The sequence below is a fragment of the Rana temporaria genome, chromosome 9, assembly GCF_905171775.1.
Source record: "Rana temporaria chromosome 9, aRanTem1.1, whole genome shotgun sequence".
NCBI lineage: Eukaryota > Metazoa > Chordata > Amphibia > Anura > Ranidae > Rana > Rana temporaria.
Genome location: NC_053497.1, coordinates 138,814,520 through 139,391,235, shown reverse-complemented (window position 1 = coordinate 139,391,235; position 576,716 = coordinate 138,814,520). Strand labels below are relative to the sequence as shown.

At 44.1% G+C, this 576,716-nt stretch overlaps 4 protein-coding genes across 5 annotated transcripts in view; 1 reads left to right on the top strand and 3 right to left on the bottom strand.

Annotated features, from left to right (window-relative positions):
- The first annotated feature begins 70,507 nt into the window (after positions 1-70,507).
- LOC120914144 (pyroglutamylated RFamide peptide) lies at positions 70,508-71,395 on the top strand. Its single transcript, XM_040324662.1, is given in 4 exon segments — positions 70,508-70,577; positions 70,580-70,713; positions 70,715-70,778; positions 70,781-71,395. Coding segments are annotated over 4 exon segments (510 nt in total). The 3' UTR covers positions 71,023-71,395.
- A 57,079-nt stretch (positions 71,396-128,474) lies between these two features.
- On the bottom strand, positions 128,475-454,345 carry ABL1 (ABL proto-oncogene 1, non-receptor tyrosine kinase). 2 transcript variants are annotated; one of them, XM_040324661.1, is made up of 12 exons: positions 454,085-454,345; positions 452,050-452,681; positions 234,019-234,192; positions 227,970-228,265; positions 194,080-194,352; positions 183,665-183,749; positions 178,120-178,297; positions 161,253-161,437; positions 159,472-159,624; positions 152,995-153,084; positions 148,381-148,539; positions 128,475-131,884 (listed from the first exon to the last, which is right to left on the bottom strand). In XM_040324661.1, the coding sequence occupies exons 2-12, from the start codon at positions 452,183-452,185 to the stop codon at positions 130,242-130,244; spliced, it is 3,372 nt and encodes a 1,123-aa protein (XP_040180595.1). In that variant the 5' UTR covers positions 452,186-452,681; positions 454,085-454,345; the 3' UTR covers positions 128,475-130,241. The 2 variants fall into 2 exon arrangements, with proteins under 2 accessions (XP_040180595.1, XP_040180594.1); XM_040324660.1 differs by lacking the exons at positions 452,050-452,681; positions 454,085-454,345 and adding an exon at positions 249,429-249,994.
- A 34,924-nt stretch (positions 454,346-489,269) lies between these two features.
- On the bottom strand, positions 489,270-548,538 carry EXOSC2 (exosome component 2). Its single transcript, XM_040324658.1, has 9 exons — positions 548,351-548,538; positions 532,252-532,353; positions 525,634-525,679; positions 523,326-523,415; positions 508,882-508,947; positions 505,576-505,644; positions 505,298-505,480; positions 500,679-500,807; positions 489,270-489,858 (listed from the first exon to the last, which is right to left on the bottom strand). Exons 1-9 carry the CDS (start codon positions 548,470-548,472, stop codon positions 489,778-489,780), a joined length of 888 nt encoding a protein of 295 aa, XP_040180592.1. The 5' UTR covers positions 548,473-548,538; the 3' UTR covers positions 489,270-489,777.
- A 20,295-nt stretch (positions 548,539-568,833) lies between these two features.
- The window catches only part of PRDM12 (PR/SET domain 12), a 12,902-nt gene continuing 5,019 nt past the window's right edge, over positions 568,834-576,716 (bottom strand). Inside the window, exons 3-5 of the mRNA XM_040324657.1 lie at positions 575,252-575,407; positions 570,572-570,674; positions 568,834-569,944 (exon numbers count right to left, since the gene is read on the bottom strand). Of these exons, the coding sequence (XP_040180591.1) occupies positions 569,559-569,944; positions 570,572-570,674; positions 575,252-575,407 (645 nt within the window). The 3' untranslated portion in view covers positions 568,834-569,558. The remainder of the gene's footprint in view (positions 569,945-570,571; positions 570,675-575,251; positions 575,408-576,716) is intronic.

Genomic DNA, 576,716 nt, shown 5'->3' with positions numbered 1-576,716 from the left:
AGAAGCCAAGTAATATGAGCTTGTGGCTAAAAACCCTAGCCAGGGCCTTTGTATGGACCGGCTGCTGACCCAGATGTCCTACAGATCCTCCAGATATCACACCAGCGATAATTGACCAGAAAGGAATAAAAGAGCCCACATAATGAAGTACATTGAAAAAATCCTTCCAAATTTAAAAAAAAATTGCACTTACAGAAATTCGGATGAATAAAAGCATAGAAAATGTAAAGCCGGTCGGCTTACTCGAACGCCCTTTCCGCTCGGATCGTCACGTCATGCGTCAGCACGTCACCTTCCCGACGTACGTTTCGTCATAAAATTGACGTCGTCTGCCCCAAACTACATACATTTTATGACGAAACGTACATCGGGAAGGTGACATGCTGACGTAGGACGTGACGATCAGTGCTTTGATCTTGCTTCACACACCGACTGGCTGGTCACTGTATTGGTGCAGTAAGGAAGTCCGATGTCTCACGGAGCTAGACCCTTCAGGTGGGAAGATGTTAGATCGCAACCTCTCTCTCCCTGCACAGAGAGCTCAGTCTTGTGTCAGGCCCAGTAGGAAGAGAGCGACGGCCGGGTCTCTGGCTTCTTTTATAGCTCCTCCCAGCAATCTATCTGGTGGTAGCAAGGATCTCTGGGATATGTTGTCCGGATGCATGGACAGACAGAACAGTTACCAGTCTGATGGGCTACCCATTCCATAATTCCTTTAGCTGGACTCACAAATATGATGTCATTTAATAGCGCTGGGCAATAAAGGGACATGTAATGTGTGAGAACACTGAAGGATTGCCGTACTGAGCAACTGTAGTCCACAGTGCTACAGGAGATATTCACTGTACTTACAGGTAAGCCTTATTATAGGCTTACCTGTTACAAGTGGAAAAAAAATACTTTACGACCTCTATAAAGAGAAAGTAAAACCTCGCACAGATTTCCACCATCATTTCAGAACACAAAAGAAAAACGTCCTTAAAGGAATAGTTCACCTTTACCACAAAACTACCTATACAGATAAGGGGCATCTGTAGATAAAAATTAATAAATGCAGGGAATTACAAAATCCATGGAAAACCAAAAACCGCATTTTCTCCAGTCATAACAGCCATTCAGGAGCCTCTCAGTCTGAATCTATGAGAACCATTACCAAATTTTTTTAAGGTAAAAAGGTAATATTTCCGAAGCAGAAATATTACCAAAAGGGTAATTTCTTAGGTACAAATTAGTCCCTGTGATAATTACAAATGTTACTAATGAAGTAAGTTTCTGGGCAGCACAGTAATGATGGCAATATAACACTGCTAGCAGAAATAATGCATGAGGTAAAATTCTTATATTGCCAAGATTAGCAAATGTATTAATAACAGGGAAGGTTTACGAGGTGATATAGTTATAGTGGAAATAATAACGGAAATATTAATAACCGCAGTTATTGCTGAGGTAGAAGTTATACCGAATCATCTGTCAGGTGTATACATCAACCTAGTTTACTGCTATAAACCATATTGCTCACACTAAATCATATTGATTCAAGCGCAGTCCGTGAAATGAGCAGACTGGTTTACCTCACAGAGTAGCTGTAGTGGTTACCCATAACAACCATTCAGGCACTTGTTCTCAGACCTGTGCCAATAACAGAGTCACTGCCTGCTCACATTTTACAGGTATATGGTGGCTCTTTAAATTTCAATAAAGTTGAACCCCCTGCTCACACAGCTTAATTAAGAGTCACAATACTTTTCTGTGAACCAAGTCGCAGAGCCAGGAGGGTGACACCCATGGCTTATTTTCGAAAGAGAATAGGTGAAGGTACTCCCCTCATCTAAGTCACCCCTTGTCTACGCCCCCTACCTACCTCTGAACACCGTCCCTTGGTTCCATCCCCTACCCAACTCCCAGTACCACGCTTTTTATAGAATACAGAAGCAAGTATGTTTTTATGGTGCCAAGTAATTTGTATGGAGTTTGTAAGGGATGATTTAAAAGGCAGTAAAATATATCCCCTGCAGCCAGCAACAATAGCCCCCCCAAACAACAATAGATCCCTACCAGCAACAATAGATTCCTAACAAAGAGTATTTATAGATTTTCCAGAAGCCAGCAACAATGGACCCCGTCCCACAACGGTAGAACAATTGACCGCTAAGCAACAACAGACCCATCCCTCAACAATAGATTCCCCAAGCAACAATAAATCATACAGCAGCCAGCATCACTGGACCCTCCAGCGCACCCCAGCAACCCTCGACATTAGATTCATTCAGTGCTGGGGGGTGCCAGAACTGCGCTCCCCGGGTTCCCACTGAAAAAAAGCCCTAGTGACACCACATTCTCTGTTACTGTTAAAGCAGAGATCCACCCAAAAGTGGAAGCTCAGCTTATCTGCTTCCTGATTGATTGATTGATTATTGAGCTTAGTTAGGCGCCAAATGCCCACTGTGAAGTGAGCGTCTAAGTGCCGCTGGTGAGATGTTACTTTGAATCAATCCGTGGTGAGGAAGAGAGAAAAGAGAAGAGAGGGCGGTGAAAGGAAAGGTACCCCCTCGTTCGGTGTCACATCTGGCATCTTTTGGGGGGGGTACCTATTTTTGACAGGTACCCGTCCTCCCATTTCGGGGAGACCTGGCTGTGGCGTGGTCCCCTGGAAGTCCGGCCCCCTCCTCCTTCCCCCGCCAACGGGCCATTCACAAAGATTAACACGCTTCGCACATGTGCAGTTGGGAACCGTAAGGCTTTACTGTCAGTTTCCCTTACAGGCAATGGTGGCGGCAGCACCCGAGAGCCGGTGGAAACATTGGCTGGGGTGCCGGTATTGCTGGATTCCAGTAATTGGGTAAGTGACCTAACATTAAAAGTCAGCAGCTACAGCATTTGTAGTATTTTCGTGGGGGGGTTGGACCTCCTCTTTAAAAAGGAACCCAGTTATGTCACTTGCCTCCAAGCACACGGAAGAGGTCATGCCTGAACCGTCCCCATCTGTGAGTCTGTTCACAATTTCAGACATGCCACTTCACCAAGCAATAAAGCTCTGGTCAAAAGACATTGCTATCTCTTCCTTTTCTATTGAGAAATATAAACATATAAAATATAAATATAGGGGGAATATAAACACAAATATAAGTTACTTAATGCTACAAATCCATAACTATGTTAAAGTTGTAATTGAAAGGTTCTCCCACCCCCTTGGGTAGTATACTCAAAGATAAACTTCAGATGCAGCATGGCCTCCGTTTGCAATGCCTGGCTTTCCACTACACTGGGCTGTGTTTACTTTGAATCCCCCCACCACCACCGCCAGCAATCCAATACACAGGGGCGATTACACGCTCCATAGAAGTGAATAATACGGTAGGAGAGCCGAGTTGGGTTCTCCCATGTTTCTCTATGGAGTGTGTAGTCCTTTAAAAAGGTTTTTATTTTTTCAAAATAATGTGTGCAGTTTCCATCAGTACAACGCACCTCTCAGGAGGAATGGCACTACACAGGCTATTCCTTTCTATTTCTACAACAGCCACTGACAAGACTTTTCTCTTCTAGACCATTTTGTTTTCTAAAGAGAGAAAAAAAAAGGATTTTTTTTCACTACCACGCATTTTCAACATCAAAAAGAATGGCAGCTAATGGAAAAAGAAAAAAAAAAAAGAGACTTGCAACATAACTGAAAGCACCCGGAACAATTTTTTTTTATGTTTTTAAAGAAAAAATTGAATAAAAAATTAACAAAGAAACCAAGTGAAAACAAAATAACAGAAGTATTATATATCATAAAATATGTCAATGTATAAAACAAAATATACAGTAAATATAAAAAAAAAAAAAAAAACAGCACAGAAAAGAAAAATATTAACTGAGGGTTAGGAAGGGTTATAGTGTGTGTGTGTATACAGTATATACTCACCAGCCACTTTATTAGGTACACCCGTTCAATTGGTTGACAACACAAATTGCCAATTAGCCAATCACATGGCAGCAACTCAATGCATTTTGGCATCTAGGAAGTTGTGACGACTTACTGAAGTTAAAACCGAGTATCAGAATGGGTAAAAAAGGGGATTTAAGTGAATTTGAACGTGGCATGGTTGTTGGTGCCTGACAGGCTGGTCCGAGTCTTTCAAAAACTTCTGATCTACTGGGATTTCCACACACAGCCAACTCTCGGGTTTACAGAGAATGGTCCGAAAAAGAAAACATTTCCAGTGAGTGGTAGAGCAGCCCTATGCGCAATTGTCGGCCAAAAGGAGCACCTTTTTGATCGACAAGCTTCATGCTATTTTTAAAGACGCATTTTGCTGCAAATTTAGCATGACAATTGCAGCAAAATCGATCTACGCCTGGAGTCATTTACAATGAAACAAACCCAAATGCGCGTTGAGTGTTTTGCACAGATTGCTATCTGATTTGGAACTGCAGACAGAATCGCAGCGATTCCAAATTGCAATGTGTGAATGGAGCCTAACTGACATCATTGGCAGATCAATATAACACAGTAATTACAATGTAACAATGTAACATTGTATTTATAATTATAGCTTCTGAACAGTGTTAAACATTTTTGGAAGCTCTATTTTACACAGGATGAGGAATTGTCCTTAATATAGGCAGGGGAAGAGGAACAGGATGTGCCAATTATGCCTTGCATACTTTAAGGTGAAGTTTTTGGGGCGCACGTAGCACATGCTATAAACTTGTATGTGCTCGATATAAAGTGTAGTTTCCAGGCAGCTTCATCCTTCATTTGCAAAAGCCACATTCAGAGATAACGGTAACCATCCAGCAACCCCTAAGACTTTTATGGAAACACGCGATGATCGTGACCTTTTTTCTCTTTGTGCCTCAGAAAGTAGTTGGAAATTGGCTAAAAAAAATGCCATGGATGGCCAACATTAGGGTAAAAGGACTATGAGGTGCCTCTCAACATTAGTCTGATGGCCAGGTTATCTGAATTAATCTGGCCATACACTAGTAGATTATTGAACAAACAGTTGTATAAACATTCATACGAAAATTCTAATCAGTAGAATTTATGACTTGACAAATGTAATTTCGGAGCGAATGGACTTTACCAAATATAAACCACATTCACTTTTAGAAATTCCATCCTGCTCTTTGGAATTCTCATCACTGGTCACAAACATAGTCAATTAAACCCCCCAACCCAGTGGTGTATTTAGGTTTTGTGCTGCCCTAGGCCTGACTAAACTTGTGCAACCCATAATTTAAATATGATTCAACCCTTCCTGTCAAGGTCACACCCCTTGTTGTTTAAGACCTGCCCTGAAATTTTCCAGTGGGGACACTAGTTCTGAGGGCCTTTGGGGGGATTCTCTTAATCTGCAGAGATTTCCTCTCGCTTCCTGTTTGGCTATGGGGCAGGAAATAAAGGGAAATGAATGGAAGGCAAATGTTTTTTTTAACAGGGGCTATAACTATCCCTTACTCTATCCAAAATGGGAAAAAAAAATGATGCCTATAGTTCTACTTTAAGCACGAATTTCTGCTATATTTATGGAGAGGACTAAGAGGATATAACCATGCCAGTGGTGCAGCAGAAAACATATAGCACAGTGATAAAGGTAAGTGGTCTAGGCATTGAACAAAGGATTGGGGGCATTAACAAATAAATCTGTTTATTTTTCTCATCAGCAATCAACAGAAAAAAAATCCTTAATATGTACAACTGACACAACCAAAGGATTGCAGGAGAGTCCTACTACCTACCTGCCAGGTATAAGTGACCATGTCAGTGTTCCTTGTGTCTGCACCATCCCTATCGTACCGGGAGCAGTGTGGCCGCCTTATGGGAGAGCCAGAACAATTTGTCTTGCGACCCAGTCTACCTCATAAGACTGGCGCTACACTAAAAGTGTAGTGCAGGCCGGCGGGGACTCTTTTCATGCTGCCCCCCTGCAAAGTACTGCCTGGGCCTTGTTGGCCTAAGTCAAAATACAGCATTTTACCAACCATTAGAAAATCAAATGAATATTCTTGAAATTAAACATTTTGATAAAAATTCAACTAGTGTATGACCAAGCTTGACCTAAAGAAACTGCAAGCTGAGGTTTTAATAGGAAGTGGTTAGACGGTTAAGAAAATGTCAGATCGCAAATTTTTCCCCACCTGATAAACTGGTTCTAGAAGCATCTGTGGGTGTATCTACACCCCATCTTTCTCTACAAGTAAAAATAATAGCCCCATAGTAGTTCATGTTAGGAACCCAGCCAAGGGCACATCTTTAAAAAGGAGATCAGGTTGTGCTCCTCATTTACCTACCATCTAGTGTCTACAGTTGGAATGAGGAATGTGGAACAATAGCAATGGACTGTAAGGTTATCAAACTGGTATCACTATCTTAAAGTGATAGTAAAGAATCAAAATTTGTTTGAACAACATACATGTTCGATGGACTGGTGTCTTTATTCAACCTTACCGATTATTTAACTATGTATGTAACTATGTTTATACTTGCCTGATTTGGGCAATGGTTTTGTAAAGAGCAGCCCAGATCCTCTTCTTCTTGGGTTCCCAGCTGGTGCTCCTGGCTCCTCTGGTCTTCCTCTTGCTTGCTAGGGGAGGTACTTACAAGGGCTCGATCATGAGCTGCACTGTGTGCATCTACTGACACAGCTCGGCCCCTCCCCACTGCTTCCTCATCACTGTTTTTGATTGACAGCAATGAGTCCAATGAGGAGTGAGAGAGAGACAGAGCCGGTCCGCTGCTCTCAGGCACAGATGCATCTGGCTAAGTTTAGTATTTTTGGGGGGGTAGGGGGAGAGGTGCACCTAAAAGTTTTTTGTAGCTCAATACAGAGAATACATTAAGGTAAAAAACCTTTAGCCTCTACAACCTCAAAATATTGATGTTAATGCAAATGATCTGGTTCCCAGGCAGGCAGTTTCTACACCCCAATGAATCTCCATGATCTCCTTGGCTTGCAGTGTAATCAGTGGCGGCTGGTGTTTTTTTGTTTGAGAGGGAGCGGAAAACAGCCGTACCTCTCTCGCCGTACCTCTGCTCATCTCCTCCTAGGTGTCCAATAGTATCGCCTGTCCTTTCAGCCAATCGGGTATCAGACCTGCTTCCCGAATGTCCGGGACGAGGATCAGTATTGCAACAGCGAATTATCATTCGCTGTTGCAACTTACCTGGGTGGGCTCCAGTCGCACTCTCTGTGTCACAATTTTGAAGCCAATAGAGCCTCTGGCTCCACTTAGGTGCTTGAAAAAAAAAAACTGGCCCCTAAAAGGGGCTGGACACATGAATAGGGGGTGATTGCGGCAGCCATGGATACATTTATGCTATATGCATAAATCTATACATTACATATAGGGGTGGATTTTGAGGGTCAAAGAACGCCCTCCTTCATCAATCAGGGCTAGGATGAACATACAAACAGGTTCATATCAATACAATATCACCTCCTCTGAGTCATATTTAAAACCAAATATCCAATAGAATTGGAAGTATTAAAATTAATATACAAATACTTCAGACAGATATTAATACAAAACTATACCATTTCAGCTCATCAGATGGGTGGGGGGGGGGGGGGGGTTGTATTAAGATATGCATTCAGGTTAATACAGTTTGGACTTAAAATATACAGTTTAGGATATTTTACTCTTATTTTGATTTATAGAACTTGAACCATTATATGAATCCCTCACAATTATGTGGATTGTTTGGCTACACTTCCCCTGATATTTTTGTAACAGATACAGCTAATGCGGCTTCCTCTAGGATCTCTCATGCATAGGTTGCTATGCCCTTTCCTTCCTTCCCGCCCCCCCTTTTTTTTTCTTTCCTTTTCCTTTATTTTCTTTCCCACGTCTTCTTTCTTACATATACAAGGTCATGGTGATCTTACCTGTAGTGTCACCACATTTTCAGGCCATATTTGTTGAGCCTTTTTTTTCCCTTTTTTCCAACGTTGTTTCTAGTGGATAATTAGAATACCGTTACTATGCTTATTTCACCATGCCTTAGTGACCTACATTTTATTGTGCTCACATGATACGTCTTCTTTTATTGTTATTTTGACCTCAATGTATGCTTGTACATTCATTGGAACTGAATTATTACTCTCATGTGTTCACTCGATATTGTTTAAAACGTAGTAAAACAGATTCAACATAACTTATACAATCTGACTGTACAATACCTCAACAAAAAAAACTACTACTACTTGTTGTAATTATCAAAATAATATATTCTGGTTAACATATGGAGCTAATAAAAAAGCATATAAAAATAAAAAGGAAAATATATATTAAAAAAAACGAATAATGAGTCAAAATCTTTTTGTACAATCCCCCCCCCGCCTAACCAACGTAATGCATTATCGGGATAAACCCAAACAATAGGCAGACAGGGAACTTTAATGCAGAGGCAACATAGTATGCTTCCCATACAGAATGGTGGGTGACCCTAGAACAGGAAGTAAGTTACTGGCAGGGTGCCAATACTTCTTAATATAAGCTGTTATTTAAGTTCCTTATTCTTGTGCTGCTAAAGGTCTCTAGGTCAGTTCATATCACCCTAGTCATGACCAAGAGCACACAAAAGCTGCCCAACATGGAGGCAATAAAGAAAATCTCCTGAGAAATAAACGATAAGTAGTCTAAACGCCTCATTTGTGAGATTGTTAAATATTTCAGGAAAGGCTTTCACACACGGCTCTGCACTCCCGCAATGAATGCGCTAATTAATATGATAATGTAAATCTGATGTTGCCAGACTGCTCTGTACCTTAGTGAGAATATAGTTACTCTGTTCTTATATCTAAAATCAATACTCTAATGAAGTGAACCCGGCAGCTCCAAGCTATGCTATCGAATCCCCTCCTGGAAAGTTTAACTCCTGGGAGTAGCACAGCTAACAAATTAAATATGTCAAAAGCAGGGCTAAGATGCCGGGGGAAAATACCTTGCAAATCCAGCGCAGTTTGCTCATTTCTGTGCTTAGTTGACAAAAAATACAATACAAAGCATGCGTACATGCGTAAAATATTATTCCGCGCCAGACCACAGGCAAGCATTACAATCTAAACAGAAGTTCATTAAGAAATCCTATTAGGAATTGACAATGAAAAAGAAAACGATATAGCATGAAGACAGGAGGAAGTCATGAGATTTACAAAACACAGGGAGAAAAAACACAATGCACATTGTAAATCAAATTGTTAAAACAAAACACTGTATAAAACTCTAAGGAAAGTCTACCATGCGACTTTTTTTTCATAAATGCCCCATCCCCACATACAGAAGTGAAGTATTTTGAAGTACGAACAGTTAGGAATGGGCATTTACAAAAATCTGAATCTCCACTCTTATAGTGTAATTAAAGTCTAAAAATAAAAATAGCTCAGAGGTAGGAATTTTTGGCAGAAGCAGTCTATTGCCGAAAAAATAAATAAAAAGTCTGTCTTTTCTTTAGTAATTTTTTTATTTGCGATGTACACTGTATAATGAATGTGCTGTTGAAGAATTGAAGCTGGTATAGCTGCAAAGGGGATGCCGGGAGAAGACAATAGGCTGGCAGAAGGGATTCTCACATCAACACTAAATACATTTGCTCCGTGGTGTATGGCTGGCCTAAAGCACCCCCCATTCTTTTCTCCACTGTGCTGCAGGAGTAAGTACTCACTAAGTCCCAGAATAGTGGAGTTTCTTTACAACTGCTTTCCTGGTTCTCTCTCTATCCCAAGTCTTCCAGCTAAGCCTTGGCAGGCCTTGATGTCTTCACAGGACTCCTAAGGCGTCTCCTAGTCTCCTTCCTTGCCCCAGGGGTAGAGCCCCAGCACAGAGGTCTCCTCCAGAAAGCTGGACTCTGGAAGTTTGCACCTTGGCTTCCAGGCCTCATCATATTTATAGACTCCTCAGGCCCCGTACACACGGTTGGACAAAACCGATGAGAATGGACCGAGGTTCAGTTTCATTGGTCCAAACCGACCATGTGTATAGCCCAACGGTCTGTTTTCCTTTGGTCCAAAATTTTAAAACATGCTTTAAAACCGAACCGATGGACCTCTGCCCGATCAGTCCAAACCGATGGTTAGTACAGAAAAGCATCGGTTCAAAACCCGCGCATGCTCAGAATCAAGTCAACGCATGCTTGGAAGCATTGAACTTCGTTTTATTCAGCACGACGTGTGTTTGACGTCACCGTGTTAAGACCCGATCGGTTTTTGGAACGATGGTGTGTACGCACATCAGACCATCAGGCCACTTCAGCGGTGAACCGATTAAAACTGTCAGTCAGACCATTCTCATCGGTTTGGAACGACCGTGTGTACAAGGCCTCAGCCACCTACTTGACAACCCTCTCCAGGGATTGGCTGGAAACCCATTAATATCCAGGCTGCTTCTTCTGTTTTTCCTTTCACAATACTAACAGAAATATCCAGAGAACAGGGGGGAGTAGCAAAACAGCAGCCTGTAAGAACAGCCCAATGTAACCAACCCCTGCTCCTCTGCCTACAGAAAAGCAAACGAAATTTACCTAGCAGCCTGCACTGAAACTAGGAGGGTGCTACATAAGTAAAACCTTTAACACAAAAGGGGATAAAGCAGTTACTGTAACTGCTTAAAAGGTGTTTCTTGGAGTTTGGCTTTAATTTGTTAGTCAAGTCTGTCTAAATCTGCAGGTGCATTTTAAGGCCTCGTACAGACGGGCAAACATGTACGATGAAAACGGTCCGCCGGACCGTTTTCAGCGTACATGTCTGCCCGGAGATTTCTGTATGATGGCTGTACACACCATCATACAGAAATCCGCGCGTACTCGATACGCGGCGACGAGGCCGCGCCGTCGCCGCAACGATGACGCGGCGACGTGCGCGGCCCTGGCAGTTCAATGCTTCCACGCATGCGTCGAAGTCATTCGACCCATGCGAGGGATGGCGGCAGCTCGGACATGTACGGTAGGTCTGTACAGACGACCGAACATGTCCGACGGACAGGATTCCAGCGGGCATGTTTCTAAACATGTTTAGAAATATTTGCCCGCTCGAAAAAGGCCCGGCGGGCAAATGTACGCTGGAATCCTGTCCGCTCTGCTGTACAGACGACCGAACATGTCTGCTGAAACTGGTCCGCGGACCAGTTTCAGCAGATATGTTCGGTCGTCTGTAAGGGGCCTAATACTACCCACTCCCCAGAATGACAATGCAGCAGTCCAAGGGTGCTTTCACTGATCCTTCATAGAGTGGAGACACCCTAAGACAGGAAGTGTATTAGCGAATAAATCAACGTCAAAATAAAGGGGGAAAGCCCAAAAAAAAAAAAAAAAAAATTTTGGCAAGCTCCACTATATTAAATTGTTTTGGTTTTGTACCGTTGTAAATGAATAGTGAGGCTGGGCTAATTAGCCTCCCAGCAGCCAGCATCAGATTGTGATGATCTGCTGGCAAACTGGTAGTGGACACAGGAATTTTACCATTTTAGTCTGGGAACCACAGTGCAACCAGTAGGTGTTTTAGCTATTCTGCATGTTCCTGACAGGCAAGAGATGGGACATTTTGATGTCTGCACTGGTAGGGAGAAAATACAAGTATTGAAAATCAGGTAATACCTTACATCTATTGAGAGCAGACATTCAGATTATCAGAAATACATGTAGGTGATGGGCACTTTTTAAAGAAGCAGAAGTGTTCAGATATACACTGTGTGATACCATGAGCATAGCACAATAATTTATGACAATCTTTTTTTCTAATATGACAATGGTAAACGGCAAACTGAGTTACTGCACTTTGCACATGACCGTTGCACCATCTTACTGAAATTGTTTGATAACCTCTCTCTTGATATACACAAAGAGCTGCATTGGGATCAAAGATGATAGCAGATCAGTTTGCCGATCTCCAGGGCTCTTTGCATACAGAGCTGTATCAAAGAAGGTATCTTTTTAGATGTACTTTCTCCATAGTCTAGCTCAGGATTGGCTGGCAGGGATCAGCAGGGAACAATCACATCTAAAATGTGTTCCTTCTTTCACATAGCACTGGAAAACATTGTAGCCTTTCTCTCCTCTACTTCACCTTTGCACCTCTCCTTTCATATGTGCTTCTAGACACTTTACTGTAAGACAAGCTGTAGAGAAATGTAGCAGCGGGTGCTGGAATAATCCCAGCCAGGTGTTAGGCCCAATTAACACATTTTATATTACAAAAAGGTGCGTTTATAGAAAATCAGAGGTGTGATACAGTACCTGACGCCGAGAATGTGTTTCCAGCACAACGGCATTGCGCCGATTCTCGGCGACATGGTGCCGACATCTCGCACTCGCTGGAATAGAAAAGGAACATTCCAGCGAGCGCGTCATAGAAGCGACAGGGATCCAACTTGGATTCCCGCCAATTCTAGCCGTGGTGTTTGGTATGAATCATGAGGGGGAACTCCACGCCAAATTTTAAATTAAAAAATGGCATGGGTTCCCCCCAGGGGCATACCAGGCCCTTAGGTCTGGTATGGATTGCAAGGAGGGGGGGGGGGGCGCTCGTCCTGCTTTCCTGACCGGCCGGGCAGCGTGCTTGGATACGGGTCTGGTATGGATTGTGGGGGACCCCCACGCCGGTTTTTCGGCGTAGGGGGGTCCCCTTGCAATTCATACCAGACCTCAGGGCCTGGTATGCCCCTGGGGGGGAACCCATGCCGTTATTTTATTTAAAATTTGGCATGGAGTTCCCCCTCATGATTCATACCAACCGCCGCGGCTAGAATTGGCGGGAATGCAAGTCGGATCCCCGTCGCTTCTATGACGGCTTTATCCCCATCGCGGCGAGCCGCCTCGGCGCTGGCTCTCGCGACGGGGCTCGTAGGTGGTCAATTTCGCAGAGAAAGGGAGCGAGATTGATACAATATCGCGGTCACCTACAGTATAGTGTAAAAGCATATTAAAAATTATTCTGACCTTTGCGTAAATCTGTACCTTTGGTCTCTTGATATTACAGTAAAACCTTGGTTTGAGAGTAACTTGGCTTTAGAGCGTTTTGCAAGGCAAGCTAAATTTTGAAATACATTTTGTCTTGATATACAAGTAGTGTCATGTCACAGCAGAGTATAAAACAGAACAGAGGCGCCTCCAAGTGTAGCAATATAGTTACATTTATTGAAGGTACAACATTTAGCAAGTCACATGGTTGATGATTAAATGAGGCACATCTAAGTATGAAGGCATCTGGGGTAAAGATGTCCACATAGACCATCCTCTGTACCAACATCGACATCATCCCTTCCATGAGCGATTCAAGCCACGCTTTCAAATCGGTCTACCGCAGGGTAGTCTTCCTGATTACGATTACAGACTGACAGCGGTGAGAGTCGGTTCGGCGGGTATGGTCTGTGTGGACAGCTTTACCCTGGATGCCGGCATACTTAGATGTGTCTCTTTTAGTCATCAACCATGTGAGTTGCGAAATGTTGTACCTTCATTAACCACTTCAATATCGCACGCCGTCATATGACGTCCAAAAAGGGTATCTCTTATGCCGGGTGGACATCATATTTGCGGCGATCCTGCGCACAATAAGAATGATCATAGCGGTGGTTCCACCGCTTGATCGTTCTTATAGGCGGGGGGAGGGGACATCCCCCCTCCCGCCGCTTCTCGATGATCGCCGTGCGCCGGATGTGAAGCACCAGTCATCTCTATGAGAAGCCCGGGCGCGATGTGATGACGTCATGCCCGGGTACCCATAAGTAAACAAACCGCAATTGCGGCTAGTAAGAATGAGATCTGTGAATTTTTTTTCGCAATCTCATTCTTTCCAGCCTAAAAGAGGACCTGTCACACACTATTCCTATTACAAGGGATGTTTACATTCCTTGTAATAGGAATAAAAATTATCGATTTTTTTTTTTTTAAAGTGTAAAAAAGAAATACGTAAAAAAAAAAAAAAATAGTAATAAAAAAAAAATTAAAATGCCCCTGTCACCGGTAATTCGCGCTCAGAAGCAAACGCACACGTAAGTCCTGCCCACGTATGTAAACGTCGTTCAAACCACACATGTGAGGTGTCGCCGCGTGCGCTAGAGCGTGTGCAACAATTCTAGCACCAGAACTCCTCTAAACTAAAAAACTGGTAACCTGTAAAAAAATTAAAGCGTCGCCTATGAAGATTTTCAAGTAACAAAGTTTGGCGCCATTCCATGAGTGTGCGCAATTTTAAAGCATGACATGTTGGGTATCTATTTACTCGGCGCAACATCATCTTTCATATTTTACAAAAAATTGGGCTAACTTTACTGGTTTTGTTATTTTTTAATTCATGAAACCATTTTTTTCCAAAAAAAAGGTGTTTGAAAAATGATTGCGCAAATACCGTACAAGATAAAAAGTTGCAATGACCGCCATTTTATTCCCTAGGGTGTCTGCTAAAAAAAACATATATAATGTTTGGGGGTTCTGTGTAAATTTCTAGTATAAGAATGATGATTTGTACATGTAGGAGAGAAGTGCTAGAATAGGCCTGGTATGGAGGTGGGTTTTAAAGCCCTGTATTGAAGTGGTTAAATGTAACCATATTGCTACACTTAGAGGCGCCTCTCTTCTCTTTTAGGCCGGAATCACACTTGTGCGGTGCGAATTTCAGATCTCTTATCTCTGCAGAGAGATAAGAGAAATGTTCAGCAGATCCTTTGCGTTTTAGCTGCAGATTAGCTGTGAATTTGGAGACCTGGGAGAGGGGAGGGGAGAAGTGTATTGAGCTGAATGAGACAAATCCTTAACAGAAATGAACACATCTGCGAATCAGCTGCATACCCATAGAAGATAATGGGCCTGAATTCGCACCTGAGCCGCACCGCAATGCCTAAAATACGCACACGTTTTTTCTGAAATGCGCAGTGCGAATGCATCGCACATATGTGAACCAGCCTCATTGAAAACAATGTATTTAGAAATGTTCTGCGTATTGGATGCGGTTTAAGACGCACTCAATTCGCATAGGTCTGAATCCGGCCTTATACTCTGTAGCTCCTGCTGGATTTTGCTTCTAATCCCCTTGTGGAGGCCTCCATTTGTGAATGAACATTTTATGGTTACACATTGCTATTAGAGAAGGTAAAACCAACATGGAGACAATATAGCTCCAAATGTATGTTGCCAACATCCCAATGGTTATATAGAAAGACAGAAAAGTACTCCCCACTACTATGGGACTTTAAGGGCAGATTCAAAATGAACAGTGTTTTAGCTAAAAAGGTACACAATTTATTTAAATATAAAAAAAAAAAATTGGTGCAAACATCACCATAATTGTGCACAAAAAAGTAGTAGTAGTACAGGGAGTGCAGAATTATTAGGCAAATGAGTATTTTGACCACATCATCCTCTTTATGCATGTTGTCTTACTCCAAGCTGTATAGGCTCGAAAGCCTACTACCAATTAAGCATATTAGGTGATGTGCATCTCTGTAATGAGAAGGTGTGTGGTCTAATGACATCAACACCCTATATCAGGTGTGCATAATTATTAGTCAACTTCCTTTCCTTTGGCAAAATGGGTCAAAAGAAGGACTTGACAGGCTCAGAAAAGTCAAAAATAGTGAGATATCTTGCAGAGGGATGCAGCACTCTTAAAATTGCAAAGCTTCTGAAGCGTGATCATCGAACAATCAAGCGTTTCATTCAAAATAGTCAACAGGGTCGCAAGAAGCGTGTGGAAAAACCAAGGCGCAAAATAACTGCCCATGAACTGAGAAAAGTCAAGCGTGCAGCTTCCAAGATGCCACTTGCCACCAGTTTGGCCATATTTCAGAGCTGCAACATCACTGGAGTGCCCAAAAGCACAAGGTGTGCAATACTCAGAGACATGGCCAAGGTAAGAAAGGCTGAAAGACGACCACCACTGAACAAGACACACAAGCTGAAACGTCAAGACTGTGCCAAGAAATATCTCAAGAATGATTTTTCTAAGGTTTTATGGACTGATGAAATGAGAGTGAGTCTTGATGGGCCAGATGGATGGGCTCGTGGCTGGATTGGTAAAGGGCAGAGAGCTCCAGTCCGACTCAGACGCCAGCAAGGTGGAGGTGGAGTACTGGTATGGGCTGGTATCATCAAAGATGAGCTTGTGGGGCCTTTTCGGATTGAGGATGGAGTCAAGCTCAACTCCCAGTCCTACTGCCAGATTATGGAAGAGACCTTCTTCAAGCAGTGGTACAGGAAGAAGTCTGCATCCTTCAAGAAAAACATGATTTTCATGCAGGACAATGCTCCATCACACGCGTCCAAGTACTCCACAGCGTGGCTGGCAAGAAAGGGTATAAAAGAAGAAAAACTAATGACATGGCCTCCTTGTTCACCTGATCTGAACCCCATTGAGAACCTGTGGTCCATCATCAAATGTGAGATTTACAAGGAGGGAAAACAGTACACCTCTCTGAACAGTGTCTGGGAGGCTGTGGTTGCTGCTGCACGCAATGTTGATGGTGAACAGATCAAAACACTGACAGAATCCATGGTTGGCAGGCTTTTGAGTGTCCTTGCAAAGAAAGGTGGCTATATTGGTCACTGATTTGTTTTTGAATGTCAGAAATGTATATTTGTGAATGTTGAGATGTTATATTGGTTTCACTGGTAAAAATAAATAATTGAAATGGGTATATATTTTTTTTTTGTTAAGTTGCCTAATAATTATGCACAGTAATAGTCACCCGCACACACAGATATCCCCCTAAAATAGCTAAAACTAAAAACTACTTCCAAAAATATTCAGCTTTGATATTAATGAGTTTTTTGGGTTCATTGAGAACATGGTTGTTCAATAATAAAATTAATCCTCAAAAATACAACTTGCCTAATAATTCTGCACTCCCTGTAGTTTCTGCTCATTGAGCCCTCAATGAGCAGAAACTACCCACGCTATTAGTTTTTTTTCCTTTAAATTTAAAAATACACCAACATTTTTTAATATTTAAATAAACGTTGTACCTTTTTAGCTAAAACACTGTTCATTTTGAATCTGCCCTTAAAGTCCCATAGTAGTGGGGGGTACTTTGCTATAATCTTTTTATATGGACTATAAACCGAAGGCCTTAAATAAATGGTTGTGGAACGAATCATTTGGGTTTCCATTATTTCTTATGCGGAAATTCGCTTTGATATACAAGTGCTTTGGATTACAAATTATGCTCAAAATCCAAGGTTTTACTGTGTTTTCATTGCATAGGAAATGTAGATTTGTGGTGGAAGCCATAAAATCCCTTCACGCCACCGCCTGGCTGCCTTTTAATGGGCCTTAATTTTTAGAAGTGCAGCTTCTCCATCATGTGAATGTTGTGACTGGCACTAGCAGGGTTTACATAATCGTCAATCGGCTCTCAAACAGAAGCCATGTGCTGGAAACATGCAATTAATTCACTCAGCACACAACCTCAGGTCACAGTGGAGTGCTTATGTGCAGTGGCCGGGCATTAAAGCCCGCCTTTCTGGCAGCCACGTACAGTATATGTGTTGCATGGTCAGCAAGAGGTTACATTTAAATTTACCTTTACCTGAGTTTGCGGTAATCCTCCATAGCACAGGTGTCAAACAAGACCTGCAGGCCGAATCCAGCCCTCCAGGCCATTTCATGTTGCACTCGCACCTCTCCTGCAGGAGAGCTCCAGCCCTTCTCTGATGATAATCCAGATACTTGCATTCTGCTTTCAAGCAATGCATCTAGCTTCTTCCCAGCAGCAGCATAAGGAAAGGGGGGTGCACTGTGATGTAAGGGAGAGTGGAAGGACTCAACTTCTGATGGTGGGGTGGCTCTTGACATCTTATGTAAAGGGGGGGAATGGGCTGGACATCTAATCTTACAGGGCAATCATAATGCTGATGCGGCCCACGATGAAATTGAGTTTGACACCCCTGCTCTATAGCAAGGATCCAACAACTCACAGGGTTACTGGGAATGTACTTCCAGAATCCTGTGCCGTTAGCATCCCATATCGCTATTACATGTAAGCTTCCAAGGCATGCTTAAGTCTGATTGTGGCTGTATGACTCTTCTTAGTACTGACATTATTTTAGACTTTCTGTATGTCAGAGACAGCAAGTTGCAATGGTAGGTATGTTTGAGAATACTCTTCGTGCATTCACTGTAGGAGTTCCCAGCTCACAGGATTAGGAGAAATGGATTGGGCACTACAGAGATGTGTGAATGAAAAATGGAAGTACAGAGTAGGTAGGCTGTGCTTTCAAGTTTACGGACTCATTTTCAGTTTTAGTTGGAAAATACTCCTAAGTTATATTCCCACTTCTAAAATAATATAGGTTCTATTAGTCATCAACACTAAGGGCTCAATCACACCAGCCTGCATACTATAAAAGGGCTGGACCTAGGGGGATGCCGGGGTGGGCTGCAAACCCCCACCCCAGATTTCCGTTGTGCGCCCCCAGGACCAGTGATATTGACATCAGGAAGTGGAGGGGGGACAAGGGAGATCTGGTATTAAAAAGGGTTCCTGACGTTACGAGAAGACTCCGATATAATGGAGGAACTCTAAAGTTAAGGAGGCTGTCTGTGATGTAATGGGGGAACACTAATGTGAAGGGAGGACTTCCCATGTGGCACCAAGCAGAGGTTGACATCACCATTCAGTGCAGATGTCATTGTTCTTCAAATCAATAAATACACTTTGGGACTAAGGTGCCTCCTGATTTTTGTTATGCTTTTAAAAGGGTACCATGACTATAAAAAGGTTGATTTGCTTTTTGTCACAGCCATACAGACATGAGGTCCCTGTCACCTCCTGCAACTCCTCTGCAGTACCCAGAAATAATGTCAAACGTTACTTCTGGATCATGACTTGTGATATAGAAATGCAGGTTCCCTGCAATTCTGTCATATGGTGATAGACTGTCAGTGACTCACACAGAGCCAATGCAAGCGGGGAGAACTGGACAGAATAAAACAAAGGTGTTTTGTCAGTAAGACCCAATAATTATTTTCACAGTACCACCAGATCAGAAAGGCCATATTCAGCCTATCATGCACTACAATAATCAAATAATCAATTAGAATGGGTTTTGCTTGTTAAAGGTCATACCCTGCATTTTCAAAACATAAGGCACAGTTTACTCTTAAATTTAACTTTATTAAAACGTGACAAATTGACATTTCATTAATTTCTATGTGCTGCAGCTCAATGCAGTGCAACAAAAAAAAATGCAGATGAGCTGCTACATTATGGTGTGAACGGGACACATAGAACACAATTGTCTGCAATGTGCCCCTGTAGAAACCTGCACTGATCAGGTGCAGAAAAACTAAAAACCTCCACACATGGTGTAAAAGAGTCCTAAGGAAAGATTATAATACCGACTTTACTACCTTGGGTATGACTCAAGTCATTGCTATGACTACATTATCATACAAATTGATTTGATTTAGATTTTTATTCCGTTCTCTCACTTTGCATTTTGTAAATTGGTAAAAATAAACAATTAAAAAAATATATTTTTGAAAGCATTCTCACTGTTACATGCATGCTGTTACATGCAGTACGGTATGTGTATCATATATATATATATATATATATATATATATATATATATATATATATATATATATATATATATATATATATATATATATATATATATATATATATATATATATACACATACACACACATGCTCTACACTATATTACCAAAAAGTATTGGGACGCCTCCCTTTACATGCACATGAACTTTAATGGCATCCCAGTTTTAGTCCATAGGGTTTAATATTGAGTTTGCCCACCTTTTGCAGCAATAACAGCTTCAACTCATCTGGGAAGGCTGTCCACAAGGTTTAGGAGTGTGTGAGTGTGTCTATGGGAATGTTTGACCATTCTTCCAGAAGCGCATTTGTGAGGTCAGGCACTGATGCTGGACAAGAAGACCTGGCACGCAGTCTCAGCTCTAATTCAACCCAAAGGTGTTCTATTGGGTTGAGGTCAGGACTCTGCAGGGCAGTCAAGTTCCTCCACCCCAAACTCACTCATCCATGTTTTTATGGACCTTGCATTGTGCACTGGTCCAAATGATTTGGTGGAGTGGGGGCTATGGTGTGGGGTAGTTTTTTTTAGGGGTTGGGCTTGGCTCCTTAGTTCCAAAAAACCAACTCAAATAAGTGTATATTATTAGTGTGAAAGTTAGAGCGTCTACAAGCAATGGTGATCATTGAAAATTGATCACACTTGATGTGCTGACGGTCTCATTTCTTGAGTCCCTGAAATGTCAGGAAAGTACAAATACCCCCCAAATGACACCTTTTTTGAAAAGTAGACAGTCCAAGGTATTTAATAAGTGGCATAGTGATTTTTTTGAAGTTGTAATTTTTCCCCACAATTCTTGGGAAAATTAAGATTGTTATTGTTTAACACAAAAAATTGTCATAATTACAAGTTATTTCTCACACACAGCATATACATACTTCCAATTACACCCCAAAATACATTCTGCTACTCCTCCCAAGTATTGCGATACTACTTGTGTGACTTGTACACAGCGCGGCCACAAAGAGAGGTCTAACATGCAAGGAGCACCATCAGGCGTTCTAGGAACATAAATTACACCTCTAATTTCCTAACAACCTATTTAAATGTTGAAGGCCCTGGAGCACCAAGACAATGGAATTACTCACAAAATTACCCCATTTTAGAAAGCAAACACTCCAATGTATATTCTAAGGCATTATGAGTCTTTTGAATGGTTCATGTTTTTCCACAAGTCTTCGGAAAACGTGGAAGGAAAATGAAAACTTTTTTTAGACAAAGCAATTTATAAGATGTTTTTAACTCATAGCATGTATATAGCAAAAATGACACCCCAAAATGCATTTGGATACTTGTCCTGAGTATGGCGATACCACGTGTGAGACTTTTACACAGCCTAGCCACATAAAGAGGTCCAACATTGAAGTAGTACCTTCAGGCATTCTAGGAGAATACATTACACATATAATTTCATTCCTTCCTATCACACTTTTGAAGGTCCTGGAGCACCAAGACAGTGGAATTATCCACAAATTAACCCATTTTGGAAAGCAAACACCTCAATATATATTCTATGAGGCATTTTCTGCAGATAGGTACTCGGGTACTCTGATGGTTGACTGGTGAACCAAATAAAATCTACAGAAACAGTGTAAAACATTTAAATAAAATAAAAAACACAATAATAAAAAGTGCCCCTATCCCCTGTGCTCACACGCAAAGGTCCTGCACACACAGAACTGTACACAAGTTTTAGGCAGGTATGAATAAATGCTGTAAAGAATGCTTTCAAAAATATATTTTTTAATTGTTTTATTTTTATCATCCTACAATACGCAAAGTAAGCTAATAGAAGAAAAACCTACAGTGGATATAACAAGTCTACACACCCCTGTTAAAATGTCAGGTTTCTGTGATGTAAAAAACATTAGACAACAATAAACAAATAAATAATTTCAGAACTTTTTCCAACCTTTAATGTGACCTATAAACTGTACAACGCGGTTGAACAACAAACTGAAATCTTTTAGGTGGAGGGAAATAAAAATATAAAATAAAATATGGTTGCATAAGTGTGCACACCCTTAAACTAATACTTTGTTGAAGCACCTGTTGACTTTATTACAGCACTCTTTTTGGGTACAAGTCTATCAGCATGCCACCATTTGCCCACTCTTCTTTGCAAAAACACTCCAAATTTGTCAGATTGCAAGGGAACCTCCTAAGCACAACCCTCTTCAGATCACCCCACAGATTTTCAATCAGATTCAGGTCTTTAATCTTTAAACTTTAATCATCTTTTGGTGTAGCCATTCATGTGTTGATTTGGATGTATGCTTTGGGTCGTTGTCATGCTAAAAGATGAAGTTCTTCTTCAGCTTTCTCGCAGAAGCCTGATGGTTTTGTGGCACTATTCATTGGTATTTGGAATAGTTCATAACTCCCTCTACCTTGACTAAGGTGTTCCAGCTGAATAAACACAGCCCCGAAGCATGATGCTGCCACCATCATGCTTCACTGTGGGTATTGTGTTTTTTGGTAATGTGCAATGTTTTGGCGTCAAAACATACGTTTTGGAATTATGGCCAAAAAGTTCAACCTTGGTTTCATCAGACCACAACTCATTTCCCCACATGCTTTTGGGAGACTTCAGATGTGTTTTTGCAAATTTTAACTGGGCTTGGATGTTTTTCTTTGTAAGAAAAAGATTCTGTCGTGCCACTTTACCCCATAGCCCAGATATATTTAGAAAACAGGAGATTGTTGTCACATGTACGACACAGCCAGTACTAGCCATATATTCCTGCAGCTCCTTTAATGTTTTTGTAGGCCTCTTGGCAGCCTCCCTGGCCAGTTTTCTTCTCATCTTTTCATCAATTTTGATGGATGTCCAGTTCTTGGTAATGACGGTCTTCACTGAGTTCCATTGTATATCCAATGCCTTAGAGATTCTTTTGTACCCTTCTCCTGACTGATATATTTGAACAATGAGATCCCTCTGATGCTTTGGAAGCTGTCTGTGGACCATGGCTTTTGCTGTAAAATGTGACTAAGAAAATGTCAGGAAAGACCTACTAGAACAGCTGAACTTTATTTGGGGTTAATCAGAGGCACTTCAAATGATGGTAGGTGTGTACTGACTCCTATTTAACATGAGTTTGAATGTGATTGCTCAATTTTGAATACAGTTACAGCCCCACTTATAAGAGGGTGTGCACACTTATGCAACCACATTATTTTAGTTTTTCATTCTTACTCTTAACCCCCCCCCCTTTCTCAAAGATTTCAGTTTGATTTTTAATTGAGTTGTACAGTGGGAAAAGGTGGGAAAAGTTTTGAAATTATTTATCTTTGTCTCACTTTTTTACATTACAGAAACCTGACATTTTAACAGGGGTGTGTAGACTTTTTATATCCACTGTATATCAATACAATATTTGGTGTGACTACCCTTTGGCTTCAAACAAGCATCAATTCTTACATTTGCAAAAAGTCAGAGATTCTATAGAAGTAAAGTCAGGTGTGTGATTAACCAATTATACCAAGCAGTGGATAATGCTCATCAATTTCATATGTGGGGTGAACATAGACATTAACTGCTTGCCGACCAGCCGCCGCAGTTATACGGCAGCAGGTCAGCTCTGCTGGGCGAGATCACGTAGGTATTTGTCATCTCGCCGTTCAGCCAATAGGGACGCGCGTGCCAATCACCGCCAGGCACCCGCGATCGCTTCTTGCAGAGCGAGAACCCGGGAGCTGTGTGTGTAAACACACAGCTCCCGGTCCTGTCAGGGGGAGAAATGCCTGATTGGCTGTTCATGCAATGTATGAACAGCGATCAGTCATTTCCCCAAGTCAGTCCCCCCCTTCAGTTAGAACACACCCAGGGAACATAATTAACCCCTTCCTCTCCCCCTAGTGTTAACTCCTTCCCTGCCAGTGGCATTTTTATAGTAATCAATGCATTTTTATAGCACTGATCGCTATAAAAATGCCAATGGTCCCAAAAATGTGTCAAAAGTGTCCACCATAATGTTGCAGTACCGATAAAAATCGCTGATCGCCGCCATTACTAGTAAAAAAAAATAATAAAAATGCCATAAAACTATCCTTTATTTTGTAAACGCTATAACTTTTGCGCAAACCAAACGCTTATTGCGATTTTTTTTATGAAAAATATGTAGAATACGTATCGGCCTAAACTGAGGAAAAAAATATATATTTTTATATATTTTTGGGGGATAATTATTATAGCAAAAAGTCAAAAATAATATTTTTTTTCAAAATTGTCGCTCTATTTTTGTTTATAGCGCAAAAAACAAAAACTCAGAGGTGATAAAATACCACCAAAAGAAAGCTCTATTTGTGGGGAAAAAAGGACGCCATATTTGTTTGGGAGCCACGTCGCACGACCGCGCAATTGTCAGTTAAAGCGACGCAGTGCCGAATCGCAAAAAGTGGCCCGGTCATTGACCAGCAATATGGTCCGGAGCTTAAATGGTTAACTGAAAAACAAACAGCTGTGTAGGAGGCTTAAAACTGGGTGAGCAACAGCCAAACTCTGGTACTAAGGACAGGTTGTGGAAGACAGTTCATACACCATGGCAAGACCAAGTACAACAAGACACAACGTAGTTAAACTGCATCAGCAAAGGCTCTCCCAGGTGAAGATTGTAAAGCAGACTGGGGTTTCAAAATGTGCTGTTCAAGCTCTTTTTAAGATACACAAAGAAACCAGAAATACTGAGGACCATAGATACAGTGGCTGGCCAAAAAAACATCAAACTTCAGCCAGTGAAGCAGGGGGACACCAAAAATTACAGATAATTATTCAAAGCACATAATTACAAATATAACCATCCCACAGTTTGCATAGTGTTAAACAAGTCAGCATTGATGGTTCCGATATTGTTCGGTCCCTAAAGGTTTCCAGTAACAACTGCATACTAAAAACTTCAGAGAAATGGTATCAGTCTCTGGGAAGGAACAAAGCTTGCTAATTTAAGATCTATCTGCAGAAAATTCAGCCTTGTACCTGTATAGATGACTGCAGAGCCTGGCAGAGGTACCAGGGTGAGGGGGTTAATAACTCAGATCAGCGCAGAGCAGTGTGTCGAAGGCTCTATCCCAGATTTATTGATGTACAGCTTGCAGCATAATGCTAACAGCGCACTAGAGAAGGAGAACACTAATTTATCAATGAGCAAGTCTCGGCCAGCTGAAAATACAGAGAGAGCCAGATGAAGAGTCTTGACTAGTAATGCCGGTGTTTACCACCTGGTAAGACCTAGAAAATGCAAAACCAAATTTTTTAAGGGTTGGTCCAGAGGCGATCCACCCTATACGCTCACTACGCGAGCTGCGTAGGGCCCCGGCCTCTCCCTCGTGGGTGCAGGGGCGGTGCTGGTGGAATGGGAGTCCTTCTTCCAGCGATCATGATGGGGAAGAGAGAGATAGAGAGACGCCTGGATGTTTAGATCGCAGCGCACGCAGGGAACACATCGATAACAGTTTTCATTTCAATTGCCGTGTTTCCCGCCGCTCGCTGTCAGATACAGCCCCTCCTCCTGGTCCTGTGACTTTGATAGACAGATCACCCATCCTATCTTGGTTACGGGTGCTTCCTTCCATCCTCACAACAGCAGCGGTGGTTGGTCATCAGTGCCACAGAGGCTGGCACTCATGGTATGACATTACTACCACTCTCTACAGTATTGTACAAGGAGTCCAAGCTGACCTGATATGGCACCCAATTGGGTGTATCTATGGCAGCCTGGGCTCACAGAATTGAATGACAGAAAATGCCATGTAACCTGGAAAAGGAGTGGCCAGCAGGATCAAATAAAAAAAAAAATGAATTGAAATATGCTTTAAACCACCTGAGATCTATGCACTGAGTTCCGGGGTATGCACACATACTGTACCCATTATTAGTGCATCCCACAATTGATCTGCTTATATCAACGTGAACCAAAACGCAAATTTTTTTTAAATTATGACACTTTGTCAGAGTTTATTCTCTTCTGTCCCTCCAATCTTACCTTTATGCCCCTGGGACCAAATACATGTTTACATTTCCACTATGGACCTGTCTGTAAGGTGATAACTTTCTGTATTACTTGCAAGCAAGGATTTCTTTATTGAAACACATGAACATGTTACAATACCACTGCTAAACAAAAGTGGTATGTACAACAAAAATATTAATACAAACATTTTATAAAACCAGTCTACAAAAAGCTATAAAAAGCCAGGTCCATAAGGCACAGAGAAGCACCGATAAGAAATGATCAGATATAGACAGGGACAGAAAGGCAAGGTCAATCCGCGCTACCCCCTTGGTTTGTGAACAAAAATACAGGTGATAAAATGTGAATATATAATGACAGTGCTGCACCCAAATACGAAGAAGCCTAATATAGGGCTCCAAACAAATGCATACAAGAGGAAACAGGTGCGCTGCAAATAATGAAGCAAAAAATTGCAAACTTCATGTGAAATAACAAAAAAGTTCATGTGCAATAAATGAGTCCTATCAGGAAAAATCCAAGTGAGGGTTCATATATGATCTCACTCCTCCGCACCGAAAAGAGGGATATCAATGGTAAGAAGCTGGTCAGCAATTAACACTTATCTCATATATAGAAATGGATGGCCGCTTACCGTTCTGGTCAGGGGGTCATTCAGTCATTGAAATGAGGATGGTTGTCACTGGATGCTTGCTTCGGGTAGGTTTCTCCGCTGGGAAACCAGGAACTCCTTTGAAGGTATCCCCCGCCAAACAGATCCAGGATATAGCAGCCACTCAAGATCACAGGAACGTGTGGGTGTAAAAAATGAAGAGGATTTCATAGTGCAGTAGTTCTATTAAAAAATTGGAGCTTTATTCCAATCACACTGACATCTTAAAAAAGATACTTTTTAAAAAAAACAACACTGCACTATTACAAAGTTGCAAGGTGTATTGGAAACAAGTGCAAGTCTTTCCAGGATACCTAGGTCCTTAAAGAAGGACCTAGGTATCCAAGCAAGACAGTTACAAAAAATATAGTTGAGTACTTATTTAGGAATACCTTATTTTAATATTTATTTATTTTTGCATTACTCAAGATAAAAAAACACATACATTGTTTTTGGGGACAACGTTTAAAAACAACATTGTCTTGCAAACTTATTTTTTTTTCCATATAATTTACAGACTCACCTTATCCTCCTCTTTTCAAGTCCCCCACCGCCACTCCTGGCCCCTCCCCCCTGCTGAGTGCCCCATGGCTCAGGCCCACCTCCCACTCCCTTCCCACTGGCTGTGATTGACAGCAGTGGGAGCCAACGTTGCTGTGTCCTAGCTAATGATGAGGCAGAGACCAAGGAGCATTTCTGCGCTCATGCAGATCGGGCTCAGGAGAGTGTAAAGGGGGGCTGAGGGGGGATCTCCACATTGAAGGTTTTTTACCTTCACTCATTCACTGCATGAAGGTTATAAAGGCTAAACGTTTATCACTTCTATAACACTTATAGCAATTAATACATTGTAATACATAGCAATTTCATTATAACACTAATTGTAGGTAAAAGGAATGTGGGAAGTGGCAGCAGTAAAGGAGGAGTAGAATATAGGAGATACCTCTTAATAACCTGAAGTTACTTAGGACGTGTCTCCCATGTTTAAAATCCTTACGTAGTTAAGCACTTATGTCCTGATGAATGGGAGTCTTCTGAACTCCTGAAACACACTGGCTTTTTACCAAATGGGATTCCTAAAAAAAACATTTGGAGAGAAGAACTTTCCTTTACAGCTCTAAAACATATCAACCACAACTGCATCACTAATAAGCAAAAGACATGCCATAGAATTAATAAAAGTAGCAACTAAAATAAAATAAAATGCTTTATTAGTATTATAGTATTGAAACGTTATAGGTATTTCCTATCTGGAGGATATGGAAGATTAAAATCCTGGATGTTGTGTGGGTGACAGCCTGATAGCTTTAATTACACCAACTCAGCTGCAAAGCTTTCCTGGAAATCATCTTAAACCATTGATACATACAGTAAGTAACTAAGTGCTTCTTAACTCCATTCCAGAAGCAAAATTTCAAATGCCAAGCAGGGGAGCAGTGGGACAACTCTCTTTTTATTAAACACAGTTCTTGTAAATGTTATTCGTTGTTTGCACACACATGCCAGCTTTAGGCACAGGTGTTTCTCACCGCTGCCAGTCTGAATTCTCACATCCTGAATAGTTGGAGCAAACCTGTCATGGGGCTTAGATACTGGGCTGAGCTGCCATTTCCTGGAACTCCAGCCAAAATAATTTTCGAGAAAATGTATTGCCGAATGCCAGGTAAATATCTACATATGTAGTTGAAATACATGTAGAGTTGTATTATCTGCCTGAGGGTTTGCTATTTTGTCCATCCAGCCCAATGATTTACACAGTCGAACCAAGGTGGTGACTTCACTTTCCTCTACTGCACTTAAGTGGTAAAGCCTGGTCACCTCCTTGCCCTCAGACTATGATTGGACAATAAAAGGTGCTGAAGAAGACAGATGACTTAAACTCTCTCCTCCTCCCACTCTGAGTGTGACTGCTGTTAAATAGGGATTACAAGAGGATAATATCAAGTCAAATTAAAACATCAGTTGCATTTAAAAATGTTTTTAATAGCTCTAGCCCTAGACCATTCTCCAGAGGATCAGTCAGAGATTTGGCAGACAACACCTAAGGTTTCTCCAAATATTGTTGCTTTGATGACATCTTATTAAGTCTTATCCTGCTGGTATCTAGTACCTCGTAGGTAGCTAAATATGTCCCAGGCTACCCATCTGCCTGTTTTTGGGGTTGTGGGCAGCCAGGCCCATATCTACATACATGGTGGTCCTGTCCCATTGTACAGCCCTATTAGGTAGACATTTTTTCCATCCTGTCTTCTTAATTGATAAGTACATTTCACCCAATCCACAAATAGCCCTGCTGAACTTTAATTTCATGGAGCTGACAGGAACCAATGCCGCTGCCCTTATGGTGAGAAAGTAGAGCACAGAAGGTTCTATTAATCCATGATGTGTCTGTTGTCTTAACCCTTTGACGCCAACCTATTACAAATATGCAGCCCCACTGCACTGGGCTTTTTGGTGTGGGGCTGCATATTTGAATATCTCAGTTTGTGCTGGGAGCACATCACACAGCATGCTCCCAGCACTGAGACCAGGGTCTCATCAAGAGCATCGGGCCCCGTACTAACGATCAGGACCTGGAACTTCCAATTCTGGGTCACCTGATCACTGTGGTAGCCATTGATTGGCTACCACAGTGATCCATCACTGTGAAGCCTGCTACTGTCTTTCTCTCTTTGTAAATGGAGAGAAACGATACATTTTATCTGTCTCTCTTTGTAGAGACACAAAAAGAAAATGTGTAAAAAAATAAATAAAATAAAAATACCTAGATCAAGGGTTGATCTAGGTCAGTGCCAGGGTAAATGTTTGGGTCAAGTAAGGGTCAAAGTTCAAGGTCAGTATATTTTGGGCAGGATTTTTATTTTTTATTAGTATCGTTGTGTTAGGTACGAGAAAAAAAGAAAAAGGCAAAATGTGCACCATTGTCACGCATAGACCTTATACTGGTGTCCAAGTCCCTATTGCCATTATTGGGGGACGTGGAATTCAATCCTCGGGTCCTATCTGATCATGCTCCTTATTGGGCCGAGTTTCAGCTCAATTTCCCCCCCACGACCTACACTTGGAAACTTAGGGCCAGATTCACAAATGAGATACGACGGCGTTTCTCCTGATACGCCGTCGTATCTCTGTTTCTATCTATGCGACTGATTCATAGAATCAGTTACGCATAGATAGCCAGAAGATCCGACAGGTGTAATTGTTTTGCACTGTCGGATCTTAGGATGCAGTACCGCGGCCGCCGATGGGGGGAGTTTGCGTCGTAAACCAGCGTCGGGTATGCAAATTAGTAGTTACGGCCGATCCACGACGGTTTTTCGCGTTCGATACGTCGCCGCTAGTATAGTTTCCCGTCGCTAAGTTACACTTTTTTTTTGGTGCCTTAACTTTAGTCATTGCTGTCTAAAGTATGGCCGTCGTTCCGGCGTCGAAATTTAAAAATCAACGTCGTTTGCGTTAGTCTTTTCGGAAATACGGAAGTACGCTACGCCGTTCAAAAAAATGACGTCACGCCGCGCAAAGCACGGCGGGAGTTAGGAAACGGAGCATGCGCAGTAGGTCCGGCGCGGGAGCGCGCCTAATTTAAATGGCACACGCCCATTTGAATTGGCCCCCCTTGCGCCGGAGGCCGCGGGCGTAGGTTTTCATCGCAAGTGCTTGGTGAATCAGGCACTTGCGATGAAAAATTGCGGCGGTGTAACTTATCTAGGATAAGTTACGCTGCCGCGATTCTACGTGAATCTGGCCCACTATCCCTTCTGGCTCTGTCATCCCCGATTTGGAGGAGGCTGGCGAGGAGTGGGATTCCTTCTTCCAAACTAACAAAAATACAGCGCCTCCTGATACGGTCTGGGACTCCTTTAAGTCCCACGTCTGCATGTTTCTCTCTCATCATATTGCCAGATATAAGAAAACCTCCTCTCAGGTGGTGAGACAGGCTGAGCAATCGTTGGTGGCTTTGGAACAGGATTTCACTAATAATCCGTCCGCGTCACGGCCGACCGGTTAAAATTGCAGGCGTGGGTGGAAAACAATCTCCATTTTGAACAGGCAGAGAGGAAAATATTTTACAGTAAGCAGAGAACGTATGAGTGTGGAGAGCGGGTGGGACGCCTCCTGGCCTATCTTGCCCACCTGGATCACAAGCCTCCTACGGTGGTCTCTATTCGAGCCGCTGATGGGGAGTTGATTACTGATCCCGATTTGGTGGCTGGGGAGTTTCGCTCCTTCTTTGCATACTTATATTCTTCTGCGACCGCTCAAAACGAGGGAGGAGTTAGTGGCGCTTTTTGCTAATATAGACCTACCTGTACTTACTCAGTCTCAAATGGAGATGTTGGAGGCCCCTATCTCGAAAGACCATATAGCTGACACCATGTCCCATCTTAACCCGTCTAGGGCACCTGGCTCGGACGGTCTTCCCCTCGAACTTTACACAACATATGCGGATGTCCTGGTTCCTAAATTACATGAATTGTTCTCTTATATATTTGAATCTGGCTCTTTACCCCCCTCTATGTCTGAAGCCTACATAGTGCTCATACCCAAACCCGGTAAAAATCTGGAGTTCCCCCAAGTCGTATCGTCCCATATCCCTTCTCCATTTGGATGTGAAGATCTTGGCCAAGATCCTGGCACTGCGCTTGAATACGGTAATCCTTTCACTGATCCATCCAGATTAGACTGGATTTATGCCTGCTAAAAACACAGCGTTTAACCTTCGTAGGCTTCACATGAACTTGCAGGCCACACACGACCAGGTGGGCTCCAGGGTTGTGGTGTCTCTTGACGCCGCAAAGGCGTTCGACTCTGGTTGTGTCTGGCTAGGTTCGGATTTGGACCCAGGTTCATTAAATGGATCCAACTTCTTTACAGTGGGCCCAGGGCCAGGGTTTTGGTCAGCGGGCAGGTGTCTACTCCATTTCCCTTGTCCAGGGGCACACGTCATGGTTGCCCTCTATCCCCGTTATTGTATGCATTGGCGGTGGAGTCTCTCGCCTCTACCTTGCGAGTACACCCGGGTATTCGGGGGCTACGATGTGGGGGTGTGGAGGAACGGATTCGTTTATATGCCGACGACATGCTGTTGTACCTGGCGGATGCAGGACCGTCTCTACAGTTGGCCTTGGAGGTTATACAACATTTCGGCGGTTATTCGGGCCTGAAGATTAATTGGGACAAGTCCCAAATTCTTCCCATTAATGTTAGTGTCCCCACAGAACTTCAATCCTCCTCTCCTCTTCTTAGGGTAAGTTCCATGAAGTATTTAGGTATTGTCATCAGTCGTTACACGGGTGATTTCATTAAACTTAACATGTAGCCTTTAATTGCAACCCTGAAATCCAAAACTCAAACATGGGCTAAGCTTCCCCTTGGGGTCATGGGTTGGGTGAACCTAGTTAAAATGGTCCTACTTCCCCAGTTCTTATGTCTTTTGGCATGTACCAGTTTATTTACCCATTAGGATTTTTAAGGTTATTGAGTCTATTCTCAACTCCTTTGTGTGGGGCTGTTCCTGACATAAATTGTCGTGGCAGGTACTGAAAAACCCTACTGAGCTGGCGGGCGCGGCGCTGCCTGATTTTAACTTTTACTATTTGGCCCCACAGCTATCCCACTTCTATTATATAGACAAGCAGGACAAAGATCGTTACATAGCTATGGTATTCCCACCCCAGGCATGCGGGTACACGCACCCCTTCCAGATTATCTTTAGAGACCCTACTGAGCCATGGGCATTGGGAGGCCGAGGGAAACTATTGCACACTCACTGTAAGATTTGGGCGGTGGTGAGACGCAGACTTAAATTGCCCCCTACCCATTCTCATACTCCCTTATGGGATAACTCCTGCTTACCTGAATTGCTAACTGTTCCAGACCGTGTTCTATCGCTTAATTATGGTGTGACTGTTTTGTCGGATGTCTATATTGGATCTACCCTGAAGTCTTTCCAGCAGCTTAGGGAGGGATTTGGCCTTCCACAATCCATGCATTTTCGTTTCCTTCAGCTCCGACACGCTCTCCAGTCCCAGTTTCGTGATGATCCTCCTAATCTGGACCGAATGGTTATTCTTGACAGGATAATGGTACAGGATCCACTGAAACTTATTTCGATATTTTATGGGTCCCTGCTCCGTCCCGGTGGCCCTTGCCTATACTTTGAAGGATCGCTGGGCTGGGGACGTGGGGGAGATGGAGGATGACGAGTGGGAGGACGCACTGGATACGTGTAAGAAGGTCTCTGTCAGACTCTCCGACCGCCTTGTACAGATGTACATTTTGCATAGGTCTTAATTGACTCCCATTCGTTTAGCTAAATACAAGTCTGACCACAACCCTCTGTGCCCCAGGTGCGATAGCCCAACTAGCACCTTTTTCCACCTCCTCTGGTTGTGCCCTGTGATACAGGACTATTGGTCCCACATAGTACGGTTTATACACGACGAGATGGGTTCTCCGCTAACGCTTTGCCCAAAACAATATTTATTGGGTGTGTTCCCAGACCCGGACTCTGACAAATTTCATAAAATATCTTTGCAAGAGTCACTGTTTATTGCCAGATTATTAATTGCGAGAAAATGGTTACGGGTCTCACCACCGACACCTCAGGAATGGATCTCGGCAGTCAACGCTGTTTTGCCTTATAAGAGAGAGATCTATGTGCATAGGGGCTGTCCGACTAAATTCAACAAGATTTGGGATTCTTGGATGGGCAATGCGGCCACATATGGTGAGGGACCGGCTGTTGTATAGTATTCCCACCATTAATGTTTATTATGACGCAGAGCATGTGCTATGTGAAGTCTAGATGTATGACAGCCTTTATATCTTTCTGTTTTTTATTCTTTTCATTGCATTTACATTGTTAATGTCATTCTTCTGTATGCCTTTATTCTTCAGAACACCACGTTCTTTGTAAAAAATAATGTGCACCATTGTTTCTGGACTGCACTACGGGTACAAACATCAAACAACATACACATATGTAGTATCACTGCGATTGACAAGAGAAGGAGAATTTATTTTGGGTTGTTTTTGGCTAGTAGGTTATGGTAGCAACAAGAAATTTACATCTAAATTTATTTTAAAAAAAAAGTTTTTTTTACCATTTTGGGCCAGTTTTCCTTTCATAATAATAATAAAAAAAATCTGAAGAAATCCATAACCATTTACCACCAAATTAAATCCCATAGGCTTAATCCACCTGGATACATAAAAGTAGTTGTGATGATATGTATGGTTTTACTAAAACATGTTACAAAATTGTACTTAAGCATTAAAAGAAATTTGCCCCAAGGCGTGAAGTGGTTTAAAGATAATCTTTACTGAAAGGGCCAGAGACTGCAAAAAAAAAAAAACTCAGACAAACTGTAAAATGGCCAAACTATGCAAAATTCAAACAAAAAAGGCTGGAGTTCTACAAAAGGACAGCTTAACCCATTATCACAACACTGTACCCAGCCCTCACTGGTCTTCCCATATAGAGGTGAATCTCGAAAAATTAGAATATCATGCAAAAGTTCATTTATTTCACTAATGCAACTTAAAAGGTGAAACTAATATATGAGATAGACTCATTACATGTAAAGCAAGATATTTCAAGCCGTGATTTGTCATAATTGTTATGAGGCTTACAGCTCATGAAAACCCCAAATCCACAATCTCAGAAAATTAGAATATTGTAAAAAGGTGCAACATTCTAGGCTCAAATTGTCCCTCTATAATCAGCTAATTAAGCCATAACACCTGAAAAGGGTTCCTGAGCCTTTAAATGGTCTCTCAGTCTGGTTCAGTAGACATCACAATCATGGGAAAGACTGCTGACCTGACAGTTGTGCAGAAAACCATCATTGGCACTTTCCATAAGGAGGAAAAGCCTCAAAAGGTAATTGCAAAAGAAGTTGGATGTTCCCAAATTGCTGTTTTAAAAGCACATTAATAGAAAGTTATGTGGAAGGGAAAAGTGTGGAAGAAAAAGGTGCACAAGCAGCAGGGACGACCACAGCCTGGAGAGGATTGCCAGGAAAAGGCTATTTAGTTTTGAAAATGTTTTATTGATTTTCTACAGGCACATTCAACAAATAGTAATGTACAATTGTTGTTACAGTATCGCCATAGAATGACACACAGGTCAAACAGTCTTACACAATAAACCATTTCCCCCTTCCTGAGATTAAACACCCATCCCCTCAACGGAGGGACAATATTCTACGGGGCACCCTACTAGGGCCAAATTTGCCCCTCGGTCATAAGAAACCAACAAACAGTGGAAATAACGGTTAGAACCCCATCCATGCATACCCCACCAATCACACACCTCCACACACACCCACTCACAACCTCATCCCATACAGACATCCCTACCCTCCCCTCCCCTCCCCCCACATCCAAACCACACACTGCCCCTCTCTCACCCCCCTGCGACCACCAGAGTCCTCCACGCCCCCCCCCCCACCCACAGCCATTTATGACTGGGATAGCGGGGTGTCCTTCCAGAAGGAGTCCGCTATATCCAGCCAGGGTTGCCAGATCTTGCTGAACTTTTGTGACAAGCCCTGCCCTTATATATACACTTAAACATGGGTAAAACTTTATTAACCATACGGTATAGCATTTGGATATCCGGTGCAGAAGTGCTCTTCCAATGCAGCAATATCAACTTTCTGGCATAGAACAATACAATTCTTATCAGAATTCGAGCATGAGTTGTAGGTACAGAGTCATTGAGCACCCCCAGCAATCCAGTTTCCGGAGTAAGAGAAACCGATACATGTAGATTGTCCTTAAAAAAAGAGAACAAGTCCCTCCAGTACGGTACAACAGCAGGGCATGACCAGAACATGTGTAGGTAATCAGCTTCAGTGGAGTCACACCTGGGACAGGAAGCACTAGACATCAGACCCATGCGGGTCAATCTGGCAGGAGTATAGTGAAGCTGATGGATAAATTTGAACTGTACATACTGATCACTCAACCCCACAAGATCAAGGAAGCACACCTCCGAGGCCTCCTCCCACCCCTCCTCAGACAGCCCCAGAATGTCCACCTCCCACTTCCGTCTGGCGATCTGAAAGGGTTTAACCCCGGCCGCCTGGAGGCGAGTGTAAAACGTTGTAACCAGTTTCTCGATATCTGAGTATGACATGAGCGCCTCTAGAGGCGATTCCGTGAGCTCCAGGGTCAGACCCCCAAATTGAGTCCGCACCGCATGGCGGAGAGACATGTATCTGAACAGACAGCTCTGCTGTAATATAACAGTACGTGCCCTCAGTTCCTCAAAAGAAATAAACTGGCCATAAACAAAAATGTGAGATACACGCGTGACACCCATCCGTGTCCACCACCCCGAGTCCGGATGACCCAGGAGCTCAGGGAAATTAGCATTTTGCCACAGGGGGGCCCTGGGGGACACCCCGTCCAGATTTGTAAGCACCCCGTTACCCTCGTGCCAAGCCGACCAGCTAACCTCTATCGGGGAGCTACGAGAGCATTTGCCGGCCTTTGACCTGAATAGGTCATCAACCAACATATCCCTGGAGCCCATCTGAGCGGTCAGTAGAGCGGTGGAACAGAACGGGGAGGCCTCCAAAAACCAATCATAAACATACGTAAGCTGAGACGCTATAAAGTACTGTCTCAGGTTAGGACATGCCAGACCCCCATCCAACTTCGCAGCCTGGAGAGAGGCCCTAGCAATACGTGGGCTCGACCCCTGCCAAAGAAAGCCAAACAGAATCGCATTAAGTTCTTAAATAGCTTTTTTAACAAAAAAATTGGGGATGCCCGGAATACATATAAAAATTTAGGGTAGGTAATCATCTTAAAAATATTTACACGGCCTAAGAGATTTAAGCGGTAGAGAACCCAGGTTTTTAGCCTGGTCTCCATATGTGTCACAATGGGGGCAATATTGAGAGCTTCAAAGGAAGACAGGTCTGCATTAATATATATCCCCAAATATTTGAAAGTAGATGAATGGACAATTTAGACCTAGAGAGGTATGAATAATCAAGTGCAGGACCTATAGGGAATGCCACCGACTTTTCCCACCCACCCTCAACCCAGAGACCCTCCCGAACTCCTCCACCACTCCCATCAGAGAGACAAAGGACCGCTCAGAGCCATCCAGGTAAATTAGGGCGTCATCTGCATATAAAGAAATCTTTCAGAAAGGGACCAAAACAGATGCCACCCACCTCCGCCGTCTGCCGCACCGCCAGAGCCAAAGGCTCAATGGGCCAACGCGAACAGAGTGGCGAGAGCGGGCAGCCCTGCCTGGTACCCCTCTGCAAAGGAAATACTTCAGAAACATCTTTATTAGTGCTAACCCTGGCCCTAGGGTTGGTATAAAGCAAGCGGACCCACTTTATAAATTGAGTGCTGAAGCCCATGCGATGCATGACCTCCCAAAAAAATGACCAATTGACTGTGTCAAAGGCTTTTAACACGTCCAGAGACAGCACCAGGCCACCCCGCTTGAAGGCCTCCGCCCCATGGAATGTGCAAGTAATAGTCGCCGATGTTGTCGTACGTACTCCTTCCGGGCATGAACCCTGCCTGGTCCCTATGAATGAGGTGCAGAATAACCTTCTGTAGTCTTAGGGCCAGAATTTTGGCGAGCACTTTTACGTCACTGTTTAATAGAGATATGGGGCGGTACGACCCGCACAACAACTTATCCCTGTCGGGCTTAGGGACACCACAATTAAGGGCCTCCCTCATGGAAGAGGGAAGCTCACCCTCCTGCAGAGCCCGCCCAAACAGGGAGTGTAACCTCTGTGCCATCTCTTCCGCATAGTTTTTGTACCACTCGGCGGGCAAGCCATCCAACCCAGGGGCCTTATTGGGAGGAAGTGAATAAACAGCCTCAGTGACCTATTCTACCGTAAGGGGTTTGTCTAGTAGTGTAATATGCGATTCTTCCAGGACTGGAAACTGAAGGGATTCAAGGAATCCCATGGTCTCCACCTCGTCCGGGAGGGGAGGGGCAGTGTACAAGCCCTCATAAAAGGTTCTAAAAGCATGATTTATGGCTAAGGGGTCCGACGTGACAGAGCCGTCCAGCAGCCGGATGTGGGGAATCGTCCGATCCACATACTCCGTGCGTGACAGAAATGCCAACATCTTACCGTTCTTCCCACTATGTTCAAGCAACCTGGCTGACAGACAACTGCTGTTTCCGCGTTGCATCCACCCTGTGAAGGTCCAAGGCCCTGTGCGCCCCCACCAGGGCCCCGTGAGAGTCCGGGGTGGGGAGCGCAGAATATCGGGCCCTGGCGTTCTCCAGGGAGGATTCCAAGGCCAAAAGGGCAGCCCGGGAGGATCTCCTGTGCTGAGCTATATTAGAAATATACAAGCCCCTCACTGACGCCTTAAAGGCATCCCAAGTGGGGCCAAATGAGGCCGAGCCAGCATTGTCCCCCCAATAGTGGGACATAGCCTGCCGGACCGGCTCCTGAAATTCAGGAGTGGAGACCCAGAAAGGACTGAGCCGCCACACCCGAAAGGAGGGCCTATGTCCTACCACCATGTTCACCGCCAGGGCAGAATGATCAGATAGTGTCTGAGGTATGTGGGAAACCGACTGTATAAAGGGAACCAAATCTGGAGTCCCCAATGCATATCCAACCTGGAGAGAGTACGGTACGTCCTTGACTGGCATTATATTCCCGAGTCCCAGAATGGCTAATCCTCCAGAGATCTACATAGCCAAAGGAGGTACACCACTGACTAAACAACCTAGATTCGTACTGGATGGGCCTCAGTCGGTCCAAAGCAGGGTCGAGCACTGAGTTGAAGTCCCCCCACTATAAGGGCGGCCATCGCAGGGAAAGTGGCAAATTGCACACTTAAATCCGTGAAAATGTCCGCCGTGACAGGGGGGGGCATATACCACCACCAACAACAGTGGCGTGGCATGTACCGTGCATTGGAGAAACACGTACCGACCCTTAGGGTCCAACACCACCCGCTCACAAGAAAAAGGGAGACCTTTCCGCACCAACACGGACACCCCCCTTGCATAGCTAGAATAGGTAGAATGGTAACCATACATAACCCAACACTTCTTTAGTGCCATCACCTTCGACCCCAAAAGATGCGTTTCCTGCAGACATAATAAATGGGGATTGTGTGCTTTGAGGAAGTTAAATAATAAAGCTCTCTTAAATTTGGAGTTTAGCCCCCTGACATTCCAGGAGATACACTTTACCACAGACATGTTAAAGCTTTAAACATACTTGAAACACAGAGCAAGTCAATTAGCAGCCTCTCAGACTGGGCATAACGTGGGGGCAGAGAGAGGGCCACAATCATACACACCCAGACTCACACACAGGCACACCACACTCATCACCACAGAAAACCAAACAATCAAACCCCAAAACAAACACAGTCTAGGCAACTGCCCAGTACCATTAACCCCTGCCAGACCCCAAAAACGAGGGGCTGGCCTTGACCCTGAACTGCATGTATCTCAGCTAGGTACATGGCCCACCGCTAGCAAGCCAGCAGGCAAAATAGGAACAGTCAATGTCCATTAAACTAATGGAAATGAAGTGAGGGAAGAAAAAGAAATAGTTTATTGTTAACATTATAGCAGCACCTTCTTCCTATAGAGACCTATGTCCTCTTGCCACAGCAATTAGCTAGAACCTCCTGCCCAGGAGCACTTCAAATGTAAAAGAACCCGGATGCAGGAACAAATGAAAAACAAAATTGAACAAAAAAAAATAGAAGAATCAAGCATCGGACGCCCTGTCAGATCCACGGCCAGGCTGGTGCAGGGATTCAAAACCAGGACAAAGCATTAGCAGGGGTTTGGAAAAAATGCACTTGGCCCTGATGCACCACCCTCAGCGTCGCAGGAAACAGCATAGAATACTGGATGGTCTTCTCCCTCAGTTTCTGCTTGACATGCTGGTACTTAGCTCTCGAGCGCGGACAGCAGGGGAGTAGTCAGGGAAGAGGGACACAGAGGGCGTTGTTAATCTTCAGGCTCCCCTTAATTCGGGCAGCACGCAGGATAGAGTCCCGGTCCCTGTAATTAAGGAGACGCATTATCATAGTGCGAGGGGGGGGCCCTCCAGCAGGCAGCGGCCTGCCAGGCACCCTATGGGCCCGCTCCAGGACAAAGCAGGGGGATAGGCAGTCCCCCCCAAACTCCTGGACGAACCAGCTCTCCAGGAAAGCCACCGGTCAGATCCCTCGACCCGTTCAGGAAGGCCCACCAGGCGCAGGTTATTCCTGCGTAAACGGTTTTCCAAATCGTCCATTTTGTCCTCCAGTGAACGAATTTTTGTGCCCTGGGCCTTCACAGTAGGATGGATTGGGGCCTACAGTGTCCTCCAGATCACTGATGCGGCGTTCCGTCTCGGTGACCTCGGTCCCGCATTTTGTGCATGTCCTGGCGCATTATAGTAATGTCCAGCTTAAGCTCCTCCATCTTCCCCATAGTATCAGAATGGTTTACCTTCATCAATTTGAGGACCGCCAATAGCGTGGGCTCGGTTCCGGGCCTTCCTCCAGACCGTCCTCGCTGGGCGACCCAGGGGAGGCAGCGCTGGTGTAGGGGAGGTCCCAGGAGAAGGTGGGGGAGATGTCTCAGGGTCCTCAGCAAAGAGCTCCGGCGTGGATGCCAAGGAGGAGAGTGGCGCGACGCTGCGGCGGCCATCATGGCCGGAACGCGTGGTGACATCATCCTGACCGCGGGCTGTTTCTTTCGCCTTCCCATCCACCAGATTCCTCTCAGAAATATCCCAGGGGCTTCCCCAAGGGAATAGCAAAGTTTTTAGCCGGTTTAGAAGGGCAGGATCACAGGATGGCGCAGGATTGTTCAGAGGGATCTCGGAGCTGCTAGGAAAGACGTCCGCTCACATGCTGCTCCAGGCCACGCCCTCAGGAAAAGGCTATTTAAAAGTGTTGGGGACTTCACAAGGAGTGGACTGAGGCTGGAGTCAGTGCATCAAAAGCCACCACACAAAGACGGATCCTGGACATGGACTTTAAATGTCGTATTCCTCTTGTCAAGTCACTCCTGAACAACCAACATCAGAAGCGTCTTACCTGGGCTAAAGAAAAACACACCTGGTCTGTTGCTTAGTGGTCCAAAGTCCTCTTTTCTGGCGAGAGCAAATTTTGCATTTAATTGGAAAACCAAGGGGCCAGAGTATGGAGGAAGAATGGAGAGGCACACACTGCAAGATGCTTGAAGTCCAGTGTGAAGTTTCCATAGTCTGTGTTGATTTGGGGAGCCATGTCATCTGCTGGTGTTGGTCCACTGTGCTTCATTAAGTCCAAGGTAAACGCAGCCCTGAGATTTTGGAGCATTTCATGATTCCTTTCACAGACAAACTCTATGGGGATGCTGACTTCCTGGGGGTTTTATGGGCTGTAAGAAATAATCATCACAAATGACAAATCATGGCTTGAACTATATTGCTTTGCATGTATCTCATATTATGCGTGAATGGTTAAAGGAAGGAAAAATTTGCGCTAGGTGAATAAAGGAAAATAAATTAATATAAACTAGTGAAAGGTTCTGCTGCTAAACACAAAAACGAAATACAAAGCAAAAAACAAATGTGGATAAAAAATGTGTAGCGCTGAAAAAAGCCAAAATGATTCAAAAAATAATTATAACAAAAATAGTGTCCAATAAACGTGACATGTCACGTTTTTTTTGCACTGCGCATGCGCAAAACGGCAACCCATGTACGAACGGAGCTTCTATTTTATACATCCTTGCAAGGAAATTGTCTGCAACTCTTTAAAGGGGAGTTTTTTTAGCTGCTATTGTGCATTTTACAATACATTTTTATAACGTCTGCACTATTGGAAGCCTTCTCTCTTTTTTCCTATACTATTTGGCTCACTAAATTTGAGTGATTGCACTGACCATCGCTACAGAGGAGATAGATAAAGGATCATCCCTGGAGGTCTCCACAGGACACCATTTACGATCTGTATCTCTGCAGAGCCTGTATTGACCCCCCTGAGAAGGGCGGTCACAGGCTAGCTGGTAAGCCTCCCCTTACATTCACTGGTGGAGGTTCTTCACATATTTTGGAATAACATTGGAGTAACACAGGATTACATGTTCCTCGCAGGAATTTTCCCATATGAACTTCACCTTATTAGACACTATTTTTGTTATAATTATTTTTGAATCATTTTGGCAACATGTGACTTTTTCAGCGCTACACATTTTTTATCCATATCTCATATATTAGTTTTGCCTTTTAAGTTGTATTAGTGAAATAAATTTTGCACGATATTCAAATTTTTCGAGTTTCACCTGTACTGGACCTACTTTTGTGCACTCCATCTTTTCCTTACTATTCAGATGTTCTAGAGCTTATTGTGGCAGGTGATTTGGGAGGCAAAGTCTGGTCTTAGATATCAAAGGTCCTAAATTTTGTACAACGCTCAAATATTTCAGTACCCCTTTTCATCCTGTACCAAAATCAAGGCTGTATAATAAGAACCCCAATGTCTACACATAAAATGTTTTCTGTACAAATACAAGATTTCTGACCATACACAGCCTTGATTTTATTTGACCTCACATATCCAAAGAGCATACGGATAAAATAAAAACGAATTTAATAAAAGTTTATAACATCAAAAGTCCTAATATTCTAAGGAACAAAGCTGCAAAATCTGTAACTCTTGGTGAAAATCAGGGCATTTGGCAGCTAGGTGCCTATTGTACAAGAGTCCTGCCAGAATCCCTTAAAAGCTGGAAACGAGATATAGAGCAGCCTGAACCGTAGCAATAATGCTTTTAATATTGACAGAAATGTAAACATAATTCAAACTTGCTGATGTCCAAGCAGGAGTCCCTTAACGTACACGCCCTGAACGTTTAACAGCATCAGGACCATTGTGAATGTGTACAAGGTCCTTAAGTTTCCCTCGCAGTAAGAGCTTTGTATTGGTAGTTTTGGTGCAGCCTCATGCTCCCCAGGTCATTTAAAGCTTTTACTTCCCTGGCATGGATTTACATCATCATTTTAGGTTGCTGAAAAAGAACCTGTCAAGACAAAATTTGGGAACTGTCGCCACTGTTTAATGATGCATGTGGTCACTGTTATTTTTTATTACCTACACCAGAGCTCCATGCAGTAAAAAATAATAATAATGCAGCAGCTGTACTTTATTACCCATTAATGCCACCTCCTGGCAGTACTTTAAGTGGGCTTCACAGTAGAACTAAAAGCACATTCTTTTTTTTTTTTCATTTTAAATAGAGCAAGGGAAGGTTATAACCCCTGTCAGATTTTTCCTCGTCATCTGTGTCCCATTGCAGAGATTTCCTTTCACTTCCTGCCCCATAGCCAAACAGGAAGTGAGAGGAAATCGATGAAAATCGAGGGAATTCTTTGGGGACCCACCAGGTCACCAGAACTAGTGTCCCCATTGGAGGGATTTCCTCTATCACTTTTTTGGGGACAACCCAAAATTTGGGGTTTTCTTCTACTTTCGCTTTTAGCAATAATGGTAAACAGGACAAATAGGCTGAATCTCCCTAATAGGGGCACAGACAGCAAAAAAAAAAAAAAGTTTTGACTTTAGTTATACTTCAATGCTGAGGAGGAGACATGCCTTCTGTAGCATGTAACCACTGTGATTGGCTCTCACAGGAGTCACATGATCAGGAGCCCACCTAGCTGGTTCCCAATCTGCAGCCTTAACCAAGAGCTGTCGGTGACGGCTCGGCCAGTGTGCTGGAAGTATGAAGTAGGAGTGTTCTTGGCACACAACTGTCTGCCACTGTGCAGCTGTACATTAAAGCACACCTTTCTTGAAGCTTCGTATGTGTGTTACATGGTCATTAAGAGGTTAAAAATTATTACATGCATATTTTCTGAATTGTACTTGTTTCAGCATCTTCTATTCCTCTGTACAGCAGCACTTAGGCTGGGAGTGATAGTGGCAGCACTTGGCTAGCTGCCCTGCATGCACATATGCTGACCAGGAACAAGCTGATCAGTTTTTGTTGCTGTTTGTTTTCTGTCCAATCATAGGTTTATGGTGGGGAGGATGTAGCAGAGAAAACTCAGGTCACCAGGCTGGTTATTGCGCAAGTACGGAGAGAATTACATTAGAGCCATTGCATTAACGTCCTCGTGTGGAATGCTAAATGGCTCAATCACAACTATAAAATATTTGAACTTCAAAAAGGTAAAATGTATAAAGTGAACCACCATCATGCTTTGGGAAAGTGCCAAATCATGTAGGATATTACAAAACACACAACATAAATCAAGAATAGAGGCACCTGCCACATACATATATCCAAACCTTAATTACTATTCATTAATAGCCAAAATCTCAATTAGTGGGAAAACGATATATATTCACACAGCAAAAGTAATTCCATCTATTCAAATTCAAATGAAAAGCTCTGTAAACTGCCCTGACCCTATTCCAACAGCCAATGTTCAAATCAAATGATGTGCAAGAACCAACTGGAAGCCAATTATACAGTATAGTTGACACCACAGAAAATCAACTCCTGATACTGTGTCCTTTTAAGCAACAGCAATGTCCATAGTCTTATATAAACTTACCCAGGGATAAGAAGCAGCTTAATCATTGATAGCTCCGTGTCAGAGATATTAACCTGAAATCAATATTAATATTATCACATGAAGAACCAGTTTCCTTCTGGCATGCCTTTTTTTTTAGCCATTCAGTTGAAATTGCAATCAGTTCAAAATTTTTATTAGATTAGAAACCAGCTACTCACCATTTTATTTTGCATATATGGTAACGTTTGTCCATTGACATGATCATATAATAGAAAAGCGACAGGTCTGTCTGACTCCAGCAATATCAATTAGACAAAATATATTAAAGATATTCTGTCAAAGAAAAAAAAACTGTAGGTAAAAGAACAGAAAAGTCAAGTAAATTAAATACTTTGCTGGAGAATTATTCTTTTTAATAAACATTTTTAATTGACTTGCATTGTGCTTCAGAAGAGTCAGTCCTCTAGTATAGCCCCCCCCCCCCCCACTCATAAGTGCAGCAATGACCCCCAAAAGAGCTAATGGATTTTTATAGGCTTTTCTGCCTTCCTAACGGTGACATGCCTTAGAGCTACGCCCAGATAGTCATTGAAACCTGTTACACGGTAGCCTCAATCAGAAAGACTTCAAGCATTTCAATCTGCTTTTGCAAAACAGAAGAAACAATCTCTCTGCTCAGTGATATATTATACTATCATATGAAACTGCCAAAGATTAACGTAGAACAGTCTATGCTTCTACCGCAAAGTAATGTGCGCTCTGTAGGCCTAAAATTCACATTAGCCATTTAAGTATATTCAGCCTATGCCAAAACTCCTCAGACCTTACTGACAGGCCAGGTGTGGACTTTTAAAGACAGATGGGCAACTACCTGGAAATAACTCTTCTCCAGCTTCTTCCAAATACTGAATCTCTTTGGTACTACATCATTCCCAGGCAGCAGTCAGGGTGGCAAAGAACTGGGGCTTGCTACTCACATCCTCATAAGGCAGAGCCTATCGGGCAATGATCCTTCCTGAAGCTCTCTCCAAATATGTATCCTCTTCCCCAGCCCACATTGGCATAAACCCCTTAGTGTATTTTGTTATGAATATTTATTCTACTTTGGCCAATCACTATCATCCTACGTTATAGACCGGAGAATACTCCCCAGAAGCAGGCATAGGTCAATTCCCAAAGTGGCCGCTGGTAATAACTGGTTCTTTCCCAACAGTACAGAGGCTGCCCTCCCTGCAAGTTCCAGTCCATACACCCCAGCTCCAATAACTTAGTATACGGGAATTTATTTATTTAGGAACTTTAAAAAGGAGAGGGGTTAGGGCTTGGGATACTCCATAACAATTAGTACATATCAATTAGGGGGCAATCTTCACCTGAAGTCAAAGTTAATGTTGCACAGTCTAAACTCCCACAGCCGAAGACCATGAGGTAACTATCTGAGAAGTCCAAGATCCCACAGCTGGGAACCATGGGGTAAGTTTCTGAACAATCTAAGGCCTCACAGGTGAAATGGTATTCACTGATAGCAGTGGCCTCTATCATCAGGATATGGGGACCGTCACACTGCAAAAATGGTTTAAGAATTGTTTGGGCAACACAACGAGTTCAAGGTGTTGATATGGCCTCCAAATTCTCTAGATATCACTCCAATCGAGCATCTGTGTGATGTGCTGAAAAAAATTAATCCAACCCACAAAGGCCCTACCTCAAAACTTACTGGACTTAAGAGGATCTGCTACTGACGGCTTGGTGCCGGATGCCACAGCATACCTTCAGACGTCTAGTGAAGGCAAAGCCATGCGAGGTTAGGACTGTTTTGGTGGCAAAAAGGGTACATACTGTGACAGGAAGTCAGGTAAATCTGTGGGTGTTGTCACAGACGGGAGATACATTTCTGCCTTGTTTAGACAATATACCAATTATTATCAGGTGTCGGCTGCAGAAGCAGCCAGAAAGATTTAAGGGCGTTGGAAAACTTCAGCTGTTCTGAATGTGGCAATTAAGGCCTCTATAAGTAATCCAGAGGATTACTACTGATTGTTGCATCCTGAGGCTTTCTGAGTGAAGGAGAGCAGTGAGCATAAATACTTCTGAAGAGGTGAGGTGCTGTTGATTTTTCTGTGTGATAAAAATCAAAAAGAGACTATTGTTTTCTGCTGTAGGACCAGCAGTGTCTGCCCAGCACTAGGCTGTGCCAGACTCCCTAGATAGGTTCCTGTGTGGTGAAGGTAGACGCCCCAAGTGGCCAGGGTTTATTTTATGTTTGATTTTGTTTATGCTGTTTGGATGCTTGCACTTGTTTCCAGCAAGATGGAAGAAAAAACCAAAATCTTTGCTTTCAACCATCTTCGGCTGTTTCTCTGTATAAATCAGTGTGTAGTGAACCCATCCAGGGGGTCACACACCCCGCTACCGATCTAAACCCTTACAATACTGATCATTAGGTGGGTGGTCATAAAGTTATGGCATTGTAGACATTGTGTGTGTGTGTGTGTGTTTTGGCGCTTACTCAGGACAGTCAAGGAAACATCCATTTTAGCTTAGCATCTAGTATTAAATTATGGTTTGGTTTCTTTTACGCCATCATCCTTTTTTGTGTGCTGTGACTGTCTCCTGAAGCATATCCTATAGTCTCCCACCATCTTTTGCATGCCTGCAGTCTCAGACAGCTTTCCGTAGCATTACATTCAGTGTATATTATGTGTGGCCCTCTGGTGATGTCAGAGGCTGTATTTAAGGCCCCCTATATCAAAGTAAGTTGCCCATCCCTGTTATAGATTGTCACCTGAGTGACAGCTCTGAGTTTGCTTGGGCTGCTAAAATAACTCTGAAGAAGGCACCCAGGCAGCCTACACAAAAGGAAGTCTTTTACAGGCGAATTACATGCCTAAAATATGTTAAAATAAAAATATAATCGTATGGTAAGATTGTTGTTTAACAATGGTGTTTGGCAACAGGCTCATTAACAATGTTTTAATCCACAATGTTCAGAGCCTGACCAAGTTACACAGGTTTGAAGTAGTGATTTGTGATAATCGACCAAAACCCTAAACACCATTAAAGATAATAGTGATAGAAGGCAGATGGGAAGTTCAGCGGTCTAGCCAGCCCTGTATAGAGGATTACTACAATCCTCCCTGACCAGCTAGTAGCCATAATGGGACTTTCAGCACTTTTATAGCATTTTCTCTGTGGGTGAGTCTTTGAAAACAACAAGTTGGTGAATTATCAACCAGCCTTGTGTAGCACTGCCCCCTTGGGGACTGCTTGGATTTACCTACTCATCTGTACTATTATGGCCATGGGAACATTCCAACCCACCTGACACTCTGGGATCAGACATCTTTGCACCACCCTAAAGTAATAAGTCAACCACACAATGAGTTTATATTCTATTAACGTTTACTGAGTAACTCGAGGAAGATTTTGTTGAACAAAGGAGGTAATAGATCAACTGAACTTCGGATAACAGTCCTAGTTCAAAAGAAGAATTCCTCTACAATAAACACAAGTTAAGACAATCTGGAGATAACAGTATCTTATATACACGTATGTACAATGGAGTACCACTTGAGCATAGACAAGCAAGAGTTAAGCGTTAATTCTGGCAAGACATCCAAAGGGGAAACCCAAGCCAGCCTATTCAACTTTTAATCTTAATGAGATATCAATTAAACAAGAACAGTATTAGGGCCCTTTAAGTAGTGATGACAGTAATGTCCCAGTTGTAGGCCTGATGGTCTTCGCCAGCAGTCAGTACTCGTTAACTATATCCAATAAGGTGCAGCAACAAGGCAATGGTATTTCTTGGAAAGGTTGATGCGACAGGTGCAAATTCACCCAACTCAATCTACTATGCAGAGGGTGAATTTGCAATTTTCCAAATAGCAATGGCAACCTTAGTTATAAGGAAGCATTCGTAATAGGCACTTAAATTACTGTGATCAAAAAATTCCTAACTATCAGAGTACCCATAAGTAACAATTCTGTTATAGTTGGAGTCTCATGACATAAGAAATCAACTTGTGACTAGCCCACCAGGAGAGATCTTTTACTACCATTCAGGAGAAAGATCAAGACTCATCTCTTTTGATATCAAAGGAGACAGGAACGAGCACCCAGAGGCGATTTAGTTCGCATGTGCTGCGCTATAAAAGTTTTTCATTCATTCATACCATTGTTTTTGGCTCTGGGAGTTTTGATTGTTCCTGCATGCTTAGGGGTGTTTACATTGATCTTTATTGTATTCTTCCAGGTTTAAAAATCCAACAGAGAGAGTGGGAAACCATTATAATGACTGCAGCAGTTGTACAGAACTGCAAATTGGTGTGCCCATCATTGCTGATGGGCACACCAATGATGGGGACGCCGGTGTCCCCATCAGCAGTGTTCCCATCAGCGGCGTCCCCATCATTGTTGATGGGGACACTGCTGATGGGGACACCGCTGATGGGGATGCCAGTGTCCCCATCAACAGCATCCCCATCATTGCTGATGGGGACACTGCTGATGGGGACGCCGCTGATGTGTCCCCATTAGTGGTGTCCCCAGTAATGTTCCCATCAGCACAGCAATATAACACAATAACAAGATCAGCCTCTGACCTCCGAACTAGATGACTTCTGGTCTTCTGCAGCTACCGTCACCGATGCGCGGCACCTCCCTTCTTCCCGCCCGCTGCTTGAAGTTGCGATCCCACGAGTGACGTCACAGGCGCGGCACTTCCCCTCTTCCCGCCCCTTGTTTGAATTAACGATCCTTCCACGAGTGTAGATCGCAACTTCAAACAGCGGGCGGGAAGAGGGGAGGTGCTGCGTGGTGCCTCGGCTTCTCTTGTTTAAAAAAAAAATGGCGTGGCAGCATGGGCGGCTTTGTTTACACTGCAGCCGGCGGGCCGGATAAAACACAAAGGCGGGCCGGATGTGGCCCGCGGGCCGGGGTTTGGAGACCCCTGTACTATAGGAATGATCGGAATAAAAGACAGAGTTGCTCAATATTGAACACCAGAAACATATCCAAGGGACAAGTACTTTTAGGTTCACATATGATTTAGTTTATGTGACCATCACCCTTGATTGTCATGCAATTATTCCCAAGTATATGCTACACATAGGGAAGAATGCAGTAGCCACTAATAGCACTAGGACCAGATTTCTTATTAGGAACTGAGGGCATCTACTGATTCATTTATTTTCCTCCTCACAAGGTCTAGTCATCTCATAGACGGTTATTTGTACAGTTTGACACTCTACACCAGTTAAGGACCAGAAATAGGAAGAAATGCTTATTGTAAAAAGGGTGCTTCCATTCTACAAGTGCTACTTTAGTTACCTAAACAAAGTGTCCCTACAGGCTACATTGATGAAATATTAGCCCTGGATAGCACAAACTTGCATGGCGGAGTGCTACTACATGAAAATGCAGGGGTAACGATCGCTATAGATTAATAACAGTAATTTTAGTAGTGTGGTTGCATTAGCAAATGTTGTCCTTGTATGCCCTGCCTTAGAGATGGATGTTCATAACCTCAGGCTGTCCTGTACACAAAGACCATTTGGCGACAATGCCACAAGCCTTGTCTGATAACACCGCTCGTACTTCCTTGCCACAGTCTATTGCATCTGCGAGACTTCAACCCATAAACCAATCTGCTTTTCAATCGAATATTCCCTCTCTGACATCCTCAGTATTCTTAAACTCCTTCTCAGCTTAATGCAAGTATTACTTAACTCCCTTTACCCTTATCAGATTGATTGGTTATAGACAAATGTGCTCCCCGTTTACATTTTTTGGTTTTCTACTCTCCAGGCAGCTAGAGAAAAGTCTTTGATAGAGCAGCACTGTATAAATTGTTACAGCAGCCAGCATGAGCTCAGCACTGTCAGTCAGTGAAGAGCAAATTAGATTATTGAATTACTAGGAGTCAGGTTTAATAGAAGCGCTGTTCCACCCCTTGGTTTTATGGCAACTATTATTGCCATCAATTTATTCTTATATGCCTCTGTTTATGCACAATTTTAACTCTTGCTGATGTGAAGGACCACAGGGACACTTATTTACTGCGCAACTGAAGCTGCGGTGGCTCAACGCGATTGGCACTGCGCTGACATTCACCTCTGCAGCTAGGGGTTCGGATCCCGGTCTCGGCTACATGTGAATTAAGTTTGGTGGTCTCAGCCCGGCTCCCGGTGGGTGTGCTATGCGAGGTACGCCCACCCCCCTCCCACAAAAACCACCACACTTACACGCACTCGAAATTGGGTTAACATGCACGCACTTTGACCACGCGGTCTCTAAAAAGAGAGGCTTAGGACTAACGGGGCTGGTTGAGCGGGCTAGATCCTCTCACTCCCTTATAGGGAGTCCCTCTGCCCCGTTGGGCTTCAAAGTAGAGCAGGTAGGGCGGGCTGTGTGGGAGGACCCCCTCACGCACCCGCCATTGCCACCCGGGGCATGGAGAAAGATGGCAGATTGCCTCTGGGGGAGGCCTGCCTACTCCCAACTCCTGCAGTCCGACTCCTCTCTCAAATACACGCACAAAAATACACTTAAAAAAATAAATAAAAAATTACTGCTCAACTGCTCCACGTATTGAAAAAGAAAGGCATCAAATTTCCTTGACAGTTCCAACACCCTTTACATTCTTAACTCACTGTATATATCTCTACCCCTCATTTGGGCATGGCTTTTCCGATTGAGCTTGGAAAGTGTTAACACTGACAGTTGGGCCCCAAAAACCAATGGCTTGAAGTATTGATTAGCAAGCAGCAAACCTGGACATAAGCGACATTGAATGTCACCACTTAAAATCTATATGCTTTCAGTAATACAAAATGAATCTTGTTCAAGTGTTTTCTCTTTTACTCATCAGAGGGCTTTTTCCTCTCTACTGCTCACCACTCTTCATAATGAAGTTTGTCTGGGTTTACCCACACTGTCATAACCCTCAGCTCCCTTGAGTGGCAATGGCACCATCCTGGCCCAGTATGTATAAATAATATATGGCACTGCTCTTAACAAGGGCCAGGGGCCCAGAAATGCAGAGGTTCCGTTTTGCATTATCTGAAGCAGTTTATGCTGAGCTGGACAGAGCGGAAAGCAAAGGGCACCATGTATCAACGTCCAGAGTCCCAGAGACAGATAAAACTGCTTGGCAAGTACTCCAGAACATTAGCATAGTCTAGAATCATCCTGTTCCAGCACAAAGTTTTCCCTGACTTATAATAAAAAGAAAGAAGAGAAGAAAGTCAAGAGTGAGGCGAGGAGAAGAGGCTACTGCTAAAATGCATGGTAGGAAAGTATAACAGGGCAGGCCTACGCAAACTAATGAGACTTAAAGGTGAACTCCAGGCAGGTATAAAAGAAACAAAATAATGCAGGACTGTAATTATTAAATGTATTTTTTCTTTAATTTAAGCAGTGGATGACCCGGTATCAGCCTCCTGCAGTCCTTGTACAGCAGAGCTCAGACTGGCAGTGGGATAAGTAACACAAGGCACCAGTTGGGTTGATGCATAAGAGGAGAGAGAAAAATGGCAGAAAGATGAGCTCATAGAAACATAGAAACGTGACAGCAGAAAAAAAAAAAAAAAAAAAAAGTAGTCCATCAAGTCAGCCTTTTTTCTTTTTTTGTATTTTTTTCATTAACTTTATCATTTAACTTGTGGATATAAAAATGTCTACACCTCTGTTAAAATGGCAGGTTTCTGTGATGTAAAAAAAAAAAAAAAAAAATTACACAAAGATACAATTTCTGAACTTTTTCCACCTTTAGGCCCCTTTCACACGGGGCAGGGGAGGTGCGGTGGCGGTAAAGCGGTGCGATTTTTTAGCGCCACTATACCGTCGTATTTACCGCAATATTCGGCCGCTAGCGGTGCGGTTTTAACCCCCGCTAGTGGCTGAAAAAGGGTCAATACCGCCCGCAATGCGTCTCTGCAGAGGCGCATTGCTGGCGGTATTACCGCGGTTTCCCACTGATTTCAATGGGAAGGAGCGGTATACACCCCGCTCCTATACCGTTCCAAAGATTTGGCTAGCAGGACTTTTGGAGTGGTCCTGCTAGCGCACCGCTTCAGTGTGAAAGCCTTTTGGCTTTCACACTGAAGACCGCAGGGCACAGTTTTTTAAGGCGGTATAGCAGCGCTATTTTTAGCGTTAACCGCCTGAAAAATGTGTCAGTGTGAAAGGGGCCTTAATGTGACCCATAAAACTGTACAACTCAGTTGAACAACAAACTGAAATCTTTTAGGTGGAGGGAAGTAAAAAATAAAAATAAAAAAATAAAATATGGTTTGAATCACCTTTTGGTTTTTTTACAGCACTCAGTCTTTTTGGGTATGAGTCTATCAGCATGGCACATCAAAAAGTGTAAATACATGTAGTCTTGTTGGAGACAGAGATACAGTAACTAGGGATGAGCCGAACAACCCCCCGCTCGGTTCGCACCAGACTCCTGAAAAAAAACTAACGTTTTAAAACTTTTTTTCCATTGATACATGTTCCCTCGGGCAAGACCTGGGTTCTCAAAGACGTTTGCACAGGCATACTATAGAGACACCCAGCAGGTACAAAATTTAAAGGAATTTTGTGTTTATTTTTTTAATTTAAGCATCATTAAAATCACTGCTCCTGAATCTTTAGGTGCAAACTACAGAGCACACAGCCAGTACACTCCAAGTAGCTTTAGGTGCAAACTACAGAGGACACAGGCAATAAACCACGTAAGAATACTGCAGCTAGCACAATCACCTGCCTGCCAGTAAATTAGGAAGAACTGATCTAGCTAAACTCTACAGTGTATAAATATATGTACAACACCTGGGATGTAAATATATCCTCTACACACTGTAACATTAACTGACTAGCCTGCCTGCCTGCTCTATCTAACTGAAAAAAATGACACTCTCTCTGTCCTATCAACCACCGCAACACACTACACAAGGCCGACCTGCAGGCAGCCTTTTATAGTGTGGGGCGTGTACTAAACCCCCTGAGCCATAATTGGCCAAAGCCACCCTGGCTTTGGCCAATTATGGCTCTCCGTTTTTTGCAAGCTGTGATTGGCCAAACATGCGGGTCATAGTGCATGCTTGGCCAATCATCAGCCAGCGATGCCGCAGTGAATTATGGTCTGTGAAATGTAACTCTAATTTGGCGCGAATGACTCGTTTTTTTGTATTTCGACGAACGATCGAACATACAATGTTCGAGTCGAACATGAGTTTGACTCGAATACGAAGCTCATCCCTAACGGTAACCACATAGCATGCGTAATGGGAAAAAAACTCACATAGTGTGATACCGTACAAGGTAGTATTTATTAAAAAAGTTAAAACAAAATAAACACTTATAAGAACATCATAGGCATATCACAAAGTGCAAGAGCGATGTGTGTGAATGGGTCCACCCGACGTGTTTCAACTAAACAGTCATCAACACCCACTATGTGAGGTTTTTTCCATTACGCATGCTATGTGGTTACCGTATTTCTGGCTCCAACAAGACCACATGTATTTACACTTCCTGATGATTACGGGAATTTGCTGTGCCAACATGCGGATTCAGGACAAGCTGGATACATCTTGCTGACGGATTATATAAGCCTGTTGTGACTTGGGTGGTATACACCTCACCAATACCATATGGTAAGCCTCCTCCTTACATCAGTGGTGGTGTCTCCATCCTTTCACAGAGAGGGTCATATACATGGTGGACTCTTCATTTTAGCCTTGCAGTTTTTTCTACACTTTTGGACTGTTATTTGTGTGTGGTCACAATAGAGGACTGCTTTGTTCTGATTTGTTACATATACATATTTTATTTTAACGGATCACACTCAGTCACTTGGTGTCACTGAAATTACGATTTCATATATATGCATGTTTGCAACATTTAATGTGTTGTTATAACTGACTTTTTTACAAAAATCTTGGTAATGTCACTGTTGTGCCATATTTTCTTCACGTGATGATGACTGTCTTCATCGTGTTTCAAGGTATATCTAATGTCTTGGAAAATCTTTTGTACCCTTCTCCTGACTGATTCCCTGTTAACAATAAGATCCCTCTGATGCTTTGGAAGCTCTCTGTGGAGTGGACCATGGCTTTTGCTGTAGGATGTGACTAAGAAAATGTCAGGAAAGACCTACTAGAACAGCTGAACTTTATTTTAGGTTAATTAGAGGCACTTTAAATAATGGCAGGTGTGTACTGAGTCCTATTTAACATGCTTTTGAATGTGATTTCTTAATTCTGAACACAGCTACAGCCCCAGTTATAAGAGGTTGTGCACACTTATGCAACCACATTATTTTAGTTTTTCATTTCTACTCCCCTCCTAAACGATTTTTTTTTCTATCAAGTTGTACAGCTTATAGATCACATTAAAGGTGGAAAAAGTTCTCATTTTTTTTACATCACAGAAACCTGACATTTTAACAGGGGTGTGTAGACTTTTTATATCCACAATAGATCTATGTTTGTCCCAATCATAACTGAAGGCATTTACTGTTGACTGGCTCACTACTTCTGTTGGAAGTTTATTCTAAGCATCCCAGTACATTAAAGTAGTTGTAAGCCCTTACATACCACTTTTTGCTACAGGTAAGCCTATAATAAGGCTTACCTGTAGCTTTCCTGGAAATCTCCTAAACCTACACAGTTTAGGAGATATCCCCCTGTATCTGCATGTACCGAAGACATCGGCACATGCGCACTGAAGCAATGGCACGTCGTGCCGTTGCTTCAGTTGGACTGCAGATGTTACGTGGCTCCGGCGAATCACAGAGCCGGAGTCTGCTGCCTCGGAAGGAAGAGGGGCGAGAAGATGGATGCAACCTGCACAGGGGACAGTGCTGGATTTGTTTGCAGGTGTCACATAATGGGCTAGTATGTTAGCCCATTATGCTTTTAATTGGCAGGATTTGCAGGGAGCTAAAGAGGAAGTAAAACCCATCAGGGTTTACTTCCTCTTTAAGTACTGGGATCTTCATCTATAAAGGTAAACAGCTACAGTATTTGTAGCTGCTGACTTTTAATAAAAAAAAGGCTGAAGTTCCTCTTTAAGGCATTCATCTCCTCTTTCAGTGATGCAAAGGAGGCAACATTTTAGTACAACATATTTAGACACATCTCTATCATGATATTGATTTAAAATGGCGCCCAGTCTCAATGGCTAATGTGAGCCCCCACTGGCTTTGTCAGCAATAGCTGTGGTCCAGAACTCAGAACTCAGAACTAATACAATCAGCTCCTGGTCTTCGAATTTTGATACACAGTGCTCCATAGGCATGCCTGTAGCAGATCGCAGGGAACACAACACATTTGTATTCGATTTCCATTGGAAGGGATGTGACATCACAAGTGAAGTTACACCACTTCCTGTAGGTGCGGATGCTGGGGCAGCAGCTACAGCTTTGTGCAGCATCTCCCTACAGAAATTAACCAGTGCTATGGTGAGATACAGTACTGTGCAAAAGTTTTAGGCAGGTGTAAACAAATACTGTAAAGTAAAAAATATATATATTTTAAAGGCATTTTTATAATTGTTTATTTTTATCAATTTACAAAATGCAAAGAGAGTGAACAGAAGAAAAATCGAAATCAAATTAATATTTGGTGCGACTAGCCTTTGGCTTTAAACCAACATCCATTATTATGCCACGTATACACGATCGGAAATTCCGACAAGAAAAGTCTGATGTGAGCTTTTGGTCCAAAATTCCGAATGTGTGTACGCTCCATCGGACTTTTGCCGCCAGAATTTACGCCAGTAAAAGATTGAGAGCTGGTTCTCAAATTTCAAGACGGAAAAAATTCCTATCGGAAAATCTGATCGTCTGTAGCAATGCCGATGCGCAAAATTCCGACGCATTCTCGTAAATAATTTGATGCATGCTCGGAAGCATTAAACTTAATTTTATCGGTCCGTCATAGTGTTGTACGTCACTGCGTTCTTGACGGTCGACAGTTCAGAGAACTTTCGTGTGACCGTGTGTATGCAAGCCAAGCTTGCGTGGAATTCCGTCGGAAAAACCGATCGTGTGTAGGCGGCATTACACTTGCACAAAGTCAGGGATTTTGTAGGATTAGAGTCAAGTGTGTGATTAACCAATTATACCAAGCAGATGCTAATGATCGCCGATTTCATATGTAGGTTGAAGCACAGTCTTGGAAGGTTGGAACAGCCAAACTCTGCTACTAAAGTGAGGCTGTGGAAGAGTTTCATGTCACAGGTCATACATCATGACATGACTGAGCACAACAACAAGACACAAGGTAGTTATACTGCATCAGCAAGGTCTTTCCCAGGCAAAGATTTCAAAACAGACTGGGGTTTAAAGATGCCCTGTTCAAGCTCTTTCGAAGATGCACAAGGAAACGGGCAACACTGAGGACCATAGATGTATTGGTTGGCCAGGAAACATAATGCAGCAGTTGAAAGATGCATCATGCTTACTTCCCTTCGACATCAGAAGATACCCAGCAGTGCTATCAGCACAGAACTAGTAAAAACCAGTGAGACCCAACTACTTGCTGGGGCAGTCTGGCCAGATGTGGTCTTCATGGAAGATTTGCGGCCAAAAAGCCATACCTCCAACGTGGAAACAAGGCTAAGTGACTCAACTATGCACAAAAACATTGGAACTGAGGAGCAGAAAAATGGCAGCAGGTGTTCTGGACTGATGAGTCAAAAATATAAATATTTGGCTGTAGCAGGAGGCAGTTTGTTCTTCGAAAGGCTGGACAGCAGAAGAATGAGTGTCTGCAGGCAACAAGTGAAGCATAGTAGAGATTCCTTGCAAGTTTGAGACTGCATTTCTGCAAATGGAGTTGAAGATTTGGACAGGATCAAAAGTGTCCTTAATGCTGAGCAATACAGGCAGATACTTATCCATCATGCCATAACATCAGGGATATCTGATTGGCCCCAAATGTATTCTGCAGCAGGACAATGACCCCAAACATAGAGCCAATGTCATTAGGAACTATCTTCAGTGTAAAGAACAACAGAATAACAAGGAGTCCTGGAAGTGATGGTTTGGCGCTCACAGACCCCTGATCTCAACATCATTGAGTGGGTCTGGGATTACATGGAGACAGAAGGATTTGAGGCAGCCTACATCTACAGAAGATCTGTGGTTGGTTCTCCAAGATCCTTCAAAAACTGTGCTGTTTTGAAGGCAAAAGATGGTCACAACAAAAAAAATAATTTGATTTGGACTTCGCTGTTCAGTTACTTTCCATTTTGTTAATTGATAAAAGTAAACTAATAAACACTTATTTCTGAAAGCATTCCTAATTTATAGCTTTTTTTCGGACATATTGGTCCCAAAAATGATCCCCATTAGATGATCTAGATGACATTTATATTTACTGCATAAGCATCAAATGATCGCATAAGTAAACGCAATATAATTAGAATTTTAAGTCATAGAAAACGTGTCACAAGTCACACATTTTTGCCTGCATTAATCTGACCTAAATGATAAGTTCACTTTTTGGGAAAAAAAATAATAAATGACATTTTTTTTGGCAGTTAAAATGTGCATCAATAGTTATTTTTTTTGGAGCCTGTAAAGCATATTGGTCCCCAGCAAACCTGCCAGTGTATCTGCCTGCCTGTGTTGAGAAGAACCCCGATAGCCGTTACAGCGGGGATCAGGGAGGTGCGGTTTCCGGTCCGTTTGTAACATGTTACAACCCTGAATATGGGTGTGACATGTAACATGTTATGAAAGGTGAACCTAATCTTATCTTTTATTTTTTAATTCTTTATTTCAATAGGGTATACGGTTATACAGGAACATCAGTGTGAACATACAGTGGATTAATGTTACAATTTATGCAGTTTTTTTTCTACCGCATGCACTGCAATGTAGCAAAGAAATGGCAATAAAGCTCTTCTAAAGAAACAAGCATACATTTACCTTGAGCTTTAACATTCTCTACAGTATATGAATGTCACACCAAAGTAAAAGCATTTTGAACAGTAGAGACTGTTCATTATTCTTTTGCTATAAATATATGGGCGTACGCAAATTATGTAACCTTGTATTGGGAGATATGAAAGAAATATGTTTGTTATCAAATCTTTTAGTGTTTTTTTTTTTTTACTATTAATATTTAATAAACCAAGGAAATAAAAATATATGTATCCAAATCTACTACAAAACCAAAGTCTCATCTGTACCCCAAAAGTATCTAGATACATTAAAGTGATTCTAAAGGCTACACAATGTTGCATTAGCTCTATTTACCCCCCTCCTCAACCTTTAAACTTACCTAAAACCCTCTCTAAATCAATCTCTGCGCCTGTCTGTACCGACGCTGGCCTCTCACAGGCTGCAGTGATAGCAGCAAGAACAATTGGCACCTGCTGCTGCCAATCAAATCCTGTGAGAAGGGAGCAGGGGGGTGGGGCCGAGCTACTCTGTGTGTCAATATTATGAACACAGCCCAGCTCAAGAGCAAGGGTGGCAGGTGTGATAGGAGTCGGCTTCCTATGTGGAACACCAAAAAGAGGATAAGCCAAGAGAGACTGGCGGGGGAACAAAAAATGGATACAAGAGACAACTTATGTAGGGGGATTTGTTTCTCCTCTGTGTATCACCCGCGGATAGTCACTTCACTGGGTAAGGTAAAGGGGTACATTTTAGGTGTTTTGTGAGGAATGTGTCAGATTTGGCTTTCAGTTTCTCTAACTTTTTTGTTGGCAAACAATACAAACAAAATAAACATGAGAATGCCTAAACAATTGTAATTACAACAATTTTCTGGGCGAAGTGGTGCATTATCTGACAGAAATGCAGGGGTGCCAATGACTGTTTGGCCATGACTTTGTATATTATACACACACACACACACATTATATATTTGACATAAATATATATATATTATATATGATATATATATATATATATATTTGGAATACTTTTGAAAACACATCAGATCTCAATGGGGAAAAATTGCATGCTGGATATCTATACTGATATGGGATTGGGTATGTGATAGGGAACGAAGGATGCCACATCGTTTGATGGAAATTAAAATGATTAACCTACAGAGGACTGAATTTAACCCACTTGACCACCGCCCCATGTCAAAAGACGTCCTGTTTGTAAAGTTCAATATCTCGTAACGGCAGAAGCTGCTGCCACAATCGAGATATTCATCTTTCAGGGGGCGGTGGTGTACAAGATAACGGCGGTCTCCGCGGCGGATTCGCCGCGAGATCGCGTTATCGGTTGGCGGGAGAGGGCCTCCCGCCGCTCTACCGCCGCCTACCGGAGCCGGTCGGTAGCGGCGAAGGGATCGGATGTGTCCGGCAGCTGAGCGGGGACGGGACTGAAGGAGAAATCTCCTTCACCCGTCCTCATAGCTCTGCTGGGCGGAAGTGACGTCAAAACATCAGTCCCGCCCAGCCTCTTAAAGAAACATTTTTTTTTTTGTCATTTGAAAAAATTACATTTTTTTTTTTTTTTTTTTTGCATTTAAGTCTAAATATGAGATCTGAGGTCTTTTTGACCACAGATCTCATATTAAGAGGACCTGTCATGCTTTTTTCTATTACAAGGGATGTTTACATTCCTTGTAATAGGAATAAAAGTGATCAATTAAATTTTTTTTTATTTCAGTGTAAAAAATTATAAAACTAAATAAAAATAAATAAGAAAACAAAAAAAATTTTTTTAAAGCGGCCCATCCCGACGAGCTCGCGCGCAAGAAGCGAACGCATACGCGAGTAGCGCCCGCATATGAAAACGGTATTCAAACCACACAAGTGATGGTATCGCCGCGATCGTTAGAGCGAGAGCAATAATTCTAGCCCTAGACCTACTCTGCAACTCAAAAAATGCAACCTGAAGAATTTTTTAAAACGTCGCCTATCGAGATTTTTAAGGGTAAAAGTTTGACCGCCATGGCCACGAGCGGCGCAATTTTAAGCGTGACATGTTGGGTATCATTTTTACTCGGCGTAACATAATCTTTCACAATATATAAAAAAATTGGGCAAAATTATTGTTGTCTTATTTTTTAATTCAAAAAAGTGATTTTTAATCCAAAAAAAGTGCGCTTGTAAGACCGCATGCGCAAATAGGGTGTGACAAAAAGTATGCAATGACTGCCATTTTATTCCCTAGGATGTCTGCTAAATAAAAATAATAATGTTTGGGGGTTCTGATTAATTTTCTAGCAAAAAAATTGTGATTTTCACATGAAGGATGAGAAGTGCCAGAATAGGCCCGGTGGTCAAGTGTTAAAGACACCCCGAAAATCAAAGTACAAAAATTATGCAGCAGGATAGTCTATTTTGCTGAAATTTCATTGCAGCAATTCAAAATGGTACTCGGTAGTTTGTATGGCCCCTACAATCTTGTATGGCATGCCTGACCACATTGGAACATGCTCCTAATGATACAACATACAGTGTCCTGGGTATTTCTCCCAGATCTGGACCAGGGCATCACTGAGCTCCTGAACAGAAGTGCAACCTGGAGGCATCAGATGGACCGATACAATGTCCAGAGGTGTTCTATTGGATTTAGGTCCAAGCGAGCATTTAATGGTATCAATTCCTTCATCCCTTCAGGAACTGGCTGCATACCCACATGAGGCCGGGGCGACATTGTGCACTAGGGAGGAACGCAGGACTCACTGCACCAGCGTAGGGTCCGATAATGGGCCCAAGGATTTCATCCTGATACCTAATGGCAGTCAAGGTGCCATTGTCTAGCCTGTAGAGTTCTGTGTGTCCCTCCATGGATATGCCTCCCCAGACCATCACTGACCCACCACCAAACCAGTAATGCCAAATGATGTTACAGGCAGCATAACGTTCTCTATGGCTTCTCCAGACCCTTTCACGTCTGTCACATGTGTAGGGTGAACCTGCTCTCATCTGTAAAAAGCACAGGGGTGCCAGTGACGGACCTGCCAATTATGGTGTTTAATGGCAAATGCCAATCGAGCTCCACGGTGCCAGGCACAAACTTAGGGCCCACTAGAGGACATCAGGCCCTCAGGCCACCCTCATTAAAGTCTTTTTCTGATTGTTTGGTCAGAGACATCCACACCAGTGGCCTGCTGGAGTTAATTTTGTAGGGCTCTGGCAGTGCTCATCATGTCCCATTCTTGCACAAAGGAGCAGATACTGGTCCTGCTGATGGGTTAAGAACCTTATTTGGCCCTACCCCAGCTCTTCTAGAGTAACTGCCATGCTCTTGAGACTGTGGCTGGGAGATGCAGCAAACCTTCTGGCAATGGCACATATTGATATGCCATCCTGAAGGAGTTGGACTGCCTGTGCAACCTCTAGGGTCCAAGTATCCCCTCATGCAACCAGTAGTGACACTGACCCTAGCCAAATGCAAAACTAGTGAAAAACAGTCAGAAAATATGAAAAAATGTCAATGGCCTCCACCTGTAAAACCATTCCTGTTTTGGAGGTTGTATCTTTGTTGCCCATCTAGTGCACCTGTTGTTAATTTCATTAACACCAAAGTAGCTGAAACCGATTAACAACCCCCTCTGCTACTTTACTGACCAGATCAAAATCCCAGGAGTTTAATTGACTTGAAGCTATACTCCGATTAAAAAGTGTTCCTTAAATTTTTTGAGCAGTGTATATACAGTGCCTTGAAAAAGTATTCATACACTTGAAATTTGCCACATTTTGTGATGTTACAACCAAAAACATAAATGTATTTTATGCGATAGACCAACACAAAGTGGCACATAATTGTGAAGTGGAAGGAAAATTATACATGGTTTTCAAAATGTTTTACAAATAAATGTGTGAAAAGTATGGCGTGTATTTGTATTCAGTCCCCTTTACACGGATAACCCTAACTAAAATCTAGTGGAACCAATTGCCTTCAAAAGTCACATATATAGTAAATAGGGCCCACCTGTGTGTAATTTAATCTCAGTATAAATACAGCCGTTCTAAGCCCTCAGATGTTTGTTAGAGGACCTTAGTGAACAGACAGAATCATGAAGGCCAAGGAACACAGACAGGTCAGGGATAAAGTTGTGGAGAAGTTTAAAGCAGGGTTAGGTTATAAAAAAAAATCAGGACAACTATTAGTCTTGCACTCCGCAAATCTGGCCTTTATGGAAGAATGGCAAGAAGAAAGCCATTGTTGAAAGAAAGCCATAAGAAGTTCAGGAGAAGCCATGTGGGGGACAGCAAATGTGGAAGAAGGTGCTCTGGTCAGATGAGACCAAAATTTTACTTTTTGGCCTAAAGCAAAACATTATGTGTGGCAGAAAACTAACACTGCACATTACCCTGAACACTCCCATCCCCACCGTGAAACATGGTGGTGGCAGACATTATGTTGTGGGGATTATTTTCTTCAGGAGGGACAGGGGAAACTGGTCAGAGTTGATGTGAAGTTGGATGGAGCCAAATACAAGGGCAAATCTTAGAGGAAGTCTGGAAAAGACTGAGACTGGGGCTGAGGTTCACCTTCCAGCAGGACAACAACCTTAAACATACAGCCAGAGGCTACAATGGAATGTTAGACAAGTTAGATGTGTTCATGTGTTAGAATAGCCCAGTCAAAGTCCAGACCTAAATCCAATTGAGAATCTGTGGCAAGACTTGAAAATTTCTTTTCATAGATGCTCTCCATCCAATCTGACGAAGAGCTTGAGCTATTTTGCTTAGAAAAACGGGCAAAAATTTTCACTCTAGGAAGTGCAAAGCTGTAGAAACATCCCAAAAGACTTGCAGCTGTAATTGCAGTTTAAGGTTCTAAAAGTATTGACTCAGGGGGGCTGAATACAAATGCACACCACACTTTTCAAATTTATTGTAAAAAAAAAAATTGAAAACAATTTATAATTTTTCCTCCACTTCACAATTATGTATGTAGCGCTACCCCCGAGGAGCCGCTGGTTAATTTGGATCGGCATATTAAGTTACCAAATTCTTCTGTCAAATGGTGATGCTTGTGAGTGTGGATAAAAGAACAAGTTGTCCAGCAGGTAGCGTGAGTATTTAATGCTTTATCCTCGGCCAACAAGGCCAACATCAACATGACACACAGTATAGGAAAAAAGGTTGATGAGTAGGAAGGACTATGTAGCGTCAGGCCTTGGATATCAAAAAACATAGAGAGCAAGCCTGCTCTCGGCTCAGATAATTCAAACGCCAGGGTGGGTAAGTGCCCCTTGGACAGGCAATTAAATGACCCGGTAGCCAAAAGGTCGCTCGCAATAATCAGATCACTGGGAGGGAAACCATGTCTCTGCCACAGGCGTAGTAAATTCTCTTGTATAATTGAAGTGTAAGGATAGCGAATCCTCCCAGTAAGTTTTGTTCTACAGGATCACCCACTGACAGCAAAAGAAAAAATACCTGTAACGTAGCACGGTGATCGGATCCTCGGTGGTTGTCCAGGCCTCACAGACAACCTCTGCACTTAGGTTCTCCCGAGCAATCCCCCACAGTTTCAGCCTCCAGCTTAGGATCTGGAACCCAGCAAGCCGCTGGGGTCCCTTTCTTCATCAACAGAAGGCTCCGCGAGGTGCACAGCCCCAACCTGAACCGGCCATGAGGATGGGGCCCGCGGATGCGCGCACCCTGAAGGTGGATGCTGCACCTGGAACTCGGGCCCCGCAGACTACCCGAAAAAATGGCCGGTGCTCCAGATATATCCCCCGCCAGCATGCCCAAGAGGGAAACTCCTCTGATTGGCTGCTGGGGAAGGATGGATCCGTCAGAACCCCTATAGCGCCAACTGTCGCCCAGGGGTGGAAGGCGCACCCCTGACACACAGACTGACCCTAGAGGCAGTTCTGAACTGGCACCAGCACAAACTAACAAATAGAGAATGGGAGCAACTGAAATCTCCCATTCCCCACTAACTTTAGTGTAACGCCCCACTAACTAAAAAGGGGGCGCTACATGTACTTTTTGTTGGTCTATCACATAAAATCCCAATAAAATACATTTACGTTTTTGGTTGCAACATGAGAAAAATGTGGAAAATTTCAAGAGGTATGAATAGTTTATAAAGGCACTGCATATATAAACTATTAACACTTCTATTTCTAAAAGCATTTTTAATTTACGCAATTTTTCACACATAACTAAAACGTTTCCACAGTAATGTATGTGTGTTTTTACATATATATTCACAACACAATATATATATATATATATATATATATATATTATATATACACATACACACACACATATTACACACATACAGTACATGTTCTCCCCTGAGAAATGTATACATTGTCATTAGCTGTAGATTGTGCTTTAATGCACAACCTACTTTGCACTCTTATCCTTTGACCTCAAGTTTGTCAAGAAAATAACATTCCGAAGATTTTAACAAACATTGTTGCAAATTCCTACCTGTGTCTACTCTGAAGCAATAGCTCTCTGTGGTTGACAATGTCCTGTTTTGAGTCATTCTAAATAGGATGGATAATTTATTTTAATCAGCTAGTGCTGATGAGGAAAGCCATTCCTGTAGAAGTGATTAACCCTTAAAGTGATTGTGAAGTTATGCTTTTTTTTTTTATAAACATGGTATACTTACCTTACAATTTGCGCGGTTCGTGCGACGTGGCTCCCAACAAAATTGACGTCCTTTTTTTCCCACAAATGGAGCTTTCTTTTTGGTGGTATTTGATCACCTCTGCGGTTTTTATTTTTTGTGCTATAAACAAAAATAGAGCGACAATTTTGAAAAAAATTCTATATTTTTTACTTTTTGCTATAATAAATATCCCCAAAAAATACATAAAAAACATTTTTTTTCCTCAGTTTAGGCCGATACGTATTCTTCTACATATTTTTGGTAAAATAAAAAAACACAATGGAAGAAGCGTTGATTGATTTGCGCAAAAGTTGATAGCGTTTTTTTCAAAATAAGTTTATGGCATTTTTAATAATATTATTTTTTATACTAGTAATGGCAGCGATCTTTTCGGTGACTGCGACATTATGGCGGGACACAGTCGGACACTTGACACATTTTTGGGACTGCTGTAATTTTCACAGCGAAAAGTGCTATAAAAATGCACTGATAACTATGAAAATGACAATGGCAGCAATGGGGTTAACCATTAGGGGGCGCTAAGGAGTGATTCTTACTGTAGGGGGGCGTGGCTGGACGTGTGACATCACTAATCATCGTTCCCTATACAGGGAACAGACAATCAGTGACAAGCCACCAGAGAAGAACGGAGGAAAGGCTTTACACTCACCTCTCCCCATTCTTCAGCTCCTGTGACCCGATCGCGGGACACCGGTGGCGATCGCGGTCCGCGGGTCCTGCGGGTGCGGTCACAGAGCTCGGACTGGGTCGCCGGCGCGCACACGACCCACGGCTAGGCACTTAAAGGGCAACGTACAGTATTGTCTGTGGTATCCTGAAGCTTATCTTCTCCCATCACTGATTTAATGCTAGTCATACACTAATACATTTTTGAACACGAAATTCATATAAAAATGTGTTAAAAGTTCTCAGTTTGTCTTCAGGAATGGCATTTGAAAGTAGTTCAAAATGTAATTTTACTCGGTTTTGGAATGAGTGGACTTTGTTCAAGAAAACATTCCACCCTGTTTGAATTTTCTCATCACTGTGGTCAAAAATGTACGTTGATTTGACCCCAATAACAATTGAATAAATGTTTAACCACTTCCATACAGGGCACTTACGCACCTTACCGCCCAAGCCAATTTTCAGCTTTCAGCACTGTCGCACTTTGAATGACAATTGCGCGGTCATGCTACACTGTACCCAAACAAAATTGGCGTCCTTTTTTCCCCACAAATAGAGCTTTCTTTTGGTGGTATTTGATCACCTCTGCGATTTTTTTTTTTTGCGCAACAACTAAAAAAAGACTGAAAATTTTGAAAAAAAAATAAAGTTTTATTTTTTTCTGTAATTTTTTTTGTAAATAAGTAAGTTTTCTCTTTCAATTACGGGCACTGATATGGCGGCACTGATGTGCACTGATGAGGTGGCACTGATAAGGTAGTACTGATGGGCACCGATGAGGTGGCGCTGGTATGCGGCACTCATAGGCGGCACTGATGGGCACTCATAGGCGGCACATATGGGCACTCATGGGCGGCACTGATGGGTACTTATAGGTGGCACTGATGGGTACTTATAGGTGGCACTGATGGGCACTGATAGGTGGGCACTGGGCATGGATTGGCACTGTGGGGTGGCACTGATGGACACTGAGGGGTGGCACTGATGGATCCATGTTGCCAATCAGTGCTTATTTGTGGGCACTGATTGGCATCTTTTTTTTTTACTGTCTTTTTTTTATTTATTTTTTTTTACTATTTTTTTTTTTGCCCCGTTTTTTATTTTTTTATTCCCTGGTGGTCTAGTGTGGGCTTCCCTGGTGGTCCAGTGTGGCGATCCGAGGGGGGGCTGCGCTGATAAACAATCAGCGCGAAACCCCCACTGTCAGGAGAGCGCCGATCGGGGCTCTCCTTTACTCGCGTCTGTCAGACGCGAGTGATGGAAGAAGCCATCAACGGGCTCTTCCTGTTTACATCGTGATCTGCCGTGATTTGACACGGCTGATCACGTGATAAAGTGTCTCCAGGAGAGACACTTTACCTAGATCGGTGTTGCGGGGTGTCAGACTGACACCCGCAACAACAATCGCCGCGATGCGGCCCCCCGTCATATGACGTCCAGTCAGGAACTTAGCAACCACTTTGCCGCCGCCAATCTGTCATTGGCGGGCGGCAAGTGGTTAAAAACAAAGGGGGGAAAAAAAAGGAGGCGTCTTGAAGCTGTCATTACCAACAAAGGATTTTGTACCAAGTATTAAAAACATTTCAGTTAACGCATTCCAATACTTTTTCCCTGTGTCATTCCATTGTATTAACAACTTCATTTCTGAACTTAATTTGTTTTTGTTTCTTTGTATGTATAAATGGCATGGGTTGTTACCGACATGTGGAGAAAATTTTATATCAACAGCATCTTTAGAAATACATTTTACCTAAAATAAATGGTGATGTGTTCAATACTTATTAGCTTATTATACCGTGTGTGTGTGTGTAATAAATATATATATAATATTATATATATATATATATATATACACACATACATACACAACACGCATATATATACATTTACACACACAGTGTGTGTGTGTATGTAAATGGAAGCTGCCCCTGTAAATACTTAAAATTTGCAATCTCCTAAAGCAGACAGCTATCATATGCTTATTACATACACAGGTTTTACTTCCTCTTTGCAGGTCTACACAATGGTTGTGCTTCACTGCTCTTCACCCAATGCAAGTCTTTAACCACTTCAGGCCTGGAAGATGTTTACCCCCCTACCTGACCAGAGCACTTTATTACAATTTGGCACTGTGTCACTTTAAACTGTGTCACTTTATGCTGTACCCAACAAAATGCGCCGTCCTTTTTTTCCCCACAATTATAGCTTTCTTTTGGTGCTATTTGAACACCTCTGCGGGTTTTAAATTTTTGCGCTATAAAAAAAATAAGACCGACAATTTAAAAAACAAAATGTTTTTTACTTTCTGCTATGAAAAATATCCCCCAAAAGTATACAAAAAAAAATCCCAATAAGTGTATATTGATTGGTTTGAGCAAAAGTTAAAGCATCTACAAAAGAGGGGATTGATTTATCGCATTTTTATTATTTTTTTTTGGTTTATTAGTAACGGACGGTGATCTGCTATTTTTAACGGGACTACGACATTGCGGCAGACAGATCGGACACTTTTGACACTATTTTGGGAACGTTGACATTTATACATCGCTCAAGAGCTAAAATAGCCACCGATTACTGTATAAATATCACTGGCAGGGAAAGAGTTAAACACTAGGGGGGCGATCAAGGGGTTACGCGTGTTCCTTACTGTGTGTTCTAACTGTTGGGGGATGGGCTACTACTGACAGGACAGAGATCGATGTTCCCGATGACAGAGAACAGGAGATCTCTGTCATGTTACTAGGCAGAACAGGGAAATGTCTCATTAACATAGGCAGGTCCCTGTTCTGCTCTCCTCGCTGTGATCGTGGGCGTCGGCGGACATCGAATCTGCGGGACCCGCGGGCACACTCCCGCTGCGAGTGTCATTATACTGGCTTTTGTGAACTTTCGCGATTGGTTAAGTGAGGGACTAATTTAAAACAAACACTCTATATGTGGCTGAGATATCTCAGCGGTTGTTAAAGTGGAAGTAAAAGTCTTATTTTTTACTTGATAGCCTACAGGTAAGCCAATACGGTGAATATCTTCTAAAACTTGCAGAGTTTTAGGAGATATTCAGATTGCTTGCAGCCGTTGACCATCATTAGCACATTCACTCTGAATGTCCGGCTTACCTGTGCCAAACTTCAGAGTCCATGCCGTAAACAGAGGCTCCCACACACGTGGCACAGGAGTGAGAACATTGTGGTCTGGCCACTTATAGTGACAGGGGCTGCAAACCCAGGAAGAAACACCGTCTCACCAATGTGTGGGCGCCACTAGCAGGCTTAGTTTTATGGTAAGTATTTCTAAATGAGCTAGTATGTGATGCATATTGCTCATTATGCCTTTGTCTTGCAGGTTTTTTCTTTGTTTACAACTGCTTTAACGAGCTGAGTGATTGCATTGAAATACAGTTATCCCCCAGTGACTAATCTTCATATCTCTATAGTTATTTTCATTACAAAAACAAGAACAGGTATCTAGAATTGTTAAACTGTATAAAAATAAAATTGCTAAAAATACTGAGGAGAATTGATCAAAATTAGAGGCAGACAGAATCTGGGGCAGCTTTGCAAAGCAACCAATCAGCTTGTATCTTTCATTTTTCAAGCTAAACTGAAGAAGGTGAAAATAGAAGTGAACTGCCTGCCATGCACAGCTGCTCCAGATTATATCTGCTCCAGTTTTTATAAATTCCCCCAATTATTGTTTACCTTCAATGTTAAATACACTCACACTAGATATCCGTACAGTTTGAAAAGTATAAAGTTGATCTACAACTTTACTTTTCAACAAGAACAATGAGCATTTTCTTTTAGTATGTCAGAAGATGGGTCCAAAAATCACAGACAGGGCCCCTTGTAGGCCAAAGTGGGCCCAAAAAAACTATTTGCTACACTAGTATATTCCTCAGCTACATACAGTATAAAAATTCCAAATTAAGTTGAGCAAACAGTGTCCATAAAGAAACAACCAAATTATCCCGGAGATAGCTGCACATAAATATTCTCCTCTATCCCTTGAGAATGTTCTTTTGAAACAAAATGCATCAGTAGCTACAGTGGTGACCTTACTGTACTACCTGGAGTGCCTGTATGTGATAAACTGCAATACATGCAATTTTACCGCTATTTTGTAAGTCGTTTTAACCTTCATTAAAAAGCCTTGCACTATTAATTACTACACCGAGTCCCTCCTGTGTTTCTCTCCAACTGAGCACATTGTTGACCATCCTGGTTATGTGATAATCCTCCTTGGGATTTCGGTTCCTGATATGCATCCATCCCATGGTGAATACTGGGATAATGTTGCAGCCAGACTCCCATCTCGGTGTCATAGCAGCTGGTAAGCGGCTTGTGAGTGGGGTGTGCACTTTGGATGTGAAGTCCTCTTTTTAGTGTGGAACCTTGCTAACACTTATGCATATTAATTAACTTTTTGCACAAGTACACTTTCTCTTTATCTGATGGACTTCACTTGACCATAAATTATCTTTTCTATTTTGCACATTAAACTGTTGGTTTATGAGTTTTTTATTGTGGTAATTGTCATTTTATAATATATATATATATATATATATATATATATACATATATATACATACATATAATATACATACACACACAAACACATATAAAAAAAAACACACGCACATACATTTACACAGTATGCATTTTATATGGATAGCGCAACACTTCTTTGGATTAGCATACAGTATATAGCACTATATGTCTGGATGTGACACAAGCGTCAGCTGAGCGGCACTCCACCATCAAAAGCAGATTTGTATTTCATCAATGAACATCAAGCTTCTTCTGGTGACAAGGCAGTCTGATGATGTCACATTCTCTGACTCAGCAATCAAAGGAAGTTTTGTATTGACGAATACAAAGCTGCCTACGAATGGCCGAGTGCTGCTAAGCCCAGCGCTATTTTGTTCCGGAGGTGAAACAGGAAGGCCTCATCTCACACTCAAAACAGAGTGCTATATACTGTATGTAGCTGAGGCTACATACAGTTAATACAGTGGGTTCACATGTAGCAAAACTGTTTAAAGTTCTCTTGGGCCTACATAGGGATACAAGGGGCCTCATTGTTTCTAGCGGCTCACAATAAACTTTGCATAATATGGTGTTCATCAAAAAAACATTTATTTCCTTTTAGGGAAAGGATTACAACGTCTATCTGGGGCTCTGTTGGAAACTTTATGCTCACTTCTAGTCTTGCCGACAACACTTCAATAGATAATTAGTAAGGAAAATCTGCAACAGGGACAAATATGGAAAATAAAGGTGGTGGGTTCTTAACCTTTTCCTACTTCTTAAAATGAAAAGGTTTTTATTTCTGTTGGAAAATTACTCTCTTTTTGTTGGGGAAAACACTGTTAGCTGGACAGGAAGGGAGGATACTTTAATGGAGTCCTAGATAGCAAAGAGAAACTGTCAGAGGCTCTAACCCTTCCCTACTCATATCCCAAAGTAAAAAGGTTTTGGCTAGACATAACTTTACTCTCTAATTACTGCTGGCGATACATTGTAATGGTGATCTATTGTAATGTGATCTATTGTCTTATCCCCTAGATGAAGGGTGCTAGTGGACTGTCTCTCCTGCTCTTGATGGTACTTGGATCCTGCTTTGGCCTACAGGAAGCTTGGAGGATGGTGAACCTTGGGAGAAGATTCGAGTTGTGAAAATACTGACGGACAGGGATGAGAACATCCCACCATACCTCCAACATCTTGCAAACCCGAGAGATAGAAATCAACCAGACCCGGCATCAATGTTCCAGTGTAGCCAAGGAACTTCAAGGTTTTGGGAAAGAAAGAGCTGGCTTCAGGTTTAGGTTTGGTAGAGAGACGAAGGGAATGATGTTGATGACTTTGAACCACAACTGGACAAACGAGTAGGCACAGCCCTTGGATCACTGGCTGAAGAGTTAAACGGTTACAATAGAAAAAAAGGTGGCTTCAGTTTCCGATTGGAAGACGATAGATCAAAACATTTCATTGCGTCTACGTGCCAGTCTCTCAAATTATTTTATATCTCCTGTTCCCCAAGTATTAAAAAAAGTCACGGGCAAGACTTCTTGCTTTAAGCTGTTGAAAGTGCTGTACAAATATATTCCTGATTCTGTAGCACACTTCCATCCATTAAAGCAAACATTTGCAGAATCCATTTTCAAACAAGTCAATGAAATCTTCCTGCTATACAAGTGAGAGAGTAATGAATCAATTATGCCCAAGACTCATCCAAACTCTGTGTTTCTTTTATCGGTTGGGTATGGAAAGATATTGAAAGTTTATAGGAGAACTGACAGGTTTTTTTTTTTTAACCTAGTGGCTCATGAATATTATTTTAACTGTTAAAATATCTGCTAAAGAGACTTTGAAAACAAACTGGGGTTTAACAATGTATCAAACTGGAGTTTTTATTTTGTACAACAAACTATTAAAAAGGAAAAAAAATAAGTTGTGTACATTGTACCTTTAAATATATGGTAGTCTGTTACAGCAAATCAAAAATGTGTCAAGTTGTTTTAATTTTCCTGTAGTTTTTTGTCTAAAATGGCAGCACTTAGCCTAGGTAACCCATTGACTTATAGGCTGGCAGTGCACTGGCTAAATTGGCCATGTTGTCACTGTACTTGTAGGAGTAACACTCAGAACTGCCTGGACAGCAAGCCCTAAATCGTACCTATATCCAAAACTTTTTTTTTTTTTTTTGGATTCAATAGGGAGAAATTTGAAACCCTATCAAATGGTATTGCGGTTTGTGTCCCCAATCAGGTATATTTACTTGCGTCTTCAAGACAGAATATGAAAGGAAATTTCCCCCCATTGGACATAAACAGCAGAGCTTTTAACCGGTTCTATCCAAAACAAAGAAACATACAGTTTAAGTCTTCTTTCGCACTTGTGCATGCATATTCCTGCACACAGAGGCATGCGGCATTAAAGCGAACTTTAAAGGGGTTGCAAAGGTAAACGTTTTTTTACCTTAATGCATCCTATGCATTAAGGTAAAAAAACATCTGACAGCACCGGCCCCCCCCGAGCCCCTGTTTTACTTACCTTTACCGTTTGAAAGTCCCGGGCGCATGCTTGTCATCTTGTTCGGGTCCCAGCCTGGCCATTGATTGGCTAGGCTGGGCGGATTGATAGCAGCGCAGCCATTGGCTGGCGCTGCTGTCAATCACAGCAGATGACGCGGCGCGCCGGGGCCGAGTGATACAGTCAGCGGCTATGGCCGCCGATGTATCACGGGAGCGCGCTCGCAAAAGCTTTTCCACCATGCGAGGGAGCTTGCATGAACATGGAAAGCTTTTGCGAGGAGGAGACGATGACAGCTGCGAGGGACCCCAGAAGACACGGATCCGGGTCACTCTGTGCAAAACGAACTGCACAGCGAAGGTAAGTATAACATGTTTGTTATTTAAAAAAATATATATAATTCTGCCTTTAGTGTCCGCTTTAAACCTCAGGTCACTTATAGGATGATTTGCCCTGTAAAAGAAGCCCATCTATATTTATTTTTCTGGTTGCCTGTGTCCTAAAACCCTGCTACAATCACTGCTCCATATCCTCTGCAGGTATTTTACACTTCAAGGTGTGTCCAATACGAGCTCCTCCTGCCATGTGCAAAAGTTCCTTTTGCTGGCTCATAGGTAATTACAGAATGTATGATAAGCAGACATCACTGGATGACATAGTTTGGAGTCCAACTCAGAGGCCAGTGGCTGTAGCAATTAAAAGATTCATAAATATTCAGCTGGATTAATACACACACAGACCTGCTTAGCAGATGACCCAGGGTGCAGGGTCCAAGCACTTGCAAGTCTTCACCAGAGCTCCTGATGTTGAGGATGGTTTCTCTGCATGTCAATACCAGGTTGTGTCCTAGTAGTAATAGAGCAAGAGGGGCCAGGTAGCAGATAAAGTAGATAAGGAATAACCAATAGCATAGTCGATGAACAAGCCAAGGTCAATAAAACATAGTAGCTGAATGTGATCAGACAGAAGCATAGTTGATGAACAAGCCAAGGGTGAATAATGAGTAGTAGCTGGACGGGGCGTAAGACAGAAGTGTAGTCGAACAGGAAGTACAGACATGGCTTAATTAGGAAGTTCAAGGGAGGAACTAAGAGTTCAAGGTTTACAGAAACAAGATACAAGGAAAGGTTGTCAAAGGGATCAGGCAGGGTGTTTAAATCATGCAAGTGGGTCAAATACTTTCAGCAGCCATGGAGAAATGAAGCCATTTTGCTCTAAGACATGGGCCAGAAGAAGGTATAGATGGGCTGCTTTTGCAATGATAATGGCCTCCTTTTATAGGTGACAGGTCACGTTAAAGCAGTCCATTCATTTAAAAGTGGGTGGCAGCTCACTGCACTAAAAACTGCACCTCATTTATTTAATAGGCCTCATGCATTTAGCCTCAGTGCATGAGATTTAGTGTTCAGGTTTGGTGTTAGTTACAGGGACACTGAGCAGCGCTATTGCCACTTTATGTGAGGCCAACAGCTGCTGCAGGTAAACGCCAAGTGAGCATGAGGCCTTACAGATATGTATACAGTTATAAAAATAAAATGCACTACCCGCACTGTTTTTTATGATTAGTGCGGCACAACACATATACAGTAGAATGTATATAGCGCTAGCAATTTATGCAGTTCTTTACTTACTGTAGATTCTCATGAGTCTCTGACCCCACGAAGCTTACAATCTAATGTCACTATCTCACATGCATACAAACTCGCAGTCTTTCACACACATATTAGAGTAAATCTGGAAAGGAACCAATGAACCTATCAGTATTTTTTTGGAGTGTGGGAGAAAACCAGAGTACACAGGGGAAATCCATAGAGACACAGGGAGAGCACATGCAAACGCCATACACAGAGCTGCAGTTAGGAATCATGGGGCCCGTACAGCCTTCCTGATGGGCCACCCCAACAACACTCCTCATCCTCCTCAAGGTGCAGCAGAACAGCAACACTGACTTTATCTGACTACGCCCTGAAAATTAAAAAATAAATAAAAAAAGTTCTCCTCTGCTCCCACCACCTGGGCACCTCTGTTGACATGATTGGGCTCAGGGAATTGTAATTTAAGCCCTGGTAATCAAGTAGGTGTGGTCTAGTAAAATTAATTTATCCATTTAGGCAGAAATAAAAAATAAAGCAGCCAGGGCCCCCGTTTAGCGGATGAGGCCTGGGCTCAGTACACAACAGGACCAGTTGTACTGCCTCATCAGCGGCCCTGTCCACGTAGTAGTGTTCTGACCAGAACATGAACCTGGACCCCAGTGCTGCAGGAGCAATGATAACAACAAAGCCACTGATCCACCTGCAGCATTTTCAGTAATAAAGCATTAGTGTGCTAAAGAGACTGTTGCATTTTTACAATAAGGCCCCTTTCACACTGGGCGGGGTCGGCGGTAAAGCGAAGCTATTTCTCGTGGCGCTATTCAGCTGCTAGCGGGGCACTTTTATCCCCCCCGCTAGCAGCCGAGAATGGGTTAAAACCACTGCCAATCGCCTCTGCAGAGGCGCTTTGGCCGGCGGTATAGTCACGGTGCCCCATTGATTTCAATGGGCAGGAGCGGTATATACACACTGCTCCTTCACGGCTCCAAAGATGCTGCTAGTAGGACTTTTTTTACCGTCCTGTTTTCACACTGGAGAGACAGCAACGGCTTTTTCAGGTCACATGGCAGGCGCTATTTTTAGCGTTATAGCGCCTGCAAAGCGACCCAGTGTGAAATGGGTCTTAGCAGGAATGCTGGCCAGAGCAGTATTAGACCCGTTTTTTCCATGAAAAGCCTTTGCAGATATCAGTACTTGAACACTAATCACAAGTATCGGACTTCTACAGGTTGTGACACACAGCAAGGCTTGTATTTCTAATTGCTCGATCACTCTGCAAATTTTTCCCGGAATTATACAAATAGGTATATAGCGGTAATTTCAGATAAATATCTGAATAAAGACGTGTGAAAGGGAAATAATACCCTGTCAGTAGCCTTTTTTTCTTTACAGCATAGTTAACATATGCAGCTGACTTTATAACTGCTAAAGAAATAACTTTTTTTATTGGAAGTATGTGTATTTGACATCTCAATTGTAAGCATAGAATTATTTTCGGTTGCACAGTACTTTTGCAACCATATTTGACAAAGCTATAAAAGCTTGTATAATATGTGACAGAGAGGTACGTATGTGTAAAAAATACATGGATGTCAAGATGCAGGGCCTTTCTCACATGTCTAACAGAAAGCAATACGTTTAAAAACCTATTGTTAGGTGCCTTCCTACTGAGGGCCTTCGCTTACTGACGATGCAAATTTTCAAGTGTTAATTAGCGGAGCATAACTGTACTTATATCTGAATTGATAAGTATAGCTCAGTTTGCCCCATGTTCATGACATTAGTGCATTAGAGGCAGGTGGATGCTGAGTGCCGCTATGCTGAATGGGCTTGCCAAGCCCCTTCTAGCGGGGGTCTAGAGGGAGCCGACAGCTCCCATTATACTGCACAACGGTAAACATCGCGCTAGACAAAGTCACCAGTGCAAAGTGTTTGATTCTCTTCCCACTAACAGCTTGCCTTTGAATTATGACAGTCCATCACAACGCAAGAAACTGTTGAGCAGAAATTACACACCTATTTCTCTGCTCTTTTACCATTGAACAACAGGTAGACTTAATGCTGCATTATAATCTCATCATGGTTTGTGGTAATGTTGATATCAATAAAAGGGTTGAGCTTTTAGTAAATTGGAACTGGAATTACAACCGATTAGAGGCAAGTGAGCTGTACGCACACAAGTACATTTACACTCTAGACTATTTTTTGCCATTTATTGTGCATAGTGTATCTATAGCGAGTATGTCGGTGCTGTCAAAAAAGCCTTATAAGGCTTGGCTTTGTGCCTGTGAGTGGGAAAAAGCTACCATTACACGGTACACTAACTAGATTCTGGCTCTATACTGTTGCTATGGGCAGCAAGATCATGTGCCCTACTGGATTACTGTATTAACCTTAGACAGCACTCAGATCTTCCTTTGCCTTCAACAGAAACATGAAAGGAAAGATTGGACTGGTTGCTTCCGCAACACACAGGTACTTCATCACTGTCATGTGTGAGGCATTTAGAGAAACCATGTTCTTGGCTGTTACAGAGGCCAATTTTATACTTAATAATAATATGAGTTTGTCCCAAAAAATAAATAAAAACAGTGAAGTGCTAAAATGTACATGTGCCCAGGCTATGGACATTCAAATGTTTAGATTTTCTTAACGAGCAGTATATGAGCATGAAACAAGCCTTCACTTACCTGTGTGACCTTCAAAGTCCACAGCAGAAGCAACAAAGTCATCCAGATCAGTACTCATAGTGGCTTAGCTCTCTCTCCTCCCCCTACTCAGAACAATAGGATTTTTATAACAGCTTACCTGTAAAAATCATTTCTTGAAGGTACATGACGGGAACACAGAGCACCAGTAATTACTACATGGCTTATAGGCTCCTTCAGGTGATGGACACTGGCATAATCAAGACCGGAAGTCCCCCTCTATATAACCCCTCCCACATGGGGAGTGCCTCAGTTTTGTAGCACAGCAATATTTAATAATCCCATAAGAGGGGAGGGACCTCTGTGTCTGTGATGTACAGGTAAGCTGTTATAAAAATCATATTTTCTTTTAGTACATCACGGGACACAGAGCACCAGTAATTACTACATGGGAAGTCCCAAAGCAATGCCATCTGAGGGGAGGGAGACACAAACAAATAAGCAGACTTCCGTCAGACATGGCGACCTATACTGCCGCCTGCAAACACTGCGCCCAAAGGCGGCATCCTCCTATTGACCCACATTCACCTAGTAAAATTTTGTGAATGTATTAACAGATGATCAAGTTACGGCCTTGCACACCTGAGCTATGGAGGCTTGGTGACGCACTGCCCAAGAAGCAATAACTGCCCTGGTGGAGTGTGCTCTTAGGAAGGAAAGGTGGGACTTTTCCTTTTGAATCATACGCTTGAGTAATGATCTGACAAACCCATCTAGGGATGGATGATTTGGATGCTGCCTGTCCCCTTCTGGAGTGCCCTGGCAACACGAACAACGCATTAGTTTACCGTATCCGAGCAGTTGCTTCCAGAAGCCAACTGTAATGACTCTTCCACTGCCAAATTTGTCTCTGGAAAAAACAAAAGCAGCAAAATATCCTGGTTCAAATGGGAACTGGATACTACTTTAAGCAGAAAGGATGGCCGGGGACGTAACACCAAGTTGTCCCTATGAATCACCAGAAATGGTTCTTTACAAGATAAAGCTGCCAACTCCGAGATTCTTCTCGCGGAAGTACCGCAATCAAAAATACTAGTTACCTTGTGACCATAGCCAACGAGGCATCACACATCGGCACAAAAGGAGGGCCCTGAAGGACTGAAAAAACAAAATCAAATCCCATAGGCACAGAGGTGACTTAATTGGTGGATTCATGTGTGTTACACCTTGCATAAAGGCCTGCACTAGGGAGTGAGAAGCATGAGGTTTTGGAAAGAACTGACAAAGCCGAGGATTTGACCCTTAATAGTACTTAAAGGGTCACTAAAGGAAAAAATTTTTTAGCTGAAATGACTGTTTACAGGGTATTAAAAATAGATAAAATCAATCATATAATGTGCCTGCAGTTTAGTTTCGTTGTTGCTGTTGTTTCCTGGTTCTCTGATGTACAGAGAGCCAATAGAGGGCAGTGAGCCAATAGAGGGCAGTGATACTTTGTCTAAACTCCTCAGCACCAATCCAGTTTCGTTTTACACACAGTAATCACACCTCCTTGATTAGTCACCACAGAGAGAAATCTCCCAGTACTGTGGTGATCAGGAAACAGACAGCAAGGAAGTGTCCAGAACAGAGAGGATTTACAGCAACATCAAAGCAAAAACGAACAATGAGGACATGAAACCAGGACTGCCGTAAAGTAAAGGAAGCCATTTAGCAAAAAAAATGTTTTCCTTTAGTGACCCTTTAAGGCTAGCTTATCTCTACTTCCGACTGTAGGAAGTCCTAAAAGCCTGTTTATGGTATTTTTGCGAAGGATGCCAACCCTTGTTTCCACAGCAGAAAACATAGGCCTTCCAAACCCTATAGTAGATAGCCCTAGAAGCCAGCTTCCTTGCATTAATCAGGGTGGTTACCCACCGAATCTGAAAGTCCCTGATCCTTTAGAGCGAGGTGCTCAACAGCCAAACCGTCAAATTCAGCGTTTGTAAGGCAAGATGGTATACTGACCCTTGTGACAGCAAATCCTGGCACAATGATAGAGGCCAAGGATCTGTCCCTGCCATCTTTACGATTTCTGCATACCAGGCCTCCTGGGGCCATGCCGGGGCAACCAGGATCATCCGTTTTTGTCCCCTTCTGATCCTGCGCAGCAGGCAATGGATGCAATTGAACTGGAGAAAATGCATAAATCAGAAAAAAAGGAGCTACCATGGTATCTGTCCCGCAAGCGAGCGGGTTCCTTGTTCTGGACACAAACTTGTCTAGTTTTGTGTTGAACCTGGATGCAGAAGATCTACGTCCGGGGTACCCCACCTCTGGAAATGGCCAGAAAGACATCTGGATGTAGGGACCACTCCCCTGGGAGCAATGGCTGGAGGCATAATGAAGTCTGCCTTACAATTTCCTATCCCTGGGATGAACACCGCAGATAGGCAAGGAACATGCTTTTCTGCCCAAATCAGAACATGGTTTACCTCTTTCTGGGCTGCCCGACTCTTGGTGCCGCCCTGGTGACCAACATAGGCTACCGCCGTGGCATTGTTAGACCAGACCCTAAGTGCCAGGCGTGCTGTCCGAAATTCTAAAACGTTGATGGGCAACGTCTTATCGGACTCTGACCATTCCCCTTGAACAGCATTCTCTTTTAGTAATGCTCCCCAGCCTAAAAGGCTGGAATCGGTCGCCACTATGTTCCAAGTGATCAGTACGAAGGTTTTCCCCTTCTGCAAACTTTCGGTTAGCGACCAATCCAAATCCTGGCTTCTCCTGCTCCAGGCAGACAGGATAGTGTTTTGCAACAGTCTTGAATAGAACTGAGTATAGGAATTGCTTCAAATGAAGCTACCATATTCCCCAACAATCTCATACAGAGACGGATGGGGAGGACTCTTCCCTTGGCCTGATCGTGTGAACCAGATGTCTTATTGTGTAGACCTTTGCCTGGGGTAAAAAAACAAAAATAACACCCTCTTGTGGGCTATGCCCATTACCAGACCTAAGTATTCCAGCCTTTGCTGGCTGCAAGGATGACCTATGTTGATAATCCAACCCAGATGCTCCAGATACCTGACTGTGCAGGCTACACACAGATCAAGTCCTTTTACGGATTGATCGATCAGTAATAGGTCGTCTAGGTATGCCGTTACCGCTAAACCCTGGGCTTTCAATCTTGATAAAGTGGATCCAGGACCTTTGCAAACACTCGTGCGGTGGCCAACCCGAAGGGCAAGGCCACAAACTGAAAGTATCGCTACTCTACCATGAATCGCAGGAATATCTGATGAGCAGGGAAAATTAGCACATAGAGATATGCGTCCTTGATGTCTATTGACACTAGAAGTTTTCCCCCCCGGAGGGAGGATACCACTGACCAATTGATTCCATGTAAAAGGAGCAGATGTCTAGAAATTGATTCAGACCATTGAGATCTAAAAATGGGTCTGACATCTCCATTTGGTTTGAGCACTGTAAAGGGGTAAAATCCCATTCCTGTTCTCCTAAGGGGGTCTCTATGATCACCCCTTGAGACAGCAACAGATCTAGTGCCTGAAAAAATGATGCTCTCTTTACCGGGTCCTTGGGAACGCCCAATTTTAGAAAACAAGGCGGAGGAATCCCGAACTCTAGCTTGTAGCCTAGAGAAACTATGGAGATGATCCATCTGTCCACAATCTCTCCTGCCAGGCTCCTGCAAACTGCAGGAGCCGTCCTCCCATGCGAGTGGGGGTCACCCCTTTTAAGGGAGGCCTTGGGGCTCTGCTTAGCAGATTTTTGCCCCCAGGACTTTTCTCTGGCCCCTGAGCCTGGCTTTTGGGCCTTCCTCTAGAGGCTGATGGCAATGGCCGTCGCAACTGCCTGGAGGCTGATGCTCCAGGTGACGAAGAGGCAGAACGTTTAAATGAAGGATGCCTACTTCTTCTCCTCACAGGAAGAAGGGTACTCTTTCCACTCGAGATCTTCTGAATGAGGCTTTAAGCAAAGACTCCAGTCTTTTAATCCGCTGGATCTTAAACACCTAAACATTGTCAACTGGACAAGTAAGACTTTTATTCAGGGAAGAGACAGCAGCGTCTACCGTTGGCACACTCCATTTCTTAGTGAATGTCGGAAATTCTGACAAGCAAAAAGTCACGCATGCTTGGAATCAATTCGACGCATGCTTGGAATCATTGAACTTGGCTCGTTGCAGTGTTGTACGTCACCGCGTTCATGACGGTCAGAATTTTGTGTGACCATGTGTATGCAACACAAGTTTGAGCCAACATTTCGTCTGAAAAATTTTTTTTTTGTCGGAATTTCCGATCGTGTGTACGCCACATTAGGAGGAATACAATGCCTGTCTGGATATTCCCAGTCGGGAAAAAAATAAGCCGTTCCAGCAACGGGTGCATATGAAATGCATGAGCCCCTTGAGGAGGTCTCAGAGAACCCAGAGATGAAAAGGGGACCTCAGCCGACTCTGTAAAGGGCAACTTATAACCAAGGCGTATTGGTTATAAGTTGCCCTTTACAGAGTCGGCCTCAGTGAGCGATTGAATTAACCTTTGAGACCGAGGTTGCAAAGGCTTCCCCGGGGCTGAGCCTTCTAATGAAGAACTATCTCATGTCCTTCTACTGGGTCCTCAAAGGTAAATCGAATCCTCTACCCACTCCTGATCTGCAGCCGACAGCCCAGGAGCAGGGGAAGGGGCCTGTTGTGTTCTTTCCCAGACTGGGGGGTGGACGTGAACAGACTAGCCAATTTACCCTCCAAACCAGCCAGAGCCGTAGCCAAGTCATCTTTAGTGACATATGCAGAGGCTGGAGTGTTGGAGGTAGCTACAATGCCTGACAAGGATTCAGCATAGTTAACTGTTCCAGGTGTTACAGGGAAAGCAGGTGCTGTGGAGGCGCGACTAGGGTTCCCAGGACCTGACCGCTGCGCTTTGGCACCGTTTCTCACCTTTGGGCATACATAGTCCTTGGCACAAAGCAGAGGTACTAATTATTATGCCTCTATTGCTGAGCCAAGTCTTAGGCATCTTAACATGTCGCTATCAAATGCCACAGCTTAGATGCTGAATAGATGAGTCTTAAACAATGCCGGTCCCCAGCACTTGCATGCTATGTGTCTCTCGTCGCGCACCTGTATTCGCATGGCTTGAATTTTTAACAATTGCCAGGTTCGCGCCTGCGCCATAGGGCAACACGCACGCTAATCCACGGCACGCCTGTGGCAAGCGCTCCCCATGCCTGTGGCCTCCCTTTCTCATAAGAGAGTTCTCTTTGCGCGCAAGCGCTGATCCACTTGGGGGATAAGTCTCACTGCTGTGGAACCCCAAACCCCCCCCACCCCTTAGGTGACTGACGAACTGAGAGGAAAGGCAGAACTCCTCCACAAGCGCTGCTGACATACCTTTAAACCAGGCAGGCATGGGATGCTGACACCGTCAATCTTTGATATTGTTCCGTACTTCCTTCAAGTAAGATGTTATTTTTGGACAAAAAATATGTAACATCGTACCTCCCTCCTCCATGCATCTCCAGCAACGGTCTGATGTTTCAGGATAGAATTTGTGTAGCCTCTGTGGGGCGTAGTATCATCTTGTTAATATTTTATAATTCATCTCCTGGATCTTAGTACAAATAGATGATTTCAGAGAAAGTTCAGTCATATTTTGTCTTTGGCCAATTGTAAAATTAAAGGTCATCTCTCTCTCCCATTTCTCTATCCAAGATAGATTTGGTTGTTCCGGGGAGGAAAATAGTAAAGTATACATTTTTGAAGGTGTTTGTGACAAAGTCCCCTCCTTCGAGCAATATTCTTTGAATATCGTTAATTGTCGTCTAAACCTCTCTGGTGACTTAAGTGTATAAAGAAAGTGGTGGAGCTGCAGAGCATTCCAAATAGGTAAACAAAAAGGGGCCACGGGTTACATTAGAGCGGTTATAGTTGGCCAGCCGTCTGATAAAAAAAAAAGCAATGCTCGAAAGCGATTATTTTGTCGCAGAGTAGAAAAGCGATGTCTCTCAAGCCTGGAGAAAATTCCGGGTTCCCAAGAATGGGCATTCAGAGGCGAGTTCAATGTCGAGAGAGAGGTTTTTAACAATGATTTGCGAGGCAGATTCGTATTGTAAGACCTGTCAAAGGGTGCCCTCTTTAGATCGGACGAAATTTTATCTTAACACCATGGTGCGGACTTTCAATGAAACATCAGTTTGCTCTTGTCAATCCGACCCCAGAGTTTGTCTATTAAATGTCGACTCCAATCTACGAGTCTCCCATATGTGTACAGCCTGATAGTATTTAAATACATCTGGAGTTCAATTCCTCCATTATGTTCGGTCAAGATAGTTGGGATCTGGAAGTGCGTGGTCTTTTATATGCCCATAAAAATTGATAAACATAGAATGAACCTAGATAGAAACACTATGATAAATAAAAACTTGTCAACATACTGCTAATAATGTCCAAGCAATGATATCATAAACAGCGCTAATGTTGGTATTTAGATGTGACTGAAAGGTAGTTTAAAGTTCAGACCAACTGCACATAATAAAATAGGAATACATCCATTGCTAGAGTGTAGCGCATTAACAGGAAAGTCTGCAGGTGATATAGAATGAAGAATTGTCAGCAAGCACCATCCACCATCAACTCAAAACATCACCACGTGGGACAGACGATCCCCCTCTGGGTACACCACTCACCAGATGGATAATAAAGTGGGCGTTGTACAGCTTCACAAAGGATGATACCATCGGACATGTTTATCATATATTCAGGATTAATTACCACCGCAATTTTTGCCTGTCTGGTTCATTCATAGCTCTCACTCTTAGCCGAGTAGATCGCTATACCATCTATTGCTATAAGTGCCATTTGGCGCTGGGAGGTGTATTGTAGGCCTTTTTTTACACCTTTGTTTTTTTTATAGAATGAACCTGTTTAAAGTATTGAGATGGTATCTTGATCGGCAACTGGAGTTGTTCTGAGAAAAATGTTATTTGGGTGAACCTCCGCTTTAAGTTCAAAAACCCGTCTTAGATTAGAGGGGATATATGTTCCAAGATAATTCAGGGCAGGATCTGTCCACTTAAGCCTAAAATTTATCTGTAGGGTCTGTAGCCTCTGAAAAGGGACCCCTAACCCCATTGTCTCTGGTTTATTAAAATTGATCCCTAGATCCCTAGATTGCGGATAAGATTTGGCAACGAAACCAAGGGTTGGTGAGGGAGAAGAGTAAATCATCAGCAAAAGCTGAGATTTATGTTGCTCCTCTCTCACTCCAACTCCAGTGATGTCTGGGTTTCAAACGGATCCTACACAGAAACGGCTCCAGGGAGAGAACATAAAGTAAAGGGGACAGTGGATACTCCTGCACCTTCCCATTTGAGATAGGAAAAGGGTCTGATAGAACTCCGTTAACTTTGACCTGGGCCGTCAAGTATGAATAGATCTTGGAGATCCACGGCATCATATGTTCCCCAGACCTATATAACGCAGAACCGCCATCAAAAATGTCCAATTAGCTTGATTCAATGCCTTTTCCGCATTTGCACTTTTCATAACGCATGGGGTACGAGTCTCTCGTGCAATTTGGATAAGATTTAACACTTTAATTGTATTGTCACGAGCTTCTCTGGATGGAATGAATTCCACCTGGTCCAGATGTATCATGGACTGTAAATGTTGCGCAATTCGAGTGGCAATGATTATCGTAAATAGTTTAAGGCCACAATTCAGGAGTGATATAGGCCTGTAGCTACTGCAACAAGTGGGATCCTTTCCCTCCTTGAGAATTACAGTGACGTGTGCTTTTAAAGTATCTCTAGAGAAAGAAGTTTCCAGGCTTACCTTATTAAAACTGTTCCACCATATGGGGGCCCAAGATTGGAAAACATTTCTTTTAATACTGTATCGAGAACCCATCTGGCACTGTAACTTAGTTTAGAGGTCCTGATTGCATTCTAAAGCTCGTCCAAAGTTATTGGCGCCTCTAGATTTTCTCTAACATCTGGGGTCAACAGGGGGAGTTGAGAGGAAGCAATGTCGTTTTCTATTTGTATCTGAGTGGAAGATTGTTCTGGGAAATTATATAGTGAGGAATAAAAATCTCTAAACCCCAGTGTAATTTGCTTGGGTAATCACACTTTTTTGACCTTGGGGTGTCTTGATAAGGGGAATGTAATGAAGCTCATTTTTGTTCTTTGACTGAGCGTGCTAGCATTTTCCCACATTTATCTCCCGACTCATATACAAATCTACAGCATTGTTGTAGAGCTGCTTTGGCTTGATATCTTAGTAGATCTGTAACCCGTTTATGGAGGGAAAAAAGTTTGAGTGTAGGGTTCGTTGTATGTTTATGTTGGACTTCTGCTTTATGAATTTCATGAAGAACTGTAACTGTACTGAACTGTAAGTTTTTCCGTCCACTGGCAATTAAGCCATGCACCGTGTTTAATAAGAATGCCTCTTAATTGTCTTATGAGCTTCCTATAAGATCCCTGTATTGCAATCAGCTTATTTGTCGATTTGAAAGTACTCCTCTATCTCACGCTGTACATCCTCTGGGGTCTGCAGGAGGCTTTCATTTAATCTCCAGAATCTAGTCCTGGAGCTTGGGTGCTCTGAAAGTCTGTATGTCAACTCAATCAGTGCATTATCGGACCATGTAATTACGCCGATTGTTGTACTTTGAACTGCCTGTAAATGTGTATGTGGAATCAAGAAATAGTCTATACCTGAATAGAGTTTATGGGGAGAAGAGCAGAACGTATAGTCTCTCTCGTCTGGATGTTGTAAGCGTCAGACGTCAATCAGTTGAGCCTTATAGATAGCCTATAACACTTGTTTGCGGGTGCTGGAGGTAACGGAGGACGAGCCAGATGAGGCAACTACATTGGGAAGTAACAGAAAATTAAAGTCGCCCCCAAGAATCAACTGGCCTTGAAAAAAATATCAATGGTCATTTGGAGCATATATAGAGGCAAAGGTAATTTTTACTTCTCCTATAACTACATGTTATGAATATCCCTGTCAAAAAATATAAAAAAATCTATCTTACGACATCTAGTAAACGCGGCCAAAGCATGTTTTCCACCTAGGTGGAAAAATATGTTACCTCCCACGGTGGGATGCTGGCTCCATAAAGTGGAAGAGAGAAATAAGATGGAAGATCTTACACTTTCAGCACAAAACCAACCAGAAAAGTACTGAGGTATGGAGACTAGGGCCAAAACAACCAATTGATTATGAAATTAATCGATTACTATTTTCATAATAGGTCAGCCAGTAACATAATGGGTTAAAAAACGAAAATGAGCCCTTTATAGTACAAAAAGTGCAAATCGCTACTGTAAATATTACTTTCACTGTCCCACGGTAAAAAATTAACCCCTTACAGTAGCAATTTTCTCTTTTTGTACTACCATATTTGCCGGTGTATAAGGTGACCGGGCGTATAAGACGACCCCCCTAATATTACACTTTTTAACGATTTTTTTGCCTGTACTCACCGTAAAAGACGGCCCCCCTTCCGAGGCTTCCGACGCTTCATATTTCCTCCTTCTGGACCCATATTCTTCTTCATTCTTGCTGGAGTCATATTCTTCTTGCTTCCTGCTGGAGCTGGAACCAATCATGGCGAGCAATGTATTCTATTAATGAATACAAAGCCTGCTTGGATTGGCAGAGCCTGTAACATCATCAGCCCACGCCTCTCTGACTCTCAAAACCAATCCGAGCAGGCTACTGTATGTAGCCTGCTCGGATTGGCAGAGGTTGTTACTCCAATCCTAGCAGGCTCTGTATTCATTTGAATACATTGCTCACCGGGATTGGCTAAGCGGTGTATACTGTATGTAGTCGAAGCTACATACAGTATTACCGCACTTCCAGCAGGCATCTGGGTAGCTGACCCGGCGTATAAGACGACCCCTGCTTTTTGGCCAGTTTTTTTTTATGTAAAAGGTAGTCTTATACGCCAGCAAATACAGTAATTCGGGTTTTTTTTAACCCCATGTTACTAAACATCCCAGGCCTGAGTCACACCTCTGTTTTTTGGTGCTTTTTGCATAAACACACCTACAGTTCATTTACATGATTTCCTATGGGACACGTTCACATACATAATTTTTTAGCTGCTGCGTATTTGGAAAGGGCAAGGACTTTTAACGCAGAACGGTGCTATTTTGTTTTTTTTGTTCAATATACTTCAATGGAGAAGCTACAGAAAAGCATGTAATGCATTTTTTGCGGCAATTGGTGTTTTTTAATCTGCCCAACAACAAATTGGCCAAAAAAAAATATATATGTAAAAAGGCAGATCGCAGAAAAATTACCTTTTTTAAGGTTATTAATCAATTAATCGAAACAATAATCGGCCAACTAATCTATTATGAAAATAATCGTTAGTTGCAGCCCTAATGGAGACAGTGGAATATGTTTATTGATTCTGAAGGTTTGACCTTGCTTAATGCATGATGGCCAGATATAAGTATCACAACTTAAATAGCCAATAACTAGTCATCCATTACTTATCCAGGGTATTCCCTCCCCTTAGTCTTCCCTTCCCCCCTTTTTTTTTTTTTTAACTCTTTTGCTTGATTTGGTTTATAATTAAAAAAATAGAAAATGGACAGGCCGATTCCAGATACAGCGAATAAGGGTGGTCCCCCTGCTTGCTGTAATATCGACATGGGGTCCTCCTCAGTGGTGCATGGAGTTTGCTATAAAGGATGTGATTATTTTGTGATTATTAATTAGTGATCACGTCTGTTATGTTATTGATTATACATGACTGATGAGAACATGGAGTCGCCCTTGGTGGTAGAAATAAAGTATTTGAAGGGATGCTGACACCAGGTATGCTGCTGCACACTCTCTAGTGGTAGGAGAAAAAACACAGGCAAGATATCAACTATTCATAAAAAAGTCCACAAGGGATCTTCTTAACTTACAATTCCGGCCGCAGGGTGCTACTGGAATTAGCACAGTGACCCAATCTTCACCCATCACAGTGGGCATGGAGTCATGCCAGACCTTCAAGGAGGGGATCCCCTTAAATTTATTAGGGTCTACTGCCTTTAACCTGTACAGCACCCCGCCAGAGCAACATGTGGTATATCAATGTGACCAAGGCGCTGGAGCCCAGGACCCAGCTTTCCAAAGACAAGCGTTACAGGCAAAACCTCATTCTTCGGTATCAAGGCTTGGGTACCATCCACTTTTGCCTTTGTTTTTGGCTTTTTGAATGGATCCGATTGTATAGCTCCCTGGCCCTTCTGAGGAGCATAATGTTAAACGTGACCAACATCTTAGACCAAGGGCCAGCAACCCCTGGCACAAAAATGTGCCTTTTTTTTGTTGGCACGCCGACTCCCTCTTCCTCTGCAGAGGGGCGCAGGGAAGTGTCAGTGACACAGCTGATGCCGCGCTAGCGCATGCCGATCTCCGAATCCCCCGACCCACAGCGGCACGGGGGGAGGGGGGGCGTAGTGTACCTCCAAGCCATGTATAACACTATTTGGTTCTACCTCTTTGCTGCGGCTGCAATCGTTACTTGCAGCAAAGATCCGCCCAGCTTCTGTGATGAGGAGGAGAGCGAGTCCCGGTTTGCGATTGGCCACTGAAAAGGTCAATCACAGTCCTGCTAGCCCCGCCCACCGTGAGAAGGAAGATGGTTCTCTTAGCTGCAATAGAGGGATCTCACTGTGACTGAAAAAATGGCAAACAGGTGAATGTTTTTTGAAACTTCTAATGAGCTTCTTGGAACTTTGTTAGAATATTCAAAGCCCAATGTGTTTCCATTTGCTGTTGCTGCTGCTCTCCTACCATATTGGCCTTTTTAATTTTGGTGGAGAGGACACATGGAAAAACTGCCATAGTCTTGCCTGGGGCAGATGAACAAAGAGGTACAGTGGTGGGTCAGATGAGGGGGTACAGTGGTGGGGCAGATGAGGGGGGCACAGCTGTGAAGATGAGAAAGGGGGTACAGTGGTGGGACAGAAGAGCAGGGAGGTACAGCAGTGAGGCATATGTGCAGTGGAGTTCAGCAGGGGGTGACAGACAAGAAAGGGGTACAGTGGTGGGGCAGGTATGCAGGGGGGGGACAATAGTGGTAGGACAGATGTGCAAGGGGTACAGTTATGGGAAAGATGACAGAGGGTTACAGTGGTATGATATATAGGGGGTACATAGGTGAGACAGATTTGCAAGGGGGTACAGTGACCTGAGGAGTGAAGGTGCAGGAACTGGGGCTGATATGGGATGTGAAGATACAGGGATTGGGATTGATCTGGGGGGTGAAAGTAGGAATTGGGGATTAACTGAGGTGTGAAGATGCGGATAGGAATTGGGGTGATCTGAGGTGTGAAGATGCAGGAATTTGGGTGAACTGAGGTCTAAAGGTGCAGAATCTTGGGTGATCTGAGGGGTGAAAGTGCAGGAATTGGAGCAGATCCAAGGTGTGAAGGAGCAGGACTTGGGGTGATGTGAGGTGTAAAGGTGCAGGACTTGGGGTGATCTGAGGAGTGAAGGTGCAGGACTTGGGGTGATCTGAGGTGTGAAGGTGCAGGAATTGGGGTGATCTGATGGGTGAAGGTGCAGGAATTGGGGTGATCTGAGGGGTGAAAGTGCAGGAATTGGGGTGATTCGAGGGGTGAAGGTGCAGGAATTGGGGTCATCTGAGGTGTGAAGGTGCAGGACTTTGATAATCCGAGGGGTGAAGGTCAATATTCATAAGAAATAAATGTTAATTTCTTACTAATATTCAAGTAGTTTACAGCATTAACTTTATAAAAAAAATTGTGATTGAGAATGTGAAGTTGAAATTTTTTATTATAACTGGCACTCTCAATTTCTTTGAAAACATTTTTCGGCACACTGTGATCAAAAGGTTGCCTACCCCTGCCTTAGACACTGGCGATTTTTTTTTATTCTCACTGTAAAATCCCTCTGTCGTCCATGGACGGACACAGCCTTTCTTAAGTCTTGACAAGTGGGTTATGTTCCCGTTTACAGGAGAGGACTAAGCAGAAACATGTTAGATATTCAAATACATGTTACTTTAACAGAGTTGAACATCCCCGCCCAGGGGGGCGGTCCCTCCGGACATAACCCACCTCCCTGCAGCATGCAGCCTCAGTTCTTAACAAGCAGTACAAACCTAAAAAGGAGGGGGCTGCGTCCGTCCATGGACGACAGAGAAAAGGATTTTACGGTGAGTACAAAAAATCCTATTTTCTCTTATCTTCCATGGACGGACACAGCCTTCTCAAGTCTTGACAAGTGGGACGTCCCCAAGCAGTATAAAAAAACGAGGGGTGGGAACCGATTGCTGCTTTGCACACCTGTGAGACAGACGCTTGATGTCGGAAAGCCAAGGAAGCACCAATTGCCCTGGTCGAATGTGCCGTGACTGGAAAGGGGGGCACCCGCCCCTTAAGAGCATAGGCCTGAATGAGGGTCTGCCTGATCCACTGAGAAATGGTGGCCGACAAGACCGCCAGGCCCTTTTGTGGACTGGATACCGACACACAAAAAGTGAGTGAGACCTCCGAAACGGAGCCGTATCAGACAGGTACACCCGCAGTGAGCGTACCACAGCTAAATAATGAAGCGCACCCTCCCTAGGATGCGCCAGCCGAGGTCACAAGGATGGAAGTACAATGTCCTCGTTAGGTGAAATGAAAAAGGAAAGGAAGGTTGCGGGTGCAACACCGCCTTATCCCTATGGAGGACCAAGTATGGCGACTTGCAGGACAATGCCGCCAACTCAGAAACCTGTCTGACAGAAGTAATGGCCACCAAAAAGGCCACCTTCTGAGATAGTGTCAAGAGAGGAATCTCTCCGATGTCTTCAAAGGGAGGTTTCTGAAGAACCAAGAGCACCAGATTCAAATCCCAAGGAGGAAGAGGTGGTTTAAGAGGGGGAGGTATATGACGAACCCCTTGCACAAAGGGACCCACCAGAGAATGGGTATGAGACCTTGAGACAGAAGGTCCTCCCACATTGGCAGCCGCCAGGGCACATCCGCCACCAGGCGCACGAAATCGGCGTACCAAGGACGCCGGAGCCAATCTGGAGCGATGAGAATTATCAGGATCCCCTCGGCCTCCACTCTGTGGAGCAGCCGAGAAAGTAACTTGAACCCCACGGGGCTACCAACGCGTCTGCCCAAGCATCTCTGGATCTGGCCACAAACCTCGACACCTTGCGGTTGAGACGAGAGGCCAGGAGATCCACATCCGGTGTGCCCCACCTCCTGCAAAAAAGTTGAAACACCTCCGGATGCAATGACCATTCTTCCTGGTCCAGCATCTGGCGACTCAGGTAGTCTGACTGCCAGTTTTCTACGCCCGGAATGTAGACGGCCGACAGAGCCGGCACGCTTCTTTCCGCCCACCTTAGACTGTGAGCGAACTCGGCTGCTGCAGCCGAACTCTGTGTTCCCCCCCTGATGGTTGACATAAGCCACCGCCGTGGCATTGTCCGAATGGATCCTGATTGGGCGACCTTGCAACATCCTCGACCACGAGGAGAGGCACAGTCTGATCGCCCGAAGTTTCAGGACATTGATTGGCAGACAAGATTCTTCTAGAGTCCAGCGACCCTGGACCCTTCAGAGAGACCCTGACCAGGTGGCTGACCTGAACCTGGCGATCCAGAGACAATGGAGATTTGTTCCATTTGGACAGGATCTCCTTCTGCAACACTCGAATTTGGAACTGGGCATACAGTACTGCCTCGACCGAGGCTACCATCAAGCCCACGATTTTCATGCAAAAACGGAGAGACGACCATTTGCGGGATGCCACTCTCACTGCAGACTGAGGGGTCTGCAATTTCTCCAGGGGTAGAAAGCCCCTCGCTTCCGAGGAGTCCAGAATCAACCCCAGATACTCCAAGCGCTGAGTCGGAACCAGGACCGACTTCTGAATGTTCAACACCCACCCGAATTCTCGGAGGGTCTGGCTGGCTATAGACACAGTCTCCTCTAATTCTGAAAAGTAGAAAATATAATCAGCGCAATAGACCACATAAAACAAGCAGCTGAACACTGGGATTCAATTAATAAAATTCATGAGAGTAAATATAAAATAGATAGTGCAGCGCTTAAAAGTCCAAAAATAGAAAGTCCAAATAGAATCTTTTCTAAAGTGACTGGTGATGAGTAGAAATCATGCAGGTGCTGTAGCGTGGAAATAAGAAGAAACACCTCCACCAATGGTAGTAATGGCCGCTCACCTCACAGCTATGACCCTCTGCTAGATAAGGTCATAAACAGCATTCCCATAAGGGTATCTCCAAAAGGAAATCCAGCAATGATACAAATGGTCTCCAAAGCAAGGACAGCAATCAAGCATCAGATCCAGATATATAAAAGAAAAACAGCACATAGTGTTTCTCCGTGCAAGTAAAACAGTAAATTTTACCCGTGTCCAAGGGACACGGCCAACACAGATTTTCCCCGCTGCACGCTCTGGACGTCAATTGACGTCCACTTGGATTTTGGGATCTGCGCTGTAGCCGTCAATTGACGGCTAGCGGGTCCCAAGTAGTTAAAAACAATGCGATCTGGAAAAACTTAAAAAAAAGGAGTTCTAATTGAGAGGGCCTCAAGTTCACTTACTCGTCGTGCCGTCGTAATTGCTACTAAAAATGCCATCTTGAGAGTGATTAACTTCAAGGTGCAGGACCCCAATGGTTCAAAAGGATCTCCTGTAAGGGCCTGCAAAACTAAGGAAAGATCCCACACGGGAAAAGAGGCGACACCAACTGGCCTCTGCCTACTCAAAGCCTTAAAAAATCTCACTATCCAGGGATCCGCGGCTAGATTTTTCTCCAAAACGACACTCAGGGCCGACACCTGTCCCTTCAAGGTACTAAGAGCTAATCCCTTATCCGCCCCAGCCTGAAGGAATTCTAGTACCGCTACAGAACTGTGTACACTAAAGGAGCTTTCTGAGCACCAGGAGTTGAACCGTCTCCACACCTTACGATAGATGGTTTGCGTTTCCTTTTCCCTACAATTTAGTAGAGTCGCAACCAGGCGATCTGAAAACCCTTTGCCCCTTAGCAGTTCCTCCTCAGAAACCAGGCCGCAAGGTTCCACCTGTCCACATGAGGGCAGCAGACTGGACCTTGAGTGAGAAGGTTGTCCTGAACTGGTAGAAGCCAGGGGGGTTCTACAGCCAAGTTCTTTAGAATTGAAAACCACGGTCTCCTGGGCCAATGCGGGGCAATTAGAATTAAGGTTGTGTTCTCTTGTTGAAACTTCCTCAACACAGCAGGGATCAGAACCAGAGGGGGGAAAGCATAACACCTGGAAAATGTAAATTTCTGAGCTAGTGCATCTATCCCTAAAGCTCCATCATACCTGCTTAGAGAAAAGAAGAGGTCCACTTTGGCATTCTGTTTGGAGGCAAAAAGGGCCACGCATGGTAACCCCCACCTCTGGACTATCACCCTGAAAACCTCCTGATTCAGGGACCAATCGCCCTCCCTCAGCGTTGTTCTGCTGAGGAAGTCCGCTAACAGATTTTGATCCCCTTTAGATGCAAGGCTGTCAGGGACAGGACATTGATCTCGGCCCACTTGAGAATGGTTTCCGACAACAGCCAAAGGGAGCAGCACCTTGTACCCCCCTGCCTGTTGATGTAGGCCACTGCCGAGGAGTTGTCTGTACGAATTCGTACATGGTGACCCTGAAGTTCTTTCTGGAAAAAGACAAGGGCCAGGGAAACTTCCCTCAACTCTCTCCAATTGGAGGACTTCACTGCGTCCACTGCCTCCCAGATGCCTTGCACCCAGCGGGAACCCCGGTGTGCTCCCCAACCTGTGCTGCTGTCATCGGTTGTGACCGTTCTGAAAATTGGTAGAATCCACTCCAGGCCCTGGGATAAGTTTGCTCCCCTTCTCCACCACCAGAGGGACCGTTTGACCTGACTTGGAACAGAGACTAGGCAATCCAATGACTCCTGACTGTGGTCCCAGACCTTCAAGATAAAAAGTTGAAGAGGACGGAAATGAAGGCCCGCCCACTGCACTGCTGGAAGAGTGGAGGTCAGCAACCCCAGGGCGGACATGGCCTTCCTTACCTGGCCGCTGACCTGAAGAAACAGCATGGCCTTGTCCACCTTTTGAATCTTTTCTGGGGGAAGGAAGACCCTTTGCTCTGTCGAATCCAAAACAAATCCCAGGAAGGACACCCTCTGTGATGGGATTAGGTTGGATTTTTCTAAATTTATGAGCCAACCTAAGTTTTCCAGAATGTCTCTGGTTGACTGCAAGTCCCGGTTCAATTGCTCCGGGGAAGGAGCGAACAAGAGTAGGTCGTTTCAGATATGCGACTATTAGGATTCCCCTGAGTCGCAGGAAAGCCAAGATCTCTGCCATCACCTTGGTGAATATGCGGGGGGAAGATGACAAGCCGAAAGGAAGGGCTTTGAATTGTAGGTGCAGTACCTCTTCCCCTGTGTTTATTGCTAGCCTCAGGAACCTCTGATGGTCCTCTGCTATGGGGATGTGTAGGTACGCATCTTTTACATCTATCGAAGCCATAAAGCAGTTTGGCGGGAGAAGAACTTTTACTGAATAGATCAAATCCATTCGAAATCTCTTGTACCTGACCGAGATATTTAAGGGTTTCAGGTTGAGGATAAGCCTGAACTTCCCCGAGGGCTTGCGGACCACAAAGATGTGGGAGTAAAAGCCCCAGTCTATCTCTTTGGTCGGTGCTTGGACCACCACCTGCTGCTCTTCCAACTCCTGAAGAGAAGAGAGGAGGGCCGAAGATTTTTCCGCACACTTTGGTAGATTGGTAATTAACAGTCTGAGGGGGGGGAGGGGTTGAGAATTCTAGCCTCTAACCCCTTCGGATGATTCCCAAGATATACTGATTGGAGGAAATCCTCTCCCATTGTGGGAGGAAGACCCCCAATCTTCCTCCCACTTTTGGGCTGTCACTGGGTCTTTTTGGGGGGTTCAGGAGGGCGAAAAATTGCCCCTCCTCGGCCCTTCCCCTTCTGACCCCAACCTTTCTTTTGGAAAGCTGACCTGGGCGTTTCTGATTTCCCTCGAAAACGAAACTTCTTTTTAGATTGTTCCCCAAACTTCTTTTAAATGGGAAACTCCTTTTTGTCGGCGGTCCGGTCTAGGACTGCCTCCAGGCCGGGCCCAAACAACAAATCCCCTGTAAGGGGGATACCACAAAGTTTAACTTTGGAAACACTGTCTCCCTGCCACGTTTTGAGCCATAAGGCTCTTCTAGCTGAGTTGCACAGTGCTGCAGACCTTGCAGACATATGTATAGACTCTGCCGAGGCGTCTGCTAAATAAGCCACTCCCTTTAGAATCATAGGGAAAGAGGAAAGAATCGTCTCCTTTGCTGTACCCGCCTCGATATACAATTTAATCTGAGTAATGCCGCATACACACCATCACTTTGTGTGATGAAAAAAAATTACATTTTCTGTGAAGTAAAAAACTACGTTTTTGAAACTTCAATTTTCAAAGACGAAGTTGCCTACACACCATAGTTTTTTCACAATGCTCTAGCAAAGCGAGGTTACGTTCACCACTTATTTCCATTGAAGCTCGCTTCATAACTAGCTTCTGGGCATGCGCGGGTGTAAAAACTTTGTTTTAAACGTCGTTTTTTACTACACGCGGTCAATTTCTGTGAAGTAAAAAACGACATTTTGAAAAACGACACATAAAATTGAAGCATGCTTCAATTTTTTTTGTCGTTTTTCACAAGACATAAAACAAAGTTTTCCCCCACACACGGTCATTTAAAGTGACATTTTTAAAAACTTAGTTTTTTTTTCATCACATGAAGTGATGGTGTGTACGCGGCATAAGCCAATACTCTAAGTTGCGGGCTACCACTGTAGCCGCCATAGCGGGCTTGAGGTTACCTTGAGAAGAATCCCAGGTCTTCTTTAAAAGGGAATCCATCCTCTTATCCATGGGGTCAGAGAGTACCCCCATATCCTCAAAGGCCAGGTCAGTGTGTCTAGAGACCTGGGAAAAAGCCGCATCAAGCTTAGGCGACTTGTTCCATATCGGGGTTTCTCCCTCCTCGAAAGGAAATCTTTTTAAAAAAAAGGTTTCCTTTTCGGGTCCTGCCATTCCCTCTTGATGGCGTCAACCAGAACGTCATGGACTGGGAACACTTTACTTTTTTGTTCCCCCAAGCCCCTGTACATTTGATCGTGCAAGGACAGCGATTTATTTTCCTCCTGAATTCCCAGAGTGGTGTGGATAGCTCCTAAAAGCTCTTCCACCTCCTCTAGAGATAGCTTGTAACGAGAGGGTTTTGTGGACTCCCCGTCCATCCCCTCTCCATCCGACTCTTCTTGAGAATCAGAAGGAGCGCTGCGTGCTTCATCCTCAATTTCCTCTGCAGACCCTGCCGGTTTCTCCGCACTAATAGTGAGGGTTTCCGGTGGATCAGGTGAAACCGCCTGTTGCACTGGGGGAGGGGTGCTCTGGGGCAATTGATAATTAGTAAACAGAGTTTTGAAGGAATGAAAGGTGCTTGAAAGCTCCTTAACTGAGGCCGCCAGATCTACCCCCTGTTCTACTGCCTGCTCTCTAACTACTGCATCCATACACCCCCTACAGAGAGTTTTGTCCCAAGTCTCCCCTAATGTGGATCTGCAGACAGGGCACTTTCTCTTAGAGCCATGGAGCGATTTGCTGGTGTATTTCTGAAACCAGAAAAAAAAAAGAGCAGCAGCGTTAGCCAGAACCCCCCAGCTAAATAACAGGGAACACCAGGAGTGCCTAATCCCCAGGACCGACCACCACCAGGAACAAAAAACAAAAAACACCTCTGTGGAGCCAACAGGGGTTTTGTGAATCAGGGAACACCACCCCAGGGTTCCACTGACCTTAGTTTGGCTGGTGTCCTTTTCTCCAGGAGCGGTTTTAGAAGCCTCTGCCTCCGACTTCCTCACGCACAGTTGAACGGTGGTCTCCGGTCTCAGAAACGCTGTCTCTACAGCCAAATAGGTGACCGCACCAGCCAAGTGCTCGATTCGCCTTTCTAGGCCGCGTCCGGAACCGGAAGACGCGGCCTCGTGTGTCGAATCCGCCCCTTCCGCCGGAACCGACGTCACCCGCCGTCCGACGCAGCCACCAAGCTCCAGGCTGAGAATGGAGGGGGAGTGGATTCGACGCACAGCGCCACCCTAGGCACGCGCAACAGCGGACCTCCCAGCTGCCATCTTTTGCCAAAGTGCGCTTGGGATGCACGGCGCCTACTACAGGTAAGGAAACACCCTCGTTTCTACCTGGTGCCAAATTTGAAAAGAAAAAGACAGAGCACAAATACCAGGCACCTCCTGGATTCTGCCCATCTCTGAAAAACTGCCTTATCCTCCCCAGCTAACAGCCCTGGTTCCCCAGCGGTGTCTCCCCACCGGAGGAAACACCATAACTGAGGGGCCAGTGGGAGGATGAGGCTTTAAAGATTGGAAGAAGGCGGTGTTTCCTAGAAGGGGAGGAGCCAGGATCTCTCTAAGGTGCTGTCCTGAAAGACGACCTAGGGAAAAATTATCGTGTGTGGGCTAAAACGACGTTTTAAACCCGCGCATGCCCAGAAGCGAGTTATGAGACGGCAGCGCTCGTTCTGGTAAAATTACCGTTCATAATGGAGTAAGCACATTCATCACGCTGTAACAGACAAAAAAGCGCAAATCGTCTTTTACCAACATGGAATCAGCTAAAAGCAGCCCAAAGGCGAATAGAACTTCCCTTTCAGAGTGCCGTCGTACGTGTTGTACGTCACCGCGCTTTGCTAGATCATTTTTCAAAAACTATCGTTTTTAATGATGAAGTTGGAAAAATTTCATTTTTTGGACATGCTGAAAAATGAAATTTTTTTTTCATGCCGAAAAACGACCGTGTGTACGCGGCATTACAGTACTGGGCCCCCCTTAGTCTAAAAAATCAAAAGATGTGCGCTAGCAAGATTCATTGGAAGTGAAACTATCAAATAAAGTCATGTTAACAGTCTTGCTGGAACGAATACATAAAGATTAACAGAAAGGTTGAAAAACACCGCTACAGCCACCTTTTGCATGTTCACCATTTGTTAAAACCAAATAAATACGATTGAAACACAGCTACAGGTTTCCCTTCAGGGGTCACCATGGGTCTGAAAGCTTTATCAGAGCAGGAGGAAACAGTTCAGACTAACTGATCAAGCAGAGCTCACATGACCAAGTGCCTAGGCCTTCAGGTATGTGGTCAGTGCTTGAAGTCTGGCGGAGTCAGACAGAACCATTGATCTGCGTACATGTCCCAAATTGGTGTGTTGGAGGATTGTGAAATACTAGATTGCCATAATACATTTATTAAACTCAATTAAACTTTTTTCATTCAACCAGTTAAAAAGTGGTTTAACTCCCTGTATTTATATCCCTCTGTTAAAGCCAGGAAAGGATCCTCTAGATCAGGGGTGCCCAACCTTTGAAAGAGCGAGGGCCACCTAAGCGACTTGGTAACTGGTCGCGGGCAACAATGAGCGTAATGGGTGGATGGCAGCCCACTCTACTCTATAGAGCCCACACTTTTTTTTGAGAATCGGATTGGAGTTTGGCATTTGTAAACGGACACAAGGCCATTTACATATGCGATTTCTTAGAGGTGAATGGAGGGTCCAATTGGGTCGGACTGACCGTGTCCAAGGGGCTTATGGCTCAGTGCAGGTAACCCACAGGTGCACTGTTCTGTACCTGCCAATCAATTTGAAAGCAGCCCAGTAACCAGTATATATACCCATATATACACTGTGATTTTAGTAATAAACGTACCTTTAATAATAGTATACTATTCCATCCCAGAGGAGGTCGTCACGGGCCATGTCAGAGGGTTCCATGGGCCACTTGTTGGGCACCCCTGCTCTAGATCCTGGGCTCATAAAGCCCATCTCACTTCTACAATGTGACATATACATTTTGGCTAAGGCCCTTTCCAATAAGCTTAAAAAGGTCATTGATACATCTTTGTTTACCCTGACCAATCAGTCTACAACACCTTTTCATTCGACAGGTTAAAATTGTAAACCTTAAAGTGGAGGTCCACCAAAAAAAATTGCTAAAAAGGCTCAAAAAATATACTTACCAGAAATTACTGTTACTAGGCAGATCGTCCTAATCTGCCTCTTCCTCTTCCGCAGTGAGGTTCTGTGTTCTCCCCCTTGCCTCCTGGGAAATGGAGGCGCGCTGCCTTCTGGGACACACAGGACGGTGTTCCCATTCACAAATAACTGCGCAAATCGCGCATGCGCAGTAGGAAATGGGCAGTGAAGCCATAAGGCTTCATTGCCTGTTTTTTCCCTTAGTGAGGATGGCGGCCCTGGGACCCGGCCCGAGGGACGGATCTGCCTTGGGCGGGCGACATCGTGTGCAACCTGGACAGGTAAGTGTGCTTATTAAAAGTCAACAGCTACAGTTTTTGTAGCTGCTGACTTTAATTTTATTTTTTTGTTCAGCCGGACCTCCGCTTTAAACACCAAGATAACATGGACCTGTACTTTGAGTTAAACATGACATTTCCAAGTAAACAGGGACTTAAAGCTGTCGTATACCCTGCTTTTGAACTTGTACCTACAGGTACGCCTTACCTATCAGGCTTACCTGTATCAGAGGTGTAACTAGAATATATCCTAAATGTGCAGTGTTTAGGAGATATTTACACTGGATTCATACCCGTGCCATCCCTTCAGAGCTCTGTGCTGTAAACAGTGACTCTTGTGTGCATGCACAGGAGTTACGTCAATGGTGATCAGCCATTCACAGAACCAGAGCCAGCATACCCAGAAGGAAGATGGAAGCCCTGTCAAAGGTGATAGGGCACCGCTGGAGGGCTTCATTCTAAAGGTATTTCATTATGTGCTAGTATGCAATGCATACTAACACATTATGCCATTGCATTGCAGAGGCTTTAAAGCGGACCTTTAGTAATTGTTTTTATCTTTCCATCTATTAAATCTTCTGCCCTTGTTGTTTTATCTTTGGATAGTATTTTTTTTTTCTGCCAGAAAATAACTTATACAGCCCACTTCCTGTTTCTTCTCTGGCGTTTAGCCTAGGCTTATTACATCATGCACAGCCCTCTCTCTCACTCTCATGAGAGTTTGCCGCGAAGGGCAGGGGATGAGTCTTAAGAGGGCCAATGAGAGCTGCAGCGCTGGAGGTGTGCCTCTGTGTAAATCCAGGAAGTGAACAGGCAGCAGCTTCAGCTGCCCACAGTTAAAATGGATGCAGCCAGACTCAGTGAAGGGAGATATCTGCGGCATATTTGGCAAATACAGAATCGCAGTATATATAAAATAATATGCAAAGTGGTTGGAGGGAAGCTTCAGAATGGCCAATATGTTTTTTATTATAAACTATGTGAGAAGACTTGAGTTCCTCTTTAAGCATGTCGGAGCATAATAAAAAAAAAAAACATATGCTGACTAGAGTTGAGCGAACACGAACTGTAAAGTTCGGGTTCGGTACGGACTTTGGGTTTTTCCCGAACCCGGACCCGAATAATTGGAAAAAGCTTGGGTCCGGGATCGGAGTTCGGGGAAAAAAATGCGCGGAGGTCCCCGCAAATTCAATAACCAGACCCTTTAGGTCTGGTATGGATATTAGGGGGAACCCCGCCGTCAATTTAGAAAAAAAATGACATGCGGTTTCCCCTAAATATCCGTAACCAGACCCTTCATGGACCCCAGTGTACAGTGTACCCCATTACCATTTCACACAGGGGGGGGGTCAGGATCTGGGGGTCCACTTTGTTAAAGGGGTCTTCTAGATTCTGATAAGCCTCCCACCCGCATACCCCCACAACCACCGGGCAAGGGTTGTGGGGATGAGACCCTTGTCCCCATCAACATGGGGACATCCTCCCCATGTTGAGGGCATGTGGCCTGGTGCGGTTCAGGAGAGGGGGGCCGCACTCTGTCCCCCCCTCTTTTCTGCGGCCGGGCAGGTCAACGTGCTCGGATAACGGGTCTGGTTATGGATATTTAGGGGGAACCGCACGTCAATTTTTTTTTAATTGACGGCGGGGTTCCCCTTAATATCCATACCAGACCTGAAGGGTCTGGTTATGGCTATTTAGGGGGAACCGCACGTCATTTTTTTTTTTAAATTGACGGCGTGGTTCCCCTTAATATCCATACCAGACCTAAAGGGTCTGGTTATTGAATTTGCGGGGACCTCCGCGCATTTTTTTTTTCTAAAAGTCTGTGTCCCATTGACTACAATGGGGTTCGGAGTTCAGGTTCCCGAACCCGAACATCCAGGTGTCCGCTCAACTCTAATGCTGACATCTCTGTAGTACATACACATTTACCATGATTTATCCCTCTGAAGACCCTGCAGTACAGAACATTACCTGTTGATGTCCCAGAAATGCATCCAGCTCCATATGACCTGTTACATGGTGAAAACACACAGCATTTTGTGAACTGAATGGTGTCAGCCATGTCCAATTGTCCATTGGTAATCTACTCAAACCTTCCCCCTATCCTGTTCTCTGCAATGTAGACATGAATCATTTTTTAGTCCCAAGCAGTTGCAGCCCGTCCATGTGGGGCGCAGTCCCCCTAATCCATGCGCCCGGGCCCCCAATCTATATGCAGGGCGCCATACGTCTGGATTCAACAATCTGTGCTAGTGAGAGGAGCTGTGCCTTTCATCTGAGACACGACCGCTGCCCTCCCGTTCGTCTCCCGTTAGTTTGCCGCCCACCCCTGAAATATTTAGCACCAGCCGCCACTGGTCCCAAAGTATAAACCAAGAGTGCTAATTAGACACCTTGAGATAACACAGTATGCACATGACAGCACTATATTTATGATATGAGCAAGAATCCTTGCACTTATTGAACAGATATTATAAAATGCTTTCAATTAAATATTTAACAGACCAAATGGTAGCGCAAAAGAGGATTTAACTGCTGAAATTTACATACACTTTAATAAATCTTTAACACTACACAATATCCAGATGTATGTTAAGAATGCAGGACTGTCCCTGATAGTAAAGCATGGTTGTGAACAGATCTTTTTGATTGTCATTCACATTATAAACTGTCTTCCACCATCTGCTGCCTATTAGCCCTAAAAGCAGTACTAAATTGGTCAGCATCCACATTGATGTTCGCATTATAAACCGCTCCTTTTAAACCATCCAGTTCTGAAAACACCTTAATGTGTTTCTAAAGCCTGCTGAGTACAAGGCCAAAGAGTGATTCCCTAACACCACAATTAATGATGGGCAGTCTCAAGACTCCTGCTATTCAGGCGTATAGTAATGTGACAGCAGCCGAACATTTGTGAATAGCTGGATAGCTAGACAACGATTGAAAAATGCTTTCTAGACCATATGCTACTTTTGTTAAAATTACCAGTTTGGGAACTAAACCCAACCTATATTCTTACCCAATGGCCAATTACACAGAGCTGGTGACACCACAAGGAATAAAAGAGGGTGAACGAGCCTGCTGGCAGGAGCATGTCACATTAGTGACCTTCCAGGAGATTACACAGCCATTAGCAAATACTCAATTTTGACACCTGCCTTCAATTAACCGTTGTATTCCCGCAAGCACCAAAATCAATGAAGCGGGAATACAGGGCAAGATATTCCATGACACTGCAGGGTTAATTTTTTTTCAGATCTGTCTATCAGACTATTCCTAGGAGAACACCAGTGATCCGCTAAAGACTTTCAAAAAGCCTGGGCCAATGATTAGACATGACAAGTACTGACCACATCCAGAATGAAAGAGTTAATGTAATTATATCAAATGTCAATCTTGTCTCTTGTTACTCGCTAACCCCCGCCACCCCCCCCTTCCTACCTCCCTCTCTGGTAACGGCTGACTCTAAGGCTTCTTCCTAACATCATGGAAAAATATAGATCTTTCAGGTTGATTAAGCTGTAAGGGAATGTCTTCGCATTTCAGTGCCTCATTTCAAATACCCTCACACCTACCTTGCAAAGTCAACAGGCGCAGGATCAATAGTACACACTGATACACGCTGTCCGCTTTGTGATGGGCAGGGATTTGTATTTGCTTGTTTTTCTGCCGATCTGCAATCAAGTAAATTATAATTCTCTTGGGAAGCTTTTTTTTTTTTTAAAGCACAGCAAAATATCAACATACAAAAGGCATTTAAAGCTAGCCACACACATGATCAACATTATAGTATTCACCTTTTTAATATATGCTTTTTTTATATTTTTATTTGAAATAATATGTTTTTTCTACAAGGATTGTATCATATCTGTATTGTGGCAGAGAACATTATAGGGCTGGCTTCACACCTGTGTTTTAGTGCTTACCTGAGCCCCATTTTTCTCCAGCGATGTCCACGAATGTCTCTGCCGTCCAAGATTGGCTGAGACACAGCAGCGGCGCCATTGGCTCCGCTGCTGTCAAAGTCAGTCAGCCAATCGAGAGAGAGAGAGAGAGAGGGGGCTGCAGCTCCATGTCTGAATAGACGCAGGGAGCCTTTACTCGGCTTGGGTGCCCCCATAGCAAGCTGCTTGCTGTGGGGGCACTTAACAGGAGGGAGGGGCCAAGAGCGCAGAAGAGGGACCCTAGAAGGGGATCTGGGGTGCTCTGTGCAAATCCACTGAAGCAGAGCAAGTATAACATGTTTGTTGTTTTGATTTAAAAAAAAAAAACGAGACTTTACAATAACTTTACACTTTGTTGTCTTAGGGCAGCCCATTCAATTGAGTGGGTTGCTAACGTATTTATGCCACGCCAAAGTTGGTAATCAGCTATTTTCCAAACTTCAAGGTGCCAGGTACAGACAGCCTCCCAATGGAGGTATACAATCAATATGCAGGCTGTATTTTTCCCTCCTTTGTTGCAGGTATTTAACAGTTCCCTGGACAAAAGCTGTTTATCCCCCTCTTGTGTGGGCTGCCAACGAATCAGAGTGAAGAAAAAAACGTTGCCACGCTCACGTTTCCCAACTACAAGGCTCCAGGAACAGATGGCCTCCCGATGGAGTTATACAAACATAATGCAGACTGCATTATGCCTCCTTTGATGCAAGTATTTAATAGTTCCTTGGACAAAAGTGGTTTACCTCCCACTATGACTAAGGCTACCATAATTCTACTTTTAAAGCTGGGAAAGGACCCTCTACATACAGTGCCTTGCGAAAGTATTCGGCCCCCTTCAACTTTGCGACCTTTTGCCACATTTCAGGCTTCAAACATAAAGATATAAAACTATTTTTTTTTAAGAATCAACAACAAGTGGGACACAATCATGAAGTGGAACGAAATTTATTGGATATTTCAAACTTTAACAAATAAAAAACTGAAAAATTGGGCGTGCAAAATTACTCAGCCCCTTTACTTTCAGTGCAGCAAACTCTCTCCAGAAGTTCAGTGAGGATCTCTGAATGATCCAATGTTGACCTAAATGACTAATGATGATAAATATAATCCACCTGTGTGTAATCATGTCTCTGTATAAATGCACCTGCACTGTGATAGTCTCAGAGGTCCATTTAAAGTGCAGAGAGCATCATGAAGAACAAGGAACACACCAGTCAGGTCCGAGATACTGTTGTGGAGAAGTTTAAAGCCGGATTTGGATACCAAAAGATTTCCCAAGCTTTAAACATCCCAAGGAGCACTGTGCAAGCGATAATATTGAAATGGAAGGAGTATCAGACCACTGCAAATCTACGAAGACCTGGCCCTCCCTCTAAACTTTCAGCTCATACAAGGAGAAGACTGATCAGAGATGCAGCCAAGAGGCCCATGATCACTCTGGATGAACTGCAGAGATCTACAGCTGAGGTGGGAGACTCTGTCCATAGGACAACAATCAGTCCCTGTATACTGCACAACTCTGGCCTTTATGGAAGAGTGGCAAGAAGAAAGCCATATCTTAAAGATATCCATAAAAAGTGTCGTTTAAAGTTTGCCACAAGCCACCTGGGGGAGACACCAAACATGTGGAAGAAGGTGCTCTGGTCAGATGAAGCCAAAATCGAACTTTCTGGCAACAATGCAAAACGTTATGTTAGGCGTAAAAGCAACACAGCTCAGGGACAGGGAAGATGGTTAAAATTGATGGGAAGATGATTGGAGCCAAATACAGGACCATTCTGGATGAAAACCTGATGGAGTCTGCAAAAGACCTGAGACTGGGACAGAGATTTGTCTTCCAACAAGACAATGATCCAAAACATAAAGCAAAATCTACAATGGAATGGTTCACAAATAAACATATCCAGGTGTTAGAATGGCCAAGTCAAAGTCCAGACCTGAATCCAATCGAGAATCTGTGGAAAGAACTGAAAACTGCTGTTCACAAACGCTCTCCATCCAACCTCACTGAGCACGAGCTGTTTTGCAAGGAGGAATGGGCAAAAATTTCAGTCTCTCGATGTGCAAAACTGATAGAGACATACCCCAAGCGACTTACAGCTGTAATCGCAGCAAAAGGTGGCGCTACAAAGTATTAACTTAAGGGGGCTGAATAATTTTGCACGCCCAATTTTTCAGTTTTTTATTTGTTAAAAAAGTTTGAAATATCCAATAAATTTCGTTCCACTTAATGATTGTGTCCCACTTGTTGATTATTCAAAAAAAATTACAGTTTTATATGTTTATGTTTGAAGCCTGAAATGTGGCAAAAGGTCGCAAAGTTCAAGGGGAATACTTTCGCAAGGCACTGTATGGGTTTATATCAGTGTTTCTCAATTCCAGTCCTCAGGCCCCCCCAACAGGTCAGGTTTTCAGGATTTCCCTCAGATGAAAAGGCTGTGGTGATTACTAAGGCAGTGAAACTGATCAAATCACCTGTGCAAAATAATGGAAATCCTGAAAACCTGACCTGTTGGGGGGGCCTGAGGACTGGAATTGAGAAACACTGGTTTATATAGACCCATCTCATTTCTACAATGTGACAAACATTTTGGCAAAGGGCCCAATAGGCTTAATAAAGTAATCAATACATTTGTGCATTCTGATCCATCAGGGTTTATACCCTATAAGTCTAGTGATCAACTTGCAAAGATTGTTCTTTAATAACCAGTCCCCTGCAGACAACATGGGGCATAGGGCCCTGCTGTCCCTTGATATCTCCAAGGTATCTCCAGAGTGTCAATACCTATTGGGAAAATGGCTATGTTTGGCTTTGGCAAAACAGTCAAACCCTGGGTAAAACTGCTATACTGTAGCCCGCTGGCAGTTATCAGAGAGCCTGGAAGACTTTCGTCACCCCTGTGCCCCGAGTAGGTGACCAATCAGGGATGTCCCTTGTCCCTGTTATTGTTTACCCAAGTCATTGAACCATTGCCTTCCGCCATTAGATCTAACCCAAATGTACATGGCTTCCAATAAGGGGAGATGCAAAAAAAATAAATAAAAAAAATCATGCTCTATGCATATTGCTCGGGGGATACCACGGACTCCTTAGACATAGCCATTGCCACCTTACCAGAGTTTGGGAAATTGGTCTCTTCACAGAGGGTGTACCAATATGGCGTCCTTGACCTTCTAATCATGGGTGTTCCATTATGGCGGCTGTGACACCCTCCGGTTTTTCAGGATGTGACGAAGGGTGATGTGCAGTGTTAGTTTTCCGCCACACATAGTGTTTTGCTTTTAGGCCAAAGTTTAATTTTGGTCTCATCTGACCAGAGCACCCTCTTCTATATGTTTTCTGTATCCCCCACATGGCTATCAAACTGCAAATGGGACTTCTTATGGCTTTCTTCTTTCCACTCTTCCATAAAGGCCAGATTTGTGAAATGCATTACTAATAGTTGTCCTGTGGACAGATTCTCCTACCTGAGCTGTGGCTCTCTGCAGCTCCTCCAGAGTTACAGTGGATATAAACATTTTCCAGCTTTAATGTGACCTATAAACTGTACAACTCGATTGAAAGCCAAACTAAAATCTTTTTAGTCTCTCAGAAGCATGTGGGAAAAGGGGTTATGGTCTGATGAAACCAAGGTTGAACTTTTTGGCCATATTTCCAAAAGATATGTTTGGTGCAAAAAAAAAAAAAACAATGCACTACCAAAAGAACACCATACTTACAGTGAAGTATGGTTGTGGCAGCATCATGCTCTGGGGCTTTTTTTCTTAAGCTTGAACAGGGGCCTTAGTCAAGGTAGAGTGAATTCTGAACAGTTCCAAATATCAGTTTTTCTGTATTGGCACAAAACCTTCAGGTTTCTGCTAGAAAGCTGAACATGAAGAAGAAATTCATATTTCAGCATGGGGTGATCTGAAGAGGTCTGTGCACATAAGATGCCCTCACAATCTGACAGATTTGGAATGTTTTACCAAAGAAGAGTGGGCAATTATTGCCATGTCAAGATGTGACATGCTCAGAGTCTATTACCCAAAATGACTGAGTGCTGTAATAAAATCAAAAGGTGCTTCAAAGTATTAGTTTAAGTGTGTGCACACTTATGCAACCATATTTTAGTTATTTTTACTTCCTCCACCTAAAAGATTTCAGTCTGTTCAAGTGAGTTGTACAGGTTATAGGTCACATTAAAAGGTGTGCTTTACAACTTGAGGATAGACAGTACAAATACAATACACTTTAATACAGTAGGAATCAGAGGGCCCTGCTCCTTAGAGCTTACAATCTAAGAGACTATTAGCAAAGATCCCAGACAATGCCTATTATGTATTTTAGTGACCTCTCGATTCAACAGTCATGCAGAAAGGCTATAGCTAGAGCCCTATTTCAGGCCCATAGATTTATACTATTGTATTGGAAGTCAGCGGAAAATGGGAGAGACATAGGTTGGAAAGGTATATTTACAAACAGAGGGTGTGCAAGAAAATTTGAAAAATTATGGTCTTAGTGATGATATACCCCAGGACCAAGTCTGCTAAAATTTAGTAGTGGACAGACTCCTTCTCTGATTAAAGAGTCATTCAAACTTCTAAAAAAGCCTAGACCATATCATGTCGACTGCAGTATATTTTAAAACCTAATTTTTCTTGCTGAATTCTATGCCTGTTGCTTTATTTTGACTACCTTGATGTACTGTATGTGGCCATCAACTTGTGGATATTGTAATCTAATCGTTTACATGTGTGCTAAAACTGTTCTTTAAAAATGTTGTTTTCTTAAATAATTTCCCCGATAAAAAATAAGAAAAAAACATTAGCAGTATTTTTATATCACACATCAGAACGCATATTCTTGTATTACAACACCTTTGTGTCATTAAAAGTTAATGGCACCCCAACAAACCCCTTTTTTTAGAGGGTGCCATTCAAAATGTATGGTGCTAGAATGCAACGTAAAGATGTGAAGCCAGCCTGAAGTAATGTATCACGCCAGCTAGGAATGAGTGGAGTGATTTGGCAACAATTCCTTGAGGAAGTCATGTGTCCCGTGGAGCCAGGTGACGTCACTTCCAGCCGTGGCCAAGACCTGAAGTTCGGCAGAGAGTGATTCACTTGGAGATTTGGATGTCCTGTTCCACTCGCTTGTGAGGGTTTTTTTAAAATGTGTGTTTTGCTTATTTTAAATAAATGGTTTTAGAATTACTACACTATATGGATCTTTATTATTGCATATCATAGTGAACTGAGAAGAGGAGATTGAGCATAACACTGATATTCTGTGTATGAAAGACTGCTTAATGATCATGTAATGTGCAGTGTTACCTGTATGAGAATATAGATTCGCATTTCAGATGAGCCGCTAAATTGCACAGTGGCGGAACACTCTGAAGTTGTATCACATATGCAAGAAATTTGCACGATTAGACACTAAACTTTGTGGGATTTTATGTTTTATTGAACTTTTTGTAGGTTTCATCATTATTTACAGCACTGGTGATTGGGATCACTGCCCAGTAGGGCACTTGCTTGTGTGGTTCAGTACTTCATTATTATAACATGGTACTTGTTGATATATATAGCACTTTGAAGATTGCCAATTAGCAGATTGCTATATTATTAATTACATTTTTGGATAGAATATATTTTTTGCTAAAATTTACAGATTTTTGAATACTTCTGAATATGTTATTAGTGGTACTATCTATACATATTTTTGAGTTGCGTATTCTTCATTCGGTTTAACACTACTCATTTATCACAGATTTTTTTTTTAATCTTTCAGAAACCCTATATTTCACATTTATTGGTGGATTTAGTGCCACGTTTTATACCAATTATTCATTTAGCAGAAGTGGAGACTTTCAGTTTTGTTCATTGAGCTGCTTGGACAATATTTACCCACACTAGACGTTATAAAATGTCAGCATTTGCGATTTTTAGCTTTTTTTTTTTTTGCAAAACTGTACTCCCACAAAAGCTTATGGCTCACAAACACTCAAATGCAGAATAGCAGAATTTTTCACCCGTTTTCAGAGTCCTGCCTTGTACACAAGATCGGAATTTCCGATGGGATAAAATCTGATGGAATTTTCCGTCGGAATTCCGTTCAAGCTGTCTTGCATACAACACTGTCAGACCAAATTCTGACTGTCCAAAACACGGTGAAGTTCAATGCTCCCGAGATCGGAATTTCCGATGGGATTTTTTTCCATCGGAAAAAAATAAAACATGTTCCATTTCTAAACGCTGATGGAAAAAAGTCAGATGGGGCCCACAAACGTCTGACTTTTTTCATCGGAAATTCCTATCGTGTGTACAAGACATTAGAACATTTTTACAGCTGAAACCCTCTCTTCAAACCTACTAGTGCTGGCTTCCAGCCAGGAAATGCCCCTGCCAAAATACGATGATAAAAGCCTATGTTTGCACGGACCTGGGAGTTTACTGGTTGCCAAAACTGGTTTGGAAGATTTTTGGCTGGTTACACCTGACAGCGAAAGGAGGATTTATGGTGATCTGGTAAATAATAAAAGAATACATATATTTTGTGCACGTGGCACTGGCTTCAGGAATGGTCTAATCGTGCTCCACACATCCTCTGCAAAAGAAGATATAATAAGCCGGATGGAATGGAGAATAAACACTGCGAACCTCAGCAGTAGGTGGGGGACAGCAGGATGCATTGGAAGGTGGGGGGGAACGGCAAAGAAAAAACCCACACAGCCCCCCTAGATTTTCTGCCTTGCTGTAGCAGGAACTTATCAAAACCTGTGCCATCATAAATACTGACATAAAAATCAACTTCCAGACCATAGATGAAAGGCTGGACTCTATAGATTTAAAAGTAAACAGAACTGTTAAACGAGAGAACCAGAACTCTAATCTGATCACCACATTACAAGAGCAACTGGAAGACCTGGAGAACAGATCACGACGCTACATCTTTAGGGTCAGAGGCCTCCCTGAGACTGTCACGGACCTGGAACCTTCCCCTACATACTTTGATGCAGGACCTGGCCCCTGACATTCCCTGCACCAGATGGAATTTGTTTTGCTTTCATTGGGCCCTATTTTCACCCAGATCTGAAGGACTTCCCCATGATATATTCGTCAAACCAAATTTTTACAGGGTTAAAGAGAAAATCGTGACCCAGGTCAGAACCAAACCAACCAGATATCTCACTGCTTGGGCATCCAATCCAAAACTTTGTTGATATTTTGCAACTATCCAAAAGCGATGATCGTTGAAACCATTAATGGAAAACCGCCAGATCAAGAATCGATGGTTGTTTCTCTTTAAGCTATCCTTCAAGGAAAAGTCTTACTTATTTTACCAGCTTTTAGGATGGAGAAGAGGTATTGCTCGGCCTGGGACTGATCTCCCAAAGTTCCCCACTCAATAGAGCTTCAACTACACCACCCAGACCTGTTTCTCCGCTATGGTCACAACCGGAAAGATGCAGTCCCGCAGACGCAACCCTACACCCCCTCTTGTCCCCGCCACCCCCATCATGCAACCCCCCACCCACAACCACTTTTTAAGTCTCCCTACTTCTCCCCTCTCCCTGGATTCTGGCCTGCCTGGGGTCTTGAAGAAAACCTGAGTCTTCCAGTTAAGTAGTTTATATAGTTTACTCCATTAGGGCTTGGGTGTCAACACCTATAGTACGTGAATATTGTTATTATTGTGTATTATGTTCTTGTTTTAACATAGGCTGTTCGAACCTATGTGAGATATCCTCAATCTACAATGAGGGATAGGGCTGGGTTAGTTCCCTCACCTCTGTCTCACCCTTCTTGAATTGGTTTGAAGATTGATGTGCCAAGGTGGAACCACATGCCACTTGTAGTGGACTTGCCCTTAGCGGAATGCTTATGGCGACGTCACCTTTGCCAAAATGGTGCTGGTCCCCTCAACCAGCTCTAGTTTACGAAATGTGGATGTTTATATTGCCGACGTCCTATCTTCTGGATGCTGGCACACAGGCGGTTGAGGTCAATACCTCTGTTCTTGATACTTCTTGTTTTTCTCTTTAGTTTCACTATTGTGCATGTGCACCCTCTACTCTAAAATCGCAATACTCTTGGTACCCCATTGGAGGGCCCAGATGGAACTTGGATTCTTTAAAAGGTGAGTACAGACTGCTGAACCACCATGACTAAAATAATCTTGACAGACTTTAAAATCTTAACACAATGTACAGGGCTTTAATTCCCTTACTAAATGAACATTAGCCTTCCAACATTACCACAAATTAGGGATAAATGTCCTACTGCTGCAGGAGACTGACTAATCCATGGCCTCATCTCCTAATTATCTAAATGCTAAATACCCTACCTTCTAGCTTTTTAAATGGCCCAGACAAAAAAAAAAGCAAAACTGCAGTTTGCATAGCCAAGGGAGCTCCTTTCGCCCCCTAAGGTGGCGATACGAGACAAAGAGGGCAGATACATTCTTGTAAATTGGAAAATTAACGAACTTGAAGTCACATTTATTTCATACTACACTCCTAACACTGTACATACACCCTACCCCCGCTACTCCTGTTCATAACATCGGCACAGATACTCGTAATGCCATAGTCAGAGCACTCTCTGGTCTAGGTGACGATTTCAGAGCTGTAAACGAAAGCCCGGCCGACTGCTTGGCACCTCAACACTTCTTTACTTACTGATCCCAACGTATTTGGGGGAGTTGAGGACACCTTAGGCCAATATTTTGCCGACAATAACACTGAGAACACATTCCCCATGGCCAACTGGGCAGCACGCATGGTGACAATTTGTGGTAAACTAATCCATATAGCTTCTAGGGCACAACGGAAAAGAGAAACTATTCACCAACAGACGTAGCAGGACTGCTCTTAACCTTGGCTTAACCACAAAAGCTGAAAAATACATCCACTGGTCCAGGAATTGGTACATACCCTATGTCAGGGACTTGGTAGAAGGCCGAGATGCTGGGAGGGCTCCCCTTGCGGCCGAGTGCAGCACACCACTGAAGGTGACACAGCAGGTGTGGTGCCCACAGAAGCACGGGTGCCTGGATGCTGAAGACAAACGTGCTTGAGAGGTCCGGGAGACAGAGACCAGTGGAGCAGCTGGAAGCTGAGCCAGGAGCCAAGGATCATTCACCGGAAGACCGTCCGTAACCAGAAAGACCAGGGGTGAGTAGAGTCTTAGTACAGGAAGCAGGATTAACAGAGTCCAGTAAACAAGCCGGGGTCAGATGCAGAGAGCAGACAGAAGGAGGTCAGATGCAAGCCAAGGGTCGAGCCAGTGGATCAGGAAGAGCGGGTCAGAACTAGCCGGGTCGGTACACAGGAGATCAGATCAACAGGAAATTCAGGACACAGGAACACAGGGGGAGCTGAAGATAAACCAGCAAATGCAGACACTAACAGACTTCCTTATATAGGCCCATGTGACCTGCTGGTAGAGATACTGGGTCCTAAAGTCCCTCTCCTACCAGAGATACTGGGTACTAAGGTCCTTCTCCTGCCAGAGATGCTGGCTCCTAAAACCCTTCTCCTGCTGTTTGTTCCCTGACAGTGCTTTTGCCTATGCAGGTTTGCCAACCCTGCACCATTACGCACAGGGATGCGCCTATTTCCCTGACACCCTATGGGGGAAAAACACACCTTATAAGCGTGGAAACTCTCTCCACAAATCTTTCCCCCTGCCCTGCCAAAACTGCGTCTGAGTAGTGGATGCTGTTCAAAGAACCCTCAGTTGATAGTGTGGGAATTATTTCATTTTTATTCCAAATTGTTTGCCCAGCCTGACCCACTGCAAAAACCATTGGTAGACAGATTCTTTCAATATCTCCCTCTTCCGTGAGTGACAACTGAACATGTAGAGATGATATAGCAGGAATTTTCAGCAGTGGAAGTGGCGGTAGCTCCAGGCCCAGGTGGCTTCTCTGGCTACTATTATAAAAAGTACATTTAGATTTTGACACCCCACCTATGCTCCTTTTTAAGGACATCAGGCGAGACACCCCGCTATACCACTACGAAAACATATACAGTACCTTGAAAAAGTATTCATACCCCCCTTAAAATTTTCCATATTTTGTTATGTTACAACCAAAAACGTAAATATATTTTATTTGGATTTTATCTGATAGACCAACACAAAGTGGCACATAATTGTGAAGTGCAAGGAAAATGACATATGGTTTTCAATTTTCAACTAAAATCAATTGGAATCAACTGGAATCAATTGTCTTCAGAAGTTACCTAATCAGTAAATAGAGTCCACCTGCATGTAAGTTAATCTCAGTATAAATACAGCAGTTCTTTGAAGCCCTCAGAGGTTTATTAGAGAACCTTAGTGAACAAACCGCATTATAAAGGCCAAGAAACACAGCAGACAGGTCAGGGATAAAGTTGTGGAGAAGTTTGAAGCAGGGTCAAGTTCTAAAAAAGATCTCCCAAGCTTTGAACATCTCACGGAGCACAATCCATCATCCGAAAATAGAAAGAGTATGGCACAACTGCAAACCTACCAAGACATGGCTGTCCACCTAAAATGACAGGCTGGGCAAAGTGAGCATTAAACAGAGAAGAGGCCCATGGTACCTCTGATGTAGCTGCAGAGATCCACAGCTCAAGGTAGGAGAATCTGTCCACAGCACAAATATGGCTTTTATGGAAGAGTGGCAAGAAGAAAGCCATTGTTGAAAGAAAGCCATAAGAAGCCCTGTTTGCAGTTTGTGAGAAGCCATGTGGGGGACACAACAAACCTGTGGAAGAAGGTGCTCTGGTCTGATGAGACCAAAATTGAACCTTTTGGCCTAAAAGCAAAAAACACTATGTGTGGCAGAAAACCAACACTGCACACCATTCTGGACACACCAGCCTCACTGTGAAACATGGTGGTGGCAGCATCATGTTGTGGGAATGCTTTTCTTCAGCAGGGACAGGTAAGCTGGACAGAGTTGATGGGAGGATGAATGAGACAAATACAGGGCAATATTAGAAGAAAACCTGTTAGGAGTCTGCAAGAGACTTGAAAATGGGGCAGAGTTTCACCTTGCAGCAGGACAACGACCCTAAACATGCAGCCATCGCTACAATGGAATGGTTTTAGATCAAAGCATATTAATGTGTTAGAATGACCCAGTCAAAGTCCAGACCTAAATCTAATCGAGAATCTGTGGCAAGACTTGAAAATTGCTGTTCACAGACACTTTCCGATCAATCAGAGTTTGAGCTATTTTGCAAAGAATGGGCCAAAATGTCAAAACAAAGTGTGAACATTTTCAAGGAGTGGTTCAGCAGACTGTACTGTAAAAAATAATGATTGGCCTAGAATTGTATACTTGTTCCAAACCCTACCAATAACAATATGTCTGACTCCACTTTAAGCAGGTTTTGAAGTTTGCATGCTTTTCACCCCTAAGTTGAAGGACAGCCTAGGAGTCCCAGACCTGAATATTTTTATGGCGCACAACTCCCGCTTCCTCTCGCAACAGGATGCGGTTGGAATCTTCATACCTTCCATCCACTCCAATTAGCCACTTGATTTGGCTGAACACCAGAGATAAACCTGGTATATTGTGCCCGACCCTGTTGATTTCCCTTGGGCTGTGGGACAGATTGGCGAGAACTTATGAATTCAATTCCCCTCACATTCCAATGGCCCCGTTGTTGGGCAACCCAATGTTCCCTCCGTGTCTCAGTCCCCAAACGTTTGAGTGGTGGACGAACTAAGTAAATTTTCGTCTTGCAGACCTATGTGACCATAGAGGTTTGTTATCGAAAGATGCATTGCAGGAGAAGCACCAACTCCCTACAAGGGAACAATTTTGATTTTCCCAAATATTGCATTTCCTGAACACCCTCAAGCGCACGAGTGACTTGACTTCCTCTAATCCTATGATGTATCTATGTAGAAATGTCGATAAGCATACTGGTCACATACAGTGGGGCAAAAAAGTATTTAGTCAGCCACCAATTGTGAAAGTTCTCCCACTTAAAGAGATGAGAGGCCTGTAAGGCCTCGTACAGACGACCGGATCTATCCGCTGGGATTGATCCGCGGATCAGTTCCAGCAGATAGATCCGGTCGTCTGTACGTCCGAGCGGACATTTCCCAGCGGATAAAAATTTTGTAGCATGCTACAAAATCTATCCACTGGGATCCAGTCGTCTGTACAGACCGGATCAGTCCGTCCGCTCCCCTCCCTCGCATGCGCCGTAATGATTCGACGCATGCGTGGAAGTATTTACCTTCCAGTGTCGCGCATGTTGCCGCGTCATCGTCGCGGCGCGACACGTCACCACGGATGTATTCCGCACGGATTTCGATCTGATGGTGTGTACAGCCATCAGATCCAAATCCGCCAGAGGATTTATCCGCCTCTCGTGTGTACGGGGCCTAATTGTCATCATAGGTATACCTCAACTATGAGAGACAAAATGTGGAAACAAATCCAGACAGACAATCACATTGTCTGATTTGGACAGAATTTATTTGCAAATTATGGTGGAAAATAAGTATTTGGTCAATATCAAAAGTTCATCTCAATACTTTGTTATATATACTTTGTTGGCAAGGACGAAGCTCAAACGTTTTCTGTAAGTCTTCACAAGGTTGTCACACACTGTTGCTGGTATGTTGGCCCATTCCTCAATGCAGATCTCCTCTAGAGCAGTGATGTTTTGGGGCTGTCGCTGGGCAACACAGACTTTCAACTCCCTCCAGAGGATTTCTATGGGGTTGAGATCTGGAGACTGGCCAGGACCTTTAAATGCTTCTTGCAAAGCCACTCTTTTGTTGTGTTTCTACCAAACAGTTCTACTTTGGTTTCATCTGACCATATGACATTCTCCCAATCCTCTTCTGGATCATCCAAATGCTCTCTAGCAAACCTCAGACGGGCCCGGACATGTACTGGCTTAAGCAGGGGGATACGTCTGGCACTGCAGGATCTGAGTCCCTGGCGGCGTAGTGTGTTACTGATGGTAGCCTTTGTTACATTGGTCCCAGCTCTCTGTGAGTCATTCACTAGGTCCCCCGTGTGGTTCTGGGATTTTTGCTCACCGTTCTGGTGATCATTTTGACCCCACGGGGTGAGATCTTGCGTGGAGCCCCAGATCGAGGGAGATCATCAGTGGTCTTGTATGTCTTCCATTTTCTAATTATTGCTCCCACAGTTGATTTCTTCACACCAAGCTGCTTGCCTATTGCAGATTCAGTCTTCCCAGCCTGGTGCAGGTCTACAATTTTGTTTATGGTGTCCTTTGACAGCTCTTTGGTCTTCACCATAGTGGAGTTTGGAGTGTGACTGTTTGAGGTTGTGGACAGGTGTCTTTTATACTGATAACAAGTGCCATTAATACAGGTAATGAGTGGAGGACAGAGGAGCCTCTTGAAGAAGATTCAGGGCTGTGAGAGCCAGAAATCTTGCTTGTTTGTAGGTGACCAAATACTTATTTTACACCATAATTTGCAAATAAATTCTTTCCAAATCAGGCAATGTGATTGTCTGGATTTGTTTCCATATTTTGTCTCTCATAGTGGAGGTATACCTATGATGGCAATTACAGGCCTCTCTCATATTTTTAAGTGGGAGAACTTGCACAATTGGTGGCTGACTAAATACTTTTTTGCCCCACTGTATCCAAGATATACACAATATTACATGAAGGTTCTACTAAACTGTCTTATATGGTTAAACATGAACAGGACTTACAGAAGTAGCAGAATGGGGAAATTGGTCCAATTCAACATCTTATATCAATGCGTCTCTGATCAAGGCAATTTATAACGTTTTCCTGCAATGGTATTTAGTACCAGTCCATGTGGCGTCCTCCGTCCCGGGGGCCGCCTCAGGTAGCTTTTGTGGTTGCAGTCAGGACTCCAAGTGAGGTGGTTTTGGATCTGCGCATATATTTTCATCTATTCCCTTATCCAAGTGAATCTAACCAAGCCCCCACAGCAGGCCCTTCTGGGGAAGCCGGTAGAGGGCGTAACAGGACATGAGACGTCTGATCGTATTTATATTTACCGCAGCTAGGATTTCTATTGCACGATTCTGGAATCCCCCATGATTCCCTTTGACCTTTTAAAGGCCATATTGACGTGGATTATGATCAATGTACAAATTGCAGATTACAAAAAAAGTGCATGCAGTAAACTGTGAAATAAAAAGTCCAAAGTACCAGTCCTATAAGCTTAATAAAGCTTTAGTGTGAGAGACAGTAGGTGGATCCAGGCAGCCTGGTTCGATGGAGAAAACACACAGCGCGCACCTTTTTCAAGAGCTTGAAAAAGGTGCGCGCCGTGTGTTTTCTCCATCGAACCACGGCATTAGCACGGAAACGCGTCGCATCATCGAAGTCCAGCGTGATGACGTCATTCCCTCCTCCCATGCCATAGCGTCCCGGCGTGCGCTCCAGCATCCCTGCTTGCACATCCGTGCACCGCCATTAACACATCCTCCTGTGTTTGATCAGCAGCGTTGCATTGCCACACAGCACCAGCGCTGTGAAGTGATAAAAGGGACAGACACACATACCTTGGCTGGGCCAGACGACTCGCAACACTTCATACCTTTGCCTGTTATTCAACACCTCCATGTGAGTGCTTTTATGTCTATTTTACATTAAAGTCAAACAGTTTACTAAGTGGCGCCTGATTTTGTTGTTTTCTCATTCAATGTACAAATGGTGCCTATTCTCCAGGATACGCTGGCCTAGTTCCAGAAAACATGGGATCCATGGGATGCAGGATCCTTTTGATCTGGATAGAGGGATCTTTTTGTACCACACACAGCCGATGCAAGTCTTGTACTTCGTTCCTTTCACCTTTACTTATGTTTTGTTGTTCTTCTCCACTAGATTTTTCCTCTTTATTCTTTTTACTTTCTACCCTTTCTTTTTAGATGCTGGTATAACTAAGCCATGGTTGGTCTGGTATAACGTCACCAGATAATTTGATGAAGGATTTGAAGAAGTCCACCTAGTCAAAAAGGTTGCTGTTAATTACCTGTTAATACACGGACATGGTCTTGATCTTATTTGAACTTTCCTCTGAATTTTTAAATTTTCTTTGGAGAATATGTCCAAGTTATCATACCCTGTTTAGGACTCATGTAACTTTTGGTTCGGCTTCCTGACCACATAATACCATGAGGGAAAAAAGTATTTGATCCCCTGCTCTCCCTCCTGAGATGTGTCCAAACATGGTTGCCAACTACAAATGACTGACCCCTGTGATTGCCACCAAGTTATGTTTTGCAAAGGAGTCAAATACTTATTTCACTCATTTTAATGCAAATCAATTTATAACTTTTTTGAAATGCGTTTTTCTGGATTTTTTTTTTGTTATTCTGTCTCTCACTGTTAAAATAACACTACCATTAAAATTATATACTGATCATGTCTTCGTGCAAATGTACAAAATCAGCAGGGGATCAAATACTTTTTTCCCTCACTGTAGGTGACTTACAGATTATATGCTACGGACTGACAAAATACCTTCTTTTGTAACCAGTATTGTATGCTGAGATGCACCAAAGAAAATCGTTGCACTGTTTCGTACTTTCATAATAATGGAAAGAAAAATGTGACTTTAGTGATTGTGATTAAACAAGTGGGTAAACATCCAACAGGGATTTGTCCCATGGAAAATGATGATCCTAATTGATGTTTAAAATCTTCATTATGCTATTCAAAATGTAAAAAATAAAAAATTCGAAACCATTTTATTTCATTGTGACCCGCGACTAGTTACCAAGTCACCACGGCTCCGGCCAGTCACAGAGCAGGATGAGATGAGACAAGAGCACCTGCAGCTCTAAAAACACGGCACTGGAAGGGCTTTGTTTTAAGGTAAGTTTAACATAATGTGCTAGTATGCGATGCGTACTAGCACATTATGACATTACCTTGCAAGTACAAATAAAAACATCCAGCAGTTTACAAACGCTTTAAAGTAAATCAAAGGCTTATAGCTTAGTTACCTGGGCTTTAGCTTGCCCTTGTAACCAATGCTACTCTAAATTTGTCGATGAGTCTTTAGGGCATCGGCTTAGAAATAAGAGTTTGAGATAGATACCAAGGTTTCTCAAATCACTGGGATTCAACTTGCCCAGATTTATGGGATGTGCCTTTTTTTTTGCAGAACTTCCAGAGGATACCCCCCAGATCAGAAACTGGCCCACACTCAGCACATAGCACTGGGCTATAGCGCTACAGTGGCGCTCTCCGGTAAGTCCCTGGGACCAAGTTTTAAGACGCATGGAAGTAATTCAACTTTTGGAGCGAGTCCACCATACGATTATGAACTACGGTATATGCCGACATTTAAAAGAAAATGGGCCTCTTATATGGCATTTGTGGCTTTGGTTCGATTATATATACATACGCAGATTATTTTACAGCTCGAGTGCCTTTGTTACCCCCCCAATTATTTTATATTTGCTATATCTTTAAAAAAATATATATATTTTTTATTCTGCATATATGTTAGTATAGGTTACCAAATATGACAGCCACAGGACATGGACAGCCTTTTAAATGCTGTATGTAACCATCTTCCATAATGTCTTATGCATCCAATTTTACAAGAATGTTGTTAGATTATGAGATAGTATCGGATATGATTTATATGGCTGTGTGTTGTATTATGTTACATGTCTTTCATTACTACAAAATAAAAATTGTTTGTAAACAAAGAAATAAGAATTTGAGAAGAGACAAGGTCACCACACCAGTGTCTGCCGAGTCCAAAATTGTTTATTACATCCTAAAAAGAATTAGACAGTAAACACATTTCAGGGGTTGTACAACACCCCCTTTATCAGGGTTGAAGATTTTTTCTATAAAAGATGGCAGACACAGGGGAAAAAAATGGGGTTCCGGGGTGAGATTTGCTACTTCTTGTAAAGCAGGTTTCAGCAGCTGGTTGGGCCATGGGTTGTGCAACACCTGGTTGCCTCTGAGAACAATCAGGCATAGTTTCTTTGCATGGGCAGGTTCGTAGCTCTTTCCTATGAATAAGGGTCATTGGAAGCTTTGCTTAGACTTCCAATATAAAGTATGTGACATTTGCTGCAACCACACATTTTTTATTGCAGTGCTGAACAAAACAATGTTCAATAATCAATATATATCATGCACTGTAATTTCGTGCATCAGAAGTAACCAAGGACGTGAAAATGAAAAGCAAAGACACAAGACACTTTTGTATGTAAATGGCTTGTATTTGCAAAGTTGTAGAACTGCCACAAAGATGGCAATACAGAAACATACAGGAAAAAAGTTATGTACAGAAGTGACATCATAGACACGCTAGTGACACGTGTAAGCTGAGGGGTATACATCCCGTTGGATGTATATGCATATATAAGCCGTACCTTGTTGCCCTTTCTTGCTGAAGGACAGGACACCCATTTCACATATTAGGTTCAGTGCTGCGTTCATCCAACCACATCACTACTGACAAGGGTGTATTGTAGGGTTAAATGTCTGCGCCTTTTCATCCAGCTAGTGTTTGGAGAGAAATGACTGTCTTGTCTAATTACAATCATGCCTTAAGGTCCAAGTTGCTCAAGAAGACACTTGTGCACAGTGCTGAGATCTATGAATCAACTAATTATTTTTTAACAGTCTGTAAAACTGCCACTGGAGCATAATGGGGGGAGGGTTATGAAACAAGGGATATAAAAAATTATATATTTTTGTGCAAGCATCTATTTTTATAAATATGAACCACCTTATTGAGTCTGTTGAATAAGCCCCAAAATCACATGGAAAAACCTACATGCTACTTAGCATTAATTGGAGCATTTAAAGTGGTGTCAGGTAGTGTATGATTTCTCTTCATGGTCTTCAATGCTTGCCTGGACTCTAGCAGGGAGATTACCCCCAACTATGGCAAAGCTGTGCCAACTTGAGTTTTGCCACTTTTGTTACTTGCCAAACCAAGATGTCCATATTTTCAAGTGATAGTGATGCTTTGTTTTGCACTACACATTGTGAATTATACAAAGTTTAAATGGTAATCACTATAGTAGTGACATGGGTAAATGGAAAGATATTACTACTAAGGACCCAGAGAGCAGTGAGGCAAGGGATCAAATATATCCCACTCCGCTAAAAATGCTAACATCTCAGCTCTAAGTAGATTGAATGGCTCATTAATGTTTCATACACACAATCCTACAAGGATTGCGCTTATCCTGGTATGGTATTTAAAACTAGAAAATACAAAGCCAATAGACTATTTTGACTGTGCTCCTCAAGCTTCAGCATACCCAGGCCCGGATTTACTCCCTTTGCCACCCCAAGGCCGGGTCCTTCAATGCCGCCCCCGCCTGTACCAGTACAGGGGGGACATTATCAGGGGGGACTTTTTCGGCAAGACACTGGGAAGCAGGGGGGATGCTGCTGCCGAAAATGACATTGAGAACTGGGGGGGGGTGTTGCTGCCAAAAATGACATTGATCATTGGGGGGGTGCTGCTGCCGAAAATTACATTGAAAACCATCTCACCTCCTCTTCACTCTGTTTTCTCTCCTCTCACCATCCGTGACATGACAGGGGGGGAAATGAAAGTGTCCTCTCCTCTCATCTGCAGTGCCGCCCCTGCACCCACTGCCGCCCCGAGGCCTGGCCTTGTCTGGAATCCGGCCCTGAGCATACCACAATCCCCTGACATGGACAATCAAATTAGACAAAAAAAAAAAGTATGCATGACTTAATTATGCACTCCTTGTATTATTTTTATATGGTTTAGATATAGAATGAGAATTTAGTATGAATGTCAACATTTTCAGATGGGCCTTCTGCTGAAATAAATAGAAAAACTGTGAGGAAGCACACAAGTTCACAGACAATATAGGCAGATTTTGAAGTAGTTGTTGTACAGTGGTGTGAAAGTCAACAGATTCTCTGAGTTTTATAGGCAAGTACATCTTATAAGGGAATATAACTGCCCATTGTGAGGGTGAACTTGAAGGAGGGCATTGATCGCATAGTGAGCTATTGTCAGTCAACAGTTACTAGCAAATTCTGATGGCAGCTAACTTTACATGTGTTCATTATCTCTTGATAATTTTTACATAAAAAAAATGTTCAACAAAATCATTACTTTTCCTCATGAAATAAACATTTAAAGTGTAACGTGTATCACCAGCCAACACTATTCTACTTTATCAAGAAAATAGAAGGCCTGGCTGGAGTTACACGTTAATTATTGAAAGATTCTATTTCGCACCATATGGGAAATTTAGAAGAAAAAATATACTAAATCTGAGCTATAGTCTGTGTGAATCATCTATTACAACAACACAGCAAAAAAGAGATTTTTAATACAGCTTACCTGTAAAATCTTTTTCTTGGAGTACATCACGGGACACAGAGCGGCATTCATTACTATATGGGTTATATGGAGTACCTTCAGGTGTAGACACTGGCAATCTCAAACAGGAAATGCCCCTCCCTATATAACCCCCTCCCATAGGAGGAGTACCTCAGTTTTGTAGCAAGCAGTATGCCTCCCAAAATGGTCCTCAAAAAAGAGGGGTGGGAGCTCTGTGTCCCGTGATGTACTCCAAGAAAAAGATTTTACAGGTAAGCTGTATTAAAAATCTCTTTTTCTTTATCGTACATCACGGGACACAGAGCGGCATTCATTACTATATGGGATGTCCCAAAGCAATGCTTACAATGAGGGGAGGGAGAACATCTCCAAGACAAAAGGATTTAATTTAGAGATATACTCAAATCATAATAAATCCAACTTAGTTGAGAAAAATAATTTTAAATTTTAAATTTAACTCAAAAAAGAGGAGCCCCCGGAATCCGAGGGTCTCAAACTGCAGCCTGCAGCACTGCCTGAAGGCAGTATCAGTATTCCTTCTTACGTCCAACTTGTAGAATTTTGTAAACGTGTGGACAGAAGACCAGGTTGCCGCCTTGCAAACTTGAGCCATAGAGATCTGGTGGTGTGCTGCCCAGGAGGCGCCCATGGCTCTAGTAGAATGAGCCTTTAATGATACTGGAGGAGGCAACCCTTTCAAGCCGTAGGCCTGAGTGATTAATTGCTTAATCCACCTAGAAATGGTGGACTTTGCAGCTGCCTGCCCCTTCTTGGGCCCATCCGGTAGAATGAACAGCACATCTGTTTTCCGGATCTTCTTTGTAGCTTTAAGATAGGCCTTCATGGCCCTGACAATATCCAAGGTATGCAGCAACCCTTCCTTTCTGGAAGTAGGTTTAGGGAAGAAGGATGGTAATACCAAATCCTGGTTCAAATGAAAACTGGATATGACCTTCGGTAGGAAGGAAGGATGAGGGCGGAGAACGACCCTGTCCTTATGAAAAACAAGATATGGTTCCTTACAGGATAAGGCCGCTAGCTCCGAAACTCTTCTTGCGGAAACTATGGCAACCAAAAATACTAACTTCCTTGTCAGTAGAACCAAAGGAATTTCAGCCAACGGCTCAAACGGTTGTTTCTGTAAACTTGACAGAACAAGATTTAAATCCCACGGACAAAGCGGGGATTTAACTGGAGGTCTAATACGTAAGACCCCTTGAAGGAAGGTCTTAACCAGCGAGTGGGTGGCCAGCGGCCGCTGAAACCACACTGACAGAGCAGAAATCTGTCCTTTGATTGTGCTTAATGCCAATCCTTTATCCACTCCTAGCTGGAGAAAACTTAATACTCTATCGATGGTAAATTTGCGAGAAAGCCATCGCTTGGACTCACACCAGCCTACATAGGCCTTCCAGACCCTGTAATAAATCACCCTAGAGACCGGTTTCCTGGCTCTGATTAGGGTAGAGACTACTTTCTGAGACAGACCTCTACCCCTGAGAATCAGGGATTCAGCTTCCAGGCCGTCAAATTTAGATGCCGTAAGGCAGGGTGGAGGATCGGACCTTGCGATAGCAGGTCTGGCCGTAGAGGAAGAGTCCAAGGGTCTCCCACTACCATCTTTAGGATGAGTGAGTACCATGCCCTTCTGGGCCATGCTGGAGCTACCAGGATGACTGGTATGTGTTCCACCCGGATCCTGCGCAGCAGGCGGGGTAGTAACTGGAGCGGGGGAAACGCATAAAGAAGTTTGAACTGATGCCAAGGGCAAACCAACGCATCGGTTCCGCAGGCCATCGGATCCCTTGAGCGGGATATGAACCTGTCTAGTTTCTTGTTGAGTCTCGATGCCATGATATCCACGTCCGGCACTCCCCATCTTTGGCAGAGTGCTTGAAAGACTTGTGGATGCAGAGACCATTCCCCCGGCCATAGAGTCTGGCGGCTTAAGAAGTCCGCCTGAAAGTTGTCCACTCCTGGAATGAATATTGCCGATATGCAGGGCACATGCGCCTCTGCCCATAGGAGAATCAAGCTCACCTCTCTCTGAGCGGCTTGACTCCTGGTTCCCCCTTGGTGATTTATGTATGCCACGGCCGTGGCATTGTCTGATTGAATTCTCACCGGGAACCCCTGCAATTTTGACGTCCAAGCCCTGAGGGCTAGTCGAGCAGCTCTGAGCTCCAAGATGTTGATGGGCAACTGCTTCTCTGGCTTTGCCCAAGTACCTTGGCGAGTGCAACCATCCAAAATTGCTCCCCAGCCCGTCAGGCTGGCATCTGTGGTCACTATCTTCCAAGCCACTGGGCTGAAAGACTTCCCCTTCAGTAGATTCTGAGGGTCTAACCACCAACACAGACTTTGTCGGACTCTTGATAAGAGCGGCAACGGGATATCCAAGGCCTGTGGCCTTCTGCTCCATGCTGACAGGATGGCTGCCTGTAGGATGCGAGTGCTTAGAACCAGTAGGATTAATTCCTTGATGGCTTTTACCTTCCTCAGAGGTAGGAACACTCCTTGTTGTTCTGTGTCTAATCTCATGCCGAGATATTCCAACTGCCTTGTGGGCTGGAAAGCTGACTTTTCTCGATTTAGGACCCAGCCGAACCTCTCGAGGTATTGGACCGTGAGGGCCACTGCTCGCTCCAAGCCGGGAGACGAGTGGTCTATGACTAGGAGGTCGTCCAGGTATGCTAGGATCGTGACCCCTTGGATCCTTAGCTTGGCTAGGATCGGAGCTAGGACCTTCGTGAACACCCGGGGGGCCGTAGCCAACCCGAAGGGAAGCGCCACGAATTGGAAGTGACGCGAAGCCACCATGAAGCGTAGATATCTTTGATGTGGCTGATAAATTGGAACATGAAGGTAGGCATCCTTTATGTCTATGGACGCCATGAAGTCGTCCTTCTGGAGTGTGGCAGCTGCTGACCGCACGGATTCCATCCGAAATGAGCGGATCTTTAGATATGCATTTACCATCTTTAGGTCCAAAATTGGCCTGACATCTCCATTGGATTTTGGGATGATGAATAGGTTGGAGTAGAAACCCAGCCCCTGTTCCAGGACTGGTACCTCTACTATTACTTCCTGGGAAAGTAGATGATCTAATGCCGATCTTAATGCGGCTCCCTTTTCCGGATCGTTTGGAATCCTCGACTTCTGGAAATGAGGAGGAGGAAACCTTAGGAAATCTAATTTGTAGCCTGTGGCCACGGAAGACCGTACCCACTCGTCGGGAATGCTGGCTTCCCAAATCTCTGAAAAGAGTCGCAGCCTTCCCCCCACCTTCGTGGGTGGGGGCGCCCCTTCATAAGGTTGGCTTGGGGGCTGGTTTTGCTGGTTTGCGAAACCACTGCCTTTTGCCTCTAACAGCCTGTCCTTGTGATTTGCTGTTGAAGCCGAAGTTTGCTTTTGCAGGAGGCCGTCGATACTGCTTGGCATTAGAGGGCCCCTGCCCAGGGGAATACTGTCGTTTAAACGCAGGCCCCTGAACCTTCTTCTTAGTTGGCAAGAGAGTACTCTTGCCGTTTGAAATGGTCTGAATGTATTTATCTAGGTCTTCTCCGAAGAGTCGTCCTCCATGGAAGGGGAACCCTACCAGGAGCTTCTTGCATGGGGGCTCAGCCTCCCAGCTTTTTAACCATAAGAGTCTTCTCATATGGATAAGGGATAACGATAAACGTGACGCTTGCTGGATAGAATCCTTGATTGCGTCTACCGTAAAACATATGGCCTTAGGGACATCCGAAAATTCTTCTGCCTGCTGGGCAGGAATAAGTTTAAGCATCTGTTTAAATTGATCCGATAAAGCTTGAGCGACTCCAATCGCAGCCACGGCTGGCTGTACTACTGCCCCTGCAGAAGTGAAGGAGTTCTTAAGTAGGGCTTCCAAGCGCTTATCAACTGGATCCTTGAACACCTGTATGTTTTCTACAGGGCATGTTAACGATTTGTTAACACATGAGATGGCTGCGTCCACTGCAGGAGTAGCCCATCTTTTGGAAAATTTTTCTTCCATAGGATATAGGACAGAGAACTTCTTAGGTGGTAAGAAGATCTTATCTGGCTTGTTCCAATCTTGGAACAAAACTCCCTCTAATAGAGGATGGATCGGAAACACAGCATTGCTTTGAGGCGCCCTCAGTGAGCCCAAAGCTGAAACCGTCGATACCTGGAGATCTGGTACTGGCAAGTTGAATGCCCTATGGACCAAGTCCGACAATCCTTGAATCCACCAGCTCTCCCTCAGGGAGACTGCCCCAGACTCCTCTGTATCCGGGTCCTCGATCCCTGAACCTACTTGGTCCTTGTCCAAGAGGTCGTCCAATTCCCCTGAGGAAAGGACCTCCTCTTCTGAGGGTCCGCGCTCGGGCGACGGAGATCTATTCCGCTTACTGCCCCGCATAGCTGCGGCTATCATTTTACCCATGCTTTTCTGCATCTCTTTTAAAGAGGTGAGTAATACCTCCTCCGTGACCATCTTAGGGTTGGACTGACCCGCGTCAGCTCCAGCCCCAGATCCCGATGGCCCCAAGGCTCCCTGTGGGGAAAGCAGCGGCATAGCTTTGTCCGAGACCTCAGACTCTCTGGGGGAATCCCCACCTCTTGTACCCTTGTTTTTTGATGCCATGGTACAATACCGAGGTACACCTGCTACTTATTGGTACCTGGGACTTATAAATAGTTAAATGCCCAAACACCTGTTTGGGGGATAAAAAAATGCTTCCTCTCCCCTAGATGACACTTTTTTTTTTTTTTTTTTCAAATCTAGGAAAGAAAAAACATTCTGTCCCCCTGAGTAGTATTGCAAGAAAAACTATGAGATGGAAAAGAAACAGCCTATTCCTAGGCTTGAAAACAGTCTTTCTGAAGACTGCAATATTCTTTCTGGCCACTGTGTGTCCTCGGCGCCCCGTGCTTGCCGTTCTGGTCTTTCCTCCTCAGTTCCAAAGTATTGAATGAGCTATATGGAACAAACAAGGAAGGGCCGCCCCTTCCTTAAGCCACTGACCCGCCCTTCCCCCCCAGCAATCTCAAACAGGAAATGCCCCTCCCGACAGGGGGGGGGTGGGGTTGGGAGGAAGGGACCTCTCTGCTCCAGCAAACTGCAGCCTGCAGCCTGGAACCATGAGGAGGTCAGCGTTTTGCCTGCTTTGCAGGCCGTGAGGAGGAAGACTGAATGGAGCATCGCCTGGAGGCTTGCAGGTAAGCACAGCTCTCTGACACACACATATACTTTTATATCACACAGGCCCCACTCAATGCTTTTCCAACACTACAAGGGAGGTCACATATTATGGGGAATAATACATATAGAGCCATCCTATCTTTATGATATGTGACTAGTTTGCCAGATGCAGTGCATAACTTTAGGCATGTCCCCTGTGACCCCCCAGAAAAAACCTGCTAAGAACCAAGTTCCGCAAGTTTTCCCCTCACTTACCTGCTCCATGCCGCAGGACTTTGCCAAGCAAGAGGCCCAATCTTCCCCCATCTCGGTGGGGATGTCTAGACCTTCAGGCCCTGGGTTCCTATGAAGGATCCACTGTCCTGGGCCCATATAGCACTCTGGCAACAGAAACATTAGGCACCCAAAGGTTTCTAAGTTCTGGGCCCAGGGTCCAGCTCTCTAAAAAGAAAAGCATTATGGGCTATACCCCAAGGGTTTGGGGTCCGGTTACTGACCACTTTAGCGCTGAGGCTTTTTTGGACAGAACCGGTTAGCTCACCTAATCCCAAGGATGTGGAGGCAAGCTAAACCATGACTAACACCTAAGACACTGGCGGAAAAAACTGAGGTACTCCTCCTATGGGAGGGGGTTATATAGGGAGGGGCATTTCCTGTTTGAGATTGCCAGTGTCTACACCTGAAGGTACTCCATATAACCCATATAGTAATGAATGCCGCTCTGTGTCCCGTGATGTACGATAAAGAAAAGAAAAATGTTAAAACATGCAAGGTGTAAATTCAACGGATAAATTCAATCAAACTTTTAGTGAGCTGGGAAAATACAGATTGTGCAACATAGCACGGCAATAAAAATATTGCATATGCTTTTATGATTTCAAAGTATTGAAGATTTGATGATAATTGGAAACTACTGGTGAAAGGGATTAGCCACTATTGACTACAAAGTGGGGCAAGGTGGTCTGGATTATTAAATTAACTGGAAAACCCTCTGGGATCTTGGACATACAAGCTGCTACAATTATACCAATCAGCTGTAACCCCCCCCCCCCTCTTTAAATTATTCAAATACCTCACAGTAAATTGTTAACATAATGCTAATGAAAATTAAGGGGGGGGGGGTGAAGGTTGGCTACCCTTCGGACTGAAAACATTTATGAAAACCTTAGTGGCAGAAAGGTGTCAACACAGTACCTAGATCTCAGCACTAGTGGTCTGGAAATATAGAAGATGATGTCCTGTCCAAAAGAGAATGACATACACAAATTGTAATCTGTACTGGGGGTAAAAATGGATGTTCAGAAAAGGAATAAGGTGAAACTGCTGAAAGTTTCAGCCAGTGTAGCCTTGGCTCCTTGAAAAATCACAAATGAGGACAATGTTGGAAGACAATCACTTATTTAATTACATCACTGAACCCCTCAATTATAATCACTTGACAGTGCCTAACTCAACAACACTAAGTGACCAGAAAGACCAAAAAACAACCTCCAGTACTGTAGGTGATGGGCAAAGATGTCCTGTCCTTGAGCTGCCCCAGCCAAGCACATGACGGCCAACTCCAAAACCCCACTGCATTTGAGGCACTTTTTCCGTATCAGTGCCAGATATTGCTTGAAATAAGGAAGGCATCTGTGTGTGCACATTTAACTTTATATTTATATATATAAAATTGTATATCCTTGTAAAGGAGAAAAAATATAAAAAATGCGAGCTGTAATTTATACAGAAAAATTCAAAATTACTGTAAACGTCTAAAAGGAAAAGAGGGGGGGGGGAGAGAGATACAAAGATTGCATTATTATAAAACAATATAATACAAAAAATGGTAAAACATTAAGTGGGAGGCACCAAATTATTTTTTTCTTTTCTTCTTTAAAAAAAAAAATATATACAGGTGCAACTAGAACGTGAGGCATAAAAGGCTTCATTCAAGTGGACTTTTCACCAATGAACACTGGAGGCACATATTTTGGGAGTGTAGTCAATACTGAGCCTAACAAGTTTATTGGGTATTAGTGACATCACAGAGTCTTAAGGCACTTTGCATCATTAGTTTCTAGGCACCTGAATAAGGATCAAACCCACAAACTGGCCAGCTTCTTCACTCTGTTAATGAAATGTCACATCTTCTGCTATTTGTGCTCTTGGCTCCTATCGCCAAGTTATATCCACTCTCAAATGTTCAAGCTATAGATTTTCCTAAAAATTTCATTTAACAAAGTTAGACAAATCTGTGCTCACATTATAGCAGTATACTATAAATATAGGCAGCCCCCACCATGCCATTTCAACTTTTTTTGGTTTTAAAAATATAAAGAAAATAGGAATTGCACTTAAAGTAAACAAAAAAACAAAACAAAAAAATAATCAACAGAAGTCTTCACCAACACACAGAGGTGGCTTTTACATACAATCACTGCTATGATTCTGTGCCACCAATTTGATGTGCATGTGCTGCATGTGCTAGGACCACTTGCATTAGCGAACACTTTTGAATATTGCTTAAAGAGGAGCTGAAAAACAGCTACTCAAATAGAACTGTGCTAGAGATTACTACTGAATTGAAACATGGAATGCTACAATGGCCTCCTTTATGTGCTTAATACATTTTGGGCCAAATTTTTGGAATGTTTTTTGGGATCTGTGCACTTTTTCAGAATGTGCGCACAGAGCAAGCCAAAATAACCATCCCCCCTTGTCTTCTGTTGTTCTATAACAGATAAGGCAGTGGCAATGAGGAAGTAGCAGTGTTAGACAATGGCATTGGTTCTGCTTTACAATACTGCCTGCATATAGGTCCCACACAGGTTCCAGTATTGTGAAAAATTAAGGGCTTTAACAAAAAAAAAGAAACCTGTAGACCTCCAAGGTCCGTGTCAGAGAGAACTGCAGTCTCTTGCATAGGATGCAAAAAAAGGGTGTGCTCAAACGAGGAAAGGTGTGCATCTGTATTGCCAAATGGCACGATGGGCCTCAACACCCCCAATCCAAAGTTCAGACGAATAGTACTTCTTTCAGGCATCAATATTAAAGCAACCATGGCAACTTTGTTTGGCCCCAAGGGACGAGAAAGGGTTAAGGCATAATCAATTTTGCCCTGATGTCCTCCATTCTCAGCTTGGATTTAAAACCCTGAATTTAAATGCTACCTCTGGACCACATCACTGATCTCCTTTACAGAGGCAAGCAGCTTGCTAAAGTCCTGAGGTGTGGCAGGTCCTCCTCCAGTGGAGGCAGCAGCGGGGCAGATTTGAAGATCTCGGAGACTGTTCTCCAGCTTGCTCATTGCTTCTCTGAAAGCAAACTTGTTCCTCATTTGTTGAATAGAGTCCACGTAACTGGTACAGAAAGCATGCAGGTTTTTGGCAGCCTCGAGCACAGTACTGTGGCTAGCCATTTGTTCAGAGTTACGGTTGATGGCAGCTCGGAGACAACCTGTGCTCTCCAATAAAGTCTCCTTTGTGACTGTTCCACTCAGCAGTTTCTCTGGAGGTTGCCGGGTTTTTCGTAATGAAACCCTTGTGGAAAGGAGGGGAATAAAAGCAGTAGAAGATGAGGATGACGATGCTGGTTGCAGTGTTTGATCTACTGCTCCTCCAATGCCTGCCTGAGATCCAGCTCGTTTCTCTGAAGGTTGGGGCTTGGTGTTGGATATTAATACTGTCTTCTTGGCACTGTCAGTCACAGCAGGGCTTATCTTTGGGTGATCCTCGCTCTGGTTTGCTAGTCTGTGCTTTGTTTCACTTGTGCTAGAATCATGGCTTGTGTTCTGCGAGGAAAGCTTGGTAGATTTACCCAAATTAGTACAGCTAATGGAAGACAATGAAGAACCTGGGCTGGAAAGTGGTAGAGACGAGCTAGGTTTGACCTTTAATAGTTTCATTTTGTCCTTGTTGAGTGTTTCAGTTGGCTTTAGTCTCCTGAAACGAAGATCTGTTTCAGCTCTACCTTGACCTGTTGGTTGTCTGGCCAAGGAAACTAGGTCTGTGCCAGTTTTAAGGTTTCCCATCTCCTCTTTTTGTAAAGCGGAAGAGGAAGGGCCACCAGGTTTTCTACGTGGCAATCTTGGTGTTAGACTGGGTGGACTAGATTCTGGACTTGGTTCAGGGTCTTTAAACACTTCATCCATAGTCTCCTCACCTTTTTTGGGCAAACGAGGAGGTGGTGTGACAGCCCCACGGGGACATGAAAAGTCTGGTTTGCCTTCATTGCCTCGCTTTCGAGGAAGAGCAGGTTTTTCGTTTTTTTGGCTACTCCCAGAACTAGACACATCCAACATACACCTGGTTGATGGCATTTCCCTAGGCAGGGTGACTGACCTCCACTCCATATCTTTTGATCCAGGTGGCATACATGAAGCAGAAGAGGACCTTTGAAATCGTTTTCCTGTGTTGATGTTGCCATCATCTTCTCCTGGTGGTGGTTGCCGCCCTACAACCGTGCCAGACTTTTTCCACTGTAAGGACATAAAACTGCTGCTTCCTTGCACAGATCCATTAGTCATTGCCATCCCATTACTTGGGAATTTAAGCGCATCAAGGTCACCCCCAAAACTAGCATCTCTGTTTTCTCCCTCTAAGCACCTTTGCTCCATGTCACGAAAGGAGCTACTACGTTTCGGTGGGGTAGGAGCGGTCTTCTTCTTCCTTTTAATTAGAGTGCTGAAGAGATTGGCTCTTTTCTGACTGGGAAACAAACGGTCATCTTCTGTAGCTCCACCATCTGTAGCTCCACCTCTTTCCTTGCGAGGCAGAAGAGGAGAAACAGCTGGCTCAATGTCCAAAATATCTGAAAAAGACAGATACAAATATTAGAGGATCAGAAAGCAATATTATACAAACATTCCAATTACAAGATTTGCCCACCATCCTTAAATCAAAAATTCAAACATGATTTGCCTATCAACATACAACAGAATTGATTCCAATTACAAAAAAGATTTAAAAGAAAAAAACAGTGCAGCGCTAGTGAGTGATATTGTGCTCATATAAATTAATAATAAACAAAAAAAGTCATTCTGGAATAAACTGAAAATATAGCCAGAATAGGAAAAAACATAAAAATGCAGATGGATATATGAAGAAAAAGTCTTAAAAAGCCACGAAACAAAGTTCATATGACTCTATCCAGTAATTTTCCTTGTGAAAGAGAAGTGGATTGTGCAGACAATGTGAAAGACTCTTGATTGATGTGAGGTAAGCTGTCACCAATCACCAGAATGACTTTTTTTGTTTATTATTAATTTATATGAGCACAATATCACTCACTAGCGCTGCACTGTTTTTTTCTTTTTTATGTTACCAAGTTGTTGTACACAATTTAGTGCTAGCAGCTATTTACATTTATAATTCAATATTTAATTTAGCGCAGCGTCAACCTTTTGGTTTTTGTTTATTACAAAAAAGATTTGCCCTTAACAAATCAATTAAAAAAAAAAAAAGATTCACCCATTTGTATACCACATTATAGAGATTTCAAACTCTAAACAGATTTTGCCTATAATTTTTCAAAATCTAGCAGGATTTGCCCACAGCCGCTTCATCACGCATAAAGAAAAGTCTCTAAAAACGCATAGGCAAAAAAAAAAAAAAAAAGGACAAAAAAACGTCCAGCAAACATTCAATATGTGGATTTTACAGTGAATCTTTTAACAGAAAAAAAAAAAATTGTTCAGCCATTTCAGTTTAAAAAAAAAAAAAAGAATTATAAAGAAATATTGCTCAGCAACATAAAAAGTAGCAATATCCTAAACTTCAATGCAGGTATGAAATGTCAACTGACTCATGTGAAATCTTATACATTTGTTAAGGACCACAGTCATATGAGCCCTCCACTTTCTATAAAGAATGAACATGACACCATTCTTCCTAGACATTTAGAAGGGATAGCTACTTTAACTGGCTTTCTTATGAACAGGGAAAGTTTACACATGTTTCTGGGTGATATTTCAAATGATTCATTATACTTGAACACTTGCTGGGGAAGTTGGACAGAATATGAGTCTTGAATAAGCAGTAACAAGCTTAACAAAACCTGGTCAGAAATTCTCTGTCAATTATATTAAAAAAAGTTTTACTGACTGAGTATACAAAGCATTTTCAGAAATGATCAGAAGAGGAAATAGTTAACAGGTGAACTCTAGAACTGCTACAAGCATTTGGCTATTATACCAAGACCAGCAGTAGTCAAAGTATGGTCACAGTTGTCTTTCTGACCTGCATATGACCATTGTATATATAAGAATACCATGGCAGTTTTCCACGCATTTAACATGCATGTCTGGGTGAAAAAATTTAGCAAGTACATCTCTGCAACACATGCATATTTCCCTATGTTTTGTATATGCAAGTACAGAGAGATATCTATTGAAAAAGTGGATATTACCGCGCTTATCAAAGGAGGGGAAGAAAGAAAGGGGGGGGGGAAATGGAAGTGAGGAGGGGTGTAGGTACAGCTGCGGCACTGAAAGGTGTATCAAACCATAAGCAATTGATAATGGGGAGGGTAGTGCTGCGCTAATCAGTGGTGAATGGATAGGTGAATAGACAGGTGAGGGAAGGAAATAAAAATTGGTATAACTGAGATAAGGAGCAGTATAGCCAAAATGGCATCAGCATAAAAATAAAATAATCAGTGAACAATAACAGTACTGGTGCAAATCATATAACTCCACAAGTTCCTCTTAATGTGATGAAATACACAGTGGCGGAACTACCGCCATAGCGACCCACGCGGGCGCTATGGGGCCCGCAGCCGAGTGGGGCCCGGTGAGGATGAAGAGCCCCGCCATGCCGTTCCGCCCGCTCCACTCCCCCTGCTGCATTTAATGTGAAATTGTGACATAAATGATTGTAACTAAGCCTTGCCGCCGCGCAGTCCTGTGGAGGAAGAGGAGGCGGCGCTGGGAGGCTGTCACAACCGCGATCATCCAATGTTTGGTCAGTAGGTGGTGTGCTCCCCTCCCCTGGCTCCTCCCCTTCCCCCGCGCTCTGTGAATCTCCTACCAAGTACCATATGCAGAGCGCGGGTAATACTGAGCAGCTCCTTGACTCCAGGATGGATGCCCGTAGTGTGGAAGACCTGCCAGAGCAACGCTATTATCGGCGAGCCAGTCTCGAGGTACTGTGCATCATCGGTCCGCTGCCCGACACTGACAGCATCCGATTCCCGTGACGTCACTCCCTGAACAAGCGCGCCCAAACATCCCTGCTACCAGCTGCCTGTGATGACCTCACACACAGCCCTAATGCTGTGATGCCACCTACTGTCTCCTGTCATCATCATGCTTCTCGTCATCCCCCTGTTCCTGGCATCCCAGTGGGATGCCAGGAACAGGGGGATGACAAGGAGCACGATGATCCCACCACCCTACCTCTGAGGCCTGTCATACCTATTATCACCCCTGTCATCTCCATCCTCCCCGTCACCTCCCTACCACCCACCCCTGTCATCTCCATCCTCCCCGTCACCTACCACCCACCCCTGTCATCTCCATCCTCCCCATCACTTCCCTACCACCCCTGTCATCTCCATCCTCCCCGTCACCTCCCTACCACCCACCCCTGTCATCTCCATCCTCCCCGTCACCTCCCTACCACCCACCCCTGTCATCTCCATCCTCCCCGTCACCTACCACCCACCCCTGTCATCTCCATCCTCCCCATCACTTCCCTACCACCCCTGTCATCTCCATCCTCCCCGTCACCTCCCTACCACCCACCCCTGTCATCTCCATCCTCCCCGTCACCTCCCTACCACCCACCCCTGTCATCTCCATCCTCCCCGTCACCTCCCTACCACCCACCCCTGTCATCTCCATCCTCCCTGTCAGCTTCCTGCACCCACCCCTGTCATCTCCATCCTCCCTGTCAGCTTCCTGCACCCACCCCTGTCATCTCCATCCTCCCCGTCACCTCCCTACCACCCACCCCTGTCATCTCCATCCTCCCTGTCAGCTTCCTGCACCCACCCCTGTCATCTCCATCCTCCCCGTCAGCTTCCTGCACCCACCCCTGTCATCTCCATCCTCCCCGTCAGCTTCCTGCACCCACCCCTGTCATCTCCATCCTCCCCGTCAGCTTCCTGCACCCACCCCTGTCATCTCCATCCTCCCCGTCAGCTTCCTGCACCCACCCCTGTCATCTCCATCCTCCCCGTCAGCTTCCTGCACCCACCCCTGTCATCTCCATCCTCCCCATCACCTCCCTACCACCCACCCCTGTCATCTCCATCCTCCCCGTCACCTCCCTACCACCCACCCCTGTCATCTCCATCCTCCCCGTCACCTCCCTACCACCCACCCCTGTCATCTCCATCCTCCCTGTCAGCTTCCTGCCACCCACCCCTGTCATCTCCATCCTCCCCGTCACCTCCCTACCACCCTCCCCTGTCATCTCCATCCTCCCCGTCACCTCCCTACCACCCACCCCTGTCATCTCCATCCTCCCTGTCAGCTTCCTGCACCCACCCCTGTCATCTCCATCCTCCCCGTCACCTCCCTACCACCCTCCCCTGTCATCTCCATCCTCCCTGTCTTCTTCCTGCCACCCACCTTTGTCAGCTTCCTACCACTCACCCCTGTCATCTTCCTACCACCCCCTGTAATCTTCATACCACCCCACCCCCTTAAATTTACTGGTGCACATTACATATGATGGACGCAGGGACATTTTCTTTGGGGGGGGGGGGGCACGTAGCTGGTCTTGCCTAGGGCGCCAAATTGCCTAGCACCAGCCCTGTCTGCACTGAGGGGCAAATTTCCACCAGCCCGCTCCACTCCCCGCTGCACTGTGAGACAAATTGTTGTCAACCTATTCTGCCCGCTCCGCGCTGCACTGGGAGGCAAATTGACGCCCACCCGCCAGCCAGCCCGCTCCACCTGTTCTGCCAGCAAGCTCCATTCACCTAGGCGTTGCGGGCAGAACAGGAGAACAGTCAGCGGGCGGGACAGTCAGCAGGTGAGCGGGCTTGCTTGCCAATCAGCGGGCGGGGGAGCAGAGAGATGACATCATTGCAGTTCCGTCCCCACTGTGCGGGCAGCAGAGAGATTACATTATCTCTCTGCTGCCTGCCTTTACTCTGGGACACAGCAAGTGGCAATCTGCTACGTGTGGCAGGTGATGTGGCAAGTGACAATCTGCTACGTGTGGCAGGTGACGTTGTGGCAAGTGACAATGTGTGACAGGTGGCGTTGTGACATCGTGGCAAGTAACAATCTGCAATGTGTGGCAGGTGACAACCCGCATCTGGTGACGCGGCAAGTGACAATCCGCATCTGAAGGCAGGTGACGTTGGCAAGTGACACGCTCGGGGCTCCTACTGATTCTGCAATATGGTGAGTTGAACTATTTTATATAACAATGTAATAATAGAAATTATGCACTTCAAGCATTTTTATTATTATTATTTTTTTTTACTAGTAATGGCAGTGATCTGTTTTTTTTTGTCTTGTTTTTTGTGAGACTGCGACATTGCGGTGGACAGGTCAGAAACTTTTGACACATTTTTGGGACCATTCACATTTATACAGCGATCTGTGCTATTAAAATGCACTGATTAATGTGTAAATGTCACTGTCAGGGAAGGGGTTAAATGTGTTCCCTGGGAGGTGTTTCTAACTGGGGGGGGGGGTGGGACTGACTGGAGGAGGAGAGAGATCTCTGTTCCAAATCACTAGGATAGAGCCATGACAGGTCCTCTTTATACTCCTACATACATGTATAGAGCCATGACAGGTCCTCATTATACTTCTATATACACGTATAATGCCATGACAGGTCCTCTTTATACTCCTATACATGTATAGAGCCATGACAGGTCCTCTTTAGTTATAATGATATCAAATAAAGGATGTGGGGCATTTTGGTGGGCGTGATTTTTTTTTCTCGGGGGGGGGGGGGGGGGGGGGGGGGGCCCATACAACATTTTGCTATGGGGCCCTGTGATTTCTTGGTCAGTTTCTCGCCCATTCATAGAGATATCCAGTAATAAATATGGCCGATATGAAACCATGGTTTCATCATCAGCCATCGGCCATATTTATTACTGGATATCTCTATGAATGGGCGAGAAACTGACCAATCTGGGACGAGAACTCCAAGGAGGACCTGCCGTTTTTGGATCAGAGCCCATCGAGAGAACCATCTAATGTGGTTGGATCTATATGCTGTTACCTTACAGCAGTAAGGTAAGGGGACATCCTTATTCACCCTAAAAGGATCACTGGATACCCATTCCCCTTCCACTTCATATTGCGGACCCACACTAGCACTTTTGCTTTTTGGACTTTTGAAATTTTATTTATATATTTTTTGTTGATATTGCTCAAGCCTTGTTTGATGGACTGTTTATCACCAGTTTAGTAGTGTTACCCATCACAGTTATTTGGGATTTTTTTGCACCACCCATCACTTTATTCATAGTGTATTTCATCACATTAAGAGGAACTTGTGGAGTTATATGATTTGCACCAGTACTGTTATTGTTCACTGATTATTTTATTTTTATGCTGATGCCATTTTGGCTATACTGCTCCTTATCTCAGTTATACCAATTTTTATTTCCTTCCCTCACCTGTCTATTCACCTATCCATTCACCACTGATTAGCGCAGCACTACCCTCCCCATTAACAGAGAGATATCTGTTGAGCTGCCAGACATTCAAGTGAGCCCCTGAATTCCTGTATTGAGCTGAAAACACTACTTCAGCTGCACTGAAATCCCAAACACTGATATCAGTCACCATGGTTCTCCTCAGCTGGACTACAGGACACCCCCCCTCCCCAAAAATATAGCAAAAGGGGAGATGTTCTGTAGCCATGGCTGACAACACTGCTTGGGATGCTACTGCATGTGAGGCAACGTTGTCAGCTTATTATAGAGGCTTGGAGCTCACTGGATTTCTGGAAGGATTAACACACATTTGTTTGTACTTGCAGTGTTTTTAAAGAGACAAAACATGGGAAAATGTGTATGCATTGCAGAGATGTACTGAATACTTTTTTTTTCCCTTGCTTATTTTGCCCACACATTCAATTTAAGTTGACCTGACACAAACCTGGGCAATTAAGACTGGGCACACAATTTCATCATACAAAAGGTTTGAGCTGTCCAGATTAGTGACAGGTTAAACAATATATTTTTGAAAGATGATCTCCAGGCAGCTATAAATACACCAATCACAAAAAAAAATACACCAATTAGTGTAAATGCAAACAGTGTAAGAATCTGAGTTTCACCAAACCCTCCTACCCTTGGTGATTGGATTTGAGAAATGGACAAACGTGTAATCTTTGAAAAATATACTTATGCTCAACGTAATATGGGTAAAAGATAGGGGGCGCTAATAATTAATAAAAATAACAATGAAAATCATAGGACTGCACTCCTGAAGTCACTAATCCTTATCAAATAAACAAATGTGCACAAAACATTATCAAACAACATAGGACTAAAAAATATTGTGAAATCAATTAGTGCAAATAATATTCAGTCCCAATCTTAAGCACAAAAAAATATTATGGTAATAAATCAAAGTCCATAAAACACCAAACGTCTATTCCGTGCTTGCTGTGATATACTGATAAAGAAGTGATCCTTCACCAAACTTAAATAAACACCCAAAATTACTGGATAAGTAATCTGCTTACCAGAGCACATTGACTCCTTTACTCAAAAAGAGAGTCAATGAGAGCTTATGCAGGATAATGCCGCTCACATAGGCTGAAATGGAGATATTAGGTCTCGGCCGGATATGAAAGATCCTCAGACTACCGATTAGAGCCAGCAGCCCCAGTGCCGGGATAGGTACTTTTAAATATGAGTAGCCATTTGGCTAACATTTCTCTTTGCTCATTTTTTAATAAACAAAATTACGCTATGGATGTTTCCATTGTTATTTCATATCCGGCCGAGACCTTTAAGGAGGAAGTCGCCTAATACCTCCATTTCAGCCTATGTGAGCAGGCATTATCCTGCATAAGCTCTCATTAAATCTCTTTTTGAGTAAAGGAGTCAATGTGCTCTGGTAAGCAGATTACTTATCCAGTCACTTTGGATGTTTATTTAAGTTTGGTGAAGGATCACTTCTCTATCAGTATATCACAGCAAGCACTGAATGGACGTTTGGTGTTTTATGAACTTTGATTTATTACCATAATATTTTTTTGTGCTTAAGATTGGAACTGAATATTATTTGCACCAATTGATATTTCACAACATTTTTTAATCATATGTTGTTTGATAATGTTTTGTGGACATTTGTTTATTTGATAAGGATTAGTGACTTCAGGAGTGCAGTCCTATGATTTTTATTGTTATTTTTATTAATTATTAACGCCCCCTATCTTTTACCCATATCACTAGGAGCATTCACTCTTTGAGAAGGGGAGAAGCTTGTTTAATTTACTACTATATATTTATTCACTTGGCACAGAGTTTTCACCCTTTATTATGTTCAACGTAATGCCTCTCAAAAGTTTGAAGAGCTATAAAGAATGTGGATAGATGCATAACGTTCCAATTCTAATATATAATAAAAAGGTTGGTTATGTTTTTAGTAGAGCGGAATGGCCTGTTACAGAGATTATATATATATATTTGGCTCTGGAGTATTTTTTTAATTTTTAATTTGTAAATATTTTAGAATAGTTATGAATATTTTTGGAAAATTAGTTGATAATGTAGCAAATGCACTGAGACTGATATTGTTTAGTGTGGTAAGTTGACCATGGTTTGAAAGTTTTTTTCCTCAGTAAAATTACAATCTGAATAAAAAAAAAAAAAAAGAGATTTTTAATACAGCTTACCTGTAAAATCTTTTTCTTGGAGTACATCACGGGACACAGAGCGGCATTCATTACTATATGGGTTATATGGAGTACCTTCAGGTGTAGACACTGGCAATCTCAAACAGGAAATGCCCCTCCCTATATAACCCCCTCCCATAGGAGGAGTACCTCAGTTTTGTAGCAAGCAGTATGCCTCCCAAAATGGTCCTCAAAAAAGAGGGGTGGGAGCTCTGTGTCCCGTGATGTACTCCAAGAAAAAGATTTTACAGGTAAGCTGTATTAAAAATCTCTTTTTCTTTATCGTACATCACGGGACACAGAGCGGCATTCATTACTATATGGGATGTCCCAAAGCAATGCTTACAATGAGGGGAGGGAGAACATCTCCAAGACAAAAGGATTTAATTTAGAGATATACTCAAATCATAATAAATCCAACTTAGTTGAGAAAAATAAAATTTTTAAATTTAACTCAAAAAAAGAGGAGCCCCCGGAATCCGAGGGTCTCAAACTGCAGCCTGCAGCACTGCCTGCCCGAAGGCAGTATCAGTATTCCTTCTTACGTCCAACTTGTAGAATTTTGTAAATGTGTGGACAGAAGACCAGGTTGCCGCCTTGCAAACTTGAGCCATAGAGATCTGGTGGTGTGCTGCCCAGGAGGCGCCCATGGCTCTAGTAGAATGAGCCTTTAATGATACTGGAGGAGGCAACCCTTTCAAGCCGTAGGCCTGAGTGATTAATTGCTTAATCCACCTAGAAATGGTGGATTTTGCAGCTGCCTGCCCCTTCTTGGGCCCATCCGTAGAATGAACAGCACATCTGTTTTCCGGATCTTCTTTGTAGCTTTAAGATAGGCCTTCATGGCCCTGACAATATCCAAGGTATGCAGCAACCCTTCCTTTCTGGAAGTAGGTTTAGGGAAGAAGGATGGTAATACCAAATCCTGGTTCAGATGAAAACTGGATATAACCTTCGGTAGGAAGGAAGGATGAGGGCGGAGAACGACCCTGTCCTTATGAAAAATAAGATATGGTTCCTTACAGGATAAGGCCGCCAGTTCCGAAACTCTTCTTGCGGAAACTATGGCAACCAAAAATACTAACTTCCTTGTCAGTAAAACCAAAGGAATTTCAGCCAACGGCTCAAACGGTTGTTTCTGTAAACTTGACAGAACAAGATTTAAATCCCACGGACAAAGCGGGGATTTAACTGGAGGTTTAATACGTAAGACCCCTTGAAGGAAGGTCTTAACCAGCAAGTGGGTGGCCAGCGGCCGCTGAAACCACACTGACAGGGCAGAAATCTGTCCTTTGATTGTGCTTAATGCCAATCCTTTATCCACTCCTAGCTGGAGAAAACTTAATACTCTATCGATGGTAAATTTGCGAGAAAGCCATCGCTTGGACTCACACCAGCCTACATAGGCCTTCCAGACCCTGTAATAAATCACCCTAGAGACCGGTTTCCTGGCTCTGATTAGGGTAGAGATTACTTTCCGAGACAGACCTCTACCCCTGAGAATCAGGGATTCAGCTTCCAGGCCGTCAAATTTAGATGCCGTAAGGCAGGGTGGAGGATCGGACCTTGCGATAGCAGGTCTGGCCGTAGAGGAAGAGTCCACGGGTCTCCCACTACCATCCTTAAGATTAGTGAGTACCATGCTCTTCTGGGCCATGCTGGAGCTACCAGGATGACTGGTATGTGCTCCACCCGGATCCTGCGCAGCAGGCGGGGTAGTAACTGGAGCGGGGGAAACGCATAAAGAAGTTTGAACTGATGCCAAGGGCAAACCAACGCATCGGTTCCGCAGGCCATCGGATCCCTTGAGCGGGATATGAACCTGTCTAGTTTCTTGTTGAGTCTCGATGCCATGATATCCACGTCCGGCACTCCCCATCTTTGGCAGAGTGCTTGAAAGACTAGTGGATGCAGAGACCATTCCCCCGGCCATAGAGTCTGGCGGCTTAAGAAGTCCGCCTGAAAGTTGTCCACTCCTGGAATGAATATTGCCGATATGCAGGGCACATGAGCCTCTGCCCATAGAAGAATCAAGCTCACCTCTCTCTGAGCGGCTTGACTCCTGGTTCCCCCTTGGTGATTTATGTATGCCACGGCCGTGGCATTGTCTGATTGAATTCTCACCGGGAACCCCTGCAATTTTGACGTCCAAGCCCTGAGGGCTAGTCGAGCTGCTCTGAGCTCCAAGATGTTGATGGGCAACTGCTTCTCTGGCTTTGCCCAAGTACCTTGGCGAGTGCAACCATCCAAAATTGCTCCCCAGCCCGTCAGGCTGGCGTCTGTGGTCACTATCTTCCAAGCCACTGGGCTGAAAGACCTCCCCTTCAGTAGATTCTGAGGGTCTAACCACCAACACAGACTTTGTCGGACTCTTGATGAGAGCGGCAACGGGATATCCAAGGCCTGTGGCCTTCTGCTCCATGCTGACAGGATGGCTGCCTGTAGGATGCGAGTGTGGCTCTGGGCGTATGGTACCGCCTCGAATGTGGCCACCATCTTGCCTAGTAACCTCATACATAGGCGAATAGTCGGTTCTTTCTTGCTTAGAACCAGTAGGATTAATTCCTTGATGGCTTTTACCTTCCTCAGAGGTAGGAACACTCCTTGTTGTTCTGTGTCTAATCTCATGCCGAGATATTCCAACTGCTTTGTGGGCTGGAAAGCTGACTTTTCTCGATTTAGGACCCAGCCGAACCTCTCGAGGTATTGGACCGTGAGGGCCACTGCTCGCTCCAAGCCGGGAGACGAGTGATCTATGACTAGGAGGTCGTCCAGGTATGCTAGGATCGTGACCCCTTGGATCTTTAGTTTGGCTAGGATTGGAGCTAGGACCTTCGTGAACACCCGGGGGGCCGTAGCCAACCTGAAGGGAAGCGCCACGAATTGGAAGTGACGCGAAGCCACCATGAAGCGTAGATATCTTTGATGTGGCTGATAAATTGGAACATGAAGGTAGGCATCCTTTATGTCTATGGACGCCATGAAGTCGTCCTTCTGGAGTGTGGCAGCTGCTGACCGCACGGATTCCATCCGAAATGAGCGGATCTTTAGATATGCATTTACCATCTTTAGGTCCAAAATTGGCCTGACATCTCCATTGGATTTTGGGATGATGAATAGGTTGGAGTAGAAACCCAGCCCCTGTTCCAGGACTGGTACCTCTACTATTACTTCCTGGGAAAGTAGATGATCTAATGCCGATCTTAATGCGGCTCCCTTTTCCGGATCGTTTGGAATCCTCGACTTCTGGAAATGAGGAGGAGGAAACCTTAGGAAATCTAATTTGTAGCCTGTGGCCACGGAAGACCGTACCCACTCGTCGGGAATGCTGGCTTCCCAAATCTCTGAAAAGAGTCGCAGCCTTCCCCCCACCTTCGTGGGTGGGGGCGCCCCTTCATAAGGTTGGCTTGGGGGCTGGTTTTGCTGGTTTGCGAAACCACTGCCTTTTGCCTCTAACAGCCTGTCCTTGTGATCTGCTGTTGAAGCCGAAGTTTGCTTTTGCAGGAGGCCGTCGATACTGCTTGGCATTAGAGGGCCCCTGCCCAGGGGAATACTGTCGTTTAAACGCAGGTCCCTGAACCTTCTTCTTAGTTGGCAAGAGAGTACTCTTGCCGTTTGAAATGGTCTGAATGTATTTATCTAGGTCTTCTCCGAAGAGTCGTCCTCCATGGAAGGGGAACCCTACCAGGAGCTTCTTGCATGGGGGCTCAGCCTCCCAGCTTTTTAACCATAAGAGTCTTCTCATATGGATAAGGGATAACGATAAATGTGACGCTTGCTGGATAGAATCCTTGATTGCGTCTACCGTAAAACATATGGCCTTAGGGACATCCGAAAATTTTTCTGCCTGCTGGGCCGGAATAAGTTTAAGCATCTGCTTAAATTGATCCGATAATGCTTGAGCGACCCCAATCGCAGCCACAGCTGGCTGTACTACTGCCCCTGCAGTAGTGAAGGAGTTCTTAAGTAGTGCTTCCAAGCGCTTATCAACTGGATCCTTGAACACCTGTATGTTTTCTACAGGGCATGTTAACGATCTGTTAACACATGAGATGGCTGCGTCCACTGCAGGAGTAGCCCATCTTTTGGAAAAATTTTCTTCCATAGGATATAGGACAGAGAACCTTTTAGGTGGTAAGAAGATCTTATCTGGCTTGTTCCAATCTTGGAACAAAATTCCCTCTAATAGAGGATGGATCGGAAACACAGCATTGCTTTGAGGCGCCCTCAGTGAGCCCAAAGCTGAAACCGTCGATACCTGGAGATCTGGTACTGGCAAGTTGAATGCCCTATGGACCAAGTCCGACAATCCTTGAATCCACCAGCTCTCCCTCAGGGAGACTGCCCCAGACTCCTCTGTATCCGGGTCTTCGATCCCTGAACCTACTTGGTCCTTGTCCAAGAGGTCGTCCAATTCCCCTGAGGAAAGGACCTCCTCTTCTGAGGGTCCGCGCTCGGGCGACGGAGATCTATTCCGCTTACTGCCCCGCATAGCTGCGGCTATCATTTTTCCCATGCTTTTCTGCATCTCTTTTAAAGAGGTGAGTAATACCTCCTCCGTGACCATCTTAGGGTTGGACTGACCCGCGTCAGCTCCAGCCCCAGATCCCGATGGCCCCAAGGCTCCCTGTAGGGAAAACAGCGGCATACCATGGTACAATACCGAGGTACACCTGCTACCTATTGGTATTTGGAACTATAAAAGTTAATTGTCCAAACACCTGTTTGGGGGATAAAAAAATGCTTCCTCTCCCCTAGATGACTTTTTTTTTTTTTTTTTTTCGTTTTTGTTTCAAATCCAGGAAAGAAAAAAACATTCTGTCCCCCTGAGTAGTATTGCAAAGAAAAACTATGAGATGGAAAAGAAACAGCCTATTTCTAGGCTTGAAAAAACAGTCCTCTGAAGACTGCAATATCCTTTCTGGCCACTGTGTGTCCTCGGCGCCCCGTGCTGCCGCTCTGGTCTTTCTCCTCAGTTCCAAAGTATTGAATGGAACAAACAAGGAAGGGCCGCCCCTTCCTTTAAGCCACTGACCCGCCCTTCCCCCCCAGCAATCTCAAACAGGAAATGCCCCTCCCGACAGGGGGGGGGGGGGGATTTTGGGAGGAAGGGACCTCTCTGTTCCAGCAAACTGCAGCCTGCAGCCTGGAACCATGAGGAGGTCAGCGTTTTGCCTGCTTGCAGGCTCTGAGGAGGAAGACTGAATGGAGCATCGCCTGGAGGCCTGCAGGTAAGCAAAGCTCTCTGACACACACATATATTTTTATATAACACAGGCCCCACTCAATGCTTTTCCAACACTACAAGGGAGGTCACATCTTATGGGGAATAATACATAGAGAGCCATCCTATCTTTATGATATGTGACTAGTTTGCCAGATGCAGTGCATAACTTTAGGCATGTCCCCTGTGACCCCCCAGAAAAAAACCTGCTAAGAACCAAGTTCCGCAAGTTTTCCCCTCACTTACCTGCTCCATGCCGCAGGACTTTGCCAAGCAAGAGGCCCAATCTTCCCCCATCTCCGTGGGGATGTCTAGACCTTCAGGCCCTGGGTTCCTATGAAGGATCCACTGTCCTGGGCCCATATAGCACCCTGGCAACAGAAAACTTTAGGTACCCAAAGGTTTCTAAGTTCTGGGCCCAGGGTCCAGCTCTCTAAAAAGAAAAGCATTATGGGCTATACCCCAAGGGTTTGGGGTCCGGTTACTGACCACTTTAGCGCTGAGGCTTTTTTGGACAGAACCGGTAGCTCACCTAATCCCAAGGATGCGGAGGCAAGCTAAACCATGACTAACACCTAAGACACTGGCGTAAAAACTGAGGTACTCCTCCTATGGGAGGGGGTTATATAGGGAGGGGCATTTCCTGTTTGAGATTGCCAGTGTCTACACCTGAAGGTACTCCATATAACCCATATAGTAATGAATGCCGCTCTGTGTCCCGTGATGTACGATAAAGAAATAGCCAACAACTTTGAATTAGCCTTTTACAATCACCCGTAGATCAAAATTCCAACCTGGGAGGGGAGGGAAGGGGCAGAACTAGGAACCAATTGAGTATGCTACAGTGCTAGGAGAGTAGAATGATCAGAGAGATGATTTAATCTTCTACTTCACTGTCTAATCACAGGCTGGGGGCAGAGAGGAGACCTAGTTGATAGTAGAGAATATATTTCATGTGTGCATTTAGCTGCAGGTAGTACAAGTTGGTCACATTTAATTGGACTTGCTCTGCAATGTTCGAGATGTTTTGCTCCTTACCCAGACAGCTTCCTGAGCTCTGCTTTGTGCAGAGTCCATATTCAACATCTTTTAGGCTCAGAATGAAAAATTAACAGCCAAACATCTTCAAGATTGGAGAACATGTAGAACTTCAAGACGGTTTGCCTTGAGTTCAGCAAACAACACTAAAATGGAACAACGTACAAGAAGAGGTCCAAAAGTTTGATACATTTTTGCTGCGGTTTCTCACTAAGGGTTTGTTGAAATATTTTCCCAAGAAGCATATTAATTGCTACTATAAAAATAAAGAATAAAGTATCCTCTTTGGTTGTCATGGGGACAAGAAGTGAAGGCTCAAGTTGCCGTGATCCGTAGCTGAATATTACTTCTCAAAGGGACAAAAACAATGAGCATACACAAGAAGATATTTTATACAACTGAAGGTACAGTATACTCTCACCCTCCAATCCTGAAAATGAGAACAAGATTTATATACTTTTAAATGGGACATTTGGCGTCCAAGGTAGAGCCAATGTAATAATGAGATCACCAAAAAGCGAAATTAACCACTTCAGTACACGTCTGTAATACTCATTCAGTACCAGGTCATATTTCAGCACTGTGATAGCTTTACAACTACTTCCTTAATGCAACGCTATCCAAATTAATGTTATATCATTTGGGACAGATAAAAACTTTCTTTTGGTGGTATTTAATAACTGCCGATTGTTGGTATTTTCTTATATAAAAGAAAAAAAAACAGTTTTCCATGTTTTCTAATAAAATATATCAAATTAAAATGTCAGGTAGCACTTAAGTGGATCCAGCCCACACCTCCATCCATACATGGATGGCTTTGGTTAGTGTATCAGGCATTACCCTATGAAAAGCTCATATTTGAACACAGGGGTTGCCCAACTAAATATATTAAAGTGTGGGATGCTTGGTGTCCTTCTGCCCTTACTGTAACCAACACGTAACCAAGACCCCTTTCACACTGGAGGCGTTTTTCAGGCACGATATAAAAAATAAAAAAATAAAAAAAAAGCGCATGTAAAGCCCCTGAAAAAAGCTTTAGCTGCAATCCCAGTGTGAAAGACCAAGTGCTTTCACACTTGGGCGCTGCGCTGGCAGGGCGTCAAGAAAAGTCCTGCCAGCAGCTTCTTTGCAATGCTTTAGGAGCGGTGAAATCACCGTTCTTAAAGCACTTCAAATAGCGGCGCTTCTCCGCCAACGCCCGGGCGCTTTCAGTGTGATTTGAGAAATAGCTATTGTACTTTTGTGTTTCTGTGGTGTTTTCTATAACATGTGTATCGGGATCAATATGCTGAGAAATGCAGTGTACTTGTTAAGACATTGACATTTTTGCACTGTAAAATGTAACGCACTGTGTTGTGCACATTTGATAACTGTCATTGTCATGTACCCTTTTCAATAAAAAGTAAAAAAAATAAAAAAACAGGCATCAGATATAAAAAAATTACTGTACAAATAAACTCAAACTCTTGGGATCCAGTGATCGGAAATTAAATACATAAATGACTAATTTATACATTAGTTCATCCTTCCTTCCCTTTTTCCATTGTTCATAGGGAGGAACCTTACCTTAGCATTTAAATTTGTAATCACTGCAATCACATAGTACAGAGCTATTGGGGTTAGCTCGGATGAAGCACTGCGTAACCTGTTGGCGCTAAATAAATCCTGTATTATAACAATATTTAGCTTTGTACACTGTGTCTGTGAACCGAGCCATCCAATGGTGGTCAGCTTCTTAGACATTAACAGAGGCACTGGCCACCAAAGGGTGATTTATGCAGTGCCGTTTACAAATGAAACTGCTGAAATCAGTGTCCACCACTTTGCTATTTGAAAATGTATGTGTGTACATTATTGGCTAAAGAATGAGGATTCTTTATGACCACTTCAACAAAAGCAATGACCACAAGTACAGAGTTCATTGGCTTATATTAGAAATTAACTCTAACCAAGCAATATGCCATGCCTTGATCAAAATGTAAAGGTTGCTACAATAGAAAAAACAAAATCATAGCGGTTTCCGACAAATGGCCATATAAGCTGAAAAATAATTTAAACCTCTAGAATACAGTGAACATGTTGAGAATTGTTAAAAGAAAACTAGATTTTATGAGGAACACCAGAAAACCTTAGTGGTCCTCACATACAATGAACTTTTTCACATCATATCTAAAGATTAAAGAGTTCAGCAGAATAGCTCTTCATAATGTAATTACCTTGTTCCCCGGCTCCCCGGGCATGTGAGGTATCTATGTTATCATCCTTGTTCTCAGGCACTCTTCGGGTTGTCCTGGTCTTTGTTGGAAGCTCGGGGGGCGGTAGAAGGTTGCTGATGGTAACTTTAAGACCTTTTTTCCCTAGCTCTTTTTCCACCTCTGCAGCAAAAAATAAGATTGAAATGTTAGAACTCCAGTCTATATACTGGCAAAAAAATTACCAATGTGATAATAAGTATTTGTACAACATGAAGAATTACTTTTATTCTGGCCATTATCACAAGCTTTTAAAGTGGAAGTTCACCCGAAAAACAATTTTTAACAGATTGAGGCTCATTTTGTCAAGGGGAATCGGGTATTTTTTTTTAAATCGAAGCAGTACTTACCGTTTTAGAGAGCGATCTTCTCTGCCGCTTCCGGGTATGGTCTTCGGGACTGGGCGTTCCTATTTGATTGACAGGCTTCCGATGGTCGCATACATCGCGTCACGATTTTCCAAAAGTAGCCGAACCTCGGTGCGCAGGCGCCGTATAGAGCCGCACCGAGGTTCGGCTTCTTTCGGCTACTCGTGGCGCGATGTATGCGACGGTCGGAAGCCTGTCAATCAAATAGGAATGCCCAGTCCCCAAGACCATAGCCGGAAGCGGCGGAGAAGATCTATCTCTAAAACGGTAAGTACTGCTTCGTTTTAAAAAAAAAACACCTGATTCCCCTTGACAAAATGAGCCTCAATCTAATGTTAAAAATTGTTTTTCGGGTGAACTCCCACTTTAAGAAACCAGCTTAAAAGAGACATTAAAGATGAACTCCAGATATAAAATACACACAATAATGCAGCTATGTATGTGTTTTTAATCATGCAAATATATGTCGGATGGCATCCTTCAATTCATTCAAATTACGGGGGTTGTGAGTGTATACAGGGTGGCTCTTCGGGTACCCCGATAGGAGAAAATCATATTAAAATTCAGGAGACCTTTCTCAAGCCAGCCCTAGAGAAAGTCACGTGATCTGTGACGCAACACATCGGGAAGAGCCAGGTGATGCCACTCACGGCTGCGGCCGCAACTGGAAGTTTTTTATGGTATCGATGCGGTCAGTTTTTTACCTACAAGTTACTACTGCTAAATAAATGTATTTTATGTAAATTACTACACTGTGGAGATTTCTTTTACCTTATATGGCCTGCACTGAGTGAAGGAGAGGAGGGTATATGAGGTCCAAGTGAGAGAGTTACTATTCATCTCTGTTTAAGGTGGTTGAAAGAAAGGAGATTGCATAGTGACCTGCTGCAAGATGGGTGGACTCTTTACTCATTATGAGCTTCTAGATTTGTAGCACTGGTGATTTGGAATCAATTACCTAGTAGGGAATTATACTCTTCCCCCCCCCCCATTTTAGTTTTTTTTTTAATTTGTTGAATATTTTTTTTTCGCTGTTTTGCACATATATGGATTTGCTACTCATTTGATTTAGAATTAGCGCCACACATATTTTGCTTATTTATTACCATGTACAACCTGTTCTAAAAACGTCTGACTCCTATCGGTCACCCTATATAAGAGAGCACAGACTAGGAGAGGGAAGGACAGCAAATCCTGCATGCAAATGTGCTCACAAGGAGTAAGCTGACAGGTGAAGAGAGATAACCTTATCAATTTGCTGCTGCTCCTCACTTCACTATCCAATCAGTAGGCTGGAGTTGGAGAGATGACACTACTGTATTCCTCAAAGTGGGAATCTAAGAATAATCTATTTTTAAAATTGACACTAGATCAGCTTAATTACCTGTATTTATGAATATCTTACAGCCAGTTGGCTGGTGGAGAGTCTCAAAAACGACATAGTAATTTGTACCACATCCAGGAAGTGCTTTCCTGTTCTGTTGGTGCGGAACCAACACCCCTTCTCAAACAGTGAAGACAGAGACCCGCTCGCTCAACACCTCCTATATTTAGGAAACATGCTGCATTCTTTTCAATGACTACAAGGCAATCTTCAATTGGGTGACATGCAGAAATGAACTTTCTGAACACTGAAATTAAAAAAAATTCTCTGAATGGAAGAGGTGTTGAGTAAGTGATTCGCTGTACGCATTCATGCCTTGCATTCACCAGAGAAGTCGCTCCTGCACCCTAGGAAAAGGAAGGCGCATACTGTATGTGGCACAGACAAGACTTGAGACTCCCCTGTAGCCTGTCCGGATGTGACATACTATATGCCAGGTTTTGACAAATTTGCTTGGAATCTAGGAGCCAGATAAAAAAGTTAGGAGCCAGAAAACGCGCCCCTGTCTTGCCAAGCTTGCGCGCAGAAACGAACATATACGTGAGTAGCGCCCGCATATGTAAACGGTATTCAAACCACACATGTGAGGTATCGCTGCGATCATTAGAGCGAGAGAAATAATTCTAGCTCTAGACCTCCTCTGTAACTGAAAACATGCAACTTGTAGAATTTTTTAAACGTCGCCTATGGAAATTTTAAAGGGTAAAAGTTTGTTGGCATTCCACGAGCGGACGCAATTTTGAAGCGTGACATGTTGGGTATCAATTTACTGGGCGTAACACTATCTTTCACAATATAAAAAAAAAATTGGGATAACTTTACTATTTGTCTTATTTTTTAATAAAAAAAAAGTGTATTTTTCCCCCCAAAAAAAGTGCGCTTGTAAGACCGCTGCGCAAATACGGCGTGACAAAGTATCGCCATTTTATTCTCTATGGTGTTATAATAAAAAAATATACATAATGTTTCAGGGTTCTAATCAGAGGGAAGGAGATGGCAGTGAAAACAGTAAAAAAAAACACACACATTAGAACTGCTGTTTTACTTGTAATGCCAACGACCACCACCAGATGGCGCCAGGTCACAGAAGGAAGCTTGGGCCTTCACAAGATCCTGTGCCCCCATGCGCCCCCACCTCCCCCGCCGCGCGATTGCGGCGGGCCCGCGACGACCCGTAATTGAGTCCGCGGCCTTAATTACCGGCGGGCGCCAGGTCACAATTTCTTCACGCAATTATGACCGGGCGCCCGGATTTTTTTGAGCCCTGCTATATGCCATAACAACAGATAACCAAGCTGGCCCAATATGATTTTAAAAATTGATTATTACTGGAGTTCTTTTTTTAATTGTAACAGAAACATTGGGGGGGTCACTCTCCTTGCTGTGTGATAAGACAAAAATGAGCAGGATTACAAATCCTAAGGCAGGGAAAACAGCTACCTTATGCATGTATCCATTATGTACATTAATTCATGTGTGTATTTATTGGTTTGTCCTGAGTTCAGCTTTACAAATGCAAATGAGATTAAAAATAAAAATACATTAATAAATACAGTATGCATTAGGGGTGCTGAATTTAATCGCTGCATCGCAATTCAGGGGTCCCCGATGAGGAATCGATGCATGCGACCCCAATAATCGATGTCCGTGACGTCATCCGACATGCCCCGCCCCTCCCGGGAGATCGCTCCGAGCAGGTCTTTTAAAACAACCGTTTTGTAATAAATGCCGCGTTATAATCATTAAGTGGCCACTGCTGTATGTGCTTTTTTTAAATACATGCAGATTCATACCTCATGTCTCCGTGTGCATATAAATGTATATGCTGATCATGTGACTGCATGTTCCGGCCCGCCTCTCTCCTCTCACATCCCTCGTCTCAAGTCTCTCCTGACGTCAGCCCCACCCGCCTCTCTTGTGATCTGATACTACAGACGGTGGGTGGGGCTGAAAACTCCCACTGAAGTCAGGAGAGATGCAAGACTTGAGAGGAGAGAGGCGAGTCGGACCATGCAGTCACATGATCAGCATATACAGTTATATACACACGGAGACATGAGGTATGAATCATATATTTAAAAAAGCACATACAGCAGTGGCCACTTAATGGATTATAACGGTATTTATTACCACACAGGTAGAGAAAGTGAGACAGGAAGTCTGACTAAAAAAAGGTTACACCCCCCCCCCCCCTCTAAAAAATGACATGCCAAATGTGGCGTGGAGTGCTTAAAGCGGAAGTTCCACTGGGTGAAACTCTGCTTTAAGGGAGTGAGGTTATTTTTCATTCAAAGCAGTTCCAATAAATGTTTTGTTTATTAAAAGTCAGCAGGTACAAAAAAAAGTGTACCTTCTGACTTTTAATAAAAAGACACTCACCTGTCCCACAATCCAGCGACGTGGCCACCCGAACACTCCATGCTCTTCCCTGCTTGTCCACGGCGCTGGCAATACTACTGTGGGCATGTTTCACTGAGCTGTCCTGCATAGCCGGGCAATCTTCTGGGATCTGTGATGTGTCCCAGAAGATTGCTTGGAGGAAGGGCCGCCTAGGTGGCCCAAGCGGAAGTGTGTCAGCAATCGCGATGCATCGCGGAATCGAATCAAATTGAATCGTTGACCAGATAATCACAATCGAATCGAATTGTGAGCCCAGTGAAGATGCGCACCCCTAGTATGCATAAAGTACAAGGTACCACAAGTAAATGGATATAAAGCTACAAACCCCCCCCCCCCCCCCCAAAAAGAAAACGCCGGCGTCAAAATGTGTTCTTACTGTCCAAATCAATCGATAAAAGCATGAAAACGTCATCATTATTCTCTTACCATCCGATATGCTGGACTCCTGGAACATGGTTTCGAAGGCTTGATGAATTTCAGCAAAGGATGGTCGGTCCAGAGGGTTCCACTGCCAACCTGAAAATACCAAAAATACATGGTATCCTTAATATCACTGGATAGTGTTATTCTCTTCTCCACATCATTCTAGATCTTCTCTAGTAATAGAGAAGTACAGAACATCTCATGATCGTCTACAAAATCCCTAGCCCCTACCTAGATGCTACACTGTATAGTTGCTGAGCTCTGGTTCTCTAAACATCGCAAGTTTTTCAATTATATTCTAACTTGTAGGTGAGAACCAGTTTTGTTCAGCAGCAATGGATACTGCTCAATGATTCTGTGCGCTCATCTGGGGGGAAAAACATGCACGGTTGTGCTGGCCACACAAATATAAAAATGCGTTGCATTATTTTTCAATGCAAATAAAATGTCTAATAAATTTGGAAATATTTTCTCCAATAGTAATTTCTTTACACACAGCACATGCTTTCCATACAGTGTCACAAAGCAGGCGCACAAAAACCAAAATAAAGTGTCACCAAAGCTACAGTAAAAAAATGTTGAACCCCACAGAAGCTAGCTGAAACAATCCCATGGGTCCGTCAACAGTACAAAAAATTTTTATAGCATACAGTTCCAAAGGGATCCTGCAATGTTGAATTTCACATATTTAATGCTGGAAAATGGCATGTGACATAATGAAAGCAAATGAAAAATTTAACCGGATGGACTTTTGACAGCTATTTAAAAAGGTAAGAAACAAAGATAAAATATAACATTGCTTAATTTCCATGGCTAAATTAGCATTTTTACCAAGGGCTGGTTTACTTGGCTAAATAACTTTATATATACCTGTATTTATTGGTGTATAACACGCACAGGCGTAAAACACACATCTTCATTTTAAGAGGGCAGTTTCAGGAAAAATACTTTGAAGCAAAATAAGGGTCAGTGCCCATCTGCAGCCTCTCCATTGGCCATCATTGTAGCCTAATCAGTCCCCATCTGCAGCCTCTTCATTGCCCATCATTGCAGCCTGATCAGTGCCCACCTGCAGCTTCTCCATTGCTCATCATTGCAGCCTGATTAGTAGTGCCCATCTGCAGCCTCACCAGTGTCAGATTACATTGAGGGATCTCCTGTTTACTCGGTGCTCAGTCACACACAGTCCTGCCTCCTAGACGGCTCTTATGATAGACAGAACACCGGTCCAATGACGTGACATTTGACGTCAATGCTATAAGCCGCCCAGACGGCAGGACTGTGTGTGACTGAGCGCCGAGTAAACAGGAGATCCAGGCTATGTGTTATCTGGCAGGGCTTGCCACTCCCCCCTTCCGGGAAGGCACCCATGATTTGCCCTCTATTTTCAGGGGGAAAAGGTGCGTATTATACAGTATATAACTTTTTTATAGTAAAATCAGTCTGTATATGCAGTAAATCATGCTTATTATACTTCTTATGGAACCTAAGGGGTGATCCTCTGCATTGTTTAAAAAGTCTGTTTGATCTTGTATGCACAGATCTTCCACCCTCCCTGCACTGTCCCCCTGGACAAGTCTGGATAAGAGAGCCTTTGGAGTCAGGCTGCACATGCTCAGTTTGGTGTATATTGATAGAGAGTTTTCTTATTTATTGGGAGTGCGCATTTGATTATCACAGGGCCAATCAGCACTGTCTAGAATAAGGGTCAGGTGCCCTGTAGGCTCATAGGACAGCTCAGGGCAGAAGTAAAACTTCTACAAGCTTCACCAGGAACTCAGAAATCACAAGACCGATATATACTACTGATGAGAAAAGGTATTTAGCAGTTTATATTTACTAAAATGGTTGCGTTTCCATGTTCTATGTACTGTGGGAGACCAGATATAGTGAATGCAGGCTCCTGGGTTGAGTAACACTTTAGGATATATAGTTTAAATATTTCATATATTCTGCAATATTATCTTGCAAAAATTATTTAATTTTCTATGTAATTTGTAGACAAAAAAATATTGTTTTATTTTCTATCTTGACAAGAGTTACATTTAATAAAATAAATATGTAAAAAACAAATCCATGTCAAAATGGATGTTTCCTGGTCTTCTACAGCTCACCTTCCCTGACAGCATTACTTTTACATAAAAAGCCAGGAGACAGCTTAACAAAACTTTAACAAGTTTGTTTTAACCTTTTCAAGCGCTGGCTGTACCAGACACATCCAAATAGCTGAAGAGGGTAAGGTCAGTGTTGAGTTGACTTCTTTCCAATAGTTGGCCTTAAATACCCCAAAAAATTAAATTTACACGGCAGGAGATCAAAATTAGAGAACAACCTACAATTTCCTAAATTTCAAGGTCACTGCTTAGTCCTATTTGAAATGATCTAAACAGGAGTAAAAGAGCAGTTTCGTTAAGCATATTTCATGAATTACATATATTTTGAAAAATAACAAGATTTCAAAATTAGAGAACACGTTAAGATGCCTTCCACTTATTGGTGTTAACCTGGCACCTTGTGTTAGTTTCTTGAATTATAGGACAAACCCTATTTCACTGGCATTCTAATTTTCCAGTTTTCACTGAGCAAGATGGTGAGCTGTTCTAAAGTGACTAAAACCCTTTGGCAGCAGGTTGTCCAGATAAAGGCCAAATGGATAACCCTTTCAGCAATAGCAAGAGAAGTTTGTTGTTCCAAATCTGTGATTTTTAGAATATTGCATCTTTACAATGTCACAAACTCATTCAAGTCCTCCAAGAACTGTCCACGAAAGACAAATGCAAGAGAGGACAGGACAATACGGAGAATCTCAATGGGCAATTGAATTGGTTCAACAATGCAGCTGCCAGTTGAGTGCTGAACGGAGTAAGGATCTGTGTCATCATACAGTGTCTCGCCATTTAAAGAGAATTTGGACTGAAAGCCCCCTCTGCAGTGACCAAACCTCTCATTAGCAGAATCAAAAGGCTAGACTAACCTTTGCTAGGGAACATGTTGTGTGGACAGATTACAACTGGTCCAAAGTTCTCTATAGTGATGAAAGCAAGTTTAATTTATTTGGGTCTGATGGGAAACATTATGTTCCTGGTCAAACTGGGGAAAGACTGAACCCAAAGTGTGTAGAGAACCGAGTGAAAGGTAGAGGGGGAAATGTCATGGTTTGGAGGAAGTTTCCTGCAGCAGGAGTTGGGCCTCTTATAAAGCTACATGGCAGAGTGAATGCAAATGTTTACCAGAACCTTCTTCGACAACATGCGATTCCTTCCCTGCATTCATCACCCAATCAGCCAGTAATTTTCATGCACAACAATGCCCCCTGTCACACAGCAAAACAGGTAAAGCAGTTTCCTGAAGCTGAAAACATTGAAATAATGAAATGGCCAGCCCAGAGTCCTGATCTAAACCCAATGGAAAACCTCTGGAGAATCCTTGGCGACAAAGTTATGGCCAAGAAACCGAACAGTCACCGAACTGTGGAAGAGACTGGAAGAAGAGTGAAACACAATCACACCAGAGCAGTGTGAGAGACGAATGATGTCCTGTGGCCGCAGATTTGCTGAATTCATTCAAAGCAAGGGCCCCCCCTTCCTACAAATTGTTGTAACCTTCAGAAACGTTAGTTATAATCTTTCTCCGTGAAATAGTCATTGCGGTTCTCGAATTTTGATCATTGTACTTTTTTCTACAAAATAACGTTTTTTTTTTGTTGAAGTGCGTGGTTATTTTTTAAAAAACAAACACTAAACACTTCTTTTAGCATGGTATTTATAAACCAAGTGTTCATAAATTTTTCTCCAATTCTGATCTTGTGTGTGTGTGTATACATATATACACACACATTCTATGTGCTGCATTTCCCATTTTTTCGTTTTTTGCACTGGTTTTTCTATTCCTCTTCATAGAGGTAATTTCCACTGTATGTTTTAGCCTTGCAGCCTATTTGATAGGATCACTTTTTTGGGTGGTTTTGCTGCTGTAGCCCACCAGATGACCGTACGGTCCATCGAATGCTAGGCTTTGGCATTCATGTATTGATTTTGTGTTTTTTGTCTACATTGTAGCGCTGATCACCTTTTTTTCATATCCCATTATCTACTATGGCAGTTATGGCTAAGCTGCAGAAGCAATTTGAATTTTTTACTAAGAAATGAAACCACTTGCTTGCCGCTAGCTGAATTGGCTAGAGCAACGCAAGAGAGTTTGGACTTGTTCATATGGGCTTCAGCTTGTATAAGAGTTGAATGTACAGAAAGCTTTCGCAAAGTTTTTGGCAAGCCTCGAGCGACTTAGTTAAAACCTTTCAAGCACCCTCCCTACAGTTCTGGTTTGGGAAGGGTAAAAAGAGATCGTTCAAAAAAACAGATCGTAATAGGGGTGTTGACTGCCACCTGCTAGCAGGCTTCAGCGCTACTGGAAGCTTGTGGAAAGCCTGCAGAAGCTTACCAATTGTGTATTTAAAGTGAGATCTTTAGAAATTCCCCTGCTGGAAGTGGAGTTTTCTTTAATGGTTTTGACAAAGCTTTACAAAAGCTTACTGGCCATCTATGTAAATATTTTACATAAATAAAAGCGAATTGTTGTAAGCACCCCTGTCAGTGGTAAATGGTTTGTCTCAACCCTGTAACTGCTACATTTGCAAAATGGCCATTTCTTTTTTTTTTTTTTTTTTTAACAGATTTAACAGCTGGATCACCAGGTGAAAATAAGGGAAGAAACTCCAAAAAATAAAACGAATGCAGCCACCAGATTGAAGAATTGGTGAGCCGCAATATGTTTCCTTTTGGGTATAACACCGCTTTAATTGCTATAAGATACTATTACGTACATGCTACTTGTGTAGTTTTTCAAAAAAGGCATAGGAAGCCATTTGTTTAGCAAGAGTAATGACTAGTGAACAGTGTTGAACAATTATGCTTCTGTGTTCTAGCCCAGTGGTCTCCAAACTGTAGCCCTTCGCTTGCCTTTATCCAGCCCTTGAGGCTTTTATTTTTTTTAAACAAGTTTTTATGTACCAGACAATAAAAGTTACATACATTATCAAAGACAGTACATAAAGTTATCCATGAGAATACAAAATATACTTCTTAGAGAAAGCAAAAATTCACAGTGTACTAGTTAAGAGCAACCAAATTTCCATCTCCAATAATCAATTTGGACCACCTCAGAGCCTGGTAAATGCTTTTCCTTTTTTCTTTCCCATGAACGGGTTAATAGTAGCCTCAACATACTCAAACATGTCAAAGTAGAATATGTGAACAAAGGAAAAACAAAGAGGAGTTTTTCACAGAAAGATAGATCAACTATAACAAGTCCTGTACGATGTGCAAAACTTCTTCTACAACCATCCGCCCTCGGGATTATTCACCCTCCTTGTCGCTTCCCATAGCCATTCAATTATCCACTTCCCTCTCTGTGTCAGACGAGTCAACTCAATGAAACCAAACCATTTAAAATTTTGGGACATCCCCGGGCCTTCTATGTCATGCGATAGAGCAGAAAATGCATATTTACTAATTTCATCCACATCCCCAAAATCATATTTTTATACTTGTGCCACCATATTCCTTGCTATAAGCTTGCGGACAGAGAAGAAAAAAGTCTAAGGCCCCTTTCACACTGTCAGTTTTTTAGGCGGACCTAAACGGAGGCTCCATGCAGGTCTATGGAACGACGCATGTCAGTAGTGACATGTCTGTTGATATCCGATCCGCTAAATTCAGACGGATATAAACCCTATTTTCCATCCGTCTGGCGGATTGTATTGGATGAAAACGGACTGTACGGTCCATCTTTATCCGATCCTCCATAGGAGAGAGCGGAGCTCTGACAGGTCCATCCCTGCACAGTGTGCAGAGATGGAGCTGTCATCTGCTCAACGGAGCGATCCCTGCTGAGCAAAGCAGAGACCGTAACACAGACATGTCCATGTGAAAGAGCCCTAAGGAACAATTTCGTAGCCGCATCCATCTCCTCATCCACAAGGGTTTACACATGTTGGGAAGGCCAAATTTGTCAGCAATGAGCTTCGTCACCTGAGAGCATAAGGGTCTTACCTTGGAGCACTCTCACACCATGTGAAGAAAAATACCTTCACATAAGCTGGCATTTATGACATGACAGAGAGTGTGACATATGCATACAGGGGTACAATATAGCTGATGAAGATATCTTAATTGGATCAGTAGAGTCAGCCCTTGAGGCTTTATTCCTGTCACTGACACAAACAAAAGGGCACTATTCCTTACACTGACACCAAAGATTGGGCATTGTTTACTCCCACTGGGCACAGTTTAGCCCCCCCAAAGTCTGAAGGACAGTAAACAGGCTTTTTTTTAGACTGTTTTGCAACCCCTATTCTAGCCTATTCCAGCTCAGTAGCAAGATATTATAATTGACCTGTAGCTTTAGCCTTAACTAGGTTAAAGCTAGTTCAGTGCATAACCAACCCACAATAGTTAACTGCTAATTTGCAGCAATACATACATGCTCTCATGAGTTCATAAACTTTCTCAGGGCAGCCCTCTGGACGCTCCATGCGATAATCCTTCTCCAGCAGTTCATACACTTGTGACAGATCAATGCCAGGGTAGGGGGACATGCCATATGTCGCAATTTCCCATAATAATACACCAAAGGCTGTGAAGTAGAAAAGAGAAAGCACACACAGTACATAAGAGGAAATGAAATAAAGCACATCTGTAAGAGAACAATTCTGTAAGTGCAGAAATGCATTTAATTACCTAGTGAGTAACAGTGGAACAATGAATGTTGTCAAACAAAGGGGAGGGACCTGATGTAGCATTACCGAATCATAACACACATCCGAAAATAAATGCTGCAGATGTCTGGATTCTCTCATTTAAGAGACAATAGAATCTGCCATGAAAGGCTTCTAGATGCCCTGCATCAAAGAAAACTTCACTTTTATTGTTGCGGATTAAAAGATTATACCCACAGAGATGGCTGTGAAGATCCCAACTGATATTGTGCTTAACTGGCACTTCGTAACAGGACAGTGATGGGCTCTGGCCTTGTTCCACTGCTTCAGGGCACTACCAGGAATCCAGGCAGATCAAAAATTGCACAGTGATAATTTGGCGATGTTTGCGATTACCTGTGGCTGGAAATAAATTATATTGAAAGCCAAAAAGATTTCTAAATTGTGAATAGTAGGGAAGGGTTACAACCTGTCAGGTTGGTATCACTGTCTGTGTCTCCACTAGACCTATTCTCACTCTATTTGTCATGGCGACAATTGGAACTGGGACAGGCAAAATTTTAGGGCTTATTCACACTAGAATGCAGTACCAGAGAGCCCTATTCCTGTGTGGCTTCCTGAACTGCATTTCAATCGCACAGTTGAAACCCCGTAGCAGGGTGCAAAAGTTGTGAAATTGCCCACACCGGCTCCCATTGTACAAAAGTACCATGTGATGTAGTTGCCATGCGTTTCAAAAAGTAGTTTGCACCTGCACTTCTGCCTGAGTTTTTTTCCTTTTACTTCCTTGGGGCGTCCAGGCCAGGGGTAGCCTTTATTGGACGCAGGTTAGCGCTGTATACTTATATTTGTACTACTACTATACCTATGAGGTAACTGTTTGTACACACTTGCTTGTATGTTATGGAATGTATGTGTTTTGCATCTTGCGGATCAGGCTGCCCTTTGTCGGGCGTTTGGTCCGATATCTTTTGTCTTCTGTTCAAACTTGACTGAAAATACAATAAAAACGTATTGAACCTAAAATGTAGTTTGCACTACTATTGGTGGGGTACGATTTCAGACCATTCAAAATAAATGGGGCTGAAATTGCACTGCACAGAACTCCATGTGAATGGAGTTCCTAGTGTGAACGGTTCCTTAGAGTGGACATTGGAGCAAAAATAGGAGGGGACAGGACAGGATATAAACACACATTTCCCCAATGGGACACAGGCAGCTTTAAAAAACGTTAAGCTTTGGGGTTACTTCAAATTAGAACCTTGAAAAATGTTGTCTCTCGTGTGCTTTTCAAGGACCCCGTTTAAACAGCTTGAACTAAAAAAAAAAAAAAAAAAAAATGTAGCATGAGGGGAATAAATGTCTCAAATGATGTAAATGAGCTCTATATTAAAAAAAAAAAAAAAAAAATCAACTGTCAATGCATTTCCTGTGCTGGAAAATGCTGGTCAATGCATGACAAAGCACAACATCTCTAAAGTTTGACTTGTCTTTGTTGATCAAATACAAACTAGACAAAACACATAAATTATTAACTTTTACTTACCCCACACATCTGACTTGATGGAGAACTTGTTATAAGCTAGGCTTTCAGGGGCAGTCCACTTAATAGGAAATTTAGCCCCTGCATGGGCAGTATACGTGTCGCCTGTCATCAGGCGGCTAAGACCAAAATCAGCTACCTTCACCAAGTGGTTTTCCCCAACGAGGCAGTTTCTGGCTGCAAGATCCCTATGGGATGAAAAAAAGAAAGAAAGGCGTCATTGTCTTTTGATGATTTATTTGTACCTACACTATATTTACTTGATGCTCTGTATGCCCTATAAGATGTCTTTCTTCTGTACCAATAAATATTTTTTTTTATCTAACTGTTGTTGTTCGGTGCCTACATAGTGCCAACCTTAGAGGGTTTTAGGAGGGAAGGAAGGGAAGGAAGGAAAGGAAGGAAAGGAAGGAGGGAAGGGAAGGAAAAGAAAGTAAAGGAAAGGAGAGCTGCTTCATCCAGAACCCGGCTCTCAGAGCTTCTTCAGCAGACTCAACGTGTCTTCCCGAGCTGCATGATGGCGAAAGACAGCAGAGGCAGCCGACACTCTTTTCTGGTCTTCCTTCAGTTGCATCAGCGCACTTTTTGCTCCCAATTTCCACCCTGCTTCTGCTGACATGGTGGCAGCCATGAGGTCAACCTCTCACTGCACTGTACATTGACTGGCAGACCCCTTTTGTGCCAAGTCCTCTACAAACTCCAGAATGCTACATGCCAGTGCCTCAGCTTCTTTTCAGATGCCAGCTTTCCCAACAGAGATCTCAATCCTCCGCAGTGCTTTCTATACATCTACTCTCTGCTCCCTCTGAACTCCAGCCTGATACATGCACCACGGCTCCCTCCTCTTCCTTAATTGCCTCCTCTCCTCACAGCCGGGGCTCACACAGGAGCAGTACGGAAAACCGCATGTGATTTGGACAAAACGCACCACATTCCTGTTCAAATCACATGCGAATCTTTGCAGTGTGATTTGAGCCCCTTCATTTTGTATAGGCTAAAACCGCACTGCAGGTATCGGTTTTGGTATCGAACCATTTGCACGAGTATAAGTGCTCGTACAAATGCTTAGTATCGGCACCAATACCAGAATCAGTGCAACACTAACTAAATGCAAAACTTTTTTAGTTTTAGATGGAGTGGAGAGGGATTAGAACACCTGTCAGTTTTTATTGCTGTGTTCCTGTGCCCGTTAGGGAGATTCATCCTCTATTTGTCCCGTTGATCGTGATCATTGAAAGTCAAATTAAAATAATATCTTAAAGTTGGGGGAGTCCCCAGAAAAGAAACAGAGGGAAAATCTTCCAATAGTGAAATTAGTGCTGGTGACCTGGGGGTCCCCAAAGGATTCCTTTAATTTTCAGGGTTATCATGTCACTTTCTGCTTTGGCTATGGGACAGGAAATTAAGGGAAATCTCCCCAATAAGACGCAGATGGAAAAAACCAAACTATCCAAAATGAAAAAACATTTTGCCTATAGTTCTACTTTAGGCTGGGTTCACATATGAGCATGCAGCGGCTCACAACAGGAGTCCGGTGTGTCCTTGTTCAGTGTTTCATGTCTGATTTCAGCCCTAATCGGACCAAAAGAGGCTCCAGTGCAAATAGAGAGCTCCATAGAGAACCGGTCACAATCTCTTGCTGTGTAAATTCTGTATCCAATTCGCACTAGTGTGAACCCAGCCTGAAAGTTTTTTTGTTTTATATTGGCCCTGGAAAGCTTACAATCTCTGTTTGGTTTATATTTTGGTGCCCTTGAGATTTCTCCTTGCTTCCCATCCCAGAGACACAGCAAGCAGCCAAGAGAGGGAAAATGAAAATGGGGAAGTTCCACCATTGACAGCTGCCACTGGAACATGACTCCTCACTAGATAATTTCCCCTCTTGTGCCCGGTTGCAATTGAAACATTAACTCCTCCCTTTTAACCTTCCAGCCTTACAACAATGGCCACCATGACAAATGCGGAGGCTGAATCTGCCCTCAAAGCACACAGAGAGCAATAAAACCCTAGCATTGGTCTTTATCCTTCACCCAAAACTAAAACCAAGTTGGAGTTGTATTATAAGCCCACCTCCAAAAATGATTTCAGTAAACTATTTTATTGGAAAAAGAAACTCTAATGGCAATAGTGGAGATTGTGAAGAACCAAATACTGTACACACAAATAACTCGAAAAGCTAAATAATTTTGTTACAGCAAACGTGACCTAAGGAGTGCTTCCACACTTGTGTGCATGCTGGTAGCAGTGTATGCACAACAGGGTACATGCCTATTCACTTTTAATGGCAAAGTGTATGCATGTTCAAAACAAAAACGTGGCTGGCCCTCAGGGCACTGCAATACATGCCATGAAAGACACAAGTGTTGCTTTGAAGTGCACTAAAAAACAAATAACCCTCGTTTTTGTTGGTTCTGTGGATTCATATTGAAGGTCCATAAAAAATTAACTGATCTGCTCAAGACAACTGAGGTGCCAAAAACACACATGAAGTGTGAATGGGACATCTGGGGCCAAACATTTTAATGCAGTAATGATTTACACAAGTTATCCTTGAAAGACTTTACCAACAATATCTGCTTTAGCACACACTACAGAAACAAAACAAATCATATGTGTTGATCAGATCCAGGTGTCTCAGAAACAGAACTAGACATCTTAAATAGAAGCAACTGGTAAGCTTATTATCCGAGAATATAAAAAGATATGAATAATTACAGCATCTACAGCATGACTTCGTAAACAGCAATATCTAGCTTTTATAAGCAAAGTTTCCACTTCTTATGAGTGGTCATGGTTTCTTATTTTACAACCTGTGAAAACGATTTTCTTTCTCCTTGGTTTAGTTCATTGCTTTAATTAAATTGCACACACACTATATAAAACAGCTTAGCATTTGACATTGCCAGGTCGTAGTCTGGAGATATTGTTAATTAAATGACAATTAACCAATTATTTTGTCCTCTAAACCACAGAGCAGGAACATTTATGCACTCTCCTATTCTCCTGACTTACAGATGAAAAGATACGAGACTAAAGCTGGCCCATACACCTATAGATTATCTGCAGATTTTCTAAGGTTATATGGAAAAAGTGCAACAGATTTCTCCATGTACGCTAAACTGTGTGGATGGAGGAATCTCCCACTGGGCCAAGCTTCAGTATCTTGCTAGTCGGCCCCGCTGGCTCTCAACCTAAACAATGCCTGCACCCAATCAGAATGGAAGCTTGGGCCAGTGGGAGATTCTTCCATCCACACAGTTCAGCGTAGATGGAGGAACTTTTTCCATCTGACCATAGAAAATCTGCAGATTATCTATAGGTGTATGTCCAGTCTAAGACAGGCCATAGGTGGTGCAATTTTTTTTTTGCATGTAAACACAGTGTGCAGGGAAGAAAAATTGCTGGATTTCCCCATCAACACAGTCAAACTGTTGTGATTCAGCGGGGGGGATGTGTGTGGATCGACTTGTGTACACCCAGCCTGCCCGTAGATGGTTTGACTCTCAGCCGGTCTCTGTTGAACCAATCAAGGTTCTAACCATCTATGGCTGATAACAGGACTGGGTATGGGATTAATATCAATGACATTCAGTGTGTACAGCGGTCTTTCCGACAGAAGCCAGGCCAATAAAAACCAGCAACCGTCAGCGTTTACAGCCATAGTGTGTTCTGGCGGGAAAGGGGGAGGGGTACCCCCATGAGAACAGAAAGGCACAGTGAGGGAGATCGCTTCACTAACATCCCCTGTGTTAAAATATTGATCTCAGGCTGAACGTAAAAAAATGTTACATGTTTACCAGGTAACTAGCATCAGTCTCTTACTACTGTTATAAAGAAGCAGCAGGAGCACAAAGTTCAGCTGGGACCAGTCGAGCTGAGATATGTCTACAGGCAGGCTGGTTGTACTAAAGACCATCCATCGACTTCAGTACAACCAGCCTGTCCGATTTTTTCTATGCAAGCACTGCCGGTGGCTATAGCTGCCAGCATTGATCATGCTATTCTGCCAGCAGGGAAGGCTCTCCACTGGCAGAACACAAAAGGACTGTGGGAGGGATTTCTCCATCACCGCTGATTGTATTAAAGGGAGAAATCAAGAAAGGAAATTTTCTTTCCTTCTGCCTGTGGTGAAAGATGATAACTGCATTATCTGTAGGTTGCTTAACAGATGAAGAGAGACTAAAGCCTGCCATAGACATTCAAATCTCGGCCAAGATTCGATCCATCTATGGACAGGCTGGTTGTACCCAAGTAGAGTTGGTAAATGTTCCCCGTGACCAAGCTCCAGGGAGGCAGAGTGAAACGCATTGGGGGTGTGGCCTGGCGGGAGCCCGTGCTTAGGTTGTCTTTCTCTTACCACCATAGGACTTTCATTGGATGTGCGGCACCAGGGATCTTTCCTCTCTGTGAGGAATGCCGGCAACTAAAGCCAATAGCAGTAATCATTGTGAACTTCTGGCTGGGAAGGCTCCATGCAACCCACCCCCCATCAGCAGAACACAATAGCGCTGCTGGAGGGATTCCCCAATCAACACAGACTTTGTTGATGGGGAATATAACCAATTCAGTGAGAGCGGATAGAATAGCCATCTCTATACTTCCAGCACTCTGTCACCCCAGCTACAGGTGTCCTACACAGCAGCCATTGTGTCATTTTCACCAGCATAGCCTGCCACTCTCCCAATCACAGAACGCTTTGCATTCTGTGAACCCAATTACAAAGCTTTCAAGGAATGAGCAGGAGAGGATATGGGGGGGGGGGGGCACGCAAATCAGCTGCTGTGTTAGGAGAACCATACTTCTAATCTCACAACAACAGAGCCTAGCAAATACTCCCCGCTGCACTATTTTATTCTGACAGCAGGGAGACTCCCCCACTGTTAGCGTACACAAATCAGTGCTGCAGTGCTTGTTGAGCGACTTGTTTTCAGACAGAGAGGTAAAACAAAAGTTGATCAGGAGATCGACTTCTGTGTAACCACAGTGGTTACATACGGTTCAAAATTCAGCCGTTCCCTGCTGAACCGGCCAAACTTCCATCCATGTATGGCCAGCTTTAGTCAATCTAAATCTGCTAGTAGTCCATTACACTATGAACACCATCATCTCCCCAGATTGTCAATGCTGCTGTCCAAAAGGTATCTATTTTACTACTTCATCCAGAATGCAGACACCCTAAAGCTGCACATACATTAAGACCTCTTTCACATTGAGGCGGTTTTCAGGCATTTTACCACTAGAAATAACATCTAAAGAATGCCTGAAAACCGCTTCCCATTCATTTTTAGTGCGTCTTTTCACACTGGGGCGGTGCACATGCAGGACGTTAGGAAAAGTCCTGCAAGCAGTGTTGTTGGGGCAGTTTGGAAGCACTCCCAAAATGCCCTCTCCATTGAAATGAATAGGCAGCACTTTCAAAGTGCCTGAAAAGTGCTTCCGAAACACTCAAGCCGGAGTTTTTTACGCCTTCTTTGTAGTTAAACGCACCCCGCAAGCTGCCGAAAAGTGACTAAAATAAGCAGCGCTCTAACGCTAATGAGGCCATGGCTCAGTGTGAAAGGGGTCTTAGTCAGGTGCTTTCATTCAACCACTAGGCTGAACAATAAACTGACCCAATTACCCCATCCACACATTCAAGGTGGATGAGGGAAACCTTCCTGCTGTGTCTTTGCTTTCTGACAGCAGGGAGGCTTCCCCATCATCAAAATAAACATATTTGCTATAGCCTGTAGTACCAATTGTGCAGTTAAAATCTGACAGGGAGGTTGAACAGAAGATGATGATCGGTAGATGGACTTATGTTCAACTACAGTGGCCATACATGGATCGAAATTTGGTCCATCCCTGCTCAATTGGCCGAGTTTTTCGATCCATGTTTGGCCGGTTTTAGACAGGAAAGTTTGATACTGGTTGGATCACCAAGTGAAAATTTAAAATAAGAATAAAAAAATAAAAAAACGACTGAAACCACCACATTTAAAGTCTGCAGGTTATTTAGTAACTAATGAAGCCTTGGAATTCTCTATCTCTGAGCGGAATAGTTTGCTATTTCATACTGTAATCATCTGCAATTGATTTTAATAAAATATTTATGTTCACCTCAGTTACAACTTGCATTCTACATCACTTCAGTGAGGTTGAATGACATTTTTTTCAGGGTGAGTTTTTCGATGGTGAAAACAGTGGACCATGCCAGTGTAACGTGTTGAAGCGGCCACTATAGATTCCATTGGAAGACCATACAACAAGGTGGCATTGCATGAGCACATTTAGGAGAGAGAGATGGAATGTTGTCAGCACATAAGAGAAAGTGCCTGAACAAGGACTGTCATGAAAGACTTCTGTGTGTTGTATTAATTGAATTTAATTGAAGATTAAAATAATTTTGATATTGTAAGCTCTAAGAAGCAGGGCCCCTCGATTCCTCCTGTATTGAAACAATACTGTCTGCCCCTCACTGTAAAATGCTGCACAACTTGGCAGCGCCATATAAATTCTGTATAGTCATAATAATTTAGGGATTGTGTTTACATATATTGTACTTCAAATATAATGCCAAATGAGCATTAGGTCCTTAAGAGGAGGTCACAATTATGCCTTCCCCAAAACACCTGGTTTCCCATTGGCATACCCAATAAAAACAACATAAAAAAGGTTCAGGAGAAGTAAAAGTGTTCTAGCAAAGTGGTTCTGTATAATGGTGACAAATCTTAAATAACCATTACTAAATATGTGTTTCTATGGCATTGAAAGCACAGGCAGCATAGTAAATTTGCAGTTATTGTGTTAATTGTGGTACACACACGTTCACAAATGCTAGGAAGATAGGCGGCCTTTTGGGGCTCCTGTCTAAATTAGAATGATCTCACAGGGGCCGGGGTCCCTAATTACATTGCTAGGAGCTGTAATCCGAATGCAAGGAATGTGTAAGAGCGCAAGATAATTGCCGGCCAGTTAAAGGTCGCTATCTGGAGAGTTTCAAGACACACATGTTTAAGGGGAAGATACAATCACCGCCGGCAATGGAAAATTAAAACCTGCAACCAAGCACCCGTTAACGAGGAAAAAGATGTGGAATGAAAGCAACAGGGCACCTACCTATATATACAGTTTTTATAGGTAAAATCGACTGCACAGGAAAACGTACCTTGCCTTAAACGTCTTGAGAACAACAGTGAAATAGGAAATAAAAAAGGCACATTATTAAGCCAAAGCCATACTGAGTTTGTTTTTTCAACAGATCTAGACACAGTTTTATTGTTTTCTATGTACATAGTGTGTAAAGATCAGTAAAACGTGCTAAATCTTCTCTCGCCCCTTCAGTTTAGCCCACCTACCCAAATACCTTCAGCCCTGCTCAGGTTTTTCACTGTGCAGCCCTACCGGATGCCACACTTCCTTTATGTAAAAGATGTCCCAGTCCGTTCTCAGCCCAATGCATGCAAAGAAATGGCCGCATTCATTCCTATGGTCTGTATGCATGGCAGCCCCAGTCATCCAAAGGAGGATGGACCTAGTCATAGCTCAGTAATTTGGCAGCTAAACTGCAATGCACTGTAGAAAACCACTAAAATTCACTCAGCCTTGCATTGAATTCCGAAAGAATTTTCTGTTGAAAATCTTATCTAAGAATTTTAGTTCGAATTTCGCACCATTAGCGGGCGGCAGCAACGTCTGGCTTTCATGCGCCCATCAAATTTGAGTGATCGGGTATATTGAAAATTTTGGGAAAAACAAATCATTTTCTAATCAATGATGGAAGAATTGTGTGACAAAAATAATAGAAAGAATTGCACATGAGCGCAAGAAAAGAAATTTCCCGGAAGGAAAACAAGATTCCCGGCCACAAAAAAAAATTTCTGTAGCAACACGAGGTGAAATTGAAGGCTTGGTTGGTCGAATTTCGTAATCAATGGTCGCATCATCGGATCACATAACGCATGAAATGTCTGATTTTTGAAAAAAAACGTGTTCAAAATTTGACCCATGTATTAGGGTGAGTTTTTGTTATTTGTTGTAGCCAGATTCAGCATGTTTCTGACTGTTGCAAAGCTCCCAACAGTCTATCTTTTGGAACCAAGTCCTGCTGTCCCTTTTTCTCAGTTGCCCCTGTACTTGTGTACAGACCTATAGAAATAAAATATATACTATTTAAAGCTTCCAGGAATTCAGCCACTTTGTAGGGGGTGCACGGTTCGGATTGTTCCTCAGATCAGAGTCACAAATCAGATCATTTTTCGGATCAGCAAAAAAAAAAAAAACATTTCCCCCACTGTAATGTCCACATTTCCCCCACTGTACAGTGGGGGAGATGTGGACATTACAGTGGGGGAGATGTGGATATTACTAATATCCACATCTCCCCCACTATAATGTCCACATCTCCTCCACTGTACATAGCCCCACTATATACCTAGGCTGCCGCTCCAGAGCTAGGCCGAAGCCGCTGCCTTTCCTATGGCCGAGGCAGCGGAGCTCAATCCGCGGATCTTGTGGTGTGCCGATCCGAACATGTTGACCCGTTCGGATCACGGATCAATGACAATCCGTTGCACCACTACCACTTTGTAAAAAGTGATGGTATGCCATTATGTCAAGTCCATGACATCTCCTGGGCTTATCTTTATTACTTATATTGGACAGGTTTATTAAAGTGGAGGTTCACCCAAAAACTCAATTTTTAACATTAGATTGAGGCTCATTTTGGGAAGCAGAATCGGGTGTTTTTTTTTTTAAATCGAAGCAGTACGTACCGTTTTAGAGAGCGATGTTCTCTGCCGTTTCCGGGTATGGGCTGCAAGACTGGGCGTTCCTATTTGATCGACAGGCTTCCGACGGTCGCATACAGCGCGTCACGATTTTCCGAAAGTAGCCGAACGTTGGTGCGCAGGCGCCGTATAGAGCCGCACCGACGTTCGGCTTCTTTCGGCTACTCGTGACGCGATGTATGCGACCGTCGGAAGCCTGCCAATCAAACAGGAACGCCCAGTCCCGAAGACCATACCCGGAAGCGGCGGAGAAGATCTATCTCTAAAATGGTAAATACTGCTTCGATTTAAAAAAAAAAACACCCGATTCTGCTTCCCAAAATGAGCCTCAATCAAATGTTAAAAAAAATTTTTTTGCTTTAATCTGCTGGAGCATACACTGATACTCAGGACTGTGAGAGAGGAGAGAGGCACACAGAGCAGCTATATGCATGCCTCTCCCATCCGCTGCCCATTTAGAGAAGCGGTTATATGAACCGACTCCTACCATTGGGCTTTAGTTGGACTTTTATTCACATACATTTATTTGTTTGTTTGGATACTTATCATATTCATTCTTTGAGTATATTTCTTTATGGCACATTATTGAATAAGCGCACCATTCTCATCTTGTTCTTTTACATTACGCAGTGTTTTCTGAGTACACTACTAAGTGGTTGCAGCCAATTCACGGTCACTATACATGTTTATTTTCACTATATTTACTGTAGGCTGAGGGTTTATATTTGCTTAAAAATTAAAACATAGTAGTGCGCAAGTTTTTCCCTTATAACACATTGGAATTGACTAAAGCTTTCCAGGTGGACAGGGTAAGGAGATCTGTCTGTATCCAATTTAGAAAAACAATAGTCTCACAAGTGTTTTTGTATTACTATCCATAAGGTCATCTTCAATTATTCTCAGAAGTCCTACCATAGGGCTGCATATATTTGGAAGGTCAAAAGGTATCTGCAATGAATTGATTAACCTGGGACCACAATGGGCAAAATCTATTGCATTACCACACCACATACAAAAATGAGTCCTCAGTCAGTAAACACTTACGGCACAGAGGGGTGTCTCTCTTCCCCATTTTGAACAGGCACAGAGGTGTGCAATACATTTGATACAGGTACCGTAGCTGGATAGTTTTGACTTTTTGCCGATATAGAAAATAATTACTTCCTCACATAATTCAGCTGTCCATTCTGGAAATATTATACACCATCTCTTCCTAGTCTTCTGATTGTGCCTACCTTCCACCTATGTCAATGTAGTGTGATAACTGGAGATTATTATGGTGTTAAGGTCTCAGCAAAAGCTTTTCCAAACTGTTAAGAGTTATTGGGTCCGTCCTGAAATGGCACTGTGCCCATCTATATCCATCCTCTGGTGCTGATTTTTAAAAAGATAAAACAGGCCGTGAGGAAGTGATAAAACGCCTCCTACCCGCCTGTCAAATGTCCTCTGAAGAGCATTCCACTAAGAAATTAAAGTGCAAATGAGCCCTTACTGTAAGTAAAAACTCTTGTGATCTTTAACAGCCATACAATATACATGGAATGCTGCAAATCCAGCCTAAATGGGAGGAAAGATTAATAATTGTGCCATATCTTTGTTAGCATCATGCTATAAGCTCAAAAAGCGCCCTCATTGATGTTCAGATGTCTCAAAGAAAAATATCTGCATAATTTGGCACTGAATGAAGTTAGTTCCTGGGTATCAAAGCTAGTTATTGACTCACAAGAAATAGCATATTGCACCTGAGTCAGGAATTGCTGCTTGCTTCAGAACTGAACACAGGTGTTGTGCCTCGTGACACAAGTCCTATTAAGCAGGCACCAGTTTAAAGCCTGACTGCAATAACAAACTGCTGCTCTCTTATTCACCAGAGGAGCAACAAGTATCGTGGAGGGAGAAAGCACAATGTGGAGCTCTCCCTGCAGCGCTGACATTTAATAAACTCCAATTTCATTGAGAAGACACATAAAATGCCAGGGCGTCATATGGCTGCTTGTCTAAGAAGACACTTCTCTTTATTTCCAATGAAAGGCCTCTCGGTGAGAGACAGCCTGCTGCGAGTCAGCTCTTAGCTATGCCAGGTCTTTCTATTGTTCCACACAAATCAACAAGGAAAATTGATTCAGCACTTAAGTGTTTGAATGGTTGTATTAATATGAGGAGTTTTGGGAAAGGTAAGCTATGATGTAGTAATTACACTTTTTGGCAAGGAAACATTTATTTTGCCTGAGAAAAACTAAATACTAATGGACTATGGGCATGGTTAAAAGCCACTAGTAAAAAAGGTTCGCCCTGTATGTTTGAACAAATGGATTTATAATAATAGGCATTAAAACTACAATTTTGTTAAGGAAAAATAATAAAATATATACAGGTATAGCCAGGATTTTAGCAAACTTCATCGTAGGCTTTGCCCAATTCTGCTTTGTGGATACAAAGGTAAATTTAGTGAACTTCCTAAAGTCGATAGGTAGCCACCCTGGTTATCTCTACAAATTCAATCATCACAAAGGCATTTTTTAAATTAGGATTATATGTGCCCTTGAAGCTGGTCATACACTAGCAAGTTGTTTAAATAACTTTTGTATGGAAATTCTCATCGATACATACAATGACTTGATGAATATCATTCTAAAGTACCTAAAGTGAATTTGATCGTACTCCACCTGTGACCCGTTTTCAGCAAATAGCGTTCTAAAGCTTGCCATGCTAAGACAAGATTGCAACGATATGGCCGGTCTTCGCCCACAACCCTGGATGGCACCTGGCTCAGCCTCTCAGCAAGCTGCTGAGAGCCTGAGATAGCAGCTCCAGCCCCCTCCACAGCCCAGCGCTCCGGTGAGCAAAGGGAGCAGAAAACCAGTGACTGACATTTACCAGTTCTCTCCTCACGGAGCTCCGAGAACCGAGCGGTCAGTGGTCTTTGATTGTTCAGTTCTCATTTTTAGAGCAGGTGGGGGACCGATGCTGCATTCACCTAGGTAAGTATGATTTAAAAATGAAAAAAGCCATACTCCTATCTTAATAACCTCAATGCTTTACACTTGCACCCCCTGAAATATTTTTTCTTAGAAAGATATAGTTTTCTTTTGGTTGTATTTAATCAGCACTGTGTATATATATATATATATATATATATATATATATATATATATATATATATATATATATATATATATATATATATATATATATATATATATATATATAATTTCTGGGCCCCCCGCCCCTCCCCTACGTTTTCCATTATAAAATGTTGCAAATAATCTCTAGGCCAAAATGTATTCTGCTTAATTTCTTTGGTAAAAATAACCTAAATCAGTGCTTATTATTTAGCCTGTGTGAAAGTTAGAGTCTACAAACTATGGTATATGTATTGATATTGCTCAATGAAAATTCAGATTTCTTGAGGCCCTATAATGCCAGGAAAGTACACATATCCCCCAAATGACCTATTTTTGGTACATAGACAATCCAAGGTATTTATTGAGAGGCATGACAAGATTTTTGAAGTTTTAATTTTTAGAATGAGTGATACTAAAGACATACTGTAACTTACATTATCCCTTCTATTTCTGTATGTGAATGATGACACAGTAATTAAATAAAAAATCTAAGTATCTTTTCTTAATCGATATACAGCCGTCACATGACCCAGCTCGATACCAGCCTGTTTGCAGGAAAACATAAGAGGAGCTTCTAGTCCTCTGCTGCTGGTCACATGTTAAAAACAAAAAAAGCATTTGGAATACAGAGTAAAAAAAAAAAAAAAAAAATCAATAAACGGTTTTAAAATGGTCATAAAAATATATATTTGAAATCAAAACTTTTTTTTTGGGCAATAACATCGTGTGGGCAGATTTTTGCCTGTCACGTGCTGTGTCATGCCCCTCCAGCCTGTGTCTTAGAGTAAGAGGGAGGTGAAGCCTCGATCAAACAACATGTAATGGTGTTTAGCTGATTATCGGGCATAGAGGAGGGAGGGAGTGGGCTGTCATTTACCACTGTGTATAAACCCACGTGTGTTACACAATCACATGAGCTATTCATGATCTAGGGAGGAAATGCTCAGCATAGAAACGCAATGAAAACTGAGCATGTGCAGAGCTGCCAACACTGCTCTGCAAACTCCCTAGCTGGATTTGCAGAACAAATCTCAGCGAGTATGAACAGCATGTAATATACAATTTGATAGTTTTTTTAAGGAGGTGGGTTTAGTGACACCAAGTAACATTTCTCACACACAGCATTGGCATACTCAGAATTATACCCCATAACACATTCTGCTACTCCTCCCAAGTATGGGGATAACACATGTGAGACTTTTTCATAGCCTAGTCACAAAAAAAAAAAAAAAAAAAAAAACACCAAAATCCGAAGAGCACCTTCAGGCTAAGGCCCTTAATTTAGGCATCCAATTTCCGGACTATATTTTCCATGCTACTTCTTTGTATTTTCTTGTCACTACAGTCGAATAAAAACAACTGTTGTATGGCCAGCTTTAGATGTGCTCTCTTTCTCTGGTGTACTTTACAAATTGTCTCCTGCAAAGATTGCAAAATGTTTAGTCTCAGCATGGATTGCCACATGGCATGCTGTATTTGATACAGAGACTGAACACGCTGTACCACTTTGACAGATGGGGAAAAGCACAGCATTTTAACTTTTCTGTTCATAAACATATTGGCTATTGTTACCAATTATGCTGTAGAAAGTCTTTATAGGAAGAGAAAAAATATTAAAGTGGCGTTATAAGAAAAAGAAAATAAATACATACATCATAAAATCTGTCCCTAAAGCTGGATATACTATATACACATCCTTCCATTCACACTGTACAGCATGGATGGATGAATCCTTTACTGGGCTGCTTCCAGTTTTCAGATTATCTGATCAGTGCCTGCATCTGCTTGGAAACAGCTTCAGTTCAGCCAACATTATCCCATCCAACGCCTTCAGTTTTTATAAAAGAGGTCTGGTGGGAGCCGACAGGATCTACCTGTATCATGCAAACTGGGCTAGCACCTGACTAGTGTGTGTGGGGATTAAAGGGGTTGTAAAGTCAGAATTTTTTTTTTTTCATCTTAATGCATTCTATGTGCAGCAGGACCCCCTAATATTTACCGGAGCCCCATCTCTATCCAGCGATGTCCACGAGTGTCTCGGCCATCGGGGACTCTCCCTCCCAATTGGCCGAGACACAACATTTCTTGTCGCGATTGCGACCGGGCGCCTGGATTTTGTCGAGCCCTGACATAGCTGACGGGAGATTTTACAATCCCATTGTATAGGAAGTAGATAAAGGAAGTGGAGGCTTCTGGAAAATGACCTAACAGGAAGTGAATGCTGATACAAGCTACAGGAAGTGATGGAACAAGAAATCAAACACAGCTGATCATTCAGTTCTCAGCCTTCAGTGAGCAGAGGATCAGGGTCTGTCAGTCACTGGCTCTCTGCTCTGACCCTCAAGCTCTTAATCCCTTAAGGACCTAGTCTCTTTCTGAGATTTGGTGTTTACAAGTTAAAAACATTTTTTTTTTGCTAGAGAATTACTTAGAACCCCCAAACATTATATATATATTTTTCTAACACCCTAGAGAATAAAATGGCGATTGTTGCAATACTTCTGTCACACCGTATTTGCGCAGCGGTCCTAAAAGCGCACTTTTTTGGGGGAAAATCACTTTTTTTTTATAAAAAAAATAAGACTATAGTAAAGTTAAAATGTTTTCCATTTTATACACGGTTTGTTTATCAGCAGGTTTGCAGCTTTCTTACCTTCACAGATTTATTTATTCACTTAACACCTTAAGCTCACATATAACTCAATATTTTACAGCACGGTTTAGTGCAGTTTCTTCTTCTATTTTTTCCAATAGTAAAGTTAGCCCAATTTTTTTTATATTGTAAAAGATAATGTTATGCCGAGTAAATTGATACCCAACATGTCATGCTTCAAAGTTGTGCCCGCTCGTGGAATGGCGACAAACTTTTACCCTTAAAAATCTCCATAGGTGAGGTTTAAAAAATTCTACAGGTTGCATCTTTTGAGTTAGAGGAGTTCTAGGGCTAGAATTATTGCTCTTGCTCCAACGATTGTGGCCATACCGGTTATGAGTGGTTTGAACACCCTTTTTTATATGCGAGCGCTACTCACGTATGCGTTCTCTTCTGTGTGCGAGCTCGATGGGGCACTTTAAACATTTTTATTATTTATTTTGACACTTTAAAAAAAAAAAACAATGGGTCATTTTTTTCTATTACAAGGGATGTTTGCATTCCTTGTAATAGGAATAAAAGTATGACAGGTCCTCTTAAATATGAAATCTGGGGTCAAAAAGAGGAAAAGAGATTTCATCTCCAAATACGGAAAGGTTTCTTCATAGTAAGAGCTGTGAAAATGTGGAATAGACTCCCTCCAGAGTTGGTTCTGGACAGCTCAGTAGATTGCTTAAAAAAATAAAAATAAAAGCCTGGATTCTTTCTTTCTTTCTTGTACATAATATAACTGAGTACTATCATTTATAGGTAAAGTTGATGCAGGGAAAATCCGATTGCCTCTCGGGGGATCAGGAAGGAATTTTTTCCCCTGGTGTAGCAAATTGTATCATGCTTTGCTGGTTTTTTTTCGCCTTCCTCTGTATCAACTGTTGGTATATAATTGGGTATATGGGATTGTATGATATTTTTGAATTTATACATTTTTATGGTTGAAATAGATGGACTTTTGTCTTTTTTCAACCTGACTATGTAACTACAGTTAAACCTTGGATTGCGAGCATAATTAGTTCCAGAAACATGCTTGTAATCCAAAGCACTTGTATATCAAAGAAAATTTCCCACATAAGAAATAATGGTAACTCAAATGATTTCACAACCATTTATTCATAGGTCCTTCAGCTTACAGTCCATATAAAAAGATTATAGCGATGTGATAAGTTGTGTAACCATAAAATGTCCCTCCACAAATGGAAGCCTCCACAAGGGGTTCAGAAACAAAATCCAGCAGGAGCTCCAGAGTATAAAAGAGAAAAGAGGCACCTCTAAGTGTAGCAATATGTTGCCAAATGTACCTTCATTAAATGTAACCATATTGCTACATTTAGAGGTGAAATTATACTCCGTTGTGGCATGACGATACTTGTATATCAAGTCAAAATTAATTAATGCTCTCAAACCAAGTTACTCTCAAACCAAGGTTTTACTGTATATGTAACTATATAATTTAAATCATCAAAATTATTTTTGGAAATCTGGAGAGTTTGACTTGGAGATGAGTTACACACTGCCAAACAACAAAAAGAACCCCTCTATCCAGCTTAAAGCTGTCCTGTCATAAAGCAAGGAGTCAGTGCCGACACCAAACCTTTTTTGTCTTCCCGATGCAGAGGAGGGTGGTAAGAGCGCTAACTGTAAGCAATGAATTTAGTAGCGGCCTTTCCTTTAGAGCAGAGCTCCTCTATGTCCATCCCAAAATTACAAGAAGGAAACAGATTTCTTTCAAAGATCTTTCACTGATGATTAAAGCGGGAGTTCACCCATTTGTAAAAAAAAAAAAATTCTCCCCTTAGCTTCCTGCTCGTTCGGTCTAGGGGAATCGGCTATTTTTATTAAAATATGAGCAGTACTTACCCGTTTTCGAGCTGCATCTTCTTCCGTCGCTTCCGGGTATGGGTCTTCGGGAGCGGGCGTTCCTTCTTGAGTGACAGCCTTCCGAGAGGCTTCCGACGGTCGCATCCATCGCGTCACTCGTAGCCGAAAGAAGCCGAACGTCGGTGCGGCTCTATACTGCGCCTGCGCACCGACGTTCGGCTTCTTTCGGAAAATCGTGACGCGATGGATGCGACCGTCGGAAGCCTCTCGGAAGACTGTCAATCAAGAAGGAACGCCCATTCCCGAAGCCCATACCCGGAAGCGACGGAGAGGATGCATCTCGTAAACGGGTAAGTACTGCACATATTTTAAAATAAATAGCCGATTCCCCTAGTAAAAACGAGCAGGAATCTAAGGGGGAAAAGTGCCCTCTAAGGGTGAACCCCCGCTTTAAGTAAATGGCGTTACTGAATTTTTGAACTGTGCCGTTTGTAGCTTGGGCCACCCACCTGTGAATGAAGTTCTTCTTCTCTAAATACTCCATAGCAGATGAGATCTGAGTCGCCATATGGAGCAGCACCACAGCTGTCACCTCCTGCCGATTGCAGTCCCGCAGGTAATCCAGGAGGTTACCGTATGTCATGAACTCCGTGATGATGTAAAACGGGGGCTCCCGTGTGCAAACCCCTGAAACAAAGCAGGGTAGAGTAAAATATATCTTGAACAATGGGATCTGATGGTTCAGTGTCATCGTTCACTGTGTATGCATCTATATACTGTATATACACACATATACATATATACAGGGGTTTATTTCAGCTGGAACTTACCTCTGGACCATGCCCTCTGCTCACCACTATTAGGCCCCATGCACACGAGACGCTGGTAAACACGTGTTCAGAGGCATTTGGACAGCTTTTTCAACTGCCCCTGAACACATTCAATGTTATCCTATGTGTCCATGCACACAGTCAAGTTTTTCTGCGCTTTTCTGCAGTTGCGTTTATGCTCGTTTTTTCAGAAGCAAAGAAATGGGTTCAGACGCAAAACGCGATACCGGCGTTTTGCCGCGACTTCGTTTATAGGCGTTTTTAAAGGTGACCTATTTTTTTACATTAGAAATCTCAAAAATGATGGCAAATGATGAAAAACCATTAACAAAACATAAAAAACTGTAATTGCTTGCATTGCAGACAATCCACAACTTGTGGCAGGTGACGTGGCCAGTGGACAATCCAAAACTTGTGGTAGGTGACGTGGCCAGGTGATGTGGCAGGTGACGTGGCCAGGTCATGTGGCCAGTGGACAATCCACAACTTGTGGCAGGTGACATGGCCAGGTGACGTGGAAGGTGATGTGGCCAGGTCGTGTGGCAAGTGGACAATCCACAACTTGTGGCAGGTGATGTGGCCAGGTGACGTGGCCAGGTGACGTGGCCAGGTGACGTGGCCAGGTGACGTGGCAAGAGGACAATCCACAACTTGTGGCAGGTGACATGGCCAGGTGATGTGGACAATCCACAACTTGTGGCCAGGTGACGTGCCAGGTGACATGGCAATGTAACATGGCCAGGTGACATGGCAAGTGGACAATCTGCAACTTGTGGCAGGTGACGTGGCAAGTGGACAATCCACAACTTGTGGCAGGTGACGTGGCCAGATGACATTGCCAGGTGATGTGGCCAGTGGACAATCCACAACTTGTGGCCAGGTGACGTGGCCAGGTGATGTGGCAAGTGGACAATCCACAACTTGTGGCCAGGTGACAATCCATAACTTGTGGCAGGTGACATGGCCAGGTGACATAGCAGGTGACATGGCCAGGTGATGTGGCAAGTGGACAATCCACAACTTGTGGCAGGTGACAAGGCCAGGTGATGTGGCCAGGTGACATGGCCTGGTGATGTGGCAAGTGAACAATCCACAACTTGTGGCAGGTGACGTGCCAGGTGATGTGGCAGGTGACTTGGCCAGTGGACAATCCACAACTTGTGGCCAGGTGACGTGGCAAGTGGACAATCCACAACTTGTGGCAGGTGACGTGGCAAGTGACACGCTAAATCCAAGTACACTGCTGCTCTCTCAGCTGCTCTGGTCTCACAAAATGGCTGAAATGGTTAAATAATACTGTTTTTTGAGCTTAGGGGGGGGTCTTATGATGTTTCTTAACTAAGCGCTTATAAACGCAAACGCTGTAAAACGCCGCAAAATTTGTGTTTTAAACGCCGTTTTTTGCGTTTGAAAACGTGTGTTTAGATGAGTTTGCATCTGCGTCTCGTGTGCATGGGGCCTTACTTGTAAACACAGAAGTTTGGCTTCTGTGTTTACAACCGAAAGCTTGTCTCCCAATAGCTTCCACAGATCTGATCTCCTGAGCGGCTCCCACTGAGTATGGGATGGGGACAAGAGAGATGCACAGTCCTGGGGTGCCGTGCAGATGCTGACACCCCCACTGAATGCTCTCCTTCCATGGGGAGGTACTAGAGGTGGCTGGGTGCTTCAGCTTAATACAGGAAGAAAAAAGTAAGACATGTGGAAGATGGTGGAGCTTTTAAGGAGGGGGAGCAGTGGAGAGGAGTTGCATGCATAGGTCAAAACTGAAGAGAAGTGAAATTGAGATGTGGATGGGGATGCAGAGGTAAGCAGCTGTGGAAGGCGGCTGAACTCTGCACTCTGAATGCAGCCCACCTGTGAACTCTGAAACAATTATATAACGCACTCCCAATTTCTGCACCCTGTGTGTAACAACCCCCCCCCCCACCCAAACTCTGCATATAATGTACTCCTGGTATTTAATGCTCTTTTTAAGACCCTCCCACCGTTGTAAAATTTGACCACACGCACAACTTAAACATTTAGAGGCTGGGGGGGTTCTTGGTTCAGTTCCTGCACCTATTTTGTGAGAATATATATTATATACACACACACATACACACACACATTATATATATATATATATATATATATATATATATATATATATATATATATATATATATACATACACGCACACACAGTGCCTTCAAAAAGTATTCATACCCTTTGAAATTTTCCACATCTCATGTTACAACCAAAAGCGTAAATTGATTTTATTGTGATTTTATGTGATAGACCAACACAAAGTGGCACATAATTGTGAAGTGGAAGGAAAACGATAAATGGTTTTCCAATTATTTTACAAATAAATATGTGAAAAGCGTGGCGTGCATTTGTATTCAGCCCCTTTGAGTCTATACTAGACTAGAACCACCTTTCGCTGCAATTATAGCTGCAAGTCTTTTTGGGGATGTCTCTTCCAGCTTTGCAGATCTAGAGAGGGATATTTTTGCCCATTCTTTATTGCAAAATAGCTCAAGCTCTGTCAGATTGGATGGAGAGCGTCTGTGAACAGCAAATTTCAAGTCTTGCCACAAATTCTCAATTGGATTTAGGTCTGGACTTTGACTGGGCCATTCTAACACATTAATATGCTTTCACTACTTGCATACAGCTGCACGTCGATATGCGTTGGCAGAATGGCAGTGGTGGGCAAATGGGAGTACCTGTACGTCCCCTTTAAGAAAACCTGAGGCGCGCGCGCCCGCCGCACACTCTCCATGACCATGCCCACAGGCCCCACGAACTTGACGTTCGCCTGCGGCCCGCAATCGTGTCATGGTGAGGCAGAACGGAGAGATGCCTACGTAAACAAGGTATTTCCCTGTTCTGCCTAGTGACAGGACAGTTATCTACTGCGCCCTGTCGTGTCACTTGTAGCCCACCCCCACACAATTAGAATCACTCCCTAGGACACACTTGACCCCTTCACCGCCCCCTAGTGTTTAACCCCTTCCCTGCCAATGTCATTTATACAGTAAAAATCGCTGTATTAATGACAATGGTCCCAAAACAGCGTCAAGAGTATCCCATGTGTCCGCCATAATGTCGCAGTCATGATAAAAATCACAGCTCGCTACCATTAATAGTTAAATTTAAAAAAAAAATCATAATAAAAATGCCATAAAACTATCCCCTATTTTATAGATGCTATAACTTTTGCGCAAACCAATCAATATACGCTTATTGTAAAAAATGTTACCAAAAATATGTAGAATACATATTGGCCTAAACTGAGGACATTTTTTTGATATATATTTTGGGGGATATTTACTATAGCAAAAAGTAACTATTGTTTTTTTCAACATTGTCGCTTTTCTATTGTTTATAGCGCAAAAAATAAAAAATCGCAGAGATGATCAAATACCAAGAAAATAAATCTCTATTTGTGGGGAAAAAGGACGTCAATTTTGTTTGGGTGCAACGTCGCACAACCGTTCAATTGTCAGTTAAAGTGACGCAGTGCCAAATCGCAAAAAGTGCTCTGGTCAGGAAAGGGGCAAATTCTTCTGAAGCTTAAGTGGTTAATCTAAACTAGGGGGAGTAAATTAAAATTCACGGGGATCCGATCAGAAACATTTTCTTCTAGCGGAGGTCCGAGTGTCATATTAGTGCTATGACTCCCCATGATATGCTCCACATCGCAGCCTCCTGTGCATGTCACAGGCCCCTCATCTCAGACCCCCAACACAGACTGACCAATCCCAACACAGACTGACCAATCCCAACACAGACTGACCAATCCCAACACAGACTGACCAATCCCATCACAGACTGACCAATCCCATCACAGACTGACCAATCCCATCACAGACTGACCAATCCCATCACAGACCCCTGTCCTCATAACTGCACAGCACTCCCCCCTCCCCACAGAGCTCTACCTTATTTATACTGAGATTAAATTACACACAGGTGGACTCTATTACTAATTAGGTGACGTCTGAAGGCAATTGGTTCCACTAGATTTTAGTTAGGGGTATCGGAGTAAAGGGGGCTGAATACAAATACACGCCACACTTTTCAGATATTTATTTGTAAAAAAAAAAATTTAAAACCATTTATAATTTTCCTTCCACTTCACAATTATGTGCCACTTTGTGTTGGTCTATCACATGAAGTCCCAATAAAATACATTTACGTTTTTTTGGTTGTCACATGATTATATATATATAGTTTTTTTTTTAGATATCTAGAAATACATTACACATATACATATGGTATAAAAGGACAGGAGAGTAAACGTAGGTAGTTGTATAGAGCAGGGAGCAGAGCCTTTAGTGGAGGAACACATGATGGGAGACCATCCCAGATCTGTTGAGACTCCTTCCACCCCGCCCCCACAACAGCTAAACGCACTCAGAACATGCTGCATGATGCAATGACACTTCCCATTCCTATGACGAAAAATTATAATGGCTACTGCTGAATAACCCCATGATTACCAATATGATGGGAAATCTTGGAATGGCATTATGGGAGCTCCTGATATTAGCAAATTCAGGAGTGAACTACAACATAGCACAATTCATAAACCACAGTACTAATGGAGATTATGGGGCTGATGCATTAAAACTGCATAACAGAAAATCAATGCAAAAAAATTGAAGATCCTGCCCATGGTAACTAATCAATAAAAAAACAGAAAGCTACTAACCCCTTATAAGCACGTTCATTTTATACTTTTGCTGCATATTCACCACCTGAAAGCACAGCTAAATATTAAACGACATTGGGATAAAAAAATATTAATTTTCTAGTCTTACCTCCACTTTTCTGCTATAGCATTTGTCGTTTTTTCTACATATGACTGTGCAGTCCAACTGGCAGACGAGTCTGGCCACACTGCCCAGTGTATCCTGCAATCTAATAGGCCTAGTCAGAACTGCCTCCCTGTAAAGGCGGGGGCCCATGCAGAGGCCCCTTTGCTCAGTTTGTAATATATCTAGATGTAGATATATATATATATATATATATATATATATATATATATATATATATATATATATATGTATATATATATATGATCTCGATCTCTGCAACCATATGTGATCATTGTAACTGCAGTTCTCAGAAATGTGAATCTTAATGACACGTCCATTTTACCCATAAGAATGCGCAAAGAAAAGAAAAGGTGGTAGCTTTTTTAAAATAAAGAATGCATATCCAGTTTACATACCCAGCAATTGCACCAGGTTGGGGTGTTTAACCTCCTTCATCACAGAAGCTTCTTTCAAAAACTCTTCCACTTCCATTGTGTCCTCCTGAAAACATGGGAGAAAACAAACATTTTTTTTTTAGGTTCTATTTAAAAGGCTTCATAAGAAAGTATAAAGCAGCTAGAATCCCTCAAACAGCATTCTTTAATCCCAGGGTGCATCCACTGACAGACTTTAATTAAAATGTGCTTCAAAAACATCAGTGTTTGGGTGCTATTATACAGCACTGCGTCTGAGGATAATGTAAAACTGCAAAACGTGAATCGTTAGAGAAAACCTCCAGGCAATCACATGTTCTAGCATTCAACACCCATTCACAGGGTAAACATTGCCTTCCGCTGCATTCACACATCAACAGGAGCTCACTGCTAGAGAAATGTCTTCATACAATAACTAGGAGAGGCTTTAAGGACAAGTCAGCCACTAGGTGGCAGCAGCTTACAGGACTGGTACATTCTATAAATCAATTGATATGAAGAATTTAGTCTCCCTCCATGTCCTCGCCCAACATCATCAGAAGTCACCCAACTTATAGCTCCTTAATCAGCTGGTCCTTTGCCTTAAAAAAGTGTCTCTGAATCTACTGACAAGCTCCGAAGAGCTTGACATTTCATGTACAATGCTGACCCGGTTTTGAAAATCCCCCCAAAAAATGCAGCAAAGAGCAAAGCATTCCCACAGAATCTAGGGGTATGAGAGTAAAGGGGGCTGAATACAAATGCACGCCACACTTTTCACATATTTATTTGTAAAAAAGTGGAAAACCATTTATCATTTTTCCTTCCACTTCACAATTATTTGCCACTTTGTGTTGGTTTACCACATAAAATCCTAACAAAATACACTGGTCAAAACAATTAAAGGAACACTTAGGCCGCGTACACACGATCGGTCCATCCGATGAGAGCCGTCCAAAGGACCGTTGTCATCGGTTAACCGATGAACCTGACTGATGGATGGTCCGCCGCGCCTACACACCATTGGTTAAAAAAACGATTGTGTCAGAACGCGGTGACGTATAACACAACGACGTGCTGAAAAAAAACGAAGTTCAGTGCTTCCAAGCATGCGTTGACTTGATTCTGAGAATGCGCGGGTTTTTAACCGATGCTTTTGCATACCAACGATCGTTTTTGACGGTTAGGTGTCCATTGGTTCAATTTTAAAGCAAGTTCTCATTTTTTGGACCGAAGGTTAAAGAACAATGGGGCCTACACACGATCGGTTTGGACTGATGAAAACGGTTTGGACTGATGAAAACGGTCCTTCAGACCGTTCTCCTCTGGCGATCCTATCGTGTGTACGCGGCCTTAGAAAACAAATCCGATCTCAATAAGGAAAAATTTCATGCTGGATATCTATACTGATACGGACTGGGTAATGTGTTAGGAACAAAAGCATGCCACATCGTTTGATGATAACTAAAATGTATCAACCTACAGAGGGATGAATTCAAAGACCCCCCGAAAATCAAAGTGAAAAAATTATGCAGCAAGCTAGTCCAATTTGCTGAAATTTCATTGCAGCAACTCAAAATGGTACTCGGCAGTTTGTATGGCCCCCAAGTGCTTGTATGCATGCCTGACAACATCAGGGCATGCTCCTAATGAGACGACGGATGGTGTTTTGGGGTATTTCCTCCTAGATCTGGACCAGGGCTTCACTGAGCTCCTGAACAGACTGAGGTGCAACATGGCGGCACCGGATGGACCGAAACATAATGTCCCAGAGGTGTTCTTTTCGATTAGATCTGGTGAGCGTGGTGACCATTCAATGGTGTCAATTTCTTCATCCTCCGGGAACTGGCTCCATGCTCTCGCCACATGAGGCTGGGTATTGTCATGCATCAGGAGTAACCCTGAACCCACTGCACCCAGCGTAGGGTCTGACAATGGGTCCAAGGTTTTCATTCCGAGACCAAGCTCCACAGTGACAGCAGTGAGCACAGGGCCCACTAGAGGACGTCGGGCCCTCAGGCCACCCTCATGAAGTCTGTTTCTGATTGTTTGGTCAGACACATTCACACCAGTGGCCTGCTGCTGGAGGTTATTTTGTAGGGCTCTGGCTCATGCTCATCCGGTTCCTCCTTGCACAAAGGAGCACATACAGTTCCTGCCGATGAGTTAAGGACCTTCTACGGCCCAGTCCAGCTCTCCTAGAGTAACTGCCTGTCTCCTGGAATCTCCTCCATGCTCTTCAGACTGTGCTGGGAGACACAGCAAACCTTCTGGCAATGACACGTATTGATGTGCCATCCTGGAGGAGTTGAGAATGTCTGTGCAACCTTTATAGAATCCAGGTATCTCCTCATGCTACCAGTAGCAAAAACCGCAAAAGTAGCGAAAATTGTCAGAAAATATGAGTAGGGAAAGAAAAAAGTCAGTGGCCTCCACCTGTAAAACCATTCCCGTTTTGGAGGTCATCTCATTGATGCCCAACTAGTGCACCTGTTGTTCATTTCATTAACACCAAAGCAGCCAAAACTGATAAACAACCCCCTCTGTTACTTAACTGACTAGATCAAAATCCCATGCTATACTTAGATGAAAAAGTGTTCCTTTCATTTTTTTGAGCAGTGTACAGTTACGTTTTTGGTTGCAACATGACAAAATGTGGGGTATGAATGCCTTTTCAAGGCACTGTTTAGGAATGTTTTCAACGCTGCTTTTTCCTCCCCTAGAGAAAGGCATCTAAGGGAGGAAAACAAATCATCCAGTGTCCATGAGGCTTAAAAGAGAACTAAACCGAAGAACAAAAGTTAATATATTGCGGTCTACAGTCCTTCAGCGGTGGCTGCAGTTTTTTCACTTAAGAATATGTTCAGCAGGTACCTGTTGCTCTTGCCAGAAGTGCACTGTCCTGATCACTTCCTGTGAGCTGCACTGAAGAAGACTTTCCTTCCTAGCTATCTTCTGTAAACTACCAACTGCTCTGCCCTCCCTGTAATGGAGATGAAGAGATACAGGCATGTTTGTAGCCCTTATAAAAAGAGAGCAGCCTAGGGTTAGAACCATGGCTCACTCAATAGATACAGAGGAGGTGTGATGTAGCCACCGAGGGACGGGAAGTGTATTATTAAGTGTTACTAAACCCAGGGCCCTGCATATACTATATCTGGTCTCCCACAGTACATGGAAATGCAATTATTTTAGTAAATTTAAACTGCTAAATACTTTTTCTCATCTGCAGTATATAGCAGTCCTGTAACTTCTATCGTCGGAGGCAGTCCTGGTCACGTGACGTCCCCCCTGCGCTGTGGAGTGTCGGCAAGGATCCATTGGCGGTGAGATAGCGGCGGCTTCCACCCCCCTTCGAATCCCAAATTTGAAACCGCAGATTGGCGGTAACAAGTCCGTAGCCTCAGTGCCGGGTGGGCACCCCCTAAAGTAAGAGGCCATTTGGCTGTTTTTATGTTTTTTTAAGATTTTTAAATAAACGTTATCACGCTATTGGTCTTCCTGGCTTTCTTCTCTTGCATAAATATCCCATGTGGAGCTCCTGGATCTGTATATCGGTTTGTCCATATCTTCATGTGCGCAGGCACAATCCTGCATAAGCTGGTGTGACCATCTTTTCATTAAAATGGTCCACAAGCTCTGGTAAGAGCAATTTATATATCAAGCACCTTGGGTGGAATTGAAAGTATTAAGAGCGGTGGTGGCACTTTCTCTCCTTATAAGAAATTCACAACTAACGAAGTGGATTGGAAAATTTTCTTTATTGTTTGGGACTATTCCCGTTTATTATTATTGATCACATTGGATTTTCACGCTGTGTGTTTTTTTCAATGTGCAGCGCTGTCTGCAATATATGGGACTCTATTTGATGTTTTGTTATATATTTTTTATCCAATAGGGATTGTTAATTAATTGCCAATCTTAGCTGATTGGTGCACGGCACTGTACACATTATTTGTATGGGCCCAGCGCCCTCTATTCTCACTTTCCTATATGTACAATTTCTTATTGTTTTTGAGGAGCAGCATATAATATTGTTCACTAATAATTTTTTTGAGTAAGGCGCGGAATTTTTTATGTACACGTAACTTCTATCAGTGCCTGGTTAAAGCTTGTAGGAGGAGTTTTCATTCTGCCCTGATTGTCCTATGAGACTACAGGACTCATGATCCTCTGTCTTGACAGTGCTGATTGGTCCCTGTGCTTATCACCTTCCCTTTACTGCATATACAGACTCATTTTACGGTAGTGGGTTTAGTAACACTTCAAAAATAAAATGCAGCCACCACACCAAGAACACATTTTGGGGTTTGGATACATTTTAATTATGTGCTTGTATAAGCATGTGCATGGGAGCAAGCCATATTTATTTCCAAGGCTCTTAGCTTTGCCTTGATAAAGAAAAAAACAAAGCAACCACTGTGCTGAACTACAGGGCAAGATTATTATTCAAAGACATACTGAAAACAATACAGTGAGGAAAATGTATTACTGACATGTTTCTGGTGGTAGTTTCATTAAGAACTACCATAATTCAGGCAAGCATTTGCACCAGCGTCAATAATTATCAAAACATGTGGCAAATTCAGGTAGTTCTTACTATCTCCACTTTAAGAAACTGTCGCTATGGCAATGACAAATTCCTAAAGAATTACCGCCAGGTCTCACTGGCAGTAATTAAGACCACCTCTGTGCTGTGTATAGAGCATGGTCTGTGCCTGCGCTGGGAAGCCATCATATGTGACCACTTCATGCACAGGGCTGTATCCCCAGCTACATTTATCTGCCAGCTGGGAGATTCCCTGACCAAAAACTAAACAAACAAAGGGGCCGGGAACACAGCTCATGTCATTACTCATGTGTGGTGTGGATTTTACAATTAGTTGTGCCAGTCCAAACTGTATTTTAGGGTGTGGCAGCCCTTTTTTTTTGGACAGAAAGAAGGAAAAAGTTCATACACCAGTTCCCTACGCAGGGATTTTTCCACTTAAAAACAGTTAACTGAAAATGCAAAGCCACCTTGCTCCCTTGTCAGCAGCATTGTTGTTCTTACCAGTCCCTCTGTCTGTGTTGTCCAGCTCTCCTGGTTCTCTCATTAGTGGCCATTAGTCGCAGCACAACCCACTTCTCGCGTCTAGGTAGTTTTCCTGGGACGAGACCTCCTGGCTGGGGCTCCTCCGACTCCTGGGACGAGACCTCCTGGCTGGGGCTCCTCCGACTCCTGGGACGAGACCTCCTGGCTGGGGCTCCTCCGACTCCTGGGACGAGACCTCCTGGCTGGGGCTCCTCCGACTCCTGGGACGAGACCTCCTGGCTGGGGCTCCTCCGACTCCTGGGACGAGACCTCCTGGCTGGGGCTCCTCCGACTCCTGGGACGAGACCTCCTGGCTGGGGCTCCTCCGACTCCTGGGACGAGACCTCCTGGCTGGGGCTCCTCCGACTCCTGGGACGAGACCTCCTGGCTGGGGCTCCTCCGACTCCTGGGACGAGACCTCCTGGCTGGGGCTCCTCCGACTCCTGGGACGAGACCTCCTGGCTGGGGCTCCTCCGACTCCTGGGACGAGACCTCCTGGCTGGGGCTCCTCCGACTCCTGGGACGAGACCTCCTGGCTGGGGCTCCTCCGACTCCTGGGACGAGACCTCCTGGCTGGGGCTCCTCCGACTCCTGGGACGAGACCTCCTGGCTGGGGCTCCTCCGACTCCTGGGACGAGACCTCCTGGCTGGGGCTCCTCCGACTCCTGGGACGAGACCTCCTGGCTGGGGCTCCTCCGACTCCTGGGACGAGACCTCCTGGCTGGGGCTCCTCCGACTCCTGGGACGAGACCTCCTGGCTCGGGCTCCTCCGACTCCTGGGACGAGACCTCCTGGCTGGGGCTCCTCCGACTCCTGGGACGAGACCTCCTGGCTGGGGCTCCTCCGACTCCTGGGACGAGACCTCCTGGCTGGGGCTCCTCCGACTCCTGGGACGAGACCTCCTGGCTGGGGCTCCTCCGACTCCTGGGACGAGACCTCCTGGCTGGGGCTCCTCCGACTCCTGGGACGAGACCTCCTGGCTGGGGCTCCTCCGACTCCTGGGACGAGACCTCCTGGCTGGGGCTCCTCCGACTCCTGGGACGAGACCTCCTGGCTGGGGCTCCTCCGACTCCTGGGACGAGACCTCCTGGCTGGGGCTCCTCCGACTCCAGGGACGAGACCTCCTGGCTGGGGCTCCTCCGACTCCTGGGACGAGACGTCCTGGCTGGGGCTCCTCCGACTCCTGGAACGAGACCTCCTGGCTGGGGCTCCTCCGACTCCTGGGACGAGACCTCCTGGCTGGGGCTCCTCCGACTCCTTGGACGAGGACCTCCTGGCTGGGGCTCTTCTGACTAATGGGACGAGACCTCCTGTCTCCAATATGGGAACTGTCTCCATACTGGGAGCCCTGAGCTATCCTCAGGATTGAGTATATAACGGCCCTGCACACCTGTCTACTCACACAAGCTGCAGATATCCAGGAAAATCTGGATACAGGATCAAAGGTCTTGTCCCACCCAAGACACTTCAGAACCTTCAAGCCCTAGGCCCCAATCCAAGTTTACAGAATCCAGAGAAAGCTGACTTTTCAGCTTTTTCTACTCAGAAACATTTGTCTGGAACATTACAATAAGCCTTAATGCGAATCCTGTGACTTTTCCTCAGTGGCAGGACCTCACACTGTCACAATGGGTAATGACAACCCCACATGGGCTCTTTCACTTTCGATTGGCAATGCACAGCAGTGGGCAATTAGAAAAGCACTACTGGACTTAGTGAATCAAAAGTGAAGCGAATCTGATGGGGAACTGGTTTCTCAGTTCCCCATCAGGCTACGCCTATCCATGGAATAAAACTCCTTGGCCATAGGTCAGTGTGATCAGTGCAGTAGACGGGGAGGGAACACTGAGGAAGGAGCGGCCAGCGTGGACACGCATTTTTTTAGTGCAGACACAGATTCTTGTACCTGTCTGGGACAGGTACATAAATTGGGGGCAAGCATCGACACGTTCAGGCTCCCACAGAATTTGAAAGGACGTCTACGACACCTTTTATGAATTCCTCCCAGTGACTTTCACACCGGTTATATTTCAGCAAGGATGCCAATGTGGGGCATGTAGATAGTAACTATTGGAACAAGATACCCAGCCATAGAAAGCTATAGGCCTGTGGGCCTCTGTTTACACAGACATGAGACCTTCACCTCATTCAGCCAGAAACAACCAGATTTGACAACAATGATCTCAGGTCTATGGGCCATGGTTAACCTATATATACATTTATATAGATCATCACCTCTCAAATCCATTCAAACACAGTCAAAAAAGACTGCAGTTTTAGAAAATTGTTACTCCAAATTTATGAGCTACACAAGCCTTTTTATTTCATTCTGCAGTAATCTATTATTTTGTAAACTACTCCATACATCCTCATTTTAGTTCCTTGCAAACAATCAGTTTGTGTACAGGTTTTCACAAGTTCCCATTTCCCTGCTCTTGTAGGTGGCTAAAGGTAATTTCCAAAAATCTGCATGGAACGTAAAGTATATGTAAAACAGCCCATAGAGTTTAAAATAAAAATTAAAGGAAAAACATTTGTGTATACATATAAAAACATTATAAATACCTTGATCACCCTCTGTTCTCAGCTGCATAAGCAGTTTAGAGAGCTGGGGAGAAGAAGCAGCAGCACACTGGCCTTTCCAGTGACTTTTGTGTAATTTAACAAGCACTGAGTATGTGCAAGGAGTTTTTAGTCTTGCTTTAAAACACTTGAACACATGTGTCAAACACAAGGTCTGGGGGTAAAATGTGTCCCGCCAAGACATTTCATATGGGCCTCGCACCTCTCCTGCAGTCACAACACCCCCCTCTTCTCTGCCTTCCACTTGCTTCAGCAGTCAGCAGCAGAGCGGACAGAACTCCTCTGCACTTCTCTGTGCAGCCATGGAGAGGCTCGTCACCGCCACTCCGTCTCAGCAGTCAGCAGCAGAGAGGACAACAGAACTCCTCCACCAGTTCCTGCGCTTCGCTGTGCAGCCAAGGAGTGGCTTGTAACTGCCCCCCCCATCACAACAGAGAGGTAGACCAAACTACTCCTACAGATCTTGCACCTCTCTATGCAGCCCCCCGCCAGAGCCTCAGAATTCAGCACACTGACTCCAGCCCTCCTGTGGTCCTGAGTGATCCTGAGTTTTCTGACTCCCAGTACACTCTTCAGCTTCTTCACGGCGTTAGCAAACGGTAAGGGGGTGCACTTTAATGTAAAGCAGGGTGGGGGAGTCTTGACTTCTATTATGAGAATACAATTCTATCCCAGCTAAAAAAACAGTAATAATCAAATGCAGAGGCATTATGATAAAGAGTAGATACCAGTGGTGGCTGGTGCTCAAAATTGAGCGCAAACTGAAAAATTCTGAACAAAAAACCCATCAATTGCAGCCTCATTGTACCATCAAACACAGCCACTGTTCCCACGAAATGCAGCCACTGTGCCCATCAATTGTCGCCACTGTGCCATGAAACACAGACACTGTGTCATATCAAATTCTCCCACTGTGCCATATTAAATGCTGCCAGTGTGCCCCCCGCCTGCACTTACCCCGTCTTGATGGGGGCAGCGGGTGACGGCAAGCGGTGTCCTCTATTCTCCTCTCTTTCTGTCCTCTATGATTGGAAGCCTGATAGGCATCCAATCACATCGCCTGACGTTTCAGGCAATCAGGTGACAAGTAACAGATCCGAGCACCTGATTGGCAGAGAGGCGGTTTAGTGTTAGGAAAGCGAATATTCATTTGCTTTTCTAACACAGCTGCATGGCGCTCGCAGGTCACCTTTTTTGAAGATGGCTCTAATCAGGTGCTTTAAAAAAAAAAAAAAAAAAAACCCTGCCGATGTAATTCTGGTGCCCGTCTCCCCCGAAAAGGGGATGGGCGCCTTAATAGTGGGTGGCAGCGACGGCCATAGATAGATTCATGTAATGCATAAATCTATTGGTGATAGAGGGGTGGCTGGAGAGAGGGGGCGGCGCCCGTGTGCCCTTATGGACGCACCGCCACCAGTAGATACATTTATCTAGTCTTACAGATACAACAGGCAATCATAATAATGATGCAGCCACCGACTAAATGGAGTTTGACACCCCTGTATAAGAAAAACCTAAATACACATATTTTGAAGATGCAGATCTACAATGCATCAGTCTTTAGTCCACATGTTAACTGCTTAGAGCAGCTGAAGGAGTCCTGTGCTTCAATGAAGCCTCTGGGTAGGGAGCTGCTAAACACCGTCAGTCTGCATAATTCTTCAACACAGCAGGTGTTTTGTCCTGAGGCTCCAATTAAACGTACAAGCAGTATTAGCCCACAGCCTCTGAAGTGTGTTAAACAGGGGTTAAAATATGGCCATACTCTTAGGAGTTTAGGCCCTTTTTGGATTCTTGTGGGCAAGAGCCCAATATGCTTGAGCCACAGACATTGGCAATTTGGCTGGTAACTTAAAAGGGTATGGCTCTCTATGCTATAAGAATATTAACCTTCCAGGTAAGAAGTAGGAATGTGCACCTGCGTGCATTTCTAGTTCTCTGATCCTGCTTTTCTGTGATAGCAGCCGGTCTTTTAGCTATCAGCAACCAATCAGTGTGGTTTCTAAATAATATAACATCCGATTATAGTGATCACATTTGTTCATTTACAAACCTATCCAGCCTGCATTGTGTCTGTTTGATACTGTAGCTGTCAGAAACAAATACAATATTGGAAAAAAATATATTCTCATATGCGTATATATTATTTAGGCAGGCAATAAAGAGTTTGGGATTTAGAACACTTGGGGGCAGTTGGGTTGGCCTGAGCTGCATTTATAGTGCCCTCCCACTGGTCCCCCTTAAGCTATAAATGCAGCAATCATAATTATAGCCCCCAGACAGCACTAATGCTTGCAAAATGTGACTCCTTTAAGTAAATGGTGCCCTGCTGCAATAGCCCCACAACCACGTGTACGCAGTTACGCAACGGTAGTATCCAATTTAGGGGGTACACCAGGCAGTGAGAAAGCAACAGATCACCTCACTCACTGTCAAATGCCTCTGGAGAGCGATTCAAGGGGCAGCAGCAGGCGTAGTGCAAGTCATTATTGTCACGTTAACAGATTCATACTGGCACTGCTAAGTCTTGTCTTGGCATCAATGCCCTCTAGTCATGAAAGTATGAAGCTGCAAGAGGAAAACATACAGTATGGGAAGGAAATCCTCACAAACAAATAAGGCTCAACTGCTGGAAAGGTTCAGAAACAGCAAGGTACGAACACTCACCAATGTGTGACAATGCTGAATAAAACAGACTGCATTCTGCCAGGCATGTAAATCCCATAGTTACAATGACAGGAGCCAAATATAAAATTCATACCTTCAGAGTCTTTACCGCCACAGTCAAGTTGTACTTTTTCCACACGCCCTCATAAACTTCTCCATATTGACCGCCACCCAGCTTGTGCTTCATAGTGATGTCCGTCCTCTCAATCTCCCACTTGTCGTAGTTGGGCGACACACCATAGATAGTGGGCTTGTTGCGTTTTGGAGCTGGATAGTGCAGTGTGGTAATTAGTCCATCAGACACCGTGGAGTGATGGTGGACCAGCTCTGCCAGTGTGTTAAATCGACTATCTGATGACACATAAAGCTGAGTGCGAGAAAGAAAAAAAATAACAACATTAAAGCGACCATGTCATTTTAAATAGAAATAGTCTGAAATGCTTGACCTGAAAAAATAAAATGCTAATATTTCTGCTTTGCTGGGACATCAAGCACAAGCACAATGTTCCGAAATCAATTCCTTTAGACAGCTGGTAAACTGACAATGCCAGGAATGTCAATCTCCTGGGTCCCCTGCAGCTCTCACGGGTTCCTCCTGCTGACCTCTAAGACACTTCTGTATGCTGCAATGTATGAAGGTCAGCAGGAGGAACCAGTAAGAGCCGAGAGTGACCCAGGAGATCGACCCTCCCAGAAGTGTTGGTCTTCCGGGAGAATTCAGGGCATTACTTCTCTGAATCTGAGTGGTGTTCAGCAGCACTGCCAGGAGGAAAAGGTAAGTATTTACCTTCTTCTTTAAGCCTTTGAATCAGATTTTTAGTGAGCAAAGAGTTGGTAACTGTCAGTCACTGGCATTCTGCTCTGCCCCTCCAGTGCTCTGTGGATTGCCAGGCTGTGCATGGGGAGGAAGCGGCTGGTTTAGGCTCCTAGTGGTGCGCTGAGAGTCTGAGCCAGCTGCCGTCCAGGCATCTGGGTGGATTCCGACATTAAAGTCGAGATCCATTCAGAGTCTGAAGCAACTGAGTGACGTCACTCGACCGCGTTCTTTATCCCATTGTCAGCTTAATATGAGTCACGAACTGCACTCCTGTGACCTACAGGAGACGTATGGCCAAAAGAGCTTTGGCCCTACTTCTTTACAAAAATTCAACATTTCCAGAACAAAGGTACCAATAGCAGCAAATGCATATCTCCCATGACAGGTTTCTTTTAAATCACAGCAGGTGATGTGTATTGCTTTCAGGGCACACATGGTCAAACTGTCTCACAGCTGCCATCAGAACCAATTGCATAATTTCCAGTTTGACTCCATCAGGCTCAGCGTGACCGCAGAAAATCCTGTAAATGTACAAAGTGCAGCAACCAATAGCAATCAATGGGTTCTTAGATAACTAAACATCTTACATTTACCCATACAATCATATATAAATAAAGCAAATCCCAATAAAAGAAGTTTACATTTTTTGGTTGCAACATGACAAAATTTGGAAAATGTCAAGGGGTATGAATACTTTTTCAAGGCACTGCATATGCTTGTGATGGCTTTTTAATAAATGTTATGGTGTTGGAGGTAATGCACTAGACGTTTGTGCCCTCCTTTATTTTCTTATACATAAAGCAATAATAAAGGATGTGTCCACAACTCCCATACTGAGGGCTTGCCCTGCATTTTCTTTACAATTGATAGAATTAGTCCAAGGGTCAGCAGGAACCATTCTCCATTTCTCAACAGTATTAACTTTCTGTACGTGGATCGAAACCATAACAGGATGACATTCTCAAAGTGACAGAAACAAAAATACTGTTCTCGCTTGTTTTTCATCTCAGTGCTGCTGATCATCCCCAGCCTTTTTCAGCCATCACCCGTCTTCAGGCACTCGTCCCAGCAACTGCATCGTAACATTGCTCTTGATCAGCTTCCAAAGAGTGACAATGGAGGACCGTGCAATGCATACGAGCATGGCCGGTGACAGCCTCCACCAAGGATGCAGGTGACAGGGTAACAATGCAGAAGCACTACTAAAAGACAACGCTCACCTTATAACAGAAAGGGTTTAAACAAAGGCCTTTATGACAGGATAACCAAGTTTTATTGTAATGAAAATGAAGAAAAAAAGAGATTGGAAAGCACTGAACACGTTGATTAGCTGTGAGCGTTCAGTGATTGGGGGCTTCATCTAAAGTATATCTAAATAAAAATGAAAAACAATATACTAAAGCTTATCTGTCTTTTTTATGCTTTGTTCCCCCCTTCTAGTTTCACTAGTTTCACTTGGTGATTCTGACTATGACACGCATCCCACCTTCGAGCAACAACACTCGCTGCCTGTACTGTATCTTTGGAGGAGTGGCATTGTCACCCCAGGACAGGAAGTGTTTAAGGCCTGCAGACCAGCCCCCCCATCATCTTCATAACAGAAAGGGAAGGTGTTCTGTAGTCCACAGAGAGCTACATATTATGCAACAAATAAGAGTGCAGTGCAAGTGTACAGGAAGGTATCTGCTCACTAGATTTTTGACAAGATCAACAAGTATTTTTTTGCACTAATGGCACAGATATACCAGTAACGAACTGACCAAAAAAGAGAAGTTCATTGTTAGGATATACAGACATAAGATGATGAAGCCCCTTTAAAGTACCATAATGAGAGAAACTCCTAGTCTGATGATGATGACCTCCTTTTATTTGTCTGGCTTTGTTACACATGAAAATAGTAAGGTATTTTAGTGAACTAAACTAAACGTATACCTCCACCTTCCTCACCTCACTGGCTGCTGTCATCTCCTCCCTTAGTGCCAGGTTTTTGGCTTCTTGATTGGCCATTGAGGAATGACATCATCTGGTGATGTCTACAGGAGTAAGTCAGTGTGTGCATTGCAGGTCTCCACGGTAATAAACTGCATGCTTGCAGTTTTCTACAACTTGGCTCCACTTTAAAGCCAAAGCATTAGCATGACTGCCAGGTAATGAGCATTTTCCAAAGGAAGGGTCAACATTGGCAGACTCTGTATTCTCTCAATAAAGGTTTTCCTTTTGGATAGTACTGAACAAAGACGTGAAGAATGGATTAGGAATTGCTATTGCTACAGATTGCATGTGCAGGAAGATTGGTAAAGGTTAAACAGTCCCCCTTCCTACCCCCCTCCTATCTAACAATCGGATATTTTCTTTTATAATTACTGTATATACTCGAGTATAAGCCGACCCGAATATATACAACAAACTTTGCACACTTATAGAGGAAGAGTGGGGCTATATTTGTGCCAAGTTTGGGGAGCTAGGGCCGGCTGGTACCGGGTCCCCAAAGTCTGGGAGATCAGGCACAAAAAGGTGACTCGAGTATAAGCCGAGGGGGGCATTTTCAGCACCAAAAAATGTGCTGAAAAACTCGGCTTATACTCGAGTATATACGGTACCTTTTTGGGGAACCCTCCCTCCACATGCTGGATTCTTGCCTAGGCAAGCATGATGTACAGTGTTTGTTGCTGCAGCCCCCTACATCCCAGAGGGCACGTTGTCTCTTCTGTTTTTTTTTGTTTTTTTTACAGCTGGCACTCGTAAGAAAAAAAAAATGCACCACAGTGCTTGTGCATCATCAGGGACCCAGCTGCAAGAACCTGCCGCCATTATGATGTCAGAGAAAGATGGCGGAGCAGGACTGGGTTCAGAGCCATACAGATTTCTGTTGCATCATTGTGCATGTATGTTTATTGTAAATAACTCAGAGGAAAAAAAGAGATTTTTAATACAGCTTACCTGTAAAATCTTTTTCTTGGAGTACATTACGGGACACAGAGCGGCATATTCATTACTATATGGGTTATATGGAGTACCTTCAGGTGATGGACACTGGCAATCTCAAACAGGAAATGCCCCTCCCTATATAACCCCCTCCCATAGGAGGAGTACCTCAGTTTTGTAGCAAGCAGTATGCCTCCCAAAATGGTCCCCAAAAGAGGGGTGGGAGCTCTGTGTCCCGTGATGTACTCCAAGAAAAAGATTTTACAGGTAAGCTGTATTAAAAATCTCTTTTTCTTTATCGTACATCACGGGACACAGAGCGGCATATTCATTACTATATGGGATGTCCCAAAGCAATGCTTACAATGAGGGGAGGGAGAACATCTCCAAGACAAAAGGATTTAATTTAGAGATATACTCAAATCATAATAAATCCAACTTAGTTGAGAAAAATAATTTTAAATTTAACTCAAAAAAAGGGGAGCCCCCGGAATCCGAGGGTCTCAAACTGCAGCCTGCAGTACTGCCTGCCCAAAGGCTGTATCAGTATTCCTTCTTACGTCCAACTGGTAGAATTTTGTAAACGTGTGGACAGAAGACCAGGTTGCCGCCTTGCAAACTTGAGCCATAGAGATCTGGTGGTGTGCTGCCCAGGAGGCGCCCATGGCCCTAGTAGAATGAGCCTTTAATGATAACGGAGGAGGCAACCCTTTCAAGCCGTAGGCCTGAGTGATTAACTGCTTAATCCACCTTGAGATGGTGGATTTTGCAGCTGCCTGCCCCTTCTTGGGCCCATCCGGTAAAATGAATAACACATCTGTTTTCCGGATCTTCTCTGTAGCTTTAAGATAGGCCTTCATGGCCCTGACAATATCCAAGGTATGCAGCAACCCTTCCTTTCTGGAAGTAGGTTTAGGAAAGAAGGATGGTAATACCAAATCCTGGTTTAGATGAAAACTGGATATAACCTTTGGTAGGAAGGAAGGATGAGGGCGGAGAACGACCTTGTCCTTATGTAAAATAAGATATGGTTCCTTACAGGATAAGGCGGCCAGTTCCGATACTCTTCTGGCGGAAACTATGGCGACCAAAAATACTAACTTCCTTGTCAGTAGAACCAAAGGAATTTCAGTCAACGGCTCAAAAGGTTGTTTCTGTAAACTTGACAGAACAAGATTTAAATCCCACGGACAAAGCGGGGATTTAACTGGAGGATTAATACGTAAGACCCCTTGAAGGAAGGTCTTAACCAGCGAGTGGGTGGCCAGCGGCCGCTGAAACCACACTGACAAAGCTGAAATCTGTCCCTTGATTGTGCTTAATGCCAGTCCTTTATCCACTCCGAGCTGGAGAAAACTTAATACACTATCGATGGTAAACTTGCGAGAAAGCCATCGCTTGGACTCACACCAGCCTACATAGGCCTTCCAGACCCTGTAATAAATCACCCTAGAGACCGGTTTCCTGGCTCTGATTAGGGTAGAGATTACTTTCTGAGACAGACCTCTACCCCTGAGAATCAGGGATTCAGCTTCCAGGCCGTCAAATTTAGATGCCGTAAGGCAGGGTGGAGGATCGGACCTTGCGATAGCAGGTCTGGCCGTAGAGGAAGAGTCCAAGGGTCTCCCACTACCATCTTTAGGATTAGTGAATACCATGCCCTTCTGGGCCATGCTGGAGCTACCAGGATGACTGGTATGTGCTCCACCCTGATCCTGCGCAGCAGGCGGGGTAGTAACTGGAGCGGGGGAAAAGCATAAAGAAGTTTGAACTGATGCCAAGGGCAAACCAGCGCATCGGTTCCGCAGGCCATCGGATCCCTTGAGCGGGATATGAACCTGTCTAGGTTCTTGTTGAGTCTCGATGCCATGACATCCACGTCTGGCACTCCCCATCTTTGGCAGAGTGCTTGAAAGATTTGTGGATGTAGAGACCATTCCCCCGGCAACAGAGTCTGGCGACTTAAGAAGTCCGCCTGAAGGTTGTCCACTCCTGGAATGAATATTGCCGATATGCAGGGCACATGAGCCTCTGCCCATAGGAGAATCAAGCTCACCTCTCTCTGAGCGGCTTGACTCTTGGTTCCCCCTTGGTGATTTATGTATGCCACGGCCGTGGCATTGTCTGATTGAATTCTCACCGGGAACCCCTGCAATTTGGACGCCCAAGCCCTGAGGGCTAGTCGAGCAGCTCTGAGCTCCAAGATGTTGATGGGCAACTGCCTCTCTGGCTTTGCCCAAGTACCCTGGCGAGTGCAACCATCCAAAATTGCTCCCCAGCCCGTCAGGCTGGCGTCTGTGGTTACTATCTTCCAAGCCACTGGGCTGAAAGACTTCCCCTTCACTAGATTCTGAGGGTCTAACCACCAACACAGACTTTGTCGGACTCTTGATGAGAGCGGCAAAGGGATATCCAAGGCCTGTGGCCTCCTGCTCCATGCTGACAGGATGGCTGCCTGTAGGATGCGAGTGTGGCTCTGGGCGTACGGTACCGCCTCGAATGTGGCCACCATCTTGCCTAGTAACCGCATACATAGGCGAATAGTTGGTTCCTTTTTGCTTAGAACCAGTAGGATTAATTCCTTGATGGCTTTGACCTTCCTCAGAGGTAGAAACACTCTTTGTTGTTCTGTGTCTAACCTCATGCCGAGATATTCCAACTGCCTTGTGGGCTGGAATGCTGACTTTTCTCGATTTAGGACCCAGCCGAACCTCTCGAGGTATTGGACAGTGAGGGCCACTGCTCGTTCCAAGCCAGGAGACGAGTGATCTATGACTAGGAGGTCGTCCAGGTATGCTAGGATCGTGACCCCTTGGATCCTTAGCTTGGCTAGGATTGGGGCTAGGACCTTCGTGAACACCCGGGGGGCCGTAGCCAACCCAAAGGGAAGCGCCACGAACTGGAAATGACGCGAAGCCACCATAAAGCGTAGATATCTTTGATGTGGCTGATAAATTGGAACATGAAGGTAGGCATCCTTTATGTCTATGGAAGCCATGAAGTCGTCCTTCTGGAGTGTGGCAGCTGCTGACCGCACGGATTCCATCCGAAATGAGCGGACCTTTAGATATGCATTTACCATCTTTAGGTCCAAAATTGGCCTGACATCTCCATTGGACTTTGGGACGATGAATAGGTTGGAGTAGAAACCCAGCCCTTGTTCTAGGACTGGTACCTCTATTATTACTTCCTGGGAGAGTAGATGATTTAATGCCGTCATTAATGCGGCTCCCCTCTCCGGATCGTTTGGAATCCTTGACTCCTGGAAATGAGGAGGAGGAAACCTTAGGAAGTCTAATTTGTAGCCCGTGGCCACGGAAGACCGTACCCACTTGTCGGGAATGCTGGCTTCCCAAACCTCTGAAAAGAGACGCAGCCTTCCCCCCACCTTCGTGGGTGGGGGCGCCCCTTCATAAGGTCGGCTTGGGGGCTGGTTTTGCTGGTTTGCGAAACCACTGCCTCTTGCCTCTAGCAGCCTGTCCCTGCGATCTGCTATTGAAGTTAAAGTTTGATCTTGCAGGAGGCCGTCGATACTGTTTGGCATTAGAGGGCCCCTGCCCAGGGGAGTGCTGTCGTTTAAACGCAGGCCCCTGAAACTTCTTTTTGGTTGGCAAAAGAGTACTTTTGCCGCTTGAAATGGTCTGAATGTATTTATCCAGGTCTTCTCCGAAGAGTCGTCCTCCATGGAAGGGGAACCCTACCAGGAGCTTCTTGCATGGGGGCTCGGCCTCCCAGCTCTTTAACCATAAGAGTCTTCTCATATGGATAAGGGATAACGATAAACGTGACGCTTGCTGGATAGAATCCTTAATCGCATCTACCGTAAAGCGTATGGCCCTAGGGACATCCGAAAATTCTTCTGCCTGCTGGGCAGGAATAAGTTTAAGCATCTGCTTAGTTTGATCCGATAATGCTTGTGCAACCCCAATCGCAGCCACAGCTGGCTGCACTACTGCCCCTGCAGTAGTGAAGGAGTTCTTAAGTAGTGCTTCCAAGCGTTTATCAACCGGATCCTTGAACACCTGTATGTTTTCTACAGGGCATGTTAAAGACTTGTTGACACATGAGATGGCTGCGTCCACCGAAGGGGTTGCCCATCTCTTGGAAAATTTATCTTCCATAGGATACAAGGCAGAAAATCTTTTAGGTGGTAAAAAGATTCTATCTGGCTTGATCCAATCTTGGAACAGAACTTCCTCTAGCAGAGGATGGATCGGAAAAACTGCGTTGTTTTGAGGCGGCCTTAGAGAGCCCAAAGCTGAAACAGTCGATACTTGGAGATCTGGTACTGGCAAGTTGAAAGCACCATGGACCAAGTCCGTTAAGGCTTGAACCCACCAGCTCTCCATTTGGGAGACTGCCCCAGACTCCCCTGTATCCGGATCCTCGATCCCCGAACCTGCTTGGTCCTTGTCCAAGAGGTCTTCCAATTCCCCTGCGGAAAGGACCTCCTCCTCAGAGGGTCCACGCTCGGGCGACGGAGATCTATTCCGTTTTCTGCCCCGCAGAGCCATGGTTATCATCTTTTCCATTCTTTTTTCCATCTCCTTTAAAGAGGTGGATAATACCTCGTCCGTGACCATCCTAGGGTTGGACTGACCCGAGCCAGCTCCAGCCCCAGACCCCGATGGCCCCAAGGCTCCCTCTCGGGAAAGCAGCGGCATAATTTTTTTCGAGACCTCAGACTCTCTGGGGGAATCCCCACCTCTTGTACCCTCTGACCCGGATGCCATGGTACAATACCGAGGTACGCCCGCTAACTTATCGGTGTTTGGAACTATAAACAATTATTGCCCAAAAACCCGTTTGGGGGATAAACAAAAAATGCCTTCTCTCCCTTTGATGGATCTTTTCTTTTTTTTTTTTTTTTAAACCCAAGAAAGAAAAAACATTCTGTCCCCCTTAGTAGTATTGCCAAAAAAAAACTGCTGAGATAGAAAAGAACAGCCTATTTCTAGGCTTCAAAACAGTCTTATGAAGACTAATATCTTTTTTGGCCACTGTGTGTCCTCGGCGCCCCGTGCTGCCGCTCTGGTCTCTTCCTCCTCAGTTCCAGCATAAACTGAGCTGATGGAACGAAAGGAAGGGCCGCCCCTTTCTTAAACCAACTGACCCGCCCTTCCCCCCTCAGCTAACGGCACGAAATTGCGCTCATAACACGGGGACGCGCGCGCGCCCGCCGACGGGGGGGGGGGGGGGGGGAAGGGAGCCCACGAGGAGGCCAGCGTTTGCCTGTCATCCAGGCTAGGAGGAAGGACCAATGCAGCATCGCCTGGAGGCTTGCAGGTAAGCACAGCTCTCTTTAACACACACACACAGCCACTCAATGCTTTTCAATACTACCAGGGAGGTCACCTCTTATGGGGAAATAACACATAGAGCCATCCTATCATTAAGATATGTGACTTATTTGGGGCGTGGCCGGACGAGGATGGCGCTGGACGTACTCTGGATCAGCTCTGATTGTGGAGATCTAATCTACAGCCATCCTGCATTGGTACTGTAATTTGGGTGCCCAAAATACCCTCATCCAGTGCCCGGGATTCTCCCTGTACAGTCCCATACCTTTTTTAGCTGCCCGGGACGTCTGCCCACTCATCGGTGTGATCCGAGGCCTACTCCCTCATAGGAGCTCCGTCGCCATCTTGGGGCCTAGTGAATTGCGGACGACACCGCGATCGAGTACGGCGGGGACAGCGGACCGATCGGTTCACCCGTCCTCCTTCTCCAGCGACATACTGCTCTGAGAGGGGTGCCCGGAGCAACCACCCAAACGGTGACTGAAGGAAGCACCCGTTCTTCTTAACGGAGGCCCTCTGACGCACTCATCAATTGAGGTGACAGCACCATCTTGTGGCCTACGCACTTAATGCAGCATATATATATTTTTTTTTTTTTTATGAGGTGAAAGCTGCTGGCTTTTGGATAACTTTCCTCCTAAAATCACCCTCCAGTTCCTAAAAGCTCAGTGTGGGGGTTTAAGCAGTATAAATTACAAATATTTGCAAGAGCCTGGCAGCAACCCATTTTTTTTTTTTTTTTTTTTTTTTTTTTAAGGCCTTCTCCTCAGGGTCTTAATAAGCACCCAGGATCCATATTACCTCACGCCTGTGTGAGAAACAGGGTCTGCCCTGTTATTAATATTATTTGAAGCATCTTGGATGACTTTCTTATGCTGAGGTATTTCTTCGTTAACTAGTTACCTAAATATAAGAACTGACTGTACGATTTTTTGGAATTCTCTCTCATAATCCACCTCAGTGACTAAAACTCAATGTGTGGTGACTTGTGACCATTATCCTGCGACATTAATGCGAGGATCTGATAGAGTATAGATGGATTTTATCCCCAGGTCACCGTAACATCTTGCAACCTACATAATCCATTGTATCACACTATTTGGAATTTTTATTATATTTATTTCTTCTCTAAACTGAGGTAATTTTTTGTACACTGGATACCTGACTGCAATAATAGACTAATCACAGTAGTCAGAGGTTGGTTACCAACTCGATACGGTGCCCAGGGCCTGTGTTATACATTATCGGATTATCCTATGATTATCCCTGCAATGGAAACTTACTGAGGTGTTCCTACTCACCGTCCGATGTTAGTCGACGAAAGCTGCAGACCTATCCGCTAATATGACACCTACATGATACGTAATTTGAGGCATTTTCATGGTGCTGGTCTTTTTACAATACTTACTGTAAAGGCTCAAAGCTAGGTTTGGACTGATCACATGATTAACACCCGCTGAATGATGATGGTTATAAGACTGTTACACCTATAGGAGCTTATATAGGAGTGAACTGCTGATTCTAAACTATAGTGCGACTTAACTCCTGCTGATACAAATTCATTATAACACTTCTTATATATGAAGGGGAAACAGGGCAAAAAAAATAAGAACTCAATTATCAAAGAGTGTCTTTCTGATATGGACACCCCTCCTCATACATGCCCTCAGATGTCTGCAGTGGATCCGAAGTTTAATGAACAATTCTCATCTCATTTGATGCCCTCCTCATTACCTCCTCCCTTAGGTTCTACTACAACTTCAGCTTTATTTTCATCTGTAGTAAGGGAGGGAATAATACCTACAATGGCTGATCACGGGATTCCTATGGTGTCTCCCTCACATGACCCTATACAAGTAACTGCTAACGTTGAAACTGCCCCAGAAGTTTCTTTCAATGTTGCTGATCTCTATAACAGGATCTCTGAAATGCTGGAAAGGGGTTTAGCTCATACGGCCGAGAAAATTACTAAAGATATTAGGGCAGACTTCCAATGTCTTGGCAACAGGATTGATTCTGTAGAACATAAATTGGACACTAACGTTTCTAAAACTGAACAACATGATGACCATATCCATTTCCTACAAGAACAACTGGAGGCCGCTCAGGCTAAGATTGACGATTTGGAAAACAGGTCAAGAAGAGAAAACTTCAGGGTTAGGGGTCTTCCTGAGTCCATTATGGACGTTCATTCAGCAATACGAGACATTATGAGAATCCTCCTTCCATCTATGCCTGATATAAAATTGGAAATTGATAGGGCTCATAGATCATTAGGTCCACTGAGAAGAGATGGTTTGCCCAGGGATGTGGTGGTCAAGCCTCATTATTTCTCCACCAAAGAGGACATTATGAAACGGTCCAGACAACAGGAGAATCTTCAATACCAAGGTACTAAAATACAAATATTTTCTGACATTTCACCATATACCATTCAGAGAAGAAGAGCAATGAAACCGTTATTGTCTGCCCTCATTAACAAAGACATCAAGTATAAATGGGCTTTCCCCTTCGCCTTAAAATTCAAATATAATGGTAGAAACCATGTAATACATAGTTTCCAAGAGGGTGAACGACTTCTGTTTGATCTGAAAATTATATCTCTTGAACCTGCCATGGACACTAATCCGCCTCAACTTCCATCTGCCAAGAGGAACACACCTACTAGTCCGACTCAAAATCCATGGAACAAGGTCAAATACAGGAAAATTGGAGGTGACCAAGCACCCTGAATATTGAATAGACTTACCCAGGACGTATCTCTTATTCTTTAATTCAGATGAATTTTATCCCGGATGCTTTTTTAAAGAAAGAAGACTCCGGGATTGCATATCTAGTTTAATGCCGTTTTTCTTTAGATTTTTCTCCTCTTTTTTTGGTCATCCTATGATTCAAATGCCTTTTTTCTTAAATTTGTTTTAAGGTGTAATGTTTAATTTGTCGGCAACTGACGACGGTGAGGTATTGAACCTCAACTTGCCTCTTGTGTCGACACTTTGTCGACCCAATGGGTAAGAATGTAGTCCTTTTTTGGGACTATACTAAAATTTCTTGTTTGAATGAGGGAAGGAGAATCATTCTCTTCCCCCATTCTGGGTCACGAATTGACCTTGCACGATCTAATAGTTTGTTGTGCTATATGTTTTTTTATTTTTCTCTTTTTATCTCTTCTTTTCATTTCTTTTTCTTTCTTCTTCATACTCTCTTCATTTCTTCAGCCTGCCTGCCATTGTTCGTATTTACGAAACTACTGATGATATCTGTTCGGTCCTGCCTGTTCATAGATGTTGACAAGACTTATGGCTGGATCGAATGATGTATCTAAACCCCTTAGTGTTGTTACTCACAACACTCAGGGGTTAAATTCTCCTGTTAAGAGGCGTAAAGCCTTTCAAGTATACAAGTCTCTCCGTGTAGATGTGGTTTTCCTTCAAGAAACCCACTTTCCTAGACGATACAACCCTTCCTTTATGCATGCCCACTTTCCATTATTTTACCTAGCTAAAGCAGAAAACAAAACTAAGGGTGTGGCCATTTTGTTTTCTAGGTATTGTAATTTTAACCTGATTAAAGAATTTGGAGATCCGGAAGGTAGGTTTCTTTTGTTACAAGGTACCCTTGATGGCAGACTGTACACATTTATTTCTTATTATGCTCCTAACAGAGGTCAGAAAAAGTTTTTCTCACAGATGCTCGATACCCTCCGACCATTTATGGAGGGGATCATTCTTATGGGTGGAGACTCTAACTTAGCTTTTGACACGGGATTGGATAAGTCCAAACCTTCTGTCAATGGAATCGTCAGACCAACTAAACTTAGTTTGCAAGTAGCACGCATTCTACATCAGTCTAGATTAACTGACATCTGGAGGGAGTTGAACCCCAAAATTACAGACTATACTCACTATTCTAACCCTCACCACTCTTATTCTCGTATAGATCATATATTAATCTCTAACCATCACGTCCCAGCTGCCATTAAGTCTCATATAGTTGATGTTTTTTGGTCAGATCATTCTATGGTTTTATTGTCACTGAGGAGAGAGGACACTTCTCCTAAAGTGTCTCATTGGACACTAAATAAGTCTATTTTGAAGGATCCTGTCCTAATGAAGGATATTGAGCGATCTCTTCTAGAATACTTTAAGCATAATGATACAGAAGATGTGTCCCCTGAAACTTTGTGGGCTGCCCACAAGGCTTCTATCAGAGGCAAAATTATACAAGTGGCCGCTGGCCTCAAGAAACAAAGAAACCTGGACATAAGGAGACTGGAAAACAACTATTTAGACCTCCGTAAAAAACATAAATCTGATCCTCTTAACTTTCCTACTCAGGCACTTGATGCAGCTAGATCTGCCCTAAACTTGGTACTTACCACTAAAGCAGGGGAAGACATGAAATGGACTGGTGCTAATTTCTATAAATTTAAAGATAAAATAGGCCCAATGCTAGCTCATAAACTCTCACCTAGATTTCAATCACGGTCTCTCCCTAAAATAAGGATGATTGATGGTTCTTTTACCCTGAATCCTAGGAAGATAATGGAGGCCTTTCATGATTTTTTTTCTAAGCTTTATGCATCCACTAATGATTCTTCTTCAGAGGGAATGGATGATTTTCTGGACAATTTGAATCTTCCTCAATTGACTGAAATACATAGAGAGGTGATGGAGTCTCCCATATCGGCTGAAGAAGTATTGTTAGTAATTAAAAACCTAAAATTAGATAAAGCCCCGGGCCCTGATGGGTTTTCAAGTGCATATTATAAAACATATTCGAACATTTTGACACCCTACATGGTTAGATTTTTCAACCAAATGACTGGTGGAGTTCCCATAGAAAGGCAACTTAATTTGGCCTATATTTCGGTTATCCCTAAGCCAGAAAAGGATCATAGCCTGGTGGAAAACTATAGACCAATATCTCTTATTAATAACGATCTCAAGATACTCACTAAGATAATGGCCAATAGATTGTCCTCTTTCATTGGCCAGTATGTTAGTAAAGATCAAGTAGGCTTCATCGTTGGAAGACAAGGTCCAGATCAGGTCAGGAGGGCTGTAGATCTAATCTCTATATTGAACTCGGGTTGGACTGGTGATACTAATCAAAGGGGTATGCTTCTTTCTATAGATCTTCAGAAGGCATTTGACTCAGTATCGTGGCCATTTATGTTTGGAGTGATGGAACGTTGGGGGTTTGGCACAAAATTTCTTGGAATCTTATCGGCACTTTACTCTCACCCTAAAGCTAATATACGCTTTCAGGGTATTTTTTCGGAACCTATTGAGATCCATAGGGGTACTAGGCAGGGCTGCCCTTTATCTCCCCTGATATTTGCAATAGTGATGGCATCCCTGGCTATAGCTATACGAGAAAACTCAAATATCAGGGGAGTTAGATGTGCCAAAATGGAGCATAAATGTGCCTTATTTGCAGATGACCTTTTACTGTTTTTGACCGCTCCAGATACATCCCTACCGGAAATATATTCTCTTTTAGACAAATTTTCTATGGTTTCAGGTCTAACTGTGAATATGGCCAAGTCTAGGGCCCTCAATGTTTCTCTCCCTGAATCCACGGTTTCTCTACTGAAGAAAAATTATGGATTCAAATGGGACACCTCTTATATCAAATACCTGGGTATCTATTTGACCCCCAACATTCAAAATTTGTATTTGGCCAATTATCCCCCTATGTATAGAAAACTTGAGAAAGATTTGAAAGATTGGGGGACACAGAATATAGGTTGGATTGGTAGAATTAACTCGGTTAAGATGACTCTTCTCCCTAGGCTTTTGTATCTTTTTAGATCATTACCCATACCTATAATTAAAAGTCATCTAAAATCTTTTCAAGGAAAGATTACCAAGTTTATTTGGAACAATAAGGGTCCACGCCTTCCATCTCGCACTCTCTATAACTTGCCTGAACAGGGTGGTCTGGGGGTACCCAACTTATTATGGTACTATCAATCAGCGAGATTGGCACAGTTATCGGAAACTTTTCTTAAACATGAACGCCCTGACTGGTTAGATATAGAAGAGCAGGCGACCCCGAATCTAACGATAGAGGAGTTAATGTGGAGTCCTACCAAGAATAGGCCCTCTATATTATCTCCGACTCTTTCTCAAACCTTAGTTTTATGGGATTCACTTAAAAACAATCCCTCTCTAATTTCTAAAGGCAGACCTTTATCGAGTGTTTTTCTAGACCCACTCTTTGTTGCTAAAATTGATATAGATTCTTTCAAATGGTGGCATGACAAAGGGTTGTATCGTATAGGTCGTTTTTTTCCACGCTCGGGTCCACTTCCTGAACAACACTTCATAGACAAGCTAGGTCTTCCTGTCTCAGAAAAATTAAGATTTTCTCAACTACATGATTATGCACAAAGCCTATGGGATAGTGACTCGATCTCTGGACTATTGACACCTTATGAAAGTAATTGTGATCAGGGTTTGATCAGGAAGGGGAATATTTCAATCATATCAATCACTTGCTAATAACTGCACCAAATTACCTCATATGCTGGCCTGGGAAAGGGAACTTAATAACAATGGGATTTATCCGACTGGTGTAGTAACTATACTAGATCCATTAAAGGATATGTGAATATATCCCTTGTAGAGGCTAATGTAAAAATTTATACTAGATGGTATTTAGTTCCCGTTAAACTGGCTTCCATGTATCCGTCAACTTCGCCCCTATGCTTCAGAGGTTGTCAGGGATTGGGGTCTATGATACATATATGGTGGGAATGTCCCAAAATACTTGGATACTGGAATAAGGTGTTCAACATAATAAGACGTGTCACAGGCTGTAACTTGCATCAATCCCCCACTATTGCTTTACTTCACGGGATGTTACCCCAGACCTCCAAGGTTACTAGAAAACTCATCCTATACATTCTGACAGGTGCCAGGATCACAATCGCAGCTGCATGGAAAAAGACTACTGTCTCTATCTGGTATATGAAACAAAAGGTTACATGGATTATGGAACAAGAAAAGAGGATATGTTGGATATGTCTACTCTTTTCCATGAAATATGGGAACCTTGGATGAAATTTATGGGAATATCTTTTATCCCGTGAAGGCTGTGATGATATTTATTTCCTGAGGACGATGTTGTCCATTGGCAGGCAGGCTGTCATATCTCTTTCCTTTTTCTTTCTCCTAATCTTCTTCCTACTTTCTTTTTTACTCCTCTTTTTGTCTTCTGTCTTTTTTTTCTCTTCTTTTCATTGATTTTTCTTTGATTTTATCTCGTTGTCTTATATACGAGGATAGAATTCTTGCTATTTCTCATTCTCAGAGTGTTATGATTAGAAAAAAAAAAAAACATTTATAAACATTTGTATTTGCCTATGTTTAGGTTGTTAAAGGATTCCACCAAACTTTTGGGGATATTAGGTTTGATAAGGGTTTTGAGAATATATTTTTACAGATACCGGTGGATATTAGTGATAATTATTGGAGGGAGGGAGGGGGGATTGAAAGGTTTGCTTGACCTCTTGGACACAGACAGTTCCCGGTGGGGGTGTCAGAGAGGTTATTGTTCTCCAGAAATCCTATCCCTTTTTTTTTTTTTTGTTCCATGAACTTAGATCCAGTACACACATGGGGTTTTTTATTTTGTGGCAACAATAACCCTAAGGAATTATATAGCATATTGAAATATCCTTTTATTCAATTATAAATTATTAGTTAAACCTAACTTTTCTTCTTAGCTTATACAAACTGTTTTACTCTCACCGTATGGTGATGAGCATATGAAATGGCTGTATATGATAGACAGTTTCTACGACAGTACCGTTTAATATGTAAAGCAATGCATTTGATTTATTATTTTCTGTATATTACTGACTTGTATACTGCTGTTATAGTACAAATGTATGTACTTTTATTGAAAATAAACTTAAATTTGAGTGAAAAAAAAAAAGATATGTGACTTATTTTGCCAGATGCAGCGCATAACTTTAGGCATATCCCCTGTGACCCCCCAGAAAAACCTGCTAAGAACCAAGTTCCGCAAGTTTCCTCTCACTTACCTGCTCCATGCCGCAGGACTTTGCCAAGCAAGAGGCCCAATCTTCCCCATCTCCGTGGGGCTGTCTAGACCTTCAGGCCCTGGGTTCCTATGAAGGATCCACTGTCCTGGGCCCATATAGCACTCTGGCAACAGAAACATTAGGCCCCCAAAGGTTTCTAAGTTCTGGGCCCAGGGTCCAGCTCTCTAAAAAGAAAAGCATTATGGGCTATACCCCAAGGGTTTGGGGTCCGGTTACTGACCACTTTAGCGCTGAGGCCTTTGGACAGAACCGGTTAGCTCACCTAATCCCAAGGATGCGGAGGCAAGCTAAACCATGACCAACACCTAAGACACTGGCGTAAAAACTGAGGTACTCCTCCTATGGGAGGGGGTTATATAGGGAGGGGCATTTCCTGTTTGAGATTGCCAGTGTCCATCACCTGAAGGTACTCCATATAACCCATATAGTAATGAATATGCCGCTCTGTGTCCCGTGATGTACGATAAAGAAAAATACGGGGGGGGGGGTTAGGGGGTGTGAGAGGGAGTAAAGTTCTTTAAGGCCTAGTATACACCAATAGCAGGGCTGAACGAAAAGAAAACTGACAGCTCAGGAGAAGCCGCAGTACCAACTATGCAATGTTAGTCCAGCGATCGCCCCTGCTGTTGCCACATGGGGACTGCAGGCTTAAAGGAGTTGTAAAGGTAAACGTTTTTTTACCTTAATGCATCCTATGCATTAAGGTAAAAAAACATCTGACAGCACCGCCCCCCCCCCCCCCCAGCCCCCGTTTTACTTACCTCACCGTTCGAAAGTCCCGGGCGCGTGCTTGTCATCCTGCTCGGTTCCCAGCCTGGCCGTTGATTGGCTAGGCTGGGCGGATTGATAGCAGCGCAGCCATTGGCCGGCGCTGCTGTCAATCACAGCGGATGACGCGGCGCGCCGGGGGGCGGGGCCGAGTGATACAGTCGGCGGCTATGGCCGCTGCTGTATCACGGGAGCGCGCTCGCAAAAGCTTTCCACCATGCGAGGGAGCTCGCATGAACGTGGAAAGCTTTTGCGAGGAGGAGCCGAGACAGCCGCCGAGGGACCCCAGAAGACACGGATCCGGGTCACTCTGTGCAAAACGATCTGCACGGTGGAGGTAAGTATAACATGTATGTTATTTAAAAAAAAAAAAAAATTGTACCTTTAGTGTTCCTTTAAAGAGGTTGTAAACCTTCCAGTTTTTTCAACTCAATGCATCCTATTCATTAGATGAAAAAACATCTGATAGTTACAGGTTTTTACTTACCTGAGCCCTCGGAAGTCCCACGTTGAGAACGCGCTGTCTTCTCGGCTCGGTATTCTCGGCTCTTCATTGGATAGATTGATAGCAGTGCAGCCATTGGCTGTCAATCAAATGGACGCAAATGCTGGACTCGGGAGTGCGCCCGCAAGGTAACCCCCTTGGAAAAGCGCTTCCCAAAGGGCGTTATCTGATGTGGGGAGGAGATGAGACAGCTGCTAAGGGACTCCAGAAGACGTGGATCGGGGCCACACTGCGGAAAACGAGCTGCACAGCAGAGGTAAGTATGATATGTTTGTTATTTTTTTATTTTTTATTACAAACCTTTCCCCATTTTTGAGGCGGCTCGTCATTGGAGATTGATAGCAGCGCAGCAATTGGCTCGCGCTACTGTCAATCAAATCAATGACGCGGGGGGGGCGGGGACAAGTGATACAGTCAGCGGTTATAGCCTCCGGCTGTATCACATGAGCGTGCCGGCAAAATAACCCCCTTGGGAGAGCATTTCCCAAGAAGGGGGTTAGCTCTTGCGGGGAGGAGCCGAGACAGCCGCCAAGGGACCCCAGAAAACCAGGATCGAGGCCACTCTGTGCAAAACGAACTGCATGGCTGAGGCAAGTATAACATGTTTGATATTTAAGAAAAAAATATATATACCTTTACAACCCCTTTAATTTGCTGTCCTGTTTAGCTTTGGGACAGGAAGTGGAGGGAAATATCTGCAATTGGACACAGATGGTGAAAAACAATCTGACGGGTTATAACCCTCTCTTGCTCTTTCCAAAAAAAAAAAGTTTTGCCTATAGTTTTACTTTGGTTCTAGTGTGCCCCTTTAGCAGAGATCACATAGCCAAATTCAAAGTTTGTTTACAGCAGAAGCTGCTGTATGAAAAACTTGATTGTTTGCAAATGATGTATTTATTTACTTTATCACTTTTTTTTTTTTTTTTTTTTTAATGTATTTGTAGCTTGTCGTTTACTTTTTTACTTTTGTATAATTTTCTTATTATTTTTAATATTTTTCTTATGCTTTACTTTTTAATTACTTTTTCATTTTATTAATTACATTTTTTTTGTATCTATTTTTTTTCCCCTTAACTTTATCGCTATCACACCGTGAGAAAAAAATTCCCTGTGTGATAGCAAATGGAGGCGACAGGTTCTCTTTATTGACCCCGTCACCTCCAAAACAGGAGTCCTAGCACTGTGCTAGAACTCCTGTCACAGCTGAGATGGGAAGAGCACAATTCACCCCTCTCACTGTGTACATTGGCGGCAGGGACAGACTCGGCGGCCAGGGGGAGGACGGAGTCCCGAAGACAGAGCCAACTGAGAGAGGTATGTGTGGGGGGTGAGAGGGGAGGACGGACGGCAGCACACACTTTACTAGTGATTTCGGCTACATCGCCGCAATCACTTGTTAACGAGTGAGCGGATTCCCCACACTACACTTTGTCCTGGTAGAAAGAAACTTACCGCCCTTAACTGTATGTTCTGGGCGTTGGGGGACTCCATGCCGCTGCCGCCCTGAGGCCTGGCCTCTGTGGGAAATCCGGGCCTAGGTTGGTATTACAGTTCTGACCCATTCTTGTTTAACAAGAGTGGAACAGCCAAGAATTGGTTTAATGTTGGCAGCAGGGAGGAGATGACTTTACTCGAGTGATGTCCCCACTTCTACATAAGCATACTGTGCTAGAAAACACACATCCTCTGGAAACGGATTTAGAAGCCACACTGCAGGTACTTCATAAACTCACAAAAAGAAAAAGCTTTTGCATAATCGGATGAGGTTTCCTGATGATCTCCATTCTGGTTGGTGTCTAGGTGAATTGACATCTCTGCATGCTTCTAGCACACAGTCATGACAGAGCCCCAAGGAAATCTTACTTAAACTTTCAAATAAAACCACTTCCTCTAAGGCCAACTAAGAATGTCCAATGTAGTATGTGAAAGGAGAAAAAAAAACAGTGAATCATGACTGATTAATAGCCTGACGCTCACAATTTCCAACAATTTAGCTGCTTTGCCAATGAACTCGCCAACCACTAAACAATGGTGGTAATGAATCTGAATGGACAATAACATCCGGGGAGCCGCGTAATCTGAGGACAAAATTCTAACACACAGCAGTGGCCCCTTCTCCCCCTTCCCTCCCCAGCTGTCTGACACGCTATGGTCAAGGCCTGGCAGTGGAAGACAAGTGTGCACGCCAGCATGTGCCTTCTGTCACATTAATGTGCTTGTAAAGTCACAAAATAACAAATTCCCGGAATCCCTCTGTTACAGAAGGATATACTGTGCAGTATCTGTGTTTGTGAAAATGTATGCAATGAAATATCCTATTTCTGAACGCTGCTGTGTGCTCATGTGACCTAGCGCTCTCCTTCCCTGATCTGAGGACTACAGTGGGAGGGGCTGAGATTCCCGCCGTTCGGAAATAGAGGAGGAGATCGGCAGGAGGTTTTAAAACACACATTCTGCACAGTTAAAGCGGGAGTTCACCCGAAAATGTTTTTTTAACATTAGATCGATGCTCATTTTGTCAAGGGGAATCGGCTAGTTTTTTTAAAAACGAAGCCGTACTTAACATTTTAGAGAGCGATCTTCTCCGCCGCTTCCGGGTATGGTCTTCGGGACTGGGCGTTCCTATTTGATTGACAGTCTTCCGAAAGGCTTCTGACGGTCGCATACATCGCGTCACGAGTAGCCGAAAGAAGCCGAACGTTGGTGCGGCTCTAAACGGCGCCTGCACACCGACGTTCGGCTACTTTCGGAAAATCGTGACGCGATAGATGCGACCGTCGGAAGCCTGTCAATCAAATAGAACGCCCAGTCCCGCAGCACATACCCGGAAGCGGCGGAGAAGATCGCTCTCTAAAACGGTAAGTACGCCTTCGTTTTAAAAAAAAAATTGCTGATTCCCCTAGACAAAATGAGCCTCAATCTAAGGTTAAAAATGTACATTTCCGGGTGAACTCCACTTTAATCTTTCTGTAACAGAGGGGCTTCCAGGACTTGGCATTAGTGATATTACAGCCATAGTGGCGGGAGGTGAGGGGCAGGGAGGAGATGGCTGACACACATACAGGCAGGGAGGAAGGGGAAGAGGGACGACTGAGGCACGTAAACCGATGGATCAGCAGCCATGATTACCATAATCAGCGCACTAAGGGGTACAGACAGGGTCAACTAGGTATTTTACAGCATAGAAAGGGACAAATGACACCGCACAAGCACTGTGCTGTATATGAAACAAAGGAACAGGAATTATTTAATTTTTTTTTAGGGTTATAGCCATTTTTATTAACTGCACAATTAAAGTGGTCCAGTAATACACTGCTTCACCCTGCTTTGGACATGTTCAGTTGCTGTCCATTTTTAGGCATTTACAGGCACTGACAAGTTTGTAGAGGCTAATCTGCTGACAGCTTTAACCACTTAAGGACCGCCTCCTGCACATATACGTCGGCAGAATGGCACGGCTGGGCACAAGCACGTCCTCTTTAAGTGCCCAGTCGTGGGTCGCGGGCCCGCGACCCGGTCCGAAGCTCTGTGACCGTGGGACCCGCGGAACCGATCGCCGCTGGAGTCCCGTGATCGTCCCCGGAACTGAAGAACGGGGAGAGCTGTGTGTAAACACAGCTTCCCCGTTCTTCACTGTGGCGCCGTCATTGATCGTGTGTTCCCTTTTATAGGGAAACACAATCAATGATGTCACACCTACAGCCACACCCCCCTACAGTTAGAAACACAAATGAGGTCACACTTAACCCCTTCAGCGCCCCCTTGTGGTTAACTCCCAAACTGCAATTGTAATTTTCACAGTAAACAATGCATTTTTTGCTTTGAAAATGACAATGGTCCCAAAAATGTGTCAAAATTGTCTGAAGTGCCCGCCATAATGTCGCAGTCACGAAAAAAATCATTAGTAGTAAAAAAATAAAAATAAAATAAAAATGCAATAAAACTATCCCCTATTCCGTAAACGCTATAAATTTTGCGCAAACCAATCGATAAACGCTGATTGCGATTTTTTTTACCAAAAATAGGTAGAAGAATAATTATCGGCCTAAACTGAGGATAAACACTTTTTTATATATATTTTTGGGCATATTTATTATAGCAAAAAGTAAAAACTATTGCATTTTTTTCAAAATTGTCGCTCAATTTTTGTTTATAGCGCAAAAAATAAAAACCACAGAGGTGATCAAATACCACCAAAAGAAAGCTCTATTTGTGGGGAAAAAAGGACGCCAATTTTGTTTGGGAGCCACGTTGCACGACCGCGCAGTTGTCAGTTAAAGCGACGCAGTGCCGAATCGCAAAAACTGGCCAGGTCCTTGAGCTGCCTAAAGGTCTGGGTCTTAAGTGGTTAAAGAACCCTCCTATCTTTTATAGCCAAAGAAGTGGCTCCTGTTTGATCTGCAACTGCCATGATGCTGCATATGTGATTAGTTATGACAACAGACATTTGATGGTATGAAAAACAGGTTTAGTTTCGCTTTATGATTTGCTTCTGTTCAGGGGCTCTGGGCTTCAGCAAAATAGCCTCTAGCAAGAAGAAACAGGACCGATACTGGAGGCAATTTACAGTACACACTAATTTTGGTAGCATAATTAATAATGTAGAATGTGTATGTTCCTTGCTAAAGAACATTATTTTTTATCAAGTTGCATATCAGCCGTCTATCCCCCCCCCCCCCCCCACTGTCTTCCCATCACCTCCCTCCCCTCCACAATGGCAGTGTGCTATAAGCTTGCCTTGCTCCAAGCACCCTGCCACCTCTGCTTCCAACCCCCTACTAGTCTTGCGCCAAGCACCCTGGACTCCAAACATCCTGTCACACCTGCTCCCAACAACCTGACACCTGTGATCCCAGCACAGTGACACCCCAACACCTGCTGCTCTTGCTCCCAGCACCCTACCAGCTCCTATTTCCTGCACACTGCCAGCCAAACACCCTACCACCCCTGCTCCCAGCACACTGCCTCCCTTGCTCCCAGAACCCTGCCATGCCAGCACCCTGCTCCCCGACATCCCTCCCACACTAGCACTATGCAATTCCTGCTCCCCGTACCCTGTCATACCAGCTTCCTGCCATACCAGCACCCTTCAATCTCTGCTCTCAACACCATCCAATCCCTGCTCCCAGCACTCTACCAACCCTGCCACACCAGCACCTTGCAATCCCAGCACGGCACATTGTGGCAATTATCAGCAGCTCTACAGCCGCTTGTATAAATTCCACATTGAAAGCAGACAGTCATCTTTAGAAAAATACACACACTGCCAGCGGCGTGCGTTAAAAGCATGTGTCTGCAGCAGTTAAAAACATAAAGAATAAACTGTGCTGTGTATAATACAAATATAAGCCGCCACACAACTTTGTAATAGAGCAGTGGTTCTCAACCTTTGAAGTGCTGTGACCCCTTGATAAAATTTCCCAAGTTGTGGGGACCCCTAACAGTAAAATGATTTCCGTAGCGTGGGTAATCAGCACCCAAAGCAAGACAAGTCATTTGCGCCCATGGCCATTTAGCGCTCCCTGAGTCCCTTCCACTTAACCTCGTACCATATTAAAACCTCATATGGTACATTTTAGGATTTACCACTCTCTCTCTTTGCTCTCCCTTTTCCCTTTTATCTCTCTCTATCCTCATTTCTTGTCCCCCATCCCTCTTCACTAGCCATATTTCTTGTTCTTTCTCTTCCCTTTTCTTTGTTCCTCCACCTCGTTTCTTCACTCTTCCATGTATTCTCTATTTTTATTCCTTCTCTTACTCCTTGGGTGGGGGGGTTGGGATCAGTGGCAGTGCTGGTGGAGAGTTGGGATGAGTGGCAATGTTGGGGGGGGTTCTGATCAGCCAACTTAGGTGCTCTTGATCAAGGTCATCTACTGATCTGAGAACTGTAGTGGGGACTTTTAATGGGAACTATAATCACAGGTAGTGCTACTCACTGTGTCTCTGGCTTCACCGTGTCTCTGACTTTGTCGTGTCTCTGACTTTGTGGTGTCTCGTAGAAGTGACACTTATGCCGAAATCAGGAGATAGGGTCTCCTCCAGCCCCTCCCACTTCACATTCCTCACCAGTCAGCTGACCTTTAGTCTCTGCCCCCCAGCCATGCCGTGAACTGAATGGGCGGGCTGCAAAGAGGCTGAGTGGGTGGCCACGGCAACGCTGTATCCTGGCCTAGGTCAACAAGGCCCAGGCCTAGGGCAGCACTTTGCAGGGGGGCAGCATGGAAAGTGTGACCGCTGGCTTGTGCTACACTGTTGGTGTAATGCAAGCTGTTTCTAATTTTGACTGTCCTATCATCCTGGACCACAAACCTTCCTCACTGTGCTATATGTTTTCTGCTGTACCATTGGCACGGTTATATCTTCTTAGTCCTCTCCATAAAATTTGTGCTTGAATTAGAACTATAGGCAATACTTTTTTTCCATTTTGGATAGAGTAAGGAAGGGTTATAGCCCCTGCCAATTTTTTTTTTTTTTTTTTACCATCCCTGTCCCATTGCAGAGATTTCCCTTTACTCATTGCCCCATAGCTAAACAGGAAGTAATAGGAAATCTATGAAAATTAAGGGAATCCATTACCCCCCCCCCCCCCCCCGGCCTTGAGAACTAGTGTCCCCACTCGAAAATGTCAGGGTGGGTCTTAAACAGAAAGGGGTGTGGTCTTGACAGGAAGGGGGTTGGTCATATTTAAATTAGGGGGTGCACGAGTTTAGTCAGGCATAGGGCAGCACAAAACCTAAATACACCACTGGGTCACAGGCTTCAGGTACAGCCCAGGATTTGGTGACCCCTGGAAAATCATTTGACCCCTAAGGGGGTCCCGACCCCCAGGTTGAGAACCACTGGAATAGAGTAAATAAGGTAAATTGGAACAATGCAGTGCTAATACCTGTGTAAAAATATGGAAAAAACCCACATCTAAAAATAACAAACCAAATCTACATATATTAATACATGACTAAATCTTAAAAGTGTCACCACGTGACCTTACTAAACATATTAGTGTGCCAACATATAGTAAAGGCTTGCAAATAATAACAATGAATTGAGAAAGTGCATAAAGTGACTGGAATCCAAACGAATGGAAATAAGGGTGACTTCACCACAGGAAAGTGCATGAAGTGACTAGAGTACAAATAAATGTGGATAAAGATGGCTTCACCACAAGGAGATCTTTAAGATGAAACAACAGCTTACCACCAATGGTAGAAAAGGGGGACTTACCAAATAGGAATGACTAGGGAAGGTATATACCGCCCAAGTCACCAAAGGCTTGTATCGATCACCCTGATCTAAACAGCTGGACCTGGATCCAAACGGCTAATCGACTTGATGATCCCAAATCACAGTGTTAATGATAACTTCATAGAGGTTCGGTAACCACATGCCATGCAAGAAATATTGAAAAGAATTCACATAGCGTGATACCGTATGAACAGTGTTGTTTATTAAAAGTAGGATAAAACTCACATGTTAAACGCTCATCATAGGCTTGTCAAATGTTATGGTACCAAATGTGATGTTGTGGATGGGTCCACTCGACGCATTTCGACTAGAAATGACCCCAGATGACGACATTTCTAGTAGAAACAAGTCGGATGGACCCATCCACTCCATCCACAGAGGTAAGTATGAATAGCAAAAATATATATATACTTCTATTTTAATCTGCATGCCAGGACAGCTACATCTAGCTTTCTGAACCTGTGGGAAAAGGTTTGAAATACCTCAGTATTAAGAGCCCATGCCCCAGATCAAGACACTGACTGAAAAAGTCCACCTGTCAATCTACCATGCTTGGGATGGGAACGATGGAAAGGGCTGGAACATGAAGTTCTGCCAAGAGAGAATCTATAAAGGATAAAACTGGGTTTCCATATTATACACTTAGTTTAGACAGCAATGGTCTGACTGACTGCCATATATACAACTGTGATGCCTAGCAAGGCCCACCAGGGCAAAGAAAGCCTTAAAGTGGTTGTAAACCTCTCAAATGTAAAATAAACAAAGCATATGCTTCTATATTGTATACTTGCCTCAATTCAAAGCACCAAGTGAATGAATGAATGAATGAATGAATGAATGACTTGTATAGCGCAACGCATGCGAACTGAATCGCCTCTGGGCGCTTTTTCCAGCCAGTATCTGCTTGGTTGGTGCGGTCATTTTTACCCCGTAGGATCATGACACGCTAGGGACACACAGTCATACACACATATATACATATATACTGGGCCAATTTGGATGAGATCCAATTTACCTACCAGCATGTCTTTCGAGTGTGGGAGGAAACCGGAGTACCCGGAGGAAACCCACGCAGACACAGGGAGAACATGCAAACTCCAGGCAGATGGTGTCGTGGTTGGGATTCGAACCAGCGAACCTTTTGCTGCTAGGCGAAAGTGCTACTCACTGCACCACTGTCCGTAGTACCAAGTGTCACTTCTCCCTGCCTCAGCTGTCTATGTTTCCCTATGAGAGTTGGTAGAGTGGGTGTATCCATTTCCTTCGCTCAGATCTCATATTACACTGAGCTTTTCTCTCAATGCTGTGCAGTGTGTGATGTTAGATCCCCACCTCCTGCCATCTGGTGCTGAGAAAAATCCTTTCATCTGTTCGTTTAACAAGGCTGCAGAGAAAAGAGGGCTGCAGATAAAGAGACCGTTGATGTAGTATAATTTGTTACATCTCTGTGTATCACCAGAGGCTAGTCACTTTAGTGGTTATATGTAAGGGTTTACACAACCACTTTAAGGAGGGCATCCAACCTTTTATGTACCGTATCTTTAAAACACAGGGTTATCCTCCATGGGGCAGTAAGGATCTATTAAGATAAGAAATAGCCAGATCTATCACAGGAATTGCTAATTTCCTAAGGTAACATTCTTTAACAGGATATTGTTAGGTGAAACATTTATGAGGAGACGGGAAAAAAAATTCTCTGGGTGAGGCCAGTCTCCATACAGGCAAAGCTCGAGCAGAGCATGGGTTTAGATGGTGTAGGGATTTTTAGACACCCCATACTGGAAACCTTTGGACGAGCAGACTCAGGCAGCTCCAATACAATAGCAGAGTGTACAGCTTCGATAATTGTAGCAAATTCCTTGAGCTTAGGGGGGAAAAATAAAATCACAATTATCATAGTGATCTGCTATCTTAAAAGGCGAGGACACCCCCTTCTTACGTTGTGCCTGGCTCAAGGGCAAAGTCAAAGACTGATGCACGAGGAGAAGTTGAAGGGGAACGGTCATGCCCCGTGCCTCGACAAAAACAGACATTCTGCCCATGAACTCTGAAATAGTGCCAGAACATTTCTCTCTAGAAAGGAAAGATGTGGCTTTAGTAACCAACTGCCTGACTGAATGACCACAAAAGAGAAGCAAGTCGGAATAGGGGCAACCATCAGCGGAGAGGGTACTAGGACCCTGCACAGATGTACTAAAATCCTCAAGGCAGCTAAAGACTGAGCCTGAGCTATTGAGCTCACCTGACCCCTTATCTCTGTGCTTATGGTCTAAAACAGATGCTGCCTGTATTTCATAGCGGGTCATCAAGTGCTGAAATATGGTGGGATTTGACACCTGCATACTAACCTGTACCTCTCTGGGATGTGTCGGAGAGTACATCACTCACACTTAGGTGAGAAATTAGCAACTGGGAGAGTAGAAATACAAAAATAAGAGACATTCAATATACTAAAAACAAAAATTATTTCCAATGGTGAACAGAATGACAAATCTTGCAATAAATGGTGAAAGGCACATTTAAAAAAAAAAAAAAAAAAGTCGTTTACAAAGAAGATTGAACTGGAGGAAAAAAGTTCAAGGTCAAGTCTAAACAGAATGTAAAAGCTGTCAGACATGTGGAAATTGGGATAAACAATTAGATGGAAGCCCCATCCGAAGGTCAGAACTCCTCAGGGAAAAAGTGTCCACGTTTCCTCTTCTTGTGCATTCCTCCCCAGCCAACCTTCTGCTACATCCGTCGGTAGTGATGTCAGCTTTGTATTTGTTTATTTACAACAGATTGCAAGATGTTCTAAGAACGGGCAGGAGGCCGGAGTAATTAGATTACAGGCACGCTGGATTCTTTGGATCAGTTGCCAAGGGGGTTTGTGGTTGCTGCGAAAAGCGGAGACGAAGCCGCGGCTCTGCCAAGTCACATCCAATAATTTAGCATTTAAATTCTCGCTATGCCCAGTCGCAAGCTTTAGAAATCCATAAGGATTAACCCAGTTTTTGCAGGTTTGCCTACTCTTTGCCAGAATCCACATTCTTTCGCTTCATTCTGGCATACAGTGCCTTGCGGAAGTATTCGGCCCCCTTGAACTTTGCGACATTTTGCACATTTCAGGCTTCAAACATACAGATATAAAACTGTAATTTTTTTTTGAAGAATCAACAAGTGGGACACAATCATGAAGTGGAACGAAATTTATTGGATATTTCAAACTTTTTTAACAAATAAAACACTGAAAAATTGGGCGTGCAAAATTATTCAGCCCCTTTACTTTCAGTGCAGCAAACTCTCTCCAGAAACTATCCCCTATTTTGTAGATGCTAAAACTTTTTCGCAAACCAAACGCTTTTTGTGATTTTTACCAAAAATATGTAGAACACGAAATTGGCCTAAACTGAGGGGGAAAAAAAGTATTTTTATACATTTTTGGGGGATATTTATTACAGCAAAAAAGTAAATAAATATTGATTATTTTTTCAAAATTGTCGCTCTATTTTTGTTTATAGCGTAAAAAAACAAAAAAAAACAAAAACAAACAGGTGATCAAATACCCACAAAAGAAAGCTCTATTTGTGGGAAAAAATGTCTGTCAATTTTGTTTGGCTTTGAAAGTCGCACGACCACGCAATTGTGAGTTAAATCGACGCAGTGCCGAATTGCAAAAAGTGGTCTGGTCTTTGGCCAGCGAACTGGTCCAGGGCTTAAGTGGACATGGGCTTCAGGAGATTGATGCTCATTTTGTCAAGGGGAATCGGGTGTTTTTTTTTTAATCGAAGCAGTACTTACCGTTTTAGAGATAGATCTTCTCCGCCGCTTCTGGGTATAGGCTGCAGGACTGGGCATTCCTATTTGATTGACAGGCTTCCAACGGTCGCATACATCGCGTCACGAGTAGCCGAAAGAAGCTGAACGTCGGTGCGGCTTTATACGGCGCCTGCGCACCGACGTTCGGCTACTTTCGGAAAATCGTGAAGCGATGTATGCGACCGTTGGAAGCCTGTCAATCAAATAGGAATGCCCAGTCCTGCAGCCTATACCCAGAAGCGGCGGAGAAGATCTATCTCTAAAACGGTAAGTACTGCTTCGATTTAAAAAAAAACACCCGATTCCCCTTGACAAAACGAGCCTCAATCTAATGTTTAAAATTAACTTTTTGGGTGAACCTCCACTTTAAAGACCAAGTTCACATTTGAAATAAGTTACATGCCAAGAACAAGTTACATGCCAAGTTCACCTTTGGAACAAGTTGCATGTTTCAGCATCCGCAGCCTCTCCTTGATCCCCTTTCCCTGTGACTGTGGGCGGGGGATCTTCTCCCTGCACCCACTGCCAAAATGTGAAAAAAGCTCCACTTACAAGGCCGTGTCCTTCTTTCACAGTTTCCTGTGAATTAATACCTACAAGTACCACCAGCCATTGCAGCTGATGGCTCTGCCAGTCCATTGAGAGCTCTTGTAGTCCTGCTCTCAGAAAACTGCCTTATGAGGTACGAGGCGAAAAAATCCCAGCATATCCCTCTCTAGGGAAATCTAGGAAGACACAGAAACTGGGCTTCTCATGCTCACAGCTAACATGGAAACGGCCACAAGATCGCTGAGCCGATATCAGGTAAGTGTTTACACTGTTTTATGTACCGATCGTGTTTTTTTGATAATTGGAAAAGAATATTGAATGTAATGTATTGTGGATTGAAAAAAAAAAAAACTATGCCCGGAATCCCGCTTTTAATGCATTACCTGCATTAAGGTAAAAAAAAAAAAAACGTTTTTGTTCCCCCCCTTCAAACACTTACCTGACTGTCAGACTGCAGTCTCCCTCTTCACACAGAGACCGACAGGCAGCAGTGGGAGCCATTGGCTCTTGCTGCTGCCATTCAAATCCAGTGAGAAGGAAGCTGAGGCAGGGCCTAGCCACACTGTGTGTATCAATAGACACACACAGCCTAGTTTGGGCGCAAACCCACAGGTGTGTCCTCAAAGGAAGAGACTTCGTATGGGGGCACATGGAGAAGAACAGGAGCCTAAAGCTCCAGCAGGGGACCCTAGAAAAGCAAGTTTGGGGCCGCTCTCTGCAAAACCACTGGGAAAAGTATTATCTGTTTGTTATTCAAAAATAACCTGGGACTTTACTTTTTTATGATCTATAAAGATTTTCACCTAGCATTAAACCCAAAACTCACACAAATTTGCACAAAATGTCTTAGATTTGGAAACTTGTAAATCCTAGGTGGAAAAACTTATAGACTAACCCTTTGTGCCTGTAACAATTGTGTTGCTAGTGCTTTTACACTACTTGCATAAGAAAATATACATTTAATGATGCATTAATAAATACAGCGTTATAATGAATTGTGTCTTTAAAAGCTGCCTTAGCTTTAACAATTTTGTAATCCGCACTTAATTTGATAAAATTGTATTTGTTTTACTATATATTTTATGGCGCTCTCCTTATAAATGACCCTGGAATTATCTTATTATGTCCATCAGCAGCTTGTAGAGCCAGGCTGATTACATCACAAGCTCTGTGGAAGTCAGCGACGGCGAGGACATGGCTCCCCAGAGCTGGAAACGTATGCACAGAATCTCAGGCATGTGGCTGAAGAGCTCACACAATGAGTAAGTAGTATGAGTGGCCTGCCAGGCATGCTGAGCAGAACAACATCTTCTGTCCTCAGAGTAACCTCCTCCCCTGGAGCCTGCCCGTTTCTCCAAATGTATGGTGCCTGCCTCGTACACAATGACTTTCCACAGGCCGAATGAAGGAATGCCATCACGCAAAAGGGATCTGCAATACAACTCTTTTTTAAAATACAGAGGTCCATTCTCTTTATATTAAATCCCAGTTGTGTATTTGTTCAGATTCTACAAATACATGGAGGAGTTATCAGTGGTGTACAGACCCTAAGAGCCAACGTACGAATGCATCAAGCCAAAAAAGGCCAAGCAGATCCAACCCTCGCTGCAGCGAGTTCTATTCCCTCTACAGGCTGCAAATCAGCAGAGACAAGGCTTTCTTGCTAACAGTAGTAAACCATTTTAAGGGGCATCTATATTTAAAGAATTTTAGACAAGTAATGTTATCACTTTAATGTGCAATTTTCTAAATTGGTGGAAAAAGACAGCAGCTACAAGTACTGGCCGAGTATGTCATCCTCGCCTAGGTGAGAAGTGAGGAAGTGTCCTAAAAGACTAGGGGAGCAGGAAGAGAAGGATGGGATCAAGATTTTTCAGCTGAAGGTTCTATATATTTGCATAAACTAGCCATAGACATTGGGAAATGGTGGGGCATGCACTTAGGCTCTATTCACACTTGGACACAAAGTGATAGACATCCCAGTATTTTCAATGGCACCCCTTCCTGCTCTACTCCGATGCGACTTAGTGCCAGAGAGTGTAACGTCGCATCAAAATCGCACCAGAAATCGTGCAACTTTGCAGTCACAAAAGGGTGCATGGAGCCTTAGGTTGCTTTCACACTGCAACTCCTGCAAAACGTGCTATGCTTGTAGTAAAATTTAGCGCAACACATTTGTGGTGAATAGCTCGTTAATTAGCTATTCACTGCTTGGTAAAGATGCCAGTGGTTGCCGCCTCTGTTATGCACTGGTTGTAAAAGATGCCAGTGGTTGCTGGTTAGGTTATCCACTAGTTTTGTTTATGTATCGGGTACTCGCTGGTGTCTTTAACAACAAGTGATAACATTTATGCTGCAGCACCCCCTCAGACCCCCCTTTTTCTTACCTGAGCCCAATCCAATGATATCCATGAGCACAGCGGCTCCAGCCGCTGTCGCTCTCCTCATTGGAAGAATTGATAGCAGGAGCCATTGGCTCCCGCTGCTGTCAATCAAAAGCTGTGACACGGGAGTGGGGCTGATGCCAGCTGTCTTTGCCAATGGACGCAGAAGCAGGAGTCCAGAGCAGGCCTGCACGGGTGCCTTCAAGGAAAGCGGCATTCTGTGGGGGCACCCAATGAAGAGGAGGGGCTTGGACCCCAGAAGAGGAGGATCCAGGCTGGTTTTGCACAGAGCAGGTAAGTAAAGGCTTGTTTTTTTTTTGGGGGGGGGGGGTTTAAACGAACATTTACAACCACTTTAACCTATAGACATTGGAAAGCCAAAATATACCAAATTGGGAGAATGTCCTGTAGTCAAAAACATTTCATGTCCATGGCCTGTGCAAAAGTGCAATTTAACACTGTACTAAAGTTGTGCTGTTATTCACTGCGAGCAGGCAGGCTTTTCATTGCATTAGAGACATGCAATGTTCCTTCTGTAATAAAACACACCTACCCGCCTGCTCTCAGCGTTCCCTAGCATATAATGTGTGCTACACATGTGCAGCTCAGCATACAGCAGCCGGCCCAATCCCCGTGTGTCGGGATGACTAGCTTCTGCGCATGCACATGATTGAAGTCATCCTGTGCCGGCTAATATAGATTGCCCAAAACTGGCACACAGAAGAAGATAATGGCGCAGACCACTGGAGGAAAGCGGAACATTCCTCCCTTTAGTTCCTCTTAGCATGTTTATGCAATTTCAAAAGTAATTTTAATATAAAATTTAAATCTGCAGCTTTCATTAAAATAATAACTGCCATGAGGGTAATTGTTCCGTTATTTCTTATTACAGGGTGACAATAGCCTGTCCCTGACTCCCAAATGTGCTCATGAATTGTCACCAAGGCTTCCAATGCAGACTACAAGTGGCCATTTCACCACTCATTACAGAGTTTACTCACCCTCTGGAAAGCTGCCTTGAAAAATACCATTCAGCAATCACTTGAGTGTTTGTACAAATGATGTGGCTGCCAGGGGGTCAGCAGCACTGAAAAATAGCATGAAAAAAGCAAAAACAAGGATTTTATGTAAAAAATTTCAACTGTTCATTGATGTTCCCTTGGACTACAGATCAACTTTGCCCTATGTTGTGGAGATGGAGGGGGGGGGGGGTGTTCTGTAGTAATATCCTAGGGCGACAACGCCTCTCCAACATACATACTGTATGGTGAGTAGGCATGGTCACCATAGACTAAGTGTGTCAATTGCAGGATCACCAGTGGAAGATTAATGAAAGGAGCCAAAGAATAAAGGTATTTTAAGCTGAAATATGTAATATTTTTGATCTTTGGTTTAGATATGCATTAAAGGCTCTACTGCTGTACAGAGAGCAGGCTGGTGCTTAGACCAGCAGTATGGGAAGCCAAGCCTCTAGTATAAAATATACAAAAACAACTGCGTACGATATTTAGTTGAAAAGCAAAACAAAAAACTTCCATGTCCCCCGGCAAAAACACAACACAAACAAAATAACATAACCAACATAATGTGATCAATAAGAATTATGAGCTTCCTCCTACCTTTCCATCAGAAGCAGTGTTGATACGGTAGTGGTAAACCCTGCCTTCGTATCTCAGCGATATGGACCTCTGTCCAGGGCTACTCTCGCTCTCCCGAACCAGGAAGCTGCCATTAATCCCGCTGCTCAGCAGATATTCTGCAGCGTTTCGAGACACAGGTCCATGGTACCAGGAATGCTTCTCAGGGCTGTTGACTGGTGTGATGTAGTTACTGGGCACCCAGCCCTGTCCATTTTTGGTCTGGGCCTCGCACCATTCCCCATTGTGATTGTATCCCAAAACACGGAGCTTCTCACCTAACACACACAGAAAACAAAGATCAGAGTTGATCAGCTTGCGACCCTTCAGTGCCACTTGTTTGAAATCATGATAATCGTTACACCGACAATGAAACCAAAACTCTTGGGAGGTTGAAAGCCCTGTCAGGTTTTATTTTCTCTGTTGGTAAAATGAAAAATAGGATTTTCACTTTCTGTGTTGGTGACATTGGTGTCAAGGATAAATAGAATTAAGTTGTCACCAGAACAACATCCTCTAATGGTGACAACCGTGTGACATCAGGGGTTTTACCCATTCTCTAATCCAGGGTCTCCAAACTTTGGCCTATGGGACAAATTCGGCTTCTGCTGCAATATTTTATTGGCCTATCTGATGTAAGAAGGAACTTTGATGGAGACCCTGAAGTAAGGGGTGACTATGATGTAAGGGGGAACTTTGATGGGCTCAAGCATTTTTTAAATTACTTTGCTTTGTGTTGGTGAAGCAATTTTTCTGTTAAATCAGGGGTCTCCAGGCTTTCCAAGCAAATAGCCATATTACCATCATTCAGGCTATGGGGGGCTAGACTGTGGCCAGTGGGAGAAGAAGATGCCCCGGCATTGGTGCCCCATCAATGGTTTCAATGGGAGGAATAGTGCCCCATTGATGGTGTCAGTAGGGGGAATAGTGCCCCATTGATGGTGTCAGTAGGGGGAATAGTGCTCCATTGATGGCGTCAGTAGGGGGAATAGTGCTCCATTGATGGTGTCAGTAGGGGGAATAGTGCTCCATTGATGGTGTCAGTAGGGGGAATAGTGCTCCATTGATGGCGTCAGCAGGGGGAATAGTGCTCCATTGATGGCGTCAGCAGGGGGAATAGTGCTCCAATGATGATGTCAGTAGGGGGAATAGTGCTCCATTGATGGCGTCAGTAGGGGGAATAGTGCTCCATCATTGGTGTCAGTAGGGGGATTAGTGCTCCATTGATGGTGTCAGTAGGGGGATTAGTGCTCCATTAATGGTGTCAGTAGGGGGAATAGTGCTCCATCATTGGTGTCAGTTGGCAGAATGGTGCCCCAAGGACCAGATAAAAGGCACGCAGAGGGCGACATTCAGCTCCCAGCCTGCAGTTTGGAGACCATGGTTCTAAATCATAAAATGCTGATTACAAATACACTCCAAAAGTAAAACCTATTACTTTAAATTTGATTCATTCATTTTAGAGACTGATTTTTTGGGGGCTGTGAAAATTTGTAAAACAATGTGTACCTCGTACGGACACGTTTGGCGATCCCTGTCTTGCTCTATCCATGCATATCTATATATATGTTATTTGTAGTACTGCCAACCATAATCCTTAATAGCAAAGCAAGTAGCAGCTAGTCTTGGGAAAGTTGGGCCCCTTGCACATGGTCAAAATATTATACTGATGTTTTTTTTTATTTTTTAAACTCTATACGGCTACAAATATGGCGCTTTTTTGCCCATGTGCAAGAGGCCAGTGAGTTTTATTTAAAGCTCGACTTCAAGAAATACACACTGAATCACATATATAAGGAATGGATTTAAAATGTCAATATGTTTGTAAGTCAGAGAACCCTACCAGACTGCAGAGCTAAATAGGTGACCTCACTGGAAATAGGAATCCAGTATGGCCAGTGGCCAGCGTTGGTGTATGTATAGTCACAACTTTTTTTTTGGGGGGGGGGGGATAGAGCAAGGAAGACTTAGGACTCCTTGCTACCTGTGTCCCAGATAGGTAGATTCACCATCTCTATTTGTCCTGGTGACCATTGCCATTAAGTCAGAAACCCAAAATGTTGAATTTGCCACCAGAACAAGAAGATCTTCCAATGAAGACACCTGTTGATGGGACAACTATCTAAGGCCGCTTTCACGGTGCTCCACTTGAAAAAAAAATGCAGTAAAAATGATGCGCTTTTGCCATGTTTTTGGTGCACCTATGAAACTTGAACATGCGACTCAAAAAATGCACCAAAAATGGATTACGTGTGCTTTTCAAATTGTTTTTGATGCGTTTTCTATAGAAACCATCAGGAGATTTGTTTTTAACGCGTTTTTGAAAAGCTCACCAAAATGCAGCATGCACCGCACCAAACCCGCTGTGCCCTGGTGTGAAGAGTACCAGAGGACTTAAAGGAGATTTCATTACGCTTCTGTTTGCGCCTCGAGACACAGAAAGCAAGACGACCTGACAAAAGGTTTTAGGCCTAAACAAGTTTTGTCTACACATATACTGTAGCAGCACACCATTAAGGTCACTCCTCTGCACATTCATTACTGTTAGCATTGAGCAATGCACTGGAGTTATATTGACACCTCGCTCTCCCAATCCTACTCTGGATTTTAAAACAGATTCCATCACTTATAGTATCTATATAGTAATTGTTATACTGCATCTGCTTGGAGTTCACCTTTAAACAAGTACCCATACAGAAGGCTATAAAACAGAGAGAATTACACAGAGACAAAATAATTACAATATCTGTCAAATCGAATTACTTCGCCGACAGATTTCTGCAAGGTTGGAGATGAGATTGAAACCGGTAATATTTACTGCTCAATGTTGTATTAGACTGAGTATTACAATATAACCCACGCTTATGAACTGATCCCGTATTGCCAGTGTTTTTCCATGCTTTAGTCTCATTGGGCAAAGGATGCCACAAACCAATGGCAGTCCAGTCACAGCCCAGATCAGTTGCCTGAAGAGCCGTTCTTCCAGGCAGGATCATGTTCCTGAAAAAAGGACTCTGGTTGGCTGGCCACTTAGGCGGTCTATGTGACAAACATGGTGGCATGGCAGCAAGCTCAGTAACAATCAGCCTGTGGTTTTACCAAGCATGGCCTAAATTCTGGGTACACGCGATTCTGGCCAGCTAAGTAGAGTATTTAAAAATAGGCCTAGATGCCATCATAGTATCCAGTTATATTATGGATATAATATTTATAGGTAGAGTTGATCAGGAAATATCAGATTGCCTTTTGTGGGATCAGGAGGGATATTTTTCCCCAGCTGGGGGAAAACTGTGCCATGCTTTATTTTGTGGGGGTTTTTTTTTGCCTTTCTCTGGATCAACCGTGGGTATAGGATTGTGTATATATTATGTGGAGGTTTTTTTTATGTTTTGTCGTTGCTTTTTCTTTTTTTCTTCTGTTGGTTGAGCTAGATGGAGTTGTGTCTTTCTTCTATACAACTATGACATTTAAATAAAACACTATTATACAGCCTGCTGTTGTACGTCAGCCGCATTTTTAGGCTGAAAGAGTTCTAGCGCAGGACCACGGTGACATAAGGATTTAAAGCAGAGCTCCATTCTAAAGTGGAACTTCCGCTCATTGAATTCCTCCCACCCCTGGTGCCATAATTGGCACCTTTCGGGGGGAGGGGGCGAGTAGGAGTATCAGGACGCCCACTAACACACAGCTCCTTTCTCTATCTGCAGAGAGTAGAGAGTGTAGAGAGTGTGAGAGAGTAGAGAGTGTCCTGGCCCTCCTGCTCGCCCCCTCAAGAGGCTTTCTCCACACCAGGGAGAAAGCCTTGCATTACTATGTGTAGTTACAGACAGAAGAACAGGAAGTGAGGATTTCTCAGAAGAAATAAGGACATTTAAAAGCCAAATGGAAGGATGAGGTAAGTGAAGGAGGACTGCACTAAGGGAAAGGAGGCTATTTAGGGGGGGAAAAAATTACCTTTACAACCCCTTTAAGACTAGTGAGGCCCAACTGTTGTTCAGTAGATAGAAGATACACTGACTTGGAAATGTTGTAAGACCCTGATCTCCAGGAACATTATTGGAAAGCTATATTACTATGATAGTTACCAAAGTGCATAATGTGGCCATTCGAAGATGTTACTGATTCATTCAAACTTGACTCGCCTGTTCTATTGGGTTACAAAGTCTCTGTATTATCCCAAAATGAGTTCAAACCAATTAAAAAGCTGCAACATTGCTTTTGAAAACCACTGTACCAATGACTTCCTTTTGCAGCATGCTCCCAATCTCATATTACCTCATGTCTTGCCCGGGTGAAGGGTCTGTGCCAGATTTTCCTAGTAAATACATAGTTGGTAAGGTTGAATAAAGACACCAGTCCATCAAGTTCAACCTGTGTGGTTATGGGTGTGTATTAGGTCTTTACCACTTCCCACATTTCTGTATATTGTGTTCAATAAGATGCTCATCTAAGAATTTTTTTAAATTAGTGATATTACCCGCTGAAACCACAGATTTCTAACAGTAAAAAAAAACCCTATGAAGTTTAAGGTTAAACGGCTTCTCCTCCAACTTCACTGAGTGGCCACGTGTCTTCTTAAGTGACCCAAGACTGATCAGTTTCATCCCAATGCTGGAATCGCCATTGAGATATTTGTATATCAATATAATATCTCTGCCTAAGAGTCTCTTGTCTTGGGAGAATAGGTTTAATGATTGTAAAGGTTCCTCATAACTGAGATCCTTCAGCCCTCTTATGAGTTTAGTTGCTCTTCTCTGGACTTTCTCCAGTTCTAGCACATCCCTTCTGAGGACTGGAGACCAGAACTGCAGCATACAGCATAATAACTAGAACGTCCTTTCTGGGAAGAGATCCAGTAAATAGTGTTCAAAACAACAGAAGTTCAAATTGAGAATCAACCTGAGGCATTTTTGTCGTATCTTATTGTGCTTCCTAACTGCAATAAAAAAAACACATCAGCACCAGAAAATATGGTTTTACTGGTACACGTTTAAATTCCCCCAGGACTTCTGATCTTATGTGTTCTAATAGTATCTCTGACTCTTGCCCCCCGTAGGCTCAGCCTGCCATGCTGTGATATTGGTAGGTGAGAGTATGGGGGGGGGGGGTTGGTCACATGAGTGCACCCCCCCTTTTCTTTCCTACTTGTGATTTTCTGATAGATGTCTACTCTGCGGTACTTAGTCACCCCAGCTTCTTGGTGCTCTATTCTTTGGTATTATTTTATATTGTCAAACCTTTTATCCTCAACATGTCTTTAGGCTTAATTCACACTTCTGCGGGCGGTTGTGGGTGCAGGAATCGCACCTGCTCCTGCACCACGCAACCACAACGCGCTGCTCTTTTACAGATGCACGAGTCTGCCATTCATTCCTAATGGCATCCCTATACATCTAAGTATGCAGTGTGTTTGTGGGTACAGGAAAGTGCATGGTGCAAGAGTACTATGCAATTTACCTGAGGCTATGGTTTTAAAAAGCTGCAGGAACCTGTTTCCTGCATTTCCCGTAGGTACAGCAGCCCATTCACGTAAATAGGCTGCTGTGCCCACGCAAAAGTGTACCGCGCCTTAGACTCAAGAACATCACTTCTATTTGGGGACACCTGATATTGTATTGTGTGAAGTGTGCCTTTGATTGTGCATATTTTTCTTGTATATGAAGTTGTGTGAAGTTCATGACCATCCATACCCCTGAAATGTATTGGAACTGTGTTAAAGGATTTAATAAAATATATATTTTTTTTAAAAGGCAGCAGCCATGTGCCCTGTCAAAGTCAAAAGACTTGCACTGCATTAATTAGGAAGTCCTTTAGGCTTTGTTGAGCAAATATAACTCTGTAGGATACTACAGGCTTTAAAATGCAGGCAGCTATATGGGGTAGAACAGAGACAGGATAGTAATAAACTCTATCCAATACAAACGTGCCCCTATTATACTAAACTAGATGCAATGGGGATATACAGGCATCTAGCCCACGTTGACATATTTACTGGTAATATTTAAAAGCATCAAATCCAAAAATGTCTTACCTTTAGTGATGCTGAGAGTATTGTCCCCGCTGGCTACAAAGTCATACAGTGCAACAAAGAGATTGGGGTCATTTTCACTTGGGCCTGATAAGAGGTTTTCCTTGGAATTCCACCGAGCAGCTTCACTCAAACCTTGAGGCTCAAAATCAGATACTATTGGTCTTTGCAAGGCTTCTGCAGAGGAAACACAGAAAAATCAAGTTACCACAGAGTCCGTTTACACAACCCATAAACTCAGTAAACTGAAAACATTTCCCATAACTTAAGCAGGTGACCTCAAACTCAAGCACAACCACCAGAAGGTCGAAGCTTACATTCATGTGCATCCACAATGATATTCTACAAGCACACACATAGGATGGTGGTTCTTTTTTTGATGGAACCCGCAGAGTAAAACCACCCACCGCTTTCCTTGGGATCAGTGGCGCACTACTGGTGAAATCTCTGTGCCTAGTTTCCATTTTGCATACCTGCGGAGGGAGCTTCACACTCTCCCTGCTGGATATATCTAGTTTGTTTCATGGAGAATTTAACAGGAGGAACTGAAACACTTAAAAGAAACACTAAACCCCACTATCAGCTGATGTCACTCAGCCGGTCCAGACTCGGGAGAGACCTTGACTTAAATTTTGTGCTCCACCCAGATGCCTGGACCAGAAGCTGGCTCAGCCTCCCAGTACACAGCTGCTCCTGTCCCCTGCACAGCTCGGTGCTCCAGTGTGCACTGGAAGAGCAAACAACCGGTGACTGACAGTTTCTGGCTCTCTGCTCGCTGAAGACTGAGAACCAAACGATCAGTGGTCATTGATCGCTCAGATATTAGTGTAGAAGCAGCGTCCACCTAGGTGAGTATAAATGTTTGGCTTTATTTCTCTTTTAAGAACCTCTGTGAACCCAACTACAGGGTTTGACAAATTTGCTTGGAATCTAGGAGCCAGCTAAAAAAGTTAGGAGCCAGAAAGCTCGCGCGTAAGTAGCGCCCGCATATGTAAACGGTATCGCCGCGATTGGTAGAGCGAGAGCAATAATTCTAGTCCTAGACCTCCTCTGATCCACATAGATCGTCCCCCGCTTTGCCGGCTCACTGCCGTCAGTCTGCAATTGTGACCGGGAAGACTACCCTGCAGTAGAGCGATCTGAAACCGAGGCTTGAAGCACAGCATGGAAGGGGTGGCGTCAATGGTGGTACAGAGGATGATCTATGTGGACAGCTTTACCCCAGACCCCTGCATTCTTAGATGTGCCTTTTTTAATCATCAACCATGTGAGTTTCTAAATGTTGTACCTTCATTAAATGTAACCATATTGCTACACTTAGAGGCGCCCCTCTTCTATTTTATACTCCGTTGTGACATGACACTACTTGTATATCAAGACATTGCTTGTATATCAAGTCAAAAAAATTGCTGGTCTTGCAAAACACTCTCAAACCAAGTTACTCTCAATCCAAAGTGTTACTGTATTTCTCTTGACAGCTACCGAGTTATCAGCCACACAAAATGCAATTGTCTGCAATCAGTTGGCCTATATTCTGGAAAGAAGTGTAAAGCGTGAATTCTTAGCGATGAAAAGCAGGAATCGGTGCCCATGCAAAAGATCTTGGACTCCAGGTACACAAGTGATTACAGAAACAAGACTTCACACATATTGAAGATGTAATGCCGATTTCTTTTATATACTATATAACCATAAGTTTTGGGACACCTGCCTTTACACACACATGATCTTTAATGGCATCCCAGTGTTAGTCTGTAGGGTTCAATATTGAGTTGGCCCACCCTCTACAGCTATAACAGCTTCAACTCTTCTGGAAAGGCTGTCCACAAGGTTTAGGAGTCTCTCTATGGGAATGCTTGACCATTCTTCCAGAAGCGCATTTGTGAGCTCAGGCACTGATGTTGGATGAGAAGGCTCTGCTCCAATTCATCCCAAAGGTGTTCTATTGGGTTAAGGTCAGGACTCTGTGCAGGCCACTCAAGTTCCTCCATCCCAAACTCACTCATTCAAGTCTTTATTGACCTTGCTTTGTGCACTGGGATGCCATTACAGTTCATGTAAAGGCAGGTGTTCCAATGCTTTTGGTAATGTAGTGTATGTTAAAAAAAAAAAAAAAAAAGAAGGACTATACTACTTTCAAATGAATGCATGCAGTAAAGATTTTCTTTTTTTTATTATTATTTATGCTGTGACTAGGATATTCATCACCTCCGAAGGCGTTGGAGACTCTGTTGTCACCTACTCTTGTTTATACAGCGATCACTGCAATGTCAACAAGCTTCAAATGGTGTTCTTATACATTGGCCTGGAGATGGGAGCCCCCCTGAGATAACAGTTATTTAGCTCTGCAATGATTGCCAGTTTTCCATGGAATCGGCCTACAATTCACACAGGGCAGGATGTGGCTGTGCACATCACCAGTCATGGCTGATTCAACAGGAAGACAGGAAATCCAGCCGTAACCCCCCCCAGACACACACACACACACACACACACACACACACAGCCCCCTCCTGTCATTTCATTCAAAGAAGAACTCTGCATTTTTCAGAGAACTGCAATCAAAAATATATAAACACGACTTAAAACAAAAAAAATCACCCAGTGGATACTTTGTTTTCAGAAGCACTGTTTGCAAAAGGAGTAAATAAAATAATGATAATAACGATGATAATAATTATAAGGTCAATATCTGAAATAAAGTCTAATACTTTCTGCAATGACAGTTAAATGATATTAAACTAAAAATTCAAAATCTAACATATAAATGCTCCATTTTCTCAGTTTAAACATTTGATATGAAAAAAAAATCTGGGTTTGCAAATCTTTTTTTTTTTTTAACTGGGGTCGTACAAACGAGGGATCTTAAATACATCGAATTGGAACTCTTCCATTGGGTTCTTTCACACGGGCGGTACGCCCGGCGGACTTCACTTTGCTCAGTGGGGAATTGATCCGGCGGGTGATGGGTCCGTCTCCGCTCACTGTGCCCAGACGGACCTGTCAGAGTCCAGCTCTCCTCTATGGGGAAGTTACATGAAAAAATACTGCCTGTCCATTTCCATCCGATCATATCCGCCAGACAGATGGACTTTGCAGACAGGATTGGATAATAGCAGATGTCAGCGGATTTGTGTCCGCTGACATCCTGCGCTCCATAGGGGTGAATGGTCTGTCTGAAAGACTGCCAGTCAGATCCGATCGGACAGTTCGTGTGAAAGGGCCCAAAGGGTTTGTTACAGGACAAGTGGGAGAAATCAGGTAAGGGTGGAGAGACACTTCCATGGTTATTCCATCGGCATCACCAGCAGTGTCAGTGTGGACGTCACCATCCCGTTGGAGGTTCTGTGTTGATGTCCGGTCCCCTTGGGTGTCTCTGCCCCATCAGCTCCCGGGGGGGGGGGGGGGGGATGATGATCAGCGCGGGTACAGCACCATTTGCACACAGAGTGCACTAATGTGTAAGTAGGGGGTTGGACCATTTCCCTCCTCTGCACTTCAATTTGCTCCTTCCCTTAGTATTCTCCTACCCCTATTCATTAATGAATACAATTTACTAGGGTTGTCCCGATACCACTTTTTTAGGACCGAGTACGAGTACCGATACTTTTTTTCAAGTACTCGCCGATACCGAATACCGATACTTTTTTTAAAATGTGTCCCCAAATGCAGCCATGTCCCCCCCATATATGCAGCCATGTCCCCCCATATATGCAGCCATGTCCCCCCCATATATGCAGCCATGTCCCCCCCCATATCCAGCCATGTCCCCCCTATATCCAGCCATGTCCCCCCCATATGCAACCATGTCCCCCCCATATGCAACCATGTCCCCCCCATATGCAACCATGTCCCCCCCCATATGCAACCATGTCCCCCCCATATGCAACCATGTCCCCCAATATCCAGCCATGTCCCCCCCATATGCAACCATGTCCCCCCCATATCCAGCCATGTCCCCCCCATATCCAGCCATGTCCCCCCCATATGCAGCCATGTCCCCCCCCATATGCAGCCACGTCCCCCCATATGCAGCCACGTCCCCACGTCCCCCCATATGCAGCCACGTCCCCCCATATGCAGCCACGTCCCCCCATATGCAGCCACGTCCCCCCATATGCAGCCACGTCCCCCCATATGCAGCCACGTCCCCCCATATGCAGCCACGTCCCCCCATATGCAGCCACGTCCCCCCATATGCAGCCACGTCCCCCCATATGCAGCCATGTCCCCCCATATGCAGCCATGTCCCCCCATATGCAGCTATGCCCCCCCCCATATGCAGCCATGTCCCCCCCATATGCAGCCATGTCCCCCCCATATATGCAGCCATGTCCCTCTTACCATACATGCTGCCGCATCCCTGCTGCCGCGCCGCATCCCCGCTTGGTTAATACGGGCGGGGAACATTACAGCTTTCATTTGAATAGCTGTAGTCTTTCGCGCCGCGCTGCGTATAGATACTCCCCCTTGCTCGGGATTCGACAGTTCACCCGAGCAAGGGGGAGTGTCTATACGCGGCGGGAAAGACTACAGCTATTCAAATGAAAGCTGTAATGTTCCCCGCCCGTATTAACCAAGCGGGGATGCGGCGTAGCGGCAGGATGCGTCGTCGACGGCGGCGGGGGGGAGGGTTCTATTTCGGTATCGGAACAACCCTACAATTTACTGGCCCTCATACATGCCTACAATTGTTTTTACAGACTACAGGCATTTGCTCCTGACGAGGCGATAGAGTCGCCGAAACGTGTAGAGCCAACAGGCCAACAGGCCACCTCTGATGCACTATGTTATCATATATGATGTGAGTCAGCAAATTTTTAGGTCAACTTGTATCTTTATATGGGGCCAATGGCCAAGATAATTGTATAAATTGTGAAACTATTTTATTAAACTTATGCTGTTAAACCGATACATTGGTTCACTCATGTGCCTCATTCAAAGTCCCACAACCTCCCCCCTTATAGGCTTCCTGCTCTTAAGCCCCTTTCACACTAGGGGGACTCAGTCTCAGTGGAGTCCGCCAGCTCAGTGTGAGATCTCTCCACAGATCTCTGCTGAGCCGGGGGATGACAAGTCCCTCTCTGCTCACTGAGCGGGGAGGGGCTTGTGCAGTGCCGCTGTCTCCTATGGGGAGAGCTGATGAAAACGGACAGCATGTCCGTTTCAATCAGATCTCACCAGATCCGATATGGATGGATGGGGACGTATCGCCATCCGTCTGATTTTGGCGGATCGGGTCGGATGTCAGCGGACATGTCTCCATAGGATTGCATGTAGCGGCCGTTAAGGTCCGCCATCAAAATTGACATGCAGACCTGAACGGTCCGATCGTGTGAAAGGGGCCTTAGGGTGGCCATAGGTGCCTGTTTTTTTTTAATCTCTCTGCTGTGCCATTGTGCAGTGACCGCAGATCTCCTTTGCTGTCAGAATACACGACCGGTGGCTGCAGGCGGCTAATTGAGAAACATTTTCTACAACAGTCCCTTCAACAGAAGTCTATTGTTAGATGGTTTTCTGTTGAGCGGGAACAGCCATGGATGGATGGAAATTCACTGGTCCCTGCTGAACTGGCCTGAAATTCACTCCATCCATGGGCAGCTCAAGGCGTTAAAAAATCAATTGCTTCCATTCACAATGGTAGGGAGGGGACAGTTCTGGGATGTGTCTTGTGTACTTGGCTCCTGAACATCGTGCAGCCCTACAGAAAGATCACTGACAGTTATTAGAGAAATGCCAGACAATTCCTAATATAGGAAACTGACAAACCAGAGCAAACTATGAATTTCATTTACTCTGAGCTCCAGGCGGATATAAGAGACACAAATCAATGCAGCTCTGCATTCATTCATTAATCATTAAAGGGATTATTTAATAAAAAGCCGTGTAACTGGCTGAATTTAACCGCTAGAAATCCACCGTATATCAGAGCTCAGACTGGGAGAAGCAGAAGCAGCACAAGGAGACAATCAATTACAGTGCTGTGCCTCTTTACTACCTTCTCGCTGGGTTTCTGTGTATTACACACAACACAATTCTGTCAAGGGAAGAAATAAAGCAAAAAAAACCTATTATTTATTTTTTGTTTCCTACATACATGGTTTGTTTTTTATTTTTGATTGAGATTTGCTCAGCGGTGACATACCGAGTGGCGAAAAACTGGTATAAAAGCAAAGTTTCCATAGATGTCATGGTGAATTTTGTGAGCAGTTTGTGAGATTTGTGGATTACATCCACTCCTGATAAAAGGAAATTAGGGTGTTGTGGTCATTGGGATTTTTAATATATATTTTGCTACCACGATCGGGTATTCACAATTGATTCACCTTATTAAAGTTTGTTAGAGTGGAACAAGTGTAGGTATAAACGGAAAAGATATTCTCCTGCGCTGGCGCCGGGGGGCCTCAATGGAAGACGGCAGTATTTTCTAATAGTGTGATAAACATAAAGGGGCAGATCCTCAAAGAAATTACGCCGGCGTATCTGTTGATACGCCGCGTAATTTAAAATTTTGCGCGTCGTACCTTTGTTTCGGTATCCACCAAACAAGATACGACGGCATCTGTGTTAGATCCGACAGGCATACGCCTTAGTACGCCGTCGGATCTAAGATGCAATTTTCTGGCGGCCGCTGGGTGGCGTTCACGTCGTAATCCGCGTCGAGAATGCAAATTAGCTTTTTCCGACGATCCACGAACGTACGAGCGGCCGTCGCATTCTTTTACGTCGTTTTTTGAGGTTCGGCTATTTCCGGCGTATAGTTAAAGCTGCTATCTGGTGGCGTACTCAATGTTAAGTATGGCCATCGTTCCCGCATATAATTTTGAAAATTTTACGTTGTTTGCTTAAGTCATCTGTGAATGGGGCTGGACGCCATTTACGTTCGAGATGAAAACAATGACGTCCTTGAGACGTCATTTGGAGCAATGCACCCTAGGAGTTTTGACGGACGGGGCATGCGCAGTTCATTCGGCGCGGGGACGCGCTTTGTTTAAATGAAACACGCCCCCTACTCGCCGCATTTGAATTCCGCGCCCTTACGCCGCGAGAAATACACTACGCCGCCTCAACTTACGGCGCAAATTCTTTCTGGATTCAAACCAAAGCCAGGTAAGTTACGGCGGCGTAGCGTATCTCAGATACTCTGTGCCGGTGCAGATCTTTGAGGATCTGCCCCAAAGTGATTATGCCTGCCTTGACTGACTAGGCTATGTATGAAAGAAGAAGAAAGGTGCGTGACCCATCGCATGAATCAAGATAAAAACGATTCTTTTTTTCTAAACAAATTGGTATGTACAGAGAGAAATGCTACCTGCTCATGAATAATTCATTTTATCCCTTATATGGGCATCAATTTTAGCAATTATATCAAACGAGAATATTGTAACTTATTTATTCATGAACACGTAGTATTTTTCTTTGTATATTTGTTTAGAATAAACTTTCATGTGTTAGGTCACGCGCCTTTTTTCTCCTTTCATGTTAGAGTGGAACGCCAGCAGGGTGGATAAAAATCAATGATTTAAAAAAAAAATCCCCAAAATTTGATCTTGTTGAAGTAAATCAGATATTTTTGATTTAAATCATTTTTTTTTTAATCAAATTTATTTTAATAAAATGCTAAAGATAGTTTATTTAGGATACATTAATAATTGTGTTTATTCAGCATGAAATGGAACAGTTATGTAGCATGATTACCCATGATTAAATCACGTGGCAAGTGACGCAACGCGTGGGGGAGGAGCCTGCATTATATATGTTTTCTCTCCCCCATTTCATTCATATCCTGTCGTGATCTGTATGGAGTGGAGTCTGTAGCTGTCTTATTGCACATAATTAGGCTGTGTGTCTCATGATCATCTGGGCTTTGAAGGTACTCTGCTGTTAAAACACTGACATATTAACCCATTGGTGTCATCATCTCTATCTAGCTCAGAGGACATTGCAATTGGAAAGCATTTGTATTTGTTTCTCTCATGTGGATTGAAGCCCTTATTCACTTTATTTTTATGTATTTTTAGGATTATGTTAATCCCTTAATTCACTTTGATCTATATAATTTTTGCATCATTATCATCAATCAATTGGTTGATTAAACCTAAATATATGTACCTGGTATCACATTATTAGTTGTTTTCTAGCGCAGTTTGTATATCATTTTAATTTGCCATTTGGTTTGGTCACCTTATCACTTATTGCTGCTTTTACACATTTGGTTATTAATTGTGTGGTGTGATTTTAGATTGTAGTAGCGCTGTAGTATATTATTTCACTATGTAGCATGAGACTGTTTATTCTGCAATATTTACACTTTCGGTAAACTCATTCAATGAATCCAAGCTGAGATAACATGCACTGCGCATTGATGCATTCACACAATATGACAGTAACCATGAGATAAAACAAAGTTCAGGAATATTCCTTTATCCCATTGTTTTGCAACTCTATGTACACTACAAACTGTATGATTGAATCGGTTCTGATATCGCTGTTTTACTAACCTGACAGCTTATTATTCTAAGTAGAAAACCTTTATTTTGTTTGCAAATAATAAATATTATATCTGCCAGCAAGAATAAGTCCTTACATTTAAAGAGCACCTGTCATTTCACATCCATCATGACAGCACTTGTTAGCGGGCATCCACTACCGCCACGTCCCTCACCGTCTAATCTACATGCAGGGTGCCAGACTCATTGATTCCAATGTTTTTTAGACGCACATGATTAAAACCCGAAGTTCCAATTGGCTTGAAGAAAAGAATGGGCTGGACTGTTTGTCACCGCCCCCAAAGATATACTACCAGCCGCCATTGTTCAGAGACCCACTCAGAAACCAGCAGTGAGGAAGCTTGCAGGACTGTGGATTTAGTAATACTCTACTTTTATAACTTATAAAAACAAGTATTATATTATTGATCTGCGGAAGGAAGGGAGGGGGGAGGGGGCATTTCCAAAGTGCAGCTTTAGCCAGTTATTTTTAGTGAGTACAAAATTCTCTTTTCAAAACAATATCCTATTTTTTATAACCTCTCTCATACAGTTTTAGTGCTAGAGAACATGTTTACAAACAAAAATTCAATCGCAAAAACATTATAAAAAAATGATATAAACAATGGTAGTGATGAAAACCAACTCAAGTTCCAATGAAGCGCTTAAAGCGGGAGTTCACCCATTTAAAAAAAAAAAAAAAATCTCCCCTTAGCTTCCTGCTCGTTCGGTCTAGGGGAATCGGCTATTTATATTAAAATATGTGCAGTACTTACCCGTTTTCGAGCTGCATCTTCTTCCGTCGCTTCCGGGTATGGGTCTTCGGGAGCGGGGGTTCCTTCTTGATTGACAGGCTTCCGAGAGGCTTCCGACGGTCGCATCCATCGCGTCACTCGTAGCCGAAAGAAGCCGAACGTCGGTGCGGCTCTATACTGCGCCTGCGCACCGACGTTCGGCTTCTTTCGGAAAATCGTGACGCGATGGATGCGACCGTCGGAAGCCTCTCGGAAACCTGTCAATCAAGAAGGAACGCCCATTCCCGAAGCCCATACCCGGAAGCGACGGAGAGGATGCGTCTCGTAAACGGGTAAGTACTGCACATATTTTAAAATAAATAGCCGATTCCCCTAGTAAAAACGAGCAGGAATCTAAGGGGGAAAAGTGCCCTCTAAGGGTGAACCCCCGCTTTAAATGAGATCTTGGCGTGATTTGTTATGGGCAATAATGTGCCTGCAGGAAGATAAACAGTGACTTTACGTCATATCATCTCTTATACTAAGAGGCGGATCCACTACTCCAGGAATCCAGAACAGTCTTTCAATAGCCTCACAAATTCCTGAAACATTCTGTGCATCTGTTGGCTGCCAAAAACCCTGCAGCACCAGCGGGCAAGTCTGTGGCACTGCCTCATTGATAAAAAACAAAAGTACCAGGGAGTGTTTTGTAGCTAGAAGAAGCCCAGTTTGCCTTAAAGTGAACCTGCATTTAGCACAGAGCAAGAGTTTTATTTGGTTTTCCCCTCTACATTTTTCTGGAGCCTGAGAGGACCTGGCCACTGGACAGCCAATAAGAAGTGTATGTGTCACTCAAGCTTTCTGCATAAAATGAAGTGGTTTCTGATCGTTTAGAAAATGCTGAGCACTCTCTTAATGGTGACCAGGCCGATCACCTGTGTAAAAAATGCACCTCTGGGTGTAGATTTTAAGACAATTTAATAGCGAAGTAATAAATACAGGCAACTCACATTCCAGAAGTGACAAGAAGGCATTAAAAAATCCCAAACATGGGGATGATCATCAGATCGATCAGTCTGTTTCTTTCCTGCTGGGGCGCTCTGCTGCTGGAATTTGACACACACCGCTGACAGATGGAGAAAGCCGTCTGTGGTCGAGGAAAACTTCAGAGCGAGGCCTGGAGCACAGTGGTGTAGGCAGGTGAGGGTGGATGACGTCACAGAGAGAGGCCTGGAGCGCAGTGGTGTAGGCAGGTGAATGTGGATGATGTCAGAGCGAGGCCAGGAGCGCAGTGGTGTAGGCAGGTGAGGGTGGATGACCTCACAGAGCAAGGTCTGGAGTGCAGTGGTGTAGGCAGGTGAGGGTGGATGACCTCACAGAGCAAGGTCTGGAGTGCAGTGGTGTAGGCAGGTGAGGGTGGATGACGTCACAGAGCGAGGTCTGGAGCACAGTGGTGTAGGCAGGCGAGGGTGGATGACATCACAGAGCGAGGCCTGGGGTGCAGTGGTGTAGGCAGGCGAGGGTGGATGACGTCACAGAGCGAGGCTTGGAGCGCAGTGGTGTAGGCAGGCAAGGGTGGATGACGTCACAGAGCGAGGCCTGGAGAGCAGTGGTGTAGGCAAGCAAGGGTGGATGACGTCACAGAGCGAGGCCTGGAGAGCAGTGGTGTAGGCAAGCGAGGGTGGATGACGTCACAGAGCGAAGCCTGGAGCGCAGTGGTGTAGGCAGGTGAGGGTGGATGACGTCACTGTGACGTTATCCACCCTTGCCTGCCTACACCACTGTGCTCCAGGCCTTGCTCTGAAGTTTTCGTCCACCGCAGCCGGCTTTCTCCATCCGTTAGCGGTGTGTGTCGGCCTGGGCACCATTCAGAGAATGCTCAGCATTTTCTGAACGAATGCAAAGGGTCTTTGAATGGCGCTCTGTACAGCGTTCTCTCCCGTCAGAGAACACTTTTCATTTTATTCAGAATGCTTGAGTGACACATACACTTCCTATTGGCTGTCCAGTGGCCAGGTTCTCTCAGGCTCCAGAAAATTGTAGAGGGAAAACCAAGTAAAACTCTTGCTCTGCGCTAAATGCAAGCTTGGAATATTATTTTATAACCGAACCCTGCTTTAAACTTCTACAGAACTTTATCCCTGACCTGTCTGATATTTTCCTCTGTATTCATGATGCGGTTTGTTCACTAAGGTTCTCCAACAAACCTCTGAGGGCTTCACAGAACAGCTGTATTTATACTGAGATTAAATTAAAACACAGATGGACTCGATTTACTAATTAGGTGACTTCTGAAGGCAATTGGTTCCACTAGATTTTAGTTAGGGGTATTAGCCCCCATTCACATTGTAACGCCGCGTACGCGGCGTATTTTGCCGCGATTAGGTTACTTTTTTTTCTCACAAAGAATTGCCATTGATGTCTATGGCCGAACGCCAATGCCGCCTGAAAAAAAGGGTCCGGGACTTGTTTTCAGGCGGCAGGCGTACGGCGTTTATGAGATGTGAACCATCTCATAGACATCCATGGCAATTCTCCCCTCCAGCGGCACGAGCGTCGGGCGTTTTGTCGCCAAGGTGTGAATGGAGCCTTAGAGTAAAGGGGGCTGAATACAAATGCACGCCACACTTTTCACATATTTGTAAAAAAAAAATGAAAACCATTTATCATTCCACTTCACAATTGTGTCACTTTGTGTTGGTCTATCACATAAAATCCCAACAAAATGCATTGACATTTTTGGGTAACATGACAAAATGTGGAAAGTTTCAAGGCACTGTATGTGGCCATAGCCAGTACAGTTGTGTCCACAGCCAATCAGCTTCTAACTTCAGCTTGTTCAATTAAGCTTTGACAATTAGCCCTGCTTCACATTGATGCCATTTTGAAATCGCACTACCTCACTTGAAATGGTGCGATTTCAAAGTAGCATGGTCAGTGCGATTTCAGGTGCTGCTTGACATCTGTGTGGCTTCATACACAAATAGCTATTGAAGTCGCACCTGAAATCAGCAAAAGTAGTGCAGGAAATACTTTTGCAAATTGGTGCGGCGCCACAAAAATCGGTGTTGCACCGATTGGAACAGTGCCATTGCCTCCAATAGGTTGCGACTTGTCATGCGATTTGATCTTTCAAATCACATGACAAATTGCTCCAATGTGAACCTCGGCTAAAGTCTGGAAGCGGATTGGTTTCCATTAGGGTGGATGGATTTGATTTAAATCCAGTCGATTTAAATCACAGTTTAAATCATGATTTAAATCACTAGTAAAAAGGTTTGATTTAAATCAACTCTTTTTAAATCATAATTTTTAAAGAGCAACTGTCATCTCTGTCCCGCAGTTCCTCCTCCTCCTCTGACCCGCTGTTGACTCGCCTACAGTCCCATTCACATTAATGGGACGGCTGGTGAGGTGGCAGTGACAAGGTGAGGGACGTGGCGGCAGCAGGTGAGTGGATGCCCGCTAACAAGAAGCTGCCATGATGGATCTGAAATGACAGGTGCTCTTTAAAATGTAAAGACTTATTCTTGCTGGTAGTTAGAATCTTTAATATTTGCAAACAAAATGAAGGTTTCCCCATTTAGAATAATAAGCTGTCAAGTTCGTAAAACGGTGATAGCAGAACTAATTCAATCATGCAGTTTGTAGTGTACATAGATTTGCAAAACAATGGCTGGAGTTTGCATGTTCTCCCTCTGTGCCTGCACGGGTTTCCTCCCACCTCTAAAGACATGCTGGTAGGTTAATTGGCTTCTGTCGAAATTGGCCCTAGTATATGAATGTGAGTTAAGGACCTTAGATTGTAAACTCCTTGAGGGTAGGGACCGGTGTGAATGTACAATGTACCGTATATACTCGAGTATAAGCAGAGTTTTTCAGGGCTGAAAATACCCCCCTCTGCTTTTACTTGAGTCAGTGTACCTGAAGGGCTGCGAGAGCGTCCATTGTTTAAAAGTCGCGGCTTCCCCTTGGTCCCTTCCGTGATAGGCATTTCCCAGCAGACACTTTGTTCACTGTTCCGCCAATCACGGACGTCTTTTCATCCTCGGACAAGAGAACGTCCGTGATGGGCGGAACACTGAACACAGTGTCTGCTGGGAAACAGAGTCCGAGGATGAGAAGACGTCCATTATAGGCTGCTGGGAAATGCCTATCACAGAACAGGACCAGGAGGCGATCACGACTTTTAAACAATGAATAGAACGCCCGCAGCCTGTAATAAAAATTTCAGGTACACTGACTTGGGCACAGGGAGGCGGCAATGGGCACAGTGAGGTGGCAATGGGCACAGTGGCAATGGGCACAGTGAGGTGGCAATGGGCACAGTGGCAATGGGCACAGTGCGGTGGCAATGGGCACAGTGGCAATGGGCACAGTGAGGCGTGCAAATGGGCATTGTTGACCCTCTTTTCCGCTTACAAGTCTCACCCTAGGCTTCTACTCGAGTCAATACGTTTTCCCATTTTTTTGGGGTAAAATTAGGTACCTCGGCTTATACTCGGGTCGGCTTATACTCGAGTATATATATATGGGTATTTGTAAAGCGCTGCCTAGTACCTAAATAATAATAAAGAAATATGCCTTTACTTTGTTTTTTGATATGGTTACTGTGACATTGTGTGAAGGCATCAAGGCATTGCATGTTATCTCAGGTCTCAGAGCTTGGATTTATTGAAGGAGTTTACCAAAAATGTAATTATTGTAGAATTTCCAGCCACATGCTACATACCTAAGCACCATCTCATGCTGAATAAATTAATAATGTATCTTAAATAGATTTTTTTTCCTCCGAAAGCATTTTACTAAAATAGTTTTGATAACCACAAAGATTGATTTAAAGCGGAACCCTCCCCCCTTCTGGTATCACATTTGGCACCTTTCAGGGGGAGGGGGGCTGCAGATACCTGTATAATACAGGTATTTGCACCCACTTCCGGGGAGAGACTAGGCTGCCTTCTGGAAAACACACAGGTGCCAGGAGACAGCAGGGACCACCGGGAATGTGCCAGGCTACTTGCGCATTCGCAGGAGAGAACTGGGCAGTGAAGCCGCAAGGCTTCACCTCCTGATTCCCTTACCAAGGATGGCAGCCGAGAGGAGCGATTGCTCGGCTTCAGCTGCTGACATCGCAGGCGCACTGGACAGGTAAGTGTCCATTTATTAAAATTCAGCAGCTGCAGTATTTGTAGCTTCTGGCTTTTAATATTTTTTTTTTCGTGGGACCTCCGCTTTAAATCAAAAAGATCCAACTAAAAATCCCCGATTTATATCCACCCTGGTTTATATGCAGAGCTCCCCCAGGTTTTATTAATTCCTGGCTTCTGGGTTTGGACAACCTGTAGACATCCAATCTTTTTCTCTTTTGCAGATACTAGAACAAATAACGGGAATATGTATGACGGCAAGCAATTTCTGGGATGTTGGCAAAACACACACTTTTGCTAATTACCTCACCAAACACTAAGAACACCTCTGTGCATAATAAAGAACAGTCACTATGGAGAATGACACACACTGTAAACATTGACATAGAAGCCCCAGCATGTGCTATACAAAAGCACAACAATCTAGGCCCTGAGGAACTACAAATCCCACTTGGCATGCTGTTGACCTGTCAGAAGAACAAATCCTGGCACAGCAAGAGCTTGGCGGGCGTTTCAAGAACGAACAGTTCTGATGACGCATAGAGTTACGTAATTTTTATTTTTTTTGTAATCACATAACCGTCCTCGGTCACGGATCACCCCGCAATGTAAACTTAATGGAAACGATAACGGATTCTGAGAGAAGCGAAGAAAAAGAGATCCAATAAAACAAAGAATCTGCTCCTGAACACTTTACCATGTAAGGTGAAGTCAGCAAAGGACGCGGGATGCGCTTATTCAAGGCCCGATCACCACATATGTACTAATGCCAACAGAAAAAAGTTACTAAGAGATAGAAATCTTCTTCTGTCCTCAATTCAAAAACAAGAAACTTTATAAACATAAGGCTATCGGGTCACGGATTTTAAACAATCCTTCCAAAGTGATCGCTTTTCTGTTTTGCCTAAGGCCACAAGAGAGAGGGGCAGCTGCTTGCTTGTAATCTGTGCTGAGGCCTACAGAAAGGGGATTACAGATTTGAAGGCTCCAGCTGGCTGTAGCCTCCCCCCCCCCTTCTTCCATGACACCCCCCCTTATCTCACCTTCCAGAGACCAGCTTGAGGAAGAGGACAGTCCCTTTTTGGATTTGCAGCCCACTAACTTTAAACAGATCTCCAACATTTTCATCTGCTGGATACAGGACTTGCTGGATCTTTTCTTCCTCCGGGAACGCTTGATGATCTCCCCTCCCTCCAACATGCGAAAAGTCCAGAGCGGGATAGGCCACTTGGCCTGGGACCAAATCCTATACGGCTCCTTGTACTGTGGCTCTGTACTCTTCGTCTTCTTCTTGGTGCAGGACAACTCCAAAACTCAGCAGAGACTCCGAACTTCATGGATCCGGGCAGGAAAGGAGAGGCTCTGATCCCTAAGAAGAAGAAGAAGGGGAGGGCTTGCTAGGGTCCCTTTGGAGCAATCCCCCCATACTGACCACACAATCTTCCTGATCAGTAGGGAGTCAATCCTGCACTCTTTCAGCTCTTCGTTCCTTTCAGTGCTTGTGTTAGACGGGGAAAGCTGCTTACGTTAGACTGCCAACAAAGGGCCCCCTTCATCCTCTGGCTGCCTCTAGTGATGACATCCGAGGTCTAGCTACGCCTACTACCCCGTGCACAAAGCACTGTTAACCCTCGCCTCAAAGCTCTGCAACTCCTGCCCTTTCTATGTACTTAACCTTCACAAGTTCAAGCAAGGAAAGCCACAGGATTGAAGCACAACAACTTCACAGGCTAGGAAGAGGAATACACACAGGGAAATCCACCCAGCCGCATCTCCCTGACTGTTGTAGGTTTTGCTGTGAGCTGAGCAAAGAAGAAAAGAAGAAAAGAATAAACTGCAGCAATATCTGAGAGCAGACACGTGCAATAGACCTAAACACAAGGATAACAATGTCATACATGGCAGCTTAACTACTTGCCTACATGCCACTTTTACCCCCCCCCCCCCTTCCTGCCCAGGCCAACTTTCAGCGCTGTCACATTTTGAATGACAATTGCACAGTCATGCAACACTGTACCCATGTGACATTTTTTCACACAGAGGCCCAGATTCTCAAAAGAGATACGACGCATCTCCAGATACGCCGTCGTATCTCTGCCTAGCGCCGTCGTATCTACGCGACGGATTCTTAGAATCAGTTACGCATAGATATCCCTTAGATCCGACAGGCGTAAGTCTCTTACGCCGTCGGATCTTAACCGCAAATTTTTTTTGCCCGCTAGGTGGCGCTTTCGTCGATTTCCCCGTCGAGTATGCAAATTAGCTAGATATGCAAATTCCCACGCGGCTGACGCAGTAAAGTTACGACGTTTACGTTAGGCTTTTCCTGGGGCCCCCTGGGTCTATGAGGAGCAGTCAATGTTAAGTATGGCCGTCGTTCCTGCGTAGAAAATTTAAAAAGTTACGTTGTTTGCGTAAGTCGTCCGTGAATGGTGCTGGACGTAATTTACATTGACGTCAAAACCAATGACGTCCTTGCGACGTCATTTAGAGCAATGCACTCTGGGATTTTTTTTTAGGGACGGCGCATGCGCAGTTCGTTCGGCGCGGGGGCGCACTTCATTTAAATGATACACGCCCCCTACCCGCCGAATTTGAATTCCGCCGGGTGATTTACGTTATGCCGCCGCAACTTTACACGCAAGTGCTTTGTGAATAAAGCACTTGCCTGGAAAACTTGTGGCGGCGTAACGTAAATCAGATACGTTACACCCGGCCAAATTTACACCCATCTACGAGAATCTGGGCCATAGAGCTTTCTTTTGGTAGTATTTAATCACCACTAATGTTTTTTTTTTGCTAATTAAATAAAAAAAAGACTGCGCAGAAGTTTTTCAGCATTTGTTCTAAAATATTGCAAACAGGTAATTTTTCTCTTTCACTAATGTGCACTGATGAAGCTTCACTGATAAGTGACACTGATGGCCACTGATAGGTGACACTGATGGGCGACACTGATGAGGCTGCACTGATGAGGTGACACTGATGGGCACTGATGAGGCTGCACTGATAGGTGACACTGATGGGCACTGATGAGGCTACAATGATGGGTGACACGGATAAGGGGGCAGTGATAAGGCTGCACTGATAGGGGGCACTGAAAAGCCTGCACTGGTGGATACAGTTAGGACTGCACTGATAATCAGTGCCCGATTATCAGTGTAGATGTACCTTTAACACAAGCCAGTTATCGTCTCTCCTCTCCTCAAGCTGTAAATGTGAGGAGATGAATGCCGATAAGAGCCGGTTCACACAGGGGCAACCCGACTTACAGCGTGACTTTGGAGCAACTTACAACGCGACTTTGCCAGTGGCCAATCACAGAATAATCAGCTCTGTGGGAGGGAGGGGTTTGCCTGAGAAAACAATTTTTTCTTCCTGTAAAGTTGCTTCAGTTAAGACAGTGATCCGACTTTGGAGGCGACTTCCATTGAAATCAATGGGTACAAGTCTCCTAGAAGTCGTACAGGAACCTTTTCTGACGCTGGAGCGACTTCAGTAGTGTACATTAAGACGGCTCCCATTGACTTCCATTGAATTTCCCATGTCGCTAACTGGCTTGTGTTTACATTGTGATCAGCTGTGATTGTACCCATCTGATGGCGTGGTAAAGAACTGCTGATGGGCTCTTTACCCCGATCTGTGATCAGCTGTTTTCAGAGGACACAGTGGTCACAGAGAGCATGCCCAGAACTGGCCGGCGGTGCTGTAGACATCATTCGGCTATAGTGCAGTTGGCAAGTGGTTAAAATTGTAGTTTGGGCTAAACCTAATTCTAATTTTAAAGCCCAACTCCAGGCAAAAAAATGTATTCCCCATGCAGTGGGGCTGTGTCCGCACTGCACAGCTAGGGGTGAGCACAAAGCTTATACTCACCCGACCCTTTGGAATAAGGCTCCCCCCCCACAGTCTAGTGGTGGACTGTTCCTGGTCTATGGAGCCTAACAGTTTTGTGCGGAAAGCATCGGAGGATTAGAAAAGTATCTCCGCTCTCCTTTCCCCTAAACAAAAAAGAGCAGTTAAAGAGGAACTGCAGTCTGCTCACATTTGTAATAAAAACATCTTTGCCATTCTGAAGCTTCCCTCCAACCACTTTGCATATTATTTTATATATACTGTGATTCTGTACTGGCCAAATATGCTGCAGAAATCTCCCTCCACGGAGTCTGGCTGCAGCCATTTTAACTGTGGGCAGCTGAAGCTTCTGCCTGTTCACTTCCTGGATTTACACAGAGGCACACCTCCAGCTCTGCAGCGTTCATTGGCCCTCTTATGACTCATCCTCCCTCCCTTCCTGGCAAACTCTCCCAAGCGTGAGAGAGAGTGCTGTGCATGATATCATAAAGCCTAGGCTTATTGCCAGACAAGAAACCTGAACTGGGCTGTATAAGGTATTTACTGGCAGAATAAAATGTTTTACTATCCAAAGTTAAAATAAGGGCAGAAGATTTAATAGATGGAAAGATGAAAAAATGGCATTAGGTCTGCTTTAACTTGTGCAATACAGAGACAGCCCTGCTACATGGGAATTCCCCCCCCCCCCCCAGAGGTGGGCTTTAAATCTGCTCCCACCCCCATTCTAAATCCTATACTAAGAAGCCTGTAGAGGATATATATCTATACTTGCCTTATTCTAAGGGGACTCCGGTCTGGTCATGTGATCAGCTCCCAGTGCCAGCCTCAGGGGAGGGGCATCCATTGTTGGCTTACTATGGGGCATCCATTGTTGGCTGTCCCTCCTCTCCCCTGAAGCTGGTAATGGGAGCCAATCACATGACAGGACTGGAGTGCCCTTAGAATAGGCATAGTAGAGGCATATTTCCTCTACAGGCTAGTTAATGTCAGACTTATAATGGCGGTGGGAGCAGGTTTAGCTTTAGCCTGGACTTCCACTTTAACACCGTTGAAGGCCGCATTCGTTTTCTAATTTCAGGATTTTTTTTTTTTTCATTTCAGGGCTAGTACTCTTAGGCTGGCTCACAGCAGGGGTCCGGTGGCTGAATTCGGACCTAAAACGGGCCAGAAGACAGAAAGGACTCCTGTGCAATTCACACCGGAGCGGCTCCAGAGATGTGTGAACCAGCTTCATAGAGAGCCGGTCACAATCTTCTGACATGCGAATTGAATGCGGCGTAAACCTGCCTGCAATTGGCAATAGTGTGAACCCAGCCTGAAGAGCATTGCATCGCCTCTTCACTGTTTGTTTTAACCCCCTAAATGCCACACTGTTGCGCTGCAACACATGCATTGTGCCAGGGCCGGTCTGGTCCCCAGCGCTCTCCACTCCCCCCTGCTCTTTGTACACCCCAGTGCTCTCCAGCCCCTGTGCGCTCTACCCCTGTTCTTTCTGCCCCCCCAGTGCTCTCAAGATCCCCCCTTAGTGCTCTCCAGCCCCCCCTCCCTCAGCCTCCCGTGCTCTCTTCCCCTGTTCTTTTTGGCTCCCCCCCAGCGCTCTCCGCTCCCACCCCTGTGATCTCCACTCCCCCCTGCTTTTTTCCCCCACCCATGTGCTCTCCAACCCCGCCAGTGCTCTCCCTTCTCTCCAGCTCCCACCCAGTGCTCTCACTTCCCCAGAATCAGAGGACAGGCTGACTGGGGGCTGAAGGTGCAGGTGGCCAGGGACATAGGGTAGGGGCCAGGATCTGGGGACCCCCTTGTTAAAGGGGGCTTCCAGATTCCAAAAAAGTCCCCCACCAGCAGAACCCGACAACCACCGGCCAGGGCTGTCTAGAAGAGGCCCTTGTCCCCATAAACATAGGGGTAAGGTGCTTTGGGGTGGGGAGGGGGGGCGCAGAGCTGAGGGCATGCAGTTTGGTATGGTTCAGGAGGGGGGGTGTGCTCGCTTGTCCCCTCCCTTTCCCAACCTTCTGGGCTGCATGCTCGATTAAGGGTCTGGTATGGATTTGGGGGGCCCTACACCATTTTTTTTTTTTTTTTTTTTTTTAAGTTTTGGTGCGGCGGGTCCCTTCCGAACCCATACTAGACTCAAAGGGCCTGGTAAGGACCGGGGGGGGGGACCCCATGCCGTTTATTTTTTATACATTCAGCTGTCAGTGAGGAATCCCGCTTACAATCTGATGACGTATCGGTTGTTAGGGACACGGCGGCCGGCTTTGCAGCCCCCTTCTTAGCAACCAGCTATATACACAGTGTTTAAGATTCAGTTGAGTCACTTTTTTTTTTTAAACGGATGTCAGCAGACATGAAAATGGAAGTGAAAATATACAACCGTATCTATTTATGATCCTTTTTTTAACAAAAGAAAAAAAAAACATGTAACTGAACTAAAAATTGGAATGCCTGTGAAAAAACAGCCTAAAGGGTATTTCCACTTTTGCAGTCAAATTTGAGAACCCACTAATGTTTAACATGCGTTTCCAGTCGCACATCAGATATAAAAAAAATATATATTCTTATCGTTTAGAATAGTTCAAGGAGAAGGTGTCATGACTGATTCATTTTAGGGTGGTCCTATGCCAGCCATAGACAGATCCATAGAAAATTGGGTACCAGTGATCAATCAGCACAATCAAATGCTATGAATACATTTATAATATGTGCTGAATGAGTTACCAGCCAACACAAGTGATTCAAAGCTTATAAACCAAATTATTTACCCAAAGTGATGTAGCGCAACTCTCCTAAAAATACAACAAAATACCAAATATATCAATAGTGTACAAAGACATCCAAATTATGTAAACAAAATCCAATGTGCATACAAAAATTTTTTTCCTCTGTATCCTACACAGTGACTCCAAAAATTATATATAAAAAATATATAGTCCAATAAATGTGCAAAATATATGAAAAAACTATAAATAAATTCCAGCTTCAATCTTCTGAAATCACCACTGTGACATGCATAAAATAGAGAGAATACCCCACCTATACCGAATGGCCTCTCCCCTCACTGACATGACCCCTGCTTTACCAGTAGCTCACACCATGAGTGGATGGATGGCTGAATGGATCTCCAATCACAGCAATATATGCAGGGGGAAAAAAGCACACAAACCTAGTGCTCTCCGTTTAAAAACTCTAACTTTAATAAAAAAGAAAAATATTGCACTTACAGGAAACGGCACTATAGGCAGTGCTGAATATATAGCGCTTGTCTTTAGCAATCACTTGCGAGACAACTTGTGCAGAGATGGCCACGGGATGACGTCATGCAGGGGGTTCCTCGTCCTAAATATACGTTGCGTCCAATACATACTTCATCAGTAGGGGTATATATACACTGGAATTTACACAGCTATAAACACTATAATGTAATAATGGTGATCAGCAACTTATAGTAGGACTGTGATAGGGTGGTGGCAATCTGGTGCCAATAGACACTGGCTTGGAGGGTCACTAAGGGGCAGATTTCTGTACTGAAGCGTGCAAAATATGGTGCAGCTCTGCATAGAATCCTATCAGCTTCCAGGTTTTATTGTCAAAGCTTATCTGAACAAGCTGATTGGCTACCAAGCACAGCTTCTGAGTGATTTTCTAACTCTCCCCCTAAGTGACACTGACGTCGCTAGTGAGACGAATACAGTGATCAGTGATAACACTGTACTAATGACACTGGCTGGGAAGGGGTTAACATCTAGGGGCAATCAAGGGGTTGACTGCGTGTAATGTGTGCTGCTTTTACTTTCTGATCTGGCTGTTTTTTCTCCCTGCTTTTTACACAGTGTCCTGTGTTTTTGTAGACACAGAACTCAGTGTGTGATTGGACACAACAGATTTCAGCTGAAATCACTGGCTGAAATTTGTGCTGTGTCCAATTACAGCATGGGTCAGGCGCGCATGCCCCAAACCTGGAAGGTGGCTGGTCACGTACATTATGTGCCTGTACCTGCCGCCAAGTAAAAAAAAAATCACTCAATGTGGTTCTAAAGGGTGAAGGTTGTTTTACCTTCACTAATTCTATGTATGAAGGTAAAAACTTGTGTGCAGCGCCCCCCCTCCCCATCCTTACCTGAGCTCCCTCCGATCCAGAAACGTTCATGATAGCCTCGGCTGTCCCTGGACTCTCCCTCCTTATTGGCTGAGACAGGAGCAAGAGCCAATCTGCTCCCACTGCTGTCATTCCCAGCAAGTGAGCCAATGAGAAGGCGGGGGGGCAGCTTTATGTGTCTTATGGACGCATAGAGCGGTAGCTCAGGAGCGAGCACACAGCAGTGTCTGCAAGGCAAGCGTTTTTTCTGGGGGCACTGCTAGAGAAGGAGAAGCCAGGATCGCTGGTGGGAAACCCAAAAAGAAAAGGATGGGAGCTGCTTTGTGCAAAACCACTGCACAGAGCAGGTAAGAATAACAGGTTTGTTATTTTTTTTTTTAAACTGAGCTTTAATACAGGGTTCGACAAACACCAGGTTGCAATTGCGAGTAGAATTTGCAACCTGGCACCTGGGGTATCCGGTGTCTCTGTGCGCCCCCCACCTCCCCTGCCACGTGATCACGTCGGGCAGGGCCGGACGGTAATTGAGGCCGCGCCTTTGCGGCCTTCTGCAGGCCTATGCTTCCTTCTGTGATCTGGCACCATCTTGTGGTGGCCGTTGGTATGACAAGACAACCAGTAATGCTAATGGAGCTTCCCCGGTTTGTTTTCACTGCCATCTCCTTCCCTCTAATTAGAACCCCCCCAAACATTATATATATATATTTTTTTTATTCTAACACCCTAGAGCATAGGTGTCAAACACAAGGCCCGCGGGCCAAATCCGGCCCTGCAGGCCATTTCATGTGGCCCTCGCACCGCTCCAGCCCTCCTCTGGTCCTCCTCCAGACCCTTACTTTCTGCTTTCAAGCAATGCATCCAGCTTCTTCCCAGCAGCAGCATAAGGGAGGGGGTGCTCTGTGATGTAAGGGAGAGTGGGGGACTCAACTTCTGATGGTGGGGTGGCACTTGACATCTAATGTAAGGGGAGGGGATGTGCTGGACATCTAATCTTACAGATACAACCGGCCCTTTTGAGGGAAATGCTAATGCGGCCCACGATGAAATTGATTTTGACACCCCTGCCCTAGAGAATAAAATGGCGGTCATTGCAATACTTTCTGTCACACCGTATTTGCTCAGCGGTCTTACAAGCGCACTTCTTTGGAAAAAAATACACTTCTTTTAATTAAAAAATAAGACACCAGTAAAGTTAGCCCAATTTTTTTTATATATCATGAAAGATAATGTTACGCCGAGTAAATTGATACCCAACATGTCACGATTTAAAATTGTTTCCTCTTGTGGAATGGCGACAAACTATTACCCTTTAAAATCTCCATAGCCAAAGTTTAAAAAAATTCTACAGGTTGCATGTTTTGAGTTACAGAGGAGGTCTAGGGCTAGAATTATTGCTCTTGCTCTACCAATTGCGGCGATACCTCAAATGTGTGGTTTGAACACTGCTTTCACATGCAGGTGCTAGTCATGTATGCGTTCTCTTCTGTGTGCAAGCTCGGCGGGATGGGGTGCGTTCCTGGCTCCTAGATTCCAAGAAAATTTGTCAAGCCCTGCTTTAATATCACTTTAAATAGATAAGCTATTTTGTGTTTTGCTATGCTAATGGGAACACGTAACAAATATAAGGAGTAGGCGTTATCCCAATTTGTCTGCAAAAGTGGAAATGCACTTGAAAGGGGAATCAAAGCACCGGCAACATGAATCAAAGAATCTCAGAAACAGCAAAAAAGCACACTACAGGTGGTTCCCTTCTGCGTCTTGAAGCCTGCATACAGAAGTACTAGGAGTGCCTGCTGGCTCATGGATTAGACAATGTCCTCTGATATCACATGATTCTAACCACCGGGTTAGAGCCACCCCAATTCCCAACACGACCCCAATCACATTTTGCCTAGTGCCACCATGTGACCCATCCGCTCCAATGATGTAAGACGATGGAGAGTCACGCTCACACAATGCTTATTCCTAACACATGAAAACTGCACAGCCTGAATGAGCGCAGCCAAGGAAACCAGAGCAAGAGATGATATATCACACGATTAATAATGGGGAATCCACATCTAATTTTAGAATAGATGCCAGCGCGCGTTAGACTAAACAAGTGAGCTATAAATTATCTTCATTGGCGCGGTGAAGCCATACAGTTAAGTGGATATTATACTGTAAAAGAAAACATTTGGAGTTATGTATATTGGATGGCTGATCCAAGACTCCCCCTGGTAATATAAAACCTAATAAACACTAAACACCTGTACTGTGCAATCTAGGCTCACACACGGGGTTATTTAAGGTGAATATGTTGATTATTAAAAGATCCACCCAAAGTGGAGGTTACAAGTCTGGATAACGGTAGGAGGTCTAAATCACCCAATCGCATCCTATATGGTCGGAATGTCAGAAATTCCGAACGTCAAGAACGCGGTCACATACAACGAGCTGAGAAAATTAAGTTCAATGATTCTGAGCATGCGTAGGATTTTTGTGCGTCAGAATTGCATACAGACGATCGGAATTTTCGACAAGAACTTTTGTTGTCAGAAAATTTGAGAACCAGCTCTCAAACATTTGTTGTCGGAAATTCCGACAGCAAATGTCCGATGGAGCATACACATGGTTGACATATACGACCAAACACGCACATCGAACATTTGTTGTCGGAATATTCGATCATGTATATAAGAAATTAGGCCAGCCATAGACAAGCTGAAAACCAAAACTAAAATTCTTAGTCGTTAGTTTTTCGCATCATTAGGCCCCTTTCACACTGGGTGGACTCAGTCTCAGCGGAGTCCGCCGGCTCCTGCCGGCTCAGCGGGAGATCTCTCTGCAGATCTCCGCTGAGCCGGCGTATGACAAGTCCCTCTCTGCTCACTGAGCAGGGAGGGGCTTGTGCAGCGCCGCTGTCTCCTATGGAGAGATCTGATGAAAAACGGACAGCATGTCATCAGATCTCACCCGTTCCGATCCGCCATGGACGGATAGGGACGTATCGCCATCCGTCTGATTTTGGCGGATCGGGTCAGATATCAGCGGACATGTCTCCTCTGACATCCTACGCTCCATAGGCATGCATAATAGGTAGGTTTTGAAAAGGGGGACACCAACAAATAAAAAAAAACAGCAGGGTTTTAACTGCCTAATACTGCATCCAAAACAAACAAAAAATTGGCTTTCTGAAGGCGATGGTCTTTATATGAACGTCTATGAGACGGATCAAACAAGGCCTGTGTTTAGCGTTTTTCTAAAAAGCACAAACTGCAGAATATACTTGCAATTGCTGAAGCTCCCTTGCAATAAAGTGGATGAATAGCAGGTAGAATTGACGTATGGACAGTGCCGAGGTGAATTTGATTATCAAGGAAATCCAGCAAATCTCCGTTTACTGCCATTTCTCCCAAATAAACAACCAGCTAATCGAAGCAATGGACACCGGATCAGCAATAGAAGCATCTTTTTTTATGGGAACAGCAATTTACACTCAACTTTTAACCTCATTTCTACTCTCGCTTATCGATGGCTAAACTGCATAATCCATTATTGCTACGTAAAGGTGTGTGATAAGAAATATAAATGTGTAATTCCTAATAACACAACACAATCTGCAGTAGCTAGACACAAAGGTAGAAATCCAGATAAAAAATATATCACACAATAGCTGAACGCAAAACTGAAAGTATGTGTATGTATATATATATATATATATATATATATATATATATATATATATATATATATATATATATATATATATATATATATATATATATATATATATATATATATATATATATATATATATATATATATATATATATATATATATATACATACACACACATATATATACATACATACACACACACACACACGCAATCTAAATAATGCATGCAATTCTATGTATATCTACATGTGATTGATGTCCCAGGGCACTTCCTCTTCTGCTCCGGTGTCAGCAGCTGTCTTCAAGAACATTGATCACTTTATTAAGCCAGCGCCCACTTTAGTACTGTACGGTGAACCTAAGCTGGCATGATGGTGTCCTGGGCTCAAAGGCAGTGAACTGAATGAAGATGACCACCATTTGTTTTGAAAGATGACAAGCGTCAGAGCGGACTTGCGTTGCAGAGAAGGCAAGTCCTGTATTGAAAGCTGATTTATTTATTTTTTATTACGGTATTTAAAATTTCAGGGCAATTTATCTTTGAAATAAATGTTAAATCTTAACTATAAACAAACACCAATTAGTGCAATTAAGTTAGGGGTGGCCAACCAGTGGGGCGGGGGCCACATGTGGCCCGCGGAGCCATCTGATGTGGCCCGCGACCTCCTGCTCTGGAATGGTGGGTTGGCCAGCCCAGATCTCAGGTTGCCGACCAGCCATACCACAGAATGTTGTGAATGAAGATGGTGGTAGAGGAAGAAAGCGGCTGCGGAGCAGAGCCCCATAAGTCGTTGCTTCCTCTACAGCGCCGGCTTTTGCCACAGGTGGAGTCTATGGCAGCCCAGCTAACCCGCAGGATAGACACAGGTGCACCCGCGGTGTGGGTAAACCGCAGCACATCAGTGTGAAAGCAGTCTTAGGCCCTTTTCACACTATCAGCCCGACCAAATGGGACCCTCAATTCACCAATATAGAGCGACAGATGTCTGTTTACGCCCGCCTACCTCCAAACTGAAAAACAGAAGGGAATGCGTCCCCTTTCATCTGGGCGGATCAGAGGGCCTATAGCGTAGCCGTGACCTGTCATCCGCCCGCTCCACTCACTGTGGCCCTCAACTGGTTATCAAGTTGCTTAAGTGGCCCTCGCTCTTCAAAAGGTTGGGCACCCCTGAATTAAGTTCTCATTTCAAATCATTACACTTGTACAAAGAACACATATGCCCAACAGGGCACCCCCACCAACCAATGTTGCCTTCCTCTGACTCACCTGCCACCTTTTTCTCTTGCATAAACACCAATGCGAATACTTTTGAAAGATCCATGTCAGAACTTAGAGAGTTAATTTCCTTTACATCACATGGGTGCTCAGGCCTGGCAATTGGACACTAAGGCCCGAAAACTGCATCCAGAGAGGAAGGGGAGAGGCTAACAAGCTCCCCCATACCTGGAAGTACTGGGGATTTCCAAAGGCTCTGATAGATAAATGCTTGCACTCCATCGGGTGAAAGAACAAGTTGCTTTTGTGCACTATTTATATGTATGTTCATGCAGAGGTGGCTCTCTAATTAGGCGGTCACCTAAGGCCTTGCACTCACAGTGGCCTCACAGTCGCCTAATTTGCCTAATAAAAAGAGCCACTCTGGGGATTCAGGACTGTGGCCGACAACAATGCTGCCACTGACAGCTCAGTCCTCTGCCAGTGTCCCAGTGTACCCACCTGTGATTGACAGCACCTGACACCTTCCTCCACCATGCCCTCACCTGCTCCTATGCAGGGCTTCACTGTGGGGGGTTGGGAGGTCCCAGCCCAGACCAGTGATGATCCTCAGCCATGGTGGGCCATCCTCTCTGCATTATGCACCGGTACTGCCTGCTGATCATCCTCTCCGCTGCAATCTCCCGCTAGCAGCTCTTCCCCTACGGAGAGTCCTGAGGGACCATATACACACACACACACACACACACACACACACAACCAGCCCTTTGAGGGCAACTGCAGTATAATGCTGATGCAGCATGCAATGAAATGGAGTTGGACACCCCTGATCTAAAGAATCTATTAACTCTAATTTGCCACTGGCCTAAGTTTCTGGGAAATAGAAAAAAAAAAAAAATCATTAGTATCCTGGGTAAAGATCTGCAGAAATGTCAGGGTCTTAAAATTAATTTAAAAATTATCTTGAGATCAATATTATCACAGCACATTTTCATGAGCCCTCAGAATAGGGTCTGATATTGTCTTGTTAAAGACAGTCAGTTCTGGATCTCTAATTAGACATATAAAGTACGTGATACAAGAAGAGGGCAAATCAGTAAAGCTGCTCTTACTTGCTGATCTCATCTATTTAAATGAAATCCATCAAATTTCTGTACCCAAGGGATCCTTACAATAATTCTGCTCTACCTGTAAAATGCCAGAGAGACCAATATGTAGAAAGGCAGTACTTTAGCGCCAGTGGCCCTGGTGTCCAATTAAATGCCAGTCATCTCCCTGCACCTTGCTGCACAAAGTCGTTGGCATGAGCGGAAACCCCAAATCTTTCTCACATTTAATTTCATTCAAGAAGCACGGTATAAGACAACGCTGATTGATTCATCCCACATGTTATAAAACACGCAGATGGTCAAGACGCAGCAAACAACGCACAGCGCCTGCATGGGGCAGAACGGAAAAATCAGCAGCAGTTTCCTTCAGTCCGTCCTGGAAAAGCACCAGAGACCCCTTTGGAGAGCAGTATTTGTTATTCTGAGGAGAGGGTAGTGTTAGATGGACCGACTAACAAATGACTCCAAACTCCAGCTAACAATTTATTACGCAGTTCCACATGAATAAAAGCTGACCATTGTAAGCACATCTGTCAGTGGTAAAAGGTTTGCATCAACTGTCTAATGACAATGTTGGCTGGACAGCTTGTTCTGTTAAAAGGTATATGAAATCTAAACGACTTAAACGGTTCTCATCTCCCCCCCAAAATTATTTACCGTATTTATCGGCGTATAAGGCGCACTTTTTTCCCCTTAAAATCAGGGGGAAATCGCGGGTGCGCGTTATATGCCGATCCGCTGTCTCTGCGCACCGCCGCCGACATATACCGAGCGCAGTACACTCGGCTATACTTGGCTCCGCTCGTGGTCACGCCCTGTGCCGCCTCCTAGCCTTTATGCGAGAGGAGCTGAGCATACCCGAGTGTACTGCGCTCGGTATATGTCGGTGGCGGTGCTCAGAGACAGCGCGGGAGAGCTCAGAGACAGCGCAGGAGAAGCGGGGAGGACACCACCGAGGCCGAAGACAGACGCCGGATCGGACAAGGCCGCCGATGGACGCCGGGCAAGACACCGACAAACTAAGCAATTCATTTTTTTTCCAGGAATTTTCCTTCTAGAGTATGAGTGCGCGCTATACGAAGATAAATACGGTAATTCAGCAGCTACAAATCCTGTAGCTTCTGACTTTTAATATAAAGGACACTTACCTGTCCAGGGATCCCACCCTGTCCTCCCCCAAGCTTATTCTTTAATTGGCTTCAGGTCCTGGAGACGGCATCTTAACCAAGGGAAACTGGTAGTGACGCCTTGCGGCTTTACAGCTGATTTCCCACTGCGCATGTACGAGTTGTGCTATGCTCTGTGAATGGTACTACAGTACCAACGAGGTGGTCCAAGTGGAAGTGGGTACAGTATTCTGTCAAAACCAGAACCCCCCTCCTCCCAAAATAAGTGTCAAATGTCAAAGAGGAAGGGGGAGGATACAAATAAGTGGAACTTCTGCTTTTAGGTGAAGTTCCGCTTTAGCCCAGCCATACATGGATCAAAATTCAGGCCAGTTCAGCAGTGACTAGAGGAATTTTTGATCCGTGTATATGCATGCAGTCTCCTGATCAGTGGCGGTGTGTCCATAGAGGGCGCAGGAGCACCGCCCTCTCTCCTGGCGCTGCTCTATCACTAATAGATAGATTCATGCATTGCATGAATCTGTTGTCACCGCTGCCGCCCCCTATTCAGGTGTATGGCCCCTTGCCGGGCATCTGAATTACAGCGGCGGGGGTGTTTTCGGAAGTGCCTGATTAGAGCCGTGGGCTCCAATAAGCCTCCAATGTGGTAAACAGCGGGCGCAATGCTCTGTGTTCGCTGTTTACCCAGTGTTGTGTTAGAGAAGCGAATAAATTGCTTCCCTAACACTGACCTACCTCTTAGCCAATCGGGTGCACCAGGTCTGGTTACCCGTCACGTGATTGGCTGAAGCGACATGCGCTGTTATTGGACTCCTATTAGGCATCCAATTATAGCAGAAGAGGACAGGAGAAGACATTGAAGACTCAGAGGGAGCATGGAACACAGCGCCGTGATCCGAGACAGGTAAGTGCCGGGCGGGGGGGCACACTGGCGGCAACTGATGGGGCACAGTGGCTGTGCTGGATTGGGGCACAGTGGCTGCACTGGATTGGGGCACAATGGCTGCACTGGATTATTTTTTTTCAGCTTGCGCCCCTCCAAAAATTTGGAGCACCAGCCGCCACTGCTCCTGATTGACTTCTGTATAACAACCCTATCAGATTTTCCCTGCGTGATCAGCGCTGCAGACTAGAGCCTGCTACGCCGATCAGTGTAGTCTTGCTTTCAAAATACAATAGCTCAGCTGGGAGGATTCCTGCTGGTTGAATGAAAAAAAAAAAAAAAAAAAACGGATTCATCTATGGGCTGCCTTACTTGGCAGGATTTCCAGGTGAAAAACAGGGGTGTCAAACTCAATTTCATTGTGGGCCGCATCAGCATTATGATTGTCCTAAAAAGGGCCGGTTGTATCTGTAAGATTAGATGTCCAGCGCATCCCCTTACATTAAATGTCAAGAACCACCCCACCAAGTTGAGTCTCCCTTACATTACAGTGCACCCCCCTTTCCTTATGCTGCTGCTGGGAAGAAGCTGGATGCATTGCTTGAATGCAGAAAGTACAGGGTCTGGAGGAGGACCAGAGGAGGGCTGAGGGCCACATGAAATGGCCCGGAGGGCCGGATTCGGCCTGTGGGCCTTGTGTTTGACACCCGTGGTCTAGAAGAACAAAAATGAATGCAGCAATCCATGAACTTATTTCTTTTTGGGTATAACACCTTTTCAGCAGTTCCCATTCTCTTTGTACACAGATCAATACCAGGTTGGGAATGTTGTTATAATAGACAGACACTGTGAGATGGAAGTTGAATTACCAGCATTTATAATTTATTATCCATAGGATTATAGAAAAAGTGAAAGATTTTTGTGATTAGCATAGCTGAGAACCTTCCCAGATAACATTACCATTATACTGTTTTTATATGATGTCTGGCATAGGACTTTACATGCACTGAAATATTCTGTGTGAAGCAGACCATTTCCCACTATCAGACACCTCGCCTTGCACACCATCACATTGATGGCTCTCCACAATGCAGCTCCAGTCCCCCCTCCCCCCCCTCAGATTCCTGGATAAGCGCAATGAGATGTGCGGTGCACCTGGTTCCAATACAGAGCACATAATGCAATGTTTAGCCTGCCAACAACATTATAGCGTCCAAAAGATGACATATAGTTTAGCCTGAATTGTATAAATGATAAATGTAAAGGCCTTCTCCAGTCCCGACACACACTGGATATTGGCAACAGGTTCAGATGAGACAATGTGTGCAGAAGAGCAGATATTTCCATGAGGGCATACAAGGTCCTATAGTGTGTGGCCTACGTGCTCCTCAGTCAGGAATGCCCAGGAATGGATAGTCATTGTAAAAGAGACCTGACCAATTCCGCAGTATCATCATACAGAGATAATGTTTCCATCTATATAGCGGAGTGCATTAGGTTTGGTTGTTATTTTGATACCAAATTAAAGTGGATACATTCCTTCTGATCTCTAACCTATCCATAACACTCTAAAAGGTATTTTTTTTAAAGAAAATAAAGAGAGATTATATTTACCTGTCCTATGCAACAATTTTGCACTCAGTACAGGGCTTGTGGGGGGAACATATGCAGGCATGCTCTCGAATCAGGCTGTGTGCATCCATAGACACACACAGTTGAGCCACACCCCCTGCTCCTTCCTCACAAGATTTGACTGACAGCATGAGGAGCCAATGGTTCCTGCTTCTCTCAGGGTAGCCTGTGATAGAAGGAAGAGGGGAGGGCACTCAGGTAAGCATTTGGGGGGAGGATTGGAATAGTTAGTGGGGTGCGTTTTACCTTAATGCAGGGAATGCATTAAGGTAAAAAAAACAGTACACCCCCTTAGACTTACCACTAACCATTTAAAAGGATAAGTTCATCTTTTGTAACGCCCTCCTGATTTGACAGAGAGGGGGGAATCTTCTCCTCTCACTCACAATTGGCCTCCATTCGTCCGGCTGTCGCATTCATTTACAGTGTTCTGTGAATGTAAAAACTACAAGTACAAACAGCCTTTGCGGCTGCCGGCATGTAGTACTCAATGAACTACCAGGGCGCTGTTGGTAGTTCATAGAGTTTCCAGTTAAAAGAGCTGTAAAATGCTTACAAATGGTTGCAGAATAAAGGGATCCTTGCAGTTCACTTCTCTTAGTGCTAATCTATGAGTCAGCTTTACCTTGATTAAAACCAAAAAACACTATTTCTGTCAATTGCCGATTTCAGTCTTCAAGCAAGGATGCCGATTTCATGGCCACTAGAGGGAGCACTTACAATTTCTGATTTGTAAAGTGTAGAAATGCAGCACTTTGACTTTGAAAATGCGCTACAGCAAGCATGCAAAAATGTAATAGTCACAACAGAAAGGCCTTTCAGCTAAATGCTATAGAATAGGTTACGCCGAAAACATTTACCGGTACTACATACTAAACACTCAAATCTACCAATTACCCTGAAACACCTTGAAATATTTAGTGCTGTCCAAGATGTCTGGTTAATCTCACAATATCCAAATTGAATCCAACAATTGCCAGCAAGCTCATAGATCATGTGAGATATTAAAACGTATTATAGTTCTCCACAGCGACCAGCCCTGATCACATCAGGCCAAGTGCAAGCCACCAGGAATATGAAAGGAATTAAATGCATAAATCAGAAAGCCAGAGCTTGCCACAGGACTCAACAACGTTACTTGTGTTGCAAGGCTTCATGGAGGGCTTCTATAAAAGGCGGACAAAAACGACAGTGAATTCTCGACTCAAAATGTCCTTCGGGCCCCAGTCACACTTGTGGATAGGGCCACTAGTGAATACATGTGGGGACCTAGAAGGAGCGCCTGGCGATGAGCTACGGGTGGAAGCCCAATTGGGAGGCTTTCAGTTCCCACTCTTCCTCACAGCCACTCATATTTGAACTGCTCATAGAGCAATCAATCAGGAAGCAGGTCCTGAGACCCAATTGGCCGAGAGGAGAAGCTATCATATTGGCCACTGAGGAGGAGAAGCAAGGGATGCCGCCGTGAAGCTGGGAAGGAGGCGACGCAGGGTGAAGCAGACAAGGTGGAAGCGCTGCCAGCGACCCAAATGGGGTAAGTGCAGGGCTGGTGGGATGACGATCGAGCTGGCAGGGGGGGTGTGTGTTGCAACCCCCCCCAAATGGAGCACCAACCACCACAGTTTGTAGTCCAAATTAGGAGAATAGCCCAAGAAAAACTGGAATTTTTACTGTATTTTCCTATCGATTCTAGAAAGCATTATTCTGTGTGGTTAAAGTGGAGTTCCACCCACAAATTGAACTTCCGCTTTTCGCAATCCTCCCTCCCACCCCTCCGGTGTCACATTTGGCACCTTTCAGGGGGCATGAGGGAGCAGGTAAACCAGGTATTTTCTCCCACTTCCGGGCAAAGATCACCGCTGCGGCCTACGCCACGTCCAGCGCCTACTTTGACCAAGGATGGACTGGCCATTGGGACTACAGGGAGTTTCCCGGTGGGCCGATGGCTCAGTGGGCCGGCTTCAGTGACAGCGGACCGCCGCCCCCCTCCTCCATTCAAATCCTCTCCCTCCCTGCAGTGCTCACCTGGGGGGAACAAAGATGCAGGGGGATGACCAGAGGAGCAGGGGGGATGACAGAGGAGCATGGGGGAGGGGACAGACATCTGACTCAACAGCAATGGCCTGGGAGTTTCTCACTTCTGCCTAATCTTATCCCATAAGGGGGGGCACCAAACTGATTCTTTGCCCGGGGTGAAATAATGTCTAGATGTCTAGCTTCCCCACTGGTACTGCCTATAAGAGTACCAGTACCAGCCATTCTACTCTAATAAAGTAGAACGGCTAGTGGCTAGTGAAGGGGAAGAAGGGGCTTGGGTTGCCGGGGGAGGGGTGCGGGAGTTGTCCAGTCGCCATGGGAGAGACCTGTCAAAGTGGGCCAGTCTGGATGAAGTCCAGGGCCAAATTGTTGTCCCAGTCCAGCCCTGACTTTGACACACAGGTCCCAGAGGACAGCAGGGACCAGTGGACTCGCGCATGTGCAGTAGGGAACCAGGAAGTGAAGCCGCAAGATGGCGGCACCTCCACCCGAGAGACAGATTGGCTTCAGGTGAGGATATCGCGGGCGCCCAGGACAGGTAAGTGTCCTAATATTAAAAGTCAGCAGCTGCAGTATTTGTAGCTGCTGACTTTTAATTAATTAATACTAGGGTTGTCCCGATACCACTTTTTTGGGAAGAAAGTGCAAATACTTTTTTTCTAGTACTCGCCGATACAGAATACCGATTTTTCTTAGTCATGTGGTAGTATTTTTTTATTTTTTACAATTATTTTTTTAATTATTTATTGCAATTTTTTTATCTTTTTTATGAGGTCTGTTGCCACCCAAATAAATAAATAAATAAAAAGAAGAAAGAAAGAAAGAAAGAAAGAAAGAAAGAAAAGAAGAAGAAAGCACAGTTAAAAAATATAAAAATGGTAAAAAAAAAAAAAACTGCCACATGACATTAAGAAACAAGTTCCCCCTGAAAAAAAGCCCCGCTTATTGTCTTTATATTAGCACTTTCTTATTAATTTAGTTGATAGTGCACTTTTGGAATTTTCATTATATACTGGATATATGTATATTCAATTTTTATCTAGTGACAGACACCAAAGATAGCTAACCTCGCTTACCCATAGGCCTCATGCACACTGGACGTTAACGTTCTAAAACCTACAGTAGCTTTGCAGTGAGTTTTTCAAAGTTTTTTAGAGTTTTTATTTTTTTTTAAGAAAAAAATAATGTTTTTCCTTCAATGGATCAAAAACGTTAAAAACGTTTATCAGCGTTCGAGCATTTTTACAGCTGAAAAACGTCTCTCAGAACACACTATTTTTTTTTTTTTACTGCTCAAAAACGGCACTGCCCAAAACTGATAACAGCCTATGTGTGCATGGACACAGGATAACATGACGGAGAGTTTAACAGGTTAACGACCGGCTCACAAACATATACGTCGGCAGAATGGCAAGGCTGGGCAAAGTGAAGTGTGTTTACGTCACTTTAAATTTCCCGTCGTGCGTGCGTGCTTGCAGGCTCATCGCTACCGCAAGCTCCATGACCGTTCCTGTGGGACCCGCAGACTCGATGTCCACCGGTGTCCTGCGAACGGGTCACAGAGCTGCAGAATGGGGAGAGGCAAATGTAAACAAGCATCTCCCCGTTCTGCCTAGTGACACGGACACTGATCGTCACTCGTAGCTACGCCCTTTAACAGTTAGAATCACTCCCTAGGACCCACTTAACCCCTTCCCGCCCCCTCCCTAGTGGTTAACCCCTTCACTGAAAGTCACCGTTTTACAGTAATGCATGTCCGCCATGTCGCAGTCACGATGAAAATCGCCGATTGCCGCCATTACTAATAAAAAATTAATAATAAAAATGACATAAAACTATCCCCTATTTTGTAGATGCTATAACTTTTGCACAAACCAAAACGCTTATTGCGATTTTTCTTACCAAAAATGTGTAGAAGAATACGTATCAGCCTAAACTGAGGAAAAAAAAAAAGTATATATATTTTTGGGGGGGGATTATAGCAAAAAGTAAAAAATATTGCATTTTTTTTTCAAAATTGTCGCTCTATTTTTGTTTATAGCTCAAAAAATAACACACAGAGCTGCTCAAATACCACCAAAAGAAAGCTCTATTTGTGGGGGGAAAAAAGAACGTCAATTTTGTGTTTGGGAGACACGTCGCACGACCGCGCAACTGTCAGTAAAAGTGACGCAGTGCCGAATCGCAAAATGTGGTTCGGTCATTTGGCAGCCGAATGGTCTGGGGCTGAAGTGGTTAATGACTGCAGATAAAAAACGCCTACTGCCAAACACAGCTGCTGTAAAAACGTCCAGTGTGCATGAGGCCTCAAAGTGATTTTAAGAGCCCTTTCACACAGACAGTGCGGCCGTATTAGCGGTAAAGCGCTGTTTTAGAAGCGCTTTTCGGCAGCTAGCGGGGTGCTTTTAACCCCTGCTAGCGGCTAAAGGGTTAAAAGCGCCCACAAAGCGCCGCTGATGAGGCGCTGCTCATTGATTACAATGGGCAGGGGTGTTTTAGGAGCAGTGTATTCACCGCTCCTAAAGCGCCCCAAAGATGCTGCTTGCAGGACTTTTATTAACGTCCTGCCAGCGCGGCGCCCCAGTGTGAAAGCACTCAGGCTTTCACACTGGGGACTGCAGATGAGGCATTTTTCAGGCACTATTAGCGCTAAAGCGCCTGATAAACACCTCCAGTGTGAAAGGGGGTTAAACGCTATTTTTTTCTTATACCCCCTATGGTGAAAAAATAGCCTTTAGAATCACTATAAGGGTAAGAGCCTAGGTTAGCCATTTTTGATGTCTGTGTCCCTCGCGCTTCTTGTTCTAGAGATTGGTAGTAAAAAACAAAAAGGAACCCCCCCCCAACAGGGACACAAAATAATAGTTCTAAGCTTTCCTCATTCCATCTAAAATTTGGGGTTCTACTTTAAAGCATACCCGTTATGATCAAAAGCCCTAGTGTTGCTACACCGAAGCAGATGCCTTAATGGAAACCTGTGCTTTAAAGCCTCTATACAGGAAAGTGCTTTAGTCTTACATCTTACTGGATAATAATAGCATTGGGAGACTGAAATGCCATCAGTCCGGTAGGCTCAACATGTTCACATGGTTATCTATTCATGTCTTCCTATAAACCAGAGATCTGTAGATAGGACCCAGAGCCGTTCATTTCTGAGTAATAGGCAGTACAAGGGCGATCGCCTGACATACAGAAAATGGTAGACGTGTATGAAGGTCCAACGGATCCACATTTACTGGTCTGACACCTATGGGTGCCATTAAAGCTAAAACATGTTTACACATTGAAACCAATGATTTATAGCTGTGGAAGCGGAATTAGGAGGACTTTGCTGACAGGCTCAACAGGTATTTGTGGGACAAAGAAAACTAGAGACACACTTTTATTTAGGTGCTGCAGCACTATTATTTTTATCTAGACCAGAGGTCTCCAATTTACGGCCCTCCAGTTGATCAGGAACTACAATTCCCATAATGCCTAGTCACGTAAAGTGGAGCTCCACCCTAAAGTGGAACTTTCGCTCATCGGATTCCTCCCCTCCTCCGGTGCAATTGGCACCTTTCGGGGGGACAGTATACCTGTCTTTGGCAGGTATCCTTTTCCACTCCCGGGAGTCCGGCCGTGGCGTGACAGGGGGGCTCCCTCCTCCTCCTCCCCTGGCCGCCGGGTTAATAGGAGAGAGGAGCAGGGCCTCGGGCAATGCGCAGTAGCGTTCCTGGCGTGAAGCCGAAAGTCTACACTGCCGGTTCCCTCACCCGCAATGGCGGCGACAGCACCCGACAGCTGATGGAAACACAGCTGCGGTGCCGACATCGAGGGACAGCAGGACAGGTAAGTGTCCATTTATTAAAAGCCAGCAGCTGCAGTATGTGTAGCTGCTGGCTTTTAATTTTTTTTCCCCCCAAAACCTCCTTTTTAGGCTGCATTCACACCTGAGCGTCGGTCGTTCGGCGTTTTTTTCCGGCGTTTTGTCGCGCGTATTCATGCTTATTTGCGCGTTTGCATACAGCGTTGTCCGACGTTTTTGTACTTTGACGTTTTTTATTTTAGCCAATAGGAAAAACTATCATCTTTTCATCACTTGTTGCTATGTTGGTAGATTTTTTAAATCTTCTGCATGGGCGACAAGATCTATTGATAAAAGCAACGAAACGCCCGTAGCAAACGCCCGTTGTCGCGCAAGTCGCTTGAATCGAGCGTTTCCATTACTTTCTATGGGGAATGGAAACGCTCAAATAAGCCCAAACCGCCCGATACGCGCGACAAAAAAGGGTCCGGAACTTTTTTTGGCGATGGGCGTCAGGCGCATCAGCGTTCAGATGTGAACCATCCCCATAGACTTTAATGTATTTTGGTCCCTCTGGCGTTTGTGAGCGTCGCGCTACAGGCGACAAAACGCCTAGGTGTGAATGGGCTCTTAAAGCAGAGGTCCGGTTTAAAAAAAAAAAATAAATTAAAGTCAGCAGCTACTAACACTGTAGCTGCTGACTTTTAATAAGGAGACTTACCTGTCCAGGGTGCCCGCGATGATGGCAGCCGAAGCGGAGCAAACGCTCGGATCTCGGCTGCCCGGCCGCCATCCTCGGTGAGGGAATCAGGAAGTGAAGCCTTGCGGCTTCACCGCCCGATTCCCTAGTGCGCATGCGCGAGCCGCAACGTGAATGAATGTCTCCTGGGACACACATAAGGTCCCAGAAGACACCGCTCCCCCATTCCACAGGAGGCAGCTGAGCAGCAGAAGAAAAGACGAACCGCGGATCAGGAAGTGCCAGATTAGGACGATTAGCAACAGGCACTTCAGGTATGTATAAAAATTACAGCAGCATTTTAGAAAAACGTACAATAAAAGGAGCTGTACAATGACCACATACACCAGATGCAAACCCAATGTGATCATGAACATCAGTCATTGTGCAGGGTTGTTCTCACTACCTGGCAGGTTAATTTCTGACACGATGACTAAAGCAATAAAGATCATTTACAATTGAAGTCCGCACAGACTCCTTTAAGATCCAGCTGGCTCCAAAATCTGACCGACAGACTTTCTGTTCAATATTACTTATTCTGCCCCGAAGCAGGGAACTGGGAGATCCAAAGAGAAGTTCCTATATATTATCGCCAACATATGCCATGCTATTGTGAACATAATGCAGTAACTGGAGCTGCTCCCAATTAGAACGCTGCAAACATTTTTATATGAATTCCTCCAATAACGTCAGAGGGAACAGAGCCAGCCCTGAGATCTCAGCTCGCAGACTCCGTTCTATTGTGGTTAAAAGAAAAGGAAGGCGGAGAATATCCCAAAAGGTACGCGTTTAATGTGTTCAGGAAAAGACGTGTTTTTCTTGTTCTTGGAGAGAAAGAAACATTCTCAAGAAAAAAAAAAAAATTTCTGCTAAAAAATGTGTTACTATATTCATGTAGTGTTACAATGTGCCAAGAGATGTGGTAACAATCCTCTACACAGAGAGAATGTGAGAATCAACAATGCCGGAAATAAACCCATAAGCAATGCAGGAAGGACTGATGCCTGGTGTAGGTGATCGGAAAGATTGGGGCTCAACCCAAAAAATAGGTGAAGTTTGAATAGGTGATCTCACTGGTGTATGCGACAAAGATCTGTTAGAGAAATAGGGGTAGGTTCAAATAGCCCGGCGTAAATTTCTGCGGGCGTAGCGTATCTCAGATACGCTACGCCGCCGTAACCTTGTGAGGCAGGTTCTGTATTCAGAAAGAACCTGCGCCCTAAGTTAAGGCGGCGTAGCGTATGTGGTCCGGCGTAAGCCCACGGAATTCTAATTATCCATGTAGTGGGCGTGTTGTATGGTAATGAAGGCCGACCCCACGTAATTGACGTTTTTAAATAACGGCGCATGCGCTGTCCGTGAACGTAACCCAGTGCGCATGCTCCAAATTAACCCGCAAAAAGCCAATGCTTTCGACGTGAACGCAAATTACGCACAGCCCTATTCGCGAACGACTTACGCAAACGACGTAATCAATGGAAAATTTGACGCTGGCCCGACGTCCATACTTAACATACGATACACCTCATATAGCAGGGGTAACTTTACGCTGGAAAAAGCCCAACGTAAACGACGTAAAAAAATGCGCCAGGCGGACGTACGTTTCTGAATCGGCGTATCTACCCAATTTGCATACTCCTCGCGTAAATCGACGGAAGCGCCATCTAGCGGCCAGCATTAATATGCAACTAAGATACGACGGCGTAAGAGACTTACGCCAGCCGGATCTTAGCCAAATTCCGGCGTATCTTGTTTTCTGAATACAGAAAAAAGATACGCCGGAGCATCCTAGAAGTTACGCAGCGTATCAATAGATACGCCAGCGTAACTTCTTTCTGAATCTACCCCAGTATGTTTGATCTAGAGGCTGAGAATATTCATGAGCTCCTAACAGTTCACTAAAGCCCTGTACACACGGGCAAAATGTCGCAGACGGGCAGAGTGTCTTTGAACGGTAAATGCACGTGGTCATGCAACGCTGTACCCAAACAAAATTCATGCCACTTTTTTCACATACATGCAGTTTTCCTTTGGTGCCATTTGATGACCACTGTGTTTATTATATTTTTTAATTTATATAAATGACAATATTTCTAACATTTAAAAAAAAAAAAATGTTTTACTTTCTGCTATAAAGCATATCAAAAAATATTTTTTTTTGCCCAAAATATATTCTACTACGTGTCTTTGGTTAAAAAAAATAAAAAATAAAAAAAAATCCCAATAAGTGTCTATTGACCAATTTGTGTGAAAGTTATAATATTTACAAACTATGGTGTATATATGTAGCGAAATATATTGCGCTAAACCGAAAACAAACTAAAAAGACAAAAAGGCAGCCAGCACAACAAAGGATATTGTGAAAAAATGTAAAAAAGTATAAGTGCAGCGCCAATGGTGTATATATACTGGAATTTTTATTTATTTATTTTTTATACGAAAAGGTGGTGATCGGAGACTAAGTGGCGGTTCACACTACAGCGACATGAAAGTCGGCACGACTTTGCGAGGCAACTTCGAGTCGCCTCCAGGGCAGGCAACTTTGCCAGTGGCCAATCAAACAATCATCTCTGAGGGAGGGAGGGGTTTGCCTGAGTAAACGATTTTCTCTTCCTGTAAAGTTGCTTCAGTTAAGACAGTGATCCGACTTTGGAGGCAACTTCCATTGAAATCAATGGGTACAAGTCGCCTTGAAGTCGTACAGGAACCTTTTCTGAAGTCCAATAGACTTCAGTAGTGTACATTTAGACGGGTCTCATTCACTTTAATGTCATTTCTCATGTCAGGTGACACAAGTCGGATCCCAAGTCGCGGTAGTGTGAACGGGCACTTAGGCTGACACCGACACCGAGTGGGAACTAACTGCCACTGACATCACCAGTGACACTAATACAGTGAGTAGTGCTACTAATATGCACCATCACTGTGCTAATGACTAGGGTTGGGAAAAGGTCAACATCTCAGGTAATGAAGGTGTTAAATGTGTGCCTAACATGTTACGTGTGCTGATTTTTTTACTAAAAGATCTGTTTCTTCTCCCTGCTTTGCAGGAAGAAGAAACAGAGATTGTTCCATCTGTACAGAACCCTGTGTTGATTGTCAACACAGGGCTCTGGGCTGTGATTGGACGCAGCCGATCAGCAGGTTCCGACCTATGATTATTGTCCAGGACCTGCTGACAGACACCTGTTGTGTACAATTACAGCGGGTGCCGGCACAAGGTGTGGGGGGAGATGTGTGCGTGTGTACAACCTAAACCCAGAAAAGGGCAACGACGTACCAGTATGCCGATTTGCCTGTATGGGCCGCCCACCCGCAATGTACTGCCAGTGGTTAAAAGAGATCTATGGTCACAGCATATACTTTATTAGTAAAACATTAGCATGGTAACCTCACTACAAACTATAGTTATTTTTGACAATCCAAAATAAGCTTACTTGAAAAATCTATTTTCATGTTGTGAGTTCTGCCTGACTGCTGGCCATCTCTTTCCACAACTTTCTAGATTCCCTGCATGCTTTGCAGCTTCTACCTGGCCGTTGCGATTTACATTTCTAAGGAGCAGGGGCGGACTTACCATTCTGACACTCGGGCACTGCCCGAGGGCCCCATGCCACTAGGGGACCCCATCAGGGTTGCCAGCCTCAGTAAAACCAGGGACAGTATGTAAAAATCTGTGTTTTTTTACATCTGTCCCTGAAATGTCCCTTACCGACATCCTTTTGGTCTAAAAATCCAGGTGCAGCAGCATTTTGGCAAATTTTTACATATAGGTAAGCTTATAATAAGGCTTGTGAAATTTAAAGTGTGGCGCTGGTGAAGATGTCAACATCTTCACCAGCACCACACTTTATATTTCACGTTTGTTCACAATATTGTCTCATTGTTGTGTCGGCAGCTCTAATATATATATATACATATATATACATTATATATATATACACACACACACACACACACACACATACATACATACATACACACACACACACACACACACACACACACACACATATACTTTTTGGGTTGGCGCAATATATTATTTCCTTTTTTTTGTATAATAAGGCTTACCTATATGTACTGAAATAATCAAATAAACATGCACCGTTTAGGAGACATTTACCTTTGTAGCACGCCAAAGTCATCGGCGCATGCACTGTGAAGAAACGGCCCTCCGAGCCATTTCTTCCTGTGCGAGTGCCGTGACTGGCAGCTCCGGCATGCATGTGTGAGTGACGTCACGTGGCTTCAGTCAATCACAGAGTCGGAGTCCGTGGCCCCTGAAAGGATGAGGGGCCAAGATGGATGCGGCCACCAGTGGAGACATTGCGGGCTTCGTTTGCAGGCAAGTGTCACATAATGGGCTAGTATGCAATGCATACTAGCCCATTATACTTTTACTTTGCAGGGGAATAAAGGGGAAGTAAAACCCATGAGTTTAGTTCCTCTTTAAATGCGTTTAGACGTATTTACAACGGTCAAGGCTGCTGCCAGGAGGAAAGGTGTCTAGGAGAGTTGGGCAAATGCCGACTACCCTATATAAATTTGCTTGTATATTTTTCTGAATTGGAGTGCAAAGCGGTAGTGAACACCACATGGTGACTTGTACCTGCAGGTAATAGGAATACGTGCAACGTTTTGAAGACATTCACTTTTCTGCAGCCGGTGACGTTACAGGCGCATGCACACTGTTTTCTGAAGGGATGGCATACAGAGTACAGCAATTTGTCAGGCAGCCTCACAGAATGCCAGGTAGATGCAGGAATGGGCAGGCTAAAAGCACAGACTTCTTAGGTCTTGTTGAAATTTGCACAATTAAGTGACCTGGGGTTTGCAGCTTCCAGGATGCTCTGAAAAAAACCTGCAGGTATATTCAGGCTCCTCTAATTTAGAACTGCCTATAGCATTTCAATGCAACTTGGGTGAAAACTCCATAGAAACTGTATGAGTTATTCTTTAACAGCATCAAGCAGTGCAGGGGTTACAAGAGGACTTGTTCCATTCATCATGAAGAGGCGCGATCCATCCCAGTCTCTGCAGAGCACAGTTCAGGCAAGGAGAAGCTCGCAGTCCAACTTGGGATAAGGCAGCTCTCCTTATTCATTCTTCTGGTATTTGCTGCATTGGGATGGAGAGCGATGAGGTCATCCTTAGTGAGTGTGGAGGGGGAGAGACAAGAATGCTGATGGTCTTCTGGAATGTGTTATTCATTCTTGGTCCCCAGGATATGACATGATCACTCTGGGACAAAGCCTGGCAGAGTTAGTTACCTTTAACTAATCGAGTTTAGAAAGTCAGATTACGGGAAAACTTCATTTTAAACAATGCACTAAACTGTGCAATGTACAGTATTTATATGATCTGCACTGGTTTTATTTCATTCCAGTTTACATTTAGGCCTCATGTACACAGGCGTTAGAAAAAAAACAAGCTGCAAAGCCATTACCAATGCCAAGAAAAAGAAGCTATAAAAACGTGCTTTTAGTAGCTTTTTGCTTTGGCTTTGTATGCATTTTCTGATGCAGAAACTGACTGCATGGTATGAACTAGAGCAGGGGTCTCCGAACTGTGGCCCTTTGCTAGCCTTTATCCAGCCCTTGGGGCACAATTCCTCCCACTGATATGAGGCACTATTCCTCCCACTGACACCAACAATGGGGCACTATATCGTCCACCGATACCAATGATGGGATACTATTCCTCCTACTAATAGGGGGAATACTCCTCCTATTGACCACCAACCCTGAGGCCATATTTGTTCTTACTGATGCCGGGCCCGTGACATTTTCTTCCCCTGGTGGCCACAATCCGGCCCTCCTAAAGTCTGAAGGGCAATAAAGTGGCCCTTTGTTTGAATAGTTCGGGGACCCCTGAACTAGAGCCATGGGAATACATGGAAAACACTGTGCATGCATTTTGTTCAGAAAAAGAGCACACGGAACTGAACTGGCCCTAAATGCGTGTTTAGATGCATTAGCTTTTAGCAGCATTTCTCTGCCTCTATTCAAAATCAGTGGTTCCCTATGAGAGCCGTCTACTGATCTGACTTTCAGCCCACTGATTTAAATAGAAGTGATCATGATAGTGCGACTTGTGCTCTGGGGATCCTAAATGGAGAAACCCGCCCAAAAAAAGAAAAAAAAAAAGTGTGGGCCCCCCCAAGATCCATAACCAGGACCCTTGAGTTTGGTATGGATCTTGAAAGGGAACCCCACCCTTGAATGAAGGAAGGGAAAATAAAAAAAAACATGCCAGACCCTTATCCAAGCATGCAGCCCGGCAGGTCAGGAAAGAGGGGGGGGGAGATGAGAGTTCCCGCCCCCTCCTCGACCATGCCGGGCCACATGCCCTTAACATGGATAGTAGGGATTCTTTGGGGCAAGGGGATGTGCGCCCCTCACCCTGAAGCACCTTGTCCCCATATTGATGGGGGAAAGGGCCGCTTCCCGACAACCCTTGGCTGTGTTTGACGGCGTCTGTGGGTGGGAGGCTTATCAGAATCTGGAATCCCCCTTTAACCTCCGTCACCGCCCTGGTCCTCCTCCGACGTTGTCTCCTGTCTTTGTGCCAGCACTCTCTCTGCCCGTTCTTATATAGCAATGGGGCATCAGCACACAGAAGGTGTTTTACCTTCTTGCATAGAATTCATGAAGGTAAAAAAAAAAAAAATTCAAACTCCCCTGCGGAACAACCGGACTTGCAATTTTTACAAAAATGGGAAGCAGACCTACACCGCTCATTTACCGACGTCCAAAAACAATCGATTGTCGACAGTCTATCTGCACAAAGATTCAGGAATTCAATTATAAGATCCTGACCAGATGGTACTACAAACCCAGTCGACTACATAAGTTCTTCCCAGCTACCACAGACAGATGTTGGAGATGCCAGACAGGGAAAGGGACACTCCTCCACCTTTTCTGGTCCTGCCCTCTGCTACAGCAATACTGGACGACAGTCCGCACGGTCACTCAAAAATTCACAGACCGCACGATTAGGGATGACCCGGCCCTAATTCTGCTGCATGCCACTTCAAGTCCGGCTCGGAGTTATAAAAAGTTGATTGTGAGGCACCTCATAAATGCAGCCAAGGTGTGCATTCCACTGCGGTGGAAGAAAAATTACCCACCGACTACGGGGATGTGGCTGCGCAGAGTGGAGGAGATCAGGAGACTGGAGGATTTAGTCCGTACAGCTCAAAACAAACAAGAGCAACACTCCCAGGCGTGGATGCTCTGGACGATGTTCATATACTCCGATGAAGGAGTGGCTTTGCTAGCCACTTGAATCACGAAATGCGACGAATTGTACAGCCATTATAGATCCCACATTTGGTCCAGAGTCTTCCAGGTTCCCCCCCCCCCCCTTCACTTCTCAATTCTAATTTCTTCTTTCTTTGCTTTGCTACTCTCCATTCATCTTCATCCATACGTATGTGTGCGATATTCATCTCCAGAGATTATTATTGGATATACTGATGTTCAGAGTCCGGACAATGTGACCAGGTCTGAAATCGCGCAAACATGGTGACACTCCATGTCCATCTACTGTTGTTTTTATACGTTGTGGAGTGTCAGTGACTGTATTTGTGATGCACTGTAGTTTCTCTGTATGCTTTGTTTATTTTTCTATTTCCTATTCTTTGGGGGGGGGGGGGGGGAATTATATTTGAAAAAAAATAAATAAAAAAACTTCAGCCTTCACAACCACTTTAAAAATGCATGTGTATAGCCATATCTGGCTGTATCAGGACAGTTCATGTGGGTGGCCAGGGGAAGCATTAAGACGACGCCTCAGCTGCCCAATGTTACCTTCGCTGTGAGGGGCAAACTACACATTATTTGTATTACAAAAAGAAGGGACATTGCTATTTCAACCATGTTTGTCTGATGCTGTCAACAAAGAAAGACAAACAGTGGAAGCTGTCTTTAAAGCGGAGGTTCACCCTAAAAAACATCTATGTACCATTACATGCAGCATACTTGCGGCAGCTACAGTATGTTTTTTATTTTTCCGCTGTACTTACCGTTTAATCGTTCAGTTTCTTTTCTTCCTCACGCAGGGAATAGGCGTTCCTATAAAGAGGCGTAGATGATTGACGTGCGGCTATGGCGCGAGACGCATTCCAAAAATAGCCAGACTAGGACTCGGCTCTTCACGGCGCTAAACGGCGCCTGCACACAGACTAGGAGCTGACTGCGCAGGCGCTGTATATAGCCGAGTCCTATTTCGGCTATTTTCGGAACGCGTGACGCGCCACAACTGCACGTCAATCATCTACGCCTCTTCATAGGAACGCCTATTCCACGCGGGAGTCTGCAAAGAAAATGAACGATTAAACGGTAAGTACAGCAAAAAAAAAAAACAGCATACTGTAGCTGACGCAAGTATGCTGGATTGGATGGTATATAATTGTTTTAGGTGAACCTCCGCTTTAAGGACAGATGATTTATACTTGTTACAGTACTTGTTTTGTAACTGTTTAACTAGGATATCCTGGTAAAATAATACTATGCAATCTAAAATACATTATAAGCACCAGAAAAATCTGGTTTGGAAGACATTAACAGATTCCTCTTTGCTTCAAGCCCCTCTCCCTCCCTCGCTGCTCAAACTCCAGGTCCTGGAAGTCAAGCTAAGCCGTCCACACTCAAATTCAATGCAGAAATGTAAGACCGGTAAAAGGTCACTGAAAGTCCTTGTTCATTGTATGGAACAACCATAAACACTGCAATGACAGTCCTCACCCTGGGACTGCACCCTCTAAGTGTGAGAACTTTTACACTGAAGTGATGCGCTGGCAGGACGTTAAAAAAAACCTCTCGTCTTCGAAGTGGTGAAGGAGTGGTGTATACACTGCTCCTCCACCATTCCTGCCCATTAAAATGAATAGGCAGCGTGGCTGAACCGCCACCAAAGCGCAGCAGCACTTTTAACCTTTTTTTCGCCCGTTAGCGGTAGAATACCTCCGCAATAATGACGGTAAAGCGCCGCTAACAATAGCAGCACTTTACCGACGACGCCTCAGTGTGAAAGCACGCTAATGGGAATGGTTTCATAATTATCAATCAGCTGCTGCACCTGCAGGGCCCTAAAAAAGATGCAAGGTTTGCATCCTTTTAGATGTGATTTCCTATTGGGAGTATCTCATTAAAACTGACATTTTTTTACTTTTTTTGTTTCCAACATTCCACAGTTGAACTCTGGTGATGCTATATTCTTGTAGCTCATTATATTACCTTCTTCAGTTGGATTAGTGAACTTGCTGGGGATCCCTTCCCCACATTAGTGTTTCTCTTGAGGCCCATTGGTTCCCTCCCCCTTTTCCCTTCCCTCTCTACCCACTTTACCCCTATTCTTGGGGTTGAGCCTTCCAGGGACCTTTATATGGATGTCCATATCTTACTACATAATTCATTGAGATTTATACGACCTTTTGTCATGACAAGCCCATCCATATAGAGATCTTTGGCATCCGGACGATTGTTTATTATTTTTTCTATGTTGTTTGTTTTGTCCTGTGCTTTGTCTTGTATTAGTGGCCACATGTGGAGAATGTTCTTTAGGCTGCATTCACACCTGAGCGTAGGTCGTTCGGTCGTTTTTTCCATATTCATGCTTATTTGCGCGTTTGCATACAGCGTCGTCCGACATTTTTGTACTTCGACGTTTTTTATTTTAGCCAATAGGAAAAATTATCATCTTTTCATCACTTGTTGCTATGTTGGTAGATTTTTTTATCTTCTGCCTGGGTGAAATGTTCTATTGATTAAAGCGACAAAACGCCCGTAGCAAAACGCTCGTTGTCGCGCTATTCGCTTGAATCGAGCATTTCCATTACTTTCTATGGATAATAGAAATGCTCAAAAACACCCAAACTGCCCGATTCGCATGACAAAAAAGGGTCCGGAACTTGTTTGAGCTTCAGGCATTCGGCGTCAGGCATTTTGGAGTGGAGATGTGAACCATCTCCATAGACAATAATGTATTTTTTCCCCTCTAGCGTTTTTGAGCGTCGCGCTTCAGGCGACAAAACGCTCAGGTGTGAATGCAGCCTTATGCTTACGTTTCCATTTGTTTAGTGTCAGATCGCAAGCATTTTTTTCCCTATCTGATTGAGAGGGTTTTTATTTATGATGTATATTTTTCTATTTTTCAATAAATTTATACTCTTCAACTTCTCACCCATTGAATTTGGTGTCACTCATTTGGTCCTCTGGTCCCCTACTGGCTTAGTATGGGACACCTTTTTTGTTTATATGAAAATTTTTGTTGCAGGGGATGCCTGAAATCGGACTTGTATCTTAGTGCAGACTTCTGGGAAAATCAGGGAACCAATCACACAGGAAATTATGTTTCTGGGGGGCGTGCTGTGTACATTCTGTGTACAGAACACCTCCAGGCGGGCATTTTTGCATTTCACAGAAAATTACAGAGCTGCAGATTGAAGAGCAAAGGTAATGTTTAATAAAATTCAATTACAATATGACTTGAGTCGCAATTGTATATGCTATATACAGGGCTCGACAAATCCCGGTCGCCAGGGCGACTAGAAATAGCCTCCTGGCGACTTGGCTTGGAAGGTGGGCAGTCCCCAGCTCTTCCTTCTGTGAGCTGGCGCCATCTGGTGGTGCCTGTTGGTATTACAAGTTAAGCATTACAAGTTAAACAGCAATTCTAATGTCATTTTTCACTATTTTCACTGCCATCTTCTTCCCTCTGATTAGAACCCCCAAACATTATATATATTTTTTATCCTAACACCCTAGAGAATAAAATGGCGATCGTTGCAATACTTTCTGTCAAGCCGTATTTGCGCAGCGGTCTTACAAGCGCACTTTTTTGGGAAAAAATTACACTTTTTTTAATTAAAAAATAAGACAACAGTAAAGTTATCCCCATTTTTTTTAATATTATGAAAGATAATGTTACGCCGAGTAAATTCATACCCAACATGCGACGTTTAAAAAAATCTACAGGTTGCATGTTTTGAGTTACAGAGGAGGTCTAGGGCTAGAATTATTGCTCTCGCTCTACCAATCGCGGCGATACCTCACATGTGTGGTTTGAACACCGTTTACATATGCGGGCGCTGCTCACGTATGTGTTGGCTTCTGCGCGCAAGCTCGTCGGGACGGGGCGCGTTTTCTGGCTCCTAACTTTTTTAGCTGGCTCCTAGATTCCAAGCAAATTTGTCAAACCCTGCTATATATATTTTTTTTTTGGCATTTTTTCCCACGAAAGTGGAGTTGCCCTTTAACTGAAAAAAAATGTTTTCCCCAATCAAGGCCAGGCCAATAAATATTGCCATGTTTAACCGTGTTGGTGTTGTGGTGATAAACACGGGAAATCGCTGCAAAATATCACCCACTGATCAAGCATCTGCGGACGAGACAAGGCGCTCTCCGCGGCACAAATGATTTTACGAGCCTAGTCATAAAACACCATAGCTCATTTTGCCTGTCCATCATTCAAAGACCGCAGGATTCCACCAAAGATGCGATTTCAGGACACTAATCCTCTCAAAGACAGCTGAAGAGTCACTCAGAAATCTACTCCTTAATACAATAATATTGTCTCTCAATCCACACCCTGCTGTCTCTCGTTCCGCCCTGCGCTGGAGCAAAAGGTCTGGGCTGCTCTGTTGAAATCTCGAGCAGTAAAAGGATTACTGGTAATATAGCATAATTCAAGAGAGCAGAACAAAAGCTAATAGGAAGACAGGAAGAAAAAAAAGTCATAAAAGCATACATGGAGAGGATGCAAAGGCAGGTGGATAAAGAGAGCCCAGAAAAAGCAGATTTTTTCTTTCCTCTAGAGCGATGACAAACAAAAGACGTTATAATCCTGTCATTTGTCTCAATTGCGGGCAGCGGGACACCCACAGAAATATACAGTCACAAATCGGTGTGTAATTACCAGAAGATCTGTGATTTGGGGGTCCCGGAGGGAAGAAGGTGGATAGGAGGTAAATGATGTATCCGGTATAGATGGGGAATGGTGGGAGGTCAGCTGACCCAAACGCACATCGCCTGCTACTCATTTAGTGACAACTTTTATAGACGACAACGGCTGCCATGGGGAAAGAAAACACAGTGAAGAAATAAGCATAGGCCTGCTTTCAATGGCAGCGGTATTTTCTTCTCTACAAACTCATCCATTAATGTGACAGCCATTTTCATCCCTCATCTATTTATGTCAGGAGAAATTACCAGCCACTTATTCAAGGAGAGAGGAGCAAAGAGATAGAATGTGATGTCGTCATCTGCAAAGTTCTAGGTGCTCTTAGGCAGAGAATAGAGAAGAATTGCAGCTTTCAATAATGATGCTATACAAAGACAGACAGCAAGGAATTCCGCCTACAGTCACAGTGTGGAGAGATGAATGTAGTGAGAGTGTCCGGGCAACAAAGACATTCAGTGCATCTCTGCTATACATACTTCCCAATGTTATATACCAGTGCGAACCAAATTATCCACCCATTAGGATGTCATTTCTCACACTATCCCTCCCACTGACACCAATGATGGGGCACTATTCCTCCCACTGACACCAATGATGGGGCACTATCCCTCCCACTGACACAAATGATGGGGCACTATTCCTCCCACGGACACCAATAATGGGGCACTATTCCTCCCACTGACACCCATGATGGGGCACTATTCCTCCCACGGACACCAATGATGGGGCACTATTCCTCCCACGGACACCAATGATGGGGCACTATTCCTCCCACGGACACCAATGATGGGGCACTATTCCTCCCACCGACACCAATGATGGGGCACTATTCCTCCCACTGACACCAATGATGGGGCACTATTCCTCCCACTGACACCAATGATGGGGCAGTATTCCTCCCACTGACACCAATGATGGGGTACTATCCCTCCCACTGACACCAATGACGGGGCACTATTCCTCCCACTGACACCAAGAATGGGGCACTATCCCTCCCACTGACACCAATGATGGGGCAGTATCCCTCCCACTGACACCAATGATGGGGCAGTATCCCTCCCACTGACACCAATGATGGGGCAGTATCCCTCCCACTGACACCAATGATGGGGCAGTATCCCTCCCACCCATCTCCTAATCTGTGTGCCTTGTTATAGGCTTACCTATAGGTACAATTAATGGAGGGGCGTTTACCACCACTTTAATGTTCTCCACCATCACTGCATAGTGTTTCTCTATAGTCTGCTCAGTAATTGTGTTTTCTTTTCCTCCTCTCAGTAAAATGGCGAGACCAACACCTAGAGTTTGGAAACATTTCCATAGCGCAATTTCTGTGCTATGGAAATCTAAGTCTGCCTATACAGTATGCACTACTATTTTTGGTCAAGCCTTGAGCCAACAGTCTCTGGGTGGGATGCCCTTTGAAAAAACAGAATATCCCAAATTTGTACTAAATACTGAGAAACTAAACAGGGCCTTACCACTGTCATCTTGAGGACATTAACCACTAGAGAGCGCACTATAGATGAAAGACGTCCACAGCGCGGCTCAACTGCCGGATGGACGTCCCTGGATGTCCTTTTATGTGCATTCCCCGGGCGCGCAGCGAGAAAAAAACTGTGCCCGGCGCATCGCTGAGAAGCCGATGAGCGTGCCTGGCGGCCGCGGTGTCCACCTGGTGTCCCGCGATCGGCGGTGACAGCAGGGGCGTGGAGCTCTGTGTGTAAACACAGAGCTCCACGTCCTGTCAGGGAGAGAGGAGACGGATCTGTGTCCCTTGTACATAGGGACACAGCATCGGTCAGCTCCCCCAGTCAGTCCCCTCCCCCCACACAGTTAGAACACACCCAGGGAATACATTTAACCCCTTCCTCACCCCCTAGTGTTAACCCCTTCCCTGACAGTCACATTTATACAGTAATTAGTGCATTTTTATAGCACTGATCGCTGTATAAATGTGAATGGTTCCAAAATTGTGTCAAAAGTATCCGATATGTCCGCCGCAATATCGCAGGCCTGACAAAAAAAAATAAAAAATAAATCGCAGATCGCCGCCATTACTAGTAAAAAATTAAAAATAAATCATAAATCTATACCGTATTTTGTAGGCGCTATAACTTTTGCGCAAACCAATCAATATACGCTTATTGCAATTTAAACAAAAATATGTAGAATACCTATCGGCCTAAACCGAGGAAAAAAAATTATTTAAAGCGGTGGTTCACCCTGAATTTTGACTATGGCTGTATTAAACCACCAGCCATCGACAATAACTGATCCGTTTTTTTTTTTTTTTTTTAATCGCGATCCTTACCTTTGTAATGCAGCATTTTGGGTCCTGTCAATCACTTTTCCCCGCGGGAGTGGGCGTGTATCACAATTTCCCCCGACCAGCGCTGTCTCCTGGGAATGAGTTATGAGAATCCCAGGAGACGCGCTGTGCTGTAATCCCGCGATATCTCGCGGGTCACGTGACTCAGCAAGCGGGTCATGTGACGTGGGCGGCGACGAGAATTCTCCATTTCTTTCACCGTATCCCGGAAGGACAAGCTGCTGGGCCTCACAGTGCCCACAGTAAAGATGGAAACGTCCATCTCGGGATTTTAAAACATATCGTTTTCGGGAGAAATGCAATGCAGCGGGCTGAAAGACTGGGAGACACGAGTGCTTATTTGAACAAGGTAAGCGCGGCAGAAGCACCCAAAAAAAAAAAAACGAAAACCCGCGGAACCCCCGCTTTAAAAAAAAAAATTGGGATATTATTATAACAAAAAGTAAAAAATATTGTGTTTTTTTTTTCAATATTTTCTGTCTTTTTTTGTTTATAGTGCAAAAAATAAAAATCGCAGAGATGATCAAATACCACCAAAAGAAAGCTCTATTTGTGAGAAAAAAATGATAAAAATATAATAAAGTCTTAACTGAAAAAATAATAACATCCCATGCTGACCTCAGTCATTTGTCCAGATTGCGCAGTTCTTTTTATGTCTGAGAAGCCTTGAAGGTACATTATACTTTTGCTGCTCTCGGCGTGATCTGTAATCCGCTCCAAATATCCTTCTTATTTATATCAGGGAGATGACAGGAATAAAAGCTTGGAGTCCAGTGTAATTACCTCTAATAGCCGACCATTTCTACTCACGGCTCTACCCAGAGCCAGATTAAGAGCATCATGGGCCTGGTGCTGAAGATTTCAGTGGGCCTTTTTATGGAAACGCCCAGACCAATTTTCAGCGCCGTCACACTTTGAATGACAAAATTTACATTTTTATCATTTTTTTCACACAAATATACTTTTCTTTTGGTGGTATTTCAAAACCGCCGCGTTTGTATATTTTTTGCTAAACAACAAAAAAAAAAAAGACTGACAATTAAAAAAAAAATGTTTTTCTTAATTTGTTATAACATTTTGCACATACTGTATTTATCTGCGTATAACACGCACCCTAACTTTATGTTTATGAGTTTCAGGAAAAAAACTTTCCACGGCCCCCTGCGTATAACACGCAGGCACACTTTACCCTCTATTTTTAGGGTAAAAAAGTGAGTATTATACGCCAATAAATACAGTAAGTAATTTTTCTTCATCACTGATGATGCTACACTGATAGGCTGCACTTATGGGCACTGATAGGCAGCACTTATGGGCACTGATAGGCAGCACTTATGGGCACTGATGAGATGCACTGATGGACACTGATAGGTGGCACTGGCATTGATGGGTGGCACTAATGAGCTGCACTAATGGGAATGGTATATATACGTAATTCTGGCCAATTGATTTTACCAAAGGACTCTTGGTTTAATCAGAGGATATATAGTTGGAAAAGGAAAAAATGTATATAGGTCCATAATTATACTTTCATAAACACACAATAAAAATTTGGTATATTTACATTTGAATTGCTTCCTCTTATTTAATCCTTTCATGACCGGGGTCATTACCACTTGGATGCACAGGCCACATTTGCAAGGCTGGAAGGGGCTCTATGGCCACTTCTTCCACTTATGGGGTGTGTAGGGATGTGTAATAAGCAGGGCTTTTTTTCAGGGGGAACTCAGTTCCACCACCTTTGGCTCAGACCCTTTGGAGCCTGCTCACCACAATCACTTGTAAACACAGAAGTCTGGTTTCTGTGTTTACAAGTGATAGCTCTGCACTCTGTGTGTAACCTCCCTGAACTCTGCACTCTGTATGTAAAGCAATCCTGGTATTTAATTGCCCCTTTAAGACCCTTCTACTGTTTGTGAAATCTGAACGGGGTCTTGGTTGAGTTCCTGCACAGATTTTCTGAGAAAAAAAGCTCTGGTAATAAGTGTTTATGTATTAACATATGTCCTAACCATGTATATACGGACAAGCTTCTTATGTGACAGTAGGGACAAGGTCCTCTCAATGGAGACATCAGGGGACTTCTAGCTTCACCCCAAGCAGGGCCAGATTAAAAACATCATGGGCCTGGTGCTGAGGATTTTGGTGGGCCTTTTATAAATAATGAATAAATAAATATACAAACACTTTTTTGTTATAACAAATTAAATTAAAGAGAGAGAGAGAGAGGGAGGATGAGAGAGAGAGAGGATGAGGGGTGATGGTTGAGGGGTAAGGGAGGATGGGAGAGAAAGTGGGGATGAGAGAGAGAGAGGATGAGAGAGGGGTGAGGGGTAAGGGAGGATGAGAAAGAGAGAGAGGATGAGAGAGGGGTGAGGGGTAAGGGAGGATGAGAAAGAGAGAGAGGATGAGAGAGGGGTGAGGGGTGAAGGTTGAGGGGTAAGGGAGGATGGGAGAGAAAGTGGGGATGAGAGAGAGAGAGAGAGAGAGAGAGAGAGAGAGAGAGAGAGAGGATGAGAGAGGGGTGAGGGGTAAGGGAGGATGAGAAAGAGAGAGAGGATGAGAGAGGGGTGAGGGGTAAGGGAGGGAGGATGAGAGAGAAAGGGGGGATGAGAGAGAGAGGATGCGCATAAGCATGCATGGGAATGACATCAACCTAGCGCAGCCAAGGCAAGTGACCGAAGGAACAGAGCCTAAAAGCAAGACCGGGTGAAGATGGAAGCGCCTTGGACCCGCCGGACTGATCACAGCGCAGCACTGGAGGGCTCAGTCTGACAATTTAAGGGTATCCTAATGTGCCAATATGCTGTGCATATTTGTACACTATGGCATAACCTACCTCAGGGCCTCTAAAAAGTAGTAATGTTAGCAAAGTTTACTACCGCTTTATTATCACAGGATCCCAGAAGCCTCTCATGGGGCCCCCTACTGACCCGGTGGCCCTTGGGCAGTGCCTAAGTGCATAGATGCCAACATTTCAAAAATATTTTTAAAGGAACACTTTTTTTTACAAGTGCTATATTTAGAGTAGCTGAGATCCCCTTTGTTCCTCTATACATCATAGTCATAATCACAAAATTAAATAAGTACTAATAATAGACAGAACAAATATAAGGACGGAGAAGATTTCCTTTAGTTGAACTAACAAAAGTGTGCCCATTCTAGAGCTGGTAACATTAAGGATATTCAGTATAATTTTAAAGAACCGTTTTTGTGGGTAGGAGGCGTAGGAGACGAGTATGGACGGTATAAAACTGGGAAGTATGTGCAGGTGATGGAGAGGAATGTGGAGGGTCTAACAGTGGGCACTATGTACAGGAGAGGAGTGTGGATGGTATGAAAGTGGGCAGTATGTACAGAAGAGTGGGGAGGATATGACAGTGGGCAGTATGTACAGGAGACGTGTGGAGGGTATGACAGTGGGCACTATGTACAGGAGAGGAGTGTGGAGGGTATGAAAGTGGGCAGTATGTACAGAAGAGTGGGGAGGATATGACAGTGGGCAGTATGTACAGGAGACGTGTGGAGGGTATGACAGTGGGCACTATGTACAGGAGAGGAGTGTGGAGGGTATGAAAGTGGGCAGTATGCACAGAAGAGTGGGGAGGATATGACAGTGGGCAGTATGTACAGGAGACGTGTGGAGGGTATGACAGTGGGCACTATGTACAGGAGAGGAGTGTGGAGGGTATGAAAGTGGGCAGTATGTACATTAGAGTGGGGAGGATATGACAGTGGGCAGTATGTACAGGAGACGTGTGGAGGGTATGACAGTGGGCACTATGTATAGGAGAGGAGTGTGGAGGGTATGACAGCGGGCACTATGTATAGGAGAGGAGTGTGGAGGGTATGACATCGGGCACTATGTATACGAGAGGAGTGTGGAGAGTATGTACAGGTGAGGAGGATGAAGGAATCTGGGAAGGAAAAATGTAAAGGTTTGTGGAAGGATGTTTAGGAAATGTGTAGTGGTTCAGCGGTACATACATGGATTGAAATTAAGCCAATTAAGCAGAGACCAGCCATAGTCGATCTATGTGTGGGCTAGCTGGTACTTATCTGACTTGAGTACAACCAGCCTGTCAGGTTTTTCCCAAAACAATCAGTGCTGCCAGCTATAGTTTGCAACACTGATCATTGTATTCACAGGCAGAACACAAAAACACTACAGGAGTGATTCCCCCATCCACAGGTCAGCAGGTGAGAGGGTGTGTGAGGACAGGCTGGGGAGAGATACTAGTCAGTCCCTGGGAAGGCCCTGGCTAGTATCAGAGCCAGATACACACAGGTTACATACGCCACGATCGTTAGACCGAAAGCAATAATTCTAGTACTAGACCTCCTCTGTAACTCTAAACATGTAACCTGCAAAAAAATGTAAAGCATCGCTCTTAGTATACAAAAAAATAAGTGTGCTAACTTTAGTGTGTGTGTGTGAGAAGTGTCAGAATCGGCCTGGGTGGCAAGGCGTTAATTACCATAAGTAATATACAAATAATTATTATAAGCACTGTGATCTCATCCCCTCAGTCTGCTGCTGCAGAGTGTCAGCTTGTATTTAAACTGGCCGATCTGTATGTAGCTTCTGACAGGCTGCGCAAGCAGCCCCGTAACTCCGGAACCATAAATTATAGGAGCCCTATATTTTGACCAGTGGTGGGGTGGGCCTTCAGCTACATACCCCCAAATGTGGGGTCACTGTGACCTGGTCTCCGAGCTACAATCCTCAAAGTCAATCTTTATTTCGATTTTTCTTTCTTTTTGGGCAAATGTGCCTATCTTGAGGAAGGGGTCTGGAGCTGCAGCTCCAATCGCCCCTATGTTAATCGGGCCCTGGCTGTACCATCACAAACACCAGAAAGTGGATCAAGAGGAAAGAAGAAAACCATCTTCTAACCAGCGGAAATGTAGGATACACACGATAAAAGAGTACCGTATAAGTACTGCATGCTGGTTCAGGTTGACTTTTTAAAAACACAGCTTGATTTCTATTATTTCTTGCATAGGAATATTGGTCCAGCTTGGACAGATGTAAGAATACATATTCTATATAGAAAAATGGATGAATGGCTGCACACTCCGGAAGGATGCCAAAATCTTTATTGTAAGGTTATGATTTAGGGCTGTTCTCTGCATGAAACGCGTTAACATTTTTTATCTCCTGATGCTTGCTGTGCTTTATATGCTTTTATTTGTTGATCAGACAAATATCCACTTTTCCATGTTGATCTCAGAGACAAGCTGGGCAGCTCTACTTTGGAAGCAACAGTAGTCTTGCAGCACTCACACCTTGATCAGTGTTTCCTCACCATTGGACTAGTACATATTCTATATCTGCTAATCCCTGCTGAAGCGGAGAATCACTGTAGCAAAAGGAGGTGCTCAGGTAGTCACTACCCACCTCACCTCTCCACCTCATGTAGTCATACAATGCTTTGCATTCATTGAGAAAAATGCATGGCATTCTATGAATGGCACCTGTGCCAAACGGGCGCCCCCCTGTGGCCTCCTGTGTCGAGTGGCTGCAGTGGGGCAGCCACTCGGCATGGTACCAAGGAGATAGGGATGATCCCTGTAACAGTAGCAGTGTTTACTTTAGTTTTAGAATAATGGCCCTAGCATTACTGCCCTCACTCTGGCAGGTGCAGCGATATGCAATGTGTAGCACAATCAATGTTTCTCTACTTGGTTGTCCCCCATGTGTGCGTGTATACAAAGTAAACAAGTTTTAGGTGAACCGAATTTAACTTGTCTTTATTTCTATCATTGGCTGGCGCTGCTGTCAATCACATCCGATGACGCGGTGCGTCGGGGCCAAGTGATACAGTGAGCGGCTGTATTACAGGAGCGCGCCCGCAAGAACTCATCACCATGCTCGCTCGCATGAAGGTGATGAGTTCTTGCAAGGGGGAGCCGAGACAGCCGCCGAGGGACCCCAGGCGGCCAGGATCGGGGGCCACTCTGTGCAAAACAAGCTGCACAGTGGAAGAATAACATGTTTGTTATTTTAAAAACAACAAAAAAAATCCTTTACATACCCTTTAACCACTTAAGGACCTTGCCTGTTTTTCAGATTTACAAGATTAAAACATTTTTGCTAGAAAATTGCTTAAAACCCCAAACATTATATATTATTTTTTCTAACACCCTAGAGAATAAAATGGCGGTCACTGCAATACTTTTGTCACACCGTATTTGCGCAGCAGTCTTACAAGCGCACTTTTTTGGGGAAAAAATCCACTTTTTTTTAATTAAAAAATAAGACAATAGTAAAGTTATCCCAATTTTTTTTTATATTGTGAAAGATAATGTTACGCCAAGTAAAATGATACCCAACATGTCATGCTTCAAAATTGCGCCCGCTCGTGGAATTGCGTCAAACTTTTACCCTTAAAAATCTCCATAGGCGACGTTTAAAAAAATCTACAGGTTGCATCTTTTGAGTTACAGAGGAGGTCTGGGGCTATAATTATTGCTCTCGCTCTAACGATCGCGGTGATACCTCACTTGTGTGGTTTGAACACCGTTTTCATATGCGGGCGCTACTTACGTATGTGTTCACTTCTGCGCACAAGCTCGTCTGGACGGGGCACTTTAAAAAATGTTTTGGTTTTTTTATTTTATTCACTAAAAAATAAAAATGGGTCACTTTTATTCCTATTACAAGGAATGTAAACATCCTTTGTAATAGAAAAAAGCATGATGACAGGCCCTCTTAAATATGAGATCTGGGGTCAAAAACACCTCAGATCCCATATTTAGACTAAAATGCAAAAAAATAAAAATATTGTAATTTTTTGATGTCGCTACCGCCCTGCTATGCTATGGAGACAGGTGGGGGCCATCTTGCCCTCACTCCTATCCCAGCCGAGCAGGGGACGGGACCCGATCGCTGCCGACGGCTCTGGTAAGTGGCGGAGGGCGCGGGAGAGCGGCGGGAGGGCCCCTCTCCCGCCATCGATAACGGTGATCTTGCAGCGAATCCGCCGCGGAGACCACTGTTACCGTTTAGAGGACCGCTCACTGAAAAGATGGATATCTTGGTTGTGGTAGCAGCTGCTGTTACCGAGATATCCATCTTTAAAAAAAATGACGTATATATACAGTGAGAGGTCCTTAAGCGGTTAAGCTTTGTGTAAGTAAAAAGTTAGTCTAGTTGGAGCTTATGCCGAGCTAAGGATGCTCCGTGTGAGTGCTTAGGCCTGGGAATGTACACTCAAACAGCATGGCATCATTCGAGTAAGTGCCACAAGCCCCCTATACCTATGTATGTTACTCTGCATTGGCAGTCAGGCAGAATGCCAGGGCAATAATAGGAAGGTAACTATTGCAGCTTGGAGGCAAACATGCTACTTTGTCCTAAGTGGCAAACAAATTGTCCTGCCTTCATAATTGTATAGAAATGTCCTTTTTGAAATATGGATATATTTAAGGATAACAATCTGTCTGATGTCACGTCCCTTCAATTACAAATGATGAACTCAATTACCGGTATATCCATTACACAAAAATCAATAGCAGGTGATCTTGACATGTATTAATCATAAAAGTGTTGACAATCTCATATGCCCCATTACACCCTCCCCCATGACGCTGCATACAATTATACACCCACTAGAGCTGACGTACCGCACTGAGGCATGGGCTGAAGTGCCTGTAATTAAAGGAGCGCTGCAGAGAAAACACAGCCTGAAGGACGCAAAGTGGAGCTGTACTAAAAGAGCGATCTTTTCATTCAAACGCACCATTAATAACCGGGCCGCTTTAAAAGCACAATACCAAGCGCAATGCCGCTTAAATGCTTGTTGAGTCGGATGGCTAACGCCATTCAATTCTTGGCGGCGGGTTATCAATCTGTGCTGAGTTAATGAGCAGCAATCTAACGCGGTTTTAACGTAAACAGGAAACTAAGTGCCGACCTGCTCTCAGGCAGATCGCCATGGAGTATAAAGTCCTGTCAAGATCCATTTCTGCTTTATAGTCGTACATTAGCGGACTATGTACCACCTTCTGAGCGCTCATATTGACTGTAAATGGAAAAACATGCAAGGCTAGGAAAACATTTTGTCAAGGTAGATAAGCAACTCCAGGCAAGAATTAAAACCATTTATCATAACCTGGGCTTCCCAGGAGGCAAAAACATTGCAGAACATTCAGAAAACAAATGGGGGCTAGATATACATTTATATATACACTGCACATGTGCAGTAGGAAGCCACAAGAAGTCACCACAGCCGGCCTCACAAAGTTAGCATGACAATCGGGAACCTGAGGACCAATGAAGAACCAGCCCAGGTGAGGACAGCGCTGGATTTCTGGACAGAATAGTGTCCTTTAATTATTATAGTATTCTGCTGCCGACTTTTTTTTTATATTTTTTCTGGGGGTTTTAAGCTGTAACCTTGTAGAAAATCTGTCTCATTGGCCTGGTTTAGCTCGGTCTTGCTGTGCGACAGAATTGATAAATATTTCCACTAGTCCTCCAAGGTATGGAGGTACAGAGCTTATGTTTGATGATTGCCCCACTGCTATCACAAGGGGACAGGGAAGAGAACCTCAGCCCTGTTTAAACTGACAGACTCAGATATAGAGCAGATGTAAAAGACATAACTTTTTAAAATGGTTGTAAACCTCAGCCATGAAATATGAACAAAGCATATCCCTATATAATGTGTACTTGTCTCAATCCAGAGCCACCATGTGTCATTTCTGTCTGCTGCCTCGTTCCTCTGCCATCAGCATGATTCACTTCCGACAAGTTTTTCTGACACCAAGAGAAAAATGGTGACAGGGGAGGGACTTCCAACTTATCGACAGCCTCAATTCTGTTCCTGCGAGCTGTGTGCAGAGGGGTGCGTCCCTTTCCTCCACTCATCTGTCCGCCCCCTGCTTTTCAGAGCTGAGAGATCCTGTGTAAATTCTGCACTTTGAATGGATGTAGGGGAAAGACAGCGTTATATAAAAAAGGTACAATTAATGTAGGAGGATTTGTTTCATCTCCGTGTATCACCGGAAATTAGTCACTTCACTGGGTATATGTGAGGGTTTACCAACACTTTAATGCAGCTCTGTAATTATTACCCGTGTTTCCCCGAAAATAAAAGACACAGTAGGGCTTATTTTCAGGGTAGGTCTTACTATGTAATGTGATGTCTTCTCTCCCCCTCTCCCTCCCTGCCTGTCAGCAATCCCCAGTGTGAACCGAGTTAAAATGCTTGTAAAATCCTATAATCCACTCTATTACAGTATTATATAATGTACAATGTGTGTGTTTCTGTAATATAATTGTGCCAATTACCTTTGTTATAGAGCCGCTCTCTGCTTCTGTTACCCGCCGGAGCTCTCTTCCCCCGCAATTATATTACAGAAACACACACATTGTACATTATATACTACTATGATAGAGTGGATTATAGGATTTTACAAGCATTTTTAACTAGGGCTTATTTTCAGGGTAGGGCTTATATTGCAGCCCTCCTGGAAAATAATGCTAGGTATTATTTTCAGGGTAGGTCTTATTTTTGGGGAAACAGGGTAATACATCCTTAAGAGGAAGTAAACTTTCCTTAAAGCGGGGTCCGGGCATAATTTTTTTTTGGAAAGTTAAAATTACATTAAATATTCCCTAAAACATCTAAATAGCTCCCCAATCGATCCAGTGATCATTGCAAACACGTGCCTTATATCCTATAGCTCATGTTGTCGCCGTTTCCACCATGTGAAGCCCAGTTCCTGTTTCTTCCAGGTTGTAACCATCATGCACCTCTCGATCTTGGGAATGTGCAGTAGAATGGCGCTCGTAGCGCAGTTAGTTTGCCGTGATCCCCCTTAATCGCGTCATTTCTTTTATGGAAATAACGGGATTTTTTCAGCAGAGGAAAGCGCACAGACTCCTGGGAAATGATGACACTCATTTCCCAGGAGGCCAATCGGCTTAGGAAGGGGAGAAGACACACCGCGGTCCAAGAACAATTTAGAGGCAAGAATTTTTTTTTTTTACATAATGTTTTAGTGTATATTACAGAGAAGCTATTGTGATGGAGTTACATTTTAGGGTGGACCTCCGCTTTAATGTTTCTACCTATCGGTAAGCCTTTAATAAGAATTACGTATAGGTACTGTAAATATCCCCTAAACTTGCACCGTTTAGGAGATATTTACTGTATACTGCGCCAACTACATCATTGGCGCATGCGCACTGAAAGAATGGCTGCTGGTGCCGTTTCTTCAGGAGCATGTCCCCTGATAGGTGAAAATGGATGCGGCCTCCACAGGGGACAACAAGGGCTTCAAAAACAATATACAAATTTTGTAAATACAATCACCGTGCTACCTAAAATAAATATATAAATGGCAGCCAACACCACAAAATTAGATCAATTCTGTAAGCAAATAAAACACAAAAAACAAAAAGTGTAGCGCTAAATATATATGTAAAAAATAAGAAAGACTGCAGAAACAAGTCTTAAACATGTGATAATGACACCATACGTGCTCAAAAGTCCATATATTGTAATAAAAGTCTCTAAAATGCTAAATCAAAATAATCCAACCAAGGGTGACTGATGATGAGAATTTGCTAGTAGATCCACCACCAAAATTGAAATGGGAGGCTTACCAGAGAGAGGGGACCCAAGTAAGCATATACTTATTAGATCAGACAGGCTTAAAGGGTAACGATGTCCTGACTCCAAGGCAACTTGAAATAACGGACAGAGGGGTGGAATCCTGGAGGCTTATTTCAGTAGGTTAAAATAGGCATATAGCAAGCAAGCAGTAGGGTCAGCGTGTAGCCCGACGCGTTTCGATCAATAGACTGTCATCTGGGGCACTAACAAGGGCTTCGTTTTGCAGGTGTCACATGATGTGCTAGTATGCGATGCATACTAGCACATTATGCCTTTACTTTGCAGATAACAAAAAAAGCCCAAAATCACAGCAGCGTTTAATTACATTTTATTTTCATATTCTTAATAAGCAAGCATAACAAAAACATAATGAATATTTAATGTTAAATAGCCAATTATATTTTTTCCCCCTGTATTTCAGGAAAAGTGACAGATCGCTGCAGAGCCACGATAAAACCTTGAAATGCATCAGACTGACTGTAATGCAGCTGATAACTTTTCTGTGTCAGCTGTCCTTTGCGCATGAGTGAGAAGAGCAGAGATGGAGGTTAGAAGTTGAGCCGTGTGCGCAGTTTATTAAAATAGCCGGGTTTGGCCTTTGATCATTTCATTTGATGGCTGAGTCTTTTCCAGATTCTTCTCAGAAAAATAATATCACGAGGAAATAGAGCTGACGGAAAACTGTTTATAATAGGGTTCACAAGATACAAATCTATATGCATTTGCAGCACATTAAGTTTAACAGCCTGCCAACCGCTGGAATAAAGACACAAAAGAAGGATAACCGCTCGTAAAGACAGCGCTTTATATCCAGCATGGAAAGACTCAGACTGAACTAGACCACGCTGCATAGACGGCAGGTCACAACATTCATGATCATCATCTTCATTAAAGCAACCTGCAGTAAAATAGATTGTCCTAACTTGGAGATCAACTCCACATTTCAACTTTGTTACATATTAGAGTTCAGCTCACATACAATCCAACTATGATGGCCAAGTCCTAAGTAAAAATCCCTTTTCTTTTTGCATTTAATTTAGATTGTGATGTTTACCTGAGCATGCTCACCATCTTCATCATGTTGGCAACCTCTAAGCACTTTGCGTCAGATCTTGCACTGGCACAGGTCCTCACTCTCATGATTGCCTCTTTACCATCAGATCCCAAATAACAGTAAAAGGAGCACAGCAATTTATCCAAGATGGCACCAGTTTCGCCAGGCGGTAAATGTAATGCAGACTATCAAGCTAGAACAGGTGAGAAGACCATTTTGGAATATTAGAAGATTCCTGAATATTTTTTGTGGGAAATAGGAGTTGTTTTTTGCCAATGCAAGCAGAAGGGTTCTGCTGAGAGTGCAAGAGTTCGCTTTAAAGGGCAGCAGTGGTAGCAAGATCTTTGGTTATTTACCAGGGCCTCAAAACTTGGGGACATGTCAGCTCACGGCCCCGACGTCACATGCCTGACGAAGGGGTCCTGTGTGACTCCGAAACATTGTACCTTTGTGATGTAATTTGTTGTTATTAAAACTTTTTTGGACGTACCGTATATACTCGAGTATAAGCAGAGGCACCTAATTTTACCACAAAAAAATGGGAAAACGTATTGACTCGAGTATAAGCCTAGGGTGAGAAATGCAGCAGCTACTCTAAGTGGTAAAGAGGATCAACAATGCCCATTTGCACGCCTCACTGTGCCCATTGCAATCTCACCTCACTGTGCCCATTGCAATCTCACCTCACTGTGCCCGTTGCAGCCTTGCCGATCCCCATACATGATTCTATACTCCTGACTGTGTGCCTGATTATAGTGAAGTGTCAGACGGCGGGCGGCCATCCTTGAAAAGTTGCGCCTCCTCCTCGTTCTTTTCCGTGATAGGCGGAACACGTAGTTTCCCAGCAGACACTGTGTTTTAGTGTTGCGCCAATCACGGACATTCTTTCATCCTCAGACAAGACCGGAACATTAAACACAGTGTCTGCTGGAAAACTGCGTGTTCCGCCTATCACGGAAAAGAACGAGGAGGCGGCGCAACTTTTCAAGATTGGCCGTCTGACTCTGCAGTGTACCATAATCAGATAAACAGAACGAGGAGGCGTGACTTTTCCACAATGGCCGCCCTCCGTCTGACTCTGCACCATAATCAGGTACACAGTCAGAAGTATAGACTCAAGTATAAGCCGAGGAGGCATTTTCAGTCTAAAAAAAAGGGGCTGAAAATCTCGGCTTATACTCAAGTATATACGGTAGTTTGACGAACCTTTGTGTGATGGCAAATATGTACGTTTGCTTGATGTTTCCAGGACCCAACTGGTAATCGCTGCAGCACCCCTCCATTTTTACCAGGAACGTGTGCAATAGGAATATTGATCAGACAGCTCACAGCCCTGATGTCACTATACTAAGACTGTACCCTCCTACCTCCATTATTAAAGTAGTAGAAAAACTTTTGTGTTTTTCACCTTAATGCATCCTATGCACTAGGGTAAAAAAAACACCTTGCACTGTCCGGCCCCCCAGCCCCCCATTTGACTTACCTGAGCTCGGAATTGCTGTCAATCAAACCCAATGAGGCGGACGTCGGGGGCGGGACAGAGTCATACACTCAGCGGCTATGCACGCCGAGTGTATGATGCGGGAGCGCGCCCGCAAGGTAACCCCCTCATGAGAGAGCTTCCCAGAGGGGGGTTATCTATTGCGGGAAGGAGCCGCGAGAGGCGCCGTGGGACCCCAGAACAGGAGGATCAGGGTAATACAGTACTGCAAAAAGCAAACTATTAACAGGCCCATATATAAAACTCTGTGCAAGACGAACTGCACATTGGAGGCAACTATGACAGATTTGTTATGTTTAAAAAAAAAAAGAGAGAAAAAAAAGTGAACCTTTAGTGTCGCTTTAAGCGATTCGGACACCCAAGCTATGCATATTATAGTACTTATATATTCTGAACAAGCAGTACAAGCACTTTAAAGTGGTAGCAAATATCACTTGGACACTTGTACATATAGCTAAGCTCACCTATAGGTACAAGGAATAGTTCCTTAGAGCACAGGAGATATTCACAGTTTCTGCAGTCGATGACATCACCTGCTCATGCCGTCTCCTCAAAGCTCTGTGCCACAGCTGTGACTCTCATGCATGGGAGCAACGTCATTGTAGCTTGCGCATTAAAAACAGATGAAGCCTGCAAACTCGAGAAGACGACCAGGCAAAGATGGAAGCCCTGTCAGTGGTGACAGTGGGCCTCTGCAGGAATTCATTTTAAAGAGATTGTAAAGGATCACATTTTTTAGCTAAAAATAACAAACATGTATTACTTACCTGCTCTGTGCAAGGGTTTTGAACAGAGCAACCCCGATCCTCCTCTTCTGGGGTGCCTCGCCTGTGCTCCTCCACTTCATCTGGTGCCCCTACAGAGAGCCGCTTTCCATGGGGGCACCTGTGCAGGCATGCTCCCGAGTCCCATTGCTGCGTCCATTGAGACAGACAGCAGGACTCGACCCCGCCCCCAGCGATGCCTACTAGCACATTATGTCCTTAACTTGTATTAAAAAGTTGTTTTGTTTATTTTTTACTATCGCATTAAAACAAACCCTCATTCATCTCTGCATCTATAGGCATTGATGAGAAATACATTTTCACAGAAATTGTAGCTATTTTTTGATTGCAGAATACCAGCCTTCTAACAACCAGCATAAGTTTCTAAGCTATTGTACAGACAGCCCTTTATGCAGGATCTTTCTGGCAGCAAGGCCCTGTTCTCTATGGGGCGGTCCGTTTCCGTCCGACTGTCATTTGTCCTGATCTGCCAGACAAATGGAGGAACATCCCCATCTGTCTGCTTTTAGCAGACAGGATCGGATCAGAAGTCAGCGGGTATCAGTGGACACATGTCCACTGACATCCGCAGTTCCATAGAGATCCATGAAGGTTCCAATCGGGTCCTTCTGAAAAACGGACAGGTGGACCTGATCATAACGTCCGTGTAAAAGGGGCTTAAATCTTGCACGGCTGTGTACATAAGGCCTAAATCTGATTTTAGACTTTTCGTTGGTGTCTTTGAGAAAGACTTACATAAAAAGCAGCTAGAGCGATCAGTAATGGCTTGTGCTCAAGTTCTTTTACTGCATATTAATAAGTACAGGGGGTCCCTGGGTTACGAACCCATTAGGGACTTTCTTCCTGTTTGTAATGCGGAAATGTTCGTAAGTCGGCTGCGAATGCCGTTCTGCGCATGTGCGGCCAATTACGGACATTTTCGACATTTCCCGAGGCTCCGTCTGGCCGTGCATGCGCAGAACAGCAGATGATCCGCCCAAACTGGTAGAGGGTCCCCGCAGCGCCCGGTTCGGAAGTAGGAGTAGCTCGTAAGTCGGGCGTTCGTAAGTCGGGGACCTCCTGTATGTGGTTTCATGTCAATCATCTGAGCATAGATACCCTTTAACTCGCATACATATACATTTTACTGCAAAAAGCAAACTATTAACAGGCCCATATATAAAACTCTCGTGAGATTCAATTGTCCCAGCAATCACACAAAACTATAATAGCATTCCAAATAACAGATGACATTTAGTACTTGTACCGAGATAAAGAAGGGCAAAAGAAATCTTTGAATGACAGCAATTCCTAGGTGAATATGACAAACCTGCTATACTACCAGACATCACATTGGGCTGTAGCACAAGCATATTTCCATACCAATTGCAAATCTGTGAGGGTATTAGAATATATAAATGTATTCAATAAATATATAGCCAATACAATAAAACAGACGTTTAGGGGTGAAATGAACATATGGCGAGGCAATAAGAGGCCAGCTTAGAACAGGGTACTTGCAATGCTGTCTGCGCAGTGAATTATTCAGCTGCAAAATGGAATTGAAGAACTGCTGATGGAGCACAACCTGGCAGCCCAAAGTGCTTCTGCAAGCAGTTGGACCCACTATGTTTGACTGGTGTGTGACCTGTCGAAAGAGTGATGAAGTAAAAATTATTGAGCAGATACAAAGATATTTGCCATCTCTGAAGTTTCAGGATGTATATAATAAAGGGTATTTGCAGAGTAACTAAAAACTGCAGGGCCTTTATAAAATCTGGAGAAAGCCAAGATATACAGTAAATCATACAACTAAGGATATACCATTGGAAAAAAAGAAAAGAAAGAACGCCAAAAAGTGAGGATCTGTACAGATTTGTCTGAGTTAAAGCGGAGGTTCACACAAAAAGTGAACCTCCGCTTTTTGGATCCCTCCCTCCCTCTCCGGTAACACATTTGGCACCTTTCAGGGGGGGGGGGGTGCAGATACCTGTCTGAGACAGGTATTTGCACTACTTCTGGGTCTGATCCCCGCGGGTAATCTAGCCTGTGACGTCAAGCCCCCCCCCCCCCCCCCCGCTGTCTTCTGGGAAACACTGTTCCCAGGAGAGAGCAGGGACCAGTGACGGCGCGCCGCGATCCTCGCGTATGCGCAGTAGGGAATCGGGCAGTGAAGCCAATAGGCTTAACTTCCCGATTCCCTCACCGAGGATGGCGGCGGAAGCAGCCGAGGACCGAGCGATTGCTCAGCCTCGGCTGCTGACATCGCGGGCGCGCTGGACAGGTAAGTGTCCATTTTTTAAAAGTCAGCAGCTGCCGTATTTGTAGCTGCTGACTTTTAAAAAAACGGCGGAACCTCCGCTTTAAGACAGCCAAATATGTCAACTGGACTAGTGAGGATGGACATAGGGATTTGCTACTGTCAAATCCTGACGTTACTACCTAGTGTGCCATTGAAAACCACCACAACTAGTGGTCTAGAGCAGGAGTCTCCAAACTTTCTAAACAGAGGGCCAGTTTACTGCCCTACAGACTTTAGAGGGCAAGACACTGCCCAGTGAGAGCAGAAAATGCCCCAACTGTGAGTTATTGGTATTAGTGGGAGGAATGGTGTCTCATCATTGGTGTCAGTGGAAGAATAGTGCCCCATCATTGGTATTAGAGGGAGGAATGGTGTCTCCTCATTGGTGTCAGTGGAAGAATAGTGCCCCATCATTGGTATTAGAGGGAGGAATGGTGTCTTATCATTGGTGTCAGTGGAAGAATAGTGCTGCATCATTGGTATTAGAGGGAGGAGATATGTCTCATTATTAGTGTCAGTAGAAAGATAGTGCCCCAACATTGGTATTAGTGGGAGGAATTTGGCCTCATCATTAGTGACAGTGTAAGAATAGTGCCCCATCATTGATATTAGTGGGAGAAATTATGCCTTATCATTAGTGTCAGTGGAAGGAATAGTGCCCCAATGTTGGGGTCAGTGGGAGGAATGGTGCCTCATCGTTGGAAATAGTGGAACGCTACTCCTCCCACTTATATGAAGCATTGATCCTTCCAAGGGCTGGCTAAAGGGAAGCAAATGGGCCACATCCTGCCTATGGGCTGCAGTTTGAAGACCACTGATCTAAAAATGTCCAGGGCAACTAGTCTTATCCAGCCTGTCTATCCAAGAAAGAAAGAAAGAAAGATAAAAATGGACTGGCCAGTTTTGCTCCATCCTTTGTGGCCTTTACTGGTAGATCTCCTGATATAGTAACTTGTCCTGTTTATGCCCACCCTGGGAGTTCACATTCTTCTCATTGCAATCTCCATAATATAAATAGATTTTAAATAAAAAAAATGAGCAAAGGACCCCTTTGTAACAAGTGCAGGTGTACAGACCAGGGAACTGCATTATAGACCAGATCTTAAGAGCAGGCTATTTGAGAAACCGACACCATTAGGTTGTTGAAATCTGCAGCATCTATCAAAGACTGGAATATTACTTTTATATCAATACCCAGACCTATTCATCAACAGTTGACATTAAAGAGACGAACAGAGTGGAGCTGTGTCTAAGTTTCACAATGTAACAATTGGGAAATCTGGCGGACAATTACACCACTTGAATCCCCGAGACATATAGGAAGCCAGTGTGATTGCCGCCATCCACAAAAGAAAGTTTGCGTTTTGCAAATCCTATTGTAGGGGGAAAAAATATATGCCACTGTGCTAAAGGGAACATAAATTTAAAAAAATGCAACAAAATGCTTAACTAAATGAGTACAGTCATGCACTGATGGTTTCTGTGTTGCACATTTTTTATTTTCTCTGGTATGGAAATTGTTAACAGCATCATAATCTTTAACAAGGTGTCAAAAGAGGAAATAAATAGGCTCAGGAGATCAAATTACTGCTGGAACAGCAGAATGAGTAGGTAGAGAGGAAAAGAAAAGTAAAAATTAAAAGGGAGAAAACAGAGAAGAAAAACTATTTGGAACATCCGCAGTACATTAAACTCAGTGGGGATTAAAAGAGATCAAAGAGATATTTACAATGAGTGGATCTGCCAAGACTGTATAGGGGAGAATAACAGACAGATGGGAAAAACTCCCCTCAACTTTAATTGGAAGAAAACACAAACATTAAAAAAAAATTTTTTTTAAAACTTGGGGAATTCAAATAAACCTGATGAAAAAAATCCACAATCAGGAAAAGACCATCGCAAGACAATCATGATACAGAAATACAAACTGCTGAAGTTGCGTGCTCCAATTTCCCTACAGAATCCTGGCCCTGCTTGCCTTCCTATTGACCTATTGTGGAACTTCACTTTATCTGAGGGCCACAAACGTGTCTAATTCAACATAGACATGTTTGTTGTTTAAAAAAAATAAAAAAATTACCTTTACTTAAGAAATGTGCAATGCATGGTTCTAAGATGAGCAACTACTGACGTTGGTTATTTTTTTAGTCATCTGTATTCTTGCCACTGACCATCAATGTTAGGCCGCTCTTCCCAATGACCACCAATATAAAGGACCTTCTTCCCACTGACCATCACTGTGAGGACGTTCTTCCCACTGACCATCACTGTGAGGACGTTCTTCCCACCGACCATCACTGTGAGGACGCTCTTCCCACCGACCATCACTGTGAGGACGCTCTTCCCACCGACCATCACTGTGAGGACGTTCTTCTCACAGACCATCACTGTGAGGACGTTCTTCTCACAGACCATCACTGTGAGGACGTTCTTCTCACAGACCATCACTGTGAGGACGTTCTTCCCACCGACCATCACTGTGAGGACGTTCTTCCCACCGACCATCACTGTGAGGACGTTCTTCCCACCGACCATCACTGTGAGGACGTTCTTCCCACCGACCATCACTGTGAGGACGTTCTTCCCACCGACCATCACTGTGAGGACGTTCTTCCCACCGACCATCACTGTGAGGACGTTCTTCCCACTGACCATCACTGTGAGGACGTTCTTCCCACCGACCATCACTGTGAGGACGTTCTTCCCACCGACCATCACTGTGAGGACGTTCTTCCCACCGACCATCACTGTGAGGACGTTCTTCCCACCGACCATCACCGTGAGGATGTTCTTCCCCCCGATCATCAATGTGAGGACGTTCCTCCCACTGACCATCACTGTGAGGACGTTCTTCCCACCGACCATCACTGTGAGGACGTTCTTCCCACCGACCATCACTGTGAGGACGTTCTTCCCACCGACCATCACTGTGAGGACGTTCTTCCCACCGACCATCACTGTGAGGACGTTCTTCCCACCGACCATCACTGTGAGGACGTTCTTCCCACCGACCATCACTGTGAGGACATTCTTCCCCCCGATCATCAATGTGAGGACGTTCCTCCCACTGAATATTAATGTGAGGACATTCTACCCACTGACCATCAATGTGAGGACATTCTTCCCACTGACCAACTTCCTACTAATCCTCGATGTAAAGGCATTCTTCCACACTGACCTCCAATATAAGGAAAATACTAGGAAAATATTCTAAAAATCGTATTATATAGTGCAACTACAAGAGTCAAAAATACTTCTTTAATATCATCTTACTGTTCCTGTTAATGGCTAACTCTAAAACTCAGGCTGTGCATTATAAGCAGGGGTCCCCTGAGATTAGAAATATATTTCAAGGGTTACTTTGTGGTAAAAAAAAAAGTTTGAGAAAGGCTGCCCTACACAAAGGTATCAGGACTGTACAGAGCAATGATGAACATATAGCCACAAAAGGGAGCTTAGCAAAGATTGCTATGTAAACTATGTACCAAATACCTGTCAGCAAAACACTGCTGAAGGCCAACGCCACTCACAAACAGTAATTTGGTTTTATAAGATTGCTGGCAAGTTGAATCATAGGTCAGTTTACATCCCTGTGGGACTTCAATGGTGATACCTGTCCATTAGGGAGTAACACCAACTACAACAGTCATTACAATGCCAGATAACTGTGTTACGATACCCATGGGTTCTTCATAATAAAGAATTTAGGAGTCCAGATGTGAAAATATAATACCTGCTTTACAGCTTGTAGGAAGTAGGTGGAGATGAACTACTACAACATTTCCTCATTAATGATGTAAAAGAGATATACAAGGCCAGGCAGGAGATGCACATTTCTTCACAATATAAGTTATAAATGGTGTAAGCCTTAAAGCGGGAGTTCACCCATTTCTGTTTTTTTTCCTCTTTTCCCCATAGCTGGATGCTCGTTTTGTCTAGGGGAATCAGCTATTTGTTTCAAATATGAGCAGTACTTACCCGTTTTCGAGATGCATCCTCTCCGTCGCTTCCGGGTATGGGTCTTCGGGAGCGGGCGTTCCTTCTTGATTGACAGTCTTCCGAGAGGCTTCCGACGGTCGCATCCATCGCGTCACTCGTAGCCGAAAGAAGCCGAACGTCGGTGCGGCTCTATACTGCGCCTGCGCACCGACGTTCGGCTTCTTTCGGAAAATCGTGACGCGATGGATGCGACCGTCGGAAGCCTCTCGGAAGACTGTCAATCAAGAAGGAACGCCCAGTCCCGCAGCCCATACCCGGAAGCGACGGAGAGGATGCATCTCGAAAACGGGTAAGTACAGCTCATATTTTAAAACAAATAGCCGATTCCCCTAGACAAAACGAGCATTAATCTAAGGGGAAAATGTGTTCTCCATGGGTGAACCTCCACTTTAAAGCCAAAGTTCACTTTTGAATATTAAAAAAAAATGTTTTTGCAGGTAAAAAAAATTGTAATTTTGTAGCCCACACTCGGTGGACTGTGGGTGCAATGTCAGGCAAGTGTCAGATATTTATACAGCTGTCTGCCTGTACCTCTGTACGGGCTTATATTTGCTGAGCTGCAGGAAGGGTCAATAGACAACAAGGGCACTGATCAGTTCATTGAGAACTACAAGTCCATCTGCCACACAGAGGCAGACAGAACGTGTAGTTTATTCCATTGTTGATTGCTCCACCTACAATGTAACACCAATTTTAAAGCAAATAGCAGCTGTGGGGAAAGGAAGAAACTGCTGTTATAGAAAGGGGGGGGGGGCATAAATACAGGTGTAACATGAAACATGTTTCAAAAAGGTGAATACTTTAATGTGGAATTGACTAGTTAAATCTAAATGCCAACTTTTCCCTAGAACTGAATGGAAGTATCAGTCTCAGCATAGATCATACCTCTGTACCAAGTTGCTCCTTTGTCTGCAGATCCCTTGATACTCTGGGTTTAGTTGTGGCTTTGTATCATGTCGCACTCTGTATAACCTGCTGATTGACGCCGTCCCTTCCACAGAAGCTAGAATCTATAACACTGCCCTTTGTAGTCTTTCAGACTCTGCAAATGACTCACAGCTCTGATGGTGGGTAGGATTAAATATATCCCAATTGGCATTCAATCCCGCCCAGTCACAGCTATAGGAAGAGTACCGTTTGACAGATCACCCCTTCATACACAGTCTGTTGTGAAAGCTAGCAATGCTGCTGGGCAGAATTGAACAGATCACAATTAGAATTCAATCCTGACCAATTTAATTATGCCAACCGGTGTGAACAGGAAGCGCCCCACCCCTCAGATCTGGCCCTCTCAGAGCCCTGCACTCTGTAAAAGTGATTTACATGTGAAGGAAACGTCTTAAAAATCAATACACCCCCCCCCCCTCCACACACACACAGCCCTTCCTCTGTAGTCTTGCAGTAAGCCATTATTCAGGGCTCGACAAATCCCGGTCGCCATGGCGACTAGAAATAGCGTCTTGGCGACTTGACATGGAAGGTGGGCTGGCGCCATTGTGAGCTGGCGCCATCTGGTGGTGAGCCGTTGGTATTACAAGTTGAGCATTACAAGTTAAACAGCAATTCTAATGCCATTTTTCACTATTTTCACTGCCATCTTCTTCCCTCTAATTAGAACCCCCAAACATTATAGATATTTTTTATTCTAACACCCTAGAGAATAAAATGGCGATCGTTGCAATACTTTCTGTCATGCCGTATTTGCGCAGCGGTCTTACAAGCGCACTTTTTTGGGAAAAAATTACACTTTTTTTAATAAAAAAAAATAAGACAACAGTAAAGTTATCCCCATTTTTTTATAATATTATGAAAGATAATGTTACGCCGAGTAAATTCATACCCAACATGTCACGCTTCAAAATTGCGTCCGCTCGTGGAATGCCGACAAACTTTTACCCCTTAAAATCTTCATAGGCGACGTTTAAAAAAATCTACAGGTTGCATGTTTGGAGTTACAGAGGAGGTCTAGGGCTAGAATTATTGCTCTCGCTCTACCAATCGCGGCAAAACCTCACGTGTGGTTTGAACACCGTTTACATATGCGGGCGCTGCTCACGTATATGTGTTCGCTTCTGCGCGCAAGCTCGTCGGGACGGGGTGCGTTTTCTGGCTCCTCACTTTTTTAGCTTCGTCAAACCCTGGCATTGGCATGCTGCTAGACAGGAATAATACAGGAGGAGGTATGACACATTTACACCATTCACCACCCACATAAAGGCACAGAAACACCCACAGTAACCCTAGGACCCACCCACATCTACTCCCAGAACTGCTACAAGTGACTCCCATAGCCAGCTCTGAAGCTACGGAGACCCAAAGGATCATGGGACATGCAGTTTTAGGACTGGAAAAGGAAGGAAACAGGAAGTAAAAAAACTCTACAATTCAGCCAGGAGGAGAAGTGACATCACAGACACAGAAACCTGCTGTATACAGCTAAATGAGGTCTGTTACACAAACAGCAGGAAAAGATGGAGTTCCTTTAGTGATTTCATATGATCATTCTAAATTATAAAGTAACCCTATAACCATGCAGTGTCTGCTACGTGCCAAACATAATAGCGGATTATCAAGGCAACTTGCTGGAAGATCGCAGATATGAAAGCCTTAGGCTGAACCCGGACAGTTAGACCGCCCCCTGTATGGTCTATGTATGATACAGCACCACCAAAGGCCAGGTTTTTTATTTATTTTTTATTTTAGCATCTGCAACTCAAGAGCATTCAGCGTAATTTCTCACTTATCCCACACACCTATCATCACAAAAGATTTCAGGAAATAGTTAATTTAGCCAAATGTGTTTTTTTTCCCCAGAAAGCTTAATATTTGCAGACTGGTGGAACTGTGTGGGAAGGGGGTGATGGAAACCCTGTGTGAACTGTGCCTTCTGTAAGCATACAATAGTAAATCAGGCCCCCTAATCATCTTTCTTTAAACTGATTGTAAAGTCCTGTTTTTAAAAGGAGGTGGACAGAGGCTGCGGACATACTACAGGAGGTGGACAGAGGCTGCGGACATACTACAGGAGGTGGACAGAGGCTGCGGACATACTACAGGAGGTGGACAGAGGCTGCGGACATACTACAGGAGGTGGACAGAGGCTGCGGACATACTACAGGAGGTGGACAGAGGCTGCGGACATACTACAGGAGGTGGACAGAGGCTGCGGACATACTACAGGAGGTGGACAGAGGCTGCGGACATACTACAGGAGGTGGACAGAGGCTGCGGACATACTACAAGAAGTGGACAGAGGCTGCGGACATACTACAAGAAGTGGACAGAGGCTGCGGACATACTACAGGAAGTGGACAGAGGCTGCGGACATACTACCAGAGGTGGACAGAGACTGCGGACATACTACAGGAGGTGGACAGAGGCTGCGGACATACTACAGGAGGTGGAAAGAGGCTGCGGACATACTACAGGAGGTGGACAGAGGCTGCGGACATACTACAGGAGGTGGACAGAGACTGCGGACATACTACAGGAGGTGGACAGAGACTGCGGACATACTACAGGTGGTGGACAGAGACTGCGGACATACTACAGGCGGTGGACAGACTGCAGACATGATAGTGTCCTCCTCACCCCTTCACAGTAGCCTCCCTCTCTGTCCACCATCATATTACAGTCTCCACATCAGTGTGTCCTGCTCCTGTGCCCCTTTCACCTCTCCACAGAGCAGCACATCAGTGTTCTTCTCTGTTCCCCTGCATGCCACTGCTTCACCCCCAGTAATGCCGTGTCTCAGTCTGTCATACTCTGTCCCCACTGTATAATGTCATCCTCTGTTCCCACTGTATACAGATCTATCTAGCAAAAACTAAAGTGGCACTCTGGCCTGACCAGTGTAACCACTATTGTTAGAGCTTCTGCAGCCAATCTTACAGGTTCACTTAATGTCATGTCATCCTCTCCTCCTCACTTACATCTGCTCCTCTTCTGTCTATGGCGGCGAGTGCAGGAGGAGTTTTCCCGAGCCCGGCCAGCTTAGGAACTGAGCATGCGCAGTTACTTGGTTGGCTCACTGCCATCTTTTTTTATAGGCACGCAAAACCGTAATGGACATGTACTTGCCCCCCTGAAAATGGGCTTAAATTTACGGGCGGTTGGCAACACTGCGCCTGAGTAATGTTGTGATAAACTTGGCAGGCTGCCTGTTTTTATTTATTTTTTGACAACTGTTAGCTTGAGTAGAGAACCCTCTGCACTGAATCTAGGAAATGCTGTGTTAACGAGAGGGGTAAGAATCGCAATCTCGATTCTTTAACCATTAATCATACCGCTCTACTAGTGGCAGAAAAAAGTACTTTGGGGGAATTCTTTGGATTGAAGGTGAATATTGTAACAAAAGCTGGTTTGATGCTCGGATCTGTGGACAGAACACACGAGATGCTCCGATCTGTGGACAGAACACAGGAGACGCTCCGATCTGTGGACAGAACACAGGAGACGCTCCGATCTGTGGACAGAACACAGGAGACGCTCCGATCTGTGGACAGAACACAGGAGACGCTCCGATCTGTGGACAGAACACAGGAGATGCTCCAATCTGTGGATAGAACACAGGAGATGCTCCAATCTGTGGATAGAACACAGGAGATGCTCCAATCTGTGGATAGAACACAGGAGATGCTCCTATCTGTGGATAGAAACACAGGAGATGCTCTGATCTGTGGAATTGTTTGTGACTAGGGACTTGATTCAAGAGACCGTCATAGACTGGAACTGTATTGAGACAGTAATGCCTCGTTTCCACTGAGTGGATTGGTACGGTACGCTATTTTGGGTGTTTCCATTATGAAAGTGTGCTATTAAACCGAACTGTACCGGACCATTCTGGGTCCTGCTTCAAATGTGGGGCCATTGAAAATAGAACAGTTCCATTAGGGCGGAGATACAATACATTCCACTGATTGGTGGACGCGCTAGGCATTTTTTCTAAACCCTGAATGGTCCCGACGTTCCGATTTGCAGTGGAAACGCTCACAAGAATAGACCGGTCCCATTCTAACCGCTCCAAATTTTGTGACCCGAACCGTTCCGTTCAGTGGAAACAAGGCATTAGAAATCATTGCTATAACAGAGCAATAGGGAAACACAGATAAGTGATTTAATTGCTTAGAAAACCTCCTTCAGGTTCAATGAACAAAAATGGACAACCAGACTGGTAACGTGCTGCTGAAAGCTTTCAACAGTGCCTTTTATTTGCCAGACTCGGACCACAAAGGACCCATCTGACATCAACCTCTGAAGGGCAGACTGCAGATTTGATAAGCAAAACCTAATTCGCTTAATCATTTGTCATCACGACAGAACTCAGCCTGGGACCCAGCAGACCTCTACCAGAGCCAATTTCCATTCATAATTTCTCTGATAAGAAAAAAAAAAGTAAAAGCTGTCCGTTATTAGAGGTACAAGCACACACTTGGGTGCCCTAATATTAGCGGAATAAAAATCTAAGTGGAAAGAGAAAAGGGCTATTACTGAGAACATCACAAATAATGGATGAAATGGTTAGTGTTCATTTTTATTTAATTTCCAGTTGTAGCGCGCAGCAGAATAGGATGCAGCCAGCAGTAATAATAATCCTTTTCATTCTTCAAGTTAATTTAAGAGGAGAGGTTGTTGCTGGTCATTGATGTAAATTATGCAACGCTATCTGTACGCACAGGCAACTTTAATGAAGAAAGCTGCATATTCATTTTGGGCATGAATTTAATATGGCAGCGCAATGACAGGGCAATGATTTCATAATTGTCTCATGAGAATTAAGGCTTTGAGGTCCACAAGGTTACCTTGACTAACCCTTGAAGAACCAGCGAAAGGGCTGGCCTTCAGAATGGAAAACTGCAGCCAAAGTCCAAGATATTAAATGCACACCTCTGTAAAATGTAAAAGGACCCCAGACCTGGTTGAAACCAACAGGTGGGCTGCCATTGCTGACCACCTTCTGAAAATGTGGCTTAGGTGACTGGTTGTGGACATTCTGAGGGCCCTTTGGCCCCATTCACATGCACATGCACTGTTACCAATTAAATGCGGGAGACCCAGCAAGGATTTCTGGTAAATACCGTATTTGACGGTGTATAAGGCGACCGGGCTTATAAGACGACCCCCTAAATTTAAAGTTTAAGATGTTTTGCCTGTACTCGCCGTATAAGATGACCCCTCTTCTTACGATTCATATTTCTTCCTTCTGGAGCCATATTCTTCTTCACTGTTGCTGGAGCTGGAGCCAATCACAGCGAGTGATGTATTCTATTAATGAATACAAAGTCTGCTTGGATTGGCAAAGGCTGTATCATCAGCCCACGCCTCTCTGACTCTCAAAGTCAATCCGAGCAGGCTCTGTATTCATTTGAATATATAGTGGTATATACTGTATGTAGCCGCAGCTACATACAGTATTACCGCACATCCAGCAGGTCTCTGGCCAGTTTTTCAAAGTGTAAGTATAGTCGGTAACAGTGCCATTTGAAAAGATGAATGGGCCCTTGACACAATGGGTGCGCCATTATACTTGAAAGGTTCATTCACACTTGAGCATAGCAGACAATGTCTTAGGTAATTTTGCAGGGGATTTTTGGCGCTTTGCATGCTTTAAATGTGCTATACAGGAGCTGATTTGGGGCAGTATCGCAGGTTTCTGATGGCATAGACTTATTTTGGAAACTCCTGAATGATGCATTTTCAGGTGTGAAGTCGGAGGCCAAAAATGCCCAACTTGCCTGAAGGGGCTCTTGGACATTTTCTAGCAACAGGAACCTGGGAGCTCTGGTGTGAAATATTGAGCATTATGTAGCTTTGAGCTGATGAAGAAACTTATCTTATCAACAAATTATAGTATCTCACCACTTGGCTCCATTCCTGGTATCTCACTGATGCGGAGCATGCACATCATACTGAGCATGTGCCACAGTGACTGTACAGATTTAAACTATTTGCTAGCGAAAGAAATTCTGGCAGAAGACTTGCAGCGCTTTACCAATGGCCATGCCGGTATTATTCAGCAGGAATCTGTGAACAGATCCAGCTGGATTGGAGCCAAACAAATGAGACATTCACGTCTGTTCAGTTTTGCCCTCCTGGAGCAGAACGTGGAAATCCAGTCAAATTCTAACCAAGGCAAAATCTACTCCCACCCCCCTTCTAAGCCTATTCTATCTACCCTGTGAAAGAAAAGCATGTCTGTTCTTGCCCATTCTGAAGCTGCTCTGGTCTAGTCACATGGCTGGCTTCCAGCACTGGTTTTAGTGTAGAGGAGAGATCGCGACAACTTCTGCAGAGCGGGCAATGGCGTCACCCACAGACTTACTATGGGCAGCCCAGAGTGTGCTCTGAATAAGTTTAGACCTCTTTTCTTTTACAGGGCAGACCATAGGCGAGTGCACAGGGTGTGCCCAGGCACACCCTAATTAGCCTGTGCAGCACAGATTCCCCCTACTGCCCTGGCTCCCATCTTTCCCCCGGCAGCGTTGCCAGCTTCCCTCCCCACGGCTCTTGCTGCTGGGATGTTTTACCGGCCCCTTCCTTTTCTGAATTAACACCGCGAGCGATCGGTAGTGTGTGTTTGGCCTTTGGGGTGCACACCCTAATGCAATAGGCTGCGCACACCTATGGTGTAGACAAAATGAAAGAATAGTCTTAGAATTGGGACCCAGAAGTTTAATGGACCCATGTTAGGTCTACAGGCAGGAAAATATAAATGGATTTGCATCGGTTTACATCAACCTACCTCCAAATACCTCTGAAATGTCTGAAAATACGTTAGTGAATGCTGAATTGTTCTGTCCCCCCCGTACTAAAGCCTGGTAGACCCTATGTTTTTTTTGTTCAACCCAGCAAACTGAAGAAAAAAAAACCCAAGGCGCTCGGAAGGAGCTTGCTATACTTAACTATGCAATGTTAGTACAGCGACCTCCCCATTGAGCAATTGTGTTTTGACAAGGGGACGCCCCCCCGCCAAAACACACCAGTAAGTGCTTGCAGCCATTGGCTGCCAGCACTGATCGGATGCTGGTTTTCCAGCATGTCCATTCGGCTGGCTTCTGTCGGACAGGCTGATGTACACACTGGCCGAACAGGAACCAGACGATATTTGGCCCGTGTTTAATAGATTTAGAGGTAATCAGAGATAATTAAAGATAAACAAATGCATGCCCATTTACATCTGCCTGCCCACAGACGAAATCTGACCATAGATGGATCGAAATTAGGCCGGATCAGCAGGGACCCCCTGAATTTTGATCCTTGTGTGGCCGCTCCCTAACTTTTTATGTTGAATGGGTTTGTTGGAACATTTTTCAAACTATTTTTTTAACGTGAGAAATAATACCGCTCTAAAAACTGCTGATCCCTTGGCTTTGCTTCCGTCCCACTGAACCAAAAGGGTGCTGGCTATGCACAGGTACATTAGATACAAGAAGGTCCCGGACTGCCGCACTCCTTAAAACTATGTCTTTATTTGTACAAATAAAATCCAAAAACAACCAAAGCAATACAGTCAAAACGTGGTGAACAACAAGAAAAAGGTGGCTGACATGTTTCACATTATGTGATGCTTACTCATTTGTACAAATAAAGACATCGTTTTAAGGAGTGCGGCAGTCCAGAACCTTCTTCTATCTATTTTTTTAACGTGCTGTATCAATGTATTCTGACAGCTAAGAGTTTCTGCTGTCAGAACACGTCTCAGTGGGTTCCTCACGTCCATCTTCGATCCATCTATGGACAGATTGGGGATTCCTTTCAGAACCGCCTGATAAACAGATCTGATCTGACCAACCCTGTGAAGAGGGCCTAAATAAAGCCTCTTCTACAAAAACAAAAATTAAAAAAATAACTGTTAGCAAAAGTTTTTAAACTTTCACTTTAACTAAGGAATTGCTGTCACCTTACTGGCTCTGTCTGGCAAGTTGTATAAATCACACAAGTGGCTGGACTGAATTAAAAATCATTTGGTAGATCAGATTTAACGGGTTGCCTGCAGCTTAACCCTAAATAGTGCATGAATATTACAATGAAGCTAAAAGTCATCAAACTACAGCATTAAATGTCTGCAGGCGGTAAACAGGAAGACAGCAGCACTTATAACTTCCGATATTTCTAATAACTGCCAGCACACAGAGCAGCAAGATTTAGAATAGAACAATACATATTGTTTTCACTGCGGCATCTCTGCTTCCCGTCAGCCACAGATTTTATGCACATCTTATGGGAGGTAAGGGCTTTTAATTCCCTGCCTGATGACGTTATGAGATTTCAGAATCCTTCCACCTGCACAGAGGAGGCGGCTGGATAAGATCTTCGGTGACCTTTGCTGCTCTTTATGCAAACCTGTTCCTGCTCGGTGGCTCTGCATGCAATAGATCCATATAAAATTATCTTACAGAAGGACTTATGGGAGATACGTAGAAGACTTTTTATCAGGGGGGGGGGGGGGGGTGATATACAACTTCCAATCTCAGGAAATGTACTGTAGCTACATGTGTGCAGTTAGAAAGAACAAATAGTGGATAACCAATCAACTAACAAAGCAAATACTGAATCTGGGGATTATGTGCACAGCAGTGATAATCAAGATTATCCTAGAGAAGTCTTGATTAGTCAATACAGGTGGTCCCCCATGTTACAAAGAAGGGTGGCCCGTTCATTAAGGGCGCCACCCCCCATCCATAGCTGCCCCCCCCCCGTCCATAGCCACCTCCCCCATCCATGCGTCCAGCTCCTTTTAGGACACTGGCACATGAATTCCAATGTGGAGGGGCTTTTTTTTAAGCCCAGATTAGAGTCAGAGGCTCTAATTGGGGGTTCAATATAGGATAGGCTCGGGTCGCAGAGAGTGCTCTCCGAGCCCACCCAGGTGTATTACAACTGTGAATCCATATTTGTTGTTGTAACACTAAGCCTCCTCCCAGGCAATTAGGAAGCTGGTTTTGACACTGGTCACCTGATTGGCTGAAAGGACAGGTGATACTATTGGATGTCTAGGAGGGATATATCTATATATATGTTTTTTCTCTTTCCTACCTTTTTAGAAGCACAAAATGTACTTGCATCCTAGCCAGGCCACGGCAAAGTATGCCATGTCCTCTTCTGCAGGGAGGCCTCTTCCTTCTCCCCTGGTGCCTTCTGGGATATGTGTGTGTGTCCCAAAAGACGAGGTGGCCATTTACAAGGTGTTGCGCAACTCGCTACTGGTTTCCCTTAGATGTAATGGCACCTACAAGCCGGTGGATAAATCGGCCCTTAGGGGTCCCGACATCACAAGCTCCATGGACAGGCAAGTGTCCTTATTAAAAGTCAGCAGCTACAGGACTTGTAACTGCCGACTTAAAAAAATAAATAATAAAAAAATGTTTTTGCAGCTGGAACTCTTCTTTAAGCAAACTAAAAGTCAATCAAACGTAAAAATAGGCTTTTTTGTACTCACCGTAAAATCCTTATCTCTGACGTCCATGGACGGACACAGCTCCTTAAATCTTGACAAGTGGGTTATGTTCCCTGTTTACAGGAGAGGACTAGGCAGAAACATGTTTGTTAAAGTAACATGTATTTAATTATCTGAGTTGAACAGCCCTGCCCAGGGGGCGGTCCCTCCAGACATAACCCTCCTCCCTGCAGTGTGCAGCCTCAGTACAAACCTAAAAAGGAGGGGTGGGTGCTGTGTCTGTCCATGGACTTCAGAGAAAAGGATTTTACGGTGAGTACAAAAAATCCTATTTTCTCTTATCAACCATGGACAGATACAGCTCCTCAAATCTTGACAAGTGGGACGTCCCCAAGCAGAGTCAAAAACGAGGGGTGGGAACAGTATCAGTAAAACCCATTTTAACTTCACCCCAAAACAAGCAGAGCTCCTCAACAGAGGAGGTGCAACAGTAAACAGCCGCCTGCAAAACCTAGCGGCCAAAAGAAGCATCAGAAGTAGATGCACTCACAGCAACCATGTAAAATCTGGAAAAAGTGTGAACGGACGACCAAATCGCCGACCCGCACACCTGTGAGACAGAAGCATACTTTCGGAAAACCCAGGAAGCACTAATTGCCCTGGTCGAAGGTGCCGTGACCAGAAAAGGGGCACCCGCCCCCTAAGAGCATTGGTCTGTATGACAGCCTGCCTGATCCACCGAGAAATGGTGGTTGACGAGACCGCCAGGCACTTTTGTGGACCAGACACCGACACAAAAGGAGCGTCAGGCAGGTACACCCGCAAAGCACGTACCACGTCTAAAGAAGGAAACGCAACCTCCTTAGGATGCGCCGCCTGAGGACAAAAGGATGGAAGAATAAAGTCCTTATTCAGGCAAAAGGCCGAAACCACCTTCGGAAGCACCACCACGTAATCCTAATGGAGGATCAAGCTTGGCGACTTGCAAGGCAAGACCGCCAACTCAGAAAACCTTCCGACAGGAGTAATGGCCACTTAAAATGCCACCTTCCGAGATAGTGTCAAGAGAAGAATCTCTCTGTTTCCAAAAAGGAAGGTTCATGAAGAACCGAGAGCACCAGAGTCCAAAATCATGGGAGAAGAGGTGAACCAAGAGGGGGAAGTATATGACAAACCCCTAGCATAAAAAGGTACCCACCAGGGAATGGGCCGCAAAAGGCCACTGACAAAAAACACAGCCAAGGCTGAAATCTGCCCCCAAACGGTGTTTAAGGCAATTTTAAGATCCATTCCAAGCTGTAAAACCAGCAGGACCCTGGACATAAAGTACGTCCGTGGACGTTACCCCATCTCTTCGCACGAAGAGACGTAGGCCTTCTAGGTGCGATGGTAAATGCTCCTGGAAGGAGACTACCTTGCTTTCAGCATGGGTGATATGACCGAGACGGACAGACCCCGGTCTCTTAATGTCTGGCTTCCAACAGCCATGTCGTGCAAGCCAGCGACTGTACCACAGGAGGAAGTATGGAACCTTGAGACAGAAGGGCCTGGCAACCACCAGGGTACATCCGCCACCAGGCGCCCAAGATCGGTGTACCAAGAATGCCGAGGCCAATCTGGAATGATTAGAATCATCGGGATTCCCCTCGGCCTCCACTCTGTGGAGCAGCCGAAGGAAGCAACTACAATGGAGGAAAGACATAAAGTAGCAGACCCCACAGGGCCACCAACGCGTCTAACATGTCCGTACAGGGATCACTAGACCTGGCCACGAACTCCGACACCTTGTGGTCGAGACAAGCAGCCAGGAGATCCATGCCCTGCGAGTCTCACCTCCTGCAAGGGAGCTGAAACACCTCCAAGTACAGAGACCAGTCACCCTGGTCCAGCATCTGGCAACTCCGGTAGTCCGCCTGCCAGTATACCTGAAGCCACGGCCGTGGCGTTGTCCGGCTGAATCCAGATCGGGCGACCCTTCAACCACCTCGACCACGAGGAGAGGCATAGCCTGATCGCCCAAAGTACTAGGACATTAATTGGTAGACAGGAGTCCACTAGAGTCCAGTGACCCTGGGCCGTCTGGACACGCCAGACGCCCCCCCTCAACCCATGAGGCTGGCGACCGTCGTAATCACCGTCCACTGAACGGGAAGAAGTGACTTCCCGGACCGAAGAGTCGGGGATCCCAGCCACCAATTCAGAAAGACTGAGTAGGTGGCTCACCAGATCTGATGATCCAGAGACAAAAGAGATTTGTATCACTTGGACAGTATCTCCTACTAGAAAACACGAGTGTGGAACTGGGCATACGGTACCGCCTCGAAGGAGGCTACCAACAGGCCCAGGACTGGCATGCAAAACGGAAAAATGACCGATTGCATGAAGCCAAGACTCTCACTGAAGAGTCTGCAATTTCTCCAGGGAAGAAAAACCTTCGCCACCAAGGAGTCCGGATCAACCCTAGGTACTCCAAACGCTGTGTTGGAACCAGGACCGGCTTCAAAATGTTTAACACCCACCCGAATTTTCGGAGGGTCCACAATGGCTATAGACACATCCTTCACTAATTCTGAGCCAGAAGCTGCTCTCAGAAAAAGGGCGTCTAAGCAGCTCATGATGGCAAAGCCTCGTTGTCCCAGCAAAGCTAGGATAAGTGCGAGCACTCGGGTGAAAACTCTTGGTGCTGACGCTAGATCAAAAGGAAGGGCCACAAACTCACAGTGGACCTCCCCAATCGCGAAGCACAAAATCTCTGTGACTTGCGCAAAATGGGACATGCATGTATGCGTCCTTGATGTCCAAGGACGCCAAAAGTCCCCCGGATGGAGCGCAGCTACCAACGAACTAATGGATTCTGTGCGGAACTACCCATCGTTCACAAAAGGCATTTTAGGCCCTTGAAGCCCAAAATCGGACGGACCCCGTCCATCTTTGGGACCGAGAAAAGATTTGGATAGAATCTCTCAAACCTCTAGTCCTGCAGGACAGGTAAAAATTACCCCGCAGCTTAGCAAGCGCCACACTGCCTCAGGGCAGACCGACGAGCCGCAAGACTCGAGGGAAAAAATCTGTTCGGTGGATAGGAAGGAACCCTAATATTCCCCTGAAGAGACCACCCCGCAGACCCACTGGTCAGCGAGCAGGGAGGTTCACCGAGCTGTGAACCTGCAAAGCCGTACCCCCACCCAAGATACGGGCAGGGGGAGGCTACATACATTGGCGGGATAGGGTGCCGGCGTGTTCGGCTTACACACCAAGGGACATTTCAGTCCCCCAGTTGAGCCTTTAGTCGGCCCGGGAGGGTCAACCCACGGGCCCTGACTGAAGCAAAAATACTTCTTCTGAGCGGGGACTGAAGTACACGGCCCACGGCACGGCTCCTTTCCCCTGGTGGACTGAGGGAGGAGAGTGCTCTCACCCCCAGTGACATCCTTGATGTCATCCAACGAGGTACCATAAAACCATTGCAGACCAGCAATTCAGCCAAATCAGGTGGCGCAAAACCACAGCCGAAACAGAGGTTCTGGACATCAAGGATGCCCCGTGTGGCATCACAGACATATAGAACGCCCTGGACCAACTGGTCGACCAGTTTAATAATTTAGGGAGGGAGCTGGTGCTCCTCCACAGTCTGTGCAAAATCTTGCCCATTCAGAGAGTGTCAGAGACACCAAGGTTGCGGCCACAACAGGTCGCAATGCATACCCCAGCATAGTAAACAGGGGTCCCTTCTATAGGGAGAGCAACAACCTGAGTAGGCCGGACTGAGTAGACTACAAGGATCTATATATCCAGCCTGTCTCTCAGCCGACAGTTGATAGAAGATTCTGTCAAGAAAAAATAAAATAAAATAAAATAAAATAAAAATTTTCCTCAGAGCGCTGGGCCCAAAGGGAGCCATACGTCCTTCTCCTTTGCTAGGCAGAACGAAACTGAGGGTGCATACTGCAGGGAGGAGGGTTATGTCTGGAGGGACCGCCCCCCTGGGCGTGGCTGTTTAACTCTGTTAAAGTAACATGTATTTAATTATCTAACATAGATGCCTAGTCCTCTCCTATAAACAGGGAACATAACCCACTTGTCCAGATTTAAGGAGCTGTGTCCGTCCATGGACGATAAGAGAAATGCAAATTGTTTACATCAGGGGTGGGGAACCTTTTTTCTGCCGAGGGCCATTTGGATTTTTGTAACATCATTCGGGGGCCGTACAAAATGATCAACTTAAAAATTAGCCTGTTATAGCGGGGATTAAACGTGTCCCCCCCCCTGCATCACTGGACCCCTCTACATTACACAGCGCCCTGCATCACTGGACCCCTTTACATTACACAGCACCTTGCACCTCTGGACCCCTTTACATTACACAGCACCCTGCATCACTGGACCCCTTTACATTACACAGCACCCTGCACCTCTGGACCCCTTTACATTACACAGCACCCTGCATCACTGGACCCCTTTACATTACACAGCACCCTGCATCACTGGACCCCTTTACATTACACAGCACCCTGCATCACTGTTCCCCTTTACATTACACAGCACCTTGCACATCTGGACCCCTTTACATTGCACAGCACCCTGCATCACTGGACCCCTTTACATTACACAGCACCCTGCATCACTGGACCCCTTTACAGTACACAGCACCCTGCATCACTGGACCCCTTTATATTACACAGCACCCTGCATCACTGTTCCCCTTTACATTACACAGCACCTTGCACATCTGGACCCCTTTACATTACACAGAACCTTGCACCTCTGGACCCCTTTACATTACACAGCACCTTGCACCTCTGGACCCTTTTACATTACACAGCACCCTGCATCACTGGACCCCTTTACATTACAGCACCCTGTACCTCTGGACCCTTTACATTACACAGCACCCTGCATCACTGGACCCTTTACACTACACAGCACCCTGCATCACTGGACCCCTTTACATTACACAGCACCCTGCACTGTGCAGGACATTAATACATGAGTTACCATGACCATTGACCAGTTCAGGACATTTACCTAGGGTTGCCACCTGTACGGGATTGACCCGGACAGTACGGGGTTTGAATCATGTGTCCGGGTCTCCTTCCGCCTTCTACCCGGACACATGATTTAAACTGTACTGTGGCTTAGCTGATGGAGGAACACAAGTAGTTAAAGTTGGAAGGGGAAAGTTCTTATCCTTATACAGCAGTTCGGACAATTTAATCTGAGCCCCAATGTCCTCTTCTATACAGATACACTGAGTAATGTAATTGCCGGGATCAGCAGCACAAGGATTACTCTGCAGGGACTATTTGATGGTTTTCGGGCTCAGGCGGAGTAATCCTTGTGCAGAGGTTCTCGGCAATTACATTACTCAGACAGGGTATCTTTATAGAAGAGGACGTGGGGAGATTAGATTGTCAGGACTCAGAACTGCTGAATAAAGATAAGAACTTTCCCCTAATGACATTGTGATTTTTTTTAAATATGCAGCATGGGGGGAGGGGGTAAATGTCCTGCACTGGTCATAGTAACTCACAGTGCAGGACATTAATACATGAGTTACTATGACCAGTGCAACTGTGTAGGTAGGACATTTACCCCCTCCCCCCACCGCCATGCTGAATATTAAAAAAATCACAGACAGTCATCACCGTTAATAATCTTCAGACTGCATACAGAATGATGCAGTCTGAAGATTATTAACTTTGATGACTGTCTGTGATTTTTTTAATATGCAGCATAGCGGCGGGGGGAGGGGGGTAAATGTCCTGCACAGTGCACAGAACATTAATACATAAGTTACCACGACCAGTGCAGGACATTTACCCCCCTCCCCCCGCCGCTATGCTGCATATTAAAAAAACTCGCTGCATTTCATGATGCTGTCTGGCTGCCTTACTTGCTGCTGGAAATGGTTCCTCGTCGGTGGCGCTGGCTCGTCCTCTCTATGCTCCTCCCATCAGTGCCATCCCAGCCAGCATGAATGGTGATCCCCGCCCGCCGTGAGTGACGTCACGCCGCCGGCGGGGTTGTAAACCTAGGGAAGCATCTTAGCTAAAGTGCAATGGCTGGAGGCTGGCGCCGGCTAACAGGGGCGGGCCGCAGGAGCGGAGTTAAGGCTATTGGCTGGAGGCTGGCACCGGCTAACAGGGGCGGGCCGCAGGAGCGGAGTAAATGTATTTCTAAACACACGGACAATGAATGAATGATCGCCATGATCATCCATTCATTGTCAGTGTGTTTAGCAATACATTTACTCCGCTCCATAGTGACAATCGGCAGCAGTGTTTTACAATCGCATGGGGGGCCGGATTGAATGATTTCGCAGGTTCCCCACCCCTGGTTTACATAAAGAAAATTACAGAAGGACATTGCTTTTCTTAACCCTAAAAGCTAAGGGATTCTCCACCAGAAAATGTTTGCGATAGCCACATTGTCAGCTTTATAAATGGACCCCCTAGGGTCAGTGAACCCAAAAAACTGAGGACATCCTGTGAATGCAGGGGAGGTGTTCCTTTGACCCCCAAAATGCATTGGCTGTCTTAACACAACATCAATAAAAAAATTGTACTTGTATCTTTTGGTCTAGCGCTCCTTCCATATATACATGTTTTTTCCTGGTAACCTGCTGGAATACCCACAGTAGGGTAGCCTTGCCTGTTGTGAGCAGCCTAACCTGAGCCAATGGGCTCTTCAAATGGTTCTTGCCCTCTCAACTACCTTGTTTAAACTCATATCAAAGTCCAAGCGCCTCTTGGATGCCCTTTTGTTCATTGGAATCCCGTAAATGCAGGGCATCATGGGACCGCTCACTGAGTGGGGCCTCCAGGGGCCACCAGAAATTCGACTTTAATGAAAATGAGTAGAATGTGGTGCTCCATCTATAGACAACTTACGATATTTTTTTGATTCCCGTTTAGGTAGTTCTGCAAAATGCCATAAAGCTCTTTGAATACAAAAAGCACAGTAGATAATAAACATCCTAAATAAAACACAATGTTCTACACCTTATCCTGAAAACTGGCAACGGCGCATAAAAAACAAACAAAAAAAAAAAAAACAAAGCCACTAAAAATAAAAAAAATCTGCAAAAACACAAAGAGAAGCTAATAAATAGAACAATAAGGAAGATTAAAGCTGCCTGGCCTGATTTTATGAGTAATTTCCCTGCCTTTTCATTCTAAGTAATTGTCAGTTACAAGCTTAGGTGCTATTTGAACTTCATTTTGCAAGTCTTAGAATTTTTTTTTTTATATATAAATATTTCACATGTGTATCTTGTTTAATGTTATTACTGCACACTTTAAATGAAGTCCTGTTCATACTACACTTTTATAATTTGCAGTGTCTTTGTGTAGATTTTTGCTCTGTTGTAAATCATTTACATATACGCTTTGCTTTTGAAAGAATGCAGTAAAATAAGTACATTGTGATGGAATATCCCCCATCGTATGGAAGCCTGGCACAGGTCTAAGAACGCAGTGAGGTATGCAGCCATGATCTCAAGGCCCTCAGGCAAAAAAAAGACTGAAGAAAGGTTTAAAAACCTAAGCTCAGCTCAGTAGCGTAGAGCCACAGAGAGGGCAAGCGGGCAGAGATGGCTTATCAGCGGAATTTGATCGTCCAGAAACTTGTACTCCCATCTCCAAAAAACAGTTACCGGTAAATATTTTCCCAAGTACCAGAATGTGAACAGGATCTAGATCAAACGGAATAAGGGAGAGGAAGAGTCTAAAGCATGGGTGCTCAACCCTCCAGCTGTTTCAGAACTACAAGTCCCATCATGCCTCTGCCTTTGGTAATCATGCTGGTAGGCCTTGCAATGCCTCATTGGAGGGCCACAAGTTGACCACCCATGGTCTAAAGCTGGGGTCTCAAACTGGTGGCCCTCCAGCTGTTGCGAAACTACAAGTCCCATGAGGCATTGCAAGGCTTACAGCTACAAGCATGACTGCCACATGCAGAGGCATGATGGGACTTGTAGTTTGTCAACAGATGGCGGGCTGCCCGTTTGAGACCCCTGGTCTTAAGGCTCATTCATACTTGGGGGTGGTAAAAAATAAAATAGACAGTTAAGCTGCAGTTTACCTTCCCCCTGACCACTCGTCTACTAGGCACTCTTACCCCCTTCCTGCCAAGGCCAAATTTTCAGCATTGTCACACTTTAAATTGCAGTCATGCAACACTGTACTAATATGACATTTTTATGAAAAAATTCAAGCAAATAAAGCTTTCTGGGGTTATTTTTTTTCCTAAACAAAACGGAAAAAAGAGACCAAAAACGTTAAAAAAAGTTTACTCGTTTGTTATAATTTTTTTCTCTTTCACTTATGTGCACTGATGAGCACTGTTAGGGCTGCAATTATTATCAGGACACTGATGGTTAAATGCCCTGATTATCGGTAGAGATATCCCCTTTCACACTAGCCGGTTACCGACTCTTTCTGCTCCTCACGCTGTGACAGTGTGTGAAAAGAAATGCCGATAACCAACAAGTGTGTTTAGTTCGTCATCAGCTGTGATTGGACACAGATGATCATGTAGTAAAGAGTCACCGATTTGTCTGGAGGACACAGCAATCACAGAGCACGACGCAGCAGTCGCAATCACAGGACGACGTCATAAGTCACAATCATGGGAAAACGTCATATGACGCCCTCCCAGAACTGGCTGAAAACTATAGCCATTGTTTTTACCATAGCGCAGTCAGCATGTGGTTAAAGTGGATGTCAACTCTTTCATATACCCAGTGAAAATAATTACATCAGGTGATAAACCGATACAAATTATGTAGGATTTGTTTTATCTGTGTATCTGCAGTCTTCTCTTCCTTATACCTTTCTTCGGGTTAGTATCACAGAGGAGAGGGATGGAGAGCTGCAGTCAGGCCCGTCGCTACAGGACAGGCAAAACAAACAATTGCTTGGGGCCCCGAGCTGGCCTGGGGCCCCCAACTTCCCCTTCCCAGACTGTAGCGTGGCCAAGCTCCTCTTCCTTCCACCTGGAGTCCTTTCCGTCTGATCGGGTACCGCGCGTGGTACAGGAGATTCAGTTTCCTGTTCCCGGTCGGACTGACAGGAAGTGCACACTGAGTGCTCACTTCCTTTCAGTCCGGCCGGGAAGACAGGAAACTGAATCTTCTGTACCACGTGCGGCACCTGGCACTATCCGATAGGGGACTGGGGAAGAGGAGCTCGGCCACGCTACAGCGGCAGCCTACAGGGAAGAACGGGAGGTAAGAATAGAAAAAAAATTAGTGTAGCGTTAACGTAGGCTTTGCATGCGGGGGGGGTGCTTGGGGGCCCCTATTTTGCTTGGGGTCCTCAAATTCCTTCAAACGGCCCTGGCTGCAGTTACAGTGTGTGAGAGTGGATTGGAGGAAAGGCACACACCCCACTCCACAGCAAACAGGAGGGATACAGAGCTGATTTCTGAATAGACAAGCTGTATGTGTAGCTCCCTCCCCAGGCACAAATTTATCTCATTTGTTGGGAAAATGTTTCAGAAGTGGTTTAAACACCGTTTTCATATGCGGGCGTTGCTCACCTATGCGTTCGCTTCTGCGCGCTCGCTCGTCAGGACGGGGCACTTTAAAAAAAAAAAAATATCTTATTTACTTTACATAAATTTTTTTATTTTGACATAAATAAATATTTGGGTCAATTTAATTCCATATAGAAAAAAGCATGACAGGTCCTCTTCAATATGAGATCTGGGGTCAAAAAGACCTCAGATCTCATATTTACACTAAAACACAATATTTTTTTGTCCCTCTAAGAGCATTTGGCGGAAGTGACGTTTTGACGTTGCTTCGGCCCTGCAATAATATGGAGATGGGTGGGGCCCATCTTCCCCTCACTCATCTTCATACCCAGGCTGGGCCAACATCCGATCGCCTCCGCCACTGCCGGCAGCTCCGGTAAGCGGCAGGGGGCAGAAGGAGAGTTGCAGAAGGTGACCGATGAAAGTGATCTTGCAGCATATCCGCCGCAGAGACCACTTTTATCTGAAAAAGGACCGCCCACTGGGGAAGGGGATATCGGGGTTATGGAAGCTAGCTGCTACCATAACAACGGTATTCCTATTCAAAAAGGCGACGTATTCCTGCAGGGGGTGGTCCGTAAGTGGTTAAATGTATTTATTGCAACAGTTTATTTAGTTGTATGCAAACAACCAGCTTGACCCAAACAAACTAGGTCCCTCACTAACATGTGAAGCCACTGAATGTGCAATATAAACTGTATGTAACTGCAGCTACATACAGCATACCTTACTGTGTTCTGGGTTCGAGCTGCGGATTGAGCTGTGGATCAGACTTTGCCCTGCGACTTCATGTCTGACTTCAATGACCTGAATCCAACTTTGATCCCAAAAATACCAGGCTATTCAGGTCTGGTATGAACCTTGAGGAGGAACCCCTTGCCCCCTGTGACGTCACCCCCCGGGGCAAGATGGAGCAGTGAAATCAGTGTAAGCAATTTCAGTACAGGAGAAGATCATTGTGGAACTGTACAGGATCCAAGAGTAAGGCTGGCTAAAATGTATTTTTTTTTTCAATCAGCCAAAAACCGATTTCCCCATCCACACAAGTAAGGTGAGTGGAGGAATTCTCCCCTTTGTACTATTGTATTATATACTCTCTATCAGTATACACTGATGAGCGGCTGCAGATGTTGATCGACAAAAGTTTTCCAACATCCCCGTTAAACAGAAGTTAATCATTTTCTGCCTCTGTCAATCACAGCCTGTAAAGAGAGAGGAGCGGGTGGCACCAACTTCACTGCGTGCGTCTAAGGACACACAGAGCCCAGCTTGGGATCGAACCTGCATGTGTGCCCTCATAGCAAGCGGCATTTGTTCTGTGCAAGACTATTGCACAAAGCAGATAAGTACAATGTTTATACATAAAAAAAAAAAAAAAAGGGACATTCACAATAACTAAGGCTTTTTCACAGCCCCAGAACTAGCATGAAGCCAAGTAGAGAGATACCTGCTTCCACCACAGACCTTCTCACACAGGTATTTCACCATCTGATAATTTTCCCTTAAGGGAAACCATACAAACCCTGTGCATAATTTAATACAGCTACTCTCCCTGAATGATCTAATCAAGGAAGATTTGAAATGACGGCCTCTCTGAGCATTTCATAGTCTGCGTTTGTCACTGATGTTAATGCCATCAATGGTTTTATTTGCCTTGTCACTAACAGCTCTCCGTAGGCAGCGGCACACTACAAAAGGAGGAGTGGCACAACCACAAAGCTTCCTATAAACATCTAATAAACCTTATCGTATAAATGGATTTCATTTCACACTCTGAACGGATACATGCGTTCCCATTAAAACTCCAAAGTGATACATGAAATTAATGAGGGGGCAGTGGCTGGCCTTTGCAGAATCATTTTAGCCTTTGCCGACCAATGGACACCTCTCACAATACCCTTGGAGCCATGTACTACCACCCCCCACCCCCCACCAGTATCCTATAATGCAATGTGACTGCTATTTGTTCCTGCCAGTCAAATGTGGCCCGCAATTAGGTAGAGAAACTAGACTGATGATTGTACGGTGCCAAGAGCTTCAAGTTAACCTGTCAGCCATTACAAATATTAACCCCATTCACATCTAAGTGTAAAACAAATCTAAAGGCCTAAGCACAATTTTGCAACATTTACATGTGTTAATAAAACTGAACATATCATTAGAACTAATTTGTGCATCCAGGTGGATAATACCTTGTTTTTACTACTAAAGAACGACCCAAAACAAATTCCCCTGTTACTGACAAAAATCGCAGCAACACCACATATGTTATTTGTACCCGTAGTACAGCCCAGAAGCAATAGAGCACATTTTTATATATATATTTTTTTTTGTTGTTTGTTTCTGTCCTACCTAAAGCCCACTGACACTGATGTTAACTAGGGAAAGAAAAAAAACCCTGCCCAAAATATACTGACCCCAACATTGACTTTTGACCCTTACTTGACCCAAACACTAACCCTGGCACTAACCTAGATCAAACCTTCATCTAGATCAGTGGTTCTCAACCTTTCTAGGGTTGGGGCCCCCTAATAAAATTTCCCAACTGTAAAATTATTTTCGTAGCGTGGGTTGTCAGTACCCAAGGCAAGATGAGTAATTTGCGCCCCTAACCCACGGATATTTAGTCCCTTCCTTTTGTACAGTATTAAAAACCCTTATGGTACATTTTAGGATGTACCAATCTTTCTCTTTCTTCTCCTTTCTTTCTCTTTCTCTTTTATCTCTCTCTATCCTAATTTGTTTTTCTTTTTTCCCCATCCCTCTCTCTAGCCGTTTTTCTAGCTCTTTCTCTTATTCTTTCTCTCCCTTTTTCTTTGTTCCTCCCCCTCTTTTCATCTCCCTTCTGTGTATTCTCTATTTTTATTCCTTTTCTTACTCCTTGGTTGGGGGGGAATGGGATGAGTGGCAGTGCTGTTACTCACTGTGTCTCCAGCTCTGTGGTGTCTTGCAGCAAAGACACCTATGCCAAAATCAGGATATGGGGTCTCCTCCAGCCCCTCCTACTTCACAGCATGGCTGGGGGGAAGGTCAGCTGACTGGTGAGGAATGTGAAGTGGCTGAGTGGGTGGCTGCGGGCTTCAGGCTTCAGGGACAGCCCTGATGGGCAGCCACAAAAAGGTTTTCAGAGCGGTGTGGGTTTCAAGAACAGCCCAGGATTTGGTGACCCCTGGCAAATAATCATTTGACCCCCATGGGGGTCCCGACCCCCAGGTTGAGAACCACTGATCTAGATAGATAATTGTTTTCCCCTCTCTGCAAGGAAATAGAAAAAAAGATACATTGTATCTTGCCTTTCCATTCAGTCAGAGAGAGAATCACAGGGGTGGGCTTCACAGCGACTGTATACTAACCAATCAGAGGCTACCACAGCAATCGGGTAACCAGGAATCTGGAGTTCCGGGTCCCAATTGCTAGTACAGGGCCCGGGGCTCTCGGTGGGAACCCAGCAAAAAGGGAGATAAGTATGTGGCCCCAAAGAAAAAAATCCCACTTCTGTAATGCGCATATATTCGTTACGTCAGCGGGAAGGGGTTAAGAACAAACAATACTTTTCTTGCTATGACTTTTCTTATGTTACGTGCACCCCTAGCAATTTTAGTTTAGGCCTCATTCACACGCCATATTCAAAACCAAGGATAAGTGCATTCGATCCAATACTCTCACCTTAAAAAAACAAGTCAATAATGGAAATTCCCATATTTCAGGCCCGACCGAGTTTATTTAAAACGTTTGACAAGTTCAGCCCTATTTATAGGTGTTGATGAGAATAGTTTTATTTTAGAATGGGCTTAATTGCTTGGCTGAAGTTGCTCTATGATGGGCCTACAGTAGCGGTCCGCCTTGGGGGACAAATGTAACTACACACAGGCACGCGGCAGGGGTGCCCCCTCTCCCCCAGCTTATTTTCCTTAGCCAAAGAAACCAATTGCAGAGGCTCTGCTCGTCTCCACAGGTATTCAGGTTCTACAAGTTGGCTGGTTGGAAGAGAGGGTCGCTTTGTACACGGATGACCTCCTGTTCTTGAATGATGCTGCCCCCCCCCCCCCCTACAAGGGGCGCCCAAGTTCATGTAACTTTTCAAGAATTCGTCCAACGTGGGTCACAAATCCTTTTTTAAGCAGCTTGATCAACTGTTACTCATTTCTCTGGGGGTCTAGGCCCCAAGTTAAAAACTCACCATGTTAACTAGAATGATCCTACAAGGTGGCCTAGCCATGTCAGATTTTATAGCTTCCCAGTTAATTATGCCCCCACTGGTGGCTAGTGCCCAATTTGAATAACTCCGCTACTGTGCTGGAGGCACCATCCTTGGCTCCCTGGATGCACTCAGACACCTCCTTTAAGAGGCATCAAAGCCCCATACCCACTTACGCTCCTTATGAAGAATGCAGTCAAAACCTGGTTAGTTGGCCTTAAATGGCTCAGGCGCTTTCTACAGGAAGCTCAGACGCCTTCTACCCTCTTCCCCCTACACTCTTGTGGAATAACCCCACTTTGTCCCATTTTCTCTCGATTCCTGACCCCTACTGCTGGGCCAAATTTAAGATTACAACTGAGGCACTATGACTAGTCGTTGAAACAGGCCTCATCCTTTTACCAACATGCTGTCTTGCCTACCCGTTCTGACCTCTCCAGTCTCTGGGAGAAATGGCAGAGCAATGTACCTGATGTAGATAACGAAGACTGTTCAGATGTCCGAGATGTACCATTTAAGCACCTGGTCTTGGCTTGAGATAGACTGATACAATACAAACTGCTGCACATGGCTTATTTCATTCCTCATAAGTTGCATAAGCAAAATCCTACTCCTACCTTTTGTATACTGAAGGTTTGACCATCCAGACAGTGGATTTTTTGTCTTCTGGACCGGTCTATTAATTTCTCTGTTATGGTCCGAACTGATTGGCGTAATCAACAATGTGGCTCAGACTCGCATCCCACTGGTGCCAAGTGTGTGCCTTCTGGGCTTAGTGGATGACTTGGCCATCACGGTGGCAAGAGAACTTTTTCTGGGACTGAGAATGCTATGCATGGGAAGAAAACAACATCCCCACTCGTCCTTTCTGGAAACGCCTTATTACTGCCAATTCGCCTCTCTATCAAGACACATATTACCACAGTGGCAGAAGAAATACGTTTCAAAATTTCTGATCAAGAAGGATGGAAGAACCCTCTGCAGTGGATGACTAAGGCCCTTGAATCCTAAGACTGTTGGAAGCGGTCTCTCTCTTTCATATATTTAAGCATACCCCTAGGGGAAGATGCTCTAAAAGCTTTGAGTGGAGTCTCACTTTAAATAGGTGCAAGAAAATTGCCCACATTTTTTTTTATAAAAGCGCTACAGTAACTCAAAATAGGTTCTTAACGCAAATTGAAAACATGTGAGATATTCCCTTTCAGCAATTTGTTTTTTCATATTGTTCAAATTTTATTTCAGATTCTGTTTACCATTAGAACACCTAAAGGCTCAGAAATAGGCAGCCGTGTTTAACACAGTGGCAGGGCCCTTGTTATTTTTACGTTTATCAGTCTGAGTCTGTATCGGCTCTGGAGTGTGCAGTTTATGCACGCCTTGACTTAATAGTCCGAACCAATGACAATAAGTTGATTTTCTATTCCGAGAGAGCTTTCGGCAGGTCAGGAGCTTGTGCCGTGGGACCGGGCGGTAAACAAATCAATTTATATGTAGACAGAATGGGGAGCTAATGTGAGCGCAAAGGCTCCCCGAGGCGTTTAATTTACTCTGACAACAGCAATGAAATTCTTAGGGTAATAGCATTACTGAGCTAATCTATTCAGACTCAGAAAGACTGCAATATTTGCAAAGACAATCAAGTTAGTTGGAGGGAAATAGGTAGGAGTAGGAAGGACAGAGAGGTGTGTGTCTGCCATACTGTGTTCAGGAGCCGGTACAGGCGATCATCGCTACTGAAAACAAAATCCATCTTCACACAGCCTCTGGCTATGGTGATTGAGAACATACTGTCGTTCTATAAGTTCATAGGTACAAGGCAAGCATATGTCCCACTAAGAGAATCCAATACACAGCATCAAAAAAGAAAAAAATGCTGAAATGGTTTATTATATATTGCCTTAGTTTATGCATGCATTTGCATTGGTCATATAAATCGTGATGTTAAGCAAGAGCGTATGGGGAGGTAGAAACTTGACTTGGTTCTTCCAATGATAAAAAGTTACAGAATGTTTTTGGAGACATAGGAACATAAAAAAGATCCCATCAGACTTTGAAGATCTTTCATTACAAAAGATTGTTCCTCTAAAGGGGTCTCCAACTTTCTAAGCAAAAGGGACAGTTTACTGTCCTTCAGGCTTTAGGGAAGCCGGACAGTGGCCAATGGAAGTCTAAAATGCACCGGCATTAATGCCCCTTCATTGGTTTTAATTGGAGGAATAGTGCCCTATTGTTGTTATCAATGAGAAAAACAGTGGCCCATCAGTGGTGTCAGTAGGTGGAAAAGTGCCTCAAGGGCCAGATAAAGGCAAGCAAAGGGCCACATCTGGCCCCCAGGCACCAGTTTGGAGACCACTGCTCTAAAACAACCTTTTTTCTCTACCAGGGTCCTGTAGTGGTTGCTAGGGATTAGTTAAGCAAAGAGCATCTGTAAAAATGTCCTGTGAGCATGAGACCTAAAACAATACAACTCGCCAAGATGCTCTTTTCATACCAAAAAAAGCTGTTTAATTAACCTAATTGGTTGCAAAAAGTTCTTCCAGCTATTCCTCGTTAGTATCACTTACTTTGCCAGCTTTTTGGTGCCCTGTCCCAACTTTTGAGATGGGTTGCTGCCATCAATTTCAAAATTAGCCTTTTTATTTCTTTTAAATGCCATATTTTCTCAATTTAAACATTTGACATCTTTTCTATAGTGGATAAATTATGGGTTAATGAGATTTGCAAATCATTGCATTGTGTGCGTTTATGTAGATTTCACATGGCATCCCAACTTTTTGGGAATTGGGGCTGTATACATTTATTATTTGAACTATCTAGTTAGCTTTTTTGCCTTAAGTTCTGCTTTAATTTTAGGTGGGCTTACCAATTAGCTATATTCCATCTGTAGCAAGGTCTCCGGCATCCTTCACTCTAATGAGTACCTCCAGGGCCAGAGATAGTTGGCATCCTTCTGTATATGGTGGGTTGTGAGGCTTAGTAGGTGCAAAGTGGAAGTTATTGGGTGCCAGACACTTCTTGAATGCAAAAGAGATGTTTATTTCTCTTACAAACTTTTATGGGGGAAAGAGGGTTAAGGCCAGGACACCCTTGAGTAGTTGCAGACTCGTAGACTTCAATATGAGGACAGTCGTGCAAGGAAAGGACTCCAGCAAGAGGTCATACCTGCACGTGGACATGAATGCTGTCTCCTATGGCAGCAGTCTTTAACAGTTCTTTCACCTTCACTAGAACTTCTCCTTGCAGTTATTCAGCCCACTGTGGTCCCGGGCTCTCACTAGACCCTCTGATTCACTGGCACCGAATCCCTTGAGCTGCTTGGTCCCTGGCTTGAAACACAAGGCTGCTCTGCAAGCGTCACCACTGCTTGCTGGGTCCCTGACCCGATTCACCGCCTGAAGATTCCTAATTCTCCACAGTGCCCGTTCGTGAGAATACTGCTTTGGTACTTGCTTCAGTTACTCACTGTGGTCTCTGCTAATAATGTGGATGGTCTCTTAGTGACAGCAGCTTCCCTTTTACCTACGACCACTGACAGGTTCTCCGGCCAGCAGAACAGTCAATTCTGGTTAGACTGCAAGCCACATTCCCAACCCTACTCTGCTCTCTTGCTTCTGGATGGGGTCTTAGACGTCCCTGGTATAGGCCCAATCTCCGGCCTAGCAGCCCGGGGCACACAACACACGTCCACCCAGACAGCTGTTCAGGTGGCGGTGGCCCAAAACATAGGTCACCTGAATCCACCTGAATATATAGGCTCTCAGCATAGGCCAAGGGATCCAAGAAAACCCCTGCCCATTGGTTGAGATACCCATAACCTGACCTTGGGTTGCTCTTCTTATATCTAGTACCACCAATTATCTGGCCACCTAGTGGTTGAAGATAAAAGTACAATAAAGGCCAAACTTAGGGAGAAATTAATAGATCTCTAACAATCAACCAGGATAACCTCCTGGCAAGTAAATTTGTGAGGAGCATCCCTGCCTAAAAACTCCAGGGTGATAGACATCCAATACTGCGAATTTCACACGTCAAAGTGCAAGGCAATTCTAAACACTGTCTGATGGCCACATCCAATGATGAGATTGAAGAGATCAATTCCACCTTAAAACACTATAGTATTGTCTTCTGAACCTGACACACTGCAGTCTTCAGATGACAAATATCTGAAAAGCTTTACTTCTGTACTTACACAATGCATTTCTTCAGTTTTACTAATAAGCAATTAATCCAGTTTAGACTAAGGTTGGTATGCCTGTTTATGGGGATAAATGGGCTTTGGGACATCTAGTAATTAGGTGTATCCCAATGGGAGGAGGAGATGAGATAAAAGTAGATTGTTGCCTGGAAGTGGTTTACGGCATTAGCCCTGCTGGGAAGACTTGTAAAGCCAAATGACTTCAGAGCTTACAGCCGGTACCTGGTACTAACCCATAACAAGCCTCTGTCTCCATGCTCTACTCCTCAATGCCTACTTGACGTTTGTTTCTTTGTAATACAGTATGGACATTTCCCAGCAATGATCCGAGTTTCCTCTGGGGGAGAAGTGGTGAGTCACACATCCCGCTCACAACTAAAAGATCGTTAGGAAGATTCCATCCAATATTCCTACTGTCATTGCTCTGCAGCTTAGCAATGTAGATGGGGTCTGAAATTATGTCTTGCTGGTATCTTCTGACAGTAACAGGAGTCTGCAATACAGCTATGTACCCTGAACCAAAAATAAGACGTGTGTGTGTATATATATATATATATATAATTTTTTTTTTTTGCAGCACGTTTACAATAAAAGAAAAATGGAAAAAAAAAAATCTTCTGCTAAAGATTGCCATTTCCCCACTTAAAATTAATTGCAGCAAAGAGGACTATAGTGCAGAAGGGCAGTAGAATCTTGGTGACAGGCGTCTCTTTTAATCCTGGGTTCCAGACGAACAATAGCTTACAGATCTTTGTATAACACAGAAGCGGATACATAAACTTGTAAGATCTGTACCTCTGGGAGGCATTGTGCTTGAACTATTCTGTGCCGTATCTTTATCTTGGACTATTAATTCTATTTTTATCTTGGCACACACAGGAAGTGTTACTTCAAAACTTTTCATCCTTGTGGCAGGACCTGCCGAGTTTGGTGAGCGGCCTTATGCAGAGCCTGACTCTAGTATTTATTGTACCCCCTTCCATATTGTTGGCGCACAGAGCTCAAACCGTTACCAAGGCATATAACCAAAAGAAATAGGGAACAGCATGGGTCTTTACTACTTTCATCCCTGTATGACACCTCGGAGGCCGGACCTCGGAGCTCTGATCCCCTTGCCCCTTTACCTCCATAGACCTCACTGTTATTCAACCACGGAATAAAATTTGCATGCTGCCCCCACAGACAATTATATCATTTAAGAACCTGAACTGGACATCAGGAATCCAAATTCTATATGCTTTGAAAAAAAAACTAACTTTTAGGCCTTGTTCACATTTGGCGATTTGGAATCTAGGTAAGAATTGCCTCGATTCTGCCAATGATTTCAAATCATACTGCAGTAGTGGCAAAATGCACCACATGTTTTGGTGACATTCATTTTTAATGGTACCAAAACGCAGTGTGGTTTTTGCGATCTTTTCCTGGATTCCCAAGAGCCTGCTTACACACTGTGTGCAAGGAAAGGGCTTTCGAGCGATCCAATTCTGGGGGTGTGCCTACATCACTAAGAATAAAGCACAATGCTGATCCCTCCTCCTCCTAGCCAGGGATGGACTGGCCATTGGGACTACAGGGAGTTTCCCGGTGGGCCGATAGCTCAGTGGGGCGGCTTCAGTGACAGCGGACTGCCGCCCCCCCTCCGCTCCTCTTTCTCTCCCTCTCCGCAGCGCTCACCTGGGGGGATGACAGAGGAGCATGGGGGAGGGGACAGACAGCTGACTCAACAGCTATGGCCTGGGAGTTTCTCACTTCTGCCTAATCTTGTCCCATAAGGGGGGGCACCAAACTGATTCTGTGCCCCGGGTGAAATAATGTCTAGCTTCTCCACTGGTACCGCCTATAAAAGAGTACCAGTATCAGCCATTCTCCTCTAATAAAGTAGAACGGCTAGTGGCTAGTGAAGGGAAAGAGGTGGCTTGGGTGGCCGGGGGGGGCGGTACGGGAGTTGTCCGGCCACCATGGGAGAGACCTGTCAAAGTGGGCCAGTCTGGATGAAGTCCAGGGCCAAATTTTTGTCCCAGTCCAGCCCTGCTCCTAGCAGTTGTCTCTGCAAGAAGTTTGAGCCTGGTGACCACACGGACTAATAAAAACTGTTTCTCACTACACAAGGGTAACACAAAGTGAATGCTGAGACATGATTTAGTGCCAAGGTCAGCAACCTGTCGATTGGCAGATCCCTTGGGTGCCAACCCAGGAACCTGGAAGAAGGGGCTGCATTTAGTGGAACCGATGGGCTGGGTTATCCTCACTGCAACAGCTGAATCCTGGCAATGCCCGCTTCACTTCTTCTCCCTCCCGCCGCCATTTAGCTGCTGGAGGAAGGAAAATTCTGCCATCTGTTCCACTAAATGCAGCCACTGCCCCCCCACCAGCAGCTGTGGGGATGTGTCAGGATGAAGTGCAGGAAAGGGGCTGGCAAATATGTAATTTAATGGCCCGTTCATTTTCTGAATGAACACATTGATCAGTACCATCTATTGTGTCCATTCATAACTGAAGCATAGTAAACTGTTTTGAAAGAACAGGAAACCACTCAGTACAGAGCACTTCCCATTCATTCACTGTGAGGCTGCAAATAAAGGGACTGGGGAATCTTTGATCTCAGTTGAGACATCAGAGGTCTGTTTAGACCCCTGATATATTACCTTAACCACCTCAATACAGGGCACTTAAGCCCCCTTCCTGCCCAGGCCTTTTTTCAGCGCTGTCAATGTTGAATGACAATTGCGCGGTTATGCAACACTGTATCCAAATAGAGCTTTCATTTGGTGGTATTTGATCACCTCTGCAGGTTTTTATTTCTTGCACTATAAACAAAAGAGTGACAACTTTGAAAAAACAAAAAATAATTTCTTCAGTTTAGGCCGACATGTATTTTTCTACACATTTTTGGTAGAAAACAAATTATATTGATTGGTTTGCACAAACGTTATAGCGTTAATAAGTAATGACGGCGATCAGCGATTTTTATCGTGACTGCGATATTTTGGCGGACATATGGGCCATTTTTTACACTATTTTGGGACCATTCACAAAATGCACCGATTACTGTATAAATGTGACTGACATGGGAAAGGGTTACCAGTAAGGGGCGATCAAGGGGTTAAATGTCTTGCCTAGGGAGTGATTTTAACTATAGGGGGAAAGGACTCAAGGAGAGAAGACCAATCGGTGTTCCTCTGTACTGGGAACAAACCATCGGTCTCCTCTCACCTGACAGGAAGTGGATCTGTGCGTTTACATACACAGATCCGCGGTCCTGCTCTGTTACGGCGCAATCGTGGGTGCCCAGCGGACATCGCGGCTGTTGGGCACACGCAATGTCTCCCTAGTGGGACGGGAAGCTAAGGACATCATATGACGCCCGGCCAGAACGAGAGCTGCATCGCCCAGCCGTCATTTGAAGGCCAGCGGGCGGCAAGCGGTTAAAGCCCCCCAATGGAGATCCTAAAAAATAGTAAAAATTGAGAATAAAATTGAAAAACTACTGACACCAACCTCTACCCTACTGACACTGTCCACTGCTCTGCTGACAGACACTGCCCACTTTTAAGATCGGCTAAGTTTATATTTTTACAATGACATTTGTTTTATTATATATTTCTAAGTTTTACCATTCAGATGGGTCTTGCTAGATTTTTATTTTTATTTTTTAAGGCATTGAAGTCTGGTCATCTTTGATCTTTCAACTTGTTCAGGTAGATCTCCACCTCGCAAAAGTTGCCTACCTATGATCTAGAGGGCGAGGTGAAGGTTTGGGGGGAAATTTGGGTCTTGCCTATTTGAATCTTTTAAAGCAAACTTGTGTTCACTGTTTAACTAGGGCACTCAAAGCAGATACAATGTGCACGTAGTTTTAGAGGGCCTCCCCTCCTTTTTATTTACTAGAGATGCACGATACAGATATCAATGGGCACAAATCTCACTGCAAAAAAATAAGAAATCGCATGCGATTCTTTGCAGTGCAATTTGCGCAAATCGCTTTGCGACGTATCGGCACTCAATATCGGTGAGTATTTGACCAAAAGTATCGGTACGCATACTCGCTGATAAAAAAAAAAAAAAAAAATGGTACAACCCAAATACTTACCCTTCAGTTTTAATCTTTGGGCCCCTATTCAAGCAATAACAATGCAACACAGAGGGGTACAGTGGGACGTCAAAGCTCTAACGAGAAATAAAATTCAAGGAAATTTGCTAGCGTTCAAAATTTGGATGGCTACCTGGGCATAGACAAGAGACTTTAGGCTATTCTGAAGCAGGGTTTCTCAACCAGGGTTCCAAGGAACCCTGGGGTTCCTACAGAGGTTTATAGGGGTTCCTTCAGCAATGAGCAATTTCTGCCTCTCAGATAAGTTCCCACAGACATTAGGGATCTTTTTAGCTATCCGTAAGGGGGCAACTCTTCCCAATGACCAACAATGTTAGGAGTATTCTTCCCACATCAGACTGATCATGTGTTGTAGATATTAGAGCTGCACAATTAATCGTTAAGAAATTGTGATCTCGATTCAACCCCCCCTGCAATATCCAATGCAGAGTTTTTCAAATTCTTTCATATAACAAGTGGAGAGACTTTCAGCTGTCAAAAGAAAATATCGGGCAGTCTGCCAAGTTCTTAACAGGAAACATTGTAACTAATGCTTCCTTCTTAGATCAAAGGGATAAACTTCTGTGTGTAAAGAAAAAATCCAGGCAGTCTGCCAAGTTTGTAACAACATGAAACATTGTAACCAACTTCCTTCTTAGAGCAAACTTCTGTGTTGAAATGCAGAAGTTTAACCACTTAAAGTACAAATCTTTTTCTGACACTTGTTTCTCAAGTAAAAATCAATATTTTTTGCTAGAAAATTACTTGGAACCCCCAAACATTATATATATTTTAGCAGAGACCCTAAAGGAGTAAAATGGCAATTGCTGCAATATTTTATGGCACACTGTATTTGCCCAGCGGCCTTTCAAATGCAATTTTTTGGGAAAAAAAAACTTTAATGAATAAAAAAAGTAAACCGTAAAAGTTAGCCCAATTTTTTTTTGTTTTAATGTGAAAGATGATGTTACGCCGCGAGAATCGCGATCTATTTTCTAAGCAAAAAAATCATGATTCTCATTTTAGCCAGAATGGTGCAGCTCTAGTGGATATAGTCATTTTAAGAAGGGGTTCCCCAAAGCCAGAAAGCGGTTTCAAGGGTTCCTGTGTTGTAAAGGTTGAGAAAGGCTGTTCAGAAGTCTCCTACAACCTTGCCGTTTGTGCTGTATGAGGCTGCGGTTAGTCAAGGTTTGATTTGATACATATTCACTTTACAAATGCAGCAGTAAAAGAAAATCTAAACCACATTTATAGTGTCAAATAACTTTTTTTTAGATGCAGTCTCTTCAGAGTGTGCCAGAAAGACACATACAAATAAAGTGTTAACTGAACAATAAGAGTATGTTAAAAGCATACTGAAGCTGCTTGGGTTTCAAAAAGGAGACTTCATAATGGACCCAAAGGAGCATGTGTATCAAAGCATTATATTTCCAATTTTATACGGGTCATGTTACAAGACATACTTACATACATATGTCTGGTAAATCTCAGAATTTAAAGCCCTCACTGCTGCAATTGAATTGTATTTTTGCAGCTCATGTTCATTAAAGGGGTTGTAAAGGTACAATTTTTTTTTTCTTTAATACCTTCCTTTACCTTAGTGCAGTCCTCCTTCACTTACCTCATCCTTCCATTTTGCTTTTAAATGTCCTTATTTCTTCTGAGAAATCTTCACTTCCTGTTCTTCTGTCTAACTCCACACAGTAATGCGAGGCTTTCTCCCTGGTGTGGAGTGTCGTGCTCGGCCCCTCCCTTGGACTATGGAGAGTCAGGACGCTCTCTACATTGCAGCTAGAGAAAGGAGCTGCATGTTAGTGGGTGTCCTGACTCCTGACTCTCCTGTAGTCCAAGGGAGGGGGCGAGCACGACACTCCACACCAGGGAGAAAGCCTTGCATTACTGTGTGGAGTTACAGACAGAAGAACAGGAAGTGAGGATTTCTCAGAAGAAATAAGGACATTTAAAAGCAAAATGGAAGGATGAGGTAAGTGAAGGACGACTGCACTAAGGTAAAGGAAGATATTTAGGGAAGAAAATACCTGTTAAAATTTAAGAAAATGCTCACAGGCAGGATGGAAAGTAGAGAAACAGTGGTAAGCATCATCCCACAAAGAGAACACGCACTGTACCCATCACAGGGAAAAAAAGAAAGAAATCTGCCCTGATATATGGAAAAAATTGGAGGAGCAAGTAAGAGGTCAACATCATACAGAAATGTCAACGTAAAGGAAACAAACGAGGGATCACAATACTAAGAAAAGATCAGGGGATATTTGTATTAAAAAAAAAAAAAATGACAACACATATGTCAGAAATGTAGAATGTAAAATAAAATGGTTACTGTTTGAAAAAAAAACAGTAATTCCAATGGCAGAGGTGCTCATTGGGATGTGTAGTGTGTCATCATATTTGACAAACGCCAAACCAAAGATGCATTTTGTAGCTCAAAGTTGCCACTTCCTGAGTTTAAAGTGGTTCTGATGCCCAAACATTAAAAAATGTTTAGACATCAGCATCCCCCTGTACTTACCTGAGCCCTCATTCGATCCAGTGCTGTGCATGTCTGCAGCTCTTCTCTCCCCTCACTTCTGGGTCTCGTTGGCATTGCTGGGGCTGCCAATCAAAGCCAGTGACAAGGGAGCGGGGGTGGGGGCGAGTCCCACTGTGTGTCAAATGCAGTAGGGGGCTCAGGAGCAAGCACGCACAGTGTCCCCATGGGAAGCGGCCAGAAGCACCAGCAGGGGACCCGAGAAGTGCAGGTTTGTGGTCGCTCTGAGCACAGAGCAGGTAAGTATAGACATGTTTTATATTTTAAACTTACCTTTATAATCGCGGTAGGGAACACACAGATGTTCTGTACTTCCTGGGTCTTTGCTCCTCTGGAGTGTGTCTGCCCTCCACACAGGCGTCTCTGCCGTTCGAATCACCAACAGGTTGTATATTATTCCCCTAATCGACCCTTCGAGGACCTAGGACCGGGAGCCATGAGGCATCTAGAGCGACCAACCCTATACTGCAAACTATGTTCTCGAAAAGTTACGCGTCTCACCACAAGGTTACCACAACCTCACCAAATATTGGTTCAGTATTCCTATGTAAACTATTATTTTTGAAGCAAAAAGTCCTATATATTTACTACAATATAAGGCCTCTCCCATCTCTCCTCATATTTTTCTGGTGGACACCCCAGGTTGTACATTGGGTCCCATCTACCATTCTCAAACAGTTATAGTCCGGTTGACCCCTGAGGACCACCATCATGTGAAGACTAGAATAAAATCGTTGTTTTCAAGCCACTCTGTTGATCAGAAGTAATTGACAACATTCCATCATGGCTGATTGACTTGCCATAATTTTACGAAATTAAAAGATTACCTAATTAATGGTTTTGTTTGTAATTTTTATTCTACCAGTCAGTTTAGTCACACTGAAAGAATATTGATACCCGTGTGGTCACCATAACACAGGGGTGAGGACTTCCTCTCTGCCCCACATGGCACAGCGCTGGCTAATCATACAAATTCAAGAAAAGTTTTCTATAAAGTGAAACTTAAAGTGGATGTAAACACAAATTGTCACAATGTAAACTAAAAGATTTTCTATCATCTGTGCCCAGTCTTGCCACAAAGAGTTAATACAGCTCTGGGCAATCCTCTTTTCTTTTTTCAGTGAACTAAACGGACAAACATGAGAAAACTTTTGTCCGTTCTGCTCCCTTGCTGTGAGTGACAGGTTATTTACATATCCCATGCACTAGCCTGGAGACAGACATTTTTTTATTCCCACCCCCACTCCTTTTCTGAAGTCATGTGGTTACTTCTCTGGATTTTGACTGGATGTTAGTGATCATAGCAGCATTCAGTGTAAGGAATACACAGGCGAAAATGCATGTTGACAAGGGGAGTGTAAAGGTGGGCGGGGAGTCAACTGACATCACGACTCCACCCACCGAGCTCCAGACAACAGACCCACCCACAGAATCTGCAGTTTTTCAGTTCTTATAACAGACAGAGGGGAGACATTTGACAGGTAAGGATACATGCAAGAGGCATGTATATCCTTATAGATCAGCACTATGACAGTAGTTTAGAAAGGATGAGAGTGGGTTTACATCCACTGTAAGCTAAAAAAAAATCCGAACAGGCAAGCTCTTTATTATTGGAGGCATGGAATGTATCTTCTGCATTAAAATACACTTACTTGCCTGTTTGCAATCACCTGTAGAACATACACTGAGCTGTGCATGTGTTTACATTCTGGCACACTGTCTGCCTGCTGGGATGACTGCAGTCATGCAAATACATGGGAGTGACTACATCATGTGCTGTCCAAGACAGATGAAGAAGCCAGGGAGGAGAGGTTTGTGGCGGCGAGGGACCTCATGGGTGACAGACCATTGGAACTGGAATGCAAAGTATTTTTGCCATTAGTTCCGCTTTAGTAATAGTGACAATGACAGGCTGAACACCTGCCTATTGAAAGACCCATGTAGGAGCCAATGTTGGCCCATGAGGCAAGACCCAAACTGTGACTAAACTGCTGGACAGTTACACGCCCATGCATCTGTATTCTGGTGATCCTGGGCCATATTCTCAGAAGAGTTACGACGGAGTATCTCAGGAAACTCCGTTGTATCTCTGTTTTTTGACCCGCGTATCTATGCGAGTGATTCCTAGATACGCTGTTGATCCGACAGGTGTAAGTCACTTACACTGTCGGATATTAAATGTAATTCGCCGCCCGCTAGGTTGTTTATGCAAATGAGCCTGATACGCCGATTCACAAACAAAATCGCGTCGCGTAACCGTCGTTTGCGTAAGGTTACCCCTGCTATATGAGGGGTAACCCTACGCCAGTCCCACGTATGCCATGTTAAGTATGGCGTCGGGTCCGCATCGTCTTTTCCCGTCGGGTACGCCGTTTTCGTAAGTCGTTCTTGAATACGACTTTACGTCAATGACGCACACGTCGGCGTCATTGACGTTTTCCGTCGAGAACTGGAGCATGCGCACTGGGCTATTTTAAGCCCGGCGCATGCGCAGTTCGAACGGCACGGGGGCACGCTTAATTTAAAAACAAGCCGCCCTTTTGGAATTACGCGGGGATACGCCGGGCCAATTGCACTACGCCGCCGCAAACTACGGAGCAAGTGTTTGGGGAATACAGCACTTGCTCCTGTAAGTTGGGGCGGCGTAGTGTAAATAGCTTACGCGACGCCGCCGCAGGAACTACAAGAATCTGGCACCCTAAGACTAGACAAACTAACGCAGACTTCAAAAACAAGTTACTTGAAAGTAGAACTCAATGGTCTGCAAATGTAATTCAGTTGACAAGTACAAGAAAAAACACAGGTGGCAATTTTGACTTTTTGAGGTTTAATTAATTTGTCGGGTCTTGTGAGAAAACTCTGGTGGGGGGTCTGGGGGTCACACAAGGAGAAGTAGAAAAACGGAGGCCCCCTAAAATCAGGTTATCACCAATGGCGCAGGACCCATGGGAGGGAATATATTCCGGAGCATCGAATCCATTTTTCTTTTGCCATCTGGAAAACAAGCAACTAAAAACACTGAACTTTCTTTAACAGCTTAGATCTCCATACCCAACTGTGAAACTTTCTCAATATTCAGGCTTTTCAAGCTGCATATCAAAAAGGACACTAAAGCCTAAATCCCATATTTGTTGAAGAAAAAGGCTGGCAGCGGGTGTAAAACTGCTCCCAGGTTGTAGCGGCGCTCAGAACGGACTGCAGTTGTCCTGGCACATTTTCCCATTAACAAACAGTATGGAGGCCTCCCTTCCCTCTCATTTCCATAATGAACAGAGGATTCACTCGCAGGCTCACATCGCTTATGTCACCTTGGGGATCCGTTAGAGAAAGAGACAGAAAGTGGCTAACGTTTGTAGGTTTATTTTTTTGTTTGTTTCTCGAAGCCTTCTGAATTATTTACCGTTAAAGCAGCCTTAACCATCTGCTGTCCGAGCGAAGAGCTTTCACGAAGGTTCGCCAGTTATCTAGTTAAGCGCTTCCAAGTGCCATGAAAGCTGGCAGCAACAGGGTTACACTTTCATCATTCCCCAGACCCGTAAATGTTTACGCACCTGAGGTCTTCTGTAAACACAACCTCAGCCAATGCAGAAATAACGTGACCCGGGGGAACCGGGGTATAAAAGCTTGTGGCTGTACCAGAAATAAAACGTCTCCCAAGTCTCCCCTCCCTTTAGAGCTTCCACATGCATCAGTTCACTTTGTACACAACGTTCTCCAGGAGGCGGTACTGAAATTTTAGCTTTTCCAACAGTTGCCTTCTAACTCTAATCAATGCGTGATGGATAGTACATTACAGCTGTAAGTAGCAGTATACTTGTTTCTTAGTCTGCAAGAAAATGTGCTGCAAATTCTTTTGCTGCAGTAGCTAGTGATAGGCTAACTTACTGGCTGAAACATTTACATTAATTATAAATTAAAAGAAGTATGAATTAAAAAAAAAAAAGCAAACAATTAATAAATTTGACTTACCTTGGTGGATGGAGAATCGTTCCGATGTAGCATCTGTCAAACGTGATTGTTCAGTTCTCCACTCAGCTCTGAGCAGAGAGCCGTGACTGACGGGTTACCAGTTCTCCCCTCCAGTGCTCACTGGAGTACAGGGCTGGAGGGGCTGGCTCAGCCTTGCGACGGATCACTGAGAGACTGAGCCAGGTGCCAGTCCAGGCTGCTGGGTGGATCTCAACCATATGGTCGGGATCTTTTCAGACCTTGGACCAGCTCAGTGACATCAGCTGACAGGGGACTTTAGCCCACTGTTGGCTGACAACAGGTCACAAGAGTGCAGAACGAACTGCACTCTTGTGATCCATAGAAAAAGTGTCAAAAAAGCTCTGGCTATACTTCTCCTTTAAATGCTCTGCAACAAGCCAACACATGTTAACTGTGTTGCAGTAATAATTGGACCTTCTTATTACTTACCTGTAAAATCCATTTCTTGGGTGTACATCACAGGACACAGAGCCGATTATAACCATTTGGGTTATGCACCACCTATAGGTGAAAAGACACTAGTAGATCAATCAGGAAGTCCTCCCCTATATAACCCCTCCTACACAGGAATGAACTCAGTTTTTGTAGCAGGCAATAAATTCCCAAAAAGGGCCAACTCTAAAGAAGGGGGTGCGCCCCTGAAACACAGACGTTTTAACCCTTAGTTGCTTCACAGCACGTGTCCGCACCACCCCACTGTGTAAGTTTTTCTTTGGTTCATTGAGAATCACTGTTTGTTTCATTACCCATTTTATATGGATTTTATTATTCATTAAATGCCATTGGTAATGCACGCCTTCCTTTTTGTTTTGTTTCTTCCCGTCTGTATCGGATCACCCCATTGGAGGAGGGCAGCATCCATCCATTCTTGGAATACTGATGCCCCGATTGCTCTTTACTTTAGAAGACCTCTGAGCAATGGAAGTGGCAATTTTTTCTCTGTCTTTCTGCAAGCTCTCCACAAGTGATCCTTAGATATATATCTCTATAGATCTATATATACACAAACACACACCGACCCAATATACATTGTTCTGACTCACCCAGAAAGGTTACTGCAAAGCCCCCATCCCAAATAAAAACATAGCCTACTGTCATATGAAATGGGACAAAACTTCCCCCATGCTTTGTGTTAGGCGACTTTTGGTCAACTTTCTGTCACCTGCCACAAAGCACAAGGGAAGATTGGTCCCACAATTGAAAAGAAAGCATCGGTCAGTGGAGGGGCTTTGTAATTTTGGCTATAGCAAGGCAGTAATTCTCATATAAAGCCAATGCACAGCAGTTTCCTCCCTGGGAAATAGGTCTGCATAGAGGTGTTTAGGGCCAGGAGCTTTTCCAGTCATAATGGTATCCAGCTTATGTCCAGTCCTATCCTATCATTCTGAGATTATAAACATAGATCAGCAAATTAACAGCACTGACAGGTAATGTAAATTCCATTAACTACCTTGTTACAATGACACCTCTGAATGATGCATGTGGGGAAAGAAGACAGGCCCGTGTAGTCCGAACCAATAGAAAAGCTACTGTAGTTCAAATTGCTGGAAAAGTTCAGGCTGGTTTTGATAGAACGGGGTCAGAATACACAGTGCTTCACAGCTTGTTCTAGATGGGGCAGTGTAGCTCAATAGTAGTCAGGGTGCTCATGATGGCCTGTTGTCCACAGCCAAAAGCACATAAATGGTTGCATGAGCATCAGAACTGGACCACAGAGCAATTGAAGAAGGTGGCCTGGTCTGATGAATTCAAGAATTGGATTTAGGACCAAAACAACGAGTTTGAGGTGTTGACTAGGATTCCAAATTCTCCAAACCTCAGTCCAATGGAACATGTGATGTGCTGGAAAAACAAGTGCGACCCATTGAGGCCCCGTCTTGCAACTTACAGGACTTAAATCTTCTGCTATTGACGGCTTGGTTCCAGATACCACAGCATACCTTCTATTGGAGTCCATGCCTTGACAAGTTATGGTGGGCTAGTCATAATGTTATGGCTGGTCGATGTAAGCCTGGCTGCAATACTTGATAAAAATGGGGGATACCTGGACTTTTAGCAAAATCGCTGTGCTTGCTGAACATTGTCATCAGCTCACTGATTGACTTGACTGTACGGATTTGCTCTAACACAATAAATTCATGATTTGAACAGTTTCCTTTCATCTTTAAAAGCTCTGCTATTAAAATATGCAGCAGGCTGAAAACAATTAGCTAGTTCTAGAACTGAGGAATGCAGAAGCAGCCATTTATTATTACCATGGACACACAAAACACAAATAAGAGCTATGCTGATGTATATGATGTGAAGTCATCTGTGGAATGTGGGCTTGGAATACAGTCAGCAATAACGGTCGTCCCATACCATAATGCATGCAAAGCAGTCAGGCAAATTTTCATCGGAGGTCTTGAGAACCTGACAGTAGGCGAGACCTAGCGCCCACAGCTTCGTGCGAGGCCAGCAGATAACTGAAGATATTGTTTTGTTCACTGTGGCTATTTTCTAGCCTGCAGAAACAAGACCCAACAACACTATCACAAGTCAGAATCTGATCTCAAACCAAGCAGTGTTAATAAAGGGGATCTGATAGACCCCGATACACAATGGGGTGATTTACTGAAGGCAAATCATGCACTCTGCAAGTGTAGAGTGCTCCAGAGCTCTGCTGATACGGTGCATCCAAAAAGTATTAATAGCACTTCACTTGTTCCACATTTTGGTACAGACTTATTCTTAAATTGATGAAATTCATTATTTTCCTCAAAATCCTACAAACAATACCCCATAATGACTACGTGAAAGAGTCAAACTAAACATAAAATCACATGTACATAAATATTCACAGCCTTTGCCATGACAAAATCGATCTCGGGTGCATCCGGTTTCCACTGATCATCCTTGAGATGTTTCTTGATTGTGCTTGATGTCGGAGCACAAGCCATGAAGTCCAAGGAATTGTCTGTAGACCTCAGACAGGATAGTAACTAGGTACAGATCTGGGGAAGGATACAGAAACATTTCTGTAGCATTGAAGGTCTCAATGAGCACAGTGGCCTCCATCACCTGTAAATGGAAGAAGTTTGGAACCACCAGGACATACTGTATATACTCGAGTATAAGCCAAGCTTTTCAGCACATTTTTTTGTGCTGAAAATGCCCCCCTCGGCTTATACTTTAGTCACCTTTTTGCTCCTGATCTCCCGGATTGTGCGGACCCGGTACTGGCCGGCCGTAGGTCCTCTGGACCCCAAACTTGGCACACATGTAGCCTCACTCTTCCTTTCCTGTGCAAAGATTGTTGTCCGGGGGACCTACAGCAAGGGAGCACAGATTTTTCAAAGCCGGGCACCCCTTCCATAGACTCCCATGTTAAATGGTCATTTCACTGGTGACTTTGGGGACCCGGTACCGGCCGGTCGTAGGTCCCCTGGACTTGGCACACATGTAGTCCCACTCTTCCTTTCCAAGTGTGCAAAGTTTATTGTCTGGGAGACCTATGGCTGGGGAGCACACATTTTTTAAACCTGGGCACCCCTTCCATAGACATGTTAAATGTCAGTCTAGTCATGGGCACAGTGAGGCATGCACATGGACACCCTAGGCTTATACTCGAGTCAATACGTTTTCACAGTTTTTTGTGGTAAAATTAGGTGCCTCGGCTTATATTCGGGTCGGCTTATATTTAAGTATATACGGTATGTTTGGATACTCATTATATTCATTCTTTGAGCATATTATTTTATGGCACGTTATTGAATAAGCGCACCACTCATTTCTTCCTTTTACATTTGATTATGCAGTGTTTTTTGAGTACACTACTAACTGGTTGCAACTAATTCATGGTCACTATACATGTACTATATATTTTTTTATTTTCTGAGTTTATTTTCACTGGAGGATGATGGTTTATATTTGCTTAAAAATTACACATAGTAGTGCCCAAGTTTTCCCTTCTAACACTTCCAGAGCAACAACCATCTCTGTAGCACTCCACCAATCAGGCCTGTATGGTCGAGTGGCCAGACAGAAGCCACTCCTTAGTAAAAAAGGTACAGGACAGCCCGCCTGAAGTTTTCCAAAAGGCACCTGAAGAACTCTCAGACCATGAGAAAAAAAATTCTCTGGTCTGATAAAACAAAGATTGAACTCTCTGTCTGAATGGCAAGCATCATGTCTGGAGGAAACCAGGCACCGCTCATCACCTGGCCAATACCATCTCTACAGTGAAGCATGGTGGTGGCAGCATCGTGCTGTAGGGATGTTTTTCAGCGACAGGAACTGGAAGATTAGTTAGGATCCAGGAAAGGAGAATGCAGCAATGTACAGAGACATCCTTGATAAAAACCTGCTGCAGAACAATCTGGACCTCAGATGGGGGCGAAGGTTAATCTTCCAACAGGACAATGACCCTAAGCACACAGCCAAGATAACAAAGGAATGGCTACAGGACAACTATGCAACTATGCTTGAGTGGCCCAGACGTAAACCCGATTAAACATCTAGAGATCTGAAAATGGCTGTGCACCGACGCTCCCCATACAACCTGATGTATGGGGAGGTCCTGCAAAGAAGAATGGGAGAAACTGCCCAAGAATAGTTCTGTCAAGCCTGTAGCATCATACTCAAAAAGACTTGAGGCTGTAATTGGTGCCAAATACTGTGAATACTAAAGTACATGTGATTTTTTTTATTTTTATATATATATATATATATATATATATATATATATATATATATATATATATATATATATATATATATATATATATATATATATATATATATATATATTTGCAACGATTTTAAACAAACTTCCACATTGTCATTATGGGGTATTGTTTGTAGCATTTTGAGGAAAATAATGAATTTAATGCATTTTGGAAGATTTGGAGTTCTGCATGATTGAGCCCTGAGGGTGGGGCAAAACATTTTGAAGTTGTGATCTGGATGGATCGAGCTAAGGCTGCTTTTACCAGCTAAACACTCTGGCCGGTAAGAGGTGTGAAGCGGCCGGGCTATTGACTGACCTTAAGGCTATACATTTTTTTTTTTTTGTTTAGAGGTCGCAAAATTATGTTAGTGTGGCAATCTCCCCCACTGAGCTATTGTATTCTGACAGAGGTCGTCCCCTACCCTCTCCCAAAACACGCTGATCAGCCTGGCAACCATTGTCATGGATGTTGGTTTTCCAGCATGGCCGTTTCTGTTAGACAGACTCCTGTAAACACTTGACAAACATCAGTCGGTTTCTGTTGAACCGGCCGATATTCTGCCTTTGTGTACCAGCTGTAAAATTCTAGTAATATACAGGCATCTGTCCCTCCTGGAAACGTTGAACCCTAGATAATCTAACAGAAGCTGCAATGCCTAAATGGGGGGATGGTTGGAGAGACAGGCTGCACAAGAGCCAAGTATATTATTCCCTCTTATATTGCAGGTATCCAACAGTTAAAGGGTCACTAAAGGAAGTCCATTCATTCCAAAAATGAATGTTAAAAGCAAAGTCAAGTCATCAAACTTAATGTGAATTTTTAATTGAGGCTGGGTTGCCCCATCCAATTGGCAATAGCAGGAGATTTTAACCGGCTCTCAGAGAGCCAGTTCACACATCTCCACTGCGGCTCCGATGCGAATTTGCACAGGTGCAATGTGCGTCTTTTGGTCCGTTTCAGGTCGGAATTCAGCCCAAAATTTGGGCCTGAAACCGTGAACGGAGACAAAAAACAGACCCTTGCTGCGAGCCGTACGCAAAGACAATGTGAGCCCAGCCTCAATGGTTTGTATGAAGGTTCGATCAAAAAATTACTAATGTACGAGGTGGCATCAAAAAGTTTGGAGACTAGCTTTGTTTACAAGAAAGCACTTTATTTATCCATGTTTACACACCATTACCTTCAAAATAGTCCCCTTGCACAGCAATACAGAACTTCCAGCGTTCCTGACACTTCGGGATTGTGTCCTGGAAGTCAAGGCATTCAAGGCATGTCAAGCACCTTCAAGCTGGATCTCCACAATGGTTTCAAAATGGTAACCTTTGAGTTGGATCTTCCACTTATTGCGGAAAACTTGCCAAATCATGTCAAACATCTTTGCCCAGTTTTACGCAGAATTTCACGCATGCTCGCTGTTCTAACTGGCTGTCCATGATGAAATAGCAGAAATGGGGACGCACGCGGTCAGAATAGCACCAGTTGCACAGCTCCTGATGTACACAGGACAATGTCTTGTGGCACACTGATTTATGAAGGTCGGTGTTCCTTGTGAATGTGAGATGTACAGCCTTGTGCTGCCATCTGTTGGCGTGTTACAAAACTAAACTAGTCTCGGAATCTTTTGATACCGCCTCGTATGGTCAGCTTTACAGACTTAAATTAAAGCACAATGGGGTCCTAGACAATTTCCCCCTTCCATCTCTTCAATTAAATTTAAAGGGGGTATAACAGGAACATGGAAGCTGACCCACTTGCATTGTCTGGACTGGCATAGCCCCATCAGCTACCAAGTGCCTACAAGTACATTCTCCCTTGTGAAAAGACAGGCAGGTGCACAGCTTCGATAAAATTCACCACCCCCCCCCCCCCCCCCCTGGATTGTTGTAGGAGTGTGATGGTTGTAACCGAGTGCCTTGAACATCCACCGGGCCCTAGGCTCCTGTCACTTTACATAACATAAGTCACACAAAATTCCTTGGAATGTAAACCTATCAAAGATAAGACTCATCATCAGGGAAAGAAACTTAACAGCAAATTACAAATCAATATTACTGGTTAGATCAAAATGTCAGATAAATTAATTACTCGACTCAAACAGTCATGCATATTTCAAATGTCTTCCTTGACTACAGCACGGAGAGTGATAACAATGTATTTTCAGACCTTAAAGTGACAAGACTTGCTGCACCTGCTGCTGTGTGATCTCAAGTTTAACCATTTCAGTCCCAGGTCTACACCCCTTATAGCCTCAGAAGAAGTGGTTTCAAAGATGCATTCTATGCATTAAGGTGAAAAACCTCCTGTGCAGCCCCCCCCCCCCCCCCCCGAGCCCCCCTTATACTTACCTGAGCCCCGTAATTCCCACGATGGGAACAAGCACACCAGCTCCGGACAGTGTCTCGTGTCCCGATTGGATAGATTGATAGCAGCGTAGCCATTGGCTCACCCTGCTGTCAATCAAATCCAATGGCGCGGGCACTGGGGGGCAAGGCAGAGTCCTGCTTTCTGTGTCAACAGATGCAGGACACGGGAACGTGCCCGCATGGGTGTCCACAAAGAAGAGTGCTTCTCCGATGGGGCACTTGAGAATAGGAGGAGCCAGGAGCACTGCTGAGGGACCCCAAAGGAGGAGGATCGGGGCCACTCTGTGCAAAACCAACTGCACAGCGTAGGCAAAAATGACATGTTTTTTTCGTTTGTTTCTTTAAACCCCGTACCTTTACAACCCTTTTAAAGTGGAGGTTCACCCAAAAACTTAATTTTTAACATTAGATTGAGGCTTTTTTTGTCAAGGGGAATCGGGTGTTTTTTTAAATCTAAGCAGTACTTACCGTTTTAGAGATAGATCTTCTCCGCCGCTTCCGGGTATGGGCTGCGGGACTGGGCGTTCCTATTTGATTGACAGGCTTCCGACAGTCGCATACATCGCGTCACGATTTTGCGAAAGTAGCCGAACATCGGTGCGCAGGCACCGTATAGAGCCGCACCGACGTTCGGCTTCTTTCGGCTACTTGTGACGCGATGTATGGGACCGTCGAAAGCCTGTCAATCAAGAAGGAACGCCCAGTCCCAAAGACCATACCCGGAAGCGGCGGAGAAGATCGCTCTCTAAAACGGTAAGTACTGCTTCGATTTAAAAAAAAAACACCCGATTCCCCTTGACAAAATGAGCCTCAATCTAATGTTAAAAATTGTTTTTCAGGTGAACTCCCACTTTAATCACCTCCATACTGGGCCTATTCTGGCACTTCTCTCCTACATGTAAAAATCATAATTTTTTTGCTAGAAAATTACTCGGAACCCCCAAACATTATATATGTTTTTTTAGCAGACACCCTAGGGAATACAATGGCGGTCATTGCAACTTTTTATCTTGCATGGCATTTTCGCAATAATTTCAAGAATTAAAGCATAACAAAACAGTAAAGTTAGCCCAATTTTTTTTATATAATGTGAAAGATAATGTTATGCCGAGTAAATAGATACCCAACATGTAACGCTTTAAAATTGCGCACACTCATGGAATGGCGCCAATCTTCAGTACTTAAAAATCTCCATAGGCGTTGCTTATATTTTTTTACAGGTTACCAGTTTAGAGTTACAGAGGAGGTCTAGCGCTAGAAATATTGCTCTCGCTCCAACGTTCACAGCGATACCTCACATGTGGTTTGAACGTCGTTTACCTATGTGGGTGCAACCTACGTATACGTTGGCTTCTGCGCATGGGGACGCTTACATTTTTTATTAATTTTATTTTTCTATCTTGACACTTTCTTTTTTTTTATAATTTTTTTCTTATTACAAGGAATGTAAACATCCTTTGTAATAGGAATAATGCGTGACAGGTCCCCTTTACAGAGAGATCTGAGGTCTATAAGTCCCCACATGATGGGCACTGGAGAGGCTGCATTGATCTCCTATATCATGTCTGGAGTCGCTGACCATCTGTAGCATGTCTGCTGGAGGTGCACCGAATGAAAATGTTCCTAATACTATTAGCAGTGTGTTTAAGTTTAAACAATAGTTTGCAGACATGATACAGGAGATGGTCAGAGACTGCAGATTTCATTTTTCTTGACCTTTCTCCCACTAAAAGGTGCCAAGAATGGCCAACAATAAATTCATATTCATTTAAATTTTTGATTTTATTAGTTAAAAAGCTGAATTATATATAAAAATATAAAGATTTTTTTAAAAACGGTCATTGTCGGTATTGGTTTTCGGGATAGTGCATCCTTCATTATCGGTACCAAAATTTCCATTCGGCGCACCCCTAATATGTACCATATACGCTTCCGCCGACGTCATCGGCGCACACGCACTGGAGAAACGGCTTGCAGCATGCCTTAACCGGCGACGTCATCGCGGCTCCGACCAATCGCAGCGCAGGAGCCCGGAAAATAAGTCCAGGAGACACGTTGTGCCGTATAGCAAAAAAAATGGCCTGGTCAATTTAAGGGGTAAATCCTTTTGGGGCTGAAGTGGTTAAAAATGTATTAAAAATTTATAAAAACGCACTTACATTTAAAACTGCTTTCATGAATTACTGACACAAAGCAGGGGAACAGCGCTGTCCGGGAGAAGTACGGAGCCAAACCACCATGTAGTGCTGTAGCTCTTCCAGCCAATTCTCTCCAGGATCACCTGACGGCGGATTGCATAATTTACACTTTTGTTTCTTTTTCTGGTATTTTTATGTATTTTATTGAGAATTCACCACGTGGTTTCAGCACAGCACAGATTCCTACATATAACTAAAATGTCATGTTTGTGTGCACTGACACAGTAATGCTCCTGTTAGCCCAGGATCATCTGATCTTATCCTAGAATAGACTGCTTGGAAGCCATGTCTTAGGATTCGAGGCAGAAAAATGGATGCTCAACTTAAAGTGGTTGTAAAGGCAGAAGATTTATCCTAATGCCTTCTATGCATTAGAATGAAAAGCCTTCTGTGTGCAGCAGCCCCCCTAATACTTACCGTACCTGAACCACATCTCTACTTAGCAATGTCAATGTCCTTGGCCGACTGGCTGGCTGAGACAAAGCAGCGACGCTATTGGCTCCCACTGCTGGCAAACTCAGTTAGCCAATAAGGAGAGAGTCTAAATGAATACACAGAGCTGCAGCTCGGTTTGGGTGCCCCATAGCAAGCTGCTTGCCATTAGGGCACTCATCTGGGAGGAGGGAAAGGAGCTCCAGCCAGGGACCTGAGAAGAGGAGGATCCGGGCTGCCCTGTGCAAAACCAACTGTACAGAGCAGAGCATGACATTTTTTTATAATATTTTTAAATTGAAATAACAAAACAAGATAGAGATTTTACATTCACTTTAAAGTGATACTAAAGTATTGTTTTTTTTCCTATAACAAACATGTTATACTAACTAGCTTGGTACAATGGTTTTGCAGAGTGGCCCTGATCTTCCTCTTTTTGGGTCTCCCGCTGGTACCCCTGGCTCCACCCACCTGAATGCCCCCATAGCAAGTCTTAGTACTCACGCTAGAGCCCCTTTCTGTCCTTTGAGACAAAGAGCTGGGCTCAGCCCACCCCCTGCACCCTCCTCACTGGCTTGACAGAAAGCAGCGGGAACCAGAGGTTCCGCCTGCTGTGTCTGAGCCAATGAGGAGAGAGAGAGCAAAGAGCGCCGTTGCTCTTGTGAACTTTGTTGGATCGAGAGTGGACTCAGGTATGTATAAGGAGGGGCTAGGGGGGGGTTACCTTAACCACTTAAGCCCCGGACCATATTGCTGATCAAAGACCAGGCCACTTTTTGTGATTCGACACTGCGTTGCTTTAACGGACAATTGCGCGGCCCTGCGACGTGGCTCCCAAACAAAATTGGCGTTCTTTTTTTCCCCACAAATAGAGCTTTTTGGTGGTATTTGATCACCTCTGCGTTTTTTAGTTTTTGCTATAATAAATATCCCCCAAAAATATATATTAAAAAAAAAAATTTTTTTCCTCAGTTTAGGCCGATACATATTCTTCTACATATTTTTCATAAAATCGCAATAAGCGTTTATTGATTGGTTTGCGCAAAAGTCATAGCGTTTACAAAATAGGGGATAGTTTTATGGCATTTTTATTAATATTTTTTTTTACTAGTAATTGCAGCCATCAGCGATTTTTTATCGGTACTGCGACATTATGGCGGACACTTGACACATTTTTGGGACCATGAGATTAAAAAAAAGTATCGGTATTAGGTATCGGCGAGTACTGGAAAAAAAGTATCGTTACTTGTATTCGGTCTTAAAAAAGTGGTATCAGAGCAACCCTAAGATCAACTATCTACAAAATCTACTTATGCCATTAGTCATACTTTAAAAAAAGGTTAACAAAAATATGTGATTTGGGTACACTGAGCTGTATAATAATAAATGTTATTTGGATTTGGTAAAAGTATGAAATACCTGTCCGACAAACAAGGAGAGAGGCGCCTCTGGGTGCAGTACTTAAGACAGTTTTTAAAAATAAAATTAAAAAAACCACAAGTGAAAAAAGCCACTCACATTTTGGTGGTCAATCGAAAACGTGTGGAAACGTGTGGAAACAATTTTTCAGGAGGGTAGGTAGGTATCATCTGGTGGTGTCCTTTCCCTTTGTCCCTGGTACAGCGCTGTGGGATGCAGGGGATCTGTCCTTCTGCCGCTGGTGGAGTCTGTGATTTTCGGCGGTGGGCAGGGGGATCCTGTGCAGGCGCTGCGAGCCGTGTGTGCCGATGGACGAGCAGGGATGACGTCACCAGGAAAGCTTTCCTGGTGACGTCATCCCTGCTCATCCATCGGCACACACGGCTCACAGCGCCTGCACAGGATCCCCCTGCCCACCGCCGAAAATCACAGACTCCACCAGCGGCAGAAGGACAGATCCCCTGCATCCCACAGCGCTGTACCAGGGACAAAGGGAAAGGACACCACCAGATGATACCTACCTACCCTCCTGAAAAATTGTTTCCACACGTTTTCGATTGACCACCAAAATGTGAGTGGCTTTTTTCACTTGTGGTTTTTTTAATTTTATTTTTAAAAACTGTTTTAAGTACTGCACCCAGAGGCGCCTCTCTCCTTGTTTGTCTGCTAGATTGGAACATGGTTTCTGTTCCTTATTGACGGCAGCCCTGTGTGCATACTCCCATTCTAACATACCCGCACATCCCCCATCACCATCCCAAACAGCTGGAACTTTCACTGATTTCAACTTTTTAGACTGACTATGCTGCCTCCGATAACAATGCTCTGATAAACTTTTTGCACATAATCTACTTGCTATATATGAAATACCTGTCCCCTGGCTCCTAACCACAGAACAAAGTTGGGCCAATTCTTTTCCATCCAGCAAGATATGAGGAATGTGGAACAGCTAAACTCTCCTGAAAAGGTGATCCTGCAATGTGCTGAAGCATCTTTTCCCAAGATTTGGAGTACTACCCCGCACTACAGAGGAAAGGTCAGTATCTGATCATTTCTTCCCCATACAAGTGTTTAAACTTTTTTATTTTGCATTTTAGGGCTGGGAAGCACATTTTCAAAAGATAAAAGAAACTTTTGAAAACGCTTGAAAATGTTTTTTGTTTTAACTCCCCAGCAGCAATTTCGGTTTCCTGGCATACGACTAAACCTACTGCTATCTGATGCCTGAACGGGTACAAGCCTCTCATATTAGCCTGCGTTTATGGCACAGGTGTATTCATATCTGTAATTTCACCGAAGAACATTCCAAGCCTATGCAGCTGCATTGGCAGTACTGCTACATAACAGTCTAAAAAGTGCAATGTAGATGAATGGAGCTCCCACTACTGGCCAGAGCCAACACTGCATGCTTAGTAACAAACTAAAGTCAGCTTTTACAGAGAGTGCATGATATAGCGTGCAAAAGTCTTGCTACAGGACGCCTAAACTGACTGTCCATGGCTTGTGTCAGATATGGCCATCACATATCACAGGCCTGCAACCATGACTATTTCATAAACGTCCACCAGCTGTGACTTTCTGCATCCAAGCAATGGCAAGCCAATGTTGTCCTGCAGTGGTAATCTTTTCACGCTCTGTGTAATACCAACGAGAATTGGAACAGAAAAATACCACCCCATCAAAAGGGAATTGTAATTGTGGAAAGGCTTTCACAAAAAAATGATAATATAATACATGATCTTGATAATACATGATCCCCATTTTTTTTGCAATATTAATGTACAGGTTATACAGGGGATGAGGTGATGAAAGGGTTTTTGTACAAGTCACATGCACTGAATGGGAGGATGGAGAGAAGGGTGTCAATATGCAAAATAAAGGAGATAAAAGGTTGAACGATTAAAAACAAAACAAAAAAAACGATCAATCCCGCAGCAATTAAAACACCTCACTGTGGTTCTGTTGCATCACTTTCTCTCCCACTGTTGTGAGAAGAAGATGGCTCTCAAATGTAAACGCTGCAGTGTTTACATCTGTGATTGGTCACTGGAAAGATCACAAGGTGCAGAGGCATTCCGAACCGCTCTGTACATCGTGTCTTGTGATCTGAGCTGTCTAAGGCCTTGTAAACCCTTATAAACCACTTTTTGCTATAGGTAAGTCTATAATAAGGCTCACCTGTAGCTACTCTGGATATCTCCTAAACCTGCACGGCTTAGGAGATATCCCCCTGTATCTGCATGTGCCAAAGTCATCGGCGCATGTGCACTGAAGCAATGGCACATTGCGACATTTGCACGAGTGCCATCACACTGGGGCGATGCGCTCACAGGACACGTTAGAAAAAGTCCTACAAGCAGCATCTTTGGGGCGTGTTTGGAGCGCTGTAAAAATCGCTCCTAAAACTCCCCTGCTCATTGAAATAAATGGGCAGTGCTTCCGAAGCTCCTTAAGACCCCTTTCACACTGGGGCGTTTTTCAGGTGCTTTAGCGGTAAAAAAAGCCTGAAAGAAGCCTCATCTGCAATCCCAAAGTGAAAGCCACAGTGCTTTCATGCTGAGGTGCTGCGCTGGCAAGAAGCAAGCAGCTTCTTTGCAGCGCTTTAGGAGCGTTGAATACACCACTTCTAAAGCACCCCTTCCCACTGATGCGCTTTTTTAAACGCCAAGGCGCCTGAAAAACACCCCAGTGTGAAAGGGGTCTTAGCGGAGCTTTACCAGCATTTTTCGGGCGCTGGCAGTGTGAAAGGCCTCTGAAAGCACTTGGGCTTTCACATTGGGATTGCAGATGAGGCTTCTTTCAGGCGCTTTACAGGTGCTTTTTTTTTTTTAACACCAAAGCCCCTGAAAAGCACCCCAGTGTGAAAGGGGTCTAAGAGTTTCAAAATTACTGCAAAAAGGGTGATTTTTGGGATATTTTATGGTCATATGACAAGAAAAAAACACCTGAAAAGCGCTGTTAAAGTGCCACGAAAACGACCGGCGCTTTAGCGGTGCTTCAGTGTGAAAGGGGTCTAAAGCAGGGCTCGACAAATCCCGGGCGCCAGGTCGCCATGGCGACTAGAAATGGTGTCCTGGCGAATTGGCTTGGAAGGTGGGCAAAAAAAAAATAATTGTGAGCTGGCGCCATCTGGTGGTGAGCCGTTGGTATTACAAGTTAAGCATTACAAGTTAAACAGCAATTCTAATGTCATTTTTCACTATTTTCACTGCCATCTTCTTCCCTCTAATTAGAACCCCCAAACATTATATATATTTTTTATCCTAACACCCTAGAGAATAAAATGGCGATCATTGCAATATTTTCTGTCACGCCGTATTTGCGCAGCGGTCTTACAAGCGCACTTTTTTGGGAAAAAATTACACTTTTTTTAATTAAAAAATAAGACAGTAAAGTTATCACAATTTTTTTTAATACTATGAAAGATAATGTTACGCCGATAAAATCCATACGGAACATGTCATGCTTCAAAATTGCGTCCGCTCGTGGAATGCCGACAAACTTTTACCCTTTAAAATCTTCATAGGCGACGTTTAAAAAAAATCTACAGGTTGCATGTTTTGAGTTACAGAGAAGGTCTAGGGCTAGAATTATTGCTCTCGCTCTACCAATCGCGGCGATATCTCGCATGTGTGGTTTGAACACCATTTACATATGCGGGCGCTGCTCACGTATGTGTTCGCTTCTGCGCGCAAGCTCGTCGGGACGGGGTGCGTTTTCTGGCTCCTAACTTTTTTAGCTGGCTCCTAGATTCCAAGCAAATTTGTCAAACCCTGGTCTAAAGGGAACCTGTTAGATTTGAAATATACTAACAGACCTTGCTGCATGGTTACTTCGTCCAAGTACACAACCAACAAAGAACCACGTCACCAGAAGCACAAGTCACGGGTCTAGGACTCCCAAGTAGAGAAGCCGGGATGTAGATGACAGCTTCAGAGGCTGAACCTTGAAAACAAGTAAACAACAAATCTCCATTTTTTTTCAGTGACTGTAATATATATACATTGAGTTAATCATGCGTCACATCAGCCTGGAGATTTCCTTGAAACAGTTGTTTTTTTCCCCTTCACATACAGTGCTGAGGCCCAAAGATGTGGCAGATAGAATAAGCAAGCGAGTCATGTGTGTGGCTCCCCACTGGAAGACAGGAACAGCGAGAAGAACCCAGCGGGGAGTACGCAGCTTACTGCATAAGACTCTATGAAGTTAAGGCCGTGACAGACTTATCCGCCTCTAAAACAAGACTTCTATAAATTTCTGGGTTTCGGCAAACCGCCTGACGTGCAGTAAAAAATCAGGAGCAAGGCATTCCGCAATAAATGTCGGAGCTGTCTGAGGGCCTGACAAGCTGCGGCTGAAAAATGAGCCATGCAGCTTCCAAAACCCACGGATGGCAACTTAATAGAGGTGCTGAATTTATTTCAAGGCTCTGACGCATGTGTCTTCTGTAGCAAAGATAACCAGCCACTTAAATCAACAAATTCTTTTATGTGTGGGCAAGGTCAACTGTGAACTTCCATGCAGTTTATTTTCCAGCATTTTTTTTATATCATACAGTGCAAAAAAACAGAACATAAAACAAAATGTGCATTAATACTCAATGGGGATGTACAGAGAGCGTCTGGGGGGGGGCAGAGATTGTACATTTACTACGGAGCGCAACCTACACAGATGACCGGATCTTTGTATACGAGGGTTGTGTGTCTTCAAATAGATCTCACTTGTGTTCAAATAAAGCTTGCATGACACTGAACCATAAGTATAATAGGGAAAATAAAGGCGCTAAATCGTATAAAGACATCATAATTATATTACAAAATAATTGTGCTGTTTAGTTCGCTAAGGCTCTGTATATCAAATAATTGGGACCCCCTTCCCCCTTTTTTCCCGACGAGATATAGATATATATATATATATACACACACACACACATATATATATATATACACACACACACACACACTTTTTTTTTTTCATTTTTTTGTTTAACACTAGATTAGTGTAAACCTGCCACCCAGGGGCCATACCTTTACTTTTGCTTGCCTTTATCTGGGCCATGGGGCACTTTTCCTTCCACTGATACAAAACACCATTTCTCCCACCGACACCAACAATGGGACATAATGCCTGCTACGGACAACAATGGGGTACCATTTCTCCCACCGACACCAATAATGGGGCACTATTCCTCCCGCTGACACCAATGATGGGGCACTATTCCTCCCGCTGACACCAATGATGGGGCACTATTCCTCCTGCTGACACCAATGAGGGGGCACGATTCCTCCTGCTAACACCAATGATGGGGCACTATTCCTCCCGCTGACACCAATGACAGAGCACTATTCCTCCCGCTGACACCAATGATGGGGCACTACTTCTCCCAGTGACACCAATGATGGGGCACTACTTCTCCCAGTGACACCAATGACGGGGCACTATTCCTCCCGCTGACACCAATGACGGGGCACACATAATAGCAATAAGCATTGCAGGTCTTCATGTCCTCCTTATGGAGAGATCTGAGGTCTTACCGAGATCGGTTGGAGAAGATGCTTTTACAGACCAATAAGGGGGGCCACCTTCCTCCACATGTAAAAGCCACCCAGTGGCTATTTAGCCACTTCTCAGAGTGCTTTTACATTAAATCAGCATTGCCTGTTGAAAAAAAAAATATATAAAAAAAATATATATACCAAGGTCATGACTATAGCTAAAGCCATGACCCTGATAGAACCACTTAATCTAGAGGAAGTATAGGCACGTCCATATGGGGCAACCACCCCCCTAATGGGCTCTGCATTGTACTTGCCATCAGAGGACCTATGAATGCTGGAACATAGTGAAGAAGAGACTGTGGGCATCGGTCTTGCAGCCTAGAAACAAGCTTGTGGGAGATGTAAATCAGGCAAGTACTTTTTCTGGTATCCTAGACCCAAGAGTTCTGCTTGAAAAATGCAGTGAACTTCTTGTACAGTCACTCCTGTTCCCACAGCCTCATAGCTACACTATATTACCAAAAGTGTTGGGACACCTGCCTTTACACCAGAGGTGGGCAAACTACGGCCCGCGGGCCGTATACGGCCCGGCGGACCTTTTAATCCGGCCCCCGGGCGGATCACTAGAAATAGCATTGTAGTGGACGGCCGTGGCGGAACTACTGCCATAGCGACCCACGCGGGCGCTATGGGGCCCGCAGCTGAGTGAGGTTCGGGGGGGCCCGCAGTCCGATATTTGTTTATGACCGGGCCGCACAGCGGGAGGTAAGCGGGGACCGCGGCCTGGAGAGGGTTAACACAGGCCGCGGTCACCGCTTACCTCCCTTTATGCGGCTGTGCCTGTGTCTCCTCTAGTCTCCAGGCTCTCCTGCCCAATGTCATCTATCATCAGAGCAGGGCTGGGAGAAGCCGGAGAAACTCAACAGCATGAGTGCTGTGCAGGGATCCGTGGTTGCTAGGAAGCAGGTCGGATCCAATCAAAACAGCTATTGCTGTCCCCGCACACGCTCTGCTGCCTGCAGTAGCTAGGCAATGCCGACGCTGCCAGGGCTGGGGCCGCTGATGACGTATGACGTCTGGAGACCCCGCCCACCCAGACAGATTACGTCCATTCAAAAAACAACAGGAGGGAGGAAGACACGTGTGAAGTGAAGCCATCAGATCGGGAGACAAGTAAAGGAGACACAGAAGAAGCAAAACAGGTAAACGAGAAAGGGGGTAATGGAGGAGGAGACAGGAAAGTGTAAATCGATAAAGATGAATGGTGGCACTGGCAAAAAGGAGATAAGAAAGGGGGAAGAAGAGGGAAGAACAGATAGAAAAAAAGGGGACTATATAAAGAGAAAAATAAGGAAAACAGAAAAGCAGAGGAAAATAAGAGAAAAATACGAGTGAAAAATAAAAAGATGATAGAGAAATGAGAATAGGAAAAAAAGAAGAAATGAGTGGGAAAAGGAGACAAATTAAGAGGATAAGGTACAACTGAGAAAAATGTATGAAAATAAACTTTAAAAAAAAAAACTGGTGGCACACTGGCAGCAATTGATGGCACACTGGTGGCACACTGGCAGCAATTGATGGCACACTGGCAGCAATTGATGGCACACTGGCAGCAATTGATGGCACACTGGTGGCACACTGACAGCAATTGATGGCACACTGACAGCAATTGATGGCACACTGGTGGCACACTGGCAGCAATTGATGGCACACTGGTTTATGTATGTCTTAGTGATTGATTAACATCACAACTTCATTGATTTGAAATTGGACCCTTATTTTTTGTATGATTTTTGCTTTTGCTCATCACTGCCACACACATGCAGCCATGCATTGCACATGTGTGGCAGTAATGAGCAAAACTAAAAATCATACAAAAAATCATACGAAAAAAAGCTATCAATGAAGTTGTGATGTGAATCAATCACTAAGACAATAAGACATACATAAACCATCATTTTCACTAATATGAGTCACAAATAGTGAAAAATGTTCATTGTTTTGGGAAATTTTGTTTAATAAATTTTTTTTTCTTGTAAGGCAACCTCACTTTTTCATTGTTTAACTATAACAAGTACTTGTACCAGTTGTCCAACAATGATATTTACTGCTTTTTATAAAGAAATACAATTGATTTTATGCAGTATTGAGTTTAGCCTTTTGGCCCGGCCCTCCAAAATATTTTTAGTTTCTCATGTGGCCCCATCGAAAAAATAATTGCCCACCCCTGCTTTACACACATGAACTTTAATTGTTAGGATGCTGTGTGTTAGTGGGCGTCCTGACTCTCCGGTAGTCCAAGGGAGGGGGCGAGCACGACACTCCACACCAGGGAGAAAGCCTTGCATTACTGTGTGGAGTTACAGACAGAAGAAGAACAGGAAGTGAGGATTTCTCAGAAGAAATAAGGACATTTAAAAGCAAAATGGAAGGATGAGGTAAGTGAAGGAGGACTGCACTAAGGTAAAGGAAGATATTTAGGAAAACATTTTTTACCTTTACAACCCCTTTAAGATCTCTATATTATCCACTAATGGGCAGCCCACGAAAAAAAAAAAAATTATTGAAACTATATTAATTGGACTTATGGTTCCAGACCTACAATAGCAAATGGATACTTATAAATATAGGATAATCAAACCCAGTAATTGATCCTCAGCTGCATTAACAAAATCATAGTTGCATCTGTAAATGCCTCCTGAACTCTTCATGTTCATTTGCCTCACAAGACGCCAGCCTGTTCAGAATCACAAAGTAAATAACCCCTATGGCTGCACACTATTTCCAGAAGTGCGACAGTGTAATTCCAATGACTAGCGGGGATGTCCTAAAGTTACCAAAGCTAAAGCTAGGTGGAATTAAAAAGATCTCAATTTGCACAGAATCCTGCCAGTAATGCCAACCTGTTTATATGCTACAGGCAATGATCACATAACACATTGCACCACTTTCACTGCCTACAGGAACTACATAAGGAATCGTGGGACATGTATTTTCATAAAATGACGAGGAAGTTCCTCCCGGTTCCCTGGATGTCCGAGGCTACGAAGAGAAGTGATGACATCACAAGCTAGAGCTTTACTAGCTCTTTTTATTGCAATAGAGACAAAAGATATCAAAATTAAAAGTGGGGCTGTATTCATAGCTGGAAGATACCATACTTGGGGGAGGTGAGTAAATCCAGGAGTTTTAGGACAAAAACAGAAAGAATCACCTATACAAGAATCATAAGAAAAACATTTTAGTTTAGTGCATTAGGAGCCCCCCTTTCGTCCAGTTCATCCCCTATACTGCTGAGGAAGAATCTGATTGACAATTTCCTGTAGACTTTTTTTTATATATAAATAAGGCCAAGAGAGAAAGAAAAAATACAATGAATTTTCAGCCACTCAACCAAATGCAGATATCTCACACAGTTCAGCTAAGAGAACTGCATCAATCCCCGTTATCAGTTCCCGCATGTTGCGGCACTTAGCAGATAATTATGCTCTTCAGACGTTTGCTTTATTGGCAATAGGAGCCATCCTGCCTATAGGTAGGCCCGCCACAACACTAGCGTGCACGCTGCACCAGGGACAGCCTCAAAAATTAATTCCCATTTACTCGGAATCCTCAGATGTGGGTTAAAAGGCGCCAATAAGAATCAATACAGCAGACTTGAAGGTGGTCTCTGGGGACTTCCAGAGGATGGATCTAAGGGGCTAGGATGTTCCGACGATCAATGCACACTGCGTTCACTTTTAAAGAGAGATCTAGTCAAAGCAGGGAATAGACTGGGTAGATAGAGAACTAGAGGCCAACTTTTCAATGGGGACATTTTGTTCCGTTTCATCCAGTTGTGCCCAATAAAGTGGAAATATGAGGTTTTCTTGGTAAGCACACATGTGGGTCGGCTTTGAGTTGCTGCCCTTATAGTGAACCTGTAGTAATGTGATGGGGAAACAAGTGACAATGTACCTTAGTCTTTGTTTTATCTTTTGAAAGCTATATTCTAAATGTGGCCTCTCTTCAGAGATACAGATCCATCTATAAAATACGAAGATCGTGATTTTCCCTCCACAACTACTGCCCATAATGGTAGTTAAAAATGCAGCTTTCCTCATAAAATTACACTGTTGTGGCATCTGACCAGCCAGAAACCTGGTAGAAATGGTATGAATGGCATAAAAGTACTCCAATAGAGTGCTGGAGAGAAGTCGCCACCACCACTCCTTTTTACTTTATGATTATTTTGAGTCTGAGTAAAGTAGTTGGCTAGAAACCGTCTTCTATGTGTTCTCCTTTAAATGACAATGTCATAAATCAGGGCTCAAAATTTCTCCTGAGCTACTAGCCAGGCCTCAAGAGTTACTCGCCACCTAATTCATACACTGCCCTGCGTCTAATTGCACCCGTAAACACGCCCTCGTAGATTATCTCATGGAATGACAATGTTTTATGCAGAATCAAGTTACAAAATTAAATATTACCAACAACAACTTTAACAAAATGGGACAGGGCACTGGGGGCAGACCAGAGGGACAGGGCACTGGGGGCAGACCAGAGGGACAGGGCACTGGGGGCAGACCAGAGGGACAGGGCACTGGGGGCAGACCAGAGGGACAGGGCACTGGGGGCAGACCAGAGGGACAGGGCACTAGAACTGGGTCTCTTCCCCATTCTCTTGCTGTCTCCTCTGCAACTCCCATCCATCCTCTCTCTCTTTCTCCCATTCATCTCATCCTCAGGAGCCTGTGTGTGCGGCTCCACGCTTGCATGTCCCCACTTCCCCCTTTTATTCAGGCTGGCAGAGAGGAGAGGAGCTGCAGCACAGCGGGAGGGAGTACAATCCAGCGCTGAGATCCACACAACTGCACAGCCATTGACACCATAGCACAGCGCACACAGCACACATTGAGACCAGTCTGTTCACAGTGCTCAGGCTAAACTGTTGGGCACTTACATAGAGCACAAGGAGAAGAAAACTTCACAAACTAGAAGGCTGCCGCTCTCATGTCAGGGCAACTTTCAGTGAGCGCTGCACCAGAATGGTAATTTTTGCAATCCTCCACCTCACTCATTACTTTCTGCTCTCCAGCTACATTGGTCGGGGGAGGGGGGGCAGGCTCAGAGAGGTCATACTGTTAGGTCCCATGGCTTAATGAGAATTGTAAGGAGAGGACCTGTGTACTGCTCTGCCTGTGCGCGGCTCACCAGACTACTTTTCCCGAGCATGCACCTTTCCTCTTCGGCCGCCAATCTCATCTGGACTCTAAGTGTAGGCACAGATTGGAGGGAGATTGGTCATGCAGCCCTGTCATCACTCGCCCCCAGCTTAAATCCACTCGCCAAATGCTAGTAGGCGAGTGGAAATTTTGAGGGCTGTCATAAATCACTACCACGCATGCACGGATGTCCCGACCTCATTGCGTGGCATGCATGACGACGTCATCACGCAATGTGTGTGGTGGCCATCTTTGAACAATTATATAAATTAGAGAAAAACAAATTGAGTCGCCATTTTTTCAACCTTGTCTGCTTAGTTTGCGCCTCTTCTCATTTTGGTTGCTTTTTTTCTTTGTTTTATTTACGCACCCCTGATGAACCTCTGGCCTAATGGAGTGAAACTTATTGGGTCTTCAGATTTTTTTATTTTTTTATTTTAAGACCATTACCATTAAATAAAATAAGGAACACAGTTAAAACTAAAGTTTAGTTATGGCTTTTTAGGCTGGCCTGATGCATTAGGAATACAGGAGGTCAGGCAAGACTGGACGAAATGGAGGCAGGGCGATGTAGAGCAAGCTGGGCCAATATGTAACCATGTATATCACGCTGACGCCAGGAATAATTCTTTATAGTATGAGAAGAATATAAAGCCTGCAGTTATCTAGAAGAACCTGTTTGTAGACTGCCCTTACCAGACATTACTTAAGGTGCCTTTGTTGTGATTTTTATGATCAGGGTGAAGTTCCTCTTTAAAACTGACTGTTGGACTGACATGTTCCCAATTTACACATATCTAGTCCTCAAAAATTCACAGTTCTTTATTTTCAATACCCAAGTTCAAAAAAACGCCCTTTAAGCTTTAAAGAAGTTAAATTCCACAAACACCAAAACCCCATCCCGAATTACAGCAGATCACAGTACGAGAATGACGAAGCGTATTTCTTCACAGCATGCAATCACAGGCGAGATTTAAAGGATGTTCCAGATTGATATCACAATATCGTTCTTATCTGGCGGACACAGACATACACACCATGGAAATGTGGATTTCACACAGGACAAGGGGAAAAATAAACACTGGGAGCTGCTGACAGTCTTTCCTGGAACTAACCGCAAGCTATTCAGATAAAAATGAATAATATAACAGAATACGTCAGGGAAAGCAACACAGGCCTGACTCTCTGGGGCTAATATCTACAAACTGAAGCTCGTCTTCAGCAACCAAACCAACTGAAGCCTTTTTCCGGATAGGGAAGACAACCAAAGTGTATCTCCAGGCAATAAAATCAACATGAGAAGCCTACTGTAGATTTCAGTCAGTCCATCTACCCAACATTGCTCTGCTTCGTATAAATTATTTGTATTTTGCTTGCTGAAATTACCACAATGCTGTCACCACTCAGCACCGTATCTACTCATTGGAAGTACTTGAGGATGTGGCTTCCTGACACGCAGGTTTTGTCTCTGGAGAAACGCCAACAACATTGAGACTACAGATTAGTATCAAGAGTTTCTCCTCTCCTCCTATGTACTCAGCGAAGTTGTTGGCAAGAGGCAGCGACATGCAATGTCAACATACCCCCATGCAAAAGTTCAAACTCCCACAAAGTGCTCCTAATTTCAGCTTGTCACCTGTCCACATAAACAATCAAATTCCAATCTCTCCACCAAGGCCAAGACCAAAGAGCTGTCCAATGATGTCAGGAATAAGATTGTAGACCTACACAAGGCTGGAATGGGCTACAAGACCATCTCAAGGTATCTTGGTGAGAGGGTGACAACTGTTGGTGCGATAATTTTTAAAGGCAATTAACACAAACTAACTTTCGATTTCCCTCGGCCTGGGGCTCCATGCAAGGTCTCACCTCCTACAAGCTTTAACCAGACACTGATAGAAGTCACAAGACTCAAGTGCTGCGGGTGAGAAAATACATTATCTCACAAAAGTGAGTACACCCCTTATATTTTTCTATGTTAATTATATCTTTTCATGTGACAACAAAATAAATGACACTTTGCTACAATGTAAAGTAGTGAGTGTACAGCTTGTATAAAACAGTGAACATTTGCTGTCCCCTCAAAATATCAACACACAGCCATTAATGTCCAAACCGCTGGCAACAAAAGTGAGTACACCTATAAGTGAAAATGTCCAAAGTGGGCCCAAAGTGTCAATATGTTGTGTGGTCACCATTATTTTACAGCACTGCCTTAACCCTCTTGGGCATGGAGATCACCAGAGCTTCACAGGTTGCCACTGGAGTCCTCTTCTACTCCTCCATGACGACATCACAGAACAGGTGGATGTTAGAGACTTTGCACTCCTCTATCTTCCGTTTAAGAATGCCCCACAGATGCTCAATAGAGTTTAGGTCTGGAGACGTGCTTGGCCAGGCCATCACCTTTACCCTCAGCTTCTTTAGCAAGGTCTTGGAGATGTGTTTGGGGTCGTTATGTTGGAATACTGCCCTGCAGCCCAGTCTCTGAAGGGAGGGGATCATGCTCTGCTTCAGTATGTCACAGTACATGTAGACATTCATGGTTCCCTCAATGAACTGTAGCTCCCCAGTGCCGGTAGCACTCATGCAGCCCCAGGCCATGATACTCCCACTACCCTGCTTGACTGTAGGCAAGACACACTTGTCTTTATACTCCTCACCTGGTTGCCGCCACACACACCTGACACCATCTGAACCAAATAAGTTTATCTTGGTCTCAGACCACAGGACATGGTTCCAGTAATCCATGTCCTTAGTCTGCTAGTCTTCAGCAAACTGTTTGCGGACTTCCTTGTGCATCATCTTTAGAAGACGCTTCCTTCTGGGACAACAGTCATGCAGACCAATTTAATGCAGTGTATGGTCCGATCACCGACAGGCTGACCCCCCACCCCTAGAACACTTAAACGTCTCCTATGACACAGAGTATGTGCACTCAACTTCTGGGCTTGGTTTGTGCAAGTTATCATGCCTATAAAATAGGATAGATTTATGAAATTATTGTTTATTTTTTTTACTAGTAATGGCAGTGATCAGCGATTTTTAGCAGGACTGCAACATTGTGGCGGACAGATCGGACACTTTTTGGGACCATTGACATTTATACAGCAATCAGAGCTAAAAATAGCCACCGATTACAGCATAAATGTCACTGGCAGGGAAGGGGTTTACACTCAAAGGGCGACCAAGGGATTAAATGTGTTGCCTAGGGAGTGTTTATAACTGTGGGGGGGGGTGGGACTGCCTGGAGGAGGAGACTGATTGCTGTTCCTAATTAGTAGGAACAGCAGATCTGTCTTTCCTCCCCTGACAGAACGGAGATCTGTCCATTTGCATGGACAGATCTCCATTCTGCCAGTCAGGAGCGATCGCGGGTGGTCGGCGGGCATCGTGCTCTGGCGTGTGCGCGCCCCCTAGAGCTCTTAAAGCGGCCGACGTACAGTTACGGAGATTCGCCCAGGGAAGCCAACCTGCCGCAGTATAACTGTGTCTGCTGGTTCTTAAGTGGTTAAATTAGAACTATATGGAAGACCCTGGCCTGGTCTGTGCTTTATGTGAAAATGACTAAGCCCCTCCCCTTCATGACATTGACAAAAGGGCGTGGAGCATTGATGTACTTAAAATGATGCAGAGCTGGGAAGCAGAAAGTGTATGATCTGGAGGAGGACCAGAGGAGGGCTGGAGTCCGCTGAAAGCGGAGGCTGGGACATAGGGGTGTTGAAGCTGCACAGAGAAAATCGCGATCTGTAGGTGGAGTTCTGTCCTCCTCTCTGCTGCCGACTGCTAAAACAAGGTGGAGGCGGAGACAAGGGGAGTGCAAGGGCTGCAGAAGAGGTGCGCGAGCCACATTAAATGGCCTGGATTCGGCCTGCGGGCCTTGTGTTCGACATATGGCATAAATGGTTTAGGATTTTTTTTCCCCCCATTAAACCAAACTATGTACACGTTATATATTTACAAGGTGTGGAATTAAAACCCCTCTCTCACAAACCATTTGTATACTTTGAGTATGCTGCCCTTTAAAAGCGAAGAGCAGTATCTTTCTATAACATTTCTAGAAAGGAGATTAGCTCCATGATAACCATTCCATCGTCCAAGATATTTGGATTCTGAAACTCTACATATTTACCCGTGAATATTACTGAAAACTATTCTTCACAAGCCATCTTGTAATTTATGTTCAGAATCCCTTTAAATACTTGAAAGACTTGAGCTATCCTGGGAAAGTGATGGCGGTAATAGCGGATGGATCATTAGTTCTAACAAGCTTGCCATGTTGTCAACGCTGTCATCTTAATCATTTAACGGCTGCATATGTAAATACAACTATTTGTAGCCTTGTACCGCCATTTTGTAAAGAATTATTAATGCTATTATTTGGCACACTGACTTCAGCACTATTAACTGGCTCCTTTCTAAAATATAGACGCAAGACGTCATTCTAGAGCAAGACAGATGGATATGGAGAAGTATACATCCGTCCCTATGAAATGAGGAATGTACAGTGTTTTAACAAATTGCTTCTCCTCTCCTTTCCTTTCGGAATTCATGGCTGTTATCTATTCTGTGGCGACATTAAGTAATATCTAACAGCCTCATTAAGCAGGAGCTGCTGCGATTTTCTTTTTTCGGAAAACCATGAAAGTCATCGCAAATCGCGAACGTGTCTTTCCGTCCGCAGAAGCTCTCTTGCGGAAATAAACAAAATCTCGTTTAACGCGTCTTCTTTTAAAGCTGTCACGCACCTACAGGTCGGTTACTAGATTTACATATATTTTTAATTGCTCCTAATTAAAATTTAAACTGTGCTTTAAATGTTTAAACGGGAGCTCCCAGCACTTCCATTTCAAATCTTTGCTTTGAATCTGCTCCGTTATTCCCGTCATTAATAATTGAAGGCCTTAAATGCTTTCCTGATTCGGCGGCCCAGGCTACTTGCACTCTGTGGCCTCACCTCGCCCCGCGGGGATCTGGTTGCGGGGTCATAGGCACGCAGCTATGGTTTAATTATGGGGCTTCCATGAGCTCTGTGATTTCATGTTCCAAGAGGACAAAACTTTAAACAGAGAAAGGCAATTATTTCAAAAATCACTTAAGATGCGTTTTAGATGGATTTGGTTCACCTGGATTGACACTTCTCTTTTATCTGGCTTAGTATGTGATCTTCAGAAGCCCAAAAAGCCACTCATCAAGGACTCTTAATAGCCATTAAATTGAAATAAATTATTAGGCAGAATTGTACTCATCTCCAGGTAAAGTAAAGAACCCCCAAAAAAAAATAAAAAAATGAAAGAGCTTCAAGACAGTGGAGATGGAGTTAGGGGGGGGGGGTATTTAATATCTGCTTTGCATTTGATCATCAAACAGTTCTGTTCAGGTTAGACATAAATGTGTTAATCCCGGACTCGTAAAAAGGCACTTGTTATAACAAACCTGGATTTTCTTTTATTTTTGTCACAAGTTGTCAGCTACTCGACAGGCTTGTAGAATTGGGACCAATGGGACCAATGGGACAATAAATCCTATCCATGCTGGAAAGCCAAGTATCCTTGAACAATGTATATCAGCTCGAAACACCTGAACGCAAGGTAGGAGGGGCCATCTTAACGTCCCCAGTGTGTAATTGCAAAACTGAGCATATGAAATAATGTGTCAGGTGGATTATTTACTGGAAGAATGTAGAAAAGTGTCTGAAGCCTCAACCAGCTGCATAAATCATGATACTGCAATGGATTAATACAAAAAAAAGCCTCAATAGCTTAAAGAAAAAAACGGTTTTGGACTTTGGGTATAAAAAAGTGCAAAGAGCAAAAAAGAACAATATTCCAAACTAATCACAACAAATGCTTATATTTCATTATGGACCTCCTTTCTAAAACACTACTTTGATATCAAAACGGATCCTCTATTGTAAGTACCGTACCTTGTGTTGGTGGCTGAGAAACAAATGCTGGATCAGTGACTCACAGTACTGAAGCCGAAGACAGCCAGACAACTAGTATTTTTACAAAGAATCCAGATTTCAAATCTGGTAGATTGCTATAATAAAGGGTTAATAAAAATGTCCACCGATTGGCAAATGTATCCCTGAGCTGGACTAGTAGGGTCCAGCCTGTCACAGCTCCGGTAGGAAGTATTGTGATGAGCATTTCAGTGTATTGAACAGCTTTTTTTTTTTGTATTTTTTTTACTTTAATTTGTCACTATATGACACTTTATCTCACTGCACTGCAGCACCGTGGTAAAATGCGCATTTGCGAGATCGGGAGGTGCATGTTGGGTAACCAGCAGCATATCATCCCGGAAGACTACAGCAGTGGGCTTCACATGCCCACAATTAAGATGGGAGCGTGCAGGTAAACCATTATAAAGGTTTGTATTATTAAAAAAAATACTATAATACTACAGTTACTTTGCATATAGTTTGCTTTTTAAAAACAGCGATACAAATATCCGGTTCTCTTTTAAAAGAACAAAAAAAAAGTACAGCTGGAACACCGCTTTAAGTCTTCACCGTAGAAGAAAAGCCCACCGAAGAAAACAAAAATGGCCTAGATGTCCCTATCAATGTTCAGAATGGGGAGCATTGCATGTCAATACCTTGCTATTTATGCTCACTTTATAAAAGGTCAATGCTATTTTCTTTAAGCTTTAAAAGGTTTTAAATATTACAATATTTGTCCTAAAAACAATGAAAACTTAATTAAGGATTCCCAGAGCACTACTGGTTAGACAAAGAACACACAACTCATTGTTCTGAGAACACTTTGGGGGGGGGGCAGGATTTACTAAAACTGGTGCATTTATAATCTGGTGCAGCTGTGCAGAGTAACCAATCAGCTTTTACTTTTTTGTCAAAGCTTAAGGCCCCTTTCACACTGATGGAGTGATCAGGTTCACCTATCAATTTTTTAGGCAAACTGGATTGGACCGTCCATTGCTCTCTATGGAATGGAGGATGTCAATGCACGTGTTTCTGTTGACACCCGCCAACATCTGATCTGCTAAAAAAAAACAGACAGATGGGGATACATCCATCTGGCGGATTGGATGACAGTCGGAAAGAAACGGACAGGCGGTCCATTTCCTTCCGATAGTCCATAGAGGACAGTGGACTGTGTGCTGATGCAGAGCAGACATGGGCCTACCATCAGCCTGCTCGGCGGGGATAAGCGGAGAGATAAGGATCCGCCAAAGTGAAAGGGGCCTTATTGAACAAGCTGAAGTTAAAAGCCAATTGGTTACTATGCACAGCTGCACCAGATTGAATGTGCGGCAGTCTTAGTAAATCTTTCCCTTTGTCTTACCAAATCTAGAGATTAAGCCTTTTAAAAGCCAAGCATTTAAAGGATAAATACACTTTCAGAAAAAGGTGACCTAATTGATCTATTAGCCGTGGCGTCTGAGAATTGCGTACACTGCATGCCACAAGTTCTCTGTGTCCTGTCTGCACCAGCACAGTAAAGCTCTATAGACATCTATGGGGCCTGTGCCCAGAAGTTGCCGGGACACAGAGGACATGTGGCGCAGGATGTCAATAATCCCCAGAGTCCAGGTAAGTATATTTCTCTTGAACAGAAAGGGATCAATTATCCCCTGTTCACATTGGAGCGGGTTGACATACGATTTGGCAGGTCAAATCGCATGACAAGTTGCAGTCTACTGCTGGCAATCGCTCTATTCAAATTGATGCGACTCCGACTTTGCGGTGCCGCAACAATTTGAAAAAGTAGTTCCTGCACTACTTTTGGCAATTTCGGGTGTGATTTGGATAGACATTTGTGAATGAGGTCCCACAGATGTCTTACAAGTCGCACTCGAATTTTCACTGACACACGGCTTTAAAATCCGAAATTTCAAAGCTGCAGTCAATGTTGAACGGGGGCTTAGATCTTAAATGGGAAACAGAATAAGTTGACTTATTGTATAAAATGTGAAAAGAAGCCTACAGGTCCAACTGATGGTTCAAAAGTGATCATTATGCTTGCTACATTTCATATTTACCTTTCTAAATATTATTTTTCTGTGTTTTTTGTCATCATGTGACCTTTTCGTCGCCAAGATTTGAAAAATCAGAGACTCCACAATCTGATTGGCTGCTTACCCCAAAGTTACAAATCCCTGAAGCGATTTGCTGTGCTGTCAATCAAGCTGGGCACACGTCAGCCTGTGATGTTACAGAATAACTATAGGACTACAGACGCATCACAAAGCCATCATATAGGTCCCATTATAAAACATGACCATGCTAACATAGATCTTCTTCTGCATCACTTTAATATGTTGAGGGAGCACACTTAATACACACTGTTCAATTGACATTATACCTTCTCTTTCCGTATGTGGATGATGGCACTGTATTTGGAAAAAAATTCAAAATAAAAAAAAAAACTTTTTCCTAACCCATATACATCAGTCACATGACCCAGCTCTTTACCAGCCTGTCTGGAAACCGCGGCAGGAGGAGGGTCTAGTGCTCTGCTGCTGGTCACGTTCAAAATAAGAAAAACAGGCATTGGGCTATAGAAAAAACAAATAATTCAAAATGTTCTGAATTGTCATAAAAATATACATTAGAAATGTAACCTTTTTTGGCAATAACATGGTGTGTTCAGGTTTCTGACAGTCGCAGGCAGTCTTGGAATAATAAGAAGGTGAAGCCTTCATCAATCAAGATCAATAGCCATAAATATCCCACCCCCATTGTGTTTAATTGGTTAGTGGGCTGTCATTTACACTGTGTATACAGCCACATGTGTGTGGGGGGGCTCAGACGTGATAGGGAGGAAATGCTCCCCATAGAAACTCACTGAAAACCGAGCATGTGCAGAGCTGTCAACACTGCTCTGCAAAATCCCCTACAGCAAGAGTTGGAGAACAGCAGGATCAGCCAGTTTTTTAGCAGAAGAAAATGAATCCCATAGTGACAGTGTGCATGAGCAACATAGTTTTTTTTTATATTAGATTGTCATTAAACCTAAGGCCCCTTTCACATGTACAGATGCCGTGAGGATCCGTACACGTGTATCCGTTTGCTCAGCGGGGATCGCTCCGTTGATCCCTGCTGAGCCAGCAGAGGACAGGGGGCGGTCCCCGCACACTGTGCAGGGACCGCCCTGTCTTTTCTCCGCTCTCCCCTGTGGGGGGATCAGATGAACGCGGACCGTCTGTCCGTGTTCATCAGATCCGCTCTGCAGACAGATGGAAAAATTGTTTTTTCCCCCGTCTGCAGAATCGGAGGACTGCGGACACTGATGAGATCGGGTGTCAGCGTATGTTCATCCGCGATCTCATAGGGATTTATGCATGTCCCTTTTTCATCCATAAACAGAAGGATGAAAAAGCGGACATACGGTACCGCAGGTGTGAAAGGGGCCTAAATAAAAGGAGCCAGCAATGTTGTTGGTGAAGAATAGAGGAATTTTGGGCCAGATTCACGTAGAATCGCGGCGGCGTAACGTATCGTAGATACGTTACACCGCCGCAAGTTTTCATCGCAAGTGCCTGATTCACCAAGCACTTGCGTGAAAACTTAAAGGAGTTCTCTGACCTAAAACTTTTAACCCCCGCTGTGCCCGGGCTGTAAAAATATACAAAATAAACTGTCACTTACCTGCCTACGATCCCCCGTTGTTCCGATATCGCCGTCCCGTTCTCCGGTCCCGGTCTCTTCCGCTTCCTGTGTGTCGGTGACTCATAGTGCGCTCAGCCTATCAGCGGCCGCGATGGGACATTGCTGCGGCCGCTGATAGGCTGAGCGCACTATGAGTCACCGACACACAGGAAGCGGAAGGGGCCCGGGACCGGAGAACGGGACGGCGATATCGGAACAACGGGGGATCGTAGGCAGGTAAGTGACAGTTTATTTTGTATATTTTTACAGCCCGGGCACAGCGGGGGTTAAAAGTTTTAGGTCATAGAACTCCTTTAAGCCGGCGGCCTCCGGCGTAAGCCCACGTAATTCAAAGGGGTGTGTGCCATTTAAATTAGGCGCACTCCCGCGCCGGACCTACTGCGCATGCTCCCTTTTGAATTTCCCCCCGTGCTTTGCACGAAGTGACGTCAATTTTTTCGAACGGCGACGTTCGTAGCGTACTGCCGTATTCCCGGACGTCTTACGCAAGAAGGAAAAATTTTCAAATTTCGACGCGGGAACGACGGCCATACTTTATACAGCACATACGTGTGCTGTGTAAAGTTAGGGCACCAAAAACGACGACTAACTTTGCGACGGGAAACTAGACTAGCAGCGACGTAGCGAACACAAAAAAACGTCGTGGATCGCCGTAACTACTAATTTGCATACCCAACGCTGGTTTACAACGCAAACTACCCCCAGCGGCGGCCGCGGTATTGCATCCTAAGATCCGACAGTGTAAAACAATTACACCTGTCGGATCTAAGGGCTATCTATGCGTAACTGATTCTATGAATCAGTCGCATAGATACTCAGAGATACGACGGAGTATCTGAGATACTCCGTCGTATCTCTTTTGTGAATCTGGGCCATAGTTTCAATCGTTCAAAATGTATTTCTACATACACCCTTACATCAGCATACATGCCTTACTGGAATCTACCAGTCCTATGCCGTGATCGAACAGCAGCAATAACTTGGCACCGAAAAAGTATCAGTGACCTAGCAGCTGGGCTCTGGCATCCTCCATCACTGGAAAGGAGCCTTGGCAAATCACCACCATCCCGATATGGTCTCTTTATTAAATTGCTGTTAATTTGTAATCTTCTGCAGGCTCAGCCTTGTAGGTATTGAAATGCATCGCTGTGGACAGCTTGGCAAGTCCATCTAGTGATGAGATGGGTTAAACGTGCTAGTCATTTTTTTTTCATACAGATGTAGGGGCCCCAGTGGCCCAATAGAACTCTTCAGAAAAGCACAGGTTAGGATTAATCTTCCTTATGGGAAATAAAGGAAAGACTAGTGTCTTCATGAATCACAGAAGCCTTTCTTGTGAAACATCATTATTGCTTTATGAGTCAAAGGCTTGTGTTTTACTCTCCAGTATGTGTTGGGATATTTCAGGAGGTACGTGTACATTGTTATAGATACGAGAACAATGGTATCTCCATATATGGACACGCATTTTCGTGTTACCACGAGTCCCCGCCATGTACAGAAACTGACCTGCTGGCATTATGCAGTGATGTACAGCTTGGAATGTTTACAGGCTAACGCTTTGTGACTTTAGCGTCCGCAAGGAGACAGAGAAACGTGTGGAGGACGGAAAGGTCTACAGTCAGCTGCCATTGCTGCAAGATCTAAAACTTGCCTGTGCCAGACAGATAACCTGCGGCTTTAATGAGTGAAGAAGCAAGTTTCAGTCGTCCCAAGAGGCAGTTCTGTCACCACAGTTCAGGTGACAATAAATCATCTAACACTTGTTAAAAAAGGACTTTGCAATGGAAGAGTTACTTCTGAGCCTTTTCCTACTAGTTTATGACAGTGTTGACTCTTCATAAGCCCAAAGCGGAGATTCTCAGCTCTCAGAGTACCAACTACAAAGCTAACCGAGAGCTTCTTATTTGGTTTTTCACTTTTTGTATGCTCTCCTGGAGGAATTCTCGGTGACTCTGCAACAGTCAGGAGCTTATTCAATAAGGCAGAGCAAAGACAAATACATAGTCTGCGCTGTGTTTGATCTCGCAGCAGCCGATTCAATTTCGGATTTTTACTCTAATCCAAATAGCTACAGGTAATCATGAAGCAAAATGCGAGAAGCACCAGATAGAAGCTGCTACTGAAGAGTAGAGATGAGCTCAGGCGTCCTTTGTAAATGTAGGCCAATATGTACTCTGATACAAGTTAATGGTATAAAAAAAATCCTAATAAGCGTATATTGATTGGTTTGCGCATAACTTAAAGCATCTACAAACCATGTTATATATACTGGAATAAAAAAAAAATTATACTAGTAATGGTAGAGATTTACAACTTATAGCAGGACTGCGATATTCCAATTTATATTTTGTGGGATCCAGTTAGACTAATACAGTGATCAGTGCTAAAAAATATGCACCGTCACTGAACTGACACTGGCTGGGGTTAAACATCTAGGGCGAGTAAAGGGTAAATCGTGTGCCTGAACAGTGTTTTTGTGTTTACCATGTGGTGTTTTTATTAAGGAATGTGCTCACAGAACATAGCTCTGCCTTGTTTACATAGGCAGAGCTCGGTTATGCGACTCTCCTCACCGATCAGCGGGTGCCGGCATACATTGATTGGCCGGTACCCTCTGATCAACTTGTGCTGTGTCTAAGCACAGCCCCTACCCAGAAGTGACGGATCACGTACCAGGTATGTGACCCGGCACAGGAGAGCCACTCTGCTGCTGTACTCCTACGTGAGGTGGCTGGCAAGCGGTCTGGCCTGGCACTCAAATGATTAAGGCAAATTCAGAGAATGCAGCAGCAACCATGAGCTTTTTATTTAGCTAGATCCTGGCTATTCCGTAAAAGTGATCCATTCTACTGTAGAGCCGCCTGTTCTTTTACTGTAAATAGCTGCCCGTGGCAAATGGCATGGAGCTGGCAAGTCTGAGCAAAGCGGGGACCCATCCATTTCCTAATCTGCTATGCAATCAATGAACCTGGAAATGCAGTTTTGGGCTTGTCCGGGTTCAAAGTTATCAAAATCCTGTCTGAAATGCTGGGTAAACAGCTTGATCGGCTGCAGTGGCGGGCAGGGGAGGGGCACTAGGGATCGAATAGAGCCCTGGTGTCTGCATAAGAAAAGCTTGTCACTTGCCAATGTTATCACATATGATGCTGGTTATCCCCCTTGTAATGGCAATAAAATCAATTATAAAAAAGTGATTAAAAAAGTAAAACTTTTTTTTTTAACTGGATACTTGTTGCCCTGTACACACACACACACACACACACACACACACACACACACAAATGTATACATGCATGTAGGGTGTGCATGTGTATGCAAACAGTGATTGCATGTGAGGTTATCATTGTGAAAGTCAGAGAGTCAAAGGTATATTAAAATCTATTATTTTAATTCATCCTTTAAAAATAGCAGTACATTTCATAAATATAGAGAAGATACATGTATAAAAATTCAAGTCACAACAATTACATTCTTATACTTGTGGTCACTCGGATCTTTCCTTTTTCTGTTATCCGTGATCCCTTTATGGCTATACAGGGCAGACTATAGTCTCACCCAATGATTTGTGCCATGTATAACTTTCTTTGTGATATTTGGAGATTATATGTCTCATATGTATTCATTACAGATAAACCAATGGAACTTGTACACACACATTATCAATGACCTGGTCCTGATGAAGAAACAATTGACCATTAAATTGGTTGAATAAAAGGGTTTTGATACACATATATTCAAATCTGTAGCTTTGAATTTTTAAACATTTATCTACTGTATATTTAAAAAAGAATGTACTACTATTTTAAGGATGAATTTAATTAATGGATTTGAAAATACCGTACCTAAATGTGACACTAATTTGGGGTTATAGTCTTCCTCTCGAGTACATGAGAGAGAGAGAGAGACAGAGAGAGAGACAGAGAGAGAGACAGAGAGAGAGACAGAGAGAGAGACAGAGAGAGAGACAGAGAGAGATTCTAGAGAGAGCGAGAGATTCTAGAGAGAGAGAGAGAGAGATTCTAGAGAGAGAGAGAGAGAGAGAGAGAGAGAGAGATTGTAGAGAAAGATTCTAGAGAGATTTTTAGCTTTTGGAGTGGAGAGGGATTAGAACATCTGCCAGTTGTTATTGCCATCTGGGATCCTGTTGGGGAGATCCCCACTCTCTATTTCTCCCATTTACCATTCTCTTTCAAATTAAAAGTAAAAGAAAATCCCAAATGGTAGGTTTGTTTTTTATTTTTTAAATAGGTTCCTTTAAGTTAGTGCATTGTTGGTTCACTTACCCTTTCCTTCCATTTCCCTTCTTAATGTTTTTTTTCTTTGTCTGAATTTCTCACCTCCTGTTCCTCCTCAGTAAGCTTGCCCCCATCATCCGAGCCGTTCTAGCTGGGGGTTAGTCAGCGTGCTCGCCCCCTCTCTTGGGACTACTTCCCTGCAAGAAGACGCTGTGAGACGCTCCCCATTTTCTAACGGTGACATTAGTTCTGGTGACACATTGCTGAGCAGGTGAACTCCAGCAGAGCCCATCCCCTGTAAGGGACCGAATAAACAGATGGGGGGGTGACAGCATTTTAACCATCACCTACTCTATACAAAATGATAGTGGTAGAAGTTGTGATCGTTTGCTATAGGTTACTGCATTAAAATACATCCTTCTATTTTGTCAGGCGTGTGTAATGCATCACTTAGGCCTTATGTACTCTGCTGCTGATAAACTGACTTAGGAGCAGTAGTAGGGTGCAGCCCCTGAACTCTCCTCTATGATATCCTATCTGTACATCAAGTAGTTTATAGGTGTTTAGAGGCAGTTGAGTTTAGTGCCATTTTTTTTTAAGGAAAAAATTGCATTCAGGACGGAAGTTTATTGGTATTTGAAACGCCAAATGCTTGTAACAGCGTGCAAAAGCGGCTAAACGTAGTAACTCGCGTTTAGCCACATTTTATTTATAAACATTTTCAAAAGATACATTCCTGACCATTAACAATGTAAAAAAACGCTTCCAAACGCAAACACGGCATGTAAACGCAGCACAACGGATCTTTTTAAATGTCGGTTACTAGCTGTCAAGTATCAACGCTCAGGAAAGGTTTTTAAACGTCCCATATACATGAAGCCTAATGCCGCGTACACACGACCGTTTTTCGGGTTGTAAAAAAGGAAATTTTTAATGATCTAGGAAAAACTAAGTTTTTTCTTCAACCCGGTCGTTACAACGGCCTTACCTACACACGACCGTGAAAAAAAAATGCTCTAGCAAAGCGCGGTGACATACAACACGTACGACGGCACTATAAATGGAAAGTTCCATGCAGATGGTGCCATCCTTGGGGCTGCTTTTGCCAATTTTGTGTTAGTAAAAGACGATTCGCGCATTTCAGTCTGTTACTGCGTGATGAATGTGCTTACTCCAATACGAACGCTAGTTTTACCAGAACGAGCGCTCCCGTCTCATAACTTGCTTCTGAGCATGCGCATTTTTTTTCACGTTGGTAAAGCCCACACACACGACCATTTTTTACAACGTTAAAAACGTTGTGAAAAATTAGAGCATGTTCGAAATTTTTAATGCCCATTTTTTACATCGTGAAAAATGCTCTGGAGCCCACACACGGTTGTTTTTAAAGACATTAAAAAAAGTAAGTCATTTTTTACTACCCGAAAAACGGTTGTGTGTACGCGGCATTAGAATGAGTGTAAAAAACATTCAGGGGAGGATTTTCTTTGTATTGGATTTGTGTTTAGGAGAACATCACTTGACAATAGTCTGGATCAGTGTTTCTCAACCTTTTTCCAGTCGGGGCGCCCTTGAAAAATATTTTCAGTCTTGAGGCACCCCTGTCCAAGACTTGGTTCACGTCGCTGTGTGTTGCGGAACACGCGCAAAATCGCGCTCGTTCTTGACACACAGACAAATGCTCTGCTCTTTAGGGGTGCCATTAATTCTTAATGGTGCACTATCCATTGGCAAACATGGGTTGCTTTTGTTGTGGCACAATTTAAAAAAAGGGTCGGGGACTTCTTTCCCCGCATTACTGCGGGTAGGGAATTGAATGGGCTGCCCTACACGCAGCACTCATCCACACAGAACCAAGAGCTTGTTCACATGTCAGGCTGGAGGGGCAGTAAAACCACATGGTTGAGCTGTTTTTACCACCCCCAACTTTAGCCCCTTTAGCTGCAGAGGCAACAGCTGGGGGTGTAAACATGCTGTGGCTGCAGCTGGAGGTATACCCAGGGTGATTGGGGCTGCACTGCAACTACCCCGCAACTGTGTGCATTGCATTTATGGGCTTAAAACAGGTGGTAAGGAGGCAAGATACGCCTCTTTACTGGCTGACAAATGCCCCTGAAAAGCAATATGAACACAAATTGCTTTTCAGAGGAGCAGCAGTCCTCGCTGCCATCTCGAACAAGCCCTACAAAAGTAGTTCTGATGGTACAGGAATAGGGAGGTCAGGATTAAAAGTAACATCCATACAGACAGATGCGCACGCACACAAACAGACACACGTACAAACACACACACTGTGTGTGTTTGTACGTGTGTCTGTTTGTGTGCGTGCGCATCTGTCTGTATGTATGTTACTTTTAATCCAACCCCCCTATTCCTGTACCATCAGAACTACTTTTGTCACACACACACTAACAGACATGTGTACACATGCACACATACACTGAAAGAAGAACTGTCAGAGCTGCACAACAACCAATCAGATCCAGAGTGCTGTAGCCATGAATGGAGGATGTGGGGTGTCAGTGACTGTGACAGCTGGTTATTCATAGTAGAGCCCCCCCCCCTCACCACCTTACCCTTGGCCTCGCAGTCAGCGCAGTACTTGTTGTCCTCCTCCCTCAGCATACGAGACAGGATGGCCTGGTGCTGCTCATTCAGCTTCAGGGCCTTTTCCCTCTCTGAGCGGGTGGCCATGTCTGCGGGCAGGGGAGCAGTGTTGGTCACGGTGGCTCTACTCTTTCTTCTTCCACCTCAGGGAAAAGCGCGCCAGGCAGAGTTCAGGATGGTACCCACGGCTCTCACGTCACAGAAGCAGTGCGTGCGTCCGACCCTCCCATAGCAACCGATGACGTATTCGGTTGGCAAGACGCGGTCGGGAGGCCCGCACAGCCAGCACAGCTTCCCGAGTGCCGGGAAGTGAGTTTTACACAGCGGACCGGCACCGCTGTAAAGACAAATGCCCAGCAGTAATGTTACAATATTTGGGGTCATTTTGCCGCGGCACACCTGGGGACTCCTCACGGCACACCAGTGTGCCGCGGCACACTGGTTGAGAAACGTTGGTCTGGATGATATATGTGTCAGAAATCTGCTCTTCCTCCGATTATCGGCTGTCTCAGGAACATGTTACCCACCAATGGCCAAAAGGCAGCTGACAGCCGTTCAAAAAAAAAGCTGTTCTGCCAAAAGCCTATTGAATGACTATCACTGTGGACTTAAAGGTAGAGTTTAGGTGGAAAAAAATATTCAGCTGGCACGATAGATCCAATTAAATGGCGATTATAACTTGGCCAGGTAAACGCACTGTGCAAATTTCAATCATATCCATTCCCACTGTTGAGCAGCTTTAAAATTTTGGACCCAAAGTACTTCTAGGATCTGATAGCTTAATTTCCCTGCATTTTTAAACCTCCCAATCTTAGAGTCCGATACTAGTTGAGGGAGATTGGAACATATACAAGCTTTCGCCAGAAGGAGGTTTGGTTAAAAGGGACCACCAAGATAAATACAGTAACACAATATGTCCATGTATAGAAACAGACCCACCTGGCACAGCTAAAAGAAATGTTTTTTGCTGAAGCTGTCTGTCCTGGCAAGCCCACCAAAGAGTATAAAACATTGCCAGTAAAATGAAGGCACATGTTGTGCGTTTATCTCAGGGTACGCCCTGAATCCTAGGTCCAAGCTGTGTACAGTAACAAAAATGTAAACTCAAGTGCCACACCATGGCTAAAAAGGTCCCGATACGACTTTATTCCAATAAAAGGTCAAGGGGACAACTAGAAGAGTAGCCAACATGTTTTCGGGGGGGGGGGGGGGGTTCAAAGCTGCTCCCTTCATCAGGACGTTATTTCCATCTGTGTCCCACTGGGGAGACGTTTCTTCACTTCCTGTCCCAAAGCCAAAATGCACTCCATGCATTGTAATGGAACGGTTTTAAAAGGAGCGACTCAAGTCGCCCCAACTTAGAAAAAGGTTCCTGTAGTACTTTATAGTACAGGAACCTTAAAGTAGAAGTACTTTACTTCTATACAGAAGTTGTTTTGCAAGCCGTGATGAAGTCGCATTGTACGGGGCAGCTTCAGAGTCAGACGACTTTGAAGCCGCCCCTGTGTGAACAGGAACTAAAGCCGAAATTCAGCTTTCCGTCATAAAATATAAAAAAAAAATACTTTGGAGCAAGCTAATCCAAAAAAACAAACAAACAAAAAAAAAACGTTTTCTTTACTAACAGGTGCGCCCACTTTAAGCACTTTTGTAGCATCAGCTACCTATGGTATACAGCGCTGTGCTCTGGCAGTGATGTGGGGTTTTAAATGACCTAACAATTTCTTCAAACACATTGTTTGATTTGGAAAGAATTTATTTGCAAATTATGGTGGAAAAAAAGTATTTGGTCTCCTATACAAACAAGCAAGATTTCTGGCTCTCACAGACCTGTGTCTTCTTCTTTAAGAGGCTCCTCTGACCTCCACTCATTACCTGTATTATTGGCACCTGTTTGAACTTGTTATCAGTATAAAAGACATCTGTCCACAACCTCAAACAGTCACACTCCAAACTCCACTATGGTGAAGACCAAAGAGCTTTCGAAGGACAGAGAGAGGAGAGAGAATGCCGAGTTGCAACCAAAAAACACCATACCTACTGTGAAGCATGGAGGTGGAAACAACATGCTTTGGGGCTGTTTTTCTGTAAAGGGAACAGGACGACTGATCCGTGTACATAAAAGAATGAATGAAGCAATGTATAGTGAGATTTTGAGTGCAAACCTCCTCCCATCAGCAAGGGCATTGAATATGAAACGTGGATGGGTCTTTCAGCATGACAATGATCACAAACACACTGCTCGGGCAAAGAAGGAGTGGCTTCGTAAGAAGCATTTCAAGGTCCTAGAGTGGCCTAGCCAGTCTCCAGATCTCAACCCCATAAAAAAAGTTGAAAGTACATGTTGCCCAGCGACAGCCCCAAAACATCAATGCTCTAGAGGAGATCTGCATGGAGGAATGGGCCAACATACCAGCAACAGTGTGTGACAACCTTGTGAAGACTTACAGAAAACATTTGACCTCTGTCATTGCCAACAAAGGATATATAACAAAGTATTTAGATGAACTTTTGATATAGACCAAATACTTATTTTCCACCATAATTTGCAAATACATTCTCTCCAAATCAGACAGACAATGTGATTGTCTGGATTTGTTTCCACATTTTGTCTCTATAGTTGAGGTATACCTATGATGACAATTACAGGCCTCTCTCCTCTTTTTAAGTGGGAGAACTTGCACAATTGGTGGCTGACTAAATACTTTTTTGCCCCACTGTATATAGGTGTAAATCGGTGCGTAACCCAACGGCCCTATATACGTACCTGTAATAAATAAAAAATACCTAAAACTACGATGCTCCATTTTTTACTAAAAAGCCTGCATGTAATCAAAACTGGAAGATAGGAATGACTGAAGTTGGGCTTGAAAACATAGTTCAACTAGTGTAAAAATTGAGACTGTGCCCTCCGCCATCACATTCATGAACATAATCAGGTACCTTGGATGAATGACCGCTTCTTTGTTTATGGTTTCTACAGCCAAACTGGCTCCTGGCAAGCAACAAAACACCAGAGAAAATACTGAGAAGTTTGTTTCACTTTATGAATTTGCTATTTTTTTTTATATTTATTATTAGGTGCGATATTGACCCCATTAACATTTTAGTGCTACATGGTTTATTTATACTCCGGTTTTAGCTACACGTGGCTACATAGTTGGCGAGGTTGAAGAAAGACAACGTCTACCTAACCTACGTAAAACAGAACTGCTAATTTTAGGTTACTATTGTAGCTCATATAAAAAGATAAGAGACGTACATTGGAATAGTATAGGAATATAAAAATGTGGTATAATGTATGTCAAATAAAATGTAATGAATGCCGAATAGGCATATCAATGTATGAAATAAGAAAAGAAAAGATATAAAAATAAAGTGCATAAAAAAATAAAAAAATAAAAAATTGTTGTGGGGCCCAAAGCAGCTGCCTCATACTTGACAACTATCCCAGTTTAAATTCCCTTGTTCCTAGAAGTTTTAGTCCTGTGCTGTGTCCTGATATCTCAGTGTGAAGTGCTGCTACTAATGCTGCCCAGATCTGCCCTATTGTTGTGTACAGATGACTCACCTGCAGAACCTGTGTTTACATGTAAATAACCTGCATTCATATGTAAATAACGGGAGCATTCATATGTAAATAGAGGCAGGATTTATATGTAAATAGCCGAGGGCGGCGGCATTCATATGTAAATAAAAGGTGGCATATGTATATCATGCCCCTCTGCAGTGAAGAGATGATGTGCTGTAACCTCTAGCCAATCAGTGAGCAGTATTACTGTAAAGTAATCTCTAGCAACTAATCAATAAGGAGAAATCATGTGCTGTAACCTCTAGCAACTAATCAGTGAGCCGTAATGTGCGCTGTAACCTCTAGCAACCAGTCAGTAAGTGGTAATGATATGCTGTAACCTCTGGCAACCGAATTACAATCACTGCCTGATCTGATACTGTAAACTGATTCTAAGTCTAGCTGATATTAATGGTATGTCTCAGAGCAGGTGGAGAGCAAAATTGCATGGGGGGGAGGGGGCAAGAAATGTTTTGACCAGGGCCCAATCAACATTAAGAGTCGGTTCACACACAGGCGGCACGACTTTGGGGGCGACTCGGCAAGGCGATCTCAAGGCGACTTGAGAGGCAACTTGCAAAATGACTTCTGTATTGAAGTCAATGCAAGTCGCCCCCAAAGTCGTACAGGAACCTTTTTCTAAGTCGGAGCGACTTGTGTCGCTCCTATTAGAACGGTTCCACTACTGCGGACCGCGACTTGTCAGGCGGCTGAGTGGCCTGACAGGTCGCCCCAGTGTGAGCCGACTCTAAAGACTGCCCTGAAAAGAGTCCTGTACATTTTTCAGTCCAGTTCAGGTGAGATTTCAATAAAAAATATGCACCTGAACCGGAGGACAAAACTGCGCACTAGACTGCTTCTAAAAACTGTGCTGAAACCACTGCCAGACATGTGCGAACCGAGCCCTAAAAAAAGGCTTTTTATCCATTTTCTAGACTGGTTAGTTTAAATATACCCAGGTGGATCTCTACATTCTTTAAAAAAAAAAAAATATCTAAGTAAATGAAACAAGAGACAAACAATGAGAGATCCAAAATGCTTTCTAGTACAGCACGCTGTCACGCAATACAGATAGAATGCTCCTGCGAGCCCGTCTTCCAGATGACTAAACCTTAGATTAGAGTTGCTATCCTAAACTAAATTCTTATTTGTCATAATGAAGGCGCTGCCAGAGTGGCATCATACATGCAGGTATACTAAATAATGCATGGGCACGTTAAGCCACAAAAGCCTCTGCTCCCATGCGATTAGTTGCAATTACCCTCCAGGAGGCGTTTGGCTTTGCTCCCATTCATAAATAAACTAAAAACGTCTGAGCAGGTAATGCAAAGTCCATCCTGAGGATACTTTCTGCTGTATATAACACAGAGCTATTCTGCTGGCCACAAACATAGCCTGTCCTACTAAAACACGGGTTCCAAGTACTGGACACGGCTTCCTTTATATTCCCAGCTTCATAGTCCACACCATGTAGAAAATGCCGACTTTGCTAAACTACATGGAGCGTACAGAATAAATGCAAAGTTCAATGACTCCTAGACCTAATCACTATAAAAAGTGTTTTGGCCGCTTTCGGTGGGGTCTGTATGTGAAGTCTAATAAAAATGCAATGTCCAAAGCCAAACGTTTTTTAGGGTAGCTCTGGATAGAGCCGAGTAGAAGCTCTATCATGTTGGATTGCTTTCGGTGTCCTCACCGGACAGATATACCCTATGGCCCAGATTCACGTAGAAGCGCGTATCTTTGTGCGGGCGTAACGTATCCTATTTACGTTACGCCTACGCAACTTTGATAGGCAAGTGCCGTATTCTCAAACCAAAGTTCTGTCATACGCCCGCTCCACTTGTGGCACGCGACTGGTTACCAAGTTGCTTAACCACTTTTCCACCGCGCCATAGACAAAAGACGTCTACAGCGCCGTGGAGTTATTCTGGGAGGACGTCCTCCCAGAATCTTTCACTCGCGCGCTCCCGGAATCATCACAGATCGCGGTAAATTGCCGCTGATAGCGGCCGTTTACCACGTGATCGCTCCTTCAAATGACGGAGCGATCACTTGTAAACAAACCGGCGTCATGTCATGACGCCGGTTCCTCCCTCTCCTCTCTGTACCGATCGGTACAGTGTGAGAGGAGAGGGGGGAGAGCGGAAGCAGCAGCAGCTGCTGTGGGCTGGATCTGTGACAAATGCAGTCACAGATCTAGCCATCCATCCCTGTGCAATACTCTGCAATATATGGTGCAATACCCCCCCCCCATACTCTGCAATACCCCCCCCCCCCCATACTTTGCAATACCCCTCCCCTGGTCAAGAGGTTAAGTGGCCCTCGCTCTTCAAAAGGTTGGGCACCCCTGCAGTAAGGCAAAGACAGAATTCTAACTATTTCCATGGACAGAGTGCAAGCTCCCATGATCAAGTAACAACCTCCAAAAGCACCACCAGAGGCATGTGGTGTAATGCAGAGGGTTCAGTGGCGGCTGGAAAAAAAACCTGACAATTTACTGGTATTTATTTAAAAACACAAGGTACCAAGCGCAAGGCCGTTTCTCAATGTCTCTGGCTCTTCAAAGTTGTTTTCACATTTTAGCTTTCAAAACCCCGCTATTTAATCCAGCAACAGTCCACAACGTAGGTGCTGTAACAGCACTTGAACATGTAGGTGACTTTGTGAATATAAAGAGATAATAGACGCACTCTGTACTAGGTCACTGAAAACTTCTGAGTAGTTAAATTCTAAACAAGCAGGCTGACCTCATGTACGCATTTCTGAATAGCACAATGGAGGTATAACAAGTACTACAGATGGGAAAGCAGTTATAGCTCTATTAGATCAACTTTAGTACTTTTTTTTATTCTGTGCACTGCAATTTTATATGCAATTACTCTAAGGACTTAATATATTATAGGTCACTATAAATGACAATCCATTTTTGTTCTTGGGCTTAGATAAAGTTAAAAGCCAGCTAAATAACCAATTTTCTCCTGTTTTACCACCTCCGTCTCTCATATTTGTGTTTTTCTATTTTACTTTATAGAAGTCCTTCTGTCTTTGACACTTCCATATGGCCGTAGCCAATGCCATGGACCTCGGCTGCACTTGTGCCTTCAGGCTGCACTGAAACGCCAGGAGGAATGCATTGCAATTGGACAACGCTGTGCAAGGAGCCTAAATCCTCAAACACACGATAAGAATATCAGACGACTCATCGGCCATTTTTTTTTTGCATGCTAGTCTCATATAGAAAATCAATAGGTTACTAAAAGTTACAAAAATTCTCTTAAGACCCAATACAATTTTGGAAGTGATATAATGTAATGTATGCTTTTTCTTTCAATACATTTTTACTGAAAAGTTTTAAAAAGAGTACAACGTGCGACCGCAATCAGATATACAGATAGAAGCTTGGCATTGATAACTTAGAAGTCATAAGCAGTCGAATATTAAAGTGGAGTTCCACCCATTTTTTGATGTTTGTCTGTGCTGCATGCCCTAATCTCATAGTGTTCAGAATGGACAATTTTTATTTTGTAAATACCTTTATTTTGTAGTCCTTCATTGCTTGCTCCTCCTTATTAGCCTAGGCTATTAAGTCACAAGGCTATTCGCAAGGGTTTCTGGGATAGGCATCATGTATCCCAGTAGTCCTTGCAAATAGCCGATTTGCATAGAGAAGGGGCGGCAACTTCCTCCGACACTCCTGTTGCTATGGAAACCTGACTGAAACCTATTACATCGCTTGTGCAGCACTGAGCATGTGCGAGATCTGCAAGGCTGAAATCCTGGAAGTCATACAGTCTGGTATCATGATGCCCACACTTAAGATGGCCACGTTCTATTTCTAGATTATAAACGAACTAAATGCTCTAACAACCTAACAAAACGGACCTTAGTTTACAGACTAACTTTACTAGACTACATTAAGCTTGTGTATTACAGGGGTATTTATATTTAAAAAGTGAAATTGTGGGTGGAATTCCCCTTTAAATAGAGAATCCATAGCAAGTGACAAAAGGTTTAGCATGTCAAAGAGTACATTAATCATACTAAAACAGAAAAGCTATGTGGATAAAAGTCCATGCACCTAAACCAGGCAAACAGGTGCTAGTGGATAGGATGCCAGTATATGCGTGCATAAGGAAAAAAAACATCCCTATGGAAAAGCCTATATAAATAGGAGACGGAAAGACCATGTAAGGCAGGTATGTCCAAAGTCCAGCCCTCAGGCCATTCGCGGCCCGCGCTCCGGTTTTGAATGGCCCGCCTGGTTGTTTGGGCATGTATATCTTTTGAGGCCCCCGACGATCTCCCAGCGACTGGGGGCACAAAGATGTATATGCTCGCCTTGCAGCGTGGCCATTTCAAACGGAGTAAAACAGCCACCTGGGACCACCTCCCTCCTGCCGCATATCCCCGACCTGCTCTAAATCCCATTGAAATTCCACAATTAGGCTTACTTCATGGGCTGTCAATGGGATTAAAACAGCCGCCTGGGACCGCCCCTCCACCTCTCTCCTACCGCACAGCTAAGGAGTGGTTTGGTGTATATCTCTGCAGGGCAGTCCTAAGTGGGCGGTCTCGAACACACTTGGTCCGCCCTCAGTGAGTACCATGCTTAACCCCTGTGGCAAAAGCAAAAGAATGGTAAATAATATTTACTAAAATATTAAATATGACAGTGTGTTGTGATTGGAAGCAGCACATGCTGGAGGCATTGGTATAATGGGAGAGTAAAACAAGATGTGCTGGGAGGAAGGGGGAAATTGAGAGCCTAGATGTGCTGGATTGGGGGGAGTTAATAGGAGGGATATGTATAATGGTTTGGAGGATTGGGGGGAGGGGGGACGGATTAGAAATATAGGGTGTCCTGGAGAGGGGTGGTTTGAAGACGAAGTGTGCTGGGGGGGTGGCGTAAGGACGTAGAGATATGCTGGGAAGAGGAATTATAGGTGGGCTAGGGGGGGGGGGGTGCATTGGAGGACTGGGGGAGGCATTTGAGGTAGAGGTGTACGAGGTAGAGGTGTGCTGGGGGATGCATTTGAGGTAGAGGTGTACTGGGGGGAGGAGAAACAAAACCAGAGAAATTACTTTAACTTACTAACCAGCCTGCTAACCAACCACATTTTCCTGCCTGATGAGGCTGAGATGATGGGCACTAATCAGGCTGCATTGATGGGCACTAGTGAGGAGGCACTGATGGGGCGCACTGATAGGCTGCTTTCCTGGGCACTGATAAAGTTGTTAATATTTATTTTTGTAACTTAGTTTTGCATAAAACATTGACAGGGTAATTTCATGAGATATTTATGAGGGCGTGTTTAGGGGTGGAATCAGGGGTGGGGCAGGGTAGGGGTTGGTGTGACCAACTGGTGGCGAGTAACTCCTATGGCCTGGTTAGTAGCTCAGGACTTGAAATTTTGAGCCCTGGTGAGTGCATTCCTGGCAATGGTGGGTCTTGCCCGTGGAAAAGTCAGACCTTGTGTACGCGGCATAACTTATTTCATGCTTCGGCATATATGAATGGTGCATGTATGCCCATCATAAGAAGTGGGTGGATGAAGGGAGGTATTCTAATGGTGGGCATACCCACTGATCAATCTTTTTTTCATGGGCACTGACCCTTATTTTGCTTCAAAGTTCTTTTTTTTAAGATAAAAAATAAATAAATCTGAAACTTCGCTCTTAAAGTGAAGGTGCGTGTTATACGCCAATAAATACGGTATATCCAAATAATATGCCCAGGCCCATCTCTTCACCACACACAGCCACAAAGGCAAGATAGTTCTTGTAGGGCAGTGTATTAGTGCTCGGACAAACACACTTAGACCAAAATTTTTATGGTTCAAAGAATGTCGGGCAAAATGGTCGGCCCTCACGCATGTTCACTTAGGCTAGGTTCACACTGCTGCGAATTCAAGATTTTGCGGCTGCATTTTTGCTGCGATTTCAGGGAATGCCAGTCTATAGAGCTAAATTCGCATCGCACACGGATCAAACTTGCACAGAACCCTTTTTTCCTGCAGCTTATATTCGTAACGCATTGATGTGAACGGCACTAATGTTAAACTCTGTAATTTAAATGACTTGCGAATTTGAGAAATCGCAACAGCTCAAATTCGCAATAGAATTCGCAGCAGTGTGAACCTAGTCTTAATCAAATCTGGCCTCTTTGAAAAAAAGTTTGGACACCCCTGATGTAAGGTGAAAGGGAAGAGGAAAAGGACATCAAGAGCACCCCAACCGAGCATCTCCTAACTGGCTGTTGGTATAGGAGGACAAGCATACTGGATCCATATTTTAAGGAATCTCTCATCCATATCTAAAAGAATACTGGAGAGCTCCTCATTATTGAAAAATAATTCTAAGCGGCAGCAGAAGGGTCAGTGCCCATATGCAGACCCACCATTGCCAGGAATGCACTCACCAGGGCTCAAAATTTCAAGTACTGAGCTATTAACTAGGCCATAGGAGTTACTCGCCACCAGTTGGTGTAAAAGGGTACAAACTGTTGTTTCCGAGCTCTCGCTATTGTTTGTTTTGCCGCCAGTAGTACATAGGTAGCCAGTTTGAACAGAGATTTGGTGAGGCCCAGAAGTTTCAGGTGTAACAGGATGTACCACGGATCTCTTGGGAAGGGGCAGCTGAAATGTAGGTTTTCATTTCCAGGCATGTGTGGTTTTGGTCACACAATTTTTTTGTACAAATACCAATTACACGAAAATAGTTTGTTCCGTTATAGTACGACAACATTTTTCCGGCTTGTCCCTACAGTAATTTTCGCACAAAAACGCTAGTAATCCGCTCTCCAAAGTTGTGTATTGATGATTGGATTATCGGACAATCGATTCAAAAGCGGTATTTTCTGTCTCATCGTGTGTTCTAGACATATGACTCGTCATCACAAACTGCACAGCAGTAAGGCCCCGTACACACGACCGAACATGTCTGCTGAAACTGGTCCCGGCAGATCGGACAGGTTTCCAGTGGACAATTTTATTTTAGCATGCATTTAACATGTCCGCTGGAAGCCTGTCCGTCGGACATGTTCGGTCGTCTGTACAGACTCACCGGACATGTCCGCTCGGCCGAAAGCCCTCGCATGCGTCAAAGTGATTCAACGCATGCGTGGAAGCATTGACCTTCCAGGGTCGCGCACGTCGCCGCATCATCGGCGACGGCACGGCCACGTCACCGCGTATCCTGTGTACAACTATCAGACCAAAATCCGGCAGCGGACATGTCCGATGAAAACGGTCCGGCGGACCGTTTTCATCGGACAGTCCGTCCGTGTGTACGAGGCCTTAGAGTATGACAAGACATGGATATCATTCTAGGTCTTTCCACCTCCTATTGCTGGAGACAGCGGGAACACAACTTGCAATCTTATTTTAGCAAAGCACAATTTCAAAATTAGCAAGTAACACGCAATAGCCCAACAAATCAGTATAAACTCTTAGCAGAGGTGCTGGAGATTGGAGCAGACTTACAAATGGACTATAAAGAATTTTGGAGCATCTTTGAAAAAGGAGTTGTGATGCTCAAGAGTGACGATTACAAGCCGTTTTAGGAGACGCAGTCAGCAGATTTCCAGAGCGATTACCGTCGGAGCAGATGTTATACTTGCTACATTTTCCATACAATACCACCTAGAGGCAGCACGTCGTCTCACTGTATTTCTTATAGCACAATATTGGCGCACGCTGTAACTGCAGGAGGCTGCTGTATCACTGCCTCGCTAGCATATGAACAAACTGTGTTGCAGATCATAAAATTCCTTTGGATTGTAAGTCATAAGCGTACTAATAATCAGCTTTCGGTACTTTGTGAACATTATAGCAGAACAATTTATTATTTGTAAGTTTGACTATCCTCTTTGGACAAGATTAACATTTTAAAAAATATTCTTGACAGATGCTGTCTGCTCTGGGACAAAAATCTTTGACCTAGTCATGTTCCCCTATAGACTTGCATCGGAATGTACCCAGAAGCTAGAAATTCTCAGACCCCGTACCTCCTATAAATTGCTCCTTGGCAATATTTTTGGTACACTGATCCACCCCCCAGCCAAGCCAAAGAGTCCTTTCCAGGAGTGGCAGCTTCATATTCTTACTTTAATGCGGCCCTGTCCAAAACACATTGAAAAGGAATCCTCTGAAGTCAGCTGAGAAACTGACGTTTCTGGGTATGTCACTCTCCAAAGCTTTATTCAGAGATCACACCATTACAGTAGAAGAACGTTTCCGAGCCTGGCAGAACCCCTTCATCAGGCATATGTGATGTGGTCATGTCTGATAGAGGGGTCCTGAGAGGCTCCGAAACATTCTTCTACTCTATGTGATTGCTGAATAAAGCTTTGGACCCATTCTGGAGGTCCATGGTGTGCTGGTGACATTTTTCGCTCTCTGTCTTTAGTTCCAGTTGGTGGTCACTGCAGCACCCATTTACATAAAAAGCCATTTTGCAGGAACACGTGCGCTGGGAATAGCATGTTGGAACTTGTCATATTTGAGGACACACAACCACAAAGGTTTCAAATTGTGTCCATACAGCCTTTGGGTCCTAATAGTTATGAATGGGATTACCTGCACATAGATGCATGGAACAACTGTGCACCCCATGCGAGTAAAAGTGGCTCCTCGCACTGGCGTATGTACAGTATGCATATGTACACCAGTGTGAAATCATGTTCATGAACTGTATGCATGTAACATCTATGCAACATTTCCATGCGTAAATCATAGGCATACCCTACTATTGGCTGCTTGCACTGCCTAGGGCCACCGTCATGTCAATAATGAATAATCAGCAATGCCTGCGCAGCCGATTATAAAATGATTGCCCTAAATGAGTCTTCCAAGCTGTGGTGACATGTGCAGAATAACTAGTCTTCACTTCATAAAGAGATGTCAGTCATGTGCATCCTAACAACTAAGGCAGGAGAGCCTTGTGTCCTGGGAAAACAGTAGGCAGCAGAAGACCCTTGTGTCCCCGGAACAAAACATGCAATTTATGCAAAAAATATGGCCCTGGACAATGACATGTGTGCATCCTTTTATGTTGCTGAAAGCCGTCTGAACGGGCCCCACAAGCTTCAATAATGCCAATACATACAGGGGTTGGACAAAAATATGGAAACACTACATGATTTGCATACAATGTCATGTTTTGCGTTGAAAGCGGAAGTGAAGCAACACTCTTTTTAGCGTTGCGCCGAAGCTAAGCATTTGCACAAGTACTTGTACTCGTGCAAATGCTCTCCGATACTAAAACTGATACCTTCAAACTCGGTTCACATATGTGCGGCCGGTTTGCGGTGCGATTCTAATGCAAATTGTAGAGTATAAATTATAAACTGTACCTGAACCGGACTGAAATCACACAGGACTCTCTTTCAAATCACACTGCAGCCGACCTGCACATACGTGAACAGGCTGTAAAAACTCACTAAGACCCTTTTCACACTGGAGGCATTTTTCATGCGCTTTAAGCCTTAGCTGCAATCCTAGTGTGAAAGCCTGAGTGCTTTCACACTGGGGCGGTGGGCTGCCAGGGCGTCCAAAAAAGTCCTGCCAGCAGCTTCTTTGCCACCATTTGGGAGCGGTGAAAACACTGCTCCTAAAGCGCCCCTGCCCATTAAAAATATTGGCGCTTTACCGCCGACGCCCAGGTGCTTTCAGTGTGAAAGCACGCTAAAAAAGGCACATGGAAACTGATGTCTCTGCAAGTGAAATCTGTGTGGTTTTTCCCATCAGCTTTCATGCATGTATGGTGTGGACGAGCTCTAAACAAAGCAGTGACATGACACTAAAAATGGGTTTCAGTAATTGGTATTGATGCGTTTGTTACTCGTATGTGGTCTTAAAAAAAATGTTATTGGTGCATCCCTAATCCTTTTGCTTCTGCCATGTGATGACACACTGATGGAGCTAAATAAAATGTTCACGTTATCTTTCTCTTTTAACCACTCAAATATTACTTTCCTTTCTTTTATTATTTTTATTATATTCTTTTCTTTCATGTTGCGTGTACGTTTATGTGTGAGATATATATATATATATATATATATATATATATATATATATATATGTGTATGTGTGTATGTGTGTAACTATTCTGTGACAGGACAGTGGTATTTTTCTTGACTAAGATATATAGAGATGAAAAACAGATGTCAATTAACTCCTACTCCGTAAACCACTCCTACCCCTCCCACCGTGAAAAGTATTGGCGACTGAAAGCTCTGGAACGTGAAGCCTCGTGGTCAAGAATAAACATAACAAGAGAAAGATCATATGAATGAGCCAATCAGATGCGCCCATATGTGATTACGATTGCTTATGTCACTTAGTTTATATAAGGGGCTGGGACCCGGAATAAAGGCCTGTTGGAGTTGAGAAGGAGCTTTATACTGGTCCATGTGTTTCAGTGTTGTCTCTTCCGCATGCATGCTCTCTCATCCACATGAATTTGGCTCAGCGGCAGAATTGAACGTGTATCCTGGAATTGAACCAGGGATAAATCTATTACACCTTACAAAAAAAAAGTGTTCTAGTCAATATTCCAACCACACACGTTCCTGGAAAAACGGCTCATAGAAGAAAAGTGGGTGCTGAAAAGATCACCAGCTTGGGCACTGGAACCATCAAACGAACATATTCGCCAGTACACCATGGATCGTAGATTACGTCCAAAAATGTAATGCAAAACAAACATCACAATAGTGCAACGTTTCGAGGTCACACAGGACCTCTTCACTCGCCTGACGAAGAGGTCCTGTGTTTACCATAACATTTTTGGATGTAATCAACGATCCATGGTGTGCTGGCAAATATGTTCATTTACAAAAAAAAAAGAGTTCACTGCTCCCACCTATAACTGGCCATTGCAGGAAGCAGTATTGAAAGGCAACATACGATAGAAAAAAAAAAAAGGAAAACTCCAAGCTCACTTACTGTCCAGCCTACGGACAACTGAATTAACGATATGCGTTAAAAACAGGGGTTTAGTCTGCACACAATGGCAAATACATGAGTAAGCTACAGGCCCCCCCAAGGCACACTTATCTGTGGGAAGCCTCACTTGCATGCACCACTAGTAATACGGAGTCATGTCAGAGCTTACTGAGTTTCAAAGAGGGCAAATTGTTGGCGCTCGCTTAGCTGGTGCCTCGGACTGAAGCTGCCAATTTGTGGCGTCATGAGGTTCAGTATCAAAGGTTATGACGGCATATAAAGTTTCTGGGAAAACGTCATGTGATAAGCACAAGTGTGGTCGAAAGAGACAAAAGGACATTGCGCAGGATTGCTGGAACAACGTTTGCATGAAAAGTCCATTATCCACCATCCAAGATTTGTCAATTCCCAGGAGAATTCAGGTGGTCTTGCATGCCAAAGGCAGCGCAAACACCATATTAGGCAACGATTATGTTTTACCATATTGGTTTGCATAATTTTGTCCAACCACTGTATCAGTTTGCAGCGTTCTTAATGTGTGAATGAGCCCTATGAAAAAAAAAAAAAAAAAAAAAACTGTTGTACAGAAAAACCCCGTCTCTCGACCATGCAGGTGAGCGTTCCCTTATCTAAACACTGTATCTGTTCTCAGTATTTCCGAGTGACATCACTAGATGCAGAAGACTCTGAAAGAAGAGGAAAATAAAATGTAATCTAGATCTGTCATATGTTCTATACATTTTATCTGCATCCTGACTACTGAAAACAATGATGCAGAACAGAATATCACATTTCATCAAAATTATTACTTCTCACTTGCTACTTCATGACCATTACTCACACTGCTCGTCTCTGCAAAATCAGATTTACCAGAGACATAAGAGTCAGCGAGGCTTGGCGGTGTCTAAACACTAATGCATTGTGAAGAGCAGAATAACTATTAGGAAGTGTACGAGTGCCTGTGAATGGTGTCGTTTCCCCTACACACACACACAATAAGTCCGGCCCGAGCAAGGAAGATAGACAGCTCTGCAATTTCCTCATTAACTCCTTCAATCAACACGCTCATTAGAAGCAACATGTGGTCACTGAGCGGAACGTAAGCTCTCCTCCAATCACAAAAGGTGTACAAGAGCGTGACAAAGGTGGAACTCAATTAAAACGGATACTCCAGACACAAAGAATGGCCAAAAGGTTCCTTTTCTATAACTAATCCATCTCATTTGTATCCAAGAAGATATTGTTTCAGATGCCATCAGCGGCCCAAACATGAAACAACTTTGTCAGACTTGATATAAAATGAGCCTTCCTTAGTGATAATCCTCTTGTGTACTGGATTCTGCCTACTTTTACATGTGCCAGGGGCAGCTACCGCAACAAATAAAATAATATATAAAGCAGTGAATGCTAAGCCAGCTTTACAAATATAATTGTCTGAAAACCATGCCATTTAAGGATTAACTCCTCTCCATTTGAAGCCACTCAAAAAAGTTATAAATTACAGTTGAGTAAACGCCTCAATTTTTTTTTTTACCGCAAATACATCCCTCTTGACCCATTAAGCACTGGCCAATCAAAGCAGAAGTATGGGAGAATTTAAAAAAACAAATCTGCATACTTGGTTCTATGGTGCAGCTCAGTGCCGAGATGCCGCTGTCCCACGCCCACTCTAAGGCCTTGTACACACGATCAGTCCAAACTGATGAAAACGGACTGAAGTTCAGTATCATCGTTCCAAACCGACCATGTGTGGGCCCCATCAGTCTGTTGTCCTTCGGTCCAAAAATTTAGAACTTGCTTTAAAATCGGACCGATGGATGCCTGACCGGTCGGTCAAAACCGATGGTTAGTACGCAAAAGCATCGGTTCCAAACACACGCATGCTCAGAATCAAGTCGACGCATGCTTGGAAGCATTGAACTTCATTTTTTTTTTAGCACGTCGTCGTGTTTTACGCCACCGCGTTGGACTCGATCGGTTTTTGAATTGATGGTGTGTATGCACATCAGAACATCAGTCTGCTTCATCTGTGAACCGATGAAACTGAACTTCAGTCCGTTTTCATCGGTTTGGACTGATCGTGTGTACGAGGTCTAAGACCAAGAAATGAGCGATCAAATGATTGCTGATCATTCAGTATGTGGTCCGCACTGAGTGGAAAGCAGTGACCGTCAGTCCCCAATCTCTGCTCCTCCTGCGCTCACTTGGGGGCAGTTGGTTCTGGCTCTCAGCTGTGTGCGAAAAGGCAGGGGGATGAATAGCCCCCTATCAGCCAACAATGAAAGTGAAGTATACTGCTGTGACCCAAAAGAGCTTTGGTCATACTTCTCTTTTAAAGGATGAGTTTACTGCGGCAGCCGTTCCCCCGACCTGCCACCTCTAGTGACAGCGAGCCAGGGATCTTCTCCATGCACCCCCTATCACAGTTTTTATTTAAAAAGCACGGCTGTGAGGGGCTCCACCCACTCAGCCACATCATTCATTCATAGAGTACTGTGAATGAATGAACTACAACTTCCAACTGACTTTGTGGCAGCCGATTTCTAGTTCTCAATGAACTACCAGGGTGCTGGTGAGCGCTCTGGGTAGTTCATGGATGTTTTCCTGGCATTATGTAAATGCCTGCTCCTACGAGTAATACTTACATTGATAGTCTGCAGGTTTTCTGCATGGCACCTGAGAAAGCTTTGCAGGCTTAGAGGGAAAAAAAAAAAAATGTTTTTATATCTACAAATAGAGATGTGCATTTTATTTTTTTTAGAAAAGGTGAACGTACCCTTTAATGACTACACAGCCCTATTTTCTTGGTGCCTTGCTTTTTAGACCTGTTCTTGGGGGTATTTGGGGGATGGATTCAGAAAATGTCATTGGCTAGACTTGCTCTAGTTTCTTAGATATGGTTGAATTTATATCGTTTTTTTTAGTCCGTTTTTGAAAAGATCTTGCCAATTGACTTGTTCTTCTGTTACCTAGTTTGTGCTTGCTGCCCTAGTCCCTAAAATGCCTCCCCCCTCTTCCTCGGCCACCGACATCCCATTCTAAGCAGCTTCCCCCCCTCCGCCAGCACGATCTCTGTGGCTTCCACCCACTGTCTCTCCCGCCCACAACTGCATCCATTTCAGACACAGTTCTAAACAAAAAAGTCAAAATCAATCCTCTCCACAGAATGGGGGGTGGAGGGGGGGACTAGTTAGCAGCTCTGATTGCCAATAATAGAGAGTTGTCCTTCGGATCTAAAAAAACGGTACCAGAGTGATGCCGGGCATAATTCCAGCAATGTACAGGTACATCACTGGTCAGCAAGTGATAATTCACCCCTGCCAGTGTTAAGTGGTTTGTCTCATCCATGTAAACTGATATCATCTACTGGAGAGCTTGTGCTGTGAAAAACAGACTTTCTAGCTGGATTACAAATCAAAAATAGAAGAAAGCAAGCCTTAAAAAAGGTAACTAATGCAGCCATCACTTAAAAAAACTGGAAAGCTGCAATATAATAAAATGTTTGATTCTGGGTTTAAAAGTGGTGGTAAAGCCACTTGGTTATATTCAAACAATCCCCTCTGTTAGATAATGACATGTGCTTCAGTGTCTGTGCTGTATAAAAAGTAAGCCGATTTCTACCTAATTTCAGAGCGCCCTCGGGCACTCACGTGACTGCTTGCCGCTGTCCTCTCCCAGTCTGACAGCTACAGAGGCAGAGGCGAGAACTCCTGCTGATGTCAGCCGGGAGGAGAGAGGCGAGCATACACGTGAGCGCCAGGAGGCTCTCTGAAATAAGATAGAAATAACATACTTTTTATAAAGCACAGACACTGGGGCACATGTCATTATCTAACAGAGGGAATGGTTTGAGTATGACCAATGCTATGATAGCAGCAGGAGGGGAAAGGGGCAGGGAGCAGAGTGGCAGGCAGGGAGTTGGGGGATTGGGGGAGAGAGAAGAGCAGCGAGATGGCATATAAACTGACCATGGTGTCAGGGCTCAGCAGCCATGATACACCGTGGTCAGTTTACAGGGGGAGGGCAGAACCACGCAGGATCAGCCAGGTATTTCAGGTGATAGAAAGAGACAAATTACACAGCACGAGCACTGTGCTGTTTAACACGCTTTAAAGGAGCATGCTCCATTTTTATTTTTTTAGGGTTAACACTTAATAACTACCTTATTCTAACTTTAAACTGCAGATATACCTGTAAAATAAAGCTGGTATATACTTAGTTCTGCTGCCTATTGTGCAGCTGAACAACACTCCGGTGAAGAGGATTCACCACTTGAAGTTCCTTCCGAAAGCAATGCGTACTATCTCATGTCCACTGTTGTGCTTAGTAGCGTCTCCTGCTGATCCCTTTTTTGGTACTGTGGTAATGTAATGGGTCAGCAGGAAGAACCACCAAGCACAGCAATTTATTAAAAAGCACATATGGCAGGTATCTAATAAACTAAAGCTATGTGCTCATAGTTTATGCTATGTGCCGTCACTACAGATTTCCTACCTGGCTTTTATGGTAAACCACCTTTAATAATTCACATGTCATATATTGCCCAGGAGAGCTCTTCACAGCTATTAGTTGGAAATCCATAGTCCCTGCATTGTCAAGCACCTCTCCCGGGCTGCAGTTTACCATGTCAATATTTATTGCTGCCTATATCTCAGGGGTTTCCTTGTGTACAACAATGTTATGAAGTGTGTAGACAAACTGCTAAATGTACAGCTGAGAAACCGATCTAAATACTGACTTACCTGACAAAACATTTGTCATTCTGTTCAGCTGGTGCTCTTTTACAGACAACATACAAGATCCTGACCATTTTTTCCCCACTGCAGGAACATAAATACAGATTGGTCAAGATTGACTGGATAATGCCAAGGAGCAGCAGCTCACTCATGAGGTCATCTCTCAACTCCAACCAGAAAAGTCCCTTTGTTACATCTGTGGCCCTATGCCATTCAGTAAGACCACTTGTACACCGAAGGCGCTTTTCAGGCATTTTATCGCTAAAAATAGCGCCTGTAAAGTGCCTCTCAAGCCTCCCTAGTGTGAAAGCCCATGCTTTCACACTGGGGTGGTGCGCTTGTAGGACCGACAAAAATTGTCCTGCAAACAGCGTCTTTGGGCGGTGCGGTGCTCCTCCACGTCCCTACCATTGAAATCAATGGGCAGCTGCGTTCTGCTGGCGGTCTTAACTCTTTCCACAGCCACTAGTGAAAAGCTAGTAACAGCACTAAAAGGCTGCTAAAACTAGTGGCGCTTTACCACTAAGGCACCCTTGCACCCCAGTGTTAAAGGGCATTAAAAACCTGCTTTTCTTTACAGTGGCAGCCTTTCCACTCCCAGTCTGATCACTGATGGATGAAACTAATACAAAGACAGACTGAACTTAAAGCAGTTCTTTCGTTTTTTTTTTTTTCAAAACGAATGACTATCTGCTGACTTAATAAACAGACACTCCCCTGTCCAGGGATCCAGCGCCGTCCCCCCTGTCCAGGGATCCAGCGCCGCCCCCCCTGTCCAGGGATCCAGCCCCTGCCCCCCCTGTCCAGGGATCCAGCCCCTGCCCCCCCTGTCCAGGGATCCAGCCCCTGCCCCCCCTGTCCAGGGATCCAGCCCCTGCCCCCCCTGTCCAGGGATCCAGCCCCTGCCCCCCCTGTCCAGGGATCCAGGGCCCCCGCCCCCCCCCCCCTGTCCAGGGATCCAGCGCCGCCGCCCCCCCCCCCTGTCCAGGGACCCAGCCCCTGCCGTCCCCCCCCCCCCTGTCCAGGGACCCAGCCCCTGCCGTCCCCCTGTCCAGGGACCCAGCCCCTGCCGTCCCCCTGTCCAGGGACCCAGCCCCTGCCGTCCCCCTGTCCAGGGACCCAGCCCCTGCCGTCCCCCTGTCCAGGGACCCAGCCCCTGCCGTCCCCCTGTCCAGGGACCCAGCCCCTGCCGTCCCCCTGTCCAGGGACCCAGCCCCTGCCGTCCCCCTGTCCAGGGATCCAGCCCCTGCCGTCCCCCTGTCCAGGGATCCAGCGCCGTCCCCCTGTCCAGGGATCCAGCCCCTGCCGTCCCCCTGTCCAGGGGATCCAGCCCCTGCCCCCCCTGTCCAGGGATCCAGCCCCTGCCCCCCCTGTCCAGGGATGCCGCCCCTGCCCCCTCTGTCCAGGGATCCAGCGCCGCCGCCCCCCCCCCCTGTCCAGGGACCCAGCCCCTGCCGTCCCCCTGTCCAGGGACCCAGCCCCTGCCGTCCCCCTGTCCAGGGACCCAGCCCCTGCCGTCCCCCTGTCCAGGGACCCAGCCCCTGCCGTCCCCCTGTCCAGGGACCCAGCCCCTGCCGTCCCCCTGTCCAGGGATCCAGCCCGCGCCGTCCCCCTGTCCAGGGATCCAGCCCCTGCCCCCCCTGTCCAGGGGATCCAGCCCCTGCCCCCCCTGTCCAGGGATGCCGCCCCTGCCCCCCCTGTCCAGGGATGCCGCCCCTGCCCCCTCTGTCCAGGGATCCAGCGCCGCCGCCCCCCCCCCCCCTGTCCAGGGATCCAGCGCCGCCGCCCCCCCCCCCCTGTCCAGGGACCCAGCCCCTGCCGTCCCCCTGTCCAGGGACCCAGCCCCTGCCGTCCCCCTGTCCAGGGACCCAGCCCCTGCCGTCCCCCTGTCCAGGGACCCAGCCCCTGCCGTCCCCCTGTCCAGGGACCCAGCCCCTGCCGTCCCCCTGTCCAGGGACCCAGCCCCTGCCGTCCCCCTGTCCAGGGACCCAGCCCCTGCCGTCCCCCTGTCCAGGGACCCAGCCCCTGCCGTCCCCCTGTCCAGGGACCCAGCCCCTGCCGTCCCCCTGTCCAGGGATCCAGCCCGCGCCGTCCCCCTGTCCAGGGATCCAGCCCCTGCCCCCCCTGTCCAGGGGATCCAGCCCCTGCCCCCCCTGTCCAGGGATGCCGCCCCTGCCCCCTCTGTCCAGGGATCCAGCGCCGCCGCCCCCCCCCCCCTGTCCAGGGACCCAGCCCCTGCCGTCCCCCTGTCCAGGGACCCAGCCCCTGCCGTCCCCCTGTCCAGGGACCCAGCCCCTGCCGTCCCCCTGTCCAGGGACCCAGCCCCTGCCGTCCCCCTGTCCAGGGACCCAGCCCCTGCCGTCCCCCTGTCCAGGGATCCAGCCCGCGCCGTCCCCCTGTCCAGGGATCCAGCCCCTGCCCCCCCTGTCCAGGGGATCCAGCCCCTGCCCCCCCTGTCCAGGGATGCCGCCCCTGCCCCCCCTGTCCAGGGACGCCGCCCCTGCCCCCTCTGTCCAGGGAGGCAGCGCCGCCGGCCCCCCCCCTGTCCAGGGACCCAGCCCCTGCCGTCCCCCTGTCCAGGGACCCAGCCCCTGCCGTCCCCCTGTCCAGGGACCCAGCCCCTGCCGTCCCCCTGTCCAGGGACCCAGCCCCTGCCGTCCCCCTGTCCAGGGACCCAGCCCCTGCCGTCCCCCTGTCCAGGGACCCAGCCCCTGCCGTCCCCCTGTCCAGGGACCCAGCCCCTGCCGTCCCCCTGTCCAGGGACCCAGCCCCTGCCGTCCCCCTGTCCAGGGACCCAGCCCCTGCCGTCCCCCTGTCCAGGGACCCAGCCCCTGCCGTCCCCCTGTCCAGGGACCCAGCCCCTGCCGTCCCCCTGTCCAGGGACCCAGCCCCTGCCGTCCCCCTGTCCAGGGACCCAGCCCCTGCCGTCCCCCTGTCCAGGGACCCAGCCCCTGCCGTCCCCCTGTCCAGGGACCCAGCCCCTGCCGTCCCCCTGTCCAGGGACCCAGCCCCTGCCGTCCCCCTGTCCAGGGACCCAGCCCCTGCCGTCCCCCTGTCCAGGGACCCAGCCCCTGCCGTCCCCCTGTCCAGGGACCCAGCCCCTGCCGTCCCCCTGTCCAGGGACCCAGCCCCTGCCGTCCCCCTGTCCAGGGACCCAGCCCCTGCCGTCCCCCTGTCCAGGGATCCAGCCCCTGCCGTCCCCCTGTCCAGGGATCCAGCCCCTGCCGTCCCCCTGTCCAGGGATCCAGCCCCTGCCGTCCCCCTGTCCAGGGATCCAGCCCCTGCTGTCCCCCTGTCCAGGGATCCAGCGCCGTCCCCCTGTCCAGGGATCCAGCGCCGTCCCCCTGTCCAGGGATCCAGCGCCGTCCCCCTGTCCAGGGATCCAGCGCCGTCCCCCTGTCCAGGGATCCAGCGCCGTCTCCACCCGAGCCGGTTCTTCACTGGTCCTGGCATGTTAACTGTGGGAAGCCGGCTGCTCTGGGCTTTGTAAAATGCAGATAGGGGAAATCCAAAGACTCATGCACAATGGACGTTTTGCCATCTCTTCTAGGCGCCTTTCCTCCTGGTAGAAGCTAAAAAAAAAAAAAAAACTGCTTGATACTTGTAAACACATTTAACGTGTTTAGGCACGTCAAGTGCTTAGGCATTATTTCACTTCATAATCATGTATTCTGGCCATTGAAATGAATTAAAGCTCAAGTGCTAAACGTGCCTAGCATTTACACACATCAAGTAATTTGCCTGCTAAAGCGCTGCAGCTCCTGAACTTGCTAGCAGTAGGTTTTTCCTTCTGCCTCTGAACACCTACAGTATGTGTGCATGGACACATAGGCAACCATTCAGGGGTGTTTAGAGGCAAAAACAACTGTTCTTCCCCCTAATAAATGTGGCAAGATTTATTTCCACTGATGGCAGGAAAATTTCCACACCTGCATGCTACAGTCTGACCCCCCCCCCCCCTCTAAAGTATAAAGGACAATAAACTGGCCCTGGGGTGGTAAAAAATCAGCTCAACCATGTGGTTTTACCGCCCCTCCAACCTGACATGTGAACAAGCCCTTGGTTCACATCTGTGTGGCTGCATATAAGGCAGCCCATTCATTTCAATGGGCTTCCTTACCCACAAAAATGCAGGGAAAGAAGTCTTCAACCTTTTTTTTTTTAATTGCACTGCACCAAAAGCACCCCAAGTTTTCCAATGTGTGGGGTACCATTAAGAATTAACGTTACCCCTAAAGAGCAGAGCATTCGTCTGTGTGTCGGAACGAGCGCGATTTTGCGTGTGTTCTGTGACACACAGTAACGTGAACCAAGTTTTGGACTGGGGTGCCTTAAGACTAAAAATACTTAAGGGTGCACAGGCTGGAAAAAGGTTGAGAAACACTGTAGTATGCCTGTAAATTGGCACATTTTTCCCATGTTTAGAACAGTCTCTGCACAAAATGACATTCTAAAAGGAAAAAGTCATTTAAAACTACTCGTGGCTATTATGAATTGTCGGGCCCCGGCAATACAGATAAGTCATTGGAAAAAACGGCATGGGTTCCCCCCCCCCCACCCCATTACCAGGCCCTTTGGTTCTGGTATGAATATTAAGGGGAACACCAAAAATTTTTTTTTTTTTTAATTGCGTGGGGGTCCCTCCAAATTCCATAACAGGCCCTTCAGGTCTGAACCCTGCGCCAATTTTTTTTTTTTTAATGGCGTAGGGGTTCACTCAAAGTCCATACCAGACCCTTATTCGATCACGCAACCTGGCTGGCTGCAGGAAAAGAGGGGGGGACGAGAGAGCTGCAAACTAATTTGACCCCCACTCCAGATTTGGCTTTGTTGGGGATGCCCGATGATGAGCAACATTCACATAACTCTAAATTGCTTATAGCATACCTTTTATATTATGCTAAAAAGGCGATCCTGCTGAACTGGGTCTCTCCCTCTCCACCGACCATCTCCAGGTGGGAGAGACTGGTGTAGACCTGAAATAACTAATCGATTAATCGACAAGTAATCGATTACGAAATTAATAGATTACAATTTCCATAATCGATTAATCGGCCAGTAACAATGGGGTTAAAAAAACAAAAATTAGCCCTTTATAGTAAAAAAAAGCAAAAAATGAACCCCTTACTTAGGCCTCGTACAGACAAGGGGACAGTCCGCTGAAAACGGTCCGCCGGACCGTTTTGAGCGGACATGTCCCCTCAGAGATTTCTGTCTGATGGTTGTACACACCATCAGACAGAAATACGCGCGGTGACGTGTCCCCGCGACGATGACGCGGCGACGTGCGCGGCGCTGGAAGGTCAATGCTTCCATGCATGCGTCAAAGTGATTCGACGCATGTGAGGGATGGCGGCCGCTCGGACATGTACGGTGAGTCTGTACAGACGACCGAACATGTCCGACGGACAGGATTCCAGTGGACATGTTTCTTAGCATGCTAAGAAACATGTGTCCGCTCGAAAACGGTCGGGTGGACAAATGTCCGCTGGAAACCTGTCCGGTCAGCCGTACACACGACCGAACATGTCTGCTGAAACTGGTCAGCGGACCAGTTTCAGCAGACATGTTCGGTCGTCTGTACGAGGCCTTACAGTAGCGATTATTTGCTCTTTTTGTACTTATTTTTGTTTTTTTTAACCCCATTATGTTACTAAACATCTCAGGCCTGGGGTCACACCTCTGTTTTTTGGTGCTTTTTGTAGAAACACACTACAGTTCACACCGTTTACGTAAGGCGTTTTCAGGCGTAAAGATAAACCACTAAAAAGATGGCACAGCCAATGTTAAGTATGGACGTCGGGACAGCCGTCGAATTTCCCGTCGTTTAAGTCGTTTGCGTAAGCCGATTCAGAATGGGGCTGGGTGTAGGTTACGTTCACGTCGAAAGCAAGGAGTATTTGCGACATGATACTGAGCATGCGCGCGCATGCGCCGTACGATCGGCGCTTCATTTACATGTATGGTAATGAATCGTGAATTAATTTCCATACAACACGCCCCCTACCTGCCTAATTTGAATTAGGCGGGGTTACGTCGGGCCATTTGCGCTACGCCGACGTAACTTAGGAGGCGACCTAAAGATGGGCAGCTCTACCTGAATCTGGCTAGTTGTGTTTACACTAACATCTCCCCGTTCTGTCTCCATGAGACGATCGCGGGTATGCCTGTGGCGATCGAGTCCGCGGGAGCCACGGTCGCGTTTACGGAGATCGCTTCGGGTGCGCGCCCGTGCCATGCTGCAGACCTATATCTGCATGCGGCAGGCGGCAAGCGGTTAACCTTTAAAATTAGCCCCTTTGATTTCTCCCATAGACTTTAAAGGGTGTTCCGTGGCCTTCGAAAACCGAAAAAAAAAATTGCATACAAAACTAATTTCTTCCAGCATTTTCCAGTTTCAGTTCTTAGTATACAAAATAAGATGGCAGCACTAGGAAGAGGTTCAGCGTGAGTCTGGCATGTTTTCTGGAACTGGCTCTTTATACATGGAGAGATTTCACTCTTCAGCAGCAGGATGGAGTGCTCGGCTGCTAGGTCAGTGCTTCACTCTCAGCATGAGCCTGAAGAGCTATTACCATCTGTATGAGAGCAGTTTAACTTGCAGGAGAGAGCATTAAGAGGACAAGGGCCAGTGTACCCTCTGAAGGATGTGAGAAAAGAAAATGATGCGCACCTGCTGCTCAGAATAAAAGGTCAGCGCCGCCGCCACACTTGTTCAATAGGTCTACGATCGCAAAGCAAGGCTTGGGGCAAAGAGAGCTTCTCCTTCTGGAGTCTCCAGCCAGCCCTGTACACTGGATACATAGATAAGGGAAACGTTGCCTCTATCCTTTTATTTCCAGTATTGGGTGAAACAAATATATTGCACTTTTTAAAACGGAGTTCAGCTGTGGTGCTGACATCGCTGGACTCCAGGACAGGTAAGTGTCCTATTAAAGGGCAGCAGCTGCAGTATGTATAGCTGTTGGCTTTTCATTTTTGCAAGGGGTGGGTGGACCTCCGCTTTAAAGTGGTTCTAAAGCCTTAAAGTGATAATAAAGGCAAACATTTTTTTGTTTTTTAATTACAAACATGTTCTACCTACCTGCTCTGTGCAGTGGTTTTGCCCAGACCCCTCCTCTTTTTGAGTCCCACACCAATGCTCCTGGCCCCTCCCTCCTATCAAGTGCCCTCAGAGCAAGCAGTTTGCAAAGGGGACACCCAAGCAGGCATGCTTCCAAGCCGTTGCTCTGCGTGTCCCTTGAGACCTGCTCCCGCTCTCCTCAGGCGCGGGCCAGCATGGGCACCTTGACCAGTCTACGGCTGTCTCAAACAACAAACTGACACACTGTGTTCTGACACCTTTCTATAGGAACCAACATTAACTTATTCAGCAATGTGAGCTACAGTATATCTTCAATTGGCTCAGGCCATACAGGCAGCCTTCACTCCCCAGATGCATTAAGAAGCCTTGGCTGCCCTTGACCGCGTCACCGATTTTCCTTCCTTGGACCGCTTTTGGTAGTTCCTCACCATTGCAGACGGGAAACATCCCACAAAAGCTGCAGTTTTGGAATTGCTCAGTTGTCTAACCATTACAAATTTGGTCCTTGTCAAAGGCGCTCAAATCCTCACGTTTTCCCAGTTTTTCTACTTGAAACACAACTTCAGAGACACCATGTTCACTTGCTGCCTTATATATCTTGCCAACTTTCAGATACCACTGTAAACATATCAATGCCATTTACTTTATCTGTCAGAGTAATGTTAAGACTGACACACATGCAAAATATATATTATACACACATGCATGCATACACATAGATGTCTAAACTCTCAAATCCAGAAGGAAATTTCGAAACTCTGCCCAGTTTATTATTCCCACCGCAAATCATACCAATACGCAATGCAGGCAACATGGTCAAAAGTCAGTTAAATGCTTTTGGGCCATGAAGTGAAGAAAAACTTGCACAATTATAGTGAAAGCATACAGACTGACAGTGGGAACTGAACCCAGTATCCAAGTGCTGCAAGGCAAGCTGGCCAATTAATTTAGCCATATGCTTGCTAGCAGCACAGCAGAACATAGGCTGATTTACACCGGACTTTTCAAACATTTTGCCGTTAGTCAGTTCACCCAATGGAAACAATCCCTTGGTAACGGACATTCCGTCTCAACCTGGGTGACTTCCCCAACATACAGCGCTTCCCTAGAAGCTAAAGCTCCACATTTAATATATCAACAAACTATATCAACAACTCGAGATGCACCAAAATTTCAGCCCCGAAATGATGTTCTCAGCATCTGGCTAAGAGAAAAACATGCGATAATGGCACCAAAAACGCACACGATTTTACCACGAATTCGCTGCAATTTTGCACTGATTTTACTGTGCTTATGGTGTGTTTTTAACAGGTCGTGTGGCTCAAAAATGGCATCAAAAACATAACACTGGTACATTAATGACGCGCTCTTGCTGCGTTTCCAAGGCATTTGAACTGGGAGGTGCGTCATTTTGTAACTGACCAAAAATGCAACAAGTAGGATTTTTAACACCACAATGGAAGCCCAACGGACCACTGTGAAGACATACATAGAATTTAAAAGGGATACATTTTTCTTGCACTAAAAAGGTGCCAAATTGCCAATAATGGTCAAAAATAAATTCATATTCATTTACATTGATTATAATAATTAAAAAGTCAAATATAATACAATTATATATAAAAAAAAAACAAAAAAAAATCCATTTCGGTTTGGGTTTCGGATGTTTGGCCAAGTGCATGCTACATTTTTGGTACCAAAATATCCATTCAGTGCACCTCTACAACAAACATAAGGAAATGCTAATTCTGTATATAAAAATAAAGTAATTTAAAGCGATAAATACACACACACAGATATGCAGGTCTACTTTAAAAGATAAAGTAAAAGGAATGGGTTTTGGCCTCAGACGGCTCATGATCCACAATACAAGAACATCACAAAAGTGAACCTCTCCCCTCTCCAATGATTACCATATAGCTGAAATCAGCACTAGAGCTGTAAATCCACAAGCGACACAATATACTGCGGCTTTTACCTCTGAGAACCCCAACAAAACAAGGCACTGGGGCATTGCACTTAAAACTATTTGTACAAGGAAAAGAGAACAGCCTGTACGTTAGATGTACTTACTACTTGCATATTTTCATATATTAACAATGTTTTTTTTCCTTTTCAGGGCGGCAGAAGCTGTAATTACAATGATGATTTGAGAAGACAGACACCTAGCCGGTCTGCCTATTATGATATGAACATTTGTGAGGATCAGCTTTGTGCTGCATTTAGGGAATTTCCATAGAAATTGTGTCTATTTGAATAATGCTTTAATGCTTATGCATTCAGGTCACAGCAAAGACTGAACAGGAATTTTAATATATGTCGCTCACCTTGTATTTAATCAACCGTGAACTGGAAATATGAAGGGAAGTAAACGACATTAAAGTAAACCTGTACTGATTATATGGAGGCTGCTACGGATGACTTTGCAGCGAGAAATGCACGCTGCCTGGCTATCATGCAGATCATGTGGCTTTGAAGACCAAACACAGGCTAATTTCTTTTTAAACAGTCCCCCATAACAAAAATAAAATCAAGAGGCATTCTGCATTACCTCTTCTTCACCACAAGATGTCCTCAGTCTTCTGAATTGAGTGTTTGAATGACACCCATTGCCCAGCATCACTCAACCCAGAAGACAAAGGAAAGACTGAGTACAGGACCTCATGGCTCTGCTCCTTTAACATGGTGCTCGGAATTGATGCAGAAAGTGAAATGTATGTCGTCACAATAACCACCAGAGCCTTACGTGACTGTCCAGAAAGCATAATAAAAGGGTACATTGTTGTTAAAAAAAAAAAAAAAGATGAAAAAGTAAAAAAAATATATATATATATATATATATATATATATATATATCTCTCTAGATGTAGAAAATATATATATATATATATATATATATATATATATATATATATATATATATATATATATATATATATATATATATATATATATTTGTCCCGATACCACTTTTTTTAAGACAGAGTACAAGTACCGATACTTTTTTTTCAAGTACTCGCCGATACCGATTCTTTTATTAATGTCATGTGACAGTGACACATTGATGGCTGGCACTAACAGATGTTACTGATGGCTGGGCACTGACAAATGGCACTGACAGACATGCTCTCATCCTTTTCCATAACTGCAGAATGTGGTTTAAATGACAATAAATTATGTGAAAATGGCCCTTTTGCATTGAATTAAAAGGATTAGGTGGATGCTGGTTGATCATTCAAGCCCTTAAACATGTTGTCTCAGTTTACAAGTCCTTTGATAAAAGATACCAGCCAGTCTGCACTTGTTAGCATTACAGTGGTTACAGTAAAGATTGTTTTACTACATGAACAAGGCGATTGCCTGATCCGATACCTGGGAGAGAGAAGCAGCGTGTAATGCCTGTGCTGTGTCCCTGTGTCATGCTCTGCGCAGACGGCGGCCATCCAGTGTACAAAAGCCGCGCCTCCTCCTCGTCCTCATCTGTGATAGGGTTACTCATTTTCCCAGCAGTGAGTTAGTGTTCAGTGTTCCGCCTATCATGAACATCCTCTCATCCTCGTCCATGGGATGAGGATGAGAGGATGTCCCTGATAGGCAGAACACTGACTCACTTGCTGGGAGTGTTCCCCTATTACAGACGAGGACGAGGCGGAGGCGTGGCTTTTGTACACTGGATGGCCGCCGTCTGAGCAGAGCATGACACAGCACAGGCATTACACGCTGCTTCTCTCCCGTCCCAGGTATCGGATCAGGCATCGGAGCGTTTGTGCGAGTACAAGTACTTGCGCAAATGCTCTGTATCGGTACTGATACTAGTATCGGTATTGGGACAAATATATATATATATATATATATATATATATATATATATATATAGACATATCCAACACACACAATCTCTGCTTACCATCTCCACACACCAGTGCTGTCCCCTACCTTCCCTTCAAGCAGTCTCCTTTGGGCAGAACAACATCTGTATCATTCTGACCATTTCCTGTGGGCCCATCCTGTTGATTATGTGCTTCCATAGGCTACTTTCACACTGGGGCGTTGAGAGCGTCGGCGGTAAAGCGCTGTTAGTTTTAGCAGTGCTTTACTGTAATTTTAGCAGTGCTTTTCAGCTTCTAGCGGGGCACTTTTAACCCCTGCTAGCGGACGAAAAAGGGGTTAATACCGCCCATGTAGTGCCTCTGCCAAATCACTTTGCAGGCGCTTTGGCAGCGCTGTCCATTAATTTCAATGGGCAGGGTGGTGGAAGAGTGCTGTATACAGCGCTCATCCACCGCCCCAAAGATGCTGCTTGCAGGACATTTTCTAACGTCCTGCAAGCGCACCGCACCAGTGTAAAAAAACTCAGGCATTTACACTGAAGTGGAAGGAGAGGAGCTTTACAGACGCTATTTTTTGCGCTAAAAAACCTGTAAAGAACCTCAGTGTGAAAGTGGCCTTAAGAGTGCATCACCATGCAGGCTGGGTTCACAGTATTCCAGTACTCAATGGTGCTTCCATTTCATTACGTGAGCAATACTCAGTCCTGGAAGAATGCCCGCCCCTACTAGAGGGAAGATGAGGAAGCCACTACATCCCTGGACTAGCCAGAAGACTGTAGAAAAAGGATATGCAAGAAGATGTACACTGTAATCACATTTGCTGCTCTGGGGCAAATGTGCAGTTCAGACTTTGCGGTTTTCATGCTTATTCCAGGTTAGTGACTCGTTAAAGTGTTTGTAAATCCCTACATTTACCCAGTGAAGGGACAAGCCTCATGTGATACACAGAGATTAAACAAATCCTCCTACATAAGTTATTACTGTTCATCTGAAGTCTTCTCTTCTCTACATCCTTTCAAAGTCCAGAATTTATAAACCTTGTCTGAGTTGTCAGACAAAAAGTGGGCAGAGAGCTGAAATTACACATTAATAGAAAAAAATATTGCGCTCATTCAAAAAAGTAACCAGCAGCAACTAAACAGTGTTATATTACACCAAAACCAGATAAATAAGCAAAACAGCTGCGCTATAATAGGGGAACACTTGACAGGTGACCACACACAGCCGTCCTCCTCCCTCGGCTTGGTGCTCACTTGAGCCCTGGGACAGCACAACGCCGCGACCACACGGAACGCGCCCAACTCTGCCATCGATTGGCCGCAGCACAACGAGCACACTACTCCATGCCTACTTCAGCTCTGTCCTTGTCCTGAGAAGCTGGCACTAAAGACCAACACAGTATATGTACTGAATGTGATTATCTGGTGGAAAGCTGTATGGAATATCAACCTCTAAAGCGAGTATGATCTCCTAACTAGAGATCAACATCGTTTGGTAAGAGGCAGCTATTACCTATGGTGGAGGTTTCCTTTCTTCACATAGTTTGTGCACTGGATAACCATTGTCTCAACCCCCTTCTTTTGTGATTTCAACACCACTGTTTGGGGACACAATTTTATGGACTGTAGATCATAATTTATGGACTGTTCATTAATTGGACTCCGTATGAATACACTTGTCACTGGTTTCTATCATTTATTCACTCGGGGGCATTTTGTATTTACGTTTAGAGAGTTTAATCACTTGCTTACTGGGCACATATACCTGCCCAGGTGAAATTTCAGCTTCCGGCACTGCCTCGCTTTAAAGCGGGGGTTCACCCTATATAAAAAAATATATATATATTTTTTTCCTCTAGCATTAAATTCGGCATAGTAGCGCGAGCTACAGTATGCCTGTCTGTATTTTTTTATCCCCGTACTCACTGTTATATCGTACATAGAAGATTCCGGGGAATGGGCGTTCCTATGGAGAGGGAAGGTGATTGACGGCCGGCCCTGGCACGTCACGCTTCTCCGGAAATAGCCGAAATAGGCTTGGCTCTTCACGGCGCATGCGCATAGCCTGTGCGCAGGCGCCGTGAAGAGCCGAGACCTACTCCGGCTGTCTTCGGGGAGCGTGACGTGCCATAGCCGGCCGTCAATCATCCTCCCTCTCCATAGGCACGCCCATTCCCCGCGGGAGTCGGAATCTTCAACATACAATTGCACAGTGAGTACGGGGATAAAAAAATACAGACAGGCATACTGTAGCTCGCGCTACTATGCCGAATTTAATGCTAGACTGTTGTTAAGGAGGGTGAACCACCGCTTTAACTGACAATTGCACGGTGGTGCATCGTGGCTCCCAAACAAAATTGGCGTACTTTTTTCCCCTACAAGTAGAGCTTTCTTTTGGTGGTATTTGATCACCTCTGCGGTTTTGATTTTTTGCGCTATAAACAAAAAAAGAGCGACAATTTTGAAAAAAAGCAATATTTTTTACTTGTTGCTATAATAAATAAAATTCTCTCAGTCTAGGTCAGTACGTATTTTTCTACATATTTTTGGTAAAAAAAAAAAAACAATAAGCGACTGGTTTGCACAAAAGTTATAGCGCCTACAAAATAGGGGATTAGAATTATTTTTTATTATTTTTTTTTTTTACTAGTAATAGCGGCGATCTGCGATTTTTATTGGGACTGCGACATTATGGCGGACACATGGGACACTTGACACCATTCACATTTATACTGCGATCAGTGCTATAAATATGCATTAATGACTGTATAAATGTGACTGGCACAGATCCACGTCCTTGTCTCTGTAACCGCCGATCGCGGGTGCCTGGCGGACATCGCTGCCGCCAGGCACGCGCATCGGCATCATCATCTTATTATTCATTTATTCACTTCATTTTTTATATAGAGGCTTCTCTATATTGATTTTTTATTATAGCGCAGCTGTTTTGCTTATTTATCTGAAATTACACATTGCAGAGCTCAGTGAGGAAAACTCTAACAGCCGACTGGAGAGAAAGGACACACCCCCTTTACATAGAACACAGGAACACAGCTGAAGCTGTCAATAACAGGCGGTGTGCTGGAGGCCCTCCGTCACCATTTTTCTCTAGGTGTCAGGAAAACTTGTCAGGAGTGATTAATGCTGATAGAAGAGGAATGAAGCAGCAGACATTAAAGACACCTAGCAATAGGGCTATGCTTTATTTATATTTCAGGTCTAATGCCCTGTACACACGACCGGGAATCCCGTCGGTTTTCCCGACGGGATTCCTGCCAAGCTTGCCGTGAAAAGCCATGTATACACACGGCCACACAACGCGGTGACGTCAAACACTACGACGAGCCAGCTAACTCATGTTCCCTGCTACCGCGCATGCGTTGAATTGTTATCGAGCATGCACAGTTTATTTCCCCTTCGGGTAAGCATACAGATGACTGGTTTTCTCAGCAGGAAACACTCTGCCGGGAATCCTGACGGGAAAATAGAGAGCAGGTTCTTTATTTTTTTCCGCCAGTTTTCCTGATGGAGAAACTGCGATGGAGAATACACACGGCCGGGATTCCCAGCCAAAAGCTCTCCTGGCAGTTTTCCTGCCGGGAAAAACAGTTGTGTGTACGAGGCTTTAGGGTTAAAACCACTCTAACACTCTAGCACCAGAAATAGCCAGGCAACTAGCATTTCCGAGGTTAGCTGCCAGATTTCCTTATTTTGCTTCTACTTCCATCTATTTAAGGGTCTCCTCTAAAGGCCACGCCGCATTATTATCCAAAATTAAGCAACTTCCTGCTCTATGTCACTACACCAGTCTGATGGTCAAATCTACAGGAAAGAGCTGAAGCCACCATTGCGACACCGGACATAAATCTCCTTAGTTTGTGGTTAGCAACGATGCCTGCAGATTCACACACAAAGAGTTTAATGCTACTTGATATATTTTATACTGACCATAAAAATCTTATTTTACAGCCAATTACTCCACTAGAACTTCAAGACTTGTCTTTGTGCTGCACTAAGCCTAGTGCAGGGATCCTCAAACTACGGCCTTCCAGCTGTTGTAGAACTACACATCCCATGAGGCATTGTAACACACTGACATTCACAGACATGACTAGGCATGATGGGAATTGTAGTTCCTGAACAACTGGAGGGCTGTAGTTTGAAGACCCCTGGCCTAGAGTAACAAACCATTTCTAAAAAGGTCCAGTCTACTGAAATTGGACATTCTGAATAGTACTTCTACCTAGTTAAAGATGTGAATTATAAAAGCATTCATGGACTGGAATGCACAAAACAAACAGAATATATAACGTTAACCCTGTAAATACATGGAGTCTGTTGGTCTGTAGAGATAGTAGATCCCCCCTCGTTGGAGAGAAATTGACACAGGCGTGTGCCACTGCACTGGAGAGGGGGGGTTTGTGTTAAAGGAGTAAACAGCATTGCTACCAAGCATTATTGCAGAAGGATGGGGGAGCCAACAAAATTGCAGGCAGTGACACCAATGCTGGGCATTATAATAGAAGTCACTGGCACCAATGCTGAGGGCTTATGTTGTTTCCAGTGTTTATCACTGCAGTACAGGGTGGATATAAATAATTTTTTTTTAAATTTATTTAACCACTTGCCGACCGCCCTATAGCCGAATGACGGCTACAGGGCAGTTCGATAACTCTGGGAGGGCGTACATTGATGTCCTAACAGAATCGCGCACCCCTGGTGCACGCACACAGGAATATCCGTGACCGCCGGGTCCAGAGGACCTGGCAACATCATGGATCATGGTAAATGGCCGCGGCCGTTTACCACATGATCACTCCGTTAAATGTCCGGTTCCTCTCTCCCCTCTCTGTACAGTGTGAGGGGAGAGGGGAGAAGTTGGATTCAGCAGCGCTGTGGGCTGCATGTGTAGTGCTCACATCGCTGCTCAGTAAAAACTACAGCCTCAGCCAGCCCGCCATTCATACTTCATACTTATTCAATCATCCATCCTTCCTATCCACCCCCAGCCATACTCGGCCTCTGTATGTGGCCAGGCTGTGGAAGTCTCACACGTGATATTACCATACTCAGGAAAAGCAGCAGAATCTATTTTGGGGTGTCATTTTTGGTATGTACATGCTAGAAATATTATATAAATGGACAACTTTGTGTTAAAAAAAAATTGTTTTAACCACTTGCCACCCAGGCCAATTCTGACATTTCTCTCCTACGTGTAAAGATCATTTATTCACTAGAAAATTACATAGAACCAGGGCTGTGGAGTCGGAGTCGGAGTCGAGGAGTCGGAGTCGGGGGAAATTTTGGGTACCTGGAGTCGGAGTCGGCAAACAATGCACCGACTCCGACTCCTACTAAATTTAGATTGGAATAAAAAAAAAAAAAAAGCAAGTTTAAATGTCCCAATTCACAAAAAGTTATAATTAATGACTTCTCTACTGTAAGAATAAAGACCAATGCATGCAGTGCCTCACGTAACCGCAAAACGAACACGTTAAGTGTCCGTGAACAAGCATGCTTTTCATGTGCTTCACTATATGGCACGCAACGCACAATTAGGAGCTGCAATACTTATACTTTCCATAGTGTTGTGTTCTGCTTTTACAGGGAACGCATGTTAGAGAACCAGTAAGTGTCCAAATAAAAAAATTCCAACAGGAGTTTTATAAAGCACTAAAAGAAGTTGAAAAGTATGATCGCTCATCAAAACTTACTGTTGAAGAAGCCATCCTTGTTTATCCAGAGATCGTTAGTGATGTGGCCAGAAGAGTTACTGCAATGCCACCCACCCAAGTCAGTGTCGAAAGATTATTTTCAGCCCTAAAAATAATAAAGTCTGACTTAAAGCGGGAGTTCACCCATTTAAAAAAAAAAAAAAAATCTCCCCTTAGCTTCCTGCTCGTTCGGTCTAGGGGAATCGGCTATTTATATTAAAATATGTGCAGTACTTACCCGTTTTCGAGCTGCATCTTCTTCCGTCGCTTCCGGGTATGGGTCTTCGGGAGCGGGCGTTCCTTCTTGATTGACATTCTTCCGAGAGGCTTCCGACGGTCGCATCCATCGCGTTACTCGTAGCCGAAAGAAGCCGAACGTCGGTGCGGCTCTATACTGCGCCTGCGCACCGACGTTCGGCTTCTTTCGGAAAATCGTGACGCGATGGATGCGACCGTCGGAAGCCTCTCGGAAACCTGTCAATCAAGAAGGAACGCCCATTCCCGAAGCCCATACCCGGAAGCGACGGAGAGGATGCGTCTCGTAAACGGGTAAGTACTGCACATATTTTAAAATAAATAGCCGATTCCCCTAGTAATAACGAGCATGAAGCTAAGGGGGAAAAGTGCCCTCTAAGGGTGAACCCCCGCTTTAAGAGCCTCTATGAAAGAGGATCTGGCAGAGGCAATTCTCTTCCTTAGAACTCTACATTGAATTGATTTGCATTTGCTAAGCCTAGAACTACATTTCAAGATCAATATAAACCATTTCTAGGTTTTGGTATTTGCGCTGCAATTTTTCCAACGTGCTTTTTTGGGGGAAAAAACTGTTTTGTGCTTTAAAAAAAAAACAGTAAAGTTAGCCCAATGTTTTTGCATAATGTGAAAGATGAAGCTACGCCGAGTGAATAGATACCTAACATGTCACTCTTCAAAATTGCACACGTTCGTGGAAGGACGCCAAACTTCGCTACTTAAAAATTCTGGCAGGAGCGAGGGACGTCCCCTCTCAACTCCCGGAACGGCCGCTATGTTCGTTCTTATGGTGTAGAGAATCGCCGGCTGAAAAAGCGGATAACTGAATGATGCCTGTAGCTGCAGGCATCATTCAGAGATCCCCGCACAAGGACGTCATATGACGGCCGGCGGGCAGGAAGCGGTTAAATTTTCTTTCCACATTTTTCAAAAATATTTGTAGGAAAAAAGTAATGTTCAAAATATTCATTATGCCTCAGATTATACATTTGGGTGTTTTCTTTCCAAAATAAAGTTATTTTTGGGGCGTTTCCATTGTCCTGGTGCTCCAGGGCCTTCAAAAGTGTAAGAGGTAGTCAGGAAATTAGATGTGTAATTTATGCTCCTAGAACGCCTGATGGTGCTCCCTGCATGTTGGGCCTCTGTATGTGGCCACGCTGTGTAAAAGTCTCACACATGTGGTATCGCCATACTCGGGAGGAATAGCAGAATATGACAAATGCTGCCACCACGTCCCTCACCTTATGTCACATCACCAGCCGTCCCATTATAGTGAATGGGACTGTCGGTGAGTCAACAGTGGGTCAGAGAAGAATCCTCTGTGGGACAGAAATGAGAGATGCTCTTTAAAAATTATGGTTTAAAATCGATTTTGATTTAAATCAAGCCTTTTTACTTGCGATTTAAATTAAATTCACCCTGCTGCAGTAGAATACAAAAAATGCCAGGATAATGTAACTAATGAGCAATCACAGGAGTTACGTCATCAGTGAGCCACCAATGGCTGAATCAAGAACATGTCAAACCCAAATGAAATGAAGATGGCAGAGAAGTGACCATGAAGAGCTTAGGATTGCAAACCCAGGAGGTACGGTAAGACTGCCATAATGTGCAGATATGTGGTGTATAATGGCACAATACGGCAATAACTGCTTACCCTTGTAATAGAATTATTTTATTACGATGAAAAAGAAAAAAAACACTTCTGCAGCAGCACATTATCGTCAAGCTCACTATTTTACCACCCTCATTTCATGGAAAATTGCAGCGCCAAAGTTAGCGAGTATGTGGAGGTCTGACAGATAGGAGTATAGTGAAAAATGTTCATACAACACTTCTGGCCATCCATGCACTCCTAGGAATGAAGGTGATGAATCGGTAGAAGGAAAAAAATCTTCCGTCGGTGTCAGCGGGGAGTGTAGGCAAACAGTGAAATATTGAGCCTAAAACGATGCATCACTGTGGGATTTAAAGGTTACTTTCTTAAGTCATTTGTACACAATGCATGGGAGAAGCCAAAAGAACGGATTAGCGAAAGCAAAAGATTATGGCAACAGTGATTCTTACTTTCAGTGGAGAATAAAAGACTACGTACAAGTGCTAAACAGTCAAGCCTTTATAACAGGACACCCCTGGGGAAGACAAGTACAAAAGCCAATTTCAAATCATGCTTCAAAGGAAAACTACACAGTATTATCAGTAAGGGCATTTTTTGACATATTGTATTGTTTATCCTTAAAGTAATTTTAGCAGGTCTTTACATTTACATGCTTGCTGTTTAATATTTTGATTAATGCATTTCATAAACAGATCTGTATAGTCGCTCTAGTCTAGTGGTTATCATGAATATCCATGCGTAACCAGCGAACGACCGCTCTTTACCGCTACAGGGTGGCCACTCTGTGCAGAATCACTTATATATACGCGATTCTGCACAGAGTGGCCACCCTGTATCAGTAAAGCTACATTAGGGCGGTCGTTAACTGGTGCAGAATTACATATATATGTCATTCTGCTCCTCGGAGTAGGGAGGATTGCCGCTTCTGCTGTGATTAGTCTTTGAGACTGACAGACTACAGGCAATGGGGCTGGATGCTGCACCTGTAGCTCCTGGGCAATCTAAAATACACCTGGTCAGACTAGTGTGCAAGGGGCCTTATTCAGCAAGGAAGCAAAACAAACCCAGTTTCAGTGCCAGAGAGCTTATAAAGCAAGTCCACTGTACAGCAAGGATAAAACATCAGTTGTCTGAGCCACTAACTAAACTTATGGCCCGTACACACGATCCGAAAAGCGTACGACAGATTGTACTGACTTTTTAACTTAACCACTTAAAGACCTTAGGTGTTTTTCAGATTTGGTGTTTGCAAGACTAAAACAGTTTTTTCTGCTAGAAAATTACTTAAAACCCCCAAACATTATATATATTTTTTTCTACCCTAGAGAATAAAATGGCGGTCATCGCAAAACATTTTGTCACACCGTATTTGCGCAGCAGTCTTACAAGCGCACTTTTTTTGGAAAAAATTCACTTTTTTGAATTAAAAAATAAAACAATAAATTTGGCCCAATTTTTTTATATATTGTGAAAGATAATGTTACGCCGAGTAAAATGATACCCAACATGTCACGCTTTAAAATTGCGCCCGCTCGTGGCATGGCGTCAAACTTTTACCCTTAAAAATCTAGACAGGCGACGTTTAAAAAATTCTATAAGTTGCATTTTTTGAGCTACAGAGTAGCTCTAGGGCTATAATTATTGCTCTCGCTCTAACGATCGCGGCGATACCTCACTTGTGTGATTTGAACACCGTTTTCATATGCGGGCGCTACTCGCGTATGCGTTTGCTTCTGCGCGCGAGCTCGTCGGGACGGGGCGCTTTAAAAAAAAAATTTTTTTGTTTTCTTATTTAATTTTATTGATTTTATTATTTTTTACACTAAAATATAAAAAAAAAAAAAATGATCACTTTTATTCCTATTACAAGGAATGTAAACATCCCTTGTAATAGAAAAAAGGATGACAGGTCCTCTTAAATATGAGATCTGGGGTCAAAAAGACCTCAGATCTCATATTTAGGCTTAAATGCAAAAAAAAAAAAAAAAAAAAAAAAAAAAAAAAAGGAAAAATTTGTCATTTAAAAAAATGACAAAATAAAAATTGTCTCTTTAAGAGGCTGGGCGGGACTGACGTTTTGACGTCACTTCCGCCCAGCAGAGCTATGAGGACGGGTGGGGGCCATCTTGCCCTCACTCAAGTCCTCACTCTTCAGGCGGCAGCATCGGATCTCCTCCGCCGCTACCGACGGCTCCGGTAAGCGGCGGAGGGCGCGGAAAAGCGGCGGGAGGGGGTGCCCCTCTCCCGCCACCGATAACAGCAATCTCGCGGTGAATGCGCCGCGGAGACCGCCGTTATCGTTTATGAGGCCGCCCGCTGAAAACATGGATATCTCAGTTGTGGCAGCAGCTGCTGCCGTTACTGAGATATCCATGTTTAAAAAGAGGACGTACATTTACAATACGCGGGTCGGGAAGTAGTTAATAGTCGCAAGTAGAAATAAAATAGGTTACTAAAGTCACGAAAATTCTCGTACGAGAAAAAAATAATAAAATAATCAGAAGTGATGTTATGTGTTGTAATGTATTTGTATTGTATTTTCAGACAACTATACTGACTAAAAACGAAAGTCGTATGATCTGGTATCTTACGAGGAAGATTTTTGTGCGTGTCCGATCGAATAATATCGGATGAACTGTCGTGATCGGCAGGGCTGTGGAGTCGGTAGATAAATGTTCCGACTCCTCAGTTTTATGTACTTCCGACCCCGACTCCGACTCCTCTGTATTAATATGCAAATGTATTTTATACATTCCTTGAGGGAAAGAAACGCAACCTACCACAGGACTACTGGCTGGGAAGCCAACAGTCTACTGTATTGCACAGTTTAAGCAAAAGACAAACACAATGAAAACAATCAAGTGGCTGGATAGTAGTAGCAGGCATAAACATCAGGAACAGGATCTTTACCAGTTCAAAAATACAAACCACATTATTTGGTTGTTTTAGAACAAAAACAAAGCTTATCTATAATGAACCAAAAACAAAATCTGTAAAACCTAGAAATGGTTTACAGGCATACCCCGCTTTAAGTACACTCACTTTACATACACTCGCGAGTAAGGACATACCTGCGAGTGTATGTAAAGTGCCTTATAAGTACTTTACAGACATTTTGCAGCCGCAGTAGAAGGAGCTGAAGCTCCGAGAGCATACCCCACCCTGTTCCAGTGTGCTCCTGACACCCCCACTACAGCTCCTGACACCCCCACTACAGCTCCTGACCCCCCACTACACCCTTGAAGTGAAAAAAGGTATTGTTTCACTTTAAGTACATTTTCGTTTTACATACATGCTCTGGTCCCATCGTGTACTTAAAAGTGGGGTATGCCTGTATATTAATCTTGAAATGTAGTTATAGGCTTAGCAAATGCAAATCAATTGAATGTAGAGTTCTAAGGAAGAGAATTGCCTCTGCCAGATCCTCTTTCATAGAGGCTCTTAAGTCAGACTTTATTATTTTTAGGGCTGAAAATAATCTTTCGACACTGACTTGGGTGGGTGGCATTGCAGTAACTATTCTGGCCACATCACCAACGATCTCTGGATAAACAAGGATGGCTTCTTCAACAGTAAGTTTTGATGAGCGATCATACTTTTCAACTTCTTTTAGTGCTTTATAAAACTCCTGTTGGAATTTTTTTATTTGGACACTTACTGGTTCTCCAACATGCGTTCCCTGTAAAAGCAGAACACAACACTATGGAAAGTATAAGTATTGCAGCTCCTAATTGTGCGTTGCGTGCCATATAGTGAAGCACATGAAAAGCATGCTTCTTCACGGTCACTTAACGTGTTCGTTTTGCGGTTACGTGAGGCACTGCATGCATTGGTCTTTATTCTTACAGTAGAGAAGTCATTAATTATAACTTTTTGTGAATTGGGGCATTTAAACTTGCTTTTTTTTTTTTTTATTCCAATCTAAATTTAGTAGGAGTCGGAGTCGGTGCATTGTTTTCCGACTCCAACTCCAGGTACCCAAAATTTCCCCCGACTCCACAGCCCTGGTGATCGGCTCTCGAAAGTAATGTACACACAATCCGAAAATCGTACGATTCTTCCTCGGAAGATAGTTTTTGTCCGATATTCAAATTGGGTGTACGGCCCATTAGTTCCCGACTAACAAGGTGCCTTCCAATGAGGCTGGGTTCACACTTGTTCGACAAACGCTCGGACATTGGGAGCTCATGTCGCATGATGTGTGAAAATCAATGTTTCCCTATGGGAGCCGTCTTAACTGGTACGACACAAGTCGGTCCGACTTTGAAAATGCTTCCTGTACTACTTTTGGTCCTACATTGATCCTACTTCAACCCATTGAATATCATTGAAGTCAGACCAAAGTAGTATCCTGTTCATGAAAGTAGGATGGATGTAGGACCAATGTAGGATAAATGTAGGACCAATGTAGCAGAGCAAAGTAGGATGAAAGTAGTGTAGTAGTGTGAACCCAGCCTGAGTCCTTCTAAAACAAACAAGCAGCAGCTGTACCTGTTTAGTGTTCTAATTAATCCAAAAATGTGTTGCACTATCCATATAAACTGCATAAATTCATAATTATCCAATTGAAAAACATCCACATGAAACAAACCATATGTGCAAATAGAAATGTATTAAAGAAAGTTCCTATATGGTCCAGTGAAGTCCTTCAGGAAAAGACAAGTGCTCTTGTGCAGAAAGTTTATTAATACACATATGTGTTAACAAAACTCCATGCTTTAACGTGAATAGAGATTTCTTCACAGCCAACTTACAATCAGCTTATCAGCTACTATGACTCCAAGATGGGAGTCTGGCTGCACCTGATCCTAGTATACCCATGGGATGGATATCCAGAGCCAAGATTCCAAGATGGATTACCGCATAACCAGGATGATCAACGGTAGACTCAATGAGAGGGAGACACAAAGGAGGAACTCACTGTGTAGTAATTAAAAGTTCAGGCTTTTTAATATAGGTTAAAACTACTTACAAAAACAGGCAGGGGTAAAATATAATGCAGTCAATCACATACAGGCACCCCCCAGGTAGGTACAATAAGGTTAGCAGTGACCTTGCAGTCACCACACCCAAGCAACAGTAAGTTGCAATAAATTCCATTTTTGTTTTGGGCTTTAATACAAACTAACTCCTCGCAATATTCGAAACGTCGTGGTTCATCTCCTCTGCCTCTAGACGAACATGTCAGGACACCAATTGGAGAGTCAATACTAAACGGCTAGCCATCATTTTATTTTAATCCAAAAATATTTTGAATTGCACGTTTGGTGCAGAATAACAGTTTATGAAGTCAATTTATATGTCACCACGTGAAGGCTCAAGCATAATAAACATGCAATTACACCTTCCAATTAACTCTTGCCAAGGAACAGACTAGAAATCCATAGAAGATCGACTCCCTTGACCGTCATAATGTCGATAGGACATCCATGGCCTATTTGCCTTCGCGCTCTGGCTGTTTACAAGCTCAAATCTTCCTTTGTCAAGCTGCTGTGAAAGTGTGAAATCCAATAAACTTTGTACAAGATAAAAACCTATGGCAATACATGAATCAATGGAAAACTAGATGTTTTCAAACACTTGATACATAGTTTGCCAGAAAGAAAAAGAATTGTATTTGTGCGCACAGTATGTCACGGGAAGATAAAGAGGCCATCAATAGGAGTATTTTTCAGGTGTCAGGTCCCTTCGGTTTGACAAAACGGGAACATTTTCAACTGTAAAATGCTTGAAAGAACCCAAAGCAGAACAAGGAAAAGGCAACAAAAAAACAAAAAACTGTTTCTAGATGACTTCTGGAACTGCTGCCGACTTTTTTTCTGAGGGAATTCACTTTACAAAATGTAATCCTGAGCAGAAAAATAGTCCTGCTCTTTAAATTTTTTATAAATCACATTAGCTTAGATTTTCCAGAGTGTGGAAGGAAAATAATTAAAAATCGGAGAGGAGCAGGACCCTTAAAATTTAATCATGAGTAACATCAACATTTATGAGAAAATGAAATCTTTAAGAGGAATGCTGAGAAATACACTGCACATTCAGCATTATCATTTCTTCACCAAAACATCTTCAGCTTAAAGGAAACTACCTGATACTTTCAGTGTGCACAGATTGGTGCCAATACAGACACTTGGCACGACGTGTGACCGGAAGCCATGGCACGACGTGTGACCGGAAGCCATGGCACGACGTGTGACCGGAAGCCATGGCACGACGTGTGACCGGAAGCCATGGCACGACGTGTGACCGGAAGCCATGGCACGACGCGTGACCGGAAGCCATGGCACGACGTGTGACCGGAAGCCATGGCACGACGTGTGACCGGAAGCCATGGCACGACGTGTGACCGGAAGCCATGGCACGACGTGTGACCGGAAGCCATGGCACGACGTGTGACCGGAAGCCATGGCACGACGTGTGACCGGAAGCCATGGCACGACGTGTGACCGGAAGCCATGGCACGACGTGTGACCGAAAGCCATGGCACGACGTGTGACCGAAAGCCATGGCACGACGTGTGACCGAAAGCCAAGGCACGACGTGTGACCGAAAGCCAAGGCACGACGTGTGACCGAAAGCCAAGGCACGACGTGTGACCGGAAGCCATGTTAAGTCACATGACCAGCAGCAGTTCTAACCCTGGGTCATTTACTGAAATCGCTGCCGCTGTTGGTGGCCCAGTTCAAGTGTCTGTAGATTCAGGACATGTCCTAGGAAGCAGAATACCACAAAACCCAATTCTTACTCAATGAGAATATTTAAAAGCCCAACAGTGGCAGCCCTCTCCAACCAATCCTCCATGCATTTTATGCAAGTCAAGATGTACTTGCTTAGGTCCACAATCTGGGTCCCTCACTGGCACCGTTTACAGGTGCGGAAGCCATTAATCTAGCACAACAGATAGCCACAGATAGCCAGTCCCAAATGTCCCCTTGTGATGGTATCACTCCTTTTCTAGATCCCGGGAGGACCCTGCCACTAGACAGCAAGGAGGAATTCAATAGGAAGCCGAAGAAGGACCTCGCTGTATGTAAACAGAAAACGAGAGAAGATTTCAGCGTGGAGCGTCACACGTCAAATTGAATTATGGTAAGTAGGTTTCCGTTTTTCTTCATTACAGCTATCCATTGGGGGTGTCTTGTTTTACACAGAGTAGGGCTTTAATAAGAACAGGCTTCTTCCAGAATAAGTTATCCATTAACTAAGGGGTTTCCAAACTGTGGCCCTTTGCTTGCCATTATCCAGCCTTTGGAGCACTGGTATGAGGCACGATTCCCTCCACTGACACCAACAATGGGGTACCAATTCACCCACTGACACCAACAATGGGGTACCAATTCACCCACTGACACCAACAATGGGGTACCAATTCACCCACTGACACCAACAATGGGGTACCAATTCACTTACCGATAACAGAGATGGGACACTGTTCCTCCACTGACACCAACGGGGTACCTTTCCTCCCACTGACAACAGAGATGGGACACTGTTCCTCCCACTAACAACAAAAGACGTGGCACTATTTCCATCAGTGGCACCCACAATGGGAAACCAATTCTCCCACTGACACCAACAATGGGGTATCATTACGCCAACTGACGAGAGATGGGACACTATTCCTCCCACTGACACCAATGATGGGGCAGAATTCTTACCATTGACACCAATGAAGAATTTTTTTTACTCTCATCAAGCCTTTGGAACTCTCCACTCTCACTGGCCACAGTCCACCACCCTAAAATTTGAAGGGGAACAAACAGGCCCTTTGTTTCAAAAGTTTGATAACCCCCGTATTAACTGAGTGTACAGTCTTTGTGTTCATAAGAGGGTTTTAAAGCAAGTCAACAAATAAATTGATACAGATTTAATTTTAAACTTAAAGCGGAGTTCGAGGCTAAATTGAAACCAGGTCCTTAATCGATCAACCCCCTCGTTTTTGGATATCCTTTTTTTTTTCCCTTCTGCATCTCGGCATTTCCATTGGCCCCTTCTCCATGCGATCAGATTCTGCTGCGGACCAAAAAAGGGTCCTGTGCGAGTTTGCTCCGAATACAATGCAAATTCAGCCATACTATCTGTATGGCTGAAATCGCATCGCACAAAGATCGCATGTGATTTTCACTGCAGTGCAGGGAAAAATCACATCCGATGTCGGACATCGCACCAGTGGAAACCGGCCCTTAAGCATTGTTTTGTTTTTATTTTAAATAACAATCTTATTATACTTACCTGCTCTGTGTAGTGGTTTTGAACAGGGCAGCCCAGATACTCATTTCATCAAATCCCATGCTGGCACCCCCTGGCTTCTACCTCCTTCCAGGTGCCCCCAACAGCAAGTAGCGTGCCCCGGGGGGCACCCAAGCAAGCAAGCTCCCAAGCCATGGCTGCGTCTGCTCATTTACACACCAAGCTGCGGCTCAGCCCCACCCCCTCCATCTCCTGATTGGCTCACTGACTGTGATTGACAGCAGTGGGGTGCAATTGCTTCCGCCAAAAGCCAATCAGGAGTGCGAGTCCCCAGAGAGGCAAGGCTCTCATGGACATCGCTGGATCGAGAGGGGGCTTAAGTATTAGGAGGGAAGTCTGCTGCACACAGAAGTTTCTTTTTACCTTCATGCACAAAATGCACAACCACTTTAAAACTGAAGGGAAACTTTTTATTTGCATATACAGGGCAATGTAAAAGGTCTACTGTAATCCCAACACTCCCACCCCAGAAGTATATATTAACCTTCCCTCAGTACTCCATCGCTTTGTACAGCTGCTTTTTTTCTTTTTATTTGTTTTACAAAAAATATCATGCTTAGGATCAGGTTATGTAGACAGCTTCTCTTAGAAGTCCCCATCCACTAACCAATTCTGAACAGAGATGCCAACAAATCATCCTGTGAGACAAGCACATAAATAAAGCACTAAACTCAAAAAAAGAAAAAAGAAAGACATATCTCTTTACAAATGTCACAACACAAAACCAGTTTACAGTCTAGATGTTGTTTGTCAGCTCCACACCATACTTCAATGGGAAGATTCAGATGGCTTCTTAGAACGTCAGTGACATTTATTAGATGGTAACAAAACAGTAGCTGGGAGTGCCAGCCATGAGAAAAGGATATCGCACCTTTCCCAGAGCGTAATGAGACTAGAACCAATTTAACGCACCCTCTGGCTACTGTACAGACACTATTAGATCACCGCCGCACATATGGAGGGCATTAGCTCAGTATCAAATACACTTATTCACTCAGAAGCGTTCCATCTAATGGCGCTCTCCACCATCTGTTGTGCTAAGTGTTAGCCTGGAGAGATCTATACGGTCACAAGCAGAGCAAAACAAACAGCCAGCTTCTAATGAGTTAATATATTAAGAAAAGAAGGAAAACATGGGAAAATGGCCATTCCGCGTAACTGCGCTTCAATAAATGATACACAGCATGCGGCAACCAGTGTTAATTCCATCGACGGAAATATTTTCGTTGACTAAATTAATACTATTTTAGTAGACTAAATACGACTAGAACTAAATTAATTGCGATGGCGAAAGTACGACAAACTAAAATGGCATTTTAGTCAAAAGACTAACTAAAACTACATTGAAACGCGATGTCAAAATGAACACTGCACTACCACAAATCCATCTACTAAGCTGCTAAAAGAAAAAAAGGCTTTTATTATTTTTTTTCTTAATATTTAATGAAATATTCAGGAAATACGGTGCCTTGAAAAAGTATTCATACCCCTTGAAATTTTTCACATTTTGTCAGGTTACAACCAAAAACGTAAATGTATTTTATTGGGATTTTATGTGATAAATCAACACAAAAGTGGCGCATAATTGTGAAGTGGAAGGAAAATTATAAATTGTTTTAATTTTGTCACTTTTATTCCTATTATGAGGAATGTAAACACCTCTTAACAGAAAAAAAGCATGACAGGACCTATGAGATCTGGGATCAAAAAGACCTCAGATCTCATGTTTACACTAAAATGCAACAAATGTCTATTTAAAAGCTATGGTTGGAAGTGACGTTTTGACAACGCTTCTGACCTGCAATGGTATGGAGACAGGTGGGGGCCATCTTCCCCTCACTCATCTCCATACCAAGCCAGTGAGAAGACCCGATGACCTCCGCTGCTACCGACGGCTCCGGTAAGCGGCCGAGGGCAACGGAGAGTGGCGGGAGGGGGGCACCCCTCTCCTGCTGCAAAAGTGATCTTGTGGCGAATTAGCCACAGAGACCAGTTTTATCTGAAAGCAAACCGCCCGCTGAAGAGGATACCGGGGTTATGGTAGATAGTTGCTGCCATAACAACATTATTCCTCGTCAAAGCATCAACGTATAACAACGGCGGGCAGTCCGGAAGTGGTTAAAGATTCAAGTCAGCAGCTACAAATACTAGATATATTAGGACACGTACCTGTCCAGAAATCCAGCAGTGTCGGCACCGCAGCGGATGTTTCCATCGGCTCTCGGTTGCTGCCGCAGCGAGAAAGAGTGGGAGCTCTGGTCTTCCTGCAAATCAGGAACACAGATCTCTCTTCCTCCAGTCAGTCCATCCTCCACACAGTTCAAAGCTATCCCCAAGATCACACTTAAAGCGGTTGTAGTCACAAAAATGTTTTAAACTTTTTGTCACCTGGTCCACGCCGAGGTAGCCGACATGTTGCCTCTGCGTGTCTTCCGGGTATCACGGCTCCAGCGAGTGGCTGGAGCAGCGATGTCGTCACTCTCGGGCATGTGCGCGGGAGACTTCTTTCCAGCAAGGTCCGGAGTCTGCCGGGCCTTTAGCCGAGAATCCCCCCTGCAGTCAGCGGCTCATTGCAAGGGGAATATCTTTTTTTACCTACACGGAAGCCTTATTATAGGCTTACCTGTAGGTAAAAGTGTAAAAATGGACTATACAACGGCTTTAACCCTTTGATCGCCTGGTAACCCCTTCCCTGCAAGTGTAATTTATACAGTGACAGTACTTTTTTTTGGCACCAATCACTGTATTGGTGTCACTGGTCCCCAAAAAGTGGCACTTAGTGTCAGATTTGTCTATCGCAGTCCCCCTAAAATAAAAAAAATAAAAAAACACACCACTACAACTTATGCGCAAACCAATGAATATGCACTTTTTGGGAATGTTATTACCAAAAACATGTAGCAAAATACATATTGGCCTAAACTAGGGGTGCAACGGATCAAAAAACTCACGGTTCGGATCGTTCCTCGGATCAGGAGTCACGGATCAGATCATTTTTCGGATCGGCAAAAAAAAAAATCTCCCCCACTGTAATATCCACATCTCCCCCCCCCCACCAACTATAGTACCCCCTCGGTGCAGACGCCCCCCCCCCCCTCCTCTCAGTAAAGAGACCCTCCTCTCAGTACAGAGACCCACCCCTCCAGGTAGTACCGACAGAGACTCCCCCCCCCCTTGGGCAAGACACCCCCCCCCCTCAGGTAGTACAGACACTCCCCGAGCGGTGTGCCCCACGAGTGCGGGCTCCTCCTCTGTGGGTGTAAACAGAGGAGGGCCGCCGCTGGGTGTACCAAGATGGCCGCGGCTCCGGAGCTAGGCCGAAGCCACAACCTTTCCTAATGTTATTCCAGCGGCTCCGGAGGTAGGCCGAAGCAGCGGCCATAACATTAGGAAAGGCCGCGGCTTCGGCCTAGCTCCGGAGCTGTGGCAATCCGCGGATCACAGTGTGTTCTGATCCGAAGAGGGTGACCTGTTCGGATCACGGATCAACTGTGATCCGTTGCACCCCTAGCCTAAACTGATTTTATATTTTTTACATTTTATTGGATGTTTTATAGCAGAAAGTAAAAAATATTTTTTCTTTTCTCAAAATTCTCTGTCTTTGTTTTTTAGCGCAAAAAATAGAAACCACAGAGGTGATCAAATACCACCAAAAGAAAGCTCTATTTGTGTGTGTGGTGGGGAGGGGGAATGAGGATATCAATTTTATTTTGGTACGACCAAAACCGCGCAACTGTCAGTTAAAGCAACGCAGTGCCGTATCACCAAACAAATGGCCTGGTCAGGAAGGGGGTAAAATTTTCTGGAGCTTAAGTGGTTAATTTAATTATAAAATGACCTTCTCTTTTTACTCTGCTGTAATTTTCTGTATATGCAATACTGTCGTACTACTGGAGAAAGCCTCTTGAGAGGGGAGGGGGCGAGCAGGAGTGTCAGGACGACGCCCACTAACACACAGCTCCTTTCTCTATCTGCAAAGTAGAGTGTCCTGACACTCTTGCTCGCCCCCTCCCCCCTCAAGAGGCTTTCTCCACACCAGGGAGAAAGCCTTGCATTACTGTGTGGAGTTACAGACAGAAGAACAGGAAGTGAGGATTTCTCAGAAGAAATAAGGACATTTAAAAGCAAAATGGAAGGATGAGGTAAGTGAAGGAGGACTGCACTAAGGTAAAGGAAGCTATTTAGGGGATTTTTTTTTTTCCTTTACAACCCCTTTAAGGCCTCCACAGATGAATGAGAGATGAGGCTTGCAAGATAACTGCCACTTAGAGTCAATCGTTTGCTCATCGGAATGTGTTGAACAGATGATTTTATCAGACAAGCTTTGCTGGATACTGTCATCTAGAATCCCTGTTGAAAAATGGGAAATCTACGATTTGTTGAGGGATGGCGAACAATTGATGCAGCTCAAATAAAGAGAATATGGACTTAAACCTACTGAAAGCAAGGACTGCGGTTATTGTTTACAAATGCTGGGTCAAGGTCTGTTATATCTACGGTATATACTCGTCAAACTCAGATGAAAGATACAGTCTACAGCAAACCTTCTAAACCATGGTTCCTTCATGGTTTGCCAAGCGTGCATTGAACAGTGAGCAGCAAATTGATCTCTCTCTTACAATAACTACCAATGCAAGGGGACAATATCCTACTCACATTCAATGATCCCCCTGCTGGCCACCAATGCTAGGGGGCATTTCTCCCCCTGCTGGCCACCAATGCTAGGGGGCATTTCTCCCCCTGCTGGCCACCAATGCTAGGGGGTATTTCTCCCCCTGCTGGCCACCAATGCTAGGGGGCATTTCTCCCCCTGCTGGCCACCAATGCTAGGGGGCATTTCTCCCCCTGCTGGCCACCAATGCTAGGGGGCATTTCTCCCCCTGTTGACCACCAATGCTAGGGAGCATTTCTCCCCCTGCTGACCACCAATGCTAGGGGGCATTTCTCCCCCGGCCACCAATGCAAGGGGGCATTTCTCCCCTGGCCACCAATGCAAGGGGGCATTTCTCCCCAGGCCACCAATGCAAGGGGGCATTTCTTTACTTGCCAGTGAGATCATGGGAAACTATTTTATGGGGCATAATATGAAAGCCATTACATTCTTCCTCAGAAAAAGTAAAAAGTGCAGGATAGTGAATACAGTTCGAACCAACAACAAAAAAAGGCAGATATAAGAAGAGACCAAAACAAAGTTGTCAAGGTCTGTTGAGGAGTAACATATGCCCTAAACAGCTTGGGAATGGGCAGCAAGGTTCTTTTTCCATTAGGGGCAATTGGAGGAAAGGGGATTGAGAAAGAAGAGCGAGGATAGAGTAAAACATGGGGAAAACAAAGAGCAGCACACAATGGAAGAAAAGTTGACATATGGGCTCAGTTGGGCTACAAATGCCCTCAGATGGGCTCAGGTATAGAATAATGGAAATACATATTAGATTTCACCTGTAAATAAATAAATAAATAGGGGTTTACCTTCAGCTGAGAACACAAAATCAATCCAATAAAACCCAAGTGATCTTGCTATTTTATGGTGATCATTTCAAGCAGGAGTTTCTTGAGATCGTAAACCAGGGTTCCTCCAGGAGGTTGCTAGGGGTTCCATGAGCAATTTCTGCCTCTCAGATAAGTTCAATGACACCAATGATCTTTTTAGATTTCTGTAAGGGAGTAATTCTTCCCAATGACCACAAGTGTAAGGATCGTTCTTCCCACTGACCATCACTGATATATCAGGAGTTGTACATATAGTCATTTTTAGCAGGGGTTCCCTGAGATTGGAAAGTTATTTCCTAGAGGAGGTCAGGGATATGCAATTAGCAGACCTCCAGATGTTGCTAAACTACAAGTCCCATCATGCCTCTGCCTGTCTTGCTTGTGGCTGTCAGTCTTGCTGTGCCTCATGGGACTTGTAGTTCTGCAACAGCTGGAGGTCCTCTAATTGCATATCCCTGCTCTAGGTTAAAAAGGTTGAAGAAGGCTGATCTATAAAAAAGGTATCAAGTGTTCTTTGAGATCTTGCAATCAACCTTTTTACAACAACAATCCTTCCCTTTTGTCTATGGCCCCCCTTTGGCTTTCTCTCTCTCGTACGGAACAGAGTTATTATGGGTAACACGGATCATGTCTGACATACTAATAAAGTTCAATATACAAATTGAGAGCGTGTGCAGCACATAAAATTCTCAGATCACATTACAAGATGCTGATTGGACAATTACAGGAATCAGATACATTTAAAATACTATTTTGTTATGCTTTGATCTCATGCGCCCTTTATGAATATTTTGTATGCGGATTGTACAATGCAACCAAGTGGGTAATGTATAAGGCAAATGTTCCGCCTTATGATTATTTCTTTTTAGAAAGATTGCTGAAAGAAAAATCAATGTTTCTCCGCTATAGATACTGAAGAATTGCCACGAAAGGGATGTGGCTTAACAGACAAATGCCCCACAAACTTAAAGCGGAGCTCCACCCTATTTTAAACATTTGTTTAATCAAACAGCATACTCTAATGCAGTACAAAACTGACTTTTTTTTTTTTCTGTGACAGTACCTTTGATTACAGCATCTGCCACTCGGCTTCCTGTCCCCTCGTATGCGGGTTTTCTGCGGGTAGTGCGTCATATCCTTCCTGGGAGCGTTTCTCATTGCTCCCAGGAGTCATTGCGGAGCCTTGCCGCCATCTTTCTACACCCCACACGCCTGCACAGTAATGATAGAGTGAGAAGGGGCAAGCGGACATCTTGTTACACCCACCGGAGTTTTAGATTTCACAGGAGCTTATATGCTTTAATACAGTATCCGTTATGTGTTTAAAATAACTGTAATTTTAAACTCCGGTGGGTGTAACAATATGTCCCCTTGCCCCTTCTCACTATCACTACTGTGCAGGAGTATGGGGTGTAGCAAGATGGCAGCCACGGAACTGAGCATGTGCAGGAACGAGAGGCAGTGAATGCTGGGAGTTCAGCATTCACCAAAACAAGGAAGTAAGTGCTTGTCGGCTTCATGCCCACAAGCAAAATGGAAACGGCTTTCCTGACAAAATAAAAGATATTATTCCAGAAGGAATCACTGTGCGGATGATTAGAAACGGCAGAGAAGTGAGTAACTCATTTGATATGCTTTCAAAAATATGATGACAAAAAAAAAAAGGGGGGGGGGGGCGCGGGAGATCCGCTTTAAAACACTGTTTAAAGCAGAGCTCCACCCAAAAATGGAGCTTCCGCTTTTTCGAAACCCTCCCCTGCTCCAGTGTCACATTTGGCACCTTTAGGGGGGTAGGGGGGTGCAGATACCTGTCCAAGACACATGAGCAGTAGGGAACCGGGCAGTGAAGCCGTAACGCTTCACTTCCCAATTCCCTAACCGAGGATGGCGGCGGGGGCAGCCGGGGGACGAGCTATTGCTGGTAAGTGTCCATTTTTAAAAAGTCAGCAGCTGCAGTATTTGTTGCTGCTGGCTTTTAAAAAATATATATATATATTTAAAGCAAACTCACCCATCCATCCATATCTTTTTGTTGAGAAATCACTCTGCCTAGCATTTCTAGCTAAAACTATCTATTTCCTGGGATCCATCTGTCCTTAGCTCAGGCATGGAGGAGGGAGGGTGTGCTTAGCTGAGAGTCTCTCCTCCCCTCTTCCAGAAAGAAAAAAAAAATGTAATGAAAGCTCCTGGAATGTATGACATTTGCTTAGGCCAGAAAAAAGAAAACTGAGGAAATGTAAAATAAAATAAATAATAAAAGTTCCTATTCATTTACTAATGTTAGCAGCATAATTATTAAAAAAAGTGGAGTTCAGTTCTGCTTTAAGAATTTCACCTTTCTCAGGCAGGTCTGCTCAGACAGCTGTGTAGGCGTTATCAGTTGTGGGATTTTAGTGGGTAAGAGATTATTGTATTACTCAAGACATGCGGCTGTCAAAGCAGCTGTGGCACAAGGATACACGCGGCTGGATATGTATAGCCAAAGTCTGACAAGTTTTTTTATTACATTTAAATAAAGAAGAGTAGTTGAATATTTACAGTAGCTCATTAAAGTAACCCATGGTGAATGTGAAAAATGTACCGTACATATTTTTTTAACAAAAAGTAAGATAGCTGAAAGCCCTCAATGGTTGGAGGCACTGTGGGAAAAGCTCATGTTCAAATTAACAGAGGCACCGATATCGGTGCCTCTGTTAATTTGAACATGAGCTTTTCCCACAGTGCCTCCAACCATTGAGGGCTTTCAGCTGTCTTACTTTTCGTTAAAAAAATATGTACAAACAAACAAAATTGGCGTCCTTTTTTCCCCACAAATAGAGCTTTCTTTTGGTGGTATTTGATCACCTCTGCGGTTTTTATTTTTTGCGCTATAAACAAAAATAGAGCGACAATTTTGAAAAAAATTCAATATTTTTTACTTTTTGCTGTAATAAATATCCCCCAAAAACATATATAAAATTAATTTTTTCCTCAGTTTAGGCCGATACGTATTCTTCTACCTATTTTTGGTAAAAAAAAATCACAATAAGCGTTTATCGATTGGTTTGCGCAAAATTTATAGCGTTTACAAAATAGGGGATAGTTTTATTATTTTTATTTTTTTACTACTAATGGCGGCGTTCAGCGATTTTTTACGTGACTGCGACATTATGGCGGACACTTCGGACAATTTTGACACATTTTTGGGACCATTGTCATTTTCACAGCAAAAAATGCATTTAAATTGCATTGTTTATTGTGAAAATGACAGTTGCAGTTTGGGAGTTAACCACAGGGGGCGCTGTAGGAGTTAGGGTTCACCTAGTGTGTGTTTACAACTGTAGGGGGGGTGTGGCTGTAGGAATGACGTCATCGATCGAGTCTCCCTATATAAGGGATCAGGGCTCGACAAATCCCGGGCGCCAGGTCGCCATGGCGACTAGAAATGGGGCCCTGGCGACTTGGCTTGGAAGGGGGGGCAAAAAAAAAAAAATTTTTTTTTTGTTTTTTTTTTTGAGCTGGGGCCATCTGGTGGTGAGCCGTTGGTATTACAAGTTGTTACCACCAGATGTGTAAGCTGGCGCCATCTGGTGGTGGTTGTTGGTATTACAAGTTAAGCATTACAAGTTAAACAGCAATTCTAATGTCATTTTTCACTATTTTCACTGCCATCTTCTTCCCTCTAATTAGAACCCCCAAACATTATATATATTTTTTATCCTAACACCCTAGAGAATAAAATGGCAAACGTTGCAATACTTTCTGTCATGCCGTATTTGCGCAGCGGTCTTACAAGCGCACTTTTTTGGTGAAAAAATTACACTTTTTTTAATTAAAAAATAAGACAATAGTAAAGTTATCTCCATTTTTTTTTTAATATTATGAAAGATAATGTTACGCCGAGTAAATTCATACCCAACATGTCATGCTTCAAAATTGCGTCCGCTCGTGGAATGCAGACAAACTTTTACCCTTTAAAATCTTCATAGGCGACGTTTAAAAAAAATCTACAGGTTGCATGTTTTGAGTTACAGAGGAGGTCTAGGGCTAGAATTATTGCTCTCGCTCTACCAATCGCGGCAATACCTCACGTGTGTGGTTTGAACACCGTTTACATATGGGGGCGCTGGTCACGCATGTGTTCGCTTTCTGCGCGCAAGCTCGTCGGGACGGGGCGCGTTTTCTGGCTCCTAACTTTTTTACCTGGCTCCTAGATTCCAAGCAAATTTGTCAACCCCTGTAAGGGATCACTCGATCGATGCAGCCGCCACAGTGAAGCACGGGGAAGCCGTGTTTACATACGGCTCTCCCCGTTCTTCAGCTCTGGGGAGCGATCGCGAGGGGGCGGCTATAAACGAATAGCCGCGCCCTCGTCCCGGATCGCTCCCTGCGGGTTTCCGACCGCCGCATGTAGCGGGGGGTCCCTATCGGACCCGCGAATAGGCGGGGACGTACATGTACGCCCATATGCCTGTACGTGCCATTCTGTGGACGTACATATACATGCGGCGGTCGTTAAGTGGTTAAAGAGGACGTACAGGTACGTGCCTGTGCCCAGCCGTGCCATTCTGCCGACGTATATTGGCGTGAAGGGGTCCTTAAGTGGTTAAAGATGGATATCTCTGTTATGGCAGCAGCTAGCTCTAAGGCCCCTTTCACATTGGACCTGTAGCCGCGGTGGCGGTATATCGCCCCTAAAAAATAGCTGCGATATACCGCTGAGATTGCCGCGGGAATCGGCCGCTAGCGGTGCGGTATTAACCCCTGCTAGCAGCCGATAAAGGGTTAATACCGCCTGCAATGCGCCTCTATAGAGGCGCATTGCGGGCGGTATTGCCGCGGTTTCCCATCGTTTTCAATGGGAAGGAGCGGTGAAGGAGCGGTGAAGGAGCGGTGAAGGAGCGGTATACACGCCGCTCCTCTCACCGCTCCAAAGATGCTGCTGACAGGAGATTTTTTTGTCTCCCGCCAGCGCATTGCCTCAGTGTGAAAGCCCTCAGGCTTTCACATTGAGGTAGCTGGGCAGGAGTTTTTCAGGCGGTATAGCAGCGCTATTTTTAGCGCTGTACCGCCTGAAAAACTCCTCAATGTGAAAGGGGCCTAAGTTCCAGCAAAGTGTCAGAATATCCACTGCAATATCGCAGTCCCGCTATAAGTCACTGATCGCCACCATTACTAATATAAAAAAAATTAACAATTCCATAAATATATTCCATAGTTTGCAGACGCTGTAACTTTTGCGTAAACCAATCAATATACACTTATTGGAATTTATTTTTACCAAAAACGTAGCAGAATACATATTGGCCTAAATCTGTGAAATTTGATTTTTTTTTCATTGGATATGTTTTATATCAGGTTTTCTCTTCAAAATTATTTTATTTATTTTTTTGTTTATAGTGCAAAAAAAAACCCAGTGGTGATCAAATACCAGCAAAAGAAAGCTCTATTTGTGGGGAAAAGGGACAATTTTATTTGTGTAAAAAATTGTCAGTTAAAATAATGCAGTGCCGTATCTCACAAAAATAACCTGGTCATGAAGGGGGGGTAAATCTTCTGGAGGCCAAATAGGTAAAGCATGAATAAGGCAGTCATACAAAGCAGCGTAAAGAGAAAGAATAACCCACAATAATGACAACAGCAGAACAAGGTAATAAAGATACTCAATATTACATCTTGAAATAATATCTTCAATTATCTATTTTTTTTTTTCCCCTTATATCCTGTAAATTGCCTGTAAAAACACGCTGTTAACCTTCTGATAGAAGGATCAGCTGCCCGCAATCGTATTACACGTGTCTGACATATCACACTTCTCAATTTGTCACCGCAGCTCCGCATAGCACATCGATTTGCGCTTTGGCAGATGACTGCAAAACACAATAAAACAATAAGGTAGGTTTTAATTGAATCTGTGACGGATGGTCTTGAGAAAGACGATGGATAAGGTTTATAGTTGGAAAAGCCAGGTCTGCTGGGCTTCATGAACGCTAACACGATTACACGGGTTGCGGAAAACGCGAATCGCCGTTTCATACGGAGCAAATGGTGTTTTATAGAAGACAGGGTGCCAAGAGGCCTCAGTCGATGGAGCGGTAAAAAGAAAAACAGGGCAATAGACAGCGATGTGGAAAGGTCTTCAAATTGATCTGTCTCCAGCACAAACAATAGAAAGGTCTTTAGAGCTGAACCCCAGGATAAACAAATACCCTCCAAATCCATTCATCCTTTAATCTTCGTGTTCTTGTGTACTACACACCGTAATGCGAGGCTTTCTTCCTGGTGTGGAAAAAGCCTCTCGAGAGGGGAGGGGGCGAGCAGGAGTGTCCGGACGCCCACTAACACACAGCTTCTTTCTCTATCTGCAAAGTAGAGAGTGTCCTGACTTGCCTGCTCACCCCCTCAAGAGGCTTTCTCCACACCAGGGAGAAAGACTCACATTACTGTGTGGAGTTACAGACAGAAGAACAGGAAGTGAGGATTTCTCAGAAGAAATAAGGACATTTAAAAGCAAAATGGAAGGATGAGGTAAGTGAAGGAGGACGGCACTAAGGTAAAGGAAGATATTTAGGGAGAAATTTTTTTTCCTTTACAACCCCTTTTACTGTCACCACTGACGATTACATTGGTAGCTTTATGGAGTTTTACACAAACTCACAGCACTGGAGTGTGTTTAAATCTGACGAGCTGACTGTCTACAATCAGATAGAAGCAATCCAACTAGGGATGCACCGATACTTTCTTTAGTACTTACCGATAACCAATGCAACTGTTTTGTTTATACTTCAGCTTAAATTCTTTTATAATATAAAAGTATAAATAAATGTTTTAAAAAATTTAGCTTTTTTCAATATGAAAAGATAAAAAGATATCAAACGAACAGCAAAAAAATAAATACGTTTTAATTATCAAAAAAATAAAAAAAAAGCAGCAAAAAAAATAAAAATAAAAATAGAGAATAAGGAGTTAAGACTTGTTAGAAAAAAATTAAGGGGTTAAACAGAGAAACATTTAACTACTTGAGGCCCGCGCTATAGCCGAATGACGGCTTCAGCGCGGACCTGAAAATCCAGGAGGAGGTCATTTGACGTCCTCCCCTTTCCTCGTTTCCCGAGCGCACAGCGGGGAAATTCTGTGCTGGCCGTGTCCCTTGGACACAGCCAATCACAGATCGCCGTGAACGGCCAATCGGAGTGGCTATTTGGTATGCGATCTGTGCGGCCAATGAGAGATGATCTCAAATGTAAACATATGAGATCATTTCTCATGGCCGGCTCACAGAGAGACAGCGTCCAGTCAGGGAGAGACGAGACCAATCTGTGTCCCTTATACATAGGGACACAGATCGGTCACCTCCCCCAGTCAGTCCCCTCCGCACACAGTTAGAACATTATTCAGGGTACACATTTAACCCCTTCCTCACCCCCTAGTGTTAACCCCTTCAATGCCAGTCACATTTATACAGTAATTAGTGCATTTTTATAGCACTGATCGCAGTATAAATGTGAATGGTGCCAAAAATGTGTCAAAAGTGTCCGCCATAATGTCGCAGTCCCAATAAAAAAAAAAAAAAAAAAAACGCAGATCGCCACCATTACTAGAAAAAAAAAAAATAATTCTGTCCCCTATTTTGTAGGCGCTATAACTTTTGTGCAAACTAGTCGCTTATTGCGATTTTTTTTTTACCAAAAATATATAGAACAATATGTATCGGCCTAGACTGAGAAAAAAAAAAAGTTTTTTAAAAAAAAAATTGGGCTATTTATTATAGCAACAAGTAAAAAATAGTGTTTTTTTTTCAAAATTGACGCTCTTTTTTGTTTATAGTGCAAAAAATAAAAACCGCAGAGGTGACAAATACCACCAAAAGAAAGCTCTACTTGTGGGGACGTCAATTTTGTTTGGGAGCCACGTCGCACGACCGCGCAAATGTCAGTTAAAGCGACGCAGTGCCGGAAGCTGAAATTTCACCTGGGAAGGAGGGAGGTATATGTGCCCAGTAAGCAAGTGGTTAATTAAATAAAAAACAAAACACACACCACATTTTTTTTTTTACTTGACAGGTTACTTTAAATTGACTTGGCAGATCAAAGTTGATCCCTTTGATCTGCAGATGAAGAAAAACCATAAAGCTTCTTTCACACCTAAGCATTGGGGGCGTCGGCGGTAAACCCCGCTATTTTTAGCGGTGCTTTACCGTCTTTTTTGCAGTGCTTTTCGGGCCGCCAGCGGAATGCTTTTAACCCCGGCTAGGGGCAGAAAAAGCATTGATTTCAATGGGCAGGTGGGCACTGCAAAGATGTGGCTAGCAGGACTTTTTTTTACCATCCTGCCAGCGCATTGGAGTGAAAGGAGAGGCTCTTTCAGCGTTATAGCGCCTGCAAAGCGTCTCCGTGTGAAAGAAGCATGTGATAGAAATAGAAACAATGTTTCTTTTTATCAGTGTTGCGGGCTGCTTTTTTTTTTTTTTTGACAGCTCCAATTGCCGGGACTTAGTTTACACTTCAGCTGTCAACAGGGGAACCCCACTGACAGCTTAATGAGTAATCGGTTAAGGACGAGGTAGCCCCACAACCGATAATTGACAGCTTTTTTTTTTCTTTATACATTTCAACTGTCAGTGGGGGAATTCCACTGTCGGCTAAAGGAACCGAGCCTGAAAAGTTCAGGTTTCAGGTATCGGAGCATTTGCACAAGTACTGATACTCGTGCAAATGCTTAGGATCTGTATGGGTGCGACCCGAGATCCAACCAAAAGATCTGTGTTCCATTTATTTAACTGGAGGATAGGTTAGGCATCAGGGGTGTTTTAGACAACAGATGTCTTATTAAAGAGAACCTGTCAAAAAAAGCAAGCAACGTATAGGGGACTTTTTGTCCCCGATGCGATGAAAAAAGTTTAGTAAAAAATAAATAAAAAGTGTAAAAAATGTTTTATTTCATCCAAGCATTTAAAATCCCCCCATATAGACTTGTATGAACAAATATCCACACCCTAGGGGCGCCTACGCATAACACTGCACACACAGGAGTGACAGCAATAATTCGTGCACGTGCCGCTATTGGCTGCATAGCGAGATGACGTATAGCTACGTGATCTCGCGCAGCTGAGCCGACCCTGCCGCCGTATAACTGCGGCGGCTGGTTGGCAAGTAGTTAAGAACACACACTGGAGGTGTATAAAGTAAACGTGCACTTAACCACTTAAGGACTGCCGAACGCCGATATACGTCGGCAGAATGGCACGGCTGGGCACAGGCACGTACAGGTATGCCGCCTTTAAGAGCCTAGCCGCCGGGGCGCAAACGCGACCCGGTCCGAAGCTCTGTGACCGTACCCGATCGCCGCCGGTGTCCCGCGATCGGTTACAGGAGCTGAACGGGGAGAGGTATGTGTAAACACACCTTCCCCATTCTTCACTGTGGCAATGTCAGTGATCGTCTGTTCCCTGAAATAGGGAACAACGATCACTGACTGCACATGTCCAGCCCCGCCCCCCCCCCTACAGTTAGAAACATTTGAGGTCACCCCTAACCCCTTCAGTGCCCCCTAGTGGTTAACGCCTAAACTGCAATTATCATTTTCACAGTAATCATTTTTATAGCACTTTCCGTTCTAGTTTTAGTTTTGTTTATAGCGCAAAAAATAAAAACCGCAGAGGTGATCAAATACCACCAAAAGAAATCTCTATTTGTGGGATAAAAAGACGCCAATTTTGTTTGGGATCCACGTCGCACGCCTGCACAATAGTCAGTTAAATCGACGCAGTGCTGAATCGCAAAAACTGGCCAGGTCCTTTACCTGCATAATGGAACTAAATGAATAGGAAGCATGACGGTCATGGCACAGGGATGCTACCTGAAGTTGGGCTAAGTCTTTAAAAGGTTTTTGTAATGGATGATACAAAATGTTGTTTGAAAGCTCATTATCTCCTACTTGTGTGCTAATTTCTCCATGGACTAATTATCACAGCTTATTCCTGGATCAGTCACAGCAAAGCCATAAATTCAGTCACTATCACTGTCCCAAAGTCAGACCAAAAAGACAAATACAACCGGTTTTTCTTTTTTACTTATAAAAATATTGAATTGAAAGGAGGATCATAAAAACAAATGTTAAAGTGTTACTAAACCCAGGACTGTGTATTCTCTATATCTGATCTCCCACAGTCCATAGCACATGGAAATTCAATTATTTTAGTAAATATAAACTGCTAAATACTTTTTCTCATCAGCAGTACATAGCAGTCTTGTGGCTTCTATCAGTCCCTGGTTAAAGCCTGTAGGAGTTTTCATCTCTGACTGCCCTATGAAGCTGCAGGACTCCTGAACCTCTGTCTGGACAGTGCTGGTCACACGCACCCTTCCAAAAAAACCTTCTCTAGCAATACACAACAAACTGAGCACGTGCAGAGTGCCTCCAAGGCTCTAAACTATCACAAGATAGATCGGGGACTGTGGACAAACGGGAGGATCAAGCATCTATTTACACAATGCAGAGAATTAACCCCTTAGGTTCCACAGCGAGTATAACAAGCATGCTTTACTGCATTTACAGACTGATTTTACTGTTGTGAGTTTAATAACACTATAAAAAATAAAAGTAAAGAGGAGCACTTTAGGGAACATACAAGTGAATAAAAGTTGGCCATACATTTTAAAATGTTCTTGTCCGATTTACAGGTACAATGTACCTTTAGATTTACTGAAACCATTGAATGCGAGTTCAAACCTATAAGGCAGACCCGGGTGAAATCATAGAAACCATATAATCACACCACATAATTATGACCAAATAGGCTAAAGCTGAAAATGTACGATTTAATATAGGTATCCAATCAGCCTCCATCTGCCACACAATATGATGAATTCCATCTTGGGGCAGCATAAGGAAATAGTTACAGCACTTCCCCATGTCATATTGGAATAGAATCCCAATCGTGTAGGTTGGAAAATGTCTCAGAACTGCCGTATTCTACCAACATGGACAAATTCATAACACTTATGGCCGCCAAAGAAAGAAAAAAGAATCAGCTGATATTCCACACTACGTTTTTGCATGTGGGGGAAAAAAATCAATAGTTGCAATCAGGAGGTAAAAATAGGCAGTTTACTGCCCTCTAAACCTTACACAGCCCCCGGAGGGGGTGATACAAATCGCAGCCCTGGTAAAAAAGTACACACTGTTGAGTTTGGTGGCAGCACTGCTGTTAACGATTCTTTCAAGTGAATGGGGCCACCCTGCTACCATATTGCCTGCCAGCCACCTGTAAACTGCTTTCCAAAATGTGATCTATTGAAGATCGCATCTCCAAATGACAGCAAAGGCTGCTGCGTGTGTAAACAACACGATTCTACTGCTGTGCCCTGAGTTCCCTATTCTGTCAGATGAATTTTTATTGTTTGGAATGTCAAAGCAGAGCTCCACCCAAAAGGGGGAAGTTCCACTTGTTCACACCCTCTCCCGCATTTGCCACTTTTTTCGGGGGGGGGTCTGGTTTTGCCACGTCTGGTTTACCACGACAATCTCCGAACATTTCCGGACCCTCCTTCCCCCTGCTGCACACACAGGTCCCAGAAGCCGTTGGGACCATTCCGAACACGCAGCGAGACTCACGGATGCGCAGTACAAAAGCCAGATTCCCTTACGAACAGTGAAGTCCCGCTGATCGGAACCCTCCCCCCCTCCGGTGTCACATTTGACACCTTTCAGGGGGAGGGGGGTGCAGATACCTGTCTAAAGACAGGTATTTGCTTTCTTGTGAAAAAAAAAAGACAGGTATTTGCATTCACGGCAAAAGACGGGCATTTCATCACATCCCGTCGCCCAAGTTGTGTGCTGGGAACACTCGGCTCCCAGCACACAGCGGGAGCCAATCGGCGGGCGCTGCGCGACTCGCGCATGCGCCGTAGGGAACCGGGCAGTGAAGCCGGAGCGCTTCACTTCCTGGTTCCCTCACCGTGGATGGAGGGGGGAGCAGCAGGGTGACTAGCGATCGCTCGTCATCTGCTGCGGACGCCGCTGGACTCCAGGACAGGTAAGTGTCCGGATATTAAAAGTCAGCAGCTGCAGTATTTGTAGCTGCTGGCTTTTAATATTTTTTTTCCAGGGAAATTCCGCTTTAAAGTAGAACTATAGGCTACACTTTATTTTTAATTGTGGATACATTAAGGGGGGGGGGTTAGAGCCCCTGTCAGTTTATTTTTGACCATCCCCATCCCATTGCAGAGATTTCCCTTCACTTCCTACCCCATAGCCAAACAGGAAGTGAGAGGAAATCTATGCAAATTAAGGGAATTCATTGCCCCCCCCAACCGGCCCTCAGAACTAGTGTCCCCACTTAATTTTTTTAGGGGGCGAATCTTAAACAGAAAGGTGCGTGACCTTGCCAGGAAGGGGCGTGTCATATTCAAATTAGGGGGTGCGCGAGTTTAGTCAGGCCTAGGGCAGCACAAAAACTAAATACACCTCTGCTTTTAGCCCACATTCACATTGGACCGATTTGACACGTCGAATTGTATGCCATATCGGAAACCTATTGTCGGCAATGGCAATGTCCGAACTGGTGCAACACCGACAAAAGTAGTTTCTGCACTATTTTTGGCAACTTCGGGGGCGATTTCAATAGACATCTGTGTATGAACCTGCATCGATTTCAGTCAAATCGTCCCTTGAAGTCAGACTGAAATGCCAGTTTGAAATCGTGAAAGTTCAGCTAAACTGGCATGATTTCAAACCTGCCCTCAGTGTGAACATGTGGTGTGTTTGGGGCATGCAGAGGAGTCAAGTTGGGAGCAGGGTCTGTGACTGTGCAACTGCTGCATCCCAATTGACACCAATCAGATGGTTTGCCAGGGGATGCACAAAACACCTGCACATCGCCATATGGGTCAACATGGCCCTCTATGGGCATAAGCATTGTACGTCCCGTGTGAACAAGGCCTTACAAGAATTCATCTCTTTCCATAAACACTGGAAAGCCAAGAAAACAAAGCATTGCAAAACACTATTAACAAATTCATACACAACTGTAAAATGTTATGCAACTCACTTTATTGGAGAACTTCTGCTGGATGTGAAACTTTTGTAATGTCCGCATGAAACATTTCACATACCAAAGAGACTTTTAAGGTTTATACAATAATGAAAAAAGAGATACTGGACAGCACAGCGGCTTAGAGATTAGCACGTCTCCTTGCAGCACCGGGGTCCTCAGTTTACATTCCAACATCACTACCTGCCTGGAATTTGCATGTTCTCCCTGTGCGTGCGTGGATTTCCTCCGGGTACTCCGGTTTCCTCCCACACTCCAAAGACATGCTGGTAGGTTAACTGGCTCTATGTGTATGTATGCATGTGAAGTAGTGACCAGTATGTGCTATATAAATTTCTGTAGTAGATCTCCAATTATCTATTATGGGTTACAGCACATTATTAATCTTAGCACCATTTCCAACACCTGGCCTGCTAAAAATATTTAAAGTGTGAGGGTAGCCCGGGGGAGTGGAAAAATCAGGCAGAGGGGCGAGTTTACATTGTCGCAGCCATGACGCTTGGTTACGTGGGAAACTTATTCTGCCATGTGGAGTTTGACAGGTGGCACCGCCATTAGATGACAAGTACATTCCTACAGAGCATGAAGGAACACACCAGGTGCTCCAAGAAACACCCAAACTGGTAGGCTTACCCTTTAGGCCTCATGCACACTGGGCGCTTTTGACGCTGCTCTTAGGAGGAGGCATTTTTTTTCTTGCCTCTAAAACACTCTCAATGTTAGCCTATGTGTCCATACCTACACAGGCACCCCTCCCCCCCCCCCCCCGGGAGAACACAATGGCTCTGTGGGAGGGGATTCCCCCCACCCCAATAACACAGAGACCCATTTCACACTGCCGCGACTTAAAAGTTGCGCGATTTTAGGGAATGCCTGTGTAAACTTGAGATCTATGCACCTCAACTCGCATGAAAGTCAGACCAAAGTAGTGCAGGAACTACTTTGAAGTCGGCACAACCTGAAATCGCACAGATATGAATTTGTTACCATTGGAAATCATGGGGAAAGACTTGTCATGCGGCCTTGCAGTCCCAAGTCCCAGGACAAGTTGCACAAGTGTTGGAGAAATCAAGCGGTTTTTTTCCCTGCAACCCGTGCTTGGGCAGTCTGACAAGTTTTAAAACATTCTATCAGTGGAATGTAAAGTCTAAACACTGTAGCCATTTGTCTTTTACATCAAAGGAATAGACTTCTGTATGGAAATTAGGAACGTTTAAACACTTAGACACCAAACCTTTTTAGGACAGTAGTAGTTTTCAAGAAAATTACTTAGAACCCCCAAACATTATAATTATATATATATATATATATATATATATATATATATATATATATATATATACGCGTGCTCCAACAGGTTTCTAATATTTCCCACTCTCAGAACAGTTTTTTTGACTTGACATGCGCTCAATTTGTGCCCAACAAATAGGAATGAGCTCAGGTGTTTAGAGACACATGTCCAAGCCCGTGTGAGTTATCTTGCCAGGAAGCGGTCAAAGCAGAGAGCCAATCATAGGCAGCGGAGGCCTGCCCTGCCCCTGCACTTATACAAGCTCCTCGTAGACATGTGGCTGCAGGTCAGGGAAGGCCTCCACCACCTATGATTGGTTGTCTGCTTTCTGGTGGGATAGCTCAGGCAAGTTCAGACTTGTGTTCAAACCTGCTGGAGCTCATCCCTGCTCACAAGTGCAGAGCCACCTTCGCCCAGCTACATTGGGCTGTGCTGGACAGTTCGTTAGCACTTTTGAAAAGACTAAAATACATTTCATTGTGATCAGCAAAAAAGCCATTAATGCATGCACAAAGTTACATCACTTTTCACAAGTTTCAATGAACCTTAAAGCGGAGGTTCACCAAAAAACAAGTATCTAACATTACATTCAGTATACCTCAAACATGTACAATATGCCGGTGTTTTTTTTGGGGGGTGTACATATGGTATTATTGGTATTTTCCTCCCGGCTTCCGGGTACTCGCTCCCACGGGACTGGGCGTTCCTGTGCAGTGCCGCAATGTCATCTGGGACTTCGCCCATATGATTGACGTGCCCGAGAAAAACTCCCCCCGGCGGATAAGGCGCGTCACGACTTTCCGAAAGTAGCCGAACCGCGAGTCGGCTCTATACAGTGTCTGTGCACCGACAAGGAGCCGTGTAGAGCTGACTGCGCATGCGCCGTATAGAGCCGACTCGCGGTTCGGCTACTTTCGGAAAGTCGCGACGCGCCTTATCCGCCGCTGGGAGTTTTTCTCAGGCACGTCAATCATATGGGCGAAGTCCCAGATGACACTGCGGCACTGCACAGGAACGCCCAGTCCCGCGGGAGCGAGTACCCAGAAGCCGGGAGGAAAATACAGATAATACCGTATGTACACCCCCCAAAAAAAAAAAACACTGGCAAACTGTACATGTTTGAGGTATACTGAATGTAATGTTAGATACTTGTTTTTTGGGTGAACCTCCGCTTTAATAAGCAGAAGACTGAGGAGTGCAAACTGTGCTGACTGCAGGCAGGGCTCCTAAGGATGAGCTCCGGCGTGTTCTCATAGAACACGTGCAGAGCAAGCTAGGAAGTCGGCACCCGCTGCAGAGATCGGAAAATGTCTGCCTGGCTGCGATTAGCGCAGCGCGGGTGCCGACTTCCTGGCGGGCTCTGCACGTGTTCTATGCGAACACGCCGGAGCTCATCCTTACTCCTAACACAGCAGTCTAAACACCTCAGGGCAAATCAACCTCTGCTTTGTGTTACATTTATTCCTTTAGTTCAGGGATAGGCAATTAGCGGACCTCCAGCTGTTGCAAAACTACAAGTCCCATCATGCCTCTGCCTCTGGGTGTCATGTTTGTGGCTGTCAGAGTCTTGCTATGCCTCATGGGACTTGTAGTTCTGCAGCAGCTGGAGGTCCTCTAATTGCATATCAGTGCTTTAGTTCATCACATTTCATCCACAAAAGCCCCCCTTTTCCACTATACAAATTCTACCATTTTTTTGCTAAACGAATAATTGTCACCGAGGAAAGCCTGCAGCCCTCAAGTTTTATAGAAGGTTCAAGTGTTAAAATGTATTGCAAACCACTGCAGTAAGAACGACGGCCAATGAAGAATCGATGTATTGTTATCCACACTCCATATTACCACTGAAATATGTTAATTTGCGAAGGCACATCAACACCCAACATGGGCACATTTTCTTACCATGTTCCACAAAAACATTGCAGGGAGGACCCCCGTGTCTGGTGGCATCCTTCTTCCCGACTCCTTTAATAAAGGGTAAGGCAGGCAGACTTGGCCTCCTTTGGTCCCCAAGCACTTTTCCAGGCTGCTGACCCATAGGACGAAGCGATACTCTTCAGTTAGTAATAAATAAAAGCACTTTGCACTGAGAATAGTGTGGTCTTCACAGCATCCAGTATTCCTACAGGTTAACAAATGTCCTTTCAGTCCACTGAGAAAAGTCAGTAAAAATACAAAAAGAGGAAGTATCTTCTTTTTTTTTCTTCTCGTCTTGTATAACTTGTTACTCTTTGGTAGGAGGATGTGGTTTGTGTGTTAAATATATAAAATCGTTCATAATCCTCAAAATAAAAGCACGAGAATTGCAAGAAATTGTAACGTTTGGTGAAATAAAAAGATTGCAACGTTAGTTGGTGCTGCAGATAAAGTGACAAGTCGTGAGTCAATCAATAGAAAAGGCGGACAGGGATTAGAGGAGTCCTATTGCTTGGTTCTTGCATAGACTGTAAATCCAGGTTTTCAAGTAGGAGTCTTGGCTCAAGTCATGGTCGTTCAGCACCGGTGACACCCGGGGGGGTCCAGAAATAAAGGAGCTGTGTAGAAGATATGATAAAAAACGTATAGGGGCAGGTTATCAGGTCTGGATAATATCTTCTGAAAAGAACAGCCTCGGGGAGTCTGGAGAAGACAGGAGATTGTATGAAAGTGGTTGGTACCTGTCTATGGGGGGATGGGGGGACCCGTAGCAATTTAGTAAACACAATACAGGACCAGCTTATGGACTATTGTTTTGTAAGAGAGAATTTAGGGGGCAACTTTTGGTTATGCCAGCACTTTATATGGGTATTTAGAGGAAATACAGTGAACGTAGATGGCTTTTGGTACAGATAAATGGATTTGGGGCACTTTAGCAAGTATAAGGTCAGCTTGGAAGACTAGTTACAAGGACAGCGCCAATGATTAGACACACGTTAGAGGCTACATAGGCAGGAGGTGAACAGGGGGAGACTTTAGATAGTGTAGGGGCAATTTAGAAGGCTACGGGGTATAAAGATCAATAAGACCCTTGGTGAGATGGGACAGTTCTGAAGCCTGGAGACACTTCAGTGATATGGACGGTAGAGATAATTAGGGGCACTTTGGGGGGGTTACAGAGACAGCAAAGAGCACTAGGGATGCTTTATTGGGGTAGTATGGAGAATCAGAGGTACTTTAATGGGGTACAGGGGAAGTACAGAATATTAGGGCACGTTAGCGGGTGTGGGGTGATCTAGATGATTATGGACACTTTAGGGAGTACAAGGGCTGTATAGTGGACAGGGGGCACTGTAAGGTATACAGGGGCACTACAGAGGACTAGGGGGGGGCTTTAGGGTGTAAAAGGGCAGTACTGTATGGATGCAGTATAGAGGACAGGGGGCAGTAAAAGATATATGAGGGTAATACAGAGAACTGGGTGGAGTGCAGAGAGGGGGAGTATAGGGTGTATGAGTACAGAAGATAGGGGGGCAGTATGGGATGTATAAGTACAGTACAGGGGGCAGTATAAGGTCTATGGGGTTATTACAGAAGATAGGGGGGCAGTATAAGGTCTATGGGGTTATTACAGAAGATAGGGGGGCAGTATAAGGTCTATGGGGTTATTACAGAAGACAGGGGGCAGTATAAGGTCTATGGGGTTATTACATTAAACAGGGGGCAGTATAGGGTGTATGAGTACAGTACAGAATATAGGGGGGCAGTATAGGGTGTGTGAGTACAGTACAGAAGATAGGGGGGCAGTATGGGATGTATGAGTACAGTACAGAAGATAGGGGGCAGTATAAGGTCTATGGGGTTATTACAGAAGATAGGGGGCAGTATAGGGTGTATGAATACAGTACAGAAGACAGGGGGCAGTATAGGGTGTATGAAGGTAATAGAGAACACTGAGGACACTTCAGCAGATTCGGGAACCCCCCGAGCAGCACACAGAGCCCTGACACCCCGCTGTCACCTCCTTGGTCATTCCAATAGTCGGGGCTTCACCAGCCCCCTGCGGTCTCCGTCATGTCAGGGGGCTGGGAGCTGCTGAGGAGGGAACTGAAGCCCTGACAGGAATCCCGGCTCCGGCCGCACGTACACAGTCCCCTTCCGGAGCCGCCGGGACTCAGCACCCCCGGGGGTGTCAGCGGCAGGCAGATACAACCCTATCCACCGCCATGATGGGCCCTGGCCGCTACTACCGCTGCCCTGGGAGACGCTGTGACGTACGTGACGACACTTCCGCACACAGGTTGGAGTCGGGCAGAGGTGATTGGAGGCGCATGCGCAGCGCGAGGACAGGCTGGAGCAGCGCTGCTCCCTGTCACTGTGTGTAGGTCTGTGTAGGAAATTGCTGCTAATCACGTTGTGCATACCTACATTCTCATACATTTTAAAGCGGGAGTTCACCCTAAAAAAAAATTTAAGATTAGATTCATGCTCATTTTGTCTAGGGGAATCGGGTAGTTTTTTTAAAAACGAAGCAGTACTTACCGTTTTAGAGAGCGATCTTCTCCGCCGCTTCCGGGTATGGGCTGCGGGACTGGGCGTTCCTTCTTGATTGACAGGCTTCCGACAGGCTTCCGACGGTCGCATCTATCGCGTCACGAGTAGCCGAAAGAAGCCAAACATCGGTGCAGCTCTATACGGCGCCTGTTCCGCTACGTTCGGAAAATTGTGACGCGATGTATGCGACCGTCGGAAGACTGTCAATCAAGAAGGAACGCCCAGTCCCGCAGCCCATACCCGGAAGCGGCGGAGAAGATGTATCTCTAAAACGGCAAGTACGGCTTCGATTTTAAAAAAACTACCCGATTCCCCTTGACAAAATGAGTCTCAATCTAATCTTAAAAATTGTCATTTCCGGGTGAACCTCCACTTTAAGATTCCAGAAGTAGCAGTATGTCAGTTTATCTAAAACCAGCACCCTTTAGGTTTAGTAGGGAGGAGAACCCTTTCAGTTTTGTTTGCGCTAGAGAGATTCAACGTACTTTTCCATTACCAAAAAGAAAGGTGACCGACACCCATTAAAGGAACAGGAAGTGAGGGGAAACATATCAATGGGGACACCTGTTTTATTGGAAGCCACCTAAAGCCAGGATCACGTTTTCTTACAACATATGGTGCCAGAACCCACACACATAAAGATACAAGGGTGTATCAGGAGTCCGACCGAAGCATATATAAACCCAGGAACAAAAACTGATAATATTGTTGTTTAGCGGTCATTAGAGCTGCTCTAGTCTTCTGTTTTTACACATTTTAACCTGGTAATGCACCAGTTACCACACTTCCTGTCTGAGGGTGAGAAGTAGAGCAGAAGCGATGCTGACTGACAGGCAGCATCGCTCTGCTCGGGGAGGAGTGAGAGGAGAACATCGGTTGTGTTCGGTGGCTCGGTTCTCAGTGCAGAGACGCTGATGCTCCATCCACCAAGGTAAGTATGAATAGCCATTTAACAATGAGAGACAGAATAACAACACAAATATCCAGAAAAAAGCATTTCAAAAAAGTTATAAATTGATTTGCATTTTAATGAGTGAAATAAGTATTTGATCCCTTTGTAAAACATGACTTAGTACTTGGTGGCAAAACCCTTGTTGGCAATCACAGAGGTCAGACGTTTCTTGTAGTTGGTCACCAGGTTGGCACACATCTCAGGAGGGATTTTGTCTTTGCAGATCCTCTCCAAGTCATTAAGGTTTTGAGGCCGACTTTGAGAACTCGAACCTTCAGCTCCCTCCACATATTTTCTATGGGATTAAGGTCTAGAGACTGGCTAGGCCACTCCAGGACATTAATGTGCTTCTTCTTGTGCGACTCCTTTGTTGTCTTGGCCATGTGTTTTGGATCATTGTCGTGCTGGAATACCCATCCACGACCCATTTTCAATGCCCTGGCTGAGGGAAGGAGGTTCTCTCACCCAAGATTCAATGGTACATGGCCCCATCAATGATTCCTTTGATGCAGTGAAGTTGTCCCATCCCCTTAGCAGAAAAACACCCCCAAAGCAGTGGCAGAATTTTCATGGTCGCAACACCCTGTAGTTCCGCCAAGTCCGGGGTTCCCACCACCCGCCCGCATGAGGGACACAGTCAGCGGGCATCTCCGCTGTTTGTCTCTGAACTCAGTGTGTGAAAAGCTTGGCCGGCATGTGAGAAAGGTCCCGCCCTCCTCCTAGATCAGCTTGTGTGATAGACGAACATGAGCTGATCTAGAAGGTGGGCGGGACCTTTCTCAACATGCCGGCCAAGCTTTTCACACTGAGCTCCAAAATGCCCGCTGACTGTGTGTAATATCCAGGGAAGGGGCGGGTGACACCCGCCATGGGGTGACACCGCCGCCCCCTGCCCTGTGTGCCTCACGGCTCGTGCCGCGGCTGTGTCTTTCAGCAGAGCGGGAAGGAACCCGCCGCCCCCTCCTCTGTTTACATCCACAGAGGAGGAGGAGCCCGCGCTCGAGGGACACACCACTGTGTGTATCAGCTGCTCTGTTCTGAGGTCTGTTAAGGGGGGGAGTGTCTGTACTACTGGGGTCTGTACTAGGGGAGGTTTGCACCAAGGGGGTGTCTGCAGGGATGGACTGGCCATTGGGACTACAGGGAGTTTCCCGGTGGGCCGATGGCTTAGTGGGCCGGCTTCAGTGACAGCGGACTGCCGCCCCACTCCCCTTCTCTGTCTCTCCCTCCTCACAGAGCTCACCTGGGGGGACAAAACAGCAGGGGTAGGACCAGAGGAGCATGGGGGAGGGGACAGACAGCTGACTCAACAGCTATGGCCTGGGAGTTTCTCACTTCTGCCTAATCTTGTCCCATAAGGGGGGGCACCAAACTGATTCTTTGCCCCGGGTGAAATAATGTCTAGCTTCCCCACTGGTACTGCCTATAAGAGTACCAGCCATTCTACTCTAATAAAGTAGAACGGCTAGTGAAGGGGGAGAGGGGGCTTGGGTGGCCGGAGGGGGGGGGGGTATGGGAGTTGTCTGGCCGCCATGGGAGAGACCTGTCAAAGTGGGCCAGTCTGGATGAAGTCCAGGGCCAAATTTTTGTCCCAGTCCAGCCCTGTTCGGAGGTGACGCTGTAACACAGTCCCGCCCCCCTAGACCGGCTTGTGTGATAGGCTGAATTCTATCTACTATCACATGAGCTGGTCTAGGGGGCGGGACCATGTTACAGCGTCACAGCCAAACATAGACCGAGCCAGCCGGCTCCGTAATAATACACAGGAGCGAGGAGACAGAGAGCACTGCAGCCCCGCAACCGAAACCGGCCGCAGAACAGGCAGCCTACCGGGAGTTCTCCCGGTAGGCCAGTCCGGCCCTGACTGTGAATGAGTGATGCAGCTGGGTGGGCGGAGCCCTGCACAGCCACATTTGTTAAACACTTTTGATAGCTAGGGGGTGGAAAAGAACTGCTATCTGGCTCAGCGGGGGTCGGAAAATTAATAACATGTTATACATTGCACCTCAAATATGGGTGTAACATGTTATGAAAGGTGAACTTATCCTTAAAACCTAAGAAAATTCTATATACACAATAAAACATTGGTTAGAGAGTAACTTGGTTTAAGAGCATTTTGCAAGACAAGCAACCGATGTCCTAATATACAAATAGCGTCATGTCACATCTGAGTATAAAAGAGAAGAGGGGCACCTCTAAGTGTAGCAATATGGTTACAGTTAATGAATAGTGGAAAAATGGATATTACCGCGCTTATCAAAGGAGGGGAAACAGAGAGGGGAAGAAAGGGGGAGGGGAAATGAAAGTGATGAGAAGTGGAGGTACAGCTGCGGCACTGGAAGGTGTATCAAACCATAAGCAATTGAAAATGGGGAGGGTAGTGCTGCGCTAATCAGTGGTGAGTGGATAAGTGAATAAACAGGTGGGGGAGGGGAATGAAAGTAGGTGTAATTGAAATGAGGAGCAATATAGCCCAAATGGCATCAGCATAAAAATAAATATAAATGATCAGTGAACAATAACAGTAATGGTGCAAATCATATAACTACACAGGTTCCTCTTAGTGTGATGAAATACACTATAAGTAATGGTGCAAAAAAATTTTTTTTTTCAGGTAACTGTGCTAAGTGACACTCCTATATTGGTGATAAACAGTCCATCAACAGAGTTTGAAAAATATTAGCAAAAAATATAAGTAAAATTTCAAAAGTCCAAGAAAGCAAAAGTGCAAGTGTAGGTCCGCAATATGGAGTGAGAGGAAAATGGGTATCCAGTGATCCTTTTAGGGTAAGTAAGGATGTCCCCTTACCTTACTGCTGTAAGGTAACAGCATATAGATCCAACCACATTAGATGGTTCACTCGATGGGCTCTGATCCAACAGTTAATGAATGTACAACATTGAGAAACTCACATGGTTGATGATGAAATGTATGTATCACAGTGCTGCATTGTGAAAGCACTTTTTTTTGCACATGATGGTTTTTAAATATGTCTGTCTTTGGAATAAGCTTAGACAACTACAGGGAGTGGAGGGATTCACTGAGTACAATACGATCTGGGTCAATGGGTATTACGAGGAGTTGCTCGCGTTGGATTGTGGGGTGCGGTGGAGGAGTTGCGGAGTCACACACTTGAGACACACATTTGCGGCGGGTAGACTGATTCCCTTCCCGGAGCTGAGGGAGCGTTTTCACCTCCCGCAGTCAATGCTCTTTTATTATATACAGTTGCAGCATGCAGTGAGGGCACAGTCGGGAGAGAACCTTTGGATTCTCTCGCAGACGCCAATATTTAAATACATGGCTGGAGTTTCAGGGATTCATTTCTAGAGCTTATTCCATGATTCTTACCATATTCCCGGAGGGATTCCCCCTTGCGGCTTCAAGTAGGTGGAAGAGAGATGTAGGAGTGTTTGAGGATGAGCAGTGGGAGGAGGCGCTCCAGGGGGTACAACTGTGTTCCTTAAACGTGGCCCAACGGCTCTCACAACTCTACATTATCCGCCCGCTAGGTTTTGCAAAATGGGGGTGAGACCGGATTCTAATTGCCCCCGTTGCGAGAGAGATCATGGGGACCTAATCCATCTGTTATGGAGGTGCCCCAAGTTACACCTAGCCACAGTTAACAGAGTATTTCAGACTAACATACCTACGGACCCGAAACCATGCATATTGGGATGACATCCCCATGGACGACAATTCCAAACAGGCCATAATCAGGGCTCTGTTTCAGGCCCGCAAACTAATTCTGAGGCATTGGAAGGCTACTGAGCCACCGACGATGAGGGAATGGATTACCCAAATGGGTGACACCATTCGCTTGGAAAAATGTATATATCAGCATAGAGGTCGGCCGGGGAAGTTTGACAGACTGTGGGCACCTTGGCTGGATGCCCCCGTACTGTCTCCGGTTGATCTGGTGATGGATCGACTGTTGAGGTAGAGGGTGGGCAATGTGAGCAGTGGACGTGCGGAGGAGGTGACCCTCTTGTAGTGTACGTGACTTATTGTGGGGCGGGCTTATGCATTGAATATACCCAGTGACAGTGAGACCTGTCTTTTTGTTTTCTATGTGGTGATAGGTGCTAGCAATGCTGTTACTGTATCCCTCTTGCAATGCTGATTGAGTTGACTGCCTGAATGTCTGACCTGTATAGGAGCTGTGAAACTTTTCCCCCTTTTTATTTTCCCTGTGATATGAGTTATTTCCTTTTTTTGTTTTTTACCCCCCTTTTTTTCTTTATATATATATATTTTTTTTTTTACTTTGTTTCTCCTTAATAAGTTTCCCTGAGTTGAGGAAGGAAGGGAGAAAATAATTGGTTGTGATATGTACAGCACTAGGTATGACAATGTCAATAACCTTGTTTGGATACAGCATATCTTGTTTAGTAACCTTTTGAGCGAGAAGAGATATGTGTTAGGATACAGCCTGTATCCAGTTCTTTTTTTTATGCTGCACAATGTAATGTGTATGTTTGTAATCTTGTATGGTTCTTTTTTCTCAATAAATACCTTTTCTGATTAAAAAAAATATGTCTGTCTTTGTTCATTACAGTAGGGCAATAATTTCCAAAATAAAAGATGAGGCCTGAAAATCTACCAGATAAAATTTATTGAAAGTGTGAACAGAAGAAGATCAGATGGGCAGCCCTGCAAATATGAGATATAGATGCCTGATACTAAAGACCCCAAAAAGCACATACTCATTTTGTAGAGTTCAATTTAAGAAAAGGGCAACTTTGTCCAGGAGGTCATAAAATTGAATTATATATCAGACAGGAGGCTCATATCTTATGCATTAATCTTCCTTTATTAATGCTCACAGCAGAATGTATTTCTACAAAAACTTCAATGTAAAACTTTTCAAAACAACTACCACCCCCAGCAGTCCATACAGTCTCTAACCACGCCCCTACGGGGACCTCCATAAAAGGGGACTGCCTGAGGTGGTTCTTCCTCTTTCTTTCTGCTCACAGCACAGAGAAGATAAGTATTGATCTCCTATAATTTCAATTTCTAGTGCAGGCAGTGCAGGTTTCCCTGTCATTCTTCTGTCTGTTATTACACTTGGTTATTCTTATTTCAGGCCCTTTTTTCCTCCCAGAGGCAGACCATGGCGCGGACGTGGAGGACGCGGTTATCCTAGATCCCGACCTACTGGTAAGCATACCTCACACCACACTCGATCATATTCCTGTGGGGGGTCGTCTGAGATTTTTTACCCACGCCTGGTCTGCGATTACGGCAGATGCGTGGATTCTAAACTCAGTAAGAGGGTTCGTGATAGACATACTTGTCCCACCTCCTCTCAACATCATCCCCCCTCCCATTCGGTTCGCAAAACGAAACACCCTTCTCATAGACAAGGAGATATTAGACCTCATCTCCAAACAGGCTATTATAGAAGTACATCCTTCTTCCCCAGGGTTCATGAGCAATCTCTTCCTAGTACGCAAAAAAGGAGGAGGATATCGACCAGTGATCAACCTCAGAGGTCTGAACCAGTACATCCAGTACAGGCATTTCAAGATGGAAGGCATTCACTTCCTTCGAGACCTTCTCCATCCTGGAGACTGGCTCATAAAAATAGATCTAAAGGACGCATACCTTACAGTTCCCATTCACCCAGAATCCCAATACCTCCTACGCTTCCCATGGAAGGGCAAGATATGGCAATTTACTTGCCTCCCGTTCGGACTGTCGTCCGCCCCATGGTGTTTCACCAAGATCATGAAACCTGTGGTGGCAGCTCTGAGGAGCAGGGGAGTACGTCTAATCATCTATCTAGACGACTTACTCATCATGGCCTATTCCAAAAACCAGGCCCTTCTCCACATGTCCTGGGCTATATCCCTTATACAAGAACTGGGCTTTGTAGTCAATCACGACAAATCGATTTTAATCCCATCCCAACAGATGGAATTTCTAGGATTTACGGTGGACACCGCCCTATCCACCCTCAGTCTACCCAAGGCCAAACTCACTCTAATCCGCAAAGAAATTCGTTCAGCGCTACGCAGAGGATACCTTTCCCTCCGTACGCTAGCACGCCTGGTAGGCCTATTGGCGGCGTCTATCCAAGCGATATTTCCAGCCCCACTGCACTACAGAGCCCTTCAGAGGCTCAAAATTATGCACCTGAGACAGGGCCTCAGGTATTCGGACGAAATTCCCCTTTGCCAAGAGACCACCGAGGAGTTGCGTTGGTGGCTTCACCACGCAGTCGAGTGGAACGGCAGAACCATCTTCAACCCCAGCCCGGACATCGTCATAGAGTCGGACGCCAGTCGTCTGGGCTGGGGCGCCCGGTGCGGCGCAGCCTCCACAGGGGGAACCTGGTCCCCTTCGGAGACTGCTCTCCATATAAATGCGCTAGAGCTGTTGGCAGCCCTGTTCGCGGTCAAGAGTTTCATGCCTTATACTCCCACATGCTGCATTCTTTTCCGCATGGACAATGTGGCGGCGGTGCAATACGTGAACCGCCTGGGAGGCACCAAATCCAGAACCTTGGCATATATTGCAAAGGACTTCTGGCATTTTTGTCTAGCCCACGGCATCACTCCTATAGCAGAATACATCCCGGGAATCTACAACTCGGTGGCCGACTGGAATTCCCGGTATCTGCGCGATTCCAGCGACTGGAGACTAGATCGTTCGACATTTCTTCTTTTACAGAAGCTCTGGGGACCGCTATCCTTCGATCTCTTTGCTTCCCGACTCAACCACCAACTGCCTCGCTTCTTCAGCTGGAGGCCGGATCCGGAGGCTTATGCAGTGGACGCTCTCCGCCAACCTTGGCCGGAGGGAACACACTACGCTTTCCCTCCCTTCCAACTAATCTCCAGACTTCTTCTACGGATTTCCAACTTGGGAGCGAACGTGGTTCTAATTACACCATGGTGGCCGACCCAACCTTGGTTCCCAATTCTACTGGAGATGTCCATAGATGTTCCCAGACTGATTCCACAGTTTCCTCTTTTACTCACCGGTCCGAACGGGGAATCCCATCCCCTAATTCAAGAGGACAACCTTCCACTTCTCGCGTGGTTAGTCTCCGGGTCCCAATCTCTCATAGAGTTCTTTCAGACTCAGCTCAGAACCTCCTTGCCATGGCCTGGGCCCCCGGGACTAGATCGGCGTATCGATCGGCCTGGAAACGATGGGTCCGTTGGTGTGATCAACGGCAGGTTGATCCCGTACAGGCACCTGTAGCATTAGTAGTCAATTATCTGGCGGATTCATTTGATTCCGGTAGCTCATACAGCTCAATTAACATCTATCGGTCAGCAATATCGGCTTATCACTGTCCCGTAGACTCCTTACCTATTGGCAGACATCCACTCGTGTGTCGTCTGCTGCGGGGTGCAAAATTTCAACGTCCCCCTAGGCCTAGATACCAAGCGACCTGGGATGTTTCCAAGGTGCTTGATATGTTCGCCAATTGGGGGGACAACACGAATCTCTCACTAAAGCTCTTATCCATAAAACTAACGGTTCTTCTTTGTCTGATTTCCGTCAAAAGGGTATCCGACGTTAGAGCTCTAGATATTTCCAGACGCCAATTTTCTCCACAAGGGGTTCTGTTCTCCATAGTGCGTAGAACAAAAACCGGCATTTCCTCGGTTTTTTACCCCTCATTCCCAGATCACCCACTCCTCTGTGTCGTTCGTTGCCTACAGGCATATGAACTACGGACATCTGCTCTACGTCCTGCAGATTCCTCCCAACTTCTTGTGTCATATGTTAGACCTCATTCACCGGTCTCGTCTACCTCTCTGGCACGCTGGGTGAGAACCGCCATGGAAATGGCGGGCATTGACGTTACCATGTTTGGTGCCCACTCCACCAGGAGTGCTATGGCTACCAAAGTTCTCGTATCAGGAGGCTCGCTCTCCGATCTCTTGAGAGCAGCAGATTGGTCTTCGGAATCCACGTTTCGCCAATTCTATTTCAGACCTCAGGATCATATCTCATTGTCAGTTATCTCTTAAGACTAATATAGCTGTGTATTATTATATTGTATACTGTTTACAGTTAGCTTTGAACTTGCATAAGATATGAGCCTCCTGTCTGATATATAATTTGAGATTTTCCTAGCTTGTGACGGAAAATATTGATTATATGAAGACAGGAGGCGAGTATCTTCCCTCCCTACCCTCCCTATTACGGCTGTTTTTTCTTCTTCACAGGCTACTGAAACTCCGTGTACGTCCTCTCGACGGATTCTTCAGTTTGGAGGATGAGGGACTCCCGTCTTCGTGCTGATGCACAGATTCTACTTTGATATCCCCTGTTGGGATTGATCGTTCCTGGGACCCCGTTGGGTCACGGTCAGTGGTTAGATGCTTCCTGGAAGCTGTTGGACGTCGACCGGCTGGTCTGGACTCCGAAGTTACACCTCTGTCCTACGTTGGTACTGTTTTTTCCTCTAGACATCATCGCATAAAGAAAGAGGAAGAACCACCTCAGGCAGTCCCCTTTTATGGAGGTCCCCGTAGGGGCGTGGTTAGAGACTGTATGGACTGCTGGGGGTGGTAGTTGTTTTGAAAAGTTTTACATTGAAGTTTTTGTAGAAATACATTCTGCTGTGAGCATTAATAAAGGAAGATTAATGCATAAGATACTCGCCTCCTGTCTTCATATAATCAATATTTTCCGTCACAAGCTAGGAAAATCTCAAATTATGAGTCAAATCCATTTAGCAATAATGGGGAACTTCAGGAACCTTAGTTGGATTAGCTGATAGATAAAATTGAACAGCACATATAACATATATAATATGGTGGAAAATCAAGTGGCATTTAGGAGCAAGATGGAGAAATGGTAGAACAATGTCCATATTTACATGCAGGAAGAAACCATTTTGGGAAGAAAAGAGGCCTTGGGCCCCAAAACAATCTATTCCTGTAGCACAAGAAAACGTTTTTTACAGGTCAGGGCTGTCAACTCAGAAACTCACTTTGCAGAAGTGATGGAGACAGGAAAGGCAGCCTTGCAAGTAAGGATAGACAGCGGAATATCCCTGGTAGATTCAAAGAGCAATCTTTAAAGAATCAATTGAACCATGCTGAGCTCCCACACAGGGGAACATACAGGAGGAACAATGCTAGTGAAAACCCTGTAAAAAGACCTTCACTAGAGAGTGAAAGGCATTTGTTTCCAGACAAAGAACGGCTAAGGCCAACATTTGCCACTTGATGGTACTCAAGGCCAAATGTTAATCCAGACCAAATACAGGATAGTCCAATCTGGGATTGGATGGGATTTACTTCTCTCACACTGAGAAAAACATTTTCCATTGTGATGATAGATTTTGCAAGAAGTCAATTCCCTAGCTTTCTGAAGTCTAGGGATAACAATCAAAAAGAACCCTGTCCTTCAACAAAAGCCATAAACGGAGAAGCAGAGTCGCTAACCAGCCATTGGGACTGAAGATCCAAACAATCTAAAAGAGCCCAAAGCTAATACGCCAGGACTCTGACAAGGTCCAAGTAGTATGTCCTCTTTGGCAGTTCAGTGCAATAAGAATCATCATTAACTTCCATCTATGGAGAGTTATGCGCTGACCTATAAACACAGGGGCTGCCCAAAACAATTTTTCAAAAGATTTGGTCCTTATGGCTAGGCTCCAACCTGGCTACACATTCCACCTTGTCATTGAGAGATGACCTGGGAAGATAGGAGATTGCTCTGTCAATGGTTTAGGGAAGTTGAATGTACTTTTGCATGATAAAGATGCTTTGTTGAGTTGAGATGAGTTGAGTTAAGAAGAGGTATCTTAATATAGCGCAGTCTTACCCCGAAGGGTCCTGACGCGCTTAGCAGAGTTCCTGGGGAAGGGAGACCCAGAGGCAAGGAGCAGCAACGAGGGTGAATTGAATATTGACCAGTAGATTTCTTCAGTCATTAATATTTGGACCTTTGTGTGCTTTATTGATGGTTGGAAACATAGTGCTCTTTAATGTGTACTTATCGCTGTATTTGGAGGTCTCACATATCTGTTATAGCATCATATTTTTACTCTGCATTCTCTTTGATTTTGAATGTCTTTCTATTGCTTCTATTTATTTTGTTGAAATGTTTTTTCGGTCTAAGTTTTGCTGTAAAATAAGAAATGTGTTTAAAAAAAAAAAAAAGAATTAACAAAATGCCCTCCATCTTGATCCTTCCAAATAGGCACAAAAGGAACCTGAAAGAGGGAAAAGCAAAGATAAGCTTGACCCGATCCCAAATGGCCAACATAGCCTCTACTGCCAAGGCTAGAGGATACCTGGATCTTTGACAAAGCTACTCTGTTATTAAACCTAGAAGGCATGAGATCTACATCTGGCATCATCCACAGAGAGCTTGAAATACCTTGTGGTGCAGGGTCGAAATATTAATGACTGAAGAAGTCCACTGGTCAATATTCAATGGCTGGGATGTGTATGGTGGTCAGAGCTGGAATGAGAAAATCTGTCCGAATCAGACAGATTTAGATACAATTTTTTCTGATGGTTTATATATGCTACTGCCTTTGCATTAAGTTCCAGAATATTGAAGAAATGAGACGAGAGTCCTCCAACAACCAATTTTCTTAAACCAAGAGGGCACCTAAGGACTCTTCAACAGCCCCATAAGCTGACATTCATTGTAAGTACCTTCCAAGTCATTAGGGAGACGGACTTTCCAGATTCCGGCATTGAACTTGTTAATCACTACACCAGGGCAAGCCTGGTCCTGCTCATCGGATGTATGGGAGGATTCAGATATTTTATCCTCTTTTTCAACACTGCCAGAATGTTGAGTTGCAATGAACTGGAATTAAGTTGGGCATATGGAATTGCCTTGAAGGAGGGCACCATTGGGACCAAGACATATATGCAAAAAGGAGGGATTTGTTGGCTCCTAGACTGCAGAGTCTGAATATGGGAGTTTCAAATGTGTTCAGGGGAAGGAGAACCTTAGACAGGGCTGTATCAAAAGATAAACTCAGACACTCCAAGCGCTGGGACATTTCCAGCGCTGATTTCTAAAGATTCAGGATCCACCTAAATCTCTGCAAAGATGGCACAGTCTGCTGGATGTGCCGCTATGGGGATTCCCTAGGAGCGAAGAAGAGCAAGAACAGGGGCAAGCATATTGGTGAAGACATTAGTTGCAGTGGACAGGCACAAAATTAGTAATGTTGCATTGACACAGCGAAAAGCCGGTAACAATGATGCACTAAAAAAATGGCATACGTAAGTAAACATCCTTAATGTCCACAGAGGCTGGAATGTCTACCAGATGAAGGGAAGCAATGATCAATCAGGCAGATTCCATACATAATTTTTGCACCCAGGGGAAGGTGTTGAAAAAACTTTAGTAACCAGTAAGGGGCAAATTCCCCTTTCACCTTGGGAACAGGCAGTAGTGTATTTAGGTTTTGTGCTGCCCTAGGCCTGACTAAACTCATGCACCCCCTAATTTAAATATGAACCACCCCTTGCTGTCAAGGCCACACCCCTTTCTGTTTAAGACCCACCCTGAAATTTTTGAGTGGGGACACTATTTCTTAGGGCCTGGGGGGGGGGCAATGGATTCCCTTAATTTGCATAGATTTTGTCTCACTTCCTGTTTGGCTATTGGGCAGGAAGTGAAGGTAAATCTCTGCAAAGGGACAGGGATGGTTAAAAATAAACTGACAGGGGTTATAACCCTCCCTTACTCTATCCAAAATGAAAAAAAAAAAAGTGTTGCCTATAGTTCTACTTTAAGCACAAATTTCTGATAATTTTATGCAGAGGACTAAGAAGATATAACCATGCCAATGGTGCAGTAGAAAACATATAGCACAGTGAGGAAGGTTTGTGGTCCAGGTTGATAGGACAGTCACAATTAGAAGCAGCTTGCGTTGCACTAACAGTGTAGCACAAGCCGGCAGGGACTCTTTCTGTGCTGCCCCCTAGGCCTGGGCCTTGTTGGCCTAGGCCAGAATACAGCGTTGGGAACAGTTAACATGTTTGAGTAGAAATCTTGCAGTGGAAAGGTCCGCTAGTCTTTGCAATACTTCTGTATTGGCAAGTGTGACAATCTGAATTGGGATGGAGGAAGAAACGCGAATTTCATCTTAAAGCCTCTAGTTTTGACATTTTGGAAGCTGGCCAGCCCTCTGTCCTTGTACTGATCTGCCATACTGCTAGAAAGCGAGAACACCACTCGAAAAGAAAATTACTTCTGGAGCAGGAGGAGTCAATGTAATGCTGGCGCAAGAGTCAATTTTACCTGCAAATAAATGTGCATTTTTATTTTTTTCTGAAAAGTGAACTTATCCTTTAATAATTCAGGGAATAACCAGTTTATTTAGGCATATTTCTTTGTTAATCCTGTGAAAAAAATTCTCCAGATCATGTCAGAAATCTTTGAACCAATAACTTTCTGTGGACTCTGCAGCCTTTTGATCTCCCTGCCCAGTTTTCCTCTTAACTATAGAGAAGAGGAGCAAAGTTGGTGCTCTATAGTTCTGCTTTAGGGAAACAACACTGCTCCTAGATACAGTACAGTGAGTTAGTGTTGTCATCTCAGGTCAGAAGTGTATTAATAACAAAATTATTAGGAGAAAAATAAAGTCTGCGAATTAAAACAAACGCAGCTACCACTTACCTCCACTGTGCAGTTAGTTTTGCACAGAGTGGCCCTGAACGTTCTCTTCTGGGGTCCCACGGCGGCTATCTCAACTCCTCTCCGTAAGAGCTAACCCCCCTCTGGGAAGCTCTCTCCTGAGGGGGTTACCTTGCGAGCGTACTCCCGTGTTATACACCCAGCGTGCATAACCTCTGAGTGTATGACTCGGCCCCGCCCTTGGCGGCCGCATCACTGGATTTGATTGACAGCAACGGGAGCCAATGGCTGCGCTGATATCAATCTATCCAATGAGGAGCCGATCAGCCATGGAGAGAACGACGCGGGATCGCGCCCACAGAGATTCAGGGCTCTGGTTAGTAAAACGGGGGCTCGGGGGGGGCGCTGGAGAGTGCAAGGCATTTTTTTTTTTCATCTTAATGCATAGGATGCATTACTGTGAAAAAATACCCCACTTTACAACCCCTTTAAGTCTCTTCTTCTAAATTGGGGGTCTTAAATTGGTGGCCCTACAGCTGTTGCAAAACTACAAGTCCCATCATACCTCTGCCTGTGGGACTCATGCTTGTAACTGTCAGCCTTGCAATGCAGACTTGTAGTTTTGCAACAGCTGGAAGGCTGCCAGTTTGAGACCCCTGCGCTCAATGCTGCCTTGAATGTAGAAGTAACCCCGTGACAAGTCACACAGACAAATTAAAGATTTCTTAGAAAAAATACACACACATTGGTTTGTTTTTCTCAGTTACACATTAAAACCACATCCAGTCTGACATTGCGGTTTTACGACTAATTTGGTCTAAACTGATGGCTCTTTTTTAAAAATAGGCAAGAACACTAACAATAGATGTAGTGCAGGAAGTGTCATAGGAACAAATATGAATTTATAAGGTTACAGCTGCTGACAAGGCTGCATTCTTCACACTATAGTTAAATAGAACCTTTCCCAACAAACAAGTAGGTTTCCATTACTGACTTCATATTCTTCAAATGCTTTATGTCCAACCCTATAATAATTGTATATTACCAGTACTTTTTAACAGTGAATATTCAAAACTGCCCATTAATAAAGTGCAATCACATGCATATTCAGTGAACGAAAATTAAAATTAAAATATTAAAACAAGTGATATGCCTTATATGTAAATAAACATATGCTTTATAATTAGGGGAAAAAAATGAAAATATCAAATATGGAGATATAGTCCCAGTGTTTCTCTTCAAAGATGATCAACTATATCCCATGTGCTCAAATCCACATCCGTGACTGAAAAAAAAGCTTTTAATCCACCAATTTGTGAGACACCACCACCTTCTGAAATGAACACTCACCAGAAAGAAGATAAACAAGTGCCTTTGGTTAATATCAGGGTTAACCACTCCACACATAAGGATCAATCTGCATATTTTCCAACCAGTATTCCAATAATCACTTCATATACCTCCACATTGGTTTCTCTCAGGATCTCATAGAAAGCAAATAGCCATCATTGCGCAATATATTTATGCTTTATTTAACCACTTCCTGACGGCCGTACGACTTTATACGGCCGCAGTGTGGATCTCAATTGCCGGGAGGCCGTCTATACACGGCCTCCGGCCACTGGGGGGCGTGCGAGCACCGTCCTACGACGGAGCGCGTGCCCGCCGCATCACTGAGATGCTGATGCGCGTGCCTGGCAGCCACAATGTCCGCCAGGCACCCGCGATCGGCGGTTACAGAGACAAGGACGTGGATCTGTGTGTGTAAACACACAGATCCACGTCCTGTCAGGGAATGAGGAGACCGATCTGTGTCCCTTGTACATAGGGACACAGATCGGTCACCTCCCCCAGTCAGTCCCCTTCCCCCACAGTTATAAACACTATGCAGGGCACACATTGAACCTCTTCCTCACCCCCTAGTGTTAACCCCTTCAATGCCAGTCACATTTATACAGTAATCAGTGCATTTTTTTTAGCACTGATCGCAGTATAAATGTGAATGGTGCCAAAAATGTGTCAAAAGTGTCCGATGTGTCCGCCATAATGTCGCAGTGCCGATAAAAATCGCAGATCGCCGCCATTACTAGTAAACGAATAAATAAAAAATAATAATTCTGTCCCCTATTTTGTAGGTGCTATAACTTTTGGGCAAACCATTCGCTTATTGCAATTTTTTTTTTATCAAAAATATGTAGAAGAATACGTTTCGGCCTAGACTGAGAAAAAAAATAGTTTTTTTAAAAAAAAATGGGCTATTTATTATAGCAACAAGTAAAAAATATTGTTTTTTTTTTTCAAAATGTACGCTTTTTTTGTTTATAGCGCAAAAAAAAAAACCTTAGAGGTGATCAAATACCACCAAAAGAAAGCTCTACTTGTGGGGAAAAAAAAGGACGTCAATTTGTTTGGGAGCCACGTCGCACGATTGCGCAATTGTCAGTCAAAGCGACGCCGTGCCGGAAGCTGAAATTTCACCTGGGCAGGAGGGGGGTATATGTGTCCAGTAAGCAAGTGGTTAATATAAAAAGTAAAAAAGATAAACAAAAACACTCACAAAGTGTAGTGCCTAAGGACCAGCACTGAGTCTTTCTAGCAATGCTTTTGGAGCCGACATGCGGTCCAAGCCTCAATATCGCGCGGGTTACGGCAGAAAGTGACGTTTGCGTTACCCAGAAGCCTCTATGCGTTTCACATTCAGTAATGCGTCTTCAGGAATCTCCCTAAATGCAAAACATGTAGAGGCTTCTGGGTATCAACGCATACTATCTGGCTGCCCAGCTGTCGCAACTATTCCATGTGGATAAGGTGGATAGGATCAGATTCCTCCGCCTCCTATGCCCTGCATGGACTCAATCGACGGGTGACCCCCTAGTGACTATAGCGGGGGGGGGGGCGAGACTAACGGGGGAACGACATTCCCTCCTGTATCACTACAGAAGGGTGTGGAGCGTTGTTTCAGACAGGCTCGGCATATCATCCCCGCATGGCTACACCTCCCTGTGGCACAACAATGCCCTGCCGGAGTTGGAGCACATCCGCGACACAGATGTGGAGCTCTAGGGGGATATACTATTTGTCACACGTCACCAGTGGTGGGAAACTGAAACCCTTTGCTGTGCTACAAGCTGAATACGACCTACCTGATCACATGCTATTCCGCTACGCCCAACTACGACATGCCTTCCAGGCCCAGTTCCCCCAGGATGACCTAGCTCTGGCCGACAACCCCCTCATGGCAGCAATTAAGTACCCAGACCCCAAAAAGTTGATCACCCAATTTCACACTATGATCATGCTTCCAAGCGCGACAGTGTCTGCCTACGCCCAGAAGTCCAGGTGGGTGGGGGAGGTTTGTCCAATGGAAGACGATGAGTGGAGTGATGCTCTAGATCAGGGGTCTCAAACTCAAATTACCTGAGGGCCACAAGACAAGTTTTCATATCCCATGGGGGGCCACATGCAAACTTTCAAACTTCAAAAACAACAGTACTGGTGTCAGCGAACACATTATTAACCCCCAGCACTGGTGTCAGCGAGCGCATTATTACCACCAGCACTGGTGTAAGTCAGGGTTTGACAAATTTGCTTGGAATCTAGGAGCCAGCTAAAAAAGTTAGGAGCCAGAAAACGCACCCCGTCCCGACGAGCTTGCGCGCAGAAGCGAACACATACGCGAGCAGCGCCCGCATATATAAACGGTGTTCAAACCACACATGTGAGGTATCGCCGCGATTGGTAGAGCGAGAGCAATAATTCTAGCACTAGACCTCCTCTGTAACTTAAAACCTGCAACCTGTAGATTTTTTTTAAACGTCGCCTACGAAGATTTTAAAGGGTAAAAAAGTTTGTCGGCATTCCACAAGCGGACGCAATTTTGAAGCGTGACATGTTGGGTATGAATTTACTCGGCGTAACATTATCTTTCATAATATTAAAAAAAATGGGGATAACTTTACTGTTGTCTTATTTTTTAATTAAAAAAAGTGTAACTTTTTCCCAAAAGAGTGCGCTTGTAAGACCGCTGCGCAAATACGGCGTAACAGAAAGTATTGCAACGATCGCCATTTTATTCTTTAGGGTGTTAGGATAAAAAATATATATAATGTTTGGGGGTTCTAATTAGAGGGAAGGAGATGGCAGTGAAAATAGTGTAAAATGACATTAGAATTGCTGTTTAACTTGTAATACCAATGGCTCACCACCAGATGGCGCCAGCTCACAAAAAAAATGTTTCCCTCTTTTCTCCCCCCACTTCCGCCCTGCCTGCGGGCCATTTATAACTGGTCTGCGGGCCGCAAATGGCCCGCGGGCCGCAAATGGCCCGCGGGCCAGTACTTTGAGACCACTGCTCTAGATGCATGCAAACTAGTATCCCCTAAGCTGTCGGACCGCCTCACACAAACCTTCATACTTAACAGAGCCTACCTCACACCTCTCAGGATTTCTAGATATAGGAGGGACTTCCCCGCTACTTGCCCAATGTGTGGCCGCGAGGTAGAAACTTTCTTCCACCTGATTTGGCAGTGTGTTAAGATCCAGGCTTTCTGGGAGCAGGTGGTGAGGTTCCTCCATGATAAGATGAGATCCCCCATAACTCTGCAGCCAAAGCCGTGTTTGCTCGGTATATTCCCAGATGCAGAAATGAACACATTTTTAAAGGTCTTCCTACATGAAACACTTTTTGTGGCCCGGAAGGTTATAGCGCGAGTGTGGATGCGTTCAGGCCCCCCTGAGTTCTCCCATTGGCTGGCGGAGGTCAACAATGTACTACCGTACAAAAAAATGGTTTATTCCCACAGGGGCTGTCCGGCCAAATATGAAAAGATATGGGATAAGTGGCTGAACTCACCCTCAACCAGTTCTTAGACGTTTAAGTGTATGCATTGCTGTATTCCATGTTTCTTTTGTTGTCAGGCTCATGTTTACATTCTGCTCGAGATCATCTGATGCCTATTGTAACGATACGCCTTCTGTATACCATGTGTATTGCTGTTTTGCTCAATAAAAGCTTTTTTGATGGAAAAAAAGAGGCTTCTGGGTAACGCCGATGTCACGATATCGAGGCTTGGACCGCATGCCAGCTCAGGGGGAACGAACGTTACATGTCAGCCCCAAAAGCATTGCTGGAAAGACTTAATGCCAGTCCCTAGGCACTACACTTTGTGAGTGTTTATATTTTTTACTTTTTATATTAAATAAAGCATAAATATGTTGCGCAATGATGCTTGATGGCTATTCGCTTTCTATGAGATCCTGAGAGAAACCAATGTGGAGAGTATATGAAGTGATTATTGGCATATCGGTTGGAAAATCTGCAGATTGATCGGTATGTGTGGAGTGGTTAACCCTGACATAAACCAAAGGCGCTTGTTTATCTTGCTTCTGGTGAGTGTTCATTTCAGTGTCTCACGAATTAAATGACTGCCACTAATCCTCCATAGTGACAGAGAAAGTATAAAAAGAATATTATCATTTGAATGGGAAAAGGCCCATTAGACTGATTTAAAAAATATATATGATAAATGTATAGTTGCTCTATGAGCAGACAGTAAAGATTGGGATACGATAAACTCTGCGAGAAAAATATAATTTTGTTATTTAAAGCTCCTTTAAAGGAGCTCTAAAATAGACCTAAAAGTCTCCATGGTCATAGTAGTAAACATAAATAAAGCTGTCTTCTCCGGCATAAGCCAGACAATAAGGGTAGTCCCATGGTTTCAAGACTATTTTTGCAAAGAAAAAAAAGAGGCGAAGGAGATAGATATAGAGATTATTCTTATGAGCAGTCAGCGGTGTTAATAATGCTTACCGGAGGATTTGGAATACACACTCATCTCGTCGCTGCAGCGGCTCCCCGCTCTCTGCACACAAGTGCCAAGAGAGCTGGTTTACATAGCATCTAAACCCGGTGTCATGACATCATCGCCTGCTGAGCGGGCCAATGGGTGCTCACATGTAGCTCTGCCCGCCCCCGCATCCCGCTTAGACCACAAAGACCAATATTTTATATTTTCACAAATTTTTCCAAATTCTAAAGCATATGTTTATTTACATATAAGGAATATCACTTGTTTTAATATTTACAATTTTAATTTCAATTTTCGTTCACTGAATATGCATGTGATGGCATTTTATTAATTATTGATGGGAAGTTTTGAATATTCACTGTTAAAAAGTAGTGGTAATATACAATTATTATAGGGTTGGCGCAGCGATCATATTTTTCTTGTGACATTAATTACCCATCATTATTGGTGGGGAAAATATAACTGCTGCAAACTCATTGTTTCAAATATTTAAAATATATTGACACAAATAAAAATTTTCTTGCGCTAGTGACACACGCATCATGCAAATGCTTTATACCTGGCTGTCATGCTGGCCTTTTGCTTTCAATATTCTGGTTTACTAACTCAGGACAGGTATGCATAGAGCTGTCGAGTTTAACTTTGTTAAAGGATATACCCTTTTCTACATCAGCAGTTGAGAAAGTACTGAAGCTAGAATGTGAGCAAAACTGCCAGGTGTATAGTGATGTGTGCAGTAAATAGAGAGGGACGCCACATTCCCAACCAGCCAGTATAACACAGAAGTATGGAGTGGCCTTAGCCTACATGTCTCCCCCAAGAAACCACGCCCTTGATGTGTTTTGCCCCAGTCACTGGGGTGCTTAGGCCGGCCATACATGGTTCGAATCGCACCCGGTTCCTGCTGAACCGGCCAAGATTCAAACCATTAGTTGGCAGGCTGAATGTACCAAGTTGACTGATCAATCAACTTGGGTACAACCAGCCTGCCGGATTCACTTTTTTGATTATCCCAAGCGGTTGCTATAGCTCAGTGGCTCTCAACCTGGGGGTCGGGACCCCCTCGGGGGTCAAATAAAGATTTTCCAGGGGTCACCGAATCCTGGGCTGTTCCTGAACACTGCACCGCTCTCCAAGCCTTTTTGTGGCCGCCCAGCAAGGCCATCCCTAGAGCCTGTGGCTGCCCAGCTGGACTGTTCCTGGAGCCTGCGGCCGCCCACTCAGCCTCTTCGCAGGCGCCCATTCAGTTCACGGCATGGCTGGGGGGGGGGGCGGAGACTAGAGGTCAGCTGACTGGTGGGGAATGTGAAGTGGGAGGGGCTGCAGGAGACCCTATCTCCTGATTCCGGCATAGGTGTCACTGCTACAAGACACCACGAAGTCGGAGACACAGTGAGTAACACTACCTGCGATTATATTTGCCATTAAAAGGACTTAAGGAGCACTAAATGTCTGCGGATTAGGGGCGCAAATTACTTTTCTTGGGTGCTGATAACCCACGCTACGAAAATTATTTTACTGTTAGGGGTCCCCACAACTGGGGGAATTTTATCAAGGGGTCACGGCCCAAGAAGGTTGAGAACCACTGCTATAGCTACTAGTGATAATTACCATCTTCTCCTGGCAGGGATAGTTTCCCCTACCCACTCCTACTTGAAGCAGAAGGGGCCAAGCCCCTCCCTGCTTATATCCATAGATTGGAGCAGGCCAGCACAGGGGATCACATGACTGCAAAGCTGCAGTGTGACAAAGGGCATTTATCCTTTTCATTTCAAATAAACACATACACTATTGTTAATGGAAGGATACCTGGATGGGATACATGCAAAGTCACATAGTGACTTTACAAACATTGGTGCCGCGTACACATGGTCGGAATTTCCGACAACAAATGTTCGATGTGAGCTTGTTGTTGGAAAATCCGACCGTGTGTATGCTCCATCGGACATTTGCTGTCGGGATTTCCGACCACAAAAATTTGAGCGCTGGTTCTCAATTTTTGCGACAACAAAAATTCTTGTCGGAAATTCCGATTGTCTATAGCCAATTCCGACGCACAAAAATCCTACACATGCTCGGAATCATTGAACTTCATTTTTCTCGGCTCGTCGTACTGTTGTATGTGACCGCGTTCTTGACGTTCAGAATTTCTGACAACATTTGTGTGGCCGTGTGTATACAAGACAAGACCTTGTCCATTGCTCCCCCACTGATCTATTTACCTGTCGGGAATGAGGAAAACCAAAGTCCAGTATAAAATCCAAACCAACCCGTCAGGACCTCACACAGGGCTGAGAACTCTCACCTGACCCTCCATATGACAGCTCCTGACCTGACAGTTAAAGTTTTGGTCACCAGTTCACAAAAGGAAATTGGGGAACTGGATAGAATGCATAGAAGAGAAACCAAATTAATAACAGGCATGGAGGAACTCAGCTATGAGGAAATGGTCCATTTAGTGAACTTGGTGAATAGTTAAACAATTAATAAATGGGTGAACTCCCGCTTTAATCTTTTCCCCTTAGATGGATGCTCGTTTTGTCTAGGGGAATCGGCTAATTGTTTTAAAATATGATCCGTACTTACCCGTTTTCGAGATGCATCTTCTCCGTCGGCTTCCGGGTATGGGTCTTCGGGAGCGGGCGTTCCTTCTTGATTGACAGTCTTCCGAGAGGCTTCCGACGGTCACATCCATCGCGTCACTCGTAGCCGAAAGAAGCCGAATGTCGGTGCGGCTCTATACTGCGCCTGCGCACCGACGTTCGGCTTCTTTCGGAAAATCGTAACGCGATGGATGCGACCGTCGGAAGCCTCTCGGAAGGCTGTCAATCAACATAGGAACGCCCAGTCCCGCAGCCCATACCCGGAAGCGACGGAGAAGATGCATCTCGTAAACGGCAAGTACGGCTCATATTTTAAAACATCTAGCCAATTCCCCTAGACAAAACGAGCATCCATCTAAAGGAAAAAAGTAATATATACGGGTGAACCTCCACTTTAAGGTCATTGCAATTGACAATGATGCTCTTTTGTTACATCTAAGGCCCTGTACACACGAGAGGATATCTGTTGGAAACGGTCCGCCGGACCGTTTCCAGCGGACATTTCTGCTCCCGATTTTGATCTGATGGCTGTACACACCATCAGATCAAAATCTCCGCGGAAAACATACGCGGTGACGTGGCCGCGCCGTCGCCGCGACGATGTGCGCGACCCTGGAAGGTAAATACTTCCACGCATGCGTCGAATCACTTCGACGCATGCGAGGGATGGGGATCGCTTGGACTTATCCGGTGAGTCTGTACAGACGACCGGATCAGTCCGACAGACAGGTTTCCAGCGGATAGATTTCTTAGCATGCTAAGAAATTTTTATCCGCTTGAAAACCGTCGGCTGGAGAAATGTCCGCCGAAAAATGTCCGCTAGGCCGTACACACGACTGGATTTGTCTGCTGGAACTGATCCGCGGATAAATCCCAACGGACAGATCCGGTCGTGTGTACGAGGCATGAGGGGGAAAAGTTTTAATCTCCATATAAAAAAAAACTTACACAGAGTAAAACCTGTGAAAATATGGAATAGACGCCTCAAAAAACGAGTTCTGACTAGTTCAGTTAATTAGTACTGTTGATCCAGGAAATATCCAGTTGCCTTAAAGTGGTAGTAAACATCACTTGCTTACCTGAATCAACAAGTAAGCTTATAATAAAGCTTATGTGTAGGTGCAGCAATTAGGACATTTTCACAACTTCTGCAGCTGATGCAAAGCAAATATGCACTGTACTCGAAGCATTTTTTTTTTAAACTTGGGAGCCTGGAAAGCATTACCCCATGGGTGCAATGTCAGGGTCCTGCACACACTGCCTAGAGCTCCGTACAGACTGTCATTGCAGAGCTGTAGGCATCAGAAATGAACAGACTGCCATGACGAGCACACCCACAGTTCATTCAAACTGTCATTCTTGTCCTGTCAAAACTTCATTCAAAATGTCAGCCAAGGTGGATGACAGTACTTGTAGTATATTCATTTACAGAAAACTGTGAATGAATGATGCAGCTGTATGGGCGGAGCCACACTACTTTTAAACCACTTCATGAATCACCCCCTTCATGACCAGGACTTTTTTGCTATTCAGCACTGTGCTACTTTAACTTGCAATTGCTTGGTCATGCAATACTGTACTCAAATGGAAGTTCAGGTTTTTTTTTGCCTACTTTTGGCACTTTTTAATCACCACTTTGTTTTTTTATCTTATTATTGAAAAAAAATAAAATAAAGTTTTTCTTGATGTCAGTTGTAAATAAATAAAACACAAAAACAAAGACTGCGCTGGTATCCCCCCACCCTCTGACACTAGGCAGCAGCTGGCGTGTGAATCACAAAGAAATATAAACAAAGAAAATGGGAGGATCACGCAGTGACGTCACCACGCCAAGGAGTAGGGCTCCTGTTATGCCGGCCGGCAATATTCTGTTATACCATTTTTATCTGCTCATATTGTGAGTATATTTTATCCTTTTTTAATTAAAAGTACTGTCTCAGAGTTACGCTATGTGCGTTTTCCTTTTTACATACATCTAAACGGGGGAGTTGAAAACTTCACGCTTAGGGGACGGAGGACTTCCCACCACAAGGAGTAAAGGCCTAGGCTGGGTTATAGCCATCTGCCTGAATCGTTCGCCTTCTGGTAAGCGGCCTCTCTGTTTGGTGGAGGGTCACTTCATTTATTAGTATCACTGGGGTGGTGTGGACTGCATGAACTACCATTTCCAGGACATCACGCAGAGGGGACGAAGGACCCCCTACTATAAGGAGTAAAGGCCTAGGCTGGGTCATAGCCATTCGCCTTAACCGTTTGCCTTCTGGTAAGCGGCCTCTTTGTTTGGTGGAGGGTCACTTTATGTTTAGTTGTCACTAGGTGGTGTGGACTATAAAAGTTACCATTGCCAGGATTTGTATGTCCCAGTATCACGCTATGTGGGCTTCTTCTCTTGTTTGCATCTAAAACGGTGGAGCTGAGAATATCATACTCAGAGGACGGAGGGCTTCCTGGTGAAAACTTCAAGGAGCAAAGGCCTAGGCTGGGTTTTAGCCATCCGCCCTAACTGCTTGCCTTCTGGTAAGCGGCTTTTCTTTTTCTCCGGTGGAGGGTCACTTTGTATATTGCATCACTGGGTTGTGGACTGTAGGAGCCATCATTGTCAGGATTGATCCAAACCTATCTATGATTATACAAGCACCATTCTATCAATTACGGACTAACTACACTCTCACAGACTGTGTACCCTAATAGACTGTTTTTTGTGGCGCGGCTTTTTCTTTGTTTATATTTAGTTGTAAATAAATATTTCTCCATGAATTTAGGCCAAAATGTATTTTGCTACATTTCTTTGGTAAAAAAAAATAACCAAAATCAGTATATATTAATTGGCTTGTGTAAAACTATGGTTTATATTAGGGTTGTCCTGATACCACTTTTTTAGGACCGAGTACGAGTACCGATACTTTTTTTCAAGTAGTCGCCGATACTTTTTTTAAATGTGTCCCCAAATGCAGCCATGTCCCCCCACATATTACAGCCATGTCCCTCCAGCCATGTCCCTCACATATGTAGCCATGTCCCTCACATATGCAACCATGTCCCACCAGCCATGTCCCACCAGCCATGTCCCTCCAGCCATCCAGCCATGTCCCCCATACCTTTGCCGCCGCATGGAGAAGATCACAGCATTCATTTGAATAGCTGTTTTGCCCGCGCGTATAGACACTCCCCCTTGCTCGGGATTGGACAGATCACAATCACCCATCCAATCTTGGGCAAGGGGGAGTGTCTATACGCGTGGGAACACTACAGCTATTCAAATGAAAGCTGTGATGTTCCCGCACGGCGTTTAACCCATGCGGCGGTGCGATGCGGGGGGGGGGGGGGAAGTATTCTATTTAGTATCGGGGGTATTTGCGCAAGTCCGAGTACTCCCGCAAATACTCGGTATCGGTCCCGATACCGATACTGGTATCGGGACAACCCTAGTTTATATATTTGAAAATCAATCAATCCTGATGTAATAATGGACTCTCATTTCTTAAGGCCCTAAAATGGACAGTACAAATACCCCCAAATTACCCCTTTTTGGAAAACAGACTGTCCAAGGTATTTAGGAAAAGATATAGTGAGCTTTTTGAAGTTGTACATTTTTTGGTCACAATTTTTTGGAACATGAAGCAATTAAATAATATTTTTTTCACAAAACTGTGATTTTTAAAAGGGGTTGTAAGGCTACGCGCATTAAGGTGAAAAAACACCTTGCACTCTCGGACCCCCCAGCCCCCCCGTTTTACTTACCTGAGCCAGGAAACTCTGTGGGCGCGATCCTGCGATTGTTTCCACCAGCTTGAGGTGGCTGTTCATTGGAGATTGATAGCAGCCCAGCCATTGGTTCTCACTGTTGTCAATCAAACCAATGACGCAGTGCGCCGGGGTGCTATGGCCGCCGTCTGTATCACGGTAGCGTGTCTACAAGTTAACCCCCTTGGGAGAGCGCTTCCCAGAACGGGGGTTAGCTGTTGCGGGGAGGAGCCGAGACAGCCACAGAGGAACCCCAGAAGACGAGGATCTGGGCCACTCTGTGCAAAATGAACTGCACAGTGGAGGCAAGTATGGTATGTTAGTTATTTAAAAAAAAAAAAATACCTTTACAGCATCTAAGTTATTTCTCACACACCGCATAGAAATAATCATAATTGCCAAAATACATTCTGATATGCCTTCCGAGTATGGGGTTACCACATGTGAGTCTTTCTTATCCTAGATGGCATAGAGGGGCCCAAAATCCATGAAGCACCATTGAGCATGACAAGTTTTTTTTTTTAAATAAAAAAAAAAAAAAAATTATTTAATAATTTAAAATGTATACATTTTTTAAAAATGTTATTATTTTTCTTGTTTATAATTTTTTTCCTAATTTTACATACTGTCATCAGACACGTATAACCAATAGTTTTAACTGTCGTGAATGGCTTCCATTCATGACAGCTTGCTTACTTTTGTGATGCTGGGAATGACTGCAGCTTATCACATGGTGCAGGGTGTTATGCCGCAAACACACGATCGGTCAAACCGATGAGAACGGTCTGATAAACCGTTTTCATCAGACCAAACCGATCGTGTGTGGGCCCCATCGGTTATTTATCCATCAGTTAAAAATGATGTTTTAAATTTAACCGATGGATACCTAACCGATAGAAAAAAAAAAAAACGATTGTTTGTAGGCACGTCCATAGGTTAAAAATCCACGCATGCTCAGAATCAAGTCGACGCATGCTTGGAAGCATTGAACTTCGTTTTTTTCAGCACGTCGTTGTGTTTTATGTCACCGCGTTCTGACACAATAGTTTTTTTACCTGATGGTGTGTAGGCACGACTGACCATCAGTCAGCTTCATCGGTTAACTGATGAAAACTGTCCATCAGATCGTTTTCATCAGATGGACCGATCGTGTGTACAGGACATTAGGATTGGCCCAGGTGCCATGTATTAGCTGTGGGCCAATATCAGCATCACCATAGTAAGCAAGCCATGATGAATGAAAGCCATGAGTTTTACTTACATGTAATCGCTATGATTGGTCATAGTGATCACACGATACCCCCCCTGCTACTCACAACAGCCAGGTACAGAGCACCATGATCCACTGTATTATGTTAATATTGGAGCTTGGTGATATTATAAACGCACCACCACCTTATATAGAATAAAGAATACCCAGGAGGGCAGAAAGATGGAGTTTTAAGGTACAGAAAAATTGATCAACATCAAATTATCAAAAAAATAGAATTTTTTTTATTACATAGACAATATAAAAATGACTATAAAATATTCTGGCAAAAACAGCCCTGTGGTTACAATACAGAAGAATGGTCGCCTCTACATGTTTCACCACAATCGTGGCTTCGTCTGGAGCTTCTGTAGTACCTTTACATACAATATCACCCTTAATGATTATGGTTCCAAATAATCCCTAAACCCCTCCAGGAGGTCCGATCGGGGATGTCTGTGCCAAGAGCAGGAGGGAGGAACAAATACCCTCCAGTTAAGCCTGTTTGTCTTAGAGAAGGGTGCTTAACAGATTTGATCAGTCAAATCAGGCTGCAAGCTTTTGCCATTTGTCCTGCTGCCAGCGAAGCGTTTAATAACTGCCCAAAAAGGGGTTATTCCCGTGGATTGGATCAACTTTTAAAGGAGTTGTAAAGGAAACATTTTTTTTTTGCTGAAATGACTGTTTACAGGGTATAAAGACATAATAGTTAACCGATTCCTTTTAAAAACGATTAAAAATAGATAAAAATCAATCATATAATGTACCTGGAGTTTCATTTTTGCATGTTATCCTGCCTGTGTGCATGTACAGAGCCATAGAGCAGTGATGGTTTGGAAAATGAAACTAGAATCTCCCAGTACTGTGGTCATCAGGAAACAGACAACCAGGAAGTGTCCAGAACAGAGAAAAATTACAGCAACTAGGGTTGTGCCGATACCGATACTAGTACTTGTACTCCCGCAAATACCTGATACCGAAATAGAATACTTGCACCCCCGCCACGCCGCATCCCGCCTCCGTTACGCCGCATCACCGCTACCGCCGACTGGGTAATACGGGCGGGGAACATTACAGCTTTCGTTTGAATAGCTGTAATGATTCGCGCCGCGTATAGACACTCCCCCTTGCTCGGGTAAACTGTCCAATCCCGAGCGAGGGGGAGTGTCTATACGCAGTGCGGCGCAAATCATTACAGCTATTCAAATGAAAGCTGTGTAATGTTCCCCGCGCGTATTAACCAGCCGGCGGCAGCGGGGATGCAGGTAAGGGGGACATGGCTGCATGGGGGGAGACATGGCTGGATATGGGGGGAGACATGGCTGGATATGGGGGGGAGACATGGCTGGATATGGGGGGGGAGACATGGCTGGATATGGGGGGGAGACATGGCTGGATATGGGGGGGGAGACATGGCTGGATATGGGGGGGGGACATGGCTGCATATGGGGGGGGGACATGGCTGCATATGGGGGACGGGGGGACATGGCTGCATATGGGGGGGGGACATGGCTGCATATGGGGGGGACATGGCTGCATTTGTGGGGGGACATGGCTGCATATGGGGGGGGGACATGGCTGCATTTGTGGGGGGACATGGCTGCATTTGGGGACACATTTAAAAAAAAAGTAATCGGTATTGGCGAGTACATGAAAAAAAGTATCGGTACTTGTACTCAGTCCTAAAAAAGTGGTATTGGGACAACCCTAACAGCAACATCAGAGCAAAAACGAATAATGAGGACATGAAACCAGGACTGCAGTAAGGTAAAGGAAGCTATTTAGCTAAAAAAAAATCCTTTAGTGACCCTTTAATGCTGATCTTCCCAGTTAAACATGTGTTTTATTGACACCGGATTAAGGAACAGAGGCAATTCAAAAGTTAAGGAAGCACTTAGATTGCACACGCACTTGAAATTTGCCTTGACTGTCTCAAGTTCCCACTAGAAAAAGGATACCGACTAATCAAATCTGTTAAGCACCCTTCTCTAAGCCAAAGGGCTAACTGGAGGGTATTTGTTCTTCCCTCCTGCTCTTGGCACAGAAATCCCAGATCAGACTCCCTGGAGGGGTTTAATGATTATTTGGAACCATAATCATTAAAGGTGATATTGTATGTAAATGTACTACAGAAGCTCCAGACGAAGCCACGATTGTGGTGAAACATGTAGAGGCAACCATTCTTCTGTATTGTAACCACAGGGCTGTTTTTGCCTGAATATTTTATAGTCATTTTATATTGTCTATGTAATACAAAAATTCAATTTTTTTATAATTTGATGTTGATCAATTTTTCTGTACCTCAAAACTCCATCTTTCTGCCCTCTGGGTATTCTTTGTTCACCGTGATCCACTGTGTTCACCGGACATGGCGGTAATGGGAACATGCCAGTGTGCATGTGCTGAGTGATTTACTGGTATGTCGGTTAGCCTGCACCTGCCGCCTGTGTGCAGTAAATTTGCGGTGGGTGGGCTGCAAGTGGTTAAAAAGCAACAACGGTTGCGAGGCGAGAAACCCCTGCCCGCTTTTACGGGGGATAATCGGGGGGGGGGGGGGGGGGGGAGGTGCAGGAACTGGAAAATTTTACATGTTCCACTTGTTCTTTAACCACTTTAGCCCAGAAAGATTTGGCTGCTCAATGACCAGACAATTTTTTTTTTGCGATACGGCACTGCGTCACTGTGCAATGTTGTACCCAAACAAAATTGACGTTATTTTTCCCCACAAATAGAGCTTTCTTTTGGTGGTATTGGATCTCTCTGCAGTTTTTATTTTTTGCACTATAGACAAAAAAATGCGTCTATTTTGAAAAAAAAAACACAATATTTTGTACTTTTTCTACAGGGAGTGCAGAATTATTAGGCAAATTAGTATTTTGACCACATCATCCTCTTTATGCATGTTGTCTTACTCCAAGCTGTATAGGCTCGAAAGCCTACTACCAATTAAGCATATTAGGTGATGTGCATCTCTGTAATGAGAAGGTGTGTGGTCTAATGACATCAACACCCTATATCAGGTGTGCATAATTATTAGTCAACTTCCTTTCCTTTGGCAAAATGGGTCAAAAGAAGGACTTGACAGGCTCAGAAAAGTCAAATATAGTGAGATATCTTGCAGAGGGATGCAGCACTCTTAAAATTGCAAAGCTTCTGAAGCGTGATCATCGAACAATCAAGCGTTTTATTCAAAATAGTCAACAGGGTCGCAAGAAGCGTGTGGAAAAACCAAGGCGCAAAATAACTGCCCATGAACTGAGAAAAGTCAAGCGTGCAGCTGCCAAGATGCCACTTGCCACCAGTTTGGCCATATTTCAGAGCTGCAACATCACTGGAGTGCCCAAAAGCACAAGGTGTGCAATACTCAGAGACATGGCCAAGGTAAGAAAGGCTGAAAGACGACCACCACTGAACAAGACACACAAGCTGAAACGTCAAGACTGGGCCAAGAAATATCTCAAGACTGATTTTTCTAAGGTTTTATGGACTGATGAAATGAGAGAGAGTCTTGATGGGCCAGATGGATGGGACCGTGGCTGGATTGGTAAAGGGCAGAGAGCTCCAGTCCGACTCAGACGCCAGCAAGGTGGAGGTGGAGTACTGGTTTGGGCTGGTATCATCAAAGATGAGCTTGTGGGGCCTTTTCGGGTTGAGGATGGAGTCAAGCTCAACTCCCAGTCCTACTGTCAGTTTCTGGAAGACAACTTCTTCAAGCAGTGGTACAGGAAGAAGTCACCATCCTTCAAGAAAAACATGATTTTCATGCAGGACAATGCTCCATCACACGCGTCCAAGTACTCCACAGCGTGGCTGGCAAGAAAGGGTATAAAAGAAGAAAAACTAATGACATGGCCTCCTTGTTCACCTGATCTGAACCCCATTGAGAACCTGTGGTCCATCATCAAATGTGAGATTTACAAAGGAGGGAAAACAGTACACCTCTCTGAACAGTGTCTGGGAGGCTGTGGTTGCTGCTGCACGCAATGTTGATAGTAACCAGATCAAAACACTGACAGAATCCATGGATGGCAGGCTTTTGAGTGTCCTTGCAAAGAAAGGTGGCTATATTGGTCACTGATTTGTTTTTGTTTTGTTTTTGAATGTCAGAAATGTATATTTGTGAATGTTGAGATGTTATATTGGTTTCACTGGTAAAAATAAATAATTGAAATGGGTATATATTTGTTTTTTGTTAAGTTGCCTAATAATTATGCACAGTAATAGTCACCTGCACACACAGATATCCCCCTAAAATAGCTAAAACTAAAAACAAACTAAAAACTACTTCCAAAAATATTCAGCTTTGATATTAATGAGTTTTTTGGGTTCATTGAGAACATGGTTGTTCAATAATAAAATTAATCCTCAAAAATACAACTTGCCTAATAATTCTGCACTCCCTGTATATTCTTTAGTTAGTTTAGTTAGTTCTTTAGTTCTGGTTGATATGGAAATATGGATATTTTTGCCTACCCATTATAAGTCATATGACCTTGAGAGGCAAGCTGCCGTTCGGCCCCGCCCCCTCTCCCCCGATTGGCTAACTGACTTTGGCTGACCAGTGGGAACCAATGGCTCCGCTACTGTGTTTCAGCCAATCAGCCGAGGGACGCGTGGATATTGCTCGACAGAGATGGAGCTCAGGTAAGGATTAGGCCCCTTTCACACGATAAGCCCCCTCGGATCCACCTGTCTGTTTTTTTTTTGGCGGATCCAAGCAGGACGCCCATCGACTGCTATAGGGCAACGGATGTCAGCAGAGATGTGTCCACTGACACCTGACATATGGTGATATGTTCAGCTATCCCACTGACGGATCAGACCTGATGATAGCTGATGAAAAAACTAACATGCTGTCCATTTTCGTCTGATCTCCCCCTAGAAATCAGCAGGGCTCTAACAGGTCCCTCCCTGCTCAGTGAGCAGAGACGAACCTGTCATATGCGGGCTTAGCGGAGATCAACGGAGCGATCGCCCACTGAGCTGACGGACTACGCTGAGTGGAAGGCTTTTTATCTCAGTGCATAGCATGCATTAAGATTAAACTTCTGCCTTTACAACTCCTTTAAGTTCAGCAGGGACCAGACAAATTGTGATTCATGTATGGACACCATGGGTGTACACAAGTCAATCCAATGATCAAATTGGGGAAAAACCTAACAAGCTGGTTGTACACAACGATAAATGCTGCTGGCTATAGCCAGCAGCACTAATCATTGTGTTCTGTCAGCAGGAACACAATAGCGCTGCAGGAGGGATTCTCCCATCACTACTGAACGTTGAGAAAAGGAGATCACTGCTCCAGATAAGTGCAATAAGCAATTAATGTCCTCTTCAAAGAACGTGGGTGCTGGCAATGCACAAGGCAAAAATCAATGAAAGAATTTCATGGACAGCCGCACTCCAAAATAAACCTAAAAAAGGTAGCCTTTATTGTTGTAAAGGGATAAAAAGCACAGCACGCAGTAAGATAAAAACTGACGCGTTTCGCACAAAAGTTCAGTGCTTAGTCTTAGCTATGACTAAGCACTGAACTTTTGTGCGAAACGAGTCAGTTTTTATCCCACTGCTTGCTGTGCTGGTAGTGCTCTTTTTCTCTTCACAATAAAGGCTACCTTTTTTAGGTTTATTTTGAAGTGCGGCTGTCCATGAAATTCTTCCACTACTGAATGTTGATGGGAGAAATCTAGCAATTTTCTTTCACTTGTGGTGAAAGAAAATTGCATAATGTATAGCCTGCCTTAGCTTTATGTAGGAAAGCATCACCCTTTATCTTAAAGCGGAGGTCCACACAAAAACAGAACCTCTTCTTTTTGGAACCCTCCGGTATTACATTTGGCATCTTTCGAGGGAAGGGGGGGTGAAGATACCTGAATAATACAGGTATTTGCACCCACTTCTGGGCATAGACCCCCGCAGGAGTCACACCACTTCCTGTCCCCCCCCGCTGTCTTATGGGAAACACACCTGTCCCAGAAGACAGCAGGGATTAGTGGGGACGCACAGCGTGACTCACGCATGTGCAGTAGGGAACCGGGAGGTGAAGCCACAACGCTACGCTTCACTTTCCGATTCCCTCACTGAAGATGGTGCCGGGGGCAGCCGAGAGCCAAGCGATTTATCAGCTTCGACTGCCTACATCGCAGGCACCCTGGACAGGTAAGTATCCATTAATTAAAAGTCAGCAGCTGCAGTAATTGTAGCTGCTGGCTTTTAATATATTTTTTAGGCGGACCTCTGCTTAAAAACATCTTTTAGTTCAGATTCCCTCCTAAAATTTCATAAAAGCCGTTTTCTACTTAACTAGCTAGTGGTTTTTGTTAAGTCACAACTGGGCTTTTAAATGAATCTGAAAATCTATTCTTCAGTTGTGCGTTTTATATTACATCTTATATTTCACAGGATGAGAGATCTTCAGGATCAGCCCCAGGTGGGCAGCAGTACAGGAAGGCTTGTGTCACTTCTGAGACAATTATTGAAGAGGGTGGGGGAAGGCACAACAAAAAAAAAAATGTACAGCTATTTTACATTACCGCAGAACAAGCTGCACAAAGTATTGAAACGGTTCGATGTTCGATTGCACGGTTCGATGTGGCGCCCTCTTCTGGTGGACAACTGATCGGCTGTCGCCCTGGTTTTTAGGATCCTATGAAGATGTTTTAGAGGATTTCTGGTCATGTGATCTTATACAATACAGCCTGTGTGGTAAATATGCGCTGTAAACGCATCTTCTGAAGATCGAAACGCATCAAAACTTTTGTATTCATCTACATTGTAATACCCAGCAATGTTCTACGATGCATAGTGTTTGCACTCTTCTGTATTGAGATTTTAATCATGCACCAGAGCTCATACCTTAACCGTTAAAATGTCCAACCTTTACAGTTTCTACCAATAAATTATATATGTTTTTACTATCCTTATTGCTACCTTGTTAGGCTCTGCTGTCTTGAAAACCCCAGTGGGGGAAACCTTCCTTTTTTCTTGTTATTATTGGGGTGCGCAGCATCATTCCCTTATCTCCTTCAAGTGTCTTCTTCCTTGATTATAATTTTACCTCTCGTTCCTACAGAAAATAATTTTCACGGTCGGAATCTTTTCTTCCTGGAAATTTTCTTTCCTTGCACTCATGCGCATTTCTTTTTTGATTATATTTCTCACACGATTCTACCATCATTGATTAGAAAATTCTTAATTTTAAAAAAAAAAAAATGTCCAACAAGCCTGATCACTCAAATTCTATGGCCGGACTAAAATCAGCCATTGCTGTGGCCCCCTAACAAAAATTCTCAGTTACTAAATTTTAAAACAAAATTCTTTTGGAATTTGACCCATGTATTAGGCTTTAGGCTTTAAAGGAAACCCAGACTATAAGGAACAGTCAAAAATTACTCACTGTAAATGCTGGTTGCTCAACTGTCTCGGACAGGGCTGTCTTTAACACAGGGCAAAAGGGGCAGCTGCCCCGGTCCCAGTCGTTGTTGTGGGGCCCAACGCAGCTTCCTCTCGAGTCCGCACCGCATGCAAATAGTTAAGTGAATTCGGGAGCACCAAAGAAAGTGTTTCCCTAGGGTCCAAGCAATATGAAAGACGGCCCTGGTCTCCGACTTTATTACTTTGAAACAATGACCAAAAATAAGCATGCACAAATCAGAAAATAAGTTAGAACTACCAACGTTCTTCTATCAAATTAATCACTACACATGTATCTTAGCAAAAGAATGTTTACTTAAAAAAACAAAAAGAGACAGAAACAATACAACTTTTGATGAGGAAACCTGGAGTTTGGGGGTGCAGTAAGATAACAAGGTTGGTTTATAAAAACTGCAGAAAGCAATGCATGTCACCCACAGCAAACCCAATTGCAGCAGTCACTTAACTGCATGTCAGAACGAAAGCAAAATCTGGGTTGGCTGCTATGAGCAACAGGCTTTCCTTTCCTGTGGTTTGTGTAAATTGTTTTGTAACCATATTCATACAAACCATGAACCGCTGCTGAGCAGCAAACACCTGCCTTTTTCCACGGGGTGCTGTTTTAATTAGGAACTCGCAGTGTCTCTCTCTCTCTACCTGTAATTGCAACCAAACGATTCATTTATGACAGGTGTGGAATGCTTGTTTCAGCAGTTTTTATGCAAATGCAGACTTCGTCAAGGCAGCCTTCCAATCTGCACTGCAAGCTCCTTTTTCCAACAGTTTGTTCTGTAGCAAAGAGATTAGCCTTCCTGGTCCACAAGACGCTGCCTGGTCTCCATCACTATGTCTTCTATTACCTCTGTCTTCAGGAGATCTTTAATCTGCAATGTGAGAAGGGAGCGCTCTGTCACAATGTTCAGCAATACCGAGCTTTAAAGGCTAAGATCACCCAAGGGACGATAACATTTTGCATGGTCACTAGCAAATTGAGTCATATGCCAGCTTCTTCTCTAGGGCACTCTAGCTTTGTATTCTTATTCCTCCCAGACTATGAATACTGTACAGTTTAAAAAAAAAAAACACACACACACACACACACACACACACACACACACACACACACACACAGGAAATCTCAGGACTGCAGTAGCCTGGTAATAAAAAAAAAGCCATTTGCTGTACTTTTGCTTTCTGACCCCACTGAATATATTTAATTTGTAACTATATTAGTTCTGGGTCAATTTTAAGCTTTAACCACTTCCCGCCCAACGATGCCATATTACGGCGTCGACTTTGAGTGGGGATATCTGAATGAAGCCTGCAGCTACAGACATCATTCAGATATCTTCTTTAGAGCCGGTGATTCCCTACACCGCAACAATCATTGCGGCTTGATCGTTCTTACAGGCAGCGGGAGGGAATGTCCCCCTCCTGCCACCCTCTGATGCTTCACCCGGCTCACCTGTACGTATTGTATAGCACAAATGACCATATTGACCCCATATTGGTGGTCTTCTCGGTCCATGCTGAAGTTGACCATAGAAAATCTGGCAGGCCACATGGCCCCCCGGACATCTCTGATCTTTCAGGGGATGGGCATAATGTTATGAGGTCACGCCCGTCCTCTGCATTTGAAAAAATCCCGCTGCCTTGGCTGGGAAGCCAAAATAATTTTTTGTTTTTTTTTCCAGGTTCCCCAGCCTACAGGTGAGATGTGGGGACTTCTAGACCTCAGATCTCTCTATAAAAAGGACCCGTCATGCTTTATTCCTATTACAAGGGATGTTTACATTCCTTGTAATAAGCATAAAAATTATAAAAAAAAAAGTGTCAAAATAGAAAAATAAAAGTAAACAAAATAAAAATTTAAAGCGTCCGTGCGCGCAGAACGCATACGTAGGTTGAGCCCACACGAGGTATCGCCGCGAACGTTCGAGCAAGAGCATAAATTCTAGTGCTAGACCTCTGTAACTCAAAACACGCAACCTGTAAAAATAAAAAATAAATTTAAGCGTTGACTATTAGGATTTTAAAGTACCGAAGTTTGGCACCATTCCACGAGTGTGCGCAATTTAAAAAGTGTGACATGTTAGGTATCCATTTACTCGGCGTAACATCTTTCACATTATGCAAAAAATTGGGCTAACTTAACAGTTTTTTTTTTAATGCACGATATTCCCCAAAAAAAACGCGTTAAAAAAATTACTGTGCAAATACCGTGCGAGATAAAAAGTTGCAACGACCACCATTTTATTCTGCTAAAAAAAATGTTTGGGGGTTCCGAGTAATTTTCTAGCAAAAAAAATAAGATTTTTACATGTAGAAGTGAAGTGCCAGAATTGGCCTGGGTAGCAAGTAGTTAATTTAAGTTCTTAAACCAATGGGTTTATGGTCATTTGTGCTATACAATACGTACAATCAGTTTTACAAACAAACATTTCATAGGGAGTAAACAGATGACAAAAGATTACCTGCTCTTACCACATGGGTAAATTTCAGCTTAAGCTATTCAGCTCTATAAACAGCAGGCTTCTTACAACAATTATTAAAATCATATTAAATGTGCAGTTTAGTAAAAATTGAACAAAATCAGACACCACATATTTTGTACACTAAAGAAATGAAGATATGCCTAGTGATAACTTTCTGATCCTTCTTTACATCTAATACCCCCATTCTCTGCACAACAAATGAATATAAAAGTAAGAATGGCCAATATCACATTTTATCTGCAGCTCTTGTAGAATTAAAAGGGAACTTCAGTATTTTCTTTCATAATTCCATCTATTAAATCTTTTACCCTGGGTTTAACTTTGGATAATAAAACATTTGTTTTCTGCCAGTAAATACCTTATACAGCCCACTTCCTCCTTGACTGGTCACAAGCCTAGGCTTATAACATGCACAGCTCTCTCTCTCTCTCACTCTTGTGACAGTTTGCCAGGATGGGGGGGGGGCGAGTCATAAGAGGGCCAATGAAAGCTGCAAAGCTGGAGGTGCGCCTCTGTGTAAATCCAGGAAGTGAACAGGCAGCAGCTTCAGCTGCCTACAGTTAAAATGGTTGCAGCCAGACTCAGTGGAGGGAGATTTCTGCAGCATATTTGGAAAGTACAGAATAACACTATACCGTATTTATCGGCGTATACCGCGCACTTTTTCCACTTAAAATAAGGGGAAAATTGTGGGTGCGCGATATAAGCCGATACCCGCGCTGTGTTTGAACGCCGCCGCCGACATATACCGAGCGCAGTACACTCTTCCAGGCTCGGCTCCGCTCGCGGTCACACCCTGTGCCGCCTCCTAGCCTTTATGCGAGTAGAGCTGAGCGTGCCTGAGTGTACTGCGTTCGGTATACAGTGAGGAAAATAAGTATTTGAACACCCTGCTATTTTGCAAGTTCTCCCACTTGGAAATCATGGAGGGGTCTGAAATTGTCATCGTAGGTGCATGTCCACTGTGAGAGACATAATCAAAAAAAAAATAATTCCAGAAATCACAATTTATGATTTTTTAACTATTTATTTGTATGATACAGCTGCAAATAAGTATTTGAACACCTGTCTATCAGCTAGAATTCTGACCCTCAAAGACCTGTTAGTCTGCCTTTAAAATGTCCACCTCCACTCCATTTATTATCCTAAATTAGATGCACCTGTTTGAGGTCATTAGCTGCATAAAGACACCTGTCCACCCCATACAATCAGTAAGAATCCAACTACTAACATGGCCAAGACCAAAGAGCTGTCCAAAGACACTAGAGACAAAATTGTACACCTCCACAAGGCTGGAAAGGGCTACGGGGAAATTGCCAAGCAGCTTGGTGAAAAAAGGTCCACTGTTGGAGCAATCATTAGAAAATGGAAGAAGCTAAACATGACTGTCAATCTCCCTCGGACTGGGGCTCCATGCAAAATCTCACCTCGTGGGGTCTCAATGATCCTAAGAAAGGTGAGAAATCAGCCCAGGACTACACGGGAGGAGCTGGTCAATGACCTGAAAAGAGCTGGGACCACCGTTTCCAAGGTTACTGTTGGTAATACACTAAGACGTCATGGTTTGAAATCATGCATGGCACGGAAGGTTCCCCTGCTTAAACCAGCACATGTCAAGGCCCGTCTTAAGTTTGCCAATGACCATTTGGATGATCCAGAGGAGTCATGGGAGAAAGTCATGTGGTCAGATGAGACCAAAATAGAACTTTTTGGTCATAATTCCACTAACCGTGTTTGGAGGAAGAAGAATGATGAGTACCATCCCAAGAACACCATCCCTACTGTGAAGCATGGGGGTGGTAGCATCATGCTTTGGGGGTGTTTTTCTGCACATGGGACAGGGCGACTGCACTGTATTAAGGAGAGGATGACCGGGGCCATGTATTGCGAGATTTTGGGCAACAACCTCCTTCCCTCAGAGCTTTGAAGATGGGTCGAGGCTGGGTCTTCCAACATGACAATGACCCGAAGCACACAGCCAGGATAACCAAGGAGTGGCTCTGTAAGAAGCATATCAAGGTTCTGGCGTGGCCTAGCCAGTCTCCAGACCTAAACCCAATAGAGAATCTTTGGAGGGAGCTCAAACTCCGTGTTTCTCAGCGACAGCCCAGAAACCTGACTGATCTAGAGAAGATCTGTGTGGAGGAGTGGACCAAAATCCCTCCTCCAGTGTGTGCAAACCTGGTGAAAAACTACAAGAAACGTTTGACCTCTGTAATTGCAAACAAAGGCTACTGTACCAAATGTTAACATTGATTTTCTCAGGTGTTCAAATACTTATTTGCAGCTGTATCATACAAATAAATAGTTAAAAAAGGCCTAGTTAGACTTACCGGTGACGGTATTTCTAAGAGCCTTTCAGGACAACCTTGGAGAGAGCGCAGCTCCGCCTCTTCTGTAGGAAACACCCACAGGCTTTAAATCCCTCCTCTTCCACCATGGCTTCAGTTATTGTGTGGCCTCCGGCACTGGAAAACAAAGCACAGAGAACCACAACACCATGATAGATATATACTTTACTTTTTTATACACATTTAGGGAGGGAAATAGCGGTTGTCCTGAAAGGCTCTTAGAAATACCGTCACCGGTAAGTCTAACTAGGCCTTTCTCAAATCGCCTTTCAGGACAACCTTGGAGAGGATAACCAAGTAACTTACCCTAGGGTGGGACTACTGCCTGCAGTACCTTCCTGCCGAAGGCTTGATCTGCGGCCGACAGCAAGTCCAACCTGTAGTGCCGAATAAAAGTTGAGAAACTGGACCAAGTAGCAGCCTTACAGATCTGATCAGGCGTAGCACCGGCCCTTTCGGCCCAGGAAACTGCGGTTGACCTTGTAGAGTGAGCAGCGATCCCAGAAGGAGGAACTTCTCCTTTTGCTTGATAGGCTTCAGAAATTGCTTGTCTAAGCCATCTACCGAGCGTACTCTTAGAAGCTTTTTCCCCTTTACGGGAACCAGAGAATACCACAAAAAGAGCGTTTGATTTCCTGAACACCTTGGTGACGGAAAGGAACTGTAACAGACATCTCCTTACATCCAGTGTATGGAAAGCTTCTTCTCCTGCATTAGCCGGAACTGAGGAAAATGTTGGTAGAATTATTTCTTGCGACCGATGGAAAGTTGAGGCCACTTTCGGTAGGAAGGCTGGATCCGTTTGAAGGACCACTCGGTCTGGCAAAACTCTAAGGAAGGGTTCCTTAATTGCTAGAGCTTGGAGCTCACTGATTCTCCTTGCTGATGTAATGGCAACTAAAAAAATTGTTTTGAGAACTAAACTTTTTAACGATGCACTCTGTAAAGGTTCAAACGGAGCTCCCGTGAGACCTTGCAAAACAATAGATAAGTCCCAACAAGGGAAAACTTTGAGGGCTATCGGTCTATTTCGAGCCAGAGCCCTAAAAAATCTAGAAATTAAAGTTTCTTTGGATAAAGATCTTTCAAGATAAACTGAGAGAGCCGCTACCTGTGTTTTCAGGGTGCTGGCGGCTAGACCTTTCTCCATTCCTTCATGGAGAAATTCCAGAACTGAAATAGTACTCTTGATTTCGAAACTTTTGGAAGAACACCAAGAGTTAAATTTCTTCCATACCTTGAGGTAGATGGACCTAGTTACCTCTTTTCTACTTGATAGTAGAGTTTTAACTACTTTATCAGAAAGTCCTTTAGATTTTAGAAGGTCTTCTTCAGAAACCAAGCAGTTAGATGTAGCCTGCTTGCTTCCGGATGGCACACAGAGCCCTGTGTCAATAGATCCTTCCTGTATGGTAATCTCCAGGGAGGTTTTGAGGCCAGGTTCAAAAGTGTTGCAAACCAAGGCCTTTTTGGCCAAAAAGGAGCGATCAGAAGCAAGTTGGTGTTCTCCTCCCTGAATTTCCTTAGGACCAGAGGGATTAGTGGAAAAGGGGGAAAGGCGTAACACAGCCGGTAATTCCATGGGTGTGCCAGGGCATCTATCCCCACTGCCTGATCCATTCTGTGAATTGAAAAGAATTCCTGGACCTTCGCATTTTGTTGACTTGAAAATAGGTCCACTTGGGGATGTCCCCATTCCTCCGATATTATATCGAACACCTCCTGGTTCAGACTCCATTCTGCTTCCACCACTCTTTTTCTGCTTAGCAGATCTGCTAGGAGATTTTGTGATCCCTTCAGGTGGACTGCCGATAGGGAGGCCACATTTATTTCCGCCCATGACAGAAGATGATTGGCTAAGTCCATGAGCCCTTGGCTCCTGGTTCCCCCTTGCTTTAGCACATAGATCACTGCTGTCGTATTGTCTGACAGAATCTGTACATGATGTCCTTTGACCTCCTGTTGAAAAGCTATCAGACCCAAATGAATGGCTTTCAATTCTCGCCAATTTGACGATTTTCTTGCCTCTATTTTTGACCACTTGCCTTGAGCGGTTTGACCCTCCAGGTGGGCTCCCCAACCCCAGGAGCTTGCGTCGGTTGTTAGACGCTTGTCCAGGGGAAAAAACCATGGGAGACCCTTCGTTAGATTGGAAGGGTCCCTCCACCACCATAGTGCTCGTTTCACTTTCGTAGAAAGTCTGAAACGCTTCTCGAACGGCACCTGGTGTGACCAGACCTGCAAGATGTTTTTCTGAAGTGGTCTGGAATGCAGTCTTGCCCACTGGACTGCCGGAATTGTAGCTGTAAGAAGGCCCAGAACTGACATAACTGTTCTGACTGGTACTGAAAGGTTCGTCTGGATCTGACCCACTGCTGAAAAGATTTTGTCTATCTTTTCCTGAGGCAGGAACACTTTTTGCACTACTGAGTTTAGGGTGTAGCCCAGAAACCTCATCTCCCGAGAGGGATCTAGATGCGATTTTTCTAAGTTCAAAATCCAACCTAGATTTTTGAGATGAGTCTGTGACGTTTGGAGGTTCGTCACAAGCTGATCCCTGGAATCTGCGAAGAATAATAGGTCGTCCAGGTATGGCACGACCGAGATCCCCCTCAGTTTTAGAGGCTCCAGGGCTTCCGCCATAATCTTTGTGAAAACTCTGGGGGAAGATGACAGGCCAAATGGTAGGGCCCTGAATTGGAGATGCCATACTGATGTTCCCAGATTGATGGCTAGGCGAAGGAACTTTTGGGAGGCTGGTGCTATTGGCACATGTAAATAGGCATCCCTTAGGTCCAGGGATGCCATGAAGCAACCTGGAGACAACAGTTTTGTGATGGAGTAAATTGTGTCCATACGGAAGTGTTTGTACCGTATTGATCTGTTCAGGATCTTTAGATTCAGAATCAACCGGTATTTGCCTGAAGGTTTTTTTACAAGAAATATATGGGAATAAAACCCCCGACCCTCCTGCTGTTTCGGGACCTGGACAATGACTTCTTGTTGAATCAGATCCTGTAAAAGGTTCATCATGGCCGAAGCCTTTTCTTGGTCTCTTGGAAGGGCTGTAATGTAAAACCTGCTTGGCGGACATTCCGAGAATTCCAGTTTGTAACCTTGTGAAATGATGTTCTTCACGAAAGGACTTGTGGATATTTGACTCCACTGAGGGAGAAAGGATGACAGTCTTCCCCCTACTGGAGTAGTTACGTCATTTGTCTTTAGGGTTTTGATCTGGAGGAGATCTGAAGAGAACCCCACCTCTTCCCCTACCCTTTTGAGGAATCCAACGTTTTTTGTTGACATCTTCTCTATTTTTGTAGGGTTGTTGAACAGCACGAAAATTCTTTTTAAACGTCTGTTTCTTCTTGGCTGGGAAAGCCTTCTTTTTATCGGCCGTTCTATCTAAGACTGTTTCCAGGTCTGGCCCAAAAAGAAAATCCCCTGAAAAAGGGATGCCACAAAGTTTAATCTTTGAGGCTGTATCCCCTGACCACGTTTTTAGCCAGACTGCACGCCTAGCTGAATTGACAAGTGCTGAGGATCTGGCTGCCATTTTAATTGATTCGGCTGATGCATCAGCCATGTATTTAATTGCATTAAGGATTAGAGGAAAGGAGTCTAAAAGGTCTTTCCTATGGGTGCCTGCTTCAATGTGGCCCTTCAGTTTCTCTACCCAGCATTCCAGGTTTCTTGCTACCACCGTGGAAGCCATGGCTGGTTTAAGGCTGGCGGATGCGGAGTCCCAAGCTTTTTTAAGGAGAGCATCTGCTCTTTTGTCCATCGCATCTTTCAAGACCCCCATGTCTTCAAAGGCCAGATCTGTCCTTCTAGAAACCTGTGAAAAGGCAGCATCCACTCTGGGTTTCTTATTCCAAACCTCAGTTTCTTTGTTTTCAAAGGGAAATCTTCTCTTAAGAGATTTAGGAAGGAAGGGACCTTTTTCCGGGTCTTTCCATTCTTTCTTAACTGTGTCAGATAACACTTTATGGACAGGAAAAACTCTATGTTTGGAGTCATCCATACCCTGGTACATTTTATCATGGACTGATAGTTGTACTCTTTCCTCCTGAATGTCAAGGGTAGTGTAGATTGCACCTAAAAGTTCATCCACATCCTCCAGGGATAATTTATATTTAGAGGTTCTGCCTGTATCCTCTTCTTCCTCTTCCTCAGAGTCTACAAGTGAGGGAAGAGTACTTGTCCCCTCATCCCCAGAGTCCACCACTACCGGCCTGGAGGTGGAAGCTCTTGGGCTTGCTGGTGGTTGCTGGGGCTCAGTATGGACCGCACTCTGCACTAGCATGGATTTCACAGAACTAAGTGAGTCTGAGAGTTCCTTGACAGATGAAAATAATTCTTTAATTTGCTGAGAAGATTCCTCTTCAACTATGTCTTTAATACATGATCTACACATGGCTTTCTGCCAAGAGTCTCTCAAAGGGTTTTTACAGGAAGGACATTTCCTTTGGCTTGGTGGATTTGCTGGTTTAGATTTACTAGCAGTTTTCTCCTGAAACGAGAAATTAAACTGACTTAAATCAAAGCTCTCTTAGCTAAGCAAGGGAAACCACCACCGTGCTAATACCACCACCAGAGTGAAAAAATGTCCCCTTTAAGAAGAAAGATAGAACATAGCAACCACCAGAGTTTCTGCTAGATGGCCCAGCATAGGCTTCCATCAGAGCAGAGCAGGCTCCCATAAGGAGGAAAACAACCAAACACAATAGAAAGCCCATAAGGATAAGAATAAAGGCACCAATGTACCCCTCTTACCTGGGCCTGACCGGTGCTGACGGCGCCTGCATCCGCCATCGCTGTAACTCTTTCCTCCATTGCAGAGAGACAGCTGTAGAGGAAAACGCTGGGCTTTTGAATTTCCCGGGCTCCGCGTCATCAGTAGGAGCCGGAAACGGAAGCGCCGGTCAGAGAACCCGCCCTCCAGTCCCTGCGTTCCAGGCGCCAGGAGCCACGAGCGCCACGCCTCCACAGGAAACGCCGCGTCGCCGGCGTGACGTCACCCGCCAGACCGGGACCCGGAACCGACATGCAGGACATGTTTCTTGAAAGAAACGGTACCTGCCCGACCACCGGGGTCAAAACCTGCGGACTCCGGGCACCAGACGCAGCGTCCCCTATGGATCCTAAAGCTCCCGTGAGCAGGCGAGACCAGAGGACTCCGGAGCATCCCCCCTTAAAGGTACAGCGGAGGAGCTGGGATGGTTCAGTCACCACCTTAAAAAAGGTAAAACAATGAGGGAAAAGCCTGTCTCCAGCCTTGGAGAGAACGCAGCTCCCTGGCTCCAACCTGATGCTTCCACCATGGCGGAGGAAACACAATAACTGAAGCCATGGTGGAAGAGGAGGGATTTAAAGCCTGTGGGTGTTTCCTACAGAAGAGGCGGAGCTGCGCTCTCTCCAAGGTTGTCCTGAAAGGCGATTTGAGAAAATCATACATTGTGATTTCTGGATTTTTTTTTTTTGATTATGTCTCTCACAGTGGACATGCACCTACGATAACAATTTCAGACCCCTCCATGATTTCCAAGTGGTAGAACTTGCAAAATAGCAGGGTGTTCAAATACCTATTTTCATCACTGTATGTCAGCGGCGGCGTTCAAACAGCGCGGGAAGCGGGGATCGGCTCAAAAACAGCGCGGGAGATGCAGGGAGGACACCACCAAGGCCGCAGACCGACGCCGGATCGGACAAGGCCGCCTATGGACGCCTGGCAATACACCAACGAGGGGCATTCAAACTAAGTATTTTCTTTTTTTTCCTGAAATTTCCCTTCTAGGTTGGGGGTGCGTGCTATACGCCGGTGTGCGCTATATGAAGATAAATACGGTATATAAAAAATGCAAAGTGGTTGGAGAGAAGCTCAAGAATGGCAAAGATGTTTTTATTACAAAACTAGCTGAATACCCGGCGTTGCCCGGTCTTCCTATCTTAACCTTTTGGGGAGGAAAATCATAGTAATATAAATATACCCATCTTTTATATAAGGGTGTAGGTAAGGGTTAATTTAACTGTCATATGTGTACCAGGTATTATTGAAATATCTCCAGGCGTACAGAAGTTATGTGGGAACATACATTTCCCATTGATTTGCATGGGACTTTAAACAAAAACCCCGACCCTCACAAATGGGGGTAGTTAAGGGATAAATTAACTATCCTATAGTTTAAGTGGACATATAAGTAACATGTGACCAAGTGTTATCGAAATATCTACAGCCGTTTGGAAGTTATGAAGTAACATGTATTTCCCATAGAGTTGAATGGGACTTTAAAGAAAAACCCCGACCATGGCAAATGGGGGTGGGTAAGGGTTAAACCACCTGTCCTATGTTTGTTGCTGACATATAAGTAACATGTGTGCCAAGTTTCATGTTAATATCTTTAGCCGTTTGGACGTGATGCTGGAACATACATACATACATACACACACAGACACGTTGAGTTTTATATATATATAGATTATGTGAGTGGGCTTCTTACAACAATTTAGGTCGCACGCAAATGTAATGGGAGGGGCAAGTGTTTAGACAGCACATAAAAGTCAGATAGAGTTCTGGGATATAAGGGTGAAGGCATACGGGAGGCTTCCCAGGTTATTAAATGTAAATCCAAAGAATTTAAATCCCAGTGCTAATGTAGCCATGCTGTTTGGGGTGCACAGACAGAATCAAAAACTGCTTGCAAAGGAAAAAAATATATACAATTGTACTGGAAAATAGTGACCATAATAACCAATAAGAAACAGGTGGACTTGGTCCCCCTTTAACATTTTACTGCCCCAGATGTAAAAGATGACTGTATGGTTCAAAGCAAGGCAGACACTGTGTGTGAGACGCACCTGGTGGGTTAAAGATGCTTCATAGCAGTACAGGACGCTGGTGTCATACAGTAACATCTTCTGAGCAGCTAGCGCCAGAATGCAATTTCTCAGCCGTGAAATCACTTCCCGGTCAGATAATGATACAGGCTAAAAAGGAAAAAAAAGGGTTTAAAAGGCATCCATAATGACAGGTCTGCATGAATATACTCAAGTCATGTCACAATAAGCAATAGTATTTTTAAAGAAAATCTTCAACTTTTATCATAAAAAGATGCTTTACAGCTCCAGTCAGTGACTGCCAAGTCTGAGATGTTGTCATCAGTCTGCTGCTGGCAGACAAAAGCATTTTCTCAATCTCTTATCCCCCAGTGATCAGACTGCAACGCTGAAGCAAGTTGCAAGGTTAGAGGCTTTATGCCGGGTTCACACTGGTGTGCTTCAGTTTGGAAACGGTGTGCTTGCAGCGCAGCATGCCCGTGGTTTTCATGCAGGTTACCCGTACTTTCCCACAGGCTTCTGCATTTCTGATGCGTTCTCTGAAAGTGCGCCAAAAAGTCCTGCATGCTGCATCTTTAGTACAATTTTAGAAAACGCACCACAAATGCACGCTCTGATAGAAGTCTATAAGAAGCATGAGCAACCCACGACTGCGCTGCACACACATGCTGCGGCCAAACGGCGTCATTTGTAATCACAGCCAAGAACAGACAGGCATGGGGGATTCCATAATCCATCTCTCTCTCAAAAAGCATCTTTCAGGGAAAAAAGGATTTCTGTGCCATTATAATGGTGCAGGAAATGGTTGTTTGAGATGTGCGCCACATTAACAAAGTAGATAGACCCGTTTCAGATCTCTCTGCTCCACCCTCTGCAGTTTTTATCACAGAGTGAAATACTGGTGCAGGGTACACTCCAAAATTAACAAAAGGTGTTGGTGCAGTTTTCAGTATAGAAAAAGGACGCAGATCCTTGCCTAGTCGGACTTGATGTATGGGGTGTGTCATCAGGCAGCTCACATCTCTCTCTTTTCTCATAGAGTGATCATACCTCACGAGCAGAGGAACCTTCCTCTAATCTCTTGTACTCAGCTGAGTAGAAAGGGTGATCAGAACACGCAGCTACAGCTAAACAGCATAAGGCTCCTTTCACACTTGTGCAACCCCAAGTCGCAGGATATGCGAAATGCCATGTATCGCTATGAGCACCGTTTTCAATTAACAAAAGGTTCTTGACTTCCTGCACTACTTTGATCCGACTTTAACAACTTCATTAAAGTCACTTCAAATTCATATCAAAGTTGGTCCCCAAAGCTGTACTGAAAATCGCGCAGCTTTGGAGATGGCTAGTGTGAAAGGAGCCTAAAACAAGCAGCAGATCACTTCATATTAACAAAGAGGTTTGAGCCCCTTTTGTTAATTGGCAGAAGGATCTGCTCTGTTTTCTCAGCTTAGAGGAGTGGTGCAGACCTAAAGCCTGCACCACTATGTTCATTCCTCCAAATGTGTGCACCTGTAAATAATACTTGCACTATTTGGTAGACATGTACTTAATGTGAAAAATGCAATTTAATGCAAGGTCCACATTAGTGGTCATAGTCTCTTCTATGCTCATTAACCACTTAAGCCCCGGACCATATTGCTGCCTAAAGACCCAAGGGGTTTTTACAGTTCGGGACTGCGTCGCTTTAACAGACAATTGCGCGGTCGTGCGACGTGGCTCCCAAACAAAATTGGCGTCCTTTTTTCCCCACAAATAGAGCTTTCTTTTGGTGGTATTTGATCACCTCTGCGGTTTTTATTTTTTGCGCTATAAACAAAAATAGAGCGACAATTTTGAAAAAAATTCTATATTTTTTACTTTTTGCTGTAATAAATATCCCCCAAAAACATATATAATTATTTTTTTTTCCTCAGTTTAGGCCGATACGTATTCTTCTACCTATTTTTGGTAAAAAAAAAATCGCAATAATCGTTTATCGGTTGGTTTGCGCAAAATGTATAGCGTTTACAAAATAGGGGATAGTTTTTTTTTTTTTTTTTTTTTACTACTAATGGCGGCGATCAGCGATTTTTTTCGTGACTGCGACATTATGGCGGACACTTCGGACAATTTTGACACATTTTTGGGACCATTGTCATTTTCACAGCAAAAAATGCATTTAAATTGCATTGTTTATTGTGAAAATGACAGTTGCAGTTTGGGAGTTAAACACAGGGGGCGCTGTAACATTTAGGGATCACTGTGTGTGTGTTTACTAGTGTAGGGGGGTGTGGCTGTAGGAATGACATCATCGATCGGATCTCCCCTATAAAAGGGGATCACCCGATCGATGCGCCGCCATAGTGAAGCACGGGGAAGCCGTGTTTACACACGGCTCTCCCCGTTCTTCAGCTCCGGGGAGCGATCGCGACGGAGCGGCTAAAAACAAATAGCCGCGCCGTCGTCCCGGATCGCTCCCCGAGCGGACCCGACCTCCGCATGTACCGGGGGGGGGGTCCCGATCGGACCCCCCACCCACGTCTAGCAGAGGACGTACATGTGCCTGTCCGTGCCATTCTGCTGACGTATATGTACATGAGGAGGTCGGGAAGTGGTTAAATCAGTCTCTGCATTATGTTTTCACCTCTCAGAATGATACAGAATTAGATAGGGATGTATATTAGAAACTTGCAACCAGGACTTCAATCTACACACTGATATATTGTAACTGTCGAAATCTTAGAGGAGATAGGAAGCTCTGTTCTTTGAGATCTTTATAGTTTTTAAACACTCACATATGTTCTTGTCCCTCCACAACTGCTAGGAAGGGATCAGACAACAAGACGTACTTGCCTGAAGCGTGTGGTTAAGCTTTAAAGTGGATGTAAACCCGAATTTATTTATTTTTGCAGTCACAATGTAGAGTATAAGATTTCCTATCGTCTGTGCCCAGTCTTGCCACAGAGTTAACCCAGCTCTGAGCAATCCTCTTTTATTGTTCAGTGAGCTAAAACGAACAAACAGGAGAAAACTTTTGTCCGTTCTTCCCCCTTCCTGTGAAGGACAGGTTAGTTACACATCTCATGCACTAGCCTGAGACAGGTGTTATTTTTTAATTCCCACCCCCACTCCTTTTTTGAAGTCATGTGGTTACTTTTCTGGATTTTGACTGAATGTTACTGATCATAGCAGAATTTAGTGTAAGGAATACACAGGAGAAAATGCATGTTGACAAGGGGAGTGTAGAGGTGGGCGGGGAGTCTACTGACATCACGACTTCACCCACTGAGCTCCAGACAACAGACTCACCCACAGAATCTGCAGTTTTTCAGTTCTTATAACAGACAGAGGGGAGACATTTGACAGGTAAGGATACATACAGGAGGCATCTATATCCTTATAGAACAGCAGTACGGCAGTAGTTTAGAAAGGATGAGGGTGGGTTTACATCCACTTTAAAAGGAACCTTGACTCAAATGTAAAAACAATTCCAAGTGTGAACCAATGGGTAAAAGTGGAAGAAAAGCCAAAATCTAACAATTCTTAAAAATGTTCTCTCCTACCTATGCTGACTAACCAGAATAAAAAAAGGTGTACTTATGTTTTGTAATAGACTCCGTTCACGTGATCCTGCACCTCCAGCGGTAGTAAACACTGCTTGGTGACTTGCACTTACAGGTAGGCCTATAACATCCCAACTGTCCCTGTCCCTCTGTCCCCCTTTCCTCTTCATTTGTCCCTCATTTTGGTCTGATCTATATAAAAATGCACTTTGCATCCATCAAAAAGTGTTTCCCAGCGCTAAACCTTTCATCCAATTCTAAATTGCTGCATTTGTAAATTCCAAAAGCCAATATATACAAATAGTAGTGGTAAAAAAGCACATGTGGGTTTATCAGTTTTTTTGTACAATTCTCCTTTAAGGGGTGTGTCCTATGCCTGATTCTTTTGCTGATAGGTGTCCCTCATTCCCATCTCAAAAAGTTGGGAGGTATGCTACAATAATGCTTACCTGTAGGTACAAGGAATATCACCGAAATGTGCACCATTTATTAGATATTTACTATTTCTGCTGCCAGTGACCTCACCAGCTCATGCGCACTGGGCTCTAAATGGACGGTATACTGAATATGCAATCAATTCAGATCGCTGTGCCACAATCAAGACTCCCTTGAGTGACGTCATAGCTGCATGGCTATTTACACAGGTAGATTCTGGGAACCCGGCAGGAATACAGGGTGAAGATGGAAGCCCTGTCCAAGGTGGCAGAGTGCTGCTAGAGGGATTTGTTTTAAAAGGTAAATCTTTCCCAATTCTCTTTTGCCACAGAACTATTACTTCTGTTATAAATCCACTGAAGAATGGCGTGACAGCTTGACAGAGCTGGGAATTCTGTGCCTAATCAAGAACCGATATGTCATGTCATTACTGGATGGGGTTGCTTTTAACATCAAGACTACAGCGTTTTAGATCAGTGCTTCTAGGAAAAAAAAGTGAGCAAATGTCACCAGCTACTACAGCAGTGGCTAATGATTTTACCATTTTGTGACAGATTCTAATTCCCATGGCATTCTCTTGGCTGCTGACTGGTGTTCATTTGAAAAAAGACAAGTTGTGTTGCTGACACTGTGTTGGCATTTAAAATATCAGTGGATTACCTCCAAATTGGTAACAAACCCCCCTGCTCCAGATTCCTCTTCAACCCCTACAGGTGTGGGGTTCAGCCAGATGAAGCCATTGTTTCCCAGGATGATGGAGGCTCCACAGGTAAGATTGTGAAAATGAGTCTTCCTTCTCTTTATCAACGAAGGAGATACTTGAACCAGGACACCTTGCCCAAGCTAGAGGCAAAAAAAAAGAAGAAGAAAGGATTGCCAAAGGGGATATACATGTCAAAAGCAAAGATTGCGTACACATTGTTGCCAACACCTCCTACCTTGCCATACTTGAGGCTGCGAGTGTGGAGTGATAATGCGCCATCAGAGTACACCGCCTGGACCTCGGCCTGAGAGAGTGTGTCAAGGAAGAACCAAGCTAAGTGCTAACAAATAAAAACATTATTTACAGTGACCTTTTACAGAGAGGACAGGAAGTACTCTAATGGTAACATAACCGTAAATTATCAGCCTAGGTACACTGGATAAGCACAGTGGCTAAGTGCACTCCTGCCTGGCAGCACTATAAGTATAGGTGTGAATCCCAACCACGTCCCTACCTGCCTGGAGTTTGCATGTTCTCTGTGCTTGTGTGGGTTTTCTCCCACACCCCAGACATACTGGTAGGTTGTCTCTTGTACAAATTGGCCTGTGTATAAATAAATGTGATTTATGGACCTTCAACTGTAAAAGCTCCTTGAGGGCAGGGGCTGATGTGAATGTACAATATATATGTAAATCGCTGCAAAAATTTACATCGCTATACAAGTACCTGTAATAGATAAAAATAAAGCACAATAAAAAGATGACATGTCTTTCCTGGTGGTAAATTGTGCTTTTTGCATCCTCCGAATGCTTATGCATTTGGTCATATGATCTCAGCTAAAGAGGACAATCATAGTTTAGAACACCAACTCAAAAATCATATTAAAAGACCTTTCATCCATGTGACCAGATTTTGAAAGACCCTTTTCTTTTTTGGTTGGCCCAAAATACAAATCTTTTACAAGTGTATGCATGCCTATAGAGTGCACTTATGTAGAGTACACAGAGAGGGGATCTGTTATGTGCTTTACATTCTTCAGTATGAGACAAGAAGGGATAGGTTCTACCTCCTCGTATTCCATGTTCATGCTAGGTGTGAGTAGGGATGAACAGACCATAGCCATTTCCTGCTTGCCAAGTGCCGAAGACGCCACACGTCAGCTGGTGCTAAAATGACACTGGTTGTGACAAGTCCCAGGCATTGTCTTATCTTTACATGTCACCAATAATTAGCTAGCCTGCATTTCTGCCCCAAAATACTTTATTAGTATCATTATTCTTTAACATATAAAAGGATCCACTTTCAATTGGAAAAGGAGAATAGTCAACGTGTGTGTACACACAAAATAAAATATTTTTTGTTTATAAAAAATAAAAATAAAATGACCTGCCCAGGCACCCTCTAACCTTCATGGCCAATTTTTTAGGCGCTTGCCATATATTAAAATGACCTGAATTGCCATATAAAACAGGCTTTGTGGTGTGTATTTTTAAAAACGTACAGCATGCTGCTTTTTTCCTTTTTTGAAGTTCGGGAAAGTCAAGACATTTTGGAGTTGTCACCACAAGTAGAGAAGCACAGTCTTCCATTAGAACACTTGATCTGTTGATGACTAAAATTATCTGAATTTCCATATAAACATGCTTTGTGGTCTCCATTTAATGTTCCAGAATGACAATGCTTAAGCACTGCCTGAAAGAGGTCCAGCGCCCCCATGAAAACCTGTCCAGGGAGCCCGAAAATGTCGGCACCCCAGCCAAACTTTGGTTCGGGTGCAGCCACCGCCATTCCTTGTAAGGGAAACTGGCAGTGAAGCCTTTCGGTATGAGTTGCTCTAACCAAAAGATTTTTTTTATTATTCGTTCAGGGTGGAGTTGCGAAGCAAGTTTGTTCTATTTCAAATGCAGCTTTATGCTACCTCCACAGACCCAGTCTGTCTGGACAGTATGGACACTTGGCACTATCCAAAGGCAGAACGCCACTATTATTATATGTATATTTTACTGTCTTGTTCCCCATGTGAAAAAGTATATGAAAAATGTTGTCCTATGTTGCTAGGCACTTTCTAACCCTAGCTATGGAGGTCCAATCTGCCCCTCTCCCATCATGTCATAGTCCATCTGATAACAGTTAACAAGGAGATGGCTGCTTCTTTCGGTTCTGAGCACTTTCTAGCAGCAAGATATATGCAGAGAAAAGGGGGATGTGTCAACCTCTGCATTCTTCCTGCCACTGCTGGTCTCCAGAAAGTGCTCAGAGCAAGCAAGTCACTTATTTTCACATAGACACATCAGGAAGGGACAGGAAAATTCTACAGGAGGAGAGAAATGTTCCACTCTTAAAAACAGTCCATACATGGAATCAAAATTCTTCCAGGTCAGCAGGGACCAGCCGAATATCGATCGATGTGTGTGTAACCTGGTTGTACACAAGTCGATCAATTGACTTGTGTACAACCAGCCTGTCAGTCCAAACCCCCCCTCCCAAACAATTAGTGCCACCAGCGATAGCCAGCAACATTATTCAATATGTTCTGCCAGCAGGGAAGGTTCTAATAGCGCCGCAGAAGGGAATCCTCCATCAACATTTACTATGTTGATTGGGGAATCAAGCAATTCTTTCCTTCCACCCTTGGTGGAGGGAAAGAAAATTGCATTAGCTGTGGCCCGCCTTAGACAGATACCCCTAGAACAAGCATGCCCACTGGAAGATTAACCCCCACCCTCTTGTCCTGGAGACAATTCTAAACTGTTGATAATTACCCATCACTTTCTGTCTGTGACAATGCTCACCAGGACAAACAGATCTTCCCAGCAAAAAGACAAACAGTAATAAACACCTAACAGGGTTCTTAACCACTCAGCACTCTACAGGCAGAGGGTCAAGAGGACAGTCAGCAACTACAGCAGAATCCATGTTTCACTTTAAAAGGAATCGGTTAGGCTAAAACATAGGAGCTGCAATTGTCATTTTAATATTGCATGTTGCTGGGTTGTAATCTATATCCTTGAATCACAGACCTGGAACAACATTACACATACCAGGTGTCCCAACACTTTACCAACTGCAAGCTTATTCCAAGTCAATGATTAAAGAAGTAGAAAACATCAGCCGCATCTTCAAAAAACAAAGTAGCATTGGCAACTCTCATACGTATAGTATACCCTGCATTACAAACTTTAGGCAGGTAGAACGGTTCTGGAGTAAACGTTTTAAGAGCCCATTTAGCCAGAGTTGCATTATAAATAAAACCACCTCTGTACCTGTAGAGGAACTAGTCACTTTCATCCATTTGTAAGGAAAATCCCCTCAATTGCCTACATTTTGCTCAATATTACTTGATTAAGCATCCTGACATTTCTTCTCCTTTGGCGACATATCAGATCCTGTTGCTTAGTAAAAGCACTGTAGAAATCCCGTGCAGTTTGCAGTGTCGCATGTAGAGAAATATGTTGGCAGGATGTATTTATAGCCGACACAGCTGCCTGGCACAGCACCCTGCAAGTCATCTTGTGCCAGCATGGCGGCTGTCAAAGGATACACTAATCAAGTCTCCTTCCTTTAGGTAGCTCCTCATTGCCAACTCGTCCTCTGCTGACCTTCTCCTCTGTAAGAGAACACAAGACACGAGGGATCGGTGGACTGTATAATAATGCAGAGTCCCAGTGTGCCAGGGGGCTCTCCAGAGAAAAACTTGTGTTGTGTAAAAGCTGGAGCTAGGGAACGGCCAAAGAATGTCATTAGCAGCACACGAGGGAGTAGAAACTGCTGTACGTGCATTACTCGTTGAGGGGAAAAAAAAGACAAATGCAACAACTGACTTTGCTTACATATATCCGTGTATGAAATTTTACACAAATTTATCAAAATTTTTATTTTTAAACTATTTTTTTTTTTTTTTAAGTGAACCACAGGTAAAAGTTTAGTAATGACTAAGTTACAGGCTACTTACCCATGTGTCCTTATCATCTGTGTGCCGTCTGGTAGCAAAATCTACCATCTACAGTTTATTGCGGCCTACTAGAACACAAAAGATCTGCTTGCTACATGGAGACCTGTGTTTAGGACAATGTTAACCATTGCAGACTGTGAAATTGGGATTTAAGGGATCGGTATATGTGTATGGCAAAAATTGGTCTGTCAAATCCAAATGAAAAACAAACAAAATACATCTGGTGCGTAAAGCAAGGTCAAAACCCTCATGGAATTTTTTGACAGGCAGACCAAAATGTTGATAAAATTATATATATATAATTTTATAACAACATGATAAAATAGTACAAATCAACGATGATTACGGTTAGGGCAGCGCGCTTCACACATGCGCAGTAGGGGTTTGGCTTGGCTGTGAAGCTGCAAGGCTTCACTGCTGGTTTCCCTTATCAGAGATCACGGCAACAGCACCGGAGAGACGATTGAAAAATCAGCAGGGGTACAGACACCGCTTGATTTGTGGACAGGTAAGCGTCCTAATTTGTAGCTGCTGACTTTCTGAAGGAGCCTGGAGCTCCACTTTAACCACTTAAGCCCCAGACCATTATGCAGGTAAAGGACCTGGCCAGTTTTTGCGATTCGGCACTGCATCGCTTTAACTGACAATTGCGTGGTGGTGCGATGTGGCTCCCAAACAAAATTGGCGTCTTTTTTCCCCACAAATAGAGCTTTCTTTTGGTGGTATTTGATCACCTATTTTTTGCACTATAAACAAAAATAGAGCGACAAAATTTTGAAAAAAAAAATCAATATTTTTTACTTTTTGCTATAATAAATACCCCCCAAAAAGATCTAAAAAAAAAAATTTTTTCCTCAGTTTAGGCCGATACGTATTCTTCTACCTATTTTTGGTAAAAAAATAAAATAAAATAAAAAAAAAAAAAAAAAAAAAAAAAATCGCAATAAGCATTTATCGATTGGTTTTATTGCATTTTTATAAAAATATTTTTTTACCACTAATGGTGGCGATCAGCGATTTTTTTCGTGACCGCGACATTATGGCGGACACATCGGACAATTTTGACACATTTTGGGACCATTGTCATTTTCACAGCAAAAAGTGCTATAAAAATGCATTGTTTACTGTGAAAATGACAATTGCAGTTTGGGAGTTAACCACTAGGGGGCGCTGAAGGGGTTAAGTGTGACCTCATATGTGTTTCTAACTGTAGGGGGACAGGGCTGGACTTGTGATGTCATTGATTGTGTTTCCCTATATCAGGGAACATACGATCAATGACAGTGCCACTGTGAAGAACGGGGAAGGTGTGTTTACACACACACACACACACACACACACACACCTCTCCCCGTTCTTTAGCTTCGCAGAACCGATCGCGGGACACCGGCGGCGATCGGGTCCATGGGTTCCGCGGGCACGGTCATGGAGCTTCGGACCGGGTCGTGACATCACGGCTAGGCTTAAAGGGCCACGTACAGGTACATGGATGTGCCCAGCCGTGCCATTCTGCCGACATATATCGGCGTGAAGGGGTCCTTAAGTGGTTAACAGCTGACCTCCTGTACTTACAAGGCACCAGACCGGCCATCCATGGGACCTGGAAGCAAGTGGAGATCAGTTGAGTAGCAGTTTCTATTAATGGCGTCTCTAGGGGGGGCAGAGGGGGCCCTGACCTCCCCAACATTATGCTGTGCCCCACCATGTGCCCCCTCAAAAAAAACAAAATATATATTTTTTGTGTTTTGTTCAGGCCGCCACTAGAGTAAAACAGCACAAGGGGGGGACGACAAGACAGCACGGGGGGGGGGGGGAAGACGGCACGGGGGGAGAAGACAGCACGGAGAAGACTTGTAACTCCCCCCACCACCCGATACCTGACTGCCCAGGTATCGGGTGAAACATCGGAGCATTTCCCCCGAGTACTCGGGATATGCTCGGTATCGGTACCGATACTAGTATTGGGATCGGGACATTCCCTAAATAGCTTCCTTTACCTTAGTGCAGTCCTCCTTCCCTTACCTCATCCTTCCATTTTGCTTTTAAATCTCCTTCTTTCCCCGGAGAAATCCTCACTTCCTATTCTTCTGTCTAACTCCACACAGTAATGCAAGGCTTTCTCCCTGGTGTGGAGTGTCGTGCTCGCCCGCTCCCTTGAGGGGGAAAGCAGGAGAGTCAGGACGCCCTTTACGTTGCAGATAGATAAAGGATCTGTGTGTTAGTGGGCGTCCTGACTCTCCTGTTCGCCCTCTCCCCCCTTAAGGGAGGGGCGAGCACAACACTCCACACCAGGGAGAAAGCCCTGAATTACTGTGTGGCGTTACAGACAGAAGAACAGGAAGTGAGGATTTCTCAGAAGAAAGGACATTTAAAAGCAAAATGGAAGGATGAGGTAAGTGAAGGAGGACTGCACAAAGGTAAAGGAATCTATTTAGGGAATTGTTTTTTTTTTACCTTTACAACCCCTTTAAGGATCACCTTACAGAAAACCAATCTGTAACCCAAAATATGTGGTATAGTGGCATCTCTATAATAAAGGAGGTGTGCTACTTGCCAGATTACTGAGGAAAACAGAGGGGGGGGGGGGGGAGCCTAAAAAAGAAGAACGAATGCAGCCATCACATCTAATGACTGGTAAGCTGCAATATACAGTATTACAGTTTTGGGTTTAATAACGTTTTAAAGCGGTAGCAAAATCCACTTGTTTTAACTTGTACCTAGAAGTGAGCCTATAATTAAGGCTTACCTGCAGGTACAGTGAATATCTCCTATTCACATGTATAGTAGCCGACGGGGTTATTGGCACATGCACACTGCGCTCTGAATAGACAGCATGCTGGAGTGTGCCATCCATTCAAAGCGATGTGCAGCGATTGTGAGTCCCGTGTGAATATAGGGGAGTGATGTCACTGTGGCCCAACCATGCAAACAGCCATACTGTGTGAACCCACAAGGGAGCCCAGGTGAAGACGCATGCCCCGTCAGCGGTGACAGCGTGTTGCTGGAGTGATCTGCTTTACAGGCAAGTCTGTCATAATGTGCCAGTATTCAATACATGCTAGAACAATATTTCAATAACTTTATTTATAACAACAAGAGTTAACTCTGAACTGCACTCCCCTGTACAGGCAACAGAGGCGGGGGTTAAGAATTACACATTAATGATGATTAAGGACCTAATTTTAACTCCATGAGAAAGCTATTAATACAAATGAAGGTGATGGAAGGAACGGACATGGTGACATCAACCATTATTACACTCGACAGGGAACTGCAGTGATCTTCCAGTTGGCGGTACTGATCCTCAGCTGCAGTGGCGGCTGGTGCTCAAAATTTTTGGGGGGGTGCAAAGGAAAAAAAAATTGCAGTCTTACTGTGCCCAAACGCAGCCACTGTTACATGCCATCAAACGCAGCCACTGTGCCATCAATTTGCACCACTGTGCCATGCCATCAAATGCAGCCACTGTGCCATGCCATTTAACGCAGTCACTGTGCCATGCCATCAAATGCAGTCACTGTGCCATCAATTTGCACCACTGTGCCATGCCATTAAACGCAGTCACTGTGCCATCCATTGTCACCACTGTGCCATGCCATTAAAAGCAGCCACTGTGCCATACATTGTCACCACTGTGCCATTCCATTAAACGCAGTCACTGTGCCATCCATTGTCACCACTGTGCCATGCCATTAAACGCAGCCACTGTGCCATACATTGTCACCACTGTGCCATGCCATTAAACGCAGCCACTGTGCCATACATTGTCACCACTGTGCCATGCCATTAAACGCAGCCACTGTGCCATCCATTGTCACCACTGTGCCATGCCATTAAACGCAGCCACTGTGCCCTTTAATGGTCGCCGCTGTGCCCTGTAAATTGCTTTCTCCCCCCCCTGCCCGGCACTTACCTTTACTGGTTTTAGGCATCCACGTCCGACGATGTCTTCTCCCGCCCTCGATGACTGACAGGCGTCTCAGCCAATCAGGTTACAGGTAGCCAGAACCAACCAACCTGATTGGCTGAGACGCCTGTCATCTTGTTCAAGGGGCGTACAGTCTGTGCGCTCCGAGAATAAGCTTCCGGGACCCGAGGGCTGTATTGGGAAAGCCTATCAGAGCTGTTGGCTTTGATAGACATTTCCGTACAGCCAATCAGCTGGCGTTATTCAGATGGCCGGACATTGAGCGCCGACCATCTGAATAACAGCGGCAGCGGGGAAAATAACATAGATTCGTGCAATGCATGAATCTATGTTATTTGACTCAGTGGCGGTGAGAGCCAGAGGGGGCGGCGCTTCAGCGCCCTCTATGGACGAACTGCCACTGCTCAGCTGCAGTCAGCAAAGATAATCCTTAAAAGGGAACCCATGAGAACAGATCTATGAGAGATGCCATTGGTGACTTGTTTTAAAGGTGCAGGATCTCAAGGATGTCATTCTGATCTGGGCTTCACTACTTGGTGAACAGCCAAGCCACCAGTAAAAAGTTTAAAGGTCTGTATTTTATACATGATGTTCCAGGTCAGCGACACACTTGGTTGTAAAGTCAGGCACCTGTAGAGTCATGGCGAAAAATATTGGCACCCCTGCATATTTGTCAGATACTGCACCACTTCTCCCAGAAAAAAGCTGTTGCAATTACAAACATTTAGGCATTCTCTTCCTTATTTCTTTTGTTTGTATTGGTAGGACACAAAAAGTGGAGAAACAAAAAAAGTCACATCTGACACATTCCACACAAAACTCCAAAAGTGGACTGGACAAAATTGTCACCCTCAATTTAATATTGGGTTGCACACCCCTTGGAAAACATTTCTGAAAATCAATGGCTTCCTGTAACCACCAATGAGTTCTTACACCTCTCTATTGGAATTTTGGACCACTCTTCTGTTGTCACCTTCTCCAGGGTCTCCGATTGGAATGGTTCCTTTTCCCAACTGCCGTTTTGAGATCTCTCTACAGGTGCTCTATGGGATTTACAGTATCTCTCAAAAGTGAGTACACCCCTCAGATTTTTGTAGATATTTTATTATACCTTTTCATGTGACAACACTGAAGAAATTACACTTTGCTACAATGTAAAGTAGTGAGTGTATAGCTTGTATAACAGTGTACATTTTCTGTCCCCTCAAAATAACTCAACATACAGCCATAAATGTCTAAACCTCTGGCAACAAAAATGAGTACACCCCTAAGTGAAAATGTCCAAATTGGGCCCAAAGTGTTGCCTATTCATATTTACCTCAGTGAACGGAGCATCAGACTGATGCTGCATGTGTCCCCCGGTGTGTCTGCACTGAGAACGAACATCGCGGATGGCTCGGTTCTCACTCCTCCCCGAGCAGAGCGATGCCAACTGTCAGTCAGCATCGCTTCTGCTCTACTTCTCAGCACTCATTGGAGCGCCGAGCAGTGGAGGGGTGGGGAGCAGCTATCTTAGTGGCTCGCTGAGACAGCCATCAATCAGAGCAGACAGAATTCTCACCGCTCCAGGTGAGCCTCGTGATGATCAGGGGTTGTTGAACCACCAGGGTGCTGGCGATGCGGTAATAGCAAAAAACAAAAGAACAAAAGCTGGACAGCCGCACTCCAAAACTTTCTTTAAAAGAGATGTCTTTTATTTTCAACTGTGCATACAGTCACTGCAAGCCCACAAAAATCAGTATGGCCAACGTTTCGCACTGGCGTCAGTGCTTAGTCATGGCTAGAGCATCAGCATCAATCAGAGCAGCTGGCGGATCCAGACTTGAAAGTCAGGATGACGCACTGCCCAGACTGATGGCTGTGACGTCAGCGGAGGGCGGACTTCAGACCGATCTCTGTTGAAAACGGGTCACAGGATTGCAAAATTAATTGCACTCCTGTGACCCAGAGGAAAAGCCCAGCTTCAAAAGCTCAGGCTGGACTTCTCCTTTAAGTTTACCAGAGTTTCACAGGTTGCCATTGGAGTCCTCTTCCACTCCTCCACAATGACATTGCGGAGCTGGTGTATGTTAGAGACCTGACGCTCCTCCAACCTCTAAAGTGGAGGTTCACCCTAAAAAACACATCTATATACCATTAAATCCAGCATACTGCCGACATGTACAGTATGCTGGTATTTTTTTTCCGCTACACATACCGTCTTATAGTTCTTTTTCACCCGGGTCCCGGGTTCTCACTCCTGCGGGTAATAGGCGTTCCTATTAAGAGGCGTAGATGATTGACATGCATATAAGGCACGTCACGCGTTCCGAAAAGCGCTATATGGCACCTGCGCACAGACTAGGAGCCGTGTAGAGCTGACTGCGCTGGCGCCGTATAAAGCCGAGTCCCAGTTCGGATATTTTCGGAACGTGTGACACGCCTTATCCGCACGTCAATCATCTACGCCTCTTCATAGGAACGCCTACTCCCGGCGGTAGTGAGAATCTGGAAGCCGGGTGAAAAAGAACTATAAGACGGTATGTACAGCGAAAAAAAAAAGAAATACCAGCATACTGTGCATGTCGGCAGTATGCTGGATTTAATGGTATATAGATGTTTTAGGGTGAACCTCCGCTTTAAGGATGTCCCACAGATGCTCAATAGGGTTTAGGTCTGGAGACATGCTTGGCCAATCCATCACCTTTACCCACAGTGGTCGTCTTGGAGGTGTGTTTGGGGTTGTTATGTTGGAATACTGCCAGTCTCCGAAGGGAGGGGATAATGCTCTGCTTCAGTATGTCACAGTACATGTTGGCATGCATGGTTCTCTCAATGTACTGTAGCTCCCCAGTGGCGGCAGCACTCATGCAGCCCCAGGCCATGACACTCCCACCACCATGCTTTACTGTAGGCAAAACACACTTGTTTTTGTACTCCTCACCTGGTTGCCGCCACACACGCTTGACACCATCTGAACTAAATAAGTTCACCACCTTGGTCTCATCAGACCACAGGACATGGTTCCAATAATCCATATCCTTAGTCTGCTTGTCTTCAGCAAACGGTTTGCAGGCTTTCTTGTGCATCATCTTTAGAAGAGGTTTCCTTCTGGGACGACAGCCATGCAGACAAATTTTTCACCATTTTAACTGGTTGCTGGTGTAATTTCTATATTGTCAGCACCTGCCAATTCATACAGGCGAGTTTGATCACATATTACAGGAGCCTCACAAACTTGGAGTGCAATTAAAATTTTGAGAAGGTACCAATACTTTTTTTCCAGTCTATTTTCGGAGTTTAGCTTGGAATGTGTCAGATTTGGCTTTTTGTTTCTCTGCTTTTTTTTGTTATACCAATAAAAAAAAATAAAAAATTATATATATATATATATATATATATATATATATATATATATATATATATATATATATATATATATAAAAACACGAGAATGCCTAAACATTTATAATTGCAACAATTTTGTGGGCGAAGTGGTGCATTATCTGACAGAAATGCAGAGGTGCCAATATTTTAGGACATGACTGTAGGTCTTTACATTTATGGTCCTAGCATGTAACCCTGGAAAAATGGTTTTGGCTACAGTGTTTCCCCAGGCAAAAAAAAAAAAACTGTGCCGTTTAAAACCTGTAATAAACCATAGTCTTACGTTTTCCTCAGATTTTTTTTTTTATACCTTTAATTTAAAGAGCAACTCCACTTTTGTTGAAAATAATAAAAATATCAATCTATATCTATATATAAAAATCAAACTATCCTCCTTGGGTGATCAATGTACGTTGCAAGGATTTTAGCAACCGGTTTCTGCTCTGAAGAAAAAGCTATTTGCTTGCTTATGTCAGTGTGCAGAGTGAATCTCATCTCATTATTAATCAGCTGACGCACTTGTAGATTAATTACACAGCAAATGATGTCAGAGCCGCTGCATCTTTTCCAGCCTAATGACTGCAAGTATTGAAATTACTGGATCAAGAGAGCTTTATTATTAAGATAAAATACTGTACATAAACCATCATTTTTACAACAGGTTACTTCTTAAGCAAACCTATTAACAGTTGGAACAAAAAAAAGTAAAATTTCCTCTCCCTGTGGTGCTCCCATCAGACTTCAGCATCTCCAAGCTGCTCTGACACAACCTAGGGGCCCCATAACAAAAGCTGAACTCGTGCACATGTAAAATGTTGGAGATGCAGTTTCTCTCAATATAGCACTAAGCCTATAATGTGATGGCAGTAAGAGTAGACCACCTCCTCCCCTTCACTTACACTGCAATGCCCACATCAATATCATTAGAACAGAAGCAGGAAAAGATCAGCCATGAAGATGGATAAAATCCTCCCAATGTATATGGGATTTATTTCTCTCTCAACAAAAATGGAATTTCACTTTAATATTCTTAGGCAACCGGCCCGCCTTATTTAAAGTTGGGATTCAGAATTCGGATATAGACTTGTCTATATAAGTAAACATGATTTTTTTCAGCCGTCTATTTCACAATTTCCTTCCCTCAGATTAATTTCATGTACTAGCACCCTTTAGGCTATTATTTTCATTTATAACAGTCTGTGTTGAGCACTAAATAAGTGATCGCTTAGAAAGCGAGAAAAAAAACGAAGCATAGCAGAGCCTGAGACACAGGCAGTCCAGTCTGGTCCATGATTGCGGAACAGAAAACGATACAGCAATAGTGACATCTAGTGGCCATAAAAAGTTCTGCAAGACACCGGTATTTCAGGTAAAAAAAATGACAATAGGATTTTTGAACTCGCCGTAAAATTATTTTTTGTGATTCCACTGCACAACACAGAAGATCATAAGAGAGGGGAGTGTCCTATATTCAGTACTGTGCTCCAGGTTATGGATTTCACTGATAAGTCAAAAATCCTATTTTGCTCATTGTACACTACACGGGGGTAATCGGTCGGAAAGGCTCAGCAATCATGTAACCAGTGTCATTGGTCATCACGGGGGTCACATGATTGGAAGCCATTTCTACAGGCTACCAGTCCTTAGTGGGGCCCAGGAGCTGCCTTTGCCAGCTCAATCTCTGTGGGGTCTCAGCACAGAAATATCGATTGTCCAGTGACACGTGGGTATTAAAGCGCACCCTTTTCCCGCTGCACATAAGTGTAACGCAGGCAGCAAGAGAATAAATCGGTATGACTGGAATATTCCAAACTGAGGGGTGGACAAAAACAAGACCAACAAGCCGATATAACAAACCAGTTGAGAAGGTTTTGAGAGACTCAGAGCAGCTTGTAGCACCTTATGCTTAAAGCGGAGGTTGACCCAAAAATCCACTTTTTGACATTCGCTGTAGCATACTGCCAACATCTGCAGTATGCCGTTTTTTTTTTGTTTTTTTTTAAACTTGTACTTATCGTTATATGAGCCCTTGTTTTCCGGCTCCGAGCGGGGAATGGCCGTTTCTAAGCAAAGAGGAGTTGATTGACGGCTGCTAAGGCGCGTCTTGGCCTCTGTTTAATCTTCAACTGCCATGATGCTGCACATGTGATCAGTTACGACACCAGCCATTGGATGGTTTGACCGTTTGGTTGAGTTTGGTTGAGAGCACAACCAATGGGACAGTTGGCAATCCCAGGATGCCGGAAATGTAACTGCTTTTAGAAACTGTTAAGTCGATGGGTTTACTTCTGCTTTAACAAAAGCCGTTAATAGTATCTGGCTTCCAACCTAATGAACATTTGCTTGTAGAACAGATGGTCTGGCCCGTCAATCCTTTTTTTACCCGTTATCTTTTCTCTGTAATGTCAAGTTTCATAGTTGGTATAGTCGGTTGAATAAAAAAAGACCTCAGTCCATCCAGTTGAACGTGTGTGTACGTATTACGCCACTTTGCATATCCCTGAATATTGTGTACAATAGGAAGTTTGTCTAAGTTTTTGGAAATTAGCAACATTACCCGCTGCAACCACCAATTGTGGAAGAGAGTTCCACATCCTTACAGCTCCAACAGTAAAACACCTCTTACGCAGTTTAAAGTTTTCTCATCCAACTTCATTGAACTGTCCACGTGTCTTCATGAATGACCCAAGCCTCAACAATTTCCTCCCAAAGCTGGAATTACCATTAAGATATTTCTATATCTCAATCATATCCCCATTTAAGAGCCTCTTTTCCAGGGAAAATAAAAATAACTGAGGTCCTCCAGTCCTCTTATTGGCTTTGTTTGCCCTTCTCTGGACTCTCTCCAGTTCCAGAACATCCTTCCTGAGGATTGGTGACCAGAACTGGACGGCATACACCAGGTGTGGCCGAACCAGTTTTGTAACGTGTTCGATTTATAATTTTATCTCAAGTAAATCCACTTTTTTGTGCATGCCAATTTGCTGCAGCTTGGCACTGCATGCTATTGCTGAATTTATCAATCAGGACCCCCAAAGCCTTTTCCACTCTCGATCACCCAGAGCTACTCCCCCCCCCAATGTGTAACTTGAACTCATATTTTTATCCCCCAAGTGCATTACTTTACACTTCCCTACGTTGAACCTCCTGTGCTCATTCCTCCAGAGAGTGTCTCACTAATACTGGTGGTGTGTTACTGTGAATAACTTCAGGTGAAAACAAAAACAGATACAGCCACCACATCTGATTGGTAAGCTGCAATATAATTGATTTTTGGTTTTAACCACGATTTAATGAAAAAAAAAAAATCAATGAAGTATTTATATAAAAAAAAAAAAAAACATAAAGGCCTCCTCCTAGAAAACTAGCAGAAAATTGAAGCATGTTGGCAGTAGAAGGGGTTGTCGTGGGCTGGATTAGAGTTTATTTTGTTTGCTAGTGTCCAAATCTTCCTGTAGGGAGCCGTACAACCCAAAGATTATCGACATTAAACCTGTTGTAAATAGGGTTGCCACCTCATCCCTTTAAACCTAAACACATATGAAATATTGAGGTTCTGAGGCTAATTTAATGCAGATAAGGCACCAAGTGAATTTAATTACCACCTTAATCAGGGATTAGGTGGCAACCCTAGTTATAAACCCACACATTTTTTTCTTTTTTTTTTCTCCTTACCTGCAAAGCAAAGGCATAATGTGCTAGTATGCACCACATACTAGCACATTATGTGAAACTTCCCTGAAAACGAAGCCTTCCAGTGATTTGATGTCATGTCCGGAGGCCGCTTCCAGCTTCCGGGTTCGCAGACTCTGGCTCGGTGACTGGCCGGAGCCGCGATGACATCACTCCCATGCAAGCGTGCAGGAGCCGCCAGTCACGGCACATGGCTCTAAAGGAATGGCACAGGTGTCCGTTCCTTCAAAATGCATGAGCCTTATTATAGCCTTACCTATAGGTAAAATGCAAAGATGGAAGTTCACTTCCTCTTTAATAGGCTAGGTGTTATATATGTAATAATCCACATTTATATACCATGATTTTATTCACTCAAGCTGAGGACAAATGTAATATACTGAGGATAGCGGTAATAGGCTTACACAAATTAGAACCTCTGTCTGTAGGGAGATTTCCTATCACTTTAGGTCTCTGATACCACAAGTAGTAAATGCATTTCTTCAATGGGGACAAACAACAAAACAAAATAAAAACTTGACTTGTTCCAGCCTCTCCACTGGTCACCTGTTGAGGGGTTTCTATTCTGCATCCCCCATTCGGGAGGTCTCTTACTTTCTGTCTTGTTGACACAAGAAGAAGTGAATAGAAATTGTCCCCATGGGGACACAAGCATGACAGACTTTGGAATTCCAGTTTTAGTCAAACTTTTAAAAGTTCTGGTTAGAATTCTCCTTTAATATAACACCACACGACATTACATATACAGTAAAACCTTGGTTTGCGAGCATAATTGGTTCCAGAAACATGCATGTAATCCAAAGCACTTGTATATCAAAGCATTTTTTTTTTTTTACAGAGTATAAAAGAGAAGAGGCACCTCTAAGTGTAGCAATAAGTTTCTAAATGTTGTACCTTCATTAAATGTAACCATATTACTACACCTAAAGCCAATTCACACAGGGGCAACACAACTCTGGCCGTGACTTTGAGGCAACCTGAGCATTCGCCACTTGGGGCGACTTACAAGGCGACTTCAAGTCACCTCCAGGACAGGCGACTTTGCAGTGGCCAATCAAACAATCAGCTCTGTGGGAGGGAGGGGTTTTCCTGTGAAAACAATTTTCTTTTCCTGTATTGTTGCTTCAGTTAAGACACGATCCGACTTTGGAGGTGACTTCCATTGAAATCAATGGGTACAAGTCGCCTAGAAGTCGGATTGAACTAGTACAGGAAGCTTTTCTGAAGTCGGAGCAACTTCAGTAGTGTACATTAAGACGGGTCTCATTCACTAACATTGATTTCCTTAACAGCGTGACTTGGGGCGACTTCAAGTCGGATCCCAAGTCGCCCATGTGTAAACCGGCTCTTAGAGGCTCCTCTCTTCTCTTTTATACTCACTTGTGACATGACACTACTCATATATCAAGACATCGCTTGTATATCAAGGCAAAATTTATTAAAACATTTTGCTTGTCTTGCAAAACGCTCTCAAACCAAGGTTTTACTGAACCAACGTTTAAAATTAACTTCAGGATTGCAGCGGCCACATTCAAAAAATAAAAATAAAATTAACCTCAGGAGTTTAAACTGAAGACGGGAAGTAATGTTTTTCTGCATTCCCAACATGGAACCTATATCTTGGGCTACTAAAATGAAAGCCAGTGTTTTACTGGTCCATGCACAGCCCTTTCGCTAAATCCTATGAGAGTTGATGCAATCCACACAGAAGCATCGGTGGAAGGTTGCACATCAAAAGGCTCAGTTCCCATCCAGAAACACAAAAGAAATATGGACAAAATCTGGCTGTAGGGCAGGGGTGCCCAACCAGTGGCCGGGGGCCACATGTGGCCCACGGAGCCCTCTGATGTGGCCCGCAATTAACTGCTGTGGGATGGAATAGAATACTTTTATTAAAGGTCAGTTTATTACTAAAATCATAGTGTATATATGGCCATATCTGTCCTGCAGTGGTTACTGGGCTGCTGGTTTACCTGCACTGAGCCATAGACGTCTCTTATTACCTGCGAGTTTGGTGAGCCTTCTTAAAGCGCACCAAACCTGCAGAATAAAATAGAAGTCTATTGCAAAGTACAAGAAAGCCAAAGGTACACTGTGTTGCACCCGCAGTGCAGGTAAACCACAGCGCATCAGTGGGAAAGCAGCCTTGGGCCCCTTTCATGCGGTCAGTCCAACAGTCTGACCAACTGGACCCTCCATTCACCTTTAAGTAGTGGCGGACATAAACCAAAAAAAAAGTAGAGTATACTGGGCTGTGTCCGTGTTTGCTCTGCATATGCAGAGCAGACATGGAGATGACATCCACCCACTCCGCTCATTGTGGCCCGCGACCGGTTACCAAGTCGCTTAAGTGGCCCTCGCTCTTCAAAAGGTTGGGCACCCCTGCTGTAGGGCAATGAATATAATGCATAAATTAAAGCGGACCTGAACCCTCAGAAGACCCAGCCAATCAATTCGAATCGCGTTCTGCGATCCACCGACCAAAATCTGGTCAGGGTACCAAAAACCAAATACAAGTCCAAAGGAGAAAGAAGGTTTGCTTTTCAAGGTCCGAGACTATGGAACGCTTTGCCAACCAGCATTCGGTTGGAGGAAAACCACCTGACTTTCAGAAGACCGATCAAAACTCTGCTCTTCTGATGTCATGAGACACGAACAACTAGCGCCCAGAAGCGATTCAGTTCGCATGCCCCGCGCTTTATAAGTTTTTCATTCATTCATTCATCAGTAGCTCTGCCTGAATACCGCTCCTGGATCATGACAATGGACACATGACCCCTTATCAGATGTTGTTAAAACTGGGACCTGAAGTCACAGTAGCCTGGAGCAGTTGTCAGACAATCAAAAAAAAAGTTTTACTGGCAGATTACAAATTCAGATAGCTGAGGGGGGTAAAACAGCACAGCGCCGAGAGTTGTGGTCAGCTGTAAAGTTATACTGAGGGGATGGGCTGGTTTTAGCATTAGCAACTCAGACTGATTTTACTTGTCCCCCTGTGATGCTCTTTAAATATGCAAAGACTTTGCCAGCCGCTCTTTACACTCACCAGCTCCCCACCGGGAAGGTTCACAGATGAAAGCAGTAATACAGAGTCCAGGCGTGTATTTGTATCCACTTTCCATCGCCTCTGCTGTACCTGCAGAAACAGATAGTTAAATAGTAAAACCTTTAAGAAGAAATATTCTAATCATACTTGCAGTCTGGTATGATCTTCTATCAAAAAATAAATAGTCTACAGTCAGGAATTTACAAAATCCTTGATCCTGCAAATGGCTTAAGGTCAAATCAGAAAGAGCCTTGGCATGGAATATAGGATCTCCAGACATCTTTTTAGTGACGCAGCGCATAGGTAAGAGCTTGATGACGTCACGCCGTTCAACCGGAAGTACACATAATTCCATTTTGTGAGTGACCTGGGGACAAGACTACTGGCTTGTATACTGAAGTGCACCAGTATCATGCACTTATCTTTTATTACTTTATAATCTCTATTTTCCTCAGTGCAAAACATCCATTAAAAATACATATATTTGTTATACATGCAACATATTTATATATTATTTATCATCCCCACTTTACCCATTCCCTTCCCTAACTTACTTATTTTTCACACAGAAATTCTACCACTATTACAAGGATTTTTTTTTCCTCCTTTCCTCTCTCCTTCACCCTTTTCTTTTTTTACTCTCTGGGCACGTTGGTCTTCTTTATCTACTGACCACAGCTCTCTTTCTCTCTTTGCTCCTCTTATCTTGTCAGGATAATTTCTAGATGCGGATCTAATCTCTTCTCATCCCACTAGGGCGGACCCCCCATTAATTTTAAACCAGGGCTCCCACAGTGTTTTAAATTTGTTAAAGTTGCCGCACCTAGTCAGAACTGCCTTTTCCTTCCACACTGGCGCATTTATTACATTAACCCATTCTGCTGATATCTGTGTTTTCTGTGGTTGGCAATTTTGTGCCATCACTTTTCTGGCCTGAAACAGGCACCTCAGTACCACTATCTTAATGCCTTTTTGAAAATGCCTCTCCTCTATACAGCCCAATAGGCATACCCTGGCCTCCAATTCCAGAGTAATCCCAAAGGTTGTATTTATGATGTCCAATACCTTGACCCAGTGTTTGTGTAACTTCGGGCATTTCCACATCATGTGTATGAGGTCATCTGTATCTTGACATCTAGGGCACTAGTCAACTAGTTTCCTTCCAAACATATGTAATCTTTTTGGGGTGTAAAACTCTATGCACGAAGAATAAATGGGATACGGACACCGATGTGCCCAGCTCCAATGTCCATTCCCATTGTTCGGTTGTTATAGGTCCTATGGCCTCCTCCCATTTTACTTTATTTTTGTCCACATTCTCAGGTATAGAGCCACCGCTAATCTGCGTGTATCATGCACTCATTAGTGAGAGTGGTATTTTATCACAGTATTTAATAAAAATAGTGTTGGACAGACAGAAAGCACTACAATTGTTAATTATAAACAGTGGCATTCTTCACACGCATGGAGATAGATTGAGTTCCTGAGTACCGACAGTGAGGAGACCAGCCGTGGCTACCAAGACCCCTTTTAAAGGGGGGAGGTACTGCCGACCTAATTGATTAGGTCCATTTGAGAAAGTGAGAGCACCAGATAGATAGATAGATATATAGATAGATATATAGATAGATATATAGATAGATATATAGATAGATATATAGATAGATATATAGATAGATATATCTATATATCTATGAATCAGAGGTTAAAGGCCTGCAATAAAAAACCTGCTACAATTGTTACATTGTATATGTTTAAAAGAAAATAACGGCCAAAGCTTTTTTTTTTAAGCCATACTATTGTTCTGGGTTACAGGAGGGCACTTGCGTTTGCACTCCTTTGACCCAGAATCAGCCAACAGCAGACTAAGGCTCGCTGTCAGCTGAGGTCACAGAGACCGTCTAGATCAGAGAAAGATCTCTGACCATATCGCTGGGATTCTACCAGCTACCCAATTGACAGCTGGCTCCAGATCTCAGTGCAAGGCTGAGAGCGAAGCCAGCTGCACCCACCCCCTCCCCACTGACTGACAGCCACCATTCTTCTGCTAAGAGCTGACCAAGAACTAAGCGATCAGTAGTCATGTGAGCCATCAGTTCTCGGGTTTAGCAACATTACAGTGATGCCACAGTACAGAGGAGAGAATAGATGTTTGCATATTTGGAACTCCACACCTCCCTTAACCTGGAAGAGAATTGCTTCCCTGAAATAGAAATTAAAACACCCTCATTCGGAACAAGTGGGTGAAATGCACTGATGCAAAGTGTTCACTCTCCAATGCATGGGCAGCCACAAAGACAGCACTTACCTCTGTAATTCTTCCCACAACAATATCGCCAACTTCTCCATTGTATCTAGAAAACAAAATAACACAAGTTAAATATAAATATAAAAATGTCCAAACCAAGATTGGTTGAGAAGAGATGAGTACATGAAGTTTCATTCTTAGCCTGCTTCTGACAATGCTAGCTGCCTGGCTGTCACAACAAAACAAGGACCTATGACTTTTCAGATCTCCATGCTTGTTCAATGTCAGTGACCTATAGGGTATTGAAAGAGAAGGGTGGGGTTTATTAAGAAGAAAAAAAAAAAAAAAAACAACCTATATACTCGCCTAGGTGGATGCAGGATCGGGCCGATGCTAAAATCTGTCCCCGCCACCTGTACACCGAGAACTGAGCAATCAAACACCGCTGATTACCAGGTTCTCAGTCTTCAGAGAGCGGAGAGTTAAGTGAAGTTGGTCACTGGCTCTCTGCTCTGCCCCTTCAGCATTTACTGGAGCACACTCCTGTGACCTGCAGAAGTAGGGCCAAAAGCACGTTTTGCGTAAACCAAGGGAGCTTCCATTACCATACTCTATTGCAATGGCCAACCCGGAGCACTTTTGAAAACTTGCATAACTTTCCTCTGGCTAATCAGCATACTTGCTCTGGGTCAATCAAAAGCTCCAAAGCTTGTAAATCAGCCCAACTCCCAAGAAATCAAAATTTTCAGGAGGAAGTCAAAAAAGGACCGCTTCCATATTTCTTCATTTTTGCATTAGAAGTTTAAAAACGGGGACATAAAAAAGTATTGATTGCCCAAGCAGCCAACTTTTTTTCTATACTGTACTACAAAAACTAATATATATATATATATATATATATATATATATATATATATATATATATATATATATATATATATATATATATATATATATATATATATATATATATATATATATATATATATATATATATATATATATATATATATATATATATATATATATATATCCTATACAATTGCAACACAAGTAATATTGTAACTGAATGTTATTAAAAATGGCCTTTCCTTTTCAATCTGCAGCGCTGTAGTTTTCAGAAAATGCAATGCACTATGGCTACCTGGAGGTGTTCTGTACACAGATATAGCAAACACCCCCCAGAAACAATTTCCTGCTTGTGTGATTGGCTTACTGGATTATTCCAGAAGTCTTCACTAAGATACAACAAAAGTGGAGTTATGCTTTAAAGGATAAAATTAGTACATCACCTAAACCACCTATCTAGCAACAGAGATTTTACAACACCAACATCCATAAATATATAAAAAAGCTTTTTTTTATGCAATATTACAAAATGAAAACATATCAATGTTGGCTGCACAATCCAAACAAAGTACTACATGCAAGTAACCTTAAAAAAGTGCCGTCATAACATGCACTCCAACCACCTTATGTAAAGCCCAAATAGTGAATATACATTGGCAGATCTTGGGTTTCTTTAAATAAGTGCACAGGTGAAAACCTTCAGTTGGCTTCATACCACCTCCTTCAAAAAAAGTATAAGCCTGGGCATCTGTGGATCCTAGTCTGAACTCACCTGAGCAAGCCCACCAGGAAGCCGTCACTTGACAGGGGCAATCGTCTGCGATTCTACATTCCCTGCCCCCCAGCCGCAAGTATACACATGGCTGCAAAGCATGGAATGCTTCACCCTCTTATTGTTGGCTCAGTACAGTGATGGCTACTTGGCGTAATTGCTATGGCGAGATCAAACTAGGATCCAAAGATGGTATTTTGTGGATAATATACAGATACTCAAATTAAAGAACCTCATCCCATATAAGCATATAGAAAAGAAAAAGAGGGTTAGCAGCCCTTTCAATGCACCTTGCTGCCCTTTTGGGATTCTATCCCATATCCAACATGGTGGCGCGCGCCTCTTTGGCGTGCGGGTTTAGAATGGACAGACGATGCATCACTATGTGCGCATGCGTCGTCTGTCGATCATTCCATTGGCAGACACCTGTGACAGTGGGAGGATCACGAGATGACGCGGTGAGTCACGTGTCCCCGCTACGGCGAAGTCGTTGCTGACGTCAGTCGTGGTGTTCGATTTAAAGCACGGCAGCCCCAGCCACTATGTCAGGCACAACTCAGGATTAAAGCGAGCAAGCACGCCGCCACACTCCAGGATACTCCGAGCCTCTTAAAATCATTCAAGGTATTTACTGACCCACTACTATTGAGATAGGTCTCTTAAAAAAATCGATCCTACTCCTGTGGACAATTTAAACTTGTTTTCCTATTGGACAAACTTATTTTTCTTCTCTTTTATAGAATTGGGATTTTTCCTATTTCATGATGCCTTCAGGGATCCCTCTGTTGGAAAATTTTCACTAAGGGAACACTGGGGCCGCTGTTTTGAATGAAGCCCTTTACAACCAATTAGGACTTCTCTTGTCTGTCAAATGACCCGATTATACTTGGTCAACTCTTAAAAGGTACATCAGTTGTTAAGCTTTCTAGTGAAGTTTACTTCTAAGCAGATCCTTAAACATTATATTCCATTAAGAATATTATGATTGGCTTTCTTTAGATTATGGTTCTTGGACTGAGTGTCACAGCATCTGGGAAATCAATTGTTTGGCTCTACATCCATGGGCATTCTGTTGTCCTGAAGTACCCCATCTTTGACTGTATTGGTTTTAAACCTAAACTTGCTAGTACCGGGTTGGACCCCCTTATGCCTTCAGAACTGCATTATTATTATTCATGCCAGATTAAGCAAGGTGTTGGAAACATTCCTAGGAGATTTTGGTCCATAGTGACATGATAGCATCACAGTTGCTGCAGATTTGTCGGCTGCACATCCATTTGGTGACTGTGGAGGTCATTGGAGTACAGTGACCTCATTGTCCAGTGGTGAGATGATCTGAGCTTTGTGACATGGTGACATTATCCTGCTGGAAGGAGCCATCAGAAGATGGGCACACTGTAGTCCTAAAGGGATGGACATGGTCAGCAACAATACTCGGGTAGGCCGTGGTGTTTAAACAATGCTCAAATGGTACTAAGGGGCCCAAAGTGTGCCAAGAAAATCTCCCCCGCACATTACACCACCACCAGCCTGAACCATTGATACAAAGCAGGATGGATCCATACTTTCATGTTGTTTACGCCAAATTCTGACCTTACCATCTGAATGTCGCAGCTGAAATCGAGACTCATCAGACCAGGCAACGTTTTCCCAATCTTCTATTGTCCAATTTTGGTGAGCTTGTGTGAATCGTTTCCTGTTCTTAGCGGACAAGAGTGGCACACGGTGTAGTCTTCTGCTGCTGTAGCTCATCTGTTTCAAGGTTTGGTGTTTTGTGTGTTCAGAGATTTTTGTTCAGTGTTCAGTATTCTGTAACGAATAGTTATTTGAGTTACTGTTGCCTTTCTATCAACTCGTACCAGTCTGCCCATTCTCCTCCGACAAAACATTTTTGTTCCGCACAGCTGCCACTCACTGGATATTTTCTCTTTTAGGACCATTCTCTGTATACCGTAGAGATAGCGGTGCATGAAAATCCAAGTAGATCAGTTTGCTAGTAGTTAAAATACTTTGACCGGCCCATCTGGCACCAACAGTCATGCCACGTTCAACGCCATCTTCAATCCCCTTTCTTCCCCATTTTGATGCTCAGTTTGAACTTCAGCAAGTCATCTTCACCACATCTAGATGCCTAAATGCATTAAATTGCTGCCATTGGCAAACTGAATAGCAATTTGTGTTACCAAGAAATTGAACAGATGTACCCAATAAAGTAGCCAGCGAGTGAATGTAAAGCAAGCGACTCCAAGCATGGATGCCACTAAGCGCACGTTCACACTGAGGGCGGGTTTGAAATCATTCAGCTGAACTCGCTGGATTTCACACCGGAAATGAAGTCTGACTTCGGAGTGATTTGACAGACATCTGTGCGAGTTCATGCAATGATGTCTGTAACGGAATGACCCGGGACACCCAGAGACTTTGGAAGGATGAGGGGTACTCCTGTACCGGCGTCACCAAGGAGTCTTATGTCTAGGGTCACCTTATGGCCGATAGGGCCATAGGGTGACTGAGAAATGATGTCCTAAATTACAGGACAGGGGACAACACTGATAGTTCATATTGTAGGATTTTGAGATATTGAAAGATGTTGGTTAATTGTGACCCAACCAGTCAATAGTGACTCATTTCTATGATTAGCCCTGACTAGTGACATGCTAATTGAGTCTGCTTCTGGAAGACCTTTCATTGTGTGATAACACTGCTTTAAGCCTATTGATGCTCAGAGGTGTGAATACCTTTTGGTCAAGCTGTATGCAAAGACAGAACGTCTGTCTAGGTATATGGATTAAGAAGAAATCATTGTGTGTGATTGTGTTGTGTTTGTTATGCTGTTAATGAAGGAATGTGCAGTGATTAAATGTTAGATCCTGATAATTATAGGCCGGCACCGACATGTCTAGAATGATTAGTAATTAGCTCAAAGAATGTGATTGAAGCCCCCACGGTGTGATGTGTGGGTGGGGAGTTGATTGTTCCTTTAATGCCTTGTACTGTATATAAGACTGAAAGAAACCATTAAAGTTGTCATTACATTTGGAACAAGTACAGAGCTGTGTGTCTCGTCTTGATTCTGGGGGAATGGGATGTCTGATGTCTGTTGGACGGTTGGAGTGTCGATAAGCTGTCGTGGATGGGATGGAAGGTCGTAAACGGTGGTGACCGTTACAAGGTCTATTCAAATCACCCCCATATCGTCGCCGAAAGTAGTACAGAAAGCATCACACCTATTCGGACGGTGCCATTGCTGGCAATTTGACATGTCAAAACAGGCCGATGTGACCGTGGGCTAAACGTTATGAAAAACATCCCTTCCTCCTTATAGCCTATGTTCAGGATCTGTACAAGGCACTTTTATCATCACCAACTTTACCAATCCAGCAGCAAAGGAGGAGAGAGAAGAAAAATTGAACTTTAGGTTTTACTTTAATAGTTCCTCATTCAAAGAAAAAAAAAGCCAATTTTGCTTTTAGACCAGTTCCCAAAAGCAATCTAATCAAAATCTTTAACAAAACAGTTTTCTGTAAAAAAAAAAAAACGCACCTAGTGTGTTATCTGCTAAATCTCCAGCACAGGAAGGTCAGTCCTCAGTCTTGATGCACAAAACCATTACATAATCTCACAGTCATTTCGCTACAAACTGTACTAAACCTCTGACACACTGGCTGCTTTTGTAAATGGCCTGTGAATGTGCACAGTGCATTACAGAGAGTCAAGCTGTGCTTCTCGGCAGCTCTGTAAAAATCTTCTGCTAGAAAACTAATTACTGTGGAGGGGAGACAGATGCTGTGGGCAGAGGCTCCACCAACAAGCATGCAAACTTCCTTCTTAAAAGGGAAACCAGAGCGACTTTGTTTTAATTTGTGCAAATTCTAAATTTTTTACTGTAGTGTTTAACCACTTAACCCCCGGACCATATTGCTGGTCAAAGACTAGAGTACTTTCTGCGATTCGGCACTGCGTAGCTTTAACTGACAATTGCGCGGTCGTGCGACGTGGCTCCCAAACTAAATTGGCGTCTTGTTTTTCCCCACAAACAGAGCTTTCTTTTGGTGGTATTTGATCACCTCTGCGGTTTTTAGTTTTTGCGCTATAAACAAAAATAGGAGCGACAATTTCGAAAAAAAATATTTTTTTACTTTTTGCTATAATAAACATCCCCCAAAAATATATAAAATAACATTTTTTTTCCTCAGTTTAGGCCGATACGTATTCTTCTACATATTTTTCGTAAAAATAAAAAAAAAAAATCGCAATAAGCGTTTATTGATTTGTTTGCGCAAAAGTTACAGTGTTTACAAAATAGGGGGTAGTTTTATGGCATTTTTATTAATATTTTTTTTTTACTAGTAATGGCGGCGATCAGCGATTTATTTTCGGTACTGCGACATTATGGCAGACACTTCGGACACATTTTTGGGACCATTGGCATTTTTATAGCGATCAGTGCTATAAAAATGCATTGGATTTTACTACAAAAATGCCACTGGTAGGGAAGGGGTTAACACTAGGGGGCGAGGAAGGGGTTAAGTATGTCTCCTGGGTGTGTTCTAACTGTAGGGGGGGTGGACTCACTAGGGGAAATGACTGATCGCTGTTCATACATTGTATGAACAGACGTTTAGGCATTTCTCCCCTGACAGGACCGGGAGCTGTGTGTTTACACACACAGCTTCCGGTCCTCGCTCTAACAAGCGATCGCGGGTGCCCAACGGCGATCGCGGCGGCGCATGCGCCGTAGACATCGGTGCCTGTATTTTCTGCAAATATCTCCTAGACCTTTTAGGTTTGGGAGATATTTCTTGCACCTACAAGCCTTTATCTAGGCTTACCTCTAGGTTAAAGTAGTTGTAATGGGTTTACAAACACTAAGTTTTGAGTAAGGGGCACCACTCCCAAAATACATTAAATTTCCATCTGAAGTTATCATGGTAGGCTTGCTGCCCAAGACTATAGCATAAGTTACAAGTCTGTTATTTGGAATTTAATAAATTGTGGTAATGCACAAGGAGCTGCGCCCTCTTGTGTGTTTTTGCAAGTGGTTTTAAAGCACCTACCGGGTCCTTGGAGGTCGAACACAGATGAGTTTGTTTACTTTCTCCACCACACCAGCCACGGACGCCAACAGCTTGTCCTCTTCCATGTAGGTTCCATGACCTCTGAAAAAAATGAAGACGTCAATTAACAAACAAAAAACTTAAATCTGCTATAAAAGAAGTTGTGTGCTAGACTCATCCCAAACGGAGAAGCACGGGGGACGTTTAACTATAATGATACCTCCTCTGGAATGCTATATATTGACAAATGAGATGTACAATTAGTGGGAGTCCCCTAATTACTCCACAATTTCCACAATAACTTTCTAGCATCAAGTCTTTTTTTTGGGAGGCTGGGTTTTAATCAAACTATTTAAGAACTCTGTGAGAGTTTGTATCTGTGGATTGGCTCTAAAGCCATCTGAGGATAAATCCCTGTAACTCTGGCTGTGTTGCTGACCATGTTCTCCGTTTGCTTTTTACCTCATGTTCTCTAAAACAATAGGCCATAAGCTCCTGAAGCGTCTTTTGAATACGCACAACACGTTGAACCGAGCTGCATGACACACGGCCTTCCATACTTTCTATGCTAGTACACCTACCTGTAGGAAGTGACCTTTGTGTCCTTATCTTTAAAGCGGGGGTTCTCCCTAAAAAAAAAATTTTTTCTAGCATCTCATTCAGCATAGTAGCGTGAGCTACAGTATGCCTTTATATATTTTTTTGGCGCCGTACTCACTGTGTAATCGCCTACGAAAGTTTCTGGGGAATGGGCGTTCCTATTCAGGGGGCTCGTGATTGACGGCTGGCTATGGCACATCACGCTTCACGGAAATAGCCGAAATAGGTGTTTGCTCTTCACGGCGCCTGCGCAGTCAGCTCCGATGTCTGTGCGCAGGCGCCGTATAGTGCCGGGAAGAGCCGAGACCTACTCTGGCTATTTTCGTGAAGCGCCATAGCCGGCCGTCAATTAGGAGCCCTCTGAATAGGAACGCCCATTCCCCGCGGGGAGGCTGGAATTTTACTACGCGATATAACAGTGAGTACGGCGCAAAAAAAAATTATAAAGGCATACTGTAGCTCGCGCTACTATGCTGAATGAGATGCTAGAAAGTTGTTTTTAGGGTGAAACACCGCTTTAAGTATATCATACCTTATCTGGTTTGTAGGTGGTGTGTTATTTTTGTTCTGAGGCTTTTTTATGAATAGCTAATGAAATTTTATGATCTATTTTGTATGTTCTCTCTAATACAATGTATATTTTTTATATATGTATATCCCTTATGCCTATGAAGTCCCATCTGCCAACTTATTTTCTTTATGTAGAGCAACAATTCTTTTTTTCAGATCCTCGGAGAGTTCTTTGCCATGAGGTGCCAAGTTGAACTTCCAGTGACCAGTATGAGAGAATAAGTGCGACAACACCTAATTTAACACACCTGCTCCCCATTCACACCTGAGGCCGGGTTCACACAGGTGCGACACCACACTAGTACTACTTTGGATCAGACTTGCCCTGCGACTTGAAGCCGACATATGTCCGAATTTCAATGAACGGGGATCCGACTTGGATCCCTGCCAATACCAGGCACTGTGTTTGATATGAATCTTGATGTCACCCGGTGACCCCGCCCGTATGACATCACAGTCCCGGGGCATGATGGGACTGTGACATCATACGGGCGGTGTCACCGGGTGACATCACTCGATGACCACGCCCCATGCCTATATAAATGGTTGAGCACCGCACACACGGCATTACAGCCGGAGAGCGTTGAGTCAACATCGGGACAAGAGAAGAGGGAAGAAGACCGCGGAGAAGACCAGGCCCCCCGCTAGTAAAAGCTTCAAGAAGATAGTGGAGGGGTCTGGCAGAAAGCACCGGAGAAGAGAGCAGAGTGTCGGAAGAGACCCCCAGGGTCAGAAGAAGACCCCTGAAGTTGGAAGAGACCCCTGGAGCTGCCTAATAAATTACTTTTTTCTTGACACTTTTCCCCCAGGTGAATGGGTACGATGTACCCCATACTCATTCACATAGGGTGGGGGGCTGGGATCTGGGGGCCCCCTTATTAAAGGGGGCTCCCAGATTCCGATAAGCCCCCCGCCCGCAGACCCCGACAACCAATGGCCAGGGTTGTCGGGAAAACGCCCCGTCCTCATCAACATGAGGACAGGGTGCCTCCCTGCCACAAAGCACCCACCCCCCCCCCCCCCCGCTCGTCCCCACCGCCTCTCCTGACTGGCCGGGCTGCGTGCTCAGATAAGAGTCTGGTGTGGATTTTGGGGGGACCCCCATGCCGTTTTTTCGGTGTAGGGGTTCCCCTTTAAATCCGTACCAGACACAAGGGACTGGTATGCTCCTGGAGGGGGAACCCATGCCGTTTTTTTATTTAAAATTTGGCGTGGAGTTCCCCCTCAAGATTAGCAGAGCACAAGTCGCATGCCAAAGTCGGATCATGCAAGACGGCATTCCGACTTTAATGGAGTGAAGTAGGATCAAAGTCGGACCAAAGTAATACAGGGAGCATTTTCAAAGTCATTTTCAAAGTCAGACATGTGTCGGACCAGTTAAGACGGCTCCCATAGGGAAACATTGATTGTCAAACGTCATGCTACATGAGCTCCCAATGTCGCAGCGTTTGTCGGACCAGTGTGAACCCGGCCTGAGACCTTGTAACACTAACGAGTCACATGACACCATGGAGGGAAAATGGCTAATTGGGCCCAATTTGGACAATTTCACTTAGGGGTGTACTCACTTAGCAGAAACACAGGATCTCTGTCTTCCCTACTAAAAGAACGGTGACCTGCCTTGTTTACATAGGCAGACCGCCATTCTGCCTCTCTCGGGAACAATCGGCGGGTCCCAGCGAACATCGGGTTGGACCCGCTGATTGGCTGCCGCTGTGTCCAATAACAGCGAGAGCTGGTTGCCGGTAGCACACACACATGTTCCGCAAACCCAGATGAGCAAAATCTAGTACAGGTATGCGATTTCGCACAGTACATATACGTGGGGAAGTTGGTTAATCTTGCATAGAAGATTAATTTGGCATTTTGAAGGGTGCAGGAGAGGAGATAACAGCCTATGTGGAGCAGAGCTGTAGTACTGAAAAAATTAGATGTCTGTCCTGGGTTCTTGGGTTCTGTAAAGCTCAATATACACTAATCTGAATGTACAATTTTAGAATCTACCATTAACTCTGTAGTGCAAGGGCCTGTCTGATTGGATACCGAGTAAACAAATAAATAGGTGGGTACTCCTAATCCATAGTGCTGGTAAATCTAAACAAAATTGTAGAGATTGTACAATCAGATTGCATAGTGCATGGTCATCTTTATACAAGTACATAGGAGGGAGTGGACGGAAACACTCAGCTGTCAAGCCTCGTCTCTACGTAGCAGGAACTCAAATTCCCACATGTGTTTTGTTTTGGAGCATTGTCACTCATCACGCATAGGGCAACTCTTTCATCTGAATGGGCTGCCCTACATGCAACAATAGTCCCGAAGAAGCTACAAACCCACCCCCATCCTTTTTTTTTTTATTTACGTGATCACCTTTATCATTTGTATGTAGGTTTTAAATAAACCCATTTGTTTTTGACCTACACTACTGGAGCCCCCCCTCCTTTTTTTCTATATACCGTGCTGGGTTCACAGCCAGTGTGGCGATTCCATCCAGCCACCTACCCTTCCAGTCTGGTTGGGGCACCAAGAAGAAGTTTCAATTGGAGATTCCGGTCTTCTTTCATCATCCGGGCTGCAGTTCGGTTGGAGTGCCACGAGGTCCATTTGGAGTTCCCCACTGGAGATTCCGGGTTTCACTGTCTGGGCTATACACCATTCCGGCCATCCATGCTTATAAGATCCGCTGTCGCTGACATACGGGTCCAACAATTGCAGTAAGGGTATTTACTTGTTGTGGACTTCCCATCCATCCCTCTTTCCAGGACTTTGTGTTGGGATTAGATTGGTTTCAATCCTCACATTTTCATCCGACTATTATATTCATTTTTTCACCGAATGATCACGGACAAGTTGGACTTTTTATTTAGGGTTCATTTGAATGATTATTTGAATGGTTTCCCTCCTTTTTTGTGTGCATTTTCACTTCACAAAAAGCTTAGCGCCACATTACCTCCACCATTATATTAGAATACTTGTCATATTTATATGTAGCAGCTTCACCATATTTTTTCCAGTTTTGGTTTATCATTTTCACTATTCGTGCAATACTTTTCCACTTCTCCATTTCAGTTTGTTATTTTCAATGGGCTGTGCTACAAGTGGCTCATATGACACATTTTTGCATCCTGTGGGTTTTTTACTGTGCGTTTTGTAGCATTTGCCACTTGTTTTTTTACATGGCAAAATGTGTGTTTGCTTCTGTGTTTGGTGTGCCATTAAGGGCACTGATCTCAATTCAATAGAGCAGTGGTCATCAACCCTGTCTTCAGGGCTCACTAACAGGCCAAGTTTGCAAGATACCTGAAATACATCACAGGTGATATCATTTGCTGCTCAGTGATACCGGCCCCCACCCTAGGTGAATGAGTATGGGGTAAATCGTACCCCTACCCATTCACCGGGAGGAAAAGTGTCAAAAAAAATAAACACACTACACAGGTTTTTTAAATATTTTATTAGTCAGCTCCGGGGGTCTTCTTCCGACTTCTCCGCTCTCCCGGGGTCTTCTTCTGACTTCAGGGGTCTTCTGTCTTTTCCGCGCTCCCCGGTTCTTCTCCCGCTCTCCGGTGCCTTCTGCCGGGCTGCGCCGCCACTGCTTTCTTCTTTGTAGCTCTTTTACTAGCGGCAGCGGCCAGCCCGGGCTTCCTCCGTCTTCTTCCTCGTCGCCTTCTTCTTCCGGTGTTGACTCGACGCTCCCTCCCGCTGTAATGCTGGGTGCGTGGCGATTAATATAGGACTCTTATGACTTCACAGTCCCAGCATGCTCCGGGTGGTGACGTCACATATAAATATATAAAATCGGTGCGAGTCACGCACCCGGCATTACAGCGGGAGGGAGCGTCGAGTCAACACCGGAAGAAAAGAAGAGGGAAGAAAAAGGTGACGAGGAAGCAAACGACGACGTTGCGAAACATGTCGAGCTGAACCCCATTTTAATCAGAACTCATCCTGTACCATCTTTCGAAGTTACAACGCCACCCAGCGCTTCTAGTGTATTCTCTACTGTACATCCAGCCCTGTGGCTAATAGCGGTGTCTTCAGAAAGTGATAGGATTTGAGCTCTTTTGTGTATTTCATTGTCTACTTTTTTCCTTTTTTCTTATTATTTAGAGCAATTGTTTTGTATATCTGTAGTTTTGTATTTTCTAAATTAAAATATTTATATTCTTAAGTTTTGGTGCCTGCAAAGTCCAATCTCTCTCAGTCTAAGACTTATTGTCTTTTTCTACATACCTATATAATTAAGGATGTGGCACTTTTATATTAAGGGGTGTTTGATTACCACCCTAGGGCAATTGTAATTCTAAATACAACTAAAGGAGGAAGTAAAAGAGCTACAAAGAAGAAAGCAGCGGCGGCGCAGCCCAGCAAAAGGCACCGGAGAGCGGGAGAAGAACCGGGGAGCGGGGAGAAGACAGAAGACCCCCGAAGTCAGAAGAAGACCCCGGGTGAGCGGAGAAGTCGGAAGAAGACCCCCGGAGCTGACTAATAAAATATATTTTAAAAACCTGTGTAGTGTGTTTATTTTTTTTGACACTTTTCCTCCCGGTGAATGGGTAGGGGTACGATGTACCCCATACTCATTCCCCTAGGGTGGGGGCCGGTATCTGGGGGCCCCCTTGTTAAAGGGGGCTCCCAGATTCCGATAAGCCCTCGCCCGCAGACCCCGACAACCAACGGCCAGGGTTGTCGGGAAGAGGGCCTGTCCTCATCAACAAGGGGGCAGGGTGCCCCCCTGCCCCAGAGCACCTACCTTCCCATGTTGAGGGCATGTGGCCTGGCACGGTTAAGGAGGGGGGGCGCTCGCTTGTCCCCACCCCCTTTCCTGACCGGCCGGGCTGCTGCACGGATACGGGTCAGGTATGGATTTTGGGGGGACCCCCATGCCGTTTTTTCGGCATAGGGGGTTCCCCCTTCAATCCGCACCAGACCCATGGGCCTGGTATGCTCTTGGAGGGGAACCCATGCTGTTTTTTTTGTTAAAATTTTGCGCGGAGTTCCCCCTCAAGATCAGCAGAGTACAAGTCGCATGCCAAAGTCGGAGCGTGCAAGACTGCAATCCGACTTTGATCCTACTTCCATGAGATACAATGGAATGAAGTAGGATCAAAGTCAGACCAAAGTAGTACAGGGAGCATTTACAAAGTCGCTCCGACATGTGTCAGACCAGTTAAGACGGCTCCCATAGGGAAACATTAATTTTCACACGTCATGCGACATGAGCTCCCAATGTCGGAGCGTTTCTCGGACTAGTGTGAACCCGGCCTCAAGCCATAGGTTCAAACAATTAACTGGCGGATCCAATGAAAATAGTTAACTTTGATGCCTCCTGCCCTTCCTGGGCTCTACTGGCAACACAAACCAGAATTTCAGACCTGTGCTGACAAAGTAATCCTGACCGCCTGAACTACCTCCAGAGTATGCAGTGATCTTACTCCTGCCAATTGAGGATCAGAAAAGAAGGCAAGACATCGTCCTGATTCAAGCGAAAACTAGAAACCACCTTAGGCAATGAAGATGGATGAGGGACACAACATGATCTTATGATGAGAGACCAAGAACTTGATGAAGTGAAAGCAACCAAAAACGGTCTTGTGCACACTTTAACGAGGGGGAAAAAAACATGCATGCTCAGAAGCAAGTTATGAGATAGGGAAATTAGCAAAAGCAGCCCAAAGGGTGGCGCCTTTCAAATGGAAGTTCCCCTTTATAGTGCCGTTGTACGTGTTGTCCATCACTGCGCTTTGCTCAAGCATTTTTTTTTCACGATCGTGTGTATGCAAGGCAGGCTTGAGAGGAATCACGTTGAGAAAAACTTTGTTTTTTTCCCCATGACAAGAATAACGGTCGTGTGTACGCAGCTTAAGAGTCTCCCAATTTGTTCAAAAAGTGGCCTCTGCAAGGACAGACAAAAGCAAATTCCAGTCCGAAGGACACAAGAGTGGCCTGACAGGCAGAAAAGTCTGCAGTATGAACCAAGGAATGAGAAAACGGCTTTTGGAGAAAAATGTATAGGGACTTAAGGCCAATCTTCTTCCTGATTGGAGAAAGGAAAGAAACTCCCCCTCACATATCTGCGGGTGCTACTTCCTGGCTTCCCACCAGCCATTAAATATTTCCAAGTCCTGTAATTGAAGTTCCCCGAAGTTGGCTTCCAGGGGCTTAACAGTGCAGAGATACAGGACTCAAGACCATTAGGTCCCGCTGGACTGGAAGTGTCCAAGGAGCAACCCCTGCAAGACTCACTACGTCAGTGTACCAAGCCCTCCTGGACTAATTCAGCCAACACTAACAGAGTTACCACTTTCCGGATTCTTCCCAAAAGATTTGGTAGTAGTCGAAAAAGAGGGAAAGCGTCAATTAGTGAGAAGGTGTTACCAGTGCATCCACCACTATTGCCAGGGGAACTCTTATCCTGGAAACAAGCTATCCCAACTTGTAATCTTGTAGAACCACCTGCAGAGTTCCCCAACATTGGCCAGTTGCCAAAAAAACATCTCAGGATGCAGAAACCTCTTGCCACTATTCTATACCCATACCGAATATGTACTGGCAATAGAGACAGCATTTGTTGTGCTGTCCCAGACAGAATGTGGTTCATCTTCCTGAGCCGAATAACCTCTGGTGCCACCCTGATGGTTGATATATATGCCACTACAGACACATTCCCGGATTCAACCTACAACTGGTTTGTCCCATAATCCAGAGCAAGGTGTACTGGCACAATGTTTCTAGATACTGATGGGCAGTATCCTCTCCTGTGGAGACCAAGTCCACTGAACTGTAGCCACCTTCAAACCAACTGGAGAGACTGGCATCAGTGGTTATTATGTTCCAAAAAACTGAAAAGGAAGGATTTCACCTTCTCCAGATTCTGAACCATCAACCACCAATTTTAGCTCTGCAACGACACCCTGGGAACCGAGACTTCCAGCAAACCAATGCCTGGATCTTCAAGTTGTAGACAGAGAGAATGATCCTCTACAAAAGGCCTGGAGTAGGACTGTATGTAGGGAACAGGCTTCAATCCAAATAAAATTTCCTCCTGCAGAATGTATCAAAGAAAATCTGGAACAGACTGCTTCCCAAGCAAAGGTATTGAGGTACAATGAGATTGACACCCCCTGCATCTTTAGCAAGTCCAGCATCGGGGTTAGGAGTTTTGTGAACCATTAATTTTTTATTAAAAAAAGTACGCTTGTAAGAGCGCTGCGCAAATACAGTGTGACAGAAAGTATTGCAATGACCGCCATTTTATTCTCTAGGGTGTTCGAATAAAATATATATAATGTTTGGGGGCTCTAATTAGAGGGAAGATGGCAGTGAAAACACTGGGGAAGCTCCATTTGTCAGTCAGTCAGTCAGTCAGTCAGTGTCAGAGGTGGAGTAGGGTGCTTCGGACCTTCCGTTACGAGCCTGCTCCCACCCAGACCTGGCAGTCAGCTACTAGTCAGACTACCATTACCTGTCCTGCACAGGGAACAGCTACTAGGAACTACTAGGAACCAGGAATCCAGCTCTCTTCTCTCCTCGTGGACTCCTTCATTCGCCGCAGGTAAGACCCTGCCTCTCAGGGCCTACCATCGTGGGGAACCACTGACGGCCGTCCTTCTCAGGGCAGCCGTCACTCAGACCCCTCACTGCGGCTCTCTATTCCCCTCTTGGGCTCGGCATCCCCACTCGCACGGCCACCCACGATTGTGGTGGCCCCTAGACACCCCACCTGGGTGTATTTTCGGCGCTTTTCGGCGTTTTTTACACGCCCGCGCCAGCCTGCCACCTTCCGCGGCCGCCGCGCCTCAGGAAAGTCCGCGGCTTCAGCCGCGGCCTACCGGCGCTCCGACCGTTTTCTCCCTGCGCCTGCCACCAATAGTGCAGGTCTTTCTGATTATAGCCCCTGCACCCCCAGAGGTCCCCTCCACCCCCCTGCTTAGCAACCAGATCGGTGGATTCATTTTCTTACCAACCTGGTTGCCCCCCCAGCCTGGGTCCTGTGTCTTTGCCTGGCGGCCATCTTGGTGCACCCCAGCAACAGTGACACCCAGCATCCCCCCCCCCTTTTTTTCCCCTCATTAAGTTCAGCGGTCTTTGATCCAGGGCTTGAGCCAATCGCCTTTAGGGATCAGGAAGGAATTTTTTTTCCCTGCCGCAGCACATTGGCCAGCTTGCCCAGGGTTTTTTTTGCCTTCCTCTGGACCAAGGATTGCTGAGAGCGAGGATTCTGTGAATCCTCTCTCACCGAACACCCGCACCCCCGCCCACGGTGACTGGCAACAATGGTTAAATTGCGATACTCTGCGGAAACCATTTGGGGTCTGAGACAATTCGCAACAATATTACCCGCCGTCACCAAAAAAGCCTTAAAATCAGATCAACTTTTGAGAATCGATCGACGATCGATCATCAAAAATTTCAACCATTCAACACAGCTCAAGCACATATCATGTGCGTTGCTTAACACTAGATCAGCAGTTAAACACCGATCAGAAATCCATGATTTCTTACTACAAAACGACCTAGACTGCCTCTTCATTACAGAAAGTTGGCTGTCAGACGATTGCAACACCATTCTCGGAGAACTGGTACCAGCAAATTATCGTATCCTAACGGAAAATAGAATAGGGCAAAGAGGAGGAGGCCTGGCGGTGATTCATAAGTCTCATATTGCAATCGCTAAACCGGTCCTTCAAAATCCTCTACCTTTTATGGAAACCCTTACGCTTCAACTTCAAGCTCACTCTCAGGAGACCGTTCACATTCTCCTCTGCTATAGGCCCCCTGGGCCCAAATCGCATTTGATTTCAGCATTAACGGAGTTCATATCCACTTACTCCCTTAACAGCAATCATCTTTTGCTGCTCGGGGATTTCAATCTGTGGGCCAACTCCTCACAGGATCCCATCGCGGAGGCCTGCATCGACCACCTGGAAGGGATAGGACTTCAGCAACTCATATGCGGACCCACGCATGCTTCAGGTCACACACTCGACCTAATTTTCAGACAAAATCTGAAAATAAACATTCTGGGTATTGAACCTTTGCCATGGACAGACCACCATGCAATTAGCTTCATAATTCCCAGAATTCCACTAGTCATGAAAGTACCCAAGCCGGTGACAATACACTGGGCTAGATCTCAGAGGAAGCTCCACTCGGAACTCTTCAGATCTACCCTGGGAAACCGAATTGGGGCTATTCCTCCTCAGCTAGCAGCCTCAGATACATTGGATGCCATAAATGCAGCTCTGTTACAGTCAGCCGACTTAGCAGCACCAAAGCGCAAAGTCCGCAGCCGGGCAAAAAAGTCCAGCTGGTTCAATAACCAGCTGTCGCTATTGAAGCAAGAGCGCAGAAGGGCGGAAGCCGCCTGGATTAGAAGTCCTTCAGAAGACCGCCTCAACTTCTACAAAGCAGTAACTACACGATATCACAAGGAAATTTTCAAAGCCAAAAAACTTCACTTTTCCACGGTGATTAACAGCGCAATGAATCGCCCACGTGAACTCTTCAGGATGGTCACCCAGACCATGAATCCGGGATGTCTTGAAGTCCCCACTTCAGACACCCAAGAGTTCTGCAATGAACTATCGGATTTCTTCATCAACAAAATTGAAAAAATTCGGGTAAGTATTCGGCAAAACAACACTCCACTCAGTCCCCTCTTCAATCAAAACACCGACGGAACGCCTCTACAATCAACTAAGTTCACTTTGGAACCCATCTCCATTGATACCACAAAAAAATTCATTGGTGCGCTGCGCAACAGCACAGCACCCAATGACATCATTCCCACCAAGCTACTGAAGGAATGTGCCGACATCCTGGCGCCTCCGATCACACAGCTTATAAATCAGTCATTTAAGGAAGGCATAGTGCCTTCCCTGCTGAAAGAGGGCACAATCCTGCCGATCTTGAAAAAACCTAATTTGGATCCTATGGACCCAACTCACCGCCGTCCCATAACAGGTCTAAATGCTCTGTCCAAGATAATGGAGAAAGTGGTGGTAAATCAGCTGCAACAGCATCTGGATACCCACAACCTACTCGATCCATTTCAATCCGGGTTCCGTCCCGGACACGGGACAGAAACGGCCTTACTGAAAATATGGGATGATGCGCTCGAGGCCGCAGACGAAGGAGAATCGTGTCTCCTGGTTCTGCTGGACCTAAGCGCAGCCTTTGACACAGTAGACCATAAATTGCTACTGAGACGACTAACAGAAGTCGCCGGAGTCTCAGAAGATGCCTTACCATGGTTCTCCTCTTTTCTTGGAAACCGATCACAAACAGTGAAACTGGGATCTTTCACGTCAGAAAAACGCACGGTGCCATGTGGGGTCCCCCAAGGATCCCCCCTATCACCGGTGCTGTTTAATATCTATCTTCGTCCTCTCTTTGATATTATCAGTAGCCAAGAACTACTCTATCACTCTTATGCAGACGACACGCAGTTGTATTTTCGCATCTGCCAAAAAAAGGATCATCATCTCAGATTAGAGAAATGTCTCTCTTCAATAGAAAACTGGATGACTAAGAGTTATCTCAAACTCAATAGCGCTAAAACAGAACTTTTTATGTTCAATGCCAGTCGGAAGAGACAACCGACAACAAACTGGACACCTTCGCCCATCCTGGGTCAGACCATCTCCCCTAGCTCCAAAGTCAAAAGTCTAGGAGTCACGTTTGACACCTTCATGACAATGGACGCACAAATAGGGTCAGTAGTCAGCGGGACGCACCATTTGATGCGCCTACTACGCAGACTTATTCCATTTATTCCCAAAGAAGACATAGCAGTCGTGGTGGGAACAATCGTGAATTCCAGACTGGACTATGCAAATGCCCTTTACCTCGGGCTCCCCAAGTACCAAATCGCTCGTCTTCAAGTCGTACAGAATACGGCCGCAAGACTTGTGACTGGGAAAAAATCTTGGGAATCAATCTCACCTTCGCTGAGATCCCTTCACTGGTTGCCAGTGAAAGACAGAATTGCATTTAAAGCACTCTGCCTGACACATAAGTGCATCCATGGGAAGGCTCCTAGATATCTATGCGACAAGATCAAAACGCACAATTGCAACCGCATTCTGCGATCCACCGACCAAAATTTGGTCAAGGTTCCTAAAACCAAATACAAGTCCAAAGGAGAAAGAAGGTTTGCTTTCCAGGGCCCCAGGCTTTGGAATGCTTTACCAACCAGCATTCGGTTGGAGCAAAACCACCTGTCTTTCAGAAGGCAGATCAAAACCCTGCTTTTCTGAAGGCATGAGACACAAACAACTAGCGCCCAGAAGCGATTCAGTTCGCATGTGCCGCGCTATATAAATTTTTCATTCATTCATTCATTCATTAGAATTGCTGGTTTACTTGTCATGCCAACGGCCACCACAAGATGGCGCCAGATCACAGGAGGAAGCCTAGGCCTGCAGAAGGCCGCAAAGCCACGGCCTTAATTACAGGCCGGCGGGGGAAGTGGGGGAGACACAGGATGGGGTATCCTGTGTCTCCGTGCGCCCCCACCTCACGATCGCGTCGGGTTGCGCCGGCCGGTAATTCAGGCTGCGGCTTTGCGGCCTTCTGCAGGCCTAAGCTTCGCCGAGCGCCAGGTCGCTAATTCTAGTCGCAATTGCGAACGAGCGCCCGGATTTTGTCGAACCCTGACTTAACCTACGTTATATACTGTGCTGTATACGCTGCACTGTACTTGCTGCACGTTATATACTCTGCTGTATACGCCAGGGCTCGACAAAACCCGGTCGCAATGGTGACTGAAAATTGCATCCTGGCGCCTGGATTACACCGCAGCAGTGGTCGGATCTTCCCACGGACTAGCGTCGGGCTGGCCGATAATTGAGGCTGCGGCTTTGCGGCCTGCTGGAGCGGGATACACACTCCAATTTGCGAACCCTCGCTCTGTGTCAGTGGAGCAGAGTCGGACTGAAGCCGCCGGCACCTCCTCCTCTCTGTTTGCATTCAGTGAGGAGCCCAAGGGACACACACCGCTGTGTGTATGCGGCAGCGCTGTTCTGAGGTCTGTACTGTACACTCTATTAAGTAGATTGACATGTGCGGCGGGGTGCCTAAGCTGATGGGGGGGGGGTCTGCACTAAGGGGGTGTCTATACTGCAGGGGTCTGTGTATACTGCGGGGTCTGTACTAAGGGGGATTCTATACTGATGGGGGGTCTATACTTCAGGGATCTGTACTAAGAGGGATTCTATAGTGATGGGTGTCTGCACTAAGGGTGTGTCTATACTTCTGGGGTCTGTACTAAAGGGTGTGTATACTGCAGGGGTCTGTACTAAGGGGGATTCTATACTGCTGTGGGGGTTCGCACTAAGGGGGATTCTATACTTAATGGGGGGTCTGCACTAAAGGGGATTTTAGACCAGGGTTTGACAAATTTGCTTGGAATCTAGGAGCCAGCAAACGCACCCCGTCCCGACGAGCTTGCGCGCAGAAGCGAACACATACCTGAGCAGCGCCCGCATATGTAAACGGTGTTCAAACCACACATGTGAGGTATCGCCGCGATTGGTAGAGCGAGAGCAATAATTCTAGCCTTAGACCTCCACTGTAACTCAAAACATGTAGATTTTTTTAAACGTCGCCTATGAAGATTTTAAAGGGTAAAAGTTTGTCGGCATTCCACGAGCGCACGCAATTTTGAAGCGCAACATGTTGGGTATGAATTTACTCGGCGTAACATTATCTTTCATAATATAAAAAAAAATGGGGATAACTTTACTGTGGTCTTATTTTTTAATTAAAAAAAGTGTAATTTCTTCCCAAAAAAGTGCGCTTGCAAGATCGCTGCGCAAATACGGCGTGACAGAAAGTATTGCAACGATCGCTATTTTATTCTCTAGGGTGTTAGGATAAAAAATATATATAATGTTTGGGGGTTCTAATTAGAGGGAAGAAGATGGCAGTGAAAAATGACATTAGAATTGGTGTTTAACTTGTAATGCTTAACTTGTAATACCAACGCTCACCACCAGATGGCGCCAGCTCACAACAAATAAAAATATATAGATTTTTTGCCCACCTTCCAAGCCAAGTCGCCAGGACACTATTTCTAGTCGCCATGGCGACCTGGCGCCCGGGATTTGTCGAGCCCTGTTTTAGACTAATGGGGGGTCTGTACTGATGGAGGGGGTCTATACTGCAGGGGTCTGCACTAAGAGGGGGGATTCTACACTGATGGGATTGTCTGTACTGAGGAAGGGGGTTTATACTAGGGTTGTCCCGATACCGAGCATTTGCGCTAGTACTTGTACTCGCACAAATGCTCCCGATGCCTTAGACGATACCTGGCCGAGTAAGCAGACGGAGCGGAGGGCTGGCAGGGAGAGCAGAGTTCAGGGCGCAGCCCGGCAGCCACATCATTATTTGGGATCGGCGACCGGAGCGTCACATTCGGTCGCGGAAGTGACGCTCCGTGTTGGTACACCATGCACTCGGCCACAGTATGCCAGCGGCGGACATCTTGTTACACCCAGCCCATATAGTTTTGACTGGGTGTAACAAGATGGCTGCTGCTGCTTTTATGCAATCAATTGCAAGGAGTACCAGGGTGGGCGTTGCAGGCAGCCTTCCCTAATGGCATTTAAATGCCAGCCCATCAGTGCCCATAAATGTCACCTAATCTGTATTGTGCTTTGAGAAACTGTCACATGACATTTAAAAAAAAAGTATCGGTGAGTACTTGAAAAAAAGTATTGGTACTTGTACTCGGTCTTAAAGTAGTATCGGGACAACCCTAGTTTATACTAACGAAGGGTGGTCTGTACTGAGCAAGGGGGGGGTGTGTTCTTAGTGAGGGGGATCTATAGTTAGTGGAGGGTCTGTACTGAGGGGGGGGGGCCATAGTTGGTGGAGGGGGGGGGGGGTTGACACCAATTTTTTCCGCACTAGGTGACACCAACCCTAGCGATGCCACAGTCAGAGCCACCTCATCAGTGCCATCTGTCAGTGCTGCCTATCAGTACAGCCCATCAGTGCTTATTAGCGCAGCATCATCAACGTCACCTAACAGTGCCCATCAGTGAGTGCCACCTGTCAGCGCCCATCAGAGCAGCCTATCAATGCTCATCAGTGCCCATTAGTGCCACCTGTCAGTGCCCATCTGCGCAGCCTGATTAGTGCAGCCCGTCAGTGCCCATAAGTGCCACCTGTCAGTAACCCTCAATGCCACCTTATCAGTGCAAATCTTCGTGGCCTGATCAGTGCAGCCTATCATTGCCCATCAGTGGCATCTAATCAGTGCAGCTTATCAGCACAATCTCATCAGTATCGCCTGTCAGTGCCCATCAGTGCAGCTTATCAGCGCAGCCTCATCAGTGCCACCTGTCAGTGCCAATCAATAAGGCAAATCAGCACCACCTTTCAATGCCCATAAGAGCAGCCTTATTTTTATTTATTTTTTACTTTTTGGTATTTTTTCGCTTGGAACCATGCCCAAGAAATTCTTATTGCCTGAGGCATCGGACATGCAGTTCTGGGCGCTGGACATCTGATTTAAAAGACTGGCTCCTAACTTTTCTAGCTGGCTCCAAATTTGTCAAGCCCTGGCATACGCTGTGCTGTACGTTACATACTCTGCTGTATACACTGCGCTGTACGTTATATACTCTGCTGTATACGCTGTACGTTATATACTCTGCTGTATACGCTGCGCTGTACGTTATATACTCTGCTGTATACGCTGTACGTTATATACTCTGCTGTATACGCTGCGCTGTACGTTATATACTCTGCTGTATACGCTGCGCTGTATGTTATATACTCTGCTGTATATGCTGCGCTGTACGTTATATACTCTTCTGTATATGCTGCGCTGTACGTTATATACGCTGTGTTGTATCTATACTCTTCTTATATCTGTTCCATGTCCTCCTGTCACCCAAGGCACGCCAATCCCCCTCACCTCATGAAGCTGGAGTCTGTGGTAATGGTGTCCCCCGGGGCCAACAGGTGAGGGGCATTGTCCGCTGTCACTACCTCAGCCACCCGTTTCCGGGCCACCGCCAACCTGATATCCACCGCCATTCTCTCTCACGTTTCTTAGGATATGGGCGCCGCCATCTTGGCCAGAACGGATATCCGCCCGCAGCCATGTTGGAGGTGGCAGAAATTGCTTGAAGGGCGGCCATATTTGGTAAGGGGGAAAAAAAACAGGAGTGTGAACGGCGTTGGCGGCGACCATGTTGATTACTGGCGACGTGTTCTGGTCTTTGATCGCCATCTACTGGACGGAAGAAATTATTACAAACAGCTGCAGGAGGATTAGGGCCAGGGGCTTACCTGAGGTGTATGTTCTGCCAAAACTTTTCTGCAGTCGGGCAGGATTAGAGCCCCTGTCAGTTTTTTTCTGTTATCCTGGAATTCTATAGGGCTTGTTTATACTTGTAGTTGAGGGTAGAAAAATACTTGATTGAACCACATTTTTATTGCTTTCCTCCTCTTTAACCACTTCACCTTTGGAAAATGTACCCCCTTAATGACAAGACCATGTTTTGCGATACTGCCCTGCGTTAATTTAACTGACAACTGTGTGGTCGTGCGACGTTGTACCCAAATAAAATGTTTGTACTTTTTCCCCCACAAATAGAGCTTTCTTTTGGTGGTATTTAATCACCTCTGCGGTTTTAATTGTTTTGCGCTGTAAACATAAAAAGAGCTAAAATTTTATATATAAAAATATATATATATATTTTTTTACTTTCTGCTAAATACATGTCCAAAAAAAATCCCAATAAGCGTTCATTGATTGGTTTACACAAACATTATCGTGTACGCAAACTTTGGGATAGATTTATGTAATTTTTTTTATACTAGTAATGGTGGTGATCAGTGACTGCAATATTGCAGAGTACAATCGGGCACTAATTGACACTTTTGACACTTTTTGGGGACCAGTGACACTAATACAGTGATCAATAAAATATGCACTGTCACTGTACTGATAACACTGTCTGGGAAGGGGTTAAACATCTAGGGCAATCAAATGGTAAACTGTGTTTTACTAAAAATCCATCCCTTCCCCCTGTGAGAACTGAGATCTGCCTTGGTTACATGGGCAGATTGAAGATCCTAATGATCGGCAGGTGCCAGAGGACATCCAGTGCCCGGCACCAGCATATCGGCTGCCGCTGTAATTAATCACATTAAAAGCGCCCCCTGTAGGCAGAAGTGCAGAATCACGTGTGTGTGTGTGTGTGTGTTTATATATATATATATTAGTGCTGTCAAGCGATTAAAATTTTTAATCGCGATTAATCGCATTAATGTCATAGTTAACTCACGATTAATCACGGCAAAAAAAAATTTTGTTTTCTTATTTATTTTTTATTTTTTTATAATATTAAATTGTGTTTTTTTAATTTTTTTACATTTTGATCACTTTTATTGCTGTCACAAGGAATGTAAACATCCCTTGTGACAGTAATAGGTGGTGACAGGTACTCTTTATGGAGGGATCGGGGGTCTAAAAGACCTCCGAGCCCTCCTTTGCACTTCAAAGTATTCAGATCGCCGAAAACGGCGATTCTGAATACTGTGTACTTTTTTAAATCCGGCGCCATTGGCAGCCGAGAAACCCGGAAGTGACGTCATGACGTCGCTTCCGTGGTTTCAATGCGGAGACTGAATCAAAGCCGTTTACGGCTTAGTGTCAGTCTCCGCCTGGACACAGAAGGCGCCGGATGGAGGATCGGGTCTCCCGGTGGGACGGGAGGCCCGGTCAGAGCGGCGAAAGGCGGCGGGAGGGGGGGGATGTCCCCTCCCGCTCCTCCGGCATAACAACCGAGCGGCTTTTAGCCGTATCGGTTGTTATGTTTGGATAGCCGATCGCCCGCTCTAAACCACGGTACCGGGATGATGCCTGCGGCTGCAGGCATCATCCCGGTATAACCCCCGAACGCCGCCTCGTTAATCGCGCGATAAAAAAATTGACGGCGTTAACGTGGGTTTGCGTTAACGCCGTTAATAGCGCGTTTAACTGACAGCACTAATATATACACACACACAGTATGTAATCTGGCGCACAGTAAATCTGCTAAAGGCGGTCCGGAAGTTGTTAAGCAACAGAGGTAGTGCATGCAATCAACACATTTGCGGCATGGCAGATGTATGTAAAGACCGGCGCAGCTCCTCAACAGTGTTCAGGATATCAAGCAGCCATGGATGTTATCAAGATGCACATATATAGAGACAAATATGTTCACAATAGTGTATAATCTTAATGGCAAATGTATTAAAAAATGATTAAAACCACTCACATGAGAACAATGACCAAGCTCTTCTCAATAAGTCTTCCAGCATCAGCAAAGTCCGCCATGCACAATGACGTCACCGCGTTCAGGCCATGTACCTCCACGTTTCGTCAGATGCTGACGTCTTCAAAGGGCTGAAGTATATTTGTGTTTATGTTTTGTTTTCCAGAACATAAATAGCAGCTTTGCCTCCAATAGAGTCATAAGCATGACCCTTTGTGAAACTGAGTAAGGCCCCTTTCACACTGGGGCGGGAGCCGCAGTGGCGGTATAGCGCCACTAAAAATAGCGGCGCTATACCATCGGCTTTGCCGCGGGATTCGGCCGCTAGCGGTGCGGTATTAACCCCCGCTAGTGGCTAATAAAGGGTTAATACTGCAGAGGTGCATTGCGGGCGGTATTGCCGCAGTTTCCCATTGTTTTAAATGGGAAGGACCGGTGAAGGAGCGGTATACATACCGCTCCTCTAACCGCTCCAAAGATGCTGCTGACAGGAGATTTTTTTCTCTCCTGCCAGCGCAGCGCCTCAGTGTGAAAGCCCTCCGGCTTTCACATTGAGGTTGCTGGGCAGGAGTTTTTAGGTGGTATAGCAGCGCTATTTTTAGCGCTGTACTGCCTGAAAAACTCCTCAGTGTGAAAGGGGTCTTAGTGTTTGAGATCTCCCCCCACCTCCTTTCTGGTGCAAAGTGGTCAACAGGACAGGAAGTCAGGGGAAAGAGTCCAGAAGAGATGCGACCCTACTCTTTCCATCCTCGTCAGGAACCTTTTCCCTAATGCTTGTACTATCCCCAGCAGACGGGGTACCTGTCCCTACTCTGCTGACTCACAAATGTGCACCAAAACTATGAGCCAGGACCTTAAAGCGGAGTTCCGCCAATTTATTTATTTTTTTAAGTCATCAGCTACAAATATATAAAAGGTGAGCTCCCGCGCTGTCTACAAGCTAACTAATTAAGGGGCACTGCTGCAGATATCTGTGATCTGATCCAACCAGAAGTATAAAGTTAAATAAGTGAATGGTGATATCTGCACAGATATCACCATTCACTTACATCAGCTACAAATACTGCTGACTTTTAAAATATGGACACTTACCTGTCCAGGGCGCCCATGATGTTGGCACCCAAAGCCGATCTGTCCCTCGGCTCTCGGGTGGAGGCACCGCCATCTTTGGTAAGGGAATCAGGAAGGATAGTGTTGCCTGGTTCCCTACTGTGAATGCGCGAGTCACGCTGCGTGCTCTCACTGGTCGCTGCTGTCTTCTGGTACCTGTGTGTCTCCCAGAAGACAGCAGGGGGAGATGGGGGAGGGACCGAACATGGCGTAGATATTCACGGCTACTGCGACTATCTATGCCCGGAAGTGGGAGCAAATACCTGGCTTAGACAGGTATGTGTTCCCCCCTCCCCCCTCAAAGGTGCCAAATGTGACACTGGAGGGGGGGAGGATTCCGAAAAGAGGAAGTTCAATTTTTGGGTTGAACTCCACTTTAAATAGGCTCTGCCTGACCTAAGATGACTAACATGGATGGCGGCATCTAATATGATAGTTCCCCCAGTGACCCAGGAAATCATAGAGGAACCCTGTTCCTCTTGACTTCCTCTCCATCAACAGTGCCGCAGCACCTTCCTACAAGCTGGAAGGACACAGTGCCAAAGGCCCAAAGCACTGATCCTAGCAAACCACGCTGGTTTTAATTAATTTCAAGTTCAATTGGTGGTTTCTATAGCAGCCCACAGCAGTAATTTTTTTCGTCTCGCACCACCGCAAATTAAATTGTCACTGCATTGGGACTGCACTGGGCAAAGCTTCTCAGAGAATCGCAACGTAAATCGTGTGACTGGGTCCTTCAAAGCTAGAAATAAAAGTTTTGTAGAGCCTTGTGGTGTGTCGGTATTTATAGCAGAGATCTTATGCTGCCTACAACCGATCAAATTTTCCGTCGGAAAAACCTTGGATGGCTTTTACGACGGTATTGGCTTGCATACACACCGTCACACAAAACTTCTCTGAACTTTGGACCGCCAAGAACGCGGTGACCTACAACACTACAAAGAGCAAAATGAAGTTCAATGCTTCCGAGAATGCGTCAGAATAGCTACAGACAATTGGATTTTCCGATAGGATTTTTTTCCGTCTGAAAATTTGAGAACCAGCTTTTAATCTTTTGTTGGCGGAAATTCTGACAGTAAAAGTCCGATGGAGCATACACACGGTCGGAATTTCCATTCAAAAGCTCACATCGGACTTTTGCTGTCATGTGACAAGTGTATACGTTCCAACTTCAGAATGGGAGAAAAAGCCAAAATGTATTTTATGGTTTTAGATTCGATTTTGGCAAAGGGGAAGATTAGAACCCCTGTCAGGTTTCTATTGCTGTTTGTGTCCCCTCCGGGGAGATCCACTTTATATTCATCCCTGTGACCATCACACAGTGGGACATCCAAAATTCTGAGTTGGCACCAGAACAGGTATAAAAGGGTAATCTTCTATTGGGGACACTATCTTGGTGATGAATGTCAGAGGCTTTCCTTTACTTTAGAGATACGTCTCCCACTTCCTGTTGTGTCTGAGACAGGAAATGAAGGGAGATACAGCATCTCACAGACACACATAAACCTCAGCACTAATGCCTTGTACACACGGTTGGTTTTCCGACGGACTTCCGACAAAAAAAGTTAGATCGAGGCTACACACGGCTAGACTTTCCAAGAAAAAAAAAGCCTGTCTGATTTTTTTTCACGGAAAGTCCGGCCGCGTGTACGAGGCATTAGGATTCTTTTCTAAAATTTGAACTCCTACACTTAGAATATGCCATAGAGTAGATTTGACAGACCCCGGTCCTCAAGAATAGTGATGTCCGCTGTATGAGCTTTTCTTGCCCGGTAACCAGGGCCGGATTCCAGACAAGGCCAACAAGGCCAGGCCTCGGGGCGGAAGTGGGTGCAGGGGCGGCACTGTGGCTGAGAGGAGAGGACACTTTCACTTTCATTTTGGGAGTTCCCCCCTGTCATGCGGATGGTGAGAGGAGAGAAAACAGAGGGAAGAGGAGGTGAGATGGTTCTCGGCAGCAGCACCCCCCCTCCCGGTTCTCAATGTCATTTTGTAATTTTTGGCAGCGACACCCCCCAGGTTCTCAGTGTAATTTTCAGCAGTACCAATCCCATTCCCCCACCCCCCCTCCGCTTCTCAATGCATCTCAGTATCCTGCCGAAACAGTCCCCCGGCGGATAATGTCCCTTCTGTACTGTGTAGACGAGGGCGGCATTGAAGGACCCGGCCTTGGGGCGGCAAAGGGAGTAAATCCGGGCCTGCCGGTAACATAACAATACAAGATCCCACCCAGTCACTAGTCAGAACACAGCATAGGGTGGTGAAAAACATAAAACTTGTCTTTGAAAGACAGGCGCAAAGAGTTACACACTCTGGGACAATCTCCTCTTCTCTGCATAATGCCACAGGGTGGGGTAAACTGTACATCTAGTAACACGAGACACAAGTACATTCAAACTTTCCAACAAATAATCTAATTAGCAACTGAACACATAATCAGCCTTATTGCTAAAAAAGGGTATGGGGGCACGGGTACTGCCCCAGAGAACATGAAGAAAGATCGTTTTACAGGAGCAGTGATTTTAAGCACTTCATTACTGGCCACTTAAACCCCCTTCGTGCCCAGACCAATTTTCAGCTTTCAGCGCTGACGCATTTTGAATGACATCCCACAAAGAGAGCTTGGTATTTGATCATCTCTGCAATTTTTATTTTTTGCGCTATAGACATAAAAAGACAGAAAATGTTGAGAAAAAAAAAACAATATTTTTTACTTTTTGTTATAATAATATCCCAATTTTTTAAAAAAAAATAAAAATTTCCCTCGGTTTAGGCCGATACGTATTCTTCTACATATTTTTGTTAAAAAAATCGCAATAAGCGTATATTGATTGGTTTGCGCAAAAGTTATAGCGCCTACAAAATAGGGGATAGAATTATGTTTATTTTTTATTTTTTACTAGTAATGGCGGCGATCTGCGATTTTTTTTGTCAGACCTGTGATATTGCGGCAGACGTATCGGACACTTTTGACACAATTTTGGGACCATTCACATTTATACAGCGATCAGTGCTATAAAAATGCACTAATTACTGTATAAATGTGATTGGCAGGGAAGGGGTTAACACTAGGGGGTGAGGAAGGGGATAAATGTGTATCCTGGATGTGTTCTAACTGTGTGGGGGGAGGGGACTGTCCGACTGACTGGGAGAGGTGACCGATGCTGTGTCCCTATGTACAAGGGACACAGATCGGTCTCCTCTCTCCCTGACAGGACGTGGAGCTCTGTGTTTACACACGCATCGGCTTCCCAGCGATGCGTCAACAAGAGGACGTCCAAAGACGTCCACTCGGCACTTGAGAGCCGCGCTGTGGACGTCTTTCGTCCATTGCCCGGATCCCAAGTGGTTAATGATGCTTTTCGTGAAACAATAAAAAAAAAATCCCTTTAAATATAGTGCCTGGGGGGGTCCCCTTAGTCTGCCTGAAAATTGGCGGATCTGTACGGTGTATAGAACCTGCTGCAGCAAAACTGATATTTATAAAGAAAAAAATACCATTTAAATTGCTGGCATTAAAATACCATTGACCCGCCCCTGACCTATTTAAGACCTGTCAAACAGCAGAGCAGGCTTTCGACAGTTAGCCTTTGTCACGGCCAGAGTCTTTTTTTTTTTTTCAAGGGACATGTTTTTGGATTTTTAATAAAGGGATTGTCAAAAACTGTGTTTGTGTTTTTTTTTTCTAAGTGACCTTTTTTGGTGAATGAGTAGGAGTACAATGTACCCCACACTTAATCACATAGGGGAGCCCTCGTTAAAGGGGGCTTCAAGATGCCTCAAAGCTGTTCCTGCTGCCAGAATGGTAGGAGAAATGGTCCCTGTCCCGAGGCCGTTCCCACTCATACTGCCCTCTGCTACCCACCTCCCGTCACGCTATTCCTCTACCGTCACACTGCCCTCCAATGCCCTCCTCCCATTACGCTGTGCCCCCATACTGCCCTCCACTGCCCCCCTCCCATCACGATGTCCCCCCATACTGCCCTCCACTGCCCCATTCCCATCACACTGCCCCTTATACTGCCCTCCACTGCCTTCCTCCCATCACGCTGTCCCTTTCCTGTCACACTGCCCCCTCTTATCACACTGCCTCCATACTTTATCATGGTCTCCTCAGTCCTACATCACCGGCCATTGTAATTATGGTATGATAGTGTATTGTAGTTACACTCCCGGTAACAGTGTATGCCCCAAGTTTACAGTCTTATCTCTCTGCCATGGGCATAGGTGTGCGCAACCTATTGCATTAGGGTGTGCACCCCAAAGTTCAAACACACACTACCGATCGCTCATAGGGTTCATTCAGAAAGTGAAGGGGCGGTAAATTACATATTTACTGGCTCCTTCCCCACTCCTAAAACATCCCAGCAGCAACAGCCGATAGGAGAGGAGGGAAACTGGCAGCGCTGCAGGGGGAAAGATGGGAGCCAGGGCAGTAGGGGGAATCTGCGTTCTGTGTGCGCACACCTATGGCCATGGGTATGCTTTAGGGTCAGCTTCAGCAATGCCATTAGACCTGCTACCGACTTTTTGGCTATGGGATGAAACCAGGACATATAATTCAATACATTCTTGCAGAGAAGTTCAAAGTAAATTTATAAATGTGACACTCTCTAAACACTCACTGCAGGTGAATCTTCCTGGTTCATGTGTTTTAATTTCAATTATTGATATATCTGCAGTGAATGTTTCTCAGATTGTCACATTCAATATTTCCTTAGGTGTATTTTTCCTATATTTAAGGAAAATGTCCTAAAAAGTGTAAATGCAAGCAGTTAGTCTTGGTTAAATGTTTCCTGAAAAACATGGAATAATGACTACAGGTCTGCAGAAAGCAGGAAAGGAAGTGACCACAGGAAATGGAGACTACCACATTAATTTTAATTCTACATTTTGTACATCAGGCTGAAAAAGTACCACACAAATCAAAGAATGCATACATATACTGTATACATATACTGTCATTGTTTTACATCAGGTGTTGCTTTCATATTCTACCACATGGTGGTGCCCAAGCTACATAGTTGATATTTGAATTGCACTGATGCATCAGTTGTCTGAATATGTCAGCAGTGTTTTGTCTGTAGTTACTTGGCAAAGAGATATGTCAAAATAAGTGTTCTTCTAACCACAGATTTATTTTGGACAATGCAATTTTTGGCACAAAAAGTATCAATGCTAGGAGTATTGTATAATACTAATAGCATTGTATTGTAGTTCTTGGTTAAAGCTAACCTTTCAGCGGAGGTCACAGGTATAAAAAATAATTAGGCACAGGCAAAGAAGGAACCGAAGGCACGTGGTGCCGAGGGCACTGGCATCAATTAGGAACTTGGGGCCAGATTCACAGTGAGAGTACGCCGGCGTATCTGCTGATACGCCGGCGTACTTTCAAATTTGCCGCGTTGTATCTTTATTTTGAATTCTCAAACAAAGATACGACGGCATTTGGCTAAGATCCGACAGGCGTACGGCTTCGTACGCCTTCGGATCTTAGGATGCAATACTTCGGCGCCCGCTGGGTGGAGTTTGCGTAGTTTTCCACGACGGGTATGCTAATTAGCTGTTTACGGCGATCCACGAAGGTACGCGCGGTCGTCGCATTCTCTTACGTCGTCGCTAGTCGGCTTTTTTCCGTCGTAAAGTTGCGACTGCTATTTCAATGGCTTATATTTAGACTAGCCATGTTAAAGTATGGCCGTCGTTCCCGCGTCGAATTTCAATTTTTTTTTTTTTGCATAAGACGTCCGGGAATACGAGATGACGTAACGCACGTCGCCGTTCAAAAAATCCGTCGGGGCGCCGTAATTTCACGCAAAGCACGTCGGGAAATTTTCACACGGAGCATGCGCAGAACGTTCGGCGCGAGAACGCGCCTAATTTAAATGGTACATGCCCCATTTGAATTAGGCGGGCTTGCGCCGGACGCCTTTACGTTACACCGCCGTAAGTTTACACGCAAGTGCTTGGTGAATCAGGCACTTGCGCTGAAAACTTGCGGCGGTGTAACGTAAAGGGGATACGTTGCGCCGCCGCAGATATATGTGAATCTGGCCCTTGGTTCCTTGGTAGTCCCTACAACTTGCAGGCTCCTGCATACTTTCCAACTTTTTGAGATGGGAACAAGGGACACCTATCGGTAACAGTATTTAGGCATAGGACACACCCCTTGTGATGCCCTCTTAAAGTGGGTATTCACCCTAAAATATCTATATACTGTTATATCCAGCATACTGCTGGATTTTTTTTTTCGGGCTGTACTTACGTTTTTTCGTTGTTTTCACCCGGCTTCCGAGATCTCGCTCCCCCGGGGAGTAGGCGTTCCTAAGACGACGCATAGATGATTGACGTGCGGGTAAATCGCGTCATCGCCTTCTGAAAATATCCGAGGGGGACTCGGCACTTTACGGCGCCTGCGCAGTGAGCTCTACACGGCAGGCGCAGGCGCCGTATAGCGCCGTAAAGAGCCGAGTCCCCATTGGATATTTTCGGGGACTCGGACGTTTACCCGCACGCCAATCGTCTCCTGGGAGGATCAACACTCACTCCCAGGAGACATTGCGCAGAGCTCCCCGTCGGGGAAAAGGAGCGACACGCCCACACCCCGCAAGGAAGAAGACCCGGAAGTGCGGCTGAAGACAGGTAAGTGTACACATTGAAAAAAAAATGACAACGCTAACAGCCTTTATTAAGGCTGCAGATAGGTTAGCAAAAAAGTTAATTTTGAGGGTGAACCTCCGCTTTAAAGGAGGATAATTGAGCACAAGTTTCACATTCACTTTGCAAGGGAATATACCGTACACTTTGTTGTTTGAACAGACTCTACTACTTAATCAACCCAATTGTTTAACTGAGATTGTGGGGGAGATTTACTAAAACTGGTACACACATAATCTGGTGCAGATATGCATAGTAACCAATCAGCTTCTAACTTCAGCTTCTCAATAAAAGTGATATTAAAGTCTATTTTGTTTAACCACTTCAATACAGGGCTTTTATACCCACCTCCATACCAGACCTATTCTGGCACTTCTCTCCTACATGTACAAATCATCATTCTTTTGCTAGAAAATTATGCAGAACCCCCAAACATTATATATGTTTTTTTAGCAGACACCCTAGGGAATAAAATGGCGGTCATTGCAACTTTTTATCTTGCACGGTATTTGTGGTTTCATAAATTAAAGAATAACAAAACAGTAAAGTTAGCCCAATTATTTTGTAAAATATGAAAGATTATGTTACACAGAGTAAATAGATACCTAACATGTCACGCTTTAAAATTGTGCACACTCATGGAATGGCGCCAAACTTCGGGAATTAAAAATCTCCATAGGCGACGCTTTGAAATTTTTTACAGGTTACCAGTTTAGAGTTAAAGAGGAGGTCTAGTGTAAGAATTGTTGCTGGCACTCGAACGCATGCGGCGATACCTCACATATGTGGTTTGAACAGCATTTACACGTGCGCGAGCTACCGGGGACAGGGGCGTTTTAATTTTTTTTTATTATTTTTTTTTTTATTTTACTTTTTTTTTTTTTACCACTTTTATTCCTATTACAAGGAATATAAACATCCCTTGTAATAGGAAATGTGTGTGACAGGTCCTCTTTATGGAGAGATGTGGGGTCAATAAGTCCCCGCATCTCGCCTCCAGGCTGGAAAGCATGAGATTGTGAAAAAAAATTCACTGATCTCATGATTAGTATTGCTTACTAGCCGCAATCGCGGCTTTGTTTACTTCCGGGTACCCGGGCGTGACGTCATCACGCGCCTGGGCCTTCGGCGGTCATAGAGGTGACTGGTGACCATCAGGGCTGCAGATATTAAAAATTACCTTTCCTTTTCAAACATTCAGGTACAAAATGACTTGTGTCATACTTGTATATTGTATATTTTTTTGTCGAGGAAACTGTCGAGGATCTCGTCGAGCCAAAAAGAGAGCATGTCTTCTTTTTCCTCGACGGGAATGGAAAAATTTGGCTCGCCGAGATCCTCGACAGCCTAACAAGGAACTCAACGAGCAAAATGATGTGTTTCGCCCTTTGAGTTTCTCGGTCGTGTGTACGAGGCTTCACTGTTGCTGTGTGCCTGGCTGCTATTTCACTAATCAGGGAATGGAACCTGGGACAAACCAGTGAGCCCTTTTGGGGGTGAGCACGACAGTAACATGCAGGCTGAGAGGGTAAAAATAACAGCTTCCACCAATGCCTTACCACAAAGGTATTTTTTTTAACAAAGTGCTTTTTAAAAGCAAGCCTGTCACTTGGATGATTGTGTTTAAGTGAGAAAGAGACCTAAAAGTACAAACCTCAAGACGTTTATTTGCACCCCTTTCACACTGAGGCAGTTTTCAGGCAATTTAGTGCCTGTAAAGCGCCTGAAAACTACCTCCCATTATCGGCAATGGGTGCTTTTACACCCGGGTGGTGCGTTTGTGGGACGTTCAGAAAAGTCCTGCAAGCAGCATCTTTGAGGCGCCCGGCTAGCGGCACAAAAGTGCCCCTTAAACATTGTTCAAGCGGCGCTTTAACACGGCCGCGGCCCCAGTGTGAAAGAGGCATTAGTTCAGATGTGCGCTGTGGGGTACCTGTGCTTGGTATATAGCAGTGTCTGAATCTAGATTGGGAGCTTCACCGCACATCCTCCAAATCAGTGCTAAAGTTGATATTTCCACAAAGTATAATCTGGGATCAGAGGCTTCCAAGTTGCTCAAGTTTTCAGCGTTTGCAAAGCGCAATAACACATAGCAATTAATAAGAAAGGATATGCAATTGCAATTTGAATAAATGTGTCACTTGGGGACTTGCAAACATTTCAATTGCTAGCCAAGTTTCTCACATACAAAGGCCTCAGATGGCAGGTAAGGTTCTTGTGACAAAACTAGACTAGTCTTTCTTGTGGCCTACTAAAAGATCTTTGCATCTGGTAAAACTCTCCTTTCAAAAGTAAATTCCCTTGAATCATAGGGCATCATCTCAACTGATAACATCTTCAAGATCTTTGCCCAGACATGATCTCCATCTCTATTCCATCAACAGTCTGCAACACTTACCTGGTTTACTAAGGGATCTTCTCATCTGGTAAAACTGTAGTTTCAACAGCCCCAGGAAGCTAGTGGGCTTTTTTGTGACCAAACTAGTCTCTCACCCAACCTACTAAAAGATCTTTGTTGCTGGTAAAACACTAATTTCAATGGTCAATTCTCTTGAACCATAGGACATCATCCCAACTGATGTCATTATCTTTGAAACTGAGCTTGAACTCACAACCCATTGTGTATAATAACACCAGGATTTGTTCAATGCCATTGCCTCAGATTGCAAGTGGGCTTGTTGTGACCAAACTAGACTAGTCTCTCACTTGACCTACTAAAAGATCTTTGCATCTGGCAAGACTCTCCTTTCAAAAGTCAATTACCTTGAATGATAGGGCATTGTCCAAATGATGCCATTAACTTCAAGATCTTTAACTTAACCTAGGCCCGGATTCACAAAGCACTTACGCCAACGTATCTCCAGATACGCCGCGTAAGTGTAAGTATGCGCCGTGCCCATAAAGTGAGATACGCCTGAAAATAGGCTTCAACTGACCGACGTAACTTTCCTATGCCGTCGTTTCGTGGGCGCATGTTTACGTTGGGCGCATTTGCCGCTCCCATTGATTTTCTATGCACATATGCAAATGAGGGAGATACGCCGATTCACGAACGTAGTTGCGCCCGGCGCATAATATAAGCGGTTTGTGTAAGTCATACGTCTGGCGTAAAGTTATTCCCCATATAGGAGGCTCAACTCATGCAAAGGTATGGACCAGGGAACACAAGCCGTAGTATCTTTTGTCGTTTAAATTTTACGTGAATATGACTAGGCGTAGGTTACCTTCACGTCGTAAGCAGTGATTCGACGTATCTTAGGCAGTTGTTTCGACGTGATTCTAAACATGCGCACTGGGATGCGGCCACCGGACGGCGCATGCGCCGTTCATTTTAAGTACTTCTATGGCGCTTGGCCCATCATTTGCATGGGGTCACGCCTCATTAGCATGGCTCACGCCCACTTCCACCTATGCTGGCTTACGCCGAGGAAACCCAGCGCATCTTTAACAGCAAGTAGGAGCAAGTGCTTTGTGAATCCAGTGCTTGCCTCTGTGCGCTTCGCCAGGGTAACATAAAAAAGATACGCTACGGCAGCATAAATATGCGTCGATGTATGTGAATCCGGGCCCTAATCTCCATCACTACTCCATCAACAGTCTCCAACACTGACCTGGTTTACTTAAGGATCTTCTCATTTGGTAAAAACTTAGTTTCAACAGTCCATTCTCTTGAGCCACATGGCACAATTTCAACTGCTGCCTAAATCTGCAGCTAATTGAGGATTTGATCTCACAGCCATTCACTTACAAAAACACCAGCATACACTCAATGCCACAGCCAAAGATGGGAAAGGCGCTTGTTGTGACCAAACTAGACTATTGTCTACTAAAATATCTTTGCATCTGGTAAAACTCTCCGTTCAAAAGTCAATTTCCTTGAACCTTACGACATCATCTCAACTGATGCCATTATCTTTAAGGCCCTGTACACACGATCGGACAAAACCGATGAAAATGGACTGAAGTTCAGTTTCATCGGTCCAAACCGACCGTGTGTGGGCCCCATCGGTCAGTTATCCTTCGGTCCAAAAATTTAGAACTTGCTTTAAAATTCAACCGATGGACGCCTAACCGATAGGTCAAAACCAATGGTTAGTACGCAAAAGCATCAGTTCAAAACCCGCGCATGCTCAGAATCAAGTCGACGCATGCTTGGAAGCATTGAACTTCATTTTTCTCTGCACGTCGTTGTGTTTTACGTCACCGCGTTGGACTCGATCGGTTTTTGAACTGATGGTGTGTAGGCACATCAGACCATCAGTCTGCTTCATCGGTTAACCAATGAAAACGGTCCTTCGGACCGTTCTCATCGGATGGACCCACCGCGTGTACGCGGCCTCAGAGTGTTCACTACATATGATCTCCATCTCTACTCCACCATCAACAGTCTCCGACACTGAGATACAATGGGTGAAATAACAGATGTCATAGAATGCTAAATATATTTGTGGTTTGCTGATCTCAAGGGATTCATAGACTGGAAAACACATACTGTAGTAGATATTATTAGAATGTATTAAAGTCAAACAGAGTCTAACCTAACCAATTTTATTTAAAAAAGCAGATTTTTAGTGTCTAACTAACTAAATTTAGCTTTTTGACATGCGACTGAATTGAACAATGCGGCCCAACACATGTGGTATAAACGGGCCCTTGTGTATTCGGTCATTATTTTTGCATTGATCCCTTACAGTTATTTTACGTTTACTGTTATTGATCTAAATACATGTAGCCAAAAATGTGAACAGTTTACAGATTTTTGCAGAAATTTCAGGTAACTAAAACTTTTAATGCAAATGTTTGAACTCACAATACCTCAGTCTTAAGCCCCGCACACATGGGTTGGTTTAATAAAAAACGGCCAACATTCTGCCCATGTGTCCATCATCTGTCGAACGAGCAATACTGAAAAACCAGCAGCCACCCGTCTCCCAATGAGTGCCAATAAATACAGTAAATACCTGGAAAAACCGATGACAAAATGCATTTGTGGTATTTAACAATTAATACCTGTGTATGAAAATAATGATGTATGGAAGATAGATAGATAGATAGATAGATAGATAGATAGATAGATAGATAGATAGATAGATAGATAGATAGATAGATAGATAAATAGATAGATAGATAGATAGATAAATAGATAGTTTTTTTTTTTTAAATGGAAGAAAACTATAAAGCAAGTTGAGTGGTCTCAGTTGTTGCATCTTTCTTTTGCTGTGAAGCAGTTAAAGCGATCTCTACAGCACTTTGCCTCCCGTCACCTCTATTCTGAGTTTATCACCAAGCCTACGCATAGAAATCATGAAAGAAGCAAACCATTTACAGAACAGGCCTTGAAAAAAAATAAAAAAAATACATAGACATTTCAGGGGAAAAAAAGCCGCTGGAAAAGCATTATAATTTCATAATATTATTTCCTTAAACGCAGCGGAGAGATGCATTCAGATCCGAGGTTTGAAAAGGAGCGAAGCTTTCAACATCATTGCCGACTGGATTTTTTCTCCCCTCCCCGCCTTTTGATCATGTTGTTTTTACCTGTATTTTGAAACATTTCAACGCGGCTCCCCGCTGTGTGAGATAGAAGTACACTACAACCGCTGTCAGGCAACAATCCTATTCTAATGTCTGACATAGCCCTCTATTCATTTCCAGTAATAGGTGCTTACAGCGATGCTTCATCTATGAGATCTGCCTGTGTCTGATTTTCACCGATTACTTGGACTGTGTCACATCACGCGCTCAGAGGTCAGCATCACGCTGCTTGAAAAGGCGACAGTTGGAATATTTCAGAATATTTTTCTCCACCAATATCCCTCTTGTTTCTGTAATTCATTCCCTCTGCTCCACAGTGTCACATTTTTTTTTTTTTTAAAAGCTTGCCATTCCTCTAACAATAAGTTTCCTTTAAAAACATTTTGGCCTTTGTGTGTTGTTATTTTTTTATGAATTTTTTGGCAGTTATTCACCTGAGAATAATGAAGACCATTTTTTTATGTCATGTTTTAAATTTTTGTTTTTTTCTTTGTATATTGCACTTTTATACTTTGCATGCCACCAATGTTTGGCTCTGTATAATAATGACTTTATTGTGTTTTATGTTTCTATTGTAATGCATTTTTTTTTACACATTAGCTCCTTACTTGCATATAGGTATGAATATATGTCTCTGTTTTTATTTAAATTGTACCCATTGAGACTTTATATGGTTTTTAATCTTGCAAGGCACAGGACAACGCTTTATCATTGTGTACTGATTATAACTATTGTATGTAGTCAACTATTGTGAGCGATACTAGAAAATAGTTTGCAGTCAGTTCAAGGCCTAATATATTACTAGGGCAGAGTGTACAAAAACATGACAAAAAGACAAAAATGCTTTTTTTTTTTGTAGTTCTTCCATGTTTTTCTCTATAAAATATCTTTTAATTAATTGAGCAACCCGTAACACACACCTTAGACACAGGGTCAAATAAGCAGTTAAAAACTACATTTTCACCTAACAATAAGGCAATCATAACCTAGCTGTATAGCTATTAGAGAAATACAGAGCATTGTTGTAAAGATTCCCAATACAAATTCTCCATTGTGTGAGGCGCATTGTGACACATAAAGCGGGTCAAGATGGAACAAGGTTACAGCAGAAACATTCCTTTGTACTATAATATGTACAATTGTCAAGTGCATTAGGATGCAATATGGAAGGATTGCCACGCGAATGTGCCGATTTCCTAGGTATTTTAACAGACACACTGGTCTTTTTGTTGCTAGATTCACAGAAAAAATGACAAAAAGAAATATGAGCAGAGCAAAGTATCCATTCTCCACTGAAAACACAATAGCTTTTTCAAGCGTTGAAAGTATTTCAATGCATTTGCATGGCTGTACTTGAGAATTAAAAAAAAAAATACTTTATCAGTTAAAGATTTAGTGTTAGAAATTAGCATAGTTAAGAAAACAAGCTTTATTTCTGTGAAAGCAATTAACAGAAAAAAAAAGTTGTATTACCATATTTTGCCACTAACGCATTTGGCCTTATTCAGTAAAGGGCACCAACGCGTAAGTTCTGTTTCTTAAGTGCTAAATATTAAGAGCAATAGCCAGTAGCAAACAATCGCAAATCATCTGGTGTGACTCCAGCACAGTGAAATCCAAATTCAATCACAGTGTTTTACACTTAAGTCATGGGGAATACGTTTTATTATGATAGGTCAACTAAAGATATATTGGTAAGGACAAAGGAATATATATTTAATTAAAAATAGTTGAAATTTAAAAAAACTTTAAAATGTTAAAATGAACTGTTGCTAAAATAGGAATGTAGTTTCTGTCCCCATTGAAGATGTATTTGCTTTAAAATATTTGTATATTTTCTTAATTCTATATTTCAGAATTCATCCTAAATTAGGAATGCAAAGTGTCGTAGCTAAATTGATTGTTTTTTTCTGCAAAACTACTCAGTTTAGTCTGTGTTTTGATATATACAGTATATATATATATCTTTACAATATATATATATATATATATATATATATATATATATATATATATATATATTTTATATGTTTTCTTTGAGTTAGTAATAATACAGTATTACAATGCTTGGTTTCATATCTTTCTGGTAAGCAGATTGATAGCACGTTGATGTGGTGTGCCTTTCCTTTGCACATTGAAGTTCGGTGGAGGTTCTAGATCAGCTTCATCCCATTTTGATTTCTCACATGGGCTATCACTTATTTATATTTAATTTTTATTTGAAGCACTGCATTTTGGACTTTTATACTTGTGTTTAATAATACAGTAGTACGGGGACTACAGTCGCCTGTTCTTTGTTTGCTTCCTCTTTTGTTCTGGACATTATTAAATATCTTTTTTATTATAACCTTCTTAACCTGTCATTTTATTACGTTCATAGTGAAATGGGAGCAGTTTTTTTTTTTTCATATGGTTAACACCAATGTACAAAGGGCGGTCACCCCAAGAAACCAATCACAAGTCTTCTTTGAGTGTCAGTGGAGAGGTAAATGAATCAGCTGAAATTAACGTGGTTGTTAAAAGCTGCTTCACGTTGAATATCTTCATCGCTCATTAGATTGGCTTAAAAATTAAGCCCAGAAAATAATTTATTATACTAACACCAATTTAAAAAAGGCGGTCAACCCAAGTAGCCAATCATAAGTCTTCTTTCAGTGTCAGTAGAGCGGTAAATTTATCAGCTGAAATTAAATTGGTTGTAAAAAGCTGCTTCATTTTGCACATCTTCATCGCTCTTTAGATTGGCTTAAAAATTTGTCCCAGAAAATAATGAATAATTTTTTTCTGTTATCCTAACACCAATGTACAAAAGGCGGTCACCCCAAGCAGCCAGTCACAAGTTATCTTTCAGTGTCAGTAAAAAGGTAAATTAATCAGCTGAAAATAAATTGGTTGTTAAAAGCTGCTTCACTTTGCATATCTTCACCCGTCTTTGGATTGGCTTATAAATTAAGCCCAGAAATGTTTTTTTTTTTGTTATCCTAACTCAGTGGGCCAGATTCACGTAGAATTCCGGCAGCGTAATGTATTGCATTTACGTTACACCGCTGCAAGTTTTATGGGCAAGTGCTTGATTCACAAAGCACTTGCCTGTAAACTTGCGGCGGCGTAGCGTAAATCCGTCCGGCGCAAGCCCGCCTAATTCAAATGGGGCGTGTATCATTTAAATTAGGCGCGTTCCCGACGTCATTTTTTGAACGTCGACGTGAGTTACGTCCTTTCCTATTCACGGACGACTTACGCAAAAAAAGATTGAAATTCGACGCGGGAACGACGACCATACTTTAACATGGCAAGATTAAAGATAGGCCACGAAATACCAGCTTTAACTATACACCGGAAAAAGGCGACGAGCAACGACGTAAGAGAATGCGACGGCCGCGCGTACCTTCGTGAATCCCCGTAATCTTGGTTTGAGGATTCAAACTAAAGATACGACACGGCAAATTTGAAAGTACGCCAGAGTATCAGCAGATACTCCGGCGTACTTCTTCTCTGAATCTGGCCCAGTGTTTCTCAACTCCAGTCCTCAAGGCGCCCCAACAGGTCATGTTTTCAGGATTTCCCTCAGATAAACCGGTTGTGGTGATTACTAAGGCCCTGTACACACGATCAGTCCAAACTGATAAAAACAGACTAAAGGACCGTTCTCATCGGTTAACCGATGAAGCTGACTGAAAAACGATCGAGTCCAACGCAGTGACGTAAAACACAACGACGTGCTGAAAAAAACGAAGTTCAATGCTTCCAAGCATGCGTCGACTTGATTCTGAGCATGCGCAGGTTTTGAACCGATGCTTTTACGTACTAACCATCGGTTTTGACCTATCGGTTATCAGTCCATCAGTTCAATTTTAAAGCAAGTTCTACATTTTTGGACTGAAGGATAACTGACTGATGGGGCCCACACACTGTCGGGTTGGACTGATGAAACTGAACTTCAGTCTGTTTTCATCAGTTTGGACTGATCGTGTGTACAGGGCCTAAGGCAGTGAAATTTATCAAATCACCTGTGCAAAATAATGGGTTGACTGAAAACATGACCTGTTGGTGCGCCTTGAGGAATGGAGTTGAAAAACACTGTCCTAACTTGTGCCTTTTTTAAATTAGGGTTCCAATTGATAATATGGAAAAAAATATTTTTTCCCAATACCCCTGTACCTGATTTAGAGTGAATATTTTATCAACCCCGTACATTATAAGCTTGAATAAAGGACTCCTCCTATACTAAGTGAAATCAACAATCAAAACTATCTACCTTGACTTACTAATGGTTTGTCCAAACTTGCTGATTTAAAGTTGCTGCTTTAAATGGTCATTCTAAATACACCGTTATAGAATATGTCACATTTGGTGCAGATGTGTTCACTGTAAACATGTGGCCTTACTATACTTATAATATGCATGGTCAAAATAAATATAAAGCATTAACAAAATGTGGTCATTCATACATTACACAAACACACAAAAAAATATCTTCACATAAATAAACTTTCACAAAATAAATTTACCTCTTTTATTCTGAATATATGATAGGTACAGAGAAGTACAAATTACTTACAATTATTATACAGATAATGTCAGAAAAGATTTTACATTTAATATTTACATATATAAAGTGACTCAATTGTGGGTTATTTTTGCTTTAATTTTTTCCTCATAGAACACTGTTTTGTGAAAATGCTATATATATATTTTAGAGGTATTATATATATATTTAAATTCTTTATATATATAGATATGTATATATATTTATATAATTATTCAATATTTATATTCTCTTTTATACAAAAGGCCTTACCGCCTGCAAGCAAAAAAATGGTCATTTGTGTTGGGTTTTGATACATTGTTGGCAGGAAGGTAGCAAAGGCCTCTGTTACCCAATTGAGGGCTGTTTTAAAAATGTAGATTTTTTTTTGTTTTTAGCACATACAACGTGTTAAGACAAAAATGGCCAATCCCCATAACTTTTGATGTATCCTGCATATAGAGATGTTGGTACTACATGTCTCGCCACCCATTACATTATATAATCCAAGTCATGTAGTTTGAAAACTATAGAGTTCCTGGCAAAAGCTTCAATTTATCAGTTTAAACTAAATTTAGAAAATCAACTCATATGAGACCTAACAAGGCAATTTAGTACTAGTGTTACAATGAACCAAAAAAGCCATTTTGTCTGCTGAACTACTTTATCAAAAAGCAGCAAGCCAAAAATTGGTCTCCTTTTTTCATGCATGCTGTGTCAACATACAAAATGGCTGTCTTAATTTCTAGCAACATGTATACATTAATATATGATTCTGTTCCAAGAGAGAGGCTTGTTTGCATGAGTATGTGACTGATGGCCTTTTTTAAGTTGGGTATCTGTCTTTTTAACTTCAAACTCTCAACATGTGTTTTTTGGTACTGTGTAGAAAAACTTGTGGAAGTTAGGCAGAAGTAAGTTTGAGCTACAAAAATAAAAACAGTTTCGTAAACCACCTCAGTCCAAGGATCAACCTATAAGGTGTCTCTGTTTAATAAGCTGAGTTTTTTTTGTAATGATGACCAACTTCACAAGACCATGGTGGGGATGTGGTGCGCTAGAGAAGCTGGGTGTGGCACTGGCAGGTTTGGAGAATGAGCCTGCAGGACGTTGTTTGGTGGACGGTGCCTTGCACTCTTTTGATGAGCTCTCAGGCCAGCTAACTGTGAGTAGGCGCTCTGGCAGACTTGGCATTTGTAAGGACGCTCCCCGGTGTGCAGTCGGACATGGTTGCGTAAGGTGGAAGACTGGCTGAAGCGGCGGTTGCAAAAGCGGCATACAAAGGGTTTGTCCAGTGTGTGGATTCTCATGTGTGAGCGTAAATTACTGCGCGAGTTGAAGCCACGGTGACAGATGACGCAGCGCATTCGACCAGCCAGAGTGGCTGCAGTGGGATCAATGCCACCAAATTCATCTAGGGAAGAAAAACAAATTTTTAGTTATTTGGTCTTTACTAGGGTTAATTTGGTTTTATCACTTTGAGTATACAAAAAATATAAAACATACAAAATGATGCCAAAGTTCCATTTGAGATTTTTCCAAGTCTAAAGTTTAAATCAGAAAAAAAAAAAAAAAGGCACGTGCACCCAAACTAATATCTTAAAATAAAAAGTAGGGTGAAGTTTACAACATGGGCCATTAAACATAAAAGTAATGGTACCTCTTAGGTAACAAGGACAGTGGGTTTGCTTTACTAATGAAGTAGAAAGGTCACTAAGCCAATTTAAATGCCCAGTAATTGCCCAGTAAGTTGCAGGGAAATGTAACAATAAATAGGACTTTCCCTGCACATAACTGGATGAATAAAGCCGGCACAGCTAAGTGAACATTCTGCTCCTTTAACTAGAGCAGATATTTAAATTCCAGCCATCATCCTTTTAGTATATGGTATAAAACTCAAAAAAAAAAAAATGAATTCATTAATATGAGAAACACATTTGTGTTTTTCTAGATGGAGGTCTTCTGTAATAGTAGTAAAGTGCACATACTAAATAAACTATTTGTGAAACAAGCGCAGAGGTATTGTTGCTGCTATCCTTACTTTTCTTTTGTTCCTCTTCTATTCCAGGGACTCCAGGAATGCCAAGGAAGGTGCTTTGTGTGTTGCTATACCATACCAAAAGTTCTTGGTCTGGAGGGATTGTCTGTAAACAAACACAAAGGAACATTCGGTTAGAATACTTTAAAATACCAAAACCCAAAATGTGAAATTTTTTTAATTTTGAAAACAGGACTGACCAACTAAAATTCAGTATTCTAGACATTATTTTCATGTTGTCTAATTGTAAATATAAAGTTTTGCTTAGGTGACTGCTCTTTTGGCCTGTCTGGACTTAAGAAACAGGTGTTGACTATGTTCACTCTAAAAGTGTACAAAGTCACTCAATTTTTTTTCCTACAATTCATATTATTGATTGGAAATGGTTGCCAGGGGTAAACTATTTGCAGAGAAGGCAGTGCACAAGAGGTGGGATATGGTAAATTAAAAATGAATTGATCGTGAAGGTTGGGGCATAGTTTCTCATTCTCCTTTAGCTGTCTTGGTACGCCATTAGAAAAAGGCAGTCTTATTAAATGTAAAATAATTTTTGCATCTTTTGGAGATACTTACACAGTGCATGTGCAAACTTTACAAAAAAACAGTGTCTTGAACCATACAATACACCATATTACATCTAAATATTTCAGATTTAACCATTCATCTGCAGCTTAGGTTAAGGAAATACAATTTGCTTAATTTTGAGCCACAGTTCATATTTTTGTACATCTCTTATGTTTCCTGACTTTTGTTAGTATTATCAGGCTACTTTGGGCTGGACCAAGGCTCCCACTTGAGACAAGGGGCACACCCCAAAAATGTATAAGAGTAATGCTGCTGTACTGGATAATTGCTGAGCAGTAATGAGCACTTCTGCATGCCAGATCTGCCTGTCTGCGCCACATTGCAATTGGGACAAAAGTTGTATTGAGGCGCAGCACTTGTGGCAGTTTAGAAAAATACAGAGAGATCTTTACCCTGTGGTTGCCCTTGTTGAGCAATCTCCTGGTTGAGAGCCAGACATACATAGACAAATACGTCATCAGATGAAATAAAAAATACCATCCCCCTGTTGGAACTCTCCCTCGGCTCTACTTTTGTGATTAACGTCAAAGACTTCTAACCCACTCAAGGCTTGTTCTGTAATACTCTTACACCAAACAAAGTTGTTTTCTTGCTTCTACACTTTATCTATAAAGCCATAGATTGTCAGTTCTATAGTCAACATCACAGAGGTTGCAGTTTTCTATAATAATGTGTATACTATTCAGTGAATATGCAGCAGCTTGGAAATAATAGAGGACTGCAATGTGCAAAGTGCTCAAGATGCATTTGTAGTATGATGTAGATGAGTAGGAAGGCGTTTGAGTATCTTTCTATAGAATTACTCTCCCTCTTTCTGCTTTTTCCATCACCTTTGAAATTAGTGTGTGTACTGATTCTCCCTGCCTGTAAAGCCGGGTGTCTCCTTTGACTTCTAGTTGTCAGCTCCTTGGTTACCAAGGACACCTCTGAATGGGAGGGTTATTTAACATGCTTTTATTAAACAAACAAACCAAAAAAAAAAGCCAGTGAATAGCAAGTCTGTGCTTTCGGCTGCTTGTGTGTCTCATGTTGGTAGTGACCTTGAGCTAAGCACAGCATGCCCCATAGAGGAGGTGCAGAAGCCATATTGTTCTGGAGCTGGGATGCCTCATTGATTGTGTGCCTGAGGTTAAAGCATCACTTCATCTTTTTGGCAAATATGACAGTGCCAAACCAACTTTGTAAATGTACTGATTGCCTGTCTTGTTCTGTACCATTTGTACGCTCTTAACCCAACTCCCAATTTGTCTGCTGCCATGTGGGTCTTTCACAAACTTGCTACAGATTGTCTATACAAAAATTAAAAGTGGCCCATTGGCATCATTGGGTTGAAGAACACATCCAAGCATGAATACCTCTTAATTCTGATAGGAGGGTGGTGCTTAACTTAAAAAAAACATTGGCCCCTAAAATTGATATTTATTTTGAATATGAGCATTGGATGGTGGGGACAAATGCCAGCTTTTTCTATCTTATGGATGTTCAAGAAGTGAGATTGATGCTCTAAAGCTGAAACTTGTGTGTACGGGCTTGTGCTCCACCCTCACTCCCCCTAAAGGCCATAGCAAAGCTGCTACTCTCTTAGTTATTTGTGAATTATACATTATGGAAAATCCATTGGTGGCATATGACAGCAACATATGGCTTTGTAATAGGAACAGCAGTTGGGCAGGCTTTGAGATTTGAATGGCTATGTCTTGCCACTTTGCCTGTCCTAAGAGCAAGCCATAACTAGGTGTGATTATGGGCCCCTTGTCTTTCTAATCTCTATTTAAAAAGCAATTATTCTGCCAGTTTTTTTGTATATCAATTTAAAGGCAATTCCCAAACTATATCCATCAAATTAATCCCAACGTTATAGCAAAATGCATTTATTTACTGTATAAATCACTGGGCAACCAGCTCTGGGTCCCATAACAGTAGTGTAGTTTGCTATAGCTATAGTTATGCTGTTGCATGAGAGATATGAAAAGACAGTTCTCCATATATTCAGCACAGGGGGTTGATTTACTAAAACTGGGGAGTGCAAAATCTGGTGCAGCTGTGTATGGAAACCAATCAGCATCTAACTTTAACTAGTTCAATTAAGCTTAGACAACCTGGAAGCTGATCAGTTTCTAAGCAGAGCTTCACCAGATTTTGCACTCTCTAGTTTTAGTAAATCGACCCCACAGCTTTTTGGGTGTTATTATAAAAAAACTGACATTTGGAGCAAAGGGAACATTACTAAATTCAGCCTTTACTACATTGTCATCTTGTTTGCATGCACATTGTCCAGGGTATAGCCATCTTTGCAACTAGAGAACTGCAACTACCCTGTCAATCCCAGCCCTCACCCCAAAGAGGACATATAACAAAAAAGTGTCATCTCTTGTCAAAAGCAAATCACAAAATGGCAGGTTAGCGGGAAGTCTTTTATTAGCTAACTGATATTTACAGACACCGCTCCACTCAAGTCTCCTTTTAAAGCATATATGAAGAGGACATCTCCAAACATCACTTAGTTCGCTAGCTATTCACTGTACCTTGCTATTTGTTAGATGTCAAATTGATTTTTTTCCTCCTAGAAAAAAAGGTAACCTTTGTGAAGAGCGATAAGACGGCGGGGGGATGCTATTGTTGTCTCTGGAAAACTGCTCATACATTTGTCATTTAAGCACAGAGTGCCATTACCAGTCCTCAAGGCTGTGTGGCAGGTTCCAGTTAAAGGATTACTCTGCTTTTCACGCAGCTGAGCCAATCTAAAGAAAGGAGCCATAAGCTATAACACCTGTGCTCAAGAAAAGAGGTCCTTGACTTGCAGCCAATGGGCAATTGTAAAGGGCTTAAATTTTAGGTGACTTCTGTTTTGTGAAAAAGAAAATGTACCGACACAAAACCAAACTCAAAGGATTTCATTTAAAGTGGCCAACCCTCATTAAATAAAATGGCTGTTAGCTTAGATCTTTTGATATCCTTGCATAATCTACAATTTCAAATTATTTAATTAAAGCAGAGGTTCACCCTAAAAACATGCATATAACATTACATTCTGCATACTTCCAACATTTACAGTATGCGTTTTTTTTTGTTTTTTTTTTGCTGTACATACCGTATTTTTGCTATTTTCCACCCGACTTCCGGGTACTCACTCCCGTGGGAGTAGGCGTTCCTATGCAGAGGCGCAGTGTCATGTGGGACTTTGCCCAGATGATTGACGTCTTGAGAAAAACTTCCCCTCTGCGGATAAGGCGCGTCACGAGTTTCCGAAAGTAGCCGAACTGCGAGTGGGCTCTATACGGCGCCTGCGCAGTCAGCTCTACACGGCTCCTAGTCGGTGCGCAGGCGCCGTATAGCGCCGTATAGAGCCGACTCGCAGTTTGGCTGCTTTCGGAAACTTGTGACGCGCCTTATCCACCGGAGGGAAGTTTTTCTCAAGATGTCAATCATCTGGGCGAAGTCCCACATGACACTGCGCCTCTGCATAGGAACGCCTACTCCCGCGGGATTGAGTACCCGGAAGCCGGGTGGAAAATAGCAATAATACGGTATGTACAGCAAAAAACAAAAAAAACAAACAGCATGCTGTAAATGTTGGAAGTATGCAGAATGTAATATTATATACATGTTTTTAGGGTGAACCTCCGCTTTAATGTTTTCAGGGATTTTCTCCTTCCTGTCAAATGACAATCTGCATCAAGTGCAGAAAAGCAAGAAATAGAATAGGTTCATAACATCAACAAACAAACATTTCTAATGAGTCATGTGATCATCAACTGTCGCAAAGTCCTAATCAGGCTCCTTTTCCCTCCAGCAGCTTGAAAGTTGATAATACTAGCAAAGTCAGGAAAATCTGAAATGTGTTAAGTGGCCCCATAATGAAGCAACAAACAACTTGTTTCTGATGTCTACAAAGACAGCACAAAGGACATCTGTGTCCAGGGTTGCCAATTGGACATCAGTATTCTAGACATAGATTACAACTATGGCTTTTAAGTTGAAAATGCCAGTTTACCTAACTAATTTAATTGTATCTCTCAATAGTTAAGCAAGTTAAGCTTGTGTTCTCAAAATGTATTTTCACTCATCACTGAGCTGTACAATGTTACACAGTCTTACCTCTATCGCCTTGTAGAAGATGCTATTTCCAATCTGTACCACCTCCAAGTTCTGTTCCTGCTCATTGCGGGCACACTTGATGTAAGTCATCCAGCTACGGTGGTCTTCTTGGCTGGCATCAATAAAATAACGCACTGTGCTGTCTTCATTGAACACCTGTGTCAATATAAGCATTTTTGTTTGAAAAAAGTTGCAATGGCATCCTGGCACTTGGCAAAATTGGCAAGGAAAGGGTCAAGTCTTCTAGGCAAAATATTCCATTCTACACTTGGTAAAATAAAAGTTTAAAAAGCACAAATCTTGAGCCTCCAATTTTGTATTATAAGTCACAAATTATCTATCTATCTATCTATCTATCTATCTATCTATCTATCTATCTAGCTAGCTATCTATCTATCTATCTATCTATCTATCTTTCTATCTATCTGTATATCTATATTATAATAATCATAATAATAATAATAATAATAATAATAATAATAATTATATATAAATATATATTTTTTTTTCCATTATCGGTCTTGTATATATATATTCATCTATCAAACTACCTTTCTATCTATCTATCCATTCACCTCATTCATATCTATCTATCTATCTATCTATCTATCTATCTATCTATCTATCTATCTATCTAGCTATCTGTCTACTTTATAATATCTCATAACAGTCTAACTCATTAATGTATTTGTTTTCATTTAATTTTTAATGGCTATTGTTTAAAAGTATGTATCATCTGATTAGAGGCGAAAACAGCACAAGCATTATAACTTAGATCTAAGGGCTATTAAATAAATAAATAAAAGCAGTTTTAACCTTCATACTTTACTCTGTAATGCTTTAAGTTATATTTGAATTAAATGTGCAAATAGTTAGCAATTAAAGTAACCACTTTAACCCATTGTTCTTAGAGAAAGACTGTAGCGCATTAAAGTGCAATGCATATATGACCTCTCCTAACATAATTGAGTCCTAATTGAAGTCACTGAATGATGCTTTCATGTCAATTGTCAAAACAATGACATTGAATTGAAAAAAAAAAACTCCTTTTCAGTTTTCACTTTCTTTTCTTTTCCTTTCCAAATGAATAGCTTTAAGTGAAAAGCACAAACTGTACCAACATATTGAAAATACCTAATAAAGAAAATAAAATGTGCAGACCATTCACAACCTAATGTTTAAACATATTGTTAAAGAATTTGAAACAAATTGTTAAAGAGTTTCAAGAATCTATTTTTGCAATCCATACACATTTTTTCCTTTATATGGTCTACACTCAGGATTCATTCATTTTCCATTCATAATAAATCATTGATTTAATGATGGAATTAAATAAATAGGAAGAGAAATTTTGTATAACAAATATGTGGACTTGGGCATCTTCAAGTTAGAGGAAGCCTTTATTACCACAAACAGTTCCAATTTTTTACAAGCATACAACATCAAAATATATAATATAGTCTGC

Excerpts from the sequence above, each read along its gene's own strand:
- ABL1 (XM_040324660.1), bottom strand. The coding sequence starts at position 249,585 with ATGTTGGAGGGAGGGGAGATCATCAAGCGTTCCCGGAGGAAGAAAAGA. Across the intron at positions 228,266-234,018 it reads TACTCTCAGCATCACTAAAG|GTGAGAAGCTCCGTGTTTTG; the intron begins GTAAGACATTTT and ends TGTGTGTGTTAG. Across the intron at positions 153,085-159,471 it reads TTATGAACTCATGAGAGCAT|GTTGGCAGTGGAACCCTCTG; the intron begins GTATGTATTGCT and ends TGGTATTTTCAG.
- EXOSC2 (XM_040324658.1), bottom strand. The coding sequence starts at position 548,472 with ATGGCGGTGGATATCAGGTTGGCGGTGGCCCGGAAACGGGTGGCTGAG. Across the intron at positions 523,416-525,633 it reads TTGTGGGAAGAATTACAGAG|GTACAGCAGAGGCGATGGAA; the intron begins GTAAGTGCTGTC and ends CTGTTTCTGCAG. Across the intron at positions 505,645-508,881 it reads AGGAAGGAGACTTGATTAGT|GCCGAGGTCCAGGCGGTGTA; the intron begins GTATCCTTTGAC and ends ACACTCTCTCAG.